The sequence below is a fragment of the Staurois parvus genome, unplaced genomic scaffold (assembly GCF_062004578.1).
Source record: "Staurois parvus isolate SC_StPar_1 unplaced genomic scaffold, SC_StPar_1.0 ptg000155l, whole genome shotgun sequence".
Classification (NCBI taxonomy): Eukaryota; Metazoa; Chordata; class Amphibia; order Anura; family Ranidae; genus Staurois; species Staurois parvus.
Window position 1 is genome coordinate 5,384,808 of NW_028317951.1, and position 576,716 is coordinate 5,961,523.

At 41.1% G+C, this 576,716-nt stretch overlaps 2 protein-coding genes and 1 pseudogene across 3 annotated transcripts; 1 reads left to right on the forward strand and 2 right to left on the reverse strand.

The window, feature by feature from the left end:
• Positions 1-24,563: 24,563 nt before the first annotated feature.
• PPM1L (protein phosphatase, Mg2+/Mn2+ dependent 1L) lies at positions 24,564-400,829 on the reverse strand. The gene is made up of 4 exons (XM_089675445.1): positions 400,018-400,829; positions 128,125-128,299; positions 44,637-44,798; positions 24,564-25,186 (listed from the first exon to the last, which is right to left on the reverse strand). The coding sequence occupies exons 1-4, from the start codon at positions 400,414-400,416 to the stop codon at positions 24,840-24,842; spliced, it is 1,083 nt and encodes a 360-aa protein (XP_089531571.1). The 5' UTR covers positions 400,417-400,829; the 3' UTR covers positions 24,564-24,839.
• On the reverse strand, positions 30,992-31,107 carry LOC149463265 (U2 spliceosomal RNA; annotated as a pseudogene).
• A 47,523-nt stretch (positions 400,830-448,352) lies between the features above and the next one.
• NMD3 (NMD3 ribosome export adaptor) lies at positions 448,353-540,921 on the forward strand. 2 transcript variants are annotated; one of them, XM_089675447.1, is made up of 17 exons: positions 448,381-448,509; positions 450,154-450,257; positions 452,303-452,362; positions 457,204-457,338; positions 461,453-461,549; positions 468,148-468,228; positions 468,448-468,576; positions 478,843-478,933; positions 481,220-481,298; positions 502,824-502,920; positions 507,200-507,317; positions 513,213-513,358; positions 515,856-515,968; positions 526,816-526,888; positions 529,552-529,658; positions 536,502-536,572; positions 540,388-540,921. In XM_089675447.1, exons 3-17 carry the CDS (start codon positions 452,319-452,321, stop codon positions 540,519-540,521), a joined length of 1,515 nt encoding a protein of 504 aa, XP_089531573.1. In that variant the 5' UTR covers positions 448,381-448,509; positions 450,154-450,257; positions 452,303-452,318; the 3' UTR covers positions 540,522-540,921. The 2 variants fall into 2 exon arrangements, with proteins under 2 accessions (XP_089531572.1, XP_089531573.1); XM_089675446.1 differs by lacking the exon at positions 450,154-450,257 and having other exon boundaries at positions 448,353-448,509.
• Positions 540,922-576,716: the final 35,795 nt, after the last annotated feature.

Genomic DNA, 576,716 nt, shown 5'->3' on the forward strand with positions numbered 1-576,716 from the left:
CAACTTCCGCTTCCAATCGCCTGGGCGATTGCAGCGGAAGTGGGAGCAGATACCTGTCAATTTCAGGCACCCGCTCCCCCCCCACCGCTCCCCAAAGGTGCTAATCCTTAATGGGGAGTGGGGGACCAATCTTTAAAGTGGAACTTCCCCTTTTGGGTGGAACTCCGCTTTCACCACTTCAAGTCCGGACACTTTTACGTTGCACAAAAGTAAAGCAACAGGCAGAGGGTAAAAGACTAGCCATCATTATGCCCGTGGCCTTCCTGCAGCTAATCTTTTCCCCAATATTGACTTTCCCTGCTTTTCTCCAAACTGCGTATCGGTGGAGTCAGCCATTTTGGTAGAGGCAAAGCTTTGCTTTCTTATGTCAGGGCCTCCAATCTAGCAAGAAGAACAGTGAACATCAGTGATATGACCAAATCTCACTCCAAATCTTATCAAACTAGCAGTGACTCAGAAAAAAAGTAAATGGCATAACTAGAGTATTTGACAATCTGAGAGGGTTTTTTTCAACACTCCCCTGCTCTATATGGCAATAAGATTTAAATGAAATAAATAATAATGACCAGAAAAGAAACACAATCAAGAAAAAAGCATCCAAGAGGTGCCGGGACTTTGATGTGAGAAGGTTAGGCTGCTCACAACAGATAGGGCTACCCTTCAGTGGCTATGAAACAGGTTAACAAATGATAATAATGTCCAAATTAATTTATTGATTTGCAGACAAAAAAAACAATTCAGGGACCAGAAAAAACTCTCTCTTCATCAGGCTTCAGTTAAAATAAGAAACTTAAATAGATTCAAAATAGGGCTTCCCCGAGTTAATCTATATGAGGAGCTTATTAGTTGGACTAGGAGAATTGTGCAAAGGTGCCCCATATGGCAGCAATGACCCTCTCACATTGGTAATCAGTGGAGAAGTCCCTTTACATTGGTGACTAGTGTAGAACTGACCCCTAACTTGGGATGTCAATGGGAAATTACCTCCTTACATTGGCGGTTTATGCAGGTGGAAGATCAACCTGCCACTGCTCATGGAGCCTCTAGCGTGCTCTGCAGGAACCCTAGGGTTCCACATAACCTTGATGGAGAAAACCTGCCCTAAACGAAGCCCTATATCTCTACACCAGGGGTATCAAACTGCTGGCCCTCCAGCTATTGCAAAACTACAAGTCCCATCATGCCTCAGCCTTTGGGAGTCATGCTTGTAGCTGTCAATCTTGCAATTCCTCATGGGACTTGTAGTTTGGCAACAGCTGGAGGGACACCAGTTTGACACCTGTGCTCTGTACTGTGCCTGATGTTGATACTGACACCAAGCTGTCAAGAGCCGATAACTAATGATGCATATTGAGGGTCCCTTCTACTTGCCAGCTTGGAACATCTGTGTCTTACTTTACCTCCTGGCTATCCCAGTGTCCACAGCCGTGTTGTTTTCTTGCTCCACACCCTCCCCTATTGCTGCCTTCACCATGAGAGATTGTTGAGCAACTGGATGTTGTACTTTGGTGATATGCCTTGATCGGATCATTTTGCTGTAAGTGCAATTTTATTTATTTTATATTTGTTAAAGTGATTTATTACACTATCCAGTGCCCTCTGTTTTCATTTTAATTTCCAGCAAAAAAAAAAAAATACAATGAATCACCCTATAATAGTAAAACAAATATTTTGCTGAAATACTCACCATTAATCTGGATCAGTACTGCTTTTCTGCTAGAAGATGTTCTCAGTCCAGGTCAAATGATGACCAGTTAATTCAACTCACTCCTTCAGACTGTCATGGACCGCCCCCTGTTGTGACATCACCACGCAGTCTGTGCTCATAGTAAAATTGCGCTGATTACTTCATTACTTGCCAGGAAACCCTTGGAAAAAGGTATGTAGGCTTGTTCATGTACTTTTTATTGTAAAGAGCATGGGCCTTGGGAAAGGATGGAAGGAAGCATGGGGTTTATGCAGACTTCTGCTTTAAAGACCAAGAAATGATGAACATTTGAAAGTATCATTGCAAATCAGACATCCATCACTTGGAAATAACACTTGAAAAAGTCACAGAAGTGTTTAGTGAGAGGCAATGATGTGTTGACATCATTGCCTCTCACTATCATTTAAATACATTAAATACATCATTTAAATACATTAAAGTAGGAGCAGTGTAAGCTAATAAACCAGCAGAATACTTATGTAAAAATACAGTACAGACTAACAGTCAGCAATATAGGATTGTTTAAAAGAAAAAAGGAGTAAAGTAAAACAGCTTTGTGACTTTTTACTTTGCTGATTTTCAGTGCCTGCGCTGGCAATTCCTGGCAAGTAACATTTTATAAACATTTGTAGTTAAAAGAAAAAGCAGAGTAGCTTTTTATTAAAAAAAAAATACATATATACTGAATATTTTGAAAATTCAAAAAAGGAAATGTTTGAAAATAATAGAAAGTAATAATTAACGTATTAATTTTCTATAGTGCAAATTTCTTTTTGTGTTTTTTTAAGGGTTTTTTTTAAAGATAAAAATTCACCTCTTTGGGATGTGGTAAAACCAAAACAGATGTGTAAGGAAACAATTTTTTAAAAATGTGGAATCTCAAAGAGGCAAATTTAGGTATTAAAACAAAACACAAACTTACTACATAAGGTTTTATAAATAATTCAAACTGCAAACTGGTTGTGACAGGAGCTAATCGTTTCTGCTGGTTACAAATCGGCTCCCTAACACCATTATTGGTACTCTATATCTACAGTATGTGTTCTCTCATTTATGGCCAGTGAATGCACTATACACTTTACCCGCTAGGTGGCAGTGTTTTACAGCTGTGTTTTCTCTCTTTGAGAGTAGCTAAACTGTTAAAAGTACAGCATTGTCTTCCCAAAACAGAAGATGTTTACTTGTCATATCTCACAATACAGATTCAAAAAACAACGGGTTTGTTCTTCAATTTTGGACAGTGAGCAGAACCATGCAATTTGTTCATTTATGCCTTCATAGCCATCTGTGCATCCAGACCTGTTAGTTTGCAACATAGCTAAAACCTCAAATGACAACGCCATTACTCCGCCTTGCATGCATGAAGCTGTTGTTGGCTTGCTGGCCATTGTCAGGTATTTAAAAACATGACATGTATGGAATATGGTTTGAGGTGAACCAACATGTAAAAATCAGTCCGCTGTTATTGTTTGTTGCTGCAACAAACCAAAACTCATGCAGAAACACAATGAAATGCAGCATTACATTCTTCCATAAAATGATTGTAGCCATATTAGCACCTACATATATTTATATGTATCACTTGCAACAGAAGAGTACTGTAAGTGAAACATTTTCTGTACACTAACCATCATTTTTAGGACAAACCTTAGATACTAAAATAGAACCGGTGACAATTGTTTTTAAAATTTTGGAGCGTAGCAGAGCGTTATAACCCTGACAGTTTTTTTTTACATTTGTGTCCTTCCTATTTGGGAGATTTCCTTTCACTTCCTGTCCCATAGCAAAAACAAGAAGTAAGAGGAAATCCCTGCAAAGTGAGGGAATTCCTGGTTGTCACCAGCACCTCCAGAGCTAGTGTCCCCAATGGGAGAGTTGCCCTCTACTCCTGTTTTGGTGACCAAGGACCGGCACAGACAGTAATAAAGATCTGACAGGTGTTCTAACCCCTTTCCACTCTTACCAAAACTAAATTTTTTTTACCTTTAGTTATTCTTCAATTCTTTTATCAAAACTGCTTCACATAGGTTTTATATAATGGTAAGTCAATGTTTTACAAATAGAAATAACCTCTGAAAATGAGGGAAATATGGTGTCTAAGGTTTTTATTTTGTTTTTAAATTGAATGCTTGGTTATATGTATTATCTCCCAGCCCTGGTGCCCCTTTAGCAGGATCTTTACACTGGGGGTGGCAAGGATCAGCTGATCATGTGATCATTGTGACTGGCTGTCACATTATCAGAAGCAGAGACACTGCAAGAGTATTTCTGTCACATTCCCGGAGTTCAGCATTAATATATCACCAGAGATTCCAAGAGCACTATGGGTCAGCTAAGGAGCCAACACAACTGTAGCAGTCTCCCTTCTTCCTGTGATTAAAACTTTGGATTACACTATCTGATAAAGAACTCACTGCTGTGAGTCATTCAGCTGTATGAAATGTTCAGCTTGCGCTACTGGGGTCTGTAAACAACAGACTTTTAAAATTGCAAAAAGCTAGGTTATTAAGAAATGTTTTACAAATAGAGAAAACTAGAGATGATCATTTCTGATCCATCCTGTCCTTATACTAAGGTCCCTTTCACATGGAGGGTCTGATCAGGTCCGCCTGTCAGTTTTTCAGTTATAAACCGAGCGGACATGGCCCTGTCACCTGCCCGCTCTGCTCTGATTAGCAATGGATGAGGGGACAGATCATCTGCTGATCAAAATGGAGTTTGCCCCATGTTAAAGGGGACGAACAGACAATGGGTGCAGTCTACACTCTAACCACTGGGTGGCAGTGTTTTCACTCTTTGTTAGTAGCTAAACTGTTCACTGTAGTGCATTGGCTGAGCATTAGAGTATTAATAAAATTGAACTCCAATAATTACACAAAAATACCTCCTCCGCACAGCAAGGGTTAAAGCAGTAGTAAATCCTGGACAAAAAAAAATATTCTGGGCCCCTTGCAGGGTGATGGTATCACATACTAGCACATCTCCTATATTGTAAGCTCTAACGAGCAGGGCCCTCTGTTTCCTCTTGTACGAAATTGTATTGTAACTGTAATGTCTACCTTCATTTTGTAAAGCGCTGCGCAAACTGTTGGCGCTATATAAATCCTGTATAATAATTCTGAAAGCCTTACCTTAAAATGAACCAATGAACCCCACCAGCGGAGTGCTGTCACCGCTGACATGGCTTCCATCTTCACCTGGTCTTCAATCCGGGTTCCTGGTTTCCCGGGCTCCAGCCGTTTGATGATGTGAGCTGTGATGACGTCACTCCCGAGCATGCTTACAAGAGTCACGATCGCAGCAAAGCGCTCTGAAGGGACATCACTGAGTGTAAAACATGTGAATATCTCCTAAACGGCGCACAATTAGGAGATATACATTTTACCTACAGGTGAGCTTTATTATACACTTACCTGTAAGTAATATTTGAAAAACAGAGTTTGCTACCGCTCTAAATGGTTATTAAATCAGTGGGCAGAGGAGTAAGCTCACTCCGGCGCTCACTCCGGCAGGCTTCAGGTGCTTACGGTTGTGGGTGATTGTCACTGCAAGGGTCATTTTTTTGGTAAATCCCAGAGTTAGGCTTTAAGATTTAGTAAGAGATAGATTCAACTTATTTCTGTGTTTGCACAGCACTTCTTCAGAAAAAGGACACTTTTCCAATTTGTCTGCCACTGTGGCTATAAGGACAATCTATCTTATGGATGCACCAGTTTCTTTCAAGAATCCAAAATGTTAAAGCGGTATTAAACCCAAAACCAAAAATGTAATATGTTGAAGCTCACCAACAGGGGCGGACTGAAAACTCATGGGGCCCCCGGGCAATAGGGGATCATGGGGCCCCTGTGTCCTTGCCCAAACTTAAAAAAGCCTATGAAAAAGGTACTAGGGGCATTTCATGAGGCCCCATACTGACCCCGGGCCCTCGGGCAGTGCCCGAGTTTCCAAATGGTCAGTCCGTCCCTGCTCACCAATCATCACATGTAGTGGCTGCATTTGTGATCTTTTCCCCCCCCCTCTATTCTCACCTGATAATCTGGCCAGTAAAGCAGCCTCCTGTGACCCCACTTTGGACAAAGAAGCACAGGGGGCACCTTTGGACAGCAGCATTGTTAAAGCAGAACTTCATTCTCCCAATCAGCATTGACTAGTTTTAATCCTTATGCTGCTAGCATTAGTAAATAGATAGGAACGTATGTCATATTTACTTGTTTTAAACTATGTTTTTACATTTGTTCAGTTACTTCCTGGTTTCTTGCCTAGGCAAATGAAATCATACATCCCAGGAGTCTTCTGGAGGGAAGGAGGGGTTTTCTCAGCCAAGCACACCCTCCTGCTTGTACAGTATGTCTGAACTAAGGGCAGATGGATCCCATGAAGTCAATTGCAGGAATCATCTGCTCTTCCTCAAGATAGCCACAGCTGGAAATGCTAAAGGAGTGTTTTTAAAAGTGATTTCTCAGCCAAAAAGCATGGAGACATGGAGGGATGGGGAGTTTGCTTTGAATATTAAAATTTATTTAAATAGCATTTTTGCTTTTTGATGCTCAGATGCAGTGTAGTTCCATTTTAATCTGGGGGGAGGGGAGTGTTAGATGTACTGCTACCTTTTCCTTTGGGATAAAGGTTTTGCATGAATATATAAAAGCTGATCATTAGAAAGAACCCCTAATTTGTCTCCGCACAAAAGGCAAAACTTTATTTTTCATTTTGGGTAAAGTAAGAAAGGGTTATAACCCCTGTCAGTTTATTTTTTGCCATCTGTGTCCCATTGGGGAGATTTACCTTTACTTCCTTTGCCATAGCCAAAACAGGAAGTGAGGGGAAATCCCTTTGAATTAAGAGAATTCCTTGGGGACACTCAGGTCACCAGAACTAGTGTCCCCATTGGAAAATTTCCCCTCTATTACTTTTCTGGGGACAACCCAAAATGTGGCGTTCTTTTACTTTCACTTACAATGATAATGGTAACCAGGACAAATAGAGAGGGTGAATCTCCCTAACAGGGGTACAGACAGCAATAAAAACTGACAGGTGTTCTAATCCATCTCCACTCTATCGTAGACTAAAAAAAATGTCTTTAGTTATACTTTAACTGATACATTTGCAAGTGAGCTTGTTCTTTTGAAGAACAGACTTATTGACCAGATCACCAGCTGAAAATAAAAAAAGAAAGACTAAAAACGAAAAGTAATGCAGCCATCACATCTAATAACTGGTAAACTTCAATATTGCAATTTTGTCTGTTTGGTAGTAGCATTAGAGTGTAAGCTCTCAGACTACACGGCATGGTCTGAATAGTGCAGCTTCTAGAGAATGTTCTGTGAAATACATCATCACATACATACTAAAAATAAAACAAATTAAACTAATAACTTGTGGAATGCATCCATAAAATTCATCATTCCATAAATATTTTGTCAAAGCATTCAACTAGCTTTATATTACAGGTTTGAATAGCATTCTGGATTTTAAAAAACATCCATTCAAGTATGTATTCCTAATTTACTTCTGTTGTTCTTAGACTCCTGCAAATTTAAAGGGTGGCTACATTTATTCTCCATTGTCTCCATGTATGTAGGAATGTAGCCACCTTCCCTTGATTGTGATGGACAATGGACTGTGGGATTTGTAGTGTGCATAGACTAGTGCCCATGACCGCAAATAAGGACCTCATGGAGGACATTACAAGGAGGCAGTAAAACACTGTGAGATACAATTTCAGGAACAATAGATTACAGGGCCATTAAATAGTGGATATGTATGGATTCCTTTTTGAGAAAAAGGATTTTATTTACTGAAGATGGAGGTTAGCAGTTCTAAATTAGAAGCAAAAGACAAATGTTTAATAGCCCTTTTGTTTACAACTGAAGATCAAACAATCACTAGCTGTACAGTAGTAGTCTATAGGAAGTAATACTTTCATTTATTCTATTGAGCAATGAAGTGAAAATATGATTAGAGGCCTGTTCAGATCTACAGACAGACATTGTCCTGATAAAATGCTAATACGACACAGTTTACCATACTATTGACATTCAGTCTGGCTTTCATAGTGACCTTGGCTGCACTCAGTGGCCCAGGAACCATCATTTCAGTAGTCAATGTATGGGCTCCTGAAATCACAGATGGGTCAATTCTTCTTCCATTTAAGCAAACATTAGTCACTTATTTTCTAAGTGAATTGTATTAGGAAACAGATCTCATATGGGTAATTTGTCTAGTCATTAAAAGGTCAGTCCAATCAAAACTAATAGTTCCATTTTTGATAGATGCTGGAGAGTTAAACAACCTACAATTTACTAATGACCTCTCTGGATCTCTATACTATAGGAGATATCTCTGCACTTGAGTTCCTAGGTCTGCACACTTGGCCATTATGATGGTTCCCAGTAGTTCTTCTGGATTTTGTATTAATTTAATATTATGCAGAATCCAACAAGGGGTGCTGGAACAAGCAAAGCTGGTCAAAGGTGCTGAAAACTCCCAGGTGAACAGAAAAAGGTTAGGGTTTACGGCAGGTAGCTCTTATTGTTGGGGTATTCAAGACACAAAAAAAAACTAGGGCCTATTCAGTCCAAAAGGCTCACGTTTGACTGGCTGATCCTTTATTGCCAACTCAAAGTGTAAGAGAAAGAAAAACGATTTTTAAAGCAGAAGAGACAAACTTTCTTTACTCTTAGGCACTAGAGTTACTTACCTGCCTGTCTGCACTGCAATTTCTATTTGATTAGCCTCCAGTGGGACAAAAAAGTCTATTTTATGACCAAAACCATTTACTATATATAATAAAAACGTGTTCAATTAAGATCAATGACAAAAAAATGATTATTGACAGAATAGTGTACATCATATAATACAACAGAGTAGTTGCCCCCATCAAAACCCATACTGGACTTTAGACATGTAAATTCTGTCTTAAAGGAGAAGTACAGCCAAAGCTCTTTCTGTACTCCTGTTACCCGTTTTTAGCTGACAGCGGGCTTAAGCCTGCTGTTGGCTGACATCACAGAGCCAGTCCAGGCTGGAAAAGGATCACAACCATATGGTCAGGATCCACCCCAGACTCTGGAGTGGCACCTGGCTCAGCTTCTCAGCAAGCTGCTGAGAGCCTGAGCCAGCAGCACCCTCCACATTCCTGTGCTCCAGTGAGTGCGGGGGGGGGGGGGGCTCAGAGCAGACAGGGCAGATTGTTCACAGCGGCAATGAGAACTTAGCAATCAGCGGTCATGTGATTGCTCAGTTCTTACCCTTAGAGTCAGTGGGGGACAGATGCAAATAGGTATGATTTTATTTTTTTATGTTTCCCATACTTCTCTTTTAATTCTACTAATGGTCCTTCTGTTGGGTAACCCAACACTTTTCAAAGTCTTTGTTTGGGTAACCCAACACTTTTCAAAGTCTTTGTTCTTTTATTCCTCAGGGGTAGGGGTATACTGTTAAATTAGCCGTACACATGCAGTTTCATCAGCCATGTGTCTCCTCTTTTGCCTGTCAGGGAGCGCACCTCCAAAGTAGATCCCATCATGGGCACACAAAGATCACACAGGCTGGCTCAAGCCAAAAGTCAAAACAAATAACACCACCCAGTTTTTCTAGTAACAGATTCCTCAGTAGTGCCTCATATCTTCTTTCTGTCTACTCTTGCCTTTCTGGACTGTACAGCTCAGAGTATAGTTTCAGCATCTGCCATGATAAATAGACTCTGGTTCATGCGCTTAGTGATGCCATCTCAGCCTGGCCAATCAAACCAGCTAAAGATCGGGTACTGGCAAGAAGACTGGCTGTAGATGTCAACAGCTGTTAAAGGGAGCTCCAGGACACCGTATTGCTCGTGTGAACGTGAGTAAAGTTCCACTTTTTTTGGATCTCCACATTTTCTCATCCTTCTTACTGGACCCATGCTCAGGGGCGGACTGACAACTCATGGGGCCCCAGGGCAATAGGGGATCATGGGGCCCCTGTGTCCTTGCCCAAACTCAAAAAAGCCTATGAAAAAGGTACCAGGGGCATCTCATGGGGCCCCCTACTGACCACGGGCCCTCGGGCAGTGCCCGAGTTTCCAAATGGTCAGTCCGCCCCTGCCCATGCTTCATCTGCTGGTATGTGTGTCCCTACTTGTTCATTAGCTGCCTATCTGAACGCAGGCTATACGTTCATTTCAAATTACATATTGTTCACAGTAGAGCAGTATGCAGACAGTCAAAAGTGTCTTCCCCAATACTAAGACAATTTTTTTAGTTTTGGATAAAATGGGGAAGAGCTAAATCTTTTTTGTGTTTTTATTGCTGTCTGTATCGTTAGGAAACATTCTCACTTTCCATTGCGTGACAGGAACAGGAAGAAAGAAGAATTCCCTAACTTACTGTTCTGCCAACTCAGGATATGAGGAAATCTTCCCAACTGGGCCAAAGGTGGCAAAACAATATTCACAGAGGTTCTAACCCATGCTCACTTTATTCAAAGTTATAAAAAAAATCTGGAGTTGCACATTACCAGAGCAGTTTTGCCAGTGCATGACAAACTTTTAAAATACCCACTATTGAAATACCTTTAATGAAATCAATTATTTTGCATTTTCAAAAAAAACTTACTTCTAATAATTCAATCCAGTGAATGTACATAAGTTATAAGTGATTGGACACAAATTATAATTATTTTGATATTTTTTATGGGCTCTGCCAATTTCCATTTTTAGTTTCATTTTCCACCATGTAAAATGAATAAATAAGAATCCAGCAATGAGAATGGCATCCTTGTAATTGCGACAGCAGGCAAGGGGAGCTAAAATAGAAGCTACCACATCTCTACTCAAATATCTAAGAGATAAAAAAAGATAGAGCCTGGCAAAAATACAGGTAAACAGTGCCTAAACTATCTAACTAATCTAAAATCATAGTTAAATATTAATTCAAAGAAAGTTTAGTTTAGTTTCACCAGATGACATCATAATTCATTTTGAAAGCCTCTCTATCAGTTTATACCTGTACCTGATAGAATATATATGTCATCTCGCATGCTGCATAGTGCATGTCTTTCAAAAGATAAACGTATGCAGGTGTTCTTTGAGAGAGACACAATACAATCTACCATCTTTAATGATCCATTTAACCATCTTAAAAAAGAAGTTAGAGGCAGAGTCTGTTTTACAGCAAACCAACATTCCTGCGGTTGCAGAAATATGACTGTTTTAATTTTTACACTTCTTGGGATAAGAAAAATAGCCTTAGGCACATTGTAATGGTTCCATTAGCCATAATGGCATCAGTACATGCTGCTATGGGAAATGCAAATCTCTAATAGCCATTCTCTCTTCCTTTAGGCAGGGCAGTCATCACAATATGAAGATCAGAAGATCACCATGTGTGTGGTAGATTATGGAATAATACACTCTAACAGCTGTTTATCTGAAAAAATGAAAGTAAAATATTGTTGGTGTGGTATTTGTGAACAAGAACATGTCATAATAATGAATCCCTCACTTAGAAAAGGGGTTACCTTATAACCAACCTATCTGATATCATGAGCTGCCTTTTTTTGATCACTGCTGTGCTTCTTCCTGCCCAAGGGATGAAAGCAACATGACTGTAAGGGCTCATTTACACTTGCTTCAACTTTAACATACATTAAAGTGCCTACTGCTTCAACATGCTTTTTTTATGTGTTTTTGATGCTTTTGTGATGCTTCTATGATGTTTTTTTGAAGCTTTAATGAAGCTTGGCAAATGCCCTGTGTATGTGTTGATTATCAATTTGTTTTAAAGGGGCCCAGTAGAACCCCAGCTGAGTAGTACCCCCACTCAGCAGATCCCCAGCTCATTAGTACTCCTGTTCAGCAGATCCCCAGATCATTGGTACTCTAATTCAGGTGATCCCAGCTTATTAGTACCCTTGTTCAGCAGATCCCCTTCTCAGTAGTACCCCGAAGCTCTGTTGATGCTCCACTCAGTAGTAACCTCCAGCTCTGCTGATTCCCCAATCAGTAGTAACCCCCAGCTCTGCTGATCCCCCATCCTGTAGTAACCCTCAGCTCTGCTGATCCTCTTCTCTTGCTGGTCCCTGCTCAACTCCTGCTACATTTCTCCTGTGCTATGCACCATGTGTAACATTTTCAGTTTCTCCTGCTCCGGTACCCAGCTCTGCTGATCCTCCACCACTCAGTCTTCTCTCTCCGGTCCCCACTCATCTTCTGCTATAGCAATCCCATGTTGCACACCACGTGCACTCCAGTTTGGACCTCGCTCACCTTCCTGCTGCTCCACGCTGCACACCAGATGTGACATCTGCACCAGGCACTCCTGGAAAATACACACATGAATCAGAAGTGACTGCTGATGACATCTTTCCGGTTCACTTGTTGGCTTACCAGTGCATCCTGGGATATCTCATACCTGAAAAACCTATGAAACAAAGCAAAGCTAAAGCATAATAAAAGCCTCTTAAAAGCTTCAGGTGCTGTAAGCAAGCCTTGTCATAGACCTCTATGGAGGCTTTGAAGATGCTACAAAGCACCAAGAAAGTGACTTGGGTTACAATTTTTGAAGCGAAGCAAAACAAACCAAACGCAACATGTAAACAGGATTGTAAGCTTTAGTGACAGGTGCTTTGATTGACATTCAGAGTGCTTTAAAAAAACGTGTCCAAGCCCTAAATTCATCATGGATCTTATATATTATAAAGAGGAAAGGGTGAGGAGAACACAATTCACTTACATTCCTACCAGTAAAATCTGCACACTGCAGGTAAGTATGCAAAGTACAAACCTGTTGTATACAACAGCAAAGAGGACACCAACAGAAGTTTTACTGCTAAGTTGTACTACTATATAGTAGGAATTGCAATAGATTCTAACCATTGTGAAATGTAGCATTCCTACTCTGCAGAGCAGGGGCCCCCAATTTGGTTCCCTCAAGGGAACATAGGTTTGCTTTGTGATTTCCTCTGACAGATCACAAAACATTCTGATAATTTGTTCTACCATTCAGATATAAAACTATCAACTGCCTTAGGGGTGTCGGTCACTGAGCTGAATGGATCAATGTTCTATGAAGAATGAAGAACTAGAGTCAGCACCATATAAACAAAGTCCCGGAGAGAAAAAAGACAAACAATTTCAGATAACTAATATCTTAATAAACAACATGCACAACATTTTGCTTTGCCATATATTTACTGAACAAGTGATTTAACCTACAGTGCTCAGCATAAATGAGTACACCCCAACACTTTTGTCAGCAAAACCTTTACTTTCCTTTCAGAATCAACATTTTCTATGGGACACTATACTACAAATTACTCCCACAAATGCGGGCCATTGATTGCAAACAAGATTTACTATTTTGCACACACAAAAAAGTATTTTCCTAGCAAATTTATTCAAGATCATGTAGCAAAAATGAATACACCCCAATGAAAGTCTTAGGAGCAAAAGTAAATTTTAGACAACAAAATCCTAATTAACAAGAATACAACTGCAGGTGAGTCCAATTATTCATTAAACAGGTGTACAGCACACAGCTGATTATAAAAGGGCATTATGTAACAAAGAAAACTCTTCCCATTTCATGCTGTCAGCAATGGCACATGGAAGACAAATGTGACAAGGCCTGAGAAAGAAAATAATTTCTTTACACAAGAAAGGTGAAGACTACAAGAAGATCAGCAAAGCTTTACTTATCAGTCAGAATACTGTAGCAAAAGTGATACAAAAATTTAACAAAGATGGAACTGCAACCATTTCACAGAGATGTCCAGGCCATCCACTGAAGTTAAGACCTCAATAGGAGCATTTTCTGATGAAAAGGGTTGAAGAACCCTACCGTACCCGTACCCTTGGTCGCCGTGCACGTTTCTAACATGACAATGATCCAAAACATACATCTAAGGCCACTGTTGCAATCCTGAAGAAGAACAGTGAAAGTGATTCAGTGGCCAAGTATGTCTCGTGATATGAACCCAATCAAATACCTATAGGGAATTTTAAGAGATAAGATGAGCATTACTCTCCATCCAGCATCCAGGCTCTAAAAGTCATTCTTGAAGAATGGAAAAAGATAGATGTTGCAATATGTCACCAACCTGTTCATTCCATGCCTAGAAGATTTGGTGCTGTCCTTACAAATCATGGAGGTCATACAAAATACTAGATGTAGTAGTTTTTGGTTTGGGGTGTATTCATTTTTGCATCAACTAATTTGAGTAAAACTGAAGATTTTGTATTCTAAGTTATATTAACCTTACTTTCATGAAATGAGCTAAACATGTGAACATCTGTTCTATAAAACTCAGTTTTGTCAAAATTTGTCAAAATTGTTCTTGTGTTCACTGAGATATTGATTAAAATCTTATATTTCAAAAGCACAGGGCAGCACAGTGGCTAAATGGTTAGCACTTCCGCCTGGCAGTACTAGGGTCATTGGTTCGAAACCCAGCCACGGCACCACATGCCTGGAGTTTGCTTGTTCTCCCTGTGTCTGTGTGGGTTTCCCCTGGGAACTCCGATTTCCTTCCACACTCCAAAGACATGCTGGTAAGTTAATTGGATCCTGTCTAAATTGGCCCTAATATGTGTATGTATGAATGTAAGTTAGGGACCTTAGATTGTACACCCCTTGAGGGTTAGGGACTGACGTGAATGTACAATATATATATGTAAAGTGCTGCATAAATTGACAGCGCTATATAAGTACCTGAAATAAATAAAATGAACAAATAATAAAAGGGGGTATTCATTTATGTTGAGCAATGTTGGTCAATAAAGCAAAGTCTATGTGAAAATCTAGGACAATACCATCCTGAAAAAGGTTATTCAATTAAATCGTGAGTTTGACCAGCTCTGCTATGTAAGAAAAATGACTTAACTTTGGTTATCTGGCATCTGCCCTTGGCAACAAAATTTTTTTGATGTACAATATGGCCTGATCAATAGAAGATTTCAGGGGACCTGTCAGAAACAGAGAAAAAGACTGGAAAGAAATACATAAAATTGGCTAAAGTTTTGATCTTTCATCCATTCATAGTCACGTAGCTAGTTTACACTCACTAATAGTAGAACTTTTACTAAGATCAGTGCAAGGGAATTGTGTTCAATCCTCAGACAAGCAACAAAGAACCCTAGGGTGATGGCTTATAATCTTGAGATATCTACTGAATGTATCAAAATCTGAGTTTCTGAAGCTACCATAGGAAAAACATAGGAAACACAAAGCAAAAAAACTGAGCTATGAAAACTCTGCCTGCTTTATGTTTCTAAAGACTTATCACATCATTACTTGAACATTTTTTTACGAATAGATGAGCCAAAGATAAGCTGTCTAGTAAATATACATATGTTTCTAGTGTTTCTAGCAAGAAACACACTACATACCAAGACAAAAACCTTGTCCCCACTGTGAAGCATAATGAAGTGACTATAATGGTCTGGGGCTTCTTTGCTGGATGTATTGCATTTATTAGGGAATTAATGAGTTCCAAGTTGTATGAGGGATTTATAGCACAGAATGTCAGGATGTCTATGGGTAACTCAATTTTCAATGCAAAAAAATAGCAAATAAAGTATAATACAATAAAATATAAATATACAACTGCTATACAATCTCTTAGATTGTAAGCTCCAAGGATCAGGGCCCTCCTATCCCTCTTGTATTGAACTGTATTGTTGCTGTATTGTCTCCTTTTATTTTGTAAAGCGCTGAGCAAACTGTTGGTGCTATATAAATCCTGTATAATAATAATAATAATAATATACTGTAATTAAGTGTTATTAAATGCTACCTTTCATCTGAAGCTGCTTTAATTCTCTGCAAAACGCAATACAATATGGCAATGTGAAGGCCCTCTTTACATATTTAGTGTACAAAACTTCCCCAGAAATGTAATTTCCTGCTAGTGTAATTGGCTCACTGATTTTTAGTCAGATTTTATGCATGCAAGTTAGGTCATGTTTCAAGACAAGGATCTAAAACAGTGAAGTAAAAAAAGCAAAAAAATGGCTTACATAAAAATTTCTGTATGTTAGATGGACCAGGTCCTGACCTCAGTCTTATTGAAATGCTGTGGTGTCATTTAAAGAAGGTTTTACAGCAAGACACTTCTAAAATATACATCAAGTGTCAAAGTTATGTATACACACGGCAGGAAGCCTTCTTTTACTGCTATGCAGGTATGAGCAACAAATTAAGTTACGACGCAAAATGTTTTTTTTTTTTTTTTTTATAACACTCTTTATATACATTATCCTGAGAAGTTCCAATCTACTTTTAAAAGCTATCCACAGAACAATCCAGTCAAGTTGCAGTAAATTAACAATTGTAATCACCCTATTGATTATAATTTCAGGATGGAAAAAAGGCCAGTTTGAAAACTAAAGGTGAAACCTATAGGAAAATGTTTTGGGAAATACTAATATTTTGCTTTTCCCAAGTATTATACATCAGCTATTTAAAGTATGTAGAAGAAGTTTTATTATTGATTCTGTTTGCTGCCTGATGGATGTTTTGGCATGGTAAGTCTGCTTTGACTGCAGTGTATTTCTGCTGGTGTATAGAAATTGCTTCAAGGCAACCCTTGTTGGACAAAATCAGGAAGAAACATTATGATGGAAACTGGGAGGGTTCGGAGATGCACAATCTAGAGTATAATGTATAATTTAATATTGCTGTATCTGGATTGTCTATGCTTCTCATATGATACATTTGACCAGAATTATACAAATGACATAGAAAACAAAGGTCCACAGCCACCACAAAAAAAGACAGGATGAGTGGTCAGACTTGGACTTCTATTCTGGTAAAGGACTTTTCCTCCCATGTATGACAAAATGTTTTTTTCTGTTCTGGATTTCCTTCTGTTTTCATGTTTTTGCAATAAATGGAATAACACAATAGAAAAATGTGAAAGCACTGTGTTCTATGTAACACAAGAACAAAATACTTAGATACAGTGGATATAAAAAGTCTATACACCTCTGTTAAAATGTCAGGTTTCTGTGATATAAGAAATGAGACAAAGATAAAACATTTCAGAACTTTTTCCACCTTTAATGTGACCTATAAACTGTACAACTCAATTGAAAAACAAACTGAATATTTTTTTTTTTTTGGGGGGGGGGGGGTAAATATAAAAAACTAAAGTAATGTGGTTGCATAAGTGTGCACACCCTCTTATAACTGGGGATGTAGCTGTGTTCAGAATTAAGCAATCACATTAAAAATCATGTTAAATAGGAGTCAGTACACACCTGCCATCATTTAAAGTGCTTCTGAATAACCCCAAATAAAGTTCAGCTGTTCTAGTAGGTCTTTCCTGTCATTTTCTTAGTTTTTCTTAGCTTCCAATGCATCAGAGGGATCTCATTGTTAAAAGGTATCAGTTAGGAGAAGGGTACAAAAGAATGTCTGAGGCATTAGATATACAATGGAACACAGTGAAGATAGTCATCATCAAGTGGAGAAAATATGGCTCAACAGTGACATTACCAAAAACTGGACGTCCCTCCAAAATTGATGAAAAGACGAGAAGAAAACTGGTCTGGGATGCTGCCAAGAGGCCTACTGCAACATTAAAGGAGCTGCAGGAATATCTGGCAAGTACTGATTGTGTGGTACATGTGACAACAATCTCCCGTATTCTTCATATGTCTGGGCTATGGGGTAGAGTGGCAAGACGGAAGCCTTTTCTTATGAAGAAAACATCAAAGCCTGGCTAAATTTTGCAAAAACACATCTGAAGTCTCACAAAAGCATGTGGGAAAATGTGTTATGGTCTGATGAAACCGAGGTTGAACTTTTTGGCCATAATTCCAAAAGATATGTTTGGCACAAAAACAACACTGCACATCACCAAAAGAACACCATGCCCACAGTGAAGCATTGTGGTAACAGCATCATGCTTTGGGGCTGTTTTTATTCAGCTGGAACTGAGGCCTTAGTCAAGGTAGAGGGGATTATGAACAGTTCCAAATACCAGTCAATATTGGCACAAAACCTTTAGGCTTCTACTACAAAGCTGAACATGAAGAGGAACTTCATTTTTCAGGATGACAATGACCCAAAGCATACATGCAAATCAATAAAGGAATGGCTTCACCAGAAGAAGATGAAAGTTTTGGAATGGCCCAGGCAGAGCCCAGACCTGAATCCAATGGAAAATCTGTGGGCTGATGTGAAGAGGGCTGTGCCTTTGTCTCTGCCTCTGAGGAAGTGCGTGCGCACGAAATGGTCAGGTGGAGCCCGGAACGTCGTGACGTCACGCCGCCGGTGCCATGTGGAGCTTGGATGCTCAGTCATTCGCATGTACCTGACACTGTGATCCATTTCACCTTTATACCCACTATATTTGTTTAATAAAGCTTCTACTTTTAATACTACACTATGAGTATTTCCCTTGGTCTCCTGTGAGGAGCTTTTCAACTTTCAGAGCCCTGCTGTGATCCACCTATCAGCTCCAGAGAGGGGAATGATTTGTCACCAAGGATTCCTTACCCACACATCCCTGAAAGGGGATCTCCGGCATTTTGGACCCTATCTTCACCACATGACGGCACTTCATCCTCACTATCTTCAGTTCCAGTCCACATTCTGACCAGAGAGAGGGGGGATCTTCAGGATATTTACACACCATGTATTTTTAATACGCCTCTGGTTAGTGCGCATTTCCACTGGGAACGCAGGGAGCACCATTACAGGACTTTATTTCTTTTGCATTTTTCACCTTATATTGATTGCGTATTATTGTCATTGGTACTTTTCATTTAAATTTTTAGCGCTGCATTTTATATTTTATGCTATTTTACAAGGTTTTATGTGGTTTCCTTGAATGTTCAGCTGCTTCTGGTTTTAGAGCGCTCACTGTAGCACTTTATTATTACGTGTGCACAGGAGATGCCCTTGCAATCTGACAGATTTGGAGTCTTTTTGCAAGGAAAAATAGGCAAATATTGCCAAGTCAAGATGTGCCATGCCTGAAAGACTCATACCCAAAAAGACTGAGTGCTGTAATAAAATTAAAAGGTGCTTCAACAAAGTATTAGCAACCATATTATTTAAAAATTTTTATTTCTACTTCTCTCCACCTAAACGATTTCAGTTTGTTGTTCAACTGAGTTGTACAGTTTATAGGTCACATTAAAAGTGGAAAAAGTTCTGAAATTATTTATCTTTGTCTCAATTTTTTTTACACCACAGAAACCTGACATTATAACAGGAGTGTCAGACTTTTTTTATCCACTGTACCCGAAAAAAGAGGAAAGTCTGGCATCAGCTATCTTTCTTCACTTTTTTTGCTCAGTGTCAGGCATTTTTAATATCATATACAGGTTTTCTTACAAAACCATAATTGTTCCAATTACGCAAAAATGTGATTTAAAAGTAAAGACATTTCACAACAAATCCCTTAGTGCTAAATATTCTGATGAAAGCTCGAGGTAGGGTGAAGGGACAGTTAACTCTATGAAGTGATAAAGAATCCAAAGTACTTGCTGTTTAGTAGAAGGAGTGGTCTCCTTGTCCAACTTGACCTTCCAAATAGCCCCACATTTCCATAGTCGCATTCCACAATCTGGCGGAAAGTCTTCACAGAAAAGTGGAGGCTTTTTTAGCCATAAAGGGTGGGGGAAGGCATATTATTGTCCATGATTTTTACAATGGGTCGTCCAACCAACTCATACTGGTGTGATGGTTGGGTATTTACAAACATTTGTCAATATAGTGTAGTCAGTACTGAATGATATTATTTGTTGGCTGTAATTAATCTCTACACCACACCTGTTAAGAGAAGTATGTGAGCACTTCCTGTTGGCCGTCTTCTCAGTTGGGTGGCTTTGACAATCACAGACCCAGAACAAGCATACAGCAAATAAATGCTGGAAGTCATTAAAGCGAAACTTCTCTTTCCCCCTTCCACTGTCACATTTTTGGGGGGGGCAGGGGAGTGCGGGTACCTGGTTTGGACAGGTACCCACTCCCACTTCCAGTCAGATGCGCCACCGCGATCTGAATCGGAAGTTCAGCCCCCTTCCTTCCCCTGCAGCCTTCTGGGCCACCCACAGGTTCCAGAAGACTGTGGGACCATTCACAAACCGCAGCATGATTCGTGAATACACAGTATAAAACTGGCTGTGAAGTCAAAAGGCTTCACTTCCGGATCCCCTTACTAAAGATGCCAGCACCTGCACCCTAAGCCGATTGAAGAATCTGCTCAGGTGAGGACATCGCTGGATCCCTGGATAGATAAGTGTCCTTATATTAAAAGTCAGTATTTGTAGCTGCTGAATTTTTATTTTTCTTTGGGGGGGGGGGGCGGAACCTGGAGCTCTGCTTTAAGACCTAGTCTCTATACTTTATCTGGGTTAGTAATTCAGAAAGTATTAAAAACATAGTGTGACCTAGAACAAGCATGCAGCAAATACATGCTGGATAAGATTAAGAACTAGTCTCTATACTTGATCTGGGTTAGTAATTCAGAAAGTATTAAGAACAAAGTATGAGCCGGACAACTATCAGTTTTAGCCAGCAATGGCAGGCTACACATTTCTCTCATAATAAAGTTCTTTTAAGATCACAGCTTCCCGATGTCCAGGTATATGTGATAAAATTACTAAATACATATCACGAGTTATTTTGCAGGTCTTTGAACATGTGCCTACTTTATCAGACAATTGATAGCATCTAGTGTTTGCATTCCTTAGATTCTTTCTTAATGTGTAACTAACCAAATATGTTTGTCAGCTGAATTAACAAAAACCTGCAGTGTTATAGCAGTCCTAACTGTGAATTGTGCGTTTTAAAGTAGGGTGGGTTTCATCACCATTTGTGCTTGAGTCTTGTAGTTCTCGTGCTGCACCAAGGCAATCTGCTAGCCTTTGTAGCTCTACTAATGAAAACAGTTACATCACCTGTTTTTTGGGGGGATAAAGGTTTTACATGCATAAATAAAAGCTGATCATTGTAAGTAGTAAGTAGTTTGTCTTGACACTCTTAACTGTTACATTTTCAGGAGAGCGTGTTCTGTTGAAAAACAACAGACTTACTAGCTAGATTACCAGCTGAAAAGAAAAGAAAGAAAGTCTAAAAAATAAAACAGATGCACCCACCACATCTAATAATTGGTAAGCTGCAATATAAAAAATGTTTGCTTTTAGGTTTTATACCACTTTAAGCTCTGTTTGCTATGAGAAGTTAGGATGCACTAATGACTTAAACCACACTGAGAGTCCAAAAAAAAATGATTCACCTTGTTACCAGCATTCAAAAACCAGAATTTTATGGCAAGTCTGCAAGTTTGTATTGAATCCCACAGATTTTTTTCTCACTAGTGTTTTTATGACAATCTCCAGCATTAAGTAATCTTCCTAGACACCACTTTCATATTTGGAGCATGAGAAATATCGGGAGTTATTTAAAGAAAAGTAAGTAGTGATTTCTGACACTGTGACTTCTTCTTTAAAGGGAAGCTGTCAGCCCAAATAATATTATAAATATGTTTCAGTTAATATTGCATGAATAGATCAGTTCCGTACTGCTAGCACATTTTGGATTTTTCTGATCCTTTATGTGCTGTTACACTTCTTGTGTGAAAATATAATACAAAGCACAGTCATGGTTAATGTTCATATTACTGCGAACTGAGAACTTATATAGCTAATTTTCCTTAAAGCGGAGTTCCACCCAAAAGTGAAAGCTCTGCTTGTTTGCCTCCTTCCCCCCCTCCACTGCCATATATGGCACTTTTTTTGGGGGAGGGGGAGCAGATACCTGATTTTGACAGGTACCTGCTCCCACTTCCGGCTCAGTTCGCCATGGCAAAGTGAGCCAGAAGTTCAGCCCTCTCTTCCTCCCTCAGTCTTCTGGGAAACTTCACAGGTCCCAGAAGACTGCAAGACCAATCAAGCTGCGCAGCGCGACTCACGCATGCGCACTGGGCACCCGGCTGTGAAGCCGCAAGCTGTCACAGCCTGGTGCCCACAGGTGAGATGTCAGCACTAGGGAGAGAAGAGGGAGAGAAGGGACAGCAGGGGTGAGCACATCGCTGGACCCTGGGACAGGTGAGTGTGTGTTTATTAAAGTCAGCAGGTACAGTTTTTGTAGCTGCTGACTTTTAATAGACACAAAAATTACTGGAACTCCACTTTAAGCTATTTTCATTGACCTCAGTATAGTTGGTTAGTATGCTGCCATCTTGTGGTTATTTTGGTTATGGCGCCATCCTTTTCTATCTTCCACCCTGTGTTCCTCCCACTTGTGATGCATTTCCTCTTTCTTCTCAATCTGTGTTTATTGGGATGAATATGGCTGCTAGTCTCTAGGCCACATGTAATCTGCTTGCATTCAGGAACACATAACCATGTTTGACATGCAAATACTGTCTTTTCAATCATCTGCTACATCTTGTTGTCTGCTGCACCTTCTGCATTGCAACAAAACATCTGTGAATGAGAAAAAGGTGTTTGGTGAGTTCAGCTATCTGATAAAGACTGTCCACAGTGATTTTATCTGCTGATACAGGCCAGGCATAGAGGTCTCAGCAAGGGTTAAGTCACTAATACAACAATTGGAGTCAGAATACTTTATGTAAAAAACTGCCCAAAATGCAGTCCATATCATATAGTAACCTCCCAACTCGCTGACTAAGCTAAAAGATTACCATGCCTCAGTCTAACGGCTCACTCTTGTGCTATAAGCGCCTGCAGCAAATGTCCCAAGACACCATGACCTTGAACTACATTGGGGCTGATTTACTAAAGGCATAAACGCTGTTTATTTAGCATAGAAAATTATTCATTAGTAAATGAGGTGAAGCTCAGCTGACTTTCATCATCCAATCATATTCTAGCAAAGCAGTGTTTTTTTTTTTTATTTTCCTTGCATGTGATTGGTATTCATTTTACTACATTCACTAAGCTGAGGGAAAAATGCCAATGAACAGCCTATTTACCCGTAGTAAATCAACCCCAATGCATGCGTATGGTTGGGATTGTTAGTACTGACAAAGGACTTTCAATTCTATGGCCAGAGCCAAGATGGCACTCACAGCCAAGATGGCACATTTAACAGCCATTTCTTGCCATCATCAAAATCAATGTTCATATAAACTGTAAGCAACTGTTATTATCATACAAAGGCATTTGAATAAGAGAATGAAATTGTAATCATACAAAATAAGACTTTTTTTTTATGTTTGCCTTTAAGCATAAGACAAATGAAAAAATATTATTTGTTCTTTTTATGCATTGGGGCTGATTTACTAAAGGAATATAGGTTAACTTGGCAAAGTAAATGTTTACTGAGCAAACAGGATGAAGTAGTGTTTACTTCAATCAGCCAGTCATTTGCGAACAAAAATCCAGTTAATTTAATTTCCACTGCACATTGTCAGGTATTCAAAGAAAACACAGGTTCACCTTATATACTACCATTCAGTTTGCAAAGTAGACATCCAGTATTCAGTGTAAACACTCACTTTCCTAGCTGAACAGTCACTACTCCCTTAGTAAATCAATCCCATTCTCTGGGCAGATAATTGCTTTGATAAGGCACCCATTTGTTATAGTAGTTGTAGAAGATGAAGGCTTTCTTTACCTTATTGTATTCTCTGCATTAAAATAAAAAACCTTCTATTGTCAGCTCCTCCCCTAGCCCCCAAAATACTTACTCAATCCTCTCTCTCCACCTCCTCAATGGACTGAGGGCCCAGTTACACTGTGTGTGTAAATGGACACACACAACACAGCTCGAATCGAGCCCACATGTGTGCCTCCATAAAAAGTGGCTTCCCCCCATCCTTTCATCTCCCCCCCTTTTTTTTCTCTCCTCATTCTTTTCTCCTCTTTGTACTCTATTTATCTATATCTTTTTTTCTCTCAATTTAAATAAAACTGAAATTAGTAACATAACATAGCTATTTTTACCGGGCAGCACATTTGAACAAATACTGATGTGCACCATAGTCTGGGTGAGGCAAACAATAAGGGATTTAAGTAGCCTTACGGACACTGTGTTTACTGTTAGGTTCCAATGCATCAGCTCTTGTTAATATGTTGCTTCAGTGTTCCATATGTTTGATTTTCACTGGTCAATTCCACGTCCTCTATTCTATGTCTTTGATTTTCATATGTGATCCACTCCTAATATCTCATGTTTAACATCTCTGATTATGTCTCTACCATAACAACTATCTAGTATCTGTAAGGGTCGTCTTGTTTTCAATAAAACATTCATGAAACAAAAAAAAAAGTGGCTTCCTATGGTGGTACACAAAGAAGAAGAGGATCTAGGTTGGGGGACCCCAATAGAGAAAGATTGGGGCTGCTCTGTGCAAAACCATTGAAATCTTTGTTGTTTAAAAAAAAATGTAACTTTACAATCATTTTAAGTTTATACAATGTGCTTTATGTTTACAAACTGTAAATGTTAGGTTCAATATTGCAAAATTACATCTTAAAAACTGTTATGATTACTTAGGTATGCTTACATAATGTTATAGATTGAGGAAAGGAAACATAAATGGCTTATGAAATGATCTTTTGATATGAATATCCCACAAAATATTTTGGGCACAGTTTCCTTTCCTCGAGTGCTCAAACACATAAGGAGTGTGCTGGCTGATATCTGCAATTTGGATGATAACTGCGAGAGCTACAAACAACTGCCAAACCCCAGGGCAGTAGCTTTAAAATTGCATGTAGAACATACAAAGGAGTGAAAGGGATCTTATCAAGTGAGTTTTTCTTTGACTATTTTACCTGCTCCTTAGAACTTATAAACAGTATTTTAAATACTTGTTTGTCACTTTTGATTGAAACAAATGTGATTTTCCAGATACAGTACAATCTGATGCAAAGCAAACAAAAAAGTCTTGCTGAGGGGGTAACACTTCCTTTTAATACAGAGAATTGCTTTTTAACAGTGTAACAATGTTGGATCTCATATGTACGTTTTATGTGTTCATAGTCTTACAATTGATAGATACCTTAGCTGCATGAGTCCATGTTATGGTTTGGGACATGAATATGAGGCCATGGGACAACTTTAATAACATTTCCACATTTTTTTCCTACTTAGATAAAATAAAATCGTTTGCCCGAAGTCCATCTGTACATATGTATATATATTTATATATATAGATTGCAGACAACTTATTGTTCATCTGTTTTGCTGCTATTCCTGAACTTTACTACCATAACTGTTATGTTATCGGGGCATCCTCTGTAGAAGGATTGTAACACAATGCTTTTGGCTCCAAAGTGAGGTTCATCCAGGCGCTCCTTAATGAACCGGACAGCTTCTTCATTGCTGAAAGCGTCCCACAGGCCATCAGACGCCAAGATCATGAATTCAGGCTGTAGCTTGTCAAGGTCGAAGCTTAAGATATCGGGGTCTGAGATAATGACATTTAGGTTCTTCAAAGGGTAATCCCCCAAAGAACGGGACATCGCCAAAATCCCTTGAACTCGCCAAGATCCATTGAAACTGATGAAGCCACCTGCACAACAAAACAATGGAAGACAGGTTAGCAAAAAATAAAATCTACAAACTGCCATTCATTCATAATGTGTTCCATGTGTTGTTGTTATTATTGTGCTTACTCTTCTATACAATATTTGTTATGATATGAAAAAAGGGCTCCCCTGCAACTTTGCATGTGAATGGTGCCTTAGATTTTAAATCGGAATGTCTTTAAAAAGAAATAATTTGTTTCAAGAGAATACAAAAAAAATCCCTCAGCAATTTTAATACACAATGCAATGAGTTTACAAAACTAATGCCAACAAATTCAAATTACAAGTAAAACAATTTGCCTGCATGTATACTTTCAAATCTGTGTTACCTTTTGCATTACCCATATTTTATTTTATTTATAGGCCATCTTAACTAATCTGTTCATCAGAATTAGGCTAGCCATACACTAGTAGAATCTCAGTCTACATTTTTCATTTTTATAAAATTTGTTTGATTTCCTAATTGTTAGTGGGGTCAAATATACATTTGTTTTTGACCGCAGTGACAATAAAATTTGAAGAAGCAGAATGAAAATTCTTTCTTGACTGATAATACACTATAATGCCAAAAGTATTGGGACACTCCCTCCAAATCATTAGATTCAGGTGTTCCGATGACCTCCATGGCCACAGGTGTATAAAATCAAGCACCTTGGCATGCAAACTGCTTCTACAAACATTTGTAAAAGAACGGATTGCTCTCAGGAGCTCAATGAATCCAAGTGTGGTACCGTGATAGGTTGCCACCTGTGCAATATGTACATCCATGATATTTCCTTGCTACTAAATATTCCACTGTCAACTGTTTGTATTATTATAACAAAGTGGAAACAACTGGGAACAACAGCAACAGGCCATGTAAAATGACAGAGTGGGGTCAGCGCATGCTCAGCAGTCGCCAACTGTCTGCAGAGTCAATAGCTAAAGACCTCCAAACTTCATATGGCCTTCAGATTAGCAAAACAAAAGTGCGTAGAGAGCTTCATGGAATGGGTTTCCATGGCTGAGCAGCTGCATCCAAGCCTTACATCACCAAGTGCAATGCAGTGGTGCAAAGCATGCCACCACTGGACTCTAGAGCAGTGGAGATGTATTCTCTGGAGTAACAAATCACACTTCTCTGTCTGGCAATTCAATGGATGTGCCTTGGTTTGGTGGCTGCCAGGAGATTGGTACTTGCCTGATTGCACTGTGCCAAGTGTAAAGTTTGGTGGAGGGGGATTATGGTGTGGGGTTGTTTTTCAGGGGTTGGGCTTGGGTACGGACTAAGACTTGGATGCGAAATGTTGCTGGTTCCAAATGATGAACCCTACACAATAAGACTGGGATGCCATTAAAGTTCATGTGTGTGTAAAGGCCCAATACTTTTGGTAATATAGTGTATTTCTACTAGTGTATTTGGTTTTTGTTTGTGCAAGTCCATTTATTCCAAAATCACATACTAAAAGCAAACGCAATATTGAAGTAGTTTCAAACGACTTTCATCAAGTAAATGAATGTACTGAGTGTATACCCAGCCTAAGTGGGAGATGAAAGGGTGCTACCATCTGAAGAAAGTGAAGCAATTATTCCCTTACAGGAAGTTCTCTACAGTATTTTTTTTTCCTTTGCCAGAAATTGGGCATATAATAGGGCAGTTCTACCTGCACCCTGATCCTTTCTTTCTAATACACTTTTTCAACCACTTGTTTTTCTTTTTAATAACTGGAGCTGCCAACAAAAAACAGGACAAGACTAGGTGGATTGTCACTGTACAAGAAGCATGGCACTCTGTGCATGTATCTTACCTAAAAACGAAGAAACTAAAACCCAACTCCATCCAGCTAAAACATCTTTAATTTTGGATGGTGAGACTGATAATTAGAATTTCTGTCAGTTAATTTTATTGTTGTGACCTCACAGGAGAAATTTCCAGTAACAAAAGGGAAAGGAGCAGAGATGTCTCTGGGGCAGGAAGGCGCAAAAAGTGTTCTTATTGTTGTCTATGGTGCCCAATGGAAAAAACTCACATCACTTCTGGTTCCTGTGAAAAAAACAGGAAGAGAGGGGAGTAAGGGCACAGAAAACAATAATAAAACCGGACAGACCTTCTAACTATCCTCTACTCTATCAAAATAAAAGTCTTGCTGGATTTGGGCTATAAAAGCATGCCCTGTGAATTACCATTTCATCTAAATAAAATAATCTAAAACATTTCACGGATCCTAGCAAACTTTATTTCAGATCCTTACTTTCTTCTTTTACTTAGATAAAAAGAAAGGCAATAAAGTTTTCAATACCATTGCTGAATGGGAGGCTATGCCAGTGCTGTAATAAGAACTAGTGGCACTTTAAAAACATGTGCAAGTATCTAACTAAAGTGGAACCAGGCTGCCTCTAATTTGACCTCAAGATCTGTGACGGGTAATCTGTGCACTAATTACAAAAACAAGGGGATTAGGACTCAGGAAATCCTGACTACAAATTAAAGATAGTTACCATGGTTGCAGAAATTTTTTTTTACAGTTACAGAATATCTTGGCCGGAAAATAGAAAAGATAATTACAAAGGGATAAAATAACAATTATACATATTAGTTATCAGTTTTAGCAGAAGTGGTTATAAAAAAAATATTTCCTTTAGCTGGATTCACAGAAGGTATTCAATGTGTATAGCATTCTGCAGCTACTAGTAGTTAGTCACATTTAACTGGACTTGTTATGTAATGAAGACATTTCATAGCTTATCTAAGCCACTTCTTCAATTTGTATGAGTGTCAGGAAATTTACCAGCATTTATATCCACAAAGGTAGCATTGACAGCTTAATTAAATTCCCATGGAATGTGTCAAGGCAGATATTTATTGTTCAAGAACAGGATAGGTGGTGTAAAAGTTGTGGAACTGCCCTGATCTAGCCACGAAAGTCTGCATAGGTGTTAAAGTGATTCTAAAGGCTTACATTAAAAAAAGAACAAACATGTCTATACGTACCTGCTGTGTGCAGTGGTTTTGCACAGAGCAGTCCAGATCCTCCTCTTCTCAGGTCCCCCACAGGTGCTCCTGGCCCCTCCCTCCTGTCGGGTGCCCCCACAGCTCGCCCCCCCTCTCTCACATTTCATTGGCTCACTGGCTGTGATTGACAGCAGTGGAAGCCAATGGTTACCGCTGCTGTCTCAGCCAAAAGGGAGGGAGTCCCGGGATAGCCAAGACTCCAGTGCACATCGCTGGATTGAGAGGGGGCTTAGGTGAGTATTAGGGGGGCTGGGGGGGATGCTGCACAGAGAAGGTTTTTTTACCTTCATGCATAGAATGCAGGAAGGTAAAAAACCTTGAGCCTTTACAACCACTTTAAAACGTTGATGTACAATGCTTAGGATGCATAATAAATGTTTCCAAATCCTGGGGCAGAGATGCTAAAATGGCATTATATGTAGGAGACAGATGATGTCAGAGGTCCAAACTTGGTTGAAGGATGTTTGTTCTAGTTTGACTTAGATGGCCTCTTTTATTCTTCTCAGCTGTCCGTTCTGTCCAAAATGTGAATCTCTCTGTCCTTTCTTTAAGCTGTAGAAAGACTGCTGAGCCTTGAACTGTGGAATTTGCCCACCTATGTAGTGGCATTCATTTGTTGAGAGGTTGCTTTGTCTTCCCAATGTACAGATCTTTGCATTCTTCACTACACTGCACTGCATATACCAAGTTACTTCACTTGTGTTTGGGTGTTAGGTCTTTTTGATGTACAAGCTTCTGTCTTAGCGTACTGCTGAATTTGAAAGGCACATGGATGCAATGATTGTTAAAGATCCTTCTGGTGTGGAGTTTTTCTGACACTTCAGCTACATACAGGATGACTATATTACCCCGTGTGATCTGCTTTTCACCTGCAATGTATTTTGGAGGACCTTTGAGGTCTGTGTACCATTCCTCTTTAAAAAAAAACAAGCAAGGAGGGAGTTGTCATTTGCTAGCAATTTTAAAAATTTTCCTTTGTAAAAGTCCAGGCCTCATAAAATAACATTGTTGCATTGGTACATGTTGCCCAGGGCACTGCCAATCCACATGCTATTTTTGACACCCTCTTGCCTATTAGCCCAGAAAATGTCCATTTTAAATTTGACAGATTCAACTCCTGTTCATTTCAGTGGGGTTCGGGTTCAGCATCTGAACTTCTTTGAAGTTCAACAAACCCTTCATGAAACAAAGCCCAGGACAGTTAAGATCCTCGCTTATCCAAAGTTAAGACATTAAGAGGAACTATGGCATCCAAGTTTCAAAGTACTTTTTCTATTGATATTTTATGTCTGAAATACAGTAAGCTGTTCCATTTGTCCTGTCATTTATTCTAGTGAACAACTGGTCTTTTCTAGGTGGTTGTTTTCACATCACATGAATAAAAGCCTTTGCCACATGTTTGGGAAGGGCATTCTTGTAGTGTTTAATTGATAGTGGTGTATAATGATGTATAAGTATCTAGTTTATCTGCAATAGACATACCTGTAAGCGTTTTAATAGTGGTTTTAAAGTAGAACTATAGGCAAAACTTGTTTTGTTTTTCATTTTGGAAGGAGTAAGGGAGACCTATAACCCTTGTCAGTTTTTTGCCATATGTGCCCCATTGGGAAGATGTACCTTCACTTCCTGTCCCATAACCAAAACAAGAAGTGAGAGGAAACCCCTGCAATTTTTCCTTTCAATGATAATGATAAACAAGGCAAATAGAGAGGGTGAATCTCCCAAATGGGTACACAGACAGCAATAAAAACTTGACAGGAGTTCTAATGCATTTACACTCTATATAAAACAAAGAAAAGGTTTTGCTTTTAAGTGTAGACCAATAGTCCTGTAGTCTAGGGCAGTCCCAGAATATATGGCATATGCCCTTGGTCTTTTGGCATTGCCAACAGAGAGGAGCTACCTGTGTGTATATGTGATGTAATAGCTGCGGGGTTTATACCAATTTTTTTTTTTTTTTTAAGTCCGCAAACGTGCAACTATAACAAAAAACCCGTAAGTGTTCACAAAAAAAGTGCAAGTGCAAAACAATACACGAAAAAGTGCACTTAGGGGTGTGCTGTGTCCTACCCCTAAAGGGGCTTGGACCGCTTACCCTGATCCCCCGGGGCATGAAGCTCCTGACGGGGACAAGGTTCCCAATTGGTCCTCCTGGCCAAAAGGCCTGGTGGACCACCGTTCCCTATGCCCAGCCGAAGCCGGACATCCAGTACTAGGCAAGGGGACTCTCCCGAAGAAGAGTCCCCTAGGGATCAGGGGAGGAAGGAACCGTATGGCCACACATCCTCCCCCTAGACTTCAGGGTAGGCCCGAGGACCCACACCCTCCATCCGTGAAAAACACACACATAAGAGCAAAAAAGTGACAAACGTGGGAAGTGCATAATAAATAAAGAAAAATAAAAAATAAAAAAGTGGTACCGTGCCGAATTGTGCACAGACCAGGCCCTGAGGCCCATAGCAAAAATTGCCCTGGACTTAGCCAAAAGGCCTGGTCCTTAGGGCGCTGTGCAAAAAGATGTGTAAAAACAGTGACCAAGTGTCATTTTCACACCGTGGGGTCCCACACCCAAGTGTTACTAGTGACACCCCTGAGCGCGTCTCCCCAGGGGACACTGAGTTTGCGGACTTTTTGCGTCCCCAGCCCCAGGCCAGACCAAGGTAGATCCGTCCGAATCAGGAGGTACTGGGTCTTTCCAGCTTCACCAGAGGAATTACTCCCAAGGCCCCAGAGCTCATCATGGCGCTCCCTGGTTTCTGTCCCTCCGGTTCAGCCTTCCGGACCCCCATCATACCAGTGAGGGTACTATACAACAACCATCCCCGCAAAGCTAGAATGGTCGGGAGCACCCCCACTGGACACTGATAAGAACAGATACTACACTTGATCTTAGCCAAAAGGCCGAGCGGGGTTTATACCAATGTGTCACTAACTTGTATCCATTCTCCTGGTATGAGTTAGTCAGTGAGTCCTAATGAGTGAAGAGAAGTACCTGGTCTTTTCAGGCTTAGGGTCTGCAGTTCTGTTTTTCATTTTGATAGGAGCTTAAGATCCTGGGGATGCATGCCCATGATAAATATAGAATTTAGTAGAGCCATATTCAATAAGGGGTTTAGTCTAGGCATCATTTTTTGAATGTAGTGCTAGAACAGACCCCTTGAGATGTGGCAGTTGGGCATCTGAGGTAAGAATCCAATTGCATGCATCTCATGAAGTCAGGGTTGGACGTAAAGGCAGTCCAAAGTTCAGAGTTAGCCAACTGCCTACTCTTTATTTAAATGTATTATTGTGAGCTCACCTTTCTCAAAAAAAGTTACAGAACTGAGAGCCTTTAGAACTGTGGGAAAAATTAGTGATTTCAAACCAAGGATCAAGGGGGTGGAGACTGGTGACAAGGTAGTCCTTAGGAAAAGGGTTTTGGCTATTTTAATTGTAAGGCCTATAAGGGGTTGGGAAATTACCAGCCGTGAGAGTGGAGAGGGGATATTTGCCCACAGCAAACCTGATAATGGAGACATGAAAAAGCATTGTTCTAGTCTGATCCATCCTTTCTATGTTTTTGAGTACACAGTCTACATGTGTAGTTAAATAAATGTCTTTTGGGTACTTGATGGGGTTCTGGTAGAGTCAAGATTATTGTATTACACTTAGCTATTTTCCACACCCAAATAGAATCTATACAGTGATACCGTAAGTGCTTAAAGCTGGCTACATATTATATATGTACAATTTTCTTCAGATTTACAAAAACCATATACTGTAAGGCCAAACCTAAACACTTTAAAATTGTTTGCAATCAGGCAGGCCCTTGCACTACATAATTGAAGGTAAATCTAAAGGAAGTTGAACAAGAAAATTGTATAAAGTGTAGCCAGCTTTAGGAACTGCAGGGGAAGAGTAATCAGGAAAAGTTGTAATAAATGCAGCAGATGTGACACAAAATTCATCTTTAAGATACGGAACTCTGTGGATGTTTTAACAAAAGCCCAGTCTAGGTAGCCATAAACTTTCAAAGCACTCCTTAGATGTCTGTGCTGTTTGTCTTTAGCCTCTGTGTTTGTTGCTACCATCTCTGCCTGATGTTGCAAAATTCTAATAACCCACAGTCTGTGTTCTAGTTGATGGTTGGAGTAAAAAATCAAATACTGGTCTGTATGAGTAGTTTTCTGCAGACTTCAATGTACACGTCACCCACCTCCTTGACACGCAGTCCAAAAAGGGTAATTTGTTATTCTTTGCTTCCTCCTATGTAAACTTGATGTTTTTATCCACTGAGTTTATATGCTCAATGAAATTCTGTATTTCTGATGTTCTAATCTTGCTATATGTGTCATACATATAGCCAAACCAAGTACTTGGTGTTATTCCACTGAAAGGGCTCTTCTTCACCTCCACAATGGGAATTACAGGTTATTCCACAGCAGATCCATGTTTATTTCTGTAGGTATCCTTGTATCTAAAATAGATGGTTCCAGCAAAGAACATACCTGGTCTGCTTTGAGATCTGTTCTAGTGTCAAGAGTCTTACCTTGTTTCCGTATAGTCTCAAAAGCCTCCTTAGTTGGTATACAAGTGAAAAGGGATGTGACATCATAGGACACCATTGTCTCTTCTGGCTCTACCTTCAATCCATGTACCTTGCTGACAAATTCCTTCTGAATACGGTGTACAGTGTTGTCAGCTAATAGTGACAGGATAGTAGCTGGCTACCTAGCTATGTTATAAGTGACAGAGTTGATGTAGTTGACAATCGCTCCTATAGGGGCACCTTCCTTGTGTATCTTATAGGTCTGTACAAGCAAGGTATAGCATCCACAGCATAGAGATGGAAGTACAAGGTCTGATCAACTGATTTTGCCTTTTATAGCTGTTGTAAACATCCTATCTTCTTCTTCTTGTAACAGCGGGGATGCTCATACGTGTTGGCATCAACAGTAAGAGTGGTCAACTAGCAATGGTAACGGGAAGCATTCATGACCACAATGCATCTTCCCTTGCTTGCTGGATGGTAATAGTAAGCAATGTAAGTGCTCCCTCTCTAATGGGATCAAATTGGAAGAAGATGTTTTGGCACCAGACAGGACTGCCGAGACCCTTACTTTTGTCCAGCCACTTCTACTGATTTGTGGTTGTAATGGATGGAAGTTTCTGCAGCTGTGGTGATGTCCATCGAATGCTGGGGTATTTTTTCATCAGAACTGAAGAAGTGGCTTAGATTAAGCTACAATATATCTTCAGCAACACAAAAAAAGACAAGCTGAATGTGACTAACTACTTCTAGATATTTACCATGACTTGGATAAAAGATAACCTTCACAGACATAGCACTCTGCAATTTATATATGTGTTGCCTACTTCTGTACACATTGGAGTAAGGAGTGCCATGATGCAGATCACTATTCAGTGTGCAAAGATGAATGATAAGTGTATTGATGTATCTATTCAGAGAGCACAATGGTCAAAAAAGCAGATACTAACCAGATTCTCTTTTTAAAGTGGAACCTAATTCTGCATTTAAAAATTTGTGAGTGGTAAGGATTCTTACTGCAGAAGAGACATACATTGTCTCTTCTGCAATAAAAGCTTCTTACATTTCTCCTTCCAGAGATTTGTTTTCAATCTTTAGATGTAGTGGTTGCATTGGGTTTCTTTATGTTTAGGATTTTTTAAATATTTATTTTACCTGTGATCCTGCCAGTAACACATTTCCTATCCAACACTCACTGTACTAAAATCAGTGGAGGAGCAGCATTGTCACCTTAAGCTGCTCTCTTGATTTGGACTACAAACACTCCCATTCCAATCTTCATTACATAGAGGGGCATTGCTTTGTAGTTTACGAGATTGTTGAGAAAGCTGGTAACACTGTTTGAGATTTCAATTCAGTGTACTAGAAATTACAAGAATGAAAAAATTATTTTTTGTTAAACGGTGCAGAGTTCAACCATCTATATACTTCAGGGACTCTGATGATACAATATCTTTGTTTCACTTCTCAGGTGATACAATTTATATTGCAGAAATTGCAGCAGGAGGCTTGGAACCGACAAAACTTCAGATAGGCAGCAATTGCAACAGGGAGATCTTGCTATCAGATTTCTCGAGAAGGAGTCTGATAGGCTAAATCAGCCATATGTCTATAAAAAGCCAGCCCACAACAGGCTGTAGGAGCTGAGGTTTTGGCTGCTCAACAGGTAATTTTCTGTACTTGTAGAGTTTTAAAGTGATATAATATGGGGAAAAGTGCATGTTTTTCAGAGATGTATTGCACATTTTATTATTTTGCTCTTAAATACTTTATCTTCCCTTTCTTCCCCAGAGACATAACAGAAAGTGAATTGAAATCTCTATATAAGTGTGGAGAATTTCCTTCTTAGACAGCTGTCACTGGAACAGGTGTGTACAATGATAGATGAGCCATTAACTGTTTTGGTGACAACCCTGGAATTTTAAATTTGCCACCTGTCCTGGACTAACAGAGAGGGTGAATTTACCTAGAGGGGACACATCAGTAAATACTCATCAGAGGATCTAATTCTTACCTACTTAATCCATAACTAAATATAAAAAACATTTTGGATATATAAACTTGAAATAGGTTCTACGCATACACTGCAGTGCAGTGCCACTTATTTTAAAAAGCCCCCCAAGGCCCTAACAAAATGCTATGAAGCATTTTGTTAGCTTCATATAAGCTAACAAAATGCTTTTGTTAGCTTATATGCTAACAAAATGCATATAAGCATATAAGCTAACAAAGCTAACAAAATGCTTTTGTTAGCTTCATATAAGCTAACAAAATGGGGGTGCATTGCAATATACTACGATGCACAGACATGAAAGATTTGTGCATTGCATTAAAAAAAAAAAGTGGCATGCACTATTATAGGTGCTTGATGTCCATTTATACTGGCTACTTAACATAAGCCACATAAAACGTGAGATAAAGCATGCTTGACATGCTTTAAGGCAATGCAGCAAGTATCACGAGCAAGTACCCCGAGGAAGTCACGAGCAGACGGTGACGTAACGCGTAGGTTTGCGAGTCCACAGTCCACAGTTTCCGGCATGGTGACGCACTTCCGGCGTGCGACGCCATCTTGCTACACCCAGGAAGTCCCATACACATGCAGTATACCCACGCATCGGTGAGGAGGGAGGACTGCTAAGACTGTGAGTGTCATTCCTAACTTTACAAATAAAGGAGTCGTATTGCAGTACTACTACACTTAGAGGGTCTTTTTTTCTTGGCTCACTGGATTGGTGAGCCATTGTCCTTCAGAGATACCTTGGCTGATCAGGGGCAATAGGAGCCCCATAAGGAGATCCATTGAAGGAAGGAAGCTGATGGCCCATATGATTTAAGGATCCAGGGTGATCCTGCAAGCCTGTTGGTCCCTAGGGGTCACTGGGAGGAGGTGAGGAGGCAATCTAGCCTCTAATAGGAGAAGAAAGTTTAGCACAATCACGAATTTGTCAAATATCACTGCACATTGCATGATTATATTCATCACCAAAAGGACATTGCTGAGATTAATTTCTGGAAGAGTGGACACTTTTCTTGCACTGTTTTGGCACTTTAGCACTTTATGTTTAGCCCCTTGTATGATAGGGGTTTCTTTAGATACCTAGGCATTATCTAATATATTAGGTGTGTGTGCAGGTTTTTTAAGTAAAAGGCACATGTTATATGTTATATTGATTTAGTGTGTGAACACGTGTTTCCAGTGCGGGGCACAGATATTTATTTCAAGTTTGGCACTATTTATATTTTACGCTATTGCTATAGAGAGTTACATTGTATGAATTTTGATTTTTTTTAGGGCCGCATTGCATGTATTTGTTATCCATTTTTTAGTATTAATTATGAGCGCGACACTATTTATATGTACAATTTACACTGTTTTTGGTATCAGTTTTTGAGTGTTGGCAGCTCTAGGCTAGGTTTACTTCCTTTTATAGCGCAGGAGGACCTTTGACTAAATGCAGCAGTGTAAACCATTTATTAGCTAACAAAGTTACTTGTCTTTCAATTACCCTTCTTGTAGATAGTGGTCAAACCTGAGTATGCCGTACACGTGATCTGTCAAAGCACACATTTACTCCTCTTTCTTATACAGTCCAAGCTATTGATAGTCTTAGCAGCTGCTGCATGGGTGATCTCAGGTTTCCAATACCACATCTGAACAAGCAATAGATTTTTTCTATGTCTCTTATGCATGGCATCTAGGTGCGCTTTAGTATGGTGTAGCTTGCAGTAGGTTGGACAAGGTCATAAGCTTCGTATACAGACATAGTCTTTACTTGTTCAACCAGAAGGATGAAAAAAAAAAAAAATGAAAAGGTCCCTGCATCAACACAAACAATGTGTGATACAGGGATCTCTCCGACTGAGCTATTGTATTCTGATAGGAGGACTCCCCCCCTCGCCAGAATATACTGGTCAAGCGCTTGCAGCCATTGGCTTCAAGTGTTGATTGAATGCTGGTTGTCCAGCAAGTCCATTCAACAAAAGCCGGTCATTAGACTGGCTTATGCTTAACAAAGAAGAGTACACATATCCTGAAAGTCAGCTGGTTCCTGCAGTATGTGTGTACCCGGCTTCACAGTGAATATTTATTTTACAATGCTTCTTGTATAGACTGAATGCACTGCAGAGTACCACCAATGGAAGCGAGGACCTGTATGTAAATCAGTACTACTATATGATGTTACTTTCTGCTGATCCTGCTTTTGGCTTTTTCTCCAAACAGGAATCCAACAAAAGATTCAGTATTAGGCTGAGCCATATCCAAACGTTATGCTGATCACAGCACATTGCAGCAGTGTACACAAATCTTTGGGATGCTTCCTAAACCTACAGGGACTAATCACAGGGAATAAATGGGAACATCACGTACACTAAACATCAGTTTGTGAATGCTGGTTTTCAAAGAGTTTAGGTTTTTAGGTCATACCTAACTGCACATAATGTTTTCAGAATTTAATAGATTTCCAGTTTGTTTTCTCAGTTATTAGGTTTTGTGCAATAAGTAAGTTTTATGTGTTTACTAACATTCCATGTGAGCCTTCAATACAAGTGAATGCATTACCGGTGGTAAATGCTTTTTTCCCTTTTATCCGCAGTATACACATGGGAGTTTGGGGATAATCCTTTTGTTAGTGCAAGATCACATTCTGCTGAAATACTCTGATTAATACAACACAACGTGCTTATTGATTTTATGATACTGCTTTATAATTGTAAGGGGATGGTGTCAGTTTGCAGGAAAAGTAGAAGAAACACTTATTCCATTAAAGACATATGGGGAACCACACACTTTACACTATTTTTAAACTTGGTGCATACTTGGTGCATCTCAGTACTGCTGATCTCCTGCAGTGTCAATGCAGACGTTTCAAGTCTACATGCATATAATCCAGCAATGACTGCAGGGTACTTCTCAGGGTGAATTTCCTGCCGTTAACAACTGTCTACTAGTATGTGTTAAAGCAGCCACTTGTAGTCTCCATTGTAAGCCCATGTGACAGTGTGAAAATGCAGGGTCACTAATGGGAGACATGAGGGCCTATTCACACCATCACGAAGTGCGGGAAATTATTATTATAATACAGGATTTATAAAGTGCCAACAGTTTATGCAGCGCTTTTCAACATAAGGGCAGACAGTACAATTACAATACAAATTACTACAGTAGGAATCAGAGGGCCCTGCTCGATAGAGGAAATGTGCATTTCTGTGCTCTTTTTCCACACCGCCTAGGAACACACTGCCCTCTTTAGACTGACTTAGATGAAAATAATTTTTAATGGCATCCCAAATGCATTTAGAAAACACACATGCTTTTGTAGCCACCAAAATGCATGGTACTGCAGTACCATGTGTTACTTTTTTGTGTCTGCTGTACTTTTTGAGCATTCCTGCACATTTGCCAGTCCACTGAAATGAATAGGCTGTGAAAAATGCATCACACATATAAATGCACACATGCAAATGCATTCTAGTGTGAACCAGCCCTAAGTGTTGTCCCTGTATAACAGGAGATGCCTATATAATCATGGTAGGATCACCAGTTATTATTTTACTGAAAACTGCAGATTTTAAAATATTGAAAATAACCTTTGAAATACAATAACATGTGACCAGAAATCATGGATACCTAGATGCCCAGCCCAAATCTAGCAGTATCGGCAGCAAGTTCACAATAACCCTATGACTAACTTACATATGTGTGTGACTATATATAGTTATATATATATATATATCACAGTCCTAGTTTAGCTAGGGGAGCTAGATCCTAATAGTTAGAAAGTAGCTGTTAGCAGCTCAGGTATAATAGCTAGATGGGTCAAATTGTGGTCAAGGCTGAGAGACTCTGCATGCTAACTGCTCTGGAATTTCCCCCTACTCTGAGGCTTTTGGGGGAGGGCCTTGGAGGCAGTGGGTGGATCTGAAGAAGGGCTGGCTGCACTCTTGAGGGACCTCAGCCAATCCCCAACAGAAGGCTTGCCAAGGGGCTGGGACTCTCTTATAAGTCTAAGAGCCTGCTCAGTGGGCAGGAGTGTGGGGAGTCGGGTGGAAAAAGGAGTAGGAAAATGTGAAGCTGGATAAGGAATCCTGCCAGGAGGCCTAGTCAGATGGGCCTGCCTGCGAGCCTGGAGATGGAAAGGCAGAAAACTCTGGACTCACTGGCCCCCTGAGCAAGGACCAGCTGTATGGCAGGGGAGGAGCAGCCTAGCTGATAGGCCTGGTAGCAGCAACGAACCTGCAAGTGGTACAGGAAAGGATCTGAGTGAGTACACCTGCACCCCCTGGGTGGATAGAAGAAGGAGCACTCTGGTGGGAAACCAGATTAGCCCAATACCAGTGACTGTTCACCATATTTAAAGGAGCATGAGCCAGATCCCCTGCTCAGGAAGATTGTCTCCAGACTGTGAGCAAAGAGGAGTTAATCTAGGGTCTGGGGTGGTACAACTAGGAGATGCTAGCTAGCACTCCAACAGAGACTGCATCAGAGAATAGAAGCTTGTGAATAATTCAGGAAGTTGTGCTCAGATATCAGTCCCCTTGAGCATCCTATACCCCCCCCCCACCCTACCCAAGTTCTAATCCCCCCAATAAATACCAAAACCAAAGCTCAAGGACTGTTTCTGTTTCCGAATACAAGCTTGTGTGGAAAATGCTGAATGACTGTCTGTGCAGGACTATAGAGGGACCCAATTCATCAGCAATCCCTAAGGGGGTAGTGCTAAATATATATCACCCCACAGAAATTGTTGACTTTTTCAGGCTAATAGATACCTGTACCTATACCTGAACAGGTGGCACACAATATTGACATAGTGTATTCATTAACATGTTCTAAATGAAAAAAATGCAGATTTGGTATATGGAAAAGTAAGCACACTCTAATATACCACCACATCAAATCCAGATTAGGTGCCAACGATTATAGCCTAATTAGGGAGTATGCATATGGAACTGGTCTTATTAAACCTCTGATATCTGTGGTCTGGTGTTCTCTATGATATTGATGTGGGTAGTGTCACCAATCCAAGATAAGAGCTCTTTAAGGCCCTCACAGATAAAGTTGTGGATGCCTATGAATCTGGCAAGCAGAAAATTATCTACAAGTGGCACAGATTTCAAACTGCTAATTTGCCCACAACTGGCTAGATCAGCAAATTCAACTTATTAGCTGACTGTATGACTGCAAGAAGTCTCCCAGAAGCTCAAAATCTAATTGTGGGGTGATCAGGCAGCTCTGCAGCTCGCACATGATCAAGTCAAATATACATTCTGCATCATGTCAAAGTGTCCTTGATGAGAATGTGAGACCATCTATTCAAAAGTTTAAACTGAATCAGCAATGAGTCTTTCAACATGACAATGATCTGAAGCACATTAACAAATCCACTAAGGAGAGAAGAAATGAGTTATGGACTGCAAAGCCCTGCTCTGATTTCTATTAAAATTTTGTAGGCGGATTTTGAAATGGGCAGTTCTTGCAAGGAAACCCACTAACATCTTGCAACTGACGGAGACTGGTGGAGAGTTATACAAAAGAGGTTTCTGCTAAAGGGGCAATACCAGCTTTCGATGCCAAGGGTTTTCCACAGTACAGAATTACATCTATTGATATTTTTTGCTGAATTATTGATTGGAGAGGCACATGTGTCTTGTCTAAGTATATCACCTTTATCTGTAGGCACAGTTTGAATACTATATATATATATATATATATATATATATATATATGATATGGAGCAATCGCTGAGCACCAGGTTCTGTTTAAAACGTCTCTATTTCATGTGGAAAAGTCAGAAATTTACCCCATCTGGGATCCTAAAGCTGAACTTCAGGTATTTTTTTCCCATGCAGTGCACTGCACAGGTTAACTGCTCATATTTTCTAAGGAACAGGAGAGCAGTGATATACTTACCTAATTCTCCAATCCTCCCAGCACAAGACAGGTTTGGCACCCATGCGTTCCAGTAGTCTTGAATAGTGGACTGTTCCTGACATCACCATGCCCAGAGCAGGCTCCATAAATCAGGAACAATCCACCGCTAGACCATGGGGGAGCACCGTTTTCTGGAGGATCAAACAATCGGGTGAGTATATGCTTTCTTCTCACCCCTATAAAAAAAAGAGCAGTTGATCCGTGCAGTGTAGGCACAGCCACACTGCATGGGAAAAAGAGATGTTTGCTTGGAGTTCAGCTTTAACAGTTTACTGTTTAAATTGCTTAATATCTTGTCAGATACCTGTCAGGACAAGTCTGGTCATTGGAGCAGAGCAGGCTGAGTTTCCAGCATAGCTAGAGAACTGACTGCAGTGTGTAAACCTGCTTAGTGTGGTAAATTTTTAATAGGAAAGCAAAGCGACTGGCAGGAACACCAGCGTTTTCACACAGAGGAAGCAATACAAAGAGGACAGGATACTTTTTGATACAAGTACATGGTACAATAGGCACATATCAGGAATATGAAATCTTTTGTTTACATATTCTTTAAGAAATTCCTGCTGTTTTTAATATGCTGACAAATACCCAAAAATAAAATTTAAAAAAATCTTTCTAAATTAATTTACTAGATATTTTATACTGTAATTGACTTATTCTGACAATTATAACACTGAACAGATGAACACTCATACCTTCAGACTACATTGGCATTTGCAGTGCTATTTGCAGGCTGAATCCTTTTTAAAGAGCCTCCAGCCTGCATGTGACCACTATCTTGTAGCTGACATAATGATCACATGATCAGTCACCACTCTAATTGGTTTCTGATCATCAGTGGGGACCAAAGCTGGCAGTGACAACTGGGATTGAGAGACAGCAGCCTTACAAATTGTCAGCTGGTGGCTCTTAAAGGAAAGTTATTTATTTATTCCCAGCACAGGGCATTTAGAGTTGAGAGTTTAGTGACTGGGTCTCATATACATTGATTATAAATAATATTTTTTTAAATTGTACTTTATTAAATTCTGACCATAATAAATAAAGAATATATACTCACCGGCCACTTTCCTAGGTATACCTGTTCAATTGCTTGGTAACATAAATTGCTAATCAGCCAATCACATGGCAGCAACTCAATGCATTTAGGCATATAGACAAAGTGAAGATGACTTGTGGAAATTCAAACCGAGCATCACAACGTGGAAGAATTGGGGATTTAAGTGACTTTGAACGTGGCATGGTTGCTGGTGCCAGATGGACTGGTCTGAGTATTTCAAAATCTGTTGTTCTACTGGGATTTTAACGCACAACCAACCAGCTCTAGGGTTTACAGAGAATGGTCCGAAAAAAAAAATATCCAGTAAGTGGCAGTTGTGTGGACAAAAATGCCTTGTTGATGTCAGAGGAGAATGGGCAGACTGGTTGCTGTGACATTCAGATGGTAGGATCAGAATTTGGTGTAAACAACATGAAAGCATAGATCTATCCTGCCTTGTATCAACAGTTCCAGCTGGTGGTGGTGGTGTAATGGTGTGGGGGATATTTTCTTGGCACTAGCAAGGCTTACCTAATAAAGTGGCCTGTGAGTGTATGTACAGAGCCCCAACATTTACTAATTCCTTCCAGAATGTCTGGAAGCCTGTTTCAGGTGACCTACAGCTATCAGGATTTTAAAATAGCTTCCAAAGTAATTGCCAAAGAATGATCTAACTAACTGATCATACATGGTGCAGCTTCAGAAGAACACTGTCCAATTATAACATAATTATAATTAAAACTATTCTTACATTTAAATACTGCTTGGCATTCCTCTAAATTTAGAGGAAATTCAGGGGAGAAAGGAACTTTGTACAGCCCAGGAGATCAAGGAAGATGGTTAGCTATTATGATCTGTCAAGTGTCAAGTTGGTGGTGAGGGATGGTCATGGGTGTATATTTTAGTATTTGATGTCATTAATTCCTATTAGAGCAGTATACTGAATCTTGGTTCACAGCTCAAAATGGCTGTCTGCACAAGTACATGAAGCTGCACTTTGATATGTTTTAGCAGTTCTGTCATTGCTTTCCATAACTGAACTGCAGAATAAAGTCATTTACATAGCAATAACCACTTTCTGTTAAATATACTGTAGCTGAAAAGACAATCAGATAATCAGATTGGAGAATAGATAATGGTTTTCTTTTTGATTTGTAATAATAAAAAAGGCTCGCCCCTCTTATCGGCTGCCAGCTGTATTTTTATAATGCAGACATGAACAATAGTGGTATCGGCTGTTCCTAGTTTTCATAATCCAGCTGTTGACTTTGCTGTTTATAACACAGAACTGAAACATTGTTTCCATTTAAAAAAAGCAAATAATAATATTAATAACACAGTAACAGTAATACAATGTAATGTGTGTAATGTTCATTTTTCCCTGCTATATCCAAAACTATCTAATAAAAGAGCCATGTAGTTACTTTAACAGCCTCCATTTAAAAATGGTAACATTAATAGTGCGTCAGAAGAAAATGTTGGTGGTTCACTGCATTCATACATTTAATGATTTTTGAAGTTGAAATTGCTTAAAAATTATTGTTCATATATCCAGCATTGACAGGCTACCTTCACATTGACACTGAATGTAAAGAATGCAAAGAACATTGTTTAGGAAATGTTGCTATTGCTGTTGCAGTGAGCTACTGAAGTGAATTCCCAGCGTGGCAGAAATGCCGCATGGAAACTGGTGTTACCTGAAGTCTAACAAACATGCATCAAGGTGCGCTACATTGTGGCAGACTATTCATTTTAAATGGGCTGACAGCACACTAACGCATAAAAAAACATACATGACCCTTTTTAATGTAGTGCACAACATTACAGGGTACTACTGTACCTTCTCTGACTCATTCAGCCGTGTGTGTATTCTGAATACAGCCGAAATATAAAGGATCAATGCACATTCTCTTTAGAGCCCAACTCTAGGAAACATAAAAACTCTGCTCGTTTCTGTCCAAGGGATCTACAATCAGGTTTATGCTTCCCGGCAGACACTGCTCGCACATGCTGTTGCAGTAGATTTTTCCTCAGCGTCCTCACGTTCAATGCAGAGCTATGGTCTTTGCTTTGGTCTTGGTGATGAAATAAGGGGCTGCAGGGACCAGTCTAGCTGCACAGAGCAGCCTGCAGGAGCGGAGGATCGGGTAAGTAAAAGGGCTTTTACAAAGTCCATGTGCCTGCACTTCAAGGAAGGATTTTTAGGTTTCCTGGAGTTCAGCATTATAACACAAAAGTGAAAAAAACTTCCAGTCAGCAGGCAGTAGAGTTTCACCTACTTGCTGCATGTAGTAGGAAATAGAAAAGAGAAGGGAAAGGAAAGAGTAGAGAAGAGGGGAAAGAAGAGAGAGAAGAGATTAGAGAGAAATGAGGTAGGAGAGAAAGGAAGGGAAAGAGGGAAGAAGAGAGAAGTGAGGGGGACAAAGAAGATGGAAAAAAATTAGACAGGAAAGAAGAGAAAGGAAAGAGGTAAGGGGAGAGGGGAAAACAACCCTATACAATCCCTTTTAAACTGCTCCCCACATACAAATTTGGCCAGTTCCCAAACATGATAATGACTAATCAGTTTCAAGCTAGCCCCTCTGATAGAGCCTCCTCTACTAATCATATTCCTTCATGAGACCCCAAACCCTCATCAATATCAGAGTATATTAATTTCCAAGGTTATGTCATAGAGCAATCTAGTTATAAAATCTGCTGTAAAAAAGAAGTTGAACAGTTCCAAATAGCAACCAGACTTCATGTTTAACTTGACCCATGTCAGTTTAGAATAGCTGATGGAGCTATATGCCTTTATACTTAATTTATCCAACATTTTATGACATCATAGAACATGTATTTAGATTTGGTATGTGTAAAGGGAATTTTTTCCTGGATAGTTTGCAGCGGAGAGTGAAAGTTTAAGCATATATAATCTATCCAGACAGACAGAATCTTACCAGCTCTCTTAATCCGCTTTCTTTCTTTTAGCTGATATGGTTTGTGATCATGTGATAAGGGAATGGCATTTCCATCCTTGTCACACAAGACTCCACGTGAATCTCCAACATTCGCAACTGTGAGTTCCTTGTCAGACAGCAAGGCAATTAGGCAGGTAGTACCTGTAACGATAAGAATCAAACATTGTGAAGTTTTTTGATCAGAGAAAATATTCAGAAGTGTAGCAATTTTAGATTGGCACACAGTGGCGACTACTCAAGCATGTTACAGGGTATTCTAGCCTCTCCTGTGGTCATTTCTCCTGCACATATTCATCCCATGCCACTGGATTGTGACTTTGACTTTCCATGATGCAGAACATGGGAACATACCTGTATACCCATAACATATTTATAAATCTTCGAATGCTTAAACTGACACTAATCTCTGCTTTAACAAATATATATTTAAGTATGACTTCTTAAAAATGTACCGTATATTGCTCTCAGTCTCTTCCAAATCCCTAAATTCCTTTTCTTTTTTTTTGGCATCTGATATCCTGTTAGAGGGTGGCTGCATTTGTTTTCTATGGTCTCACTGTGGGGGAGATTTACTAAAACTGGAGCACTCAGAATCTGGTGCAGCTGTTCATGGTAGCCAATCAGCTTCTAACTTCAGCTTGTTCAATTAAGCTTTGGCATTAAAACCCAGAAGCTGATTGGTTTCTATGCACAGCTGCACCAGATTTTGCTCTCTCCAGGTTGTAGTAAATAACCCCCTGTATATAGAAACATAGCCACCATCTCTTGCTCTCTCCCCAGATGGACTATGGAATATTTGTGCAAATAGAGTAGTGCACATGGCCGCAACTGACATGCACTCCTCCTCCCAAAGAAACAAAGTGGAAGGTAAAAAAGAAGATTCATTGGGAGCTCACATAGAAAGTTACAACGTGGCAGAAAAACACAATTATGAAACAATTTAGTGAAAAATAGATTACAGGCGATTAAAGTCCAGGCTATTCCTAACTATGCTAAAACCTGATACATTTCCTTCTAAATCCTAATCAAACTATCCTGTTAAAGGAAGATGCTTAAACTTACCTATTCTGAAGGCGCTCTGGTCCGATCACATGATCTCCCCCGTGGCCAGCTTCAGGGGAGAGGAGAGATTGCCAACAACAAATGGAATGCCTATGTGGAGGCAGAGTCTTACAATGGGGCATCAGTTGTTGGCTGTCCCTCCTCTTCCCTGAAGCCACCGCTCGGGGCTGATCATATGACTGGACCAGAGTGCCCTGAGAATAAGCAAGTATAAGTATCTTCCCTTTCACAGGGTAGTTAGAGTAGGATTTAGTAGGGGAGTGGGGGCAGGTTTTAACTTAGTTAGGATTAGCCTGGAATTTCATTTTATGTAGTGGATGTATATGTAATATTTTTGGAGAATTAAGAATGTGGTTTAGTGTCACTTTAAAGAAAGATTGTTTTTGTATGTTCTTGATACTGTCATTGTAGGGAGCAGTGTCATTTAATTTCAGTAGTTTTTTATTAAAGTAGAACTATAGACAATTGTTTTCATTTTAGATAGAGTAAGGGAGAGTTATAACCCCTGTCAGTTTATTTTTTGCCATCTCTGTCCCATTGGGGGTATTTACCTTCACTTACTAAAACAGGATGTGAGTGAAATTCCTGCAAATTAAGGGAATTTCTTGGGGACCCCCAGGTCACCATAACTAGTGCCCCCACTGGAAAAGTTTCCCCCTATTACTTTTCTCGGGACAACCCAAAATGTGGGGTCCTTTTTTACTTAAACGGGACAATTGGAGAGAATGAATCTCCCTAACGGGGGCAAAGGTAGCAATAAAAACTGACAGGTGTTTTAATCCCTCTCCACTCTATCCAAAACTTAAAAAAAGTTTTGCATTTAGTTATACCTTAATATGTATTTCGGATAATTCAAATGCTTGAGCATGTACACAAATTACTAACCAATAAAGTTAGCCAATAAAGATCTACCTGTCTTTTATGTTGCAGAGGTCTACCTCACACTGAAGCTGCAGTTCCAAACAAAGGCTTCAAATTGTAAAAAAAAAATAGAAAAAAAAGAAACAAAGGAGCTATTCAATACTTTTGTGCAATGAATAAACCACAGCTACTTGGCATCTCTCTGCCTTCTTGGTGAGCCCCAGAGGGCACATTACATATACACTCACCAGTCACTTTATTAGGTACACCTTGCTAGTACCAGGTTGGACCCCTTTTGCCTTCAGAACTGCCTTAATTCTTTGTGGCATAGATTCAACAAGGTGTTGGCAACATTCTACAGAGATTTTGGTCCACATTTACATGAGTTACTCTTGCCTTTCTATCATCTCGAACCAGTCTGCCCATTCTCCTCTGACCTCTGGCATCAACAAGGCATTTTCGTCCACACAACTGCCGCTCACTGGATATTTTCTCTTTTTCGGGCCATTCTCTGTAACCCTAGAGATGGTTGTGCATAAAAATCCCAGTCGTTTTTGGAATACTCACAGCAGCCCGTCTGGAATCAACAACCATGCCATGTTCAAAATCACTTAAATCCACTTTCTTCCCCATTATGATGCTTGGTTTGAAGTTCAGCAAGTTGCCTTCACTACGTCTACTTGTCTAAATGCATTGAGTTGCTGCCTTGTGGTTGGCTGATTAGCAATTTGTGTTACCAAGCAATTGAAGAGGTATACCTAATAAAGTGGCCGGTGAGTGTATGTTGAGTTGCCTGTTATGGAACTAGAAGTACTATTATACAGTGTTAGCGTTTTTATATGTATAGTTTATATGTATAGTTTAAGAAAAAAAAAAAGAAACATAAATAAATAAAAAAGGAAATGAAAATATTATTTGAGCATATATGTATTTAGTTGTACAATCAGTTTGATGTATTACAGACAGGAAAACAAACCGATACAATAAATACAAGTCCTCTGCAAAATTCGACACCAAAGTTTCAGAAGGGAAGTGTAACAGATTTCAACTTGTTTAGTAGGCGACACTAGTAAATGCCAACTCATAATGACCAGAGGCACCTACTCATTTACTCTGTCCTATGGGATATTACTGCTTATCTAATTCCTTACGCTTTAGTGGGTCTTGGGTGAATATCAATAGCTGCTGGCCTAGATAAGAGAAACGCTTAGTGACTCCGAAGAAGCTTGAGGCAGCAGCAAGACGCAGACAGAACAATGAACATTAGTAGAAATATGGGTCACCAAAATATACTAGTACACAAGCTATTATGTGCTGCTTGTGGGCTGTACATAGAGATAGAAAACACAGTAAAATGCCTTAGGTAGCACGAAATACGATTCTAAGACCAGCCACATTGTTTATTTTGGATAGTAGGAGAAGAGAGAATCTCCTATTAATAATTTACACCCTGTCCCTTTGTTGTGATGGTCCTGCCCCTTGCAGCTGTTGATCCAGATCATTTGGAAGGCGCACATTGTGTCTGCATCAGTAAATCATGCCCGCCGCACATGGCCTCCTGGCAGCCCTATGACAATAATCTCTTACTGACTCTTTATTTAACAGATGATCATTTACCCAAGTGCCAAACAGACACACATTTTTATCCAGCACAAAAGGCAACACTTTTCCTGGACTGTAAACTGAATGTGAGAGGAAACCTGCAGACACTGCTTTTGGCATCTGCTTATTTTCAGTAACGAAATGTTTCTGTATTCCACAAACTTTTCTCCAAGGAGATTAAGAGGGAGCACATATGCTTGGCCTGAGTTCTTTACTGAGTTCAGGTTTGGATATGACAACAACAGAACATCTGAGTCTGCTTCAGATAAGTAATTGAGCCCGTAGGCAGACAAACCACTGTTTACATTAGCCAACTCAAAATGCAATCACATGCAAATTGTTGTAAATAAATGGGTTGTCCATATTTGAGTTCTCTGACCTAATCCTCTTATACTGCTTTACATTCACTAACATGGTTACGGATTGCCGTACGATTCCCATGATTTTCAAACCAATCAACACAGCATCTGATTTTCAACCAATCGATTATTACTGTAAATATTTTCTATTTTATGGGTGGGACAAAAAAAAATAAAACTGATCAAAATATTCTTTCTTAATTTTTTTTGTCATGTAATATATTGTGTAATAATATACTGTATTTTTTGTTCAACAACTGGAGCTCTTGGATCCTTTCTTTCTATCTCTTTACGGCCTATTGAAAAAATCTGTGACCTCAATAGCTCAAGATGGAATTTACACAGAAGTAAATGACTTATCCCTTATGTTTAGTCTAATACATACACAGTTCAAGTTCCTGCTGAACCGGCCAAGATTCGAACCAGGTATGGGCAGGCTGAATGTACCCAAGTCAACATGGGTACAACCAGCATGTCTGACTGTACTTGCAATTGTTGCTAGCGGCTATTATAGCTGCTAGCAGTAATCATTGTGTTCTTCTGGCAGGGATGGCTCCACCTGCACCCGTGTCAGGAGAACACAATGGCTCCTAGGCTCCTATGGCCGACTTAAGGCTAGCTTCACACTCATGTGGGTGGTTGGAGTTGCGGGACTGCCCCTGTTCCCGCAGCTGCAACCACCTGCACAGAGAAACACGCTGCCGCTCAGGAGATGTGTAGAAGTACCATTAATCCTGATGGCTCCCCCACGCACTGGAAACCACAGAGCAGATTCCCCGCACTGGGAACCACACTCCACTAAACGTTTCCTGAAAAGGTGCAGGGACCTTTTCCTTATGTTTTCATTGGATACAGCAGCCCATTCAAATAAATATGCACGAGCTGTGCATGAGGGAAACTGCACAAGTGTGAACCTAGCCTTAAGAAGGATCTCCTTTATTCTCTCCCAGGTACGTAACTGAGTTTAGTTAAATCTTCCTCCCACTGACCATCATGCTGTAGCTCAGGGCCAATTAACCGTGATAATAAAGGTGGTCTGGCTGGCAAAGAAACCTTTAAATTTGGCACTAGTATTTTTTAATCACCGACCTATTACATATTCCCTGATTGTTCTGCCTTTCCTTTAAGAGCAGGAGCGAAGGTAAGTATAGGAACCAGAAGGTGACTGACACAGGGATGTGCTGTGAAGGGGGTGGTTATTTTTGTGACATGTTAGTTTCATTTATTGTATCATGTTACTTTTAGGTGCAAAGTGAGTTTTATGGTGAACTGTAATTACCACAAACCCTTTATGGCCACCCCCACTTAACAAATGGGACATGCTCACCATTTATTTCTCAAAAACAGGTTACAACCCTACTCACCCTTCTGTAACCATACCCATAAAACTGGCCCTTCTGGTTAGCCTCATCCTAGCCCTTGTCACGGATAAAACGCATGCCCACAGAGACTAGCTAACGGAGGCGTGGTCCGTGACTGGAGTAAAGAGGGAATGAGGTGGAATTAGAGCATATAAGACTAGCCGTAATACACTTTCACAGCCCGCACTATCTCTCCACCACTAGAGGGAGACTCCACTCCAATCCAGTTGGCTGACCACACACAGGCAGATGCGAATCTTACATACAATCTGCTGCACTCTAAGGGTTGATAATGTTCTCCTTGCCTTTACGACAGTGATGGAATGGATTATCTTTGGCTTTAGTCTGTGATGGAAGGCAGTATCTGTTGCTTTACCCTGTGATGGAAGACATTATCTGTTGCTTTACCCCTGTGGTGGAAAGCATTGTCCATGGCTTTACCCTTGTAATGGAAAGTGTTATCCTTGGCTTCATCCTTGTGATGGAAAATGTTTTCTGTGGCTTTGAGTGAAGATGCTATCTATTTTTTCACTCTAGCGATAAAAGGCATTATCTGTAGCTTTATCTTCACAATCAAAAGCATTACCTGCTGCTCTACCACAGAAATGCCTGGTACACACATTCTTTTTTTTCAAACCAGCGGGCTGAATGAACAAAAAAGCTGAAAGAGCGCTGCACTAATTAAGCAATGTTAGTGCAGCGATCTCCCCCACTGTGTCTTTGTGTTTTAACAGGGGAACTTCCCCCTCCAGAACACACTAATCAGTGCTCGCAGTCATTGGTTTTTGTTTTCCAGCATGTCCTTTCGACAAAAGTCGGTCCTTAGACAGGCTTCTGTCAGAAGGACAGCTGTACACATGGTCCAAACGTGTGTACCCAGCTTGAGGCTTCATACCACTAGCTATTTTTTTAAGCTCAGAAAACGCTGGATAAAAAATGCTTGTAATAGCATTTTTTAGTAGCGTTTTAGTAGCGTTTTGGTAGCATTTTGGAGCGTTAGCATTTTATTAGCGTTTTTACAGTACATGTAGAGGAAAAAAATTAAGAAGCTAGAAAAAAGTTGTTGGGAGCGGTTTAGTAGCATTTAGCATCGTTTCGGATTGTTTCGCATTTTTTTCTGCAGAAAAATACTCCAAAAAAAATACAAAACTATTTTTTTTCTGCTTCTAGACGATGAAGCTCAAAAAACGCTAATAGCCTAAAGTATTGGACAAATAGATAACACTATTTAGCTTCTAGAAGCAGAAAAAAATTGCTAATAATAGCTTCTAGGAGCTTAAAAAAATGATAGTGTGCATGGAGCCTGAGGCTGGCCGTACACAACCAGTAGGTTGAACAAAGGAAAATGACTTGATTCTTTCATCCACATACACGATGTGAATGAGTGAATCCCTCCCGCTGTATTATTGTATCCTGACAGTGGGGAGATTTCCCCGCTGTCAGAATACACTCATCAGCCCCACCAGCTATAACCAGTGGCTCTGATTGCAAGAACATTTTTCAATGGGCTGGTTGTTCACAAGTCGATCGATGAAGAGGCATGTGTGGCCTTCAGTTTGTGGTTTCCCATGTGGTGCTGGTGGTCTATTTAACTTTACACTAAAATTGCCCATAACCACCAGTTTTTGGGTAGAGGTAGAGTACATTACTGAAGGTAATTAAAGCTGTTGTATTAATGAATACAGACATATCAACTCACCTGGATTATTTATCTGTCTCTTTTTTTATCCTCCTTTCCCTATTGGCCAAGGGTCCCCAAACTTAATAAACAAAGGTCCAGTCTTTACTGTCCATCAGATTTTGGGAAGGCCAGAGTGTAGAAAAAGGCCCAGCAGAGGAAGTAGACAATATCCCAGACTTGGTGGTCCACAGGAGTAAAATTACGTAGTGCCTGTGGTCAGTAAGAGGAGGAATGGTGTCCCATCATTGGTATTAGTTGGAGGATTTATTAATTGGAGAAATAGTGCCCCATTATTGGTGTCAGTAGGAGGAATATTGCCTCACCATCAGTGGTAGCATTACAGCCTGGTATCAATTGTAGGAACAGTGCTCCAAGTGCTTGATAAAGGCAAGCAAAGGGCCGCATTTGGCTCACAGGCCACAGTTCGGAGATAGCTGCTTCAGAGATAGCTGCACCCATTGCCTTTGGAGGGGAAGGCTGTATCACTGATGTCATCATGGATAGGTGCACATTTACAGTGTTGTAGCCATCCTTCAGAAGCTGCATACAGAAGCATCAATGGTGCCCTCTCTGAGCACAGTGACACTTTGAAGAGACGTTGCAAACCTTCCTCACCCTCTCTAGAAGGGTGTCCCAGCATTCTTTTTTGATTGTAATTTATGTGTGTTCTAATTGTGCTATCACCTTATAACCCCCTGTCAGGGGTTTTTAACTTAAGGTTACTCTAGCCAAGGAGTGAAAAAAAAGTAACCTTAAGTTTTTAACTTAAGGTTATGCTAGCAGAGGAGTTGGTAAAAGACTTTAAAGTCTGACAGAGAAGGAATCTTGAAATCTATAAAATTGTTGAAGGCCTACAGGAAAAAGACTATAGAATTTAACACTTATCCTGAGTAATCACAGGAACAGGTGTTCCCCTGCAAGGGAATTTTCACTTTACAAAGGGAATGTTCCCTTAGATTAGCGAATTTCATGAAACTCTGTTGACTTCCATCATCCAGACATGTTCAAGCAAAAATACAGCCTTTTAAAAATGTTCCTTGCCCCTGATTAGAGACTCTTTGCAAGGGGAAATTTCACCACATTCAATAAGCTCTGGGTAAAATTCCTGGATAAAAGCTCTGTTGACTTCCATCATCCACATATATTCAAGCAAAAATACAGCCTTTTAAAAAATTTTCCTTGCACCTGATTAGAGATTCTTTGCAAGGTGAGATCTCACCACATTCAATAAACTCTGGGTAAAATTCCCTTGCAAAGGCCAACCTCTCTTGCAAAGTGAACAGTCTATTTGCCTTTAGTAAATCAATCCCATAGGTGTTGATTTACTAAAGGCAAGAAGATTGTTCACTTTCCATAGGGGTTGATTTACAAAAGGCAAACATGCCTTTTACTTTGCAAGAGAACTTTTCCTTAGCCTAATGAATGAGGTGAAGCTCTGATTTAGATGGGAGTATCTCCATCTCCCTGGATTTGGAGAGGATGGTACCTGAAGCAATACAGGAGAAGTAGGATCCCAGTCATACCTCCCCAAGTGCTCTAGCTAAAGATGTGTTAGGCCTGTTGCCAAATAAAACATATGTATTTTTGTTTTCTGGACTTTTATTTATTTATATTGATAAAGAGCATTGTTCAGCTGATCCCTGAGAATTTATATTTTAACACATGTGAACTGGACTAAAGATTTTTTGTGTTGGGTCTCAAGAGTGTAAATCTGCTCTAGGAGGTCAGAGATCTTTTTGGAATTTTATTTTTTTGAGCTTGGAGGCCTGGGCAGTCATCCTTCTTATATAACATTTTTGTAGACTTCCAAAAGGGTTTATGTCTGAGTTTGATTATCTTTAAAAAAAATGCCTAAGTTCTTGTTCAATTAGGAAACTCTAATGCTCACCCAAGTAAGCACTGACATAATTAGTTCTGCCTGATCATTAAATTGCCACGTAATATATAAATTCTAAAATTCAATGAATGAAAACAATCAACAACTTATCAGAACTGAAAAACGTCTTAACCTGCCAATTTTTAAAGCAGTGGAATGGCATTAATATGGTTATACCACTGTTAATAAAAAAAAATAAAAAGAGTGACACCAGAAAAGAGCCCAGTGGTCCATCAAGTCTGCCCTTTTTATTTTTTTTATCTTTTTCTTATTTTTTTAACCTTTTTGTCTGAACATGTTTGTCCATTGCTAGTAAGTTTAAATTCCCTTACTGTTACTGACCAACCGACTGGCTTTGCTGGATATCTACTCCAGGCATTAACTACAAATCCCACAAAATAAAACACGGCATATTTATTAAGCATAGTGCTGTGCTTTACAAATGTTCTGAACTCTTCACTTGCTTCCGGACTCTGAAGCACTATTCATGAACCAAAAAACTAAGACTCTCAGAGAGGACAGACCGTTGACTTTGACTGGCCTCTCCTCCTATCACACAGTGTTCTCTGCAGGTTTCACACCACAACCCACATTTTATGAATCACTCGTAAAACGTAGGCACAGAATCAATGGTACAGAAAGTGATCTGAAACACACACTTTGCATGATACATTGATCTATAACTGTCATTTTATTGATACTGTATATCAATACCAAAGGTCCACCACCATAAAATTTGTTCTTCAGAAAAAAATTATGATTGTGTCATCAACATATGCTTCCTAGCAGCAGCTGAACACTAGGCTTCAATAACAGCTGAGGTAATATTACATAGATACACGTATGCCATTCCTTCATCAAAACCACAAGCTGGAATAATTAATACTCTGTTTAATACCACGTCTTGCTTTTAATTGCCATTATCATTTATCTCAATTAAAGTTAAACACTGGCTCACCACAATGCTAAATAGAAGCAGTGAACAACATTTATCTTTCCTAAGATCCAAACCTCTTATTGAGCACTTTGCCCCAGATTAGGCAGAGTAGTCAGACAGCCATTTGCCGTAACTGCATTGCAATGTGCTGCAACAAAACATGGAGTTACACAGCGTATAGTGAGGGACTTCAGGTTTAGGAGGATTATTTCAAGTACAGTAATGACTGCACATCAAAGCTACTGGGTAAATGTCTTCATAGAACAGCTGTGGCTTTTTAGACTGGTTTTGCAGGCCTTTAATGGTGGTGCTGACCGCTATGTGAACCTTTAACCCCCACTGTGCTGGTAAGTCTGTGATAACCACGGCCTGGCTAAGAATGGATACACAAAAAGTAAAAATACAGTTCAGCGATTGTTATTATTTTATTGTGCTGGTAAGTCTGTGATAACCACGGCCTGGCTAAGAATGGATACACAAAAAGTAAAAATACAGTTCAGCGATTGTTATTATTTTACAAATCAATTCATGTTAGGAGAAATTATTTTCTCAAAATACATAAGCACCACCAGCTATTTTACATAGTTAAAAGTAAAAGTCACCACAGGATGCCTTCTATTGCTTTTCTTAGCTCGAAAATCTTTCTCGGTGGGCCTTTTTCTGAAACTAATTTTACGTTGTTACTATGGGCCTGACATATTTGATTCCAGATCTATGCCCTTTCAACTGGTACTCCTGTGTCCAATGAGACTGCCTTATTAGATGGGAGGATGGCATTTGTACAGCCTAGTTCTGAAATCAGAAGGGTCAGGTCTCTAGTAGAAAAAGTTAGGACTCACAAAAAATGCTACCAGTGGCTACCAGAGCTCATAGCAGATGTCTGGTGTCTGCACATAGGCAGGACTTTTACTTGTAAACATTTAGAATGTCTGAGAGGACTTTATACTTATCTTTGTCTTGTATTCTAAATGAGGAGCTCCACCCCCAGGAGGAGAGATGGTGATACACATTAAATTGGAAGCAGTATAAAGGACATGGAGGGACAGTGGGAAACAAGCTATTCTATATCAGCACAGCACTGCCTCATCAGTTAGGTTTTATGGATTCCTTTCACTATTTATAATGGTGTTGCAAGTGCACACATTAATGGCAAAACAGTTACCCAACAGTCACCATTTATTAGGTTTGCCCAACTGTGGCTCTCCAGCTGCTGTGGAATTACATGTTCCATAAGACACTGCAAGTTACAAGCATGACTACCAGAGGCAGAGACATGATGGGAAGACTGATAGTTACTCCCAGAAGCAGAGGCATGACGGCACTGGTACAATGAAGGAAATAAGTATTTGATCCCCTGCTGATTTTGAATGTTTGCCCACTCACAAAGAAATGATCAGTCTAAGAATCGAATGGTAGGTGTATTGTAACACTGAGAGACAGAATAGCAACAAAAAATTCAAAAGAAATGCATGTCTAACAAATTATTCACTGATTTGCATGTTCCTGAGGGAAATAAGTATTTGATCCCCTTTGCAAAACATGACTTAGTACTTGGTGGCAAATCACAGAGGTCAGACGTTTCCTGTAGTTGGCCACCAGGTTTGCACACACCTCAGGTGGGATAATGGCCCACTAGTCTTGGCAGATCCTCTCCAAGTCATTAAGGTTTGGTGGCTGACATTTGGCAACTCAAACTTTCAGCTCCCTCCACAGATTTTCAATTGTATTAAGGTCTGGAGACTGGCTAGGCCATTCCAGGACCTTAATGTGCTTCTACTTGAGCCACTCCTTTGTTGCCTTGGCCATGTGTTTTGGGTCATTGTCATGCTGGTACACCCATCCATAACCCATTTTCAATGCCCTGGCTGAGGGAAGAAGGTTCTCACCCAAGATTTGACGGTACATTGCCCCGTCCATCGTCCCTTTGATGCGGTGCAGTTATCCCTGCCCTGATGCCAAAGAGCTTTATTTTGGTCTCATCTGACCACAACACTTTCAACCAGTCCTCCTCTGCATCATTCAGATGTTCAGTGGCAAACTTCAGACGGGCCTGGACATATGCTATCTTGAGCAGAGGGACCTTGCGGGCACTGCAGGATTTCAATCCTTGACGCGTAGTGTGTTACCAATTGTTTTCTTGGTGACTGTGATCCAAGCTGCCTGGAGACCATTTAAAGATCCTCACGTGTAGTTCAGGGATGATTCCTCACTTTTCTCATGATCATTGACACTCCACGAGGTGAGATCTTGCATGGTGCACCAGACCTAAGGAGACTGACAGCTGTTTTGTGTTTCTTCCATTTGCGAATGATTGCACCAACTGTTGTCACCTTCTCACCAAGCTGCTTGGTGATAGTTTGGTAGCCTAGTCCAGCTTGTGTAGGTCTACAATCTTGTCCCTGACATCCTTGGACAGCTCTTTGGTCTTTGCCATGGTGGAGAGTTTGGAATCTGATTGTTTGATTGCTCCTGTGGACAGGTGTCTTTTATACAGGTAACAAAATGAGATTAGCAGCACTCCCTTTAAGAGACTGCTTCTAATCTCAGCTTGTTACCTGTATGAAAGACATCTGGTAGCCAGAAATCCTGCTGAATGATAGGGGATCAAATACTTATTTCCCTCATGAACATGCAAATCAGTGCATCATTTGTTAGACATGCATTTCTTTTGATTTTTTTGTTGCTATTCTGTCTCTCAGTGTTACAATACACCTCCCATTAGGTTTTTAGACTGATCATTTCTTTGTGAGTGGGCAAACATTCAAAATCAGCAGGGGATAAAATACTCATTTCCATCACTGTAGTTCCGCAACAGCTGGAGGGACACAGTTTGCTCACCTGTAATTTAAAGTCAATGGCTAGCTTTAAGGTTTGTAAGAATATCCTTTAGGCCTCTGTTGATTTGCTTGGCATCAGTTTGAGATGCTTTTGAGATCATTCAGAACTCACTGACAGGTGCTTTTGAACTTCAGTTGACCTCCTTCTGACCTGCATTTTACTTGTGTCAAGTGGGTTTTCAATACCTATAAGCTTGACGCAACCAAAAAAGCCAGATTGCACAGATCCTTAATTTCAAGCCACTGAGGAAAAAAAAAGTTTTTGTGATAACATTTCCTGATGTACACATGTTAACTTTTTTTTTTATCTGGACCTTTAACACCTTAGGCTTCCTTTTCTAAGCTATGGCCCTATTGATTATGTAATGTTGCATGAATATCATACAGTCATGGCCGAAATTGTTGGCACCCTTGATATTTCTCCAGGAAATCATGTATTTCTCACGAAACGTATTGCATTAACACATGTTTTGCTATACACATGTTTATTCCCTTTGTGTGTATTGGGACAAAACAAAAAAAGGGAGGAAAGAAAGCAAATTCGACATAATGTCACACAAACCTCCAAAAATGGGCTGGACAAAAGTATTGGCACCCTTTCACAACTGCGGATAAATAAGAATGTTACAAGCATGTGATGCTCCTGTAAACTCACCTGGGGCAAGTAACAGGTGTGGGCAATATAGAAATCACACCTGAAAGCAGATAAAAAGGAGAGACGTTCACTTAACCTTTGCATTGTGTGTCTGTCTGTGCCACACTAAGCATGGACAACAGAAAGAGGAGACGAGAACTGTCTGAGGACCTGAGAACCAAAATTGTGGCAAAATATCAACAATCTCAAGGTTACAAGTCCATCTCCAGAGAACTAGATTTGCCTTTGTCCACAGTGCGCAACATTATCAAGAAGTTTGCAACCCATGGCACTGTAGCTAATCTCCCTGGTCGTGGACGGATGAGGAAAATTGATGAAAGATTGCAACGCAGAATAGTCCGGATGGTGGATAAGCAGCCCCAAACATGTTCCAAAGACATTCAAGCTGTCCTGCAGGCTCAGGGAGCATCAGTGTCAGCGCGAACTATCCGTCGACATTTAAATGAAATGAAACGCTATGGCAGGAGACCCAGGAGGACCCCACTGCTGACACAGAGACATAAAAAAGCAAGACTACAGTTTGCCAAAATGTACTTGAGTAAGCCAAAAGCCTTCTGGGAAAACGTCTTGTGGACAGATGAGACCAAGATAGAGCTTTTCGGTAAAGCACATCATTCTACTGTTTACCGAAAACGGAATGAGGCCTACAAAGAACAAAACACAGTACCTACGGTAAAATATGGTGGAGGTTCAATGATGTTTTGGGGTTGTTTTGCTGCCTCTGGCACTGGGTGCCTTGACTGTGTGCAAGGCATCATGAAATCTGAGGATTACCAAAGGATTTTGGGTCGCACTGTAGGGCCCAGTGTCAGAAAGCTGGGTTTGCGTCCAAGATCCTGGGTCTTCCAGCAGGACAATGACCCCAAACATACGTCAAAAAGCACTCAGAAATGGATGGCAAAGAAGCGCTGGAGAGTTCTGAAGTGGCCAGCAATGAGCCCAGATCTAAATCCCATTGAACACCTGTGGAGAGATCTTAAAATTGCTGTTGGGAAAAGGTGTCCTTCCAATAAGAGAGACCTGGAGCTGTTTGCAAAGGAAGAGTGGTCCAAAATTCCGGGTGAGAGGTGTCAGAAGCTTATTGATGGTTATAGGAAGCGACTGATTTCAGTTATGTTTTCCAAAGGGTGTGCAACCAAATATTAAGTTAAGGGTGCCAATACTTTTGTCCAGCCCATTTTTGGGGTTTTGTGTGACATTATGTCATATTTGCTTTTCTGCCTCTGTTTTATATTTGTTCCAATACATACAAAGGGAATAAACATGTGTATAGCAAAACATGTGTTAATGCAATACCTTTTTTGTGTGAAATACTTGATTTTCAGGAAAAATATCAAGGGTGCCAACAATTTCGGCCATGACTGTATGTGCTCGTGATGGTTTACATTTATACCTTTGTATTGTAAACCTCAATACAACCTCAATTTTTTGGGAAAAAAAAGCTTTTTGTATCTGGGCTCTGAGATGCAGAACTTTCAAAGGGGCCTCATTTAATAAAAGAATATCTTTTCAGGGCTGCTACTAGTCACACACACGGGGGTTGATTTACTAAAACTGGAGAGAGAAAAATCTGGTGCAGCTCTGCATTGTAGCCAATCAGCTTCTAACTTCAGCTTGTTCAATTAAGCTTTGACAATAAAACCTGGAAGCTGATTGGTTTCTATGTTCAGCTGGACCAAGTTTTGCACTCTCCAGTTTTAGTAAATCAACCCCACTTTTTCTATTTAAGAAACTAAAACATGAGACCTATTAATCTTCCTATCTAAACTTGACAAGCATTCAACTGGATTTAATAAAATCTTCCAATTTGGATTCATTAATTACTCTGAATTTCATTGATAATCCCAAATAAACCTAGAGAATATGCCAAGCATGAGAAAAATTCTAAATCTAATAAGGCTACTGCCATTGCAATGTTGTATGCAGGATTTTGTTTTTGGCACTCTGTTCATCAGTGTGTTTCTCTGACAGAACATGGGCATGCTATATATTAAAAATGTAATGTTATCTGTTTCAGTTGTTAATATTCTGCTTCAAATTGAAAGATTAAAGCAGAATTACACTGCATCCGAGCACCACAAACCAATAATGCTGTTAAAAGCAAACTCAGCCAACTATCTATGTCTCCATGCTTTATTTTGTTGATAAATCACTTTGGAAAACACCCCCCTAGCATTTCTGACCATGGTCATCTTGACTAAGGGCAGATGATTCATGTAGCATTTACTGTACTTCCTGGTATCCATCTGCTCTTAGCTCGGGTATGCAGGCAGGATGGTGTGCTTAGCTGAGAAAACCCCTTCTCCCCTCCTGGGATGTATGACATCATTTGCCAAGGCCTGGAAACCAGGAAGTAACTGAAGAGATGTAAATAAAAAACAAGTCCGTTTTTTTAAAAATGTCCTAATTACAGTATATACCAGCAATGGGCAAACTACGGCCCGGCGGACCTTTTAATCTGGCCCGTGGAGTGTGATGCTGTCAGGATGTGTGTAGGCGGGGCAGCGTGACGAACGTGAGGGGAGCTAGGCTCCTCTCACAGTCCGCCCTGAAGACCGGAACGGCGCGGGAACACGGCGAGAGGAACGCGCGGAGCAAAGGTAAGTGAATGAATTACTATGGGGGATGAATTACTATATGGGGGATGAATTACTATGGGGGGTGAATTACTAGGGGGGATGAATTACTATATGGGGGATGAATTACTATATGGGGGATGAATTACTATGGGGGATGAATTACTATGGGGGATGAATTACTATATGGGGGATGAATTACTATGGGGGATGAATTACTATGGGGGATGAATTACTATATGGGGGATGAATTACTATGGGGGATGAATTACTATGGGGGATGAATTACTATATGGGGGATGAATTACTATGCTTACTATGGGGGAATATTACTATACTTACTATGGATGACACATACACATCATTCATCTACTCTTGGTCCGGCACCCGGGTCCAATATATGAACCCATTGCGGCCCTCAAGTCAAAAAGTTTGCCCACCCCTGGTATATACCCTAAAATGTAGCTATGGTCAAAATACAGCATCATAAATTAATTTCCATTTTGTAGTTGAATTTTGTCTAGCATACTCCTAATAATCAGAGCTGTCTTTAAGTTTGTAAACTTATTTTCTGAAGATCCCCAGACATTTACTTCTGTGAATTCTGTGACACGTATTCACTATGTGCTGTGAGTAGCACTGCTGTGTCACACATTTCACAGAGCTTGCCTTCTGATCTACATAGGTGCTGAGAGGAGGAGTTCCAGGAGGTGGAGTCAGTACAGGAATCACTGCTTGCAGGCAGTAAGGTACCATGGGATATGTAGTCCTTAGAAACTGAAAGTAAACAATAAAGCGGAAACTGCAAAGCATGCAGGGGGTCAAGGGAAGTGTGGAAAGAGATGACATGCAGACAGGCAGAATTTAACAGTAACGGGAAAGGAACTTGTCATTGTAAGCTTATATTGGATTGTCAAAAATAAATTAATTGTTTGTATTGTTATTACAATGCTGATGTTATAAAACGAAAGTATGTGCTTAGGCTTTAGAGTTCTTTTATTTTCAGTTGTCTTCTGAACAGTCCAAGGATGGCCCTTTTCCTTTGTCATTATACTCCTCCTAACTGGTGCTGAGATTAGCTATCCCTCCTGCCCCTGGATTTCTCACCAGCCTTTGTTTTCATGACAGTTAGCAGTGCGATTGGTGAATATGATTGTTATGGCCACCGATTTCCTTGTGGCTTTAGATGGACCCAGAAATACTAAGTTCTGAGCACTTCTGAGTTCTGGGTTCCTGCTCAGACCCATAATATGTTCCTTAAAGTAGACCTGTTACTGCACAGTTCTACTGTTAGCATGGGGATCACATATCCCTGTTGACAGTGATAGCCAAGTGAAGAAATGTTTAAAATTAATAAATGATAAGAAAATAATTGGAAAACTACAAAACGAAACAAAAAGCATACACATAAAATACAGGCACAAACACATACCATTATGTACTGTTAGTATGTGCTTGTATACATTTGAACTCATCTAAACTACACATATTAACCACTTGCCGTCCGCCTGCTGTTTATAAACGGCTGGACGGTGGCACTCCAGGGGTGGGTTGCCGTTCATAAACGGCACCCGCCATTTCTAGCTGTGCGCGCTCCCTGGGAGCGCACAGCACCGCGATCCGGTGCCCGCTGTGTCCTCTGGACACAGTGAAACACCGATCGTCGGATGGGACCTCTGTACGAGGTCCCGATCATGTGATCACTGATTGGCCAATCAGTGATCAGATGCAAAGTAGTAAGCAAGATGTCACTTCTGACATCATTGCTTACTACGTGTGAAATCTGTGAATGATCACAGAGGTCACATGGTACAAGGCTATTCACAACAGCCTTGTACCATGTGACAAGCTGTGACCAATCACAGCTCACTCAGTAGTTCTCAATGGCTGCAAGAATGCAGACAGAGAGAAAGAGAAATGATTGCTTTTACATCCTATATGGGTCTTAAAAGCAATCACTGTAAAAAAAAAAAAAAATCTTCATCACCCCCCACAAGTAGTACAGTGTCACCATGGTGACACTGTACTGCTAGGGTGACAGTATTTAAAAACAAAAAAACAAAACATAAATAATAATATAAAAAAATAAAATACATTTTTTTTTAAAAATTATAATTTTTGGTTATAAACTAATTTGGCTTATTTTTTTTTTACTAAAAAGATAACGGAATACATTTCGGCCAAGATTTATGATGAAAGATTATTTATTTGCAAAATTTTATAAGAAAAACACTTTTTTTCAAAATGTTTGGACATTTTCATTTACATAGCAAAAAAAATCAAAATCCCAACGGTGAATAAATACCACCAAAATAAAGCTTTATCTGTCTCAAAAAAATGGTTAAAAATTCATATGGTTACAGTGTTGCATGACCGCGCAATTGTCATTCAAAGTGTGATAGCGCTGAAAGCTGAAAATTGCCCTGGACAGGAAGGGGGTAAAAGTGTCCAGACAGGAAGTGGTTAAGTATCACATGTTAGAGGTTTAATAACAATTTCATGGGCATCATTATACTGCCATTATGCTAAATAGATGAAATCATAAAGGATTTAGTGTAAATTGCTTGTACAGTTTTGAGTACCTTCAATTTGAAATGTTTTGTAAAGAATGCACAATTTTTATTTAATCACGTGATACATTTTTATCTTTAATTCTATTGAACAATTTGGAGATTATGTTGTGTTTGTGTGCTAATATTGATTCTAGTGTATGGATGCTATACAATGGTACTTCTCTTGTTCTGTTTGATGGCCTACAATTCTCATTCTCAGTCTGTTCCCATTCTATATTTATAGGAAGAGATTCTTTTTTAAGGTAAAGGGAAGAGATTCTCATTCAGTGTCTAACTGCACAGTACATCTTCCTGTGTATGCTCATCTTGATTTATGTTGCATGCTATAAACTATGCCCATTAGCCACATGAGTGGTAGCCTGCATGAACCCCTTCGTTACCAGGTAATTTTTCAGTCTTCAGTTCTGTGACTGTTTGACTGACAATTACCTGGTCATGCAACACTGTAATCAAATTAATGTTAAATTATTTATATAATATAGAACTTTTTTTTGGTGGTCTTTAATAATCTCTGTTTTTATATAGGAAAAAAGACCACATTTAAAAAAATGTCTCTCTTACTTTCTGTTATAAAACATAGCAAATCAAAATGTTAGGATATTACAAACATCCCATTACATAGATTCCTTTGGAAAGTAGACACTGCAAGGTGATCAATTTTTTCTTGCACAATCTTTTTAAATGAAGCAACATGCTGGAATGGAGCTGGTTAAAAATTGCTAACTGAAGCCTAACAGAACTAGTAATAACATTCCCCCTCTCTTCAATCATTAGTAGTCAGTGGCATTTTTTCTCCCCCCCCAGTGGTAGTCAGTGCCACATTAAGAACCCTTTTTGAAGAACACTGGTGGTCAGTGGTACTTTAAACCCCCCCACACACACACACATATACACACACACACACACACACACACACACACACACACACACACACACACACACACACACACACACACACACACACCTTGAATCACAAGCCTTCCTCTGCTGCTGCCTTTCTCCTCCTTCCCTTCATCTTTATATGTGGCTACAATCTTTCTTCCTCTCCTTTCTTCACTGTGAAAGGAAGAGGAGGGCTCTCAAATGTAAAACTGGCAGGATTCACATATATAATCGCTGTGATTGGCCAACAGCAATCACAAAGAGCAAAGCCCCTCTGATTGGCTCTGTGCATTGTGCCTGTGATCTGCACTGCCCAATGCTAATGATAGCTCAATCGCAAACTTGCAAAGAGCACACTGACTGCACATCTGTTTTTAGCACCATTTATAAATGACACTATAAAATCGAGTGTACCTACCTTCTGGCTTTTTTTTTGTTTACAGTAAGGCAGTAGTAAGGTGGTTAATAAATGTAGCCACAACCATATCTTGCTCTGTGTAGAATTTTCTTTATCACCCTGAAAACTGTTCACCCAGGCTGACATCTCTGCTAAACTCAACATTTATTTTAAAGTAATACTAAAGGTTCAGCTTAAAAAAACAAAACAAAAAACAAACATATTATACTTACTTGCTCATTGCAATGGTTTTGTACACAGCAGCCCCGATCCTCCTTTTCTCGGCTCCCCTATCAGTGCTCCTGGCTCCTTCCCCATACTGAGTGCCCCCAGAGCAAACAGCTTGCTCTGGAGGCACTCATGCATGCTCATTCCTGAGCTGCCTCTGTGTGTCCAGAAGATGCATAGAACATGGCTCAGTCTCGCCCCTCACTCCCTCCTTACTGGCTGTGATTGACAACAGTGGGAGCCAATGGCTGTGTCTCAGCCAATGAGGAGAGAGAGGCCGGGGAGAGCACATCGCTGGATTGAGATCAAGTTTAGGTAACTATTAGGGGGGCTGACGGGGGAGGTGCACACTGAAGGTTTTTTACCTTCATACATAGAATGCATGAAAGTAAAACACCTTCAGCCTTTATAACCACTTTAAGTTTTGTATAGACTGCGAAAGTGAGAAAACCTCCAAGACCACTACCACTGGGAGAGCAAGTGATTGGACATTCAAAATTTCTCAGTTGTCACTAAAACAAGAATAGAGGGAAATTTTTCTTTGAGGACACTTTTCACTGATGACTGCCTAAGAGAGGGATTTTCTCATCTGCATCTCAGGAACAGGATATAAATGGATATCACCCCAACAGGAGATGCAGACAGCAAAAAGACAGATATAGTGCAAATGTGCCTGTCTGACATGCAGTAAATGATATCACCTCTGATCCTGTGAAAAGAATTGGACTGATTATTGAAACACTGCTCCAGCATATTTACAAAACTCAGTAAAACCAACATCTTTTAAAACATCAACGTAACCCATTTCAGATCCTGAGGTTAACTGAAAGAATAAAAGACCAAGTTAAAAAAAAAGAGTCTGCATGCAGAATTTTCAGATAATTATTTATGAAGGAGATGGGATTTAAAAAAACATCTCCTATAATTTGTGCCACAGATCATGAAGAGCAGTGCTGTAAGTGTCTGCTAATTGCAAAGAGGGCAGGAATTTGTTTCATCTAATAGGCAATGATGAACAGTTAGATTTTCAGCCTATTTTAAGAAACCTCTGAAGACAAGTGGCTAACAATATCACTCTAATCAGGAGCAAGACGACAAAAACACGCTTCATTTAAAGCCTCAGTTCTTTTTCAGCAAAAGGTTAAAAAGATGGTTTAAATTGGTTATCGAAAGACAACACAAAATAGGAATGTATATGTGTGTATGTGGAGTGTGCAATCTACCTGCTACCATTTAACCACTTCAATACCGGGCACTTTTACCCCTTTCATGCCCAGGCCAATCTTCAGGTTTCAGCGCTCTCACACTTTGAATGACAATTGCGCGGTCATGCAACACTGTATCCAAACTAAAATTTGGTCATTTTGTTCACACAACTAGAGCTTTCTTTTGGTGGTTTCTTTGTTTCTGTTAAAAAAGTTTGCAAATAAATAACTGTTTTTTATAAATTTAGGCCAAGATGTATTCTACTACATCAGCGGTTCTCATCCTGGGGGTCGCGACCCCTTTGGGGGTCGAACGACCATTTCCCAGGGGTCGCCTAAGACCATCGGAAAACACATATTTCCGATGGTCTTAGGAACCGAGACACCGCTGTCTGTCTCGCGATCTGTGGGCGGGATGATATGCTGCCCCTGTAACCTGGCCACACCTCCGGGATCACTCAACAGCTCCGCCTCCTCGCCGCTGATTGGCCACCGGAACTGTAGCTCAGGAGAGGCACACGGTCGGCCAATCACCGGCGAGGAGGTGGAGCTTGGAGAGGAGGAGCCGAGCGGCAGAGCGCGCAGATCGAAGAAGATCGAGGGAGCTGCAGGACCGAGTGAAGAGGAGAGCGGCCAGAGAAGGAAGACAGCTGACAGGTAAGTGCAAATTTTGCTTCTGCAGGCTGTAGATGGGAGAGGGAGAGCGAGCCCAGGCTGGAGCAGGGGTCAGCAAGGTAAGTATCATTGGTGTCAGTGGGAGGAATAGTGCCCCATCATTTGTGTCACTAATACCAACGATGGGGCACTATTCCTCCCCCCACTGACACCAACGATGGGGCACTATTCCTCCCCCCACTGACACCAATGATAGGCACTATTCCTCCCCCCACTGACACCAATGATAGGCACTATTCCTCCCCCCACTGACACCAACGATGGGGCACTATTCCTCCCACTGACACCAACGATGGGGCACTATTCCTCCCACTGACACCAACGATGGGGCACTATTCCTCCCACTGACACCAATGATGGGGCACTATTCCTCCCCCCACTGACACCAACGATGGGGCACTATTCCTCCCCCCACTGACACCAACGATGGGGCACTATTCCTCCCCCCACTGACACCAACGATGGGGCACTATTCCTCCCCCCACTGACACCAACGATGGGGCACTATTCCTCCCCCCACTGACACTAACGATGGGGCACTATTCCTCCCCCCACTGACACCAACGATGGGGCACTATTCCTCCCCCCACTGACACCAATGATAGGCACTATTCCTCCCCCCACTGACACCAACGATGCGGCACTATTCCTCCCACTGACACCAACGATGGGGCACTATTCCTCCCACTGGCACCAATGATAGGCACTATTCCTCCCCCCACTGACACCAATGATAGGCACTATTCCTCCCCCCACTGACACCAACGATAGGCACTATTCCTCCCCCCACTGACACCAACGATGGGGCACTATTCCTCCCCCCACTGACACCAACGATGGGGCACTATTCCTCCCCCCACTGACACCAACGATGGGGCACTATTCCTCCCACTGACACCAATGATGGGGCACTATTCCTCCCACTGATACCAATGATGGGGTACTATTCCTCCCACTGACACCAATGATGGGGCACTATTCCTCCCACTGACACCAATGATGGGGCACTATTCCTCCCACTGACACCAATGATGGGGCACTATTCCTCCCACTGACACCAATGATGGGACACTATTCCTCCCACTGATACCAATGATGGGGCACTATTCCTCCCACTGACACCAATGATGGGACACTATTCCTCCCACTGACACCAATGATGGAGCACTATTCCCCCCACTGACACCAATGATGGGGCACTATTCCTCCCACTGACACCAATGATGGGGCACTATTCCTCCCACTGATACCAATGATGGGGCACTATTCCTCCCACTGACACCAACGATGGGGCACTATTCCTCCCACTGATACCAACGATGGGACACTATTCCTCCCACTGACATCAGTGATGGGGCGCTAGTCCTCCCACTGATACCAATGATGGGGCACTATTCCTCCCACTGATACCAATGATGGGGCACTATTCCTCCCACTGACACCAATGGCGGGACACTATTCCTCCCACTGATACCAACGATGGGACACTATTCCTCCCACTGACATCAGTGATGGGGCACTATTCCTCCCACTGATACCAATGATGGGGCGCTAGTCCTCCCACTGATACCAATGATGGGGTACTATTCCTCTCACTGCAAAATTACAGTTCTGAAGTAGCAACGAAAATAATTTTATGGTTGGGGGTCACCACAACATGAGGAACTTTATTAAGGGGTCGCGGCGTTAGAAAGGTTGAGAACCACTGTACTACATGTCTTTGGTGAAAATAACCCAAATCAATATTTATCATTTAGTCTATAGGAAAGTTATAGAGTTCACCAACTATGGTATATACCTGAAAATTGATCAATCCTGAAGTACTGATGGCCAATCTAATTTCTTGAGGCCCAAAAATGTCAGAACAGTACAGATATCCCCCAAATGACTGCTTTTTGCAAAGTAGACAGTCCAACGTATTTCATAAGAGGCATGGCGAGTTTTTTGAAGTTGTCATTTTTTTGTCATAATTTATGGAAAAATTAATAAATTTAAAAAATTATTTTCACAATTTATTTTTTACATACTGTCACCAGTGCAGGACAGTATCATCATATAACTGGTGTGGTGGTGATCAGAGAAACTGACTGGTGACAGTACGAAAAAAAATAAATTGATAATTTTTTGTAACTTTTTTTATTCCATTTTTTTCTTAAGATTTTTTTTTTTTATATTACACTATGACCAAAGTAGTATAATGTTACCATAGTAACATTGTATCACTTTGGGGAAATGATCAGTATTTTTTTTTACACAATTTGATTGCTTATAGCAAAGAATTTCTTTGCTATAAGCAAACATTTAACTGAATGAAATCGATTCATTCAGCTTTTTTTGCTGTGATTAGTTGTGATTGGCCACGGCTAATTACATGACACAGATGGGCTGTGACTGGCCCAGCCTGTGCATGTGATCACTGTGATCATTCACAACTAGACACTGGATGGCATGAAAGGAAGCCATCCATTGTATACAACTGTCATGTGACCCGCTGTGATTGGTCACAGCAGGTCACATGGTACTGGCAACGGGGCTGGTACACAGATCTGTCATCGGCTGTGTCCGAGGTACACAGCCGGTATAAGATCTCGCCACAGCGCAGCCCTGTGGGCATGCGCAAAGCACGATCTGGGAAGGACGTGATATGATGCCCTCCAGAAGGGACGAGAGGTTCTCCCGGCCTCTGTTGACTATAGGCGGAGCGGGAAGTAATTAAAGTATATCTAAACTCTAGGAAAAAATGCCTTAGCCAGGGTTTAATATTGATTGAACATAAACCTTTTTACAATTTAAACAACTGGTATATTTATCATTGATTCTTTGATATGTGCGTGGCTGTTCTCAAGGCGGCATTCTCTTCATGTACCCTTGTTCTAATGATGGGGTAGAGGCAGTTCCTCTTTGAGTTAGTTTGTGGATGTCAGCCTGCAATCCAAAATGTAAGCGAGCAGCCTATCTTGATAACACTGCAGAGATGTACAGTGTGTGAGGGTTGTCACCCAAGAAACACCAGGTGAAAATAAAGAAAAGTTTGTCACCCAAGGGGGTAAATGAACCCCTATGATTACATAGAACCATTCATTCACTCTCTGCCCCAGAAATGGTTCTGGTTTATTGCCATTACTACATAAATTTCTATAACCTCTAGGGCAGCTTTGAGTGTAATCTAGTAAAAGATACAGTGCCTTGAAGAATGGGCACTCTCTAGATGTGCAAAGCTGATAGATACATACCCAAAAAGACTTGCAGCTGTAATTGCAGCGAAAGTTGGTTCTACAAAGTATTGACTCAGGGGGGCTGAATACAAATGCACACCACAGTTTTGAGATATTTATTTGTAAAAAAAGTTTGAAAACCATTTATCATTTTCCTTCCACTTCACAATTATGTGCCACTTTGTGTTGGTCTATCACATACAATCTCAATAAAATACAGTTGCGCTTTACAAGGGAAATTTCTCCAAGGTTTAGTAAATGTGGTGACATTTCACTTTTCAAAACACCCAATCATGTATAAGAAAAATTAAACAAAGCATTTGAGATATTACTGGATGATGGAAGCCAGCAGAACATTACCTTGTTCACCAAGCTCTGGGGAAAAGTCCCTTGCAAAGTTCAACTTCTTTTGCAAAGTAAACAGTATATTTGTATTTAGTATATTACCCCAGAATATGTCAGCGCTGCATAAACAAGTAAAATAGCTGTATAAAAAATTTAAAATCTCTGGGGAAAATGCAACATAAGTTCCAACTGAGTCTTTAACGAATCTCCAAACATCAGCCATTGACAATAATGCAACTTTCCAGCTTTTACTACTTTGCAGGATAGTTTAGGTTTTTGGATCCACACAGGGCATTTGACAAAATAATTATTTTTTACCAACTATGGCCTATTTTGAATTAGATTTGGGATGAATGGAGCTTGAGATAACTCAATATTTTATTCTAAGGTGTCGAGATCTACACAATGAGTGAGTTCCAACAATGATTTTTCATGCCATGGTTTACCAAGCAGATTTTAAGCCTTACCTACATGTTAAGTGCTTGGGCAGGAAAAGCACTGTTTTGGCTACAAAGAATAAGTTCTCTATGTCATCACATTTGCAAGCTAGGGGACAAAGCTACACTAGCATCTGGGGAATTGCAGCCTCACATATTACAAGGTACAAAAGATGCCAGGAACAGCATTATCATATTTATTGTGGTTGAACTATTGGCATTTTCTCTTCTTTGTTTTAGCTAGCTATGAAAATTATATTTTTATGAACTATATTTCAGTGGCATCAAGCTTGAGTGACAGATAATTTCTTGCATGACAGCTGATGTCTAAAACCCATACTACTCATTTCTGTGGCTAAGAAGCAATTGTCTTTTACATCTTTCCCAAGTTTTTCTGTACTTGCTAGCTGTTCCTGGATGTTGTTTTCCCTGTCTTAATGCCTCAGTATTATTTTTTCTTTTTTTTCCCTCACCCACCATCAGTTTCAGTAAAGTTGGAGAGGAAAATGAAGGGAAACCATTTAGATGACAATCTATTTTTACTGTGTTTTTTGAAGAATAGTTATAATCTTGTGTGTTCCACTAACACGGTTGGGAATGTTGAGTGAAATACAACATATCTATCAGCTTAATCACCCACTGGATTAAACTGTCATTTCAATCAGATAACCCACTTGACCTGTTCTGTGTGACTCTGGAAATTGTGTGCTCTACCACACATGCAAAATGTATCACAGGTCTGTGAACATTCTGCTTGTGTAATCAAATCATATTTTTGTACCATATTTAAAGCTCAACTCCAGTCAGCTTGTAAAAATGCTCATTCGTTAGCTTTCCCTATCTACAGTAAATCTACTGCTTTAAAAATCTTATGTGTAGGGCAGGGTTTCTCAACTAGAGTTCCTAGGGTTTCTCCAGAATTTGCTAGGGGTTCCTTGAGCAATAAGCAATTTCTGCCTCTCAGATAAGTTCCCATTGACACTGTTTATCTTCTTAGCTATCTATAAGGGGGTAATTCTTCCCAGTGTCCAAAAATGTAAGGAGTGTTACAAAAGTGTGAGGAGCATTCTTCCCACTGACTATCACACTAATGTATCATGAATCATAGATAAAGTAATTTTTAGCAGGGGTTCCCTGAATCCAGAAAGTTATTTCAAGGTTCCTCTGTGTTAGAAAGGTTGAGAAAGGCTGGTCTATGGGGCTTTAACAGAAAAAATACAAGCTTGCTATTTCTTGCTCCTGCCGGCTTCCTTCCCACCACTAGCTTGCCAAGATCGTCAAGTACAAAGCAAGCAAGGATGTCAAAGGCCTGCCCACATTGGGAGAGTGGAAGAGAGTGCCAGTTTCTGGGGAGTGCGGAATAAAGTATGTTTCTCTGTTAAAGCCTCATAGATTTAACAAACATTGGAAACTTACCATGAAACGGGGAAGATACCCAAAGGGCTTTTGAACATGCCAGCTGGAGTTCACAGTTATAAGTACCATAACATTTGTCAATAGGTGGAATTATTCTCTGCCCAGACCTGCTAGTAAACCTCTGTTAAGTTGTTGCTGCTCACTATAATATGTGTCCCACATCAATGTAAACTAAAACAAAAAATAAAAAGTGCTACGCAACACTTCTATGCCTCAAAGTTATTACCCCTACTTAGCTATTGTGAGTGCTCCAATACTAAATTAAATAATGAGTAAAATAATACTGCTATAAATCAACATTTTTTTTATAATTTTTGCTGATTTATAGTAGTGTTATTTTCCCTATCTTAGTGTCCCACAATAGCTAAGCAGGGGTAATAACTTTGAAACACAGAGTTGTTGCACGACACTTTTTATTTTTTGTTTGACCATACATTTTATGCTGGTTTATGATATATATATATATATATATATATATATATAATAAAATCATTAAATTACCAAAAGCAGGCTTTAGTAAAAATTTAGTATATATATATATATATATATATATATATATATATATAAAATAAGATCATTCAATTACCAAAAGCAGGCTTTAGTAAAAATTTACTTTTTGTCTCTTTATTTATGTGACCATAGCAATTATCCAGTATTTCTTTGATCAAATTATCATTTACCTAGGTTTCAATCTGCTTTATATGCAATGAAAAAAACCTAAGGGGGGCTTACATTATAGATTAGTGAATTCTACCTGTACTAATAGCCTTGCATTATGGACAAGCTAAATTTCTTAGTTTAACTTTAATTTGCATGACTGTGGTAATATAACTTTTATAGCTAGAAAGATCATTTGCTAGAAAGATCATTGTAAGAGGTACTGTGAACTGAAGCCATTACATCCTTTTTGTGTAGTTCGATAAAACACGGCATAAGGAGTTCTATAGTGAAAACTGCTGAGCAAGTGCTCTTATAATAAAGCTCTCTCTCTATGGAGGAACAGAGACCACTCGGAGATCTCTAATCAATGGGTGGGAAGTGCTGTTGTTGGCGAAAGAGAAATTTTCCTGCTGAAACTTCTGTTTCTGTACCACCAAAAGTCTGAATCATTTATCTTCAAGCAGAAAGGAATCAGATTTCTTATTCCTTAAAACATAGCTACAATGGCCACAGAAGACAAGTGAGTAAACAAAGATGGGCTTTGATATCTAACATAAGCAGAAATATATATATCAAAGTTCTGCAATTTTTACAGAATTTAAAATGACTTACATTTTTGTTGGGTGTAACCATGCAGTGAACAAATGAATGTACAATACAGGGGATAGTCAGTTCAATCTAGGATCTCCCAAGGGCTATGGTGGCGTGTATTTTAATTGGGAACGCTCACAAACTTTAGGTGGCTGCTGCAACTTGCTTTCGGTTATCTGAAAAGTGCCCTGCCCTGGTGTAATATCTACAGTGCCATGAAAAAGTATTCATACCCCTTGAAATTTTCCACATTTTGTCATGTTACAACCAAAAACATAAATGTATGTAATTGGGATTTTATGTGATAGACTAATGATAAATTTACTCAGATACCCCTAACTAAAATCTAGTTTAACCAATGGCCAGCTCAGGTGGGAGAATCTGTCCACAGGACAACTATTAGTTGTGCACTCCACAAATTTGGTCTTTATGGAAGAGTGGCAAGAAGAAAGTCATTGTTCAAACAAAGCCATAAGAAGTCCCATTTGCAGTTTGCGAGAAGCCTTGTGGGGGACATAGCAAACATGTGGATGAAGGTGCTCAAAAATTGAACTTTTTGGCCTAAAAGCAAAATGCTATGTGTGGAAAACTAACACTGCACATCACCCTGAAAACACCATCTCCACCGAGAAACATGGTGGTGGCAGTATCATGTTGTGGGCATGCTTTTCTTCAGCAGGGACAGGGAAGCTGGTCAGAGTTGAAGGGAAGATGGATAGAGCCAATTACAGGGCAGTCTTAAAAGAAAACCTGTTAAGAGTCTGAAAAAGACTTGAGACTGGGGCGGATGTTCACCTTCCAGCAGGACAACGACCCTAAACATACAGCCAGCGCTACAATGGAATGGTTTAGATCTAAGTATATTCATGTGTTAGAATGGCCCAGTCAAAGTCCAGACCTACATCCAATTGAGAATCTGCAGCAAGGCTTGAAAATTGCTGGTCACAGACACTCTTCATCCAATCTGACAGAGCTTGAGCTATTTTGCAAAGAAGAATGGGCAAAATTTTCACTCTCCTAGATGTGCAAAGCTGGTAGAGACATACCCAAAAAGACTTGCAGCTGTAATAGCAGCAAAAAGTGGTTCTACAAAGTATTGACTCGGGGGGCTGAAAACAAATGCACGCCACACTTTTCACATATTTATTTGTAAAAAAGTTTGGAAACCATTTATCATTTTCCTTCCACTTCACAATTATGTGCCACTTTGTGTTGGTCTATCACAGAAAATCCCAATAAAATACATTTAAATTTTTGGTTGTAACATGACAAAATGTAGAAAATTTCAAGGGGTATGAATACTTTTTCAAGGCATTATATCGAATGCCGGTGAGAAACTGAAAAAAAGCTGAGATCTGAAGTGCATTTTTTAAAATTATTTAACAGAACATCAGTGAAGTACGATTTCCCCGGATTTACTTAACTGCTTGCCGATCAGCCACTGTACAAAAACGGCCACAGGGCAGCACCCCTGCGCAAAATCACGTTTTAAAATGTGATTTTACAAAACAGGTAGGGGGCACGCGCCCGTCCTACCCGTGCCGCCAATCGCGGCCGTGGGTGTAAATCACTGGATCCCGGCGATTGCCGGCAAACAGTGACACAGAGCACAACTGCATTGTTTTCAATGCAGCTCTGCTCCCTGTCAGTTCCTAACACACTGATCCTGAGAGCAGAGTTTAGCTCTCAAGATCAGTGTGTTCCTGTGAAGTACACACCCCCCACCCACTAGTAAAACACTCCCCTCACACTCCCCTCACACAGTTAACCCTTTGATTGAATAAAAATGTTAACCCCTTCCTCCCCAGTGCCATTATTATAGTGTCAGTGTTTTGTTTTTCACTGATCACTGTATTGGTGTCACTGGGGATGTCAGTGACCCCAAGTCAGTTCCCCCCCAGTGTCAAAATGTCCGCCGCAGTCCTGCAGTCCCGCCATAAGTCGCTGATCACTGTCATAAATCGCTGATCACTGCCATAAGTTGCTGATCACCGCCATTATTATTATAGAAAAAAAAATCCCATTATCTTTCCCGCCATTTGTAGACGCTATAACTTTCACGTAAACCAATTAATTTACACGTATTGGGAATTTTTTTAGCAAAGACATTTTGCAGAATACATTTTGGCCAAACTTTATGACGAAATTTGATTTTAAATTTTTTTACTGGACATGTTTTATAGCAAAAAGTCCAAAATGTTTTTTTCGCAAAATTGTCAGCCTTTTTTTGTAGTGCAAAAAATAAAAAACGCACAGGCAATCAAATACCACCGAAAGAAAGCTCAATTTGTGGGAAAAAAAGGACGTAAATTTAATTTGGGTGCAGTGTTGCATGACCGCGCAACTGTCAGTTAAAGTAACGCAGCGCCGTAACACAACCGCTTCTGTAACCGCTTCCTGACCGCCCTATAGCAGAAATACTGCAACAGGGCGGCACAGGTGCACAAAATCACACACACATATATATATATATATATATATATATATATACATGATTTGTGCTCTTGTGGTTTTCACGCCCCTCCCAGATGGCGTCAGATTGCCTGTCAGTACACCAGTCATCACATTTAACCCCTTGACTGCCAGGAACACGCTCATGCACAATAAATCTCCATTGCTAGTATAGTGTCTGAACGGATCAATATCTTTGATGAGATCAGCACTATACCAGCATTCACATTAGTATAGTGTCCCCAAAAACGCAGCGTTAGCGGGATCAGCCCCAGCACCTGCCAACACCTGCGTTTAGCCCCTACGCTTACCCCCCCCTTCTCCCCCAGTAAGTGCAGTGTCAGTAGGTCCCTGTCACTTGATACATTGCACACAAAACTGCAGTGTTGGCAGAATCAGGCCTGATCTCTGTTAGCACTTGTCGGACTGTTAGCACTTTTTAGGACTCATATGCAGCAGAGTGCCAGTACTAGTGCCGAGCTACCTTTTGGTGAACTGGCGAGCACCAGCAGTCTAGTAGATCTTGGTCTTTCACATAGCTCTTAGATTGTAAGCTCCCAGGATCAGGCCCTCCTAACCCTCTTGTATTGTACTGTATTGTTGCTGTATTGTCTCCCGTTATACTGGAAAGCGCTGAGCAAACTGTTGGCGCTATATAAATCCTGTATAATAATAATACCAGCACTGCAGTATGACTTGGTGACGTGGCGAGTCCCATAAGTCCAGTACAAGCTGGTGCGGTGCCAAGCACACGTATTGTCCCGCAGCCACCAAGAATTCGCACACAGGCCCATAGAGCTCCTAGTATCCTTCCGGATGTGCTTGCAAATCCTGACTGACAGCCCACAAATTCTGCAGCACCTGTACTTCCCCCATTCACTGCCCAACCCGGAATTCAGGTGGAAATAGCAAATTTAACTACTCTCTTTGATTTTTGGAGCTGTTTTTCATGAAATATCTGTATGCGGTGATTGAGATCAAAGCAATTTATATGCACAACAATTTATCGCCACCAACCCAAATTCAAACCTTGCCAGACCAGTTGCATGGAAACTCATTACGGTTTCTGAATTTACATTTTTTGGGGCCTAACCCTCAACATGGGCATTACTAAAAGAAATGAATTGCGGTTGTATTGGTCCGCAGACTCGATTCATCATATGCCGTGTTCTCTGCTGCCATGGCCAGGCATAGATATGAGAGTATAATGTGTTTTATGCATTTCAATGACAATACACTCTGTCATCCTCGGGGTAACCCTGAATTTGACCGGCTCCACAAAATTCAGCCCCTCGCAAATCACCTTAACCAAAAATTTGCAGATGTCTATACTCCCCAGCAAAAAATGTGCGTTGATGATTCCCTGATTCATTTTTCTGGCCGCCTTGCATTCAAACAATTTCTCCCCAGCAAGCGTGCAAGATATGGGGTCAAGATGTAGAAGACCTGTGAGAGGGCAACAGGCTATACTTATACGTTTTGGTTTTACGAGGGAATAGATAGTCACGTGGAGCCCCCCGGATGCCCAGACTACATGGGGAGTAGTGACAAGATAGTTTGGGACTTGGTGTCATCCTTTTTCCATATGGGGTACCACTTATATGTGGACAATTTTTATTCAAGCATGCCACTATTTAGACATTTATTCAATCTTGGAACAGGCGCATGTGACAAAGTGTGACCTAATGTGTGCCCACCATTAGAAGTGGGTGGATGCAGGGCGGTATATTCTAATGGTGGGCATACCACACACTTTTTCTGGCAGAGATTTCTTCTCATTTTTTCATTCAGTCCACAGGCTGCATACAAAAAAAAAAGAACATAGTATATATACCCAACATGGACCAGCGACGTACTGGTACATCACTAGACTTTGAATGGTTATACCAGGATGATGCCTACAGCTGAAGGCATCATCCTGGTATTGTTTTTTTCAGCCAGAGATTGGCTTTCATATAAAAGCAATCCTAGTGGCTAATTAGCTGCAGGATTGCTTTTGCAAGCAGCGGGAGATGATGCCCCCCTCCCCCGCTGCCTTCCACTGCCTTCTCGGGCAGTCCGGCACCATGGGGGGAACCTGAGTATGCAGCCGGTGTTTCTGCCAGCTGACCATAGAGCTGATTGGAGACCAGAATGGTGCCAATCATCTCTATAGCCTAAGAAATCAGAAGCTACGAGCATTTCATCACTTCAGTTTCGCAGGATATAAACCGTACCATTTTTAAATTGGGAAAGCATCTGATCACACCGATTTTGTTTTGATTAGATAATGTAAGGGAAGAGGAGATATCCAGAGTCTGATACACCACAGATTTCTAAAAAAAGAATATATGACAATGCCCATTGAAGTTATAGGGGATATTTGCATTCCCTGTGATAGCATTAAAAGTGATCAAAAAAAAGGTATAGTGTAAAAATAATTAAAAAAATCAAAATAACTTAAAAAAAAACTCGCCCCTCCAATGCACGCACACCTGTGTCCACAAGCATTGACCCTGTGCCGGTATGTAAACAGCGGTTGCGCCATACATGTGAGGTATCGCCGTGAACGTCAGATCAAGGGCAGTAATTCTAACACTAGACCTCCTCTGTAAATCTAAAATGGTAGCTTTTAAAGCGTTGCCTATGGATATTAAAAATGTATGCAGCTTGTCGTCATTGCACAGGGCATGTGCAGCTTTAAAGCATGTCAGGTTTGGTATCTATTTACTGGGCATACCATCATCTTTTATATTTTACCAAATAATTGGCCAATATATTGTGTTTTTGTGCATTAAAAGTAAAAAAATTGTATTTTTTAAAAATTTGCTTTTGAAAAATCGCTGCGCAAGTACTATGTGCCATAAAAAATTGTAGTACCCACCATTTTATTCACTAGGGTGTCTGCTTTAAAAAAAATATATAATGTTTGGGGGTTTAAATTAATTTCCTAGCAAAAAATACAGATTTTTTTCATGTGAACAAAAAGTGTCAGAGAAGGCTTGATCTTCAGGTGGTTAGAAGAGTGAGTGATGTGTCGCATAAACTTCTAATGCTGGGCATAAAATGCCCCCACCCAAAAAATGACCCCTTTTTGGAATGTAGACACCCCAAGCTATTTGCTGAGAGGCATGTTGAATCAATAGAAGAATTTATTTTTTTACCACAAGTTTTTGGAAAATGACAAAAGCTTGTTTTATTTTTTTTTTACATAAAATTGTCACTTAAATGATTTATTGCTCACACATGCCATGGGTATATGTGGAATTACTCCCCAAAATACATTCTGCTACTTCTCCTGAGTATGGGGGTACCACATGTGAGAGCCGTTTTGGCAGTCTAGCCAAGTACAGGACCCCAAAATCCAATAAGCACGTTCAGGCTTTTAAAGAGCTTTATTTCCTCATTACACTTCCTGACTACCTATCACAGTTTCGGAGGGCCTGAAATGCCAGGATAGCACCTAACCCCCCCCCCAAATGACCCCTTTTTGGAAAGTAGACACCCCAAGGAATTTGATAAGGAGCATGGTAAGTAATTTACAGATCTCATTTGTTGCCACAAGTTTTTGGAAAATGAAAAAAAAAAACAAAAACATATTTTTTATTTTCTTTTTTTATATTTCAAAACCTTGTGAGAACAAATGAGATCTGCAAAATTCTCACCATGGCTCTTTTTAAATTCCTTGGGGTGTCTACTTTCCATAAATGGGTCATTTTGGGGGGGTTTGGTGCTATCCTGGCATGTCTGGGCCTCCGAATCTGTGATAGGTATTGAGGAAGTGAAATGAGGAAGCTACGCACCTTCAGGCTTTCAAAGTGGTCATTGGATTTCAGGCTCCTGTATGTGGCTAGGCTCCCAAAAAGTCTCAGACATGTGGTATCCCCATACGTGGTAGAAGTAGTAGAATGTATTTTGGGGTGTAATTCCACATTTACCCATGGCTTGTGCGAGAAATAAATCATTTAAATGACAACTTTGTGTTAAAAAAAAATGTTTTTGTCATTTTCCAGAAACGTGTGGAAAAAAAATAAATCTTCCATGGACTCAGTATGCCTCTCAGCAGATAGTCTACTTTCCCAAAAGGGGTCATTTGAGGGTGTTTGTACTGTCCTGGTATTTTAGCACCTCAAGAAATGTGATGAGCAGTGAGAAAGTAAAAGCTGTGTAAATTCCATTATCTATACCATAGTTTGTAGACACTATAACTTTCACACAAAGCAATAAATATACACTTACTGGGATTTTTTTAACCAAAAACATGTAGCAGAATACATTTTGGCCTAAATTTATGATGAAATTTTATTTATTTTGGATATTTTTTATGACCGAAATGAGAAAATATTGTTTTTTTTAAAAAAAATGTTTTTCTTCAAAAATGTTTTTGTTTATAGCGCCAAAAATAAAAAGAGCACAGGTGATCAAATACTACCAAAAGAAAGCTCTATTTCTGTGAAAAAAGGACATAAATTTCATTTATGTATTGTATTGCATGACCACGCAATTGTCCGTTAAACTAGCGCAGCGCTGTATAGCAAAAAAATGGCGTAAATTGCAGTATCTATACCATAGTTTGTAGACGCTATAACTCTCACACAAAGCAATCAATATACACTTATTGGGATTTTTTTTACCAAAAACATGTAGCAGAATACATCTTGGCCTAAATTTATAACTAACTTTGAGTTTTCTATATTTTTTTATAGCTGAAAGTAAAAAATATTGTTTTTCTTCAAACTATTTGGTCTTTTTTAGTTTATAGCGTGAAAAATAAAAAGCGCACAGGTGATCAAATACCACCGAAAGAAAGCTCTATTTGTGTGAAAAAAAGGACGTAAATTTCGTTTGGGTGCAGCATTGCATGACTGCGCAATTATCAGTTGAATTAGTGCAGAGCCGAGTAGCAAAAAGAGGCCTGGTCAGGAAGGGGGGTAAATCCTCAGGAGTGCAAGTGGTTAAAGTGGAAATCAAATCAAATCTACAAAAAATCTGAAGCCTTGTTATGTATTCAGTAAATCATAATTTCATTGCTTTAAAATACTGCTACTGGGAGGTCAGTCTATGTGCGTCAATTAATATGTGTTGTGTTCCACAATGCTGCCAGTCTAATATGTTTTTATGCACCGGGAGCTGGAAGAGGTGTTCAGACATAAAGAGTAGTGAAGCATTAATATGTCAACCAATAGGAAGACACAAATCTACAACAGGAGAGAGTGACACAATCCTGTTGACTATGTAAGTGAGGTGGAAATAATTTTGCAGGTAAACAGTGCAAATACTTGTACTTTAAATAATTTGTATCCTGCTTTTTGGATGGCATTCCAGCTTAAAGTGTATCTATAGCCAAATGGTAGTTTTGGATAGAGTTATAACCCCTGCAAAGTTTTACTACTATCCACAACTTTGTTAGAGAGATTTCCCTGGAAAACTGATGACAATAAAAGTAGACAGGAGTTCTAGCATTCCCCTACTTAACTTTAAAAAATCAATATTGCTTCTGTCTGCATTTCTTGTGAAGAGTTTTCTTCGCTTCCTGTCTGATGAATAGGGGACATCTATAAAACCTGACAAGGGTTCAAATCCAAAGCAACGAAAAAGTTTCGGCTGATACCCTTCTGCATAGCATTCTACAATATAAACAATAAGCGGTTTCCCCTTTTCTATCCAACTCCTAAATATATGAGAAGAAAAAAAGTCTGTACATTTTAACAATGCATTTACACTGGTTTAGCAAAGTATCAGAAAGAAGTACGGTACCGTAATTGTGTTTGCCGGCCACACTCAAACTTGGACTAAGCATTACAGATGGAATCTGAACAATCTAAATGAATTGGTTGCTACACAGGTAGTTATTTTAGAGTTTCAATAAATTAGGTCCATTGGTCTTTCCTTAGGAAGGTGCTGCGTGCAGTAACTTAGCAACCATATATAGATATTCCAAATATATTTAATTTATCTTGTCTTATTACATCTGAAAGAAGGCTGCTGAAAGAAGGGCTACTTAAAAGATAAGTTCACTTTAAAAAAACAAACAAATTGCTCATTTTTTTTGCCAGGAAAAATAATGTACATTTACTATTTGTTTTGTAGGAACCTGGAAAGCAGTGATGTGCTGATCATGGGTGCAATGCAGGACTCCTACAAATGTGGCCGCGCAGCCGGTGCTACAGTAACATGTTACATGTTACACCCTGAATGTGGGTGTAACATGTTATGAAAAGTGAATTTATCCTTTAACAGCTGCACTACAGACTGCAACTTTAACTACAGTATGCTAGTACCAGTCACTTTTTGTTGTCATCCACAATCTATAATTTATTGTAACTACAACACTTAACGCATCCCCTCTCCCCCAACTTTAGCAGGAATGAATACTAAACCTACCCCAAATAATACCAAAATTAACCCTTCTACACTATTACCTCTTAACAGTACATCTAATTCTAACACAACCCTTGCTCTTCTCCTAATTGGAACTGTTAATGTGTCCCCACAACACCTTATCCTAAGACTAATTAAAATGTAATTTACTATGGCTCAATTAACTCTAAAAAATAAATGATCACCTGAAATGCTGGCCTCATACTTTCTTTGCACAAAAGCTACAGCCCCCTGCTGAAAAGCACCTTTGATTAAGTAGTGATGCTGAAATATAAAACCTGCCACACATGGTTCAAATTGGCTGCAATTCAAGTACGTGCAATTCTATGCATTAAAGTAAAAAAATTCTCAACTACTTGTTCCCCGACCACCACCCAAAAACACTTTCCTGACTCCTCCAGCGAAACAGCACTATCCTGTCTGCAGCCCCACTCTCTTCTCTTCTTGGTCTTACAGGAGAAACAGGCATCAAGAGGAGCCATAGGCTCGATGCACGACTTGCTGTGTGGGCACTCATAAGAAGAAGAAGCAGAGAGTGCCAGTGGGGGACGCCAAAAGTGGAGGTAAGGGACAGTCCTGTGCAAAATCATTGCACAGAGCAGGTCAGTATAACAACTGTTTTTATTTTAAATACAAATTATCCTTTACAATCACTAATTCACTACAACACACTTTCTTGAGTTGTGTGTCCACTGTACAGCAACCTTATTATTTATTTATTTCAGGTACTTATATAGCGCCATCAATTTACACAGCGCTTTACATATGTATTGTACATTTACATCAGACCCTAACCCTCAAGGGGCGTACAATCTAAGGTCCCCAACTCACATAGCTTTGTTCACTTACGTTATTTTTTTACATTTCTGCAGTTTGCATGTCAAATCAAAACAACAACATGACATTGCCCATACAGTATTTAAACTGTAACACTGCACTTTGATAAAGATAGACCTGATAATTACAAAGGGTTTAGTTAACGTATATTTTAGCTGCCATCTTTTCAATTGACTTAAAAAGAGGTGTCTGTTAAAGGCTGCAGGATATTCAAAAACCTTTTTAATTTTTTAGTTAGTTTGGGGGGCAGTGGTCAGTATGAAGGGGCGAGTTGATGGTGAGGAAGAGGAGAATGTTAAAAAGAAAATGTGGAAAAGAGAGGGAGTAAGGGTTATTTTTTTAATGCATTTAAAGTGTTACTAAACCCACAACAGTGAAAAAAAAAATCTGTATATGCAGTAAAGCATGCATGTTATGCTGCCTGTGGAACTTAAGGGGTTAATCCTCTGCATTGTGTAAAAAGGTTGTTTGATCCTGCCTTCTCTGCCCCTCCACTTGTTCAAATGTCCACGCTGATAAGACAGACTGAACCTGTAGCCCTTCTGTACATGCTCAGTTTAGTGTGTATTGCTAGAGAGGTTTTTCTTTCTTGGGAGAGTGCATGTGATCAGCACAGGGAACTGTCCAGACAGAGGGTCAGGGGTTTTGCATCCTCCTAGAGTAGAAAGAAAACTCCTCCTACAAGCCTTAACCAGTGCTCAGCTGAAGTCACAAGACTGCTATATACTGCTGATAAGAAAAGGTATTTAGCAGTTTATTTTTACTAAAATAATTGCATTCCCATGTTTTGTGTACTGTGGAAGACCGGATATAGTAAATGCAGGGTCCTGGGTTTAATAACACTTTAAAACAGGTACATTTTCCAGGGAAGTCTTAATTCATGGCAAAGGAGCATAGAAAATGTGAACCATGTTGTTTTTGACAACTTTGTGCTTAGCCCATCTCTACTGTAACATGGTAAACCTCAGTAATGCCATTTGGCTGATTACCGTTATTATTTTATTTACATACAATCTTTTGAGGTCATTTTTTTCAGTACCAGGTCTTAAGCCACGACTTCACCATAACATATTATGTGAAATTATAATTAGTGTTACTTGCTTTAGCCCAGCAGTTTATATTTTACTGGTTTTACCTTGTGGAGAGTTTAGGAAACATTTGCCTGTTGGCAGTTGCCCGTAATTACACAGTGGAAAATGTACAGTATAAAAAGAGCTAAATTGAGCACAAATGCTTTATTGGTCCCTAGACTCAGCTGGCTCAGTGAGAGTGCCAAGAACTGCTGAAAGGAGTTCATCAGGAAACAGAGGAGCCTCAGCAGCCTGATAACCAGATTGTTGAAAACAAATCACTGCCATAAATAAAAAGTAGTTGTAGGTGCTGCAGGACAAAAAGGAAATGGATAATGTTTCTCAGAGGGAACAAAGTGATAGTGGAGATGGAAAGCCTAACTGTAAAAAGCTCATTCTCTCTGGCCGACAGGAAGACTTGTACTAATAAATGCAAAGAAGCATCAGTGCTGCTCAATGCACCTACATCTTAACACCAATCTATACACCTACGCCTTCATCTAATGGTTATTTCCGGTAATAACTACTGATATACTTGCAAGTCAACACCCAAACAGGAAACATTTTATGCTAGGTATTTACTCTGTGAATATTAAATAACCATATACCACACATACCTCGATAAATGCATCTCTTCATGGTTGACTTCTGTCCAAGCTTCAATTGTCCAGCAATCAGCAATGAAATCAGCCTGTCTTTTACAGTAATACCATGCAACTCATAATGACGCTCAGACCCCATTATATCTGTTTTATGATTTTTAACACCAGATTGGCAAATAGTTCTTATGTGCACTGATACTATAAGAGACATAGCACAAGGAGGGATAAGAAACACCATGAGTTGCATGGTGTCACTAGTAAATGGCCAGCAGCCATGGGGTTTACTGGACAACTGGAGTATGGACAGGAGTGAAAAATGTATCAAGGTATGTATGTTATATGGCTATTCATAGTGTAATTCTAGGGTGAAACTCTACTTTAATGTTTAACTGAAATCATATATAAATACTTTATTCCAGTTGTGTATTCTTTCCAAAATAAATATGTTTATTAGTTCACATAGATAACATACGTACCTTGTGATCACTTGCACAAGGGTACTCAAAATGAGTGCTGGTGGTGGTGGTGGGGGCACCTGTGTGGATAGGGAGCAAAGAGTGAGCAGAATTGATGACTTGTGTGTTTCTGCTCCTTTATTGTCCTATCAGCAGGCTGTGGGCAAGGAGGTGACACCACTGCATTCTTTAATTCTATGAGATAAAGTTAGGTCACCTTTCTGGCTATGTTATATGAGAATGTTTGTGCAACAAGGAATCCCCAAGATGCAAAGAAGGTGCAAGGTGTACTGTCTGCAGTGGCTGGAGTTTTATTTAAGAGGACACCGTCACAAAAATGTAATTTTATTTTAAACATTAATGTAAAGAATGTACATAAATACAACAAGAAAACTATTGATTTGTTTCACCAACTTTATTCATTGATTTTGCAGTGACAGGCTTGGGATCTACCATCAGAGCCTACATGGTGACAGCAGTAATTGCAGTGAAGTGCTCAGAGAACACTTTCAGGCTTGCATGCCCCACGAACATGGCAGCAATCTGCTAACCTTCTTCAAATGTAATTTTCACACTGTTTGTAACAGAACGTTTGAAGAGGATCAGAACTGATGCTATAGGTACTACTATCAATGTCATGTCATTCTCCTGGAAAAAAGCAGATCTGTGTAAAGATGGAGTCAATGCTTATACTAAAGTCAGCACAATTAGTCCCCGGAGAGATGGCAGCTTTAAAAGATACATAAAAAAAGGACTGTTCAGAGGTGATCTAGTAAGTATTCCCACAGATGTGAGATTTTGTGCAATTCAAGCAGACCCTCTCTACTAGTTGTGCTGTGTGTTAAAATTTGCAATATTCCATAATTGTAGGCAATAAAAACAAAACAAAATAGATTTGTAACAAGAAAAAACTAGTTTGAGACAGCTGTCTGTTAGCAAGCCTGATAAAGAATCAGTGGTTTCAGCTGTATTCAGTGCTAAAATGTGTATACATGATAACTGAGGAGATAGCTTAAGGTGAATACACACTTTTGAAAGTTTTAGGCAAATGTATTATTTTATTTATTTATTACAGGTACTTATACAGATTGAACTTTGCAAACATTTTCTTTTTTCTTGTCTTACCTGTGTTCCTATTAAAAATGGAAGAAAAGCTATTTCTTTATTTTGTTAATATTGCAGTAGTTACTGTAAAGCGGAACAGAAAAAAACACAGAAAATGTGCACTTGCTTGTAGCATTATGGCAAGCATTCTCCAACTCTGTCCTGTTCCCCTAATATACCTCTCTCAATGTTTTACAGTTGCTGATGTAGTTTTCCCAAAAAATTCCCTTACAGCCGACACCATCCTTTTCTATTAGATGTCATAAAAAATATTTCCCTTATTGATTCCAGCCACGTCAAACCTCTTCTGATTTTTTTACATATTATTTGATCCTTTAATGTTTTTTTTCTATATATCTTTTGTTCCTTTCTGTTTTCTTGTACCTATTTTCTTCCTCCTACGCATGCAGGGTGGAGAACGCAGTTAGAAGAAGGAAGGAATCTCTGATCCAATAAAAAAAAAGGCTATGTTTTATTACAACTGGCTGGCTGGGATCACATGAGATAAGTAAATAGTCTGAACCTAGCTAAACTTGTGCAGGGAATTCATTCTTTCAGCAGCTTCAGGGTTTGTTTTGCTGGTTTTAAGCCAACACTACTGTATATACAGCATATGCTGCTTAGAAATCATTTTATGGCTCCTGGCACTGAAGATTTGGATCAGCTAGCTATCTGGAACATAATGTGTCTTCTTTATTAGAAAGCTACAGTTATTTGTGAAAGCTGACTTTATCACATACATTTTGCAATACAAATAAAATAGATCCAAAGAACATTAAGAATACCCAGGTAAAGCCAAGGACTGCAAAAAATGCTTAAGAGAAAAAAAAGCTACATAAAATCTCTGCAACAAAGCATTCATTGTTCAAAAAGCAAACCATAATGGTACTGTGGTGAAGTCAGAAAGTAGACGCTGTTTTCATCTAAACTGTATGTAATCCCAGCAGCCAGGTTTAGCACTTTTGTTGCAGTACTTCTTCATGGAAATGTATCCTAAATTCCATACTATACAACATCCCTGTCATTGGCTCCCAACTATATTTAAAAGCCTTTGGGGTAAAAAGCACTTGAGGGTTTAGCCAATCATTTTTTGTGGTCTCTGTAACTGTAGGAGTGGGTAGGGCATGTCCTTTTCCTACACAGATTGTGCTGAAACATGTCACTCTTCATTATCTCAGAAAGTTGGAAGGCATGTCTATCTAGGAACTATAGAAGACCACTAAAAAACAGTTCTTGCATATGTATATACACTACTCTGCAAAAGTTTTTGGCAGGTGTGAAAAAATGCTGCAAATTAAGAACGATTTCAGCAATAGAAGTGTAAATAGTTTATTTTGATCTATTAACAAAATGGAAAGTAAATGAACAGATGAGAAATCCAAATCAAATCAATATTTGGTGTGACCACCCTTTGCCTTCAAGACAGCATGAATTCTTCTAGGTACCCACAGTGCTTGTGCACACAGCTTTTGAAGGAACTCCGCAGGTAAGTTGTTCCAAACATATTGGAGAACTAACCACACATCTTCTGTGGATTTAGGCTGCTTCAAATCCTTTTGTCTCTTCATGTAATCTAAGACAGATTCCATGATGTTATGATCATGGCTTTGTGTGGAGCAAGTGTAAGAAATTATACTGGTTTGAAACCAAAGGATAGACACACCAAATATTGGTTTGAGTTCGATTTTTCTTCCTTTTGGTCACTTTGAATTTTGTAAATTGATCAAAATAAACAATTAAAATATATATTTTTGAAAGCATTCTTACTGTACAGCATTTGTTCACAACTGCCTAAAACTTTTGCATAGTATCATACATGGACCAAACGCCATGGATATTTAATAAGCTAGAAAAAACAAGGTAAATTGCAGAACGGAAACTAGAGCCTCTAAGAAAGCTGTGCTTCCTAGGTTTAACCTTTTCACTGCCAGGTATGTATGCCGTACGAACCTGTCAGCATGGGGTTTTACCCACAATCCAGTGGCTTCAGCCACCGAGATTGTGTATAAAACAGTCAGGCAGACTCCTGCCTGTGAGCTGGAGACAGTCAAGTGGCTCTGCCACCGTCGATCGTTTCCACAGCATCCGCCATGTAACCGGGCTCCATTTGCCCATCTGCGGGCCCGGGGAGAGCCATGGCAGGTGTTAGTGGGTGGAGGGGAAAGAGGAGACCAGATGAGCATATGCTCCCTTCCCCTTCTCTGTGTTACCTGGAAGACAATGTCCATGACGTCACTTCCAGGTCACAGCTGTCACTTTCCCGTATAGAATAGCCGGGGAAAGATGTATTGCAATGTGGTTTGCATTACAATACATCTAATGGAACCCAGAGGAGACATGCAGGATCTTTTAGACCCTGCATGCCTCACTAAAGAGGACCTGTAACCAAAATATGATCACATAGGGGACTTTGTTTCCCCTATGTGATGAAAAAAAAAGGTTAAGTAAAAATTAGTAAAAAATGTTTTTTTTGGTAAACAAATTAAAGTTATACCCAAGCACATAACATCCCACCAAAAATTTTTTAAGGCCCCCCACACCCACATACACACGAATGTAAACGCAAACGCTGGGGCTCCTACGCATGAAAATATTGATTTTTACATATCGCTGTACACGCTGGAGTGAGAGCAATAATTCTAGCACCATATCTCCTCCGTAACACTAAACTGATGACCTATAGGGGCTTTTAAGTCATCATCTATAGAAAATATAGGGTACTGAAGTTTGACGCAATTTCATTGGTGCACACAAATTTAAGGTTTGGCAGGTTGAGTATCTATTTACTTGGCACAGCCTCGTTTTATATTTTACCAAAATTTGAGCAATTTATTGCGTTTGTTTGCTCTAAAATTCACTTTAATGAGTTTGTTTGACATTAAAAATTGGAACTACCATTATTTTACTCTCTAGATTGTCTGCTTTCAGAAAATATATCATATTTTTGGGGTTTTGTGTAATCTTCAGGCCTAAAATAATTTTTTAAACATGTGTGGGAAAAAAAATGCAAAAGTGGCTCTGGTAGCGAAAGGCTTAAACCAAAATGATCACATTAGAGAAATTGGAAAATCTACTTCTGTGTATTGAAGAAATTGTCATTCAATTTGGACTAAAACATAAAGTTGGACTAAAACATATCAGCGGTTCTTTGCATTATGGACAAGGACAAGTGGATCTTGTATTCCTAAGGATACCTGTCCATGGTCAGCTTATGTCAATCAAGTGGGTGACAGGTATCTCGCCTACTACTTGGTGGTGGAAGTACTGTGTGAGAATACCCAGTCCACTTTTTTTCTGCAAAGTGAAGAAGTCCTCTAAAGCAAAAGAAAGGAGACCATCAAGTAGATAATGATACAATATACTCTAACTTGTTATAAGCATTAGACTGAATATTTAATAGTATGCCTAGAAAATTTTATGCCGTGGAGACCAGACCTCTTGGTTTTGTTTGCATTAGAATGACAATCAAACTCCCTCCCATATAATTCCTATATTTGTCCTTGTATATAAATGTCACTGTTTTTTCTAACGTGATTCACAAGAGGATATTTCATAATGTTTGGACATTGTTCTCAGAATAATGCCACTTGATTACCATCCAATAATCCCTCCTCTGAGGCCAATAAATCAAGGTTATTTTAGAGTCTACTTGGGGTTCTTTAGCCGTTGTGATCAATAGACCTGAAAATGAATAGTCTTAGCTTACATCAAGAGAGCAGTACCGCCTGCTCTTAACATAAATAATTAGCTGTATTAGCGGTACTGAAAAAGAGAGTTTATAAACAAAGTTGCCGGAGGGCCTTCTAAATGAAAAATGAGTATGTCCCCTGGAAATTTTCTCCTGCAGAACTTGGCACATTCTATAATTGGGTATACAGCTTCAAATCCTTGCAATGCAATTAACTAAACTCAATGACTAATGCCAGCAAAACAACTAATTAAAAATTTCAGTAAGTAAGACCCAGGAACAAAGTAACATAATTTTGATTATTTTATCTGAAGCTCAGCAGGTTTCTTGCTTTTTTACTACAATCGAAAAGAAGTTACAGTACAATGTGAATGGATTTTTCTTCTTAACAGGCACAAAAGAACTGTCAGTGCTTATGTCCAATGATGAGTGTGGCTTACATGGTTGGAATATTATTCAGTGAGAAGTAGAAGTCAAGGCAGACCTGCTTTACTGTCATTTCTATTTTAATGACACCCAAAGGTCATTTGGAACCGCACAATTCTTTTAGAACTTCAAAAGTCAAATGTATCCACCATAAAAAATAATGTCAAGCTGCATTTTTGTCACTTTTCCTTTAGTATTATAGTCAGTTACATACAGTTGCAGCTGTTAAATTTTGAAATAAGCATTTAAAAGCATAAAGTACCATTGGCATCATGGGGGATGCTAAAAATAAGCACAAATGTTTGGGTAATGATACGATTTTATAGCATAAAAAAAATAAATGAAAAGAAAAAACAGAATTGTATATTGTCCTTTGCTAATAAATCATACTATATGGAAAATTGTACAATAGATCCATGCTGTGCCACCCATTGCTAATGTTACAAGTAAAGGTAATTTAAAAATAATGTTTCTACGAACAAAACCTAATAACAGGGCTAACGCCTTTTGTACTTTATCATCACTGCCTTTCATATAGAGTTTTTAAAAGGTTAACATTGTTCTATCCACTCTAAACACCTACAGACACTTTTCTATAAAATGAGGGGAACATGCAGAGCTTATTAACGACATTCAGTATACAAGGAATCAGTTCTAGCAAACACAAGTTGAGTGAAAAATATGGAAACATGGAAATAGCATTGCTAAAACATAGAATAAACGGAAGGTATTAATGTCTTGACATTGGTTGACATTAACCCACCAACCTGGCTACTGCTAGGAAATAGACAAGCCCAGTTAAAGTAGAATCATGGTCAAACTATAAAATCACATACTGTATGTGATGTATGCTGTCCTGTTAAGCTGGCTTTCCTGCACCATTTGCCATAAAAATAGACGTAAATTACATTTATTTTAAGACATTTAACAACACTTAACATGACATCTTGCCTTGAAAATGCTTGTTTATCAATTTAAAGGAGAAGTATGGCCAAAGCTTTTCGGCCATACGTCTCCTGAGAATCACACTTAGTTCTGCACTCCTGTCACCCAGATTCAGCCTACAGCAGGCTAAAGCCCACTGTCAGATGACGTCACATAGTTGGTCCAGGCTCTGCAGGGATCCCAGGTGCCTGACCAGTAGCTGGCTCAGCCTCTCAGCGGGCCACTGAAAGCCAGAGATAGCGGCTCCTGCCCCCTGCACAGCCCAGTAATAAAGTGAGCACTGGGTGGCAGAGAAGAGCTTTGATCACTCAGTTCTTGATGTAGACTAAGGTAAATGCTGCAGCCATCTAGGTGAATATGTATGTATTTTTTCTTGTTAACCCATACTAAAAAAGGCAATGGACAGTAATTATTTTACAGGCTCTAATAAACCTTTTACAAGCCACTTGCACCACCAAGTTGAAATAGTTGAAAACCTTAACAAAGCTGAATTCATTAGCCCATGCTTATGGCATATCTAAAGGCAAAACTTTATTTATAGTTTTGAAGAGCTTTTAAAGGGATTAAATACCCTGCCAAGTTTTTATTGCTGTATGTTTCCCCATTGGGCATATACAGTCATCCCCAAAAATCATGGCACCCCTACATTTCTGTCAGATAATGCACCACTTCACCCAGAAAATTGCTGCAATTACAAATGTTTAGGTATGATCATATTATAATCCTGGCCCTCCACCACCTCCCTCACCCACACAACACCCTCCCGCCTCCACGTCCTGCCGCAACCCCCGCAACTTAGTATCTGTCCCCCTGCTCCCTAAAATCTCCCCCTGTTTTCATGTGCACTCCTGAACGCCCAATTGGTGTGCAACAAGCTTACCGCCATCCACGACCTCTTTGTTTCCCGCTCCCTCAACCTCCTAGCGATTACGGAAACCTGGATCCAGGCCACTGACTCTACCTCCCCTGCTGCACTCTCCTACGGAGGTCTCACCTGGATCCACTCACCCAGGCCCAACGGTCGTAAAGGTGGTGGGGTTGGTCTGCTCCTGTCACCACAGAGCACCTTCCGAGTCCTCCCAAACCCCCCCTCTCTATCCTTCTCCTCCTTCGAGGCCCACTGCATCCGACTATTCTCCCAAACCCCCTTGAAGATTGCTGTGATATACCGGCCTCCTGGATCCATATCCCGCTTCCTGGATGACGTTTCCTCCTGGCTACCCTTCTTCCTCTCTTCTGAGCTACCCACCATCATCCTTGGGGATTTCAACATCGCTGTCAGCCTCGACAACCCAGCCACATCCCATCTCCTCCACTTAACCTCCTCCTTTGCACTTGCACAGTGCATACAATCCACCACCCACTCCGACGGTAATATCCTTGATCTCGTCTTCTCCAACCGCTGCGCTCCCCACAACCTCACTAACACCCTCTTCCCTCTCTCTGACCACAGCCTGATTACCTTCTCTATCTCCTCGTCCTCCAACGCCTACCCCTCCAAATGTCACACTACTACCAGCCGTAACCTCCGCAACCTTAACCCTGCCCCCCTCCACTCTGCAGCCGATCAACTCCACGACAGCATCCTCCCCCTGTCCTGCCCCGACTTGGCTATGACTGCCTACAACAACGCGCTGTCAACAGCCCTTGACTCACTAGTGCCTTTAACCACATGCAACATCAGACCCCGACCGCTCCAGCCCCGGCAGACTGATCACACCAAAACCCTCAAACGACACAGTCGTGCCCTGGAGCGACTATGGCGCAAAACCAAATCCCAACAAGCCTTCACCCACTATAAATCTGCCTTCCACACCTACACCTCCTCCCTCCACGCAGCCAAACAAGCCTACTTCCTGACCCTCATCAAGGCCCTCTCCTCCAATCCTCGCCGACTCTTCTCCACCTTCAACTCTCTACTCTCGCCACCCCCACCTCCACCCAGCACCTCACTCACCACCCTTGAGATTGCCAATCACTTCAAAAACAAGATTGACACAATTTACAAGGACATCGCCGCAACTCACACGCCCTCTCAACCCGTCCCCTCTCACACAGCTACCCCCTCATCCCCCCTCTCCCTCGACATAACCCGCAGGGACTTCGTCGCTGCTCAAACTTCCTCCAACCCCGTTCCCCCTCACTCAGCTTCCCCCTCATCACCCCTCTCCCACGGCCCCACCACTGCTCTGACCTCCACTTCCACCCCACCCTACATTCCTCATACTGAAGCCCCCCCAAACACTCCGCACCTTTGACCTTACTACCATCGAGGAAGTCTCCAAGATCCTCTCTGATGCCCGCCTCACCACCTGCCGCCTCGACCCTTTCCCCTCACAACTCCTACAACCTCCATCCCCCTCCATCCTACGCTCCCTCACCCACATGTTTAATCTCTCCCTCTCCTCCGGCACTTTCCCCTCCCCTCTGAAACATGCACACATCACCCCCATACTTAAAAAGCCCTCCCTGGACCCCAATGACCCGAACAACCTCAGACCCATCTCCCTGCTCCCATTTACATCCAAACTCCTCGAACGCCTAGTCTACACCCGCCTAAGCTCTCACCTCAACGACAACAACCTCCTCGATCCCCTACAGTCCGGCTTCCGTCCCCTACACTCCACCGAAACTGCCTTACTTAAACTCTCCAACGACCTGCTAACCGCCAAAGCTAATGGCCACTATTCAGTGCTCCTACTCCTCGACCTCTCTGCGGCCTTCAACACAGTCGACCACCCCCTCCTCGTCAAAAAACTACACTCCCTTGGCCTTAGAGATTCTGCTCTCTCCTGGCTCTCATCCTACCTGTCACAATGCTCTTTCAGCATTACCTATAATGCTACCACCTCCCCCTCACTCCCCCTCTCTATTGGGGTCCCTCAAGGCTCCATCCTCGGGCCCCTTCTCTTCTCCATCTACACCTCCTCCCTTGGCCAACTCATACACTCTCACGGCTTCAACTACCACCTATATGCCGACAACACACAAATCTATCTCTCAACCCCCCACCTCACCACCTCAGTCTCCGCCCGAATCACACACCTACTGAGCGACATATCAGACTGGATGTCGCTCCACTTCCTTAAACTAAACCTCTCCAAAACCGAGTTTCTTGTCTTCCCCCCAGCCCGCACACCACCCCCCATTGACTTCTCCATCACATCCAACAACGCCACCATCAAACCCGCCCCGCAGGCCAGAGTACTTGGTGTCATTCTGGACTCCAACCTATCCTTCCAGCCCCAAGTCCAATCTTTAACAAGCTTGTGCAGACTCCACCTCTGCAACATCACCAAAATACACACGTTCCTAACCCCAGGAACCACTAAACAGCTCATCCACTCCCTCATCATATCACGACTCGATTACTGCAACTCCCTCCTTACTGGCCTGCCTCGCCGCTGGCTATCCCCGCTTCAGTCGATACTGAATATGGCTGCCAGACTCATTCACCTTTCCAACCGCTCCGTTTCCGCCACCCCCCTCTGCCAATCCCTCCACTGGCTTCCGATTGCGCAACGGATCAAATTCAAAATCCTAACACTGACGTACAAAGCCGTCCACCATACTGCCCCGAACTACATCACTGACCTAATATCCAAGTACCACCCAGCACGCACACTCCGCTCCTCACAAGACCTCCTTCTCTCTAGTTCCCTGGTCTCCTCCTCCCATGCCCGCCTCCAGGACTTCTCCAGGGTGTCACCCATCCTCTGGAACTCCCTGCCCCAACCCATCAGATTATCACCTACTCTCCTCTCCTTTAGGCGCACCCTGAAAACCCATCTCTTCAGGGAAGCCTACCCACCCCCTGCTAACTTGCCAACCTCCTCCACTCTTCCTACCACCCCATCCCCCACAGCTATCTCCTCCTGTGCCACCATCCCCTCCCTCCTAGATTGTAAGCTCGAAAGAGCAGAGCCCTCGATCCCCTCATGTTTTGCATTGTACTGATGTTATTCTGTCACATGTTTTGTCCCCCTTTGTAATGTACAGCGCTGAGCAAACTATTGGCGCTTTATAAATACTGTATAATGATAATAATAATAATTTCTTGTTTGTATTGGTATGGCACATTAAAGAGGAGAAACAAGTATGGCTTTGGCCATACTTCTCCTTTAAAGTGATAAGCAAGCATTTTCAAGGAAAGATGTCATGCAATCTTTATGTGTCCTGGTGACCAGCCATAGATGCCAACTGTTCTGAATTTATCAGGACAGTCCCACATCTATGCATTCTATCCTGATGATGGTGTGTCCCCACCTGAATCCCAAGACCACATCATCATCCTTGTTTTGTTTACTGAGCATGCACAAACTCAAAGAGTATTAACTGAGGAGACTGCAGATAGAAGTCGACAGTTCCTGCGTATTTATTGTTTATTTCAGGTACTTATATAGCGCTGTCAATTTACGCAGTGCTTTACATATATATTATACATTGATATCAGTCCCTAACCCTCAAGGGGTGTACAATCTAAGGTCACTACCTTACATTCATACATACATATACTAGCGACAATTTAGACAGGATCCAATTCACCTACTAGCATGTCTTTGGAGGTGGGAGGAAACCGGAGTACCCTGAGGAAACCCATGCAGGCACAGGGAGAACATGCAAACTCCAGGCAGGAGGTGCCGTGGCTGGGATTCGAACCAACGACCCTAGTACTGCCAGGCGGAAGTGCTAACCATTTAGCCACTGTGCTGCCCATTGTTCACTGTGCTTATGCAGTGGGACCACCTGGAAACTGGGTGTGATCTGGGTGAGCCACCTGGAAAGTGGGTGTAATCTGTGCAGGACCACTCAGAAGGTCTGTTTGTCAAGTGTGAGGCATGAGCTGTGATGACAGTACCCTGAGCCTGGAACAAATTACCGGTAGTTGACCCTTAAGTATACAAACCTTCCTTGTTTACTAGAACAACCATTAGGATAGGATACACAGAATCAGAATTGGTAATGGGCTCAGTTCAAAATAAACAAAATTCATATGTCCCTTACCAAATCTATGGAAGAGGGATAAATTAGAAGACAATTGCTCCTTGCATTTATTTGCCTAACCCAGAACCTACCATCTGTTTTATGGATACTGTGAGATAATATGATCACCAAGATACTATCACGGGCAGCACAGTGGCTAAATGGTTAGCACTTCCGCCTGGCAGTACTAGGGTTGTTGGTTCAAATCCCAACCACAGCACCACCTGCCTGGAGTTTGCATATTCTCCCTGTGCCTGTGTGAGTTTCCTCCAGGTACTCCAGTTTCCTTCCACACTCCAAAGACATGCTGGTAGGTTAATTGGATCCTGTCTAAATTGGCCCTAATATGTGTATGTATGAATGTAAGTTAGGGACCTTAGATTGTACACCCCTTGAGGGTTAGGGACTGATGTGAATGTACAATATATATGTGTAAAGCGCTGCGCAAATTGACAGCACTATATAAGTACCTGAAATAAATAAGCTTTGAGTGCACAAATAAAAGTGTCACACTAGGAAGACTGCTGAGGGATGTAGCAGGGAGTGGAAGGTTTTCCAAAAATAATTGTGACTTTTTTAGACTTTATCACAGCATAATTAGCTTTAAAGGGGGACTTCAGCACAAAAAATACGTTTTCATTGCTCTGTTTGACTTTGTGGAAGTGACCAATAGAACTACAGGCAGCAAATCTCAGGATCTCTGCTAATTGGAGAACTAACTTAGCAGGAGGAGTGTTGGACCTCTGTACTGGGTCTGCTGGCAGAGAACAGGTCTTCTACTCGGGAAAAACAAACTTGTGCATATTTTGGTGCACCTGGAATGTATTTAGCGGATTTAGAACGTCCATTCGGGCTATAACACTGTAGCAAGGCTTAGCATTAGCAGGAGAAAGTAAAGCAAATTGAAGCTATACCTTTGAAAAAGAATAATATTTTTTTCTGTACACATACCTAGTGTTGGGATAAGGGGAACCCATTCACTAAAGCAGATCGCATGCAGTATTTGGGTGATCTGACACTCTTTCCTGAATTTCACATGCAATGCTGAAAATGTCAATTCACGATCCCTTTATGTGGTATTTACCTCAAAAACCAAAAATGCTTGGTAAATACTGCATAAAATGGTGTTAAAGTCAATTCACTGAAGGAAATAAATAAATAAATAAATGCATCTGTTAAATAAGTAGTGGTCCAGGCATGTGATAGGAGAAGGAATGTAAAAATATAATAGCCAGTTTGGAGTAGTCTCAACCTTTTTGGATAAGTAGTCTCTCAACAGTAATGCATAGAAGCCAAAATATGGATTAAAAACACAGAAATGTTAGATTTAGTGAAATATATTTATTTTCTCCTGTCATTTCACCATATTTTCAGAGACTTTTTGTTTCTATACAAGCATATACAAAATTTGCTGCATAAAGCTCCCAATCACTCCAAACATAATACAATGTACATGCATATCAAAATGGTCTAATCCCTTGTTAGAACATATGTCATATGTAGTGGGAATACTTTATTTGTTTTACAAATATCGTTGCCGACATTTTTCACAAGACAGATTCGGATTAGGAATAGAGAAGTATTTTTTACAAAGGTGTGGAACTTGAGCTTTTAGGAGAGGAGTGTCATCAATTTGAAGGATTGGCAGATGGATACCAAAGTGACACTTTGAAGAACATCAGAGAATGACAATGGAGGAGATTTACTAATATCGGAACCCAAAGAATCTGGTGCAGCTGTGCATAGTACCCAATCAGCTACTAGAACTTAATGTCAAAGTTTCATTGAATAATCTAAATTTAGAAGCTGACTGGTTACTATGAGCAGCTGCATCAGATTCTTTGAGCTCCAGTTTTAGTAAATCTCCTCCAGTGGCTGTTCTCTAGCAAGACAAAACAGACATGTCCAAATATATAGCAATGAATTCACCAAATATCACAGCAAAAATGACTTTAACCTCCCTAGCGGTCTGATTATGTCCATATTTCTGTGCTCAAAGCGGTACATTTTTTGCATGGAAATATGTATTTTTTTTATTGTAGGCCTGTAATTTTTAGGAATAACTCACTGAAATCTGTCCGAACAAGAGTCTATTAAACATCCCGGGTATGTTACAATTTGAAACATGAAATCATAATATATAATTTAATAAATAATCATAAAAAATAATAATATAATAATAATACATTTAATTCAATAATATAATCAAACCAAAAACACTGAAATTTGAAATATAGCGCCAAGTTCGCACATCACTGAGCAAAGTTGCAGAATCGTTTTCAGTGTCTGATGACGAATTTCCCCACAAATCATTATCACTCAATTCTGCCAGTAGTTCTAATTTACTATCGCTGTTCTCTAGATGGTCTAAAACCGCTTTTGACCTAAAGGGACACTTTTTGGACGCCATGGACATTTCTCAGCTTCTAGGCAGAAAGAATGGTAAAAATGTAGGCAGGACACAGGTCAAAGCACTAGGGACAAAATGTATGTGAAATGGTTTGATACAATAATGTTTTACTATGTGATTTTAGTGAATTTAGTGAATGTCATTTCTTGTCATTTTCAAATTTCCCGCAGTTCCATCCCCATACGTCCCGACGCTCACAGGGGATGGAACCCAGATGACAGATGCCGGCATCCGCCGGAGGACATTGCCGGGGACACTGCAGGAGGGACATCGTGGGAGCGAAGGACAAGGTAAGTGATCGAGGGATCGCGGAGTGTAGCTCGGGGTTACCGCTTGTGGTACTGAGACTTTACCCCGAGCTACACTCGGGAATACCGCCAGGGAGGCTACTGGATAACTAAATGACACATTTTTTCATTTTGGATAGAGTACAGGAGGGTTAGAACCTCCTTCAGTTTTTTTGCAATTTGTTTCCCATTAAGGAGATTTCCCCTTTGGTAGTGTTCCGATGTCAACTCAAAATGTGGTATTTTCTTTCTCCTTCACTTTCAGTGATAAGGAGAAACAGTAAAAATAGACAGAGTGACTCTCTCTAACATGGACAGCAATAAAAACTGACAGGTGTTCTAATACCTCTTTGCTGTATCCATCCATGTGGCTATGTTGTCATGCAAAAAAATACAGATTGGTTTAATGAGATAAATACCACACTTTTCAATGAAAAAAAGGAAAATGCCTTATTTTATGAGCGTTTTTTAGTGAATTGCAGAAAACATTTTGAAATGCTAAGAATGCAAAATGCTAAGAGGTATTTTACCATGGATCTTAAAGCGGTAGATACCACTTTGTGAATGAAGCCCAAGGTCCTTTAACACCCATAGTGAAAAGGCTGAAATGCCCTTTCCTATGAGCTGTGACCTACTTGAACTTCATAAGTTGCAAGTCTTGTCCTTTCCATGCCTCTCTTCTTTTGAAATGGCCAAGGTGGATGGATGCCACAGCTTTGAAAAGTTACACTTTAATTTTTTTGGGATCCTGTGCCTTATGTATTTCTAGGCCACAGACAAGAAATATAAAATAAATTACTGCCAAACAAATGATGGATTTTCTGACTCGGTAGGAATAATTTAATGTGTCTTATCTACTTCAGGTTGTTGTATTATCTGGGTCAGAAACAGTACATAAGCAAAGTTGGCAGTTTTCTTATAATATGAAGAAACATCATTGTATCCTTGTGCCTGGCTGTAAATAAATCACCTAGACGTGGTAGCGTGTAAAGACAGGCAGATGCTGGAATCTACAGCGAAAGGCTTCTATATCTACCTCTGTCCCATCTATTTCACACTGACACTTTGTTGGTAGATGACATACTTATAATTTGCACTACTCTACTTCTCTCTCTCCACAAATGTAATAATCCAAGCTGCTTTATAAGCAGACACTTGTTCTGACATCTCATCTTTATGACATTTGAATGAATGCAGAGCTCCACATGTTCATTACTTTCCTATTTCCAGCCTTGCCTTCCAAGGAAATTTTTGCGTGGCTTACTCAATTTCTGGGGACGGGAGGATCGTGGAGTGCTTTGCTTTTTCAGAATTGTCATTTTTTTCCCCAGAAAGCAAAGTTAATTACAAAAGATCATGAACCCCATTATTTTTGCTTCCTGTAAACTGACAGTTTTCTCATTTTGCTCTCCTGGTTTAATATAAATTCAGCAACCTATTGGTGGCATTATGTTATGCTCTCAAATTTAATGTGCATGGACGTTTATCAGCTGGGCCCCCAATCTTCCCAATATTGGACAAATGCTGGAATGCTATCAGAAGGCCAGAGACAATTCATTACTGAAATAAGAATTCTTCACTGAGAGCCAAATTCTTATAAGATTCAATATGAATCATAGGAAGCATTAAAAATGATCATTGGTAGTGATAAAATATGGCCTGAAGAGATCTAGTCAGGCATGTATCAGCTTTTCATTTGTTCCTGTACTGCATTTTAGTGATTGCAAATAAAACATTTAAAGCATACCTTCCCCCTTTCATTAAACATCACATCAGCATGCAGTGCTGCATGCTAATATAAAATTATCTTGCATTCATTAGTTAAAGCAGAAGTACAGGCATAAACTTTTTAACTTACTTTTGATGCTGCTTTCCTAACATCCTAAAATATGTAGTCCATTTTTAGGTTGGCTCTGTAGTTTCTGAGATACACCAGACGCATTTTTTACATTACAGGGGTATTTCTGTCTTCTGTTTTTAAGACCGGAGGCCACTATTTCTTGTATTCCACCGACCACCGGTCTTGTCACATTCCTGCTGTAGTTCTTGGTACAGCAAGCAGGCAGTGATGCAATCCCTATTCACTGTAGTGGGAGGATCAATGAAGGTTAGAGTAGTGGTCTGATCTGCGCATAGAGGCAGTGTCCATAGAATGACAGTCTAAGAGACTCCTGGTCTGTCCCACCTCCTATGTCCTTACAGGCTAGGAGTCTCTGCCCCCTCTCCCCTCAATAGTAATAACATGGTCTGGGTCAGCTGTATATGCAGGCTTCATACTGATGACAGCTATCGGTTTACTCACAGGCAACTCATGACTCATCCCAGGCTGCAACCTAATAGGGAAAAAAGCACCAGGGTATGTGACCCGATTTGGTCAAGGTGACAGCCAGCATAGACAAAAGGAAAGAGGGAGCGCACAGAGTCCTAGCAATCCTTTCTTATGTGGTAAAAACAATTAAAAGTTACACTCAAAAAAGTCCACTTTCCATAAGCACATCATCCATTCCCTGTGTATAGCGCTGTTGCTGAACTCCGCTGTATACCGTCGACGAGATGACACTTCAGGCTCCCATTGCAGCTCCTCTAATTGAGAACATGATCTCCTACCACACACCCATCCCAAGATGACATGTACCCAAGTGTGGGTAGAGGGGCGCTCTTAGCTCTCAGCAGAGTCGGCTCCATGTACAGCCCTACATGGAAAGAGAGGGCAGCAGCAGAAGGCCAGAAAATATGATGGCTGGCAGCGGCAGATGCTTATTTTTCACTTTCTTGCTATGTATCTATGCTGTGTAAGTATCAAATGAGAATGCTTTGGGAAATTAATACATTATCATATGTATACGTTTATTTTATACAAAGTTTACAGAACTTTGCAACTAAGATAGTAAGGATGGCATAGGGGCATATGACTGAAAGCTAGCTTTGATAGTGCTGTGGTGGGAAGGAAAGTAGACTCTTCAAATACTGGATACCAATGTCAAAAGAGACAGTGCACAAAGAGAGGGGAATAAGAGGGGTAACCTCTATTTTTAAAAACAATTATTATTTTCCTTGTCACCATATGAATAGATTCTAGTATTTTCTGCTGGCTAGAAATAATAAATATTCATATAAAATATTTTATATTTTATAGAATAAAATGAAGAATACCTATTAATATATATGAATAGCTTTAAATGTAATTTGTAGTCCTGAATATAACAAAGAATATGTATACAAAAGCAAAGTATGTGCCCTTCAAATGATCCTTCTGCTTCCAAGAGGGGACAGTAAAGGGAATACTACATAACAGTGCTATGATATAGCCACCCCCCACCCCTTGCCTTGAGCTGCCTGTCCTGCAATAAATATTATTTTGAAAATAACAGACAGTTAAGCAGAAGAAGAATTACTGAACTCAAAAAGTGAAGATCTGCTATGTTATAGGAAAACTACAAATGTTGTTACTGCATAAGCAGTACTCTTATTGCATTGTCAGGCTACATATTCATAAACAGGAACATTAAAAGGGAACATGTTTTTCTTCTTTTGAGTTTGCTTTGCCTGTTAAAAAAAAAGAAAAAAGCTTGCAATCCACCTAGATCTTTCATTGACACAGCCTAGTATAAATTAATGTATTTATACTAGGCTGTGTCAATGGTACTCCTGTGCCTACAGTCTCATACCTGTACAGTATATCTACAGAGTGAGATCACCTAAGGCACTGCTGCCCCTGACTGCTCGTCTCGGGAGACTCAGTGAAATTTGATGATGTTCTGTGCTACTTACTGTTCTCCTTGCTGGAGGCTCTGACATAAGAAAGCAAAAAACTATTTCTATCAAGATTGCTGTTTCCACAAACAGACAGACACAATGCAGAATACCACCTAGTAAATCAATAGGCAAAACATGGTAAGGACCACAGACAATATTGGAGTTTAGTTATTTGCCCTTTTTGGGCACAACTTCCTGAGTTCTGTTCCTCTTTAACCCATTCCCTGCCAGGTTTGTACTTCATAAGAACCTGACAGCAGGGGGCTTACACATAGCCACTGCCGCTGCAGCCATCAGGAGTGTGTGTATATCTGATAAGTTGACTTCTGGCTGTCAGATGGAAGCTTTCTGGTGGCTGCACAGCTGCCCAATTTCTACCACAGACCTATGGTAACGGGTGCCCTCCCTGCACACATGCCCCCGTTACAGATCCTGGGCTCCGCTTGCCCATCTGTGGGCCTGGGACCAGCATGATGTGTGCTGCTAGGTAGAGGGAAAGGAGATGAGCGGATGTGCATCCACTCTCTTTCCCTTCATATTGCTGACCTGGCAACTTCACTTCCGGATCTGCCTGTCAGTTTACTCGGCCAGAATGCCCGGGAAAGAATGTAATGCAGTGCCATCTGCACTGAAATAAATTCAGTGGAGCACAGGGGAGACATTCAGGGTCTTTTAGACCCCGTATGCCTCATTAAAGAAAACCTGTCACCATAAAACCATCACATAGAGGACTATTTGTCCTGTATATGCTGAAAAAAAAAGTTAAGAAAAAACTATTTTCTTTAATCTTAAAAAGTAAGGTTACACCCAAGCAAATAAAATCCTCCTCCCAAAAAATGTTTGAGGCCCACATATATATACCTACATATGTAAACGCATGGGGGAGCCTACGCATTAAAACGTTGACTGTGATACACATGTTACATATAGCCACACACGCCAGAGTGAGACCAATATGTTTAGCACCAGACCTCCTCCATAATGCTAAACTGATAACCTATAGGGAGCTAAGGTTTGACATGTTGGGTATTTACAGTATTTATTCAGTACAACCACATCTTTTATATTTTACCAAAAAATTAGGTCATTTATTGCATTTGTGTACCCTAAAATTAACTGTGTGTATTTTTTACTGAAACTTTTCATTTCCTAGACCTTTGTTGTGGGACAAATTGGAACTAACACTATTTTATTCTCCAGGGTGTCTGCTTTCAGAAAATATACAATGTTTTGGGGGTTCATGCAATCTTCAGGCCTAAAATTATTTTTTAAACATGTGTGAAAAAAAAAACAACCCAAAAAGGCTTTGTCAGCGAAAGAGTTAAATGCTACCCTCTCCTAATACTTAGGCATAGTTTACACTACCATGTCTGCATACTGCAGTGGTCTTCTGTGAGTAGATTATGCCTATGTTGTTAATCTTCTGAAGACACATTTTTGGCTGGGCCTTTCTGGAATTGCCAGTAGTTTTAAAGCTATTAAAAGCTTTTGTTTTTCTGTTTTATCAATATTCAATATGTTCTCACAAGCACGTGTATTTACTTAGCCTTTTCATAAAAGACCACTTCTAGACAGTCTGCTGTTTCTTCACCAGAGACTGACCTTCAATTAAACAAGTAAGCAGCATGAATGTATTGGCAGCACAGTCCCATCCCGATTTCCGTTCACTGAAAGAATTACAAGATAATGTGCTCCTCTCAGTCTGATATTTCAGCAGTTCGCTGGCTATGCTTGTAGCTTTCCATTGGACCTGCACACGCAATAATACATGTGGGTAGCAGACAGAGCAACTTATAACACTCCTCTGAGACTTTTCCAATACAAATCAGCTAAACCACACCAAATGTGTAAAAGTAAACCTTGCATAAGGATTGCACAAAGAAGTATATTCGTAAGTATCGTATATTCATAGTATCATTTTATTGGCTCTTCTACATCTGATATTCCTTTTTTATATATAGATTTATAGCACAGCTTTTCATGAGTAATCAGAAATGCAGAAACCATTGCCATTTAGAGCTGGGGAGACTGAATGGATAGAGCAATACGATGAGGATGGAAATTAGCTTAGGTCTACTAAGAATTTAGGTCCATTTTATCGGCTTGGTATGCCAAAAGCGATTTACACACCCTAAACCAGAAACATAACCCAACATAACTTTTGCCAATTTTCAAAATAGATTACATGATTACAAAGTACTTATTCCTGATAAGCCTTGGGTTCCTTTTAAAATTGTGTTGTTTTAAAGTGGACATACTCTCAAGTCATTTAAAGTATACTGTATCTAAAGCCAAAACTTTTATTTTTTAGATTGGGGGGGGGGTTAAACCTTTGTCTCATTGGAGAGAGTTCCTTTCACTGGAGACACATCAGAAAGTATTAAAAAATATCTCCAAAGTGAAAAGGAAACCATTCTTAGACAGTTTTGTCTAGACTGGAGTCCCTTTTGAAAGATTTACCCTTTACTCTTGCTTGGTGGCAACTCTAAAATTATGGATTTCCCATCACTATTCAACCAAGCGAAAAAGGGAACCAGGGCAAATAGAAAAGGTTATTCTGTACAGTGGGCACACAAACAGCAAGACAAACCTGACGAGGCTTTTAACACTTGCCTACATTATCCATTAACCCTTTTGTGACCGGAGGTCATTAATGCCTAGATGCAGAAGTCAAATTTATACAATAAATAATTAATACATATATTTTTGCACATATAAGACTATCATTTGGTACACTGTTCTACTTGGAATCATGCTCCGTTTTTTTACAGGTGACAAAAATATTTTCTTATTTATGAAAAAAAAATAAATGCTGGGCGGCCAATCCTGTTCCTTTATAAAACCACAGTGAAAAAATCTTTTAAGTGTGTTGATTTGGTATATTGATTAGTTCACCAAACACATACTGTGGGGCAAAAAAGTATTTAGTCAGCCACCAATTGTGTAAGTTCTCCCACTTAAAAAGATGAGAGAGGCCTGTAATTGGCATCATAGGTAGACCTCAACTATGAGAGACAAAATGAGAAAAAAAATCCAGACAATCACATTGGCTGATTTGGAAAGAATTTCTTTGCAAATTATGGTGGAAAATAAGTATTTGGTCAATATCAAAAGTTCATCTCAATACTTTGTTATATATCCTTTGTTGGCAAACTTTGTTGCCCCACTGTATGGGGGAGGTGTATTATTGCACTCCCACTACATTTTATTGTATATTTTTTACAAAATGTTTTATGATTTATTCATCACAGTTGTAAATAGGTGGGGATTTTTTCACTTGTACACTTCCCTAATAATAGGGAGGTGTTTTTAACACACTTAGAATATTTTTTCGCTGTGGTTTTATAAAGCAACAGGATTGGCAGTGCAGCATTTATTTTGTTTCATCATCACACTCATTTGTGTTTATTTATATTATTGTTATTTTTAATACCACAAACATATTTGACAATTACAGGTTTAAACTAATAAACACTGCCACCTTTAGGGTCTGTTCACATCTGGTGTCTTGGGAACTCAGGCAGAATCGCTGCCATTCTGCCTGCAATCTGAAATCACAATGCAAAAGTGGCAAAATGTACCACGTGCATTTGGGTGCCATTCATTTTCCAGCTCCTGCTCCTTTTTTGGTGGCAAGTTTTGCTCCATGTGGTTTGCCGTGATTGCAGCTTATCTAGTGAGAACTGCAGCCGAACCACACTGTGTTTAGGTGCTGTTGAAAATGAATAGTACCCGAACACGCAAGGCACACTTTGCCACTATTGCAGTGTGATTGGAGATCACAGGCAGAATCCCAGCAACTCCGCCTGAGGTCCCAAAACTCCAGATGTGAAAGGGGCCTTATTTCTGGTACATGTGTTGCTATATTGTAGGAAAGTGGGAAAAGACCATATAAATAGCATTTATTATACCTTTTAATATTATTATAATTTTTTTCTTTTTAAATAAAAGGCTTCTATATACACATAAGCTTGTATTTTAATTTAAAAAATATTTTTATGAGTTAAGGATTTCATTGTTTCATAGTTTAGTTCAATGCTTCTCAACCGTGGTGGTATAATTTAGTAATATTTTTTTTTTTTGCTTCTTGGGCGCGGCTTGATTGGGTGTTATTGTTTCTCAACCTTGTTTCAGTCGGTGCACTCTTTAAAATCCTGTACAATGTGAAAGCAAACCATTCTAAAATGTAAAAAAATAAATTAATAATTAATAGTTTTACAGATTGCAGCAACATCCAAACATGTAGGACACCCAGAGATAGAGTTGATTTATTCTTCCAAATCAAATACACCTTTGCACACTGGTACTGACTAATATTCCAATTTTTCTCCTCTCCCTCACTCAGCTAATATGACTCCAGTGCTGACGGAGAGGGGCAGGGAAGGGGCAAAAAAATGCTATGCATCCTACTTATCAACCAATGAAGTTATTGGTGGTTAGGACGCCAGCAGCTGGAAGGTTATAATGATGCACAATGAAAACTTGAGGCTTTTGGCAGGCTTGATCTACTGCCTACAATTTCAATTTGTAGACATTTTGCCAAGGAACCCCTGATAATTCCTGAAGACACCCTGGTTGAAAAAAGCTAATCTAGTTAACAAGCAAACTGAACACAATGCAGGTAAACCATGAACATAATGGAGCCAGCCAAACAGAGAATGAACATCATACAAAACAAATGACTTTGGTACAATTTTGTTTACAAAAAGTTTGTCCTTTTTCTTATTATTTTGTGTGATTCCTCAGCAGTAATTTTGCTCAGCAAGTTACTCTCTACAGAGAATATAATGAGGTCATCAGTTTCTCAACCAAATTGTTTTTCTATGGCAATTTTTGGTGATTGTATAGCTAAGATAAGTGAATTGTTAGATTTTAAGATCATGTGTTGTTTTTTTAGAAGATAGGCCTCACCTATTGATATGCAAATTAATCTGTTGGACTGGTTTATGAGCTCAGAACAGGAAGTGAGTCTGCAGGATATGAGGTAGCAGGAAGTGAGGGGAGGGGAAAGACTTGAACAACCATGTGCAAAGAAAGAGTAGTTTTGAGACTTCAGAGAAAACAGTTGTTTGTGCTTGATTCTGAGAAGCAAGGAGCCATGAGAAGATCCCTTCCCCAGGAAACTTAATTTATGTAGCTGATTAGTATACTTATGCCTATCACATATAGTAGCTAAAAAGTGTCAGTAGGAACTTATCTGAGACATAGAAATTATTCACTGCTTAAGGAATCCCTAGCAACCTCTGAAGGAACCCCAGGGTTCCATGGAACCTTGGTTGAGAAACCCTGCAGTAGACTGCTTTGTGAAATCACAAAAGTATATTATATTAGGATTGCTGTGATGCACATTATGTTTTAATTGTTGGGATTTGTTGCACTTATTTTTTTACTTTTGTTCTAAGTTTTTAGTTCATTATTCACACAGTTTCTGTCATTGCTGGCAAATTATTATTGTTTGTTATATATATTTTCAGTAGCGTGGCACTATTTTAATTTTAGGTTTCACAATGGATTACTGCACAGATCTGGAAAAAAATACACAAAGCACAAGATTCAAGTGAAAATACACATGCCTGTTGTATTTAGATAATACTTTGTAATCCTGGAGTTCAGCTTAAATGATAGACATTCCCTGAGATTTAAGGAAAACCTACAAATCCAAATGGAAAGGCTCAGGTTTGTGAGTTTCGGCATTCTTTAACAAATTAGGAAGAACCAGAGTATAAATCAGTTGACTAATTTTACCTCGGTGCAGCATTAGACATTAGAGTCTTGCTGCAGCATTGGATGGGATTTGTATGTTTTTCATATCTGCCGCAATAAAATAATTTTTATTTCCAAAGAAGGAGGAATAAAATTTGTCCTTGAAAAGTATGGCTGGTACAAATTCATTGTGAAAACTGCTAGAAAATAAAATAAATTGCTCTAACAAAATAAAATACATTATTATAACAAACCTCTTGGCTGCCACAAGGCTAAATCGCTAATTTCTCTAGCTACACTACACAGGCGAGTTTAATCTCACGCTGGGCAATCATCTTCATATGCACCACACTGATTTCAAAGTGTTTTAAATGAGGTGATTGTCAACAAGAGGTTAAATAGCTCAGCGGCAAGAGATTAAAATCATCCATGCGGTTTAGCCTTAATATGACAAAATACTGTATGAGTATGCCTGTCCCAGCATACAATCACTGTGTATACACAAGAGTAGACATTCAGGGGCGTATTTATGAAGCAGTAGATTCTCTGCGGGAGAATCTTCCAGGTCTGTGTGCTTTAAAAAATGGATTTTCCACCAGAGAATGTTGGTGAAAGTGACATTCACTGCTTTATAACTAGACATTTCAGTGTTACTCTCTTGCATGTAATTCTAGTATTTTTAGTCTAATTGGTATATTTATCTATTGTTTTTTTTTTTCTTGCAAACATGATTTTAATCTGTGGGCTCAGCATCTCATTTTGTAACAAAAGTAAAATTTCACTTTCTGTAAGCCCAAACCCTAGTAGCATGGTGTGCATTTTACCCTACAAAATGGTATGTGCCTTGTTGCACTGTATCACAAATATTACTGCTGCTACAGTTAAGTGCTATTCCGAAATGAAAGCAGTGTAACAGTCATAAACGGGTTTTTTGCTCAGTGAACAGGTGCAGATACTGCTCTCCCACCCGATGATTCCGAGTCACCCCTTGTCTCTGCCCCCTACCCACCTCTGAACATCATCCCTGGGTTCCACCCCCTACGCACCTCCCAGTAAAGAAAACAAAACCAAGTATCATTTTGTGGAGTAATTTGTATGGACTTTGTTAATGATCACAAGAAAAGCACTAAAATAGATCCCCTGCAGCCAACAATAGATCCCTCCCCAGGAACAATAGACCCCCAGAAACAAAATACCCCTCCAGCAACAATAGATCTCCCAGCAGCCAGCATTAACAGAGCCTCCAGTAGCCAACAATAGACCCCTCCCCCAATACTAGATCCCTCCCAGCAACAACAGACCCTTCCTTCAACAATAGATCCTCCTTCCCCTCCCCAGCGACATTAGATTTTCAAGCAGCTAACATCAATGAACCCCCAAGCACACCCCAGCATCCCTTGCCATTAAATACATTCAGTGCATTCCCGCTGAAAAAAAAACCCTGGTCATAACTAAATAGTTAAATGGGTTATATGGTCACAGCATACACTTTCATTTTTATAACATCAGCATTGTAATAATATAATTGTAATACAAACAATAGTTATATTTGACAATCAAATATAAGCCTACTTAAAAAACTCCTTTCATGTTGTGAGTTCAGCCTGTCTGCTGGCCATCTCTTTCCACTTCCTGGACTCCCTGCATGCTGTGCAGTTTCCCCTTTGCTGTTCACTTTCAATTTCTAAGGACTTCATATGCCATGGTACCTTGTACATGCAAGCAGTGATTTCTGTACTGCCGCCACCTCCTGAAACTCCTCCTCGCAGCACCTCTGTAGTTCAGAAGGCAGGTTCTGGGAAATGTGTGACACAACAGTGCTTAACCACAGGGCATAGTGTATACGTGTCACATAAAGAAAACATGTTGGGATCTTCACAAAGTACATTTACAGACTTCAAGACTGTTCAGTGTAATAGGAGTCAGCTAGAAATAACTGAAATACAATGTGGAAATGAATGTATGACTTACTGCAGCAGCTTTCTCTTAGAGCCTGATCACATGCATTCATACATGCATTTTTATGCCTTGACATGCACTGCGTTAAAGTGGTTGTAAACCCTCACATATATCTATTGAAGTGAATGGCCTCAGGTGATAAACAGAAATGAAACAAGTCCTCGTACATAAGTTGTACTCGTTTATCTGTTCCAAGCCTAGAATTTATACAGTTTGTCTGAGCTGTCAGAAAAAGGGGGCGGGGAGCTGACGTTAGACTCTGCAGAGCTCAGTGAGGAGAGCTCTGAAATCTGATTGGAGGTAAGAGACCCCTTCCTTCACACAGCTCACAGGAACAGAACTGAGGCTGTCAATCAGATGGAGCCCTCTCCTCTGTCACCTTCTTTCTTTTGGTGTATGGAAAACGTGTTACAAGTGATTCATGCTGATAGCAGAGGAACTCTTAAATGAAACAAGTACACACTATAGAGGGATATGCTTTCTTCATATTCCATGTCTTAGGTTTACTACTACTTTAAGGCAATACATCTGCAGCATTTTCAGCAAAGCAGCACATCACAATGATGCACGTGTTGTGGTGCATTATAATGCCGGTGTATTGGAGGTTACTGCTTTCTAAGTGAATAGTAATGCAATGCAATAATACTTCCACTCAAAATACTAACAATAATTTACAAAGCCATCCACAACTTGGCCCCCAGCTATATCACTAACCTTGTCTCAAAATACCAACATAATCGTTCTCTTCATTCTTCCCTCTTTAGTTCCCTTGTCACCTCCTCCCATGCTCATCTCCAGGACTTCTCAAGAAACACTCCCATCCTAGGAAACTCCCTACATCAATCTGTTCGATTATCTCTTACTCTGTCTGCTTTTAGACGATCCCTGAAAACCCTTCTCTTCAGAGAGGCCTATCCTGCCCCCACCAAACAAATGTACTTGTAGTTTCTCCATCTGCTCATCCCCCACAGTTCATTAAGTTTTGTATTTCTTGACCTTCCCTCTTAGATTGTAAGCTCTAATGATCAGGTTCCTCTGATTCCTAATGTACTGAATTGTATTTTAATTGAATTGTCTGCCCTTATTTTGTAAAGCGCTGTGTAAAATTCTGGTGCTATATAAATCCTGCATAATAAAAATAATAATGTACAATGCAGTAACAAGTTTGAAAACGGGCATTTTACTGCACGTTACTTCAACAAAGAAGTATAAAGTCAGTCTTAAGCCAGCCATACATGGCTTGAAATTCGACTTGTTCAGCAGGCCAAATTTTGATTCATGTATGATCACCCTCCTCCCCAACTCAGAACAACATGGGCTCCACCCCTTTGTGAAAATCATATGCCTAGATCAGTAGTCTTCAAACTGCTGCCCTTTGCTTGCCTTTATCTAGCCCTTGAGGCACTTTTCCTCCCACTGATACAAGACACTATTCCTCCCACTGACACCAACAATGGGGCATAATTCCTGCTACTGACATCAGCAATGGGGTCCATTGACACCAACAATGGGGCTCTATTTCTCCCACTGACACCAACAACAGGGCACTATTCCTCCCACTGACACCAACGATGAGGCACTCAAACTGACACCAACAGTAGGGCACTATTCCTCCCACTAACACCAGCAATGGGGCACTATTTCTCCCCCTAATACCAAAGATGCCCTGTTTACTCCCACTGACACCAGGACAATTTCAACTCCCACTGGCCACAGTCCAGCCCCCCTGAATTCTGAAGGACAGTAAACTGGCCCTTTGTTTAGAAAGTTTGGAGACCCCTGGCCTAGATGAATGATGTGCATAGCCTCGCTGGGCCACCTGGGATATGCACATCACATATCTTAGGTGGCCTTGAGTCTTCCATTCTGCTATGATGAGGGGGCGGACCTAGTGGCGTGTCCTTGAGAGGCCCCGCTTGCTGAATCCGGGGGGCTTCTCAATGAAGGATGGTGGTGCCAGACTGAGCTGTGACTGCTCACAGAAGGTTGTCAGCGAGACAACACTGGATTTGGTGGCTGGGTGAGTATCCATACTGTGCCTACAACACCACCTGGTAAGCAGAGGTATACTTAAAAAAGAAAGGGGGGGCGGGGTAAGCTGAAGTTCCTTTTTAAATAAAAAAATGTGAAACCTGACTCTAAATTAATGAAGTTCATTCATCAAACATGGTGAAATATAGGGATAGTGAAGAGTATAGGTATACTGCAAGTTATCTATTTACTTTTCTGGCAGCCTAGAAAATAGTCTGAAGTCTTGGCTGTGGCTCTCTGAAATGAAAAAAGGCAAGACGGAGAGCCAGGAAAATGTGTCTAGGTGACATTTCATTTTCTCTATTCAACAGCATTCTAAGATGTTCCATATGTCATTTTCAAATGCAGAGAGAAATTTAGCTCATATAAGAGAGCAGGAAGGAACTGCAGACAGTCTGCCAAGGATTTCTATTGCTCTAACTGGTATAAGCTGTCTAAAGCCTTGAAAAAAATCAATCGCACATAAACTGCTTTTTATGTTCTATCAATATTCACATAATTATATTGAGCTTTTTTTGATCTGCAATCCTTTCTAATGCACAGAAAAACAAATTCAGTACTTACATGTCTCTTTGTAGTACAGAGACTAATAAAACTGAGCTTAAGCAAAGCAATTCTGTTAAATGAAAGATCCCACAGTCACTGATCCTCTCTAGTGTATGTATAAAACATTTCTGACTCATACTGAAAGAGGTGAAAATGAATAAAGAAGGTGTCTAGGAACATTAGGGGTGATTTATGAAAACTGGAGGAGAGGAAAATGTCTGTGCTATCCATTGCAACCAATACAATTTTAGCTACTATTTTTGTCCTGCAGATTAAAGTATGAAAGTAGGGGTGAATGGTATACTGAATGGTATATAGTGAGGAATGGATCTCCAGACACACACTCAACATTGGATGTAGCTGTTGGGGGATAAGGATCTGAAAATGTATTTCCTAAACTTTTGAGGTGCTTGGAGCCGTATTATTGCACTTGTGACAAAAACAACTGTCCATGATCCTTTTTTTTTAATTTGGACTAACATTTAAATCAGGAAAAAAGTTTGGGGTGTTTCCTTCTTGGTCAAAAGCTAAGCAGTACTGATCTGACACAGACAGTTTTAGTAAAGTTTAAAGCGGAACTATTGATTTAAAGGTTTCAATAAACAGTTACATTACCGACTTACCAGGAATGCTAACTGTCACATTTTCTTGTGCTCGCAATCAAACTGTCAAACCATCAAATGGCTGGCGTCATAACTGATCACATGTGCTGCATCATGGCAGAGGCTAAGATCGCAGCTTCCTTGGCCGTAAAGGATAGGAGGGTTCAGTTCCACTTTAAGACAGTTACATACATATGCATACACAGCACTGGTAATACAACTGGTATAGTTGTTAAGATAAGGAAAGAAGTAGGCTATGGAATGGGAGTGGGTGGGGGGATAAGAGTCAGAGATGAGAATGGTCATAAAACTGTTGGATAGTGATTTTGAAAATTAAGGTTTACATATAGTCTGTTATCCTTTGTGTCAAATAGAATTATTTTTCATAGTTTTCCTTTCCTGAATAGTTTTGGTGTCTGTTCACACCTGAATATGGTGCAGGAAACCTGAATTCCGTGCGCATTTCCAGCACCACTTTCAAAATATATTACATTTGCGATCTGCAGCGGATATCAATGCAATGTAACAACACCCCAAATGCAGGTTGCAAACGCAGCAGTGTTTTTTAAAGCAGTGTATGTACTACTTTTGGTGTGGTTCAGTACGATTTCAGCCCATTCAAATGAATAGGCTGAAAACACACTGTACTCAAATCACACAGGAATCGCACAGGAATGTGAGAACATTTCTCTGCTATTTCTGGTGTGAACTGGCACTCAAAGTTCCCTGAAGAAGAACAAAACATTCATGTCTTCCATACTGTGATCTGGTTGTGAGAAATGATATCCTACAAGTTTGCAGTAATCACGTTCCTTATATTGTTTTAAATGTTAGTGCAAATAAAAAATAGTATCAGGATCAGTACTCTGCTCTTTTTGTTGCATTATTATAGCTAGAGATGAGCGAATCGAACCTGGCAAAGTGGAATTCGTTTCGAATATCAGGAAAAATTAGATTCGCATCGAATCCGAATTTTAGCAAACTTCGGGTGCACGAATCAAATTTTTCCCGATCAGCCGGCAAAAGTGTCACTGCAGAGAGCTCCGCTATTTCTGACAGTTCTGACAGTTCATTTACAGCGGTTGAAACATTGTATCTATTTGTTTCCATTTAGGATACAGATGTTTTTATTCGGAAATAAATAGATACAATGTTTCAACCGCTGTAAATGTGAAGGAACTGTCAGAGAACTGTCAGAAATAGCGGAGCTCTCTGCAGATACACTTTTTGCTGTACTGGAATTCTTCTTCTTTTCATTCTTCTTCTTCTTTTCATTCTTCTTCTTCTTTTCATTCTTCTTTTCATTCTTCTTCTTCTTCTTTTCATTCTTCTTCTTCTTCTTTTCATTCTTCTTTTCATTCTTCTTCTTCTTCTTTTCATTCTTCTTCTTCTTCTTTTCATTCTTCTTTTCATTCTTCTTCTTCTTCTTTTCATTCTTCTTTTCATTCTTCTTTTCATTCTTTTTTTCATTCTTCTTTTCATTCTTCTTCTTCTTCTTTTCATTCTTCTTCTTCTTCTTTTCATTCTTCTTCTTCTTCTTTTCATTCTTCTTCTTCTTCTTTTCATTCTTCTTCTTTTGTGGAGTTTGCTAAAAAAATGTGGATATAACATGTGGAGTTTGCTAAAAAAATGTGGATATAACAGTGGAACTCGGAATCATCAAGTTTTCAAATCACAAACTTGCAGAAGCAGAAATAAGAGTCCTCTGCAAAGGTCTTACACTTTACTCAACCACCTTATTGGATCCCATACAAATATTATCAGATGTGGAGGAAATCTTCAGGAGACTGAGAATCAAGGAATATTTCCACAGAAGCAAAACAATCCCATGACAATGAAAGGTGAAAGAAGAAGAAGCAGCAATTTCTCAACCTCAGCAGGGCATAGCCCTAAGCTGGACACTTGGGCTTACCGTACAGTGACTGAAATTCGTCTGGTTTAACAAGGACCAGCTGAATTATGATCAGTGCCTGGCCCTGATTGTTGTTTGGTCAATACTGTAAAAGGGACACACTGGAAACCTTTTGTTCATCAGTCAAAGTCAGAATACACTGTCCCGAAAGCAGGCATTCTTCCATCCACCTCATTTGTGTGGATGAAAGAATCTGTGAGTTAAATGGAAAAAATATTAACTGTCTATAGTTATCTTTATATTAACAACTTCGGACTGCAAATCCCTGTATAGCAAAAGGTTATACAGGAGTTATACAACAATCAGGCATTAAACCAGCAGATAAAGGGGAAGCAGTTGTTGGGATTGATACAAACACATATATACAAGAGGGCAAGAGGCAGCTGATACTAAAACCTGGATTATTATTCAATCCAAGATTTTACCCAACAACTAAAAGGTCTTAATAAAAACTACTAACCCACCTACATTCAGAACGTAACAGTTCAATTCCAGATAATCCAGAAATTGGGAAGTTCTAAATGTTGCCTAAGACCCATAAACCACGAAATCCAGCCAGGCGCATCATAACAGTTATGAATACACTCAAATTTCAGGTCTTGTAGATAAAGTTTTAAAACCATCAGGAATACTAATAGTTTTCTGCAAGATACAACTTTGCAATATACAGTAAAGCAATGACCACCAAATACACTTCTAGTGACTATTACTGTAGACTCTCTGTACAGCAGCAACCCTCACGAGGATGGGATTGCTGCACGTCACAGATTCTTATTATCCTCACCAAAACACAAGTACAGCACTAAGGATGTTACACAGCTCATTGCATTCATTCCTTTACACTATTTCACTTTGGATAATGACATTTATGTTCAGTGTATGGGTACTGCTATGGGATGTAAAATGCCACCCCAATATGTTGACTTTTTTAAGGCAGACCTGGAGGATAAATTCCTTAAAGCTGAAGTTTAGGTTCTAAGCCAACCGGCTGCCCTGTTGTATTGTGAATACAGGAGGTTGCTCAATCGACATGGGTATATTCCAAAGAACACTCTATATTCTCTAAATTAATGCAAAGTGTTCTCTGATTGAAAGAGGTGGAGATTGTAATGTCACTGCCCCACTTCGTCCAATCACAGAGCGCTTTGCAATAATTCGAAGTGTTCTCTGAATGTCGCCTATGTTAAGTAAAGCCGACCACAGATAATGTGATTTTCTTTCCTGATTCCTCCATCAACATAGTTAGTGCTGATGAGGAAATCCCCCCCATGGAGCTATTGTGCTCTCCTGACAGGGGAGCTGTCCTTGCCGGAAGAACACAGTGATTATTGCTAGCGGCTATAGCCACTTGCAATAATCACATGAAAAATCCAACAGGCTGGTTGTACTCAAATTGTACAACATCAAATTATTAAATTGGATACAATCCACCAACCCATAGATGGTTAGAATCTTGGCCAGTCCTTGCTGAACTGGCTGAGAGTTGAACTGTCTATGGCTGCCTTAATCAACTTCCTCTGTTTACAATGCAGCAGGACAGCCACTGACCCAGAAGCTAGTGGAGATCACTGCAGTAGCATTTATATATACAGTATATATCAGGGGCGGACTGACAACTCATGGGGCCACCGGGTAACAGGGGATCATGGGGCCCCTGTGTCCTTGCCCAAACTCAATAAAGCCTATGAAAAAGGTACCAGGGGCATCTCATGGGGCCCCCTACTGACCCCGGGCCCTCGGGCAGTGCCCGAGTTTCCAAATGGTCAGTCTGCCCCTGGTGTGTATATATATATATATATATATATATATATATATATAGTATTGCTATATTGAGGATATTTTCAGCATATTTACTTAAGGTGTAGAAAATATAAACATTTCACTCATTGCTTACTACATTCCACCAGTCAATTGAAAAACAATTTGACTTATTAAGACACTGCAATATTTATCATGGATGACAATCGGCAAACCTCAATATACAGGAAACCCACTGATGAATGCAACGATCTCCACAGCTGCAGCTTTCACCCCCAACACACCAAAGGATCCATCATACACAGCCAGGCCACTAGATACCACACATATACTCTGATCAAGACGACAGAAATAAGCATCTTAAAATACTAGCACAATCCTTTCATAAGAAAGATTCCAAGAACAAAACCAGCCGTACTAGCATAAACATTACCTTGAAAACCCAAGGAGCAAACCTACAATAAAAAGAGAAAAAAATAACTTTGTACCAGATACAATCCAGCCCTAGATGGGATAAGAAAGATAATCAATGAGCTGCAACCCATCATAACAGTATATGAACCTTTGAAAGAAAGATTCCAATAATCATCAACGCTGGCCTTTAGGTATCCACCTAACCTCAGACATAAATTAATCAGCAGGAAACTCTATTCTGCTTACAGGGACGCAAACAAAGGAACCAAAGCTTGCAATAGCAAGTGCTGCAAACTGTCAATCTATTAAATAGTTAAATACATGCAAAAAGAATCTTCAATATCACAGGACAATACAGTTATACCTCAAGTAATCAATTTACACAGACACACCATAAAAGAATATAAGGAAGATGATTACTATACACTTGTAAAACATCATTTCTCACAACCAGACCACTGTATGAGAGACATGAATGTTTTGGTTCTTAAAGGGAACTTTAAAACTACTCAGGTAAGAAAAAACTGGAACTACAAATGCTAATTCTATTTGACACAAGAGATGATGTACTAAATGTTGACCTCGGTTTTCTAAATCACCATCCAACAGTGTAATGACCATCCTCATTTCTTTGAGTCTTAAGCTGGCCATAGACGGAACAATTTTCTTTCCTGCAACCACAGGGTGCGACAAAGAAAATCGCTTGATTGCACTATCAACATGGCAATTATGTTTTCCCAGCGGGGGGGGGGGGGGGGGGGGGGAGCTGGGAGCCCGGAAAACACAGTGATTACTGCTAGCGGCTATCATTAATCGCATGTAAAATCGTACAGGCTGGTTGTACCCAAGCTGATTGATCAATCCACTTGGGTACATTTTCTTGTTCAAACAATTTTTATTAATAGTAAACCAGAGTAACATAAACTGGGAGACATTACCATTATACATTGGACATTGTAGTGATAGCAAAACAGAAGAAGTGAAAATCACGGTACAAATGTCTATATATTTCCGAGAAAAACAGGTAGTTAAGAATGTATGACAAATAACGTTATATCTTTGGTCAATCAGGGTAATGGCTCACAAGGGCATTAAAGAGAGAGGGAAGTTTAGAGGGGGGTCAAACAGGGGAAGGGGGGCAGGGGAGAAGGAATAGCAACAATGACTCCATGAACTTTATCGAGTGTACGACAGCCCCTATGAGCTATGTATGAAGGGCTATTAACAATACCCAAGGGGCATAGCACACAAATCAAGGGAGGAGGAGTGATTCGTCAAAGTTAGGTGGAAGGAAGCGCTCTACCCAGGGAGTCCATATGCACAAGAATTTAGGGATCGTGTCAAGAATTGTGGCTTCCACCTTTGCATGTATCATGGCTTGTGTTAATTTGGTTTTGACAGCCGCAACACTTAGAGTGGGGGATTTCCAGGATTTCACTATAACCTGCTTAGCCGCCGTCGTGACTTGCATAAGGAGCTTGAATTGCGAATTGGAGATGCCATGGGGGCGTTGATTGAGTAGGGCAGTTGTTGGATCAGGTCGTAGAGTGATAGTACTGAGTGTGGATAGTATGGTGAAAATTTCAGCCCAAAAGATTTGGGCTACTGGGCAGTCCCACCAAATGTGATAATGTGTTCCTGGGTCCGCACAACCTCTGAAGCAGTTGGGTGAATAGCTAGGGGTAAATTTTGCAATTCTCTCCAGGACTAAGTACCAGCGAGTTAAGACTTTATAGTTCGTTTCTAATGCTATGATGTTCTGCGAAGATGATTTTGTATTGGCCCAAATGTGGTCCCAATCTGATGAGTCGAGTCCCTTACCTAAATCCTTTTCCCACCTATGGGTGTAGGGAGGGGGGGGGCGCAGTAACCGAAGTAGTGAAGAGTGAGTATAGGCATGAAATAAGACCACGTCTGTGAGGGTCTTTACAACACGCCCGTTCAAAGAAAGACATGGCATCTGGTTGATTGGTTACTGTTGCGTAAGGGGCGTAGAAATGTTGTAGTTGTAAGTATCTGAATATCTCAGAAGCTGGAAGACTATGCGTTTCCCGCAGCGAGGCAAAGGATTTAAACTTATTCCTCACTTGGGTACATTTTGCCTGCCCATACATGGTTTGAATCTCAGCTGGTCCCCACTGAATCGGCACAGATGCTAACTGTCTATGGCTGGCTTTACTCTCTCCCACCCCCACCCCAACACACTTTTCTATTTCACAGTCTACTCCTTTCCTTATCTTAATAACTATCCCAGTTTAATTACCAACATTATTTATGTGTGTTTTTCTCACACTGTCCTACATTTTGATAAAACTATGTGTACTACTAGAACTGAGAAGGGAACACCATGGAAGCTTGTCCTGAATTTTTTTTGTTAGTGCAAATAAAAAAGTATCATGGACAGTAGTCAGCTTTGTTTTTCAAAATAATCAAATTATCGGTTCTTTCACATTCTGACACTGTGACCATAGCAGGAATAAGGGATCAAAAAATGTATGTAAAACCAGCAAATACTCTAATCTAGAAAATTATTTGGCCTTGCAATCAGATACAGCTAAAGAAACAGACTTGCACTGTTTAAAAATCCTGTATTACAAATGATATATAGTAATAAAATAAATAATTTCATTGAAGTGATTTGCGCACACAGGACTATCAAGTTTTATCATCCTTGATTAACACTTCTCAGTTTTGAACTTCCAGCAGCAGGAAATTAATCTGTCATTGCTGTTTTTCAGATCTAACTCGAACTGAATAATTATTTTGCAAGCATTCCAAAATTTATTGTAATCTTTAAATTCATTTATTAGTATTCTTATTACAGACTTTGTATTGATTAGATATCGTAACAGACTCTGAAGATCTACCGTCTCTTTACATTCACAAATGTTTTAGTGCCATAGACTTGACTTTTGAACATGCATTTATTGCCTCTTAATGACTTAGAAATTCAGATTATTTTACTCCACTATCTACTGTCTGCAGGTAAACCTCTTGAACATTTTTGTCTCTGTCTCAATCCACCATCCACCTGGAAGGAAGCTGGTTCAGCAACCTCAGAGAAAGTTTAGTATACCAAAGTTTATCAAACATTTTTTGGCATGGAGAGTGAATTAGAACAAAACTTTCTTTTTTTTTTATTGCTGTGTCCCCGTTAGATTGATTCACCCTCTCTATTTGTCCTGTTTACCATTGTCACCAGGAGTGAAAGTGAAATATTGAGTTGCCACCAGAATAGGAATAGATGATAAAAAATGTTCTAATTGGAACAGTTCTTTTGGTGACACCTGGTATTCTATCGCTTTGGAGGGATATCCTCTCACTTCCTGTTTTAGCTATGCAACAGGAAGTAAAAAGAATTCTCCCCAATGGCAAATGGCAAAAAAGATGGTAAAAAAATTACTAGGATTTTAAACCCTCCCTTACTCTATCCAGTATGAAAAACGGTTTACTTAAACAAACGGGATAGATGCATGAAGTTTAGCTTCAGCCCACCAACTCCCACATTACTTCTCAGCCTGGAGTTCTTCTTTTGACCAGACCAGCTTAAAGTGGAATCAAAAGATATCTAAAGCTAAATCTACTCTCACTCCATTCTAAAGCTATTCTATCTAACCTTGTAAAAGAAAGATCCCTATATTTACCTATTTTGAAGCAGCTCCGGTCTGGTCCCAGGCTGGACAGTGTGCAGCGGTTTGTGTGTGCAGGAGGGGCAGCTGACACCCCACAGTACGTCTATGGGTGATATAATTTCCCAGCCACTGTCAGCTATCTCCTGCACACAGAAACTGTCACTGGAGACAAACCTGAGCAGCTTCAGAATAGGTAGGTATATGTATCTTTTTTTTTTACAGGGTTAAATAGAATAGCTATGGTTAGCTATTGACTGGTAATTCTACTTTAATTGACCCAGATCTTATCCTATGAAACTTAAGTACAGTATTTCAGGGGTTCAACATTTTTTCAAACTTTACCATTTGAAAATGTTAAATTTCCAAACTTTACTGCAACATATACTCAAACTTTTACTGGCCTAAAGCATATAGTGGCTTATGTGGCTTTCTTTAACTCCTCTATTCAGTGTGTTTCTCTTCAATGTGATCATAAAATTGTCACCTGAACACTAAAGACGATGTATAAGAGCCGTGAGAATTTTATATTGTGCAGTATAAAGAGTAGTCAGCATGGGATCTCCGAAGGAAACGAAAAGCAGACATCAGAGTAAGACTGCTCTATTCATCTAGCTTATATGCTCATCTTTCATTGCATACATTACTAGTTTTTATGCTGTTTTGTTCTTCTTGATTTGTATTAATCTCATCTGTCTGTTCTGATTGTGTATATTTGTTGAGTGTCAGATAAAATGCCCATGGAGGATGAAGTTATCCTCAGAGTGATGTCTTTGTATCTTCTGCCCGACATTAAATATGCAATATTCTTATATGTTAGAAACTTCTGAGGAAGACATGGACTTTTGATATGTCCTAATGCCCCTGTGGAATAGAACTTTGCCAGAGACATCCTCACTGCAATTTCACTGACTGCCAAAGAGTTCCACACAATTCTCCTGCTAATGAGAAGCAACTTTCTCAGAATGGAAAAAGGAAATTGTATTTGCTGCACCATTCCAGCTCAAATTGTTTTCTGTTTTTGTTGACTATAGTTTGGAGATACAACTCCCCCGAGAGTAGTGAATCCTCTCCAACCTCCAACATTTATTTCTGAAAATACTTCCAAATACTTAAGTAAACCTACATGGTGTTAACATATGAGCTATATAAAAATTAAACAAACAGAACTGTCACTTATTGACACATGTTCTTAAATTTCCATATATCTGCAGGGGATTTCTTAAGGTTTGCACTTACAAGTTCCAGATTCAGCCCTGATTGAATCAACTGGGTATTACATCACTAGTGGACCTAGTAGCAACTAATACGGCACACTCCCGGAGTGACTCTATTGTATTGATGTTACCTGGAGGAAAGGGAATGAGTGCACTGTACTTGTAAATGGATGTTGTAGTGCATATCCATTCTGAAATGTCAACAAGCAAACTGTTTACTTGGCTTCCCCGAGTATATGTCCAATTTTGCAGATGCCCCAAAACTCTATTTTTTTATAATTTGGAGAGTTTGGGAATGTGTTGAAGAACAAGTCCTAAAGATCTTAATTTTAAACTTAGTCTTAAAGAACAAGTACAATATATATATACACAGTTAGGTTCATATATATTTGGACATAGTCACAATTTTAGATTTCTTTCAGGTATTTACCAAAACATAGTCAAGCTATAGTTATATAATGGATATGGGCAGAAAGTGCACAATCTCAGGTTTAATGTGAGGGTATGTACATCCAAATTGGAGGAAGGGTTTAGGAATTACAACTCTTAAGATTAGCCACCCCCTCCTTTTTCAAGGGAACGAAAGTAATTGGACAAATGAATATAATCATAAATAAAATGTTTCTTTTTAATATTTTGTTGAGAATCCTTTACGGGCAATGACTGCCTGAAGTCTGGAACCCATGGACATTACCAAAGACTGGGTTTCCTCCTTTCTGATGCTTTATAGGCTCTAACTGCAGTTGTCTTCAGTTGTTCTTTGTTTGTGGGTCTTTCTGCCTTTAGTTTTGCCTTCAACAAGTGAAATGCATGCTCAATTGGGTTGAGATCTGGTGACTGACTCGGCCATTGCAGAATATTCCACTTCTTTTCCTTCTTTTCCTGGGTTGCTTTTGCAGTGTGTTTTGTATCATTGTCCATCTGTACTATGAAGCGCCGTCCAATCAACTTTGCAGCATTTGGCTGAATCAGGGTTGACAATATATCTCTAAACACTGCAGAATTCATCCGGCTGCTTCTGTCTTCTGTCACATCATCAATAAACACCAATTACCCAGTGCCACTGGAAGCCATACATGCTAATGTCATCACCATGTTTTACAGACGACGTTATGTGCTTTGGATCATGAGCTGTTTCAAGCCTTCTCTACACTTTTTTTTCCAGTCATTCTGGTACAGATGAATCTTAGTTTCATCAATCCAAAGAATGCCTTTCCAAAATTGGTCTGGCTTTTTTAGATGTTTTTTGGCAAAGTCTAATCTGGCTTTTCTATTCTTCAGGCTTATGAATGGTTTGTACCTTGTGGTGAACCCTCTGTATTTGATCTTGTGAATTCTTCTCTTGATTGTAGACTTTGACAATGATACGCCCACCTCCTGGAGAGTGTCTTTCACTTGTCTTGATGTTGTGAATGGGTTTTTCTTTACCATAGAGAGGATCCTGCGATCTTTCACCCCTGTTGTCTTCCATGCCTTTTTGTGTTGCTGAGGTCACCCATACCATACTGTTGATTTGGCCACTCCTAATGTTGCTGCTATCTCTCTGATGGATTTGTTTAGTTTTTGAAGCCTTATAATGGCCTGTTTCACTTGCATGGACAGCTCATTTGGAAGCATGATGTAGGTTCACAGTAATAGACTCCAAATGCAAATACCACACTTAGAATCAACTTCAGATCTTTTACCTGCTTAATTGATGAAGAAATAACGAAGGAGTAGCCCACACCTGGCCATGAAACAGCTTTTGATTCAATTGTCCAATTACTTTTGGTCCCTTGAAAAAGGGGGGATGGCTACTCTTAAGAGTTGTAATTCCTAAACCCTTCCTCCAATTTGGATGTAAATACCCTCAAATTGCACTTTCTGCCAATATCCATTATATAACTATAGCCTGAATACATTTTGGTAAATACCTGGAAAAAATTGTGCCTGTGTCCAAATATATATGGACCTAACTGTGTAAATATATATATATATATATATTTATTTATACATATACACATATATATATATTCTATATTTCCAAAAGTATTGGGACACCCCTCCAAATCATTGAATTCAGGTGTTCCAATCACCTCCATGGCCACAGGTATATAAAATCAAGCCGTTAGGCATGTAGACTGCTTCTACAAATATTTGTGAAAAAATGGGTCGCTCTCAGGAGCTGAATGAATTCAAGTGTGGTACCGTGATAGGTTGCCACCTGTTCAGTAAGTGCATTTGTGAAGTTTCCTTGCTACTAAATATTCCACGGTCAACTGTTATTGGTATTATCATAAAGTGGAAGCAACTGGGAACAACAGCAACTCAGCCATGAAGTGGTAAGCCACATAAAATAACAGTGTCAGGGTCAGTGCATGCTAAAGCACACAGTGCGCAAAAGTTGCCAACTGTCTGCAAAATCAATAACTAAAGATCTCCAAACTTTGTGTGGCCTTCACATTAGCACAACAACAGTGCATAGAGAGCTTCATGGAATGGGTTTCCATGGCCAAGCAGCTGCAACCAAGCCTTACATCACCAAGTGCAATGCAAAGCATTGGATTCAGTGGTGTAAAGTACACCGCCACTGGACTCTAGAGCAGTGGAGATGTGTTCTCTGAAGTGATTAATCATGGTTCTCTGTCTGGCAATCTGATGGATGTTGGGGTTGGCCTGTTAGTTCCAGTAAAGAGAAACCTTAAGGTGTCAGCATACAAAGACATTTTGGACAATTTCATGCTCCCAACTTTGTGGGAACAGTTTGGGGATGGCCCTTCCCTGTTCCAACATGACTGCACACCAGTGCACAAAGCAAGGTCCATAAAGACATGGATGAGCGAGTTTGGGGTGGAGGAACTTGACTGTCCTGACCTCAACCCGATAGATCACCTTTGGGATGACTTAGAGCGGAGACTGCAAGTCAGGCCTTCTTATGTGACATCAGTGCCTGACCTCACAAATGCACTTCTGGAAGAATGGTCAAACATTCCCATAGACACTCCTAATCCTTGTGGACAGCATTCCCAGAAGAGTTGGGCCAACTCAGTTAATGAACCCTATGGACTAAGACTGGGATGCCATTAAATTTCATGTGTGTGTGTAGGCAGGCATCCCAATACTTTTGCCAATATAGTGTGTATATATACATATATATATATATATATACAGTATATATATACAGAGAGAGAGAGAGAGAGAGAGAAAACTAGAGTGAGTCCTCAGTGGCTCAATGGGTTCACTCTACCTTTGCTTAACTGTTGAGATAACATATAAACTACACAGGGATGCATATCAGCCAGACAGGAGTGCACTCTTTCAAGAAGTCAGCAAACCCAAAGACTTACATTATAAGAAGGAACAGTAAGGTGAAGCAGAGCAAGAAGTAGAGCCTGTGCATGCAATCAACAAATATGGCTGCTCCTGTGTACATACTGTCAATAATTTACACAATATAAACACACTAGCTTTCTAACATGTTGCAATGGGAACCCATATGTGCAGTGGATAAATGCCCACACGCCACACATATGCGTTGCTGGACGGGCAATGTTTATGTGCTGGGAGCACGCTCTGGCTCTCGGTCCTAAAAAACATCGATAGCCAGCAGGACCGGATTCCAATCATATGACCACTGTGCGTCAGCAACCAGCAGCTGGTCAAGACCAGCCCCGGGAGTCAGACCTATGAAGTATGTAGACTAGCCTCAGCATTGCTCTAGCCACACTCTCTTATGCGTTTTCCCCCGCCAATCAGGGCTTGGTTACAGAGGCTACCGACTGATGGGCAGGCAAAACGCATCAGCGGGTGTGGCTAGAAGAGTGCTGAGGCCACTCTACATACTTCATAGGTTTGACTCCCAGGGCTGGTTTTGAGTGGCGTCTGTTTGTTCACTTGAGATACTGGAATATCTTCAGGATGCTGCTTCCTTCGTTTCCTCCTGCTTGCAGGATGGCTTTATCTCATTTCCAGGTTCTGAGCGGCACCATTAAGCCTCACTTATGGTCCAGCAACCAGCAGCTAACACACATTACAGGATATACAGTATATAAAATTAGATTCAATTATATTCCTATATGTTTATGTAAGCAGATACAGTATGTTGGGGGAATGATTTATCAGAAAAAAACGTTTCAGGTATATTATACAACAGGGCTTAAAATTTCAAGTCCTGAGCTACTAGCCAGGCATTAAGAGTTACTCGCCACCAACAAACACACACAAACAGAGACACCTGTACACACACACAGACATGTATATATACACATACACACACAGAGACACATGTACAAAAATGCACAAAGTCACATGTACACACACACACATACAGACACGTGTATACACACACACAGGCACATACATACACGCATACACACAGATACATGTACATACACACAGACATGTACATATACACATACACACACAGAGACACATGTACACAAACGCACAAAGTCACATGTACACACACACACACATACAGACACATGTATACACACACACAGGCACATACATACACGCATACACACAGATACATGTACATACAAAGAAATACACACGCACAGACACATGTACACACACACACAGACACATGTACATACATACACAGACACATGTATATCATTGGTGTCAGTGTGTGTGTGGGGGGGGAAATAGTGCCCCATCATTGGTGTCAGTGGGGGGGGGGAATAGTGCCCCATCATTGGTGTCAGTGGAGGGGGGAATAGTGTCCCATCATTGGTGTCAGTGGGGGGGGGGATAGTGTCCCATCATTGGTGTCAGTGGGGGGAGGAATAGTGCCCCATTGTTGGTGTCAGTGGGGGGAGGAATAGTGCCCCATCGTTGGTGTCAGTGGGGGGAGGAATAGTTCCCCATCGTTGGTGTCAGTGGGGGGGATATAGTGCCCCATCATTGGTGTTAGTGGGAGGAATAGTGTCCCATCATTGGTATCAGTGACACCAATGATGGGGCACTATTCCTCCCACTGGCATCAATGACACTTACCTTGCTGACCCCTGCTCCAGCCTGGGCTCACTCCCTTCCTCTCCCATCCACAGGCAGCATACCTGGCTGCAGCAGCAGCACCATCTGCACGACACAAACACTTACCGGTCAGCTGTCTTCCTTCTCTTCACTTGCAGTTCTCCTCTTCACTTGCGCCGGCTGCTCCCTCACTTCTTTGATCTTTGCACTGCTGCTCGGCTCCTCCTCTCCAAGCTCCGCCTCCTCGCTGGTGATTGGCCGCGTGTGTGTCTTTCCTGAGCTACAGTTCCGGTGGACAACCAGCGGCAAGGAGGCGGAGCTTGCAGAGGGAGGGACAAGCTGCCATAGGCTGTTGAGGGATCCCGGGGGTGTGGCAAGATGACAAGGGCGGCATGTCATCCCGCCCACACATCGCGATATAGGGAAATGAAGACACCGGACCCGTTGACAACCTCCCTACCCCTCCTCCAGAAGCCCCTCGTGGATCGGATCGACGTGGGAATGGGAGATGGAGTCGCAGACCCAGGTAAGACACAGCAGCCCACCCCTGTACTAAGTGTCCCTTCCGTTGAAAAGAGGGGGGGCGGCGTTGCCGCTGCACCGCCCCCCTAAAAAGTGACGCCCTAGGCAAACGCCTTGTATACCTCGGGGCAGCAGGCGAGTGGAAATTTCAAGGCCTGTTATACAATATACATTGACAAAACATTTTATGCACTTCAGAGAAGTAAAACTTTCCATATGCGCATCAACATATGCTTAAAGGCAGATAAGCCATTTTTAGAACTGACATCACATCTTCTCCATATGCAGCACTTTACAATAAAACGATGTAATAAACTTTGGTATATATCACTGTCATGTAGTACAACATGTGAAAGACATGTTGGCTTTGACCAATATAAGCTAACGAGCAGGGACATAACAACACATACCTGCTTCATCGTAGGACCCTGAAAGTTTCTCAAGCAACTCTCGGTCTATTGCCAGAATCTGCTGTTCCAGGATTGTTTGGTAGGAGAGCACGCTGTTCTCTTTATCCCTTTCAAAATCCTGAAGATGTTGTTTTAGAACCTCAGGCAGATGGGTCTTTACGTATTCGGCTGCAGACTGCATAACAAAAAAACAAGTAATCATTTCTTTAATCCTAAACACTTTCAGATTTTTTTTCATGCATTTTTATATTTCACACATTTCAGAAAAGCCTCTAGCATCGTGAAGAACGTTTTACTGCTTATGGGAAAATAAAATTTAAAGCAAACAAACAAAATAAAACAGCATAAATATGCTACTTTATTAGGAAAACTATGCTATATGGAGATGTTTCGGATTTGCAGTAAGTTCACATAAATATAACTTAAATCTGGATTTCTCAACCAGGTACCCATGAAACCCTAGGAATCCTCCACAGGTTACTAGGGGTTCCTTGAGCAATGAGAGATTTCTGCTTTTCAGATGAGTAAGCACTGACACCAGTGGTCTTTTTAGCTATCTGTAAAAGCGTGATTCTTCCCAGTGACCACAAGTGTAAGGTGCATTCTTCCCACTGACCATCTCACTAATCTATCATGAGTTGTAGATATAGTAATTTTTAGTAGGGGTTTTGAGAGACTGGAAAGTTATTTCAAGGGTTCCTCCATGTTGAATAAGTAGAGAAAGGCTTCCTTAAATAATGCAACTTTATTTTGGATAAATTATTGTTTCAAGAGAGGGACCTTTCACACATCCACATGTTATTTTTTCAGACAAACCTGAATGGAAGCTCAATGTTGGCCTATTGGCCTTTCTCAGCCATTGTGCCCAGACACCCTTGGGTGCATCTTGAGGTTTCTTCAGAGGTGTCTTGGCAAAATGTGTAGAAATTGCCCAAAACTTGTATACAAGCCAGAGGGTGGAAAATTTTAGATAAATTATTGTTTCAAGAGAGGGACCTTTCACACATCCACATGTTATTTTTTCAGACAAACCTGAATGGAAGCTCAATGTTGGCCTATTGGCCTTTCTCAGCCATTGTGCCCAGACACCCTTGGGTGCATCTTGAGGTTTCTTCAGAGGTGTCTTGGCAAAATGTGTAGAAATTGCCCAAAACTTGTATACAAGCCAGAGGGTGGAAAAAGCCTACCTTTTAGTTACACAAAGCCACAGGTTTTCATTGTACACCATCACAACCTTCTAGCCACCAGCGTACTGACAACCAATGACATCATCAGTTGATAGGGAGGATGACAGCTGTCTGCGCAGCATCCTAGTATGACTCTCTCCTGCCCCTTTTCGTCAGTGCTGGGGTCATATTAGGTCAGTGATGGATAAAACTGAGGGAGAAGAGAAACACTGGAATACTACTCAGTACCAGTGTGCAAAAGTGTATTTACTTTGGAAGAATTCACCTCTAATATTGGGTGTACTGCATTATAGAATGCGGTGCCCTTTTAAAATTACGGACAGTCTTAAAGGAACCCCATTTTAGAATTATAAAGGGTGCCTGGGGAATTTCCATAATTTTAAAGGGTGTCTTCACTGAGAAAAGGTTGAGAAACACTTGTCTATAGGCAGGAGGACATAAATGGATGTGCTTCTGTTTATATCCAATCACCATTTAGGTCTAAAAGAAAAAAAAAAGTGTCCTTTTCCAGACATGATGGATTGGAGGTAAAAAGATGTATATGGATCATGTCCATTTACATCAGCCTAGAGGGTAGTGGGTCTGTTGATGCCCCCCCCGATTGGAACAGAATGCCACCCATCTGAAAGGTACCATGAGTATAACTATCATTTTTCTCTCTTGGTATTACATCAAACCAAATTCTAGCTGCTTTACATGAAATTTGGCTTACCTAAATACCTAGCTTTTGCCTTTTTTTCATTTGATTGCAGTAATAATAAGCTTAAGGGTAACAGAATTCCAGAATGTCTTCCTAGAACAGAAGGTGTTCCCATGTCTTGATCCATCACAAGTCCCAAAACAAGTTTTATTCTTTATTTTGTCATAGTGGGTAGAACCATGCAAATTGTTTCATTAAGCCCCTTGGCTGTCTGTACATCTAGAACTGCTGGTGTATACCACAGAATTAGCCTAAAATCGAGCCACTTGTTACAAACTGAATATAACTGTTTCATGCTTGTTGGCCATAATCAATACATGGAAAAAATGTCATCTCTGGTAACCTATTAGTGTATTATTTATCATTGGTTCACATGCCCTACTTCATAAAAACCATGGCTACCAAGTCTGCAAAATGCTTTATTAAGTTTGGAATTAAGGGCTTTAAAATGTTGGTCTTTACCTTTGCTATGCTCCAGCAGTTCTGGATGCACTTATTTAATAGACCATAAGATGGGCAATAGGGGAGGTTTATTCTTAGGGTTCACATAAAAGGGGAAATCCCCCCCCCCCCCTTATGCTGCAAGGCCCTGGGTTGAAGTACAATGTAAGGGGAATGCCTCCTTCTGGATTGAAGTCTGCTATATTTTTTTACTTGTTCATCTAATGGGAAATGAAGGGCAGTGGAGGGGGAATTGATATTGTTTTAGGTGCACATTAAGGCTACGTTCACACTAGCGTTGTGTGCAGGCGGCAGAAAGGCGTTTGGGAATTGTTTTTACCGCTTCCAAAACGCCTCGGACAATTCTGCACATTGCAGCACGTAGTGCTGTTCTAACGGAAGCGTTAGCGTAGCGGCAAAATGGACGCCTCTGGTCGAGTCAGGAGGCGTTGAAGCCTCCTATTCTAGTCTATGGTGCTGCTCCGCAAACGCCGGCGGTTGCGGGGCGTTTGCAGAGCGGTAACACCATTCAAACTTCATGATAGGTTGTTGTGGGGCGTTTTTAACGCTTGGCAAATGCCTAGCAACCGCCGCTGAACCGCGCATGCGGCGTTTGCGGAGCGTTTGCCGAGCGTTAAAAAACGCTACGCAAACGCCGGACTAACGCTTGCCAAACGCTATAGGGGCGTTGGCAAGAGTTAGTAAAACAGTCAAGTGAGAACGAGCCCTAAGTATGTTGTGCTCTAAAACACTGCACTGGAGCTCATGTAGTGATCCCTTCCATTACATACCTACTCTGAAGTGCAAACAGCAAATATCCTAATGGGAAATCTTCTGACACCTACACTGCACAACTAGAGCATGCAGATGCCAGGAGAGATCAGAGATGAACATCTGCTCAAAGAATCTTTATCAAAATATTTCAAATAATGCAAAATACAAAATGGATCAAAACCATTTCATATAACAGCAGCACAGATGCCCACAGCAACTAATTGGATGCTCTCAGAATAGCTGAGAAACAGAAAACAAACACATAACTACTTATTTTGTGTAACCCAATCAGCAAAACTATTTTATGCTTAAAAATAGGATTTCTGTGGGCTACAATCAGGTTTTGAGAAGTTCTGCTGGGAGAATTAGGGGAACAAAGAGAAAATTCAGCTTGAAAGCCTACAGTATATTGGATGTGGTTTGGCAGTACAAAGCAGCATAATCCAATATGTGTTTTTTTGGCCCATGTTTAAATTACGATGGACCTGTCAACGATGGGTCTCTGGTGGCTCAAAGGTGGTCTAATTTGGATAAAGAAAGGATCATACAAGCTCAGATATTTGGGATATCAGTAGGTCCAACTAAGCATGAACTACAGGAGCTCAGAAACAAGTAGAAACAGGGTCCAAAAGGAAAACTTCAATGTGAATCACTGATGTTCATCACACACTCCTCAGACAGCAAACCTTGTATTGAACTCTAATGTTCCAGTACACTTGAGTAACTAACTGCATCATTTATGGACTGTTGATTTCAGAAGACCTGTTCTAGCTTTGAATGGAATCATACAACTTAGCAGTAAGCACAAATGGGTCTTTTTTATCAATGTTTTACACAAGATTCAGAAAAATTAATTGAGGCTAATTAAATCTTATGTAATAAAAATATGTGAAATTTGTGTCAATCTTTAGTGAAAAAATTAATAACTATACCCCAGAATTTACAAGATTTGTCCTATTTCATTGTTTATTTAAACTGGTTCTAAAGGCTTCTCTGTGCACCATCCCCCCCAATACTCACCCAAGCTCCCTCGTGATCCAGCATTGTGCACTGGAGTCTCAGCTATCCCGGGACTCCCTCTTCTCATTGGCTTCCCACTGCTATCAATCACAGCCAGTGAGCCAATGAGAAGAGAGATGGGGTGGGGCCGAGCCATGGCTCCGTGTGTGAATGAACACATGAAGCAGCGGGTGTCCCTTAGCAAGCTGCTTGCTGTGGGGGCACCTGACAGGCGGAAGGGGCAAGGAACACCGGTGGGTGACCCGAGAAGAGGAGGATCAGGGCTGCTCTGTTCAAAACCACTGCACACAGCACGTAAGTATAGACATGTTTGTTATTTTTTCTTAAAAAAGTAAGCTTTTAGAATCACTTTAACTATGAACTCTACATATGGTTATTTTTACATTACTTTTAAAGTTACATTACATAGTTATAGTTCCAGAGTGGACTGGAGCAATGTAACTATGCATATATCATGCTTGTAGGATCCCTCTAGGAGCAGGAAATCACTGTAGTAGAAACTGCTACTACAGTTATCTCCATTAGCTTCCAGGTCCTGTGCCAAGCAGCTGTCCTGCTGCATTGTGAACAAGGAGTTTGCCTGCTCAGGGGGAGATTTACTAAAACGGGTGCACTCAGAATCTGGTGCAGCTGTGCATGGTTGCCAATCAACTTCTAACTTCAGCTTGTTCAATTAAGCTTTGACAATAAAACATGGCAGCTGACTGGTTTCTATGCAGAGTTGCACCAGATTTTGCACTCTCCAGTTTTAGTAAATAACCCCCAGTGTGGGCACCATTCAGAAGATGCTTTGCATTTCCAGAACACATGAGTTCTTTGACTAGGTGGAGAGACAGGACAGTGATGTAATACTCTCCACTTGATCCTATCAGGGAATGTGTTGCATTTTTTTTTAGAAAATGCAAAGCATTCCATGGATGGCGATTGTCCCAACAGGGTGACCTCCTGTTTTCAAAATGTGGCAGGACAGCTGCTCTGCACAGGACCCGAACATAAGTGCTGACAAGGGTGAAGGGATGGTTGTTCTCAGTAAATCTTTCTACCACAATCAGATGGTGGAGATGTTATCTGATTCTAATACTTATGTTAAGATAAATAAAGATCTTACTAATAGATATAGAGAAAATTTTAAAACATTGATTAACTATGGTTATAGAACTAGAGTATTAAATAAAAAAGAGAGTAATTATTTGATTCCTAGTATGAGTAGGATTCCTATCATTTATACTTTGCCCAAAATTCACAAGGATATATAAAACCCACCTGCTAGACCCATTGTCAATGGTATTGGCTCAGTCTCTGCTAGACTGGGGCAATACCTGGATGTTTTTTTACAAGCCAGTGTATGTTCTACTAAAGCTTATTTGCGAGATACAAAACATTTATTAAGATTTTTAGAGGGGACGTCTATAGTGGACCTCCCTAATGCGTATTTAGTAACGGCAGATGTTTCCTCTTTGTATACTATCATTCAACATGAGGATGCTCTATTGGCACTGAATTGGGCCTAAAGTAGAAGGGATGATATACCATATAACCAAAAAAATTTCCTTAGGAATGCTTTGGATTTTTGTTTATCCCACAACTATTTTTGGTATAATGGGGAGTTTTTTCCCCAGAAGAGAGGAGTAGCCATGGGTGCTCGCTTTGCACCAAGTATAGCCAATCTGTTTATGGCGAAATGGGAAGACCGCTTTGTCTTCAACCATGGCCATACACAGATTTTGCTATATAAAAGATTTATAGATGACATGTATAATCAGGAGTGTCTTCAGAAAACAGTGAATGAAGTATTTAATATACCCAGAGATCAACTACTTGGGGATAAACCTAAATTAGAATTGAATGATAAACATCAATGGGGTTTCATATCTAATTTTCATACACAATATAGAGATGTGGAACATATTTTCCATAAACATTGGCATATATTACAAATGGATAGAATATTAGGGACCATTATTCCAGATAAACTCATCTTTATTTACAGAAAGGCCCCTACTATTGGGGATAAAGTAGTTAAAAAGATTTTGGATCCACCAAAACATGTGGGTATGTTCTGGGATAGAAAAGGCTTCTATTCTTGTAAAAAATGTTCAGCTTGTCATCTAGTGACTAATAAATTTAGTAGTCTTACTAAATTCCAGTCCAAATCTAATGGAAGGGAGTTTGAGTTAGCCACCTTTATAACTTGTGAGTCCACTCATGTGGTTTATGCTTTAGAATATCTGTGTGGCCTTATATATATAGGCCGGACTAAAAGAAATTTGAAAATTAGAATTTTGGAACATTTGAAAAATATAATGAAAGGTTATAAATATCATAGTGTGTCTATGCACTTTAGAAAATATCATAATCGAGATCCTTCCTGTATCAAATTATGGGGAGTTGACTCCATTCCTCGCATGTTGCGTGGGTCAAACAGACTAAGAGAACTATCTAAATGTGAAACCAGATGGATATATTTAACTGAAGTTCTAACCCCTAATGGTCTAAATGTCGAATTGGATTTGAATTGCTTTATTGGTGATTATTAATTCATTTATTTTAATTTTATTTTAGTTTAGTTTATTAATTGTATTATTTATATTATATTAATATGATTTTGTGATATTTGTATCGTGATATATATGGTTTCGATGATGGATTTATTTTATCATTATTTGTATATTTAAAGTATGGTATTGATATTATGTTGATCGAACACAAGATGGCACTAAGGAGCAGTTTACAACTCCCCTCTGATAAGATGTCTAATATAGGCAATCAGTGGAGCATAGGTCATCCTGTGTTCCATCATTAGAGGGCGTTGCTATATTAATTAATGTTAAGCTATAGGAGAATGTGCGGCTCTATAAGGGCTAGCTTAATCAACTGCTGATCACACCCTCAGACGAAGTCGTGTGACGAAACGCATTAGGGCGTGTTCCAGCAGTGACGTCATCACGCACACTGCCATCACGTGTCCGGACCACGTGACCGCAACCGCGTCATCTGTTGCAGGTTGATGAGATGCTATTGTGTGTGTTGGGAGCAGTGTACTAAGTGCTGCAGGCTGAAAATGGTTTTAAGTAAAAAAAGGCTTTATATTTGCTTACATAATGTGAGTGCCGTTTTAAAAGGGGAATTTGTACGAATAAAATTCTGAAAGGGTATTACGATATGGAGAGTGTTTTCTATCTATTCATATGTGGCTTATACTTACCATGATGGAGAGTATTGAGATCATCTGATGAATGAGTATTATCAATATGCTGCTGATTTTTCTCACATCCATTGATATATGAAAGATATGCTGGTTTATCACCAGTATCTGGTGAGTTTGCACTTTGATGGGGTGTTGAGCACTGGAATATTCACGTTTGTGGAGGACTGAATTTTGTGAAAGAAAGATTCCATATCTTCATTGAAGGAAGATCATATAATATGTATATGGACTTTATTTAATGGACTTTATGTTGGATCTTATATTAATTTGATATACCATATATTGATTTATATATGTTTTTTGGCACACAACTTCACTTTATTTGGTGATTGTTTTTCATTATAATTTTAGTTTAATTTTCAATTTGTATTTATTATTTATTTGTTTATTATTTATTTTATATGTATAGTTGAAGCTTGAGAGCGTTGTTTTTTGTGGGGTTTATTTCACATATATATTTTACTAGTCCAATTGTTGTATACTAGCAGCTCTAATTAAATCAACTATTGTGATTACTACATTCATGATGCGCAATGTTAAAGGCTTTTGGACATATTGATTTTATATCGCTATTTTTCCTCTGGCCTATATATCTTTCATAAGTGAAGATCACTGTAGTAGCGGTGTCTACTACAATGATTTCCATCTTCTAGATGGATCCCACAGGTATGGTATATGCATAGTTACATTGGTCCAAGCTGGACCAATGTAACTATGGAAAAATACTCATACCAGGAATTCTATTGTAAGTCTATTCTAGCAAAAAGAAAAAAACATATTTATCCTTTAGCAACTTTTTTATAATACCTATGGAGAATGAATAATACAGTGTACAGTTTCTTTTAAGATGGGAAAGAGATCAAATTAGCATTGTCATAATGCAAATCCAATGCAAAACCACAGAACTTGCATCATTACTTGACAGCTAAATGGCAGGGGCAGCTATGGAGAGCATGGACCAGCTATGACTTGAAAAATACAAAGCCATGGGTAGGTCTGCCATAATCTGCCAGTACACTGTGCATACTAACACCTTATGGTAGGTGCTCCTGGGACCCCTGGCCAGCTCCCTTTTGCTTTAAGATATAGATATAGATCATATTCTGTTGTAAAAAAAGAGAGCATCCTGCAGAGCATCCATCATAGGTTTCTACGAGATGTGTTTGTTTACAGCTCAATTAGACCTCTGTGACCTCTACAAGATAGTAATTTACTATCTCCCTTTCTGCAATCTATTTTTTCCTTTCGCTAAATCTTACAAACATTTATCACAACCTGACCTAAACAGGGAATAATGTTTTCTTATCAAACCCTGCCCTGATACGTTCTATCTTCTGGGGTTTACTTTATCACAATACTCTTCTAATAATGATACTTACCTGAAAGTAATAGCTTTCCTTGCGCATTACTTTGATCCTTCACTATTCTGTGCAAAAATGAATGGCTCACTCAATCAGCATTGAGGACACAGTTGTCCTACACTTAAGATTTTGCTTATTTATTAACACATGACTTAGACAAGCCATAGATGATTTTATTTTATTTCCTGCAACTACGGGTTTCAGGAAAGAAAATCGCTCTGTGTTGATGGGGGAATCCCTCCCGCAGCACTATTGTGTTTTGTCAGTGGGGAGCCTTCCTGGCTGGCAGAACACAAAGATTACTTCTAGTGCCTATAGCCGCAGTAATAGCATGCAAAAAATCCAACAGGCTGTTGCACCCAAGTCGAATGATGGATCAACTTGGGTACAACAAGCTTGCCCATAGATGGATTGAATCTCAGCCAGTCCCTGCTAAAAAAGTCAAGATTTGATCCATCCATGGCCAGCTTTAACCACCAAGTCTGGAGATGCCATGTAAAATGTATACAGAACTACAGATCCTTTGGCATATCAAACAGTAATCAAATATGTATTTCAACTGTGTATTTAGCTTTTCATCTGGATAATTAGAAAACATGTAAGTCATACAAGGTCAGTAGGAGGGCAGAAGAATTATACTTCCTAGAACCTTTTCTGGGAACATTCTCCTTTTACACCATATTTCCTTTTGCTTTCAAACTTTAACCTCCTTAGCGGTATTCCCGAGTGTAGCTCGGGGTAAAATTTCAGTACCACAAGCGGTATCCCCGAGCTACACTCGGGCTTACCATGTGGCGCTGCTCAGGGAGTCCCTGCAGCACTTACCTTGTCCTTTGCTCCCACGATGTGTCCCCTGCAGCGTCCCCGGCCATCTCCTCCGGCCGATGCCGGCATCCAGCTTCCGTGTTCCGGTCCCTGTGACGTCGGGACGTACGGGCGCTGGAACCGGCGGCAAATTTGAAATTTTTTAAAAATTTCATTTTTTTAAAATTGATTATTACATAGTAAAACATTGCTGTTTCAATGCATTTCACATACATTTTGTCCCTACTGCTTTGTCCTGTGCCCTGCCTACATTTTGACTGTTCTTTCTGCCTGGAAACTTAGAAAAGTCCATGGCGTCCAAAAAGCGTCCCTTTACGTCAAAAGCGGTTTTAGACCAGCTAGAGAACAGCGATAGTAAATCAGAACCACTTGCAGAATTGAGTGATAATGATTCGTGGGGAAATTCGTCATCAGACACTGAAAACGATTTTGCGACTTTGCTCAGCGATGTGCGAATTTGCCGCTGTATTTAAAATTTCAGTGTTTTTGGTTTGATTATATTATTGAATTAAATTTATTATTATTATATTATTATTTTTTATGATTATTTATTAAATTATAATTTATGATTTCGTGTTTCAAATTTTATCCTACCCGGGATGTTTACTAGACTCTTGTTCGGACAGATTTCAGTGAGTTATTCCTAAAAATTACAGCCTACAATAAAAAACTACATATTTCCATGCAAAAAAATGGTACCGCTTTCAGCACAAAAAAATCGGAAATAATCAGACTGCCGAGGAGGTTAAAGGCAGGTGTGAATCTGATTGTAGCTGTTATAAAATTGTTATTACTGGCATTTTGTTTTTTATCAGTAAGGAAGGTGTTCCAGCATCATCAGCAGGTGAGTTCCAGAATTATCAGATCAAAGGCAATAGGGGTTGTGGCAGACTAGTTTAGTACAATAATATAGTGTAATACCTGTAAGAAATATACGTAGTCTTTGCTACCCGTATGCATATCAATGTTTAGCTCTCAATTTTGAATGGAGTGTACACGGATATTATCAACATGCTCGAGATCTAATTGACATACTTTTCCTTTTCTAATTACTTTATACTACATATTCTATAAAAAGGTAATACAAAAGCTCTTTTTTTTCCAAAATGAAACAAAATCATTAGCTAGTGAGCTAACAGTATTACAGTCCCCATAATTTTCAGTATTAAAAAAAAAAACATTATATACAGTTGTGTTCAAAATAATAGCAGTCAGACATCACTAACCTGATCAATCACTGTTTTTGGTAGAAATGATATTTCTACATGGCAAATAATTTACTAGCAGGTGTAGTAGAGTAATAGAAATCCAACAGACCCAACAGTCATGACATGCATGCTGCTGATTCTGTGTAATTGAATCGCTAATTGAAAGGTGCATGTTCAAAATAATAGTAGTGTGGAGTTCTGTTAGTGAGGTCATTCATTCTTTGAAAAACAGGTGGCAATTATTGCCCTTATTTAAGGAAGGAAGGCAGCAAATGTTGTTCATGCTGGTTACAGTGCATTTCTCTCTGAAATTCTGAGGAAAATTGGTTGTTCCAGACATTGTTCAGAAGAACAGCGTACCTTGATTAAAAAGTTGATTGGAGAGGGGAAAACATATAAAGAAGTGCAGAAAATGATAGGCTGCTCAGCTAAAATGATCGCAAATGCTTTAAAATAGCAACCAAAACCTGAAAGACGTGGAAGAAAGCGAAAAACTACCATTCAAATGGATAGAAGAATAGCCAAAATGGCAAGGACTCAGCCAACAATCAGCTCCAGGAAGATCAAAGAAGGTCTAAAGTTACCTGTGAGTACTGTTACAATTAGAAGACGCCTATGTGAAGCCAAGCTATCTGCAAGAAGCCCCCGCAAAGTCCCACTGTTGAAAAAAAGACATGTGCTGATGAGGTTACAATTTGCCAAAGAGCACATTGACTGACCTAAAGAGAAATGGGGCAACATTTTGTGGACTGATGAAAGTAAGATTGTTCTTTTTGGGTCTAGTGGCCGGAGACAGTTTGTCAGACGACCCCCAAACACTGAATTCAAGCCACAGTACACTGTGAAGACAGTGAAGCATAGTTGCACAAGCATCATGATATGGGGATGTTTCTCATACTACGGTGTTGGGCCTATTTATCGCATACCAGGGATCATGGATCAGTTTGAATACATCAGAATACTTGAAGAGGTCATGCTGCCTTATGCTGAAGAGGAAATGCCCTTGAAATGGGTGTTCTAACAACAAGACAGTGACCCCAAACACACCAGTAAACGTGCAACATCTTGGTTCCAGACCAACAAGATTGACGTTATGGAGTGGCCAGCCCAATCCCCGGATCTTAATCCAATAGAAAACTTGTGGGGTGACATCAAAAATGCAGTTTCTGAGGCAAAACCAAGAAATAGAGAAGAACTGTGGAATGTAGTCCAATCATCCTGGGCTGGAATACCTGTTCACAGGTGCCAGAAGTTGGTTGACTCCATGCAACACAGATGTACAGCAGTTCTCAGAAACAGTGCTTATACAACTAAATATTCATTAAGTGATTCAAAGGAAAGCAAAATCTTCAAAATTTTTCAGTTTATATAGTGAATGTTTGAGTTTGTAAAGAAGAATACAAACACTGCTATTTTTTTGAACAGGCTAATATTCACTTTTCTTCAATTTTTTTAGAGGAACAACACAAATTTGATATATTTTTCTTCATGTTTTGATTTGGAATAGAATGTGCAGTGTTCCCAATGCATTTGTGTGTATGGAAATAAAAGCTATTAGAAGGATTTGAAAGCTGTATTCACTTTTTTCAACACACTGCTATTTTGAACACAACTGTATATATATATATTTTTTTTTTATACATTATTTTGAGTATTTCATATTTCAAGGTTGAAACAATCAACTGCAGCTCCAAATTAACTCTTGATAAATAAGGTATAATTTCCTTGAAAATATTAATTTCTATAAAGCATAAATTGGGAAAATGTTACAACTTATTTGTAAAGAGAATATTTTATGTGCCTTTCCGCAGAAAGCTCTGCAATTCAGACATGACTTCAATAACCTTGTCTATGTTGCTTATGCTTTTACGAGTTGTACAAATGTGTGATCTTCCCGAGATCAATAAAAAGAGATGAAGAATTCAGAATTCTGTGTTTGTCTGTGGAATATTATTATGGCAGAGCAAGCATTCTAAAGACTGTGATCCATATTATGTCTGTCATAAGAAGAAAAAAAATGTGAATGCTGTGTCATGTTCAAAGCTTTTCTAAGGATTACTAACTGAAACGGTCAAGTCGTTTTTTTTTTCTAACAACCAAAAACAGTCTTTTCTAGATGTTCACTCCTCATAGCACAATACACAGCATAGAATAATACTGATGCACATTCATTTGATTGGCTTCTGTCAGCTGCAGCCACTGATCAATGTATTCTGATAGGGGAAATCCTCCATACATCTCATTTATTTTATTTCAGGTACTTGTATAGCGCCATCAATTTACATAGTGCTTTACATATACATATATTTTACATTTACATCAGTCCCTAACCCTCAAGGACATACAAACTAAGGTGCTTAACTTACATTCATACATACACATAGTAGGGCCAATTTAGACAGGATCCAGTTAACCTACCAGAATGTCTTTGGAGTGTGGGAGGAAACCAGAGTACCTGGAGGAAACCCACGCAGGCACAGGGAGAACATGCAAACTCCAGGCAGGTGGTGCTATGGCTGGGATTTGAACCAATAACCCTAGTACTGCCAGGCGGAAGTGCTAACCATTTAACCACTGTGCTGCCCTTTGTGTGGAAGAATGAAATCTATTAGTTTTAACTAACAGTGTATGGCCAGCTTAACATTTCACTTTCACTAAACTAAAACACGACGTTCTCTAAATGTATTTTTAGTAATTTTAGTAATTTGCACTTTTCTGGTATCTGTCTTTTGTAAATTTTGTACATTACAGCTTAGACATGAAAAAAGAAGGGCAGAACTAAGAACCAAAAAGATCCTTTGCACACAGGACCTTCCAGCTCTAGTGTCCCCCCCTCAGTGGTTTAGAGTGCCTGGGAGGGACAGGTGCAGGCGACCTATCAAACTCTATGGCAGGCCTCAACTAGACTGGGCTGAATGCTATACCGGATGGTACCAGTGTTTGAGGCCCTGTGCATCCAGGGATGCAATACGCCATCCATACACTTTGACAGGCTGCCTACAGTTGGACTGGATGCTGCACCTGTCCCTCCTGCAGCTGGACAACCCTGTGTACAAGGTTCCTAAGGTGTGGTGTATGCTTATGCTTTGATAGGAAGAGAGAGCAGAGGGATGAGCTTGTCAGTCTGCTCCTGCTCCTTTACTATCCAGTTAAAGGCTGGGGGCAGGAAGATGGCCAAGCAAAATGCTTTACCGCAACAGAGAAAAGTTAGCTTGCCAGCATTGTTACATTGTTGGCATAGCTTTGTAAACCTCAGGACTAAGGTGGATAGAACCGCAAATTATTTTACCATTTATACATATGTATTTCAAATACATGTTTAGCTACTTGCTTGGAGTTTAGCTTTCAATTGCTGAAAGGCATTTCCAGGTCTGTCATTATAGGAGGCACCAGGAATGTTTCCTAAACCTAAAAACACCTATTTCGTGACGTTAATCTGCTGTCCACTTAATGCATCTGGATACCTAGTGCACTAACATTTTAGTGAGAGACTGATACAAATGGCAGCATCCTGAAACATATTAGAAATAAGTGACTTTACTGAAATCCACTTTTTTGTCAAAAGCATTATAGTCTGATTCATGCTTGCTGACATAAGTGAATCAAATCCCCAGATAAAATTGTAAGTAGGTGAGTAAACAATATCAGCATCCTGATCCTAGATTGTAAGCTCGAAAGAGCAGGGCCCTTGAATCCCTCGTGTTTTGTTTTGTTACTGTATTGTCTCATGTACTGTCCCCCACTATAATTTACAGCGCTGAGCAAACCTTTTAGCGCTATATAAATACTGTATAATAATAATAATATGAATGTGTGAGACAAATGATTCATCGCACAATCAAAACAACAGTAAATAAATGAGTTTATTTAGCACAGAGAGAATGAAACACAAAAAACAAATATAATTCATATTACTGTGACATCTTCATAAGCTAGGCAGAATGATAACTAATGCTACATTATGTCATTTCTGTCCTAGGTAAGGCCCACTAGGAAAGATCAAACGGCCAGGAATATATAGTACTGGGTTTGATTTACTTAAAGTGATTCTAAAGTTTGTAATTAAAAAAACAAACAAAACAAAACTAAAAACAAACATATTATACTAACCTGCTCTGTGTAATGGTTTTGCACAGAGCAGCCCTGATCCTCTTCTTTTTTTGGGTCCACTGCCAGTGGTCCTGGCTCCTCCCTTCTGCTGAGTGCCCCCAATAGCAAGTTTCTTGCTATGGGGACACTCCGGAGCAACGCTCCCGTGAACAGACATTGTCCCACTGCTGTATGAGCCAATGAGAAAGAGACCCAGGAGAACCACTGCTCTCATGCACATCGCTGGATTGAGATGGGGCTCAGGTAAATATGAGGGGGGGGGGGGGCTGAGGAGGGAGCTGTACCCAGAAGGTTTTTATACCTTCATGCATAAAATGCACAAAGGTAAAAAAAAAAACCTTCTGCCTTTAGAACTACTTTAAAGCTGACTGTCCACTTTACAAGGGAATTGTCCATAAGAATTCACTGTTCCAAAAAAAACCCAGTCAAGTGCAAAGAAAAAAAATCAGTATTTTTGCTTGCACATGACTAGATGATGGAAGTCAGCACTTCATTCACTAGGCCAGAAAATTATTTTGCAATGTGAACAGCCTATTTACCTTTAATAAATCAGTGATCCACCGTACGGCTGTCATTATTCTTTCATCTTGCCTGTTTCAGAATGACATGCTTGGTCAGTCCTCTGGATGAGAGCCAAACCATAAAAAGGGATCTCAGCCAGGGGCGGACTGACAACTCATGGGGCCCCCGGGCAATAAGGGATCATGGGGCCCCTGTGTTCTTGCCCACACTCAAAAAAAGCCTATGAAAGGTACCAGGGGCTTCTCTTGGGGCCCCCTACTGACCCCAGGCCCTCGGGCAGTGCCCGAGTTCCCCAATGGTCAGTCCGCCCCTGATCTCAGCTCAACTAACCAATCATTACTTACTGCACCACAAAAAAACTCAGCTTCCATTTAAAATAGGCATAACTATATACTGTACATAATTATCTGCTAATCATACAACCTGCACCATTCCTGATCAGCATATGAAAGCTATGAAAGCTACTCACCAATCTCAGTGAACTGCTTTTGTCCTACAAGTGGTCACTCTATGCATCCAGAAAAGGGTGGATCAGAAATGTAGGACTCTGGGATCTACAGGATTTCTTTTAGGGACAGGCAGGTGAAATAGATGGGAACAGCAGGCTATGTCTCCTGCATACACAATGTTCATATTTGCCTGGGTCATATCATTAATTATCTGTGTATGTACAAACCAAGCCAGGACGAGAGCAGACAAAAGTATTCAATAAACACTGCTGTCATATCCCTTGCTTCTAAACAACATAATAATGAAATACATAGCTGCTATTATTGGACCTAGAAATGACTGAATGTCATCGAACAAACATGTTTTATTTTCTTATGGAACAAATAATCTACAGGAAAACATGCACTGTCTATCATTCCTTGTCGAATGAATCCCTGTGCATCAGATACATTTTTGCTGCATGTTATTAAAATGGGAAATATGCCGGACGAGGATAAATGCTTTTTAAGTACGCTTTTTCACAGACTGTGTATTAAAGGATTGATTAGGCTCTTACCTTCTAAATCATAATCACATATTTAGTGACAGGTTTATATGGAAATGTTATAGAAATATTCTCATAAATATTTCTGTTAAACACTGCAGGGAAAAACTCTTTTCAGTGAATCTGTCAGAACATAAATACGGAAGGGGAGCAACCATTGCTGGCTTATTTCTGATGGTACGAGCTCCAGGGTTGTCATCCTTTTAGTAAGTGCATTAAAGTGATTGAAAATCTTTAAAATAATAAACATGTCAAACTCACCTACTCTGGTATAATGGTTTTGCACAAAGCAGCATCAATCCTCTTCTTCTGGGGTCCCCCCCTGGCACTCCTGGCTCCTCCACTTCAGTGAGTTCCCTCATAGAAAGGCACTTTCTATGGGGACACACATGCAGGCTTGATCCCAAGCCACTCTGTCTGTTTCTATAGACACAGACAGTGCAGCTCACCCCCACCCCCTCATCACAGAATTTGATTGACTGTAGCGGGAACCAATGGCTCTCGCTGCTATCAATCTTCCCTATGAGGAGGGAGAGAGCAGAGAGAGCTGCTGCTCTCATGCACAGCATTGGATAGAGTTTGGGTTCAGGTAAGTATAAGGGGGGTGAGGGGAGAATTCTGCAGCACAGAAGGTTTTTTTAGCTTAATACATATGGTACATTGTTTGACCTTGAGGCCTCATGCTGCGTAATCATGCTGTGTAGGTAATGGGGTGACATAGAGTGTATAACGCTGGCCCACACACTGTTCGAATTTTGCCCAGTTCTTGATGAACCGGATGAAAAACAGCTCATGTGAATGACCAAAACTAGGAAAAAAGAAAGAGATCTATCAAAAATGACTTTTATAAACACTGTAATATTATCACAAATATATGCCCACTGAAAATGTAATATATTTTAGTATTGATAATTATACATATCGTTCATATGTATTTGACTTTTGTAATATATGTATGTAAATAGATAGAAATTGTTCTTTTTTTTTTATTAGTATCTGCAAAATTTTGGAGGGGTGTGCAAATCCTAATTTAAAAAGTACATTTCATTTCACAGTGGGGGAACTTTGTTACTTTTAAATACAATTTTAGGCATTAAGCTTCTAAAATGTTTGACTTGATGGCTCTAATTCATTTGGAAATAAAAGTATGTGGGATAAGATGCAGAATAATCCCTTTGTGTGTTTGCTGACTGAAGAAAGGTTTTAATACACCCAGATTACTTCCTAATCGCAATGAAAGATTTCCTCTAGACAAATAGAAATGACAGCATGTTCCCCACATTCTTTAAAACCATGCTAGGGGTTTATATTTAGATTTATTAGGTCAGTGACTGATTAAATTACAATATTTAAATATCACTGCAACTTTGTTCTACAATTCTGAATGACAGAATGTGCACAGGGTACGAAATGAATACTCCTTTAACTCCTACAATATATGCTGAAATCTGGAGACAACTGTTCATAATGAATTTAGGAAACATTTTAGTTGTGTTGTGTACATCTAGGCAGCCAGTACAGCAAAAAAAAAAAAATAAAGCTGGCTTCATTAGAAGTAATGGTGCCCTGGTAAAAACACTATCACTACAGCATTTGGGTGTAAAAACAATCAATGTGCAAAATCAATGCCTTTATGTTATTTAAAGTGTATGTAACTCTAACATTTCATATTCCTGTACTATGTACTTGTGTTAAAAAGTATCCTATTTCTCTGTATTGCTTACTTTATGTGATTTCCCTGGTGATCCTGCCAGTCCCCCTGCTTTCCTATTTCAAACTGACCACTCTAGGCATAGTAGCACATCCATCCCAGCATGGTCAGTTTTCTGGTCCTACAATGGTCAGATTTGTGCTGGCATGCTCCCTGCACAGCTGTGCACCGGGAGGATCAGTGTACTTGTTTCTCTGCCTCATACTGACCCCCCCCCCCCCACACACACACAATCTCCACCCTCAACTCTATAAATCCCTTATGCAGCTGAGAACAGAGGTCATAAGAGCACTTTTAGAAATATACATTATATTGCCAAAAGTATCAGGATATCTGCCTTTACACGCACATGAAGTTTACTGGCGTCCCAGTCTTAGTCCGTAGGGTTCAAAATTTAGTTTGCCCACCCTTTGCAGCTATAATAGCTTCTACTCTTCTGGGAAGGTTGTCCACAAGGTTTAGGAGTGTGTATATGGGAATGATTGGCCATTCTTCCAGAAGCGCATTTGTGAGGTCAGGCACTGATGTTGGACGAGAAGGCCTGGCTCACAGTCTCCGCTCTAATTCATCACAAAGGTATTCTATAGAGTTGAGGTCAGGAATCTGTGCAGGCCAGTCAAGTTCCTCCACCCCAAATTCACTCATCCATGTCTTTATGGACATTGCTTTGTGTACTGGTGTGCAGTCATGTTGGAACAGGAAGGGGCCATCCCCAAACTGTTCCCACAAAGTTGGGAGCATGAAATTGTCCAAAATGTCTTGGTATGCTGACACCTTAAGGGTTCCCTTCACTGGAACTAAGGGGCCAAGCCCAAACCCTGAAAAACAAAGCCCACACCATAATCCCCCCTCCACCAAACCCAGACATATACATTGCATTGCCAGACAGAGAAGCATGATTTGTCACTCCAGAGAACACATCTCCACTGCTCTAGAGTCCAGTGATGGCGTGCTTCACACCACTGTATCTGACGTTTTGCATTGCACTTGGTGATGTAAGGCTTGGATGCAGCTGCTCAGCCATGGAAACCCATTCCATGAAGCTCTCTATGCACTGTTGTTGTGCTAATCTGAAGGCCACATGAAGTTTGGAGGTCTTTTGCTTTTGACTCTGCAGACAGTTGGTGACTTCTGCGGACTGTGCGCTTCAGCATGTGCTGACCCTGCTCTGTCATATTATGTGGCCTACCACTTCGTGGCTGAGTTGCTGTTGTTCCCAGTTGCTTAAAATTTGTTATAATACCACTAACAGTTGACTGTGGAATATTTAGTAGCAAAGACATTTCACGAATGGACTTATTGCACAGGTGGCAACCTATAAAGGTACCACGTTTTAATTCACTGAGCACCTGAGAGTGACCCATTCTTTCACAAAAGTTTGTAGAAGCAGTCTGCATGCCTAGGTGCTTGATTTTATACACCTGTGGCCATGGTGGTAGTTGCAACACCTGAATCCAATGATTTGGAGGGCTGTCCCAATACTTTTGGTAATATAATGTGTATATATATATATATATATATATATACACTTCTACCTTGCATTTCTATTTTAAACTAAATGGGTAAGGGTCCACATATACTTTAACAGCAACTGCTGTGCATGTTTGTATCTTGAACTGTTGGCTATTTTAAGGGCAGCCTAATCTATTAGAGAGCCATGTATAAGAAAGGAATCACTATTTCCTCTCCTATAGCCTCTGGAGTTAAATTAAAATATTAATAGGTACCTTTGTAAAGTATATATAAAGTCAAAACACTTTTTTAAATGTTTGGATAGAGCCGAGATGTATTAGAATGCCTGCCAGATATTTATTGCTGTCTCTGCATCCACTAACGAGATGCACCTTCTTTATTTGTCCTGGTTGTTATTGTCACTGGGAATGAAAATAGGGAAGATTTTTAACATTTTGAATTGTCACCGCAACAGGGAGAGAGGGAAATCTTCCAATAGTCTAGTTCTTCTTGACAATTGAGAGGGGGTTTCCCACACTTTGTAGAGATTTCCTCTAGCCTCCTGTTGTGTTTACAGGCAAGGAAGTAAAGGGAAATCTCCCCAGTGGGACAAAACAATGACAGGGATTTAACCATTCCTTAGTCTATCAAACATGAAAAAATGCTTAGGCTTCAGATATGCTTTAAAGCCTGATTTACACTAGCATTGCTTTTTGAAGAGAGATCCATCTTCCCTTGAGAGAGCGTTTGACAGGCAGTGAGGAGGTGTTGTATGCCCTCTCACCTTCTGTTTTAACCCCTTAAACTCTGGGCGCAGGGCGCCTCCATGCAGTTCAATGGGTTGAGTTCAATGGCTGGTGTTGCCCGAGGAAAATGACAGTGGGGATAATTTTTAACTTCTTTGTACTTGCAGAATAAGGGGGAACAGTGTGTGTGTGTGTGGGGGGGGGTAAAACACATAGCTGTGCCCAAAAACAAGTGTAATTGAGGCCTAACAATGACCGTGTAGCAACTAGGCTGAGTCCCACCTTCACAGCAGCAGATCTGGTAAGCATTACTATGACCCCATACAAGCAGAGCAGCATTACCAAGGAATTCTGTACCATGTACCTGTTGCTAGTCAATTTTGTTACATGTGTTGGGAGGGGGGATTGATTTTTTTTTCTTATATGTTTGCACACTAATCCTTTAAAATAAGAAACTGCTGAAATAATGAAATACAACAGACTTTCCAAGCAATGAGAGAGCAGTTAATAGGAACTTGTCATGAGATAAATAGAAAGTGCCACTTCTGACCTCTTCTTCTGAACATGATGGTTGGCTAGCCTAGCAGTCATGCTGTTTCTTACCTGCAACAAGTATATGGATTAGGAGTTCTCACTTGTATCTGACTTCCCAAAATGGCATACTTGTTCTAGGTCAGTTTCTCAGAAAGTGATAAAAAAGCCAGGGGTCATCGTAACAGCCAGGCAACTAACATTTTCAAAAGGAGGTCAGCTCCCAAACTTCTCCCATTATAGCTTTACTTTAACAGTGCAGGACCTGACAAACAACCTCACCATTGCTATATCAGTGTTGAAGCCCTCCATTACTTCATGTTGATGGAACACACACCCTGCACAGTGCAGATAAGGGGAGATTCGTGATTCATTCAATCTGCAGGGCTTTTATCCTGATTCTGACCTGCTTAGCTATGACATCCTATGAAGCAAGAAGAGTTGACACATGAGCAAAAATCCCTACATGCGTTTATGACAGAGGCAAGTTTTCATTTCACTTCTGTGTGTTGGGTTATATTATGTAGCTACTTTGGATTTTGCTGCTATACAAATTGCCAGCAGCAGGATCGCCAAAAAAACTGCCTGCTTGTGCCCATGGAATTGCTCCCTTTGTAGCCAGATGCAGCAAGATGTCATTCTGTCACTGGTCCAAACACTACTGAATCCTGCACGATGGAAGTTACATCTCGCTGCTTTAGCGTCAGCCACTGGTTATTTAAACAAATTACAAGCAGCAAGATAGTAAGCGGCAGAATCGCCTGTCTGACTTCAGCTGTATAGTGTTAGGCTAGGTTCACTGTGCTGCAATATGATTTTGATCTGACTTTCAATGCGATTATGTAGTGCTATTTAGATGCAACTTTGATAAGGTTTGTAAAATTGCATTTGAATCACACCAGTAGTACAGGAACCTTTTCCAAAATCACTCCGTGCTGAGTCGCATTGATGTGAATGGACACCTTTGAAAACAATGTGATTTCCCTTGAAATGCGATTCTGTGTGACTGAAGTTGCATCTGAAATTGCCCTAGTGCAAACCAGGCCTTAGTGTTTGCAGAAATATTTTTTCAGTTTAGGGGAGAATTAGGCTCCATGCACACTAGCATTTTTTTATAAGCTAAAGAAATGCTGGATAAAAAACGCTAGTAATAATTTTAAGCAGCGTTTTAGTAGTGTTTAGGAGCATTAGCAATTTATTAGCATTTTTTCAGTGCATATATGAAAAAAATAAAGCTGGAAAAAAGTAGTTAGGAGAGTTTTAGTAGTATTTAGAAGCGTTCAGCATTTTTATCTGCTGGAAAAACACTCTCAAAAACTACAAAAACAATTTTTTTTCTGTGCCTAAGGGCTCGTTCACACTTGGCTGTTTTACCAACGCTTGCCAAACGCCCCTATAGCGTTTGGCAAGCGTTGGTCCAGCGTTTGCGGATTGTTCTTTAACACTCGGCAAACGCTCCGCAAACGCAGCATGCGCGGTTTAGCGGCAGTTGCTAGGTGTTTGCCGAGCTTTAATAACGCCCCACAACAACACCTATAATGCAGTTTGAGTGGTGTTACCGCTCCACAAACGCCCGCAACCGCATCGCAACTGCACCATAGATGAGAATAGGAGGCTTCAACGCCTCCTGACTCGACCAGAGGCGTCCGTTTTGCCGTGACGCAACGCGACGCAAACGTTCCCGTTAGAACAGCACCATGTGCTGTAATGTGCAGAATTGGCAGAAGCGTTTGGGAAGCGGTAAAAACGCTTCCCAAACGCCTCTCTGCCGCCTGCACACAACGCTAGTGTGCCTAAACGGTGAAGCTTGAAAAACACTACTAGTCTAAAATAGTGTGCATAGACACATATAAAATACTATTTAGCTTCTATGAGCAGAAAACAAAATTCTGATAACAACTTCTAGGAGCATAAAAAATGCTAGTGTGCATGCAGCCTTAATGAATGCCATTGGTGAGAAGAGAAGAAAGGCTTTCAAAGAATGAGCTACCATCTGGTTAAGTATCATTTATAAGGGAAAAGCACTGCGCAGCACTGTGACAATATATATACTGTATATATTTACTATAAGACAAGTGCAATAGTTTTGGATTTTATATTGGTCTTTATATTGGTATTTACTTCCCTTAACATTACCAAACATTGCCCAAGAAAGTAGAGTCCCAAATTAATATCAACATAAAGCAGGCCTGGTTGTTTGGTGCCAGCTCCTATTATTTTCAAGAAAGCATTACAGAAGGTTTTATATAACCAGAATGAGAAATGGTAGCGGTGTTGCACAGATCTGACAGGTGAAACTGATATCAGATTTTATCCCCAGGTTGTAGCTTGACATTTTCTGCTGAGATCAGGAAGCTGCCCGCTGTATTAATGAATCCATTAAAATTAACTGTAATGAAATATGACTCATTTTGCTTAGGAACTGTCTACAATCAAATGCATCTAAATGCTAGAAAGCAGCACCTTTTTTTTGGTCAAAATTGTTGGGGCTATAAATAGCTGCAAACAGAATGTGAATTCTTTTATTCTAGTTGCTATTTCAGGGGCACTGAAAAGCCTTAAACGTTGGAGTTTTCAGAAGTATTACAGTTAAAGAAAATTATAGTCTTTTTGTTATATACATATTAATGTGACTGGCTTTATGTTCATAAATAATCCTATCAGATTTTTCTAAGCGTTGTAAACATTTATATTTCATATATAATTATAGATGTTCATGTCGGCAGGCATATTAGATCATTACATATACTGTACTGTATATGGTGCGCTTCCTTTACAGGAGACTTGTACTGAAGGGCTATAAAGGCCACCATTGCGGTGTTCAGTCTAACATTGCTAGCTGCCTGGCTGTCTGTGGTTTCAATATGTTAAGTCTTGGAATAAGAATGCAAAATAAAAAGACAAAACAACTGATTTGCAGGAAGTTTAAGGTCAGTCCTCATAGCACTGAAGCCAGTGGAACAGCATGCCAGCCAGACAACTAGCACTTTCAAAGCCCAGGGGTCAATGAAAAAATATCAAAGTAAACCCATAAAAATGTGAATGAAAGAATATCAAAGTAAACCCATAAAAATGTGAGAATTGTGTCTCATTAGTTACTGTAATAACTTAGTGTTATTAATGGCAATATTTAAAAAAAATAAATAAATAAGCATGTTATACTGACCTGCTCTGTGCAGTGGTATTGCACAGAGTGGCCTTGATGCTCCTCTTCCCGGGTCCCCTGCTGGCGATCCTGGCTCCTCCTCCTCTTTGTGTGTCCCCATAGAAAGCTGTTTGCTATGGGAACCAGCACTGCATGCTCGCTCCCAACCTGTGTGTCTACGGAGCCGTGCTCCATGGACACACACACAGCAGGACCTAGTCCGGTCTCCTCCGCTTCCTCTTCACCGCATTTGATTGACAGAAGCAAGAGCCAATGACTCCTGCTGCTGTTCGAGTCCCTGTATGAGGAGGAAGCGAGGAGAGAAGAGATGCAGCTGTACACAGCACTGATCTCTTCTCCCCTCTCTTCCCCTTTACACAGGGAAGGGGGGAGCACAGGGAACGTAAAAACGTTTTTCACCTTAATGCAAGCAATGCATTAGGGTAAAAAAACATTTTTAGATTTAGTATCACTTTAAAGACGAGTTACTTTTGTATTGCACTTATCCTTCTTATCCCCCTATGCCAGATTTTTCCTAATATAATTTACATAATAAATGAAGCTCACCAGTAATTTGCGCAGCACATCCTGTACAGTAATACACAGTGAAATCCCATCACTCCTGCCCCCCCTTACCCAACACATATGCAGCTAATAGGTCAGCTTTTCACAGTGAAGGTCTCCGGGGAGCTGCAAGTTAGGTATTCAGTATATGTTATTCTATGAAACCCTTTCTAAAGTTAAAAAAGAAGAACCTCTCATATTATAAAAATACACAACAGCTTTGATTTAACATTTTTCCATTAGATGCATTTCACAAAGGACTGTATGCTATAATTATTTGATATTGTTGAAGAAAAGTGATGCTGGAAAGGTCATTTTGCAAAGCTAAGTTGCAAACTGATGCTTCCCTTATGGATAAAAAGTAACAATTTGTCTTTTTATCATACAAAAGAAAATAAGAATAAATAAAGGGCAAAAAGAACACAATTTTTCCACTGAAATCATTGTCATTGCACTACAAAGAGTGACCGTGGAAGAGCTTTGTAAAAAATAGGATCCAATATTTCACCTATTTTATTTAGCCCTGTGCTGATATGCATTGTAAAGCTGGCCATACACTGATCAAATTATAGCTGGTTTAGCAAGACCTGACCATATTTTGATTAGTGTGTGCCATTCCCTGTTCGACAGAAATCTATCAAAGGGACCTGCTGGACAACTTTTGTCAATCAGCGATTTCAGCCAATCAATTGCAGGTGTTGATCAGTGTATTCTGACAGTGGCTGACAGAATACAATATCCTGGCAGGGGGGATTTCTCCATCCACCTTGCTTGTGTGGAAGCAGTAATCTGTTATTTTTTTTTTCCTTCAGCCCACTGGTTGAAGGAAAAAATAACCCATCTATGGCTAGCTTAACAGTGCCAATAAAGCCTGGTTCACACCTGTACGGGTGGTTGCAGGCATCGCAGTGATTTCAGCACCCACAACCACCTGTAGCCAAATTGCACTGCTCTGTAGAGACAAGTGTGGATGCCTTTCCATCTTAATGGCACCCCTATTCATCTCAACCCGTAGCAGGTTTGTGGGTGCGGGACAGCACCACAAACTAAAATGCTATTAAATCCATTTTTAAGAAAATACCCTCCTCCATCCATGTCTCCATGCTTTATTTTGCTGAGCAATCAATTTGAAAAACACCCTCAGCATTTCTGGCCATGGCCATCTTGATTAAGGGCAGATGTTTCATGTTGCATTTACTTTCTGGAATCCATCTGCCCTTAGCATATAGAGCATAGACAAGTACGATACATATGCTTCTCCTTTGGTCACTAAAACACCGGCATTATACCGTAGAATATGGTGTCACTAGGAAGCCACTTAAATATATTTGGGAGTGCCAACTCTTCCAGATGCTGCCTGCTTTTTACTCACAAGTTTACTATAATGTGTGTTTGCCACATACAGGTTTTCTTTAATAATTGCATTGTGTGTTATATTCTTTTACCATCAGCACCTCCACCACTTGTCCTTTAAGTAGTCATTGTGAATAAATGCCGTTGCTGCACACTGTAAAAGAATGTCAATAACACAAGACACGAAAAAATATTCAATAAATGTGTGCACATGTAAAAATTAAGGATTTGGAGCAGAACTATCAACAGCTTAAACCTTATAGAGCGTGACAGAGAAAACCTCTGTACCTTTCATAGAGGTACAAAGAATGGACTGCCAGCTGTCTGCAAGGTAATCAGGCAAGACACTTCAAGCTCTGCCTGACCAAACATGGATTTGCATTTACCAATGACAAATCTATTTTGAACTCTCAATTGCCGTAGGATGTAATCACATCCAAGTAAAAAAAACAGATCAACTTGCTGCTCTTATAGACTATTTACAATGCAAGTACAAAACATCAAATCTGTAGTAGAACTATGGCATCCCATTTAAAAATATGTGCTGCGGCAGGTAATTATAAGTACATCTGCACTAACAGTTTTCTCTAAGCCGCACAAATACCTGTTGAGCCTGTCAATGAAGTCCACATATTTCACCTTCCTGGGATACTGTGGTAACAATGCTGCACTGCTCCTGAATTCAGTGCAGAGTTGTACACACAGAGTTGTGTAGGTTGTGTCTTCTTGCACTACGGAAAGATGGAAAAGTTTTGCAGGGGGGTGGCTATCAGAATTGTCACTGCTGATTGACAGGTATGTAACTTGTCACCTGGTCACATCTACTCTTGCCCACTGTTTTCTGCATTGATAGGACTGCCGTTGTGACTTAAACCCTCCCACTCGGAGCTGAAGTCTGGGAGGAGGCGCATATGAGCCACAAATGAATGAGGGTTTGCCTCAGTCAGAGAAAGTTCTTTGTTTACTTTATCTAAGGCTTGCACATCAGATAGTAACTGCACCTGGGACTTGTTTGGACATTAATACAGGAGTCGTTTTTTAAAAAAAATTTTCCTCAAAAAAACAAACATGTTATATTTAAAAGAGAGGTCCCTTAACCTCCTCTTCTGGGGTCCCCCGGTGGTGCTCTCAGCTCCTCCTCTTCTGTGTCTGCTCCCATAGAAGGCTGGCTCCTGAGCTGTGCTGTGTGTGTCCATAGACATACATAGCTCAGCCCCACCCCCCGCTCTCTGCTCACATGATTTGATTGACAGCAGTAGAAGCCAATGGCTGTCCTGTGAGGGCAGGGAGAGATTAGGGAGCAGCTATAGATGGGTACAGTGCTGGATCAAATGAGGGCTCAGTTAAGTATTTAGTGAGGTGAAGGGGCAATACTGCTCCTGGGGAATTTTTTACTTTAGTGCAGGAAATAAATTAAGGTAAAATGTCCTGAGTTTACAACCACTTTAAATAATGGCAAATAAGAAATGTGCAACTACTGGACCAGTTTTTCCCAACTAGGATTCCTTTAGCAGTAATCAGTGGCAGGTTGATTTTTACTGCCTGACAACCCTACACAGTTTCTGTCAGCCATTGGTGTGGGACCAGTGGTGTCTCTACTATTATCTTAGACCAGCAATGGGCAAACTACGGCCCGCGGGCCGTATACGGCCCGGCGGACCTTTTAATCCGGCCCGCGGAGCTAGGCTCCTCTCACAGTCTGCCCTGAAGACCGGTGTAGCATGAAAATCTGTCTCCTATGAGGATCTGTCCCCCTCGACGTATCTGCGCATGTGCCGGAGATCGCCGATCGGCTGCTAATGCCTGAAACTGGCACATGCGCAGATACGTCGAGGGGACAGATCCTCATAGGAGACAGATTTTCATGCTACACCGGAACGGCGCGGGAACACGGCAATAGGAACGCGCGGAGCAAAGGTAAGTGAATTGACACAGGGGGGACTTAATATGGGGGATGAATTAATATATGGGGGATGAATTACTATGGGGGATGAATTACTATGGGGGATGAATTACTATGGGGGATGAATTACTATATGGGGGATGAATTACTATATGGGGGATGAATTACTATGGGGGATGAATTACTATGGGGGATGAATTACTATATGGGGGATTAATTACTATATGGGGGATGAATTAATATATGGGGGATGAATTACTATAGGGAGGATGAATTACTATATGGGGGGTGAATTACTATAGGGGGGATGAATTACTATATGGGGGATGAATTACTATATGGGGGATGAATTACTATGGGGGATGAATTACTATATGGGGGATGAATTACTATATGGGGGATGAATTACTATGGGGGGTGAATTACTATATGGGGGATGAATTACTATATGGGGGATGAATTACTATGGGGGATGAATTACTATATGGGGGATTAATTACTATGCTTACTATGGGGGAATATTACTATACTTACTATGGATGACACATACACATCGTTCATCTACTCTTGGTCCGGCCCCCGGGTCCAATATATGAACCCATTGCGGCCCTCAAGTCAAAAAGTTTGCCCACCCCTGTCTTAGACCAATGATCTTTATAGCCATCTGTAGGGGGAACATTAATTCCACTGAGCACAGATGTATAGTAACAGGAATTTGTTCCACTAACCACCACATTTCTGCTGATCGCCAACATAAGGGAAAACTACACTGACCACCAATGTACAGTAAGCTGCCTTTCCACTGATCCCTAACGGGTGCCTTATCTATTGACCACCAACCCAAGGAAATACTACATTAACTAAAAATCATAAGGGTGAACTTCATGTGAGGGAGCACTATTCAATATAACAGGTAACTACACTGCTCCCCAACGTACGGCAGCATTTTTCCATCAGAAAAAGGGGCAACATGCATTATAAAAGAAAGAGAACATGTGCTTTATTTACAATCTATGTGTTTTGAGGGATCCTTTGAAATCAATATGTTAAAATACACCCATTAAAAGACATGATAATGTACATGCATTGAGTTGAGTGCCTCAGCACTGGAGACTACAAGGTCTCTAATGAAGCCATCTGGAGATATTGGGGTCAACCTACTAGAACTAGAGCACCCAGAATCTGGTGCAGCCGTGCATGGTAGCCAATCAGCTTCTAACTTCAACTTGCTCAATTAAGCTTTGACAATAAAACCTGGAAGCTGATTGGTTTCTATGCAGAGCTGCACCGGATTTTGAACTCTCCAGTTTTAGTAAATAACCCCCAATCCTATATGCAGATACCTCTGTGTACATGTATTTTATACTAATGGCCAGTTTAGTATGTTTTTACATGAAAGATGTACAGCAGCATCCATCTAAGGCAGGCACCTAGAAATACAGAACAGTATCTTCTTGAGTGGACTGCAACCCCCAAAACCTGGGGTTTTGTAAAATGAACATCTCTCTTTCTTTCTGATTACCAGCTGTGCTAGTCATTGAAGTGTTGTGAAGAGTTTACTTGAACGTCAGGTAATTAAAGGAGGAAATTATACTGGTGGGCTTTGATGGGGCATCTGTGTTTTTTTTTTTTAATATTTTAATATATATTTTTTAACACACTTGTGCAGAAACAGTTACTCATACCTCTGTATATAAATAAAGATATATATATATATATATATATATATATATAATTTTGTATTCCTTGCTTGCTGCAAGTTTTGTTATGCAGAGATCTTCTAGCTCTAGAACAGCCTACACATTTTAATCATATCCTGTGTAATCAGCTAAAATAACAGATTAGCCATAAATCGCTCTTGATTTGCATTAAAAAATTAGATTATAACTAGAGCAGGCCATCTGACTGGTAATTAAATATGACTCATTTAGCACATTGGATGTGTGAGATATTTTACTTTTCTGTGAAGACTGACCCCGCAAAGTGTCAAACAGAAACATTTTTTGCTTGCATACAATATTAATATAATAGAAAAAGAGAGCGCTAGTTAAAGTGGAACGGTTAGTAGCTTTAAAAAGTCTACATTAAAAAACGCCTAACCTGTCACAATACAGCAACAGTATCAATTAAAACAGTTATTGTAATTAAAAAGCACTCCTTGAGCTCCAGTCAAGCGCCTAGACCTTAGCGGTATAATCTGGGAGAATAATTTCACTAAAGCAACCATTGCTGGTATACTCCAACCATGTGGAGACCTAAAAATTAAAGCAGTACTAAACCAAAAAGCAAGCATTTATTATATTGCAGCTTACCATTTCACAGATTTGATGGCCATTTTGGTTTTCTTTTTAAGGATTGCTTTCTTTTATTTTCATCTGGTGATCTGGCTAGTAAGTTTTTATTTCAACAGGAAAAGCTGTCCGCAGATGTAGCAGTTACAGGGTTGAGACAAACCATTTACTACAGGCAGGGGTGCTTACAATGATCAGCTTTTATTTATGTAATACCTGTATCCCAAAAGGAAAAAAAAACTGTTGCTCTACCTGACTGTTAGTGTATCTAAATCTGCTAGTGCATCTAACACTCCCCTCCCACCCAGATTAACAATCCTGATGTCTGTTGTGCCCCCTGTGCCCCTTCATCCAGAGTGGGAACACTCTAATACAGAAGCTCCAGGTGAAAAAAGAGGAGGGAAAAAATCTAAAAAAAGAAAACTAATGCAATCACCATATCTAATGACTGGTAAATTGCAATATATTACATGTTTGGTTTAATAACACTTTAAGTCCATCTTGCCAAAATATTGACATTTAGAAAGTTTGTTTTAACCACTTGCATTTTTGGTATTCATTTGTTATTTATAATTGCAGAATAGAATAGATTGTAAGCTCCAAGGAGCAGGGCCCTCCTATCCCTCTTGTATTGAACTGTATTGTTGCTGTATTGTCTCCCGTTATATTGTAAAGCGTTGAGCAAACTGTTGGCGCTATATAAATCCTGTATAATAATAATAGTAGAACCCACCTTTCCCCCAGGGTACAGACCCCTCAGTAGTGGAACACTCCTCCCCCCCCTTAGTACAGATGCAGTGCAAGTGCACTTGTATGTCCTCCTCCAGCACAGTGGTGCGGTTTCCTAGACTCACTCATCTGTTATCCGATGTCATGCAGGTAGAAGAAGGTGCAGAACAGAAGTGGGGGGATAGAGGAGACTCTCCAGCAGAAGTGAAGCCTGGCCCAGATTCCCATCCAAGGGCATTGTAACCCTGCAGCGCCCACAGCCTGGGCATAGTGTGCGCCCAGCTATGAGAACTAGGTGGGCGGGGACAGGGGCAGATCGACTGTGGCCAATATACCAGTGAATTTGAGAGAATTGGCAGAAAGGGGTGGACTCAGCAGCAGGAAGAATTTAGGCACAGAGCGGGAAGATGGGAGGAAGTCTAAAAAAGAAAACTAAAGCAATCACCATATCTATGACTGGTAAATTGCTATATATTACATGTTTGATTTAATAACACTTTAAGTCCATCCTGCCAAAATATTGACATTTAGAAAGTTTGTTTTAACCTCTTGCATTTTTGGTATTCATTTGTTATTTATAATTGCAGAATAGAATAGATTGTAAGCTCCAAGGAGCAGGGCCCTCCTATCCCTCTTGTATTGAACTGTATTGTTGCTGTATTGTCTCCCGTTATATTGTAAAGCGCTGAGCAAACTGTTGGCGCTATATAAATCCTGTATAATCATAATAACAATTCCAGTATGTCCTTATGTTTCAAGCACAATACGTTCACTGAGCAACAAATCACTGATTGGGTTAAACAGGCACTTAATACTTTAATACTTAATACTTTAATTAGCCATCCAGTGGTACGCACGCAACAACCTCAGTCTAGCAGTCTATATTTAATGTGGTAACACTCATTTTAAGGAATTCAGTGACAAATTGTTGCAAGAAATAAAAATAGAACATATTTTTTACAGATGGTTTTAGATGACAGTGGTATACATTATAAATCAATAGCCAGAGCTGGTCATGTAATGAAATATCAGGTCTAGCTATAGACATATTACTCTTCAGCACTGTCTGGGCAAAAAAAAAAAAAATCATGGAAATCCTCATACTAGACCATAAACAATGAAAGAGGCCAAAAAGAAGAAAATGTGGATTGAGTTTACCATGTTAGTTGGTGTTAAACTGGAACTCCAGCCAAAACATCTTTGTTTGTTTTGGGCGATATGGGGAAGGGCCAGAAATTCTGTCTATAGTTTTATATTACTGTCTGTAAAATATATTTATTGAAAACATAATAGGAACTGGAACAGAAGAGTTGTCTTGTAGTATTTCCCGGTATCTCCTGTTGCGGTGAATGTATGATTCGGAATTTTTTTTCCTGTTGATTGACGTCACAGACATAGGAGTTGGGGTTGCATCTTCTCCAAAGCCACAAGCAATAAAATCTGATAGACGTTCTAATGCCGGAACAAGAAAACAGCCTGGATTTCCTCTTTAATGTGTAAATATTGCTAATACTTTGTTCTAGTTATGGATAGAGTAGGAAAGGATTAGAACACCTAGTAGCTCTTTACTTGTCTATAACTCCAATAGAGATATTTAACCTTTCTTGTGAGCAAAACTGAAGGTTGTTTGAAATTCAAAATCCAGAGCAGGAGGCAAAGGGAAACCATCCAATGCTGAGAACCATTTCTGTAACAACTACCTAAGGCTTTGCTCACATGTGCAGCAAGGGGGTGACAAAAGCAGGTGGCTGAGACACAGTTTTACCATTCCCCAACTGCTCACCCAAATGTCAGCATACAACCATTCAAGGCTATACACATGCCACAGCCTCAATGCTGTGCTCTGCAGGCACAGCAAAAATGAAATGGTATGTCACATTAAGCGTGCGTTACTGCTGCCAAACCCAACCATTGCAAGTCTTTGGGGCTGCATCACAACCACATGCAATGCAGAGCTAAATGGGGTGGTCAGGAGGTGACATAATGCCTCCTTACTGCCAGACAAATGTTCTCTGAAGAGCAATTCAACATTGTTCTTCAGAGGGTACTGCACGTGTTTAGACAGATTTCTACTTACTTCCTGCTGTGTATTTGGAACAGAAAGTGGAGGGAAAGAGGACCCACAAAGCACTGACACAGGTTGTAACAATGTCCTACCCTATCCAAAACTAGAGACAATGGGAGAGATTTACTAAAACAGGAATACTCAGAATCTGGTGCAGCTGTGCATGGTAGCCAATCAGCTTCTAAATGTTTAGGCATTGACAAAAAAACTGGAAGCTGACTGGTTTCTATGCAGAGCTGCACCAGATTTCGCATGCTCCAGTTTTAGTAAATCAATCATACAATTAAAAGGGGTTTAAATCAAGAAAATCAAGTGCTTGAAAACAATTAATTTATCCTAATCTACTCAAATAACAAATCAATGTTTTGGCATGGGGAGGTCTTTTATATCTGGCATCCTCCTTCAAAGAGTTCTTTCTTTTTAAGTTTTAAGTACTATTACACTGCAGTCATTTTTTAAAGACTCAAACTCTTTTCCATAGAAAAGCGACTTTCACACTAATAATATATGCTCTAATGTTTTATAGACTCTGCTCAGATTCTGTAAAATATCTATGCACTTATAATGTAATCATTTTGGTAAAGAGCAGATTTGGAATCGCCCTTTTGAAAATGTAACACTTGAAAATGTGATTTAAATTGCAATGAGGTACTGAACAAAAAGGCCAAACGAAAACGGTATTGTAACAAAACAGAGTAAAGGATAAAAACAGAGCCCTCAACAGATAGATAGCACCCAGTACAATCCAACTGCCACATTTCAAGGTCTAAGAATTAGAGCTGTTACCTAATTTACTTACAGAACATTGTATACATTAATTGTTCTGTTTGCTGTTTAATAAAACCTTCTAATTGCTACTGTATATCATTAAACTGCATCTGATTATTGAGCAGATTTATTTATTTTATTTTTTTTTATAGGATTATTGAACAAAGCTACAATTTCACATAAAAGCTGATTCAGTAATGTTTTCTGTTAATAAACCAGCTCATCAATATGACGTGCCCATTGTGTAAATATTTTTCTACAAAATAGTTTTTTCGTTACTGGGATGTTTATGGGACCTACACATGACATTTACTTTTTAGACTGAATTCGAACTATAAAAGTATTATAGTCTGCTCACATAGGTTTGTGCTAATGAAAGGCCAAAGTAAGACCTCAGTGGTTTGATTTGGCAGGCGAGTAGTCTGGAGCTTTGGTACATTTGCTGGTCATCTTGTCTTACACCAAGACATAGTACAGTATAAATTCCATTTTGAAATGCACACAGTGGATTATAATTTACACCAATCAGCCATAACTTTATGACCACCCACTTAATATTGAGCAGACCCCACTTTTGCCAACAAAACAGCCCCTTTTGCCACAAAATTAGCCCTGACCCACCAGAGGTGTAGACTCCACTAGACCTCTGAAGAAAACTGACAGCAAGCCATAAGTAGCAGATCCTTTAGGTCCTGTAAGTTGCGTGGTGGGTCCTCCATGGATTGGACTTGTTTTTCCAGCACCTCCCGCAGATGCTCAATTGGAATGAAATCTGGAGAATTTGGAGATGACCAAGTCATACCATTCTTGAAACATATTTGCAGTGTGGCAGGGTGCATGGTTATCTTGCTGAAACAGGTCATTGCCATCAGGGAATACTGTTTCCATGAAGAGATGTACTTGATAAGCAACAATGTTTAGGTAAGTGGTATGTGTCAAGTAGCATCCACATGGCAGGACCCAAGGTTTCCCATCAGAACATTGTCCAAAGAATCACACAGTCTAAGCCGGCTTGCCTTCTTCCCATACTGGTGCTATCTCTTCCCAAGTAAGTGATGCACATACTTCTGGTTATCCACATAAATCAGGGATATTGAATTCATATCGCCCGACACCCAGGACATGTAGTTCTGGGCACTGGGTAGATAGTGTTTTTTAACCCTTACTCCTGCTGCGGGCAAGCAGCAGGGCTCACCTGTCAGGTCAAAGCATTTGGGTGGCAGCTCTGCTGCCCAATTGCTTTCACACAGTCCACAGTGCCAGCCTCCGCCCCCCAGCATAAACCTCCCCCCACCCACTGTCTCCGGTTCATTGCCGTCAGCTCCCCTCCCCTTCTTGTCCTGACCCGGAAGTGATGTTATGATGTCACTTCCGGGTCCCCGTTGAGAGATTTCCCGTTCATAGAGGCTGGGAAAGATTATAATACAGTGCGATGTGCATTGCATTACATTAAGTGTAGTACAAGATGAGACATCGGGGAGTCTTTTAGACCCCGAATGTCTCAATAAAGAGATCCTGTCACCAAAAATCATCACATCAACAATCATCAAAAATATATTTTTTTAAATTGTAAAAAATTAAAGTTACAGCCAAGCACATAACATCCTCTCAAAAAAAATTTTGAGGCCCCCCCCACCCCCACATATATGCACATACAAAAGTAAAAACACACGCTGGGGTGTCTACGCATGAAATCATCAATTGTGATACACATGTTACATATCACTGCTCACACCAGAATGAGAACAATGGTTTTAGCACCAGAGCTCCTCCGTAACACTATACTGATGACCTAGAAGGGGCTTTAAAAGTGTTGCCTATAGAAAATATAGGTTACTGAAGTTCATCGCTATTTCACGAGCATGCACAAATTTAAGGTTTGACATGTTGGATATCTATTTACTTCTTTTTTTATATTTTACCAAGAATAGGGCAATTTATTGCTTTTTGTGCTCTAAAATTCACTAGTGTATTTTTTACTGAAATTTTGTGGTAATATTGGTAATATTGTGCGATATACAAAATTGGACCTACCACTATTTTATTCTCTAGGGTCTCTGCTTTCAGAAAATATATAATGTTTGGGGGTTTTGTGTAATCTTCAAGCCTAAAATTATTTTTTAAACTTGTGCAAAAGATACAGAAATGGCTCTGACAGCAAAAGGGATGAAGGATAAGCCTGACACTCCCCTTTACTGACGAGCACCCAATCGGTGCTCATTCCACTGAAAGGTCTCTCCCCTCCCTGCTAGTCCCGGGGTGTGGTGCTGGAGAGAGGCAGGGAGGAGAGGAGATAAACAGCGCAATGTTCAAAATATTAAACATACAAGTCGCCATAAAGCCACTTTTGTTTTTAAAAGCCCCAGGCATTCCTAAAACCACCTAAGATTTAAATACGGTTTTGGGTCAAATTTATTTATTTTTATCTAGACAAGTAGATTGTCATGAGGGACAAATAGATTGGAAACCCAACTTAGTCCCTGGACAAGTAGTTTTTTTAAAAAAATTCAACACCCCTGCATAATGTAAAAGAAAATGTGATTTATCAGACCAGGCCACCTTCTTCCATTGCTCTATGGTCTAGTTCTGATGCCCATTATAAAAACATTTAGCTATGGACATGGGTCAGCATGGGCACCCTGAATGATCTGTAGCTACGCAGCCCCACATACAAAAAATTGTGATGCCTATTTCTTCTCTTTTTAACATATCCATATTAGGGTAACATGTTTACTTGCTACTTAATATATCCCGCAGACTTTCAGATGCCACTGTACAAAGGAAAAAAAATACCCGTCAAAGCTTTTCCCCACTTTGGCGGGTTTTTACGTGCTTAGGCGGCAGACGAAAGCACATTAGAATGTGTGGCCTGATGGCCCTATCTCTCCCCCGGAGTATAAGATTATGTTCTGGGGCTCGGATATAACATTGTTTGCTGGTATTATTATTATACAGTATTTATATTGCGCTAAAAGGTTTGCTCAGCGCTGTACATTATAGTGGGGGACAGTACATGAGACAATACAGTAACAAAACAGAACACGAGTGATTCAAGGGCCCTGCTCTTTCGAGCTTACAATCTAGGAGGGAGGGGACAGTGGTACAGGAGGAAGTGGCTGTGGGGGATGGAGTGGTGGGAGGAGTGGTGGAAGGAGTGGAGGAGATCGGCTGTTAGGTGAGGGTGAGGTAGGCTTCCCTGAAGAGATGGGTTTTCAGGGTGCGCCTAAAGGTAAGGAGGGAAGGTGACAGTCTGATGGATTGGGGTAGTGAGTTCCAGAGGATGGGGGAAGTCCTGCAGTCGGGCGTGGGCGGTGGAGACCAAGGAGCTAGAAGGTAGGGGGTCTTGTGAGGAGCGAAGATTATGGGTAGGGTGGTATTTGGGTATCAGGTCGGTGAGGTAGTTTGGGGCAGCATTATGAATGGCTTTGTATGTCTGTGTTAGTAGTTTGAATTGAATGCGTTGGGCAATAGGGAGCCAGTGGAGGGAATGACAGAGGGGGGTGGCAGAAGCGGACCGGTTGGTAAGGTGGATGAGTCTGGCCGCTGAGTTCAGGATAGACTGAAGCGGGGATAGTCTGCGATGAGGTAGGCCGGTGAGAAGGGAGTTGCAGTAGTCCAGACGTGAGATAATAAGGGAGTGAACGAGTAGTTTAGTAGTGTCTGGGGTTAGGAACGAACGAATTTTGGAGATGTTGTGGAGGTGGAGCCTGCATGAGTTTGCCAATGATTGGATATGGGGTTGGAAGGACAGGTTTGAGTCTAGAGTGACACCTAGGACTTTGGCTTGTGGGGTGGGACTGATGGTGGCGTTGTTGGTCGTGATGGAGAGGGTGGGGGGGGGGCACGGGCTGGGGGGAAAATCAGGAGCTCGGTTTTGGAAAGGTTCAATTTGAGGAAATGGAGCGACATCCAGTCTGATATGTCGTTCAGTAGGTGGGTGATGCGGGCGGAGACTGAAGGGGTGAGTTGAGGAGTGGAGAGGTAAATTTGCGTGTCATCGGCGTAGAGGTGATAGTTGAAGCCGTGGGAGTGTATCAGTTTGCCGAGGGAGGAGGTGTAGATGGAGAAGAGAAGGGGCCCGAGGACAGAGCCTTGGGGGACCCCTACAGAAAGTGGGAGAAAGGGGGAGGTGGTAGCGTTATAGGTAACGCTGAAGGAGCATTGGGATAGATAGGAGGAGAGCCGGGAGAGAACGGAGTCTCTGATGCCAAGGGAGTATAGTTTATTAAGGAGGAGGGGGTGGTCAACTGTGTCGAAGGTCGCGGAGCGGTCGAGGAGTAAGAGGACTGAGTAGTGGCCATTAGCTGTGGTACTGTATTTATCTCAGGTATTGTAAATGAGGGCTGGATATTGTTGTCCACTTAAAGACTATTGACCACTACATGGCTTATTAAAATCTCATGAATCCTCTGCATATTGTGGATAACTGGCCTTCTTGATGTCTCTACCATACATCCCTAATTACTCAGCCCTTGCTACTTATGTCACCTGGGAGATATTGCTTCAAGACACTGTCTCGCTTCTTCTGTATGTTTTTTTTTGTCTCCCTGTGGGGCTGGACTTATCTAGTTCCGCTTTGTCCACCTCCAAGACTGGTCACTTTGGACCCCAGGGATCACCACCATGATTGTCATCTATGTTATATGGTCCTGAAGAAGCTACAATTCAAGCGAAATGTGTTGACCATGAGAACTGGCCAAGTTAATCTTGACTATATGGATGTTTGTTGTACTATTCAGAATAATGATCATTCAAATTCTGTACTTTTAGAGGGTATTTATGTATAGAGGGGACCCTCATGTGTTGAGGATATACCCCATCTTGTCTGTTAATCAACAGCTTTTTTAATATTCCATGTTTTTAAATCTTTATATTAATTTTGAAATATTTGGTTTGTCTCATACTGTGCCCTTAAAGTCCACGTGCACTATGAAAGCTATGCTGTTTACCATTGTAACAAACTAATCCATGTTATTCATTTAACCTTTTAGCTGAAATACCTATTCGTGAGTTAACGGTCTTATCTGCAAAAAAACAGCAATTTTATTCAGCCAATTTTTTATTGCTGTCACCCTAGGGAGAAAATGACCCCTTTCTGTTTCGTCTGCAGTCAAAACCATACAGATTGGTCAAAACTGTGATTAGAAGGTGTAGCAGATCATTGGTCACCACAGTGCTCTATCCTTCAATCAAAATAGCATAACTATTGCATAACTGGAATAAATGAGGGTATTTTATGGGTATCTATATCTACATTTTAAATTGTAGTTCTGAAAAAGTTAAATCTTAAAATATTTACAACATACTGTACTGTAGTACATTTTACTGTAGTATATTTTAAAGGATGATTACTTGTCCTAGTACCCAAGAGGCAACAGAAACAAGGTTCATTAGGGGGCTAGACTTGTATGCTCATCATAATTTCAGAAATGTGTCCAATTACTTGGTTTGCAGGTGTTATAAGAATGGCAGTTTGGGTGGCTTGATTGAGAGACCCTATGTAAGATGACTTCTGAATTCTGGCAGTAGAAAAAAACTCTAGTAAAACAAAACAAAAAAAACTTTTGTAGAGTGTCTATGCTTATGCTACTGAGTTTTGCTAATTGCAGCTGATCTCCTAATCCAAATAAGCAACATAATTTGATATCTCTGGAAGTCGGAGGAAAGCATGCTGTCTCTTAACATTGACAGCTCTGAAATACTAAGACATAGTAGTTCCTTATTTTTAAAATTTACTTGCACATGATTGTTAGAGGCTTTGGGGCACCATAAATGGTAAGTGCTTTTCTCACAAAAAGGGTTGTTTTTCTGAAAATTCCACTAGGGTTATGTTACACGGTCAGTTTAGATGCAAATAATGCTTAACAGAGTTCTTCTCTGAGAATAAAAGCCATTTCCTAAGTACCAAGTGACATTTCTAGGCATTAGATTTTCAACAGGCTGTCTCTGATAAAGGTCATGGAGCTAAGAAAGAGAGCCTGAGTTCTATGATGCCAACAGAGCGGTATCCTGTTGTGAAAGAGCTTTGAAAAGCACACTTCATTCTTGAGTTTACCAAGACTCGTGTTCATTTAATCCAGTTCTGTAACACCTGCTACCCAGGTACCTGTTACAGCTGCTACTTGTTGTGGCAATGTATACTATAATGATAGCTTTCTACATTTCTATGTTATTCAGATATGACAGCTAAATATATAACTTTCCCTATCATTGATCATAGACAGGGCTAAAGGGCCACTTGGCACTCCTGAACAGGAGCCTTTTAATCTTCTGCTGCTCTATATTAAAGTGTTACTAAACCCAGGACCCTGCATTCACTAGATCTGGTCTTCCACAGTACACATAACATGGAAATGCAATTATTTTAGGAAATATAAACTGCTAAATACCTTTTCTCATCAGCAGTAAGAGCAGTCTTGTGACTTCTATCAGTGTCCAGTTGAGCACTGGTTAATTTTGTAGGAGGAGTCTTCATTCTCCTCTGACTGTACTATCAGTCTGCATAGCCCCTGACCCTCTTCCTGGACAGTGCTGATTGGCCCTGTGCTTATCACATGCACCCTCCCAAAGAAAAAAACTCTCTAGCAATACACAATAAACTGAGCATGTGCACAGTGACTCATAGAGCCCTATACTATTAACAGATGGATTGGGGACAGTAGAAGAAGGGGAGAATCAGAGAAGACAAGATCAAACAGCCTATTTACACAATGTGGAGGATTAACCCAATAGTGAGTATACCAAGAATGCTTTACTGCATATACAGACTGATTTTACTGACATGGGTTTAGTGACACTTTAAGGTTTATATAACTCACAAATTCAGGCTTATGTACAATTTTTCTAACTAGAGGATCAACCCAAGAACATACCTAATAACTATACAAAATGCACAATGGGTCCAAGTTTAAAAAGACCCTGTCACTAGACAGGGTCAACAGAAATCTTCCCATAAGTTTATACTGGCATGTTACATGGGCATGCATGTTATTTCCTTGTAAAAGTCTGCCTTGTGTAGACATCCAAAAGAGCAGCTCCAGCAGTCTGAGAACTGTCACTCAACTGAATCTATAGCAGCCATCGCTAAATGGTGGACCGCGGTCTAGACCTGAAACAAGTGACAGTCTTGGTTTTTTTAATGTCGGTCAGTGACAGACCATACATGCTACTCACTGTGTTCAAGCCCTGCGCAGCCCATCAGACCTAGCTTATATTTTGCCGATTCCACACAGCTTCAGTAGTTCCTACCACTTTAGGTGTCCAGGAACAATGACTTACTGGAGAAGCAGCATACAATTTAAATCTAAGGAACAAACATTGGTTAAAGGGGTCATTAACACTTGTGGCTATTATCGCCTCTCTGAAAAGAGATCCATGGTGGTCCTGGTGGATTGCTTTTCAGAGTATGTTTAATAAGCAGTGAGGAAGCTATATGGTGCCTCCTCACAGTCTGTTTAACCCTCAAAATGCTGACCCCCCCACAGTTGCAAGCAGGACCGGACTGACAACTCATGGGGCCCCCGGGCAATAGGGGATCATGGGGCCCCTGTGTCCTTGCCCACATTCAAACCACACCCAAAAAAGCCTATGAAAGGTACCAGGGACATCTCATGGGGCACCCTACTGACCCCAGGCCCTCAGGAAGTGCCAAGTTTCCCAATGGTCAGTCCGCCCCTGGTTGCAAGGCTGTTGCGAGGTAGCCACATTCACTTGAATGGGTTGCATTCAGCAGCAGTACCACCTGCCAAATGCATTGTGCCTTTCAATTTTTGCCACGGCACCAAAGCAGGGTATTGTGGCAATGACTTTTTTTACACAGCCCTGAGTTGATGCATTTCTGTGTTTAGGTGAGCAGTCAGAGACAGTAAAATCGCAGCACAACTACCTTCTTTGACCACTCCCTGGCCCATGTGAATGAGCCCTAAGAGCGAGCTTAACAAAAGTTATTTTTAAGGTTAGTTTGGATTTTATAGAGCTCAATCATCCTTCATTTTCTTAACACTGTTGGGGATTTCAGAGAGAAGATGCCCCCTCTTTCCTCAAGCTACAACTCCCTGTTGTGCATAGCAAATGTAACATGTCTCCTTTGCAGGATCCTTGAGTTTCAGGTTATGTCTAGCTTTGGGATGGACTTATCTTTTAAAGTGCAACTGCAGACACCTTTTCTTTAGTTTTGGACAGAGTGGGAAAGAGTTAGAACCTCTGTAAGGTTTCTACTGTTTGAGGTCATGCTGAGAAGATTTTCCCTCTCGCTTATTGTCTGGTGACAACACTTTCACCTTAGTCAGGAAGTGAAGAAATATCTTCAACAGGGTCACAGACAATAAAAAGCAATAGCTGCCCCTTGCCATCTCCTGGTCTATTAAGAGTATCTTTATTGCTAAATGCATCCTTTTAGGAGAATTTCCCTAACTCCAGGTCCTGCTCACATATTGTCACTGGGAACGGAGGCCAAAAAATGATGTCCTAACCCTTCCTCACTCTAAAACAAATAATAAGATTTTGCCTGGAGACACAAATGAGGTTGTTTTTAGCTACTTATTAGAGCCACATATTCTGGCACAATGTTACCCCAAAATGAAAATGTTCATATATTGCAGGTGTCAGTTCTTCTGTGAAAATGTTTGTAAAGGTACCATGTTAGACTTTTTTTTACTGGGTTTGCTGTTAAATACCTGTCATCCTGCCGGTCTTCCTCCTTCCTTTTTGCAATCTGACCACACCAAGCACAGAAGCATATTGATGCTGGCATGGTCAGTTTGCTTAGTTGGACTTCCATCTTGGAGACACAGGAAGTAGTGCCAATGCACAGTGTGCCTGTATCTCCTGTAATCAGTGTAGCCAGCAGCTACTCAACCTTCTCCCCTTTTAGGAGAATTTCCCTAACTTCAAGTCCTGCTCACATATTATCGCTGGGAACGGAGGCCAAAAAAAGATGTCCTAACCCTTCCTCACTCTAAAACCAATAATAAGATTTTGCCTGGAGACACAAATGAGGTTGTTTTTAGCTACTTATTAGAGCCACATATTCTGGCACAATGAGGACCAATTGTGAAGTCTTAATTACTGCATGTTTACTCTCAGTTTGTTTTTTCCCAGTATATCACCTTTGTCCAATATTCTCATCATGTGTATGGGGCTTTAGAACCTGACTCCAAGAGGAAGAAAAATAATAGCTTTTCTTCATTACCTTACCAGCACACAGACACACGTTGGCAATCTCTTCTCAAATTAGTTAGTAAAAAGAAATCAAGCAATCATAAAAAATTAAAGATACTCCAGAGAGAATGTGTAATGTTCGAATCAGTATGCACAGAAAGCTGACAAGGATATATTAAATCCATAATTACAATAATCCACAGCTGCAATGGTGCTGGTAAATAATAAATTGCCGAGTGAGATCTGCTGTCTATATGCAATTGAAAAGAAAAGACATCTGTTATGTATTGGTGCCTGGCATTATCCCCTTCATGGCACAATTCATCCTCCGTACCAATACTATTACCAGATTCACATTTTCAGGCAATTTTCCAAGTTGAATGCTCTTGGCATTTAGGTGTTTTCACACCTCTTACTTGTTATTGATAAACTCTCTAAGTGTTGGCCATAGATGATGCGATTTTCTTTCCTGCAATGACAGGTTGCAGGAAAGAAAATCACTTGATTCCCCAATTACACAGTCAGTGTCGATAGGGGAATCCTTTCTACAGAACTATTGTGCGTAGGGGAGCTGTGCCTACTGGGCAAAAAAACACAGTGATTATTGCTATGGCTATAGCCACTGGCAATAATTACATGAAAAATCCAACAGGCTGGTTGTACCCAAGTCGCACAATTGAATTGAGTAGAATCAGCCTGCCAATAGAGGGTTTGGATCTCAGCCAGTCCCTGCTGAACTGTCTGAGATTCGACCCATTTACGGCCAGGTTTACTCTTCCTTTCAAACAATAGAGCAGTTGGATATCACCTAGTCAATTTTTTTAAAAACAGCTGGCCCATAGATGGATCCAATCTGGACCGGTTAGAAATCCTGTATTACAATATGCTGGCTATTGCAGCAGTGCACATTCCTGATACAGTCCTTGCTCCCTAAGCCATATATGTTCACATTAGCTTCAATTCACATCATCTTTACGCTAATAAATTATTTGTATCCAGCCCACTAGGTAGAGCAGATGAACAGATTTCAGAAAGTTTACAGGATTTTATTAGAAAATGAACTGCATTTCTAGATACTTACACATATAAAATGGTTTTGGACTTGCATTAATATAGTCACTGTAGGTCAGATTGTCAATTTAAAGTGTATGTTACCCCAAAATGAAAGTGTTCATATATTGCAGGTGTCAGTTCTTCTGTGAAGATGTTTGTAAAGGTACCATGTTAGACTTTTTTACTGGGTTTGTTGTTAAATACCTGTCATCCTGCCAGTCTTCCTCCTTCCTTTTTGCAATCTGACCACACCAAGCACAGAAGCATATCGATGCTGGCATGGTCAGTTTGCTTAGTTGGACTTCCATGTTGGAGACACAGGAAGCAGTGCCAATGCACAGTGTGCCTGTATCTCCTGTAATCAGTGTAGCCAGCAGCTACTCCCCCTACCCCCCCCCCCCCCACACACACACACAGTCCTGCATTATTTAGTGATAGTGGAAGGAGCCTCGCTGTCAATCAACACAGCAGGAAAGGACAGAAGGCATAGTTCGCTTCAGCTGCTTATAGTGATTACAACAAAATTGTCAGTCTGCCTACTTGCCATAAGGACATGCCCCCTGCTATGAGGAAGAGGAACCCATAGGGAGGCTGTGCAGTCATGTGACTGCATAATAAACACCTAAAAATGAGATTCATAGTAATTATAATCTATACAAGTACATTTTACTATAGTTAACAAATACTAACTGCTGTCTTCCTAAGGTTTTTTGAGTCCTGTGTTCACAAATACTTAAAGATAGGTTTTTTAAAAACTCACTTTCGGAGTGCAGCTTCCCCCTCAGACCCCCTTATACTCACCTGAGCCCCATCTCAATCGAGCAATGTGCATGAGAGCCATGGCTCTCCCGAGTCTCGCTCTCCTCATTGGCTCACACAGCAGCAGGAGCCATTGGCTTGGGTACAACCAGCCTGTGAATCACAGCCAGTGAGCCAATGAGGAGAGAGCGGGAGGTGGGGCTGAGCCATGCTATGTGTGTGAATGGACAATGTCCAATCACAGAAGCGTAGATCAGGGGTGAGCCTGCTCAAGTGACCCTACAGTAAAAGGCTTGCTATTGGGTGCACTCGGCAGGGTGCAGGAGCCAGGACCACCAACAGGGGAGCCAAAAAGAAGTGGATCAGGCCTGCTCTATGCAAAATCATTGCTCAGAGCAGGTAAGTATTTTTTTAAATTACAACCTTTAGAATCACTTTAAGACTTTTTTTTTTTTTTTTTTTTACTTTCTACACTATTCAACATTCGCCATTTTGACATGCATTTTTCATGAGCTAATACCATAAGGAGCTTTACTTTTTAATGACAGTTTTCTACAATTAAAATTGCATTATAATGAGGTTATTTATACATATTGCAACAGTGACAGAACACAGAGCTCTACCTAGACAACAGTGTTTATCATATTGCATCTACTCAACTATGATGCAAAGAACCAAAAAGGTTTAACTTATTTCATTCCTTACTCCCCCAGAGCAGGAGCTTTCCTCTTCCTTCTGACAATCCAGGTTGTGGGTGGGCCTACATAATCTCTACTTATAATGCAGGTTCTGCATCGTACGGAATGACGTCATAGTGCGACCAACAGACAAATTAAAGTGTCAGAAGGAAGAGAAAAGCGTCAGCTGCCGGGGAGCAAGGAATAAGGTAAGTAACTTTGTGGGACTGGTTGCACAGAGAGGAGAAGTCTGCGGAGAAGATATAGGGTAAGCAAAACTGCTTTTCAATAGTATCCTAGGCAAAACAGGCAATGAACTCTTGTGGAGTGATTGATACACTGGCAAATTCCTTCATAAATCAAGTCTAGTGTGTTAAGGAACTCTCCCTACTGTAATGTACATTACAAGCTGCAAAGTCTAAGCCTCACACATCTTTACCTCCTGTACCTGACCCCTTTTCATTAGTGTTACTAAACCCACAACAGTAAAATCAGTCTGTATATGCAGTAAAGCCTGCTTGTTATATTCATTGTGGAACCTAAGGGGTTAATCCTCTGATTTGTGTAAAAAGGATGTTTGATCCTGACTTTGCTAATCCTCCCCTTCTTCCAGTGTCTACTAAATATCTCCTGATAGAACAGAGGTTCTGGGGCAAGCTCCACATGTTCAGTTTGCTGTGTATTGCTAGAGAGTTTTTTTTTCTTGGGAGGGTGCATGTAATCAGCACAAGGCCAATCAGCACTGTCCAGACAGAGGTCAAGGGTTCTATATCCTCCTACAGGAGAATAAAAACTCTTCCTACACACTGTAACCAGTGCTCAGCTGGACACTGATAGAAGCCACAAGACTGCTCTAATTGCTGATGAGAAAAGGTATTTAGCAGTTTATATTTACTATAATAATTGAATTTCCATGTTCTGTGTACTGTGGGAGACCAGATATAGTGAATGCAGGGTCCTGGGTTTAGAAACACTTTAATGCCAACCTTTTAAGCGGCCAAAAATTGTAATTGCTTTGCCAATAAATGAACAGTTGTGGTAAACAAATGCCCTCAACTCTCTTAATTAGGTAGCAAAACATCAACTCCCACTGAATTTTATTTCTGAGGTTTTCTGGGGTAAAGGGTAACTTCTACTTTCTGAACATGTCCTGGTAAATCTTAGAACTGCTGCAAAACATGCATTTTCTACCTGTCTAATCTGGGCTATACAGCATCCTTAGGGACCACAAAAAGACAGATTCATGAACGACATGCTGTCAAACAAATCTGATTTCTTTTTATGAGGAGGTGAGCAAAACCTTGGATAGAGGGGTGGCGGTGGACATGGTATACTTGGATTTTGCAAAAGCGTTTGACACGGTTCCCCACACACAGCTAATGTGTAAGGTAAAGTCTACAGGCTTGGAAAAATCTGTATGTAAATGGATAGAAAACTGGCTAAAAGATCGTATACAGACAGTAGTGGTTAATGATTCGTACTCTTAATGGTCTAGGGTTGTCAGTGGTGTACACCAAGGTTCAGTGTTGGGACCTTTACTTTTTAATATATTTACAAACAATATGGAGTCTGGGATTAAAAATATCATTTCAGTCTTTGCAGATGACACCAAACTGTGCCATGGAATAACGTCTTTACAGGATGTCTCCAATTTACAAGCCGACCTCAATGCACTGTTTAATTGGGCAACTATGTGGAAAATGAAGTTTAATGTTGATAAATGTAAGGCTATGCACTTAGGGGCTAAGAATATGCCCCCAAGTGTTCCCTCAGGTTCACCTGCCCTTGTTTCTATCCATTTAAATGCATGTGCCTCCATTGTGAGGACTCTCAAGATTTATAGAGTTAGGACCACAGAATATCAGGGTGCCGTGATGTGGCTCTGTGGCTTACGTATGTATTTGCAAATGTGTGCTAACTAAACCCCTGTTTTTAAACGCATGTTCTTAGACAGGTTAATTTGGTTTTTGATAGTTGGCTAACTGGCTGGCAGTTTTAACTGGCTTTCCTATCCCCCTCTTTTGATAAGTTATACTTATCCATGTTCCTTGCTGACAATAGCCATTATTAGACTGGGGTAGGCTGGCAAGTTGAACTGGATAGTCCTATTTTTTCTTTGTGACACCTTCCATGTTCACTGTTTAAAAAGCCAGTAGGTGACCAGTTTTTTCTTTTTCTTTGTAAGAATATGCATGCATCATACATACTATAGGGGGGTACAATGGTGGAGAAGGATCGGGGAGTTCTAGTAGGTCACAAGCTTAATAATGGCATGCAATACCAAGCTGCTGTTTCTAAAGCGAGCAAAAATCCTCTTTTGTATTAAAAGAGGTATAAACTCCAGTGAGAGAGATATCATTTTACCCCTGTACAAATCATTAGTAAGACCTCATCTGGAATATGCAGTTCTATTCTGGCACCAATTCACAAGAAGAACATTGGGGAACTGGAGAAAGTGCAGAGAAGGGCAACCAAACTGATACGAGGCATGGAAGAGATCAGCTATGAGGAAAGATTAGAGGAACTGAATTTATTCTCTCTTGAGAAGAGGAGATTAAGGGGGGATATGATCAACATGTATAAATACATCAGTGCTTCATATAGTGAACTCGGTGTAGAGTTATTCACCCTGAGGTCATCACAGAGGACAAGGGGGCACTCTTTATGTCTGGAAGAAAAGAGATTTAATCTCCAAATACGGAAAGGTTTTTTCACAGTAAGAGCTGTGAAAATGTGGAATAGACTCCCTGGAGAGTTGGCTCTGGCCAGCTCAGTAGATTGCTTTAGGAAAGACCTGGATTCTTTCCTAGATACACATAATATAACTGGATACTAACATTTATAGGTAAAGTTGATCAAGGAATATCCGATTGCCTCTCAGGGGATCAGGAAGGAATTTTCCCCTGCAGGAGCAAATTGGATCATGCTTTGACTTCTTTTTGCCTTCCTCTGGATCAACCGTGGGTATAGGATTATAATTTTTTTTTTCATGGTTTACCTAGATGGACTTTTGTTTTTTTTCAGCCAGACTAACTATGTAACTGTGTAAAAAAAAAAAGTGGAAATAGAAATTGGACATTTCTTATAGCTGAACCTTACGTGAAAGAAAAAATACAAACAGGAAGACATGAAGACATATTACAGTAGATGAGGAATACATTGAGGCTGATTCACTAAAGGATTTGAGACTGTTTCAATAATAAATTGTTTGCAATTTCACATCAATTATCCATTCAAAAGGAAAAGAAAATCCCTGTTTACTTACTGCATTTCATGTGCACACATTTGAATAACTGAAGTGAATATTCATACAATTTACTGTGTGAACATTCTCAAATTCTTTATTAAATCACCCTTTATGTCTCTTCTGCAAAAAATGCTTTTTACATTTCAGCTTGCCAACTTCTTTACAGAGTACACTGAGCTGCACATGCACAGCTAAGTGTACACCCTCTGAATGCCTCAGTGCCTGGGTGAATTAACTGCAGTGCGCATGTGCATGAAGTACGTAATCTGGCCAACAAATGCGGCTGAAGATTTAAGGCCCAGAAGAAGACTGGGAGAAGTTGTCAGCACTGGCGAGGAAGCTTTCTGCTGTCGTAGACTGGAGCAGAGGTAAGTTGATTTCTACTTAAAGTAAAATGTTAGTACACATGTATAATGGTTTTAGTTAAAACTGTATTGTGTTTTTACTTATGTATATTGCAATGTTCTAGACCTGGTTTGGATTCATGACAGTAACAATTATAGTTTGTCTGTCTCTAAAACAGCTGGTAGACTGGATCTCTGTGTCTCCTCAATTCATGCTGCTGGCTACAGTTCTTTTGGACAAAATTCCAGTTCAGAGTGAAAATATAGCTGTGCTGCATACTTTCCTGTCACAGCGTGCAATGCTGTCTTTTGGTCTTAGATGAAACAACTGCGTCCTTATTAAATTGTAAAATCTTGTTGTAGAGTTTTCCAAGTAAGACTTTAATCCACATCAAATACAAATAATCAAAAACACAAAAAAGAGTGCCTTTTTAAAGAGAAAATGTCATTTTTGAACAGTTTTAAGGTCTATGTGAATGTGATCAGATTCATGTAAATTATCTTTTGCTTTCCAACCCTTGTTTCTATGTATAATTTATCATAGTATATTACGAGGGGCGTTCAAGTTAAACTGGGACGTTTAATTTTACAGGTATAAAAAGGGATGGTAGTGTGGCGGTATTACATGCATTAGTAAGTGACAAGTGTGTTCTATTACTGATAGGCAGCGCAGATGTCGCGGGTCAATCCAGAGACCGTTAATCAAGATGGCAGACAACAGTGTTAGTGTGTGAATGGAACAGCGTGTGGCGATGAAGTTCCTTGTGAAGGAAGCCGTAAAACCTGCAGATATCTACAGAAGCCTTTAAGCACAGTAAGGTGAAGAAACTCTCAGCTGCAGAAAGACATTTGAATAGTGTAAGTGTTTCAAAGATGGCTGTCTGTCCGTCAGTGACGATCCTGGCTGTGGTGGTTCCCAGCGCACAGCAGTCATTCCTGTGAACATTCAGCTAGTGGAATGCCTGATCCTGGGCAATCAACGCAGAACCTGTTGTGAAATTGCAAAAGATACTAATCTTTCTGTGGGAACGGTGAACTTAATCATTCAAAACATTTGCATTTTCAAAAAGTTAGTTATTTCAAAAAATAAAAAATAATTTAAAAAAATATATATATATATATTTTTTTTCATTCTGTCACCAGTCAGTGTCCCTGATCACCGCCATGCCAGTTATATGATGACGCTGTACTGCACTGGTGACAATATGTAAAAAAAAAATAGTGAAACTAATTTTTTTTATTTTTTCATTTTCCGAAAAATTATGACAAAAAAAATACAACTTCAGAAAACTCGCCATGCCTCTTATGAAGTACGTCGGACTGTCTACTCTACAAAAAGGGGTCATTTGGGGGATATCTGTACTGTTCTGACATTCTTGGACCTCAAGAAATTAGATTGGCCGTCAGTACTTCAGGATTCATCAATATTCAGATCTATACCATAGTTTGTGAAATCTATAACTTTCCTACAAAACTAAAAAATACATCCTAATTTGGGTTATTTTCACCAAAGACATGTAGTAGAATACATCTTGGCCTAAATTTATGAAGAACAATTATTTATTTGTAAACTTTTATAACAGAAACAAAGAAAAACGTGTTTTTTTCAAAATTTTTGGTCTTTTTTTGTTAATTTAGCAAAAAATAAAACCCCAGGGTGATTAAATACCACCAAAAGAAAGCTCTAGTTGTGTGAAGAAAATGATAAAATTTTAGTTTGGGTACAATGTTGTATGACCGCACAATTGTCATTCAAAGTGTGAGAGCGCTGAAACCTGAAAACTGGCCTGGGCAGGAAGGTGTAAAATTGCCCGGTATTGAATTGGTTAATCATCAAGGCCGTCCTGTTTCTCCAGGACAACGCATGAGGTCATACTGCTCACCGCACTACGTGCACATTACAGCGACTTGGCTGGGTGGGATTGCCACATCCCCCTTACAGCCCGGACCTTGCTCCAAGTGATTTCCACCTGTTTGGAAACCTAAAAGAGTTCCTCAGAGGTCAGCATTTCAGCACTGAAGACAAAGTGAAACAGGCTGTCCTAGGATGGTTCAGGTGTACTGACAAACCATTCTATAACAAAGATTTGCAGGCATTAGTTAAATGCTGGGATAGTAGCAGGGGAGTATGTTGAAAAATAAATGAAGTTTCCGCTCCTTCAAATTTGTTCTTTTATTATATTTTTGGACAGATCAATATGAAATATTGTGTACAAATATTTTGTAGTCTTATTAAGCCAGCAGGTAGAACTGTAGGCACCTTTTCACATCTTCACTTTTATATTTTTACAGGCAGTTTACAGGTTCTGTAGCTCAATCTTTCATCTCAATCATTCATTACAGCCACTAATTCCTTAACAGCAGATTCAATCTACAGACTTGAAATGAATTGGTGGCAGTTAACCTGCCTTATTAGCAAACCCATGAAGCTCTGTACTCTTTCAAGTATTAAATATTTAGAATAAAAACTGTATAAACATTGTTAAAAAAAAACAACAGTGAAAAAATCATATAAAATTAGTAGAACACCAGCCAAAAATAACAAGGTAACATTCAATAGTCCATTAAATGCATTTAGGTTTTTAAACTGTTTACATAAAAAAATAAATTTAATGGTGTATTCTTGGTTACAGAGCAGCCTTATTGTGCGTTTTTAATAGAAAACTATAAAAATTAAGTTGAAACCATAGCTTCAAACTAATTTTTTTGTTACTGAGATTAAGCAGTAAAGCACAACCATTGTTTAGTGCTGCAGAGAAAGAGGCACTCTCAGCAAAGAAAGAGGCACTGGCAGCTACATGATTGCACAGCTCTGGGTCCTGGATGGCTGCGAGAGCCGACAATGGTGAGGAACTCTCAGACCAGTGATTTCACCCCACTGGTGCCAATGCTCTGGATGAAATTTAGGTCTCCTCCCAGTTTGACAATGCCGACTTACTGCACTGTGTCTATAGTGGAGCAGTGTTGTCATCCCATGCCGCTCTCCTTACCAGGACTACAAACACCTCCTCATCTCCAGTACACTGTTCTGTAGTTCACAGTAGATAGCTAACATTGTTGGATATGTCAGTTTAGTGCACATTAAATTACAATGACACTTATATTCTAGCAATATCAACAAATGTTTCTTGTAGTTGTAGAAAATGTACTTATAGTTTGCCATACACTTTTAGGTTTTTAAATCGACTTTTGTGAAGACAAGTGGTGCTGACAGAGCCACCCACGGTTTGAAGTTCAGCTGGCTCAGCAGGAACTGGCTGCAGTTCCTGCTGCGTATAGCTAGTTTTAGCCAGAAATGAAGAAAACAAATGCAGCCATATTTGATTGGTATGCTGAAATAGATCACATTTTTGTTCTTAAGTTTAAATATTCTTTAAATGAATTTCCATCGCACCTACCACTAAGTCTTGTCTGACTCGGGACAGAAGCAATGCACATTTGTTAGAAAGTTCAATATGCTTTGCAAACATAATGTCATGCATGCAGCCAGTATTAAATGCTTTTAAAATATATATATACAGGGCTTTTTTTCTCAGAGGAAAGGTGGTGGAACTCCCCCACCCAAACCTGGCCACGCCCCCATCAAACCCTAGGACCACCCCTTTAGAGAACAGGAATGCAAGTAAAATTTGGGAGGGGCTTCCGATGACATCATTTCCCGTACATACCATATAAGGGAAATGATGTCATCGGACCCCCGGCTGCCTCTTGCATGATCTGCATGAAACACATGCATAGATATAAAATGACTAATGTACTGACACCAGAAACACATGCATAGATATAAAATGACTAATGTACTGACACCAGAAACACATGCATAGATATAAAATGAATACCGTACTGACACCAGAAACACACGCATAGATATAAAATCAGTACCGTACTGACACCAGAAACACATGCATAGATATAAAATGACTAATGTACTGACACCAGAAACACATGCATAGATATAAAATCAGTACCGTACTGACACCAGAAACACACGCATAGATATAAAATCAGTACCGTACTGACACCAGGAACACATGCATAGATATAAAATCATGGCAGGCCGTTTGTAAACGTCCAGCATAGATATAAAATCAGTCTAGCATGCATGTGTACCCTGTCTGGTAGATGTGCCTGCTCCTACAGGCTCCCCTAGGGTTGCCACCTTTTCCTCCAAAAAATACCGTCCATCACTGAATTTATCTTTCCTGTTCCTCATGCACAGGAGGGGCGCTCTCGATCGGCGCCGCTGAGCGCTGAGCAATTGCGTTCTGAAATAGTTTAGGTGGGCTCAGGTGGGTGAGGATAGTTTAGGTGGGCTCAGATAGTTTAGGTGGGCACAGGTGGTTGGGATAGTTTAGGTGGGCACAGGCTGGGGAGAGAGTAAAAATTTAGAGCAATACATGATACTGCAGTCAGTGACAGGGAGCCGAGCGCAGCTTACCTACTCCAAGCTGTACGGCCCCTGCGTCCACGCTGTCACTGCCGTTGATGTCGCCGCGCCGCCCCCGATGTTTACACGCCGGCGGGGGGGGGCGGTGAAGCGTGCATAGTGTCCTCGCCCATCGTCCGCGCCCCCGATGTTTATACGCTGGCGGTAGAGGGGGGGGGGTGAAGCGTGCATGTCCCCGCTCACCGGCTGTGAGCAGCGGCAGTGACAGGTGCCGGGCACGCGCAAGCATGACATAAACAAGCCGCGTCCGGCACCTGTCACTTTCGCTGCTCTGCATAGCTTGTCAGCTCTGCAGAGGCAGTCGGTGAGCGGGGACAAGAAGAAAAAGGTGGCGGAACGCAGTACCGCCGCGTTCCGGCAGAAAGAAAGCCCTGTATATATATATATATATATATATTGATATGACACAGCATTTGATGATATAAGATGGTAAACTTAATATATATATATATTTAGTCCAAAACTGAGCAAAACCCATTAAGACTTTTTTTAAGGTTAATTTGACTCAATGTGACTCCATAAACTTGCAAAGGGAACATCTCCCTAAAATAATCACTATAGAACATTTCATTGGTATTTGGAAGAAATACTCTCAGCTGTTATAATTAAAAAAGCTCTACTCTTTTTCCTCTAGCAGATATTGGATCCCTGGCATTTTACCTTGCTGGAATATAATTAAACACTGTGAAGTTAATGGCTATCCTTGTTCACTGAGCATCTACAGCATTTTCAATGATGGCCATTCTTTACTGCTTTTTAGTAATAGCTGGAAGAAATAAAAACACAAAGCAATGCAACAATTTTTAGTATAAAGAAAGAAAATTATTAAGTACTGAGTGTCCTCTGTCTGCTGGATGTGCAGAAGGTTATTTATTTATAAGCAGTGTGGCATTTATCTTCTGCAAACGGTTATAATGTAGTTATGTGTGTCCTTCTATCAATAGCACAAATAAAACACAGCCTTCCTACCCTTAACACAGGCCCTGGCACATCCCAATGCCATGCCTTCTTTTGTAAATATAATAATTGTGTATCAGAACTACTGTGTCTGGGTGTATTAAAGTGGAGTTCCAGCCCCCAGCCCCACCCAAAAAAAATAAAAGTCAGCAACTACAAATACTGTAGCTGCTGACTTTTACTATTAGGGCACTTAACTGTCCAGGGATCCAGCGTTGTCCTCACCCCAAGCCGATTCTTCACTTGGCTGTCGGGTGCTGGTGCTGCCATCTTGTCTAAGGGAAACTGGCCGGTTTCCTACTACACATGCGCAAAGCACGCTGTGCTTTATGAATGGGCTGCAGTCCTCTGGGCCCTGTGAAGTGTCCCAGAGGGCTGCTGGAGGGGCCATACTTCCAAAATGTGGCAGCGGAGGGGGAAGGCAAATAAGTGGAGCTTCCACTTTCGGAGCCAAGTACTGAGTGGTTGTAGGCTCCACAGAGTGTTTTGTTAAAACACTATGAATGAAGATCAGCATCCCACAACTCATACTAGCTAACAAATTCTTAAACAAACTGCCCAGCTTTTCTAATAAATGCCAGAGTTGCCAGTCAATGCCATAGACTGGGTACTGGCAAAACAGCACTGCACTACATTGAGAATGATGAATCATACCTTATACTGGTATCATGTGGATGTTCTTATTTACAATGAATCCCAGCTACTCCATTACAAGGCTCCCTTCACCACTTACCAATCAAAGGGTGGTGGCTCCATGATGGTCCGTGATTTAACTTTAAAGGGACAGAAGTAAGAATGGAGCCACTCAACTTCAAAGAGTCCAAGGTACCTCTACTGCTATCACCCGATACAGAGAAAATCCACCTGCTTCACTCCAACAGGAGCTTACTCATAGAGTACTCAATATAGTAACTCCATGACTAAGCACCTGTTGGAGTAATAGACGGAAGAGGAGCATGTGGATTGTCTCTGTATTGGGTGATACCAATAAATGAACCTTGCACTCTTTGAAGTTGAGAGGCTCCATTCTTGTTCCACTGCCAAGGAAGCTGTTTAACTTATCTCATACATAGAATGAGCTTCTGATCAGTATTACTGATTAAGCCGGAACCATAATACTGGTAAATTTTAGTGCAATGATGTCACCTATCATAAATCCAAAAAGGCAAATGAAACAAAGTAACAATGCTGCTCTAGGAGGGCACAAGGGGCTATAAGTAACATGTGCAGGAGTCTATATACACATATATTATGTAGAATCTGAATGAATGGACTACAGGGATGTTCAATTTGTATCACCCGACGCCTGGCACATGTAGTTCTGGGCACCGGGCAGGTACTTGCTTTTAACCTTTAGCCCTGCAGGACTTACCTGTCAGGTGGAAGCATTCGGGCAGCAGCGCTGCCGCCGATTGCTTTCACACGGCCCTCTACAGTGCGATGTGCACTGCATTACATCCAGTGAAGTGCAGGGGAAACATCCGGGGTCTTTAGACCCCGGATGTCTCAATAAAGAGAACCTGTCACCTAAAATTATCACATGGGGACTTTTTGTCTCCTATCTGATCAAAAAAAAAAAGCTGAGTAAAACATTTTTTTCAATTTTTAAATTGTAAGATATTAAAGTTACACCCAAGCACATATCTCCCCCAAATTGTGGTCCCCCCACTGACACATATACGCACGTACAAATGTAAAAGCACGCACCGGGGTGCCTATGCATGAAAACGTTGATTGCGATACACGCTACATATCGCCGTGCACGCCAGAATAAGAGCAATCATTCTAGGACCAGACCTCCTCTGTAACACTAAACTGATGACCTATAAGGAGCTTTAAAAGCATCACCTATAGAAAATATAGGGCACTAAAGTTTGTCGACATTTCACAAGGGCACACAAATTTAAGGTTTGACATGTTGGATATCTATTTACTCGGTGCAACCTCATCTTTTATATTTTACAAAACAAAAACGGTAATTTCGTGTTGTTTTGTGCCCTAAAATTATGTGCAGTTTTTACTGAAAAGTTGTGTTTCCTAGACCTTTGTGGTAATATTGTGTGCCATAAAAAATTTGAACTACCACTATTTTATTCACTAGGGTCTCTGCTTTCACAAAATATATAATGTTTTGGGGGTTTTATGTAATCTTCAGGCCTAAAATTATTTTTTAAATGTGTGCAAAAAAACGCAAAAAGGGTTCTGTCAGTGAAAGGGATAAAGGATAAGCCTGACACTCCCCTTTCTTGACAATCACCTAATCAGTGCTCATCACACTGAGGAGATAAACAGCGCAAAGTTACAATTATTACATGTTTAAGTTGCCATAAAGCTCCTTTTGTTTTTAAAAGCCCCAGACATTCCTAAAATCACCTCCGATTTAAATATGGTTTTGATTAAAATGTATTTATTTTTTATCTGGACAAGTAGATTGTCATGAGGGACAAGTAGACTGGGACCCGATTATGTCCATGGACAAGCAGTTTTTTCAAAAATTTCCACACCCCTGGACTATGTTACCAGTAAATTTATATTTGAGAGAGCAGTTGTCTGTGCACACAGATTTTCCACAAGATAAGCATTATATAACCTATAAATCCATCAGGAATATGTCAGTAGTGAAGGGAGGAGGAGAGAGAGATAAAAGAAGAGGCCAGTTTGGGTTTAGAGTATACTGGGGTATAATAGATAGAGATAGTTTCCTACCTGCAGGCACACACTGATATGAGATTGTTACCCAATCCAGCCAACAGTCTATAAATACCTTTATTGAAAACACCAGTGCATGCAAAACCTAATAATAGGGGGCCGGGTAGATACCAAACAGTAAAAACAGAAACAACAGTGTGGAGACAGCCTTCAATACAGTACTGTGCATTATTCTTACTGCCATCCTATGTATATTACCATTAGAGCCTACTGGCAGCCATTTAAAGCAGAACTCTGGGCAAAAACATCTTTACATGTCCTTGTTCATATGTTATCCATCTTCTGGTTCACTCCGTAATTGCTCTGAAATAGCCCATTCATTTTCACATCAAACAGTTATTTCTCTTTGGTTTCCTTTTTGTAAGACCGTTGGCTGCTATGCCTCCTATCCCCCAGCCACTGGTCATGGCACACCACTTATATAGTTCTTTTTCCAGGAAGCAGTGATGTAATTCAGTCCCACTTGCAGTGGTGGGTGGACCAAGACTCTCAGACACATTCAACATGTACAGGCCTAGTGTACCAGCCCACATTTACTACAATTCCCTGCGGCTGATGGGAACTGTTGTTTCTTTTACTGTAGAGAGGAAGGAGAGGATATGATGTAATCCCTGCTGTTACACCGCCTCCTTGGCAGAGCAGATGCTGTTAACTTTTAAATTTTAGAGATGTGATCACGAAAATTCAATTAGACTTTTCTCCTAAATGGTAAGGATTTTCAAATATTTATTAACTGTTTAGTGTTTTGTGTAGGGGTTGTACTAATGGGTGATTTTTTTGCCTATCCTGGAGTTCTTTTTTTTTAAGTCAGAGATTGCATTTTCACATTAACACTGCTGTTTCATATTTATGGTAGCATTGAATCTAGTTTACAGGTACTTATTGAGAGAACACCACTTTAAACCTTATTTTCCAGAAAGCAAATCCTTTGTGTTCCAAAACCAGTTTATTATAAAATGTATTTCATCGGCACAGATGCTCTTATTCTTACTCATATAATGTGCTGCAGGCTATGCTGCTTCAAGCTTGTCATGGGGTAAAACACATGTAAAAACACAAGAATGCAGCTGAAGGGGTGGATCAGTCATTTCCAACTGACAATCCCCTCCCTCCCCCTTTGGATCAGATCATTTTGATGTTATAAGAGCTGTGGCCTAACTGGGCTACTGTTAGCACTTCAGTTTGTTGGGTCCTGCTTGGCCCACTCCTGTGCATGCATAGTTTTCACTCCATAGATTATAATAGAGAGGCCACTTACTGCAAGAAAAAAAATCTGTACATTCAAAATGCACAACACCAAGAAAAAAATGAAAGAGGGCACAGCAGGATCACAACTGTTACATTGGGATGATTGCTTGCTCTGAGGTCCTTGTGGGGCATTTACCTTTGATGGAGAAGGTGAGGCAGCTTAATGAAAGGAAAGTTTCTTTACTAGCTGGTTAGCTGCTACTGTCATACAAAATTACAACAGCCACCACTAAAACCAAAATTGTCTGTGATATTTAACAACTAACATATGCTGACCACATTATAACATGCACTATGTTCCCTCAAACACATGTACCTTACATAAAACTGATGTTTGTCATATATTATGCCTTTTGTTACTGCAAATTGTATGAACTTTACACCTATTATTGTACTATGGAACAACAGCTACGAAAACACGTTTAATCAAAATTGGATTAAACAACCGGAAAGCTACATTAATTCTAATTTATTGCCAAGCAAAAGAAAACCAACAAGTGGTTTGATTTAAAGTTCAAATAAGAGGGTTTTTCTTTTGTTGTCTCTAAGCTTTTTTTGCATTTGGACTATTTTAAACAGTGGCTCTGTGCATTAAATGTCCATAACATTGCACAGTAAACTTCAAAGAGGCAACTGCAATTTATTCTCCCTTTCCTTTAGAACTTCTCAGAAAAAGCTTCTGCTGAGAAGAGATAACAGGCCAGCTTTGATATGCTGTCTTTTGTGCTGGTCAACTGACAGTGTTTATATATTTAGCAGGCACAGGCTAAAGTTCCTGATTTTCCATCATGTTTCCCAAAATGTGCTAAATTTCCCCAACAAAACAGGAAAAACAATAAATAAACAGACAAACATAAGACTCCATGAAATGTTCAACATGTACACAAGAAAATAATAGCATTACCGAGCCTTAAAATTGTAAAACCTACATGCTTTTTCATGTTGATCACGTTTTCCTATGTTGGTCATATCCTTCATACAGTATAATGAAAAGCAACTTCCTAAAGGCTGAATCAACTAACCAATGGGTTGGGGGTGTAAAATGAAGAATTACTCCTCTCTTTGTACCTGTTCTGCCAAAGTTCTCCCTCATTGAACACTTTCAGGAAGTGTAAAAACCAGCTCACGAAGTGCTTGAAGTTCACTAATAGACTTCTATGGGGCTGACACCTAATGAAGTATAGCTGCAGTACAATGGCTCCAAGAAGTGCTTAAAGCAGACCTTCACCTCTTTTCTCATGGTCCTTCTTCAACCTCAATATTACACGATTATTTTTTTTTCTTAAGTAAATACCTTTTATGTTGTTTCTTATAGCCCTGTCCTTAATCCTCGTCTAGGTGAGGATGGCGTATGTGGACCAGAAATGTCAAACAGACTTGCCATGGGTCACTCTGGATACTCTGGCAATGAAGCACCCTGTGACATTATTGCCTGTGTTTGGACACATGCATTTGTTTACTACAAACAGGAATTTCCCCTGGACCTCACTGAATATAGCTATTTTATAGGACTTTGTAGACTGTTCCTCACCTTAGTATCATAGCAGTGGCACACAGACAGCTAAAGTGTACATACAACAGGAAGCATCAGGCCTAACCATTACAACCTTGGTAGACTGACAACACCAGAAATCTTAAACAATATAGTCGTGCACTGGAGCGATTGTGGCATAAAACCAAATCTCACCAAGCATTCACCCTATATAAATCTGCTTTCTTAACATACAATTCCCTCCATGCTGCCAAACAAGCCTACTTTGTCATTCTCATCAATAGCTTATCATCCAGTCCTCGTCGTTTCTTCTCTACTTTTAACTCTCTACTTTCTCCACCTCCACCCAGTACCTCACTCACTGCTCACGAGATTGCAAATCATTTCAAAAACAAGATTGACGCAATTCGTAGGGGCGTCACCACTGCACAGACATCCATCCCACTTAGCATACCTCATACTAAACCTCCCTCAACATTTTCCTCTTTTGACCTCGCTACTACTGAAGAGGTCACTAAGGTTTTCTCAGAAGCCCGTCTCACTACCTGCCCCCTAGATCCTGTCCCCTCACAACTACTATGGTCACCCTCTTATTTCATCCTATGCTCCCTCACTCACATCTTCAATCTCTCGCTCTCTAACGGTGCCTTCCCCTTCCCTCTAAAGCATGCACACATCACTCCCATAATTAAAAAGCCCTCCTTGGACCCCACCAACCTGAACAACTTAAGACCCATTTCCCTGCTCCCGTTTACCTCTAAACTCTTAGAACGCCTAGTCTACAATCACCTGGGCTCCTACCTCACTGACAACAACTTTCTTGACCCTTTACAGTCTGGCTTTTCGCTCACTACACTCCACTGAAACTGCCGTACTAAAACTCACAAATGATCTACTAACTGCTAAAACCAATGGCTACTACTCCATACTCTTACTAATTGACCTCTTTGTGGCTTTTGATACGGTTGACCATCCCCTCCTCCTCAAAAAACTCCACTCTCTTGGCCTCCAAGACTCTGCTCTCTCCTGGTTCTCCTCCTACCTATCGCAGCGCTCCTTCAGCATCACCTATAATTCTCCAAGATACACCTTTTCTTAACACTCTTACCCGATAGGAAATCAGCTGCTGAAAAAAAAAATGGGACCGGTTGTAGCCTCACCATGCTCCTGGTAAAACCACTTCAATACGAGGCCATATATACTTACATATGGTGACACTGAGGTGGTTAACATTAAACTGTATTTTGGATCTCCTATTCAAAGAATGGGTATAATAATTTAAAAGAAAAACTGCAACACTTGAATAATGGAATACACTTCCAACTAGTAACTCAGTTACATAGTGGCAAGTTTACAGAAGGATTACAGATTCCAAAAATTCCTGAATCAAAACAGCTCAACTCCCACCTCCCAAAAGCATAAAGCAATATTTGCGCCTCTAGCAGTATCCCACTATGCAATCACAATCTGGAGCAAGTCCCCTCAGGCTGCAGGTAGATGGCACCAGGTCTTCAGAGAAGTCAAGTATACTGTTGGCATCTGCTACTAAAAGGCTGCAGACTGTCATTCCTTCTCAGTCATTTGCCAGTTGAGGATTCAAGAAAGTAAGATACTGCTGTCCTATTCATTATTGTATTCTGCTATGGTAATCTCAGCTAGTAAAACAAATGTTGTAAGCAGCTGTAATGCTTTTATTGTATATCTTTTTCTTATTTTCAGTGCTCAAATATCTGTATATGTATATTGTAAGCAGAAATGAGATCAGCTTTGCTCACGGCAGCAAGCAACGTTCAGCTCATTTCAGTTTGTGATAATCTTTACTACTTTTACCTGGTTCCACTTCTACTTTCTTCATCACTAGTCGACGCACACCAACAGACAACTCAATAGACAGTGCACTGAGCACCGTACTAACATGACCCACAGCAACCAATCAAAATTAAATTTCCCATGTCGAAGTAAAATGACTGTGAATTTAATCCTGATTGCTTTCTATTTGTCTTACACTAGTTTATTGCAAAATTCTGCATGTGTCGGCTGTTTCCGGAGGATGAAGGCTAATATCTGACATAAAGTAAGTAGCCCACATTTTGGCAAAATTTGGTTTTGTTTGTCATACTACAATGTATTTAACCCCACTACATCTACATATGTTTCTCAAAATGAAGGGAAAAAGAATAAAAAGCAAAAGAAAATATGGCAGTAAAAGCATGTTGCAGATGGTAAATGGCAAAACAATTCAGAAATTACACTTAGAAGAAAGTCCAACTTCAAACAGATTTCTGTAGGTTAGTATCTGGGTTCAGACACTTGTAGTCACTAACAGGTGTGTGAGACAAGGTAACAATTCAGAAGAACAATGGGGAGATAGTGTCATCCAAAAAGCAGAAAGTGCCTCACCTTTAATGGTAGGATTACCAGGCATTTTACAATAAAATGACAAATTTATAAGACTGAAAACACGTTTTGAGATTATAATAACATGTTAAAGCTCATATTTTAGTTATTGGGTTTACACATGCATTGAGGTAAAGTGTGGTAAAACATACATTTTATCATGTGTTACCACAACACGCATTGATATATTGGTAAACAGTTCCGAATAAATGCCGGTCCAAAGTACATATACAGTACAGCAAAATGCATCTATGCCAGCCTTTTTCAACCAGGGTACCAACGCACCTTGGGGTACCTACAGGTTTGTTCAGAGGTGTCTTGGCAAAATGCCTAAAAATTGCCCAAAAATTGTATACAAGCCAGCAGGTGGATCAAGCCTGCCTTTTAGTTACACAAAGCCACAGGTTTTCATTGTTCACCATTACAACCTTCTATCCGCTGGTTTCCTAAAAATTAATGATGTCATAGATTGATAGGGAGGATGTAAGGCACCAGAGGAGTGAAAAGAATGGGAATATAAATATGTATAGATGTAATTATTTAAATGACTAGATAATGGATTTTTTGTTGGCCTTTTACAGTTTATCTTCCTGGACTTCAACATTACTGTAGGGGCATATGGGCATGTTCAATGTGGCATGGGGTCCAATCATTTTGACACATGGACATCCTAAGTTTGTAAGTTAAGTACATAATATCCATGTCTAAGAATGATTATTTTGCTAACTTCAGCATGCATACTACAAAAATAGTGTATACATTTTTCTTAGTTGACCTTAATGTTGGAATGGTTTTTCCTTTACTAATACTTGTATGAACCACAAGAGCACAACACAGTGCTTAATTCTTTAAAGTCCTCAAGATGATCAAAATCACCTGTATTGAATGACAATCCTAAATAGCGATTGGAAGAGTTGGCAAAAGTTAAGCCTATACAAGAGATTAGCTTATCTTCCTTGATCCAAACATAAATGTTCTGAAAGCCATGAGCTTGTGTTTTCAGATGGCCTGAAAGGTATCTTCTGATGACTGCATTGTACCAACACTCCCAACCTACATCTGATGTCCATGGCTAGCTTTACAGCCACCATAGAAATTAAAAGCTGGATGGATTTGTGGACATGATTTAGCTGCCGTTAAGCATTTAGGCCATCCACTGGGTTCCTGTACATGAACAGTCACATTGTGCAATCGTTTGGAGAGGGGCAGGGGTGGAACCACGCAGATACTTCTCAGGCCATCTCATGAGGTGGTAAAAGAAAAGAAATTGGACATGCTGTTCCAACCTATTGATCACTTCTGTCCATAACATGTCCCAGTCAATGATGTCTGCTGGTTTCCTATAGACATTAAGTAGTCTTCCAATCCAATGAAAACTGCTATCTAATGTCTACCTTCAAACCCAAACCTAAATCTATCACCTAAAACTTAGATTGTAAGGAATGCCATCAAATTACATTGTATCTATCTGAATTTTTTTTGCTAGCATTTGCAAAAACACTACAAAGTTTTACACACAGCTCCTTTGTGATATTTTCAAAGAATGCCACAGTCTGTATAGCAGGTGCAACAATCCTGGAGGTGTCCCTGGATAGATACAACAAACATCGCAGACACAGTTTCTGCAAGGTTTCCAAGCACATCAATCATTATGTTTGGCTGATAACGAAATAAAGTATAACACATTTGTGGATTGGAGGTAAAACTAACACACCTAATGACAGGATGGTATAGGACAAAAAGTTTTTTATCTTTATCCTTCAAGATTTGATAAAAATAAAACACAACTTGAACACATAACTTTTCATTGACAAGAACCACAGGAGTTTTCACTGCAGTTAACAATGCCAAATTATAAAGAACAATAACTGCTAAATAATTCCAGCAAATCTGGTAAAAATATTCACGCAAAAGTATAACTGCCAGCTATCTGAATTTCAGGCCAGTCCCAGAGTTTGTTTTCCTTTTTGTCTTGACATGCTGCTATTTTTAATACTGACTACCACGCCGGTACAGTTCTTCCAGCTGTAAATATTTAATGCAATTTTGACATTACACAGGCAAACCTTTTTGTCCAGTAGCTTGAAATATCTGATATTTTCCCAGGCAGTTTCTTCAGATTCAGTTTTTATTTATGTGGGTTTCTGGGCAAGCAACCTGCTGATCTCTGAGCCTGCACACTGAAATGAATGTCTTTGTGACTAAGCCAATTCCTACTTTTGCAAATTATTTTATCCTAAAATGACAAATTACAGCATGCGTTGAAAGAGTCCTGTGTCCAGTGCTGTGGCTTATTATTGCTTTTACTTATTTTTTATTATTTTGATCATAAGATGACTGTTACAAATGATTTTCACTGCAGTGGAAAAAAACACTGAGCCATCTGCTATGACTGAACTTGCTCCAGAAAGGGTTGAATCCCTGGAACAGTCACAGCTCCTCCTTCTCCCTGCCACCTCATAGCCCTCTCACTTTCTGGGAGTGTCAAATTACTCTTTGTACTGGCCCAACTCCTCCATCCCATCCTCTCCGTACATACATTTTTATGTAGATGCTGAGGGAACAGTTAAGAAGAATACTACAGACTACAATGTGAGTGACAACTCAGAGTCTTCTGGGGCTGCTGACATCACATCCAAGATGGTAGTGCCGTTTGCCATGTCTACACAAGGGAGGGTTTTAAAGATAAATACCATGCATACAAATGGTTTACAAATGCACAGATAATCTTATAGAAAACTGTTGTTGAAATACATTGGCTAGAGGATCTCCATTCCAAGAGAAACTTTACTCTCCCTGTATGTTTTTTTTTCTTTCCCTTTTACCTTGTCCACTAGGTTATCCTCAAAATGCCCCCACATTCCTAAGGAACCCTGTACTGTCTGGTGTAATCCACCTTTCTCCTTCTGCACCCTGGAACCCACCTTCTCTTCTTACATCATCAGGGGGCTGTTTGTTCTTACAGTTGGCCCCCTAATAATGAACCGTGGCACACATGCAATGGGCTGTACACTGCCCAGCGCATGTGCAGTGAGGTATAGTTTGCCCTGACGCGTCCTGGGATGTGGGATGTGAGTATCCCAGGAGGCCTCTGGCAGGAGGGATGTCATCCTCACCTAGGTGAGAAAGGCAGAAGCATGAGCTGCACTACATAAAAAAGGTATTTAAAAAAAAAATGGTACCTACAATTTCAAGCAAGGAAGGGGGAGGAGCAATAATCTTTAAAGAGGAAAAAGGGAGTGAAGATCTGCTTTAACGTCTCTGTCCAAATATAGACTTAAGTTTATCCTTATTGGCCCAGCGCTGTCACGTGAGGGCAGGAAGGGAGTCCTCAGCCCTGTGCCCTCAGCTCCTGGAAGCTGAACAGAGCAAAGGGGGAGCAAAGGGACAGAAAACATGTACTTCTGAGGAGGGAAAATGAAAGTAGTTCTAAAGGCTGAAGGTTTCTTATGTAATTCTATGTATTCTATGCATTAAGTTAAAAAACCTTCAGTATGAAGCTCCCCCTTATACTTACCTTATCTCAATCCAGCGATGTACATGAGAGCAGAGTCTCTCTGAGCTCTCTCCCTCCTCATTGGCACATACACAGCATTCATAGGCTCCTGCTGCTGTCCATAAAAGCCACTGAGGAGGGAGCAGGGGCAAGGCCGAGCCAAGCTCTGCATGTCAGTTGATACAGAGAGTGGGGCTTGGGAGCGAGGATGCACGCCTGAATGCTCCATGGCAGCATCCTATGGGGGCACTTGGATAGGGGGGAGGGGCCAGGAGTGCTGGTGTGGGACCCCGAGAAGAGGAGGATCGGGGCTTCTCTTTGCAAAACTATTGCACAGTGTGTATAACGTTTTCTTTTTTTAATTGAAATTAAAACCACTTTAAATAAACCTGCTGCTTTGCCTGTGAAGATGCCCAGGAATCTTTCAAGATCGGAATGGAAGCTGCTACTGCAGACCTTGTAAAGAATCAGACCTCACAAAGTTCACTTATTGTAAACCTTAAACATAACTCTAAATCAAAAAATACCCAACTTAATCACACATCTTTGATTTATAAAGGCATAAATAATATAATCACAGCTAATATAAAAACCCTGTTACTATAAAAATGCAAAATTCACCATGTTCAAAAAATTCTTTGTTATTAATTTCACATCTAATACAAATAATCTAAACCTGTGCTGATAGCTCCTTGCCCATCTTCCCCTTCCTTCCTGTAAAATGATGAAAATCATTAATGAAAGAAAGTCTACTGGTTTGAAACATTTTGGAATGGTGAGCTTGTATTTCCTTGAAGTATCCAGAATTTCACACCTCCAGCTATTTAACTCCTGTTAACACCTGCCTGAGTAATGTGCAAGGTTAACAACTGTCATACTCTAGGTTAACTAACACCTGTCTCATGTGTATTCCATTAAATTAATAGGATTATAGAGAATGGACTCCTCCTAAGGGTTTCAATCCCAGGGCATTCCCTCCCTTCAGATGAATTGAAGTTGCCATTTGGACGGCCAGTTAAATATTTTTCAAGAATACTTGGCAAGTCCAGTTGTGTTTGTTTTAATACCACTAGATAAGTGTTCAGCTACTTACAAGATCCACTGTGACTATAAAACTTTAAGACAAGCCCTGTGCAGGCAAGAATCAATTCTGTTCACTATGGTTCAATACATTTCCAAAATTAAAGGTAGATATTATGTATCATACCTATATATGTGATGTTAGGTTGAATTGTACAGTGGCTGCTGACTACTGACAATGCATACTGACTTACAGAAAGTAATGTGTTTGTATTGGTCTTCCCTCCTTATCTCTTTTGCTTTCACTAAGATTTTTTACTCATACTCACTAAGGTATATCTCTGGCCGAAATATTTTTTAAATCTTGGATAGAGTAAGGAATGGTTAAAACAACTGCCCTCAATTTCTCATCATCTGTGTCCCACTGGGAAGATATCCATTCACATTCTGTCCTATAGATCCAACAAGAAGTTAAAGGAAATCTCTCCATTATGATGTTGTGGCCTTTTAATCTAGCCATACACAGAATTTCAATGGTTCTTGATTAGGTAGCCGAAATTTGAACCATAGGTGACCCTGTTGGCATCCTCCTACCTGACACCCTTTGATCTAAAAATCAAAGGGCTGGGCAGAAAATTTAATGGCTGCTGTATCCAAACAGATGCAGCCACTGCTGGGGTATTCTGACAGTTATGAATGCTGGCTTTCAGAATACAAAAGCCGTCAGGAATGATTTCTCCTGTTTAATGTGGATGGGGAATCGAGTGATTTTTCTCATTCACCCCTGGATACAGTTTTTGCTTTAGTCATTTGTCACAGGTGCGGGAATACACATTGGATGATCTCCCCCCTCTTCCTGATGACAACTCTGTATAAATGAGATTAAATGATTACCAGTGAACAGAGCTGGCAATAAAATGCAGGCCCTATCCACTCTGTCCAAAACTAAGAGGAAAGTTTTGGCTTTACATTCACTTTAGCATGTCTTTACATAGCATGTACATGTGTACACTGATGAGGAACCTGGCCTTATATTGCCAGTCCATTACATGAGGCCTGGAACCCCCACTTGCCTTAGTGATTTCAACCAACAAAAGGCCTGCCCCATGTGTGGAACGGGTAACAGGTGTTTCGTTTTCTTCGCAGTTGGGTGCACTGTTAATGTACAGAGTCAACAGAATACTTTATTCGGTCTCTTTGCCAATTTCTTCAAAGAACAAAGCATAGATTTTTTTTTTATTTAGATCGAACGTAAACCACTCTGACTTTCTTTTATTTGGCGCTTGCCAGTTGTATCATTCTAAACAATCTCATTTTTGTCTTCAGCGAGAAGCCACTACAGTGATACATTATATAAGATAATAATGCTAAACTGTTGTTATCTGCCCAAAACAGCTGTGGCAGCTGCAACACAATGGAAGCCTTCTTCCTTCTAAAGATTAAAACCCAGTGTGTGCAGCAGGTTATTGTGTCACATTTTTCAATAAGCTTCAAATTATATTTCACTTACAATGACTGAAATTTCAAGAGAATTATGGTGTTCAGATATCATCTGCATGATATAATGTCAGTCACTCCAAGTATATCTGCTACACTCATCAATTCATGATACACTAGCGAGGGAATTTAATCTGTTCCCTTCTTTTATTCACTTGAAGCAAGAAAAGAAAGGTCATGTGACCAGGGGGTGGAATGGATGCCAATGATATAGTTATTTATTGACTACAACTAGTAATCATTCCATCTTTGTTTGCCCTTGGGATATGCTAAAAGATAATAAAAGAATATACATTTTTCTACAACATGTCAAATCAATAGCCCTTATTTAATAAAAAGAATCTATTATAAAAGCAGTGTGCGCGACTTCCAACTCTAATGAATCTTTCACCTCTAGGACTGTACAATCTGCAAAGGGACATCCATAAAGATTGGAAGAGAAAGCACTTTGAAAAAATTGTGTTTACAGTAATTCTAGGTAGGTTTTTAGTGGTACATTCCCACTGCTAAAATCTCATGAGATTGATATCTTTTGTTTGTATCCCATGACCTTAAATATGTGCTACTACAGAAGAAAATTTTGGTGGTAAAACTTAGTGATTTTTATCCCATAATCACACACTTCTGCAATTTAATGGAAAAGAAAAATGTACTTTTTAATTTCTTCTCTTGCCCTTTCATTGACTTCAATGGGAGTGAAAGATTAATCAGTCAACAATCTTTCATTTAAAAGATTCTTGGGCAATTCTACCTATTCAAGAATACTCTGAGAGATTATTCTATTGAATTGTACTGCCCCTGTAGTCCTCGTCCAAAGGTTATCAGACTTTGGTGTTCCTCGCCACGATGATGAGCAGAAAATTAAATTTGGATGAGATCCCAGAATCTTATTTTCCTTAAAAACAAAACAGGATTTCCAACTATAACTCTTTGAATTCATCAATGGCTTGATTAACCCTGGAAACTAATCCAAATGTGTTTGACTGGGTCAGGAAGTGGGTCAGCCTATATATATCCACAGTGAGGTTAAATTGGCAGCTGCCCTCCTGGGATTCTGTTTTTCCCTCTTCCTAATGCAGAAATGTCAACCTAATATGAAAATGACTGCCAGATTTGTATAGGATAACTCAAGAAGCTGCATCATTAAAGTAGTAATAAACCTTCTGAATTTCTTAGTTTAACACATTGAGCACAATAAAATGAATCCCAAGCAAACTATCTTTAACCACTTGCCTACAGGGCACTTATACCCCCTTCCTGCCCAGGCCAATTTCCAGCTTTCGGCACTGTCACACTTTGAATGACAATTGCACGGTCATGCAACATTGTACCCATATGAAATTTTTATCATTTTTTTGAGACAGATAGAGCTTTCTTTTGGTGGTATTTAATCACCTCTGGGTTTTTTATTTATTGCTAAACAAACCAAAAACAACTGAAAATTTTGAAAAAAAAAAAAGTTTTTCTTAGTTTTTGTTATACAATTTTGTAAATGAGTGATTTTTTTCCTTCACTGATGTGCGCTAATGAGGCTGCAATGATGGGCACTGATAGGCTGCACTGATGGACACTGATAGGTGGTACTGATGGGCACTGATGGGCACTGATGAGGAGGCAATGGTAGGTGGAACTGATGGGCATTGACAGGTATTACTGATGGGCACTGAAAGGCAGCACTCATATATGGCACTGATAGGCGGCACTGATAGGCAGCACTGACTGACACTGATAGGTGGCAGTGACTGGCACTGTTAGGTAGCACTGATAGGCAGCACTGACGGGCACTGATAGGCTTTCATTGCTGCTGGCTCCTACTCTCTCATTGCTGCTCTCCTAAATTTCAAGTCTTCAAAGGAAATAGTTAACAGTGGACAGTGCAGTCTTGTGTCAGCCTGTTAGGAGAAGGAGGGAAGGAGAGAGGAATAGTGGAATGCCTTGCCATCCAAGGCTATTGGGATGTGTGTTTCTATTGATGGACACAGTATATGTAGATACAACTCTAGTTCCCACAAGGAGAAGCTGCAGCTGGATGCCATAACCCCCATATTAAAATTTATAGCAGCCGCTGCTGTTTCTGCTGAAAGTGATCCGAACAGCTGATTAGCTGCTGGATGACTTTTAGAAGCCATGGGAGGGGTAAACCCCTCCCCCGCCACTTTCCGGTGGTTCTCGGGCTTATCTTCCTGATCGGTGTCACAATACTTCTTTAGTGATCAATATAAAGAAAATGTACAGTCTGAAAGGCTTATAAAATTGATCTATTCCAGGATTTAAACTAGAATCACATTTCGTTTACAGTGGTATTGAATCCAAAAATGTTATTATATTGCAGCTTACCAATCATTAGATGTGGTGGCTGTATCAGTTATCTTTTCTTTTGTTTTTTTCTCTGTTTTCACCTGGTGATCTGACCAGTAACACACCTCCTGTATTAGTAAGACACCACCTTGGAGGCATGAGCACAGGACACCAGCATTGTCAGTCTGGGGGGGGGGGATGGGAGTGCTAAATACATTAGCAGATTTTAATACAATAGCAAACTGAAGCCAAATGTCAGCTAACACTTTATATTCAGTTGCAGCAACATCTTGTGGAATAAATGTTTTATATGAATAAATAAAAGCTGGTCATTTTAATCACTCCAGTCAGTGGTAAATGGCTGGTTTCAACAAAATGTAAACTGATACATTCAGCTGGAAAGCTTGGACTTATGAAAAACAGTAGAGTTGCTGGCTGAATCACCAGATGAAAATAGAAGAAAGAAAGCCTGAAAATGCAAAATAATGCAGCCATCACATCTAAGAATGGGTAAGCTGCAAATACTGTATAATAAATGTTTGTGTTTTGGTTTAATACCGCTTTAACCACTTCCAGACCGGACACTTTTACCCCCTTCCTGACCAGGCTAATTTTCAGCTTTCAGTGCTCTCACATTGTGAATGCCAGTTACTCAGGCATACGACACTGTATCCAAATGAAATTTTTATCATTTTTTTCACACAAATAGAGCTTTCATTTGGTGGTATTTAATCACCACTGGGGGTTTTATTTTTTTCTAGAAAAGTGGAAAAAGACTGAAAATTTTGAAAATAAACATGTTTTTCTTCGTTTTTGTTACTAGATTTTGCAAATAAATATACTTTCTTCATTAATTTAGGCCAAAATCCATTGTGCTACCTTTGTTTGGTAGAAATAACCCAAATCAGTGTGTATTATTTAGTCTGTATTAAAGTTATAGAGTCCACAGACCACGGTATATATATTTGATATATTTGAAAATGTATCAATCCTGATGTACTGACTACCTATATAGTTTCTCAGGGCCCTAAAATAGCAGGATAATACAAATACCCCCCAAATGACCCCTTTTTGGAAAGTAGACAGTCTGAGGTATTTAATGAGAGGCAAGGAGAGTTTTTTGAAGTTGTAATTTTTTGCCAATTTTTTAAGGGGAAATGATAAAAGTAAATAATTTTAATTTTTTTTTCACAAAGTTGTCATTTTAACAAGTTCTTTCTCTCACACGGCATAGGCATACTTGCAGTTACACCCCAAAACACATTCTGCTACTCTTCCTGAGTATGGTGATACCAAATGTGTGAAACTTTTTCACAGCCTAGCCACATAGAAGGGCCCCACATCCAATAAGCACCCTTAGGCGTTCTAGGGGCAAAAATTACACATCTAATTTCTTGACTGTCTATCACAGTTTTGGAGGTCCTGGAGCACCAGGACAAAGGAATTACCCACAAAATGACCCCATTTTGGAAAGAAAACACCCCAAGGTATGTTTTAAGAGGCATGGGGAGTCTTCTGAAGACTTCATTTTTTGCCAAACGTTTTTGGAAAATGTGAAAAGAAGATGAAAATGTATTTTTTTCTATGCAAAGTTGCCAGTCTATGAGATATATCTATTACACAGCATAGGCATACTTAAAATTACACCCCAAAACACATTCTATAACTCTTTATGAATATGGCGATACCAAATGTGTGAGACTTTTTCACAGTCTGGCCACATAGGGGGGCTCCACATCCAATAAGCACCTTTTGGAGTTCTAGGGGAAAAAATGACACATCTAATTTCTTGACTACCTAATGCCATTTTGGAGGTCCTGGAGCATCAGGACAATGGAATTACCCACAAAATGACTCCATTTTGGAAAGCAAACACCCCAAGGTATGTTTTAAGAGTCATGTGGAGTCTTCTGAAGACTGCATTTTTTGCCAAAAGTTTTTGGAAAATGTGAAAAGAAAATGAAAATGTTTTTTTTTTTACGCAAAGTTGTCAATCTATGAGATATTTCTATTATACAACATAGGCATACTTAAAATTACACCCCAAAACACATTCTATAACTCTTTCTGAATATGGCGATACCAAATGTGTGAGACTTTTTCACCGTCTGGCCACATAGGGGGGCTCCACATCCAATAAGCACCTTTTGGAGTTCTAGGGGAAAAAATGACACATCTAATTTCTTGACTACCTAATGCCATTTTGGAGGTCCTGGAGCATCAGGACAATGGAATTACCCACAAAATGACCCCATTTTGGAAAGCAAACACTCCAAGGTATATTTTAAGAGTCATGTGGAGTCTTCTGAAGACTGCATTTTTTGCCAAAAGTTTTTGGAAAATGTGAAAAGAAAATGAAAATTTTTTTTTTTTACGCAAAGTTGTCAATCTATGAGATATTTCTATTATACAACATAGGCATACTTAAAATTACACCCCAAAACACATTCTATAACTCTTTCTGAATATGGCGATACCAAATGTGTGAGACTTTTTCACAGTCTGGCCACATAGGGGGGCTCCACATCCAATAAGCACCTTTTGGAGTTCTAGGGGAAAAAATGACACATCTGATTTCTTGACTACCTAATGCCATTTTGGAGGTCCTGGAGCAGCCGAGTCTTCTGAAGACTTAATTTTTTACACAAATTTTCAGAAAATGTGGAAATTTATCTATTTTTTTTAACGCAATGTTACTAAATTTTGCAAATAAACATAGCATAAAGCATAGTGTAGCTTCACCTACAGCCTGTTCCTAAAAGCTCAATCTACTGGTACGTGGCTGCCCACATAGCACTATGTTCACTCACCAAGAAATTAAACAAAAGATAAACCAAAGAGTACCTGTGGTTTCAGTGCAGTTGTCTATAGAGGATGGGGGCACCAGTGTCTCGCAGGAAGGTAGCCAGTGGGATGTGCAGATGGGTCAGTACCGATGTCATGCATAGACGTGGTGAGCAAACAGGCAAAGCAGTGGTCCAGGAAGAAGACAGGAACATGGTCCATAAAAAGGCCACAGTCGATACAGACAGCAAGCAGAGACGTGATCAAAGGATTGGTCCAGGCAGAAACATAAAGCTTAGGGCCTTGGTTAGGTAAGACTGGACAAAGGGGTAGAGGCTTCGTCCCACCCAAATCTCTTCGAAGCCTCTGGTCTCCAGACCCTGATCCGGGAATTACAAAACCCAAAGAAAACAAAAAAGTTTTCTCTGCTTGGAAACACTACTCTGGATCCCCTCACATAAGTGAGACCCCTGTGTTGTCTTGAATCCCACTACTAAAGTGGGAGGGAAAAAGATCAGTCCAGGAGGCAGGCAGAAAACATGGTTGATTAACAGGCCGAGGTCAGTTCAGGCAGCAGGCAGAGGCATGGTCGATTTAACAGGCCAAGGTCAGTTCAGGCAGCAAGCAGAGGCAGAATCGATTAACAGGCTGAGGTCAGTTCAGGCAGCAGGCAGAGGCATGGTCGATTTAACAGGCTGAGGTCAGTTCAGGCAGCAGGCAGAGGCATGGTCGATTTAACAGGCTGAGGTCAGTTCAGGCAGCAGGCAGAGGCAGAATCGATTAACAGGCTGAGGTCAGTTCAGGCAGAGGCAGAATCGATTAACAGGCTGAGGTCAGTTCAGGCAGCAGGCAGAGGCATGGTCGATTAACAGGCTGAGGTCAATTCAGGCAGAAGGCAGAGGCATGGTCGATTAACAGGCCGAGGTCAGTTCAGATGGAAAGCAAGAAAATGAATACAGGCAGAAACGTGGCAGGGAAATAGCAGGTAGGAGGACAAACAGAAATATCTTCACCATACTTCACTAATAATGTAGTGCGGTATGGTAGATACGGAAGCAATCTCCTATACAGAGACCAGGCTTTGAGGGACACTGGGGACAATAGTATCGGGTGTCACGTCGAATTCTATGTTTGGAGCATACACGACATTTTTTTTGAGGATGGCGGTCTGCTTGGGTAGTAGGGATGATATTGGGGAAATGTCTTTCATGCAATCTGCTCACTGCATCAGAGCGAATTTGTTCAGGTACGGGTCTTCCTTGATAGATGAGGGATGTGATAATCTCTTCCTGATATTGTAAGAAGGTGACAGGTCTTTGTGTGGACTTCTGGTAAACGATGTAGGAATTGTACAGGGCCATATGTAAAAGGTAGAAGGATACTTTTTTATACCAGTAGATTGATCTTCTGTTGGGTATGTAGGGCTGTAGCATTTGATCATTTAAATCTACTCCCCCCATGAACAGGTTGTATTCGTGTATGCATTGAGGTTTTCGGATGGTACCGCGTCTTCCTTGAATTTCCAATGAGCTGCTGTTATGGATAGATGAAAGGACATAAACATCCCGTTTGTCTCGCCACTTAAGGGCCAGGATTTCTTCATTTTGCAAGCTAGCTGACTCGCCCCTGTTTAGCTTGGTGGCAACCAATTGTTGTGGAAAGCCCTTCCGATTGGGTCGAGCTGTGCCACAGGCTACAATGTCCTTGAGATAAAGGTGGCGGAAAAGGAGCAGACTTGTGTAGAAATTGTCCACGTAAAGGTGGTACCCCTGGTTGAAGAGGGGGTATACCAGGTCCCAGACAATTTTTCCACTAATCCCCATATAAGCTGGGCATTCAGGGGGCTCTAGCTGACTGTCCTTTCCTTCATAGATACGGAACTTGTGCACGTATCCTGTGGACCTTTCGCAGAGTTTGTTCATTTTCACACCATATCTGGCCCGTTTGCTTGGAATGTACTGTTTTATGATCAGCCTCCCAGTGAAATGGATTAGGGATTCATCGACACAGATGTTTTTTTCAGGACAATATATTTCTGAAAATCTTTGGTTGAAATAATTGATCAGTGGCCGAATTTTATAAAGTTTGTCATACTCGGGGTGATCTCTGGGGGGGCACATGGAATTATCGTTGAAATGTAGAAAGTGCATTATTGTTCTATAGCGGGTCCTGGACATAGTGGCAGAAAAGAGTGGCATGTGATGAATGGGATTTGTTGACCAATAAGCATGTAATTCATTTTTTTTTGTTAGTCCCATATTAAATGCAAGGCCGAGAAACACTTTAAATTCTTCAACTGTGAGGCATTTCCACTCAAATGGACGGGCATAAAAGGAGTTGGGATTTTGGGTGATAAATTGCTGGGCAAAAAGATTGCATTGGTGCACAACTGAATTCAAAAAATCTTCAGTGAAAAATAAATGGAAAAAATCAATGGCTGTAAAATTTTGAGTTTCTACCTGAATGCCTGATTGGGCTATGAATGGGGGAATTATAGGTGCTCGTGATCCTGTAGGTAGCCACACAGGGTTTAAAAGTGCATCTGGGACAGCAGTATGGACCCTTGGTCGCTGACGTGACACCCGAGTACTAGTACTTGCACTTACACTGCTGGTACTAGCCATGTCAGAGGAAGATATTGAGCTGCTGGTGGTTGCTTGCTGGTCCTTGGAGCTCCTCAATCTTTTTGTTGGAACACCTTCTTCTGATTCAGAGAGTGAACCGCTGCTGTGTACTGGTTCATATACAGAATCTGAGTCTGACAGTGAGAGCTCTCCGTCACTCTCATCTGTCATACTCAGAATTTGAAATGCCTCCTCGCTTGAATATAATCTTTTGGCCATATTTTTGGCACTGTGATCAGGAACTACTGGAATGGCGGTGATCAGGATGATGGTGCTGGTGTACAGTGGTCTGATGTTACTGTAGTGAGGGACAGATGGCTGTCTGCGGTTGGTTTACACAAGATGCTGTTGGGCAAAGATCAGAGATACCGTGAGCTGGCAGGCAATGTTTTGTGAGTGTGTGTGTAAACTGTGTGCAAAGACTAAAAAGTACTCACAGTTTGCTGTAATGGCTCTCAGGTGATCAGGACTGGTATGGTGGTGATCAGGACCCGTGGGTTTAGCAGCGATCAGGATCCAATGATGTGGCGGCGATCAGAACCCGCTGGTATGGCGGGGATCAGGACCCACTAGTTTGGTGGTGATCAGGATCTGCTGGGGTGGTGATCAGGACCTGCTGGTATGGCTGTGATCAGGATCTGTTAGTGTGGCGGCGATCAGGACCCGCTGGTATAGCTGTGATTGGGACCTGCAGGTGTGGCGGTGATCAAGACTTGGTGGTATGATGATCAGGATATGGTAGTGTGGAGGTGATCAAGACCTGCTGGTGTGGAGATCAGGGACACTGGGACGCTATGCAGTGACCAGGGACACAGCTGGGCCGCTGTGTGGCGATCAGGGACACTGGCGATCAGGGACACTGACAATCAGGGACACTGACAATCAGGGACACTGACTATCAAGGACACTGACTATCAAGGACACTGACGATCAAGGACACTTGTGATCAGGGACGCTTGTGATCAGGGACGCTTGTGATCAGGGACGCTGACGATCAGAGACACTGACGATCAGGAACACTTGTGATCAGGGACACTGACGATCAGAGACACTGACGATCAGAGACACTGACGATCAGGGACACTTGTGATCAGGGACACTTGTGATCAGGGACACTTGTGATCAGGGACACTGACGATCAGGGACACTGACGATCAGGGACACTTGTGATCAGAGACACTGACGATCAAGGACACTTGTGATCAGGGACACTGACGATCAGGGATACTTGTGATCAGGGACGCTTGTGATCAGGGACACTGACGATCAGAGACACTGACGATCAGGGACACTTGTGATCAGAGACACTTGTGATCAGGGACACTTGTGATCAGGGACACAGACGATCAGGGACACTTGTGATCAGAGACACTGACGATCAGGGACACTGACGATCAGGGACACTTGTGATCAGGGACACTGGCGATCAGGGACACTGGCGATCAGGGACACTGGCGATCAGAGACACTGGCGATCAGAGACACTGGCGATCAGAGACACTGGCGATCAGGGACACTGGCGATCAGGGACACTGACGATCAGGGACACTGGCGATCAGGGACACTGGCGATCAGAGACACTGGCGATCAGAGACACTGACGATCAGAGACACTGACGATCAGGGACACTGGCGATCAGGGACACTGGCGATCAGGGACACTGGCGATCAGGGACACTGGCGATCAGGGACACTGGCCACTGACAATCAGGGACACTTTTGATCAGGGACACTTTTGATCAGGGACACTTGTGGTCAGGGACAGTCAAGGACACTTGTGATCAGGGACAGACAATCAGGGACACTTGTGGTCAGGGACAGACAGTCAGGGACACTTGTGGTCAGGGACAGTCAGGGACACTTGTGATCAGGGACAGACAGTCAGGGACAGTGATCAGGGACACTGTGATCAGGGACAATTAGGGACACTTGCAATCAGGCTTGCTCTTACTCTTCTAATCCGGCTCCTTCTCTCACAGACAGAACTCCGTGTGAGGAGAAAGAGCCGGAAGCCGCACCATGCGGCTTCTGTTTACAGTTATAATTGGTCACATGGTACAGGACGATTTCATTGGTCCTGTACCATGTTACCTGATCCCCTGTATCTGAGGGACCCGGCGATCTGTGGGCACGCGCGTGCGCGGTCAAGGGGGCGGAAGCCGCACCATGCGGCTTCTATTTACATTAGGACTGTGTCCTTATTGGACACATCGGTCACATGGTACAGAACGGTCCTGTACCACGTCAGGTGATCGCCGGTATCCGAGGGACACGGCGATCACCGGGCATGCGGGTGCGCGCTCTAGGAGCCGCGCACGAGCCTCGGATGCGGGCGGCCGTTTAAAAACGGCCACCCGACCCTGCACTGCCACCGTCCGGCCGTTTATATACAACGGCCGGTCGGGAAGTGGTTAAAGTATATCTAAACCCAAACATTTAAACCAAATATGTTGTCATACAAGATTATGTTCTATTGCCACTGGAGCATGCACACATCCACAGCAATTTCCTACAAAGAATACAGGATGTGTACAGTGCAAGGAATTTAAGGGGAAAACTATTTTTGTAACAAAAATTATGTTTCACGTACAGTGCTTACTTACAAGTATTTTTTCAGAATAGTTCAGTTTAAGTGGACTACAGAAATATGCCATATTTACTTATGCTATAGGAAAACGTTGAACTTCTTGGGCATTTGCCTTTTTCAGTCTTTTTTAACTAACTTTTTTATCATATTCACATACCTGCCAATCAGATATTAGCTTTCTGCAAGTCATTTTTCGCAGATCTTTTTTACCATGTTAGTTCAGATTCAGAATACTTTATCGATCCCAAAAGGAAATTGTTAAGGTAGTTACATTCAACGACGACAACACAAGATCACAACAGCAAATGGAAACAAGACACAATGACACAATAAAATACCAATGACAACATTAGTACCAAATAAAACTAAATTAAAATCAGTAGATAAGAAACTATGTTTGGAATCCCAGCTAGGTATTTTACTGTGTCTGTGTGATACAGGTAATGTTGAAACTACACAACGATCTATTATTTTATACTGTACAGAATTAAATAAGTAGCCATTCTTCAAAACATCACAGTGAACAATATGCGTGCTGTAGATCTGAGGATGACATCTTTACTTGTACAGAGCAGGCAGGAGACTTTCACAGGCATTGGGAGAGAATATAAACTGAATTCATTACTAGGAACCCCACTAGTTTATTTGTCTTTACTAAACTTTGCTTCATGCTGTTTAGTCAGTAAAAATGTTATTGTAAAGCAAAAAAGAGAAGCTTTAATACATGAATAGTAATGTGCTAAGGTGTAGCTTTGATTCTTGACTTTAGGGTATTAAAGCCTGCCAACATTTTGAAATGCTGTCGTAAATTTGTCTCTTTATCCCAAATCTATTTTAAAGTCTAACTCCATCCACAATGCAGATATGATGACTCGGGCTCCTTTTTAAAAATTATTTTCCTGGTTTGAACTTTTTCCAGAAGCTTTAGTCTGGGTCCTAGTTTATTTTAGAGCTCTGATGAAGAGGGGGCGCTGAACCCTAAAACATATTGGCTACCTGATGTTTTTTTTGTGCTGTTAGCTGTGGAATAAATAAAATCCCACTTTGGACTATGAGGCTTTTTGTTTGGAACCTTCTTTAGCTAAAATAAGCATGGACTTCCCAAATCGTGTGTCTGTTGAGAGGGGCCTCTGTTCTTTGTTCTGCTGAACACAAGACATTTGGCTTTAGAAGAACTTCTCTAATTATACATCAGGGATTCATACGCCGTGTCTCATCTTCATCTCTCCTTAGTATAAAATAGCCAGCAGGGGAGATTCATGAATTTGTATTGTTTTGTGTGGATGCAGTAATCTGTCAGATTTCTTCTGTTTAGCACACTAGAAGGATGACTCTCTCCTGCTGGCTATTGTTTTCTAAGGAGAGATGAAGGTGAGGTGCTGGATATGAATCCCAATGCTTTCCCTGATCCTGTTGGAGATGTCCCCTTACTTTCTGGGCAAATACAAGAAGTGAGGAAAAATCTCCCCAAAAGAGTCACAGACAAGCAATAAGGCCTGGCAGAGGTTCAAATCCTCCACAATTTTATTCAAAAATAAATAAAATAGTTTTGGCTAGAGATACACTAAAGGTTCTATGGACACGTGTAGAGCTCAGTCTGCATCAACGCAGCTTGATGCTGATTAAGGAATACAGCACTTTAGTAAGCATACTGGACCCTATTCAACTGTAAGGTAAATGCACAATGTACTAATTACACAGACTGCTTATCTATAGCCTCCGGGGCCTAGAACCAATCTCAAAACTGGTAAGTTAAGCTGACTATTGTGCCAAAACAAATGCCTCCACATATGATAATTTGAGATGGTATATTTTGATTCCTGCATAGGCCCCTCTCTTCTGTACAGCTGTTCAAAGTCCAAAATTTATAAATCTTGTCAGAGCTTTTAGAAAGCTGGGGGCAGAGATCTGAAGTTACACTCTGAGCTGAATGGAGGGAAGGGGCTCATCCCCCTTCACACAGCATACAGGAGCAGAGCTGAGGCTGTTAATCACAGGCTATGTGCTGGAGATCCCTGCCCTGTCAACTTTTTACCTCTTGCTGTCAGGAAAACCTGCCAGAAGTGGTTCAAGCTAATAGCAGAAGAACATGGCAGCAAACAGAAATAGCACTCAGTGCTCTGAATTGAGACAAGTACACACTATAGTGGCACATGCTTTGTTTATATTTCATGTCAGAGGGTTACAACTGCTTTAAATAAGAGATGCACAAAAGTTTCTGATTGCTATTTGGAAGTGACCAGGATGTCAGAACAGATCACAGTGTTCCTGCATCCCTTGAATCCTTTACTCAGAATGTACACAGGACCTAAATGTTTGTCCAAGTCTATAATGTTCATTTAAGCAAAGCTAACAGTTTCCTGTTAACCCATTTCTCAACCAAATTGCTTTTTCTGTTCTCCTCCACTGCCGGAAGCCAAACTATATGTAAGCTCTGTGTTAAAGTGGTATCAGAACTTACGCCAGATGGATGTTGTCTTCTTCCTCCTTATGAGACAGTGTTCTGGCCTGGCAACTGGATCATTGGAGGACAACCCATGGAGCAATGGAAGAGCATGGTGAAGATGAATGTGCTAGGGTTTGGCTAGCAAGAGTCTGTTTGAGTACCACCCCCCATCATTGAGTCAAATGCCATAGCTTCAAAAGCAGTAAAGGCCCAGGCAGTACTTGATGTAATCTTAATTCAGAAAGAAGTTGAAGCCTTATGTAAAGTTTGGGACTAGGATTCAAAGGTACACAGGGCACATTTGATGTCTACCACACATAACTGTAGGCACCATAATGCATCTGTATTTCAGCACTTGTATTATTGTCAAATTTTCACTGTCAAAGTGAACCTGTCTGGCCTAAAAACTGCCTTTCCTAATACATAGCATTTTATGATAACTCTTGTGAAAAGCCGGGACACATGGCCGCATAACCCCAAAGAAAATGTAAACCAAAAACTAAGTTCCTGAAAATAACCAGCTACCTCTATCATGCTTGAATATGTTCACAGGATCATATTAGTCATAGCATTGTCTGTGATCTGTTCATCATCATGGCAAGTCCCTTAGTTCTAGCTAATGTATTTTTGAAACATGGACAATGTTGCCACAGAGGAAATGCATTTATATAGCAGGTGATGGTAGTTGCAGGGAGTGCCAAATCAGAAATGGGACACAGTGTTACTTTCCAAGTGACAGCTGTCTGGAATAATCTTCTTTCAAGTCACTTTGGCTCAAGGCCTAGGACAGGTATAACAAGTACAGCCGTAAACGGATTTCTATGTTTAATTATGCCAAAATGCCTGTATGAGGAATGTGGAAGTGCATTTTATATAATGAAGCTCTGCAGACCCTGTGATCTCTTGTTCTACTGTTTTTTTTTCATATTGCATTCTGATGTATTACAAAACCAGTATCTTGTATTACAGTAATACCTAGTATGGTAGCATCCTATTAGAAACACAATATTCATATTATGCTTAGAAAATGGTTGCTACACTCAGCTTATTGGTTTTCATAACTGATATGGGGTAGCCATGCCAATTTCTGCATTTGACCTCACATATCCTCTATGCCTGCAATGACACCTTAGTAAAAAAAAAAGGGGTGGGGCTTTGTAGGAAAGGCTTAAATGGGACTTTGGCAAATACATGACCCCTACCATGCCTCCTGACACTTTAAATATGCCTACTCTTTAACAACGTTTGCTGCTACAGAAAATCAGTAGAAAGGAGATTATATGGACTGATTACACTTAAAGTGATTGTAAAGGTTTGGCTTTTTTGGTTAAAATAACAAACATATCAAAATTACCTGCTCTGTGCAATGGTTTTGCATAGAGCAGCTCCAATCCTCCTCTTCTTGGATCCCCCACCAATGCTCCTGGCTCCAACCCCAGCCAAGTGCCCCCACAACAAGCTGTTTGCTATGGGGGCACTCACGTGTGCTCGCTCCCAAGCCAGCTCTGTGTGTCCATAAGACACACAAAGAAGGGCTCAATAAAGTAAAAAAAAAACCTTCTGCCTTTACGACCACTTTAAAGCAGAACTGAAGTAAATAAACTGCGAGCAGGCAGGGTTTTTACTGCAGATGAGGCATGCTATGTTTCTTCTGCGGTAAAACAAATTGCCCTGCCATTTCGTAGTCTTCTTTAGAATGAACACTGAGCTGCGCATGCACACTTTGGTGTTGAAATATGTGTGGGCGTTACGCCATTCCCCTGCTAGTCAATCAGGATTACCGATAACTCCACACCCAGAAGAATCCATGGAGAAGATGTTGGAGCTGGGGAGGGAGCTCAAGGACATCACATAACTGGTGCAGAGGTTTTTGCATATTTTAGTTCTGCTTAGAAGATGAACTTATGATCTGCTTATATTTTTCCTTCTCTGGTGCATCCCTCCTCCTTCATCAAGATACTAATTGCATTTTTATATTAAAACCTTCATATTTAATTTCATAATTTAGTTTAGACCCTTTTAGGCTGTGGCTGGTGGAAGGGGTTGCACAAAACTTCTTGAAAACAGAAGGCTTCCTTAGGTAATGACCACATGTGATGCTGAGCCTGAAAAAAATTAAAATATTAGGGTAACTCTTTGGACACCTGTGCGTGTCTTTGCTTACAGCTCTGTGCATAGGGTTGCAGCTAGGTGTACTTCATGGTGTGCGCACAGGCTTGCACTTCATGGTCTATGCACATTAGAGCTCCATAGGAGTCGCCCTTACCCTCTAAATGGAAATTGAGGCCAGTGAGGAAGTGATCGGCGAAAATGGTAAAAAACTAGACGAAGAAGCAGCAGAAAATGTTAGCCATGACACAAACATCTTAAATAGGAAAAAATTTGAGTTTATTATCACTTTGAAGAAAACAAGCTACAAAATGAGTAGGAAACCGTGAATAACAACCAGCCAAGTTAAACCTTGAAAACTAATTTAATTTTCCCTCAGCGTCCTAGAACACATTAAGCCTTAGGATGCTGTAAGGTAATAAAGAAAATCATAAATGCAAATACTAAAAGCATGTTTTCTACCCATAATCTGGACCTGTGAAAATTCCTTTATATTTTGTGGAAAGTAAACACTGCTGTGGGCTAATTCTTACTAGTACCACTTATCTCGCCTGAGCCGTTCTTAAAAATGCAGAAGGACGTGATAGTAATTAAAATGTGTAGCCTGCAGGATCTGGTTCAGGGACAAGTGTTAAGCTGGCCCTACACAGCTTGAATTTTGGCCAAATACGTGAGCTGTGGGTGGCCCGATCAGCACCACCTGGCTCAACAAAAGTTGATTTTTCAATAACATTTTGTGGAAGGAGCTGGGTAGAAAATTGTCAGCTGAACAATGACTGCATCCAATCAGATACACCCACTTTTTTGGTATTCAGCAGTTGTGGCAGGGTATATTCTATGTATTCCTTGTTAGAACCATATTAAGAAACTTTTAAAACCAAAGATGCCCAAAAAAGGTGGATTGAGGAACCCAGGGGCCAGGACATTGTATTCTGAGAATGGAACTCTCCAAAGTAAGAATAAACTAATCAGCGACTGTAACCTATTGGCTGTAGCTGCTGATCGACAACATTTTTCTGGGCTGTCTCTTCGATAGAAAGAAGTCCCTGCTGAACCAACCAAATTTCAGTCTATGGACATCATAGCATGAGAGGAAAAGGACAAGGACACAGGGATAAATAGGAATAAGCTGCAAATTGCAGGCTACAAAACATCGGGGTTGAAGGAGAACAATGGTGCACAACACTGTCACAGTGGCACTAGGACTTTCAAATTTATTTTTTGGGTTGCCATGGTAATACAAAGGTAAACATGATGATGTCACAATTACCATGTCCACATTCTCAGATCTTTTTTTCCATTACTGACTTACCATGTCATGTTCGGCACTGTGTCTCTATGAGGTGGTAGCCATCTGAATAGATGCAGGCCATAGACGGGGAAAAAACTAGCCGTTTTTTTTTTACAAAAATGAAAAATCGGTCGTACAATCAGCCGACATTACCACCATTGGTAAAAAAAAGTCGGCTGATTTTCGTCCCGTCTACGGCCAGCAGATCTTTTTTTCCATTACTGACTTACCATGTCATGTTCGGCACTGTGTCTCTATGAGGTGGTAGCCATCTGGATAGATACAGGAATTTTGCCTCATGTCAGAGCTTCCAACAAAAAGAAGAGTAAGCAGAACAGTAGTGAAATCACCAAATCACATCCTAAATCTCCTGCGATTAGCAGTGCCTAAGATCTCACACTGCAGATATATAGCTATAAGTCTTTAGGCACATACTAGGAAGTGCACTGCTGTTTTCATTAAGAGTTCCAGTTAAATATATATTTTTAGGATGTCTTTTTCAAGTTTTGATCTACTTTATAATACTAAAGGGTGCCAGTCTGGATCACTTAGTTATAAGGGTGCTAAACTAAAGTTTTTATTAAAGAAATATCAGTGATGTCATCATGATTATTTTTTTTTGGTGTGTGGCTGAGAGGGGGAGGGGGTGCTCATTGTACTGCTTCATTACATACTGATTCACTCATTTGGCATTAACATACAGTTTAGGACTATCTGGGTACATGGTTGTTTCTGGTCAATGACTCAATAATGGGATGAACATGAAAATCATGTAAATATGGAACTCAAGAAAATTAAAAAACACTGACATCTGCCATAATGCTACCATCCCGGATATACTGTAAGGTAAGAAAGAAATATAAATGTATATGCAACATGTTTTCTACCCAAATTAATGTAAACCTCTCATAGTTCCTTTGCATTTTGGAAACAGTAAGCCATGCTGTGGGCTCCTTCCTACAGAACACATTGGCCTGATCTGAACCCTTACCTCTCAACCTTTTGAGATGGGGGCGAGGGACACTTATTAGCAAAAGTATGTAGACATAGGACACCCCCCGCCATACCCCCTTAAAGGAGAATGATATATATTTAAAAAAAGATTACATAAACCCACAGGTGCTTTTTTTTACCACTACTATTCATTTTTGCTGGCTTTTGAAATTTACAGATGCAGCAATTTAGAAATTGGATGAAAGGTTTAGCACTGAAAAACACTTTTTAAAAGATAAAAAATGCATTTTATATACAACTATAGAGATCAGACCAAAATGAGGAAGAATGAGGAACAGACGAACTATGCTATGCTGAACCTTTCTAATGCAGGCCATAGACGGGGAGAAAACTGGCCATTTTTTTTTTTAGAAAAATTGGTCGTTCAATCAGCCGATGTTACCACCATTGGTAAAAAAAAGTCGGCTGATTTTCGTCCTGTCTATGGCCGGCAATTATATAGAATATGCAGAAGAAGAAGAAATAGAATATGCAGAAGAAGTAGAAATAGAATATGAATAAAAAGAAGAACTAGAATGTGCAGAAGAAGTAGAAATAGAATATGAATAAGAAGAAAAAGTTTCAACATTGTATCTATTTGTATCCATTTCGGATACAGATGTTTCTATTCAGATACAAATAGATACAATGTTGCTATACTTTTAAATGTCAAATATAATATCGGACTGAAATTTTTTTTTCTTCTTATTATTCATATTCTATTTCTTCTTTTTCTTCTTCATATTCTATTCTATTTTTTCCTTTTATTCATATTCTCTTTCTTCTTCTCATTCATATTTTATTTTTTTCCTTTTCTTCTTTTCCTTCTTCTTTCATGTCACTGCTCATGCGCATTTTTTTAAAATCGGAAAAAGATCGGCAGATTTGTCCATTATTGCCGCGAAAATCGACAGAACGACAAATTTAGCCGATTTTTTTCTAGCAGGACCGATAATCGAAAAGGGCAAAAATCACTAAAAATGGCTTTAAAGATTTTTTTCTTTCGGCCGATTTTCGGCCGTTTTTCATCCCATCTATGGCCCGCATAATGGAGAATAAAATGACAAATGTAATGTCCGTGGGGTCATGTCAACATCATGGCATTTTTCTACTTTCAAAATCCATATGACCATTGCAAAAACTCAAGCCTTATGTCAAATTGTCTCATGTCAAACATTGAGCTACATGTAGCAGAAGTGTGCAAAAAAACTATTCAAACCTTCATATTAGAAAATTAGATTAAGCAAATTCAAAATAATAAGTGAAACTTTTGCCTCAAAGTTATTGCTTTACAAGGTGTTTATCACCCTTAATACCATGTTTCTATGATGTATAAAAAATGAACAAGAATTCCAACTCTTAACAATGTGAAAAACCATTTCAAACAAAGACATATGATACATGGGACTGGTCTGTGCAGCTGGCTCAGGATACAATGTATTTTACAGATAATAACCTGACGGGATTAAGGCTGTCTTCTAGCGTTTATGTGATTGTAGTTGGAAGGATTCCATATACTTTATAGAATGATGATAGCATGAACAGATACAGTTCTTTTAGGATGTCTTTCTAGGTCAACTGATAACTGATACCTTACAGCAGAAATGTAGTACCAATATTCTTCCACAAGTAACTACATTATATGACCTTATAAACACTTTTGTAGGTATGTTTATAAAGCAGTGAATCTCAGGAAAAGTTTCAATGAAGGTGAATATTCCAGGTGCATGTGTTTTAAATAACAGTGACTGATTCACTACCAGTGATGTTTGGTGAAAATTGATATCCTGTGACCCGTTTTCAGTTGACATAGGGCTGAAGCCTGCTGTCTGCTGATGTTACTCAACCAGTCCAGGCTGGGGAAAGATCCCGACTTTATTGTCAGGATCCACACCAGTCTGGAGCGACAGCTGGCTCAGCATGTCAGTGATCTGCTAAGAGCCTGAGCCAGCTGCTCCCTCCCCCTCCATAGCCCAGCGCTCCAGTCACCTCTCTCTGCTCACAGCAGCGGGGAGAACTCAGTGATCAGTGGTGATGTGATCGCTGAGTTCTCACATTTTTGATGCTGCATCCACTTAGGTTAGCGTAATGTGGGAGAAAAAGAAAACAAAGAAACTTCTCTTTTAACATTGAGTACACTAAATCACTATATTTTCAAATGCAGTATGTGGCCAGTAAGCAAAAGCAACAATTAGAAAAACTGGTGGATCACCAGTTACAAACAGCTTTGTGATTTTTCTAGCCATGATAACAGACACTTTCAGGCTGAATTCTGGTTAAATGTTCGCTTTATGTAGTGGTATCAGAAAAGGCAAATATACTTACATTATGCTCCACTTCCCTGGCAGCCAGCGCTCTTCCTCACTTTTTGAAGCTTCAGGTTGTAGGTGGGTCCTCAGCACACTAACTTACAATGCAGGACTGCTAGTTGTGCTTATTACATGGTGACACCAGAGTGCCTGTAACTGACAGTGTAACAAAAAAAAAGCAGCGTAGGAGTTCCAGCTGTGCAACCTGAAGAAAAGAGCCTTCAGGGCACTGGTCATTCAGCCTTATTTCACTGCATTTTTTCCAAATTCTTTTTACTGAAGTGGTTCTAAAGGCTCAAGGTTTTATTTTACCTTCATGCATTTTATGCATGAAGGTAAAAAAACTGCGGTGTGTAGCAGCCCTCCCAATACTTACCTGAGCCCTATCCAAATCCAGCGATGTCCAAGAGAGCCTTGGATCTCCGTGGACTCTCACTCCTGATTGGCTGAGACCATCTTAGCCAGTGAGCCAATTAGGAGAAGGAGGGGGTGAGGCCAAGCCATGGCTCTGTGTGTGTATGGACACACAAAGCCACAGCTTGGGAGCACACCTGCATTGATGCCCCACAGTAGGGAGGGGCCAGGAGCACTGGCAGGGGACCCAAGAAGAGGAGGATCCGGGCTGCTCTGCGCAAAACCACCGCACAGAGAAGGTAGGTATGACATGCTTGTTAAAAAAAAAAACAAAAGCAAACAAGACTTTAGTATCAGTAAGACTTTATTATCAGTAAGCACCATAGTAAGCTGAAATGGTACACTAACAATGTCAACATACACTAAAGGCTAGAACTTCTTAAGGACACCTGAACACTGGTATATACCCTTTCAAGCAGACTATGCAATAAATATGGATATTTAGTTCACACATATTGCAATACATGCTTAAGCTGGCCAACTGTGTCAAAGTAATCCCTCTATGGCCAGTCCTACTCTGCCCTGCCTAAGCAAATGCTACCGTGGACACAATACTAACATAGGGGAAAAGACACAATGAGGGAGAGCTACAAGGTTCAGGTCTGGCTACTGACCCAACAATACAACAAACAAGAGATACCTGTGCTCAAATCCCAAAAGCTAGTGCATGCATTTATCCATACACTAAAGGCATCTCCCAGAAACTTAAGTGTAACTTCCCCTATGACCAAATAGAATCCCTCTGCACAAGAAACCTGCAAGATCATATAAAACCCAATATGCATCGACCAAGCAACCTACTTGACTCAATGATTAGAGAATGGTTCCGGAGAAGCATTGGTGGAAGGGGAATCAAGCCAGATGTCTGAAACCTTAGAGAATTTCTTAGAACAACCCCTTGACTCAAAGGAATAGTTGTAGAGTGAATAGCCAATTTGACCAGATGCTTCCAATAATCCAGAGTGGAAGCTGAAGGAGATTTCCATTTAAGAAGTATAGTTTTCCATGCATAATATAAAAGAAGACCTAACAATGTTCTAAGTGCCCTTGTAGGGGCAGGGGAAAACCAAGCCTAAAGTACAAATATCAACAGTTAATGGTACCGGGACAGTCATCACTCATGTGAGACTAAAACTACTCAAGTCACTCCAAAAGGTCTGAATCAAAAGATAGATCTAAAACACATGGGAAAAATCAGCCAGGTCAGCGGTACATCTCCAACATCTCGATGCAGTAGACGGATACATTTTGTGCAGTTGTCAAGGGGTATAGTAAACATTATGCATAAGTTTAAATTGTATTATCGAGTCTCTGGCAGACACAGAGGGGTTTATTTACTAAAGCTGGAAAGTTCAAAATCTGGCTCACTTCTGCATAGAAACCAATCAACTTCTAAGTTTTTTTGCCAAAGCTTAATTGAACAAGCTGAGGTTAGAAGCTGATTGGTTTCTATGCAAAAGTGAGTCTGATTTTGCATTCTTCATCTTTAGTAAATAAACCCCTAACTGTGACATAGGGTACTCCCATATATCCTCCCAGTCCTTTCAGTGTATTTTTAAAGAGTGTTTTAAAGGAAATATATGTAATTTTGTACACATTAACTTTAACTATTATTACAGACAAAAAATGTATATCTTGAAAGCTTTTCAGTTACAAAAATCTTTTAGCATGAATTATTATCAATCAGTCAACATATGAGGCATATTCCAGTGAACTCGTAACATAACAGTTTATAAATCTCTTATTTCAGCTACTAGACCTTTTTTTGAATCATGTTATTGTTGAAGCCCTTATCTGTAAAACAAGATCTATCATGTAACAGTCGGGGGTATACCTGCCACTGCGGAAGATTCCCCGATATCAAACCTTATGTCATATACAACGGTTAGATCTATGAAGACAAGGATGGCTTTAAAACCCCTAAAAAAGAATTTTCTTTATCTACAGACAACTCTGCTTCACTAGGCTGGTTCACTGTATTTGATGTTAGTGGCCATGGAATAACCCCTCAGGTACAAATTTGACTTGACATTCCTCTTCTTATCATATCCTGTTGAGAGATATGTAGCCTCCTTCTTGGATGTGTAATTAATTTTCCCCTAAGGGGATATCAGACTAAGCTCTTCTAAAATAGGTGTTAAGTTGGTCCCCTCAGGTTATCACCTTTTTGATTCTGAGGTCACAGTGGAAACAAAGCAGGAGTTCCCTTCTAGATGTGGTATGTTGCGAGTTCTTCTGGGTTCCTATATTCAGCCCAGGGAAAATTTCATGAGGCTTTCAGAACATTCTGCTGGAGTGATTTATGATAAAGAGATGACACTGTTCTGCATAAAACAGATGAATGACAATCATGCTGGGTGTGTGATCTTCATTCCCTGTCACTACTCTCAGTCTCCTTGACTAGAAAATGTTTCCTATCACAATCACAAAAATATCTAAGCATAACGCAGGATAAAATAGGCAATCTGAAAGAATAGTTTTTTCAACTGATCTTTGAATCATAAATCTTTGAATCATAAAAACTCAGTGGGGATTCAAACTGCCCTAAATAAAATGGGCAATTTGTAGGTGAACTTAGCTGAATTATATAAATTGGTTAATGATCGGATGTTTCCTAGATAGGTTATAGTTTTCAAACAGGTCTTTTAGTATCAATTCCTTTTTTCTAGTGACGATGGCTTTTCTGTGATGATTCTTTTCATAGGTAATAGTACAGCTCGCTGTGCCTGTAACAGACCCATCTTCCAAATATATACGAATGCTAAAATCCTAGTAAAGCTTTTATCTGTGAAAACGAATGAGTACGTGATTATTATATCCATCCAGAACAAACAAGTTTCATACGTTGGAAGAGCAATAATATCAACATAACATTTCAGAAGCCTGGTTCTTTTGGCAATGGGTGGTTAAAAAAGTTCTTCATCAAGATATACATTACTTCTCTTTCTTTGTCTACAGATGACTGCCAGGCAGAGGTGCTCTACCTATGGCCAATATACCTATGGCAATCGTAACATGGAGGTTTCTGAATATAGCTGGTCTGTAAGTGGGGGCAGTGCAGACCTTGACAGCCCTGCTGAAAAACCAGCATTCGATCAGCGCTTGTAGTCAATGGCTGATCAGTGTATTCTGACAGGAGGAGTTCCCCTGTCAGAATAATAAAGGCACAGCAAAGGAGATCCCTGCGTAAACATCGCTTGTGTTGGTGCGGGTATCTGTCAGGTTTTTTTGTTCCACCCGATGGCTGAATGAAAAAAAAATGTGTGTGTACCCAGCTTTATACTTACCTGTCTGGAGATATCAGCTGTGTGCCCTCTTCAGCATCACTGACAGCAGTATTTCATGAGCTCCTGAGCCGAGCCTGATTCAATCCTATGGAGAGTTTGTACTCCACAATGTGCAATTTGCAAAAACCATAGGAACCAATCATCTTTCATTATTCTGACAGTTCTAAACCGATGAAAGGTAAAATTTAGTGGCTAGGGATTCCTGCACATTGCCACTGTCTGCATACCTTTTCATATAAATCCAAATTACTAATATATCTAAAAGAAAGTACCCCAAGCTACTTTTCATCACAAACCTATATATAATTAAACAGCAGCTCCAGGCAAGAATATATGCATTCCTTCAACAATTGTCTATCATTATTTATTTCAGTGAGTGTAAATAACTGGAGTCTTAACATGCTAGCTGAAAGTTGAGATAAGACTTCAAGAATAAGTGTCTGCACTGTAAGCTGGTGGGGAAGAGGGATATAGCACGCAGAAGGGAAGTGCTCAGGGTTATATTGTGCAAAAATATACACAAGTATGGGTTGTGGATCACAAGGTTATGTGCATTCCTTTAAAAAAACAAAAACAGTAAAGCCTCTTATACACAATGAGAATATCGAATGAATGATCAAATGTTTTTTTTTCTTTTTTTTTAGCATGCATGCATGTGCAGTCTTTGTCACTCAATTTTTTTTTCAGATGAATACTGTACTGATTAAAAGAGAAGTTTTTTTTTTATTTAAATAATATTTACCTAGGTGGATGAAGCCTTGGCACAATGCTGCATCTGTCCCCCACTGGCTTTAAGGGTGAAAACTGAGCGATCAGACAACGCTGATCTCTCAGTTCTCCTCGCTGCTCTGAGCAGAGAGTCTATCTGCTCTGCCGGGGGGGCAGAGCAGACAGACTCTCTGCTCAGAGCAGCGAGGAGAACTGAGAGATCAGCGTTGTCTGATCGCTCAGTTTTCACTGGAGCACTAGGTTGAGGGGGGGGGGGGGGGAGTGGCTGGCTCAGGCTCTCAGCGGCTCACTCAGAGGCTGAACTAGGGGCCGATGCAGGCTCCTGGGTGGATTCCAGCTATATGGCCACAATCATTCTTCAGCCTGGAGCACCTCTGTGACATCAGCCGACAGTTGAAAAAATGGGTCACAGAACTCCTGCGGCCTATAGAAGAAGTACAGTTCATCTTCTCCTTTAAGCAAAGATCGTTTGTTCTTATCTCCTAGATTGTAAGCGCGAAAGAGCAGGGCCCTCGAACCCCTCGTGGATTGTTTTGTTACTGTATTGTCTCATGTTCTGTCCCCCACTATAATGTACAGCACTGAGCAAACCTTTTGGCGCTATATAAATACTGTATAATAATAATAATAATAATAATATATAATTAATAATTATAATAATAATATCAGACAAGAACATTTTTTGTGCTTGTCCCTTCGGATAATTTCGCACAAGCTGCTGTGATCGGCTCTCAAAAGCTGTGTACTATCGATCAGATTATTGGACGATCGCTTCGAAAGCTGTATTTTTCGTCTGATTTTGTCATCTTGTGTAGTAGGCATAAGTATTTGTGTTTCAACTGTCAGCCTGCAGTAACCCTCCAATTTTTGTATAACATAAACAGACTAAATTTAATTGTATCTGTACTTTGATACCACTTTTCCAATCAGATCTCTTTGCAAGCTTTTAAATTGAAACAAACTATTTTAAATTGACTAACTCCTGAAGGACTTGGACTAACAATCACATGTGCAAGAAACCTAGTCTCTATCCTACATGATCTTCACAGTCAAGGCCTCATGCATTAACATTTTGACTACACGGAATATTTTGAAATGATAACATATTAAAATATATTCCATTTTAGTGCTCTGAGAATCTGCACTTTCCCGACACATTATCCCTGGAGACCTGTAGGTTTTGTCATCTGTCATTCAAAAGACAATCTTTGTTTTCACATTAAAGCATAATGAACCACCCGATGCACCTGACCGTTTATCTGAATGTTCTTTTAGTGTAACAATGTCAGAATCCAAATAATTGATTCTTTGTATTATTAGATGCAAACGATTTTCAAAAATACATCTAATTTGTATAAAAAAAATAACATGCAGCACCTAATTATTACATCAAACCAGCACAGTTTCACAAACCTTTTGGACTTCAGCCATGATGCACAATTAAGTGCAACAGCCAATCAAAAATCAGCTAAACTCAAGCACTAAGCAAGAATACTCAAAGCACTTGTGTTTTAATTGGCCCATTACAGTGGTTTTCCAGGTGGGAACCTGTTGTGAGGCATTTTGGGGGATGCAATGCTTAGGGATACAATGGCATTGTCAATGCTAATATACACTTCAGCCTGTATTCATTCAAACACTTCAGCATTTTTCACTGTACTACAGTGCAAAGTCAAGTCATTTTGCTCCACAAATTCTTCTAGCCCACAGCATCAAGGATGATGATTCCTATCCTGCATGGTTCCGGGGTCAGTACCAGTGTGAGGAGTAACAAACTGGATAATTGCCTAGCACCCCCCCAGATGATGAGCGCAGAGTGTTCCAACACCTAGCAATAGATCTAAGCCACCACTGTTGGATGACAACTCTTAGCTTACGCTTTGGCATTTTTCTTCCCAATGGCAGCTGATACCAGGCACGTTGATCCTCCCACTGACTATGTTGGGGCATTTTTTTCTCTCACTGGCCCTTGATGCTAGGGCATTTTTCTTCCCACTGACTGCCACAGCTGGGGAATTTTTTCCTTCCACTGATTAGCAATGTAAGATGTACTAAGGTACATACTTTTAACCACTGCAATCTGCATGCTGTGCTGAATATTACATGCCTGACTCATTTATACTGCAAGCTGTGCGGTACTTTATATACTCCCAGCCTCTGCACTCTATATGCTGTGTTGAAATGTTGATCCTGAATCCTGGTTATATGTTCTCCATTCTGTTGGGACACTCCTCTCACACAGTACAGAATTTCAGCATATACTTTAATTTTTGCCAAAGGCCCCATTTTGTCTATAGCAGTCCCTGTCTGTGGTCCAAATGTACAAGGCCTTAATATAAACTTTGCAATGTCTGTTCACCCTTCATCAAGTTATAATAAAACAGGTTTATATCAGATGGCCATCAGATCTGCTTAATGGTTACTCCAGTGGTTGTCCAAGTATGCATTCTAATGTCTTTGAAGGAAAAGGCATCACTAAATATTGTGAGGACATTTGTATCCTGAAAGAAACCGCCAGCAGTTGGGTAAAAAGCTCAACCCATTATATATCAGTAGTTCCCTCAATAACAAATCAGCCAGGTGTCTTGCCTTACACATATCAGGAACATGACCCAATTGAAATAAAATTTGCCAGACTAAAAAGAATCATGTAGCTCTGGAAACCTTTGGTTTGGTGGTTTGGTACATTATTGCTCAATATATAGATATACAGTGGGGCAAAAAAAGTATTTAGTCAGCCACCAATTGTTTAAGTTCTCCCACTTAAAAAGATGAGAGAGGCCGGTAATTGGCATAATAGGTAGACCTCAACTATGAGACAAAATGAGAAAAAAAAATCCAGACAATCACATTGGCTGATTTGGAAAGAATTTATTTGCTAATTATGGTGGAAAATAAATATTTGGTCAATATCAAAAGTTCATCTCAATACTTTGTTATATATCCTTTGTTGGCAATGACAGAGGTCAAACGTTTCCTGTAAGTCTTCACAAGGTTGGCACACACTGTTGCTGGTATGTTGGCCCATTCCTCCATGCAGATCTCCTCTAGAGCAGTGATGTTTTGGGGCTGTCGCTTGGCAACAAGAACTTTCAACTCTCTCCAAAGGTTTCCTATGGGGTTGAGATCTGGAGACTGGCTAGGCCACTCCAGGACCTTGAAATGCTTCTTACGAAGCCACTCCTTCGTTGCCCGGGCGGTATGTTTGGGATCATTGTCATGTTGGAAGACCCAGCCACGTTTCATCTTCAATGCCCTTGCTGATGGAAGGAGGTTTGCACTCAAAATCCCACGATACATGGCCCCATTCATTCTGTCCTGTACATGGATCAGTCGTCCTGGTCCCTTTGCGGAGAAACAGCCCCAAAGCATGATGTTGCCACCCCCATGCTTCACAGTAGGTATGGTGTTCTTTGGATGCAACTCAGCATTCTCTCTCCTCCAAACACGACGAGTTGTGTTTCTACCAAACAGTTCTATTTTGGTTTCATCTGACCATATGACATTCTCCCAATCCTCTTCTGGATCATCCAAATGCTCTCTAGCAAACTTCAGACGGACCCGGACATGTACTGGCTTAAGCAGGGGGACACGTCTGGCATTGCAGGATCTGAGTCCCTGGCAGCGTAGTGTTTTACTGATGGTAGCCTTTGTTACGTTGGTCCCAGCTCTCTGCAGGTCATTCACTAGGTCCCCCCGTGTGGTCCTGGGATTTTTGCTCACCGTTCTTGTGATCATTTTGACCCCACGGGGTGAGATCTTGCGCGGAGCCCCAGATCAAAGGAGATTATCAGTGGTCTTGTATGTCTTCCATTTTCTAATTATTGCTCCAACAGTTGATTTGTTCACACCAAGCTGCTTGCCTATTGCAGATTCAGTCTTCCCAGCTTGGTGCAGGTCTACAATTTTGTTTCTGGTGTCCTTCGACAGCTCTTTGGTCTTCACTATAGTGGAGTTTGGAGTGTGACTGTTTGAGGTTGTGGACAGGTGTCTTTTATACAGATAACAAGTTCAAACAGGTGCCATTGATACAGGTAATGAGTGCAGGACAGAGGAGCCTCTTAAAGAAGAAGGTACAGGTCTGTGAGAGCCAGAAATCTTGCTTGTTGTAGGTGACCAAATACTTATTTTCCACCATAATTTGCAAATACTCAATTTTTTAAAAAAAATTTTTTATATTGTAAAGCACTGAGCAAACTGTTGGCGCTATATAAATCCTGTATAATAATTTCAGTCCACTGGCAAGAATTAAAGGAGAAACAAGGCTAAATCTTTTTTGGCCATACTTCTCATCTGCGTTGCAGGAGTGCACTTATTTCTACACTCATGTGACCAAGATTCAGCTAAAGCTTGCTGTTGGCTGACCGTACATAGCTAGTGCTGTCTCTGCAAGGATCCTGACTTTAGGGTTGGGATATGCCCAGAAGTCTGACCGACAGCTGGCTCAGCTTCTCAGTGAGCCACTGAGAGCCTGAGCCAGCCGCTCCCACCCCCTCCACAGTCCAACACTTCAGTGAGCACTGGAGGGGCAGAGCAGAAAGCCAGTGACTGAAAGCCACTGCTCTCTGCTCAGTGAAAACTGAATGATCAGTGGTCAAGTGATTGCTCAGTTCTTGGTCTTAGAATCAGCAGATGACACCAATGCTGCAGTCACATAGTCGGATATGAATGTTTATTTCTTTTTAAATCCTGCACTTTTCCTTCAAAGCAATGAAGATTTAAAACTGCCTATGTTTTGGCCTTGGATTTCCATTAAGATAGGCCAGCAATTTGCTTTAATGCTCGTAACTACCATCTATGAATCCTATAGTATCGCAGATAGCAATAGCAAATCCAATAAAGCAAAAAGAAAACGAAGGACAATGCCAGATCAGAGCCATAAAATTCTCCATCATCCAGCTGGAAGCCCATAAACATGATAAACATGAGCCTGACATTGCTTCAGGTGACCTGCTGACATCTCCATTGCTGACATTACTAAAAGATCACGAGCTGTCGATGAGCTCACTGCGTGAGCGTCATGGAATGGATCTAAATGTGATGCTAAAGACAGAAACATGGACAGCTGTAATAAATCTATGTATTCCACATCTTCCCATCTGAATGAATAAGAAAGGTCTTTTCTTTTACTTTAGGTCGGTAATACAAGAGGATACACTGCACATACAGTATACTGGCTACATAAGAATAGTATACACCATAAGCTATAATGAAAGAGACATCAATAATATCGGACAAGCACTATGGGCTGAACGTATCAAAATGTCAGTACTAATAATTGGCATTATTGCTTAACAGATTCAAATTTTAGGGAAGCTATAAATCTGACTAGTTACTAGGGGCAGGTGTTCAATTCTCAATATTGATATTATAGTATATTAGGCCCATTGTACGTTTAGCTTTTGCACACATTTGATAAAGTGTAATAAGCTTTAGGAGCCAAAAAGGTCTGCAGAACTGGTTGTAGAGTTATTTTTGTAAGTTGCAAGTTTTCTATAAGATTCCTTTCATACCATACTGCACATAAAAGAGTCAATGCAATGCACCAAATACGTAGGGGCATTGATGTGCATTTAAGATGCATTATCTTGCACTTTGTGTAACGCTGCAATTTTACAGTATCTCACAGAAGTGAGTACACCCCTCACATTTTTGTAAATATTTTATTTTATCTTTTCATGTGACAACACTGAAGAAATTAGACTTTACTACAATGTGACATAGTGAATGTACAGCTTGTATACCAGTTTAAATTTGCTGTCCCCTCAAAATAACTCAACACACAGCCATTAATGTCTAAACCGCTGGCAACAAAAGTGAGTCTACCCCTAAGTGAAAATGTACAAATTGGGCCCATTAGCCATTTTCCCTCCCCGGTGTCATGTGACTCATTAGTGTCACAAGGTCTCAGGTGTGAATGGGGAGCAAGTGTGTTAAATTTGGTGTAATCGCTCTCGCGCTCTCATACTGGTCACTGGAAGTTCAACATGGTACCTCATGGCAAAGAACTCTCTGAGGATCTGAAAAAAAGAATTGTTGCTCTACATAAATATGGCCTAGGCTATAAGAAGATTGCCAAGACCCTGAAACTGAGCTGCAGCACAGTGGCCAAGACCATACAGCAGTTTAACAGGACAGGTTCCAGTCAGAACAGGCCACGCCATGGTCGACCAAAGACATTGAGTGCGCATGCTCAACGTCATATCCAGAGGTTGTCTTTGGGAAATAGACGTATGAGTGCTGCCAGCATTGCTGCAGAGGTTGAAGGGGTGGGGGGTCAGCCTGTCAATGCTCAGACCATATGCCGTACACTGCATCAAATTGGTCTTCATGGCTGTCGTCCCAGAAGGAAGCCTCTTCTAAAGATGATGCACATGAAAGCCCACAAACAGTTTGCTGAAGCAGACTAAGGACATGGATTACTGGAACCATGTCCTGTGGTCTGATGAGACCAAGATAAACTTATTTGGTTCAGATGTTGTCAAGTGTGTGTGGCGGCAACCAGGTGAGGAGTACAAAGACAAGTGTGTCTTGCCTACAGTCAAGCATGGTGTTGGGAGTGTCATGGTCTGGGGCTGCATGAGTGCTGCCGGCACTGGGGAGCTGCAGGTCATTGAGGGACCCATGAATGCCAAAATGTACTGTGACATACTGAAGCAGATCATAATCGCCTCCCTACGGAGACTGGGCCGCAGGGCAGTATTCCAACATGATAACAACCCCAAACACACCTCCAAGACGACCACTGCTTTGCTAGAGAAGCTGAGGATAAAAGGTGATGGGCTGGCCAAGCATGTCTCCAGACCTAAAACCTATTGAGCATCTGTGTGGCATCCTCAAACCGAAGGTGGAGAAGCGCAAGGTCTCTAACATCCACCAGCTCCGTGATGTCGTCATGAAAGAGTGGAAGAAGACTCCAGTGGCAACCTGTGAAGCTCTGGTGAACTCCATGCCCAAGAGGATTAAGGCAGTGCTGGAAAATAATGGTGGAAACACAAAATATTGATACTTTGGGTCCAATTTGGACATTTTCACTTAGGGGTGTACTCACTTTTGTTGCCATAGGTTTAGACATTAATGGCTGTGTGTTGAGCTATTTTGAGGGGACAGCAAATTTACACTGTTATACAAGCTGTACACTCACTACTTTACATTGTAACAAAGTGTAATTTCTTCAGTGTTGTCACATAGAATAAAATATTTACAAAAATGTGAGGGGTGTACTCACTTCTGTGAGATACTGTATGTGTATTGGCATGCATTTTATGTCATCCATTGTGATAGAGCCCTGGAAGGATTTAAATATCAACATCAATGTATTTGTATATCATACAGGCTGGCCCACCTGGCCAATCTGCCATAGTTAGAGAAGCAGTCTGCACATGCTCTGTTTGGTGTGTATTTCTATAGAGTTTGGGAGGGTACATGTGATAAGCATAGGGTCAATCAGCGCTGTTCGTACAGAGGGCCAGGGGTTATGCAGCCTCAGTCAGAGGAAAATGAAAACTACTCCTACAAGATTAACCAGTGCTTGGCCGGACCCTGCTAGAAGTCACAAGGCTATATATTGAGGATGAGAAAAGGTATTCAGCAGTTTATATTTACTACAATAATTGAATTTTCATGTTCTGTGTACTGTGGGAGATCGGATATAGTGAATGCAGGTTCATGGATTTAGTAACACTGTAAAGTGGAGCTCAACCCAAAAGGGGAAGTTCCACTTTAAAGACTGGTCCCCTGCTCCCCAATAAGGATTTGCACCTTTGGGGAGTGGGTACCCACAATTTTACAGGTACCTGCTCCCACTTCTGCTGCAATCACCTAAGCAATCGGAAGCAAAAGTTGTCCTCCCCCCTCCCCGTAGTCTTCTGGGACACCTGACAGGCCCCAGAAGACTACAGGACCATTCAGAAAGTGCAAGCGCAGTGGGAACCTGGCTGTGAATCCGCAAGCTGTCACAGCCAGGTGCCCACACTGAAGATGCCGGTGCCGGAGACACCAGACGACCGGTGAAATGGACTGCAGGGAAGAACACCACAGGACCGAGGGACAGGTGAGTGGCTGTTTTTTGAAAGTCAGCAGCTACAATTTTTGTAACTGCTGACTTTTATTTTTGTAACAGTGTGACTGGAACTCTGCTTTAAACTCCATGTTAAATGCAAGATTATTATTACTACTGGTATTTATGTAGTACTGACAGTTTGCATAGCATACATTTACACCAGTCCATGCCCTCATGGAGCTAAGGTCCGTAACTCACATGCATACACATACTAGGGCCAATCTGGACAGAAAACAATTAACTAGCATGTGTATGGAGTGTGGAAGGAAAGCCATGCTACAACAGGGAGAATGTACAAACTCCATACAGGCAATGTCCTTGTTAGGATTGGAACTAGGACTAGGATCAGGTCATAAATGCTAACCTTTAGGCTGGCCATACAGTACACTATACAATTTCCTTTATTTATTATATTTATTTATTTCAGGAACTTATATAGCGCTGTCAATTTACACAGCGCTTTACACATATATATATTGAACATTTACATCAGTCCCTAACCCTCAAGGGGTCTACAATCTAAGGTCCCTAACTTACATTCATACATACACATATTAGGGCTAATTTAGACAGGATCCAATTAACCTACCAGTATGTCTTTGGAGTGTGGAAGGAAACCGGAGCACCCACGCAAGCACAGGGAGAACATGTAAACTCCATGCAGGAGGCGCCATGGTTGGAAATCGAACCCATGACCCATTTACTGCAAGGCAGACGTGCTAACCACTAAGCCACTGTGCCGCCCTTTAGATTTACCTTCAACTATGTAGTGCAAGGGCTTGCCTAATTGGATACAATTGAAAGTGTTCTTTATGTTTGACCTCATATTATATGGTTTTCGGTAAATCTAAAGCAAAAATTCTCAAGAAAATTGTATAATGTATGGCCAGCCTTAAACCACCATTACAGCACCTTTAGTGACCGCACAGTAAAAATATTTTTAACCTGCAAGAGCACTGTCAAATATTTATCACTTGACAACTAGTAAACTTTTATCCTTATTAACATATTTCATATCACAAAATCCCTTTTTCTATAGCAACCTATTACATCTTGTTGAAAATTCTGTCCAGATTCTAAAGGAAAGCAGAACAGGCAGTGAGTGTGACTAGCAGATTAAAAAAGAACACAGGGACATGGAGACATTGGTTACATGCAGCCTTGCCAAATGCAGATAAATAATGAGGGCAATTAAAACCCATCAGACTAAGGGCTGGAAGACTGTACAATGTCCTGATCCTCCCTTGTGGAGCAGCTTTTATTGTTAAAGAGCTTTCACGAGCCTTGCCCACCTCCAAGACACTCTCATGTCCCGCTGCATCAGACTCCAGGCCATCTGTCAGGGCTGACATTAGAGCACTAAAGGGAATGCTTGTCATAGCTGGGAAAGTTGCTTGATGCTGGAAGAGGATATTTTTTCCTACCTCTGTAATTAAAAGGTAATGGATTTGTCACACAAGAGATGTTGTCAAGTGATGTATATTGCTTATGACAGTGGTAAATAAAAGGCATCTGCAGCATCTGCAGAACAAAGTCAAGGAGATCAGTCTGTCTGGGGCTCGTTCCTTTACTGAGCTGAGCTAGATATCATCTACCTCTCGACCTATTGCTTTTGTCTAGGATTTCCAACAGACATGGGTACTTCAGCTTTCCCCAGTGTCAGCCATTGTTGTACAGTAGAAAGCATTGCTTCGTCCATGATACAAAGCAGGAAATACAAAGTGCGTGTTTATGCCGAAGCACAAGTACTTAGTACTTTCTGATAAAGAAGACAAGCTAAGCTTTCTCAATACATACTTACTATTTACATCTGACATTCCAGATTTGTATATACAGTGAAGGAAATAAGTATTTGATCCCCTGCTGATTTTGAATGTTTGCCCACTCACAAAGAAATGATCAGTCTAAAAATCGAATGGTAGGTGTATTGTAACACGGAGAGACAGAATAGCAACAAAAAATTCAAGAGATGCATGTCTAACAAATTATGTGCTGATTTGCATGTTCATGGGGGAAATAAGTATTTGATCCCCTATCATTCAGCAGGATTTCTGGCTACCAGGTGTCTTTCATACAGGTAACAAGCTGAGATTAGAAGCAGTCTCTTAAAGGGAGAGCTGCTAATCTCCTTTTGTTACCTGTATAAAAGACACCTGTCCACAGGAGCAATCAAACAATCAGATTCCAAACTCTCCACCATGGCAAAGACCAAAGAGCTGTCCAAGGATGTCAGGGACAAGACTGTAGACCTAAACAGGGCTGGACTGGGCTACCAAACTATCGCCAAGCAATACACCTACCATTTGATTTTTAGACTGATCATTTCTTTGTGAGTGGGCAAACATTCAAAATCAGCAGGGGAATATATATATATATATATTACACTCAGTTTCCCATTCATTATATAATATAGCGTGTCTTCTGACACTGTTAAATTGTATATCCAATAAAGCCAGACTCCCCTTTTTCCTCCACTTGCCCACTGAAAAGAGGAGACTAAGATTTCAAGTTAGGGTGGCTTGCCAAGGTGAGCTCTTTTTTTCCAGCTTGCACACCTACCTCTATGTCAGGGCTCAGAAAATATTAGGTGCCAGGTCATTGTTGTTGATACACTAAAGCCAAATAGACTGCGTACTTTGCAAGTGCTGTTGCACTAATTTTCCCCAAAACTAAGGGAAAGTAGTAAAGCTCTGCTGCTTTGTGTCATCCAATCACCTGCAAGCAAAATGCAGTTTTTCAAATTTTGTTGCACCTGATTGGGTATACTTTACAAAGTGAAGCTTCACCACCTTCACTGAGCTCTGAGGAAAATGAGTGCAACTGCACTTGCAAAGTGCACAGTTTATTTGCCTTTTTTAAATCAACACCCATGTGTCTCTTCACTGAATAAGGCGTCTTTAACACAGGCACAAGGGGAGTGGTAGAAACAGGTGGCTGAGCCATGGTTTATCACCCCAGCCACCCACATAAAGTCTAAAATACAGCTGGAGGAGGCTGTTCACATGCTGTGACCATGATTCTTTGCATTGCATACATGGCAAATTCAGCCTGGCATGTCAAGTTGACCGACGGCACCGCCTATTGGTCTTGGCCATTCAAGTCAATGAGGCATGGTTGCAGAGAATTAGCCCCATTATAGACTGCTGTTCAGCAAAATAGTAAAAGAAAACATGGCATTTAGAAGGCAGGAGAATTGCTGCATAGCCTCACTCCAAAAAGCAACCCACTGTGGACTGTTTGGCTAGTGTGAACCTAGCCTAATCAAGAGGAAGCCTCAATCTATTCTTGATCAGATGTCATTAATGCCTTGATACCTCGGCCAAATTAGGCATTGTCCACGTGCCTTTGTTTATCTTGATAACAACTCTATGAGTAATTAGCATACCTAAATTATTTTTATATATCTTATTAGAAACATATAAATCTTTTATTTATTACACTGTTTTAACCTCCCTGGCGGTATTCCCGAGTGTAGCTCGGGGTAAAGTTTCAGTACCAAAAGCGGTAACCCCGAGCTACACTCGGGCTTACCATGCGGCGCTGCTCCGGGATCTGTTCTTCACTTATCTTGTCCTGCGCTCCCGCAATGTCCCCCCTGCAGTGTCCCCGGCAATGTCCTCTGGCCGAGGCCAGCATCTGTCTTCTGGGTTCCGTTCCCTGCGACGTTGGGACGTACGGGGGACGGAACGGCAGGAAATTTGAAAATGACAAAAAGTGACATTCACTAAATACACTAAAATCACATAGTATAACATTACTGTATCAAAGCATTTCACATACATTTTGTCCCGAGTGCTTTGTCCTGTGTCCTGCCTGCATTTTTACTGTTCTTATTGCCTGGAAACTGAGAAAAGTCCATGGCGTCCAAAAAGCGTCCCTTTAGGTCAAAAGTGGTTTTAGACCGGCTAAAGAACAGCGATAGTAAATCAGAACCACTTGCAGAATTGAGTGATAATGATTGGTGGGGAAATTCGTCATCAGACACTGAAAACGATTTTGTGACTTTGCTCAGTGATGTGCGAACTTGGCGCTATATTTCAAATTTCAGTGTTTTTGGTTTGATTATATTATTGAATTAAATGTATTATTATATTATTATTTTTTATGATTATTTATTAAATTATAATTTATTATTTCGTGTTTCAAATTTTATCATACCCAGGATGTTTACTAGACTCTTGTTCGGACAGATTTCAATGAGTTATTCCTAAAAATTACAGCCTACAATAAAAAAATACATATTTCCATGCAGAAAAATTTACCGCTTTGAGCACAGAAATACTGACATAATCAGACCGCTAGGGAGGTTAATTGAAACACAGTTTTTTTATAGGCTGACAAATGCAACTTTTTTTCTTTACTGAATGTATTATTATTTGTATCTGACTATTCATCTTATTATACCTGACCATTACACCATAAGGAAAAAATGTAATATATAGCAGCTTATCAATCCTTAGATGTGGTAACTGCATTCATTTTCTTTTTAGTCTTTTTCCCTTCTGTTTTCACCTGGTCATCTGGCCAGTAATACACCTCCTGTTTTAGAGTACCTCCACCCTGGATGAAGGAGCACAGGAGACACCTTTGGACAGCAGTATTGTTAACCTGGGGGGGAGGGGAGTGTTAGCCATCAATCACAGACAGACTTATCTGACTTTTTTGATTATGACCATCGTCATAATCAAAAAAGCCTTCTATCAGTTTTGATTTTAGGAGCTTCCGCTGGCTTCGAGCATTGATTTTTACTGTCCAAGAAATTAATAATAATCCACACCTCCTTCCTAATACGACGCTCGGCTATGCAATCTAGGACACTTGTGACAACATGGCTGAAACAGTGAAAGAGATGTTTGAGCTGATTTCTGGGCCATCTAAAGAAGCAAGAGATATTCCAAACTACCAATGTCAATAGAAATCGATCTTAGCTGCCATTATTGGTGAATCAGCCTCTGTGATATCAATAGCAATGGCAAGAATTTTGGGCACATATCATTATCCACAGGTGTTTTATTAGTGTGTGTGCTGGAGTAATATAACTCATGATAACCAATTTTTTATGATGCCAAAAACATATATTTTACATCATAAATGTGAACAATGACAGCGCCAATAACCTTTATTCCCCTCAGTGAAGTCTTTCCTACAGAATCCATGGGAAATGAGACATTATTATCCTCCCAAATTAATCACAATCACATAACTAGATACCAGCTCACACTTTATAGGTAGTTACAACAAGAGTTTTGTTACTTTTCGGATAAAGGTTTTATATGAATAAATAAAAGGTGATCACTGTAAGTACCCCTGTCAGTGGTAAATGGTTTCCTAACCTTCAAACTGCTACATCTGCAGGACAGTTTGTTATGCTGAAAAACAAAACACTTAGGCCTCAAGCACACATGAACTTCCCTAGATGTTTAGCTCTCCTGGCAGCAGAAAAATGCTAAACGCGGCAAAGCACTTAGCTGCATTTAGCACTTATACATTTATTCATTGGATTGGCCAGAGCAGTTTCCATTGACATGGATAAACATCCAAGAGTGTTTTTTAACCAAAACATACCTCTCCTGAATGCAATTATTCTGCGTTCAGAAGAGGAATGCTTAACTTCCCCTAAACTCTGCTGCTCCTAAACTCTGGTAAAAGCCTATGTGAACATGGACACATAGGCTTTTATTGAGTTGAGTTCAGGGGCTTTGGCAAAAAAATGCAAAAAAATTCCTAAACTCACATTTAGGAGCAGCAGTGTACATGAAGCCTAACTCACTGGATCAGCAGATGAAAATAAAAGAATCAAAGCCTAAAAAAAAAATATAATACCGTCATCACATCTAAGAATTGATAAGCTGAAATATAATATATATTTGTTTTTCTATTACTATTTTAAATAGATGGCATAGCAGATCCCACTGAAACCAGAAGGTGGCTGTGTTCATCAGTGACAGCTGGATCAAGGCACATTCAACTTCACAAAGGGGTTGATTTACTAAAACTGGACAGTGCAAAATTTGGTGCAGCTGTACATTGTAGCCAATCAGGTTCTAACTTTATCTTGTTCAGTTTGACAATAAAACCTGGAAGCTGATTGGTTTCTATGCAGAGCTGCTCCAGATTTTGCACTCTCCAGTGCTAATCAACCCCAAAGTGTCAGCTGCTGGTCCTTGAAGGAGAGACATTTATTAAAATATCATGCTGGGGAATGTTTATAAAGAGATTGCAGGTGGGGGCTGAATGTAATAGATTTATTTTTATATTTAACCAGCACAAATACCTGAATGTGTCTTAAATGAAAACATACTGGGCCACCTAAATAGCAGCATCATTTTTGCAGCCAGAAGGGCACTACAAGGAGTGATTCAAGACTCTGTTGCTTTATCAGTCTCCCTTTTTAAACATGCTTACAGGAGGGTAACAGAGGGACTACCTCCCCAGTGTGCTGCTGCTCCATTACTGTCCAATCAGAAGGCCAGGATTGGAATGTATTGTATAATAACTGCAGCAGAATAACTGAAGTCACAGATCTCTTATATTAGTGATCAGTTCTGCCCTAGAAATATCCTTATTAAGTGCTAAAAAGCTGCACCGTGGAGATTCTCTAACAAGCTTTTTAGGTTTTTTTTTTAGACTGTGGTCTTTTAAGTTAATAGTTTTTGAAGAAAATATCTCAGATGCAGGAAAATTATATTATGACTAAACCCATTGAAACACCAAAACTCACTTACATTGCTTTTAGAGAGCTGTGCTGCACCTGCTTAGCAGTACAGAACCGCTGACAATTATTCTAAAATATTGACAATGATGTCAAGGTTGTGGTCTATGAGAGGAGAATAATGATTTATGGATCCTGCCAATCTTGTGGGGAAAATTCAGTGAAGTTTCAAAGCTGTCTGGTAATCAATTTTCATGTGCATTTCACTTGAATTCTTCCAGGGCAGTGGAACCATATTGTGTATAGAGGCATCTAATGTGGCTACACACAGTCAGGGCTTTTATCAACACCAAAGAAAGATCCAATATCCGGTTCTCCTAACTGCTGAGCACCAGGGAAGAAACTGATAAAATTCTGAGCTGAATGAGTTTTCATCATTGTTTTTTTTTTGGAGATATCTTTTAGATCTTATTATTATGCACAGAGAAAAACAACCTAATATTATTTCAAGTACTGCCCACTATGCAAGTGTGTTCAGTGGTTTCTTGCCTTCAAACGACATTTTCATTGGACAGACTACAAGTGTTCCTTTTTTAATTTACAGCTTGGGTATTTAACTAGTTCAGTTCCCATTCCTGTATACCCCTTATAGACTAGAGCAGGGCTCTCCAAACATTTCAGTACAAGGGCCACATTACATAATATACACTATGTACATGAAAAAATCAGTTATTAATGTAGGATGTCAGAAGTAAAGGGGGTATCTGATGGGGAGTCAGAGGTACGGGGACACTGAGGGGGACTCAAAGGTACAGGGAGACTCTGAGGGGGCCAGAGATGTCAGGGCGGAATCTGATGGGGACTCAGAGGTACAGGGAGACTCTGAGGGGGACATAAATGTAAGAGAGGGAATCTTAGGGAAACACAGATGTAAATTGGATCCCCTACATCTGTGTCCCAATCAGAATCTCCCTCATATCTGTATCCCAATCAGAGTCTTCCCACATTTGTGTCGCCAATCAGTATCTTCCCCACATCTTTGTCCCCAATCACAGTCTCCCCTGCATCTGTGTCTCCATCAGTCACCCCCAAATCTGTTTTCCCATCAGAGTTCCCCCCACATATGTGTCCATATCATAGTTTCCCCCACATGTGTCCCCATCAGTCTCCCACACATCTGTGTCCTCATCAAAGTCACCCCCACCTCTGCATCCCCTTCAGTCATCTCTGCATTTGTGTCCCCATCAGAGTTCCCCCCACATCTGTGTCCCCATAAGTTTCCCCCCACATCTGTGTCCCTATCAGTGTTCCCCCCACACCTGTGTCCCCATCAGAGTCTCCCTCCACATCTGTGTCCCTATCAGAGTCTCCCTCCACATCTGTGTCCCCATCAGAGTCTCCATCCACATCTGTGTCCCCATCAGTCTCCCCCACATCTGTGTCCTCATCAGAGTCACCCCCACATCTCTGCATCCCCATAAGTCATCCCTGCATCTGTGTCCCCATCAGAGTTTCCCCACACTTGTGTCCCCATAAGCGTTTCCCCCCCCATCTGTATCCCTATTAGAGTTTTCCCCATATCTGTGTCCCCACCAAAGTCTCCCCCCACATCTGTGTCCCATCAGAGTCTCCCCCACATCTGCATCTCCATCAGTCCCCCCCACATCTGCATCCCCATCAGTCCCCCCATATCTGTGTCCCCATCAATCTCCCCCACATCTGTGTATCCATCAGAGTTTCCCCTACACCTGTGCTGTGTCCCCATCAGAGTTTCCCCCTCATTGTCACATACCTGATGAAAGGGTCCTGCGAGGTTTCAAAACGCTGCTCTTCTTGTAATAATGTCATCACTGAATAAAGCTTTGGACCTACATTGGAGATCCATGGTGTGCTAGTGACGTTCTTCTGCTTTGACAATCTTCGATTCCAGCCAATGGTCGCTACAGCACATGCTTACATACATAGCTATTTTTTCAGGAATGTGTGTGTTGGGATTGTACATTAACCTCCCTAGCGGTATGATTATTTCAGATTTTTGGTGCTGAAAGCAGTACCATTATTTTGCATGGAAATATGTAGTTTTTTTATTGTAGGCTGTAATTTTTAGGAATAACTCACTGAAATCTGTCCGAACAAGAGTCTATTAAACATCCCAGCTATGATAAAATTTGAAACACAAAACCATAAATTATAATTTAATAAATAATCATAAAAAATAATAATATAATAATAATACATTTAATTTAATAATATAATCAAACCAAAAACACTGAAATTTGAAATATAGCGCCAAGTTCGCACATCACTGAGCAAAGTCGCAAAATCGTTTTCAGTGTCTGATGACGAATTTCCCCACGAATCATCACTCAATTCTGCAAGTAGTTCTAATTTACTATCGCTGTTCTCTAGCTGGTCTAAAACCGCTTTTGACCTAAAGCGACACTTTTTGGACGCCATGGACTTTTCTCAGTTTCCAGGCAGAAAGAACAGACAAAATGCAGGCAGGGCACAGGACAAAGCACTCGGGACAAAATGTATGTGAAATGGGTTGAAACAGCAATGTTTTACTATGTAAAATTTGTTTGGAAAAAAATGCCATTTTTTTAAATTTTCAAATTTCCCGCCGCTGGCGGCGCCCATGCGTCCCGACGTCACAGGGACCGGAACACAGAAGCCAGATGCCGACATCAGCCAGAGGAGATAGCCGGGGACGCTGCAGGGGACACATTGCGGGAGCGCAGGACAAGGCAAGCTCTGCAGGGACACCCTATGCAGAGCCGCATGGTAAGCCCGAGTGTAGCTCGGGGTTACCGCTTTTGGTACTGAAACTTTACCCCGAGCTACACTCGGGAATACTGCCAGGGAGGTTAATATCCCCCACATTTGTCTCCCTATCAGGGTTTTACCCACACCTGTGCCCCCAGTCAGAGTCTCCCTTACATCTGTGTTCCCATCACAGTTCCCCTAAATCTCTGTCCCCACTCAGAGTCTCACCCACATTTTTATCCCCTTCAGAGTTTCTCTCAAATCTGTGTCCCCATCAGTCTCCTCCACATCTGTGTTCCCATTATTCTACCCACAATTTTATTTCCATAGATGCACACAATCTGGTTCAGCCCTGCCCCCTGCTCCTTCCTCACAGGATTTAATTGACAGCAGCAGGAGCCAGAGGGAGAACAGGGCAAAAACCTTCACTGGCTGGGAAATGGGAAATGAAAAAATACATAAGAATAAAAAATAATACTATTCTTATGTTATTTTTCATTTCCCATTTTCCAACCAGTGAAGGATTGTGTGCTGTTCTCCCTTTGTTTCTCTAGTATACATGCTGGCTTCCACTGGCTATTTGTACAGCTGCATCTACTTCACTTTCTTAAGGGACAATCAGATTGGGTAGTGGCACTGTGATTAGCTTTTTCTATTGTTAGCAGCAAGAGCCAATCACTCCCACTGCTGCCTCTGTATCATGTGAGAAAAGAGAGAGCAGAGCTACTGTAGACGGGCATAGCACTGGATCAAAAGAGGAGCCAGGAAAGTATTTGGTGGGGGAGTTGATATAAGAAGAGTTTTTTTATTTTAATGCAGAGAATGTAATAAGGTAAAATGTATACTTTTAGAACCACTTTAATGGATTTCAAATGCAGATTAACTGAATCTGCAGATGAATGGAAGGGTACATACAATGTAACAATAATGTTACATTGTAGTTCTGAATGACACTTCTGGACAGTGTACGCAAAACTCTGGCACTGCTGTAATACTGAGCAAGTCCAGCTTCCAGGGATATCGGCCATGTATGATATATTCAGAATTACATTGATCCAAGATGGATCAATGTAGCTATGTACCTGGAATTCATCTTTAATATGACATAATAGCCAGAAATAGAATCCCGCAGGCTTGCATTTTAAGTGCATTACTTTTATATTATTACATTACTATTCTCTTTGTGGGTACTTCCACAGATGATGAGAAAAATGTGCTTCCTTTCTGTTCTTGTTTTGCTGTTTCTGTGCTTTTCTTTGTAAATAGGAGTCCCCTGATCTACACACTGCACAGTACTATAAAGAACAGACACCTGCTTCATTGTATACAAATATGTGACATTTTACATATCAAAAGACTGTGGAAGCTAAGTATACTTCATGGAACCTACTTAAGTCTTTGTTAATGAGGTATGACTTCACCACATGTCCACCAGCTGTGCATAACACAGAGGCTGGGGACTGTGTATATACAATTGTAGTGTTCTACCATGCCAGGAAAGCATAAAACACCATAGCTATACAATATGCTCCAGTTGAAGGCACACTATAGCAAAACACAGGTGAAAACATGAGCCGTTCATCTCTGTTACCTAAAAAAGGGTGACGAGTAATTGCAGACAACCAACAGCTGGAGTGCCAATTCTTGTATAGATTAGGTTATGTTACCAATTATACAAAGAACTGCCAACCATCTGTAAATGAATTATCAACAAAATACTAAGTCAAATTTCAAAGTCGTAACACTTATTGCTAGCTTAATCTTTAGACTGCTTTCTCTGGTCCAGCTCAGGAGATTAACTAGTTGTGGACACTGGGTATATTGTTCAGTCCAAAAAAACCCTGCAAAGTACACAGGGTGTATGTAGTACACTTTGTTCTTTTGCCCCACTGTTGCTCTCCACAGCACTTGCCAGAAATTCCAGGCTGTCAAAATGACAGCTGGGAATTGCTGTATAAATAGAGTGGCTGTATATGCCGCTGCTGTTAAAAATGGACTATCTGACAGGTTTGTAACACTGTCTAGACATGAGATAGAGCAATACAAAGAAAAACTGTTACTTTTGTATCTACTCTTTCCTTCATCAGCAGATAAGTAGGTCAAAGGATCAACTTCAATCTGCATATGATGTCACTTAAAACAAACTGATGAGTAAAAAAACCCCAGCAGTAATATATAAGTATATTCCTGGCACATCAGTAAGAGAGCTTCTTTGTTCCAGGTTGAGGTCCATACCTTATTAAAGTAGATCATGTATATCATGTGCATAATCCATTTTTAAAAATACAATACCCATTTTCACCTTTTTTATCCTCAGTTGCATTTCAGTCCTGCTGATCTCCTGTAACCAATTTGCTATCACTTTCTGTCTACATGTATAAACTGCAGTGATGACTGCAGTCAATGTCGTATCCAGGGTATGGCAACTATGGCACATGTCCTTGGTGCCACCTGAAGACTCAGCAGCCTGGTGTCACTCTTCACTTCTAAGTCCCCCCCCCCCGTAGTCTCTAGTGCAGGCAGTTATTATTATTATTATTATTATACAGTATTTATAAAGCGCCAATAGTTCGCTCAGCGCTGTACATTACAGAGGGGGACAGAACATGTGACAGAACAATACCAATACAATGCAAAACATGAGGGGATTGAGGGCCCTGCTCTTTCGAGCAGTTTTCTCTCTCTCAGGTCTCTGAGGCTGTGGCTGTCATCCTTGGGTTTCCAGGACTGCCCCCCATCCCAGCAACCAGTTATGTGCTTGCCCTAGCCAGCATTCGGGTCAGGAGGACAGAACTTCCACTGTCCAGACCTGTTCTGCACTTCCCAGCTTCCGCTCTGCCACTGCCTCTGCCCTCTCCTAGCTCCTGCCAATGCCACACTGAAGGAAGGGAATGGTAAGGGGTCTTCATTAAATCCCTCTAAAGAGAGTGTGTGCACAGTACAGTAACCTCTGCTGGCTCCTGACTGCTGCTGGTGCATTGAAGGAAGGGTAAGGAGGCCTTCATTAAATCAGTACAATGTGTAATGATAGCGAAAGCACAGAAACCTATAGCACACTTTTTGCAAGTTAAAACAAATTCTTTACAATTCGAGAGCCTCCATAGGCCAAGGCAGACTCTGTGATGTGGCTCTGATGAGTGTAGAAAGAGAAGAAACGGAAAAAAACGAAATCTGATCACATCAAAGACGCTGGACCATGCCTGCATAATGTGTGCGAGGAAACAGCCATCTTGTGGTCTCCTTTTGAAGCTAGTGTGACTGGGAACAAGGCAGGAGCACAATTGGGAGAAAAGGACAGATCTTTTGTTACCCTGTGCCCAATCAAGGACCTTCAAGGATCACTGGTTATTAGTTAAATGAAAGATGTGCAGTAGATCTAAAAAAAAGAAACTTTTGAAATTATATTAAATATGGTAAAGCTTTTAGTGAAATGTTAGTAACAGTGTTTACATATGCATCAAGGTTCAGTATTTCTGCAGAGTTCTGAGCACATACAAATTAGCGACTTGGCTAGTTTGTATGTGGCCATAGCACAGTGTTGCTGCATCCATGCCTTTTGTGTCAATGTAGGCTTAGATCTGCCTGGACATTGCAGTCAGCCAAGAAACTAGAAACATATTACTGACATGCCAGACCTGCAATCTGTAAAATATGTTTCAGAGTACCCAAAAATGTGTCAGTAAAAGCGATTGTTCATAATCTTTTTTCAAGGGTCACTACCTTGACTTACAATCCAATCTGAAAATATCCCAAACCGCAGAATCACTTCACGCTGAACCCCCGTCCTCTGGATTATAAGAAAAACAGATCTTATTCCTAGGATACAGCCAATTGAGCAACTGTTTTGGTAATTGAACCTCTAACCACAGTCCCAATTTCTATTTTACGAGTATGGATCGTTTGGCTCTATTCTAGAACGTGCTTTTTCTATTTATTTTATTAAACAGTGATGATATATTTACTCAATTAACTAGACAGTTGCAGGCTCTCCATCACATCCCAATGCTCTCATGTTTGGGTGACCTCATAGCAAACCAAGCAGGTGATAAAAAGAAGTAATGCAGCCACTGGTCCCTGAATGATGGAGTGAAGTGTTCCCCCCGCTGAACTGGAGGCACAGCACACATTAAGCAGAGAAATGTGCCATTACGGAGTAGCACATTCACAAGAAGTCTCATTTATCTTCAATCAATCCATCCAGCCATCTACGCCTGCCGCTACACGACTGTACTTTTTAAAGTGATATGGGAAAATAATATTCAGATATGGATTACTAGTAAATGATATTTGCATTTATTTTTAATGTAGCCGGGAATGAAAACGCCAATCGTTTTTCCACATAGGTCAGTGTGATGGAAATTACAGTTTGTTATATTGTAGCATTTAACCCCCCCCCCCTCATCTGAAATTTTCATTTGCCGCATTCCTTTCATGCAGATATCAGAAACAGCTTTTCCATATTTCAGGCCTGGCCATGCTCTTAGAAACTGCAGGCAGACTTCAAACTTTGTGGTATAAACCATGAATACATCCTTATTTATTTATTATCATCTTTGTCACAAGATCACACAGAACAATAGACATAGACACATCGTAGTAAGTTGGAGGTCAACAAGAGGAACCTCTGATGTGGGAACCCTTCAGGATTTGTCATTGCAGAAGAAGACTGCTCTTCAACAGAGTGGCGTTCAGCAGCATAAGAGGTAAGTATATACACTCCTTTTGTAGGGACAGCTTTGTGGTAATTTGTCTTTTACCTAACACAAGAACAAATGTGGGGCTGGAGTCAGATTTTCTGAGGGTCACTGAAACTGGCTACGGGCACACTGGCTGCAGTTCATCAGCACTCCTCAAAACTGGGACATCCCTTCAAAACAAGAATCTACATAGAAACAGTGAAGTGGCGAGCGAGCGACCAGATGTGATTATTGCACTACATTCCTTAAAATTGCAAATATTCAATAGAGAAGATGGGACTTTCAGGGTGCATGAACATGAATACGAAACATTAAAAAGTTATATAATTTTTATTTTGTATTTTTGTAAAAAAACACAAGAAAGGAAAAATACAGAAACATAAAACAATTTCAGTTCTAAGTATACCAACTGAGATTCAAACTTGGTTAGGTAAATGTAGTTACTCCCTACATGTTTCGCCCTCACAGGCTTCTTCAGGGGTGATTTTTTGAGGAAATTTCTACCGCCAAGGCAGTCTAAAGGTATATCAAAGGAAAACTGTTAAGTTACCAAACAACTTTAATATATCCAATACAAGGTATTTAATCAAATATATATACATATATATGGGACTCAATGGCTCACCCTGGATGTGAAAACTCACGGAGCTAAGAGAAAATGACCTAAAAAAGATCTTAATTGGCCTACATGTCCAAAACAGTTGTATAGGATATAATGGGCATCAAATATCATCTAGGCATAATGGGATAGACAAAAAAAGATTACTTAAATTTAACGGAAGATATGAAGAGATCATAATTCAATAGGTTGAGGTAAACTTTGGGCAATTTACCTGTTAAATGCTTTAGAAGGATATATAGGTATAACCTAACAAAGGTCTATTTGACCTATACGTTCACAACAATAGGAGAGGAAACATTGGACATCAAACATCCATCTAGACAAAATAGGATAGACAAAGATCAGAAACTAATTTAATTTCAAAAAAGAAATCAATAGATATTAATTAATGAAAATTAACTTAAGCGATTTTACCTGTTGAAAATTGCAGAAATTGAAGAATCTACATACATACAGTCCAATTGGGAGTGCCAAACAAATGTTCAAGAGTCCAAGGTTTTTAATGATAAAATTGATTCAAGGCAGAAACAAAATCCGATTTTCATGGGCCAAACACACTTCTTAGGTCCTGTGCTGCATTCAAAAACAGTGGCTTAAACCTCAAAAGAAACAGCGCTGTGAACGTGAATAAGTTTAAACCTCACATCAAGGTATACCTTTATTACAATCAAGGATCAAAATATAAGGTGGCCTGGGCAAGGAAGAGGACCCGTTCGCTCCTTGGGTGTAGCAATGCAGGGCAGAGAAAAGTGCTCCTGTGCACAGATGGTGAGCCAAGAGACCGCGGCGTCTAGAAACTGACGTCACCGCGATCTCGGAGGAAGCGAAAGGGAGGATCCTGCCTTGGAACGCAAGCCGGTGGCCGGGGCAGGTCACCTAGACTAGGTTACACCCAAGGAGCGAACGGGTCCTCTACCTTGCCCAGGCCACCTTATATTTTGATCCTTGATTCTAATAAAGGTACACCTCGATGTGAGGTTTAAACTTATTCACTCTCACAGCGCTGTTTCTTTTGAGGTTTATGGATTTACAGTACAAGTGTTTATTACAGCAGCAGTGATGGGTCTATGTCTTGCACACTTTTCCAATTACAATATGGATGGTTCTTACTGCACTCGAATATCTGACATTACAAACAATGGCTTAACTCACCTTTCAGAAGTTGTTCCAGGCAGTAAGTCATAGTGCAGATCTATTTGGTATCTGCTTACCTGAGTCCATTTAAAGAACAGTGTATTTTCTTACAAAACACGTTGGATTTTTTGGCTACAAATCAATTTTATCATTAAAAACCTTCGATTCTTGAACATCTGTTAGGCTCTCTCGTTAGACTGTATTTTTTTTTTACCTGATAGGGTTACTTTAAATGAGAACTGTGGGAAATAGAAAAATATATAAACATGCATACCCACCTAGACCGATGCTGCAGCTGCTCCCCTGCAGCTATATGACCAATAAGTGAGTCATCACATGACCAATGATCACTCAGTTCTTGGTCCTCACCGCGGAGAGTGGTGTCAGTCATGCCGCACTAAAAGGGTGAAACAGCTGGTCAGGCAACTGGGTGGATCCTGACCTTAAAGTCAGGATCTTTCCAGAGCCTGGGACCAGCTCTGTGACATCAAACTGACAGCTTTACCCCGATGTTGGCTGATTTTGGGTCACAGGAATGAAGAACTAAGAGCCCTCCTATGACACAGAAGAGAAGTATGACCAAAAAAGCTCTAGCCATACTTGTCTTTTAAAGTTGTGTGTATTAGAGGATGGCTCATGCATCCCCATGTGCATGTATATTTAAAGGCTTCCCTCTTGCATTTGAATGGTGTGTGTTTGGTACTGTCTAAGGGATGAGTTAGCTTTATTACAAAGAAGACAGAAACAGTTTACTTTGAGGCTGAACTTCAGGATATCATCATATTTATTTATTTACAACAGAAACAACCCTTTTTTTCCTCCTTACCTACTATGCCCCAAATCATCTTTATTTATATTTTGTGACTTCAGCATCTTGGTAACATGGCAATTGCTTATGATAGTCTGTGCTTTTGCAAACTAAATATCACTCTGGGCACAACAACTTTCATTGAAATATATTCCCCAGTAGCCACAAAGGATACAAATCCACTTTGTGTGCACCAAAATGGCTTTGCAAATGTAGATATTACCTTGTAAAAGTAGCAGCGACATCATTACTTTGCAGAGATAAGAACTGTGCGGGGGGGCCCAGAAGGTCCCAACCACTACAGGCTGCCAGCAGAAAACTAAGCGAGGGGACTGATACAAGACAAGTCACCCTGCACAATAAGGCAAGCCATAGATGATACAATTTTCTTTTCTGAAACCACGGGTTTCAGGAAAGAAAATCGCTCAATTACCCCATCGACATAGTCAGTGTTGATGGGGGAATCCCTTCCACAATGCTACTGTGTTCTACCAGCGGGCAGCCTTCCCTGCCAGCACCACACAATGATTACTAAGAACCAGCAAACACAAATACTCCTGCGCTTGGGGATTGACTCGATGCAGGCTACAACCATTAAGAATGTCCTGGAACATGCACACCTTGCTGCCCTCAAATAGACCGGGGGAATCCAAATATACTGAATGAGGAAAGAACAAACAGAGGGCGCACAGGCCTAGTGCATTACCATAAAACATGTTTAATAAGTTATAAAGTAGGTGTTGTACTCACAAACGACAATAAAGTCAAGGCACATCATAAAAGAACAGCTGGGTCAACACCGCGCTGAGTAACAGTCCGCAATAGGGAGTGTAGACATCCAATAGGTTGACGCGTTTCGAGGACTTGCCTCTTCCTCAGAGCCCATCATTTTATGACGTGCCTTGACTTTATTGTCGTTTGTGAGTACAACACCTATTATTATTATTATTATACAGTATTTATATAGCACCAACAGTTTGCTCAGCGCTGTACATTATAATGGGAGACAGTACACGAGACAGTACAGTAACAATACTGTGCAATACACGAGGGGTTCGAGGGCCCTGCTCCTTGGAGCTTACAATCTAGGAGGGAGGGGATAGTGGTACAGGAGGAAATAGCTGTGGGAGATGGAGTGGTAGGAAGAGTGGAGGAGATCGGCAATTAGGTGAGGGCGGGGTAGGCTTCCCTGAAGAGATGGGTTTTCAGGGTGCGTCTAAAGGTGAGGAGGGTAGGTGACAGTCTGATGGATTGGGGTAGTGAGTTCCAGAGGATGGGGAAGCCCTGGAGAAGTCCTGGAGATGGGCATGGGAGGAGGAGACCAGGGAACTGGAGAGTAGGAGGTCTTGTGAGGAGCGGAGAGTACGTGTTGGGTAGTATATGGATATCAGGTCGGTGATGTAGTTTGGGGCAGTGTTATGAACAGCTTTGTACGTCAATGTTAGTAATCTGAATTTTATGCGTTGGGCAATCGGAAGCCACCTACTTTATTTCTTATTAAACATTTTTTATGGTAATGCACTAGGCCTGTGCGCCCTCTGTTTGTACTTTCCTCACACAATGATCACTGTTAGTGTCTATAGCCGCTGGCAGTAATCGCATGCAAAAGTCCAACAGACTGGTTGTACTGAAATCGATCGATGGATCAACTTCAGTACAACCTGCCCATAGATGGATCTAAACTTGACTGGTCCCTGCTGAACCAGCTGAGATTCGATCCATTTATGGCCGGCTTAAGAGAGAACTAAAGATACATTTTTAGACTGTATTAATGTGCAGATCATGAAAAAATGAACATAGCACGCCACAATTCAAATTGATGTATTTAACCAATGTTTGTCTATCCAAAGTTCAATTTGAATTACAGGTCCAGATATGAAAATGTCCAAAATGACAGAGCAACCAAAAAATATTCATCAATTTCAATTGATTTCCATGCCACTTTCATTTTCTGGTGACCCAAAACTAGGAGAAAATTGAATCAGTGAAAGCTGATGAAAAGCTTTAAAATGGTCTTGAGCAGGGGCGGACTGACAACTCATGGGGCCCCCGGGCAATAGGGGATCATGGGGCCCGTGTCCTTGCCCAAACTCAAAAAAGCCTATGAAAAAGGTATCAGGGGCATCTCATGGGGCCCCCTACTGATCCTGGGCCCTCGGGCAGTGTCCAAATGGTTAGTCCGCCCCTGGTCTTGAGTATAATGAGAACATTTCATTCTAGATGTTATTTTTCATGTTTTTTACCCCTATCCCAACCACATCCCCCACACTAGAGAAGCCATGCAAAAACCTGGATTACAATGCCTGAAAGAAAGTGCACGGAGGTCATTTCAGACATGGCTGCTCATGTGTCTGAGCGATGAATGAGTGGAGGTGTGAGGCTGATTACTAGACAGTGTGGTGATGATATCTCCAGGGCCTTATCACAGAGGTAAGATAGTAACACCTGCACGCTCTCTCCATGACCTGAAAACGACAGCATCTTCATTCCTAAACACAGCTTCAATAGGAAAAGGCACATCACCATTGCCACTTCCAATGCACTGTAATTCTATTTCTTCTCAGAAAGCAGTATATCCTGACCTTGGCAGGGACAGGCAGAGCACACAAAAATCTGGAAGAATCGTTTATAAAAATAATTTTCATGAATGAAATAACAGAGCACAGTGCTTGGTGAGTCCAAAGCTCCGATCATAATTTCCTTTCTATGAGCCATTCCACGCAGGAGCCAGAGAAGCAAAAATTTGTTTTATAGATAGAAAGGAAAAACAATTACAGATTGTCCCTCTTTATATGCATTAGCCAGAAGGCAATGTGCTACATGCTGACACACAGCCGAGTAATGAAAGACTGTGATTTGAAAGATACTGCAATAATTACAGGTTTGGGCTGATCCCTTAGTTAAAATAAAAAATGCGCAGCAACTGAAAATAAAATAAAGCTTTCATTTTTGCTCTTTCTGCGGAAAATGCCAATTTTCATTTTAGCGCCTTTGTGTTGCGTTATTGTAAAAGGAGATAAATGCTTTTCTTTATTGTACAGTTGCTTTAAATAATGTCCTAGCACTGCAGTAAAAGAAAAATCAATTCTACTTACAAGTGAAACTTATTTTCCATTAACAGGGCAATGAAACATGGGGACCTTGTTGACAATGAAAAGCTCTTTTTTTTTTCATTAAAGGCATAGTCCACCTTTTGGAAAAATAATAATAAGGGCTTATTTCTAACACCAAGATGTGCTGGATGCATGGGCGCTGGTGTGCACTAGGTGACACAATGCTGATGGGCTGAATTTGATGCATCGCACTTCTTTTCACAGAACTTTATTGAAATTACCCCAATTATATTTTAATACAATTGTGTTCTCCGCAGCAGAATTGTGGTGGTTTGTGTCACAGCATGTTGTACTGAAAACAACAACTGCATGCATTACTGTTTTTCAGAGTGCACCATAGCCACGCTGTAGTGTGAACCAACTGCATAGGAAACAAGGCTTTTTTTGTCTTCATTCTGCATTAGGGCTGAGCTGGAAATAGCTGCTAGGATAGCCCAGTGGGTGTGAATGAGACCTTAGTGTTACTAAACCCAGGACCCTGTATTCACTATATCTGGTCTCCCACAGTACACACAACATGGAAATGAAATTATATTAGTAAATATAAACTGCTAAATACCTTTTCTCATCAGCAGTTACAGCAGCCTTGTGGCTTCTATCAGTGTTCAGCAGAGCATTGGTTAAAGCTTGTAGGAGGAGTTTTCCTAGGAGGATATAAAACCCCTGACCTCTGTCTTGACAGTGCTGATTGGCCCTGTGCTGATCACATGCACTCTCCCAAGAAAAAAAAAAAAAACCTCTCTAGCAAAAGACACCAAACTGAGCATGTGCAGAGTGACTCCACACCATACGTCTCATCAGGAGATAAGAGGGGGGCACTAAAAGAAGGGAAGGATCAGAGAAGTCTGGATCAAACAGCCTTTTTACACAATGCAGAGGATTAACCCCTTAGGTTCCACAGTGAGTATAACAAGCATACTTTACTGCATATACACACTGATTTAACTGTTGTGGGTTTAGTAACACTTTAATGTACCCATATTGATTAATTTAAAAAAATGACCATTTATTTATTTAATGTTTTCATTGGAGCCCACATGGCATTGCAACCTGTGATTAGTGGATCACAGGTGCAATGCTCTGGTTTCTGCAGACTCTTCCTCCAGTTGCAGGTCTATGCTGAGGAAGATACCATCATTTTTGGGGCTTGAGGAAGTATTAATGAACTACAAGTGAGGTGACATTATCAAACTGCACCTGCATTGAGGACTACATGTCCCTCCGCCGTAATGGCATAACAGACTTTCTGTGAATGAATAAAGCAGCGGTGTGGGAGAAGCCATAAACAGCCATGCCAAAAGCAAATAATGACAGGAGCCAATGGGGAGCAGAACCACCAGTTTCTGCAAGTGCAGAGGTTGAGTTTGGGGTGGGGGGCTGCAGACTGTGAAAATGTTTCATGTCATATCCTAAATTAAGTTCAAAAAGATGGACTTCAGTTTATTCTGTGATAGTGGGAAACTCCTCATCCCAGTGCCTTTTTGCTAGGTTCATGCTTTTAAAAGACAATTTCAGGTTTTGAAAAAAAAAAACAATCATTCTCACCTAGGTGGATACAGCATCTGTCTTCCACTGCCACTAAGACTGAGAACTGAGCAATCAAAGACTGCTGATAGCTTAGTTCGTAGACTTCAGTGAGCAGAGAGTGGTGACTGCCAGTCACTGGATTTCTGCTCTGCCCCTCCAACTCACTGAAGTGCCAGACCTTTAAGGGAACAGGAACAGCTGGCTCAGGCTCTCAGCACATCAAGCTGCCCCTCAGTCATGTGGGTGGATCCCAACATTATTGTCGGGATCCCTGAAAAACCTGCACTGGCTCTTTGATGTCAACCAACGGTGGACTTTAGCCCACTGTCAGCTGGGTAACAGGAGTGTAGAAGAAGTGCACTCCTGTGACCCACAGGAGAAGTATAGCTTTGGCCATACTTCTCCTTTAATAAAAAACATGTTTTCACCTATTGTACCCTTTGTTGCATCTAATTGCTGCTAATGTCCTGCAACCCTTTTACTAGCACTACTTGTATACATGCAACTCAGGGAGAATTTCCTGATAGTGACAACAGTGGAACATTTGTACGTCTGCATGGGTGCTTGTATTCTCTGTTGGGAGAGCATCTGACAGGTTGTCCACTTAGGAGAACAATTGGGACACAGAAACACAATATTGTCCCCCTATAGCAGGAATTGCGTAAACACGTCCCTTCACTTCCAGGTATTATATGAATGAAAGATGTGGATTTACAAATATTGAAAAGATTTTAGTGATTGGGTTTGTATATACTTTAAAGCACAAATATGCCTGCAGAGGTTTACTGCAATGCTAGATCTCATTGCCTGCTTGAACTGCAGGTAAAGCTCAGTTTGTTTCCATTGTTGGTAGGGTGCAAACTCTTTGGGAGAGAATGAACCATCTATATAGTAAGAAATTAGAAATTCCTATTTAACCTGTAAAAATAACTCATAAAATGGTGCAGAGGAAGATCTGGAAACACACTGAGGTATTGTCCTTAGAAACAAACTAGATCTCAGCTGTCATTTTTTTCTTTCTAACATAACAACCAAGCAATAGAAATGTTTATCAGAAAAACATACTACACAATCTTTAGCAAACAGTCATAGAACAGTGCACAGCTTCTAAAATCACCGGGGCAGAATTGTCAATTTTCTGCATGGCAAGGCCATGTTAAACAGGATGGATGAGACAGATTTACCATGAGATCAGCGCTGGATTAATAGTTTTCCCCCTCTGCGGCTAAAAAGTAGCACTGCGCCTACATATAATATATCTCAGGACACCATTTACTTGTATGGAACATCTGTCTCAGATCTCTACATAACTGTCATACTTGGCTGGCCAAGTTTGCAGACACAGAGGCCCTATATACACAAAAAAAATCTACTACACATTTTTTCATAAAAGAAATTCTAAGGGCCATGGCACACAAGTGATTTTGAAGTAGAGCAGATACTGATTTCCTCCTCTTAGGCAGATTCATAGAGGGTGTGGATTTCTTTCCTGCAACCCATGCAGGAAAGAAATTCGCTCAATTCCCCCAACAACAAAGACAGTGCTGACAGGGGGATCCCTCCTGCCGAGCAATTGTTTACTGCAGAAGGGGAACCCATGGCCTGGCTATGAGCATTCAACTATATCCATATTCTTAAGTCAATAAACACACTCCTCGCTGACCTCTGTAGCAGCAGGCACTGTGGAGCAATACCTTCTCAAATTTCAGAGCAAAAATAGCAAAGTCATTCAAGCTCTCAAAGCAATTCAACTTCATTTAAAATAGAGGTGCTTACACTGGTCAGATTTTAATAATTTATGCAAAACCTTTATCCCAAAAAAGAAAGAGAGTTTTGCTGGAACTGCTTATAAAGTATTAGCTGGAGTTCTGCTTCAGTTTCTTATTTAAGTTCATCTAAATCTGCTAGTCTAACACTACTCTCTCCCCAGACTGACAAGGTTTTATTATTTATTTATTTCAGGTACTTATATAGCTCAGTCAATTTACGCCACGCTTTACATATATATATTGTACATTCACATCAGTCCCTAACCCTCAAGGGGTGTACAATCTAAGGTCCCTAACTTACATTCATGCATACACATACTAGGTCCAATTTTAGACAGGATCCAATTAACATACCAGCGTGTCTTTGGAGTGTGGGAGGAAACCAGAGCATCCAGAGGAAACCCACACAGGCACAGGGAGAACATGCAAACTCCAGGCAGGTGGTTCCATGGTTGGGATTCAAACCAACAACCCTAGTACTGCCAGGTGGAAGTGCTAACCATTTAGCCACTGTGCTGCCCACACAGCAAAACTTCAGGATGAAGTTTTACTACTTCATCCAGAAAACAGGCACCCTAAAACAGGAGGGGTTTATTTACTAAAGCTGGTTCACTAAGAATCTTGTGCACTTCTGTATAGCAACCAATCAGCTTCCAGGTTTTATTGCTAAAGCTTAAATGAACAAGCTGAGGTTAGAAGCTGATTGGCTACCATGCAAAGGTGCACGAGATTCTGGGTGAACCAGCTTTAGTAGATAAGCCCAGAGGTGTGTTACTGGCAGGATCAACAGGTGAAATAAAGGTAAAAAAAAACTAAAAAAAAGAAAACTACAGAACATCTAAAAACATCTAAATACTAGTAAGCTTTTATTATATTACAATTTTGTTTTTGAGTTTAAAAATGCTTTAAGAATAGATTCTTCCACAGTGCTTGCAGTTACAGAGATCAAGCTAATTTACTACTGGTTAAAAATATGTAAATACTTTAATAAGATAGATACTTTATTGTCAATGCAATGCAATTACAATGAAATTGTCATTTTTTTCTTTTTATAGTGCAAAAAATAAAAAACGCACAGGCAATCAAATACCATGGAAAGAAAGCTCAGTTCGTGCTAAAACAAAAATCCCAATACGTGTAAATTAATTGGTTTACCTGAAAGTTATAGCGTCTACAAATGGCGGTATAAATACTGGAATTTGTTTTTTCTTACTAATAATGGTGGCGATCAGCGAATTATAGCGGGACTGCGGTGGACATTCTGACACTGGGGGGAACTGACTTGGTGTCACTAACATCCCCAGTGATACCAATACAGTGATCAATGCTAAAAAAAAAGCTGGGAGTGTTTCACTGCACAGCCATCCACAGCAGTGTGCCCAAGCCGACAAAGAGGAGGACTGCTAGTAAACAAAGTAGCCCTCCTCCCTGTCGGAGATACTCGGTAATCTCAGGGTGTCGGCGGGTAAATATGGCATGGGTAGGGCGCCCGTGCGACTGTTATTAAACAAAGCAGCCATCCTCCCTGTCAGAGATCCTCGGTAATCTCCGGGCGCCAGCAGGCAATCACGGCACAGGTAGGGGATGTGTGCGACTTGCGCGCGCCCCCTACCTGGAAATGAAAAATCACTTATATATACATAATTTTGTTCACCCCTGCCACCTTGTAGCAGTATATCCACTATAGGGCGGCGAGGATGTGGTTAAGATATGTTCTGCATGTAGAAACAAAATGGATACCCTCAATAAAAATGGTCCATCTTTCCTTATGTCTCTAACTCTAAGGCAAAACAGTATATTTGTAAACCTATATGTACTTTCAAACGAGTTGGAAAACTTTCACTCCATTTGGACATTTTCCTTTTAAATGACTGATCCTATGCAGCTTTTATTTTCCCCGTGTATCTGTTTTCCAACAGACAGCTTTTGCAGGGGTCACTGACTCGAGATACCGCGCTGACCTGATATTACAAAGACTGGGCTACAGAAGCTATCAGCATTCTTCAACGCTTCACTGGACCAGTTACACATATTGAAGGTGCTGAATGATACATCATGCCTGTGCTGTAATATTCCTTTTGCTGACATGGAAGGGATTAGAAATTAGGTATACTGTATTTTAGAAACTGAAATTTCAGTTCAATGTAATGTGTTCTGCCATTCACTTTTCCTTTCCCAGTAACTGCATATTCTGCACTTACAACAATACTGATGCTCAGTTTTTTATAACCCAAGTAAGTAAGTATGTGTGTCATTGCTATTTGTTTTCTGCATTTAAATTGACAAGTATACACACATTACAAGGGACTGTTTAAAATATTTTACAGCACTACCAAGCAGGAAGCAGAGAATGATTATGGAATGATCAAATACAGCTGCTCCAAAATACATTTATTACAACCAACTAGACATAGAAATAACATCATTAAGTTAAACTGATCAATGTTATGTGTAGAAAAGTCTAGGGTTCCCCTTTAAGTTCCACAATCCATTCACCATCACATGTGCATGTAGACTTATAGACAGATGACAGGCAAGCAATACTGAGAGAATGGAAAGAGGGAGTGAAACAACATGGTAGCATATTTTACAGACCGCTGAGGAAAATCTTGTATTTTCAGAAAACTGACTGCAGTTTATGTACCCACTGAATATAGACACAGACACTAAAAATAAGTAAAAGGGATGCGAGCGGACATCTTTTAGAGAGAGAACTAAATGTGGTGGCTGCATTAGTTCTCTTTTTTCAAGGCTTTTCCCTCTGTTTTCACTTGGTGATCTGGGCAGTAACACACCTCCTGTATTAGGGTGCTCTGGTTGAAGGAGCAGCAGAGACACCTTTGAATAGTAGCACTGCCAGTCTGGGGAGAGTAGTGTTAGATGTACTACATGGATATGCAATTTGTGTCGCAGACATGTAGATCCAGGTGTTTTGGTTTACATTTAGCCTGTTGTGGGCAAGCAGCAGGGCTTGTCTCAGGTAGAAGCTCTGCTGTCACACCCAATTGCTTCCACACATGCCAGGAAAACATGTCCCCCAGTCTCCGCTTGCCCATCTGTGGGCCTGGGTTGGGAATAGCAGGCACTGCCAGTTAGAGGGGAGGAAGGAGAGCAGACATGTATGACATCCCTTCCGGGTCCCCATTGACAGTGTCCCTGACCACCAAGGTTGAGAAAGAATGTAATGCAGTGCGGTCTGCACTGCATTACATTCAGAGGAGCACAGAGGAGACATGCAGGTCTTCTAGACCCTGCATGTATTATGTCACTAGAGGTGTATTTTGTTTTTGTGCTGCCCTAAGCAATACAAAAATCGGGCACCCTCCCCCTAAAATAAAAAAAATAAAAAAAAGAGGGGAGAGAGAGAGAAAAAGCATCTGGCCATCCCTGGAGCCACAGATAGAGAGATGGGTTCTTCTAGCACCTCTCTGTAATTAAAGCAGCCAGCCATCCCCAGTGTCGCTCTTGTGCAGGAACAAGAATTGACCTCTACCTACACCCTCCAGAAGCCTGCAGCCTCTCTCGGATCCCATGGCGGAGTTAAGGCAGTGCCTCATCTGGTCCCCATCTCTTGTTACCTGCCTCATGAGTCCCTTCTTCCGGATTCCACGCTGTCCCCCTGAAAAATGCCACCCAAGGCAAATGCCTTGTTTGCCTCGTGATAAATACGCCCCTGACTATCACCAAAAAATCAGGCAAACAGCGCTTAGGTGGAAGTAATTTATACCTCCTTTGGCTATCCAATGACTTAGCCATTAATTAAATACTTCAATAATAGAAATTAATGTACAAACGCAGAGGAACTCCTCAGAGATATAAAATATGGAATAGATGGCTGAATTTACCTTTAACTCTTGAAAGAGATTAATACAACTGGACATGGGGCATATATGGAAGATTATTAGATAGATGCAAATCAATATAGGACTCTATTCACTGATAGAGCTAATTAAAGGTCGAATGCGATGACAACCAACTTTTATGGGTTTTTTTTTGGGGGGGGGGTTGGGGCATACTGTGTGGTTTTTTGTTTGCTTTCTTAGTTTGCATTGAAGTTTATGGGGAACTAAAATTGAGCATGATATTTAGAAATGTGAAACTTTTACATGCTGTTAATGCAAATGTATACAATAAAAAGTATTTAAAAAGGGGGAAAAAAAGTAACCGAGTTACAAGTGTTTTTTTGGGAGGGATGGAGAGTATCGATTTTTAGTGGTAGCAGTTCCCACTTCCCTTGCCCCGCTCCCTCCACAGCTTCCTAGGACACATCACATGTCCCAAGAAGCTATAGGATCATTTACAGAGCACCATATGAGCTCATGCATGTGCAGTGGACAGCCAGCTGTGGCTTCTGGGGACTTGTAGCTGTAAGAAGAACCAGCTTTGGGAAGACAGTGCTGGAATCAAGGGACTGCTAAGTATCTGAATTTTAAAAGTCAGTAGCTACAGTATTTGTTGCTGCTGAATTGAAAAAAAAATTAAGTTCCTCTTTATTCGGGCAGTTTACTTCTGTTTTGAAACACCTCTCATTCAGCATTTTAGTTAAATTTTGGTTTCTCATTTACTTGGTAAAGGCTTTTCAACCAATAAAGCACAGTGATAACTAATGTAACTTCAGAGAACCTCCAAATGTCTACCTAAATTCTGTGCATCTTATAACCGTAGAACCTCTTTTAGTCTGTAGCAGAGGAAAACTGAAAAAGTGAACGGAAAAAAAGCAAAAAGTCATCTGAAGGACGCCAAGTCGTGAAATCGATTAGCATGTTAAAGAGTGCTGCCACTGAGTTAGGAAAGGGCATGAGAATATGCAAAATGTCCCATGGCAAAGATTTATGACAAACTAGTAAAATGAATGCAGCAAGGAATCTGGGCTTTTTATGGCACACATCATATTTAAAACAACATGAGCAAACCCATTTATTTGTAAATCATGGAGCACTAAGAATGAACATGGCCATTGTTAAAGCTCCATTTTATGTCACTTCCAAGGTGAAATAAGCACTTAAATCACCTTAAAGCAGGCCAGCGCTTGCCATTATGCAAAGTGAGTATATTTATATGCTCATGGATTATTGGAACTCAGAGCCTGAACTGTACATCTCAACATCAGGCTCAAAAGCAAGGGACCTTGAAGGCAGCTTTCGAAGGGTAGCAATTGGCTGATTTTAAATGGAGACTAAAAAACTGTATATTTATTACTGTACAAATGAAAAAAGCTGTATGAAATAAAACTCTACTTTCAGTTAACATTGTGTATAGGATGGTTCCTATACAAAAAATGCTCATCCCATAAAAATGCCAGCACACTGGGATGCATTTTCATAGACACTAGCTCAACCTTACAACAGATGGTATTTAGCAATGCATAGAGAATATGCTCCAATAACGGACCAACCTAATCAGCTGCTCTATCTACAAACTATCGAACTGAACCAATACAAAAATTGGCGTGTTGCCTTTATTCACACTTTACACCAGTTCTTGCTTGATGATACAAACGCAGCTATCGCTATAGATAAAAGGTGTGAAATTGTGATTGTGCTTTACTGATATAAGTATGTAAAGATTTTCAGAGAGAAGAGGGCATGAGGGAAGGGGGTGGGGTATAGAGTCAAAGTGTATTTCCACTTTTGCGTGTAAATTAAGAGAAAACACCACTATATGTTTGTTATATGCGTGGCTTATATGTAGCACTTATAGTTTTATCAGTGGCTAAATGGTTAGCCATACTGCATGGCAGTACTAGGGTTGTTGGTTCAAGTCCCAACCAGGGCACCATCTGCCTAGAGTTTGCATGTTCTCCCTGTGCCTGCGTTGGGTTTCCTCCCACACTCCAAACAAATGCTGGTAGGTGAATTGGCTCCTGTCTAAATTGGCCCTAGTATGTGTATGTATGAATGTAAGTTAGGGACCTTAGATTTTACGTCCCTTGAGGGTTAGGCACTGATGTGAATGTACAATATATATTGAAAGCGCTGCGTAAATTGACGGCACTATATAAATACCTGTAATAAATAAATAATATGTTCCCATTCAAGCACCATACCTGAAAAAAAGTAAACATATTTCTTACATTTTACATGTTTTTCACAAGAAAGTGTCATGCAAGAATTTTTAAGCATGAGCCTGTCCTAAGTCTGTCCTCATTAACACATTACTACAATGAAAGACGCTCAGCCTCTAAACCTTTAATCATTTGTTAGGACAGGCAGTGTTCAAATCTAGTTACAACAGATAATGAAGATCTGACTGCATAGTACAGACAAAGGTTCATTATGGCAAGCATACTGTAGCTACCCATCCTCTTCATAAACAAAAGAAAACTAGTAGGATTTTACAGTGCTAGAAGTTCCAGAAAGATAACTTTTGTTTTAAAGTAGAACTATAAGCAAAATTTTTTTTTCACTTTGGATAGATTAAAGGAGGGTTAAGACCCTTGTAAGTTTTTCTGCCATCTGTGTCCCATTGGGGAGATTTACCTTCACTTCCTGTCCCACAGTCAAAACAGGAAGTGAGAAAAAATCCCTGCCAATTAAGGGAAAACCTTGAGGTCCCCCAGGTCACCAGAACTACATTGGAAGGTTTCTCCTCAATCACTGGTCTGGGGACAACCCAAGATTTGGGATTTACTTTCACTTTCACTGATAATGGTAAACAGGACATATAGAGAGAGTGAATCTCCCTAACAGGGGCAGACACCAGTATAAACTGACAGGTGTTATAATCCATCTCCACTCTATCCAATACTAAAAAAAATGCCGAAAGTTATAATATAATCTATTTGAATGGGGACTTGTAATAAAGATAAAGATGGCATTATCCCAACTTGGCTACAAAAATTGGAAGCACACTTTATGTAACTGTTGTGGCTCATTCAAGAGATTGTAAATTTCAACTTCAGCTACTGAACACTATAAACAACAGGCTATTTTAGCAAGTAACGAAAAACTGAAAAAGTGGAAACAAGCCTACATTCCCATTGCAGAGAAGCAAATGCATGCAACCAAATTGTTCTAGTTTCTAATAGTTAAACCTTAGTGCAATTGTGAGTGTTTTTATATTTTAATGATTAGTGAAGGAATGGCCTGATCCATTAAGGCAATGTATATGTCCATAAATTCACACACACGAATTCACATCATATTTTTGTACCAGGCCCATCACAACATCTTATCTCCAACTTCCAAAACAACAGCACAGTCAAGCACTGTGTTTGTTTTACACAGTCCTCAATATCAAGGCTTGGAAACTTTTAAGTTGAGGGATCCCACTTACATTTATTAAAAAGTGATGACTGCCAATGAGCACCTGTCACCAGAAAGCTTTGTGGATTTTAATTAAGCAAGAAATGAAGGAAACCTTTCTCTGAAAGAATAATGATTTACCATTCTACGGTTCACCTGTGAGAGCGTAGAGCAGGGTAATCACCATGCCTGGTATGTTAATCATGTAGCTGACATTGCTCTGAGTCTACAATGAAGGCCCTACTCTATAAGAGGCCCAGTCAGGTTTGGGAAGCTGACAGAGCTGTCATGGACTGAAAAAGTGTGGGAGTCAATTTATTACCATAGTGGGTGTCTTACACAATTATAAATCCACAGTATAGAAAAGAAATGTTCTTATAGGGGTATCTATATAAAATAATTATCTGTGATGAATCTGACAGTTTTTATCTTCTTAGTGGTGCAAAAAGAAAATACATAACATGACTGCAGCCACATCAATCTTGTAATTTTAGACACCTAAATAGTTATTGGGGCAATGTTTTAAAACTTTCAGTAGTGGATAAATTAATGTATGGGGGCACAGGTGATTATAAAAATGTAAAAACTGTAGATTTCAATTGTAGATTATTAGTAGTATGAAGACAATTTGCTTGGTTTTTTTTTAATACAGGCACATATTGAAATTATGCATAAATATACCGTATCTATTTTTTAAGCAATTATACAGTATTTAAACTTTTATTTATATAATAAAAATCAAATTTCAAGGCATGGAAACTGCATTTATTTTTTAACATACTCCCCTGCTACATTTATACACTTGTCCCAGCATTTAACCACTTGCCCTCCAGAAGATTTATCACCCCCCGACCAGGCCATTTTTTGCGAGACGGCACTGCATTACTTTAGCTGACAATTGTGCAGTCATGCAACGCTGTACCCAAATTAAATGTATGTCCTTTTTTCGCCACAAATAGAGCTTTCTTTTGGTGGCATTTGATCATCTCTGCAGTTTTTACTTTTTGCACTATATACAAAAAAATACTAATTATTTTCTGCTATAAAACATGTGCAATAAAAAATTTTTAAAAGTCAAATTTCTTTATAAATCTAGGCCAAAATGTTTTCAGTTACATATTTTTGGTAAAAAAAAATTGTATATTGAGTAGCTTGCGCAAAAGTTATAGCATCTACAAACTATGATACATATACTGGAATTTTGTTTTTATTTGCTATTATGCTAGTAATGGCAGCAATCAATGACTTATAGCGGGACTGCGATATTGTGGCGGACATTTTTACAATGACGCTAATACTTTGTGGGAAACAGTGACACTTATACAGTGATCAGTGCTAAAAATATACACTAATCACTGTACTAATGACACTAGTAGGGAAGGGGTTAACATCTAGGGTGATCAAAGGCTTAAGTGTGGGCCTAGCTATGTGCTTGGTGTACACTAGGTGGTGCTTTTACTATAGGAAGTGATGGATCATGTTCAGGGGTGGACTGACAACTCATGGGGCCCCCGGGCAATAAGGGATCATGGGGCCCCTGTGCACTTGCCCAAACTCAAAAAAGCCTATGAAAAAGGTACCAGGGGCATCTCATGGGGCCCCCTACTGACCCCGGGCCCTCGGGCAGTGCCTGAGTTTCCAAATGGTCAGTCCGCCCCTGATCATGTTATCATATAAACATAGATACAGCTCCGTTCTTCCTCCCTGACCAACAATCTGCAGGTGCCAGCGAGCAACTGCTCGCTGGAGCTTGTAGATCGGTTTGTGCTGTGACATTTCACAGCAGAAGCAATCTTCCGGAGGTGCACGTGCACCCCTGTGTGACGGAAGTGCAAAATCACGTATATATAGGTTATTTTGCACAGGAATGCCGCCCTGTAGCAGTAAAACTTGTTAAGTGGTTAACTAATGCCTTGAAAGCTTCATCATAAAAAGATTTGTCAGTACGCCTGAACCATCCTAGGACAGCCTGCTTCACTTCATCATTATTGTGTTCACCAGTCCCAAAGAAAGATTACTCTCTTTTGCAATTTCGTAACAGGTAATGTGTCAATTATCCAGGATCAGGTGTTCTACATGCTGAATGTTACATTTTCAAAACTAGTTAAAAAATGCAGACCTGCTTTCTGATTGGCTACTATATCCTGCACATTTTAAAATCCCTACTTCAGAAATGGGTGGAAATGACTTGACTTTACATTATAGTGTCCTGCCAAGTGTCCTTGTTTTACTGTTGCTTAAATGAGCAACAGCAGTTTACTTGTTCAGAATTTAAAGTGTGATTCACAGTATAGTCTTAATCTCCAAAAGCTCCATGGAAAGTGTAATTAAAATACATCAGAACAGCCTTATGATCATAACTGGTGATTTTGTCATGCTGGGTGTGTGCAACTTATGCGCATTTAAGATCCAAAAGGTTTATTACTCCTAGAGAACATATTTAAACATTGCAAATACATAATGGAAATCTTCAAAGTATTTAAAATCAGGCAAAGCAATTAAAATTAGAAACTGCATGCTGTTTTAGATCTCTCCAGTTCATTGCTATATATTATTCTGTACATCTAAAACAATCACTGTAGACATTACAAAGCCTTATAAATGTAGAAATTCAGTGGTAGAAAAGTCTACCCACTATCCTTCAAAAGGGAACTGAAAATGAGAACACTAATTGGTGGAACAGCATGTCTTGAGATATATGCTATATGGATTCTTTAAAAAAAGACAGAAATTAATAACAAGGAAAAGAGAGGATGCTTTGCGTATTCAAGTGTGTAAATTATATTGTACTGCCTGAGGAGAAGGTAAATTGTCAAGCATGGACCACTGCGTGTGATGTTCCTATATCCTCCCAAGTATTTGACAAGGGTAAAATAAAGCAGGACATAGGGGAATATGTAAATGTATAAAACGTTAATTCTGTATATAATCATGCTGTCCTAGATGTACAAGGTGGCTTTGGCATAATACAAATACTTGTACATGCGTATCTGAGTATGTAACAGGAGAACCATGTTACACCTTCAGCTATTACTCATTCACCATGGATTAGAACGTTAGACAATTTTGGTTGAGATGGGCAATGCCAACAGTTCTTTCAGGTGCTCACAAACATCAAGTGATCTGGAAATTTAAATTTGTACACATATTAGTGTTTCACATCCTTCAGCAGACAGACCATGGGTAATACAACTAATCTTCTTGGTGTCTGGTTGGTATAAACTCCCCTCTCTATAACATAAGTGCATGAGGAGTGTTCCCACAAGGAAGAACACAATTATTACTGCTAGCAGCTATAGCTGTAAGCAGTAATCGCATGCTAAAAATCTGACAGGCTGGTTGTACTCAAGTAGATCAATGGACTGGCTTGGGTACAATCAGCTTTCTTATAGATGGATCGAATCTCGGACAGTAGAGCAGGGGCTTGATCCATCTATATGGCTTACTTGAGCCCTATCTTGATCCAGCGCAGTTCCTGCCTCTGGCAGCTCTCTCCTTTTCTCTCCGCTCTCAGAGGCTTTACTGAGGCCATCTATGACCAGCTTTAAGTCTATGGCCACAAAACCATTGATTCTTATCTCACAATCCAAAACAACACCCCGTTCCTTTCTTCAAGTCAAATGGCCATCATTTTTGGAAAACATGACTTAATTTACTATATTCTAGTTAGCATAAATAGGTGTATTTTTATAGGTAACCTACTTGTAATATAGCATGGTGTACCAGACAATGTCAGACATCGAACTTTTGGCTTGCTAGTACTCTTAAGGCTAGGCCTACATGGGAGATATTTAACTTCAGAGACTGAAAAAAAACTATCACTGCAAAATAGTGCTATTCGGTACCACTGCAGGAAATTGTTGGGAAAATTATAACGCCCAATTATAGAAACTGCTTGAGGAAGGCAGTTCCAAGGGATGGGATAATAACAAAATAAGTGTTGTAATGTGAGAAATGAAGATTAAAAGACAAGTAAATAAAAACAGCTGTGTCGGGTGTGGGGCTTCAAAAGATTAGTATCACAAGATTATTCTCACACGGTTTTTAAACGGGCAAATTCACTCATGAATCTCCTATATGAAGAAGTATTGATCAATGAATCTCCTTCTCCTATGCAAGAGGAGAAGATACCAGTCAGGAGTAGTTTCTGCTATGTGATTAAATTGCAGCATTGTGCATTTGCAAGAGATCAATCAATCCAATATGCTACTGAGTGTCTCTTGTACAACAATGCGATCCAAACAAAGATCAATTGCTTGAGATTTAGTAGCATGGCTGATCCACTAAAAACCTCCCTGTAGCTCATATAGGTGGCAACAGAGGAACAGCACAGGAGCACGGGTCAGTAGCTGTGGAGATCACCAACTACAACTCCACTTACTGTAAGTCATTACACCCAAAGAGGGCATGAAAAACCCATTCAGTTATATCATAGCATTAACAACTGAAGAAAATGAATTACCTTCAGATAAAAGAGAACCAGTTACCTATAACAATCAGTAACATTTTCCCAGTACTGTTTCCATATTAGGCTGTAAATAAATGCCAGAATGTGAATTGATGCCTGTAAGCAAATATCTCTACTTTCCCTGATGTCTGGTTTTACAAGTATATCTCAGTGTACTAGTTACACATTGATAATAAAATAAATTATGCATGCTGTTATTACTATAGCTTTTCTAGTTTAGTTATGACAAAATGTTCTTCGAGATAACAGAAACTTTGTATCAATCAAGTCAAAAAAGCTGCTCACTTTGCAAGCGATTTTTCCTTTTGCAAGAGTTTTCTTTTAGCTTAGTAAATGCCATGAAAGAATATCCAATCACATGCAAAGAAAATTAAAAAAAAAGTACTTTTGTTTGCACATGATTGGATGATGGTAGTCAGCAAGGCTTCCCCTTATTTACTAAGCTAAGGGAAAATTCCCTTGCAAAGTGAACAGCCTATTTGTCTTTAGTAAGTCAACTCTTGCATGTATGTAGAAATGTAGTATACTCAAAGCAGAACTTCACTTAAAACACAGTTCTGCCTTTTCTCCCCCTCCTTCCGCCCACTCTAACACTTTAGAAGTTTTTTTTTCTGGAAGCGGGCACCTATTTCTTGCAAGTACCTGTTCCCTCTCCACTCTTCTCGTCCAGGCAAGAAGAGTGGAAGTTCCCCCCCACTGCCCAACCATCCCACCCAGGAACCCGCAGAGAAACATCACAAGTCCCAGTAGGCTGTGGGACCAGTCAGAATGTGCAGTGCGTTTTGGACACGTGTAGTGGGGAACCGGCTGTAAAACAGCATGAAGCCACAGCCGGCTTCCCACAAGCTTGATGGTGGCTCCAGGGACCCAAAAACCAGAGAAGACTCGCCCGGGTGATGACAGTGCTGGACTCCTGAATCAGTGTTTGTTTATTAAAAGACAGATGCTACAGTATATGTAACTACTGACATTTATTTTATTTTTACAAAAGACTGTAGCTCCCCATTAAAGCCCAACTTTAGGAAATTTGGAAATTCTCTCTTGGAGAAGATGGGGCTGCACTCGCATAGCAAGGGTTAACTGCTAATTTAGTCTGGGGGAAAGTAAAAGCACTTTTACTTTTGTGTTCTTTTGCTCCCCCAGCAGAGGACACTGTTTCATGCTCTGATGGTGGACTGTGCCTTGGCGTCCTCATATCCAACACAAGGCTATGGACCCTGTTTCAGTCATGATGATATGAGCATCTTAGCACACTGAAGCATGGGGAAGAAGATTCTGCATGGAGTGGTCTAGCAGCTGGAGGATCTTCTAAGGAAGTCAACTTTTTTCAGCCCTCTAGACCTTAAGAGAAGTTAACCCGTGCAGTACGGGCGCAGTCCCACTGTAAGAGAGAACTTTCAGGTTTCTGTGTAATGAAGTAAACTTTTTCCAGACCCTAGACCTTAAGAGCAGTTAACCATTGCAGTATGGGCGCAGCCCCACTGCAAGAGAGAACTTTCAGGTTTCTGTGTAACAAAGTCAACTTTTTCCAGACCCTAGACCATAAGAGCAGTTAACCTTTGCAGTACGGGCGCAGTCCCACTGTAAGAGAGAACTTTCAGGTTTCTGTGTAATGAAGTAAACTTTTTCCAGACCCTAGACCATAAGAGCAGTTAACCTTTGCAGTACGGGCGCAGTCCCACTGTAAGAGAGAACTTTCAGGTTTCTGTGTAATGAAGTAAACTTTTTCCAGACCCTAGACCTTAAGAGCAGTTAACCATTGCAGTACGGGCGCAACCCCACTGCAAGAGAGAACTTTCAGGTTTCTGTGTAACGAAGTCAACTTTTTCCAGACCCTAGACCATAAGAGCAGTTAACCATTGCAGTACGGGCGCAGCCCCACTGCAAGAGAGAACTTTCAGGTTTCTGTGTAACGAAGTCAACTTTTTCCAAACCCTAGACCTTAAGAGCCGTTAATCTTTGCAGTACGGGCGCAGCCCCACTACAAGAGAGAATTTTCAGGTTTCCATGTAACGAAGTCAACTTTTTCCAGACCCTAGACCTTAAGAGCAGTTAACCCTTGCAGTATGGGCGCAGCCCCACTGCAAGAGATAATTTTCAGGTTTCCATGAATTCAGCTTTAAAAGCAATATGAATGGCTTAGCAGTAAAAATCAACCATATCCCACACAATATCCAATACGTAGTGGGCAACTAAGCAGTTTAACCTAAAAGGGCTGCTTGTAAAACTACTGTGACATTTGTGGTAAGAATCCAGCAGTTTACTCACATAAAGCACTGGAAATCTGGATTTCTTCTCCCAGACTAAAAAACAAGCTCACAGCCAAAAAACTATCACGTACATGAAAGGTTTACAACATGTAAGAGGATTTCACTTGTAAAGACGTGACAGCCTGATCTAATGATACGTATGAAGTGCTTGTAATGCTTAAAAGAAACTTGACAGGTTAGAAACATGGGAATTGATCCTGCTGAAGAAGAGCGTCAGATGTCACCTGAGTTCTGACCGGTGCTGACCTGTCAATTGCCTGACCTGACTGACATCTCATTAGAGAAAATATAAATTTTTCATTAGTCTACACAGTTATACTAATTAAAGAGTAAAAATTGAGATTCCTGCATACATTGAATCACAACTAGTTCTCTCATTAAGGTATAATAGGTAATATCAGTGTTTGCTTAACATTGACACCAGAATAGCTATATTATCACAATGGAAGTATTGAAACCCCACTACAGTATTATATCACGCTATTCAAACATGTTATCATGGTATTATTATTAGCTGTTAACTAAGTACAAAATCAAATAATCGTGTTGCCGTATTGAGCAATGGACATTACATGCATTGGTGTGATGTGGTGCCATTCATTCTTAGGAACACCCCAAAACACCTTGCCAATGGTCTAACCCACACAGACAGGTAACAGAGTTATATATTCATACAATATATTATTAAATGCAACTAGTGTTTGTAAAGTCAATTTTTTTCTTTTAAAAAAACAAAAAAGTTATACTTACCTGCTCTGTGTAATGGTATTGCACACAGCAGCCATGATCCTCCTCTTCTTGGGTTCCTTGCCAGTGTTCCTGGCTCCTCCGCGTCTCAGTGTGCCACTATAGGAAGCCACTTCCCATAGTTGCAAACCTGCGGCCTTCCTCCTGAGCAGCGCTGCTTGCGTATATAGCTCCCTCGTCACTGGATTTGACTGACAGCAGTGGGAGCCAATGGCTCTCACTGCTCTCAGCAAAGCCTGTGAGAGCAGAGAGAGAGAGAGATGCTATAGACAGGCACAGCACTGGATCACATCGAGCTCAGGTAAGTATACGGGGGGCGATATACATACTGAGACATTTTTTATCATAAAGTAAGGAATGCATACCCTGCATTACGGTAAAAAATAAATACCAGGGGCTCTGTTAGAGAGGTTTACCTTTGCTTCCTGTCTTGGTGACAACATTTTACCAGACAGGAATTTAGGGTAGCTCCCCAACAGCAGCATACGTAGAAATAAAAATGCTTTCCTTTAGAAAAGCAGAAGACTAGAACCTTTCTTATTTTTTTTAATCCTGTCTGTGTCCCTGTCACAGATTTTCACTCACTTCTTACGTAGTGAAACCATTGTCAATCAACAGAACAGTAAGTGAGGGGGAATCTATCTAATGCAGCCGTGGATAGCAGTAAAATCCTAACAGGAGTTCTGATTCTTTCTCACCATATTCAAACTAAAGAAAAAGGTTTTTTACTTGATATACAATTTAAGTATGCCCTTAAACATCCATATAGTAAAAATTTTATAGCAGCAAACACTGCACTTATGCAAAACATTACCCTAATTATGATGTTAGGACGACGGTGTATAAGAATCAGCTGACTCTGGAGATCTTTTACACAGTAACTAATAGTCCTAAGGAGCCAGCGAGATCTCACTGGCTACCGTACTAGCCGCTAATGTCTTTTTACAGCTTTCATTTCCTCTATTACATGTATCGATGAACAAAATGACTCTTGGATTCTCTTCATCCTGGAACCTTTACTGAGAAACTGGCGACATGAGACTCATTTATTGTTATTAGCAATGGCTGCACATTATTGTGCTGAGATTTGGACTATTCTGTTCCAAATTTTTTCACAATAAGATAAAGTTACAAAATGTATTTTAATGACAGTTTTGAATTTCATCATGAAACTTTTTACATATAATTTATGATATAATGACACAAATATTCTGCAATTATGAATAATGATATCACTACTATTCTCACCATAGGACACCATAACTTTCTAATATGATCCTATATTATGAGATCAGTAAAAGTTGAACTGTGGACAGATATAAATGAAACGCTAATTATACAACTTTTGTTTTAAATTAAATGTATTTTTAAAAGCAAATAGTGTATGTGTCTTAATTTGGCTTGGTATCAGTCTCTTGTTATTCTCCGTCCCGTAAAGTTAATGCTAAAAGAGTAAAGCCCCATTCACACTGATCAGTTTTTAAGAGCTTTCTTTTGGTGGCATTTAATCACCACTGGGATTTGTTTTATTTTTTTACACTATAAACAAAAAATTAGCAAAAATTTTTTTTTCAGAAAAGGTTTTATTTGTTTCTATTATATAATTTTGCAAACAGTTAATTTTTCTCCTTCACTGATGTGCGTTGATGAGGCTGCACTGATGGGCACTGATAGGCAGCGCTGATGGGCACTGATGAAGTGGCACTGATAGGCTGCACTGATGAGGTGGTGTTGATGAGGCGGCACTGGTGGGCATTGATGAGGAGGCACTGATGATGTACTGATATGCAGCAATGATGGGCACTGACTGGCGGCACCAACTGATGGCATTAACTGGCGGTACTGATGAGCAGCACTGCTGGGCACTGAAGGGCGGCACTGCTGGGCAGCACTGACGGGTGGCACCGCTGGGCACTGATGGGTGACACTGCTGGGCACTGATAGGTGGCACTGCTTGGTATTGATGGCTGGCACTGCTGGGCAGCACTGATAATCAGTGCCCTGATTACCAGTACAGATCTCCACTGTGACAGTGTGAGGAAAGTGCTTGCCGATAACTGGCAACTGTATTTACTTTGTGATCTGCTGAGTCATTGGACACAGGTGATCTCGTGGTAAAAGGCCACTGTGATTGGCCTTTTACCTTGTCGTGTGATCAGCTGTGTCCGTAGGACACAGCGCTCACCGACAGCGCCAGGTGCGCACTGCTGGGGGTGAGCAGGGGGCACGCTATAGGGGGACGTCCATGGCTGTCCTCCCAGAACTCGACAACCACGCTGTAGCCGTCTTTCGGCTATAGCACAGTTGACAAGCAGTTAAAAAGCACACAAAAATGCACCTCCCCTTTGAAATGAATTGAAAACACATCACAAATGCACCACAGTTGTGTTTTTGGTGCACATTTTGAGTCACATGACGCATGGCTGAAGCTAGGCAAACTGAAAATGCACCAAAAACGCATATATGTTTTTACCACGTATTTTCAATGGAGGGCACTAAAGGCCAGCACTAGGAGTCCATCAGCTGTATGAGGAGGGGGAAAGAGATGGATGAGTGTATCACTCTGCTATTTTTTCACTTTCCAATCACAAGTTGGGGACAGGAAGGTGACTCAGTTGTATTACTTAAAGTGGAACTTCACTCTCTCAATCAACATTGACTATTTTGAATCCTTATGCTGCTAGTGTATTAGTAAATAGATAAGAAAGTATATCATTTTTACTTGTTTGAGACAATTTTTTTTACATTTCTTTAGTCACTTTCTGGTTTCCATGATTAGGCAAATGATGTCATACATTCCAGGAGTCTTCCGGAGGGGAGGAGGGCTTTTCTCAGCTAAGCACACGCTCCTACTTGTATGCCTGAACTAAGGGCAGATGGATTCCAGGAAGTAATTGCTACATAAACCATCTGCCCTTACTCAAGATGGCTGTGTGACAGAGCTGCATAATAGTCAGGACCTGATCGAAATAAATGCAAATCCACTAACAGTTACAATATTTCTCACACATGTATTTTATCTGTGTATTTAGTTGTTTGCCTGGAGTTCAGTTTAAACGATATTCAGGTTATCTGCACAAGTAGTGAGTTTCAGCAAGAAAATGTTCAATTCAGATTGCAACTGTACACTATGTATTCTCATGCAGCAGACCTCAGGCATGTCAGCTCATCTTTTTTTCAGTTTAGTCTGATTCAGGTGACCCATTCTGCTGAGTGGCTGTGATCTGTATCCTGACATTCATATTGTGCATTAGTCTATTGTAGTACATAGATTCCTAGGAAAAAAAAATAAGAAAAACTGTATCTGCTTCTTCTGAATGATTCTCAATATGAGCTGCACAAAATGTTGTTAATGGAAACCTCCAAAGATAAAATAGGAAAGCTTCCATTGCTGACTTGCATTAAAGTGAAGGCTCTGGGAAGTCATTCTAACCCCAGCCTTACCTGAATTGAATGCCCTGGAAGAAGCATGCGTCACACGAAATCTGAAAACTCTCATTCTGCATACTTGTTCCAAAGTCAGTAATCCGTTGGATAGTGAATTCAGGATATGGGTGACAGACCAAAAAACAGGTTAGATCCCACGTTTCTCTCCTCAAACTTAAAAGACAAGTATGGTATTTCTTTTCTTTTTTTTAACTTACCTAGGTGGATGCACCATCAGTCCGATGGCTTTAAGGGTGAGAAATCAGTGATCACTTGACCGTTGTCTGATCTGCCCCATGTCTCGCACCCCGTGTTCACTGGAGTGTTGGGTTGTGGAGGGGGAGGGGGCAGCTGGCTGGGGCTCCCAACAAATCGCTGAGAGGCTGAGTGAGGTGCAGCTCCAGACTATGGGGTGGATCCAGACTTTAAAGTCAGGATCTTTCCGCAGGCTGGCTGTACTTCTCCATTTAAAAGGGGTGCATAGTAGTTAAAATCATTATTTATTTATTGATTCCTTTTTTTTTCAGATGGGAAATTATGAAATGTTGCACTTGACTAATTTATACACCCTGTTTCCAGGTATTTCTTAGCATCTTCGTTAAAAAAAGGCCAGTTTACAGAGCTCAGTAGCTCAAGCTATATAATTACTCAGTGGCTCACTACCCACTATCTGCCCAAGCTCCATCCCAGGTTTCAGTGAGAGACATTTGCCTGAACAAAAACACTAACTGCTTTGCCATTTTAGTAGAACAAATATAAAACAGCAGTTTAAAAACTTGTGAACTTAAAAAACAAAATAAAACTATTACCAGGTTCGATCACCACCCTCTCTTTGAAGTTACTGAAGCATTGCCTTCCCATTTTTGCCAGCTGCAAGATTTCCAGCTATGGTAAGTCACTGATTGATTTTACTTGTTGCCTCAAGGTGCTCTTAAAGTAAACTAATCAAGGCTTGGAGAGAGCAGAACTGCTTTCATGCATTGTTTACAGCTCTCAAACAGTGTCATGTTGCGTCATTTGGATGAAAACTCTTCATCACAGTGTGCTAAATTGTTGTCCCAAAGTATATTGCAAATTACCAGCAGTATCTGTAGATCCATGGGGACTCCATATTCAGTAGCTGAGAGATGAATAATACCATGCAAACAGTTTCAATAATTTTTTCCTTTTTTGCTGTCTGATTTTGATGAAATGTTCGTCTGTAGGGTTATGTGGGATAGAGATTAATGGAATTAAACAAAATTAGTGATGGAGGGAGAGATCAGAAGCACATAGATCAAAGAGTTCCTAGGGGTTTTGAACGGATTACCATAGTAACTTTGCATTTCATGCTTACAGTGACTCCATCCACATAGAGAAAGATGGAAATAAGCATATAAAGAATAATAATTGACACTTTATAAATGCCTTTATCAAAATACAAGCTTGTAACTAAATGTAGCTCAGGATACACAACACAAGGTCATGGGAAGGAAATATTAAGGTCCATACACCGCCTGCAGCCTCTGGCCAACATTTGTGGCACTGATAAATATCACTGATGTCTACACTGACCACAGTTGATGCACACATTTCATACTCCACTTGTCTGCATTAGATGTGCTCATTGAATAAAAGGGTGGTGGTGTATGGTGACAGGTATGCTTGCCTACAAATGACTCCAGTGCACAATCCATGGGCCTATTTGCATCTGTACGAGCCTGGGGGAAGATTTCAACCAGCTTAGGGAGTAAAGCTAAAACGTTTGTTCTCCTTTCATATGTCCAAAAAAAACCTGAGAAGTCCTGAACAAGATTGGCAACATATCACTTAAATCTCTTACACGGGGACTAGGAATTATTAAATGAAACAAGGCACTGACTAAATCTACTTAACCCCCAAATGTGTACAATTTAGATAAGTTAGTAATTAAAAGTTCGAGTTGGCAACTCTTGCATTTAAGCTGGCCATACACCAACAACATTTCGTTTGGACATTTTTTATTTTATAACATAGGGGCAAATCAACAATCGTTTTGACCATAGTGAGGAGAACATTCAAGAGCTGGATGGAATTGTTTTTACTTGTTTCTTATCTGAGAACTTATTATAATGTGCATATGCTAGGCACAAAAGAAAACTGTTTATTGCATTTGGGATTCCATTCAAGTAGCAAGTCTGGAAAAAATGTTAGGGGTTGTGATACTAAAATAGTTGACTCAATGGTGCCATGATCAAATGTCCCATGAACGATTTTTCAGAATTTGGAATGCAAATTTGAACAAAATGCTACTGGGATATGGCCAGCTTAAAGTGGAACTTTAGTCAGAAAATTAAGTCTTGCTCGATCAAGTCAGACTGGCCCCTTTTGCGGGTATATGTAAAACTTTAAAACTAAGTGCCTATACTGTTTAAAATCCAGCATAGTCTCACCCTGTTCTGCACATGCTCAGTTGTTCTCTATTTCTAGGCACTGTGCCGAATTTGTACAGGCTGATCTACTGACAGCTTAAAGATTTACTGCTGCGCAGGGGCTCTGGACTTTAGCAAAATGGCAGCCTCCAGCAAGAAGAAACAGGAACAATAACAATGCTGGAGGAAATTTACAGCACACATACATTATGGTAGCATAATTATTAATGTGGAATGTATGTTTCTTGCAAAAGTTTGACTTTAAGTGGTTAGGCTGGCTATAAGGAGCTTATCAGCAGAATAATTGGGGAATGAGAGCCACAATACATCACTTAAAATAGCCCTAATTGTTATAATAAACCTCAGCTATCCTGTTCTCCATTGCTGTTTTCTAACCAAAAGTAACACTAACACTCCTTACAACAGGTTTTAAAATTTCCACTTGCCTGCTCACATTTGGTGAGTGGAAATAATCCACAAGGGGGGGGGGGAGAGGTTGGGGGTGGGCGCCGCCGGCAGCACCAATAAAGAATACGGGAGGGACACATTAAGAAAGTCCCTGCTCTGAAGCTGCAGCTGTAGATGTGGAGAGTATTCGGCTGTCAGCCTGGTTTACTATTCAGGCTTCTCCACGGCCTCCTGCAGCTTCCTCCACCCCCTCAGTTGCTATAGGCTATAGCAGAATGGCTGCAGAGCTGCTACTGACTGCATTTACAATTTTAAAGCATGGGACCTTAAGAAGGGACTAGGCTCCTGAAGGCTTCATCTGCATGGTACATGGACAAATCGTTGCACCCCTCCACCACCACCACCAGGAGAGGAAGAGGGCACCTGAATCTGATGAACTCTGCACTGTAAGTCAATGATCTTTCTGTTTTTGCACTATGCGTCACAGACATCAAAGGAAGCTCTGCTTTGTTTTCCCTTAATGCCACACTTTCACTTACAGAAAGTCTCTTACATGTGATTGTAAAAATGAAAAAAAAAATGCTCTAAGTTTATAAAAGGTTTGAGCAGTTACACTTAATATTTTGTTTCCCTACTGATGTAGAGCATTTATTATCCTTTTATGTATACATTGTTTTATGTAAATATTGTTAAAGTTTTTGTTGTATTTCTTTTTGATTCTGCATAAAACATTTAACAGTGTCATTTCATGAGATAATTTATGAGGGCGTGTTTAGGGGAGGAACTAGGGGCGTGGCAGGGTAGGGGTTGGGTAGGGCAACTGGTGGCGAGTATCTTTTAAGGCCTGGCTAGTAGCTTGGGACTTGAATGTTTGAGCCCTGCCTTAGATGTTCAGCTTTAACCAATATCAAGTTACCTCTAGTTAGGGCTATCAATGTTACTTTTTGATAGGAATAAACAAGAGTAGAGCAGTGGAGCTGAAGTTCAATAGAGGGTTTAGATCTTTTTTAAAATTCTTTACTAAGGACAGGGTGTATACAAATAAATCAACAGCCAGTATACATTCAGTACAAATCTAATTCAGTCAGATATAATTACATCCAATACACTTATAAAAACACAAGGTATACCCAACATGCAGTTTTTTGTGTGTCGACATATAAGTTAACCGAAAAAGCGACCATAATGCTTGACTCAGTCACCCTGTAGAGGTTAGAAAACATATGCACAAATCCGAAAATGTTAGTGTATAATATATCATGTGAGAAGACTATTGACGCTGTCTATCATACAACAAAGAAACATAAGAATAGGTTTTGGATTGTGCACAGGATTTTACTTCTGACTAACCTCTTCCGGTGAATGGGTTTGAGAGAGAAGTCCCCAAAAGGTCAAATATAGGGAAAAGTCTTGTGATGGAATGAGCGTTCAGGTGTAACGTATGGAAAGAGAAGAAGGAGGTTTAGGTGTTTGATAAGAGTAGTCTGATTATTTAAATGAAAATGGGAAATTCCTTTCAGTAAAAAGCATCAGTGCTTTGAAAGCTAAATTGGAAAATGAGGGCCAAACCTCTTTAAAAACAAACTGAAGCCAAAAGTAAGGTGTATCTTCTGAGCACATACAGCAATAAACATCTAGGGCCAAACCTCTTTAAAAACAAACTGAAGCCAAAAGTAAGGTGTATTTTCTGAGCACATACAGCAATAAACATCTAGCAGAGGTTAGAACTGCTTTAGTGTTTGTCCAAAATGAAAAACCTAAGATTTTGCTGGAGTACGGCTAAAATCCTTCATGCTATTCATAGATTCTGCCCATAATCTGTTTCGTTTCAATGTATTCCTGGCTTCTAGTTTAGATACTGCTACCAGGAAGGCAGTAGTACAGCTAGGGCTCAATCTTAGATTCAGGCTTTCAGGCTATGTCTACAGCTGGTCATACAGTGTTGTTTTTTTTTTTTTTTTTGTTTGGCTTGAGGGGTGAATTGAAAAAAAAATCTAGCAGGTTTCTCCATCCACACAAGGCGGGTGGATGGAGAAATCTACTTATATAACAATGTTAATTTTAGGCTGCAGTAGATGATCAGCAAAAAAGAAAGGGGTTTGACCCAAAATGAGTTGCCTCTCCAAAATGTAATAAAAATATTACTTCCAAATATATTTGATACTTACGGGCTGCAATAAGTAGTTCATCTTAGATAAAAGACATTCGAGCCCAAAATATGTCTGTCCAAATCTTCTGGTATCTGGATACTGTGTGTACAAACAAGTTCACATACTGTGTGTGTACAAAATATTACTTGTGCAGTACCTAAACACATTCAGTTCCACAGCCCCAGAACCCATGTTAAACTGACTCTCCCCATAGTTAACCCCATTTACATGTATGTGATTAAAGTGGCTGTAAATCCATAAAATAGAAAACGAACAAAACTTAATCTTCCATGGCACATAATTGCCTCAATCCAAAGCATTTAGTGTGCTTTCTGTTTGCTGTCTCCTTCCCCTGCTATCTGCATGAGTCACTATTGACAGATAATACTGACTCCAATGGATCAAGGGGGGTGGGAAGAAGGAATCCAGCACACAGCACGTGATTGACAACCTCATCTGTTTTTTTCCCTATGAGGCTGTGTAGAGGAGGGGTGTGTCCATTCCCTCTACTCAGATCTCAGATTACACTCAGCTCCTTGTTCTATGCAGTGCAGTGTGTGACATCAGATATTCACCCCTTGTCTTCTGACAAGCAGAAATGCTGTGTAAACTGTACAATGTAAAAGGCTGTGGCTAAGAGATGGCTGCAGATAAACAGGTACAACTTATGTAGGATGATTTGTATCACCTCTGTGTATAATCTGAGACTAGCCACCTCACTGGGTATATGTTAGGGGTTACAACCACTTTAATACCTTTCTGTCTTTGAGGATAAATTGACTGTTCTTGAGCACAATGGTCTCTAGGTGCTATATATTACAAGTTACTAAAAACCTGACTGATTATGTCTATGTTCCCCTGGAGTGCCATATTTTTGGTAATATTCTGTGTTTCATGTGCATTCTTACAGAAATGTCATGCCTCAAGTTATTTCTTTTTAAGCTATTGCTGGCCTGTTTATAAAATATAAGAAATGAACATTAGAAAGGGCACAGCGACAAAGCCAATCTACTACGCATGGCAGTAAAAACAATAAAGATGCCAAGGTACTCATAGTAACAGATCGAATTTCAATTGAATGAACTGTTTTTTGAGTAGTTTCTGTGTCAATGGACTTTTTATACCATTATCGTTCTTTAGCTGGCATTACAGAATATGCCTGTTAATCCTACATCGCGGAATAGCAAGAAATAGCGACTTCCTTTAACTTAATCTTCAAGACCATTCTGAAGAAAAATCTAATCAAGGTGATTAAAATTAGTATCCCTAAAGATGTGCTTCATATAATGGGATTGTCAGGCTTGAAAAATTATTGAACCTTCGTCTTCTTGTAAAATCTGTACATTATAACAATGTAAGATTCCTAAATGACATGTATTAAGGTAGCACCTCATTGTATGAGTCAGCTATGAGTACGCCCTGGAGCTGCTCTTGATTAATTTTCCATTTTTAAACTTTTACTGAAAAGCTGAAACAAAGTTTGCCATGAAAAACGAGAGTTCAACTCTGAGCTGTGTCCTGTCGTTGCTTAGGAGGATAATGTGAGAGACCTGGACTTTTTCCATATTAGCTCTGAAGCAGAGTTCCAGTTTTTAGATTAAAGAGGAAAACTTCTTTAGGGCTAGTTTACACTAGCAATATCCTCTGAAGTATGTTCCATGGTGGGTTGCTTTTCAGAGGGCAATGAGGGGGCATTATGATGCCCCTTTTAATCCCTGAAAACCTGCACCATCATGCCACAGTCCTATTCAGCTAAATGTGTCACGTTCAGTGGGCAGTCTCGCCTGCCGAATATGACAGAGGAGATCATGTCTGGCATGCGTAAGACACCATCTGCTGCCTTTGCAGCTTAAAGTGGCGCTCCACGCAGAAGGGGAAGCTCTGCTTGTTTGCACCCTCCCCTCCACTGTCATGTTTGGCACTTTTTTTTAGGCGGGGAGAGCGGGTACCTCGTTTTGACAGATACCCCCTTCCACTTCCGGCTCAGTTTGCTGTGGAAAACTGTGCCGTAAGTTTGCCCCCCTCTTTGCCCCCGCAGTCTTCTGGGACCATTCACAAGGTGCAGTGCAAGGCTTCACTTCCCGTTTCCCTTACTTGCTATGCCAGTGCTGGGAACCCAGAGGCTAGTGAAGAACTAGCTCAGGTGAGGACGGTGCTGGACCCCCGGACAGATAAGTATCGTTATATTAAAAGTCAGCAGCTACAGTATTTGTAGCTGCTGACTTTAAGTTTTTTTTGGGGGGAGCCTAGAGCTCCTCTTTAAGGAGCAGTAAACAATTGTCTCAACCTTGTGTTTTTACACCCCCCCTCCTCCAAACTGCAAATTTAATCATTTGAATGGGCTGCTGTGCCCATGTTTCATGCAAGAAAAAGGTGCATGCACCTTTTAGAAAACGCATCCGCAGGCAAACCACATAGTCTTTTTGACCATGCAGTTCCCCTGTGCTTCCCGCACCTGCGATTGTGCTATGGGCTGAGATGTGTGGGGGTGACATTAAGAATGAATGGCAGCCCTGCCTGTCTCGCAAGAGCAGCACCATTTGGCTGTGGGTAGTTGTGGGAACAGGTACGACTCCTGCACCCGTAACCAGCCCACAACCTGTGGGCTACTGTGAACAAGGCTGTAAGGTATATGCTAACATTGAAGAACACTGCCGCATACACTGTATATATTATAAAACATGGCGTGTATGTATTTTATTTGCCATCTCCAGATCAGCCTCTCAGTCCAACACTTTATTTTAAAGTGGTCATAAAGGCTGAAGATTTTTTACCTTCATGCATTCTATGTATGAAGGTAAAAAACCTTCTGTGTGCGGGAGCTCCCCAGTCCTTTCAATACTTACCTGAGCCTCATCGCGATCCAGCTTTTTCGGGTCTCTGCCTCCTCATTGGCTGAGACAGCAAGCGGGAGCCATTGGCTCCCACTGCTGTCAATCACAGCCAGTGAGCCAATGAGAAGAGAGAGGGGTTGGGGCCAAGTCGTGGCTCCGTGTGTGAATAGACACACGGAGCAGTGGGTGCCCCCAAAGCAAGCTGCTTGTTGTAGGAGCACCCGACAGGAGGAGAGCCTGCAGGGGACCCGAGAAGAGGAGGATCCAGGCTGCTCTGTGCAAAACCACTGCACACAGTAGGTAAGCATAACATGTTTGTTATTTTCCCCCCAAAAAATGAACGTTTAGAATCGCTTTAACTTTATAAACACTGCAACTAAACACGATTCATTTTCACACTGAAGTGACCTCTCTGGAGACAATTGATGCATGTGAGGAGATGAAAACCAATGGCAACTACTAGGTAACAAAATATTAATGAGATACATACTTCAGTAAATATGTCAACTTCAGGAACTGACCTTCCTCTACAGAATTCAATTATCTCAACTGCAGACTCATCTTGGGAAGTAAATGACAAGTGATCAGTCCCTTGCTGTAGGTCATTTACTCCTCTGTGACTTATCCACAGTAATCCTGCACCTTTCTTTCTGTCACTGTATGTATATGTCTATGCATATTCCTCAGCGAGGATACCTACAGGGGACAAAGAGGTTGACTTACTAACGGCAAATAGGTTGTTCTCTTTGCAAAGGAAATTTTCCCTACAGCTTGGTGAATGTGGTGACATTTCGTTTTGCAAAGTAAATCCAATCATGTGCAAGGAAAATGTTTTAAAAAATAGCATTTTTGTTTGCACGTAATTGGATGATGGAAGTCAGCAAAGCTTCACCTCATTCATTAAGCTGATACAAGGAAGTTATGGTAATGTGAAGCTGAGTTTTCGAGATTAAAAGAACTGAAAAACACATGAAAGGAATGGGTCTGGAACAGTAAGGCTGGGAAGGAAAGATGATGCTGGACACCTTCTGGCCAGGAAATGAGACAGTGCTTACATCAACAGGGAAACTATAACTATCACTGCTCTATCACTGTCTTTTTTCTCTATTTATGTAACTATAACCCTTATACTATGTTCTTTCCTAGGCCCTGTTTACATAGGCAGTTTGGGGGTGGGGGTCATTAATAATAAATGGTTAAGCCCCAGTTTTACCATCCCATGACCACCCAGCTACAAGTTAATACTGTCATTGCTGCAGTGCAATGAATAATAACAACAGTTCCCATTCGGGTGGCAGTACTGCCATCAAACATGACCCATTCAAGAGCATGTGGCCACACCACAACCTTGTGCCTAACGTGCGGCACATTGTTGAGGCACAGTATTCCTATTGTACATCCCTATTTGACTGCAGAATAAAAAAAACAGGCATTCAAGAGGCAACATTATTATTGGTTACATGCTACATATACCTTATCAATAAAAGAGACAACCTATTTAAAATGAAAGCTTGGTGAGACTCCAATCACACTTTGTGATTTGGAATCATGGGCAGAATTGCTGCGATTCTGCATGCAATTTTAAATTTCATTGCAATTGCGTTTGGATTTCATTATGCTTCAATGGCACCCCAAACGTAATGTGATTATGAGGCACTGGTGGCAAAGTGCGGCTTTAAAAATCACATGAAGCTTGTAGCCTGAAAAGGAGCAGAAGCTTTTTTTTTTTGGGCGGCAAACACGCATAGGGCAGCCAATTTAGGTGATTAGACTAGCCCTATGCAACACAGAGAATCATGCTTTGAAAATCATGTAGCAAGAATCCTTGTTCTTACTACGCGATATGTGAATGGGGCATAATGCTTTAAAGCTGAATAGATAATACATAATACATTCACTACAATACATAATGCAAACATTAGGATCGCCCCAATGAAAACAATTTTGCATAGGTAAACAGTCACTTGAGGAATAGTACCTTGACTAAAAGCCTCTAAGAAGTGTTATGAAATCTTTACTTGTGGTTTGACTTCAAGGCTGTCCAACCACAAAAGAATCATCAGCTTTAATCTGTCTCCATAAGAGATTCTATCGTTTGCTAACAAAGGAAATCGGCTCCATCCTGCTCTATAAAATCCCAAGATTACTCTGTTTAAACTGCTGCTAGTTATCACCTTTCACTGAGCAGCATGCCAGTATGCAGCACTCCTCTTGCAACTTGCTGTAGCTGAATGCAGTGGTTTGCATAAAGTTGTCCACACGCTAATAGAATTTCATTAGAAAAATTTTGTTTGCCGAATATTCAATCGATTTTCTAATTGTTAGTGGGGTCAAATTTTTGATTTCCTTTGATTGCAATGACAAGAAAATTTGAAGGAAATTCCATTCACACCAAAATCAAATGTTAAAAGCACATGGAATTTGAAGTACTTAGGATCGACTTTCAAACCATCATACAAATATCTTCCAGTGTATGGCCAGCCTAAAGCATAAATTCACCTTTGGAACATGTTATACCCATAATTAGGGTGAAACATGTATCATGTTCCAGCATGCAACCCACTAATCCCCTTCCCCACTACCATGATAGGGGGCAAGAATCCCTGTCCTCTACAGCCACTGTCACATTTAAAATCAGCACAGCTCTGTGGGTCTCCAGTATGTCACAGGAATCTGTGAATAAATATACTACAACACCCATCTGCCACTGCAGTTTATAGTTCTCAATGGACCTGTGGGCTCATAGTCCATTCATATGTTGTCCAGCATTCTAATTGTAAGCGCATACAGAGGTACAGACAGAAAGCTGGAAGATGTGTCTGCAGGACCCTGATATTCCATTCGCGATCAATGCCATCCCTTGTACTGTCTACTGTGACTGTGATCACAAAACTCTGACAAAAAGGATCTCGGGTCTGATGAGGCCAACATCCTTAGCAAAGATTTGAGTATGCTGGAAAGTGTTGAACTTAGAATCTGTGGATTTCCTAGATTATTTCTGTTCATCAAAGTTCCCTAATTTCTCAGAGTTTGAGCACGTTTGGCAAGGAGAATGGGCAAATGAATACATGTTGGCAAAGTTGGTAGAGAGTCTGTTGGTAGAGAATCTTAACTCAAAGACTTTTTGCTGTAATCATAAGGTGGTTTATTTTATTGAAAAAAAACCCCATAGAAGTTGTTTATGATATGCAGAGCATTTGCAAACACAATTTTATCCAGCTAGGGTTAAGATCTACTTTAAGTATGTCGTCCAAAAATCCAAAGGGGTGAATACGTATGAAAGGCACTGGGTATTTTGCTATGTAATTACTGTACTTATCATTATAAATATTTTTCACGTGAAGCTGTTATTTTGTGTTTTTGGTAATGTGTAATTCTGGCCCTATATGGATGGTTAATAAAAATAATAATAAAATGGGCTGAAGGTAAAAGGAAGTACATAGGCACATGGACACGTAGGCACAGTCCTGAGGGACAACTTCTTGGATGGGGAACAGAGATTGCAAGTTTAAAGAAGTCATGTACTTATTCTGAATTAACTGTGGTAGAATTTGGAGCATTAAAGCTGGCTGTACACTAGTAGAATTTCATTGGGGCCAAATCAATGTCCATTTTCGACTCCAGTGATGAAAAAAATTTGAAGGAGCAGGATGAAATTGTTCTCAAACAAACCAAAGTTTGTCCAATCACTCCAAAATCAAACATTAAAAGCAATCGAAATTTTGAAGCACCTTTGAATGCCATTTGTCAAACCATTGACTAGTGTATTGCCAGTTTAAGTAATTTATTTACAAAAAGCCAAACAGATCTGATACTTCTCATAGAAATTTCTCCTGCCACATACTCACACACTACTGTACACAAACTTTTGAATAACTATTTTATGGCCTCAATGACATCTTTGCCGTTCTTACATGGGGTGTCCTCTGCTTTGCTTTGTTTGCTTGCTGGTCCATTTATGGTTATATAGAATCCAATGATTATACAGAATCCCAACAGCATTTGACCACATCCCTGTGCATTAAGCAAAGGGAGACAATTAGGGTTGTGGTACATTCTTTGCTAAAATATATTTAATGATTTTTCTAATGAATACATAACTGAATTAAATAATTTTCTTTTTATATCCACCCAGAGGTCATATTGAAAGTAAAAAAGCCACATTCACCAAATCCAGAATAATGTATGGTCATTCACATGGCACGCTGTGTTAATGTTAAGTCAACTAGGCATACCCATAAAAGTGATTGTGAGGTTAAGGAACACTTTTGTAATGCACTGCTCACACTTACATTCTTAAGAATGTTCCTACAATCATTTCTAGGGACCTTTATTACTGAGAAGACATAGCTTAGCTTGTCACGTACAGTATTCTCTTGGAATATCATGAAGCACTGTACACCTAATTATGAACATTCCTTAGCTGGGAACATAAGTCTTTTGCATTTTAAATGTTCTTCAATAAATAATAATTTAAGCTCTGTCAAGATGGAAGTACAAATATGTCAAATGCTACCTTTTTAAAGGGGGAATGCTGTCATTTTGTTTTTTATGCATGTAAATTAGATCAGCGTAATTTGTTTAATTGAAACTTTTGATTAAAACTTGTGCCTTATGGTTTACAAATGCAAAGAAAACAGATGGAGGTGTAAGTAGCGGAAGGCGAAAGATTCATTCACACAGTACACCGTAAAACAATACATAAGAAAATTGGAATTGGTGACAAAGCAGTATTATTATTGTATGACATCCAATGCATGCATGTACATAAAGAGTAACAAACATACTGAATAAATGATTAAGTCCCACAAAAGAGAGGCTCAAATATGATCACTAAGGGTGCAGAAGAAGAAATGGAGATTGATATTTAATCATCCAAATAAAGTGGGAAAGCTTAAAGCAGAGCTCCATTCTCTGGTGAAACAAATAAAAGTCAGCAGCTACAAAAACTGTAGCTGACTTTTAAAAAACAGCCACTTACCCGTCCTAGGATCCAGTGGTGTCTCTACCGCAGCTGGATTCTCCGGCTATCCGGTGTCCCTGGCATCTTAAGTGAGGGCACCCGGCTGTGACAACTTGTAGGGAGGGAGGAGGGAGAGGAAAACTTTTTTTCCGATTGCCAAGGCGATAGCAGCGGAAGTGGGAACGGGTACCTGTCAAAATCATGTTCCCCCCCCGCTCCTCAAAGGTGCCAGTCCTTAACAGGGAGCAGGGGATGAGGGCCTTTTGGGTGGAGCTCTGCTTAAGTCACTTTCTGGTTTTATAGACAGGTGGCTAAGGGGTAAAATACTGCTCACTTTGCATTGCTAAATGTGGTAAAGCTCTGCTGATTTCCATCATCCAATCATGATGTTTTTTTTTTTTTTTGCACCTGATTGGGTATTCTTTACAAAGTGAAGCTTTACCAGATTTACTAAGCTGTGTGGAAAATTACTGCAACTGCACTAGAAAAGTGCACAGTCTATTTGCATTTAGTAAACCCAACCCAATGACTTTGGTTAGCTGATCATTTTATCCCACTGCAAGTTTACCATATTGGGTCTGTCTTAAGCCTTGTACATATGGGCCAAAAATCACCTGGTATCAGTAGGTTTGACAGCCATCCAACTTTCAGCCTGTGTGTACAGCTGTCTGTTTTACAGAAGTCAGCCTCACGACCAGCTTCTGTCGAATGGGAATGCTGGAAGACCAGCATCCAACCAGCATCCGATCAGTGTATTCTGGCCAGGGAACAGCCTCCTGTTAGAATAAAAATGCACAGCAGGGTAGATTGCCACACTAACATTGCTTGGGTTGAATGAAAAAAAACTTCTAATGTGTACCCAACTCTACTGCAAACAAAAGGCTTGCTATATTCTCCAATGATGTGTAATACATATAATCATCCTAGTACCCAAAACTGTTCTCTAGCTTGCCTAGGCTTTAGGTTGCATGAAGGAGTTTGGTAGCAATAGTCCTTTTTTAAAGAAAAAGGGTTTCCTGATCATTATACTCACTCTTTACCTAATGACTAACTGACACAGAAAAAAATGTGCAGATCAAATTTTCAAATTTAACTTGCTGAATACTTGTTGCGTGTTGTTTGCTCACTATAAGATGAAGCAAGCAGATGAACATGTTAGTGAACTTAAGAAGAAAACTAGACATACAGTTGTGTTCAAAATAATAGCAGTCAGACATCACTAACCTGATCAATCACTGTTTTTGGTAGAAATTATATTTCTACATGGCAAATAATTTACTAGCAGGTGTAGTAGAGTAATAGAAATCCAACAGACCCAACAGTCATGACATGCATGCTGCTGATTCTGTGTAATTGAATCACTAATTGAAAGGGGCATGTTCAAAATAATAGCAGTGTGGAGTTCTATTAGTGAGGTCATTCATTCTTTGAAAAACAGGTGGCAAGTATTGCCCTTATTTAAGGAAGGAAGGCAGCAAATGTTGTACATGCTGGTTACAGTGCATTTCTTTCAGAAATTCTAAGGAAAATGGGTCGTTCCTGACATTGTTCAGAAGAACAGCATACCTTGATTAAAAAGTTAATTGGAGAGGGGAAAACATATAAAGAAGTGCAGAAAATGATAGGCTGCTCAGCTAAAATGATCGCAAATGCTTTAAAATGGCAACCAAAACCTGAAAGACGTGGAAGAAAGAGAAAAACTACCATTCGAATGGATAGAAGAATAGCCAAAATGGCAAGGACTCAGCCACCAATCAGCTCCAGGAAGATCAAAGAAGGTCTAAAGTTACCTGTGAGTACTGTTACAATTAGAAGACGCCTATGTGAAGCCAAGCTATCTGCAAGAAGCCCCCGCAAAGTCCCACTGTTGAAAAAAAGACATGTGCTGAAGAGGTTACAATTTGCCAAAGAGCACATTGACTGGCCTAAAGAGAAATGGCGCAACATTTTGTGGACTGATGAAAGTAAGATTGTTCTTTTTGGGTCTAGTGGCTGGAGACAGTTTGTCAGATGACCCCCAAACACTGAATTCAAGCCACAGTACACTGTGAAGACAGTGAAGCATGGTTGCGCAAGCATCATGATATGGGGATGTTTCTCATACTACGGTGTTGGGCCTATTTATCGCATACCAGGGATCATGGATCAGTTTGAATACATCAGAATACTTGAAGAGGTCATGCTGCCTTATGCTGAAGAGGAAATGCCCTTGAAATGGGTGTTCCAACAAGACAACGACACCAAACACACCAGTATACGTGCAACATCTTGGTTCCAGACCAACAAGATTGACGTTATGGAGTGGCCAGCCCAATCCCCGGATCTTAATCCAATAGAAAACTTGTGGGGTGACATCAAAAATGCAGTTTCTGAGGCAAAACCAAGAAATAGAGAAGAACTGTGGAATGTAGTCCAATCATCCTGGGCTGGAATACCTGTTCACAGGTGCCAGAAGTTGGTTGACTCCATGCAACACAGATGTACAGCAGTTCTCACAAACAGTGCTTATACAACTAAATATTAATTAAGTGATTCAAAGGAAAGTAAAATCTTCAAACATTTTTCAGTTTATATAGTGAATGTTTGAGTTTGTAAAGAAGAATACAAACACTGCTATTTTTTTGACCAGTCTAATATTCACTTTTCTTAAATTTTTTTTAGAGGAACAACACAAATTTGATATATTTTTCTTCATGTTTTGATTTGGAATAGAATGTGTAGTGTTCCCAATGCAATTGTGTGTATGGAAATAAAAGCTATTAGAAGGATTTTGAGCTTTATTCACTTTTTTCAACACACTGCTATTATTCTGAACACAACTGTACTTCTTACATAATAAGTTCCTGAACTTGAAGTAGTTTAAAGCAGCAGTCACAAACTTAGTATCAATTTTTACTGCCAACTATCGGCTGTTCAGTAAAAGTTATCCTGGTGGCTCTACAGCTGCCCGAACACTTATGGTAGTGAGTGGGTCCCGGGTTCTCCTGTTCCTCTGGGGAGCCCATGACAACAATAAACTAGTGGAATAGTGAGATACAGATGGACATCTATTCCCTGATCTCCTCTGTTACTAATGAATCCAGAAGCGTTGAAGATTTAGTCACTTCTGGTTTCAGAGCTGTCATTCCCCAGCTATAGCAGCTGGGGAAGCAGGTAATCAAGTACGATCTGTGCTTTATTACCTGCAGTGGAGATACTGAGGGTCTAATACACCCCTGATGTCTCCATACATAGTACCTGTTACCTGCCCATACTATCACATCATGTGTATGTAAACAGCAGTTGAGGTATGTGTGAGGTATTACTGTGAACGTTGTAGTGAGAGCAATAATTCTACGGCCATAATGCATTATTAAACTAATAATCTATAAAAGCTTTTAAAACGCCATCTGTGAAAAATTTTAAATACCAAAGTTTGTCACCATATCACAGGTGCATGCACTTTTGAAACTTGACAAATTTGTGTGCACTAAAAGTCATTTTATAATGTTATTCTGTCTTATAAAATACATTTGATAAACAGCTGCACAAATATTGCGTGATTATGTGCAATAGAGACATGGAAGCTGTACGCAACAGCCATCTTGTTAAGGCCTCAGCCATTTTGTTTTTATGAACAATCATCTTTCTCACCTCCTCTTGGAATTTGGAAATGGAATTTGTGGCTGTAAGTTGTAACAAACATCAACAGAGCCTTTTATCTCACAAACAGACGCCAGCTCAGAGCTATAAATCACTAATTAGTCTTGACAGGATGTCTATTTTTCAGGAACCATGAAAACCACTTTCCTCTGCCCTATCATAAAACAATAACTTAGTCCAGCCATCACACATGACCTGTTAGGCCATTAGAGCTCTAGGAATGCAGAGCGTGCCATAAAACGTCTATTCCACATATAACAATTCCACATACAATTCATAGAATTCAACAGGAACAGGGCACATTAATATTAGGTATATATTTGAATAGGACATATCATGCTGAAACAATCAAGGCCATACATGACTATGTTAGTACATAGGAAAGGGGAGAAAGCAGTCTCTTCCCTCCTGGGTGACAAAAATACACTGTGTTTGGTATCCCTGGGTTTGAACTATAATTCTGAATATTAATTTGCCAGTTGCTAAAATACCACCTGCACATACTGGAAGTTATTAATATTAGAATTAAATGGTAGTTGGGACTTGGTCATAGCCTTGGTGACCTCCTAGCTCCCATCCCCTAAACCAGATGATTGGCCAGTTGTTCTCAGACGACACCCCTTTAATATCATAGAAAAGGACTGACAGGCCTGGTGAAGGAGAGCTCTTGTTTAACATCAATCAAGAAATATCTTAACGGACTTGAGAGCCAAGGCAACATTTTTGCTTGGACAATTAGACTCTGCTAAACCAGGACTTTGCAAGTATTCTGCCTCCTTAACTCCTTTCTTTTATTTCTCTGTTGCTTTATTGTTCTCTTTATGTCTTTGTAACATTTTTTTCTGTAAATATTTTAATTGCACCATTTTGACCTTTTTAGTAATAAACCCTATTTTGAAAAGTGTGGAAACTGTCCCTAAAACTTTTAATGCAAACTAAAGAATCCCTGGCTCTTGAAGAGTGCTCCTGTATACAATAATCCTCTGAATATACCTGCCTGTGGTGACAGTGTGTGTTGCAGACGCTTATGCTAAAATCATAGTGTTATTACTAGGATTTGTGAGTTTCCTCCTTTTCTGTAAAAAGGAGGTGGTGGCAGTGTGAAGGGTTAATTGCATAATTTACCTAACCCAGTAACAATCGCTCTCAGGCTGCTGGCACATAGATTGTGGTCCTGCGAGCTGGAAAATATTTGTGCAGGGTGCAGCTGAGTGGCATTGTTACGCAAGTGACAGAGCGGTGTGAGATTGGCTGGTCCTTTGTCACAAGTTGGTGAGAAGGGCAGGAATTGGACGCCGCGTTCCGTCACAGCTACCATTTTATTCTCCAGGGACTCTGCTTTCAGAAAATATATTATGTTTGGGGGTAGCAAAAAAATGCTGATTTTAACAGGTTATTAACTAAAGTTCATAGCACAAGCATTTAGATTTTATCTTTTTCCTCTAAGAGCAGATCCTGGCTGGCTGCCAGTCTTCTAATCCAAACAAAGAACAGGTGTTTCCAAGCTGGGCTTTTTTGGGTGTTTTATACACATTGTATGCACTTTTCCAGGCTTGATGCTTTTGTTTTAGGCCAGTGATGGCGAACCCGTGGCACGCGTGCCACAGCCGGCACGCCGAGCCTTATCTGTGGGCACGCCAGGAGAATCCAGCGGCGCGCTGTCTTCCCGGCTGTAGTGTGCGTGACAGCCGGGTCCCAAGTGCGCATGCACAAGAAGCAGTGCTCTTTGTGAATGGTAAGGCGGTACCTGGGACACATGACAGATCCCAGAAGCCGCCGGACCAATCACAAAGCGCAGCGCTTCTCGCGCATGCGCACTGGGCATCCGGCTGTCCGACGAGCGCCCACACTACAGAAGCCGGGAAGACAGCGCGCGGCTGGATAAAGGAACAGGTAAGATAAAAAAAAAACTCTGCAAAAGTAAGAGCGGGTACCTGTCAAATTCAGGTACCCGCTCCCCCTCCCTCCCCAAAGGTCAGCAGTCATCTCTGTACTGTCCGCAGTCTCTGGTCATCCCTGTGCTGTCCGCAGTCTCTGGTCATCCCTGTGCTGTCCGCAGTCTCTGGTCATCCCCTGTACTGTCCGCAGTCTCTGGTCATCTCCTGTACTGTCCGCAGTCTCTGGTCATCCCTGTGCTGTCCGCAGTCTCTGGTCATCCCTGTACTGTGTCCGCAGTCTCTGGTCATCCCTGTGCTGTCCGCAGTCTCTGGTCATCTCCTGTACTGTGTCCGCAGTCTCTGGTCATCCCTGTACTGTGTCCGCAGTCTCTGGTCATCCCTGTACTGTGTCCGCAGTCTCTGGTCATCCCTGTACTGTCCACAGTCTCTGGTCATCCCTATACTGTGTCCGCAGTCTCTGGTCATCCCTGTACTGTCCGCAGTCTCTGGTCATCCCTGTACTGTCCGCAGTCACTGGTCATCCCTGTACTATGTCCGCAGTCTCTGGTCATCCCTGTACTGTCCGCAGTCTCTGGTCATCTCCTGTACTTTCCGCAGTCTCTGGTCATCCCTGTACTGTCCGCAGTCACTGGTCATCCCTGTACTGTGTCCGCAGTCTCTGGTCATCTCCTGTACTGTGTCCGCAGTCTCTGGTCATCCCTGTACTGTCCGCAGTCTCTGGTCATCCCTGTACTGTGTCCGCAGTCTCTGGTCATCCCTGTACTGTCCGCAGTCTCTGGTCATCTCCTGTACTGTCCGCAGTCTCTGGTCATCTCCTGTACTGTTCGCAGTCTCTGGTCATCTCCTGTACTGTGTCCGCAGTCTCTGGTCATCTCCTGTACTGTGTCCGCAGTCTCTGGTCATCTCCTGTACTGTCCGCAGTCTCTGGTCATCTCCTGTACTGTCCGCAGTCTCTGGTCATCCCTGTACTGTGTCCGCAGTCTCTGGTCATCCCTGTACTGTGTCCGCAGTCTCTGGTCATCCCTGTACTGTCCGCAGTCTCTGGTCATCCCTGTACTGTGTCCGCAGTCTCTGGTCATCCCTGTACTGTGTCCGCAGTCTCTGGTCATCCCTGTACTGTGTCTGCAGTCTCTGGTCATCCCTGTACTGTGTCTGCAGTCTCTGGTCATCCCTGTACTGTGTCCGCAGTCTCTGGTCATCCCTGTACTGTCCGCAGTCTCTGGTCATCCCTGTACTGTCCGCAGTCTCTGGTCATCTCCTGTACTGTTCGCAGTCTCTGGTCATCTCCTGTACTGTGTTCGCAGTCTCTGGTCATGTCCTGTACTGTGTCCGCAGTCTCTGGTCATCTCCTGTACTGTGTCCGCAGTCTCTGGTCATCTCGTGTACTGTGTCCGCAGTCTCTGGTCATCTCCTGTACTGTCCGCAGTCTCTGGTCATCCCTGTACTGTCCGCAGTCTCTGGTCATCCCTGTACTGTGTCCGCAGTCTCTGGTCATCCCTGTACTGTGTCCGCAGTCTCTGGTCATCTCCTGTACTGTGTCCGCAGTCTCTGGTCATCCCTGTACTGTCCGCAGTCTCTGGTCATCCCTGTACTGTGTCCGCAGTCTCTGGTCATCCCTGTACTGTGTCCGCAGTCTCTGGTCATCCCTGTACTGTCCGCAGTCTCTGGTCATCCCTGTACTGTGTCTGTAGTCTCTGGTCATCCCTGTACTGTGTCCGCAGTCTCTGGTCATCCCTGTACTGTCCGCAGTCTCTGGTCATCCCTGTACTGTCCGCAGTCTCTGGTCATCTCCTGTACTGTGTCCGCAGTCTCTGGTCATCCCTGTACTGTGTCCGCAGTCTCTGGTCATCCCTGTACTGTGTCCGCAGTCTCTGGTCATCCCTGTACTGTCCGCAGTCTCTGGTCATCCCTGTACTGTCCGCAGTCTCTGGTCATCCCTGTACTGTGTCCGCGGTCTCTGGTCATCCCTGTACTGTTAATTAGTTTGCACTACTGTACGAGTTGTTTTTTCTAAACCAAAAGCTCGATATTCAGGTTTCATTGCAGTGTTGGCACTTTGAAAGAAATAAGTTGGTTTTGGGTTGCAGTTTGGGCACTCGGGCTCAAAAAGGTTCGCCATCACTGTTTTAGGCAATGGAAGGTTAGTTACTAGAAGAAGGAGACAGTTAGACTTGAATAATTACAAATGCAATGTGCATTACTTGCATCTGGGAGGTGTTTCCTTTGAAGTCTATTGGGACCAAAAAAAACCCCAAAGAAGTTGCTGTATTTTATTCTGAGAACTAATAGATAGTACATCGCTTAGATGTGAACATAAACATGAAAATCTGAGAATTAAAGAACTTCTGGAAATGCATGTGTAAATGCGGACTAAGTGCTCCTTCATACTACATCAGTCAGCAAAGAACAATGCAGGCTCAATGCCAGGGCGTTTGTTTGCCATTCCCACTACTGCATTGAGGTGGGTTGCAGTGCATTCCAGAAAAGTGTAGGTATGCTGCATTCATTTGCAATGCATCACACCGCAGCTTTTATGATGTAAAAACAATAATAATAAAATAAAATATGTAACGTTTTAGCATGTGTGCTTTTGTGGACAAACCTAAAACCCCCACTTTCATTATTATTATTATTATACAGTATTTATATAGCGCCAACAGTTCACTCAGCGCTGTACATTACAATGGGAGACAATACATGAGACAGTACAATACAATGCGATACACGCGAGGGCCCTGCTCCTTGAAGCTTACAATCTAGGAGGGAGGGGATAGTGAGCTTAAGCCCTGGTTCACTCCGGATCCGACTTGGAAATCTTGCAACTTCACTTGAAGTTGCACGATTTCAAAGTCGCATGTCAGTGCGACTTCAGGGGTGACTTGGAAGACATCTGTGTGCCTTTATGCACCGATGTCTATGCAAGTCGCCCCTGAAATCGCAAAAAGTAGTGCAGGAACTACTTTCAAAATTGGAGCAACTCCGAAGTTGGACACATTTGAATGGTTCCATTGCAGACAATAGGGTGTGACTTGTCATGAAACTGTCAAATCGCATGAAGAGTCGCACCAGTGTGAACCAGGGCTTAAGGATCTTTGAGAAGGAATAACTTCAGATCAAAAGCTGCTAGAGAGTTCAGGGATTGCTCTTTTACTGTTTCTCAATGAATGTGTAAATAGTTTGATATCCATAGTCTTTGCACAGTGACCCAGCAGGAAAGCAAGCTACTGTAGATCTTTCCACTGAAGTGTCCAAGAGGTATAAGTAGGTAGAAGGTGATTCAACCCAGCAGGGCCAAATCCATAAAGCCACGTTATTTCTGGGGGAAGCGGCTTCTAAAACAAATATAAACAATGGTCTGCTAGGTTTGTGTATCTCCAGTTATGTTTACTTTGTATAGGGAGTTATTATCAAGAAATCTGGCTTAAATTATTTAATTTTCTCACTCTGATTAGACCTACTTTGTGCCTGTCTAAATAATCTGCCCTTCCTAAAGTTCATGGCAATATCTGCAGCTACAGTTGTATGCATGTTACAATGTTTCCTTAACCATTTCCCGTCTGGCCCATGTATATAAATGGCCGGATGGGAGCAGTGCAGGGGCGGGTGGCCGTTTATAAACGTCCTCCCCGCTTCCCTGCTTGTGCGCACTCCCTGGGAGCGTGCAGCACTGCGATCCAGTGCCCACTGTGTCCGGAGGACACAGAAGAACATCGATCATTGTACGAGACCTCTGTGTGAGGTCCCGATCATGTGATCACTGATTGGCCAATCAGTGATCACATGAATAGTAGTAAGCAAGATGTCACTTCCTGACATCATTGCTTACTACGTGTGAAATCTGTGAATGATCACAGAGGTCACATGGTACAAGGCTATTCACAACAGCTTTGTACCATGTGACAAGCTGTGACCAATCATAGCTCACACAGTAGTTCTCAATGGCTGCAAGAATGCAGCCAGAGAGAAGGAGAAATGATTGCTTTTACAACCTTTATGGGTGTAAAAGCAATCAGTGTAAAAAAAAAAACATCTTCATCACCCCCCACAGGTAGTACAGTGTCACTATGGTGACACTGTACTGCTAGGGTGACAGTATGTTAAAAAAAAAACCAAATAATATAAAAAAAAAAATTAAATTGAAAATATTTTTTGAAAAATTATAATTTTTGGTTATAAACTAATTTGGGTTATTTTTTTTTTTACTAAAAAGATAACTGAATCAATATTGGCCAAGATTCATAAAGAAAGATTATTTATTTGCAAAATTTTATAAGAAAAACTTTTTTAAAAAATTTGGGAACTTTTTCATTTATATAGCAAAAAAAATAAAAATCCCAGTGCTGAATAAATACCACCAAAATAAAGTTTTATCTTTCTCAAAAAATGCTAAAAAATGTCATATGGGTACAGTGTTGCATGAATTGTCATTCAAAGTGTGATAGCACTGAAAGCTGAAAATTGGCCTGGACAGGAAGGGGGTAAAAGTGTTCGGACTTGAAGTGGTTAAAGAATATGTTACCCCAAATTTTCATATTCCTGATATGTGCCTGCTGTAACATATTTATATGAAAAAGTATCCTGTTCTTTTTGTATTGCTTCCGTTGTGTGAAATCCCTGGTGATCCTGCCAGTCTCTCTGTTTTCCTATTAAAAACTGACCACGCTAGATATGAAAGTACTTGTGTTCACACACCCATTCACTGGGAAGATCAATGTGTTCCTGTTCCTCCTCCCTCAGCTCTCTGAGTTCCTTTTGCAGCTGAGAACAGAGGGTATGTAATGACTTATAAAAAAGGGGTGAAAAGGGTATTTATAAGGTTTTTATATCTATACACAAATGTTTTACCTTTAATTTCAATTTTAAACTAAGCAGGTTGTTTCACAAGGTGAGGGTTCACATATATGTTAACATTTGGTGTGTATGCAGTGAAGACTTTGGCCCCATCTTTAACTATGGCAATCCTATGAAAAAATGAACTTTAAGACATCATTTCATATTGATTTTCACTGAAAAATCTCGACCTCACCTCAAGCTTTGTTCATACAGTTCATCTTATGTAGTGAATACAGAGTAGCTTGTATGGAAAATACCACACACTATACAGTTTTGTTGTGTCATACCAATACAAACAAAAGAAATAAACATGAGAATGCCTAAAAAATTGTAATTGCAACAATTTTCTGGGTAAAGTGGTGCATAATCCGACAGAAATGCAGGGGTGCCAATATTTTTGGCCATGACTGTACTGAAAAGTCAATGCTCTTTGCGGCTATAATATAAAATCCCATTTGGAATACGTTTTTCTATGTTTTCTGGCAGTCAGAACCATCTTCAGAAATAGCCAGCATACATTTGCTAACAGCACACATGTCTCAGGGGGTGATGGTTAATCAAACAATCTCATTACACAATCTGATTATGTAATGATTATGAAGAAAAATGTTTTAACGCTTTATTATTTTTATGTCACAACCGTGTTAACATCTGTCATTTAATACATTGACATCATGTTATCTTTTTCTCTAAATCAGTTTAGTCTTTGGCACAGCAGTTTATTTGAGGATCACAATAAAAAAATAAATAAATAAACTTAATAGCAAGATAAGGGTTGGACAAAAATATGGAAACACTACATGATTTGCAGGTGTGAAAATGACGAAATGTTTCTAATTGAAAGCAGAAGTGATGTAACATACCTTTGCTTCTACTGTGTGATGCAAAACTCAGCTAACAGGCGAGAAGCCTCACTTTGGTCATTCATTGCGTGTGCTGCTAGTAATAGGGAGTCATGCCAGAGCTTACTGAGTTTCAAAGAGGGAAAATTGTTGGTGCCGCTTAGCTGGTATAACTGTGACAGAAGCTGCAAATTTATTTGCCTTGTCGTGAGATAAAGTATCAAAGGTTATGATGACATATAGTTTCCGGGAAAACGTCATCTGATGAGCATAAGCACATTCTACATGGTCAAATGACCAAAGGAGACAAAAGGACACTGCATAGAATGGTGACCTGGAATAAGAGAACAACTGCTGCAAAAGTGACTGCACAGCTCAACCTCTTCCAAATCTGTATCCATAAAAACTGTGTAGAGGGAACTCCATAAGTAAAACATTCATAGGCGAGCTGCAATTGCCAAACCACTAGTGACCGATATTAATGCTCAGAAAAGGAGAGAGTGGTGCAACACCTATAAATCATAGACTATTGATCAATGGAAGACTGTAATATGGCCTGATGAATCGAGCTTTACACTGTTCCCAGCCACCGGACATGTTTACGTGTGACAAATACCATCCCAAGCCTATGACCAGGACTGTTTTAAGCCAACGGTGAAGTATGGTGGAGCTGTAATCATGGTTTGGGTAGCCATATCTTGGTATTCTGTAGGCTCCATCATCCCCTTGAATGCTGGAGTCACTGTCAGTGACTATGTACAAATTCTGGCCAACCATGTGCACCCCATGGTGCAGACATTGTTTCCTGAAGACGGCGCCATTTACCAAGATGAAAATGCTTCGATTCACACAGTTGGTGTTGTCAAATCGTGGTTTGATGAGCATGCAGATGAAGTCTCACACCTGTCCTGGGTGCTGCAGTCACCAGACCTCAATAGTGCCACTATGATCAATTTTGAAGAACAATGTTCGGGCTCATTTTCCACCTCTGGCATCTCTGTGGGAACTGGAATGATTTTTACATGAACAGTGGTATCAGATTCCACCATCCAAGACTATTTGTCAATTCCCAGGAGAATTCAGACCGTCTTGGATGTCAAAGGCGGTCTAACACCAAATTAGGTAACAATTTCATTCTTTTACCTAGTGTTTCCATATATTTGTTCAACCCCTGTATCTGCTATTCACTGCTTTTCTTATACCAGTTCCAGAAACTTGCAGAAACTTTTTATTAGGGACATTTGGATATTCATCTGAGAACTTTCTAGATCTCACATTGCAATGCCAGATGGTGTTTTTAGGCTCTCCTTTTTTCATTGAAATACTGCATCTCCAACCTGCATGACACTGAACAAAAACGTAAGTGATGTCAGTGTGTCACTTACGCAAAACATGCTGTGCGCCCACAGCCTGCCTGTTTTGTCACTGCCTGGAGAGGATGGGGGAAGTGTCATCACATTGGATGGCCAGAGCAGGACTGTTTCATGGCATCTGTGTTTTTTAATGTGGGTGGAAGCAATGTGTCAGATGAGGTGACATGTGTTTGGATGGAGTGGTGTAGTTGCCATCACATAATTCTTAGAGATACTTTTATCTTGTCAGCTGAGCTATATAAGTACGGCAATTACTGCAGCTTCACACAAGACCACAAATCACTCTCTAATGTAGATATTTTTTGCTTTTGCAAGGTACATACCATCTGAATTCAAAATGATGGTGTCCCCATAATCAAAAGCCTCATGTGTACTGCTTGTTCCTACCATCTACTGCCCTTTGTGTACTGCCTGCCCCCCCTTCAAAGGCCTCCTGTGTACTGCTTGTTCCCACCATCTACTGCCCTTTGTGTACTGCCTGTCCCCCCCCTTCAAAGGCCTCCTGTGTACTGCTTGTTCCCACCATCTACTGCCCTTTGTGTACTGCCTGTCCCCCCTTCAAATGCCTCCTGTGTACTGCTTGTTCCCACCATCTACTGCCCTTTGTGTACTGCCTGTCCCCCCTTCAAATGCCTCCTGTGTACTGCTTGTTCCCACCATCTACTGCCCTTTGTGTACTGCCTGTCCCCACCATAAAATGCCTCCTGTGTACTGCTTGTTCCCACCATCTACTGCCCTTTGTGTACTGCCTGTCCCCACCATCAAATGCTTCCTGTGTACTGCTTGTTCCCACCATCTACTGCCCTTTGTGTACTGCCTGTCCCCACCATCAAATGCCTCCTGTGTACTGCTTGTTCCTACCATCTACTGCCCTTTGTGTACTGCCTGTCCCCACCATCAAATGCTTCCTGTGTACTGCTTGTTCCCACCATCTACTGCCTTTTGTGTACTGCCTGTCCCCCCTTCAAAGGCCTCCTGTGTACTGCTTGTTCCCACCATCCACTGCCCTTTGTATACTGCCTGTCCCCACCATCAAATGCCTCCTGTGTACTGCCTGTCCCCACCATCAAATGCCTCCTGTGTACTGCTTGTTCCCACCATCTACTGCCCTTTGTGTACTGCCTGTCCCCACCATCAAATGCCTCCTGTGTACTGCTTGTTCCCACCATCTACTGCCCTTTGTGTACTGCCTGTCTCCATCATAAAATGCCTCCTGTGTATTGCTTGTTCCCACCATCTACTGCGTTTTGTGTACTGCCTGTCCCCACCATAAAATGCCCTGTGTGTACTGCATGTTTTTCATTATCAGCTGCTTCCTCTGTATTGTCTGTCCCCACCATATACTGCCCCCTGTTTACTGCCTGTGCCCACTATCAAATGCCCCTATGTACTACCTATTCCTACCATCAAATGCCCCACCATCTACTCTCTCCCCTCTCTGCTCTCAGTACCCTAAACAGAGAGCAGTGGGCACCATTGGCTCTTGCTGCTGTCAATCTCTGTGAGCAAAGAATAGGGGTCCAGATCAAGCCATGCTGTGTGTGTCTAGTGGCTTGCTATGGGGGCACACACAGAAGAGAAAGAGCCGAGATCACCAGTGGGGAACTCCAGAAGAGGAGGTTTGGGGCCACTCTGTGCAATATGACTGCACAGAGCAGATAAATATAAGATGTTTGTATTTTTAGGGGAAAAATGTAGCTTTACAACTGTTTTGAATTTATTTATTTTTTTTAATGCATGCAGTGCAAGTACCTGAAACTAACTTGCTATCAGCCTCTTCTAAACCTTTGCACAGTAGAGCTCAGGCTGGGAGAGGGATAAGAAAGTTGTGAACCAATGTCCATATGCTCACAGGTAACATGCTGATAGGCAGAGAGAGCAGAGGAACAAAGCAATGGCGGTCTGATATGTCAATATTTCTGCGCTAAAAGCAGTACATTTTTTTGCATGGAAATATGTTGTTTATTTATTGTAGGCCTGTAATTCTTAGGAATAACTCACTGAAATCTGTCCGAACAAGAGTCTAGTAAACATCCCGGGTATAATAAAATTTGAAACACGAAATCATAAATTATAATATAATAATCGTAAAAAATAATAAAATAATAAATTTAATTCAATAATATAATCAAACCAAAAACACTGAAATTTGGAATAGAGCGCTTCTTAGTCACAAAATCATTTTCAGTGTCTGATGACGAATTTCCCCCATGAATCATTATCACTCAATTCTGCAAGTAGTTCTAATTTACTATCTCTGTTCTCTAGCTGGTCTAAAACTGCTTTTGACCTAAAGGGATGCTTTTTGGACGCCATGGACATTTCTCAGTTTCCAGGCAGAAAGAACAGTCAAAATGCAGGCAGGGCACAGGACAAAGCACTCGGGACAAAATGTATGTGAAATGGTTTGATACAGTAATGTTATACTATGAGATTTTAGTGTATTGAGTGAATGTCACATTTTAAAACTTTTGAATTTCCCGCCGGTTCCGTCCCCGTACGTTCTGACGCTCGCAGGGAACGGAACCCAGAAAACGGATGCCGGCATTGGCTGGAGGAGATGGGCGGGGACGCTGCAGGGGGGACATCACGGGACAAGGTAAGTGCTGGAGGGATCCCAGAGCAACGCTGCAGGGTAATCCCAAGTGTAGCTCGGGGTTACTGCTTTTGGCACTAAAAGTTAACCCCGAGCAACACTCAGGAATACCACCAGGGGGGTTAACTATCCAGTCCAGGCTGTGGGAGGGACAAGGTCTGTAAGTGTTAGTGAACTCCAAATGAGAAAATGAGGTCTCCTGGTCTGTGCTATGAGCAGATACAGTATGGTTAATCTCAGGACTCGATGGGTAGAAATACAAATTGCTTGGTAAATACATTGATGTATTATATTATATTTTAGTGTATATATAGCTGTTTCCCTGGAGTCCAACTTTAACGATAAAATGTACCCGTTTTATAAGTATGCTGTTGCAACACATTAAAAAACAACTAGTATCTGAGCCCTACAAACCAAAAACACTATTTAATTCATTTTTAATATTCAAAGCAAACTCCCCTATCCATTCGTGTCTCCATTCTTTATTTTGCTAAGAAGTAGCTGTAAAAAGCAACCCTAAGATTTCTGGACGTGGTCATCTTAAGTATGGGCAGAAGATTCACGTAGTATTTACATTCTAGAGTCCACCTGCCCTTAGCTCAGGTATGCCGGCAAGAGGTGGTGCTTAGCTGAGAAAAATCCTCCTCCCCTCCTGAAGACTCCTGGGATGTATGACATCATTTTGCCTAGGCCTGGAAAACAGGAAATAACTGAAGAAATGTACAAAAAAAACGTTTAAAACAAGTAAATCTGATATAGTTTCTTATCTATTTACTAATGCTAGCAACATAAGGATTAAAAATAGTCAATGTTGACTGACAGAGTAAAGTTCCACTTTAAGAATTACTCATGCAGATCTGTAAAACTGCTGCTAAGATCGCTCCAACACACATGCACCTTTCATTTCATAACTGGTCACCCAAGAATTCCCATGATGATGCACTGAGAATAACAGATCCCTCTGCATGAATGGTCAAGGTGGTCTGTGAGTGTTGCTGTGACTCTTGGGGTCAGACTAGAAATCTTACATTAGCTGAGAAGGCTGGGTTGTCATGTGAAAATGGGAAGCCCAGTTATCACCTAAGTACAATGTGAAAAGTGCTTTTTGTATGTGAAAATGGAAGTGCATCAGGATGGAGCTGCTGATGTCAGACCCCTGGCTGTTTATATTACGTGGAATGGTGGGCAGATTTGTGAACATGCATAGTTGCTTGCCTATACTTTCTTTGCAATGGGAATTTATTTTTCAAACTCATTCTGATAGCTTAGTATTCTTTTATGCAATTCTCATGACATACAAGTTGCTTGTAGCACTCACTACCTGTCTGATGGTTGTCCAAAAGCATTTGGAGTGTACACCAAATGACACTTTCCACTGATAAAATGCTACCTTCATGAATGCTACCTTCATGCCGCATTTCTTTAAATTGTTACTAAACCTATGACCCTGCGTTTACTATATTTGGTCTTCCACAGTACACAGAACATGGAAATGCATATATTTTAGTTAATATAAAGTGCTATTTTCCCATCAGCAGTATATAGAAGTCTTTTGAATTCTATCAGTGTCTGGCCAAGCACTGTTTAATATTGTAGGAGGAGTTTTCATTCTCCTTGACTGTCCTATGAGACTGTATGGCCACTGACCCTCTGGACAGAACTGATTAACCCTGTGCTGATCACATGCACCTTCCAAAAAAACTCCCCAACTCTCTAGCAATACACACCAAACTGAGCATGTGCAGATTTGCACTGCTGCTCTATACTTTGGCAGATGGATTTGGGACAGTAAAAGAATGGGAGGATCAGAGAAGCCAGGATCAAACAGCCTTTTTACACAATGCAGAGAATTAACCCCACAGTGAAAATACCAAGCATGCTTTACTGCATATACAGAGTAATTTTACTGGTGTGGGTTCAGCAACACTTTACACATAAGTACATGTATTAGCTCTACTGTTTGTCTCCACAGTCCTATTCAGAAAAAAATCATGAAAAATAAGAAGCGTTGCAGCAAGAAATGGTTTTATCATATCATGTATAATTACACAAACTTGTATATCAGGCCTTTTATGAACACTGGTTTCCATTAAATGGGCAAGTAGATGACCTGATTTAATTATGTACTGTGGCAGAATCAATTTATACTTTACATTTATTAAGATCATAATTTAACAGATTAAAACCGACATAAATTTATTAAAAATGTCCTAATTTACAACACTGCAACCCCCCCCCCCCCCAAATCCCGTACATTTCTTTCTCCAATAGAATTCATTCTCTTCACAAAGCCATAACAAGTTTGATTTTGATGTCGCATGAAAAGCGTTTTTTTTTCTTTAATTAACAGGAAGATAATAAGACATGGAGAGGAAATTACAGTGGAATGAATTAATCCTATTGATGTAATGCATATTTATACATGATCAGTTATAATTATATGAAGTATATCATTTTGAAGTGTTTTTCCTCCTATGTGTGCAAAGGTGGCACTGACAGTAACAGAAGGGGCAGCAGTTAGTAGAAACCCTAAAATATAAAAGTGACAAAATTATAAAGGACAAAACAGTGTACCTGTGTTCACCTTATTTTCCTGTAGTACCTCTAGTTGTTTCACTTCCTTCTTTGTCATTTTGTTGGGGAAGGGAAGTGACTTACCTGGTACTTCCAGGTATGGGGGAGCACCTGACACACTCCCCTTCCACCATCCTTTCTATAACATAGCAGTTCTTTATTTTTTTTAAATGTAGTTCCACATTAAAGTTAACATTGTTTTGGCCTACACAGCACATGTTCATTTTTAGGCTATACTGGTTGTGATGAACGTGTTATGTCCAATGAACATATACAGATACTGAACTCTAATGCAAGCTATAGATTATGTGATATTCTTTCCTGCAACCAAGGATTACAGGAAAGAAAATGGTTTGATTCGCCCAGTCAGTGTTAATGGGGGAATCTCTCCCACTGCGCTTTTGTGTTCTGCTGACAGGGATCCTTGCCAACCAACAGAACATAATGATTACTGCTGGTGGTTATAGACATCAGCAATAATCACATGCAAAAAAATTTGCCGATGAAATCGATGGATCCACATCAGTACAACCAGCCTGCCCACAGATGGATCGAATCTCAGCCAGTCACTGCTAAACCAGCTGAGATTCAATCCATCTATGGCCATCTTGGGTTTAGGTACTTGGGCTTCTAAATTACTCTGATTTGCCTTTGAGATGTGTAGCCTCCCTAGCAGTCTGATTATGTCCATATTTCTGTGCTCAAAGCGGTACATTTTTTTGCATGGAAATATGTATTTTTTTTATTGTAGGCCTGTAATTTTTAGGAATAACTCACTGAAATCTGTCCAAACAAGAGTCTAGTAAACATCCCGGGTATGTTAAAATTTGAAACACGAAATCATAAATTATAATTTAATAGTCATAAAAAATAATATAATAATAATAAATTTAATTCAATAATATAATAAGTCCAAAAACACTGAAATTTGAAATATAGCGCCAAGTTTGCACATCACTGAGCAAAGTCGCAAAATCGTTCTCAGTGTCTGATGACGAATTTCCCCACGAATCATTATCACTCAATTCTGCAAGTGGTTCTGATTTACTATCGCTGTTCTCTAGCTGGTCTAAAACCGCTTTTGACCTAAAGGGACGATAATTGGACGCCATGGACTTTTCTCAGTTTCCAGGCAGAAAGAACAGCAACAATGCAGGCAGGGCACAGGAGAAAGCACTAGGGCCAAAATGTATGTGAAATGGTTTGATACAGTAATGTTATACTATGTGATTTTAGTGAATTTAGTGAATGTCACTTTTTCACATTTTTAAATTTCCCGCCGTTCCGTCCCCTGTACGTCCCGTCGCTCGCAGGGGACGGAACCCAGAAGACAGATGCTGGCATCCGCCAGAGGACATTGCCAGGGAGACTGCAGGAGGGACATCACGAGACAAGGTAAGTGAAGAAGGGGTCCCAGAGCAGCGCCGCAAGGTATTCCCAAGTGTAGAGTGTAGCTCAGGGTTAGGAAACTTTACCCGAGCTACACTCAGGAATACCTCCAGGGAGGTTAAGGGATTGTTTTCAACTGCTTCTTCATTGCTTTTGCATTCCCAGTGACTTGTACAGGATAGAAAAGATGATCAGATGCAAACAAAAATCTTTGTAAATTAGCCCTCTCTTTTGATCATTAAAAGATAAGTTTCCCTTTTGGGAAAAAAATAATAAATGCACATATTTTTGCAGGAAAAAAAATGTGCATTTACTATTTTTTCCCTAAAGAGCCTTGGAATCATTACACCCATGATCAGTGGATCAGGGGTGCAATGCCAGACTCCTGCAGACAAGCACAGCAGCTTTCAGCCCGTACCTTTAGTCCTCACGCACACTGGACGTTTTTACAGTGGCTGTTTTTGGCTTTTGACGTTTTTTTCTACAGCTAGTAAACCCCCCAGCATGTTATTCTATGTGTACATGCACACATAGACTGTAATCAACGTTTTTCAGGAGGGATGTTTTTTGGCCGGAAAAAAAACCCAGGACTAGCGGGTTTCTAGAGGAGTTTTTAGCTGTAAAAATGCTCTAAATCTGAAAAACGCGGTAATCCGTTGTAAACCGTGGTAAAACACTGGACTCATTGGACTCCTTTTGACCAAAAAAAAAATGTTTGGGGGTAAAAAAATATGCCAAAAAAGGCAAACGTGGGAAAATGCCGCTAATACGACAAAATGCTGTTGGACGCTAATGCAAAAACGCTAAAAAAAGCTGGAAAACTCACGTTTTTACCAGCTAACGTTACCAGCGTTATCAAAACACGCAGTGTGCATGCAGCCTTATACAGGATGAATGTTTACAAGCTGCAGGGCTTGTGAATACACTGAGACCACTCATCAGCGCCCCCACTGTCCATTCAGAACTACAAACCAAGAGCTGCAAAAGGCTACGCTAATTGTAGTTCAAGTCATTCACAGGAAACTGTGAATGATCGACGTGGCCGTGTGGACGGAGCCCTTAATGGTCGCGTTATTTTCATATAGTGACAGGAGTGCAGGGAGAAGATCCCTGCTCACAGTGACTGAGAGCGTTCGGAGACGGTGAAAGGCTGCAACTGCTGGAACATGTTACATGTTTCATCCTAAATACAGGTGGATCATGTAACCTGTTCCAAAAGGTGAACTTATCCTTTAAAATTGAAGTCCAGAAATGAGAGAAAATCTATTGTTGCTCTGCGTTCCTCTTGCGCTAGCTGTGTGTGGCGCTCTGAGCAGCTGCACATATTACAGAATTGTAGTACAGAGCGGGAGGGTACACATACCAGAGACTCACACAGGACTCCATAGATCTTGGGGGCACCAAGAGAACAGGAATATATTGACCCAACTAGGGGACAATTGAAAAAGGAAGCTCCAGGAAGAAATAAAAAAATATACATGTGAGTTATGTTATTTTAATCTGATCTAAGCAGAAATGACTTTAATACCACTTTAAACCCTGGTTCACATATATGCGGTCGTGCGGGCCGTGTTTTGCGTGGGCACGAAAGCCTATTCATTTGAATGGACTCCCATGCCCCGTGACACGCAGGGAAGTCCCTGCACTTCTTCTGAAAACACAGCCCGCACGGGAACCTCGGTTCCCAGTATGGTTGCGTTTTCCAGTGCGGGCGGCGTGCCTTTAGAACTAATGGCACCCGCCCGCAGGTCCCCAATCCTCTGTGCAGGTGGTGCGGCTGCACGGATTTTTGTGCGGATCCGCAGCCACACCACCCACACATACTGTATGTAAACCAGGGCTAAGAGCTGAGTGAATTTCTGGCAAATTAAAGGGAATTCTTCTATGCTTGCAGGTCTATAAAGGGATAAATCATAAGAAAATGGTCACGTATTGCCTGTTGATGTACTGCATATGTTTTATTTAATACCGCCTTGTTAAGTGAAGTCTCCATTCCATCCAAGCTGACTTACTATTCTCCATGTTACAACAAAAAAACTCATGTGTTCTTCATGTTTCTGCCTTGAAAATCAGATGTGACCTTTCACAATAAAGAGAGCTGGAATTTTCTGACATAGTGTAGGAGAGATAGGAAAACCCTACGGGCACACTCTCTAGAACGTGGTGTGCTACACCTGGAATTGGCAAAGAATTCAGTACAAAAAACTTTCCAATGCAGACACTTCAAATATCTTTCAGTCCTCCTTCCTTCCAGCCCCTGCCTGCATTCTATGTTATAAAATGAATGCCGTACAGGTCTATTGCAGTTTTTAATAGAATTCTCCAGAAACTCTCAAAACTTTAAAATTCAATTTCCCAAACTACAGTTTTTGTCCCAGTTACCTGCATTTTAATATTTCATACAGATATGCAAATGAAGCTAAGAAAGATGGAATGTGACTTTTGGCCTGTTCCATCAGGCAGAAGCTATTGCAATGGGACACAGTCATGTGTGGAAAGGGAATGCAGTATTCATAGCACCATAGAGCTATAACTTATTCAGTCAACACTAATCTAAAAATTGTAGAGGCTCGGTGGATTCATATATTCAGAACTTTACTCTTAAGGTGAATTTATGCAATCCCTCAATGTAATTTGTGCAGTGTGCCTGGTTAAAATAATGCACATTGTCCTTCGCCTTTATAAAATATGAAAACGGTCTAAGTGATTGGGCTGGTTTGGAAGTAAGATAGTCTTTGAACTGAGCATCTAGCTTAGGAATATGGCAGTTATTGTCTGACTGCTATGCATAATGTAATGAGAAGCTGCTAGGCTGTCTGACCCACAAGCTGGAGCAATACCAAACTACCGGCCCTCTCTCATGCTAACATATGATGCATAATTGGCTACTCACCCTCTCATACTCACATGAGGTCTAATTAGCTAGCAGTCAGATCTGTTCTGACAAGAACAGAACCGAAATTGTATCTCAGCCATAATCCTTATGGAGGGAGACCATGGCTTAAGGAGTCAGTAGATTGTATGCAAAATTTTTATAAACTTTCTTTTTTTTTTTAACTTTTAAGATTGAGAAATATCTAAAATGGTGCTTCCTGAGGCAGCAGATTTATTTTTCACTATATTTCTATGGCAATTGTATTTTTTCACCTGTAATTAAATTCCCTTAATTTTAACAGCCTTTTCCACAATGTTCATGTACACAAGTACTGGGGGTTGGGGGGATAAGCAGAAACATATCCATGGGTTAGACAAAAAATGAAAGCACTAACTGCTTTGCAGGTGTGAAAGTGACAACATGTTTCCCATTGAAAGTGGAAGTGATGTAACTTTCTTTTGCTTCTGCTGTGTGATGAGACGTGTCGCGAGGTACAGTATAAAAGGTTATGACTGTGATGATCGCGGCATCAGACCCCCAGCCCTTCTCACCAACCTGTGAGCGAAGGACTAGCCAATCTAAAACCTTGCTGTCAAGTGCGTAACAATACGGCGCTCAGCTGCACCCTGTACAAAGATTTTCCAGCTAATGGACCACAATCGATGTACCTGCAGCCTGAGAGCGATTGTTACTGGGTCAGGTTAATTACGCAATTAACCCTCACACTGCCACCACCACCTTTTTGTACAGAGTAGGAGGAAACTCGCCAATATTAGCAATAACACTATGATGTTTGAATAATCGTCTGTATACCACTGTCACCGCAGGCAGAGATATATAGAGGTTTAAAAACACCCAGTAGCACTCTTCAGAGACAGGGATTCTTAGTTTGCTTTAACGAGCTTTAGAAACAGTTCAACACTTTTCAGATAATAGGATTTATTACTAAAAAGGTCAAAAGGGTGCAATACCAATGTTTACAGAAAAAGATGTAGCCTATATATATATATATATATATATATATATATATATATATAAATACAGAGAGCAATAACACAGCAAAGAGATAACAGAAAGAAGTTTAGAGAGGTAGATACTTGCCGTCAGCCTTGGTTTAAGCAGATCAAGTTTCAGAGCAAAGGGTACCGTCTCCCAAGTTGGTTCCGATGTTAAAAGGGAGATTTCTTAAACTCAACTTAACTCTAACTCTCTGCTCCAAGCATAACAGCCTTTTTCTAGGAACTCAGCAGGGTGTCTCCTTGAAGCAGAGAACCAATCGCCTCATTTGAGGAGGGTGTTGTAGGCGGGTGACTCAGGCTAGAACCAAAATCCCTCACAAGTTATACCACGGCAATAACCTTCCCTGGGTACATGTAACATTCTATCCACGAGCAGATTAATATGCAGAATCATCTGCTGAATGTCTAGATAAGAAACATGGCATAGTTCACTATTTCAGCTAGAACTATATGCTTTCTGCTCTCCTGTAGACTTCAACTAGGGGGTGTAAGATATCAGGCAACTTGTATTAAACTGAGCTATCCGAATATATGCTGTATGTTTATGTAATTATTTCCTACCTTAAGATATAAAATTATATGGAAAAGTGGGTTTTTAAATGTGAGTCTGTTTTACGGCTAGCTGGAATGTCTTTGAAGCCCAGTGAAGGACTGGTTTATGGCTTTACGATCCTTTCCAAGCAAGAGTCTCACAGACATACTGGGGCCAGGCTAATTGGGATTTATAACCATGAAGCTCTCCAGCTGGGGCCTGATGCCTTTTGAACTCAGCATACACACACAGAGACTCAACAGAGAGGGAGGAGGGATTGGAGGGAAAGAGATACAAGAGGAGGATCCTTAGCAAGATGGAGGACAGCATCCATCTCTGTGTGCACGATTGCTACAACGACAATATATACAGTTTCCGGGAAAACAACGGCTGATAAGCATAAGCACGGTCAACATGGTCAACTGGCCAAAAGGACATTGCTCAGGATTGTGACCTGGTGTAAAAAAACAACTGCTGCAAAAGTGACTGAGAAGTTCAATATTAGTCCTGTGAAAACTGAGATTGAGCTGTGCAGTCACTTTTGCAGCAGTTGTTTTCTTATTCCAGGTCACAATCCTGTGCAATGTCCTTTTGTCTCTTTCAGTCAGTTGACCATGTAGACTGCGCTTAAGGTTACCAGGTGGCGTTTTCCCAGAAACTGTATATGCTGTCATAACCTTTGATACTGTATATCACGCCACTTCAAATGAATTGGCATCTTCAGTCACAGAGGCACTAGCTAAAAGGGCACCAACAATTTTCCCTCTTTGAAGATCAGTAAGCTCTGACATGGCTCCTTATTGCTAGCAGCACATACAGTGAATGACGAAAGTGAGTGTTGAAGGTGTCTCATCACACAGCAGAAGCAAAAGAATGTTGCATAACTTCTGCTTTCAACAGGACCTGTCATCATTTTCACCTGAAAATCATGCAGTGTTTCCATTTTTTGTCTAACTCCTGTAGTAGGTAGAATTATTTTACCTGGGTTGGAGTTTGGCCAAATTAGGTGTAGGATTTTACTAGTATTTATTGTACAGTACAGACATTTTAATTGGTCAAAAATACCAACAAGATCGAGGGACAGAGCCAGCCCGATGTCTGAATGTGGAGTGCCACATATAACTGGGATGAAGCATTATGTGGTAGTGCTGAAATTTTAAAGCAATATTAAGCCCTAACTTTTTTTGGAAGAGGAGGCCCACACTTACTTTTCTTTGAAAATTGCCTTTAATGTTCTCCTGCACATATTTGCAGGTGTCTTAGTTAACCAAACGCTAAAGTGACACCCATGTTTATGAGCTCCTGCCCAGTGCTGTGTGCATCCATAGACATACCCCTGCTCCCTTCTCCTAGAAATTTGAGTGATGGCAGCAAAAGCCAATCATTTCACTGCCATCAATACCTACTTTTAGAATCGGTAAGATTGAAGAAGTAGAGCCGATCAGAGGACCTAGTGGCAATAAACATGTACCGGAGGTAAGTTTAGGGATGGGAAGCTAAAAAAAGGTACTGAGGCTTTTTTATCTGGATGCAGAGAATGTATTAAGGTAAAAAAAACTCTAGCATTTAGCATCACTTTTATGTTCATATACAGTAGTTGTTCCCTGCATTTTATGTGTGAAAACTTACTACACCAAGAAATAGAAACTTGTTCCCTTGTTATGATGATCTTCTGATGGTATAATGTTTTTGCCAAACACTTTCACCACCCCCTGCTTGCTCTGCTTGTGCACAGAATATCTAAAATGACCCCATGGCCTGAATGTCTGTAATCAGAATAAACTAGCAGAGAACACTCTCGGCGCAGAACCTTCAAATCAGCTGACTGTATCTAGAAAGCAATGGGGAGAAAATGTCATCATTTCATCTAATCACACTTTTCCCAAAACCTTTTTTGATGAGTTTGACAGGTAGAAGCAGATTTGTGGATCTGTGCATATTTTTCTGATTTCATTAAATGTCAGTACTCAGTTGATAATTCATGGAGACACCAAATCAACACTTAAGACATAAAACAGGACAGACGAAAAAAAAAGCAAGGTCTCTCTGGCCACCTTAAGCTTCTGCTGAGCCCTGTGTACTACACATTGTACTGCCAATGATGTCCAGGTGAGATTTCCATTCCAGGTGATACCAGAAATGTGAAACCAACTCATCCCCCTCATACTTTAGGGACAAGAAAAAATCAAAGTGAATATGCCCAAAGGTTATCATCTCTATTTACTTTGGTCGTTCATAAATGCTTTACTGTGTATTTCCATGACAGTCCCTGAAATAAATATTATGTGTCACATTTCTTTTACTATTTTAAGAACTCGGAACGTCACTTGAGGTCTGTCCAATGTGAACTGAGACAGGTCCAAGAAATAAAGACAAACATTCACATTACATATGCCTTGCAATAAATCTTATTTCACAGGACCTTGCCAAGAAAAGCTTTTTAATATGTCTAGAGCTGTACTTTGACTGATTGTTAAGTATATTTTCTGCCCTTTTGAAACAGTAGGATCCAAAATTTGTATCTATTTTAGGAACACATTAAAATGTTGCTATGCCATGTAATGCAGTTGGATATGCCACTTTTATCTCTTTCATCCTGTAAAATTTAGATTTTTTTAATGGTCTTTGGCACTATACAATTTAAAAAAAAAATGTATTAAGAGCGGGTAGTTCAAACAGCTTGTCTTCAGTTTAGCTCACCCTGTTTCTGCTTTCTGTGCATATATAACAAATGGATAAATGGATAAAGGAAGCACACACTAGGATTGTTGTAACGTGAAAACAAATGAGATTCACACAGTTTGCAGGAAAAGAGGTGTGGAGTGTGCCACTGGAGGACTCCAGAAGAGGAGGTAAGGGATCGTTCTGTGCAATACTAATAACGTTTATTATTTTAGGTGAAAAAAAAGCAAACAAAAACTTTAGAACCACTATAATGTGCAATGGCGCTATTTATTTATTTTTTTAAACATAAAGGAAAAAAATTATTTTTGTAATTTATGCTTACAGCATCCTTACTGGAATTATAAACATTTTTATTTGCTTAGCCAGAAGGCCAATGCATGTAGAGGTCTGAACAGCAGTAAAAGTGGAATGTCAACTATAGCACCTTACTGTAACTCTGGGGTTCTGCAAACAACAACTTAGAAAGCATCTATAAGTTGGTCACACTTGATGGACTTTCATGCTTCCATTATTAGACTCAGAATATCTTTAAATTACTTCAACCCCAGAAAAAGCGTTATGTGAACTGTTGACTGTTGACCGTCAGGACCAATGAGTATATTGGAATCCTGCAAATACCAACTGTTTCACAAATCAAAGCCTATGGTGAGTTCTTAACAGATTAGGTCAAGGTTATATTCAGGCACGATTCATATCTCTGCATACAAATAGGATGCAGCCTACAAAAGACTTTGACAGAACCAGTGTTAGATATATGTACTAAATATAAGAGGCAATTGGGACTAAACCCTCAATTGCAGGTTATATGTGACAGCAGAGAAATGTGGTAAAATCAGGTCACTGGTATGTCTTTTGCTGAGAGACTTGACCTACTTGACTCTAGTATACTATTAGCCTTTTTCAAACTTATTCAATATATCTAACTATTGGAAGGAGCAATCAGCAGAAGTTCAAAGCAACTAGAATTTGCTTTGCTCATGTCAGACTAATACCTGATAAATGGATTAGGTGCTATGGATCTCGTATTTTGCCCTTAACGCTTTGTTTTTGCACCTTTTTTGACAAATAATCCTGCAAGTCAGCAAAGATATAGAAATAGGGCCCATTAAAGGTTCTGAACAGCAACCATACTGATGTGTTATCAACCTAATAACCTATTATGTTACTAACCTCCAGTCTAGTTCATTCAGTATAAATCTGAAAAATTACAGCAGGAAAGATAATACAATCATAACATTGCTCATGTAGCAATGAATGATACATGGTACATATTTCTTTTTTTGCTAAAAGAGTAATCAAGGCTTCTTTGACACAGGTATCCAGAGGGACAGTAAAAACAGGCAGCTCAGCAGTAGTTTTAACCACCCCTCCCGCCATCCACCTAAAGGGCAAACAACAACCAGAGGAGGCTGTTCACATGCTGCAGCATTTTTTTTTTGCATTATTTATTATCAAGTTTTTAAAACAATTTGCACCAAACACATCCATCAGAGATGACCAATCCATATGCATTTAATACACAATAGTACACTAAAGTAGAACAAGGTAGTCAAGTTTAGGGTGAGCAAAATTAGCAAGCAAGTATTCAGTACTGTAACTGTATAGAGCAGTCATGCTGCAGAAAATTTAAAGTAGAGCTCCACCCTGTTTGTGAAATGGAGCTTTTGGGAGGAGGGGGGGAGCGGGTACCCGATTTTGGCAGACACCCGCTCCCACTTCCACTCCTACCGCAAATTTAAAGTAGAGCTCCACCCTGTTTGTGAAATGGAGCTTTTGGGAGGAGGGGGAAGTGGGTACCCGATTTTGACAGGCAGCCGCTCCCACTTCCACTCCTACCCCCTATGTAATCGGAAGTGGAAGGTCCCCCCCTCCTGCAGTCCTCTGGGACATGTGAATCACACATGTGGAGTGGGCACCCGGCTGTGAAGCTACAAGCTGTCACAGCTGGGTGCCCATAGTAAAGATGCCATCGCTGGGTAGAGAGGCACACAGGATGAAAACGGCTGAGCCAAGCATAGCGCTCGAACACAGGACAGGTGAGTGGCTTTTTATTAAAAGTCAGTTTTTGTAGCTGCTGACATTTTATTTTTACAAAGAAGACTAGCGCTCCGCTTTAACATGACATGCCAAGTTGATTGTAAAACTTGGCCCTTAAAGTCAATGGGGCTGTGCTGCAACTGCAACCTAAATGCCTGACTCATCGTTGCAGCACATTAGCCCCATTGTAAACTGTCATTCAGCAGAAACAAAACAAAAACAGGCATCCAAGAGGCAGCAGGATTACCTCCTGAATGCCTAACAGCAGCTGCTTAGCCACAATCTGAAAAGTGCTCCACAGTGGACTGCTTTTTAGAGCTTTGGCTAGCGTGAACCTAGACTAACAGAGCCCCTTGATTGCAGTAAAAAGCCTACAGGGTTTTCCCACTCTATCCAAAACTAGAAGAAAAGCTACGCTTTATTCCAAGATGCTTTTTGCTAGGAAGAAAAATCCTCCTAACAAGGCAAGTGAATATGTAGTTTGGTAAGTACTGCGAGCCACATACCTATAACTAGCAAAAGGAGTGTCCAGCAGCCTCCTGAAGCAACATCAGATTTCTGATACAGCTTTTGACAAATATTTTATATGAGGTGGAGGGAGTCCTAGGCTCTAAACTATTAAAGTGTATGTAAAATCTAATAAGGAATTTCTCTAATTTGCTCCCTTTTGGTTTGTTAAATATACCTTTCAAAGAATGTTGTTATATCTGTTTTTTAAGTGCCAAAAATACCTACTGATCATGTTCGAAATTCAGAGCTGTCCTATGTCTTGTACATGCTTCTTGTGTTAGTTCATGAAGTCCATACACTTCATGGAACAATTAGTCTTTATGCCATGTAGGTTAATGCCAGCCATAGAGGATGTGATTTTCTCTTCTGCAACTGCAAGGGGGAGCCGTCTCTGCCGGGAGAACAAAGTGATTTGCTGGCTGCTATAGCTGCTGGCAATATTCTCATGAAAAATCCGACAGGTTGGTTGTCATATGACGGTACATGCAGCCTGCCCATAAATGGTTTGAATTTCAAACCATCTATGGCCAGCTTAAGTTCTCACTCACACAGGACATTAAAAAAAAATTCTCCTAGAAGTCTTCCTCCTGGCAGCAGCGTTTCTGCAGAAAAAAACGCCTGATGCTTGTAAACGTATCTGATGCTTTTACAAGCATTTAGGCGCATTTACAAGCGTCAAGCGCTTGGGCATTAATTCATTTAATTGGTCAGAATAATAATTTATTTTGGCCATTGAAAATAATTAACGCTCAAGTGCTAAACAAGCGTGAGCAGTTTAGATGCGTTTACCCGCGTTAAGCAGTTTTTCTGCCAAAACGCTGCTGTTCCTGGACACACTGGCCCTGGGTTTTTCTTCCTGCTGCTAAACACTACTACTACTAAAAGATTGTAAAAGTCTATGTGTGCATAGACTCTCCTAGAAGCTGTCCTTCTGGCAGCAGCATTTTTGCAGAAAAAAATGCCTCATGCTTGTAAAAGCTAATAAAAGCTTCTAAAAGTCTATGTATACATGGACACATAGGATAACATGGAGGGCCATTTGGAAGCAGTAAAAAAAAAGAAAAACCTGAGGACCCTAAAAGTGGCTGCAAAAACATCCTGTGAGCATGAGGCCTTTGAATCTTACAATTTCAGTCAACAAAAAGTCATGCCTGTCATTTCACAGGAGTGAAAAATCAGTTGTGCGCATTTCTTGCACATCAACAGGTATTTGCTTTCCTTGCAGAGTCTTGCAAGGGTAAAACATTTGGAAATGTAGTGAAGCGTTGTACTGTGATTTTTTTTATTAATTTTTTTTAATGTTTTATATGAAATACAGATTATACAGTATAAAGCAGGCCCTGCTTAAAGGCTAAGTTCGGCTTTAAGAAAAAAATTATAAATGCACATATACTGTATTTGCAGGAAAAAAATGTGCAATTATTATTTTTTCCCATAGCAGGTTGCAAAGCATTGCACCAGCGATCAGTATATCACGGGTACAATGCCAGGCTCCTGTAAACGTTTCCTCCAGCTCTCTGTCCGTACCTCTGTACAGACTTTCACCTGGAGAGCTAGAGGAAGTGTCAATGAACAGTGATTGCCGCACTCGTGTTCCATTGATAACTAAATGTATGTCTGCCATGGTGGAAGACGAGACTTGTAATTTATTCCTTTACAGATCTCTGTAAGTGAATGCTGTGGTTGTGCAATGGGGCAGGGAGGTTATGGGAGGCTAGAGGACATGTTACACAATAAATACAGGTGTAATGCGCAACATGTTGCTAAGGGTGGAATTAGCCTTTTAAATATAACTAAAGGCAAAACTTTTTTTTTTTTTTTTTTTTTTTTTTAGTTTTGAATGGAGTGGAGAGGGATTAGAACACTTGTCAGTTTTTATTGCTGTCTGTGCCCCCTTTAGGGAGGTTCATCCTCTCTATTTGTCCTGTTTAACAATATCATAACCCCAAATTTTGGGTTGTCTCCAGAAAAATAACAGAGGGGAAATCTTCCAATGGAAACACTAATTCTGAACACCTGGGGGTCCCCAAAGAATTCCCTTAATTTGTAGGGATTCTCTTTCACTTCTTGTTTTGGGAAAGGAAGTGAAGGGAAATATCCCCAATGGAATACAGTTGGCAAACAATAAACTGACAGGGACTACAATTCTCCCTTACACTATCCAAACTGAAAAAAACATTTCCCTATAGTTCTACTTTGAGGGTCCTTGTACACGATACTGATGTTCCTGTCAGAAAGTTCCTGCCCCCAAAAAATGCAATAATGGTCAGTATAGTATGCGTGCATACACACACATATGAGTGTAAAAATTCTTGTTGCTCCCACAATGCGAAAGAGAAGGTGTTATTTTACATGCATATTTGCGTGTACTTGCACATACACAACTAAAATACTGACCAGTAACGCTGATTTTTATATATTTTTTTAAACTGGTCTAATCACGACAACAATTTATTGATATCTGTGCACCTGTGTGCACAGGTTCATTGAAAGCAATGGGCAAAATTCAGATCAGTAAAATAAAATGCCGAACTGCTTAAAAACATGGCATTTTTGGCACCCTTGTGCATGAAGCCCTGAGGTTAGGTTCACACTATTGCAGGTGCAAGAACACAAGAAAATCAAAAGTGTTCCCACACCTACAATCAAAATGATGCAGCACCATGTGGTTTCATGGGGCTGCCCTGCGGGTGCATTTTTGGAAAAGAGTTGGGGATCTTTTCCCTATATTTCCCACAGATACAGCATCCTATTCAAAATAATAGGCTGCTGTGCCCATGCAAATGTGGCACACATGACCCGCAATAGTGTGAACCAAGCCTAAACTGGTGGTAAAGGCTGAAAGTTTTTTAACCTTCAGGAATTTTCTGCATTAAGGTAAAAAACCTTCAATGCTCACCTCCACCCCTCAACCCCTTTTACTTAGCTAAGCCCGATCTCAATCCAGCAATGTGTACAAGAAAATAAACTTTCTCGGCTCTTTCCCTCCTTATTGGCTCAGAGATAGCAGCGAGAGCCATTGGCTCCTGCCGCTGTCAATAACAGTCAGTGAAGAAGAGGCTGGGGCTCAGTCACGCTGTATCACTGGACAGACAGAGCTGGCTCAGGAGCGAGCACACACGAGTGCCCCCCTCGTTTGCTCCCAGGATGCTCCAGGCTTTTGCATGCTCTCATACAGGCAAGCGCTTGCTTGGGAGCAGGAAGAATCAATAGACTACAAGAGCGCTCAACAGCACCCTCAGAGTCAGCCACAATGGCTGATGGTACTTGTAGGAATTAATTCACAGGAAAATATTTTTAAATTGTAACAGTGGGAGCGGGGGGAAAAGGATCCTCTGCCCACTGTCACAGGGAGAGGGGGAACGGGGGTGGGGGAAGAAGCTGCAGCTGCTGGAACATGTTACATGTTCCACCCTAAGAATGGGTGGAACGTGTAACATGTTCCAAAAGGTAAACTTAAAGGAAAATATATTACAGAGCTATAAAATCATGAATGTGCATGGATTATTTTTTGAGACTAAGGATCAATTAGCATCACTTTAAAAGCCAAATTTGAGTCATCTGAATCAAGATGCTGCTTGCTTTATGTGCACACTGGAGGAAAAACAAAAGAAGGTGGCCTAATAATAATTGATTGAGTCTTTTGACTTCTCTAAACCCTCCCCAAGCTGCTTTTAAGAACGAACACTTAATTTAACAAGGGTCTAAAGAAGAACACACTAAAAACGGAAAAAAAAAACCACGAGCTATTATCATTATGCTGTGCATTGTTTTACCCCTTTTTTTCTTTGGCGCAAGCTCCTGACTTCCTAATGGTTAATATGGCAGTGCCCATGTGACAAGGCTTGCCAGAAATTATTGCAGTTCCAATGGAATATGAAAAAAGGCTGAGTAGACAAGGGCTTTGAATGGACGCAAGGGAGTTGATTTTCTCCAGGCAATTAGGCTGCTCACTGTGCAAGCGAATTTTTACTTTGCATGGGAATTTCCCTTAGAATACTGAATGATGTGAAACTCTGCTGACTGCCATCAATCATGTGCAAGCAAAAAATTTTGTTTTTTTCAATTGTACATGATTTGCAATTCTTTGCAAAGTGAATTTTCAACACATTCACTAAGCTAAGAGAAAATTCCCCTGGAAAGTGACAAGAATAATTGAGTATTGATTGCGGTACTTTTTATTTGCACTAACATCCAAATTTTTATGACAAGTTTTTGGGGTGTACCCCCTTCTTCAACAAGTACTAATACACAACGTTTTAGCAGAATGTTAAATAAGACAATCTCTGAGAAAAAAAACAAAAAACAAAACAAAAAAACATACACAGCAAAAGTAATTAAACTTGGATAGTGAGATAATACTCACTCAGAGAGGGCCATAGACTGGGAGGGGGAGTAACAGCCACAGAGGTGATGGTGGTCATAAAACTCTTGGATAGTGATTTAGAAAAGCAAGTTCTACATTTAGTCAATTATCTTTTGTGTCCAAAATTTTTCCTTTCCTGGCTAGATTTGAAGTTCTCTTTAAGAACTAAAATATTCATGCCTTCCATAGTATGGTCTGGTTGTGAGAAAGGATGTCCCATGGACAGGGCCATGGATAGAGGGGTACCACTAGTCCTCCTGTATGGGGCCCAGGCAGCTGGGTGAATCAGATGTGGGCAGGGAGGATAATCGGCAGGGATGGGGTGCAATTGCTGGAACCGATCCCCTGTATGGCTATCTCTGCAGCAGCTGAAACCTGGCTTCTTCTCCTCTCCCTCCCACTGGCTTCCAGCTGCTGCAGAGAGAACCATACAGGGGATCAGTTCTAGTAATTGCCCCCCCCCCATAGCACCTTATCACCCTCCCTGTGCACCATACATTTTCCCATGCTTTCCCCCTGTGTGCCCCCACCCCCGCAGTGCTGCTGGCTTCCCTCCTTTCCTTCCTAGCAGCAGATGCAAACATTCAATAGGATCCTTTAGGATGGAGAGTGGGGGAAAGGTTCAGTGAATATGTCACATTTTACCAGCCCTTCTTTCCTGAACGAACACAGTGAGTGCTCAGTACTGATCACACACTAAGTTCATTCATAACTGAAGCATAGTAAACTGCAGGGTTTTTTTTTTTTGGGGGGGGGGCCTGTCAGGTTGGCTGTATGGGGCCCCGTGGTTCCTAACAGCAGCCCTGCCCACAGGTGTACAGAATTCATCATCCTTATGCTATTTATTGATGTGTCTGTGTAAATTCATTCCTGTTTGTAATTTTTTTGTCCTGTTTCACCACTGTGAAATCCTCTCTTGCATGTTTTGCATTGGATAAGATATACAGCATTACTGGAGGTATATATGTATGCTCCTGTGGTATTGAAGTTCTTTTTTGCGTTTGTGACACTTTTTAATGGATTGCAGTTTGCAGCGTTTTTTGGTGCAAGGCTTGGTTTCTTTATTTGTAACTTCAGAATGAAGTTTCCTGCTGATTAGTTGATGTCTGAGGTTGGGTGGTTGCCTGAAAGCCAGTATTGGAAGTTGTTATTTCTTACAGTGTTTCATCCTCTGTTATGATGGGTTGCTAGCAATCCTATGACAATTGAATTTGACAGGAAGAAAAAGAGCAGCAACTTCACACCTCCACGGGATGTAACCCCAACATGGACATCTAAATGAATTGCTTCAGACTGTGAGTTACATCCCTAATATCCACCCAGCAAAAGAAAACTTTCTACAATCTTTCAGCATCAGACTAATATGGCTACAATCACCTCAAGCCAGAAAAGTGAAAACTCCCTTGCAAAGTGAACAGACTATTTGCTGTAAACAAATCATCCCCAAGATTTCAACATTTGGGAGACATATTCCATGTTATTAAACAGTAAGGTGCTAAACAAGTAAATGTTTTATACTGAATCCAATCTTGGAAAACAACCTTGATTAATTTATATAGAGAAAAAAAGAGAATATTTATATCATGACATTTTATGTGAGGTACCCACTAAATGCACCCTGAAGCCAGTGTAATGTTAGCTCCTAATTAATGACTGCTCTCATAATACACTTCTGCTTGAGAAAACACATCTTTCAACTCAGAATAACATGAAACACGTCAGTATTCTAATGCATGACTTCACATGATTAAACCACACAGGATAAAACAACTCGAACAATAGCAGACTTAGGAAATGAACACTGATGGTCTAACAAATTAATTCCTTTTTTCGTTTAACATGGCTCATAATTTGAAAGTTTTTATTTTAACATTTTAAAAGGTATTTTAATGATTATGTAAATAGTGGAAGCACTGAAACAAAACTAGAAATAGCATCACTGAAAATATGGTATTTTTATGTCCCAGTTAAAAAATTATTAAAGTTTGATAAAAGAAGATTCATGAAATTACTTATATCCAAATATAAAAAAAATAGATAAAAAATGTATTTGCAACCAGGGGCGGACTGACAACTCATGGAGCCCCCGGGCAATAGGGGATCATGGGGGCCCTGTGTCCTTGCCCAAACTCTAAAAAGCCTATGAAAAAGGTACCAGGGGCATCTCATGGGGCCCCCTACTGACCCCCGGCCCTCGGGCAGTGCCCGAGTTATCAAATGGTCAGTCCACCCGTTTACAACATACCAGTCCTTAGATGTGGTGAACACATTAGCATTCTTTTTTTCCTTTATTTTTACCTGGTGATCCTGCCTGTAACACACTTCCTGTCCTAGGGTGATTCAGACAGGCCACCAATTATGCAGTTTTCTTTCCTTCAACCATGGGTAGAAGGAAAGAAAATTACTCGATTCCCCATGGACACATTCAGCTTTGATGGGGGAATCCCTCACGCAGTGCTATTGTGTTCTGCTTTTGGGGAGCCTCCCCTGCTGGCAGAACACAGCGAATAATGTTGCTGGTACAGCCAGCTTCATTAATCCTTTGGGAAAAACCCAACAGGCTGATTGATAGATCAACTTATGTACAATCAGTGTGCCCATACATGGATCGAAATTCAGAGGGTCCCTGCTGAATTGGATGAATTTCAATCCATGCATGGCCAGCTTTACTGAGTTTACTGTATCTACTGAGAAGCATCACTGTCACCCTACCAACCAATCTTGTATCATTATCCATTTTTTATTAATTTTTTTTAAAATATAATTTTTTATTTTATATATTACACTTTTTTATATATTCCATTTTTTGATATATTACATTCATCATGTTCACTCATACAAAATGATTTTTCATTATGATTCACATCCCCTTTTTTAATTGCATTTTCAAAAAATGTGGAAGCCTAGAGAGCGCATGACGGCATCACCCCTACAGTAGACGTATGGTTATATGAAACGCGTCTAGGAAGAGCCTTTGCACGCCTTGACGTCACGCCGCCGGATCAAGGAGGTCCGGCGGCACCCATTCTCTTATATACTGGTCAGACTATTCAGCGGTTTATACTGCGCTTCTACCTATATCCACAGTCACACTGTGCCTTGATATACCTATGTATGTATACCACATGTTTTAACGCTAAATAAATACTTGACATACTACACTATAGGTATCCATACATTTGTCGCTTGGCTCTGAGCATCTAACCCAAGTCCAGGACCCCAGACATCCCATTCGGACCGGAGGAGGGAGGTGATAGACCAGACCTGTACCCACTACTGGATTGAGGGATCCCCTGGTGTTCCATTCCTACCAGAGGAGAGAGGTGATAGACCAGACCAGTACCCATTATTTGATTGAGGGACCCCCTGGAGGACATCAGCATTCCACCTGGCTGTTCCCACATCAGACTTTCAGCTGGTCTTGGATTCCTATATGCGCATATTGATTGCGCTTCTGGTTAGTAGGCAATCTTACCATTCTTTCACTGGATACCGCGTTGGATTTCATAACAGAACTGTCACATCAGCACTCCTTGTATCTATTAAGGAGCTTGTCTACCTAAGACTGTATTCATTAGTTTTCTATTACTATAGCGCTGCATTTTATTTCTTTAATTGCATTTTAATATACATTGTTAATTGATTCATGCTTCTTTTTATTTTTATTTTTACCATCCTTTTCATTTTCCTATTTTTCATTTATTTCATTTCCTTTTTTCACTTTTTCCGTTCATTCATTTTCCTTATTTTTCCATTTTTTTCAATTTCTCCATTTTTTCAGTATCTACGACTTTCCATCCATTTGCATTTTAATTCTCTCCCCCTACACATTGTCGCCTTACAACAATGGTTTAATTACTTGTTCAATTACTTGTGTACCCAAGCGATTGGTTGAGTGATAATTAGCCCCCATCTCCATATATATACAACATCGGGTTTCCACCTCCCCCTGCTTGATAAAGGAGCGCACTTCCGCCTTTCCCAGCCAGCGCATGCTCCGAAACGCGTCGCAGTGCATCTTGGGTATCTGACTTCATCACGGCCATGTCGTCGCTGCATTCCAGCGTGAGTTCCACCCGGCTTTGAGTGAGGACATGCACGCCGGCTGGCTCCACAGCTGTCGCCCTCCAGCCACCACACGGCTCCAGCGGCTCGCTGATTACTCCATACGGATGACAGCTCTTTACTCTGCATACCCACCTGTCCGATGTTTACACCATACCACGGTTTTTATGCTATTCATTTACCTCATTAATGTGAGTGTTCCTACCTTTGATCATGAATAAAGTGTTATGCTGCACTTAGAGGCGCTTCTTCTCCTTCTCTCATCGCTGTCACCCTAGTTTGCTCTCCTGATTTAGACTTTGATTGCCTCCTCCTCTACTCATATCCATAACATTCACAGAAGAAAACTGGTGAGAGCTGATAAAATTATTTGACATTTTGGTTCAGTGTATAGGAAATTACAAGAATTCATGATTTTTGTACTTGCAGAAAATGTACTTTGCTTGAAAAAAGAAAACTAATGCAGCCACCACATCCAAAGATTAGAAAGCTGCAATATATGACTGTGGCAGAGGAGGGGGAGGGGGGGGGCAAAAAAGCAGAACGTCCCTCTTTGGTTGAAGTTCCATTTTAATACACAAACAATATTGCTCTGCCAGGTTTGGCTACATTTAGCCACATAAACAAATGTATACTAAAGTGTTCTGTAGAAGCCAGGTGTTTTTTTCACTACCACTCCAGTGTTGAAAGCCTAACAAAGATCTGAGCTGTTTGCATCCTCCCCCCTGCACTGCCACATCTGGCACATTTTGGGGGAGAGAGGGGAGTGGGTACCTGGTTTTGACAAGTACCTGCTCCCACTTCTGGTCAGATCGTCAAAGTGTCCTCCTGATTCCCCCCGCAACCTTCTGGGACACATCACAGGTCCTAGAAGACTGTGGGACCATTCACACAGTGCAAGCGCAGCGGGAAACCAGCTGTGAAATTGGAAGGCTTCAATGCCAGTATCAATTACCTAAGATGTCGGCGCCTGCACCCGAAGCCAATTCAGGAATCAGCTCAGGTGAGGACATTGCTGGATCCCTGGACAGGTAAGTGTCCTTATATTAAAAGTCAACAGCTACAGTATTTGTAACTGCTAACTTTTAATTTTTTGGGGGGAGACTGGAGCTCCTCATTAAGCGTTGTGTCTGTTGAATTTCTTTGACAGTACCACAAAACATTCATATAGTTTAAGTAATTCTCTACATTGTTCCAGGTAAAGCAATATTTTCAGACTGCTGCTACCTTTCACTTATGGTTTCCACATAAGTGGTGAGAGGCATTACACTTACACAAGGTTTCGGGCTCCAACGTTTACAACTGATATGGAGAAGACAAACATTTATTTTCTCAGACTTTTAATTTTGAGTCCTGAGTCCTGTAGCCGGTGGGATAAAGCATCCATTCCTAGGTCCACATCTTGCCTAATAACCAGACCTCATTATTAGTCTCATCTCATGATCAAAGCTCTCTCTGCTGTGGGAATCTGCTGCTGGGTGAAGGCTGAGTGCTGACAGAACACTAAATGTACATGCATGCCTGTTTGTCTTTGGGAACCCATTAGAGGACATCCTATTAGTCAGGAATGGACCTGAGTTTAGTCAGTTGCACAGGCAAGCAGATGTTTTGTTTGTCTGTTTTATGATATGAATTTGCTATACAAAGCTGTCCTTCACTGAAACTGTGTTTAATTGCTGCCTTGCTGAATTAAAGTGAGAAACCTACTTGGACTGTTCCTGGGTATCCCTGGGTGAATGGTTAACTGCTGCCAATACTGGTTGAGCCTGCCGCCCTTACAGTGACTATTTTTGGGGATTGTCATCTAGATTGAGTACCCTATGCTGATTAATTTTATAGCTAGCAACATCCATGAGGTTTGAAATATTTTTTGGCTTTACAGGTATCTCGCTCATGGTGATTAGTTGTTATAAATACAGAAATCACTAGAGGCATGTGAGTCTTCATAGTCAATAAAGAAAAGATAAACCTCATAGAAAGACACAACAGTACATATCATTAGATTGCAAGCTCTCAGGAGCTTGTCTTGAATTGTATTGTAACTGTACTTGTCTCCGTTTATTTTGTAAAGTGCTATGCAAACTGTTGGCACTATGTAAATCTTGTATCATACTAATAGTAATATTAATAATAATTGGAACAGATATATGTGAAGGAAACTTTAAGCATTCTATTGCTGACCTCTGCCAAAAATGGTAGCTGCCTGGCTGTAACACTGACCTCCTTGCTTCAATTATATGGTATGAGTCAGTGACCTGGAACAAGTAGACAGATTCAGACTTTTCTCTGACTTTCCTAATTGGTATACCTGTTTTGGGTCAGAGACTCAAGAGTATGAAAGCGAATGGGTCAGCTTAACATCCAGGCAACTAGAAGGAGGTCAGAAGTTGCAACTGCTCTGTTTGACAGGTTTACGGGATCACACCATTAAAAGAGACATTTCCATGATGGGGTGGAGTTAAGAACTGACATCTTATATCTCTAGAGGACTTGAACTCCTCCAATTTTATGCTCTATAATATAAAGTAAATCCAAAGAGGAACACAAAACTCTTCTATAATTGTGGCAGCAAATATGCATATCTAAGAGATATAAGAACCATTGCAGGGTAGATGAAATCTGCAGCATCTACTATAGAAATTAGAAAAAAGAAAAACACCAAAACCAATTAAAAACCCCATTTATTGTAATGATTGTTGAATGTGGATTAAAAATGAATTAACTTAAAACATTTCAAATGAAAACCTACTCTTTTCATATATTTAGAGTTCTTTGCAATGAACTATTTAAAAAACCTGGATACGACAGTGATATTAATTTATGAAAACTAAATCCAAGCATTTTGTAGCTGTGCACTAATCAACATTAATTAAATAAATTACCATATTCTTATATATAGCCATTGATTTGATTATTTACAAAGAATCAAAACTAATGAAGGCACGGTGGAGGTAAATGTCAGGGCACAGCACCTGCAGAGAAAAATGTGGAGAAACAAGACTGTTCTGGATCAGCATTTGGTGCATTCACTACTCCAACTGTACTGAAGACAAATCTGATATTGACAGCTGCACAATATAATTAAAACAGCAGTCTCAAACAATACACACAGATAAAAAGGTGATATGTACAAGTAAAAAAAGCACATTTAAACTTCACTCTGCTATCTTCAAAGAGTTTATAAACCATGAATGTTACACTCTGTTTTGTCTAACATATCTTCATTTTGCTGTTTTGCAAATTCCAGTTACAGCACATTTCCCCATATTTTGTCATTTTAAAAATGTTTCAAGTACAGAAACATACCAGTTGATCCTATCGAAAAATCCAGTGAGAATATAAAGGGTAACTCTACTTTTGTGGATAGAAAAAAGAAAATAAAAATACAATAATATAGCGTATACAATTGCAACACAAGTCATATTGTAATTGAATGTTATTCAAAATTACTTTTCTTTTTCAATCTGCAGCGCTGTAATTTTCAGTAAGATGCATTATGGCAACCTGGAGGTATTCAGTTGGTGTACAGAATGCCCCCCAGAAATGTCATTTGCTGCTTGTGTTTTTGGCTGATTTCCCCAGAAGTCTGCACTAAGCTAAAAGTCAGATTCTGGGCATCCTCTGCAACAAAAATGTAGTTTTTGGTGAAATATTCCCAAAGGGAAATCATGTCTAAAGGGATGCAGACCCTGCCACTTTCCTAATTATGGCCCTGCAGGTGCAGCAGCTGACTGATAATTATAAAATCACTCTGTACATGGACACAAACAGCTACAGTTTTTTTTTCAGAATAACAAAAGGTAGGACTCCACAACAAAGTTTGTTATAATCCTTGAAATGTACATAGGTCACCCAGAGGGGAATGTTTTTTTCTCAAAAGTGAAGTTACTCTTTAACTTCCTGTGCACAGTGCTATCATCCTGGCTCAGTTCTCTCCTGCTATGATACACAACACTTGCACCCTGTGTTATGGAGATGAAGAGAAGAGGGAGTTGTCCGTAGTCCGAATCAGGAGTGAGTAGCGAACGTTGTCACTCTAGGACAGGATGAGAGGATACCCAGGTGAAAAAAAGGGACAAGGATATTGGGCACCAAGATCCACAAGAAACTCACTTTTATGTTAATCGATAACTCAATTAAATTTCTAAAAAAAATGGTCACCCTGGATCAATTACAACCTCAACTTGAACACTGAGCATTCCCTACGCTCATCGTAGTGGGGACATAAAAACAAGCTCTATGCAACAGGAGTCTCTAACTGGACCCCAAGACTCCTTTCCCTCCCTCAACCTCCTCCTTCTCTTTCTACACCCCATACATTCTTGCTTTTTACATTATTGCTGCCATTATCCTCCCCCTTCTTCATCACAGCCTGCCATAATATCCTTCCCTCCCAAAAGCTATATTGAGAGATCTCCATCTACGTATCCACATCATCATCCACATTCAGTTAAGTTCTCTCTTCTTTTATCTCTACCCAGTTTTTATATCCCAGCTATCAAACAATGTATATGTTGTGTAGGCTTTTTCCTCAATGCACCTATTCAAATCTTTGGAAAATCAATAACATTTATGTGAAAGAAAATAAAGGGATAAAAGCCTGGGGAAAAAAATGCAGCCACTACATCTAAGGACTAGTAAGCTGCAATATATATAATAGCTTGGTTCCGGGGTCTAGATATATTTTAACTGTCCACTGTACCACAAGAAAATGTTGCGCTTTCTTTTTACATTTTGCCAAAAAGGATCGTCAAACCTGTCTCTGAGAGATAGTAAGAAAACAATCTATAGACAAATTTAAAGACAGTTTATAAACATTTCCCTCAAGTAACTTTGCAATCTGAACATCAATAGGTACCATGGACAGTTCAAGAGCCTGCACATGCCTAAGAGCTGACGAAAGGTAGTATATAATAAGAAAGTTGATTATTTCCCTACCCTGTGCAGACATCTCCATTCCTTGGCCGAAGGCACTTCAAGGCAGAGGTAGCCGACAGGGTTGAATGTCTCTAGCTGATTGCTGTTGCTTCCCTGAAATAAGGTCAATACCAGGGCTGTGCGCTTAAAGCATAAAAATGCCATCTTGGCCAATTTAGGCATGCACATCTATCTCACAACTGTAAAAATATTTAGACAGATCTTACAACCACTATTTGTTCTGTGGGAACCTTCACAATAATATTTGCCAAAGAGGCGGAACTCCCCTTATCATTTTTTGCTAAAGAATCCAATATCCTTACCACTTGTCCTTATTTTCATATTTCTCAAACTTAGCTGCTCATATAATCACTACTTAGACTCAAGAAATATACCGAACAGTATATTTAGCTATAAATAAAAAATACTACAGAATATGTCAGGGTCATTATCTTGCACTGTGCTGCAGGTCCTGATTACAGACAATTAGTATAAAATAAACCCGTCACACTCGATGTCATTTTTATATGTCACCAGCTTGGCATTAATGAGGAAGATGATCTTAGCACTGTAGAAATCATAAACATTACATACAAGCAGTACAGTAATATGGGCATGAAAGAGGAACTCGAACATTTACTTTCAGCTAGTATAATATCTAGCTAGAAAACAGCAATTTTTTTTTTCTAATTTAAAAAATGGACAACCATTCGTCAGAGACAAACTGGGAGACTAGCCTGGAATTTCTTCTCGACTTACTTTGTTGTTTAGGGCCATACAAGTAGTGTATATAAACAAATAATGCAAATTATTTTCTAACCAGCACTAGGGTAACACAACAAGAAATATCCTTAAATACCTTTGCTATATGCACTATGGTACTTACATCTGTCAGCAAGGAGGAATCTTCCCAAAATTGTAAAGCCAGAAATCATGTCAACATTAAAGCATGTAGACACTATATTGCCAAAGTATCGCGACGCCTGCCTTTACACATACACATGAACATTAATGACATCCTAGTCTTAGTCCGCACGGTTCAATATTGAGTTAGTCCACCCTGTGCAGCTATAACAGCTTCAACTCTTCTGGGAAGACTGTCCACAAGGTTTAGGAGAGTGTCAATGGGAATGTTTGACCATTCTTCCAGAAGCTTCTGTCTTCAGAGACAGGAAATGTAACTTTTTAGTGCAAGCTCCAGTTCCAAGTAATTTCCAGAGGTCCTTGTTTCACAAGAGGAGGAGCATACATGGTATATCAGACCAGTTCATGAAACCGGAAATTCCTGTCTCTAAAGACACCCAATAGGAGGGGCGAAATGCGCGTTAGACGGAGCTTACGCAAGCAGCGGGGCTCTGAGGTTGTCCTTATTGCCCGGCAAGTTAAAGCGCATTGTTTATGATATATTGTGAGTGCATTGCTTTTAACTATTCTTATACTAAAAGCAGTGTTACGCTATGGGGGCCTCCTCTCTTTTTCCTCTTTCCTTAAGACAGTAGGATGTGTTGAGTGCATGACTTGATATTAAGGAAAGAAGGGACATATCATTATCTACCACCAGACAAAGCGTTGTTTGACCCAGTTGCGAGAGCAAAGGGTCTACCTAATGTGGTGAGTGTGGTCAAAAAGGGAGGGTCACAGATTGAAAAGCACTTTAAAGAGCACCAGTCACTACTAGTATTTTTGGAGCGTGGAGAACTTTAAGAAGACGTGTATATATATATATACAGTTGCAAGAAAAAGTATGTGAACCCCTTGGGATTACGTGGAGTTTTGCATGAATTGGGCATAAAATGTGCCCTGAACGTCATCTAAGTCACAACAATAGAAGAACACAGTCTGCTGAACATAATACTACACAAACATTAGATGTTGCCATGGTTGAATTGCACATAACATGTAAACATTCACAGTGCAGGGAGTTAAAAGTATGTGAACCTTTGGACTTAATAACTGGTTGACCCTCCTTTAGCAGCAATAACCTCAACCAAACGTTTCCTGTAGTTGCAGATCAGACCTGCACAACGATCTGGAGTCATTTTGGACCACTCCTCTTCACAAAACTGTTTCAGTGTAGCAATATTCTTGGGATGTCTGGTGTGAATCACTCTCTTAAGGTCATACCACAGCATTTCAATCGGGTTGAGGTCAGGACTCTGACTGGGCCACTCCAGAAGGCGTATTCTGTGCTGTTGCAGCCATTGTTTTGTTGAATTACTTGTATGCTTTGGGTCATTGTCCTGTTGCATCACCCATCCTCTGCGGAGCTTCAGTTGGCAGACGGATGGTCGTACGTTTTCCTGCAAAATGTCTTGATAAACTCTGGAATTCATTTTCCCATCAATGACAACAATCCGTCCAGGCCCTGAGGCAGCAAAGCAGCCCCAAACCATGATGCTCCCTCCGCCATGTTTTACAGTGGGGATGAGGTTTTGATGTTGGTGTGCTGTGCCTTTTTTTCTCCACACATAGTGTTGGGTGTTCTTCCCAAACAACTCAATCTTGGTTTCATCTGTCCACAGTATATTTTGCCAGTAGTGCTGTGGAACATCCAGGTGTTCTTTTGCAAACTTCAAACGTGCTGCAATATTCTTTTTGGACAGCAATGGCTTCCTCCGTGGTGTCCTCCGATGTACTCCATTCTTGTTTAATGTTTTCCTTATTGTAGATGTGTCAACAAAAATGTTAGCATGTGCCAGAGATTTCTGTAGGTCTTTAGCTGACACTCTGGGATTCTTCTTTACCTCATGCAGCATTCTGCGCTGTGCTCTTGCAGTCATTTTTACAGGACGACCATGCCTAGGGAGAGTAGCAACAGTGCTAAACTTTCTCCATTTGTAGACAGTCTGTCTTACCGTGGACACATGAACATCAAGGCTTTTGGAGATAGTTTTGTAACCCTTTCCAGCTTCATGCAAGTCAACAATTCTTGATCGTAGGTCTTCTGAGAGCTCTTTTCTGCGAGGCATGGTTCACATCAGACAGTGCTTCTTGAAACCAGTAAACCCAAAACAGGTGTGTGTTTTTTAAGGGCAGGACAGCTGTCAGCAACACATCCAATATCATCACACTGATTGGAGTCAAGGTTGGCTCACTCCTGGCTCCAATTAGCTCTGGGAGAAGTCATTAAGCTAGGGCCTCACATACCTTTTCCTCCCTGCACTGTGAATGTTTACATGTTATGTGCAATTAAACCATGGCAACATCTAATGTTTGTGTAGTATTATGTTCAGCAGACTGTGTTCTTCTATTGTTGTTACTTAGATGACGTTCAGAGCACATTTTATGCCCAATTCATGCAAAACTCCACATAATCCCAAGGGGTTCACATATTTTTTCTTGCAACTGTATATATATATATATATATATATATATATATATATATATACACGCACACACACACATTCCACGGGGGATTGTGAATGTATGTTATTTGAGCACAGAGCACTTTGAACGAATCACGTTTACATCACCATGGATTGAAAGTTTATTTGGACACTTTGGATATTGTTTATATATATATATGTTGGATACTTTGGATGATTTGTGTACACTGTTGAACGCTGTTTAAAAATGTTAGTATGTATGGGAATAGCCATAGCGCAGTTCATTCATTGGTTATATTTGGTTATCCATCATACTTAGTCATCAACAGCAAGGCTCAAGATGTGGAACTGGCAAGGCTAAGAACCAACTTCATGGACTTAGTTGATATTTGCTTAACTGTGGTATCATGGTTTCTCTGTAGATAGTAAAGGCACTTCTGCGTGCCTGCACTCAAGAGTGGATCTAACATCAGGTATATATTTTAATGTAAAATGTGCGCATGTCAAGTAATGCTTATGTATGACACTTACATGTATGTATTCTCTTTCAAAGATAACAGTACTTCCCCTGACAATTTTGTTTTCTCAAGAAAGATAGCCCCACCTTTGTTCAGGCATTATCCTGGGTCACCATCTACTTCCTAGACTGAAATATTGGCTCACAGATGACACAATCATGTTAATCTTGGTGTGTGTTTAGTTGTCTGACATAAATCAGCCCTCTGCTGCAACCTTTCATCTTGAAATAGGTACTGAAGATGACTCAACCAGATGGGAAAAAGGCCCCACATACAGTGGGGATGCACACCAATGCATAAATTCTGGAACACAATTTTACCTATATCGGGGTCAGATACAGATTTACGTTTCTCCACTTGGACCCAAATAACTGCATCTGTACTGCTGAAAAATCTTACCATGTTCTTTTGAGTAGTGACCACATGACTAATAACTTTAAAGGCTTAACAGCCGCCCATTTTAGCCCATTATTAAGCAGGATAAAAATTTTTATTGCTAAGCTCTGCCTTACAGAACATAGAGTCAATAATGAGAATGGTGGTTATCCAGAATCCTCCCATTTTCTTCAAAATGAAATTAAAGCTGGCTTTAGGCAGATATAGAACGTAATTCAATTACATATTAAAAAAATAATAAATGCATGTTTACATACAGCTAACTTAAGGCTTACGCTTAAAACACCAATTAATGGAGTTATTTATTACTTAAAAATACAATAATCCAGGGAATTAACTAAGCTTCCTGTGCCAGAAAACTGGTGCAGGAAACCTTCTGGAGTAGCATGCACCACATTAACTAAGCGGATAGACCTGTTTTAGGTCAATCTACGCCACCCACGACAGTTTCTATTTTAGAGTGTAAAATAAACTGGAGTGGGTTTTGCAACTAATTAACAAAGATATCATGGTCTCTGTAAAGATTTCTATCTGTTTTCTGTAAAGAAAATTGCCGAAGATCTCCGTCAGCTCTGCACCTGGCATACAGCATGTGCGCTGTCAGCACATCCCTCTCTTCCTGTACAGGCAGAGCCTTCCTCCCCCGCTCACACTCAGCTGAGTGGGGGGGCAAGACAGGGAAAGTTTCCCTCTGAACAGCAGCACCGCCAATGGGTGTAGGAGGGGGAACACTGAGCCTTTTGCACCAGAATAAAGACAAAGTTAAAGTAGAACTGAAGGCAAACATTTTGTTGCCATCAGTATACCATTGGGGAGAAGTAAGAGGAAACTCCTCTAAAGTGAGGGAATCCCCGATGGTCACCAGAACTTGTGTCCCCATTGGAAGACAGGCATAGCAGCAAACAGAGTGGGTGACTCTCCCTAATGGGAAAGCAGACAGCAATCCAAACCTGGCAGGTGTTCTAGTCCCTGACTACTCTATCTAAAACTAAAAAGCTGTGCCTTCAGTGATACTTTAAGAAATAAATACATACATTAATGGGTTGATTTACTAAAACTGAAGAGTGAAAACTCTGGTGCAGGTCTGCATAGAAACCAATCAGCTTCCAGTTTTTATTGTCAAAGTTTAATTGAACAAGCTGAAGTTAGAACTGTTGTACCGGATTCCGAGTGCTCCAGTTTTGATACTTCCCCCTAAAAACTTTTTACTATGGAATTTCCAAAAAATGTTTACCAAATTCAGGTCATATGATCTGCTGTGCTGATTTCTATTCCAGAAGATGCAGCCTGGTAGGGAGCATCAGTATTGGAGTATTCAGTATTCACATGATGCTGCAAGATGGTTTGCTTTGAAAATCACGGGGACATTATACAGGCAGTCAGCCTCTATAGAGTGACAGAAGTGGTGGAGAGGTTCTGATGACATTAGTGGACTACTGAATGGAGGGGCTAAGAGTCAGGAGGTGGAGCTAAGTGACGACTTGGACAGAAGTCAATGCCTTGTATAAAGCTTGGGACTAGGATCCAGGGGCTTCACAGAAAGAGGGCACTGATTGGAAGTTTATCAGACATTGATTGCCCTTCAGTAGTAAGCTTAGCCCAGTTTTAAGATCTGCCACTTTCATTAATGTGGTAAACCAGTTGCATGTCTCTTTCTCTCAATGATAACTCATCAGCTAAGCAGATGGAGCAGAAGAACAGTCTCTACCATGAATCCTGAAAATCCTTTTTAAACTGCTATTTATTTGTAAGGAAACGTGATTTAGGATTAAACAAAATGATCTAGAAAAGGCCTATTAGTATTGCCGATAATTGAATTATATTCTATTTGTGAGTGGAAGTATGTTTTTGCCCAAAATGTGAAGTTATGTTTTCAGACAAACGTTTGCACAAATATTCGTTTTTATTAGAGAACACTAAGAACTCGGTTTTCTTACTGTCCTAAGTCTATACATTTAATAAAAGTGTTAATATAATCAAGCTGGACTTCAAGCTTGAGATGTGTTTCCTTTCTGTGTACAAATGAGTGTTCTAACAGAGGTCTAATTAGTCTGACATGGTCATTAGTTAAGCCCTATGCTCACTGCAGGATGGGATCTATTCCAAGGTATTATCCAATGCTGCCTACTGTACATGATTAGCCATCTGACACAGCTGTCTGTACTATGCCTCAGCAGTTAAAGAGTCTGGTTACTGGGTAGGAAATCAATAAGCTGAATGATATCAGGAATCAAAAATGGTGAAAGGCTGAAATACAGCATGCCTAGGCTGGTATGTTTCAGAGAAATTAATCAGATCTCACATAATTTGAGTTTTATTTTAATATAAACAACTAGATATACACTTGCTGACTTCACCTCTAATAAGATGCTACTTTTACTCAAGGAAAACTAATAGGAATATTAGCACCTCTCTCATACTGTGCAAATCTATTTATGGTATTGTATTGGTATATTCTTATTTGAAAACAAAATATGAGATCACAGGATTACCCTCTATAATGTGCATGTTATTTTTGTTTTACATTCCTGAGCCTGTACAACCACTTTAAAAAACCTTCTGTGTGTAGCAGCCCCCCCTAACACTTACCTGAGCCCCATCACGGTCCAGCGATGTCCACACACAGCTAGTGAGCCAATCAGAAGAAGGAAGGGGCGGGGCTGAGCTACAGTTCTGTGTGTGAATGGACACATAGAGCCATGGCTCGGGAGTGTGCCTGCTCGGGTGGCCCCATAGCAAGTTGTTGCTATGGGGGCATCTGACAGGAGGGAGGCGCGGGGAGCGCCCGTGGGGGACCTGAGAAGAGGAGGAGCCAGGCTGCTCTGTGCAAAACCATTACACAGAGCAGGTAAGTATAACATGTTTGTTATTTTAAAAAATAAAAAACAAGACTTTAGTATCACTTTAATTACAGTGGTTGTAAAAGCTGAAGGAATTTTTAACCTTAATGCATTCTCTGCATTAAAGTGGTTCTAAAGGTTCAAGGTTTTCTATATTCATATGCATGAAGGTAAAAAAACCTTCTGTTTTATTACCCCTCTAAAGCCCCGTCCAATCCAGTGATGTTCACAATAGCCTCGGCTGTTTGGGGACTCTCCCTTCTCATTGGCTGAGACAGCAGAAGGAGCCAATGGGTCAATCACAGCCAATGAGGAAAGAGTGGGGGGGCGGAGCTGAGCCACGGGTCTATATGTCTTATGGACGCATAAAGCAGTGGCTCAAGAATGAGCATGCGGCGGTGCCCCCAGGGCAAGCAGCTTTCTCTGGGAGCACTGCTAGAGGGGGTGGAGCCAGGAGCACCAGTGGGGGACCCGAAAAGTGGGGGCAGATGTGTGCAAAACTACTGCACAGAGCAGGTAAGTATAACAAATGAAGTTTTAGTATAATTTTAGGGTAACAGCTCCCCCTCCCAGCCCCCCTCAAATATTTACCTGAACCAGATCTTGATCCAGCTGTGCTGCTCTATCTCTCTCTTCCTCCTCAATGGACTCAGTGATAGCAGTGGAAGCCATTGGCTCCTGCTGCTGTCAATGAAATTCATTGATGAAGTAGTGGGGGGCGGGGTCGAGCCACACTGTGCGTGTCAATGGAACGCGCATAAATAAAAACTTCTCTACAAAATGACATGAATTTATGTGAGTTCACTGGTGTATGGTGTTCAGAAGCATATGTGCATAAACTTGTTCTTTTGGTTAAAATACTCCTTTATTTTACCCATTAGATTGCATTTATACACCTTTATATGTATTTAACATGTCTACTTGCGTAGGTGTACAAATTATACCAGTAAACTCCTCTCCGGATGCAGTTTTTTTCTTATGCCCCTGGCTGCTGCTCTAAAATACAAATCTAACTGCAATAATGTACATGGACACGCTGGCTGAAATAGAGTTGCGCTAAGAGACGTACAAAAAAAAAAACTCTAAAAGAGGCATTTTTTCTGCCCATTTGAATTAGGCTTTACACTTAGTATGACAGATTTGGTAAGTTAAATGCTTGTTGTCCCTAAACTTTAGCCTACAAGAATGAAGTCAGCTCTGCAGCTCCTCCAGATATACAAGGTTTCTGATGTGATGGGCAAGTGAACGTTATTACTGCTATAAGTCATTGTAATGCATTGCATCAAAATGAAAACTCAACCAAGGATTCAGTCAAAGTTTGTTATTCTTTGGCATAATTCACTACTCTAAGAAATATGCAATTTGTTAACAATCTACAATTTTTTATCATCTATAAATATTATGTAATTTTATAATTAGATCGAATTAGATACTGGATATAATCTATAAACTTAGTAACTGTTTATAATTTATAAATATTATGCAACCTATAATTAGATCTAATTAGATATTTAATATTTCGTAGTTATAACTATTATTGTTAGATTAAAATCTATAATCTTACCTGTTTATAATCTATAACTGCTTATAGAACCAGTACTGAATAAGGCTATGCTATCTGCAAGAATTAATGAATATTCAATTTTCAAACTGGAAAACATATAAGAATTTTACAAATTCATAATTGAATTTCTATCTGTACAAGGCACAAATACCAAGAAAATCCTTTGTGCCCTAGGCTTCTGGCCACATCAATGCATAGCAGCCTATAACTATTATGATTTGTGCTTATGTTTCTGATTTTCAACATTCTTCAGCTCTTTAGATGTTATTTCAAAGTGTTCATGTTTTAAGCACCTCTGCTTATATGTACAGTTCGGATTCATGCATGTACATAGGAAAACCATATACAGTGAAGGAAATAAGTATTTGAGCAACTGCTGATTTTGACCGTTTGCCCACTCACAAAGAAAGGATCAGTCTAAAAATTGAATGGTAGGTGTACTGTAACACTGAGAGACAGAATAGCAACAGAATATTCAAAAGAAATGCATGTCTAACAAATTATGCACTGATATGCATATTCGTGAGGGAAATAAGTATTTGATCCCCTATCATTTAGCAGGATTTCTGGTTACCAGGTTTCTTTCATACAGGTAGCAAGCTGAGATTAGAAGCAGTCTCTTAAAGGAGTGCTACTAATCTCATTTTGTTACCTGTATGAAAGACACCTGTCCACAGGAGCAATCAAATAATCAGATTCCAAACTCTCCACCATGGCAAAGACCAAAGAGCTGTCCAAGGATGTCAGGGACAAGATTGTAGACCTACACAAGGCTGGACTGGGCTACCAAACTATCGCCAAGCAGCTTGGTGAGAAGATGACAACAGTTGGTGCAAGCATTCGCAAATGGAAGAAACACAATACAACTGTCAGTCTCCCTAGGTCTGGTGCACCATGCAAGATCTCACCTCGTGGAGTGTCAATGATCATGAGAAGTGAGAAATCATCCCAGGACTACATGTGAGGATCTTGTCAACGGTCTCCAGGCAGCTGGGACCACAGCCACCAAGAAAACAATTGGTAACACACTACGCCGATAAGGATTGAAATCCTGTAGTGCCCACAAGGTCCCTCTGCTCAAGAAAGCACATGTCCAGACCCATCTGAAGTTTGCCACTGAACATCTGAATGATGCAGAGGAGGACTGGTTGAAAGTGTTGTGGTCAGGTGAGACCAAAATCGAGCTCTTTGGCATCAACTCAACTCGCCGTATTTGGAGGAGGAGGAATGCTACCTATGACCCCAAGAACACCATCCCAAATGTCAGACATGGTGGTGGAAACATTCTGCTTTGAGGGTGTTTTTCTGCTAACGGGACAGGGCAACTACACCACATCAAAGGGACGATGGGCGGGGCAGTGTACTGTCAAATCTTGGGTGAAAACCTTCTTCCCTCAGCCAGGGCATTGAAAATGGGTCATAGATGGGTGTTCCAGCATGACAATGACCCAAAACACACGGCCAAGGCAACAAAGGAGTGGCTCAAGAAGAAGCACATTTAGATCCTGGAGAGGATCTGTCAAGAGGAATGGGCCAAAATCTCTCCTGAGATGTGTGCAAACCTGGTGGCCAACTACAAGAAACATCTGACCTCTGTGATTGCCAACAAGGGATTTGCCACCAAGTACTAAGTCATGTTTTGTGAAGGGGATCAAATACTTATTTTCCTCATGAACATGCAAATCAGTGCATCATTTGTTAGACATGCATTTCTTTTGAATATTCTGTTGCTATTCTGTCTCTCAGTGTTACAGTACACCTACCATTCAATTTTTAGACTGATCATTTCTTTGTGAGTGGGCAAACTTTCAAAATCAGCAGGGATCAATTATTTATTTCCTTCACTGTATGCCTGTTCCATACACAGAATCGACTTCCTTCTAAGGACCCTTTCATATGAGCGCACTCCGCCAAGTGGATCCGCCTGCTCAGAGGGGGATCTGTCTGCTGATCCACGCTGAGAAGGAAGATGACAGGCCTGTGTCCGCTCTACTTGTGCAGAGAGGAAACGGACACAGCCAGCTGTTCTCTATGGGGTGGTTGTGATCCGCCAGATGGATGGGGAACGGATCCCCCCCCCCCTTTTTTTTACTTGTGTCTGATCTAATGCAGGTGGGCGTAAAAGGACACATGTCCTGTGGACATGTGGATGTGTTACATCCACTTCCTTGTGGAGAACAATGGGTGGTCCCATCGGGTCCACCTGAAAAACAGGCAGACGGACTTGATCGGTCTGCCCATTTGAAAGAGCCCTAAGCAACGCTGGTTGTGATTTACTGCTTCTTATCACAATAAAATTCTTATAGTCATTTGATTCACGGAAAACAATGATGCATTCCCTGTGAGGCAAATGTCTTATCGCAGTTGTTATGAGAGACACAGTGCAATTTCATTGAGCCACTGACAGCTCACTATACGTAGCTGCTAATCTACAAATCTCTATAGTGCTTAGAATAAGAAAAATATGAAAGAGAGGGTTTGTAAAATATAAAAGTTGTTTTAATAAATTACTGTTAGGCAACCGCTGCAACATTAGCTCAACATCTCCCCAAAAATATACAATACTTTTTCTTTAAGAAAACTTTAAAATTCTAACTTGACTATAAACTCAGTCTAATAATAAAATGCCGGCAGTCAGGTTTAATGTAAGAGACCCCAAGACACTACTACCATATAATTCACAGGAAGATCTAACAGTAAATCCTTACCTTTGGCTTATGTTGAGGAAAAGTAATGTAGCCTACAAATGTTTATTGTCATAGGAAAGCTGCTACAGCCAATGTTATAAAAAAAGAAACAAAATACTAGAATAAACAATATGTAAAAGTGTTAAAATGTCATTTGGCTTGTTTAATAGAGAATGTCAAAGAACAGTAATCCACAACTAAAATCTGATTGGTTAATAAGGATTAATTGTTACTTAAGCCTCCAGTTGTTTAAAAATGATAACCAGACGTATGTTAATTGGCAGCTCATGTAACTTGGCTGGCAACATTTGGTTTTCTGTACAAACGCTTAAATAAAAGCAATTTATGCATTGGAGTGTTGTATATTGTCAAAATTCTGATAAGTGGTTTAACATGATACCAAACATAAGCTGACTCCTAAATTCCAAAGTAAGCTGTTAGTGGATCCTTTAATGCAGCGTGTGCACTAATTAACTATTAATGCGGAAAAAGAGGAGAAAATATGGATTCCACCGCCATGTCAATAATGCACTCCCTAGTAATTTTTAAATGTTGCTGTGCTGCAATATGTAGGGAAACAATTAAGTAATCATAAGAGTACAACATTGACATGTTATGAAAGGTACGGTTCCCTGCCATTTGCTTAAACATAAATTATAGTGTAAACCTCCATTCTTAAAATATTGCACTTAGACTGGTAAATGCATGGACTAATAGAATGGTGGGGGTTTTTAAACTCTTAATTTGAAATATTAAAATGGACCTTACTTAAAAGAGAAGTAAGACCAAAGCCTTTTTGACATACTTTTCTTGTGGTTCACAGGAGTGCACTTACTTCTGCTCTCCTGTGACCCAGAATCAGCTGACCATGGACTATAGCCTACTGTCAGCTGATGTGGCACAGCAGCTCCAGGCACTTGAAGGATCTTGACCATATTGTCTGGATCCACCCAGCTGCCTGACTGACAGCTGGCTCCAGCTCTCAGCACACAGCTGACAGCCGAAGCCAGCTGCTCCCCTCTCCAGCCCTGAGGACTCGTGGGGCAGAGTGAAGAGTAGTGACTGTCAGTCACTGCTCTCTGCTCAGAGCTGACAGAGAAACCAACTGAACAATCAGCAGTCATGTGATCGCTCAGTTCTCCATCTTAGAGCTCAAGTAGGATGGCTGCATTATCATAGCGATGCTGCAACAAAAAGGTGAATATGAAGGTTACATTTTTAAAAATCCAAAACTTCTCCTTTAATTTGAAATAAAACATGCTGTACAAGAACAGATATAAATTGTCTGCTGATAACCCAGAAAATATTTTTCTATGCCCCTCTCTGACCTAGTTTTACATTGTTGCTGGAGCATTACTTTCTCTGACTTCAAGGCGAAGCCTTTCAAATGCCATTCCACACTCCAATGAGTCTGCCATGATGGTCAGTAAGGGCACTCACAAGATGGATGGATGGAAGTTGTGGGGCCTGGCCATCAAGTCTGAGGAAGTCAGACTCCAGTAAAAATGGAGAAGGGCTCAGAATAAGGTTCTTTGACTAATAAAGGTAACAGCAGGCATTTTGGTAACCAGTTTTAGGCAGGATGAAAGTTTTAAAATTGAGTAAAGCTTTGTACACACAATCAGAAAATCGTATGAAAAATACCGCTTTCGAAGTGATCGTACGATTATCTGACCGCTAGGACACAGCTTTCGTCAGCCGACTGTTTTCCTAGCAGTTCATCCACAATTATCTGAAGGGACAAACACAAAAATTTTTCTTGTATGATACTAGATTGTACTATTTTCACTTAATCAGTACACTTTTCATCCAAAAATACAATAAAAATGCAATACAATACATTACATAATTTCTGAAATTCTATTCTGTTGTAGGAGAATTTTCCTAAATTGAGTAACCTCTTTATTTTTCATACGGTGACTAGCTTGGGGGGAAAAAAAAGGACGATCATTTGTCCGATATTCTCATCGTGTGTACAAGTCTTAAGATTTGCCTTATCCCTTGAATCTCACAATCTCTTATATGAGCTGCACACAAAAGCACAGGTAAAGGGAATGAAAGAAAATTAAAACATATGTCCAATAAAGATGGTTCCTAAAGAAATCTGAAAATACTCTTGGACTTTGGTCTAACAATAATCGTAAATACGAGCAGTTTAGGGTTCTGCTGTACCTTACAAAAAGACTATGTTACTACTTGAAGGGCTCCAATCACATAGGGCACTTCTCTGTTTCACAGAAAATTTTCCTTAATTATATATCTTGTTTAACATTTCTGAGGGGAAGGAGCTTATAATGTTCTTACCAACCAATAATATTTCACGTTTGTTTCCTTTTTATCCAATATTTCAAGTGAACCTGTGTTTTGCCCACTTACTTACCCCATACTACTCTTTCTATTAGCTCCCCAGCTGCCTCATTAGGCCACCACAGTGAAGAGAAATACCAGGAACTTTTAAATAAGGGCAATACGTAACTCTTTATCCTTCCTTCATTGATGCCGTGTTAGGTGCCTGAGTGGACAGACGCAAGCGCTGCCTCAAGAGTGCGAGGGAAAAAGTCCTTGGCTTGTTTAATCTTCAACCAGATGGACTTTACAGAGTTAACATGAAGCATCTATTACTTTGATCCACCGGGTGAATGAAATAAGTAGTGGGGAAAGGGGCAAGTACGTGAACCCGTTACATTGGCCTGCATTGATTCACTTTTCTAGTGCAAGTTAGAATATAAATGGAAGAACCTGACCAGCTACTACCAACATAATATAGCCTCTTCTATTTTCTGACCCTATGGACACATGACCTCCATACCTATAAATATGATTGCTATTTTCACAGGAATAGTTTGTAGCAAGGCTTTGTGACACATAGAACAGCAGAACAGTGCCAATAAATATGCACTAAATCAATTCTTCCAGATTTATTTTTGTCACACATGCATGCTGATTTCATTTCACAGTCATGAACATATTGCTAGAAATATGGGAAAGTGAATTATATTCAATTCATTATCCATTGTTACATAACTAGATGTGCTATTTTCAGACTGTATCTCCATTAAAAAAAAAAAATAAAATAACTATTGGGCGTAACAGACTTTCTTTAAAAAAATATATTTTTTATAGGTCATGTCTTATATACCTCTGTGCTAAGATTAAGGAGTGGGGTAGGGCAGATCTCTGTAACTCTATGTATATTTGCTTTAGATGAGGTAAATGAATATATTCCTATGAGTATTAAACTGTTCACAGTCATACGTTCCCACACTTGCTGAAACTACAGAAACAAAAAAAATCTTCAGTTGGGTGAATTAATGAAGTACAATTTTCCTATAAAAGCATCACAAAATGGCTAAAATTTTCTAAACTGCATAACAAAAAATGAATAAATGCATAATAATAGGTATAACAATGATATAAAGAAATGTATTAAGACATTTTATGGCAGGTACATTTTTTTCTTTGTTCAGCATCTAAAGTCAGTACCCAACAAATACATTTTCTTAAAGTATTTAAAATGCTTTTAAAGCCTTAAGGTTTTTCACCTTAATGCATTCTATACATTAAGGTGAAAAACCTTCTGTGCTGCAGCCCCCCCCCCCCTTTTTCTTACCTGAGCCCGATCCAGTGATGTGCATGAGAGTAGTGGCTCTAGCTGCTGTTTCACTCCTCATTTGGCTGTCAATAAAATCCTGTGACATGGAAGTGGGGGGCGGGACCAAGTCACCTGCTCTGTGTCAATCGATGCAGACAGGGTGGCTTGGGAGTGAGCCTGCATGGGTGCCTCAGTGGAAAGCGGCAAAAGCATTACACAGAGTAGGTAAGTATAACATGTTAGCTATTTTATAAAAAAAAAAGAAGGTTTAATATCACGTTAAAGAAAGATTTTGTCAAAAACTGGTATTGAAGCTAGTAGACTAGTGGGCTGTATCACACAAGCATCTTACATCTTGTCATTCATAATTAACTAGTTGGTCAGCCTCTTAGCTGGCCTGCATACAGAATGCATTACTTGTTTACATATCAGAAAATACAGCTCAGCACACATACAACTCAATACATTGTTCATACATGTTCATACATGTCAGTACATATTATATATAAATTATTACTTTCACTGTTTACCAGTATAAATTACCCGTTATAGTAGAGATTTTCTGCTGTTTTTGTGCTTTTTGTTTTTTTAACCCCATCATGACAGGTGATACAAAAAGCATGCTACTGCTGCTAAATGTTTTATGCTGCCATACAGGTATCGATTTTCAGGTGAGAATATGCGCACAAATATTTGTATGAAAATTTTTTGTATATTTGATGAATGAACAGATTTTGTTTGAAAATTTCATGATTTAAAATAAATGTAATTTCTGAACGAAAACCATATACTGTCCAAAAGTTTGATCAGGAAAAGTTTTCTTTTCTAATTCTTCGAATTTTCCCATAATTGTGATCGAGAACAAAGGTTGATTTGACTCCACTAACGATTAGAAAATTGAACAAATGTTCTTAAAATAAACATTTTCAAAGGAAAAATGTGTTTGTGTATAGACATTATAAGTTACAGCAGGTTCAGGTAGCTTGTATCATTAGGTCTTATTACATTTTTTTGCGTTAAATATAAAATTTTGATCTCTGAGTCTGATGATATGTACCAGATTCAACCTCTGATATCATATACAGTCAGGTCCATAAATGTTAGGACATCAACACAATTCTAACATTTTTGGCTCTATACACCACCACAATGGATTTGAAATTAAATGAACAAGATGTGCTTTAACTGCAGACTGTCAGCTTTAAATTGAGGGTATTTACATCCAAATCAGGTGAACGGTGTAGGAATTACAACAGTTTGCATATGTGCCTCCCACTTGTTAAGGGACCAAAAGTAATGGAACAGAATAATAATCATAAATCAAACTTTCACTTTTTAATACTTGGTTGCAAATTCTTTGCAGTCAATTACAGCCTGAACTCTGGAACGCATAGACATCACCAGACGCTGGGTTTCATTCCTGGTAATGCTCTGCCAGGCCTCTACTGCAACTGTCTTCAGTTCCTGCTTGTTCTTGGGGCATTTTCCCTTCAGTTTTGTCTTCAGCAAGTGAAATGCATGCTCAATCAGATTCAGGTCAGGTGATTGACTTGGCCATTGCATGGCATTCCACTTCTTTCCCTTAAAAAACTCTTTGGTTGCTTTTGCAGTATGCTTTGGGTCATTGTCCATCTGCACGGTGAAGCGGCGTCCAATGAGTTCTGAAGCATTTGGCTGAATATGAGCAGATAATATTGCCCGAAACACTTCAGAATTCATCCTGCTGCTTTTGTCAGCAGTCACATCATCAATAAATACAAGAGAACCAGTTCCATTGGCAGCCATACATGCCCACGCCAAGACACTACCACCACCATGCTTCACTGATGTGGTGGTATGCTTAGGATCATGAGCAGTTCCTTTCCTTCTCCATACTCTTCTCTTCCCATCACTCTGGTACAAGTTGATCTTGGTCTCATCTGTCCATAGGATGTTGTTCCAGAACTGTGAAGGCTTTTTTAGATGTCGTTTGGCAAACTCTAATCTGGCCTTCCTGTTTTTGAGGCTCACCAATGGTTTACATCTTGTGGTGAACCCTCTGTATTCACTATGGTGAAGTCCTCTCTTGATTGTTGACTTTGACACACATACACCTACCTCCTGGAGAGTGTTCTTGATCTGGCCAACTGTTGTGAAGGGTGTTTTCTTCACCAGGGAAAGAATTCTTCGGTCATCCACCACAGTTGTTTTCCGTGGTCTTCCGGGTCTTTTGGTGTTGCTGAGCTCACCGGTGCGTTCCTTCTTTTTAAGAATGTTCCAAACAGTTGTTTTGGCCACGCCTAATGCTTTTGCTATCTCTCTGATGGGTTTGTTTTGTTTTTTCAGCCTAATGATGGCTTGCTTCACTGCTAGTGACAGCTCTTTGGATCTCATCTTGAGAGCAGACAGCAACAGATTCCAAATGCAAATAGCACACTTGAAATGAACTCTGGACCTTTTATCTGCTCATTGTAATTGGGATAATGAAGGAATAACACACACCTGGCCATGGAACAGCTGAGAAGCCAATTGTCCCATTACTTTTGGTACCTTAACAAGTGGGAGGCACATATGCAAACTGTTGTAATTCCTACACCGTTCACCTGATTTGGATGTAAATACCCTCAAATTAAAACTGACAGTCTGCAGTTAAAGCACATCTTGTTCGTTTCATTTCAAATCCATTGTGGTGGTGTATAGAGCCAAAAATGTTAGAATTGTGTCAATGTTCCAATATTTATGGACCTGACTGTTCATCTCTTCTGTCTATTATTCTCAGAGTAGATTAGATTTGTTTGTTCCCTAACCATTTAGCTGGTTATACAGGCAATAGACGGGTCGTTTATCGGCCAAATTTTCGTCCGCACGAAAAATCGGCCGATATTCACGCCATTAGTGGGGCCAGCCCGTTGGCCGTTTTTCGTGGATCTTCACATTTATTTTTATCGGTCATGCTGGAAAATCCACGGAAAACGGCTGTTTTTCGTGGACATGGTGGCAGCATCAGCAAAGGGGCTGACCGATTTTTCGTTTATCGGCCGATATGGCCTGCCTTATTTATATTAGCAAACATATACTGTAGAATCTACAGTTTAGATATTTAAGAATAAATTGTCTTTTTTTAAACTTTACATATTAGCTAAATTATACAACACTTTTTTTTTTTTAGGTTTGTATCCGATTAATCGAAACAATAAATCGGCCAATTATGAAAATAATCATTAGTTGCAGCCCTAGCCACTATTTCTCCCAATGACACCAACGATGGGGCACTATTCCTCCGAATTAAATCAACAATGGGACATTATTACTCCCAGTGACACCAACGATAGGAAACTAGTCCTCCCACTGACACCTGCGATGGGGAACAATTCCCGTAAAGTCACCAAGGATGGGGCTCCCAGTGACACCAACGATGGGGCACTATTCCTACCAATGACACCAATGATGGGGCACTATTCCTCCCAATGACACCAAAAATGGGGCATTATTCCTCCCAATGACATCAGCAATAGAGCACTATTCTTCTCAATTACATGAGAAATGGGACACTATTTCTCCCAATGACAACAACAATGGGACACTGTTCCTCCCAATAACCCCAATAATGGGGAACTATTCCTCCCAATTACCCCAGCAAAGGGGCACTTGTCCTCCCAACGACACCAATGATGGAACACTATTCCTCACGATGACACCAACTATGGGGCACTATTCCTCCCAATTACATCAGCAATGGGGCACTATTCCTCCCAGTGACACCAACAATGGGGTACTATTACTCCCAATTACACTAGCAATGGGGCACTATTGCTCCCAACGACACCAACCATGGAGCACTATTCCTCCCAATAACACCAACCATGCAGCACTATTCCTCTCAATGACACCAACTACTGTATGGTGAACTATTCCTCCCAACACCAATAACAGAGCACTATTCCTGCTCCTTCTGATCAGAGATGCTACATCTTTTTTTTACTCCCATTAACCACTAAGTCAGAGGCAATGTTTGATCCCACTAACGCTGGGGCATTTTCTGCTCCCGGGGGACAACAGTCTGGCCCCACTAATGTCTGAAGGACAATAAACTGGCCCTTTGTTTAGAAAATTTGGAGTCCTCTGGTCTACAGGATAGTGTAGCTGGGAATTCAAATGCAGAAATATTGTTATCTGAGTTGAAAAGAAGTCAAAGGGTGATTCATACTGTATATCAGGGGTACTGAATTAAAATTCAGAGAGGTCCGGTTGGTAACATTTTCTTCCTGCAGAGGTCCGAATCTCATTTTTCTTCTATTACTCAGGTCTTTTGCATCACAGCCCCTAATTAATGTCCTCAGTTCCCCCTTTCCCATCACAACTCCCTTTCACATTAGAGCCCCCCCAACATTATAGCCCCGCTTACATCACAGCCCCCCTTCACATCACAGTCCCTCCTTGAAATCACAGTCCTTGCAATCACATCCCCCCACATCACATGTTTCCTCCCTGCTGACATCACAGACCCTTCATATCAGAGCTCTCTCCTCTCACATCACAGCCCCCCATATCACAGCTCCCCCTCTAACATCACAGTTCCCCCATTTCACAGCTCTCCTCACATCACAGCCCCCCAGTATTACAGCTCCCCCCTCTCACATCACAAATCCCCCCATTTCACAGCTCCCCCACCCTCACTTCACAGCCCCCCATATCACAGCTCCACCCTCAAAGCCCCCCATTTCACAGCCCCCCTCTCACTTCACAGCCCCCTCCCCTCCTTATTCTTCTCCCTACCTTAACTCATTGCATTGTAGCATTGTGGAGGGCAGGAGGAATGGCAGGGTGGGCTCCTTGTCTGCATGTACTCGCAGGCGCCACCATCGTCACTGCTGAAGTCACAGCGAGGAATGGAAGGAAGGACTCCTCTTCTGAATGTACCGACTTGCTGCCACTGAACTCAGAGCAGGGAGGAGGGCAGGAGGCACAGAAGATCTTCACTGAGTTTGGGAGCTGCCCAACTCTTGTTAAAAGGGGAGTGACCCGCTTGTTAATATGAAAGGTTGGCTCTCCTCCCCTGATCCTCATGTAGACCTGCAATGCCTCCCACTCTCCTCTCTGCTCTGAGCTCAGTGCTGGTGGCAACAAGTCGGTACTTTTAGAAGAGGAGTCCTTCCTTCCATTCCTCCCACCCTCTTCCCTGCTGTGACTTCAACAGCAGCAGCGAATACAGAGGTGGCAGGCACAGAATAGGAGTCCACCCTGCCATTCCTCCTGATTTCAAAAAGCTGCAGCGGCGGGAGGAGAGGAGTCCACTCAGGCTGCTGAATGGTGTGGCCGCAGTCCAGACAGGACTGTCACCCGGTCCGTATTGCCTGCTGTATATACTCCTGGCTAAAATAACCAACCAAATTTTGTAACTGTTATAGTGTAGCTCAACTGAATGAACATCAAGTTAGTTTTCCTTTTTGAAAAATTTGAAATAACGTGCAATAGATGCAATAATGTGATCATTCTGTACATGTAGGGATGTCACTGTTTATGCAGGTAAAGACCCTCTACATGTCTTCTCTGTGTAAGGGGATCTTTATGATGACGTCTTCTCAACATGGAAGATTACTGGAGGACAGGGGCAGACTGACCATGTGAAAACTCGGGCACTGCCTGAGGGCCTGGGGTCAGTGGGGGGCCCCATGAGATGCCCCTGGTACCTTTTTCATATGCTTTTTTGAGTTTGGGCAAGGACACAGGGGCCCCATGATCCCCTATTGCCCGGGAGCCCCATGAGTTGTCAGTCCGCCCCTGCTGGAGGATCTACTATATCACTGCATCAGAATAGCGTGCAACCAGCCACTGGCAGAAAATGGGTTTACAACTCAGGTATCTTTTTCATTACCACTATATAGCAACTACAACCCATGAAAGGATGATGGAAATCAGCAGAACCACACCATATTCACTAATTTCTGGGAAAAAAGTGCAACTGAACTTGTAAATCAATCACAAGGCATTCTTAATCTAAGTCACATTATTAGTAAAAAAAAAACAGTACTCTATAGCAAAACATATACAAACAATTTTACTCCATATCTTTACTAAAGAAATTGTTCAAACTTTCAAGGTTCTTAAAAAATTATGTGAACCTACAGGATAACCACATCTCAAAAAGACAGTAATTGGACTGATATGAGAGTACAAGCGTGATTTAAAGGTTCCCTGCCTTACAAAAATGTCTACTTACAGAGTGCAAGCTTTCCTTCTTCTAAACCTGAGGTCTCCAAACTTTCTAAACCAAGGGCCAGTTTACTGTCCTTCAGACTTTGAGAGGGCCAGTGGAAGTTCATAATGTCTCAAGCTTGGTGGTCAGTGGGAGCAATAAAATGACATATCACCCCTGTGGTTAAAAGGAGGAGGACTAGTGCCCCATCACTCACATGAAATAATGCCCCCATCGTCAGTGTCAGTGGAAGAAACAGTGCCCCATTGTTGGTGTCATTAGAGAAATAGTGCCCCATCGTTGGTGTGGGTGGAAGGAATAGCCCCCAATCATTGTTGTCAGAGAAAGAATTTATGCTCCATCATTGGTGTCAGTGGGAGGAATAATACCTCATTATTGATGTCAGAAGGGAGAATAATGAAAAGGGCTGGTTCCAGCCCACGGAGCACAATCTGCAGACCACTGTTCTAAACAATCCCTCTATCAAAAAGCAATAGCTGAGGATTTACTCTACAAGAGGGATTGTACAGATGCATAAAGCTTAAAAGCGTTGCAAAAACAAATTCAAGAGCAATACAAGCTGACTAAAATCAAGCCAAAGAACAGATTTATTAAGGTGGGTAAAATACTTGAATGGTAAGAGTAAAGGAACTGAAGACATCAGTCTCTGTTCATGCTTCTACCCTATGCTGTGCAGATAAGGAAAAGGGGGGGGGGGGGGTTCTGTAGGTCAGAAAAAGGCAGCTGGTTACAGCTGACAACATTTCTTTCAATTTCAGTGCAGAATAGGCACTGTGTTGTCAGCCCACAAAAGGAAATCAGGAAGTGAGTGCATTTCTGCCAGGATCAACAGTATCTTTCTGTACTTTCATCATCTTTAAAGAGATAAAACCTGGGGAAACGTGAATGCATTTTTTTTTTTGCCCTAACATGCTTTAAGACATAAAACGGTGCAAGTGTTTTTATGATATTATTTTAATCAGATTGAGCTCATCAACTATTGTGACTTATCAGAAGGTCATACCCCATTTTAGGAGCCTTACATGCAAAAATCCAGGAAAATCCCACAGGGATTCATACAATTTTTCTGACAGGTAAATATAAAATGTGTTCTTTCCAGTAGCTAATTAACACATTTTATTTACAACTACCGCTGACAAACTGATAGTTAAATATAGAAAAAGCATACATTAGTAGAAGAAAAATTACAGGGAAGTTATTAAAGTTTATTAACTGTTATGGTGCAGGCGGCTAAAAGGTTACAAGGTCGTTGTGCCTGGATCCAATAATCAACTTAATTTAGCCATATCTGGCAAGAAATTACATTTTCACTCCGGTATGAGTGACCCTCCTTGTATGTACTTCATTTAATTGCAAATCACAATTTGCCCTTGGCTAAGGCAAACCACAGAAATGTCTGTGGTGGGGTGTGTAGTTATCAGAAAGAACACTTGTTGGCCTCCAGCAGTATTCCAGCTTGCTAAGTTAAAAAGTGAAGAAATTCATTAGCTGAGGAAGTTTATTGGTCAAAACTACTTAGTTGAGGCTTTTTTTTTTATTTCAATTTATTAAAATGAAAGCCTTGGGCTCTGTGTAGGGGGGTTGTTATGTTTTCTTCTAATGCGCTTACATTCTAATGACTTAGGTTGCACAGATAGGACATAATATCTTGCATCTGAGTACAGAAGCAAGTAAATGTTCCTTTCGCCGGGAAAAAAAAACTTTAAAGTTTGCCAGCAGAACATTGTGGGGATAATTGCTTTGTGGTTTAGCAGTAAAAACACGTACTTTGGTTGGAGAGGTCAGCTGCTCATACAGCTGTGAAGCAGACAAGGTCGGAAATGATGGCAGCAATTCTTCAGCAAGATCATCAATTGCCTCCTTCTGTAATGTGATTGGTCCTTCATGTTACTGCACCACCGTATAATCATTAAAGCTCTCTGCATAGAAATCAGTGCTAGGTTTCATTTGTTCATGTTATTTTACCTAAGATAACATTGCAGGGGTCTATTGCTATCTTAGAAAAATATTGTAGACATTTGAGAACCTATAACAACAAATCAATGTGTCTGCACTATAATACATTATTATAAGCTGACTGTGCATTGACTGCTTACTGCATATTTGGGTGGTCTCAGGGTGCCATCACATAAAAGCATATAGAAGAGGAACAAAACTTAAAAAAATAATATTTTTTTCAAGTTTTGCTTCAAAATTCTTCTGACGATAACATTTTCGCTTTCTCCTACCACCTGTAGTGCATACACCGTGCAGTGTACTCTTTGTGTACTCTTTGCGTACTCTTGGCTTCTGTAGAGAAGGGAGTTGGGTGCTGAGATCATGTAACTCTAGCATACATGTGCAGGAGTACCATCATCAGTGGCCACCCAATGGCTGAAGAGAAAAAAAATGCCAGACTGGAAGAAGAATCTGAGAAGATGGCACCAGTGGTGACAAAGGGGAGCAGGAATCTGTCATTGCTGTAGGATGCCAAACTAGGAGGTACAGTAGGTTTGCCATTATGGCATGTTTCTTGGGGTCCTTGAGTGACATGCTTCAAATGTCTCTAGCCACTACAATGCCAGTATTGTTGATTATAAGCTAACAGGTCAAAATAACAACACACTTGTGAAGCATCTAAAAAGGCTTAACGGTCACTCCAGCTAACACATTTTTAGTGTCCATGTCGGGGAGATTTTCTCGCACACTGTCACAAGGACAGGAATAGATGGGAAAACCCAATATGAGAGAAACAGAAACAATAAAGACACTTTTCAGCACAGTAGGGAAAGTTAATATCTCAAGCCATTAAACTTTTAATTGCTAAATGCAGTAAATGCTAGCACACCAACTTGAGATCCAAAGTGACACTTTCCTGAAGTCCCACATCCGTAAAAATCACCAATTTTTGAACAGCATGAGGTTGTCACCTTGAAATGTTGATGTTTTGTATGTAATTGTAACTACAGGCAGTCCCTTAGATACAAACATCCGACTTACATACGACTTGTACTTAAGAACGGAGGCGGCATAATGTCATGCTGGTCCCATAAACCGCTGAGCGGTCATCTTGCTGATCACTGCAGGCATCTAGGCTTCCACCTACTGTCCAGCGGGCCTGCTAACAATCCCACATCACTGAATGGCCAGTTAACCTCATCCTATGTTATCCACAACTTACAAAAAAATTTTTGGGCTGGAGTTACACTTAAATATACACCTGTTCCAACTTACTGTCAAATTCAACAAAGAACAAACCTGCAAGTCATTTCTTGACCGTAACCCAGGGATTGTCTGTATACATGTATATATGCATGTTTATTATTGTATGTAACGGTAACTACGTATTGTAGCTATGCATATACCATACCTGGCTGGCAGCCCGGAAGATGGAAACCACTGAAGAAGGCACTGCTAACCAAGGGATCTCCACTTGCTCCCAGGTCCCATACTGACTGGCTGACTTGTTGCATTCTGGAAACAGGATGTCGGCCTCTCAGCACGGCAGCCAATCAGGGAATGCTTTGTTCTCTGATTGGGCAAGATGGAAAGCATGAATTTAACGTTCTGCCTCTCCTCCCCTTCCAATCAGAAAATGCTTTGCATTCATTCAGAAAATGTAAAGCATTCTCTGAATGGTGCCCGTGCTGTGCAAAGCAACGCAAAGCATCATGTTAGTGCTGATAGGGGAGAGATATGTGTTATTTACACATAAACCTCTCCCCTGTCAGCTCCGCTGAGTCCCAGCCGAGAATCAGAACCAGGACCCGGTAGTTGACATGCCGAGGAGCCAATAGCAGCGTGGGTAGGTAACGTGCGCACCCCCTACCTGGAATTGCAAATCATATATATATATATATATATATATATATATGTGTGTGTGTGATTTCACACATCCCTGCTGCCCTGTAGTAGTACTTCTGCTATAGGGCGGTCAGGAAATGGTTATACTGGTTGTAAACCGCAGACATGAACTATAAAGTATATTGTTCTATAGTGTGTTTTTGTCTCAATCCACAGCACTATGTGTAATTTCTGTCTGCTGTGTCATTCCTCTGCTATCAGTGTGAATCACTTCTGACAAGTTCTCCAGACACCAAGTGAAAAATGGTGACAGAGGAGGGCACAGCTTGTGATCAGGAGACCCAACTTTGCTCATGTGTGCTGTCTGAAGGAGGGGGTGTCCTTTCGCTCCAATCAGCTCTCAGAGCGTAAATTCAGCTGAACGCTAAACGAGAGATTCTGTGTAAATTCTGACCTTTGAGTGGATGCAGGGGATAGGGGGTTGCAGATAAACAGGTATAACTTATGTAGGAGGATTTGTTTCAACCCTGTGTATCACATAAAGCCAGTAACTCCAATGGGTATATGTAAAGGTTTCCGACCACTTTTAGTAGTTTCAGACACTGGTTTTCAATTGTTCGGTTGTTTCAACTGACTCTCAATTACTGTCAATAGAAGGATGGGGTAATGTATTGGCAAACAGTCCTCTGTGAGAAATTCATAAATACTTTGCATTCTGGAGATGGAGAATGGGGGATGCCAGCAAACAAAAAATATACATTAGAAATAGGAAATAGTCCTAAGGTGCTCATTACTACTCTAGCGTCTTCATGCGTCAGGAACCCTGGGTACTGTTTACAAATCCCCATAACATACATTATATGTATCGAAGCATTCACTAAAATATTCATAATTGTTAAATATCCTACCATCCAATATAATGTATTCAGATGCTACTACATATAACTAGCTTACGACCCATATCCCAGATCTCATTCTGACATTATTCTGTTTAATGTGAGTGCCGTATCTGTATGATAGATTTGAAATGAAGGTCTAAGAATCAGTCTACCACCCGTATTGCCCTGATACACTCTCGCTTTAGCTGATGCTTTATCTTTAGGACACAAGTTTAATAGATCCTGACATAAGACAAAAAGCACAGACCCAATTGCTTGCTGTGTCATCACAATACATTGACACTGTGAGCAGCACCCTTGTCAGTTCGTTTACAATGTTTCTATTAGCTTGAAAAATGTCTAGCCAACTGCAAAGCCTAACTCTGCCCTCTGTTCTGCCAAATAGAGAGATACCACCCATTACGCCATTAATCCTAATTTCCTATTTCAAACAAAATCGGTCACCTATTTCTTTCTAGTGTTATTGATCTGCCGAGATCCCCTACCCTGGGGAGCCTTTCGGAGCTGCTTAGCTCTCTTCTACTATAGTGAAGCAGTGAGTACAACCAATTAATATAATGATGGAGGATATAGCGGAGAGAGATCCTCTTTGATCTACCGTGCCTTGTAGTAAAGAATATGCAAACTTTATATGAAACTGTTCGGTTGTACTAAAATCATGTCCTGATCTAAGAAAATGTCCATATAGATTAGCTTAATGCGACCTTTCTATTCTGTTCTACTTTCATTAAACATGTTCCTTACTCCATCCTTTATTATGTTCACAAGTCCTTTTTTTTTCCTTTTTTTTTTTGTCCATGGCAGAGGAAGATGTCGGTGCAGGATGGGACCTTTAGGAATAGAGTAGTGTGGGAGAAGAGGACAATGCTGGATCCACTGGGTGTGTAAATCACTTATAGAGATAATGTACCTAAGTAATACAACTTCATTTTATTGCTACATAGTTAGTTTGGCTGAAAAAAGACAAAAGTCCATCCAGTTCAACCATTAAAAAAAAAAAAAATTATATTTTTTATTATAAAAGAAGAGGGCAACACAAACCTAGTGCGATATTTAAGACTGTTTTTGATAAACTAAGGCATCAATATCTGGTTCGATAGATGCAGTAGCGATTCTCAGTCAATTCTCAAGGTGCTCATCAGATATTTTGGTTCTAATTTTGCCCTTCATGTGCTTCATCCTTAAAAATAGTTGCTCACAAATACAGGTACTGCTGAAAACTGATGACATGAATAAAGTGTGTTTGTAAAGAGTGGAATATTTTTCTTTGGGAAGATAAAACAAGTCCTGTAATGAGACACTGTCAAAATTTTCTTTGGCTGCATGTGTTCACTAAGTGCAAATACATTTTTACATAAAATTCCCCCCAAAAAATATCAACACTTTTCAGTAAATTTATGATTTTGTGTTGGACTGCATTCCTAGCTGTTTTGGGCCAGATGCGGCCCGTAGGCCACAGGTTGGACACCCATGCTCTTATACATTTTAAAGCATATCTATGGTCAAAATGTAAAATCATATATTAATTTTCATAATGTAGTTCAATTATTTATAGCCAATTCCTAATAATCTAAGCAATCTTGAAGTTTGTAAGCTTACTTTGTGAAGATCCCCAAATGTTTACTTTAGGTTCCTTGAATTCTGTGACATGTATTCACTATGCCCTGTGAGTAGGCACTGCTGTGTCACACATTTCACAGAGTCTGCCTTCTGATCTACAGAGGAGCTGAGAGGAGGAGTTTCAGGAGGAGGAATCACTGCTTGAATGCAGCAATGTACTATGGGATATGTAGTCCTTAGAAATTGAAATAAAAACGGTGAAGGAGAAGCTTCAAAGCAAGTAGGGCATCCAGGAAAATGTAGAAAGAGATGGTCAATTGACAGGCAGAACTTACAACATGAATGAAGATTTTTCAAGTCAGCTGATATTGGATCGTCAAATATAATGATTGTTTGTACTGCTATTACCATGCTGATGATATGAAAGTGTAGGATGTGACCATAGACTTCCTTTGGGTCAGAAGTGACAGGTTCTTTTCTTTATTACAAATCACGACACCTGATTTGTATCTTGCTCATAAAATGATGCTGCCCTTGTACACTTGTACAATGTTGGCATCTCTGATTAGCTGCTAGCTCTCCAAATGCCGAAGGTGTAATGTGGCAAAGAATATTGTAAAGCGTATCAAGTCAGAACCTGTTCGGCTAACAACATATGACTTTTATAATTAAGCCCTCTGGTTATGACATGCAGTTAAAATGATGTAGTTTTCCTGTGACGCTGAACAGAGGGAATGACTTGGAAACTTGCAGGCACATGAAATAAAAACTCCAGCCAAGGTGTTGATTGTGAAAATGCGGGTTCTATTATCATTGTTTTGCACAGCTGCCCTGCACTATTGTGTCTAATAGATTTTCTATGCATTGCAACATAATTGCCATGGAGGGAAACATGAGAGTGAATCAATAACTTGTTACCAGCGATTTGTCTGCCAGCAGTTTTGCTTACACCTACTCTAAAGATCATCCTTTTATTAGGAGGGAGGATATTTTGCTGGCAGGTCAAGATGTTATAATAAATCCTTAATCTAGCATCCAAGGATATGTAAATCCACAGTAAAATATTCCCCCACTTTGGAATTTTCCACAGCTGCTAGCACTTAAAGTAAAAAGGAAAAAAATCACCTAAAATTCCTTCTTCTTAAAAGTAAACAAATTATATACAAAGCTTGCTAAATATAGTCCAGAATGCATAAAAACTTGCGGGAAGATGTTCAGATGCCATGCTTTCTATGCATGCCTTTACAATAGTGCTTTCCAACATCTTGCCGCTGTCACCTTTTCAGCTAGCAGATGTTTGCACAAAACACATTTCATTTACTTTGCAGCAGGAAAGTAATTGACATTATACAGCAATAGTGGCTCATCATGGATGTAAAAGGTCTTTGCTGAGCATATGTCTATGGATTTGTTGGGAGTAGTAGCACTGAGGACATGATGACAGGTGCAGGAGACAACAGGGCATGAGAACACACTGTATATGTGGCATGTTGTGCTCCACAGAGAAGGGAGATGGAGGCGAACAAATGGGGATACTTTATTTGGCATAAGGGGAGGAGAAGCAATAATATAGATAAAAGTGTATTCAGTAAAGTTGTGAGAGTGAGCAAGGGCTGTAAGGGCTCATGAATATGGACGTCATTTCACAGTGTTTACAGCAAAGCTGAAAAACCGCTTGTGAATATTTATGATGTATGCATCCATGTGTGTACACACAAATGATAACAAGAGGGACAGTCCAAAAAACATGTCAAGTCAATGAGAATACTGAATGAATGCCCAGAAAACACCCACTATACTATTGGCCTAGGCTTAAGCTTTGCCTGGCCCAGACTCAACTTCACCATCACCAAGTCAATGAGAATACTGAATGAATGCCAAGAAAACACCCACTATGCTACTGGCCTAGGCTTAAGCTTTGCCTGGCCCAGACTCAACTTCACCATCACCAAGTTAATGAGAATACTGAATGAATGCCCAGAAAACACCCACTATGCTACTGGCCTAGGCTTAAGCTTTGCCTGGCCCAGACTCAACTTCACCATCACCAAGTCAATGAGAATACTGAATGAATGCCAAGAAAACGCCCACTATACTATTGACCTAGGCTCAAGCTTTGCCTGGCCCAGACTCAACTTCACGATCACCAAGTTAATGAGAATACTGAATGAATGCCCAGAAAATGCCCACTATACTACTGGCCTAGGCTTAAGCTTTGCCTGGCCCAGACTCAACTTCACCATCACCAAGTTAATGAGAATACTGAATGAATGCCCAGAAAATGCCCACTATAATATTGGCCTAGGCTTATCCTTTGCCTGGACCAGACTCAACTTCACCATCACCAAGTTAATGAGAATACTGAATGAATGCCCAGAAAACACCCACTATACTACTGGCCTAGGCTTATCCTTTGCCTGGCCCAGACTCAACTTTGCCATCACCAAGTTAATGAGAATACTGAATGAATGCCCAGAAAACACCCACTATACTACTGGCCTAGGCTTATCCTTTGCCTGGCCCAGACTCAACTTCACCATCACCAAGTCAATGAGAATACTGAATGAATGCCCAGAAAACACCGACTATACTATTGGCCTAGGCTTATCCTTTGCCTGGCCCAGACTCAACTTCACCATCACCAAGTTAATGAGAATACTGAATGAATGCCCAGAAAATGCCCACTATACTACGGGCCTAGGCTTATCCTTTGCCTGGCCCAGACTCAACTTCACCATCACCAAGTTAATGAGAATACTGAATGAATGCCCAGAAAATGCCCACTATACTACTGGCCTAGGCTTAAGCTTTGCCTGGCCCAGACTCAACTTCACCATCACCAAGTTAATGAGAATACTGAATGAATGCCCAGAAAACACCCACTATACTACTGGCATAGGCTTAAGCTTTACCTGGCCCAGACTCAACTTCACCATCACCAAGTCATGGAGAATACAGAATGAATGCCCAGAAAATGCCCACTATACTATTGGCCTAGGCTTAAGCTTTGCCTGGCCCAGACTCAACTTCACCATCACCAAGTCAATGAGAATACAGAATGAATGCCCAGAAAATGCCCACTATACTATTGGCCTAGGCTCAAGCTTTGCCTGGCTCAGACTCAACTTCACCATCACCAAGTCAATGAGAATACTGAATGAATGCCAAGAAAACGCCTACTATACTACTGGCCTAGGCTTAAGCTTTGCCTGGCCCAGACTCAACTTCACCATCACCAAGTCAATGAGAATACTGAATGAATTCCCAGAAAACACTCACTATACCATCACCAAGTCAATGAGAATACTGAATAAACACCCAGAAAACACTCACTTAGATTAATGGCCTAGCCTTAAGCTTTGGCTGGTCTAGACTCAGCTTTACATCAGAAAAGCTTTTAAGAAGAAAACAAAAATGCCTACAAACACAAAAGAAATCAGTAGTTAAAATGGTTTCGACTGTACAACACTCCACCCATTAAATGCTGCCTTCCTATTGCCTCCATTGAGCTGCATACATTTTAGCATAAGGCTCCATGTACACGGGGCACTTCTGAACAATGAAAACTGACTGCTGGAAAACGCAAGTTAAAAAAAAGTCCGTTTAGCCTTGTTTGCATACCGCGGTTATGAGCGTTTGCATTTAGAAACGTTTTTTAAAGATAACCTCAGGAGACCTTCCAAAATGGCCAGAACGCACTGAAAAACAGTAAAAAATTAACTATTTCAGACATTTTGAGAGAAATAGAGAGAGCAGAAGCAGGGAGAGCAGTATTTGTTGAGATTAGTTGTCTTTTTTTTTTTTTTTTGTGGTGTTTGAATGTGTTTCAGGTCATTTCTGTGCAGAAATTATTGCAGCAGTGTCTAACATATTTTCTTTCATGCAAAACCTCAAAGTATGATGTACCAGGTCCATTTGAGCACCAGGAAAACGCTTTGCATGCATTTTTCATAATGAAAAAAGTCTCTGGACAGCATCTGGAAATGAAAGAGTTAAAAAAAAATTTCAACCGCAAATGCTTATAAATGCGGTTAGCCGCGTTTAGAAGCGTTTGGCGTTTGAAACACTGATATAATCTCCTCCTGAATGCAAGTTTTCTGTGTTCAAAAAAATGACTGTAAACTGAACAGCCTGTAAAGGACATAATGTACATGGACACATAGGAAAACATTAGGGAGAGTTCAGGGGTTGCTGAGAAAAATGCTGAATAGCTCCTAAACGTGAGTTTATCAGCTGCAGTGTACATGAGCCCTAAATCTCAGATAAATAGTTTTTTCCCCTCTCTTTTCTAGGCATTCATATGACTGCAAAGTTCTTATGTGCTGGAACCAACAACAGGGCTGTATTCCATAGATCAGTGATATCACCTACCAGCTTCCACTGCTCTTGGAGTTGCCAGAGGGGAGAGAGGTCCTTCCCACCGGCCACCTGTCCTACAGAGCGAAAGAGTGGTGCACCAAAATGAAAATTCTTGGACCGAAAATTTAGGTTACATTTTGCTGAAAACCGAAACCGAAATAGGCAGTTTTTTTAAAAAAAAAAAAATTAATATATACAATTGTATTATATTTTACTTTTTATTTATTTTCAGCACCTTTCAGCCAATAGGCTGCTTTCACACTGAGCAGTTTTTGCAGCGCTTCTGCATAAAAAAAAAAGAAAAACTCAAGAAAAATGCATTCCTTTAAATTCAATGTATGTCTTCACACTGGCCCATTGCGCTTCCCTTGCGGTGTTAAAAATTCTGCTTGCCGCACTTCTGGTGAATATTTGGTGAGTAAAAAAAAAAAATGCACCTCCCCATTGAAATGCATTAAAAACGCAGCAAAAGTGTTGCATTATTGATACGTTTTGCATTTTTAATCTGCCCAGCAACAAGTTGGAACTAAAAAAAAAAACATTCAAAAAATGTGTCAAAAATGAGCGTGCAAAAACATAAAACAAACTGCAAAAAGCACTGCAAAATGGACAAAACGCAAACTACATTGATGTGAAACAAGCCTGAAATGCATTGAAAACACATCAAAAACACACACATGTTGTGTTTTTGATCTGCCCAGCAACAAGCTTCTCCATTAAACTCTATTGTAGCAAAAATGCTGCTTTTTGCTTTTAAAAAAGTCCCTGACCCTTTCCAAAAATGCAGCAGCTCAAAAAAGCATAGAAGTGAACATGTTCCATAGGAAACCATGTTAAATGGACTGTAGTGAGTTTCTGCAAAAAGCACTAAAAAACACATAGGTGTGAATGGAGCCTAAGGTATTACAATGGCAGGATCCAACAGACACTCAGCACGGCTGTCTGCCTGCCCCTTGTACAGGCAGGCAGTTACTGAATGGCAGGAAGAATCAATGAACTATGAGAACGCTCACCAGTGACCTTGAATTGGCTGCGGAGGCTGACAGTAGATGTGGTCCATTCATTCACGGAACTCTGTGAATGAACGATGTGGTTGTGTGGGTGGAGCCCTGCATGGCTACGCTGTTTTTACATTGTGACAGTGGGTGCGGGAAGAAGATTGCCTGCTCGCTGACACAGGGAGGGGGGATTGGGGGCAGAGGAGACAAGAGCTAGAACATGTTATATATTCCACCCTCAATACATTCCAAAGGTTAGCTTTAACATTTTTTATTTTTGCAAAATCCAAAAAGATTTATTATTTATTTCAGGTACATATATAAAGCTGTCAAGTTACGCGGTGCTTTACACATACAGTATATATATTGCACATTCACATCAGTCCCTAACCCTCAAGGGGTGTACAATCTAAGGTCACTAGCTCACATTCATATATACACACACTAGGGCCAGTTTAGACAGGAGCCAGTTAACCTACCAGCATGTCTTTGGACTGTGGGAGGAAACCAGAGTACCCAGAGGAAACCCACGCAGGCACAGGGAGAACATGCAAACTCCAGACAGGGGGTGCCGTGGTTGGGATTTGAACCAATGACCCTAGTACCACCAGGCAGAAGTGCTAACCATTTAGCCACTGTACTGACCCAATGAGTCCTTGCTTATTGTAGCCAAACATAAATAAACCTTTGTGCCTGCAGTAGTTAAATTTAATTTAACTAAATTTAACTTTAAATTAAGTTAAATTGGGGCAGCTGCTATAGAGCCGTGCATTTTGCATATCATCACTACTCTCTGCACTGCCTTGTTGTATCATACTGCTAGTAGGGAAGGGAAGGGAAACTGCAAAGTGAGAAGTTCCAGAGGCACAGCACAGACACCAGCAGCATGAAAAGAGCAGAATCAGAGTGAAAAGCCAGGAGTGATGTATAGGACTGGCAAAATGACACAGCAAAAGTGGCCATGGATTTATATGAGCTCTGAAATAGTATAGTGACACCCTGAAATGAAGCTGGGTGTGGGTTTCCAGGTGTTTTCCCATGCCTGGGGAGGCGCAGGTGCCACATACAGCCTGCCATACAAAAGAATGGCTGTACATAGCTATACTCCTGTAATTGCTGATGTTCTCTGCATTGACATTTACCTGATAATGTGCATATGGAGAATTTCCAAGCACAAAAAGTTCCGCAAACATGCAAGTCCACTTACATCCACCCACCCATAAGGATTACACAAGTCTTTTTTCTATGGAAAAAACTCTGAATGGACACAGATATCACAAATAATTGGGAGACATTTACTAATTTTTGTCATACAGTGCAGCAGTGCTAAGCAGGAGCGGTAAAACTCATTAGGGGACAGATTAACTACAACATTTGAGCTTCAATAATATATATATATATATGTCTCCCTTTACTGTAGTTGCTCTGTGGCTAAATAAAACCTGCCCGGCCACTATTCTTAAAAATGTTCCCTCCCCCCTACTTATCCTGCCTAAGCCATATAATGAAAGATGTGTGTACTTACCTATTTTCAATCTGTTCCAGTCCGGTCACAGGTTGCTGCAGCTCTGTATAAGGAAGTGCTAGACAACAGCTGTGAATTTTGGGAGCCATGACATCACCGATAGGCTCCCATGGCCCAGCCATTGTCAGCTCTCCCTCCTCTCCTCTGCAACAGCCACTCACTGCCATTAGTCATGTGACTGGACCAGAGCAGATTAAAATAGGCAAGTCTTTTTTTAAATAGGTTAGGCAGAATAGGTAGGAAGAAGGAGGAGGAGGAGGGAACATGTTTAGGAATAGTTATAGTTAGGATTTTCTTCCACGTTAATTGTGCATCTGTTTAGAGTGAAAAACCTGTCTCATAATTAGTACTTAAGTTCATCTTTCATAACATGTTACACCAATATTCAGGGTGTAACATGCTGCATAGTTACATATTTAGTCTGGTTGAAAAAAGACACAAGTCCACCCAGTTCAACCATAAAAAAGAAAAAAAAAAAAGAGGTTATAATCCTACACCCATAGTTGATCCAGAGGAAGGCAAAGAATCCAGCAAAGCATGATCCAATTTGCTCCTGCAGGGGAAAAAAATCCTTCCTGATCCCCCCGAGAGGCAATCGGATATTCCCTGGGTCAACGTTACCTATAAATGTTAGTAACCAGCTATATTCTGTGTATCCAAGAGAGAATCCAGGTCTTTTTTTAAAGCAATCTACTGAGATGACCAGAACCAACTCTTGAGGAAGTTTATTCCACATTTTCACAGCTCTAACTGTGAAGAAACCTTTCCATATTTGGAGATTACATTTATTTTCTTCCAGATGTAAAGAGTGCTCCCTTGCAGGTAACATGTTATGAATACACCGGCCCCTGCTCCCCCACTTGACACCTAGTGGGGGATCTTCTCTCTCCCTGCCTGCTGTCAAATTAATAAAAAACAGCTGTTAGGACTTGTAGAGGACTGTGAATGAGTGACACAGCCAGAGCCCTGCCAGCCTTAGCGGCTGTCGGCTTGTAGTTCTCACTGAACTTCCATGGCACTGTGGAGCGTCATGGTAGTTCATTGATTCTTCCTGTCAGTCTATCTGCTGGCTCGTACATCCCATACAGGCAAGCAGATATACTGACAGATCTGCAGGAAACCTGCTTGGCAACAGTGATCTGCTGACCGCTGCTGCAATGGTTTACAACCAAAAATAAGAATTGCACATTTTTTTACCTGCAAAAAATGTGTATTTATTACTTTTGGTAAAAAGGTGAACTTTAATCAAAGTCATAGATCTGTCCTGGTTTGTTGCCCAGCATTCCAGGTGCAGGGATTGCAGACACAACAAACTATTATATATATATATACCTGTACTTAAGTAAATAAAGCACAGTCTCATTTGTGGCTATGCTGCTTGATTTACTGTGTCTCATTGTGTTTAGAGTCGTTAACCCTAGTACAGTCAGAAGCCAATGACAAGCATACTAGTGTATGTAATACATTAGTATATCAGAGATATTGGGGGTTTTACAGATGAAATCACCAAATCAAACCATCCAATCAAGCTAAATGAGAAGATGAAAAAGACACATTTACTGAACTATTACATCCACATCATCCAGATTTATTACCTCACCTTCAAGGTCTCCACATAAAATCTCAAAGCAGAAATACTTTAGTGCTCTAATCAAAATATATGGTACACTATATTGCCAATTATTATTAGGACACCCTTCCAAATCACAGGATTCAGGTGTTCCAATCACCTCCATGGTCACAGGTGTATAAAATCAAGCACCTAGAAATGCAGACTGCTTCTACAAACATTTGTGAAAGAATGGGTCGTTCTCAGGAGCTCAGTGAATCCAAGTGTTGTACTGTGATAGGTTGCCACCTGTGCAATAAGTCCATCCGTGATATTTCCTTGCTACTAAATATTCTACGGTCAACTGTTAGTGGTATTATAACAAAGTAGAAGCAACTGGGAACAGCAACTTAGCCACAATGTGGTAGGCCACATAAAATGACAGAGCAGGGTCAGCGCATGATGAAGCGCACAGTGCACAGAAGTCACCAACTGTCTGCAGAATCAATAGCTAAAGACCTCCAAAGTTCATGTGGCCTTCAGATTAGCACAACAACAGTGCATAGAGAGCTTCATGGAATGGGTTTCCATGGCCGAGCAGCTGCATCCAAGCCATACATCACCAAGTGCAATGCAAAGCATTGGATGCAGTGGTGTAAAACACGCCGCCATTGGACTCTAGAGCAGTGGAGACTCTGTCTGGTAATCCAACAGACGTGTCTAGGTTTGGTGGTTGCCAGGAGAACGGTACTTGCATTTGGGAGGTTCTCCTGTGCTTATCTTTAAAAACTGCTCCTGAATGCAAACGTGGCTAAACGCGGTATGCAAATGCGGCAAAACGAACGTTTTTTTAACCTGTGTTTTCCTGCTGTCAATTTCCAGCGTTCAGAAGTGTTCTCCAAACGTCCCGTGTACATGAGCCCTTAAGGCGTCAGTATTCCAAGACATTTTGGACAATTTCATGTTCTCAACTTTGTAGAAACAGTTTGGGGATGGCCTCTTCCTGTCCCAACATGACTGTGCATCAGTGCACAAAGCAAGGTCCATAAAGACATGGATGAGTGAATTTGGGCTGGAGGAATTTGACTAGCCTGCATACAGTCCTGACCTCAACCTGATAGAACACCTTTGGGATGAATTACAGAGGAGACTGAAAGCCAGGCCTTCTCATCTGACATCAGTGCCTGACTTCACAAATGTGCTTCTGGAAGAATGGTTAAACATTCCCATAGATACACTCCTAAACCTTGTGGACGGCCTTCCCAGAAGAGTTGAAGCTGTTATAGGTGCAAAGGGTGGGCCAACTCAATATTGAACATTTATATGTTCATTGAATATTGTATATTGAATATTTGGTTTATGTACCATTGGTCCTTCCTTATAATAATTTAAAATTCACCTTTTCACAAAAAAAAAATGAAAATGTGAACTAAGACTCCACACTCTCAACCCTCCCCCACCCCCCAGTTCCCACTGCTCTTACCTCTGTAGGTGATTATCTGTCACTGCCCATACAGTCCATTCAGCAGGTCAAGAATTTGAAAGCCCTGTTCTTCTGCCCCCTTCTTAGGGTTTCTGGGATGGATCAGTGAGACTGGTCTTGTGCAGACACGTGACCGCTTTGACAAATCAGAATCACGCTGATCTGTCATGGAAGCCCTAAGAAAAGCGAGGATTTAAAATCCCCGGACTGATGCACCGACTGCATGGACAATGACAGGTAATCACTTACAGAGGTAAGTGCAGCGGGGACTGGGGGGGAGAGTGTAGGGTGTTAGTTCACCTTCTCATTTGAAATATATATCCGTGTTTATTTTTTATGAAGATTGTAATGAGTAGCTAACTCTTTCTTTCAACTAGGGCAACTTTTCTTTTTGACAGTTTTAAACTGAAACACTTTTAATGTTTCTGAAAAATGTCTGTAACACTTTTGCATTTTTGGTGCATTTTGTGATGCATTTTCCATTCAACTCAAGTCAACACGTGCTCTATTCACACCAATGCACAGCAACACGATTGATTTGCGTCATGATGTGCACTGACGCTCAACAATATGCGTTGAGCATTTTAAACACAATGAGCATTGACATGCGTTTTGATCTGTTTCAATTGATTTCCATGTAAAATTAATCAGAAAAAAATGCAAGGGTGTGACTCCAGCCTTAAATATCCTTTCTTACTCTGTTAGCCTTACGCTTTTCTGTCACGAAATTACAGGATTGGTCGTGTCAGTTGTGAAAACCTAGCAGGAAATGATCAGCTGTGTTCTGTAAAGCTCTACAAAATATGCCAGAAGTATACTGATTAAGTGAAAGTGTAACTCCAGACATTTTTTTTAGGAAAGTAAATGTTTAATACCACTGTCAGGTATTTTTTATCGCTGCGGGTCACCCATTTGAGAGATTTTCCCCCACATTTGGCCCCAACACACAAGACAAGAAGTGGAAATTTCCCAGAAACAAAGGGAAATCCATGACAGTCTTCCATTGAAATTGCAAGGACCTCAGGAAAACCATGGGATTACATTAAACGCAGCAGTTATAATTTACAAAGATATCTGCTTTTATTCTCTCCAGTCTCCTCTAGTATTTTCAATTATATTGGTGCATTATCTGGATTTGTCTGCCCACACTGCATGCTGTAAACTCTGGGTTCATAAGACTCCCGATTCCAAAAAAATTATCTGCAATGGGCTCCAGAAATGTCACAGGGCAATCCTATAGAAGTAATCACAATCTGGGGCTGTTGTAATTGAGGGCAGTGGTTCTCTAGTTTATCTCTCAAACTGTCACTTTCAGAAGCTGCTTCACAGATTACATCCAAACAGGCTTTCTGAGCTGCACATTTGCATGGTGCGTACACTGCACTATCCTTTAACAGCGGCTATATTGTTTTATATGAAAAATATAGCTGCTAAATCCCTCTTTTGATTAAAACCACCACAAATTAAATCCATATTCTCCAAAAATATCTCATACACATCTGTGACTTAATGGCCTGTAATCTATTTTTAATTAAATTATTTCTTACTGCATCCATGTAATGCTCTCCATGAGCTCCTGAACTTCTCCTGTTGGAAGGAGCAGTACATTTTTAGATGCAGTCATGTGTGCACTACAAATCCAATAGTCCATAGACCATGCTCCATAGTCCAAAGTTTACAGAGTATACCCCATAGTTCATAGACCTTGCTTCATAGTCCTAAGACAATACTTCATAGCTTATAGACCTTACTCCATAGTCCAAAGACCTTACTCCATAATCCATACTCCATAGTCCACAGTTTATCCTCCATAGTCCATGGACCATACGCCATAGTCCACAGACCATAAGCCATAGTCCATAGATCATACGCCATATTCCATACTCCATAGTCCATAGATCATCCTCCATAATTAATGGACCATACACCATAGTCCACAGACCATAAGCCATAGTCCATAGATCATACGCCATAGTCCATAGACCTTACTCCATGGTCCACAGACCATACTCTATAGTCCATCCCAGGAGCAAGCAAATGAGGGTGGCTGTGTTCCTACATACAATGGGACCAAGAAGAGTGAAGCCACTGTCTAACACAGCGGTTCTCAACCTGGGGGTCGCGACCCCTTTGGGGGTCGAACGACGCTTCCACAGGGGTCGCCTAAGACCATCGGAAAACACATATTTCCGATGGTCTTAGGGACAGAGACACCGCTCCTCGCCGCCGCCGCCACCGCCGTCTCCAGGTGTGGGCGGGATGACATGCCGCCCCTGTCATCTGGACACACCTCGAGATCAATCCTCGCCTGTGATTGGCCGCCGGCACTGTAGCTCAGGAGAGGCACAAAGGCGGCCAATCACCGGCAAAGAGGTGGAGCTTGGAGAGGAGGAGCCGAGCGGCACCGCGAAGATCCAGCGAGTGAAGAGGAGGAGAGCGGCCGGAGAAGGAAGACATCTGACAGGTAAGTGTTGGTACCATGGGAGAGGGAGGGAGCGAGCGAGCCCAGGCTGGAGCAGGGGTCTGCAAGGTAAGTATCATTGGTGTCAGTGGGAATAGTGCCCCATCATTGGTGTCACTAATACCAATGATGGGGCACTATTCCTCCCACTGACACCAACGATGGGGCACTATTCCTCCCACTGACACCAACGATGGGACACTATTCCTCCCACTGACACCAACGATGGGGCACTATTCCTCCCACTGACACCAACGATGGGACACTATTCCTCCCACTGACACCAACGATGGGACACTATTCCCCCCCACTGACACCAACGATGAGGCACGATTCCTCCCCCAAATGACACCAACGATGGGGCATGATTCCTCCCCCCACTGACACCAACGATGGGGCACAATTCCTCCCCCCACTGACACCAAGGATGGGGCACAATTCCTCCCCCCACTGACACCAAGGATGGGGCAGTATTCCTCCCCCCACTGACACCAAGGATGGGGCAGTATTCCTCCCCCCACTGACACCAAGGATGGGGCACTATTCCTCCCCCCACTGACACCAAGGATGGGGCACTATTCCTCCCCCCACTGACACCAAGGATGGGGCAGTATTCCTCCCCCCACTGACACCAAGGATGGGGCACTATTCCTCCTCCCACTTATACCAATGATGGGGCACTATTCCTCCCACTGACACCAATGATGGGGCACTATTCCTCCCACTGATACCAACGATGGGACACTATTCCCCCCCACTGACACCAACGATGAGGCACGATTCCTCCCCCAAATGACACCAACGATGGGGCATGATTCCTCCCCCCACTGACACCAACGATGGGGCACAATTCCTCCCCCCACTGACACCAAGGATGGGGCACAATTCCTCCCCCCACTGACACCAAGGATGGGGCAGTATTCCTCCCCCCACTGACACCAAGGATGGGGCAGTATTCCTCCCCCCACTGACACCAAGGATGGGGCACTATTCCTCCCCCCACTGACACCAAGGATGGGGCACTATTCCTCCCCCCACTGACACCAAGGATGGGGCAGTATTCCTCCCCCCACTGACACCAAGGATGGGGCACTATTCCTCCTCCCACTTATACCAATGATGGGGCACTATTCCTCCCACTGACACCAATGATGGGGCACTATTCCTCCCACTGACACCAATGATGGGGCACTATTCCTCCCACTGATACCAATGATGGGACACTATTCCCCCCCACTGATACCAATGATGGGGCACTATTCCTCCCACTGACACCAATGATGGGGCACTATTCCTCCCACTGACACCAATGATGGGGCACTATTCCTCCCACTGATACCAATGATGGGACACTATTCCCCCCCACTGATACCAATGATGGGGCACTATTCCTCCCACTGACACCAATGATGGGGCACTATTCCTCCCACTGATACCAATGATGGGACACTATTCATCCCACTGACACCAATGATGGGACACTATTCCTCCCACTGATACCAATGATGGGACACTATTCCTCCCACTGACACCATTGATGGGACACTATTCCTCCCACTGACACCAACGATGGGACACTATTCCTCCCACTGACACCAACGATGGGACACTATTCCCCCCCACTGACACCAACGATGAGGCACGATTCCTCCCCCAAATGACACCAATGATGGGGCACTATTCCTCCCACTGACACCAATGATGGGGCACTATTCCTCCCACTGATACCAATGATGGGACACTATTCCCCCCCACTGATACCAATGATGGGGCACTATTCCTCCCACTGACACCAATGATGGGGCACTATTCCTCCCACTGACACCAATGATGGGGCACTATTCCTCCCACTGATAACAATGATGGGACACTATTCCCCCCCACTGATACCAATGATGGGGCACTATTCCTCCCACTGACACCAATGATGGGGCACTATTCCTCCCACTGATACCAATGATGGGACACTATTCATCCCACTGACACCAATGATGGGACACTATTCCTCCCACTGATACCAATGATGGGACACTATTCCTCCCACTGACACCAATGATGGGACACTATTCCTCACACTGACACCAATGATGGGGCACTATTCCTCCCACTGATACCAATGATGGGGCACTATTCCTCCCACTGACACCAATGACGAGGCACTATTCCTCCCACTGACACCAATGACGGGGCACTATTCCTCCCACTGATACCAATGACGGGGCACTATTCCTCCCACTGACACCAATGACGGGGCACTATTCCTCCCACTGACACCAATGACGGGGCACTATTCCTCCCACTGACACCAATGAAGGGGGCACTATTCCTCCCACTGACACCAATGACGGGGCACTATTCCTCCCACTGATACCAATGACGGGGCACTATTCCTCCCACTGACACCAATGACGGGGCACTATTCCTCCCACTGATACCAATGACGGGGCACTATTCCTCCCACTGACACCAATGATGGGGCACTATTCCTCCCCCACTGATACCAATGACGGGGCGCTATTCCTCCTACTGCAAAATTACAGTTATGAAGTAGCAACGAAAATAATTTTATGGTTGGGGGTCACCACAACATGAGGAACTGTATTAAGGGGTCGCGGCGTTAGAAAGGTTGAGAACCACTGGTCTAACACAAAGTCAGATTACAGCACCAAAAAAAAAAAAAAAAGAATCTGGAGAAGGCTGAGAGCAATAGAAGGGTTTTTTGAGTAGGGAATACATATTTGATAAGACTTTTTTTTAAACCAGAGTTTACTCTCACTTTAATATGATGTGCACTAGTTTAGATACAGCTCTGACTCTTCAGAAACCTTCTCTACCCACAGCCATGACATAAGAAGGTGATATAAATAAGGCAGCCCAACTTTAATTCTTGTATTGTCAACTTTCTTGACTGTCGTTCAGTAACAATTTGCTTGGCAATAGATTTATGAGTAAAATCAGGACACAAAGAAATGAACAAGTAATGGCATGCAGGTCTGGAAAATTGACAACTGTGAAAGGTTTTTGTTGTACACAAAAAAGTACAATGGGGCAGCAATTAACACTTCATGCTTTTTGTGAATTATGCTTTGCTGGAGATGTGAAAATGCCAAAAATAATAATCGGTTGAAAAAATGGATCTGGACTCACTGCTGGGAGATGGCAGCCCACTGCAGCCTTTCTAGGCGATTTGCGCTGACTAACCAGTTTATAGCTGGTAAATAGCTTGTCAACAGCACAGAAGCCCATAAATGACACCCATTCAAAACAGCTGCCGTCACTTACTGACAAACGCCACAGTCACTAACAAACATTTAAGAGAATGGAACACATCAAGACCAGCAGATGAAAGGGCCCCAGAGCCCGATTCACCTCAAGTGGAAAATCAAAAGACATTAAATACACGTATATGCCTGCAGCTGCACACAGCACTGTGGGTTGGCACCTTTGTGCCAAGTCTCTTTTTGTTTCTCCTGCCAAGACTCACATGGCATATACTTCTGGCAAGTATGGGATCACAGATGGCTGTGTTGGCTTCATGGTATTGCCAGTGTATCGTGAATTGGTGAAGGAAAATGATGCTGTGTGATAAACAGGTAACCAAATATCAATATTTAGGTGTCAAATGGTTAAAGGGCTTATAGGCTTGGAAATCTAAAGGGTCGGATTAAGTTTTAGACACAGTAAGTGTCTGCCTATGGAATCAGTGGCTGAGAGGAGGTAATACCCTGCATACTGCATAGGGTAAACTGGAACTAATGTAAGAATTGCTGGTATAGGGACAGACAGAATAATATACATTCTTAGAAGAATCCTTTTGATATATCATACTGGTCATACCAGAAGTTATCTGCTGCTTTGCTACTGGATGAAGCACTTAGAATTAAAGTATAACTAAAGGCAAATCTTTTTTTTCAGTTTTGGACACAGTAGGGTGGAGAGGGAGTAGGATACCTGGCAGGTTTTTTTTATTGCTGTCTGTGCCCTCCATTATTTGTCCTGTTTACATTATCACCAACAATGAAAGCAAAAGAAAATCCTGTTCCTGTTTTGGCTATGGAACAGGAAGTGAAGAATGAGATGCAAAAGGCAAAAAAAAAGAAAACAGGGGTTATAACTTCCCTTACCCAATCCATATTAAAAAACAGTTTGCCTTTAGTTCTACGTTAAGCCCCAGAACCTCATAATTATGCTATTCTTGCAGGTATGGGCAGTGATGAAGTTTTGCATTTCCACAATGGTTGCACCCTGCACCCAGAGTAAGAGAGACAACCTTTCATCATGTAAGCCCAAGATGGCAGTACATGAGACAAGGTTCTCTACTCTCTTCATGGCACATATGGCCCTGAGTCACACTTCCAGAAATGAAGGACTCAAAGCTAAACAACTAAATAAATAAAGTTGTAATAACGACCCCAACTACGACACTACTTGCCTGGAGTTTGCATGTTCTCCCTGTGCCTGTGCGGGTTTCTTCCCACACTCCAAAAAACATGCTAGCAGGTTAATTGGCTTCTGTCTACATTTGCTCTAGTATATGTATGAATGTGAGTTCCCTTAGCTTGCAAGCCTCCATGAGGGCTGGGACTGATGTGAAAGTGCAATATATACAGTATGTAATGTGCTGCATAAATTGTCAGCACTATATAAATAACACATCTCTTTTGTAGTAATTCCAAAGGACTCCGAGCTGTTTTAGTGGGCTCATAGATTGCCTTAACTTCAACATCTCCAGTCTCAAGAAGAACTCAACCAGAGACATGACCTAGCTACAAAGACATCCAAACCATTTCAATACCACAAGAACCTGGTAGAACAGCATTCCATAAGAGTTGGCACACCAATGTCCTTTTCAACAGTATTACACAATAAAGCACATTATCAGAACATATTTCATATATAAAATGTTTCTAACTAAACAATCCCACGGCTTTTGAGCCAACATTATAGATGCATACTTAATGTCCTATATGGTTATTTAGAGTTCTCAGGTCCTATGCTATGGGTTAAAGAACAAAATAGAAAAAACAAGGTTCTTTCATCATAGAGTTTGCTGGAATGGTGCGTGCTGTCGCTTAGCATGTAAGTATTGTAGCAGAGCACAAGGTATCTGCTGGAGTGAAAGTTCTATTATATTATCACTTCATGCAGATGAAACCAAATCAAGTTGATGGGGACAAGTGTCACCTCCAATATAGTGAAAATTTGTGTGATCTAGAATGAATTTCAAGGCTTAACTAGTGACCTAAAAAACCCAGCTGTGTTCATGTCCACCAAAACCTACAAAGAGATAAAGGAGAAATAATGGCAACAGCGTCTAGTGACCTAACAAACACAAGAAATAATTCCAAGAAAACGAAATAAGAACCTGCATAAAAAAGAATTGTATGAGTGTTCATGAAACAGGAGCTAGTCATCAAAACAACAGTAGGAACTGAGTTACACCACCTTTACTAAAATTAGATGATTTGTGTCTTTTTTTTTTCCATTACAGCATGTATGTGAATTTCTAGTACCCATTAAATGATGAAAACTATGGTACCTAAAATTTAAGCTCATCACATTACAGTTAATATTGTATGATAGCCCTTGAATTAATACTCTCACTGTGGCATACGTGGCCATACTTAAAATATCTGGCAAGCTCATTTTCCTATGCATGCACAATTCCTCAACATGTAGAAGTAATCATTTCTAAAAGAAAGAAGGCAGCAGTCAGGAAAAAAAATATCAAAAGACTCCTGGAAGCTATAGCAGCCGTGAGTTTGTTTAGATGCAATAGTTATGCTGGCGGCATTGAAAGGGTTAATTATGCAAAAGAGGGCATCAATATATACACATATCACATTTTAGTAGACTGAACATCCTGTGTATGATGTAAAGACCAATATATCCATATAGTAGGAGGTTAAACGGAATGGCCTGGTACCTTTATTTAACCTTACCAACTGCGTAGTTATCAGTTACGAGGAATGACTACAAACATTAAACTTATTCTCCCCGGAGAACAGACACTTAAGAGGAGATATGACAGTGATGAACAAATATCTAAATGAAGATTCTAGCATAGGGAAAAAACTATTCAGTCTCAGGTCGCTTAAGAGGACATGTGGACACTCAATGAAGTTGGATGAGAAGCAATTTAACCTTAAATGGAGTAGGGGGTTCTTCACTTTCAGAGCGGTAAGGATGTGGAAATTTCTTCCACAGTTGGTAGTGTCAGTGGGGAGTTTCAAGCATTTAAAAAAACTCTTAGATGGGCATCTTATTGAACACAATATACAGGGAAATGGGAAACAGGCTGACATAAACACACACACGCACGTTGAACTGGATGGACTGCTATCTTTATTCAACCTTACCAACTATAAATCAATTGCGAGGAACGACTCGCAGTATATGCAGTTACCACACATTTTTACCGTTCAAAAGACTTATGAACAGTATAAATGTGTGATAGCATGACATAGCATGTACATTTTTGTCTATAAATACTGTGAGTCATTCCTTGTAACTGATATTTACATAGGCTATCCCATAAATGTGATTCCAAAAAAATCTTGTCCGTATACCAAATGGTCAATGTGGAGATAATATTGTAATGTAGGGGGTCCAACCCGTGGCCCCCATGCGACCCGGTAGAGTTCAGCATGCGGCACAGGCATTGAGCTGTTGTCAACCGCCAGTAAATGTCCTTTACCGCCGGTGTCCACGCTGCCTGTAGCTAGATGGATGGATTTTTTATATTATCGCTGCCTGCTGCTGACATTTCCACCTCCCGCCTGCCGCTGACAGTTCTAGTGGTTGGTCGCCCAGCTTCCTTAGAAACCAACTACATGCTTGCTTTGCTCCACAGTCAGAGGAGCAAGAAGATGGAACCAGAGTGAGCAGTGGGGACCTATTACTGTTGGACTGTGAGTGAGGGAGCTGAGCAGAGATGGACATATGGTGCTGGAGCCTGGAGGACAGATGACAGGAGAAGGGATGGGAGGGGAGGAGGCGACCCAAGCAGAAGGAGCAGTTAGAGGGAGCTCCCAGAACAGTAGCTGAGAGAAGGAGGACACAGCTGGAACTTAGGAGGAGGGGGTCAGGGCACGGATGTACAGGGGGAGTGGGGAGGGGCATGGTGCTGGTGGGGTGTGGTAGGGAGTGAGGCTATGGGGCAAGGCTGACAGGCTGTAGTGGCCCCAGTGGTGGACATCTCCTCCTCATGCTGGTTGTCCTGAGCTTATGATTGGGAGCTTCCTATATAGGGATTTGTAGTGCCATAGAGAGACTCTCTCTCTTCCCTCTCCTTCTCTTCTCTCCCTACTCTCCCTCTCTTTCCCTGCTCTCTGTCTCTGCTTTCCCTCTTTCCCCCTCTCTGTCTCTCTCTCTCTCCAATCTCTCTCCGCTCTCCCCTTCTCTGTCTCTGCTCTCCCTCTTTCCCCCTTTCTGTCTCTGCTCTCCCTCTTTCCCCCTCCCTGTCTCTGCTCTCCCTCTTTCCCCCTCTCTGTCTCTGCTCTCCCTCTTTCCCCCCTCTCTGTCTCTGCTCTCCCTCTTTCCCCCTTTCTGTCTCTGCTCTCCCTCCTTCCCCCTCTCTGTCTCTGCTCTCCCTCTTTCCCCCCTCTCTGTCTCTGCTCTCCCTCTTTCCCCCCTCTCTGTCTCTGCTCTCCCTCTTTCCTCCTCTCTGTCTCTCTCTCTCTGCTTTCCCCTTCTCTGTCTCTCTCTCTCTCTCTTTCCCTCTCTCTCCCTCCCTTTCTCTCTCTCCACTCTCCCAGTCAATCTTAATGGCACCCCCACTCATCTAAAAATGCAGCACATTTTCAAGTGTTAGAATCGGCGAGAGATTGCATTGTGGATTGCATTGTGACTTCCTGGCCACTGTGGTTCACATAACTCAGATAGGTACATTATCTATATCAGTGATTGTTAACTTGTGATCTGACCAACTTTTTCTGCTCATCAGCTATCGTTATTGTTAGTGTATTTTATGTGCAGCCCAAAACAACTCCATGTTTCATTGGTTCCCAGAGAAAATTATAGATATCCTATGCAGTCGTATTCATAAAATATATTTCTGGAAGTGGGTATCTTTTGACAGATACCTGCTCCCACTTCTGCAATTCACATCAGCTTGAACCCCCCCCCCGCCCAGTGGACATTTTTGTCCACTATTTGTGCTCCTATACTCGCATATGCTTACAGCACACTGTGATCACCAGTCAATATACGTCTGGAATGTTACCAAATTAAGGATAGGCACATCAATGGTTTTTATAATACGCAGCTTTACTAAATCATCTTATCTTTTTTATTCTTGACTCTGTTAATGAATATTTTTGTAGCTCTCCTATTTTAGTATATGCTGTGTTGATGACATAAAGGGAACTTTTAACAGATCATGGATAACACACAATTGCTTGAGGTTACCGAGATGACAGTTAATATTTAAAAATACCTTATATCAGAAGAAAACTAAATTATGATATTTATTTCATGCTATAATGTCATTTCATTACGTTTTTATTTTCTATATCGCACATTTTTGCAGGATAGAATATTTCACTCCCTGCAGGAACAGTAAATGAGCCTTTGATTATGACAGATCTTGCTTAAGGTTGCAACATTATAAGATGATCTTTGTAAATGGAATTCACAGAGCGAAAGTACAGGGACTTTAATCCAACAAAGCCTTTTCGTTAGTGCCGATAGCGCATCTATGTCCCAAATACCAACTGTTTCAATAAATGAGCTTCCTACATTAGCAGGGCAGAAATAATACTATGAATACCAGAAAAGCAGCATGCAAAATATATTGCTGGGAAAGCCGCAAGGCCATGCTATTTTGTGGATATGACCAGGTCACAATGTGGTAGATTAAAAATAAAATATCTGTACATATAAAGGAAGCAAAGAATATGTCTAGGCTGCTAATGCTGTCTTCTTCCAAAAAATGCCAGATGCCAGATTGACACAATGATCCAGTGGCTTCATTCCATAAATATAAACAGGTAAGTAGATCTCTTTACTTTACCTACTGCATGCTTGATCCAACACTGTTATTAAAGATTAATACCAATGGTATATTTTCACATTGTTACACTGGCCCAGCGTGGACCAATGTAATTATGTATATACCACACCTGATCGATGTCCCTAGAAGCTTTTGATCTCTGCTTTTTTCTGGGTCCCTTGTTGAGCGGCCAGCCTTATGCATGGGAGGTAGGCCACTAAACATAGGCTTCATTTACAGAATGCTTTGCATTTTCTGAATGAATGCAATTTATTTCTCTGACTGGACGAGGTGGAGATCGTGAAATCACAGCTCCACCTCTCCATCTCTTCCAATCACAGAATGCATTGCATTCATTTAGAAAATACAGTGCACTCTCTCAATGGTGCCTGTGCTGAATGGTCTACTTCTGTATTCAGAATGCAACAGACTGCTTAGCGCAGGACCTAGAAACTAGTGGAGATCACTGGAGTAGCAATGTTTACTTCAATGATTTCCAGCTTACAGGGGCATCGGCCAGGTATGGTATACACATAGATACACTGGTCCAAGCTGGAACAATGTAACTATGTAAAAATACTGCACATCATGCTTGGAATTCTTCTTTAAGAAAATATTGAAGTCAGAGCTAACAAGGCAACTGACATTTTCATCACAATATCAAAAATAGCAAAGTTATATTTACTCTCGATGGGAGGAATGAACAAAGAGTTGTGCAAGCACAAGCTTGCACCACTCTTCTAAACATTGCTGCTTCTAATTGTTAAGTAGGTTCAATTGGTTCTCTGTTCTGCCGTGTCTGTGACAGGCAGTGTAGAGAAAAGAGAGTTGGAGCTGCATGCTCCAATCTCTCCGCTGACCCCCCTCAGCTTAGAGTGCGAGGGAAGAAACGGGTTGAAAACCCCGCAGGCTCTGCTCATGTAGTGTAACCACTGCACAAGCAAAGATACTTATTATTATTATTATTATTACACAGCATTTATATAGCGCCAACAGTTTGCTCAGCACTGTACATTACAATGGGAGACAATACATGAGACTGTACAGTAACAATACAATAAAATACAGGAGGGGTTCGAGGGCCCTGCTCCTTAGAGCTTACAATCTAGGAGGGAGGGGAGAGTGGTACAGGAGGAAATAGCTGTGGGGGATGGAGTGGTGGGGAGCGGAGGAGATCAGCAGTTAGGTGAGGGCAGGGTAGGCTTCTCTGAAGAGATGGGTTTTCAGGGTGCGCCTAAAGGTGAGGAGGATAGGTGACAGTCTGATGGATTGGGGTAGTGAGTTCCAGAGGATGAGGGAAGCCCTGGAGAAGTCCTGGAGATGGACATGGGAGGAGGAGACCAAGGAGCTGGAGAGTAGGAGGTCTGGTGAGAAGCGGAGAGTGCGTGTTGGGTGGTAGATGGATATCAGGTCGGTGATGTAGTTTGGGGTAGTGTTATGAACAGCTTTGTACGTCAATGTCAGTATTTTGAATTTTATGCGTTGGGCAATCGGAAGCCAGTGGAGGGATTGGCAGAGGGGGGTGGCGGATACGGAGCGGTTGGTAAGGTGGATGAGTCTGGCCACAGAATTCAGGATAGACTGAAACGGGGATAGCCTGTGTTGGGGTAGGCCGGCTAGGAGGGAGTTATAGTAGTCAAGTCGTGATATGATAAGGGAGTGAACGAGTTGCTTTGTAGTTTCTGGAGTTAGGAACGGTCGTATTTTGGAGATGTTGCGGAGGTGGAGTCTTCATGAATTTGTCAGCGATTGGATCTGGGGCTTGAAAGACAGATTGGAGTCTAGAATGGCACCTAGTACTCTGGCTTCCGGGGTGGGGCTGATGGTGGCGTTGTTGGTTGTGAGAGAAGAGAAGGATGTGAGCTTTCCGCTGAGAGTGCACATTTCGTATAACAAGGTAATACCTGGCAGAAATCTACAGCAGTTTTCTATATGTAAAACTGCCCTATTCCCTCTGTTAATTAAGGGCAGACCTGCACTAGTTTCTATTTCACTCTGAAATAGAAACTAGTGCAGGTTGCGCAGACAGGCCTGAAACAGGTCTATCTATTTACTTAATGTGGCATACACGACTTCTGACAGTTTCCTGCACCATTATAATGACATACCAAGCTTAGCTAATTCCCTGGATAATGTTTATTTACTGATGAGAATCTAATCAGCCCCATTCTTGAGAAATTGTGCTCACACCAGCACATATGTACTGTGAGACAAACCAGCCCTTCTGGCCAGAGCTAGAACTGTCCATTTCCAAGTCTGGTTTACTCCCACTTCAGGGCTTGGTGTCTGAGTGACCTATCTCCATGCCCCAGCACTCATGTAGGGGACCTAGCATAGCCTGACTAACATCACCTTTTGAAATTTGAATAGGATTTCAAAGAGCTTCAACAACAGGGGGATGTGTTGAGTTTATGAGCAGGCATCTTACGGTGCCTTCTATGGGTAGAGCACAATGCAAGGCTAGCCATATGCATATAGATTTCTCCATCTACACTAAACAGCACGGATCAAAGATTCTCCCCTGTTAGCTCCTGTATCTTGACAGCTGGCACATGCAGTTGCTAGAATACCCAAACAGTTACTGCATCTGACTTGATACAGTCATTGGCCAACAATTTTCCACCTGGCTCCTTTGACCAAAGTCAACTGAAAAGTCAACTTTTTGTTCAGACCACTCAAAGCTGGAATTTCAGCTGAGTCAGTAGGAATAGGCCAAAAATCGATCTGTGTATGGCTGTAAATATTTCAAAGCCAAACCATCGAGTACGCAAAAGAGGTAGAATAAAATTTACCATTTCTACCTATACTATACTAACTATATGATGTGATTTGGACCCGTTCTAGGGTGCAAATGCTAGTCTGCTGTACTGTAACATTGGAGAAGCAATGTTGTCTTCCAAGGGCAGTACAGAGCTTTTCCTCCTCTTCCCATCTTCATGACAGAGGGGAGGGGTACTCTGTAGTTCAAATAAAAAGGGGAAGACTAAAACATCTTGAGATAATATTGCAGAGTACAGGACAGACAGCACTGGATTTATAGCGGGATAAACTGGTATTTATTGAACAGATATAACAAAATGCTTTCAACGTCAAATTTAACAGAACAAAATTGACAAATCATAGAAGTTCATTGTTATTGTGTTTGTTACCTGTCACAATCAGATGCCCTCTGTCATCAGCCCCCGCCCCCCCCAATGCAATAAAGGCAGTTATGGAAAGGAGAATCTGATAAGTTACTCTGCTCAGCAATTCAGTGTGAAAACGGTACTGTCAATCAAGCTCAAACCTCTCATATGTGTAATATTTGCAATAATGATCTGGAGAAAATCAATGCGGATCCTCAGTGAAACAGCTGCTAAATTATCCTCACAGCAGGGAAAATTGCTTCCTAACTTAGTAGAGGCTATCCCTAGAATAATTATACTTCAGAACTAAGGAATAGAAATAGTTATGGCTCAAGGTTCCAAAAAATCCAAACCTTTGTATGGAGCTGGTTATACGAATCATCAGTCATACATACTGTATATATTTTACATATTTATTTGTAAAACCATATTTAAAAAATAACAAACATGCCATACTTACCAGCTCTGTGCAAAGGTTTTGCATTGAGCATCCCTGATCCTCTTCTTCAGGTCACCCACCAGCACTCCTGGCTCCAATCATCCCCCCTGCCAAGTGCCCACTATATCAACTTGCTATGGGGGCACTCATGTGTGCTCGCTCCCAAGCTGGCTCTGTGTGTAGACACAGAGCGTAGCTCGACCCCACCCCCTGCTCCCTCTCACTGGCTGTGATTTATAGCAGCAGGAGCCTCTGCTGCTGTCTCTGAGCCAATGAGGTTTTACCACCTCACCATATTACCAAAATGAAAATGAAACGTTTTGAATTAAGATACACTTTAAGATCTATCCCAGTCCTTTCCCTATCTCGCCTATATAATATACTCACAAATGAGTCTTAGCGTGACAGTCAATTCTAAAAAGCCACAATGAAGCAAAAGGGAACTGAAAGCAAAAAACCCAACAAAGAACAAATAAAGAGAATCTGAATTCTTGCTGTTGATTTCTGCTTTTTTCTTTGCTACTTAATTTCTGTGTCAGAGAGCTATACTGGTTACAGGGAAGGAGTTTGAACACTGACAGATGAAGGATAGTGTTGGAGTCCTCCAAATAAACAAGTTGTGTATTCTCACCTAAAATGGTATTAAACCCAAAGCCAAAAACATAATATATACTTACCAATCATCAGATGTGGTGGCTGCATCCGTTTTCTTTTCTTTGGCATCTTTCCCTCTTTGACCTGATTATCTGGCCAGTAACACACCTCCAGTATTAGTGAGACCCCACTCCAGATGAAGGAGGACAGGATACACAGCAGACAGCAGCATTGTTATGCAGGCCATAGATGGGTCGAAAATCGGCTGATTTTTCGTCTGAAAAGAAAAAAAATCGGCCGATTTTCGCACCGTTATTGGTTTAATTGGTCGGCCGTTTTTCTAGATTTTGGCACATTTTTTTAGTCGATAAAGTCGGAAAAAATCGGCCGATTTTCACGGCAATGATGGGCAAATCGGCCGAAATTTTTAACAATAAAAAATCTGCGCATGAGCCGTGACCTGCAAGAAAAAGAAGAAGAAGAAAAAGAAAAAGAAGAAGAATAATAAGAATTCCAGTCCGCTATTATATTTGACATGAAAAAGTATTGCGGTTGCAACAATGTATCTATTTGTATCCGAATAAAACCATATGTATCCAAAATGGATACAAATAGATACAATGTTGCAACCACTATACTTTTTAATGTCAAATATAATAGCGGAGCGCTCTGCAGGGAGAGAAGTAATTTAATGCCGGCCGTAGACGGGACGAAAATCGGCCGATTTTTTTTACTGTTGGTGGTAACGTCAGTTTGTTAAAAAAACGGCCAGTTTTCCATAGTCAGTGTGTTTAGGGGGAGTGTTAAATGCATTAGCAGATTTAGATACACTAACAAAAATGTGGGGTCTTGTGAGCTACTATGGTGTATACACAATGTGAATAAATATTTAAATATTGTGAATGATGTGAAAACAGTTAATAAAATATAAATGACTAAAATGTGTGTATATAAATATAAAATAAGATTAAAAATGGAATGTGTGGGTCGCCTACACTCTACACATACTCATACCTGTGTGTCACAATAAATATGGGGAGAGGGGCTCTGACGTCACGATGCTTAAAGGCAACACACAGCAAGTTTACTGAAGTTTGGAAAACACACTGAGGATCCTATTTTTTACATTCTAAAGCGAATTGAACCTGTTATTTATGTGAGCGCACTAATTTGTTTAATAAATCTTTTTTAAAAAAGAAGATAAGGCACTATATATATTTTTACATTACATGGCACTTGTATCTATGGAGAAAAAATCCTAAGTGAGGAGACCCCCTAGTGGGAAGAGGGATAACTCCATCCATCCATCCACCTCCAGGAAAAGTTCCATTGGAAGCGAAGAGACCCCCTACTGGGAAATTGGATAACTCCGCCCCTCCATCTATCCATCCCCAGGGAATAGGGTTAATCTCATCCATTTACCCCTAAGTCCAATTAAAGGGACACAAGCCTTTTATGACCTCACTTAACGGTTTGGTAATATATGCCAGGTGACAGCACAGCCGGTGAAGGTGAACACATTTTTTATGATTGGTGGACTGCACAATACATACTTGGTATCACACCATTAGAAGAAATGTCATAATCACGGATTAATTAAGGACATGTATGCAGCAGCATGATCGCACTGTCACTTTAATTTGATGTTGGATTATTATTTATATATTTATTTATTTTATTCACATATTTGATACTTTACATTAAAATTGTTAGTGGAGCACAACACTATTTTTTTTCTCATAGATACAGTAACACATTTCAGTCAAACTCCAGCTTACACTTCACAATCAGTTACAGCAAACATTCTTTTTCTTTTGGGATAAAGGTTTTACATGAATAAATAAAAAACAGATCATTGTAATCACCCCTGCCAGTGTTAAATGGTTTGTCTCATCCATGTAAACTGAATCTGCTGGAGAATTTGTGCTTCTGAAAAACAACAGACTTGCTAGGTGGATCACCATATGAAAACAGAAACAAGAAAGCCTGTAAAAGAAAACTAACATAGTCACCACATCTAAGAATTGGTAATCTGTAATATAATACATGTTTGCCTTTGGGTTTAATACCACTTTAAATCTTGGTGTCTTTGTGTATCTCTCCCAGATGTGTGCAGTAATCCAGCACCAATTTTCCTCTATGCAGATTCTTACTGTAATCAAGGCTGCTGTTCTCTGTCATTGGGTACGGTGACTGGTCTTGTACCCACCCCCTCCCTGGAGTTCTCTCCAGACAGTCCCTAGTGGGTGGACCTCCTACGTCTGGCCCACAGCTCTGCTCTTTGCATTAGCTCAGCACAGTGATCATGTCACCACTACTATTACAAGGCAATATCTGGATTTGTAAAGGCAATTGAATCTATAACCTTTGTGGCTACCGAGGAATATATAAAAGTGTTTGCATCTGGAGTTCAGCTTTAGCACTGCCTTGATCCCAGACAACACAAAGTGAGCTTGTTAGAATTGTCTTTTAACACTTGTACATGTAAAATACATATTCATATTCAAAGGTTGCAAAAATTCCTTATAATTAGATGAGGGTGGCTTGGTTGACAAGGTTTGATTATTATGAGTGCAGATATTTTACATCAGTGTTGTCTTGCTAAGTCACATAGGAAGCCATGTCCTCTTCAGTTTTCAAAGAAGGCATCCCAACTGATCTCTCGCAGCAGCTGAAGGAAATTAGAGAACTAAGGCCAAAGTACAACAGATCAAAAAGAAATCGATGACATCTTCAGAGCTTTCCCCCTGATCATTTCCAAACTGAAATCCAACATCCTAAAAGCCACATAAGCATAAAAGCAATCACATAACATAGGGATATCTAAAGCATATGGCCATCCAAACCTTTTTTACTTTTGAATAGACTTTGGAGGGGTAAGAATTCCTGCTGGGTTGTACTGCTATGCAATGTGAAAAACAACACCAGCACTGTGGTCAATGAGACCCCCAGCTCTTATACTCACAGCAGGCCAGATGTTCAATTCACCCTGGTGACCATACAACTGTCTGACATGAAGACAGTACAGTGCCGTGATGTATTACACCTGATCAGAGGTAACATTTTGTTCAACACCAGAACACACCGCAATCTCTGTGCCTGGAGTTGTGCTTTACGGCCAGCATCCTCTTCCAATCTGGCTAGAAAATCTGGACAAATTCCTAAATTGGCATTGTGCTTCAAATTCTATATAGAGATCACTTGGCATGCATTGCACTGTAAATGTTGGGCAACAACATGATCTTCATGAGGTCTAATTACTATATATGAAAGTCTACTGATTATGTACATAGAAAAGCAATTTCTATATTAGCCTCTTATAGATTACTTTATAATGGCAAATTTTCTCTTTCCTGCCATACAGCCATACAGAGCATTTCACAGTAGTGGTTCTCAATCATACTTTTCAATTTTGGTGGGAGTTTTCAAATCCTTATGATGTCATAATGTCATAAACCTTCAAAGGACAGTGCAGAGTATTTTCAGTAAGCACCTATTTTCAATCATTATTGCAGTTTTGACCTTGAAACAGAAGTTAAGTGTAGTTTGGGTGTCCAGCATTTGTCATAATGTGCAAGAACACACAGCATATTTGCCCCCGCTAGGAAACACTTACCTCTGGGTGTGCTTTCCTCCAGCATTGTGGGGTTCGAGCTCCCTAAATCCGTTCACTCCATATCAGTGTTTTCTCCTCTTTTCCAGGTCTGCCATCTTCTAGCTTCATTCAATGGGCAGACACTGATGATGGAACTCCAGCACACTGCACTGGAGTTACATTATCTCAGCACCTGGCTCCAAAACTATACACTGTACTGCGCATGCACCATAGTCAGTATTAGGTTAACATTCTGCTATCACATAGGTAAAAGAGTTTTTTCAGTGGAACAGACTTGCAAGGAACTTCCCTTGGCGGCTGGCAAGTTTTTGTTTTTTAGGGTTACTTCTACTTTAAATTAGTTTTTAAAGTATGTTTTTGATTTTCATGCTTGCCTTTCCATATGTTGTTATTGAATTAAATGTAGATCTTTATTTATTAACCATTAGAGGAAGCCCTCATTGGCTTGGCTAGCTTTCTTGCATTCCGATATCCACTGGAGAGGGAGTACATTGTTTTTAACCTCCCTAGCGGTATGATTATTTCAGATTTTTGGTGCTGAAAGCAGTACCATTATTTTGCATGGAAATATGTAGTTTTTTTATTGTAGCCTGTAATTTTTAGGAATAACTCACTGAAATCTGTCCGAACAAGAGTCTAGTAAACATCCCGGGTATGATAAAATTTGAAACACGAAATCATAAATTATAATTTAATAAATAATCATAAAAAATAATAATATAATAATAATACAATAATTCATAATAATACAATAATTCAATAATATAATCAAACCAAAAACACTGAAATTTGAAATAGAGCGCCAAGTTCGCACATCGCTGAGCAAAGTCGCAAAATCGTTTTCAGTGTCCGATGACGAATTTCCCCATGAATCATTATCACTCAATTCTGCAAGTGGTTCTGATTTACTATCGCTGTTCTCTAGCTGATCTAAACCCGCTTTTGACCTAAAGGGACACTTTTTGGACACCATGGACTTTTCTCAGTTTCCAGGCAGAAAGAACAGACAAAATGCAGGCAGGGCACAGGACAAAGCACTAGGGTCAAAATGTATGTGAAATGGGTTGAAACAGCAATGTTTTACTATGTAAAATTTGTTTGGAAAAAAATTACATTTTTTAAAATTTTCAAATTTCCCGCCGGCGGCGGCGGCACCCGTACGTCCCGACGTCACAGGGACCGGAACACAAAAGCCAGATGCCGGCATCGGCTGGAGGAGATGGCCGGGGACGCTGCAGGGGACACATCGTGGGAGCGAAGGACAAGGTAAGCTCTGCAGGGACTCCCTATGCAGTGCCGCATGGTAAGCCCGAGTGTAGCTCGGGGTTACCGCTTTTGGTACTGACATTTTACCCCAAGCTACACTCGGGAATACCGCTAGGGAGGTTAATGAGACTTCCATTGAGAGAGGCAGCAGTAAAGTAATGTTGCTGCAAAGCAGGCCTCAAAGCCTGTGTATGTACGAAGTGGTATCAAAGTTTCAAGACTAGTTTTGTAACACGCCAACAGATGGCAGCACAAGGCTGCACGCACAGTCACAGGGAGCACTGACCTTCATAAGTAATGTGCTAAAAGACATTGTCCTGTGTATACTGGGAGCTGTGCAACTGGTGCTATTCTGACCACGTGCTTTATCACGTCTCCTATTTCTAGACAGCAAGTTAGAACAAAGAGCAAATGTGAAATTATGCGTGAAATTGGGAAAATCTTCCACATGAATATTTGAAATGATTCGCAAAGTTTATGGCAATGCTGCAATAAGTCGTTCGAGGTGTTTTTTTCAAGAGCAGTAGAACATCACTGGAAGATGACGAGAGATCAGGAAGACCTTCAATGAGCTCAACCCCCAAAAATGCCCTCTTCCCAAATATCAAGATCCAACTCAAAGGTCGCCATTTTGACAACATTGTGGAGATCCAGCGATTTACCCAGTTTCCCTGTGACTCTGCATGCAGCCTTGTGCTGCCATCTGTTGGCATGTTACAAAACTAGTCTTGAAAGCTTTTGATACCACCTCGTAATGTGAGAATATGGCTGCCCCATGTACATGTATAGTCTTAAATGCTACAAAGAAACAAGGGTTTGTGAAAACATTAACACTTTAATTTAATTTATTTATTTATTTACAAATAGCTGATCTATTTTCCAAAGCACAGAAAAAAACTATACATCCCCTTACATCATATTCTGACCCTGTCAGCATCAGAAAAACTGGGTGATGAAAGATAATTTTAGTTTCCAAAGACCTCAGTAGATATCATAGGAGACCATTCTCATGAATATACCAATCAGTCTAGATGAATATTTTTTCAACTGATAACCTATTCTCTTCTAGAGATAAGAGGGATTAGACTTCCATGAGAATATGATATCATTGTGAACGTCTTTGTGCTACACAGGGAAAGAAACATTATTCAATTGCTGAAAAAAATCTACTACATCCCCAATAAGGGAAGAACATAGCAAAAATGTGCATGATTGCCCAACATTAGTGGGTTTCAAACTACTCATAGACATTTGCAAAGAGTCACCTGATATTTGAGGAGGTTGAGGATGTCTGGTCTATGGAATGTAAAAGCAAGCTACTCATACACTGTAATATAGCAAAAAAAAAAAGAAAACAACATGCAGTACACTTCTGCAATGCATGCGCATATCCTTGTGTTTTATTCCTTTAAAGACACTGCAAGTACAAAACAACTAGGTCCAACCCGTGGGTTGAATGAAAAAAACTGACAGATCTCCACATCAATACAACGATATGTGATGCAGGGATACCTCCTGCTGTGCTATTGTATTCTAACAGGGGGCCTCTCCCAGAATACCGCCAGAATACACAGATTGGCGCTGCAGCCATTGCTTGCAAGCACGTATTGCATGCTGGTTTTCCAGTAAGACCGTTCATCAGAAACCTATTATTAGTTGGCAGCACAGTGGCTAAATGGTTAGCACTTCTGCCTGGCAGTACTAGGGTCATTGGTTCGAATCCCAGCCACGGCAACTCCTGCCTGGAGTTTGCATGTTCTCCTCGTGCCTGTGTGGGTTTTCTCCGGTACTCCAGTTTCCTCCCACACTCCAAAGACATGCTGGTAGGTTAATTGGATCCTGTCTAAATTGGCCCTTGTATATGAATGTGAGTTAGGGACCTTAGATTGTACGCCCCTTGAGGGTAAGGGACTGATGTGAATGTATAATATATATGTAAAGTGCTGCGTAAATTGACAGCGCTATATAAGTATAAATAAATAATAAATAAATTAGACTGGTTTCTGTTGAACAAACAGAGCTACACATGTACTGAAAGTTGGATGATTCCTGCTGAACTGGCCGACTTTCAGTAAGTGTGTTCTGGGATTAAAGCTGGCCATACACGTATAAATTTTTCTTGAAGAATTTTAGTTTCAAGAATATTCGTTTGATTTTCTAATCGTTAGTGGGGTCAAATCGTTGTTTGTTTTCGACAGCAGTGACGGGAACATTTGCAGGGGCAGGAAAGAAAACTTCTCGTTCAAACGAATTTTCAGCCAGTGTATGCGGTTATCGTTCAGAAATTACATTCATTTTAAAGTCAAATGTTAAAAGCAAAAGACAATTTTCCATTCAACGAATGTTCAAAGAATTTTCGTACGACTTTTTCTTACAAATATTCTCGTCCCAAAATCTACACGTGCCAGCTTAAGTGGTGTCAGATCTACCATTCTGCTAAACTACTCAACCACTCCTAGTCCCAGATAAGAGCTGGTGGGGTTCTTTGACATAACACATGAAGGCTGCAGAAGACACAGGATAGCACAAAACAGATGAAAAGGGAGCAAATAAGAGAAGTTCGGTGTTAGGGTTTACATTTTACACTTTGAAAGCTAAATAGTGCCTGAAGTGCTAAAATGCCAAACAATAACATTGGTTGAGAGGCCAATTTAGCATGCCTCATGAGCATGAGATACATTAAACTTCATAATTCTGATGCTGATTGTAAAAGCATGTACTCGCTGGTAGTTGACACATGTCCCCAATCTGCAGATGCTGTAAGGCTTTTTCTTCTGAAGCTGATTTTTTTTTTGGCTTGACCATCTGTCAGTACCAATTCTCCGCCTTGGTAATGAATATAATTATCAGGATCTGCTATTAAACTCTGAGCAATAAAAATAAGATTTATTTAAGGAGAAATGTCATTTCTATTGCTAGGGTGTGGTTTTGAGTATAGTGCTAGTAATATGTACAATAAAGACATAACTGGACTACGTTTACTTCCAGTAATGGTCTAATGCTGGTAAAGTATAGTATCCTACAGCAATCTTTCATTATGATCAGTGGGGGGCAGAAATGAAAACTGAGGCCCAAATCCACAGAACTAAATGAATTAACAGTTCTAGGATCATTTCATGTTAAAGGAGACATAAACTGGGAGAATGCACTGACTGCCATCAATTTCTGCCTGGCTATTATGCTGATCTAAAGGCTTCATTACTTTGTCAATGACCTGGAACAAGTATACCAGGTTTTGACTTTCCCCTGATATCACCAGTTGCATGCTTGTTCCAGGTCAGAGACTTGAGAAAATATTGAGGCCAGAAACAGCCAAGCAACTAGCATTGTCAGAACCAGAGGTCAGCAATGGAAGATCAGCAATGGAAGACCATTTATTTGTCTCAGTTCAAATCTCCTTTAAAGTAGGACTAAAGCCACCATACTTACCTCCTCTCCAGTGGTCTGAAGTCCACGGGGTGTCCCTTCCCAGTACCAGCTTCTTCTGGGTATCAGTCTTCAGGTCAGTGTGGGATGACGTAACCCCTGCACATGCGCAAGAGTCAATCATCCTGGCACACAGAAAACTCCTGCACATGCGCAAGAGTCAATCATGCTGGCACACAGGGAACTCCTGCACATGCACAAGAGTCAATCATCCTGGCACACAGGAAACTCCTGCACATGCGCAAGAGTCAATCATCCTGGCACACAGGGAACTCCTGCACATGCGCAAGAGTCAATCATCCTGGCACACAGGGAACTCCTGCACGTGCGCAAGAGTCAATCATCCTGGCACACAGGGAACTCCTGCACATGCGCAAGAGTCAATCATTCTGGCACACAGAAAACTCCTGCACATGCGCAAGAGTCAATCATCCTGGCACACAGGGAACTCCTACACATGCACAAGAGTCAATCATCCTGGCACACAGGGAAGTCCTACACATGCGCAAGAGTCAATCATCTTGGCACACAGGGAACTCCTGCACATGCACAAGAGTCAATCATCTTGGCACACAGGGAACTCCTGCACATGCACAAGAGTCAATCATCCTGGCACACAGAGGTCATGCCAGCAAATTAAACTGAGCTGTGCATGAGAGCAGGCAGATAGGTTTACATTGCAATACATAACCTGCCTGTTTTTTAAGTTGCCTTTAGTTTTGTTTCAAAAGTTCACATGTGGTCATACATCTGCTAATGACGCAACTGCTTCAATCACTGTTTGCAGTATTAAGGTGGCAGAAAAGCACACAAAGAGCATAGAGCAGCATCTAATATAATTATTGTTCCTTTTTACATCACCATAGCAAAGCTAATGATTCATTCTCTGCTTTTGCTCGCCATCTCCGTGGAAAAACCTAAAAAGCAGAAAACGTTCTGGTGAATACAAGTGGCTTCCAAAAAGAATGAAATAGTTTCCCACTGTCCATACCCAACAGGTCATGTTTTCAGGAGCTGCTTCATCTTTTTCAGGGACTTTAATCTGTGTACCTGTATTAGAACTACTATAGCTGTTCCCAATAAAGAAAATCCTGAAAACAAGACCTGCTGGGGGTACCTGAGGACCTGGCCTTTATAAACACGGGATTACTACATGCACACATATGACTGAAAGTAAAAATGAGGGCTATCATGACGAAGTAGCAGCTTAATTCTAGGTACTTCTCCATAGTAGGGATCACTGTGAGGGCTTGTTCACACCAGAGACCACGTTACCCGCAGGTGCTGATGTGCGCTGTGGTGCTGATGCATCATAAATGACTTTTTCTTTCGACTTTAATGAAATGTCACAAAGTGACATGAAAACCATAAAGAATTGAATAGCACTTATCCAATCAGCAGCACTCTCATAGATACCTTTGACAGGTCATTCCAAGTGCCAGGAGGGCACATGATATTGTGAGTGCATTATCTTTTTACCATTTAGAGATTTTATTTCTAAAGACTGCTGCGCTATGATGGTTTCTCTGGTTTATTTCTCTTCAAGTGGAACTTTAATCAGAAAATGAAGGTGTTACTAAACCCACAACAGTAAAATCAGTCTGTATATGCAGTAAAGCATGCTTGTTATACTCACTGTGGAACCTAAGCAGTTAATCCTTTGCGTAAAAAGGCTGTTTGATCCTGTCTTCTCTAAACCTCCCCTTCTTCTACTGTCCCCAATCCATCTCCTGATAGTACAGAGCTATATGAGTCACTCTGCACATGCTCACTTTGGTGTGTATTGCTTTTTTTCCAGTGAAGAGAGTGCATGTGATCAGCACAGGGCCAATCAACACTGTCCAGACAGAGGGTCAGGGGTCATGCACCCTCATAGGACAGTCAGAGGAGAATGAAAACTCCTCCTACAAGCTTTAGCCAGTATTTGGCTTGACAATGATAGAAGTCACAAAACTGCTATACATTGCTAATGAGAAAAGGTATTTAGCAGTTTATATTTACTAAAATAATTGCATTTCCATGTTGTGTGTACTGTGGGAGACCAGAAACAGTGAATGCAGGGTCCGGGGTTTAGTAACACTTTAAGTTCTGCTAGATTACTTCAGGTTGGCCCCTTTTGCAGGTACAGCTATGTATGTGCCTGTACCGGTTTAAATCCAGTAATAGAGGGGACGATTTACTAAAACTGGTGCACTCAGAATCTGGTGCAGCTGTGCATGGTAGCTAATCAGCTTTGTGTGCACCAGTTTTAACAAATATCCCCCACATTGTCTCATCCTGCTCTGCAACTGCTCATCAGTTGCTCTCTATTTTTTGGATCTGTGCTGAATTTGTAGAGCTGATCTGCTGACAGCCTAAAGATTTACTTCTGCTCAGGGGCTCTGGGCTTCAGCAAAATGGCAGTCTCCAGCAAGCAGAAACAGGAACAATGCTGGGGGCAATTTACAGCACACATTAATTTTCATAGAACATTTTTAATGTGGAATATGCTGTATGTACCTTGCTAAAGAACTTTATTTCTATCAAGCTGTCATGGGTAAAGCTCTGCTTTAAAGTACTATGAGTACATCTGGCATGTTGTTCCTATAACACTCTTGAGGGGACCCAGGCAACAAAAGGAAATCAAGGCAGTGGATAAACCTGAGTGCTGGTCGACCTTGTAATTAATATCCATTGGGGAGTGAACCTCCTGGTGGGGAAGTGTAGTGGGAGCACACTGAACAATGAAGATTGGACAGTGCACCAGTCACTTTAATGGACCATTTGTTACATCTGTATGTTGGCACTTATTAAGCACTTATTGGCACTTTGGTACACAAGCACTTTAAAGGGTATTGGTTTGTTTATGAAATCAAAGAATTTTATTTAATGTATTAGCGCTTTGAGCATTGATTCATTTGGGGTTCATTGTATTATACATGAATTTTATTGCATATATCAGCACTTTATGAATAATTTGAGTATTGGATAATTTATTAGATTACATTGGATAAGCACTGCTTGATTCTTTATGGTGTAGTTTTCATGGTGTATTTAGTAAATATACAAGTTAATGCAGGCAGCTAATCTTAGTACATATATTCCTTTTTGAAATTTTGTGCGGGTGTTATTCTTTAAAATGTTATACAAAAAAGTGACATTTCACTTATCCTTATGTACCGTGGTGGTTTGTGATGCTGCGTACTGCATCACAATGTTCTGTGTTAAAAACAGTAGTGCGTGTTGGAAAAAAGAGTAGGACATGAACCACTAAACTCAAAGCACTCTGTCTATACACTGGACACAGCAAGGCCCAACTCATATGGTGTGAACAGTGCTCAGGATGCAGCATGAGTGTGAAGTGGAAAACTACTGGGTATGATCACTATCATAAACAGCACTGTGTCAGCTTGGGTCCAGACGGTCTTGGAGATAAACAAAGCCTTTTTTTTTTTAACTTGGCTCACGGGAGTGAAGGGGGCAATGTGGGAGCAAACAGAAGTAGAAGAGAGGACAAGTAAGTGAACTGATGTTTGCCACGAATAGCCAAAGTACAGATTCACTTTACACAATTATTGTTCTTTTTTCCGTCTGAATTTCTAGAAAAAAAAAAATGAGAACGAATGAGTTTGTATATGGAACACTTTAAGAAGCCAAGAACATGGGGACATGACCTCAAACTAGCAGGAGGAAAGTTCAGAACTAATCTTAAAAAAGTTTTATTTTACCAAAAGAGTAGTTGATGCTTGGAACAGACTTCCAGCAGACATAGTGAATCAGTCAACAGTAAGTGGATTCAAACATGCTTTGGACAAACATAGATCTATAGTCAGACAATAAAAAAAGTAAAAAAATAAATAAATATATATATATAAGTTGGCCTTCAAGGGTGAAGGTAGATCACTTTTCTGGGATATTATAGGTTTGAGTGTTGTGATATAGAAGTATAAGTATATATATATATAGCTTTATATAGAAAAAGTACAGATTTCAAGGAGTGGAGAGTGCATTTATTTTTCAACATACTCCCCTGCTACATTTATACACTTATCCCAATGTTTAACTAATGCCTGGAAAGCTTTGGCATAGAAAGATTTATCAGTACTCCTGAACCATCCTAGGACATTTGTGAATGATTATGTTCACCGTTCCCACAGAAAGATTTGTCTCTTGTGCAATATCACTTCAGGCTCTGGGTCAATTATCCAGGATCAGGTGTTCCACGTACTGAATGTTCTGGGAACCACCACGGCCGGGATCATCGCTGACAGACATACGGCCATCTTTGAAACATTTACACCATTCAAAAATGTCTTACTGCAGTTCAGTGTCCCATCACCGTACTGTGCTTGAGGTCTTCTGCAGCTATCAGCGGGTTTTACGTCTTCATTCACAAGAAACGTCATCACCGCACGCTGTTCCATGCACACACTAACACTGCTGTCTGCCATCTTGATTAACGGTCTCTGGACTGGCCCGCGACATGTGCGCCGCCTATCAGTAATAGGATATACTTGTCACTTACTAATGCATGTAGTACCGCAGCGCTGTCATCCCTTTTTATACCTGTTAAATTAAAAGTCCTGCTTTGACTTGAACAATATATATATATATATATATATATATAAAAATATATATATACAGTGGGGCAAAAAAGTATTTAGTCAGCCACCAATTGTGCAAGTTCTCCCACTTAAAAAGATGAGAGAGGCCTGTAATTGGCATCATAGGTAGACCTCAACTATGAGAGACAAAATGAGAAAAAAAATCCAGACAATCACATTGTCAGACAATCACCTCCTTCCATCAGCTAGGGCATTGAAGATAAAACGTGGCTGGGTCTTCCAACATGACAATCATCCCAAACATACCGCCCGGGCAACGAAGGAGTGGCTTCGTAAGAAGCATTTCAAGGTCTTGGAGTGGCCTAGCCAGTCTCCAGATCTCAGCCCCATAGAAACCTTTGGAGGGAGTTGAAAGTCCGTGTTGCCCAGCGACAGCCCCAAAACATCACTGCTCTAGAGGAGATCTGCATGGAGGAATGGGCCAGCATACCAGCAACAGTGTGTACCAACCTTGTGAAGACTTGCAGGAAACGTCTGACCTCTGTCATTGCCAACAAAGGATATATAACAAAGTATTGAGATGAACTTTTCATATTGACCAAATACTTATTTTCCACCATAATTTGCAAATAAATTATTTCCAAATCAGCCAATGTGATTGTCTGGATTTTTTTTCTCATTTTGTCTCTCATAGTTGAGGTCAACCTATGATGCCAATTACAGGCCTCTCTCATCTTTTTAAGTGGGAGAACTTGCACAATTGGTGGCTGACTAAATACTTTTTTGCCCCATTGTATATATATATATATATATATATATATATATATATATATATTGAGACAGACTCAATGGACTACTTGGTCTTTTTTTTGCCCTCATTCTATGTCTCTATAATTTAAGGCAAATCTAAAAAGAATGAAAATGAATGTGGGTGCTGAATATTACTTAGACGATTGCTGTCCTTCATCTGTAATGTCTGTAACTCCTAGCAAAGAGTCACGAATTGGAAGCAGAAGATTCCTACTCAGCCCGAACATGACAGATCTAGTCACCAGTCTATCCCGTTGGCACACAAAGCATACTAGTTTAATATTCACATCAAAAGAGCTTGCTTTAAACAAGGTTACTTTCATAAAAAAAGAGCTGTGAAGAGGCATTCTTCATGATATATTTTACAAGGACAATGATGTATTATACTCTCAAACAATGCTTTCTTCTATGTCTGCTAATTCACACCACACAATTGTTACATTTAAGTGAAAGATTCTGTTTAGTAATTTGTGAATTTAAAAGATTTCTCCATTAGTACAATATTTTAAATGAAGGATCTGCATGAACAATCATAATCTGAGCACAATACAGAAGGGTTAGTGTCGGAGAAATGAACAAAGCCATCCAGCCTACACAGTTATAGAATTCATCGTGAGATAACCCCAGTCCAGTAAATACCATCATAGCCATTGCCACTTGTGCTCATAAGGAGCCTAGTTTTCAGATAGATGCGAAAGATTAATTAAGATAAAATACAGAGCTGTGCAGTGAGATGCATTTTAATGGTGTATGGAACCCTATTGTGGGACAAGTGTATAAAGCAATGGCTTCGTACCTATTATTATTCCTTCATACTGTACAAGGCAAGAATAAACAACACACTACTGTTAATCAAGCATTGACAGTAACAATAATGTGTTGGCTCATGGTTTCGGTGTGGCCCCACTGACTTGAATGGGTCAGTTTGATAGGTGGTTCTGCCTGTCAACTCTACATGCCAATGCAAAGCATTGCAGTGTTTGCATAGCCCCCTCCGGTTGTATGGTAGACTGTAGGTGGGTGGTCAGTAAAAATGCAGCTCAATCGCCTGTTTTTACCACCCCCCTCAGTCACCCATGTGAAAGAGACCTAAGACATTAACAGCTTAACTGAAGACAAAAATGACATTTTAATAGAGCATTGTGCATCATTTATCTTCCTCCTCAGGCTTGATTCCAAATGGTTCTCCCTAAGCCTTCCTGCAGTGTAATGGATCTTATTACAGTTTCCTTTATGAGTCAAACTAATTTCCTGCCCTGTGGACCAGATCTTTTTCCCTGTTTGTTATCTTCTTTGACACCAGTCCGCTCACCCCCCCCCCCCCCCCAGAATTCTTCTGCGCCTGGAGTCTACGAAAGAGGACCCTATTGCTGGAAGAGTGGCCTCCACCAATAGGAGGTATCCACATCATGCATGGAATGGTGTGGGACCTGAAGAAGGGCTCTGGAAGTAAACAGAAAAGAGAAGGTGTGAAGGGGGTTTGGGGTACGGAGGGATGGATGGCAGGGAGGCAGGGGGGATTTGGGAGGCTCGGGGGTGGACCTCAAAGTAGAAAGTTGCTAATATCCTGTAATTGGGCTTTAATGAAGAATATGATGTTTTAAAACATGCAATAGAAAAGTAACAATGTATAACAAACATTGAACTAGAAATGATTTGTGATTGTAAAACACATAGCTGACAAATGTAAAATCATCAATTATTAAGCAAATACCAATGTATACTTGTAAGTCACCAATAATTAAGTTACAACAGATCTTCAGCACTGCAGAGTACCATTTATAGCTCTGTCTCATTCTACATAAACAACATTTTATTGCTATCCTATCCGGGTGAGTTTCATCTCATGCTACTAAGTAATTTAACCTCTAGTTAACAGTCACTTCATTTGCAACACATTAAAATCAAAGAGCCACAAATAAGAAGATTGCCAATAAATGATTACATTGCTCAGTAGTGTGGGATTTAATTTACTCATGTACTCTGGTGTTCAGAAATCTTCAGGAACCCACAGTACCTTTCTCCATTCAACACCATCATCACATAATTAGAAACACGAGACATGAATCTAAATACCTAATGATAATTAGGACATGCTTATCTCTTATCTATCCGCATTTACTGTGGGCAGATGGTAGGGGACAGCCTTTCTCAACCTGAATAACAAGAAACCCTTGAAAGAAATTTCTGGTCTCCAGAAACCTTTGTTATACTTGGAAAGTAGACATCTCTTTCCTCTCTCCCCCCATCCTTCCTTACACAATTGGATATTTTTCCCCATTTTAGAATTTTTTTTTCACGCTGCTGCACATCCTAAGTAAGAATGACGTTAGGCCCCACTGCCTCCTGGGATGTGCACACCACACATCCCAAGAGGTACTGTTTTGCTGAGGGGTACATGTGTGCTGTGACATTCCATACATGTGCACACACACTGCAGGTCTTTGGAACCTGTGGTACATTTGCGCACATGCGGGATATCAAAAGATTGCAGGATTTAGCACAGTGGCTAAATGGTTAGCACTTCCGCCTGGCAGTACTAGGGTCGTCGGTTCAAATCCCAGCCATGGCACCCCCTGCCTGGAGTTTGCATGTTCTCCCTGTGCCTGCATGGGTTTCCTCCAGAGGACTACATTCCCCGGCTGCAGTTCTTCTTTAACTACAGCTCATGGTATATTAGCATGATGGTCAGTGGGGTGAATGCTCCCTTTATATGAGATCAGCGGTTGAATCCACTTCCTAAATATAGCTACTAAGATTATTTATGCCAGTGGTTACTGATCTGAGAGGTAGAAACTGCTCAAGGAACCCCTAACAACGTCTGGAGAAATCCTAGGGTTCCATGAAGCCCTGCAAGAGAATGGCTGAACAAGACTATCACTATCATTCAGCAGTAGAATGCTAGCCTTCAACAAAAGCAGAACTTTCAAATCGGGTTGACATCATTTACTGGCCAAATACATTGCAGTGCAATCTTTCCAATCATGTTAGTCTCTTCCTCTTTTCCTTCAATGTCTGAAAGAGGCCAGCGAGCTTCAAAAACTTGCCGTAAAATCTATTTCACACCTCAGCGTTTTCCGCAGCGTTTTGCAGAAACGCAGTACAGTCCATTTAACATGATTTCCTGAGACATGTTCACATCTCTGTGTTTTCACCCGGTGCATTTTTTGGAAAGGGTCAGGGCCTTCTTTGAATGCAAAAAGTTGCATTTTTGCTTCTATAGACTTCAGTAGAAATGCAGAAAAGCATGTAGTGCGTTTTTGCTGTGTTTTGTTGCGTTTTTGCGTTTTAAATCTGCCTAGCAACAAGAAAAAAAAAATGAAAAAAAAACGCAAAATGCATCAAAAACGCAGGTGCAAAAGCGCAATTCAGAAACAGCTCAAACACAACCTGCATAGGTGTGAATCTAGCCTAAGTTGGCCAATAAATATCACCATAACTTCAAACATCTACCATCATTCATTAGTGCAACCAGCAAGTGAAAAGTGCAGTAAATCCAGAACAAGTCATCTTTTCACTGACTTGACTACATTGATCTGAAATCTGATTGATGTTATAATGTTCCTCGCTCTGCATTTTTTACCATCGTTTTGAATAAGCCTGTTTTTTGTGTATGTATTTATCTATTTTTGATCAGTACATTCCATAAATAATAGATTTCTGCATTGTTAGGGTTCCCTCCTGAAGTATATACCGACAAATATGACAGATATATCCTTCTGCAGTCCATCTTCCTTCCACCTTATTATCAGGCAGTATAGATCTATTACCACTTGGACTCCTCATAGAAAGTCTGTACACATTTTCTGTATAATTATTGGGACAGTAGATCAGAAAAAGTCCCAGCATGACCTGTATAGGGTGTAAATTATGGGACTACAGCACCCAGCATCAATAGAGAACTAAAAGCCCAGCATCACCATCATAATATTTAAGTTGTGGGAAGTAAAGGTCTATAAGTCCTCATGCACACTGGACGTTTTTACAGCTGCTGTTTTTGGCTTTTGATGTTTTTTTCTACAGCCAGTAAACCCCCCAGCATGTTATCCTATGTATCCATGCACACATAGACTGTAATCAACGTTTTTTTGGCAGGGACATTTTTGGGCTGGAAAAAAACCCAGGACTAGTTCGTTTCTAGAGGAGTTTTTTAGCTGTAAAAACGCTCTAATGCTGGTAAATGCAGTAAAACGCCACAAACCAGCGTTTTTGTACTTTTTGACCAAAAAAAAATTTTTTTTTATAACATGCTGGGGTGTTTACTGACTGTGGAAAAAAAAAGCCAAAAACAGCCGCTGTAAAATAAAAAAACGTCCAGTGTACATGAGGACTACGTCTTGTTTACATTTACTATTATGAGACTGTGGGACTACAAGTTTAAACATTATGTAAACATAGTGGGGTTTATTTACTAAACAAGTAGTCTTCACTTAGCACTGGGAATCTTCAATTTCAAAATGTATGTACACTTTAGAAAGGGAATGATAGTAAATAAGGTGAAAATATGTTTCCTTTAAACACCCAATCTTGTGTGTCGGCAATACAAAAACAGGATTTTTAACAGCACATGATTGGATAATTGGTTAACACAGCTTCACCTTATTTACTAAGCTTAGTGAACATTTACTTTGCTAAGTGAACAGTCTCTAGTCCATTAATCCCAATATGTTATACTGTACATTTTAGGACTGACAGTGACTGAATGACAGTTTGGATTGTGGGACTGAGACTTCAGAAGTCTTAGCTTGACCTATATAGACTATTACATGTGATTTGGACATTACAAGTCCTAGTATGACCCATATATATTTATAGTGTATGAAAGGGTGGGGAGGCACAAATTCCACTATTACATTGTTATTATTGCACTGGGATACAATACATCTCAGAATGCATATTCTGTAATTGGGAGTCCCAGCATTACATGTATATGCATCCTCCCTGGACCACTTTAACTATCTAATAAACATTTACACCTCCCACCCAGACTGATGACCACTGGTCTGAACTCCAACAATGCACAGCATTTATTGATGAATTTATGTTTCAAATTTTGCATATGTACTCCAAAACATTTTTAAGATCCATCCACTGACAGAACCACGCACTATTCTCTGTATTGATGAAATAGACAAATGTTCTTTAACCACTTACTGAAACTTTGAAGGAACAGATAGTCCTAACAAACTGCATCTCTGCGTAGAACGGTTTCTTCTGTCTAGCCTACAGCTGCCTACACTTGAAGCTTAGCCATCATTACTTGTGCCCAGACTCAGCACCTATAAGCCAGCAGTTTTCCTCCTCATCACCTGCCGGATAGTACATGCACCTTTGAAGCTGTTGTGGAACTGCAATGTGTATGACAAGCTGGTATTTATCCTCCACTCCACTCCATTTAAATACAACAGGCATGCCATGCTGGCATCTACCGTACACTCCATCCACGCAATATTTTGGGTACGAAATTCTGCCATCTACCCTACACTCCATCTATTCTAAACAACAGGGACAAAATTCTGCCATTTACCATACCCCTTATCCATTCTATACAGCAGGTACGACATTCTGGTATCTACCCTACACTCCATCTACTCTATACAATGGGTATGAAATTCTGCCATTTACCATATACCCCATCCATTCTATACAGTAGGTACGACATTCTGGTATCTACCCTACACTCCATCTATTCTATACAATGGGTACGAAATTCTGCCATCTACCCGACACTCCATCCTTTCTATATAATAGGTATGACATTCTGATATCTACCCAGTTCAAGGCAGAGGTGCAGTTTGTTAGGACTATCTGTTCCTTCAAAGTTTCAGTAAGTGGTTAAAGCACATGTGTCTGTTTCATCAATACAGAGAATAGTGTGTGGTTCTGTCAGTGGATGGATCTTAAAAATGCTGTTAGAGTACATATGACAAATCTGAAACATAAATTCATCGATAAATGCTGTGCATTGTTGGAGTTCAGACCAGTGGTCATCAGTCTGGGTGGGAGGTGTAAATGTTTATTAGATAGTTAAAGTGGTCCAGGGAGGATGCATATACATGTAATGCTGGGACTCCCAATTACAGAATATGCATTCTGAGATGTATTGTGTCCCAGTGCAATAATAACAATGTAATAGTGGAATTTGTGCCTCCCCACCCTTTCATACACTATAAATATATATGGGTCATACTAGGACTTGTAATGTCCAAATCACATGTAATAGTCTATATAGGTCAAGCTAAGACTTCTGAAGTCTCAGTCCCACAATCCAAACTGTCATTCAGTCACTGTCAGTCCTAAAATGTACAGTATAACATATTGGGATTAATGGACTAGAGACTGTTCACTTAGCAAAGTAAATGTTCACTAAGCTTAGTAAATAAGGTGAAGCTGTGTTAACCAATTATCCAATCATGTGCTGTTAAAAATCCTGTTTTTGTATTGCCGACACACAAGATTGGGTGTTTAAAGGAAACATATTTTCACCTTATTTACTATCATTCCCTTTCTAAAGTGTACATACATTTTGAAATTGAAGATTGACAGTGCTAAGTGAAGACTACTTGTTTAGTAAATAAACCCCACTATGTTTACATAATGTTTAAACTTGTAGTCCCACAGTCTCATAATAGTAAATGTAAACAAGACGTAGTCCTCATGTACACTGGACGTTTTTTATTTTACAGCGGCTGTTTTTGGCATTTTTTTTCAGTCAGTAAACACCCCAGCATGTTATAAAAAAAATTTTTTGGGTCAAAAAGTACAAAAACGCTGGTTTGTGGCGTTTTACTGCATTTACCAGCATTAGAGCGTTTTTACAGCTAAAAAACTCCTCTAGAAACGCACTAGTCCTGGGTTTTTTTTCCAGCCCAAAAATGTCCCTGCCAAAAAAACGTTGATTACAGTCTATGTGTGCATGGATACATAGGATAACATGCTGGGGGGTTTACTGGCTGTAGAAAAAAACATCAAAAGCCAAAACCAGCAGCTGTAAAAATGTCCAGTGTGCATGAGGACTTATAGACCTCTACTTCCCACAACTTAAATATTATGATGGTGATGCTGGGCTTTTAGTTCTCTAGTGATGCTGGGTGCTGTAGTCCCATAATTTACACCCTATACAGGTCATGCTGGGACTTTTTCTGATCTACTGTCCCAATAATTATACAGAATATGTGTACAGACTTTCTATGAGGAGTCCAAGTGGTAATAGATCCATACTGCCTGATAATAAGGTGGAAGGAAGATGGACTGCAGAAGGATATATCTGTCATATTTGTCGGTTTATACTTCAGGGGGGAACCCTAACAATGCAGAAATCTATTATTTATGGAATGTACTGATCGAAAATAGATAAATACATACATAAAAAACATTCCCTTTCTAAACTGTACATACATTTTGAAATTGAAGATTCACAGTGCTAAGTGAAAAGACTACTTGTTTAGTAAATAAACCCCACTATGTTTACTTAATGTTTAAACTTGTACACTCCTTCCATTTTATACAATGGGTACGAAATTCTGGTATCTATCTACCCTACACCCCATCCATTCTGGATATGACATTCTGGATTCTACCCTACATTCCATCCATTCTATACAATGTGTACGAAATGTTGGTATCTATCCTACACCCCATCCATTCTATACAATGGGTACGACATTCTGATATCTACTCTACACTGCATGTATTCTACTCAATGGGTACAAAAGTCTGGTTTCTATCCTACACCCCATCTATCCTATACAATGGGTACAAACTTCTGGTTTCTACCCTACACTCCATCTATCCTATACAGTGGGTACAAACGTCTGGTATCTACTCTACACTCCATCTATTCTATACAATGGGTACCAAATTCTGGTATCTACCCTACACTCCATCCATTCTATACAATCGGTACAACATTCTGGTATCTACCATACACTCCATCCATTCTATACAATCGGTACAACATTCTGGTATCTACCATACACTCCATCTATTCTATACAATAGGTACCAAATTCTGGTATCTACCCGACACTCCATCTATTCTATACAATAGGTACCAAATTCTGGTATCTACCCGACACTCCATCTATTCTATACAATAGGTACCAAATTCTGGTATCTACCCGACACTCCATCTATTCTATACAATAGGTACCAAATTCTGGTATCTACCCGACACTCCATCTATTCTATACAATAGGTACCAAATTCTGGTATCTACCCGACACTCCATCTATTCTATACAATAGGTACCAAATTCTGGTATCTACCCTACACTGCATCCATTCTATACAATCGGTACAACATTCTGGTATCTACCCTACACTCCATCTATTCTATACAATGGGTACCAAATTCTGGTATCTACTCGACACTCCATCTATTCTATACAATGGGTACCAAATTCTGGTATCTACTCGACACTCCATCTATTCTATACAATGGGTACCAAATTCTGGTATCAACCCGACACTTCATCTATCCTATACAATGGGTAGGACATGCTCATATCTACTTTCCACTCCATCAGTACAATGGTTATGACATGCTGGTACCTACACTCCATCTATTCTGAACATTGGGTATAAAATTCTGTCATCTGCCCTACACACCATATATTCTTTACCATGGGTACAACATTGTGGTATCTAGACTCCACTCCATCTATACTTTGAGCATGACATGCGGGAATCTACCCTCCACTTCATCTATTCTATACACTGGGCATGACAAGCTAGTATGTACAATTAACTCCATGTATTCTTTACAATGAATAGGACATACTGGCATCAACCCTCCACTCCTTCTATACAATAGTTAGGACATGACAGTATGTACCCTCCTCCTATATATGATGAGTAGGACATGCAGGTATGTACACCTCATCTTTACAGTGGGTAGGACATGCAGACATGTACCCCCCCATCTATACATTGGGTAGGACATGTCGGTATGTACCCCCATCTATACAACGGGTCGGATATGCAGATATGTACAGCCCCATCTATGCGATGGGTAGGACATGCAGGTATGTACCCCCATCTCTACAATGGGTAGCACAATGCTGGCACCCTGCCTCCAGTCCAGGTAAGGACCCTGTGCCATCATCTCCCCCACTACGGGTAGGTGACCCTGGTGGTCTCTCCATCTGGTCCCCCAGCACCTACCTCTCCTCCATGTCCATCGAAGATGCCGAAGATGGAGGGGTGGCTCTTGTTGAGGAGGTCCATGCTGATCTCGAAGCGGTCCTCCATGTGGTCCCTCCGGCCCTGGATGGAGTAGACGGCCACATTGTTACTCTTGAAGTCCCAGGTCTTGGAGAACTCAGCCTCCAGGACATCGAGCCCCCCGAGGCGGTCATTCTGCATGATCTCCGCCACCTTCCCCTTCACCATCTGCACGGCGTCCCGGGAGGACTTGACGATGGTCTTCACCTCGTCGGTGTGGAAGAAGTAGCTCCACAGGGCCAGGCTGATACACAGCAGGAAGAGGGTCTCCGGTCTGAGCAAGAAGTACCGCATGATCCTCCCCAGCAGAGACAGCAGAGTCATGGTATCCTCTATCATTTATGTCCCGGCCACACGGGGCAATCAGTGCATGGCAGGCTGACCCCGGCGTGGGGGGGCACAGGTCTCAGCACCTAGGACAAAGGGGACCGTCTGTCACCGGGGAGGGGGGGGGGCTTACCGGGCCCGGCCTCTGTGCCCCTCTGACAGGGCGCCAGTCACCTCAGTCCGGACACTCCGCTCCTGTCCGTTCAGCACCAACACAGCTGTCACTACAAGGTGCACACACACACACCGGCTGGACTGGCAGACTCCCCCTCACCGGGACGTCACACTGCCGCACCGACCGGGGGAGCCTGAAACCCCTCCTCTCTACTACTCCGCACACGACACCCGCATAGCCGCCTATGGCTGCCTCTCACAGGCCTCTGGATTCCGGAACACCCGTGTGGGCTCTGCCCGGAGTCTACCCTCACAGTACACCCGGCCCAAGAACCGCACCGGCATCACCACCCCTACACTGCAGTGTGCGAGTGGTACGTCCCACCACAAGACGGAACACTGCAAGCGAGGAGGGACACAAATCATTCGTCCGCCGGAATGGAAGGCAGAGAGAGAATGACATGTGTATATATCACCATCTGTACGTGTGTGTGTGTATATATATCACCATTTGTGTGTGTGTGTGTGTATATATATCACCATTTGTGTGTGTGTATATATATCACCATTTGTGTGTGTGTGTGTGTGTGTGTGTGTGTATAACCATCTGTATGTGTGTGTGTGCCGCACGTGTTCATCATTGTCACACTAATCATAACAACGCAACCTATTCACCCTCCAATACACAGGACTACACATCCCCCCACCCATCAATACACAGGACTACACATCCCCCCACCCATCAATACACAGGACTACACATCCCCCCACCCATCAATACACAGGACTACACATCCCCCCACCCATCAATACACAGGACTACACATCCCCCATCAATACACAGGACTACACATCCCCCCATCAATACACAGGACTACACATCCCCCATCAATACACAGGACTACACACCCCCTCCCATCAATACACAGGACTACACCCCCCCCCATCAATACACAGGACTACACACCCCCATCAATACACAGGACCACACATCCCCCCATCAATACATAGGACTGCACCCCCCCCATCAATACACAGGACTACACCCCCCCCATCAATACACAGGACTACACCCCCCATCAATACACAGGATTATACTCCCCCTCCCATCAATACACAGGACTACACACCCCCATCAATACACAGGACTACACATCCCCCATCAATACACAGGACTACACATCCCCCCACCAATACACAGGACTACACATCCCCCATCAATACACAGGACTACACACCCCCTCCCATCAATACACAGGACTACACCCCCCCCCCATCAATACACAGGACTACACACCCCCATCAATACACAGGACCACACATCCCCCCATCAATACATAGGACTGCACCCCCCCATCAATACACAGGACTACACCCCCCCATCAATACACAGGACTACACCCCCCCATCAATACACAGGACTACACCCCCCATCAATACACAGGACTACACCCCCCCCCCATCAATACACAGGACTACACTCCCCCTCCCATCAATACACAGGACCACACACCCCCATCAATACACAGGACCACACATCCCCCCATCAATACACAGGACTACACCCCCCCCATCAATACACAGGACTACACCCCCCCCCATCAATACACAGGACTACACCCCCCCCCCATCAATACACAGGACTATACTCCCCCTCCCATCAATACACAGGACTACACACCCCCATCAATACACAGGACTACACATTCCCCCCAACCATCAATACACAGGACTACACCCCCCCATCAATACACAGGACTACACATCCCCCCATCAATACACAGGACTACACATTCCCCCCACCCATCAATACACAGGACTACACTCCCCCCCATCAATACACAGGACTACACCCCCCCATCAATACACAGGACTACACAGGACTACACATGCCCCCATCAATACACAGGACTACACACACCCCCATGAATACACAGGACTACACACACACCCCATCAATACCCAGGACTATACATCCCCCCATCATGACACAGGACTACACATCCCCCCATCAATACACAGGACTACACATCCCCCCCATCAATACACAGGACTACACATCCCCCCATCAATACACAGGACTACACATCCCCCCCATCAATACACAGGACTACACAGGACTACACATGCCCCCATCAATACACAGGACTACACACACCCCCATGAATACACAGGACTACACACACACCCCATCAATACCCAGGACTATACATCCCCCCATCATGACACAGGACTACACATCCCCCCCATCAATACACAGGACTACACATCCCCCCCATCAATACACAGGACTACACATCCCCCCCATCAATACACAGGACTACACCCCCCCCCCTCATCAATACACAGGACTACACATCCCCCCTATCAATACACAGGACTACACATTCCCCCATCAATACACAGGACTACACATCCCCCCATCAATACAAAGGACTACACATCCCACCCTCCTCCCATCAGTACACAGGACTACACATCACCTTTAATGGCACCCCAGTCTTAGTCAGTAGGGTTCAGTATTGAGTTGGCCCACCCTTTGCAGCTTTAACAGCTTCAACTCTTCTGGGAAGGCTGTCCACAAGGTTTAGGAGTGTGTCTATGGGAATGTTTGACCATTCTTCCAGAAGTGTATTTGTGAGGTCAGGCACTGATGTGGGACGGGAAGGCCTGGCTTGCAGTCTCAGCTCTAATTCATCCCAAAGGTGTTCTATCGGGTTGAGGTCAGGACTCTGTGCAGGCCAGTCAAGTTCCTCCACCCCAAAGTTGCTCACCCATGTCTATGAACCTTGCTTTGCGCACTGGTGCTCAGTCATGTTGGACAGGAAGGGGTCATCCCCAAACTGTTCCCACAAAGTTGGGAGCATGAAATTGTCCAAAATGTCTTGGTATGCTGACACCTTAAGAGTTCCCTTCACTGGAACTAAGAGGCCAAGCCCAACCCCTGAAAAACAACCCCACACCATAATCCCCGCTCCACCAAACTTTACACTTGGCACAATGAAGTCCGGCAAGTACCATTCTCCTGGCAAACTGAGACATGTCCATCAGCTTGCCAGACAGAGAAGCATGATTCGTCACTCCAGAGAACACATTTCCACTGCTCTAGAGTCCAGTGGCAGCATGCTTTACACCACTGCATCCGATGCTCTGCATTGCACTTGGTGATGTAAGGCTTGGATGCAGCTGCTCAGCCATGGAAACCCATTCCATGAAGTTCTCTACGCACTGTTGTTGTGATAATCTGAAGGCCACATGAAGTTTGGAGGTCTTTAGCTATTGACTCTGCAGACAGTTGGTGACTTCTGTGCACTGTGCGCTTCATCATGTGCTGACCCCGCTCTGTCATTTTACGTGGCCTACCACTTCATGGCTGAGTTGCTGTTGTTCCCAGTTGCTTCCATTTTGTTATAATACCACTAACAGTTGACTGTGGAATATTTAGTGGTTTGTGGCCATGGAGGTGATTGGAACACTGGAATTCAATGATCTGGAGGGGTGTCCCAATACTTTTGGCAATATAGTCTATTTAATAGAGCAAAAGGGGGGCAAATGGGAGAAATGTATTATTAGTGCTGGATAAAAACACTGGTAATAGCAGTTTTTAGTAGCATTTAGGAGCGTTAGCGTTTAGGGGCGCTCAGTGTTTTTTCTGCCAGAAAAACGCTCCCAAAAACTCTACAAAAACAATTTGTTTTCTGCTTCTAAACACTGAAGCTTGAAAAACGCTACCAACCTAAAGTAATGTGCATGACCACATAGGATAACACTATTCAGGTTCTAAGAGCAGAATAAAATGCTGATAACAGCTTCTAGGAGCTTACAAAATGCTAGTATGTATGGAGCCTTTAAGTTCAAGACAAGAAGGAATACAACAAATAGTACAACAAAAATCTACTCGCAGGCTTAATATAAAAGTATGCAAGCAGGGGCGGACTGATAACTCTTGGGGCCCCCGGGCAATAGGTGATCATGGGGCCCCTGTGTCCTCACCCACACCCAAAAAAGCCTATGAAAAAGCCAATGAAAGGTACCAGGGGCATCTCATGGGGCCCCCTACTGACCCCGGGCCCTCGGGCAGTGCCTGAGTGCTCGAATGGTCAGTCCGCCCCTGTATGCAAATGACTATACAACCAAAAAGTCAAAATACTGATCAACAAAAAACTGAAGAGCATGGTTAGAGTTACATGGGAGGGATGTTATGCAAGTCCCCAGTGCCAGGACAAAGTCCTCTAGTACCAAAGACCACGATAAAGTGTTCCCTGCACCCCGCCACACCATAGGATTTCCCTAGGACGCCTGCAGAACCTAAGGGTTAGGCATTGTGTTTGGAAAGTCTGTGAATTCTTGTTCTATAACTATTTTTTTATATTTCAATATATTTGTTAAGGATTTTTAGAAACATTATACAGAAAGACAGGAGATGCAATCCACCAACATGACGTGTTGCAGAACATAAGCAATAAAACAGTAAATTCAAGTACAATATGTAGCAACATAACAACAAAATCGACCAATAAAGAGTAATGAGAAATACTCTGGTAGCACAAACAAAGTTTGATCGATTATGAGCAAATTGCTCCATAAACAAGGTGGTATGAATAATATCATTAAAATAATGGACAAAAATATAGAGAACAAAAAATGAGGAAAGAACTGAAGAAGAAAATAAAGAATAAATCCCAGAAAAGAAATAAGAGAGAGGGCCAGCCAAGAGTCCATTAAATAGCAGAAATATACCGAATCCATGGTTCCCAAGTGCTCTCAAATTTAGAAGTATTGTTTTTAACTATACTAGTATAAGTTTATCTTTAATCATAATCCAATTAAGTTTCTGCTTGACTAATTCCAGCAAAATTGTTGACCATTTCCTACGTTTGGCTATCGTAATTATCGCCTTATAACAATTTTTTTTTAATTTTATTTCTATTTTTTTTCTAAGATGAAGTCACATAGGCTGCTCATCAAAGATGTCAGATGGTGGTGGGGCTGAATCTGCATAACCTACACTGCGAAGTCTTAAACATTAACCGTCAATCCTTCCATTCAACATTCCAGCTGCAGATTTTTGAACTTTCTCCCACATCCTGTCCGGTAAAACTAATCCCTGGGATAGGAAGTGAGGAGAAATCTCTCCGAAGGAGTCTCGGGAAGCAGATAATTTCTGCACTCTACCTAAAAACACAATAAAATGAGACATGTTCCTTTTTTCTGCAATGAAGCACATAACAACACGTGTATGTTGTAGTGTGCCATAGTATGGGTGGGTTGCATGCCACTGTAAGTTGTAGTGCCATTCAAAACAAATAGATCAGCAGTATTATTATTATTATTATTATGCAGTATTTATATAGCACCAAAAAGTTTGCTCAGTGCTGTACAATATAGTGGGGGACAGTACATGAGACAATACAGTAACAATACAATACACGAGGGGTTTGAGGGCCCTGCTCCTTGGAGCTTACAATCTAGGAGGTAGGGGATAGTGGTACAAGAGGAAGTGGCTGTGGGGGGATGGAGTGGTAGGAGGTTTGGAGGAGATCGGCTGTTAGGTAAGGGTGGGGTAGGCTTCCCTGAAGAGATGGGTTTTCAGGGTGCGCCTAAAGGTGAGGAGGGTAGGTAACAGTCTGATGGATTGGGGTAGTGAGTTCCAGAGGATCGGGGAAGTCCTGGAGAAGTCCTGTAGTCAGGCATGGGAGGAGGAGACCAGGGAGCTAGAAAGTAGGAGGTCTTGTGAGGAGCGAAGAGTATGGGTTGGGTGGTATTTGGGTATCAGGTCGGTAAGGTAGTTTGGGGCAGTGTTATGAATAGCTTTGTATGTCAGTGTTAGTAGTTTGAATTTTATATGTTGGGCAATCAGAAGCCAGTGGAGGGAATGACAGAGAGGGGGTGGCGGAAACGGAGCGGTTGGTAAGGTGGATAAGTCTGGCCGCTGAGTTCAGAATAGACTGAAGCGGGGATAGTCTGTGATGAGGTAGGCCGGTGAGGAGGGAGTTGCAGTAGTCCAGACGTGAGATATTAAGGGAGTGAATGAGTTGTTTAGTAGTTTCTGGGGTTAGGAATGTACGTATTTTGGAGATGTTGCGGAGCTGGAGCCTGCATGAATTTGCCAGCGATTGGACATGGGGTAGGAAGGACAGGTTTGAGTCTAGAGTGACACCTAGCAGTACACCATAGTATGCGCATTATACACATATATATTGTTGCACATTACTGTAATGCACATGTGTGAATGGACCCTAAATTAGAATGCATCTAGAATTGATGATTGTTGGCTTTGCAGGATCCTGCTCCCCACCATCCCATTTTCCCAGCAATGGCAGTCCTCAGCAATCTGGATTCCAACTAGTGGCTGGCAGATGTCTGTACAGTGATCAGTAGATGCAAGGCTAGAATGTGACAGCTGGTGGACTCTAAATGCTCTGGCAAAGGGTGAGAAAATGTCAGCTGGTTGGATTTAATAAAGGCAAATAGACTGTGCACTCTGAAATTGTGGTTGCACTCATCTTCCCCAGAGCTTAGTATATGTGGTAAAGCTCTGCCGATTCCCATCATCCAATCCTGTGCAAGCAAAAATGCTGTTTTTTGTTTTTCTTGCACCTGATTGGGTATTTATAACAAATTGAAGCTTTACTTTTTAATTGAAGCTAAGGAAAATAAGTGCAACTGCCTTTCTAGCTTGCAATTTGACGTTAGTAAATCCACACCAAAGGCTTTAAACAGGAGCTTCAATGAGCCTGTTGACAACTTTGACTTCAGCTGTCTGCTTATATCTCCCAGAAGGCAGAAGGAACAAGGAGGCTTGTTCACCTGTGTGGTGACTGGCATTTTTCTGCACCTGATCAATGCCAGTTACACCATCAATGCCAGTAGGGGCACTCAAAAACCAGTTGTTTTCTATGTGCCACGTACACTCCAGAATGCTGGTGTAATGTGTGGTGTACTGCATTGTGGAAAAATGCAAACATGCAGAGGTATGAAGCACTGCATATAATAGAATGGTAAGAGGCACTGTGTGTAATAAAGAAGTATGAGGTCCTGCATTTGAGATATATGATTCACTGTGTACAAGATAAAGGTGGGAAGCAATGTGTGTTATAGCGATTTGAGGATCTGCATGTAATTTACAGGTACAGAGATATGAGTCACTGCATATAGAGGAGGAAGAAGCAGCATATGTTATATAGATGTATGAGGTACTGTGTATGAAAGAGATACCGTAAGTGTGTATAATACAAAGGTATAAAACATGATTTGAAACATTGATCAACTAAGTTGGAGTCCTGCGTATTCCCATACAGCTTGCAAATCTGCAGGAAGTCCCACACACAGTTATCATGAAGATCCATGCATTTCTTCTCTAAGCAGTACAGCGGTCCCTAAGGCAGGTAAGGGAACTCCATTCCATAGTGAACACGGATATTGAGCATTGAAAAAATGCTGTAAGAGGCATATTTTTGTCAGTTTCCATACACCAGCTTCAGAAATGATCCCTCTGGCCAAGTCAAAAGCTTTTTTACCTCAATGTATTACTTTAAAAGAAAATTTTCCATTTGTTCTTCCCTCCACCCAAATACTTACCTGAGTCCCCTCTTGGTCCAGCACTGTGCCTGTCTACAGCAGCACTGTCCTCCCTTCCTGCTCTCACAGGTCAGACTGAGAGCAGAGGGAGCCATTGGCTTCTTCTACTGCCAATAAAATTCTGTGAGGAGGGAGCAGGAGATGTGGCTGAGCTGTGCTGTGTGTCTATGGATGAACACAGCCCAATTCAGGAGCGCTCCCGCATGTGTGCCCCTATAACACACAGCTTGCTATAGGGGCACTCTCAGGAAAGGAGGAAAGGGGCCACTCTGTGCAATATCCCTGCACATAGCAGGTAAGTATAACATCTTTTTTCATTTTAAGCAAAAAAAAGGTGTCTTCAATATCACTTTAACTTTGAGTGGGATGTTTCCCACTATTATGGATGAGGACCTGTCTCCTATATGTTTGTGTTAGTTTGGGTCTGTCATTATAAGATATAAACTGTAATCATATATTGGATGCTGTATATATGAGGTCTTCTTTGTTATGGATTGGAGTAAAAAATCTATAGTCTGGTCAGTAAATTGTATTTTCTTTTCCTGCACTCAGTAAAATGGTGATAAAAACATCTGGAGTTTGGAAACATTTCCACAGTGCAATTTTTGCTGAGAGCAATTTTCAATTATTGTGAGAAGAAACATTATTTTCCAAATGCTACAAGGATAACAAAACACATCCCTTCATGCCAGAGGTGCCCTAAAGACATTAACACATACTTCATGGAATTAAATGGTGAGGACCATAATGATGGTGCATGTCGCTTTTCCTTTTGGAATTCTCATTCCTGAAATACCTACTGCTGCTTCTGGATCATCACAGATTTTAAAAAGCAAGTTTATTTATTTATTGAATAAGCTGTAGTTTTAGTTTAAGCATAATACTTTCATATACACTGCATTTTACATTCCCAGTGTAACAAAACGGCCCAATTTGTAAAACTACTCCAAATATATATATATATATATATATATGAATTGTGAAGGCTTAGGTTGATATCTTTGTATCATGTCATGACAGTCACAAACCAACTAACAAGGACTGTCTATATATATTTAATGCAGTTTGTTATACTAATAAGCTAATATATATCTAGCAAGATGTAGGTTTACAGGATATTACAGGGTATTTACATACTTTATATAGAGAGATAGATTGAGTGGAATAGATTTGCCTGTACCAGGCTGCAAAATGATTACGTTTTCATACTTTGGATGTCATGTTGCAAACTTTGTTATATGTATCTATTTGTAACCAGTAATTATTATGATTACTTCTAAGAAAGAGTTTGTAACAACCATCATTTTAACAGATTATTATAGCTGGAGTTTGGTTCCCCCAGTGCTGATGCTCTATGGAACACATGTATGTCATTTATATTTAGTTACAGTAAAGGTGTCCTCCTGTCCTTCAATCTTCTGTATTACTAAGCTTCTAGCAGAGTGAAAGCATAAGAGGAGCAGGTGCATTACCCTTGTACTGGAAAACAATAATAAAACTCATTCTGGGGTTCTAGAAGATGAGCGTCTCTACATTTCTTTTTGGTGCCATAATTGTTAGTGGGTCATGGACTGCTTAGAGCCAGCACCTATCGATTGGTGTAGCAGGGTTGGAAGGCTTGGAGTGAAGTGGTTCAGACAATCTGTAGACGCCAAACTCACATGCAGTATGCAGGTGAGTTCACAATCTGGCTTGGATGGTAGACAACATACCCATGAGTTGGGGTAGAAACCGAGAGAGGACTTGGGGGTGATCCAGCTCCTCCAGGATTGAGACTATCGGCTCCATTGTTGGCACTGCAATTGCCACACTCTTCTTTAGTTGTCCATGTTACATGTCCCGAGCAGCCTCCCATTCAAGCAGCACCTCAAAGAGGAAAGTCCCACATATTGGACACTGCACCTATGATTAACCTTGACCTGGGGGGTTGGGCAATTCCAGCAAAGTGGTAAAAGCTCATCCACTCCAGCATCATGATACAAAGCCAACCTGGATACAGGCTGGAACCTCAATCTTGTATCCAACAGGGTTATTTTTGCCACTGTGGCTCCATAACAATAGCTTTATCAGCTACACATGCTTCCTCTAAGATGGCTTCCTCACATGCCCATCTCCTCCTCGTCAGTACCACAATAGCTCCACCTCAGGTCCCCTAGCATGACCAACTCTCTTCACAGCATTCAGTCACATAGTGACTTTGGACTGAGGTTCGACACCTTTTTCACACTAGCTAATCCTTCCAACAACACCAATTGTAGGCAGGCTGCCCAGCTCTGACATTCGTGGTTGACATGTGCAGATTGGCCCCACCTACATACAGGGCCAACAGAGCTACTTCAATATTCTTCACCCAAGCCCACACAGACATCACATGCATGCATCATGGATGATGGTCCAAGCCCTTACTGTCACACACCCCTGATCACTGTTCATATTAACTTCTGTTAATAGGCCTACAATTCACATGGTCCACATTTTTGTTGCAAAAATATCTTCCTTACTACTGAATAAAAAAGGGGACATTCCATAGATAGTAGTAGTGCATTATATTCCACATGATGGGAAACGAATCGAGCAAGAACATTTTTATCCTGCGAGATGGAGGGAGGGAGCATGTACTCACTGTTACCAAAACAGATTCATACAGAAGACCTAAATTCACATTCACGGGTCTGGGCCCTACAAACCTAGCTAGGCCTCTCCCCAGCATGGGAGAGAGCACACCCAGCTGTCTTCCTACATCCTTCTTCCTACCAGCCTCCCTGACTAAACTTCTTTAACCCTTAAGAAAGGGGATTATATCACTACCCCATGTACTGGACTGGGTTACAATTAAAGGGAAAGTAACCCCTGCCAATGTCCTTACTGGTACACTGGTTGGTGGCAGATTGGATTTTGTGCTGTGCTTATAGCACAAACTATGTAGGCAAAGTATACACCGCTCTGGCACCTCAAGTTGTGTGGACCATGAAGAATATGCAACAAATGACCAAATGACTGGTTAAACCCAGTAATGCTTTTTCACCTCTTCTATATACTGGCTTTTCAAATTAACGAATGCAGCCATTTAGAGGTTAGCTGAAAGATTTGGTGTAGTGTAACAGTTTTGATAATTGAATAGTACACTTTTAAATAGAGGTCTATACATCAGGCCAAAAAGATCGACAATGGAGAAAGAACGAGGGATTTGGTTCCCTGGGGGTAGGGTAGGGGGAGTCTTTCCAAATGAGGTATAACAATTATATCTCACTCATGGCATGCATACTGGAGAGTGAGCTAGGGTACTGATGTTTCTGCTTACACTTTCTGCACTTCTTATTCATGTGGTTTTATTTCTTGCATTTATTACACTTCCTTAGATTAGAAAGCATCTAGCAACATAGAACAAAGTACTATATGTACTTTGTCCCATAGGGGACAGAAATATATTTATAGTTAAACCATTTTTGTGATTTATCCAGTTCTTGTTTAAGTTAAGTGACACAAGAGTGTTATGTAATCACCTACAGCCTTCTGATTGTACAATGAAGGAGCAGAAATTTGATGATGAGCATCAACTCTGCTTTTTCCTCCTGTCTGCATGTTTGTTCCATTTCATCACATAACCATGCTTGATTGTCTCCAAGTCCTGGCCCAGCTTCTCCCAGACTTAGTAATGATGTGCAGGTTATGACATAAAACTGATATCAAGGCTGATCTAAGTACACCATAGCAGTGGAACTATAGTTCTCAATGGAGCACAAGTGGCATCATCACATATGTAGTCCATTGACTTCCAGCTCTGTAGCTTAAGGTAGGCATGGACCTAAGCTAGAGGAATAGTCTGCAGAAGCCAGCACATTACATTTGTAGTCCATTGATCATGACTGCAGTGCTTTGCAGGAACAAATGCAAAAAAAAACAGTAAATGCTCATGTTTACTTTCTGGATTATGGGTACATTTATAATTTTTTTGCAAAAGGTGAAATTTACCTTCATGTTTTAGTGTTAGATTTGCTGTTACAGTGCCTGTTATGAGAAAAGAGTATGGATGCTGCCGGTGCTCTTTTTAGAATGTTTGTTCCCGGCCAACATAGTTATGCTTTGACGTCAATGCTTTATGGGTCTTTGACCTGGAACAAATATAGAGATAAGGATTTCAGACACTTTTCTGACACCTATTTCTAGCATGTTTGTTCCAGGTCTGTGACTCAACATTGTTAAAGCCAGACACAGCCAGGCAGCTAGCATTTTCAAAAGACAACCAACAATGACAGTCCACATATTTTTCAGGATAGAGTCACTTTAAGAATAGGTCAGAGGGCAAACGCATATTTACTAACATTTTTGTTCTTGTTTGCTTTTGGCATTGAAAGCCTACTGCCAAATTGTGCTGGGCAAAGCACTGTACAAAATATATCTTTTCAAAGACCCTTGTCAAAAAGTTTTATCTTACCAAAAGGACTGTATTTAAGTATACAAGCAAATTATACATCACACAAAACTCTTCTAACCTTGCTCTTCAATAATAACCAACCTGTCTAAGATTTATGATGTGTATAAATACAGATTAAATAACTGTCCTTCATTGAAACACCCGTCTGTGTTTTCTTTTCAAGGTGTCCATCCACTGAGCAATTTTAATGGCAGAGTACGCCTTTGTAGGCCAAGTTTCTCAACAGTCTTCTTTTGTATGTGTCAAAAATTGCATATTTTGTGAATCAGTGTCAGACTAGCTAGGATGGAAAAGCACATAACGCCATATTTGTATGTGGCCATCATAAAACACTATGTAGTGCACATTGCAGATGTTTGGCAAACATATAAATACAAGGTCGATGTCACACAGGTGATGTAACATTTCCACTGGCTTTACTAATAGAGAAAGACTTTGTGTGACTCCTATTAGCATTTAAATAAATGGAGATTGCTCCCCCCTATCACAAAAAAAGTAGAGATCAATCTGCGATGGGCGCGGCATCAGACCCCAGTCCTTCTCACCAACTTGTGACCGAAGGACTAGCCAATCTAAAACTGTGCTGCCACTTGCGTAACAATACCACTCTCAGCTGCACTCTGCACAAAGATTTTCCAGCTCACTGGACCCCAATCTAGGTGCCAAAAGCTTGAGAGCGATTGTTACTAGGTCAGGTTAATTACGCAATTAACCCTTCACACTGCCACCACCACCTTTTTACAGAGAAGGAGGAAGCTCACAAATCTTAGCAGTAACACTATGATGTTTGAATAAGCATCTGTATACACACTGTCACCGCAGACAGATGTATCCAGAGGTTTTAAAACAAACAGTAGCACTCTTCAGAGACAGGGATTCTTAGTTTGCATTAAAGAGCTTTAGAAACAGTTCAACACTTTTCAGAAAATAGGATTTATTACTAAAAAGATCAAAATGGTGCAATAAAAATATTTAAAGAAAAGATGTAACCAATATATATATATATATATATATATATATAAATAGAGAGAGCAATAACACAACAGAGAGATAAAAGAAAGAAGTTTAAGAAGGTAGAATACTTGCAGAAGTCCTGGTTTAAGCAGCGTTCAAGTGTCGGAACAAAAGGGTGCTTTTTTCCCAAAGTTGGTTCCTGATGTTAAAAGGGAGTATCTCTTCATCTCTCTCTCCAGTCATGACAGCCTGTTTTCTAGGAATCCAGCAGGGTGTCTCCTTAAAGCAGAGAACCAATCGCCTCATTTGGGGAGGGGTGTTTAGCCGGGGACCCTGGCTATGACCAAATCTCTCTCCCGTTTATACCATGGTCAATAACCTTCCATGCCACTGGCAGGTTAATATGCAGAACCATATTCTGAACGTCCAGACATCAAATATGACATATCTGGCTGTGATGGTTAACCACTTCATGTCTGGACACTTTTACCCCCTTCCTGTCCAGGCCAAATTTTCAGCTTTCAGCGCTGTCACACTTTGAATAACAATTGCACGGTCATGCAACACTGTACCCATATGATTTTTTTAGCATTTTTTTTGAGACAGATAAAGCTTTATATTGGTGGTATTTATTCACCACTGGGATTTTTATTTTTTTTTGCTATATAAATGAAAAAGTCCAAAAATTTTGAAAAAAAGTGTTTTTCTTTTAAAAATTTGCAAATAAATAATCTTTTTTCATAAATCTTGGCCAAAATTTATTCAGTTATTTTTTTAGTAAAACAAAAAAAATAACCCAAATTAGTTTATAACAAAAACGTATTATTTTTAAACTTTTTTTACATTTTTTTTATATTATTATTTATGTTTTTTTTTTATACATACTGTCATCCTAGCAGTACAGTGTCACCATGGTGACACTGTACTACTTGTGGGGGGTGATGAGGATTTTTTTTTTTTTTTTTTACACCGATTGCTTTCACACTCATAAAGTCTATAAAAGCAATAATTTCTCCTTCTCTCTGGCTGCATTCTTGCAGCCATTGAGAACTACTGTGTGAGCTGTGATTGGTCACAGCTTGTCACATGGTACAAAGGTGTTGTGAATAGCCTTGTACCATGTGACCTTGATCATTCACAGATTTCACACATAGTAAGCAATGATGTCAGAAGTGACATCTTGTTTACTACTGTCAGGAATGGACTGGCCAGCAATAGTGGGACTCACCTGCCTTATGAGCTGCAGTACCAGGGCTGGCCAGCGGGTGCTCCCAGCAATCAGAGACTCAACCTTGCAGCCAGTCAAACACCTGGAACTAATTATACTGGTGTATTTAAGGGACATTCAGACCTGCAGACTCGGCCTTGGTGTGTGTTTTCCTGGGCCCTGTATCTTGTAAACCTGCGTTCCTGTTCCTGTCTTGTTGCTGACCCTGCTTGATTCTGACCTCTGGTGACTTCTCCTGTTCTGATCCCTGGCTTGTGACCCTGACCATCCCTCTGCCTGACCCTCTGTCCCACGCTGCCCGCTACCTGCCGAACCTGGCCTGTGACCCCGACCATTCTCTGCTTGCTCCCCCTGTACCTACCTGCCCGATTGATATTGACCCGGCCTGCCTGACGACGCTTGCACTGTATGTACTGTTATCTGTGGGTGGTTGGTTTGGTTTGTTTGCACTGTGTTATGTTTTAGTATTGCACTGCGTTTATGTTTGTATTGTTAGTGTTAATAAATTATATTGTTTATAACATATCTGAAGTCTGCGTTTCCCTGCGTCAGTCACATACCTCTGGTCATACCCGGGAGCCCTGACAACTACTCTGCATGTGATCACTGATTGGCCAATCAGTGATCACATGATCGGGACCTCGCACAGAGGTCCCGTACGACGATTGGTGTTCCACTGTGTCCAGAGGACAGAGTGGGTACCAGATCGTGGTGCTGCGCGCTCCCAGGGAGCGCGTACAGTCCATAATGGCGGGTGCCGTTTATGAATGGCAACCCGCCCCTGGAGTGCCAACCCGCCCCTGGAGTGCAAGTGGTTAAAAAGATATCGCTTTCTGCTCTCTGATAGACGTTATCTAGCGGTGTAAGGTATCAGGTGACTAATATTAAACTGACCTCTCTGAATATATGCTTTGTTTTATTGTACCTTGTTCCTGCCGGGATTTATGAAATTGTATGAAAAAGTGGTTTCAAGTGGGATGTATGTTTTACTGCCACCCTGGAATGCTTTTGTCAGGAAAGGACTCACTGGTGGGGGTGCTGGGGCTCACCTGCTCTATGAGCTGCAGTACCAGTTCTTGCCAGCGGGTGCTTTTCAGCAGCCAGGATCTCACCTCCTGCAATCAAGCCATCACCTGAGGCTGATTGCAGGAGGTGTATTTAAGCAGTAACCAGGCCTGCAATCAGTGCCTTGGTGTATTGTTTCCTTGAGCCTCTGCTACTCGTTACCCGCTCTGTGTCCTTTCTTCCTCTACGCTGGATTGCTGTACATATATATATTGGGTGAAGGTTTTTGATTATTTGGGTTTGTTTGCACTGTATGTTGTTATACACTGGTGTAGCTCACAATAAATTATATTTATGACATCACTCCTGAAGCCTGCTATTCCCTGTCCACACATTTGTGGTCATATCCGGGTTACTGACAGCTTTCATGTCCAGTGACTGACTGGTTTATAGCTTTACAACCCAGCCAAGGCAAGGATCTGTCAGACATCATGAAACCAGCTAATTGGGTTTACAACCATGAAGCATATCCAGCTGTTCCCGATGCTCTTGTGACCCCAGCATACACACACACACACACACACCACATGACATTCAAAAAAAAAGGGAGGGGGACTGATTTGGAGTGAGAATGAGATTTGCAAAGTATGATCCAAATTATGGTTGTCATTGTCCATATCTGTGTGCACAATTATCACACAATCAACTTCCAACAATTTGACAAAAATTGGTGATTGTTTTGGGGCAATACGTGCTGGTGTGTGGCCTGCTTATAACCTTACAGGCTGTTTTCTGCTCCATTTTGAACTTGTCATTGGGGATAAACATTGTATCCACATAGGGTAGTAATATGGTACGCTTTAAAGTGGTATAGAACCCAAAAGCCAACATTTATTAAATTCAAGATTACCTATTTACAAAGGCTGCATTAATTTTTCTCTTTATGCTTTCTTTCTTTTATTTTTACCTGGTGATCCTGCCAGTATATCTGTTGTTTTTCAAAAGACCAAGTGCTCCTTCAAATGTAGCAATTACAGACAAACCATTTAACACTGACAAGGCTGCTTACAATGATCAGATTTTATTTATGTAAATCCATTAACGACCTGCCAACCGCAGATAGCCGAATGACGGCTACACTGCGGCTGGCCAGTTCTGGGAGGGCGTCATATGACGTCCTCTCAGAACGTGCTCTCCTGCGCGCCCCCGGCCATCTCCATGATCGCTGTGTTCTACGGACACAGCTGATCACGTGATGTGGTAAAAGGCCAATCACAGCGGCCTTTTACCACGTGACCAGCCGTGTCCAATGATACTCTGATCACCGGGAAATGCAATTGCCGGTTCTCGGCTGCACTTTCCTCACGCTGTCAGAGCGTGAGGAACGTACTGCCGAAAACCGGCAGTTGTCAGAGCAGGGATCGGCACAGATCATCAGGGCACTGATGATCAGTGCCCTGATGATCGGTGCCCAGCAGTGCCACCCATCAGTTCCGCCCACCTGTGCCCAGCAGTGCACCCACTTGTGCCCAGCAGTACACCCACCTGTGCCACCCAGCAGTGCCACACACCTGTGCTCAGAAGTGCCACCCACCTGTGCCCAACCACATGTGCCCACCAGTGCCACCCACCAGTGCCCATCAGTGCAGCCCAGCAGTGCTGCCAGTAAGTGCCATCAGTCAGTGCCTAGTGGTTGTGCCAGTCAGTGCCCAGCAGTTGTGCCAGTCAATGCCTAGCAGTGCCGCCAGTCAGTGCCCACCAGTGATGCCAGTCAGTGCCACCTATCCGTGCCACCTCATTAGTGCTGCCTATCAGTGCTGTCTATCCGTGCCACCTCATTAGTGCTGCGTATCAGTTCCCATCAGTGCCGCCTATTAGTGCCCATCAGTGCTGCCTCATCAACGCACATCAGTGAAGGAGAAAAATTACCTGTTTGAAAAATTTTATAATAGAAAAGAAACTTTTTTTTCCAAATATTTTGCACTTTTTATGTTTACAGCGCAAACAGTAAAGTGCCCAGCGGCAAATAAATACCACCAAAAGAAAGCTCTATTTGTGAGAAAAAAATTATAAACATTTCATATGGGTACAATGTTGCATGACCGCGCAATTGTCATTCAAAGTGCAACAACACTGAAAGCTGAAAATTGGCCTGGTAAAGAAGAGAGTATAAGTGCCCGGTAGGCAAGTGGTTAAGCCAAAAGGAAAAAAAAAAAGTGTCTGTAAATGCTTATGAAGTGTTAGCTGGAGTTTGGCTTAAATGTATTAGTGTATCTACACTCACTGGCCACTTTATTAGGTACGCCTTGCTAGTGCCAAGAAGGTACACACCACACCATTACACCACCACCAGCCTGATCCATGGATACAAGGCAGGATGGATCCATGCTTTCATGTTGTTTATGCCAAATTCTGACCCTACCATCTGAATGGCAACCAGCCTGCCCATTTCCTCTGACCTCTGACATCAAGGCATTTTCATCTACACAACTGGCACTCACTGGATATTTTCTCTTTTTCAGACCACTCTGTAAACCCTAGAGATGGTTGTGTGTGAAAATCCCAGGAGATCAGCAGTTTTTGAAATACTCAGACCAGCCTGTCTGGCACCAAAAACCATGGCACGTTTAAAGTCACTAAAATTCCCTTTCTTCCCCATTCTGATGCTCAGTTTGAACATTAGAAAGTCATCTTCACTACGTCTAGATGCCTAAATGCATTGAGGTGCTGCCATGTGATTGGCAGATTAGCAATTTGTGTTACCAAGTAATTGAACAGCAGTACCTAATAAAGTGGCCTGTGAGTATAATTCTGCTAGTACTTCTAACACTCCCCTCCCCACAGATTAAATTAGTAGTAAGTCCTAAACCCCCCCCCCAAAAAAAAACCTTCCAGTCCCCCAGCAATGGAATGGCATAATGTGCTAGTATGCATCACATATTAAAACATTATGAAAGACTTACCTGAAAAATGAAGCCCTCCAGCGGCACGCTGTCACTGCTGACAGGGCTTCCATCTTCACCCAGTCTTCCTTCCAGGTTTGCGGGTTCTGGCCATTTGAATGGCCGAGCTGCAATGATGTCATATGCGCAGGAGTCCCAATCACAGCACAGCATTCTCAATGGATGGCATTCTCGAGTATGCCATCTATTGAGAGAACAGTGTGTGTGCACCGGTGACGTCACTGGCTGCTAATCTTTGGAATATCATTTTACCTACAGGTAATCTTTATTATAAGCTTACCTGTAGGTAAAAGTGTCAAAGCAGACTTTACTACCATTTTAACAATGATATGGCCCAAGGGTGCCCCTGTGCTCTTGTATCGGGAGTGAGGCCACTCTAATAAAGGAGGTGTGTTACTAGCAGGATAACCATGTGAAAACAAAGGAAAAAAAGCCCCCAAAAAAGAAAACAAATGCAGATACCACATCTGATGATTGGTAATCTGCAATATTATAATTGTTTGGTTTTGGGTTTAATACCGCTTTATCTTCTCTTGCCTTCATCCATGATGGTAGTGGAATTATTTATGGGTTGTATTTGCACCTTGTTCTTCTTCACTGTGTACAACTAGCTTGGCCTACAATGGTCTACTGTCAGTCTTTCAGTGACATCAGATAACTATATGCACATGTCCCCATGTCACGCAGCACAGGCATCTACTTTACACAGGTCAGCTGCCAATTACCCAAGACTTCAACAGGCAAGGACAAAGTGGCACATGGAACGGAGCTTATAATGGATGAAGTCATGAACAATCTACACAGGGGAAAGTGGCAGATCTATGACGCATTGGGATTTAGACTAAAATCTGGGGGTATTCTTTGGAAATCTAATAGGAAATGTGCACTGTTAGTATAAAGTACACAGGTTCACCCTCCCAATCCCTTCTAAACTAATCTTACCTCAGCATGACAGGCACATCCTTCTCCACTGTTTATTCTCATTGGCCTGGAAATCTTTAACAGTGGTTGGTCTGCACAGTGAGCCCCCATAACACGGTCATGTGGCTGGGTTAACAAATCACCACTTACTTTGCCTGCATTATAATGCTACACAGGCACCAGGACTGTGTAATGAACACTCTGAGTGTGTGGCTCTGTATAGCAAAAGGTGGTGTAGCATGCAACCAGCTAAATGCAGGTGAAAAGGTGAACTTACCCTTCAAATAAGGCCATATTCAGACTGTCTCCAGTTTCAGAGAATAGCCCTGTGTGAGCTGTGTGTAAGGCAGAACTAAACTCTTAATATTAAAGGATAAGTTCGCCTTTCCACAATAAACAAATACATGTTATTGCAGGTAAAAAAAATTACATTTTATATTTTTTTGTGTTAGGAGCCTGAAAGCATTGCACCAGCAAGCAGCAGGTAGCTGATGCCATGCAGGTCTCCTGCATACTGTCAGTGTATCTGCTTGCTAGTACATCCCGTACAGGCAAGATGATACTTGCAGACAAGACTCATTGAACTACCACAGTATTCACAGTGCCATGGTAGTTCATCGAGGGCCAGTTCACACATGCGTTTCAATTGCTTTTTTTCTGCATTCAAAACACACAGAAAATAGTTTATATGGTTGTCAATTTCATAGTTCAGATCAGTGCTTGCAGTTCCAGTGTGTTCCGGCTGCAGAAAAAAAGTAGAACATGCTGCATTTTTTCTGCACAGAACTGTACTGGAAATGCACTGGAACACACCAAGAATGCACATGTCCCTATTCAAATTGAAGAAGAAGAGAGGGGAAAAAAATTAACTGGAATGCATAACAAAAAGCACTGAAACGCGTCAAAAACACATCAAAAACGCACTGGAACGTGCAAAAACACGCATGCAAAAACACAAACACACCCGGAACACATCTAGACTGCATTTCTATAGTGTGAACCAGCCCTGAGGACAACAAGCTGACAGCCACTAAGGATGTCAGGACTTGTAGTCCATTCATTCACAGAACACTGTGAATGAATGTTGTGGCCGTGTGGGTGGAGCCCCCTACGGCGTGCTGTTTTTGAAAACTGACAGCTAGTATGGGGAAGTTCTCCCTGTACTTCTGTCACAGGAAGGGGGGGCAGTGGGCAGAGGCTGCAGGATTGGGAACATTTTAACATGTTCCACCCTAAAAATGGGTGGAACATGTAACATGTTCCAAAAAATTAACTTATCCTTTAATATAAAAACTGCTAAGAGGTAGCGTTTTTTTCAGACATGTAAAGTCTCTTCTGCCAAAAACATTTTCCTCTTTCCCCTGGCATTTTTTTTATTTTGTGTCTACACTGTATAGCGCATGCCACTACATCTGTGTATATGAAATAAAACATCATATAATGTGGAGAGATCATAAAAAATATTTTGGTACTCCTTTCTGTAGATTTCATATTGTATAACCACTTGGGCTCCGAAAGATTTACCCCCTTCATTACCAGGCCATTTTTTGTTGTTCGGCACAGTGCTATCTTAACTGGTAAATGTGCACTTACTATATGCAATGCTGTACACAATTAAGATTTATATAATTTTTTCACACAAATAGAGCTTTCTTTTGGTGGTATTAGATTACTGGGATTTTTAATTTTTTGATATATGAACGTAAAAAAACCAAACAATATTTTCCACTTTCTGCTATAAAACATATCCAATACAAAAAAAAAGAAAAAAAAAATCAAATTTCTTCATAAATTATGGCCAAAATGTATTCTGCTACGTCTTTGATAAAAAATCCCAATACGTGTATATTGATTAATTTGCGTGAAAGTTATAGCAGCTACAAACTATGGTATAGATACTGGAATATTTATTTATTTAATGCTAATAATGGCAGCGATCAGTGACTTATAGTGGACAGCGATAGTGCGTTATACAATCTGACACTGACACTGGGTGGGAACTGACTAACTGCCACTGACATCTCCAGTGACACTAATACAGTGATCAGTGCTAATAATATAAACTGTCACTGTACTAATGACACTGGCCAGGAAGGGGTTAACATCTGGGGCAATCAAGGGGTTAAATGTGTGCCTAACAATGGTTAGCGTGTGTACTGTGTGTGGTTTTACTAAGCAATGTGCTGGTTTTTACTCCCTGCTTCATAAGGAGAAAAAAAAACGTTGCATCACTGCTGTCTGAAGAAAGCGCAGTGTTATTATGAACACAGAGCTCTCTCCTGTCATTCCATGAGCCAATCAGCAGGTTCTGGCCATAAACCATTGGCTGGGACCTTCTGATCGGCTTGTGCTGCAGCGAATGACAGCACAGTCTCCCAGGTCTGCACATGCATGCGTGAGCAAGCCGGGAAGAAACTAACGATGTACAGGTACTTTATTGTGCCTGTACAAACCAACCTGCCTCAGTAAATGTACTGCGGCGGGTCATCAAGTGGTTACATAAATTCTGTCTAAGTCTAGGTTCACACCAGGGGCGGACTGACAATTCATGGGGCCCCCAGGCAATAGAGGATCATGGGGCCCGTGTCCTTGCCCACACTCAAAGCATGCCCAAAAAAGCCTATAAAAAGGTACCAGGAGCATTTCATGGGGCCCCCTACTGACCCCGGGCCCTCGGGCAGCGCCCGAGTGCTCAAATGGTCAGTCTGCCCCTGGTTCACACCTAAATTTTGCAGAAACGAACAGCAGTCCATTTAACATGATTTCCTATGGGACGCGTTTTTGGTTCTATTGACTTCAATGGAGATGCTTCAGAAAAGCACACAGTGCGTTTTTGCGGTTTATTCTGCTTAGCAACAAGAAAAGTAAATAAAACGCATCAAAACGCATGTGCAAAAATGCAAAACACACCGCAAAAAGCAATGCAGAAACGGATCAGATGCAAACTGAATAGGTGTGAACCTAGTCTAACGGAGAAACTTGAATTTGCACATAGTTGTGTAAAAAGCTAGTCACCCAAAATTAGCTCACTCTTGTGTCCAATATTTCCAATTGCAGATGCAACATTTTCCAGCACCATAGATGCAAAAACAGAAAAGCAATTATGGTTCTTGCAAATGACCTTTATTACCTTTCTCAATAAGAAGAAGTATAAAATGAGACCTATATAAGAGGAGAACTAAGATAAATGTGGTCGGCATATGCATATCACAATTTGCATTTTATTATAATACTGGGTGCACATGGCTTGCTCTTGCCAGTCTCTTTTTTTCATTTCATTGTGAGATTTATAGAGCAAGAGTTTCCCCTTCAGTAACACAGCAATGGAAAGCTCTGGGCTTAATTGCATACACCTGCTGCATGAACACATTTGAAGATCCTTCAAAATCCAATTATTGCATTATATTACTGATAGCAGTTTTCTAAGCACATATGTTAAGCTCCAAGACGTATTATTCAGATAGTGGAAATCAAATGGAACACATGCAAACAATCATTTTTATAAACACAAAAATGGCAGCACTTACTGTACATATGGCCTTAGGTTATGTACACTGTGCATTTTCTGTTCAGTTACTATACATCATAGGGTTGCCACATATGGACTACCAAGTCTCAGGATGACTTGTTCTATCTGGCATAGCCTCTATGGAAAATGTATGCAGGAGAGTGATGGCAGAAGAAAAGACCAAGTGGTCCATTTAGGTTGCATTCACATTTGTGGGATTTGTAGCTTCGCATGATCAGGTGTGAACAGGCAGCATAGAGAACATTCACATTTTTAAGTTTGAGCTTTTTTGGAGCTTCAAGCTACAAATCGCTCAAGTGGAATGCAGCCTCAGTCTGCTCTGTTTTTTTAATTATGGTTTTAATATGGTTTTTTTTTTTAACTGTTTTTGCCTGGGTATAGATCTATGTTTGTCCCAAGCATGTTTGAATCCATTTACTGTAGACTGACTCACTACCAGGGGCGGACTTACCATTTGGAAACTCGAGCAGTGCCCGAGGGCCAGTAGGGGGCCCCATGAGATGCCCCTGGTACCTTTATCATAGGCTTTTTTGAGTTTGGGCAAGGACACAGGGGCCCCCTGATCCACTATTGCCCGGGGGCCCCATGAGTTGTCAGTCCGTCCCTGCTCACTACCTCTGCTGGAAGTCTATTTCAAGCATAAACTGCTCTTTCAGTAAAAATTACTTTCTAAGATTAGTTTTGAACTTTTATCCTGACAGTTTGAGGTCATGCCCTTATGTTCTTGAGCTTAACTTAATAATAAAAAGATTACCTTTCTCAACCTTATTCACCCCTGTGATGTATTTAAAGGCTTCAGACTATCACCATTTTGGTTACCTGTCTCTGGGCCCATTCTATCTTATCAATATGTTTTTGTAAGTGGGGTCTCCAGAATGGATACAGTGGGGTTTATTTACTAAAACTGGAGAGTGCAAAATTAGGTGCAATTTTACAGAGAAGCCAATCAGCTTCCAGGTTTTATTGCCAAAGATTAATTGAACAAGCTGAGGTTTGAAGCTGATTGGCTACCACGCACAGCTATACCAGTTTTAGTAAATCTCCCCCCAGTATTCTAAATGAGGTCTTACTAAAGATCTATATAGGGGAATCAGGACATCCTTCTTGCTGTTGATCCTTCTAGTTATGCAGCCTAGATATCCATTTTATGGTCCCACTGCATGGCCACACTGTTTACTCATTTTGTAATCATCTAAAATAAATACCCCTAAATAAATACCCCTTTTTCCTCTATAGTGCTGGCGAACACTATACCCCCAATATTGTGGTTTATCAAAGGATTCTTTTTCCCTAGGTGCATTATTTTACATTTAGGTTAATTGAACTGCAGTTTCCACTGCTTTGACAAATCTTCCAGCAATGCCAAATTATGTTCCATTTTACAGACACCACTAGGAACATCAACCCTATAAAATACCATTGTGCCATCTGAAAAAAGACATACCCACCAAACCTTTCACTTACAAATAGATTACAGTAATTGTAAATCACTAAGGTATACTTACCTGCTCTGTGCAATGGATTTGTACAGAGAATCCCCGAACCTCCTCTTCTCAGGTCCCCTGCGCTTTGGGCTGCTCCTCTTCGGCAAGTGTCACCATAGAAAGCTGCTTTATATGGGGGCACTTATGTGGGTTTTGCTCCTGAGCTTCACTGTCTGTGTCTATAGACACACACAGGGGGACTCATCCCCACGTCCTGGTCACTGGCTTTGATTGTCAGCAGACAAGCCTGTGAGACAAGGAAGTGAGGGGAGGGGAGAGAAAAGCTGTAGATGGGCTCAGAGCTGGACCAAAAGAGGGCTCAGGTAAGTAAGTGGGGGTTGAGGGGGGATACTGATGCAGAAACATTTTTTTACTTTAAAGTATTACTAAACCCAGGACCGTGCATTCACTATATCCAGTCTCCCACAGTGCACAGAACACGGAAGTGCAATTATTTTTGTAAAGCTAAACTGCTAAATACCTTTTATCCTCACCAGTTACAGCAGTCTTGTGACTTCTATCAGTGTCCAGCAGAGCACATGTTAAAGCTTGTAGGAGTTTTCATTCTGCTCTAGGAAGATGCAGAACCCCTGACCTCTGTCTGCACAGTACTGATTGGCCCTGTGCTGATCACATGCAGTTTCCCAAGGAAAAAAAAAAACCTCTCTAGCAATACACACCAAACTGAGCATATGCAGCATGTCTCCACATGATATGTCTTATCAGGAGATAAGAGGGGGACACTGGAAGAAGGGGAGGATCAGAGAAGTTAGGATCAAACACCCTTTTTACACAATGCAGAGGATTAACCCCTTAGGTTTCACAGTGAGAACAACAAGCATGCTTTACTGCTTATACAGATTGATTTTACTGTTGTTGGTTTAGTAACAATTTAATGCAAGGAATGCATTTAACAGGAATATTTTAACACTTTTCAATACAGAGTTTAATAATGAAAAAGGTCATAATGGTGCAAATAAAACATTACAAAATATAATAATCTAAAAAAAAAAATATTACAAAGAAACAAAGAGATTGCAGAAATAATGCAAACAAATATAAAAAGAAGTAGATGATGAAAATACTTGCAAGTCTTGATTTCAGAAACTTTATTCCATGAGCAAGGTGATTTACTGGCTCTCATAATTTGACAGATATTCTTTGGTATCAAGGGAGTGTTGACAGAGAACATCTGGCCAATTAAATGGCTGAGGAGTGGCCATGGGATGTTACTGTAATTATGACTGTATCATGGCTCTCCCTTACACACAGTTTTATAACAATATTAATATATTCAAGTATGTACAGGTTGCATTCTGGAAACTGGTAGATCATTGTTCAGCATTGTATTTCATGTCCAGGGATACTAAACACAGGACATCTTGGATAGGCCTGTCACCCAGGAGGCTTCTGAGTCATGTATAATGTCTATTTGTACTTTATGATATTCCGCATTAAAATATATACTTAATATTGATGTGTCTTGCTCCTGTTTGATTTTATGAATTGTGTGTAGATTTTTTGAAATTGTGAATTGGGAAGGGGGTCTCGGAAAGAGCACCTCAAGTCTGACTGCTTTACGATACCCATTAGCCCTGGTTAAGACATTTTATTGCATGTGGTATATTTCTAATGGGTTTTATTGCCTTACAAACCATGAGTGACAGAACTGGAGGATTTTGTGACTGTTTTACGATAGGTCAATGTCAATAGCGATTGTTAATCTCTAGCTTTTTATGGTTAGCAGAAATTAACAGACAGACATTCTCACAGAACTTCAATTAGATATTTACAGCTCTGGAAAAGGCATGTGTACTGGTGTCTGCTGTCCCTAAGTTGAGATAACAGGCTCTTTGAAATTTGACTAAGTTAAGGCTATGGAGGTGCATTCCTAGGTATTTGCTGCTGCAATGTTTAACTGTTCTACAAAACCGTCATGGCCAAGGATTCTTGAACAACATGCCGGTCAGACAGAGGTTTTTGTGTGCCTAGTACGTGATATCATTACACTTCCAAATGAAATCCATTTACAACCACACTCTGGTATCTATCCTTTAGCCAACTGCATATCCACTGAAGTACCTGAGGGTTAACTCCTAGCTTGTACAACATTTGCATTAGATCATTATGTAGAACTGTATCAAACACCTTCCTGAAATCAAGATATGCTATGTCCACAGCACCACCCTAATCCAAAACATTGGTTATATAGTTGAAAAATTCAATCAGATTAGTCTGACCTGATCTGTCCCCAGTAAAGCCATGCTGCTTTGGGTCCAGCAAGTTGTGTGTTTTTAAGTGACAAATGATCCTTCTGTTCAGGAGTGATTCCATTTAAATTGACTACAACTGATGTTAAACTCACTGGACTGTAATTGCCAGCTTCTACCTTGCTGCCCTTCTTATAGGATAGGTACAATATTATCTGTCCGCCAGTCAGGAGGAACTTCTCTGGTTAGAAAAGCTTGATTAGGAAGATCTGTTAATGGTCCAAAAACTATACCTCGAAGAATTCTCTAAGAACTGGATGAATACCATCAGGACACATTACTTTATTAAGCTTTAACTGAGTCAGTTTCTCTGCTACCTCGGTCTCAAGAAATCCTAAAAATGAACCGTCATTGTTAGAACCAATATGATCCCCCAACTTGTTTTTGTAAGTGCAATTTATTTCTGAGAGGACTGAACAAAAGAACATTGTTTAAATTAGGGTTTCTCAACCTTTTCACTGTGGAGGAACCATTGGCAAAAAGTTTGAGATCTCGGGGAACCCCTGAAATAATGTTCAGATCTACAGGTCACAGAACATGGGTGTAATCAGGGAGCTGTTGATATAGCAACAATTATTTTTAGAAATAGCATTCAGTTATAGAACAAACATTAAAATATACCCATATAATGTGTGTTGTTCATTTTTGCACAGATGCTCAATTCTGGGTCAAACTGAAGATAAGTGTACAGAGGACAGTAGGGCAGATACAAGGGCTCAGCATGGCAGTGCACAGGGGGGCAGCAGGGCACATTACAGGAGTGCAGCAGGGCACATGAAAAGAGGGGCACAGGAAACATTACATGGGGGGGCATCAGAGTACATTACCTGGAGGGCGGCAACAGGGCAGGTTACATGGGGGGTGGCAGCAGGGCAGGTTACATGAGGGTAGCAGAAGGGCACATTCCACAAATGGGTGACAGCGGGGCACGTTACATAGGAGTCGCAGCAGGGAACGTTACTTGGGGGCTGCAGGGCACATTACATGGAGGGTAGCAGCAGGGCACATTATATGGGGGGTCAGCAGCAGGGCACATTATATATATGGGGGGTCAGCAGCAGGGCACATTACATTGGGGGACAGTGGCAGGACAGATTACATGGGGGGAAGCAGCAAGCTATAGTAAGGGGAAGCAGCAGGTCAGCTTACATGGGGGGGGGGGGGGGGTGCAGCAGCCGGCATAATAAGGACAGGGTTATACTGTACAGTAGAGGTGGTTTCATTTTCTTGCAGAGTTGAGCCAGGAAGCTGTTAGGAGTCCTGTTGTAGTGTGATGTTCCCTTCTGGCCCTTCCTCCTCTCTTGTCCATCTCAGGTGAAGTCACATACAATCTGATCCGTATATTACATTTGGATACTAGGAAGCTTGACTGTTGTATAACACCATACTTAGTCTTCTCTGAGACCTCACTCTACCTTCTGTGGCCTCCAGGCTGGGTCCCTAGGATGCCTTGTGCTGCAATGTTGGACTCATTCATGGAGTTCCAGTTGCAAGGGAAGGAGCCTAAGCACACATGCACCAGGGCCTTCCATCACATTTGCCAAGCTACACTGCTTCCCGACTGGCTGGCTGCTTATGCACTCGACACTAGTACTGTAGTCATTAGCAATGGCTATTTATCCCCCTCTGAATAGCTTCCCTGCACGTTAAACATTTGTACTGCATCTTCTCTGCCTTGTCTTGTCCCTTAATCAGCCCTGTTCTTGTGATAGGCCATACATGCATGCACCCCTTTAAGGTTGTCCTCAAGTAATTTCAGACCAGGCCAAGTTAACCACTTGCTGCCTGCCCACAGTAATTTTACTGTTAATGGGTGGCAGCTACAGGCCAGGCGATGTACCTGTATGTCACCCGACACATGTACAGTGCACTGCTCCCGCGACCGCTGTGTCCTGATTGCGCATCCTGGTAACCAACTGCTACGAGCAGCCAGGATGTCACGTGATCACTATGCCATCACATGATCATCATGTAAACAAAATTGATATGAATGGGTTCATTTGTAACAGCTGTGATTCCTACTGTGATTGACCCACAGCTATCAAATGGTACCTAAGCCAATCACAGTATCCTGTACCATGTTATAACTGTGGGCTAATCACAGCACACAATAGCAATCACAGCTGTTTTGAATGAACCCATTCATGACAGTTCAAAACATTGCTGTTATAGTGACTATCACTATAACAACAAAGTCTAAAAAAAAAAAAAAAACCTGATCACCCCCTAGAATAGTGCTGAACTATTCTGATGACAGGATGAAAAAAAAAGAAAAAAAAAAAAGAAAATTTTAATTTGTTTAAAACGTACCGTCACCAGTGAGTATCCCTGATAATGGTCACACCAGTCATACGATGATGCTGTCATGCACTGGTGACAGTATGTATAAAAATAACCTGTTAAAACAAACAAATGTCACAATTCTTTTGAAAATGAAGAAATTAACAACAAATTACAACTTAAAAAAACTCACCATGCCTCTTACTAATACCTTGGACTGTCTGCTTTCCAAAAAGGGGTCATCTGGGGGGTATTTGTACTGTCCTGGCATTTTAAAGGCCTTAAGAATTAAAAATCGGCCATCAGTACATCAAAATTGATCATTTTTCAATTTTTTTTTTTTTAACTTTTCGTTTAGATAATAAAAAATAAAAAGCCAAGTGTTGATCAAATACCTCCAAAAGAAAACTCTATTTGTGTGAAAAAAATTATATAAATTTGGGTACAGTGTTGCATAACTGCACAATTGCCAGCTAAAATAGCGTAGTACCGAATAGCAAAATATGGCCTGGTCATGAAGGGGTAAATCCTTCTGGAGCTCAAGTGGTTAAATAACAATAAACATTACTTACTGAAGTTGTTAATAGTAACAAATGAACAGTTCAACAAGTTGTCTTCAATATACATTCCTGTACATCAACTTCTAAGTGCTCCTAGTTAATCCACTGGTTCCGATTGCCCTTTGAAGCAGTCATACCTTAAATAGGTGAGAAAGTCCTTTTAAGTCCTTAAAGGACAAGTTCACCTTTACAAAAAAATAAAAAAAATTTGCATTTTTTTGCATGTGCAAAAATATGCATGTATTATTTTTTTTGTTAGCAGCCTGTAAAGCATTGGCAGATGGTGGGTGTAAAGCCATGGTCCTGCAGACTGTCTATGTAGTTGTCTGCCTGTATGGGATAAGTTCACCTTTAAAAAAAAAATAAATGCACATTTTTTTGCAAAAACAAAAATATGTGCATTTATTATTATTTTTTTACTAGGAGCTGTTCACCCGCAATCAGCAGATCGCAGGTGCAATGCAGGGCTCTTGCAGACTGTCAGTGTAGGCTGTCGGCTCGTACTTCGTACAGGCAGGTAGTTACATACTGACAGGAAGCATCAATGAACTACCAAGAGTGCTCAACAGTACCCTGGTAGTTCATTGAGAACTACAAGCCGATAGCCACAAAGGCTGTCCATACTCGTAATTCTCCCATTCAGAGAATTATGTGAACAAATGCCATAGCCAGGTGGATGGAGCTTTGCACTGCCACTTAGATTGTGACAGCGAGTGCAGGGAGAAGATCCCCCGCTACCTGTCACAGTTGCACTGCATGTGTGCCTCTGATTATACACTATTGGTGTTTACATTTCGGCTCTAAATGAGTCATTCATATGACGGAAGACTGATCTAGGCTGTTTTAAATGAATTTATGAATGAATTAAAGCCTGTCATTATGGGTATGTGATCCTACACAAGGGACAACAACTAAACAGCCCCGAGCAGTGGTGGCAGCAAATAGGGCATGGTTGATCTCCTAGATTGTAAGCTCGTAAGAGTAGGGCCCTCTTACCCCTCGTACGCTGTCTGTCTTTGTTGTACTGTGCCATGTATTGTCCCCCCCTATTGTACAGCGCTGAGCAAACCCTTTGGCGCTATATAAACTCGTAGTAATAATAATAATAATAATGCTGGACACATGTAAAGCTTTGCAAAAATGTTTACCTGCATACAGCCCGGATGCAGCTGGGGTCAATTTTTTTTTCTTTTTTACACAGCTTTTTGGAGCGCAACATTATCCTGCCAGGCACAGCAGTATGAATGACCCCAAATGTAAATGGCAGCATAGGAACAGAAAATGGAAAAAGAATAGAACTAAGCAGACATTGAGCTAAATAACCAGGATCCCCGGATGAAGAGCCTTCATTTCAGTAACAAATTCTAGTAGTTAATTTTTTATTTGTCATTGTGTTAAAGCAAAACCCCAAGTCTGGAAGTCCACTGGATCAGGCTGGGGAATTTGGAGTCTAAAGCTGGCCATACAGAGAGCAAATTTCCAATCAGAAGGTACTTATAAGAGGGGCTTCGTGGTTGGCTGAATTTGGCATCAAAGCACAAGTCCCTACCCAACTCTTGTCCTGCTAGAACATTGTCCCTCCTGCTGAGGCCAAACCTCCCACCACGTTGTTCTCTGCTCCTTGCCATAGGTGTTCATACGACATTCCCGCCTATAGAACTTTGTATCTCCAAGGAAGTAATGTCCACACAAGAAGTAGTTTTGCTGCACTTTATTGGTGGTATTCACGAAATGGCATTACATTCACAGCACTGGCCATTTTATTAGGTACACTTTGCTAGTACCGGGTTGGACCTCCTTTTGCCTTCAAAACTGCCTTAATTCCTTATGGCATAGATTCAACAAGGTGTTGGAAACATTCCTCAGAGATTCTGGTCCATATTGACATGAGTTACTGTTGCCTTTTTATCATTTCAAACCAGTCTGCCCATTCTTCTCTTACCTGGGGCATTTTCGTGCATACAACTGCTGCTCACTGGATATTTTCTCTTTTCCGGACCATTCTCTGTAAACCCTAGAGATGGTTGTGTGTAAAAATCCCAGTAGGTCAGCAGATTTTGGAATACTCAGACCAGCCCATCTGGCACCAAAAACCATGCCACATTCAAAATCACTTAAATCTTCTTTCTTCCCCATTCTGCTGCTCGGTTTGAACTTCAGCAAGTCATCTTCACCATGTCTAAATGCACTGAGTTGGTGCCATGTGATTGGCTGATTAGCAGTTTGTGTTACCAAGCAAATGAACAGGTGTACCTAAAAAAGTGGCCGATGAGTGTACATTCTGGATTCAATGGATTTTACATAATCAGTCACATTTAGTGGACGGTCCACAGTAGTCACAAGTGAAAGCATGTACAGCATCACAGCAGCCATCTCTCTTACAGTCTTTCCTCTACCCAGGGTCATCAGTGCTCACGGGACTTTTCTTTAGTCACCTCCTTGGTACTTACATCTCTCCTGACACTGTCTGCTGTAACCAGACACTATTCTGGCACAGGGCCACCTAGTGGCAAGGTAGCTAACTGCACCTGCCTACACATTGTTCAAGCATTTGGACAGCTGGAAGTGAGAGATTTTTCAATTCACTCTCTTTAGTGTGGAAGGAAGAATCTGATTTTTTTTTGTTCCACTCACAGGCCAAATTTAAAAATCTATCAATGCAATGCATGGCCAACTTAAGTCACATCAGCCTGTCTGCTGGCAATGATATTATTACCAGACATAAGTACATAAGTAGGAACTAAAAGAGCTATGTTACAAGGACAGTAGAGGAGCACAGACAATCTGACAATCAGCGTGGGTTCACTTTAAGCCTATTTAAAAGCATTCTTTTATGCTGATCCACAACAAGAGGTGCTTTGCTGAGAATAAAAAGGAAACACTGGTAAGACATTTTTCCTCAGGCTCTTTACTGTGTGTTTGTATACCTATTAATGATAAATCCAAAAATTCTTCATCGTGTAGAGTGATATGTTACGCTATCCATTTTAGCCTCAGGGATGTGTTTTTTAGGCTTGCAAGGTTGTTGCATTGAGGTTTGTCTTGTTTCTCAACAGTGTTTCAGCTTATAGATTCCTTTGGATGTCATTTTTTTTTAACAGTAAGATGTCGTATGAACTACATCAATTGGCCTTTACTACTGTCACTATGGAAAGACAGGTGTCTCAGCAAAAGCTACAGGAGGTGAGACATCTACTTGTTCTTGTATAAATTGCTTCAACCCAGTCTACAACTATCTGATTCACCCAATCAGTGCTTAACTGTACAGAGATCTTCAACATGTTAAAAAATCAGTAGAACCACTACCAACAATTGAAAAGACTTGTTATTGCCTCCTAGTTAACCCCTGCATCTCCCAGTTATCACCAGACCAGTGCAAGCAATGACTAAGTCTATGGCTCGCAACTTTTGCATTGTTTGGCGTTATTATGATGCTTCCTCACTGCCTGTTTTAACCCCATAAATGCTGCACCAACACAGCACAGCACTTGCTTGAATGGGTTGCGTTTGGTCGTGGTATTGCCCACTGAACACCACAGGGGGAAATCATTTTTGCCTCAGGTGCAAAGTATCATGACCACAACATGTGAACACCCCTGCCTGTGCAGCTTAAGAGGGGGTGGTTTGGGGTGCTAAAAATGCATCTGAATTGCATGTTTTTAAGGCCCCTCCTCCCAAACTGGAAGTCTAAACAAGCCCTTAAACCAAAACTCCTACATAGGGTTCTTCAAAGGCTCTGCCTCTGTGCACTGTGGCCACAGCTCATTTATATGTAAATTGTAGATACATTTGCATGAGTGACCCAGTGTATAGATTGGATGACCATGGGATTTGCATATGAATGAGCTTTACTGACTCATTCATATACAAATCCCCTTGCAGCTCATTCATGGGGCAAGCTGAGGGAATCTCTTCCTCAGTTATAGCCCAGTGAACTTAAAGGGGGATTTTGTACTGGTGAGGAAAGAGGGGGGTCTGTACTGGAGGGGGACTTTCAACTGAAGGGAGAAGGTCTGTACTGTAGGGAGGATGCCTGTAATAAAGGGGTGGTCTCTACTTGGGGTTTGGTGTATAATGAAAGGGAAGGAGGGTGTATGTACTGGAGGAGGGCTTAGTACTGTTGGAAGGGAGTCTGTACTGGAAGGGGGTCTGGATTGGTGGGGAGGGAGGAGTATGTAAAGGAGGAGAGAGAGGAACTATAGATTGGTGGGGAAGAGGGAGTTCTGTACTGGTGGTGAGGGAGGAAGTCTGTACAGGTCAGGAAGGAGGAGGTCTGTACTTAAGAAGTGTCTGTACTGGTAGGGAGCAGGGTCTGTAATGGTGGAGAGGGTGGGGGTTTGTATTGGAGGGGGGGTCTGCACTGGTGGGGAAGGAGGGTGTCTGTATTGGAAGAGGGGTTTGTACCTGAGGAGGGGCCTGTCCTGTACACTGGCCTGTGCCTTACACACTCCTGACCCCTGCACTCTGTGCATTAACCATTCTTGAGCTAAACAAATACAAACAAATACAAACAAACACACACACACACACACACACACACATATATATACACACACATATTATGAACAATAGCTTCTTGAATGTGTTTCTGTTCTAACTTTGATATATCTTTAAAGTGGGGTGCTTATCAAAGCTGTAGGAATATCTGAAAACCACACCCGTATGGCCATGCATATTTTATGCTTGCCATACCCACTGTTCACTGTGGTGTGCTACAAACAATATTCTGCCCTTTTAAATATTGTTCCTCTTTCTCAAGATCAAAAGGTGGGAGGTATGCCTAAGCTGAGAATTTTTCCCATCTTACACAATTTATTGTGCTATAATTTTCACTCATATCCAGATTTATCATACATTCATGTAACCTCATGCTTCTGAAAATGACAATTAAATTAAAAAAGTCTTCTCAGCATGGAAAACTTACATACCGGTACTGGTTTATTCATGTTAAAAAACTGCAATACTCTTTACTTCTCCAAAGAAACACTAATGCCTTGTGCAGAAAATTCCTTCAGCAGGGTATATACCCATAGTGTTTTTGTGTTCAACCAGCGGGTTGAACAAAAAAAAACCTTGCATATCTCATCAACACAAACAATGCAAGGATCCATCCTGTTGTGTTATTGTATTCTGACAGTGTTGACTCCCTAACCCCCCCCCCCCACCTACATTGGCCACAGCAGCTAATCGAATGCTGATTTTCCAGAAGGACCGCTCAACAAAAGCCAGTACACAAATACCAAAATGTGGCCAGTTCAGTAGGTACATGCATTCTCAGATTTAGTTAATTCTTCCATTACAGCCTGTTAGCTTCTCTCCTGCCAGAAACCTAATTTGTATGATTGTTAAACTCCGGCATAGCTCAGTTCCTCCACAACCTGTTCTTTGAGCATGCTAAATTTGTGCCGGTGTCACACTAGGCCATCAGCCTCCCCCATCTGCCATCCATTGGAAGCACAGTCTCCTTTTCCCATCCAAGCCTTTCTACCATGCACTGTAAGTACAGTCTCCTTTTCCCATCCGAGCCTATCTACCATGCACTGTAAGTACAGTCTCCTTTTCCCATCCAAGCCTATCTACCATGCACTGTAAGTACAGTCTCCTTTTCCCATCCGAGCCTACCTACCATGCACTGTAAGTACAGTCTCCTTTTCCCATCCAAGCCTATCTACCATGCACTGTAAGTACAGTCTCCTTTTCCCATCCGAGCCTACCTACCATGCACTGTAAGTACACTCTCTTTTTCCCATCCAAGCCTATCTACCATGCACTGTAAGTACAGTTGCCTTTTCCCATCAAAGCCTATCTACCATGCACTGTAAGTACAGTCTCCTTTTCCCATCCGAGCCTATCTACCATGCGCTGTAAGTACACTCTCTTTTTCCCATCCAAGCCTATCTACCATGCGCTGTAAGTACAGTCTCCTTTTCCCATCCGAGCCTATCTACCATGCGCTGTAAGTACAGTCTCCTTTTCCCATCCGAGCCTATCTACCATGCACTGTGAGTACAGTCTCCTTTTCCCATCCAAGCCTTTCTACCATGCACTGTAAGTACAGTCTCCTTTTCCCATCCGAGCCTATCTACCATGCACTGTAAGTACAGTCTCCTTTTCCCATCCGAGCCTATCTACCATGCACTGTGAGTACAGTCTCCTTTCCCCATTCAAGCCTATCTACCATGCACTGTAAGTACAGTCTCCTTTCCCCATTCAAGCCTATCTACCATGCACTGTAAGTACAGTCTCCTTTTCCCATCCAAGCCTTTCTACCATGCACTGTAAGTACAGTCTCCTTTTCCCATCCGAGCCTATCTACCATGCACTGTGAGTACAGTCTCCTTTTCCCATCCGAGCCTATCTATCATGCACTGTAAGTACAGTCTCCTTTCCCCATTCAAGCCTATCTACCATGCACTGTAAGTACAGTCTCCTTTTCCCATCCGAGCCTATCTACCATGCACTGTAAGTACAGTCTCCTTCTCCCAGCCTACCCTATCTACCATGCACTGCAAGTACAGTCTCCTTCTCCCAGCCTACCCTATCTACCATGCACTGTAAGTACAGTCTCCTTCTACCAGCCTACCCTATCTACCATGCACTGTGAGTACAGTCTCCTTTCCCCATTTAAGCCTATCTACCATGCATTGTGAGCACAGTTTCCTGCTCCCATCCTACACTATCATACTCTGTGATGAGTATAGTCTCCTGCCCCCAGTCTCCATTGTTTGCCATGCACTGTGCGTACTGTTTCCTGTTCCCAGCCAGCAGTTTACCTTCCCCCCATCTGCTGTAAGTGCACTTGTGGTGTGTTACATGTAGTTGATTTGACATTTCCCTTCCCTCTGCTTGCGCTGTGAGGACACTGCTCTCTGGCAAATGCCAGGTACCCAAGACCAACACAGCCAATAAGCTCTAATCAGTTATTCCTGCCCTACAGAGTAACATGGTCAGACAACTGTGAGAGGAAGGAAAGTGTGCTCTTGACTACGCTAGCTCTGGATACACTGCACTGATCACACCATCACCTGGCAGAAGGAATAAAGAAAATAAATTATTTACAAGACTTCTTTGTAACTACCCATTATAAGATTTTACATATTTGCATGCAGTTAATTTAATAATAATGACAATCACTATAGGATCCACCATGGTAAACCAAATACCGTACATCTATTCCCTGTACTTCATTGAAGGCCATTTACCATCATCTGGCAATTTTTTTTAGCTCTATGCGAGTCCCGATGATTGTTTTTGCTGGTATTAAGCCCCTGGTATTTGGCCTAGTCCCTAGTATTGTTGATCTTGTTTTCACCTTAGTAGCTCTAAATCTCTCCAAACTACAATTCGTGAATACATTTTCCATTGTCTTCTTTCTGATTTTTAACATAGTCTAATATACTTTTTAATTATACAGCAGTAATTAAGTAGAAAAGTCATTAAACCATATCTATTAAAATATTGAATTTATCTATGCTTAGGCACTTTAAAATATGCTGTATTTTTCCTCTTGGAGTTTGTTATTTATTCATTAACATAATTTGAATAATTCATGCAGCCATTTGCTGACCTCTGGGCATTGTCAGAGGTTTATAACCTAAAACTAAGTATAAAAGTAGCATTGCACCAAGAAAAAAATACATTGAGTCCTTAATTTACAAATATAGGTAAGACGGTAAATTATCTAGACTGTTTTAATTGGCAAAGAAAAGTACATTTATATTGAGAAATATGCATTGAACATGATAGTTATGAAACACTTGTATTATAAATACAAAATGTGTTTATGTATTCCATTCATTTAAATGATGCTGTTTGCACACACTAGCCAGTACTCCTGAAGGCACTTATAGTCCAAAATCCCTGCAAGAGTCCTGTGAGCACATATACTGGGACCAGTTAGGGTGGAAACATGTCAACCCACACTATCTGTTGGATTAAGAGAGTAAACCCAAGCAAGAATATGTAACCTCTGCATATTTTGTAGGAATTAAGGACAGGGCTCCATCATTGCCAGGGAAATGTGCTAGTCACCTTTCCTCCCCTTTCATTTAAAAGGCATTATTGCCTAGTGCATTTTTGAATGAGAAAAATGCACAGACATATGGCCAGCCCTAGGATCACTAAGAAGCTGCCTGTCTATTCCTATAGAATTGCTCTCTCTGTAGCCAGATGCTGCGAGTTGTTGCAGTGTTGCTGGCCCAAGCGCTGCTAAATCTCAATTGATAGCAATGGAAGCTACAGAGGGAGTGATTCCATAGTTATGACAGGCAGCATGTCAGCGATCCTGCTGCTGGCGATTTTTTGCTAGTGGCAAATGTTGATCCCACTAGGTGCTCCATCTAGCCCTGTCCAGCCGCAGCAGTTGTCAGGTTCTCAAAAACTTTGACAGGTTTCCTGCAGTGGGACTGGATGATACACCTACCTTGCAGCTAAATGTAGCAGCCCCATATGCTGGGGCTAAATGTGCAGTGTTCATGGGGCCTAATGTTGGAAAACAGGCTTTGGATTGAACAAGATCATACCTAATATAAGAAATCACAGCAGTGGACCTGGCATTGGGTGGAAAATTTCAGCAAGTTGAAAAGTGTGTGTAATTTACTAATCTTTTCTATACAACACTGCCCGTGGAAGCAAATGAGAGAGCTGTAGCAAAGTCAAATAATCAATGAACAGATAATGTAAGTTTAACAATGGAGGCAGACCACACACACACATCTAGTACAGACATGCTTTCATCTCCCACATTGTCAGGTTGTAATAGATATTTGTTGGACACTACATATGGTACTTACAGTTTTTTTTGTGTTTTTTCTTTTAGAATCAGTAACAACTGGACTTCTGTAAGAATGTGAACATTTATTCACTAATTGCTTAGCAATAATCCACGCTCCCTATTTTAGATTATTTTATACACTAACACTGTATCAGCATTTTTTACTATTAAACGATTACTATTAAATGATTTTAAGTATATAGGTTACTCATAAAATACCAAAGGAATCATTAGCTCCATTGACAATAAGTGTAATTTTAGTAATTTTTCTTTCTATTTAAATGTTTTTCATTTTTTTCAAATGATCTATCTTGGTGCTAATGGTCACATTGCGGTTGATTTACTAAAGGCAAATAGACTGTGCACTTTGCAAGTGCAGTTGTACTCAATTCTTCCCCAAGCTTAGTGAACATGGTAAAGCTTCACTTTGTAAAGAACACCCAATCAGATGCAAGCAAAATTAAAAAAATAGCATTTTTTGCTTGCACACGATTGAATGATGGGAATAAGCACAGCTTTACCACATTCACTAAGCTCCGGGGAAAATTAGTGCAATTGCACTTCCAAAGCGCACAGTCTGTTTTTCCTTAGTAAATCAACCCCATTGCTTCTTTTTTCATTAACCCGTTGTGCCATATTTGGACTTTTGGAACACCAGAAAATCTTTTTAACAAATTCTATTTTCATTTTAAAAACACATCATTCTGTAATCTTAACACTGTACTCTAGTTTCTAGAACTCCTAATATTGTATATGATGTGTGATGAATGTTGTTGCAATTATTCTTTAGTTACTGCTTTATGACATTACTGAAGTACTACAATATTTTTCAAAATTTTCAATTCCCGCTGTACACAATCCCCATTGCACACAATTCTTTCTAATACCACTGGTACTTTTATTATATTATTAAGATAATTATCCTCCCCTTATTTTGGAAACGTATAAATGTCCCTTAAACTATCATTTTGAGCATGATCGTATTGAGAAGTTTCTCCTTTAAAGTCTAATTCTAGCATATTAGTAAATAGCAAAAAAGGGAAGAGGTAATCAAGAGGAAGGAAGAAAGAGGAATCAACATTGAAGAGTAAGATAATTGATGAACAATGCACTATTTAAATCTATTTTTTGTCCGGAGTTGGGCTTTAAATTGGTTCTAAAGTCATAACTATTTTTTTACCTTAATGCATTCTATGCCGTTTTTTCACCCTCCCAACTACTTACCTAAGTCCTGTATTGATACAGAGCTATGCCTTTCTGCCAGTCTTCTATCCTCTCTCTCAAAGGCTTGGCTGAGAGCAGTGGGAGCCATTGGCTCCTACCGCTGTCAGTCATATCCAGTATGCATACAACAGGGAGCAGGGCTAAGCCTCTCTGGTGCATCAATGGATGAACGAAGCCCAGCTCAGGAATGAGGGAAGTGCCTTCTATGGTAGCACATGCAAAGAAAGAGGAGCCTAGAGTGCTGGCAAGGGACCCCAGAAAAGGAGGTTCCGTGACTGCTCTGTGCAGTACCATAGTAGGTTAAAAAAAATGACTTTCCAACCGCTTTAAGGCCCCTTTCACATGAGCTTTCCAATAAGGTCCACTTGTCAGTTTTTCAGGCAGATGTGATTGGAAGCTCCATGCAATAGTCCATCATGGTGCAGAAAAAAACAAAACAAAAAAGGACTACATCTTTTTAAATTTTTTGTGAACCTAGATGCAACTGATTAGAGGTAGCCTGATGTAAACAGACATAAAACACAAAAGGTTTTTTTTTCATATTCGGCAAGTCATAGCTTCCGCATGGGTCCATTACAGTCCACTGTCAAAATGTTGACAAAAAACTGAACGGGCATGGATGTCACAAAGGTGTCACACAATCGATTCTGCACTGATCTGGATCCCCTGCTAAACGGAGCAGAATGCACTTGTGTGAAAGAACCATTTTTTTTACAGTCAATGCTCCACTCTGGACTTAAACTTTCAACAGGTACCTTACAAGTGTGGACTTTTTTTTTTATAGCAAATGATTTTTTATTGTGTATCAAACATTCTCTACCTGTGTTTTAAATCACTTGACATTAACCAGATATATTTGGGGTCCTCAAATATAAATTAAATCACTTTATTTGTCAAATTCAGGAGCCAAATCATAACAAGTGAAGAAAAGAAGATGAAAAAAAAGGAGTTTCTGCCAATCAGGTTTCAGCTTTGATGTTATAGAAAAATTGAACGAGAATTGGAAGATGTGGGAAAATACCTCTTTTTGTACCTAATTTGTTCCTCTGTTTTTATGAATTTGCTCAACTTATTCCTATTGTTTTCTTTCATTATTATAATCTATTTATGTTTGTAGTAGTTGGTTTGAGCCTGTGTAACATACACTGAGATCCCAGAACAGTAAATTGAAACCAGAAACACTGAGTATATGTGAAGCACTACTTAACATTGACAACAGCTAGTTTAAAAATGTGTGTTCCTACCTGTTCTTTGCCACCAAGGATAAGCTTATTTATTATTTATTTCAGGTACTTATATAGCGCCGTCCATTTACGCAGCTCTTTACACATATATATATTGTACATTCACATCAGTCCCGAACCCTCAAGGGGCGTACAATCTAAGGTCCCTAACTCACATTCATACATACATATACTAGGGCCAATTTAGACAGGAGCCAATTAACCTACCAGCATGTCTTTGGAGTGTGGGAGGAAACCGGAGTACCTGGAGGAAACCCATGCAGGCACAGGGAGAACATGCAAACTCAGGCAGGTGGTGCCGTGGTTGGGATTCGAACCAACGACCATAGTACTGCCAGGCGGAAGTGCTAACCATTTAGCCATTGTGCTGCCCACTTCGGTGTTTTCAGAACCTAAGCCAAACCCACGTGAGCTATCCCACCAAGAAGCTGTACACAGCCAACGGTAAATGGTCGAGTACAGTGACAGCTTACAGGTATATATGTGGGAAACACCTTGGCCGCTTACCATTGGCTCTGTAAAGTGACAGCTTCCTGGCGGAATAGCTCAGCTTGATTCGGACTAGGATCTGAATGCGCCTGAGTTCATCCCTATTTGTCACAATAAAAACAGAATTTTTTTTTAATCTACACTCACATGGTTTTTTCCAAAAATCACCTTTTTAATCTCTGTGATATGATTGCTAGATCCAGGTAAAATTGACAATGCCCTGGCCACTGTGAAGAGGGGTTGTGGAAGCTCCAACATCACTTTGCATAATTTTCCAGCACTGCATTATGAAACTTCAATTCTCATTATATAATAAATAAATAAAAGTGCAGCGCTAGATGTTAGTAGATAGATGAATAATAAAATGTCCCAAAAAAATATTATAAACGCATGAATAAATAGTTCATAAAATATATAGGTAATCCACTTGATGTCGCAGTATACCAAGGCAAGTAGGTACAGGAGCAAATGATAAAACTGCGCACTCACCATAGGTAATGCGCATGTAATCAATATCATACCAGATCACTTAGGAAGGCGGAATAGGTGAGCATCCATCTAAAGGTAGGAAATCTTGTCTTGGTGGTAAGTGATTATAACTGCCAGGTCCAGAGGTCCCCTTAAGGTTGGATGGGTGCACAGACTGGATACAGGGCTCCCTCCCTCTGGTGGTAGTGGATTGTAATGGGATATCCTGGAAATGAATTAGCTCCAATGGGAGCCAAAAAGATGCCCATAGTGTAGTATTGTTAAAAGGACTTTATTCAGAAGATGCAGTGGTAAAACAGGGTAGAAAACACTCCATATGTGTCAGAAATGATGTAGAGTAGTACTAACCCCTTATTAAAGATGGCCACCGGGCCTCCTCGTGGCTCCAGGCAGCAGTGATATCACGCTCTGTTGGCTCCTCCTAAGGCCTTTCGTGCAATGCACATCATCAGAGGGGAGACCAACCAAATTCTCATTATGTTTGAATTAGATCATTCAGTGAGTGAACATATGGGCGGATTTTAATTTCTTAGATTTACCAAAAAAAGTTTGCTTTAGATTTGTGAAGTTCCTTGCCTACTTCTTGCTGTCTAGTAATATATGAGGAATGATTACAGTGAGACCCTGAGTTACCTTCTTGTTCTGTAACTACCTACACAGACTGCCAATATATCCTGGCTAATGAAGATAGGAGTGACAGACTAGGAGTCCCCTGGCCTGTCAATCATTCGGCTGTGCCATAGTCGATTGGCCAGATTTGAGTTGCTGGCCTCCAACATGTTTCTAAAAACAATCTGACGTTTAAAAATAGCCCTCCCCCTCTCCTGCGGCCAAGTACCTAGTTTTCTCAGCTGTTAATGCTGAAATCCAGGCACCAAACCTTTCATTTAAAGCTGATATTATGTAGAAAGTTTCTTTCCTTGTTCAATCCTCTTTATTTGAAGATTTAAAGGGTGACAATTACAATGTAATACAAAGAGTTTTTGATCACATAACAGCTGTTTACAAAGACGACAGCACTTAAGAGAAGGCATTATTATCAACAAAAGCATAATATACTTCAATAGAGAAGGACAGCAGGTATGGATCACATTATGGCTGTCAATGGGAGTAGTGATTAACTTGAATGAGTCAAGCAGGAAATTATCTGGAACAAAAGTATAAAAGGGAAATATAGAAAGAAAGAGAAATGAAAGAAGAAATAGGGAGGGAAGGGGGAGTCGGCCAGTGGAGGCTATTGTGTCTTTAAATCCAAATGTGTGAGAGAGGAAATCATTACAGGTCAAGGAGACGATGATCAAAGTCTCGAGGAAGATAGCTGGAACTCCACAGTTCCCAAACTCTGTGAAATTTGGGCATGTTGTCCTGAAGCCTAGCTGTCAAAATGTTTGTAAAGGCTAAAGTTTTTTTTTTTTTACATTAATGCATTATTTTCATTAAGGTAAAAAAACTTTTTTTTTGTATCAGATCCACCCCAGCCCCCCTCAAAACTTTCCTGAGTGCAGTTATTAACCACCCTGTGGACCACCCACTCACAATGTGTGTAAAATGATAACACAAACAAAAGAAAAAATTCCCATATACAGTCTTTCTAAAAGCCAATTTATTCAGCAATAGTGAAATATACCATTCGTCCCGGTGGATATTGGCTCCATCTTGAGTGGTGCCCCAACATCAATCATAATGTATTATGTTAAAGCGGAGTTCCACTCAACCTATCAAAAAATAAAAGTCAGCAGCTACAAAAACTGTAGCTGCTGACTTTTAAAAAACAGCCACTCACCTGTCCCTCGGTCCCGTGGTGTGTCCCCCGCTGTCCTGTACTCCTGGAGGCCAGCATCTTCAGTGTGGGCACCTGGCTGTGATAGCTTGCAGCTTCATAGCCGGGTACCCACTGCGCATGCGCGAGTAGCGCTGCGCTTCGTGAATGGTCCTGTAGTCTTCTGGGACCTGTCACGTGTCCCAAAAGACGACAGGGAGGGAGGACACCTTCCGCTTCCAGTTGCCTAGGCGATCGGACCTGCAGTGGGAGCAGGTACCTGTCAAATTCTGGTACCCGCTCCCCACAGGTTCCAATCCTTAATGGGGAGCAGTCCTTAAAGCAGAATTTCCCCTTTTGGCTTTTGGGTGGAGCTCCGCTTTAAGGGCCACCTCCAACACCTCAGTGCTCACAGAACTCTCACCTCAATAGAGATGTATATGTGCTTGTCCATGATAACTCATCTAATTTCTTCTGCAGAAGACACCTCCAGTACCTACTGCCCACTAGGGGTCCTGTTCCTGTATCTCCAATATTGGACTAGTGGATGGGTCAAGGTCCCTTTAAGGTCCACTAGTATGCATAAGGCTCTATATATCAGATATGGGGAAAGAGAAAGGCCTCCAATGGTGAACTATGCACATAAAATCCAATTTGCACTTAAGAATAAAAAACTTGTTAAAACAACATAAAACGCAGAGGAAACCGCATCACGCTTCCGTATGCGTCACTTCTGCTCCACCGTCTGCCACCATTCACGCACTATGCGTTACATCGCGGTCATGTGACTTCATCAGGCTGTCGCCTGTTTTGCGGTAGTGAGGACATGGGTCATATAAATAAATTGGAATTTAGTTATCCCCTCAGCTTTCCAATTAAGGAAGGCTTCAAGTGCATTCAGTGGAATTCTTGTCTGAAAAGAAGTGTGTTCAGAATGCAATATACTCATTGCCAAAGATGCTGTGCCACCAGGCAAGTCCACCAAATGTGAATAAAGGAACCCATAATGGGCACTAAAAACGGAACCAAACCCTTCTATCCTTTTCAGCCAAGAAAGCTGCCTCTGATTTTCAACTGCCATGGTGCTGCAGCTGTGATCAGGTATGACACCAGCCAGTTGATGGTTTGACAGTTTGGTTGAGATAACAAGCAAACATGACAGCATCCCTGGCATGCAGAGAATGTAACTGTTTATTGAAACCATTAAATTGATGTGTTTAGTTCCGCTTTAAGAAGGAGCTGTTAGGCTGCTCAACCACATGTTTTTACTGCTCCCAACTGCAAGTATAAATGAGCCCTTATTAACTTACTCAGGACAGGCATACAAGGGGCATCAGAGAGACAACTTGGATTACTTATGCGGATTTTTCACAGATGTCAGCAGAGAGGCTATTCAGACTAATCATTATCTTTATGTCTTTAAGGTGGTACTACACTGTATCTGAGCACCACAAATGACAAATTTAATCCATTTTTAATATCCAAAGCAAACTCTCCCATCCACCTCTCAATGCTTCATTTGGTTGAGAAATCACTTAGAAAAATGCCCCCCCCCCTAGCATTTCTGGCTATCTTAAGTAAAGGCAGATGATTTATGTAGCAATTACTTCCTGGAATCCATCTGCCCTTAGCTCAGGCATGTAGACAGGAGGGTGTACTTAGCTAGGAACCCCTCCCGTAGACTCCTGGGATGTATGACATCATTTTCTTAGGCATGGACACCAGGAAGTAAACAAAGAGATGCAAAAAACAGTTTAAAACAAGTTATTATTATAGCCTTTTTCTATTTACTAATGCAAGCAGCATAAGGATTTAAAATAGTCAGTGATGACTGAGAGTGTGAAGTTCTGCTTTATGTCAGAGACATTGCTAGACTTTGGTGAAAAGAAAGGTAAAGATGGAGTTCACCTTTAAAGTGGTTCTGAAGGCTCAAGGTTTTTTTTACGTTCATGCATTCTATGCATTAAGGTAAAACGTTTCTGTGTGTAGCAGCCCCCCCAACACTTACCTGAGCCCCCAGCGATGTCCACGAGAGCCTAGGTTCTCCAGGGACTCTCACTCCTCATAGGCTGAGGCCATTGGTTCTCACTTTTGTCAGTCACAGCTAGTTAGCCAATCAGGAGAGGGAGGGGGGGTGTGAATGGACACGCAGAGCTGCGGTTCGGGAATGCTCCTGCTTAGGTGCCCCCATAGCAAGATGCTTGCTGTGGGGTACTCGCCAGGAGGGAGGAGCAGAACGGGATCTAGCCTATCTGGTCTGGGGGTGCAGTAAAAAAAAGTTGGGGCATAATGCCTGTGTGGGAGTCACGGAGAGTCTGCCACACAGTGTCACAACCTGGGAAATACTAGTATGTATCAGGCTGACACAGAACCTGTTCTCCTTACATCAGATGCCCCTATCAGAGTCCCTCTTTAAATCAGGAGTCCTCATCAGAGGCCTCCTTTACACTGAGTTCCCATCAGCTTGCCCCCTTACATCAGGTGTTCCCATGAATGTGCCTCCATCAGAGTTCCCCTTTACATCAACTGTCCCCAACAGAGTGCCCCCTTAGATCAGAGTCCCTAGCAGAGTGCCACCTTACATCAGGTGTCCCCATCAGAGTGCCCCTTTGTCCCATCAGAGTGCCCCCTTACATCTGGTGTCCCCATCAGAGTGCCTCTTTACATCAGGTGTCCCATCAGAGTGCCCCCTTACATCAGGTGTCCTATCAGAGTCCCCATCAGAATGCCTCCTTACATCAGGTGTCCTATCAGAGTCCCCATCAGAATTCCCCCTTACATCTGGTGTCCCCATCAGAGTGCCCATCAGAGTGCCTTGTTGCATCAGGTGTCCCCATCAGAGTGCCCCCTTACATCAGGTGTCCCCATCAGAGTGCCCCCTTACATCAGGTGTCCCCAGCAGAGTGCTCCCCTTATGTGGATTGTACCCATCTGAGTGCCTCCTTACATCAACTATCTGTATCAGACTGGCTCATGGATTAGTAGATGCATTTTCAGAGATCTGGGGGGGCACAGCCCACCCCAGCACCCCCCTAGATCTGGCCCTGGGGAGGAGCCAGGAGCGCTGCCAGGGGGCCCGAGAAGAGAAAGATCTGCGCTGCTTTGTGCAAAACCACTACACACAGTAGGTACGTATAGAAATGTTATTTAAAACAAAACAAGACTTTAGTATCACTTTAAATAAATTCATCAATACTTACAAAGGATATAAAGACACACTGTGTGCATTAAATGTCTTTGCAAACCTAGATATTACTTTGCAAAAGTAGCATTGACACCACTGTGCTCTACACAGCCTGTGCAGGGAGCAGGGACTCAGCAGGCTCCATCCACTACAGGCTACCTGCAGAGAACTACAGGAGAGGGCAGAGACAAGACTGATCACCCTGCACAAGGAGAGAGGGCAGCAGTGAGCGGTCTTTATTACAGGAAGCTCCGGCACAGAAGAAACGTGTCACACTGGAAGAAAGCACACCCGGATCGATGTACGAACACACCCGGATCGATGTACGAATACACCCGGATCGATATACGAACACTCCCGGATCGATGTACGAACACTCCCGGATCGATGTACGAACACGCCCGGATCGATGTACGTATACGCCCGGATCGATGTACGTATACTCCCGGATTGATGTATGTATACACCCGGATTGAACACCCGGATTGATGTACGAATACACCCGGATTGATGTACGAATACACCCGGATCGATGTACGAACACGCCCGGATCGATGTACGTATACACCCGGATCGATGTACGTATACGCCCGGATCGATGTACGTATACGCCCGGATCGATGTACGTATACGCCCGGATCCGATGTACGTATACACCCGGATCGATGTACGAATACACCCGGATTGATGTACGTATACACCCGGATCGATGTACGAACACGCCCGGATCGATGTACGAACACGCCCGGATCGATGTACGTATACACCCGGATTGTACACCCGGATTGATGTAGGAATACACCCGGATTGATGTAGGAATACACCCGGATTGATGTACGAATACACCCGGATTGATGTACGTATACACCCGGATTGTACACCCGGATTGATGTAGGAATACACCCGGATCGATGTACGAATACACCCGGATCGATGTACGAACACTCCCGGATCGATGTACGAACACGCCCGGATCGATGTACGAACACGCCCGGATCGATGTACGAACACGCCCGGATCGATGTACGAACACGCCCGGATTGATGTATGTATACACCCGGATTGAACACCCGGATTGATGTACGAATACACCCGGATTGATATACGAATACACCCGGATCGATGTACGAACACACCCGGATCGATGTACGGATACATACGACAATATTCACATATCAGCCGGTATATACACCCCCATGTAAAGGGGCACTCCTCTCACAGGACTGGTGCTAAAAGTCAGCTGCCTCTGACACCCTGCTCTCCAGCGAGGACTGGGAACATTTAGATTTCAGTGGAGCCCACACGCCCCCAGGTGGGCCAGGTATGTTACCTGTTGTTAGAGGTCCTTCTACAGAACCATTCACTTGTGCCTCCAGCTGTAACACGGTCCCTGACACATTGGGGATTTACCGATAAGAATGTACCGGTGAAATACTTCCTACAGGCGCCTCTGTGTACAAAGCTCGTACAGGCACTACGCGGGACAGCCTCTGTATGGGTCCTCGGGATGGTGACGTTATGCGGAAGCTGTGTACTGGCCACATGGTGCTGATGTGAGAGTTGTGATCGGGCAGCGATCTCCGTGTATATGGTGACACCCGCCGGAGCTGAGCTTACAGGTGAGTCGGATGGATACTTCTGGTCACCATTGTTTACTCTTTCCATGTATGGTGGGGGCAGGCCGTCCATTGACCTACACCGGACTGGCAGACAGATCTGCTGGAGGCTGGAAGATCGCTTTGTGGTTGTAGTGAAACTAAAAGTCCCAGCTTGGTTGTGAGCTAAAGAGACCCTGTCACAGCCCAGTGTCCAGTTAAACATAGCCTGTCAGTGTAGTCACATAGCGGAAGTCGCACTGATTGATCACAGCACTGTTAGACTGTGGCACTGCTACATATGTATGCTGATCCACTGATTTCAGTACAAAAAAAGTTGTACAAAGTAGTAGCACTTAAAGTGTTACTAAACCCAGGACCCTGCATTCACTCTATCTAGTCTCCCACAGTACACAGAACATGGAAGTGAAATTATTTTAGGAAATATAAACTGCTAAATACTTTTTCTCATCAGCAATATATATAAAAGTCTTGTGACTTCTATCAGTGTCCAGCAGAGCATTGGTTAAAGCTTGTAGGAGGAGTTTTGTGCTCTAGGAGAATGCAAAGCCCCTGACCCTCTGTCTGGACAGTGCTGATTGGCCCTGTGCTGATCACATGCACTCTACCATGAAAAAAAAAAATAAACCGCTAGCAATGCACACTAAACTGAGCAGGTGCAGAATGGCTATGGTTCAGTCTGTCTTATCAGGACATAAGACGTGGACATTTGAACAAGATACTCTAGGGGAGCAAAACATACTCCCACCCCTATCTAAGCCTATTCTATCTAACCCTACAAAGAAAAGATCTTTATACTTGCCTATTCTGAAGCCTCTACAGTCCAGTAGCCTCTGTGTGCAGGAGATAAAGCCAATAACAGCTGGGTGGTGCCTGAGAGGTGACTTCACCCATAGACTTACTACGGGGCATCCTTTGCTGGCTGCCCCTCCTCTAAACAGAAGTAGCTGCTTACAGCTGATCCTGGGATGGGACCAGAACAGCTTCCCAATAGGTAAGTAAAGGGATCTTTTCTTTACAAAGTTATGTAAAATAGCCTTAGAATGAAGTGGGAGTAGGTTGTGTCTGAACTTCCACTTTGATTTTAAATACATTCCTTATTAACCAAAAATAATTAAATTATAATCCCACTTTGTGTGCACTCAGTGCCTTGGCAAACCCAGATACTAACTTGTAAAAAAAGTACTGACATTATACTGCTGTGCAAGGAGCAGAGCTATGAGAGGGACCATTTGGGCCCACACAATACAGACTGCCTGCAGAAAACTACAAGAGGGGGCAAAGACAAGACCAATCACCCTGCACAAGGAGCGAGAGCAGCACTGGCTGGTCTGTATTACAGGAAGCTCTTGCACAGAGGCAAATTTTACACTGGGTTACTCCATATATTTGGAAGAAATACACAAAGCACACCAAGATTCAAGTAAGAATACACATGCTTCTTGTATTTAGATAATATTTACTTACCATGGAGTTCAGCTTTAAAGTGGTAGTAAACCGCAGCAGACACCAAAAAAAAGTCCCCTGCAAGGTAATGTCATAATGTGTTAGCATGCATTGCACACTGGTACATTATGTAAAACTTACCTTAAAACAAAGCCTTCCAGCAGCTGTCACCGCTGTAGTTGCTTCCATCTTCTCTTCCAGGTTCACAAGCTCCGGCATTCTGACAGGCTGGACCGCGATGTCACTCCCACGCATGCGTGCGGGAGTCCCGGGCCATGGCACACAGCTCTGACGGAACGGCACAGGTAGGCTGTTCCTTCAGAGAGCATGCACCAGATTGAATGCAGAGAGAATATCTCCTAAACTGTGCACATTTAGGAGATATTCATTTTACCTATAGGTAAGCTTTATTATAAGTGTACCTGTAGGTAAAATTAAAAAACAGAGTTTACTACCACTTTAATAACACTGTTCAACAAATTTTTATTTTTTGCCAGTTTTGGAAACAAAAGGATCCATTTCTTAATGAATTTCACATTCTGAGTTCAAATATAACAATGAAATTTGTCAATTGGCTCTAGTTTTTCTGTAAACGGAAAGTTTTCTACTATAGGCGTAATGACTACATAATGCACAATAATTATATAGATAGATGTCTTTCCACAAATATAAAGCAAGTGATATTGACTACATAACAAAGCCTAAATGGCATAATATATTGCATAGGATTACCAAGAAAAATTATAGCCATAAGCTAAGTTGAATCATTTTAATACTTAGGATTCTCACTAGTTTTGTCTTCAGTTTGTGTCGGTTTTGCTTCTCTTGGCTTTTCTCTTGTATTCGAGGAAAGGGCTATCTCTTACAACTGTCCAGCAATAGTCAGCAAGCATTGATTCGCTCCATTTACCTTGATATCTTCTTTCCATAGCTGCAATGTCTTGATGGAAGCGCTCTCCGTGTTCATCACTCACTGCTCCACAGTTTGGTGGGAAAAAATCCAGATGCGAATGTAGAAAATGAATTTTTAGAGACATGTTTTTAGAGACATTTTTAGAGACTCTCCAAATCATTGGCACAGCGAAAGGCATAGATGCCTTTTTTCCATTCAACCATTGCTCCAGTGCCGTCCCACAAGAATTGCAGCATATATGTGGTGCCCAGCTCTTGTCCTGGTCTCCTATCTTGCAGCCAAAATACAAGTTGTAGGCTTTCTTAATCATTCCTGTTATCCTCCTTTTTTGTGAGATAAAAGTTATTTCACCGCAGATATAGCAGAAATTATCTGCTTTATTCACACAAGTTCGAGGCATTACTGAGTAGCCTATATAAGCATAAAACGAAATGTAAAGACGCTGTCGAACTACAATCAGCTACAGATACTGCAGCTTTTATGCAGTGAAGTGATGCAATTAAAGGCTAATATTGCATCATCTCAGTATACATGCAATTTTCTATTGGTCACCAGTATCAATTGCGCAATATACAGCTGAAGTTGCATCATAATTTTGAATGGCTTACGTCATTAGATGGGTGAATATATCATGGAAACTAGAGCCAATCAACATTTTTTAGGGTCATTTTCGTTTTCAGCACCCCAAAATTATGTAAGATTAGCTAATTTTATGCCCAAAACTTTTTACCTGTTGAACAGTGTAATTAGAAAATTGCTAGTTTACTTTTGTGACAACTTGGCATTGTAAAGTTTAATAGAGAAATGGTAAGCTCTGCTGAAGGTTGAAGCCTATATCATCACATGTACAAATATTCCACATTTGAGACATCTGTAAACCGAATCATCATGGAGGGAATTAGGCTTTCAGTGTATACTTTTTTTTTTGTTCTGCTGCAGTGACAAGGTCAGGGTTGATCCAGCAGTTCACATAAGAATGGGAAGATTTTATTCTGAAGAAGAAGGCCTTCGTTAGCTCATGATGTTGCAGGTGTTTTAACAAAGAAAAACTGTGAATCATTTAAAGGTGTCTAAATGTTTTTGCCCAATATTCACACAAGTCTCTAATTGGATTTATTTGGAAATCATTGAGTACTGTCCGTGATACTTTTTTTATTTGCACTAACATACAATTCTGAGGACAAGCTTTCGGGGTATGTCCCCTTCTTCAAGGTCTAAGCAGTACTATTACAAATCACAAAGTTTAAGCAGAATGTTAGAAGGGATTGAGAAAAAAAAATCATGTAATTCCTGGTTGAAAGTTGTGTGAATCTTGTGTGAAAACAAATAGACCCATAAGTCTCATCATAAAGAAAGTATTTGTTTCTTGACAAAGAATGTTGCTGAAGTGAACATGTTGTACATATCTGATAATTTTCCCTGTGTTTTATATTCTAGATATATAGTTGTGAAAATGGAGTACATGAAGGGGCCAGCAACAAGCAACCAAGGCAACATGTAAGCAGTTCAATTCAGAAGAATGCAAATCTTAAAGCTGAACTTGTGGCAGATTTAAAACACTCAAACTAATGCAGCTCTGTGTTCGATACATTATTAAATAGATTTTTGTCAATTGTAGAACTGAAAGAGTCTGCATTTGACCTGGGAGGTGCCAGCTGCAATTGTCTGTACAGCAGACCTCAAATTGGGAGAGGGAGAAGTAACACAAGCCAGCGCTGCACTGCACATGTACTAACAAAGGGCTTGTGGGCAGGAAGAGAGAGCAGAATTGGAGAGTGATGTAGTCATCTGTATGCTTCTCCTTTTACTGTGTCCAGTCCTAGCCTGTGGGAAGACAAGACCTATAAGCGTATCCAAACCCAAAACCAAAAATGTAATCTGCAGCTTACCAGTTCTTAGATGTGGTAGCTGCATTCATTTTCCTTTACTTTTACCTGGGGATCCTGGCAGCAATTATGTTATTTTTTTAAACTAACTGTAACAGACCGAGCTGTCAAGACAAATTGGCTGTTAGAGGATTGAGACTTATGCCTAGTACACTCGATCAGAAAATCGGACAAAAAATGCAGCTTTCCAAACGATCATACAATAGTCTGATCATCAATACACAGCTTTCGAGAGCTGATCACGACAGTTCATACAAATTTATTAGTAGGGACAAACATGAACATTTTTCTTGTATGATACCAGAACGTACCATTTTTGTTTAATCAGTACAGTATTTGACCGAAAAAAAAAAAATAGGAAGACAAGCAAAAAACAAAAGAATACAATACATGACATCACCTTCGAAGTTGAATCTGTCATATGAAAATTTTCATAGCTTTAGTAAGCTCTTCATTTTCTATAGGAGACTAGCATGCAAAAATAACCCCCAAAAAAACGATCATTCGTCCAATATTCTCATTGTGTGTACGAGGCTTAACCATTCAACTTAGAACTAAACCCACCAATTTAACATTTTTAAAAAAAGTTACGTTCCCAGCAAGTGTCGTGATTATAACTGTTACATTTGCTCTCAATCAAACTGTCAAACAATTAAATAGCTGGTGTCCTAGCTGATCACATGTGCAGCATCATGGCAGTTGAAAATCTAACAAAGGCTAACATGGCAGTTTCTTTGGCCTTAAAAAGATAGGAAGATTTAGTTCCACTTTAAAGTGGTTGTAAACCTCAGACATGAAATAGGAACAAAGCATATCCCTCTATAGTGTGTACTTGTCTCACTCTACCGCTCTAAGTGTAATTTTTGTCTTTTTCCTCGTTCCTCTGCTATCTGCATGAGTCCCTCCTGATCAGTTTTCCTGACACCAAGAGAAAATGGTGACATGGAGGGAACAGTCTGTGATTGACAGCCTCAGCTCTGTTCCAGTGTGCTGTTTGAAGGAGGGTTTTTTTCCTTTCAAATCAATCAGCTCTCAGATCTCTTCTCACTGATGTAACTTCAGCTCCTCACCCACCTGCTTTTCAGAGCTTGAGAGATCCTGTGCAAATTCTGCACTTTGAATGAATGGAGGTAGGGGAGAGACTGCTCTAGATAAACAGGTAAAACTTACGTAGGAGGATTTGTTTAATCACTGGCAATAAGTAAGGGTTTACAATCACTTTAAAGAAGAATTCCAGGTATTGTATGTTATACGTAGTTACTAAAGTAACTGTATAAACTAGTGGTGCACTGAAATGAAAATTCAGGATGCATTTGGCCGAAAACTCAAATGGACAGTTTTTAACCACTTGCTAACCGTGCTATAGCCGAAATACAGGTACAGTGCAGTTATCTAGTACTGGGAGGGCGCCATATGACACCCTTCTGTGCGCCCCCAGCTGCGCGTACTTGGCAATCTCCGTGATCGCTGTGTCCTACAGACACAGCTGATCACATGATGAGGTAAAAGGCCAATCACAGTTGCCTTTTACCTTGTGATCAGCTGTGTTCAATGACAGAGCAGATCACGGAGTAAATACAGTTGCAGGTTATTGGCAGCACTTTCCTCACACTGTCACTGCGTGAGGAAAGTACTGTCGATAACCGACAGCTGTCACAGAGCAGATCGGCACTGATGATCAGTGCCCTACAGTGCCTCCCACCAGTGCTGCCTAGAAGTTGCACCCATCACTGCCGCCTATCAGTGACCATCATTGCTGCATATTAGTGCAGCCTATCAATGCCCATCGGTGCAGCCTCATCAACGCACATCAGTGAAGGAGAAAAATTACCTGTTTGCAAACTTATATAATAGAAACAATGAAAACTTTTTTTTTTTCTTTTCAGTTTTTTCCTCTTTTTTGATTTTTTTTTTGTTTATAGTGCAAAAAATAAAACAGTGGTGATTAAATACCAACAAAAGAAAGCTCTATTTGTGTGGAAAAAAAATTATAAAAATTTAATATGGGTATAATGTTGCATGACCGCGCCAGTGTCATTCAAAGTGCGACAGCGCTGACAGCTGAAAATTGGCCTCGGCACAAAGGGGGTAAAAGTGCCCGGTAGGCAAGTGGTTATAAATGTATATATTTTTCAAATGCAATTTTTTGGGGAAAAAAAATACACTTTAACAAAACAAATATTGTAAAATATGAAAGATAATGTTACGTCCAGTAAATAGATACCCAACATGTAATTCTTTAAAATTGCGCACGCTCATGGAAGGGGCCAAACTACGGTACTTAAAAATCTACATGGGTGAGGCTTTAAAATTTTTTACAGGTTACCAGTTTAAAGTTACAGAGGAATACAGTTTACGTATGTGGGCGTGGCCTACGTATGCGGTCACCATTGCATTCGAGCACAGGGGGACGGGGGCACATTAAACTGTTTTAAAATTTACTTTATTACATTTTTATTTACAATGTCCCTTTTTTGTATCGCTATGCAAACGTCCCTTGATCTAGTGCTTTATAAATAAAAAAAAAAAAGGCCTGGTTTACATGGAGTCGGGAGTGACGTAATGACGTTGCTCTGGTCCTCCAAGGGCATAGAGATTAGTGGAGGCCACCTTTCCTTCACTGATCTCTATGCCCTGCCTCTGGAATCGTTGGATGGGTTCTCAGGTTAGCCTGAGAACCACCGGAAGGCGGCAGGGCTATTTTTGGTACCTGTATCAGTGCCTATTCTCGTATTAGCCGAAGACCAATAGGGGTATTTTTGGCTGCCGAAACTTCGGTGCATCCCTAGCATATACCATACTTGGCTGATACCCATGGAAGTTGGAAATCACTGAAGTAAACACCACTACTACATTTTTCTTCAGTTGCTTCCAGGTCCCATACTGAATGGCCAGCCTGGTGCCTTGCGAATACAGGTGGTTGGCTGCTGTGCACATGAACCATTCAGAGAATGCTTTACATTTCTGAATGAATGGCAAAGTGTTTTCTGGATGAGATGGGGAGCAGTGATGTCACACCATGCTCTCCACCTTGTCCAATCATCGAATGCTTTGCATTCATTCAGAAAATGAAAGCATTCTCTCAATGGTTTCCATGCTGAGCAGCCAGTCTCCTGTATTCAGAAGGGACCAGGCCAGCCACTCAGTATGGGACCTGGAAACAAGTGGAGATCACGGAAGTGGCGTCGTCAACTTGTGTGATTTCCAGTTTCCAGGAGCATCAGCAAGGTGTGGTATATACATTATGTGCACAATTATTAAACAAGTTGTATTTTTGATGATTCATTTAATTGAACAACTACAGTGCTTATGGTCAATCCAAAATGTTAATAAACCACAAACCTGAATATATAAGAAAGTGAGGTTTTTGCTTTCTTAGGAGAATATCTATGTGTGCACAATTATTGGGCAACTGTTGGTGTACAGAATTATTATGCAACTAAATGAAAAATAGAATTTTCCCATTTCACTTGTTTTATTTTTATTTGTTAACGTGAGAATAATAAACAAACAACTCAAAATTTACAAATAAACATTTGACATTTAAAATGAAAAATAGGTGACCAATATAGCCACCCTTCTTTTCGATAAGTCATAAGCCTTCCATTCATGGAGTCTGTTAGTTTCTTGATCTGTTGACTATCAACTTTTTGTATAGCAGCAACTATAGCCTCCCAGACACTGTTCAGAGAGATGTACTGTTTTCCTTCACCATAAATCTCCAGTTTAAGAAGGGACAACAAGTTTAGGTCAGGTGAGGAAGGGGGCCATGTCATTTTTCTTTCATCTTTAAGGCCTTTACTGTCTAGCCATGCAGTGGAGTACTTCAGTGCATGTGATGGAGCATTATCCTGCATAAATACCATGGTCTTCCTGAAAGATGCAGACTTTTTTTTTACTGTACCACTGCTTGAAAAGTGTCTTCTAATGTACTTGTGCAAATGTTTCGATGCTAAAACCAGTACCTTATGTGGGCCAGTTTGCAATGCAGTTTCAAAGCCCGGTCCAGTTCAGGTGCAATTCCAATGAAAATTGTAGTGTATGAGATTAGAAATCGCACAGGACTTTTTTTCAAAACGCACTGCGTCCAGCCAGCACTTATGTGAACAGGCTGTTAATACTCACTGAAACCCACATGAAACTGATGTCTCTGAAAGTGAAATCTGTGTGGATTTCCCAACAGTTTTCATGCATGTATGGTATGAACAGTCACGACACTAAGACAGGTTTTCGGTAATTGGTTTCGGCGAGTACTTGAGAAAAAGTATCAGTACTTGTAAAAAGAGAACATTTGTATCGGAGCATTCCTAATCGCTGTTTTTGACACAGCCCTTTAGTCAGCTGAGGAGGTTCCTAGAGACCTAATGTCAAAGCCAGCACCTATTAGTTGAAACATTAGAAAAAAATAAACCGCTAGATTCCTTTTATTATAATTCTGTTTTTCTCTTTTAGTCTTTGTTGTCAGTGTGGCATTCCAATCCCTCCAAACCCTGCCAACATGTGTGTAGCATGTCTACGGACACAAGTTGACATCAGTGAAGGAATTCCGAAGCAAGTTTCTGTGCATTTCTGCAAGCAGTGTGAACGGTAAGAGGCAAACAATTTCTATTCGTCTGTCTTTGCTTTATTTTCATTGTACAGTGCATATAAATAGTACTTGAAAAAGGTTTCCAGAAATGTTGGTTTCTAGTTTCAGATTAAGTTGTTCTGTTCAGTCTATTTTACGATCACAAAGGAGGATAGCCTTTTTTTAGGAGGTCAGCAGTGGCAGGCTAAAGGTTCTGTTAATATCAACTGAGCTTCATTTGAGTGTTTAGAGTACCTGAATATTGTTTACCATGTGCACTTTTCTACAGATGCACAATAGTTGCACCTACTAAACTGGCCATAGAGCAGTTTGAATTATTTAGGTAAATACTTACACATTGTCTTTGCTTCAGCAAAAATTACATGACGAAAAAAAAAAAAAAAATTACTTCTAGCACATAGATGTTTAAATTTAACATGGCAGCTTAAACTGCATCTCTGCGTGGCTGGCTTAAAACACACTTGCGAACCATGTTTCCAGAAATATTCCAGCATGTTACCAGCCTTGATGTTTAATAAACAATTTTAAAATGCATTTTTGCATCCAAATCATTGAATATCATATTTTAGTAATAATTTCAAACTGATTTAGGGCCTGATCTGTCAATATGTTCTTAAAAAGCACTAATTAGAATCAGTCATATTGGGGGCTGAGGGCAAATACTGTAGCTCCAGTTATTAGAGCAGGCAATGATACTTTTCTTTAATGATGGAATCCCTGGCAGTTCTGGCAAAGCAATGACATTTCTGGCTAGTGCTGGAGCTTTCTGCTACCCTCTTTTCTGTTTTATGATTTTTTTTTATTTATTTTTTATATTATTGTTATTTTGTTACTTTTATTATGATGGCTTTTACTGAAGCAACTAGTGCAGTGCAACCATTTAGCACAGTGGTGCACAAGTGAAAATTTCCAATCAATAGTAAATGATAAATTGTTACGCTTAAAGCAAGACCCAAACAATATTCATACATAAATAGGTAAACAAAAGTTTCATAAATAAAGTTGTGATAACTCAGTCCTACTGAACAAGTCCCGCCCTGGACGACGTAATGCGTATAGGGAGAGGAGCTACATTGCTGACATCATCCCTCAATCCTCTTAGTAGTAGCTTTGAGCCCATCTGTGAAGCACTCTTGTTAGCACTAATATGTGTCTTAATGCTGTAAATGCATTTTATTTAAAGTAGTAAAGTTATTTAAAACGGAGAGCACTAGTGGTTTCCTTTTTTGCTTGCAGTGAATGCGTCCCCCTGCCCCGAGGTAGCGATAATGCAGAGTCCTGTAACATCTAAGGATTAACCATTGATGGTGACAAGTGTATGGTGAACTTGAAGGGGGCTATGCGGGTTTTGACCTGTCTGTTAATTCAGGGATCATATCCTGGTGGTAAGCGACCACTACTCTCTGTTGGTGGAGGCAGGAGTGACACCTACAGTCTTCTTTATAGATAAAGTAGTCCATTACTTGGAAGCACTGTGTTTTTTTTGTTTTTTTTGTTTTTTTTTTCTTTTGGGGGGGGGGGGGCGACTGTTATCATTACAAGAATGTTATTTGATACTTTTTTTTTGGTATGTATTCACGTATGAATATTGTTTGGGTCTTTTATTGTAATCGAAACAATTTATCATTTATTGTTGATTGGAAATTTTCACCTATGCATCACTGTGGTAAAGGGTTGCACTGCACTAGTGGCTTCAGTAATTCAATGCATTAATTTCTGGTTGTGTTAGGCGTTGTGAGATTGCCTTGTAGTGTTTCAGCTGGCAATTCCCTTTGTAATTTAATTGCATATTTTTGATATATTGTTATTTTTGTTTTTTTTGCTTTTTCATATTCACACAGACTATTCATTTTTGGTGACTGCACTGATTGATCTATTGGCACTGGATTCTATTGAAGCCCTTTAGTCCCTTGTAGATTTACCTTTGTGCAGATGGAATTTGCTTGTTTTGCACACAATGTTCCTTGCTATTGCAGTCAGTTTGGGGTCACTGTGACCTGTTTATCTACAAACTAAAGCTTGCTTCTTTCCCACAAATACTAGGAGTTCTGCAATTTTCCTTCATCTTTAGCTGTATGCAATCCATTTTTTTCCTATGTTGACTTTAACAACACATGTAAAATCGTCATCTGCCATCATGGTTGTGTGTGTGGTCTGTTATCTGTTCAGCCTAAGTGAATGTAGGATTTACAGTAGTATTAAGGAAGAGAATGTTCTTCCACTGTTTTGTATGGCATACTCATGATTTTGGTTGTAGCATGTGTTTTTTTTTTTTTCTTTTTCAAACAACCGCATGAACAATGCCATATAAAATCAGGAAAACTAGCATTTGGTGCAGCTGCACTGATTTTTAAAGTGACAAAAGGGAGCCCTACACTAATTCTTTACATTGAACACAAGATGCAAATTTTAGTGAAAGGAAAGCCAAGTTCTGTGCCATCATTAGGCTGGCCATAGACAGGCAAGTGCCTCTATCAGAATGATGGGCAGGAAGGAATACATCTACTCATCATCTGTAACAGAGGTACCCACTGCTCTTTATCTTGTGATTTACCCAGAAGGGCAACTGTGGCATCTCCATCACTACTGCTGGAATCCTCTCCTGGATCCATACCCGGCATCTTCCTTTTTTGGCCATTGGGTGGCCACTGATGATGAAACCTCTAGAGTAACTGTAGTTACATCATCCTGCCACCTAATTGTTGCTATTGGCATTTTACAGACACAGAGTGTTTGCTGCGCATGTTTGCAAGCTGTGTAAATAAAATAAATGGTAAAAGAGTCTCTACCTACACTATTTACATGTATATATGTATTACCTACAGGAAATGTTATTTCTAAACTTTAGGTCCGCTTTAACAAATTACTTTCCCTACTTCACTGAAAAGAGAGAATATTAAGCAGGTGGCATGGAGATGACAATTTGGTCACTGTTCTTACTCCACTCTGCTGGTCAAACACTGTGCTTTTTCCTTCTGATAGCAAGCTCCCTGTGTTAGATTGTCAATAGTAGTAGTAGTAGTAGTCTAGCCTGACTTGCTCACAGTGCTACTGTGCAGAGGGTTTCAGGAAAAAAATGTAAAGCTGCTTAGCTGCTTAATCTAGCTTATTTCTTAATGAATGCATAGCTAGTTTAAACACTAATCCTTTATATCTACCTGGATCAAAGAAAGAGGGTGTAATTGCATTAAGCTGCTTGGAGTTTCTACTAGTTGCCAATCGAATATCGGCACCAAAATAAAGAAGATATAGTAAAGAAAAAATAAAATTCAGAATACAATATCTTAAAATGCTCTGTAAAATTACACTATGTGTTCCCTTTCCCTTAAGTTGTGCTCTGGGAGTTCAGCCACTTTGGTAAATTGCAGACTTACTATGAGTTAAGTCCAACGAGGTGCATGCCAGCTCATGGACTTATTTCATTTACATCTTCGTTTTATTGTGATCCAGAAGAGTAGCTTTCTATACTTCCAGAGCTCTAGTGCTGGACCTTATGGTTTCGGCTGCAGAGTCGCATGCAGCTGTTGTGCCCATCTCTCCCCTCTGCTACCTATTCACAGAAGCTCTATTTTGTGAACTCATTCACAAAATACAAAGGCTTCTGTGAATGGACAGCAGGGGCAAGGGGGTGATCAGAAATTCTGTGTGTAAGAACATAGCGCCTCTCTTCTCAGAGTCCTGGCATTTATCCTCCTTTCCACTGGGAGTGCTACCATAAAGCCATCAGATCTAAATTAAAAAGAAGTCTGTAAGGTGCAAGCACCTCATTGGACTTAACTCATAGGGGGAAATTTATTAAAACTGGAGCACTCAAAATCTGGTGCAGCTGTGCATGGTAGCCAATCAACGTCTAACTTTAGCTTGTCCAGTTAAGCTTTGACAATTAACCTTGGAAGCTGATTGGTTTTTATGCAGAGCTGCACCAGATTTTGCACTTTCCAGTTTTAGTAAATCTCCCCCGTAGTGTGCCTGCACATTTATTGAAGTGGGTGAACTCCTGGAGTTCAGCTTTAAAGCAGAACTTCATTTACTTATTTGCTAGAGTACTACTTGTTTTGTAGCTGATGATGTAAATATAGATGTGGATACTGAGGATTTCATTTTTTTAAATAGATATCTACAGCCACCAGCTACATGGATGCAGTGTGCATTGGAGTCCAGAGAGTTGCTTACGTTATGCTTGAAAAAACTAAAGTCTTCATTAAGCAAGGTATGACTAGAGTGGGCTGAAGGGTATTCTAAGCTATAATGCAGTTATTAGACCATCATGGGACTTCTTTTACAACTTATCTCACATGTTTTTTTTTAGCTCTGTCCTGATTCCAGCTTAAGTGTGTTTTTGTGATTCTCGTCACACACCCACACACATATTTAATCTAGTATGCAAAATACCTGCATATTTTTCACATATGCCTGCATTTTCTATGTACAATAATAGTAAATGAAGACTTATCCCTTTCCACAACAGTGGGTTACCCTGGATTATCCTGATGTTATAGTTCTGGGCTGTTAATAGTTTTGCAAGCTGAATAACCTTCACAGGTGAACCATAGGTCATTTAAAGTTTTTGCCCTGCAATGGTGGTCTCTAGGACAAGTGCATTTTCTTGTCCTGCTCCTGGATCAAAATCAAGTTAAGCTGAGTGGTGTTTAGTCATTTGCTGGAAGTTTTGCATTTTATGCATGAATACAAGGCTTTCTCTGATTGGCTAAGGTGAAGAAGTAGGCAGATGATATTATGAAGTTTCCATCCCGCTGCTGGAAAGTCAAATGTTAAAAAAATCCATTCAAAATATCTCAAATAGTTTTAAAAAATATTTTCCCTTTCCAGTTGTGTCTTTGGAACAGGACTCTATATGCAGCTTCAGACTACTGAGAGAGTCCATGAACGTACAATGTACCACCCAAGCTTTGATGTCATTAATGTTTGTTACGGCAAACAGTGTTAAATCTGGTTTACAACTGATAATGAGATCTGCCATCACGGAGTTATTTATGGTAAACCTAACCAGCCCATTCCTTAACATTACATAGAAGGGGGGAGCTTTTAAATAGAAGGGGGGGAGCTTTTAAATAACTAAGATAAGCAACAAGCTTTGGATTTTTTTTAAGGTATACTGTGTGAATGAGAAAATAGATGTTATCCCAATTTGGCTACAAAAATGTAAATACACTTTACATCAGGCTTTTGAACTGTATTTTACAGCTGTCTGTCCCCATTATGGAGATTTCTCCTTGCTTAGTGCCCAGATGACAGTTGTCAGACCAGACAGAAATTAGGGGCATGTCTGTTAAACTGGTACATAGACAACCTTTAAAACTCTGAATGGACACAGATGGCACTAAAGCATGAGTGAGAGCTGAACCAGTTCCTGCTCTCTTGGTCTGAGTTGGGCTTTTCGTTTAGTTCCAGTCTGCAGAATTTGAGGCATTTCTGGAGCATGTGTTGAGTACACTGTGAAGTCACAGATTGGAAGTATTTCCTTCCACAAACACTGGATCAGAGTGAAGAGCTTAAATCCACTCAGTAACTGCTTCTATTTTTGTGCAGCATGAAACCAAATCCTGTTAGCAACATTAAATGTTTGATGGTTGAGTCCAAGTATTTCAGACCGACGCATCACACCAAACTAGTAAACACACAAACAACTCAGACATTTCCAAAACTTCATATAGTAATCCTAGCATTATGGCCATTTATCCAATGTTGTATTTACCTAGATTTTAGATATTTACTGGTGCCATGTAACCCCAGACATTTTCTGTGTGTACTTGAAAAGAGTTAAAATGTCTGCCAGGTTTCTGCTTTTCCTGACTTCTGTGCCTGTAGCCCCCACACAGGAAAATTAAAGGGGGGGGGGGGGGGTGAATGTTGCTGATACCAGGACAGGAAGTAATTGGCAACAATTAAAATAACACCTAAAATATGTATCTTATTCGTACAGCACAGGGTTGGGTTATATGCAGGCTACCGTCAGGTGATTGGACAACTAAGGCCAAACATGCTAGGGCCACCCCTAATGCGCGCTCATAAAACCCCACCCACTTTGTGAGACTCCAGATTATTACCTAGTGTCCTTTAGGTGATGGACTGCCTCCTATTTTTTTTTTTTAATTGTGCTTTTTGTCTACCAAAACTTCTATCAACATCTGACTGCTTGTTACCTTGGCTTATCTAGTAGTTTCCTTATCAATTGTTGTTATACTTTGGGAACCATACTGGTAACCCACTGTGTGGGGCCACCCTGTAATGTTTGCTCAGGGCACTGGATCCTGCATCAGGTACTCACCTTGGTACAAAGTGCAATGCATGTATTTAGCCACAATGTGTTAAATCTAGTATAGGTCCAGGGCTGTGGTCCATGCATGGTTCCTGTATTTCCTGTTGCCTTCTATTGCAAAGACACAGTCACAAGAACACATAGAGCTCCTGGTCTACAGCTTCTGAACACACAAAACCCTATTCTATTCACATGTGCATCTATCTTTGTGAGCACCCCGTCAAGGATCCCCTCATTTTAGCAGTGGTGCAAGGTAGATTGGACAAAATGACCAACTAACATATGTTCTGCACTATGTCTGAATTCTTCAGAAAACTTTTGTCACTTCTAGAACCCCTCCAGTTTCCAGGTGGAAAAACTGACACTTCCTTTCTCCCTTGAGTTGGAATCTCCAAACCTGTTTGAGGATAAAATGGAGAAAAGCGATGGTGATACTGTAATGAAATCTACAGAGGATTTTTTAATCCTTGCATTTTATGAGCTCTATTGTATGGTTTCTCGACTAATGCTGTCCACTGTTGACACACTGATGCCGTGCAAACTAGTGCCTAGCAGCACCAGATTCTCCGCAGAAAAACGGGGCCCTGCGGGGACTAAGACTTTTCCCATCCACACACACATTGGGTGTTACTAGAGGATTGGCCTCATCCTGAAAGGATGCTCACTCCTCCTAAGCTTTTTGCTGACATATATCCTGTGGAAAAGGCATTTTAAGGAAACAATGGGCTGTTTTTAGTAGTAGATTCTGCCATTTCAGTTCTCAACATCCTACTGAGGCTGTTCCCTGTTTCAAGGATTCTGTTAATAGGTGTTTTGAAACCTCCTTAAAGGCATGCTTTGCTCCTGCAGGTCCAGCCCTGCAGTTTAGAATTGCTAAATATAAATGCAGAAATAATTGTGCACTCAGTGCAAAAAAAGAGGTAATGCAGCAACCTATTACAAATTGCCTAATTACAAAAATAATTACTGTGTGCAAAACCAATATCTCTGTAGTAATCAAATACAAAATATGTGTGTGAAAAAATAAGGTTAACTCATATTAAACCATAATAATAAACTATGTGCATCAAATAAATGATAAAATAACAGTCCCATAACATATAATTCACTTATGCATAACAAAGAAGTAAACAGAGAAAAATATATAAAAGTCCAAATGTGAAATTTTGAAAAGGATAAAAGTCCACGTGTAAGAATCCCAAACCATCTAACAAACAAATGTGCCAGTTCCCTTACCAAACAGTAATGATCTCAAAATAAGAGATCAACAGCACAGAAATCATCCAATCGGGGGGGCACCACTCAGGATACTACTGACTCCACAATCCTTTGCTGGTTGTCCAAAACCAGCACCTCAAAGTAATAATGGGTAGGAGAAAGAACAAAAGACCATAGAGTAGTATGCTAAAACCACATGATTTATTAAAAGTAATATACTCACAAAAATTAGAGACGCAGCCAAAACACTCCACACCAGGGATCAACAGCAAGTGTACAACATCATATGCCACTGGCCTCACCCTATGCATTTTTCATCTGGTGCAATGGATGTCTTCAGGGGATAAAGAAAGGTGGGACCTGTGGCTGTCAGAATACACTCAGGAGTGGCTGCATCTGACTGGCTGCAGCTGCTGATAGACAGAACATTTTCCATCATGTCCCTTTGAGTGAAGTCAATAAAACAATCCGCTTCCATTGGAGGAGCCCATGCACTGATTGATATTTGGCCAGGCCCTGCTATTGTCCAATGTCTTTTATACACAAGATGCAGAGAGGATTGTTTATCAAATTGTTTGTTTGAGGTTTGGACTGTATTACATGCAAAATCAATTAAAAGAAAAAAAATGCATGAGTTTTGATTTAAGACCTAGGAGATTGGTTTCTTTTGTCCTAAAATGCTTTTGATATTTAGGGGTTTATTTACTAAAGCTGGAGAGTCCAAAATCAGACTCCCTTCTGCATAGAAACCAATCAGCTTCTAACCTCAGCTTGTTCAATGAAGCTTTGGCAATGAAACCTGGAAGCTGATTGGTTTCTATGCAGAAGGGAGTCTGATTTTGGACTCTCCAGCTTTAGTAAATAAACCCCTTAAAGTCTTGAGTCTGACCTAAGCATCAGATGACTTGAAACATGAAGCTGTTTGCTCATATTCTATGCCAGGCAAGTATTCTGTTGCTAAATATAAGTTACTGATCTCATCAGAAATTGCCACAAATGTCTGTGAATTTATTAGTCAGGGATCCCAGAGAAATTACATTTATAAAGATTTGTTCATCTCTACCAAAGCATTTTGCACGACTGAGATTTTATTGGATATTTTTAAAAGATACTGTAAATGTAGTCATAGTATCAGAGAAAAATGATGTGCACAAAACACAGTTTGCATTAATATTGCGATTAAAGGCAATTTTAGTTTGTGGTCTCCAACTTTCTCCTACCATATGTCCAGCTTCAAAAGTGACACAGACTTAGAAATGTACTTTACATAAGTTCAGTTATTACCTTTGCCTTATAAAATGTAATGAAAAACATTTCTTTTTCATTTTTTAGTGTTGGATAGAGAGAAGAGGGATTAGAACACCTGTCATTGTTTTTTACTGCTGTGTGTATCCCCACTAGGGAGATTCACCCCCTCAATGTGCCATGTTTACCGTTGTCACAAGTGAAAGTAAAAGACAATACCAAATTTTAGGTTGTCCCCAGAAAAGTAATAGAGGGAAAATCTTCAAATGGGGACACTAGTTCTTGTGACCTAGTAACAGCCAGGGATTCCCCCAGTTTGCTATCATTTCCTGTTTAGGCTATGGGACAGGAAGTGAAGGGAAATCTCCCCAGTGGGACACAGATGGCAAAAACAAATCCTGACATAGGTTATAACCCTTTTAGTCTTTCTAAAATGAAAAAAAAAAGTTTACTTTAATCACTTCACGACCATAGGACGTCCATGGAAGTGGGGGAAAGTAAAAACTCTTCAGTGTGCAGCTCCCCATCAGCCCCCCCCCAATACTTACCTAAGCCTGATTCCGCTATCTCTTGAGTCTCTCTCCTTATTGGCTGAGACACAGCCAGTGTGGGGAGTGGGGGTCGGGACTGAGCTACGCTCTGCGTGTCCCACAGACACACAGAGGTGGCTCAGGAGCAAGCACACACGAGCAGTCAGGCACGCACTCAGCAAGGGGGAGGGACCTGAAGCGCCAGCAGGGGACCCGAGAAAAAGAGGATCGATGCTGCAAAACCATTACACAGAGCAGGTATGACATGTTTGTTATTTTAAAGAGAGAAAAAAAATTAACCTTTATAACCACTTTAACTCTTTGTGCATTTGGTGTTCTGCACTTAGTAGTACTCTGCTCCTTCAGGACCTGTTCACATAAGGCATTTTTGAAATTGCAGCAGAACACGCAGTGCAGTTTTGGGTGCCATTATTCTTTAACCACTTGCCCTCCAGAGGATTTACCCCCTTCCTAACCAGGCCATTTTTTGTGTTCCAGCGCTGCGTTACTTTAATTGACAATTGCGCGGTCATGCAACACCGCACCCAGATGAAATTTACGTCCTTTTTTTTTCCCCACGAATTGAGCTTTCTTTCTGTGGTATTTGCTTGCCTGTGCGGTTTTTATTTTTTTGCTCTATAAGCAAAAAAAGACTGACAATTTTGAGAAAAAAAAACAATATTTTTGACTTTTTTGCTATTAAACATGTCCAGTTAAAAAATCAAATCTTGTCATAAATTTAGGCCAAAATGTATTCTGCTACAAAAAAAATACCAATACGTGTAAATGAATTGGTTTACATGAAAAACAGCACTGACACTGTACTAATGACACTGGGCAGGAAGGGGTTAATGTGAGGAGTGATCAAAGGGTTAACTGTGTGTAGGGAGTGTTTTACAAGGGGGCGGGGGGGGGGGGTGTGCTTCACTGTAAGTACACTGATCGTGATGGCTGTGTTGTGCACAGCCATCCCGAGCAGTGTGCCCGAGCTGACAGGGAGGAAGACTGTTTGTAAAAAACACAGTCTTCCTCCCCGTCGGTGACTGTCAGTAATCAACATCTGCGGCCGCAAAAGGCGGTGCGGGTAGGGTGCGCACGGTTCGCGCACGCCCCCTACCCAGAAATGCAAAATCGTGTGTGTGTATATATACGTGATTTTGCGCACCCGTGCCGCTGTGTAGCAGTATATCTGCTATACGGTGGCGGGTAAGCAGTTAATGGCAACCCATATGCGGTATGTTAAAAACAGCACTAGGCTTTTCACCCAAAAAGGAGCGGGAATCCAGTTGAAGTGAATGGGCTGCCCTATGGGCGAGGTGCATTTCTGCATGCAAATCAGACTTTAAAAATCACGAGCAGGAATGCTCATTCCCGCTACACGATGTCTGAACCTTGAATGCAGGAAACCATGGCTAATTTATCTAGTATTACTTGAAATGGTTTTGACAGAGGAGATGTGAATGTTTTTCCATGTATCGTTTCATGCCTTGTGGAAATGAGCATAATGTAATTATACTTGTATTCTTTGCACACAGGTGCGGCTTATAGATGCTGGCTTTATTTGGACTGAACCTCACTCAAAGAGACTTAAAGTAAAACTAACAATACAGAAGGAGGTAGGTGGCCCTACATAACGCAGGTGTGCGGGTAATTGCCTCAGAATTCTTTCTGGAGAATAATCCTCTCTTCTGTTTCTTAGCAATTGCAGTGTGTGAGCTCCTTAGAATTGTGATGTGTTCAGTCATTTAAACTGTGGCTTGCCCTGCTTGTACTATATATGCCTGTAGAATGTAATGGAGCATGTGGGTTGTAAAAACACTTTTTGTCTCCCACAGGTGTTGAACGGAGCAATCCTCCAACAGGTCTTTGTAGTGGAGTATATGGTGCAATCACAAATGTGTGATGATTGCCATAGAGTGGAAGCCAAAGATTTCTGGAAGGCTGTGGTCCAGGTCCGCCAAAAGGTAAAACTTACCCATTTGTTAGCTTTATACAGAACAAGTATGTGTTGTCTGTGCTCAGTATTTATAAACTTGTACCTTGGGCCATATACACACGGGCTACAGCTGCATAACTGCAAAGTGTACAGCAGGGTTTGACAAACAGTTTTTATAAAGCTTTTTTTAACCAAGCTTTGGACATCTTGAAGCCTTTACAGGGGCCTTCAGTTCCAGTATGGGGATGTTAACCTCTGGTCATAAGGGATGTGATGATGTTCACCTTAAACCAGCAGCCACACAATTCAAGTTTTTGAGCATTAAGATACATTATGTGATGCATTAGATATCCCATTTAAAATGAATGGGCTACAATGCATGACAATGTAATGCTTGGCGTGTTTATTGCAATGCACCACAAACATTGTGGTATGGCCCAGGACTTCAATCTGAAAAGGCTCGTGAGATGCCAGGCAGGAACTCAGGAGAGGGGCTGAAAGTGGGTATTTTGGTAGGTAGCTGTCACAGATGGGTAGGTGGTGGGGTGACATTTAAAGGACAGCTTCAGTAAAATTTTTGAGTTACAGTGAATGCCTTCAAGTAAGTTCTGATATTGCACTTCTTGCTAAAACTTCCATATTTTTGCTTTGTTTCTTATTGTTTTGTTAAATGTAGAGGTTTGCACTGAAGCTGAAGATCAACCACTTGAGAGAGCTTTAATTCACCCCCCTTGCTTAACTGCTTCCCCACTGGTGACCCTTTACCAGGGTCTTCATACGAGGGGCGGGATGGACTTCTCAATCTCTAAATCACTGACTGGCTGTCACAGTGGTCACACGATTAGGAGACCATCATGCTGGATCCCATTCATAATCGGGAACTGTCTTTTTTTTTTTTTTTTCCCCCATAGCTCAGTCATTGTGCTATATGCATTACATGGTCGGCAAGTGGTTAAAGGACAACTTCATCTTTAGTGACATTGTCCTCTAACCCTTTTTGCTGTGCTTTACTTTTAACCTCAGGTGGCCAGACCATTTTTGCAGTTTTTAACCACTTCAAGTCCGGATACTTTTACCCCCTTCCAGTCCAAGCCAATTTTCAGCTTTCAACGCTATCACACTTTGAATGACAATTGCGCGGTCATGCAACACTGTACCCATTTGAATTTTTTAGTATTTTTTTGAGACAAATAAAGCTTTATTTTGGTGGTATTTATTCACCACTGGGATTTTTTTTTTGCTATATAAAAGAAAGTCCAAAAATTTTGAAAAAAAAAGGGTTTTTCTTATAAAATTTTGCAAATAAATAATCTTTCTTCATAAATCTTGGCCGAAATGTATTCAGTTATCTTTTTAGTAAAACAAAAAACAAATTTAGTTTATAACCAAAAATTTAATTTTTAAAACTTTTTTTTTTTTTTTATATTATTTGTTTTTTTTTACATACTGTCACCCTAGCCATGGTGTCACCATGGTGACACTACTACTTGTAGGGGGTTATGAAGATTTTTTTTTTTTTTTTTACACTGATTGCTTTTACACCCATAAAGGCTGTAAAATCAATCATTTCTCCTTTCTTGCAGCCATTGAGAAATACTGTGTGAGCTGTGATTGATCACAGCTTGTCACATGGTACAAGGCTGTTGTGAATAGCCTTGTACCATGTGACCTCTGCAATCATTTACAGATTTCACGCGTAGTAAGCAGAAGTGACATCTTGCTTACACCTATTCATGTGATCACTGATTGGCCAATCAGTGATCAGATGATTGGGACCATACAGTGATCGGTGTTCCATTGTGTCCGGAGGACACAGCGGGCACCGGATCGTGGTGCTGCGCGCTCCCAGGGAGCACGCACAAGCAGAGGGGCGGGGAGGCCGTTTACAAACGGCCACCCCCCCCCTGCACTGCCACCGTCTAGTCGTTTATATACAACGGCCGGACGGGAAGTGATTCTTACAGCTTTAAGGGCATGTGCATTGTGATAACCCCAGATCCTCAGTGCTGTTGGTGTGCATTGTGGTGAAATGATGCAGACATACATTTTATTGCATTGCATGATACTGAATAGAGTTGGATGGATGTGGTTTATTTTCTTTTTAATCCTTTTTTTCCCCTACCGTCTTTCAGGCCAGCACTCTGAGAGACCTCGGCTCCTCCCCATCTGAGGAAACACCTCCACCTACAATAAAAAAGCTCCACTCCCCTCTGACCTCGTTCAGGTGTTTCCTCCGGTGAGGAGACACGAGGAGGCGCAGGAGGACGATAGGGGAGCCGAGGGCCGGATAGCCGGCTGTGAGGCCCAACGCAGCCGGGAGTGAAGGCCGGAGTGTCCGGCTGCATATCCTCCCAGGGCAGGCTGCCAGCAGTGAGAGTGCATCCCGGGGGACGGGACAGGGCACTTACCTGCTCTTCGCCCCCCGGCCCCCTCCGGCGAGGGGGGGTGTCGGGGTGGCCGTGGTGAGGTCTGGGGAGGATCGGGGGGAGTTCCGCTCCTTCCCATGCTGGCGGTCTGAGGGCTTTGCCGGGCCGGACGTCGGGAGACGGCGGTTTCCGGCGGAAGGGGCGGGGCTTCGCCCAGGGCCGCGACTTCCGCTTCCGGTCGCGGCCTTCACACCACGGCGGCGCGAAATTTGAATGTGGCGGTGCGGTGCACAGCGGTCTGGGGGACAGACCTGCACCAGGCGACCACCCTCCGGTACGGGATGTCGGAGGCACCGGGACCAGGAGATGCCAGCACCAGCCAGTCGCAGGTAAGGTGCCTCAGTGAGGCCTCCCCTACCTGTGGGCCCCTAGCAGAAGGTAGGGCAAGGGGTCTGTGGTTTTTCAGGCCCTTGTTGCTCTGCCGGGAAGCAGGGGGGGGGGGGGTGTTTAGTGTCGGACTGATTGGGCTTCCCCCCCCCCCCCCCCCCCTTTTTCTTTTGTGTCTTGCAGGGCAAGGCCCGAGCTAAACTTAGGCACCAGGAGCCCAAGCGGAGATGCCCTTCCTGTAAGGAAGTTCTAAAAGAATCTTGGCGAAAGGTTCTTTGTGGCCCATGTATACAGGGGTTGGTGAGGGAGGAGAAGCCGGAACAGGGGGACCTAGCTAGGTCAGTGAAGGAGTTGGCTACCACCTTCGACTCCTTCAAGTCCCTCATGGAGAGGTTTGCCCTCCCATTACCTACACTTCCCCCCCCCCCCCAGGTGGCTTCGGCGAGTCGTCGGGAACCCCTTATGACTGGGGAGGAACCAGTGGGGGACTCCCAGTCTGAGGAGGAATCAGCGGGTGAGGGTCCCTCAGAGGAAGGGAGGGGCCCCTCCCGGTATAAGTTGACCCTAGAGGAGGTTGATGAGCTCCTGGGGGCTATATACGAAACCCTGGACATTAAGGAGGAGGTTAAGGCCTTATCTCTCCACGACCAAATGTATCAGGGATTGGAGGAGCACCAGCACAGAATGTTTCCTGTGCATGACATTTTGGTAGACACGATTAAGAAGGAGTGGCAAGACCCGGAAAGGAAACCGTTCTTCTCAAAAGCGTTGAGGAGGAGGTTTCCGTTTTCGGAAGACCCGGAGGCGGTCTGGAACAAGAGCCCCAGGCTAGACGCGGCCTTTTCCCAAACAACCAGGAGAACTGACCTAGCGTTTGAGGACATGGGGGTCTTACCGGACTTATTGGACAGAAGGGCAGAGTCTCTCCTTAGGAAGGCCTGGGACTCGACCCTGTACAACCTGAAACCGGCCATGGCTACGACAGTGGTAGCCAGGAACTTAGAGTATTGGCTTACGCAATTACAGGCCCATATTGTGGCAGACTCTCCCAAGGAAAAAATCTTGGCCTCTTTTGAGACCCTTTTGCAAGGAGTGGGGTATATTGCGGATGCTTCCGCGGAGTCGGTGAGATTGGGGGCCAGGTCTGCTGCCCTGACCAATTCAGCCAGAAGGGCGCTGTGGCTAAAGACATGGCAGGGGGACATCACTTCAAAAGTTAGGTTATGCGGCATCCCCCTCACAGGAGACTGTCTGTTCGGCCCGGGGTTGGAGGAATTATTGGACCGGACAGCTGATAGGAAAAAGTCCTTCCCCCTCAAGAGGAAAATGCAGGAGGGGGGGACACGGAAGGCCCGCCCGGCAAAGAGGCTGAGCCTGCGACCGCCTGGTCAGGGTAGGTCGGCTGGACAGAGAGGTAGGGGAAGAGGGGGGGCGATTTTTCGCCCTCCTGAGCAGCCCCAAAAGCCAAGGTGACTTGGTTCCTCCTGTGGGGGGAAGATTGGCGGCATTCCTCCCACAGTGGGAAGCCGTGGTCACCAGCCCCTTCATTTTGGATGTCATCCGAAGGGGTTACCGGTTAGAATTTCTGAGACCGCCACCCGAGACTTTTCTAGTGACGACCCGTCCAAGGGATCCGACGAAGGACGCGGCTCTGGTGGGCGCTTTGGAGATTCTGGAGTCCCAGCGGGTCATCTCCAGGGTTCCGGTAGCGGAGCGAGGGAAGGGAGTTTATTCCCATGTGTTTGTGGTTCAAAAGCCGTCTGGGGCGTTCAGACTGATTTTGAACCTGAAACCCTTGAACAAGTCAGTACGTTACCGGAGGTTCCGCATGGATTCCATTTTTACAATCAGGTCCCTAATCCCACCAGGTGCATTCATGGCATCCATAGACTTGAAGGACGCCTACCTACACGTGCCCGTGGCGGAAGCCTCTCAGAGGTTCCTCAGGTTGGCAGTGGGGGGGGAGGAAGGAATTCGACACTGGCAGTTCAGGGCTCTTCCATTCGGCCTTTCCTCCTCGCCAAGAGTATTCACCAAGGTTCTGTCGGAGGCACTGATTTCTATCCGCTTGAGGGGGATTTCAGTGGTGGCCTATCTGGACGATTTGCTGCTCTTCGCAGATTCAGAGGCTCACTTACGGCAAGACCTGGTTATAGTGAGGAACCATCTGGAAAGCTTGGGGTGGGTTTTGAATCTGGAGAAGTCCTGCCTGGTGCCTTCTCAGAAGGTGATTTACTTGGGCTACACTCTAGACTCGGTAGACCAAAAGACCAGCCTGACTTTGGAAAAGGTCACCAAGTTGGAGGCCGGAGTCAGATTACTGCAGGGGAGCAGGTCGATGTCCATAAGACAGGCCATGTCGGTACTTGGATTGCTGACAGCGTCCATTCCGGCAGTTCAGTGGGCAGGTCTGCATATGCGTCCCCTCCAGTTGTGGATCCTGAGGGTTTGGGACAGGAAGTGTCACTCCCTAGAACGCAGGGTCTTGGTGCCCCCCAGTGTGAAAAGGTCTCTATGGTGGTGGAGGAGATCGTCCAGCATAACTCAGGGGCTGTTGTGGTGCTTTCCGATTTCCGCGGAGGTCACTACGGATGCCAGCGCCAGGGGCTGGGGAGCCCACCTGGGAAATTTGGTGACTCAGGGGGAATGGTCCTTAGGGCAGAAGGACAAATCCTCGAATTGGAAGGAATTGAGGGCAGTGTGGGAGGCTCTGCACTCCTTCCAGGCGGAGGTCAGGGGCCGGCACGTGCGTGTCCTGACGGACAATGCCACGGCAGTGGCTTATATAAACAGGCAGGGAGGGACGCGGAGCAAGGCCCTCGGGGCCTTAGCGGCGACACTGTTGTCCTGGGCAGAACTGAATTTGGCGTCCCTGTCTGCGATACACTTAAAGGGGGAGCTGAACCAGAAGGCAGACTTCCTGAGCAGGACTCGGCTCAGGGAGTCGGAATGGGCCTTGAACCCCGATGTCTTTCAGGAGATTGTGCGAAGGTGGGGATCCCCGGATGTGGACCTTTTTGCCTCCGGAAGGAACAACAAGGTCCCAAATTTCTTCTCTCTATCCCGCTGGGACGGGTCCAGAGCGGTGGACGCATTAGGTCAGAGGTGGGACTACCGGCTTTGTTACGCCTTTCCCCCGGTTCCTTTGCTCCCCCTGGTCCTGAGGAAATTCAGGACAGAGGGGACCTCGTTAATACTGATAGCTCCCTTCTGGCCGCGGCGGGCGTGGTTTGCGACCCTGAAGAGTTTGGCCTCTCGTCCACCCTGGGAGCTGCCTCCAAGAGTGGATTTGTTAACACAGGGGCCGGTTCTTTGCCCCAGCATAGGAAGATTGCGGTTAACGGCCTGGTTTCTGAGCAGCAGCTCCTCTTAGAAAAGGGGTTCTCGCCTAGGGTGGTGGCGACATTACTGGCCAGTAGGAAGGAGGAGACCCAGGCCATTTATGGTAGGGTCTGGGGTTGCTTTACAGCCTGGTGTGACCGGACAGCTGTGGCAACCCATAGTTTGGTTTCTGTGTTGGAATTCCTGCAGGCGGGAGCGGACAAGGGATTGTCTGTCAGCACGCTCAAGGGCCAGGTCTCGGCCCTCAGTGTGTTCTTGGAGACGCCCCTGGCCAGGGAGGCGTTGGTGAGTAGGTTTTTCAAAGCTCTGGTGAGGCAGAGGCCTCCGAGGTCCAGACCATTTCCAGTGTGGGATTTGGCCAAGGTGCTCGGGGGGATGACTAGGGCTCCATTCGAGCCCTTGGAGTCCTGTCCGATAGGTGAGCTCACCATTAAGACTGCTTTTCTGGTGGCGATTACCACGGCGAGGAGGGTGTGTGAGATGGAGGCCCTCTCGATCAGAACACCCTATCTCCGTATTTTTTCAGACAGGATCGTTTTCAGACCAGACCCGTCCTTCATTCCGAAGGTAGCTCGGAGTTTCCAGAGGGAACAGGACATTGTCCTTCCCTCATTTTTTCCTGACCCGGTGGGGGTAGATCAGGAGAGGTATCACTGTTTAGATGTCAGAAGGTGCGTTCTCCAGTATCTAGAGAAATCTAGGGAGTTCAGAAGCACCGAATCCCTTTTTGTTTTTTTTAAGGGGGCTAGAAGAGGCAAGAAGGCGTCTAGAAGGACGCTGGCCAGCTGGCTGCGGCTGGCGATTACAGGAGCATATCAGGCAGAAGGCCTGGAGGTCCCGGAGGGTATCAAGGCACATTCCACCCGAGCTGTGGCGGCTACCCAGGCAGAGTTAGCAGGGGTTTCCCCAGGGCAGATTTGCAGAGCGGCAACATGGTCCAGCTATGACACATTTGCCAAGCATTACAGACTGGACCTGGTCTCGGTGCAGGAGCAGGACTTTGGTCGTAAGGTCTTACAAGCAGTTAGCCCGCCCGAAGGGTGAGTACTCGCTTATCCTCTCAGAGTGCTGGCCTGAAAGACGGTAGGGGAAAAACCAAGTTACACTTACGGTAACGTCTTTTCCAGGAGTCTTTCAGGCCAGCACCGGTTTCCCACCCACTGTTGATATTGGTTATGTGAAGATGGCTTATTATGATTATGTTGTCTCGCATTGTGTCTCCCCAGATGACCGGAGGATGCTTGGAGAACTGAGGTCAGAGGGGAGTGGAGCTTTTTTATTGTAGGTGGAGGTGTTTCCTCAGATGGGGAGGAGCCGAGGTCTCTCAGAGTGCTGGCCTGAAAGACTCCTGGAAAAGACGTTACCGTAAGTGTAACTTGGTTTTTTTCTTTTTTAAATCAAACACTGTGATAATGCACTGTAATGCTTGTGCACAACGCATATCAGCACATTCTGTGCACCATAATTTGTCCTGCTTGTGTGAATAGACCCTTTAGTGTGTTGGTGCCCTGGGAGAGGCAAGGTGAGCTCAGAGGAGGTATGGCAGAGAGCTGCAGGGAAAAGATGGGAATCCCAGGGGTTTGGAGGGCACACAGAGCTGGGGGAGAACAGTGGGTAATGTAAAGGAAACACTGCAACCCAGTCTACAGGCGCACAGCAGAAGGGACAATATTGGTGGTGGTGGGGATGCAGCAGATGTGGGGGATACTGAACTAGCCAGCTGCAAGTGGTTCTCTTTCACCGCATACCTTACGTCTGAGACAGCAAATGGATTAAATGTTCCAAACCACCAACCCCTACCCTCCTGTGGTAGATTCCTACCAAAATATCTTCAGCCCTGTTTCTGAATTTTTCCTTATTTTTTTTTTTTTTTTTTAATGGCAGGGATGTTGAATTCCTATTGCCTGATGCCTGGGAAATGTAGTTCCAGGCACCAGGCAGGTAGTTTTTTTCCTCCTTTAGCCCTGCTGCGGGCAAGCAGCGAGCTCACCTGTCAGGTGAAGCAATCGGCAGCAGCGCTGCCGCTGATTGCTTTCACACAGTGCTGGCCTCTCCGTGCTGCCCCGCCGTGAGGTTTCCTTATTTTTTTTCTTAAATTTGTGACATGGTGACGAACTTCAATACCCTATATTTTCTATAGGTCGACACATTCCGTGTCAGTAGTTTCAGTTTGGGTTGAAACATGAAGGCATGTGGCATGACACTGCACAGATTAATGCATGACCTATGTAGTGTGAGACCTGACACTTCCTGTGGAGAAACTATATATCCCACAGGCCCTGGATTTCTTAATCTAGTGCTTTTGCAAGTGAAAGCTACACAGTAATCAGATCTAACTCAGACACAAACAGGCAGAGCATTCAGATACAGAGCTCACGCAGCTAAGAGATGATGTACAGTATTTCTTCACGTTAGCACTCCCATATTGTGATGCAACACAGAAGGAATGGCGAGGCATGCACTGGATGCTTTGACAAGCTGTGACACGTGAGGTCATTACAAGGTAAGGCAAATGACACAGAGAATGTAACTACACTAAGGTTACTTGCACACTGTACTGTTGTATGAACATCAGAAATTCCAGGTAGAAAAAACACAAGGATGGGCTGTATAGCATTTGTCCATGCTCGTACGGGTACTTGCATGTAAAAGTTCTTCTAGCTTTTTTTTAAATAAGGGACAGTGGTGTATGCTTGCAAAAGTACTGACCTAAAACGCGGTTACACGCACAGCTGATCACGTGTCCAGGTAAAGGGCCAATCAGAGCCCCCTTTTACCATGTGATCAGCTGTGTCCAGTCACAGCTGATCACAGTGTAAATAGGAAATGCTGGTTATTGGCAGTCCTCTCCTCACACTGACAGGGCATGAGGAGAGGAGAGTCGGTAAGCGATATTTCTCAGGGGGACATCTACACTGATAAATGTAGCCCCATCAGTGCGGCCAGTAGTGGCCATCAGTGCCCATCAGAGCTGGCTCTTAGTCCCTCAGTGCCACCTGTCAGTGCCCATCAAGGCCACATATTGGTGCAACCTCATCAGTGCACATGAGTGAAGAAGAAAAATCACCTATTTACAAAACTTTATAACAGAAACGTTGTTTTTATCAAACTTGTTGGTCTTTTTTTGTTAAGCAAAAACTAAAAACTCCAGTGGTGATTAAATACCACCAAAAGAAAGCTCTATTTTTCTCAAAAAGCTGATAACAATTTAGTTTGGGCACAGTGTTGCATGACCTGTGTGGTCTCTGGGGTGTTTAAAACAAATGTTGTGGCGTTGTGGTTACAGTGAGAGAAGTCATGAACTGCCAAATACCTGGAGAAGGTGTTACCTGGTAAATTTCCTGGAAAATGTGGGAGCTGTCATTTCTCCTTCTCTCGTGCAGGAACAGTGATTATTGTACTTTTTGATGTATAAAGTGGTAATGCAGCTTTCTGATGTCTCTTTTTAAAGGTCAGGAGACATTTCATGTGGACTGCGCACAGTAGTTGCATTACAGAAAGGAGCTATTAGATAGTAGTGTGGTTATGATGAAGGAACTGTACGAAATGAATGTGTCTGTGGCTTTAGAAGACCTTTTGTGTTGAATGTCCAGGATTGAATACTTTTATATCATCCATGCTACCAAATGTAGTATCAGCAGCCATTCATTTTCTGTGTCCTGCTTTTCAGTGACATCTGGTTTCTCATCTTCATATGTCTCTATGGGATTCATTGCTGGACGTCACTACCATGGCAACTAGACAAACACATGGCATCAAACATATAGTCCTCCCTTTAATCTGATATTGTTAATGCTGGGAATTGATGAGACACAGACTATTTGTAGATGTGTAGTGGGAGCACAAGTTAATGGACACTACACGATATGCCTATGACTTCAACTTTGCCTAATTAACAAGTGCCAGTCTTGGCCTTGAAGTGTCATCTAAGTTCAAATCCATTTTTACTGTGTGAATGATGCATTCAAGGAAAGCCTGGCACATTTGTCAAATGAGGTTTTGAGCAGTAATCCGAGCAATATGCCATTTTGTTTAAATTCTAAGATTAGACTGAAAAACAAAGTGCCCCTCTCCTACATCTCCTACCGGTTTTTGGTGTAAAGGGAATATTTGAAAGCTAAACCTTTATTATCTTCACATTAAATAAAAGATAAGCGTTGAATTATGTTTACATTGTTTTCCCTTTTTTTGTTCTTCAGGTTCTTCATAAGAAGACTTTCTATTATTTGGAACAAACTATTTTGAAACACAGACTTCACCAGAACACTCTACGTGTCAAAGAAATACATGGTAATGCTTTTTTGTTCTAATTACCATTATTGATATATGGTTTAGCGCATGTATTTAATCTGAACTAAACGGTCCAAATACATAATTATGTTGGATTACTGTGTCGTGAGAGTATTAAACAAATCTGTACGGAAAGAGGCCATGCTTGTGATACTGGGGTGTAGGTCTAGTAGGGTAATACAATTACACCAATCAGCCATAACATTATGACCACCCATCTAATGTTGAGCAGATTCCCCCTTTTATTACCAAGACAGTCCTGACCCATTGAGGCATGCACTCCACTAGAGCTCTAAAGGTATGTTGTGATATCTGGCACCAAGCCATCAGTAGCAGATCCTCTTAAGTCTTGTAAGTTGCGAAGTGTGGCCTCTATGGAGCGGAGGTGATTTTTAGCACAGATCTGGAGAATTTGGAGGCAAAGTCAAAACCACAAAGACGCCATCTTCCATTGATCTTTGGTCCAGTTCTGATGCTCACGTGCTAATTGTAGGTGCTTTTGGCTGTGGACACGGGGCAACATGCACACTCTGATTGGTTTGCAGCTTTGCAGCCCCGTAAGCAACACACTGTGTGATCTGACACCTTTCATTCAGAATTGGTATGAACTTAAGATACAGTAGTTCTTCTATTTGATCAGACTACACGGGCCAGCCTTCGCTCCCCACATGCATTGATGAGCATTGGCTGCCCATGACCCTGCTACTAGTTTTTTCCTTTCTTGGACTATTTTTTTTAGGTCCTGACCACTGCTGACTGGGAAAATCGCACACTGCAGTCAACTGGAGATGCTCTGACCCAGTTGTCTAGCTATTACAATTTGGCCATTATTAAAGTTGCTCAAATCCTTCTGCTTGCCAATTTTTTTATGCTTTCAATGCATAAACTTCAGGGACAACATGTTCACTTGCTGCCTAATATATCCTACCAAGGTTCAGGTGCCATTGTAATGAGATAATCAATGTTATTTACTTTTTTTGTCAGTAAAGTAAATACTACCATTGTTATTTTTGCATACAAGTGTATGAACTGTCTTACTTTCTGCCTCCCACAGTTGCTTTCACTGTAGCACACAAGCTGTCAGTGAGAGTGCCAACGTCCTGAGCCAATCAGGTCTTCATTGCTTTGCTCAGTGTTTGTAGTCTAAAAGAATGGGGAGGCACGGGTATGACCACATCAGTGTATGATTGCCAACTTCGCTGTCCAATGAGCAGGTTAAGGTGGGTCCTGTACCAGGCTACATTGCCTAACTACAGTTAGTAGTGTGCAGGGTGATTCAGGACCTGGCTGTTTTGTCAGCTGCAGCTGCTTGGCTTACAATGTTAAACAGAATTAAAACATTGTTTTGCCAAGGGTAACGTCATGTATATTTATTTTTTGTATTAAGCCATTTGTCTGCACCTCACTTTTTTACTTCTATCATCTGTCCAGTGCAGCTTCAACTTATGTAAATCATTACATGTTCCATACATAGCTTTTCAAGATAAGTTATTTTAAACAAAAGCAGGTTCTGGGTAGGTACAGCTTAGGAAACAGTATGTTATTAGATTGCAGAAGGAAATCAAAGCACTTACAGAAAATACTTGAATAATATGAGACATGTAGATAATTCTCTGGTTGGAATCAGACTCACAAAAGATGCAGATGAGTATGTATTGCATACTAGCACATTATGAAAGACTTGCCTTAAAATGAAGCCCTCCAGCAGCACGCTGTTACTGCTGACAAGGCTTCCATCCTTACCCGGTCTTCCTTGTGGGTTTGCAGCTCTGGCCTCTTAATTGGCTGTGCCATGATGACGTCACTCCCCTGTTTCTGGGCCGCGGAGCAGAGGTCTGAAGGAGCGGTATGAGTATGCTGTTCCTGCAGAGCGCATGCTCCAGGGATGTCATCGGCTACAGGGACACTTATTAGCTCTTAAACAGTGCATATTTAAGAGAGATTCCTTGTACCTACAGGTTAGCTTTATTATACGCTTACCTGTAGGTACAAGTGTCCAGTGGAATTTACTCCCACTTTAACTTGGAATCATTATGTTAGATGTCTAATTATACACATGCCACACCAGTAGATAAACTTTCAAAAGTATGTGCTGGCATCCCCATGTTCGTTTTTTTTTTTTTGTTTTTTTTTTATTCAAAGTAACTCTTAGTGGACACTTACTGTTAAAAAAAAAATTTTTTTTTTTTTCATAGGTCACATCTTTTCTATTTTTGTTTGCTAGTACGCCTGTTGTATGAGAATTGGTACAGCCAAGTGTTGCTAACCTGTTATATTCTTTTATAGAGGGGCTGGACTTCTATTATGCATCTAAGCAGCACGCACAAAAGATGGTGGAATTTCTTCAGTGCTCTGTTCCCTGCAGGTAAATTGCATAGTGTTTATTGTCGTGATAGACAATCTCTGGTTTTATATGTAGTATGTTTTTGAACATAAACAGTGGCAGGGCGGTGCTCGTAGGCAAAAGCACATTTTAAAACGGCTGCCTTCAACACAGGTAGGGGCCGCGCGCCCGCCCTGCCTGTCCCGCGGGTGTAAGCAGCGGGTCTCCGCCGCCGGGTCACGGCCGGTTTTTACACTGACGGTTTTAATCACTGACACAGAGCAGGGCTGCATTGTTTACACACAGCCTGCTCTGTGACAGTTCGCCGACAAGCTGCAGAGGGAGAGAAGACTTTCTCTCCCTTGATCAGCTCCCCCCTCCCTCCCCCGTCCAGTACACACCCCCGCCCCCTAGTAAAACACTCCCCTTACACAGCAAATTCTAAAAATGTTAACCCCTTCCTCCCCAGTGACATTAGTACAGTTTCAGTGGTTTTTTTTCACTGATCACTGTATTGGTGTCACTGGGGATGTCAGTGACCCCAAGTCAGTCCCCCCCCCCCCCCCCCCAGTGTCAAAATGTCCACCGCAGTCCCGCCATAAGTCGCTGGTCGCCGCCATATGTCGCTGATTGCCGCTATATGTCGCTGATCGGCGCCATTATTAGTATAAATAAAAAATTAAAAATCCCAGTATCTTTCCCGCCATTTTGTAAACGCTATAACTTTCATGTAAACCAATTAATTTACACGTATCGGGTTTTTTTTTTAGCAAAGACATGTCGCAGAATGCATTTTGGCAGAAATTTATGACTAAATTTGATTTTTGCATTTTTTTTTTACTGGACATGTTTTATAGCAAAAAGTCCAAAATATTGTATTTTTTTCCTCAAAATTGTCAGCCTTTTTTTTTATAGCCACAAAATAAAAACCGCACAGGCGATCAAATACCACCAAAAGAAAGCTCAATTTGTGGGGAAAAAAAGGATGTAAATTTCATTTATGTACCATATTGCATGACCGCGCAATTGTCCGTTAAACTAGCGCAGCGCTGTATAGCAGAAAAATGGTGTAAATTGCAGTATTTATACCATAGATTGTAGATGCTATAACTTCCACACAAAGCAATCAATATACACTTATTGGGATTTTTTTTTACCAAAAACATGGAGCAGAATACATTTTGGCCAAAATTTATAACCAACTTTGAGTTTACTATATATTTTTTATAGCAGAAAGTAAAAAATATTGTTTTTCTTCAAAATTTTTGGCCTTTTTTTGTTTATAGCGTGAAAAATAAAAAGCGCACAGATGATCAAATTACACCGAAAGAAAGCTCTATTTGTGTGAAAAAAAGGACGTAAATTTCGTTTGGGTGCAGCATTGTATGACCGCGCAATTATCAGTTGAATTAGTGCAGTGCCGAGTAGCAAAAAGAGGCCTGGTCATTAAGGGGGGTAAATCCTCAGGAGCTCAAGTGGTTAATAGATACCTTTTAGGTTTAACAGCATAACTCTCTTTTTGCTTGGCTGGAACAGCGTTTGTTCCTTGGGCCTGGCTCTGCATTTGCCTTTTACTGTGAATGGACATAATTGTTCAAAAATGGTATAAAGAATTGGGAGTTGTTTCTGGTGATGATGGAGGGTAAAAAGTTTGATTTGGAAGTATTTTAAAATGTCTCTAGGTGGAACGTGATATTTTTCTGTTTAATGATCAAATGATAGGACTGGAACCGAGCATAAAAAGTGGTGAAGCTTTGTGTAACCCATCAAAAAAAAAGGTCAATGGGTTAGAAATACCCAACAGAGTGCTTCCCTGCTGCTTTAGTTTGATCCCACAATTTTAGAGAGTGGAGTAAGATTGAATTATCAGTATGTCTTTTGTCAGTGGGTAATCATAGTAGGTTATTGATCATAATTGGGGAGCTCACATACAGTAGGTCTCCAGGGGATCCATAAGGGGTGTTGGCAGTGTTATGGAACAGAGGAGGTTTTGCTTTCTTTCTCGTCTGTTAAGGGAAACAAGAACTCGAGTACTGTTGGCTTCTACTAATGCAATCAGGAACAAAAAACTGTAGACAAGACCAGAATAATCCCTCTTCTGGTTCAATATTTTTATTAGAATATACAGCACAGCAATACAACTGGTCGCTCATACAGGGGTTTAAGGCAAAAAATAGATGACAAGCTGGGCGATAGCTACAACAACTTTGTTTACAGTAAAAATCTTTACAGTGCAGTCTGACAAGTTAGGCCATAGGCCTGCTTAAATGACCCAGGATCTAGTCCTGGGGGCTCAATAAAATAAGTGTGGAAAACCACAACGTCAATGTTTTTATTTTTTTGTTTAATAAAAAAAAAAATGAGTAGGGAAAGACAGAGAAGAGGGCAGAAGGAAAGGGACAGGAGGAAGAAGAGCGAGGAGAGGGGCTCATGAAAGTTCCTGCAGGCCTGGGTAGGAGTCAAGACTCGGGAAATAACCAAACCTAATAGGGATAAGGTAGAAATGGCATAGGTTCACCAGGGGCTCTAAATTTTCAAGAATTTGGCATGAGAATCGTGTAAAATACTGGACATTTTTTCATGCAACATCAGGATTGTCAGGTTGTTTTTCACCATTTGAAAAAACGCTGATGGTTTCTTCCATGCGTTGGCGATGACACGTTTAGCGGCTATGAACAGGTAGGTGGCTAGTTTTCTTTGGTGAGAGAATAAGCCCTGGATCGGAGAATGTAACAGGACCAGTTTAGCTTCCTTGAGGATGTGGAATATGGAGTATAGGAGGCCAAAAACCCTGGACTAGAATCCCGTTAGGCGTGGACACGACCACCAGGTGTGAACCACGTCACCCCGTTGTCCACAGCCTCTCAAGCATCTATCATCATACTTGGGGTTTGAACTTGCAATGCGGGTAGGGACCCAGTGCCACCTGAAGAGAACTTTATATGCAGATTCCATTGTGGTCATGTTAGATCAGCAATGAACGATAGAAGACCATGCTTTATTCCAATCCTCCGGGTCAGCGGGGGATCCAAGTTCTCTCTCCCAGCTAGACTTGTAAGAAAAGGATGAGGGAGAGTCTGTAGTATTCAGAGAGGAGTAAATAAGAGTAATAGTGCCTGAGGCTCCCAGGGAGTGCCGACAGATGTGTTTTGAAGGCCGTGATCCGATAAGGGAACGTAGAGTTGCGTCTCAGAGAAGATACACAATGGCGGAGTTAGACGTAGCGAAAAAAACTGTAGGTGGCGCGCCATAAGCCTCACGAATAGAGGGCCAAGGGGGGAAGGTATGCGAGGTGAGGAAGTATCGAACCTGAATGAAGCCATGGGTTGACCACCAACTAAACGTTGCCAGCTGTTTAAGACCTGGAGGAAAGAGAGGATTGTTGACCAGAGGTAAACGGGGTATAAAAGGGGACATGAGGTTGTCGGCATAGCGGACTGAATCCCAGACTTTCAGGCTATGGAGCATTAAAGGGCTAAGTGAAGGGGGGTGAAGCCTGTGATGAAGCCATAACAGAGCCATCACAGAGGCAAGTGCACAGTTGGGGAGTTCCAGGAATACCCACAAGGGGACATCCATGGTAGCATGAAGCAGGGTAAGTTGGGCAATTTGTTCTGCTTTATAATACTTTGCCACATTGGGGACCCCCAGGCCTCCTCTGAGGCTATGGGTGTACAGTGTGAAGCGAGAGACTCTGGGGTGTTTATAAGCCCAAGTAAAAGAGAGAATCCTGTTTTGCAGTAGGTGTAAAACAAAAGGAGGGTACCTGAACGGGCAAAGTTCGGAAGTAATATAGAATTTTTGGGAGGATGGTCATTTTTATATCGTGTATGTGGCCAATCCACAGAGTAATCCCTCTTCTACCCAGAATGCCTCATTTTTTAAACTAGATTTCTAGGAGGATAGGCAGTCTTTCTTCAGGTCTTTGTTCAAGTCTAACTAGCTTTATGTACATCTTTATTTTTCTTTGGATTCTTTTTCTATTGGCTTCAATCAGGATTTCCCATTACATCATGCCTTGAGCTGTTTTCTAAATGCAGCTATCTGAATTGACCCTTCAGAAGCCTGATTTTGGAGTTCCAGACCCTGCTGGACTGGATGTTCGAGGCTAGCCTTTCTGGCAGAAGCACTGGGAGATACCTTGCTATTGTACCATTAGGCATTGTTCAAATTTCTTCTTGTTGCAGAAAGGGTTAATGCTGATGGTGCATGCTCTCTGCTATTTTTCCTACTACTCACTTTAGAGGAGGCTCCATCCCACTGCTGCTATTTCTTTGCAAGCACCACTTGAAACTCTGGTTTCTGCGGTCTGCCTACAGTGACCTGGTCACCTCTGGCTGCTTGATGCTCATCAGCATCAGCTGCCTGGTTTTGTGAGTACCTGATGCCATGCCTTACACCTTGGGCCTAGTTGCATCACTGCTATGCAGCTGAAACATGTCTGCACAGACACATAGGGGACCATCCCACTGCTACAAGTGACCCCAGCATATGCTTTCCTAATGGTTCTGGTGTGTCTACTGTTTTCTCTGAGAGAACTGATGCATGTAGTAAAGAATCCTGGCAAAATCTTGTCCTTCATCTACTTCTGCTGTAAGTGCCCCAGACCACCAGAGCCTGATTATCGGACTGTTTACAGGACTTGTTGGCAGAGACTGGCTAAGGTCTATGACATACCTTTTGCAGGAAGGCGCACTTCCATTTCTACAAGTGGTGGGCTCCTTGTAAACCTTGACAGGTCCTTGGGTAGTTTGTCCTTCTGGCTTTCAGTTGCAGAGGTTGTCCCTTTGGGCACACTGGATGATTGCAAAAATTGCCCATGGCACCCTTTTCAGCTATGCCTTCTTTTTCCCTCTGTGCTACTGCACAGGTTTCTGCTCCAGGCTATATGTCAGCTCTGGAGCTGTGTCCCAGCTAGTCAACCACCTTTTCCTTTTGGGAAATTCCCTGTCCTTGGGACATGAAAGGCCCTCATGGGACATGAAAGACCCTCATGGTACATGGTGCACAGGCAGCATCTGCAGCATTGGGACTATGTTCCATGTTCCACCTGAAAAATGGTCTAAGTTTTCTTAGAGAAGGCGTTTGGCTTTGACTAGTAGAGAAATACTAAGTGCTGTAGATTTTTGTCTTGATAACCACATCTCTGCCTCCCTATAGCGGATATACTGCTACAGGGCGGCAGGGGTGTGCAAAATCACGTGTATGTATACGTGATCTTGCATTTCTGGGTAGGGGGCACGCGTGCGAGCACCATACATGCGCCGCCATTCACGGCCGTGGCTGTCAGTCACCAGGTCCTGCCCGGTGTTTACTGGGGATCTCCGATGGGGATGAGAGCTGCTTTGTTTACTAACAGTCCTCCTCCCTGTCATAGGCACATTGCTCTGGATGACAGTGTGATTGCAGTAAAGCCCACACACATCGCTCCCTAGTAAAAAACTCCCAGCACACAGTTAACCCTTTGATCGCCCCTCATGTTAACCCCTTCCTGCCCAGTGCCATTAGTACAGTGTCAGTGCTTGCTTTTTTTTTTTTTTTTTTTTAACCATTAATCACTGTATTGATGTCAGTGACACCAAGTGAGTTCCCCCCAGTGTAAGAATGCCTGCCGCAGTCTTGCTATAAGTCGCTGATCACCGCCATTATTGGTGAAAAAAAAAAAATTCCAGTATCTTTACCACCATTTGTAAACGCTATAACTTTCACATAAACCAATTAATTTACACAGATTGGGATTTTTCTTTAGCAAAGCCATGTAGCGGAATACATTTTGGCGTAAATTTATGGTGAAATTTGATTTTTTAAAATTTTTTTTACTGGACATGTTTAATAGCTCTTTTTTTTTCTTTTATAGTGCAAAAAATAAAAAATGCAAAGGCAATCAAATACCACTGAAAGTAAGCTCAATTCGTGGGGGGAAAGAAAGGACGTAAATTTCATTTGGGTGCAGTGTTGCATGACCGCGCAATTGTCAGTTAAAGTAATGAAGCGCCGTACTGCAAAAAATTGCCTGGTGAGGGAGGGGGGTAAATCCTCAGGAGGGAAAGTGGTTAATTTGTGATCCAGATATCTCACAGCAGTGCTTCAGGGTGTGAAGAATATTTGGGATGGCTATCTGTGGCTTTGAGAATCAAGGACATAATCTGCAAACCTAGTGAATTTATGGTGGTTACCTGCTACTTCAATTCCAGTGATTTATTTGGTTTTCCAAATTAAATGAGCAAGAGGCTCAATGGCTAATTCAAAGAGCATAGGAAGCAGAAATGAGGCAACCTTCTCTTGTACATCTGGTAATCCTGAAAACTGTTACTATATTTGTACCTACTTTATTTTATAAAACCAGAAAGAACATGAATAGAAAGGTTGTAGCAAGGTAATGCAGTTATAGCCTAAATCCCAACGTACAAAAACAAAAAAAATCTTGATTAGTGAGATGGGGCAAAAATTAGATCAGATAGTATTGTCCAAGTAAAACTTGGGAGCCTACTTATGGCTGTTAGTGGCTTCTTCTTAACCGGTTTTCTTTTTTAAATGCTGTTTAACAGCTGGACTAAGTGGGGGCAAAGGTTATTGGATATTTATTGGCAACAAACCCGTTGGACCTAGTTGACTTGCTTGTTTTCAATTATCTCATGGTTAATTATTAAGAGTACAATTATATCCTGATCCAATAGGGTTTTCAGGGCTTGGGTACTGTGGGAACATTTATAGTAGCAAATAAATCATTAAAGAGGAACTGTTTTTTTATTTATTTACTTTTGTTTAAGTCAGCAGCTTCAAATATCAGGTACCAATGCCTGGGGTCCAGTGCTGCCTTCCTGCAGCCAGTTCTTCTTACCATTGCAGGTTGCCAATGCTGGCATCTTGGATATGGGAGCTGGCTGTGGCTTCCTGAGGAAACTCAGCTGGATTTCCACTGCTCATGTGCGAACTTGTGTGGCGCGTTATGGATAGTCCTTGAGCCTCATGTAACGTGTCCCAGAAGACTGCAGGAGGGGCTGGGGCAAAGGGATGCAATCCTTGCCTATGTGAGGATTGCGGAAATGGGCGCACGTACACACACAAAAAAAAAAATATAATATAATACCACTAACCGTTGACAATGGAATATTTAGTAGCAAGGAAATTTCACGGATGGATTATTGCACAGGTGGCAACCTATCACGGTACCACACTTGAATTCAGTGAGCTCCTGTGAGTGATCTACTCTTTCACAAGTGTTTGTAGAAGCAGTCTGCTTGCCTAGGTGTTTGATTTTATACACCTGTGGCCATGGAGGTCATTGGAACATCTGAATCCAATGATTTTGGGGGGTTGTCCCAATACTTTTGGCAATATAGAGTACCTCCTTGTGTTTACAATTCAAAATTGTTTGGAGTAAGTGGTCTGGGATGTGAAATCTATTTGCTAGATCAGACTTATTTACCCTTGCTATAGGAATATGTTGTATCATTTGAGATGTCCCCTGGCATCCTGTAATAAACATAGTTACATTCTTAGTTACATAGTTAGTCTGGCTGAAAAAAGGCAAAAGACCATCCAGTTCAACCATTTAAAAACAGAAAAAAAGTTATAGTCCTACACTCAGTTGATCCAGAGGAAGACAAAAACAACCCAGCAAAGCATGATGCAATTTGCTACTGCAGGGGGAAAAAAATTCCTTCCTGATCCCCCGAGAGGCAATTGGATACATACATACGTACATACATACAGTTAATTTTTACTGTAAAATAGATTGATCCTACTAATTGGCATGGGGTCTGGGGTCTGTTTTGATTTGAAGTGGTCAAGATGTGTCTGGTAGTCGGTCTTTAATTTGTTTGATCTATTTCTTCCTAATTTTTTTTTGTGATGGCCTTTTCAATTAGGTGGCCAGAGAATATTTGTTTTGTTAGTCTCTCATAAGATAATGGGGGATGTTAAGGAGGAAGTATATTTTATGCAAAGTATTATGGTCTGCTGGGTAGAAAGAGGATACCCAAGTGATGTAGTAATTAGTCATTCAACACCCAATTATGCTCCTTAAAATTGGGTGCTGGGAATTTAGAGTGGTTTGAAGGGATCATGGTCTGACCAGGGTGTGAGAATTTTTAGTCTTGGAAAAAGGAGCAGGGGTGGGGTGTGGTAGATGAAAATATGGTTAATGCCTGAAAAGTAATTGTGTGGGTGGCAGTAATAAATGAGGGTCTTCTTTTTGTTGTGGGTTCAAGCTACTACATCAGTAAAAATTAGGATATGGTGTTTCAATAATGTACAGAATTTCTTGGCGGGATCAGAAGTATACAGTGGATATAAAAGGTCTACACATCCCTGTTAAAATGTCAGGTTTCTGTGATTTAAAAAAATTAGACAAAGATAAATAATTTCAGAACTTTTTCCATCTTTTTATTGAACTGTGAACTGTACAACTCAGTTGAACGACAAACTGCATTTCTCCATGGGTGACACTTTCTACCGGTTATCAGTTTAAACTTCCAGAGGAGGTCTGCTGCTAGAATTATTGCTCTCGCTCTGACGTTTGCGTCAATACTTTGCATGTGTGGTTTGAACACTGTTTACATCTGTGGCCTATGTATGCTTTCACCCCTGCACGGGGAAGGGGGGGAGGGGTGGGGGAAGGGTGTGTGGGTGTGTGGGGGGGGGGGGGGGAGTGAGGCGGGGTCACTGTAAAAGATTTTTTTTTTTGTTTAATTTTATTTTGTTACTTTTTTTTTTTTTAAACTGTCCCTTTTTTTTTTAATTTTTTTTTTTTTTTTTAGCCCTTTTATTCCTGGCACAAGGAATGCACACATTCCTTGTGATAGAAATAAGCAGTGAAAAGGTCTCTTTGTGCAGAGATCTGGGGTCAACAAGACCCCACATCTCTCCTCTACAATGTAAAGCATTAGGTTAAAAAAAAAAAAAAAAAAAAAAGCATTGATCTAGTGCTTTAAAAAAAAAAAATGGCCTGGTTTACATGGCTCCGATCCTCCAAGGGCATAGAAATGAGTGAGGCCATCTTTCCTTCACTAATCTATTTGCCCAGCTGCTGGGATCGTTGGAATGGGTTCTCGGGTAAGCCTGAGAACCACCGGGTGGGGACGGTGGGCAGAGCTATTTTTATCACCTGTACTGGTGCCTATTTTCATATCAGCCAAAGGCCGATAGGGGTATTTTTGTCCGAAACATTTTGGCCACCGAAACTTCGGTGCATCCCTAGTAAATACAGGTAATCCTATAATAAGGCTTATCTGTAGATACAGTAAATATCTCTTAAATGTGTATCTTTTTAGGAGAGATCACCGGCTGCTACACATTAAATGTCACCAGCACATGTGCACAGTGCTTTCAATGGACGCTATGCTGTCCATTGAGAGAGCTGTGCCACAGGAGTGATGTCATAGTGGCTTGGCCATTGAAATGGCCAGAACCCACAAACTTGGAAGCACCAGGTGAAGATGGAAGCTCTGTTAGAGGTGACCGCTCACTGCTGGAGGGATCCATTTTTTAGGTAAGCCTGTCATAATGTGCTAGTTTGTGGTGTATACTAGCACATTATGGCATGAGCTTGTGATCCTTTGCAAAATGTCTTATCTGGATATTTTCCCAGTAACAGCACTTTCTGTTTCAGGCTGACAGCTGCAGTGTTGTCAGCCTTCTTTACTTGACCATGGGTGCACTTTAGTAGGCCAATGGTGGTGACAGGTTGTGAGGCATGCAGTGACGTAATGGGAAGCCCAAATGCCAACTGGAGAATTGCACACAGTAGGCCCCGCAATGCTGCTGCTAAGTGCGAGGCAGTGGCTTAACTTTGTCAGCCTATTTTGCAACAGATTCACAAAAAATGTTTGCTTAAGAAAATTGTACCCAGTGAGGCATGATACCACCCAAACAGAAAAATAGATTTTGGGTTTATATACACTTTAAGCAATTGGAGAGCAAGCCACACTGCTCCCTATATTGATATGATCACAAATTAACTGCAGCAAAAGATGAAGCAGTCACCCTTTTGTTTTATCTTTTACTAATGTGACAGCTATAACGAATTGTTAATTTGTCAGCATGCTTTAAGAATTAAGTGACAGTTCTGAACCATAGGTAAACTCTCATTCTCTGACAGGCCCCCAGCGGGACATCCCATAGTGAAAAGAAAAAAGCAAAGTGACATTCACTAGTGCATACAAAGAGGATAAAGGAGCTGCCTCTTTCTTTATATAGAATGTGTATAACGTCATTAAAGAGCTCACCCCCCTTATATTACCAAGTGAGTTTAATGCAAGATCTTTCCTATGTGGGAAGTATACTTGATGTATTATTTACATTAACGGATGTCCATAAAGTGTGAGAGAAGACTTCATTTGACATCCTTGCCATGGAAACTGTTTAATATATAGTTTTCTTTCTTCCACTGTGTTCGTAGGCTTTCTTGCCGTGCTGTAAAATGTGTGTTCCAGGTGCTTTATTACTGTTCTAGTGCTAAATAAAAAGCACGTGTCAAGCTTCCAAACTCTGGGGCATCTGTTTCATCTGTTTAATGCCGCCAATATTCTATTTTTTCTAGATCAAAGCCAAGTGTTTTGAATGTCTGGTATGTATTAAAGTAGCATCTCGGCTGTAAAAAAATTGTTTTTCTCACATCAGTTTCCATGTGATATAAACCCAAAACACACATAAGGAGCCACATGTTGGGTATTAGAGTTCTGCAGCTGGGTATTGGCCTTACTTGTGTGTACCTAATAATTTTGAGACTTTTCATTGGAAAGCTCTTTTTGAATTGTATATTAATGATTCAGTGGTGTGAAATTACATTTCTGATCAGTACATCAGGCAGTGTTTTGCTGCCTGCTTATAACTGCCAGTACAGATCTATGAACATTAACAATTTCATCTGGAATTCAAGGCACACAATCTCAACCTTGAGCAAAGGAAAACGTTTGTTATAGTTTCATGTTTCTCATAGCAATTAAAAATTAGGTCCACAGTGATGCTATACCCCACTCCAAATTTAGGGCCACATTCAGGTTAACCTAAGTGCTTGGTAGTGTAAGAATGTTTATACTTCAGGAACAAAGAATAGTATGGTTCTGAGTTATAAAGAATCTTCTCCCATAATTCAGTCAACATTGGAATTCACACAATGAGCTGAGAACACCCATAGACAGAACTACACAAGAATTTTATCTCGGTTTTTGGCGCAATAACAAACAGTAGTTAAAGTGATTGTAAACTTCAGACATAAAATATGAACAAAGAACATCCCTCTATAGTGTATACTTCACACAATTAAGAGCATTAAGCGTCATTTCTGTCTGCTGCCTTCCTCTGTTATCAGCATGAATCACTACTGCCAAGTTTTTCTGACACCAGGAGAAAAATTGTGACAGGGGAGGGACCTAAACCAGATTGACAGCTTCAGCTCTGTTCCTGTGAGCTGTTTGGAGGGGAGGGGGGTGTCTCTTTCCTCCATTCGGCTTCAAAGCTCTCACTGAGCTCTGCAGAGTGTAATTTCAGCTCTCTGACCCCTTTTTTTGAACTGTCAGTCTATAGCCTCCATGCATACTGGGCGTTTTTATAACGCTGGTAACCTTAGCTGTGTAGTCTTGTTAAAACGTGAATTGTTCAGCCTTTTTTTAGCATTTTTGCAGTACCATTTAGCCGCATTTTTTCGTGTTTGCATTTTTTAGCTTTTTTTTTTTGCTCAAAAAAGTCCAGAACCACCAGTTTGTGCATTTTACTGCATTTTGCGGCTTTTTCAGCTTTAGAGCGTTCTTACAGCTAAAAAACTCCTCTAGAAACCCACTAGTTATGGGTTTTTTTCCAGCGAAAAACCGCCCCTGCCAAAAAACGCTGATTACAGTCTGTGTGTAGGGACAGATGTTGGGGAGTTTACTGGCTGTAGAAATAAAACGCTAAAAGCCAAAAACAGCAGCTGTAAAAAACGTCCAGTGTGCATGAGGACATAAATTCAGCACTTTGTAGGGATGTAGGGAAACGAAGACTGCAGATAAACTGGTATAATTTATGTAGGAGGATTTGTTTCATCACTGTGTATCACCTAATGCTAGTCACTTCACTGAGTATATGTAAGGGTTTACAACCACTTTTAAAAGGACCATAAAAAAAACATGTTCATATAGTGCATGAATGTGAACCAATACCTTGGGGTTAACAGGTGTCTTTGTCTGGAGATATGCAATGAAGATAATGAACTTGCCTTTCTAGTGGTTCAATGACGGACAATATTTTGTGAATACAGCTATATGTCGAAACAAAATTTAAAAAAAATCGAAGGAGTAAATAGCAAGTGTTGAAGTACACTTGGGCATTAATGAGAACTGATTGGCTTCAGTTTGATTGAAGAGAGGAGGATACTGTTCCAGTTAATAGAAAAGGTAAACTGGCCATACATTCATTAAAATTTGGCCGATCCTACAGATGAATTTTGATTAGGTTGTGGGCTTCTACCACTCAACAAAAGTTGATAGTTTGACCTTTGATGAAGGAACATATTGGATTTTTTTCTGCCAGTTAGCTGCAGCTGCTGATCAGTGTATTCTGTCACTATCAGAATACAAAGTCCATTCAACCCGTTTGTGTGGATGGAGAAATGTGTGTTTTTTGTTTCTTTGTTTTTCATTCAGCGCGTTGGCTGAACAGGAAACTGTGTATATCAAGCTTAAGGCCCCTTTCACACAAAGGGTCTGATTAGGTCTGCTTGTCAGTTTTACACCCCCCTACCTCCGATCCAATCTGGTCTACTAAAAAAAGAGGAAAAATGGAAGGGGATTTGCCCTCCTACATCTAGGTGGATCAGATCAGAGGGCAGTTGGGATTAAATGGACAGTGGAGTCCGTTTACACCCGTCTGCCCATTGAGCAGAGTGGGCTCTGTCCATGTCCACTCTGCAGAAACTCAGTAGATACAGACCCAGATCCACCCGCTCTGCTCTGATCTGCAGGGGATCTGTGTACAGAGTCGGTTCTGTGTGAAAGGGGTCTAACTAGGAAGAGAAGAAAAAAGGGAGGGGGTAGAGAAATGAGAAGGGGAAAGTGACAGGATGACACGTGTGGTAGTCAAGAGTGAGGGTAACGTGTGGGATATGGTGGTTTAAGGAAAAAGAGGGATGCCCATCCTCTCTCAGCCACAGTCAGAGGGTGAAATAGACCATGATCCTATATGTTTGCTAAAGACTGCTTTCTAGATGAGAATCCGCATATGTGACCCAGAGTTTCCATACTTGAAAGAATATATATTGTGTATATCTAAAAATTATTTTATCCAGATATTTTCTGGCAAGTCTTTGTGATTGATTGTTTTGCTGCAGTTAAAATATGTTTAAAGATGAACTTCAGCCCATGAAAGTATACTTGCAATACACGGACTCTGTGCTACCCCACTTGATTACAATCTTCAAAGACGTGTTCCATCTTGGGATATTGCCAGATTTCATGGCTTAAGCCACTTGTGTTCTGTTACTAAAGCTGGTAAAACGCTTCACTGAACCCAATTCATACAGGCCTATTTCTCTGTAGCAGACAGATATAAAAATCCTAGCTAACATATTAGCCAGAAGACTAACATAATTGCTAGTGTCATACACTCTGATCAAGCAGGCTTCATGCCTCACAAGTCTACTGCCATCAACCTGCGCAGACTCTTCCTGAACATGCAAACTCCCTCTGACAACATGGGATCTAGGGTCTTATCTTTAGATGTCAATAAGGTATTTGACAGTGTTGAATGGCATATCTTTCGGAGGCTTTGAAATGTTTTGGCTGGCTTTGAAATGCTTTGGCTTTGGAGATACCTTTATTTCATGGGTGTAGTTGCTCTATTACGCCCCTAAGGCTGTAATTCATATGGGTAATCTGGTGTAAAAATTGTTTTCCTAGGAATGGGGCACTCGTCAGGGCTGCCCCCTATCACCCTTTCTGTTTGCCCTGGAAATAGAGCCACTGGCTTCTCGTATTCAAACCTCTATGTCCATTAATGGTTTTCAGTTTGGTGAAATATGCGAGAAGCTACTATTATACGCCAATGACATGCTCATGTTAGAAGACTTCCTCCAGCTTGCAAACCGTGATGGATGTTATTGGCGAATTTGGCTGGTATTCGGGCTTAACCATTAACTGGTCCAAGTAGGCTTTGCTGGCCCTTGATGACCAACTCGCCCCACTCTTCCACCAGGATGCCTGGTACCTATAATTTCTAGTTTTAAATACTTGAGCATTGTGATCTCTAGAACAGTCACTGATTTTCTAGGGCTCAGTATTAACCTGCTGCTTAAACGTTTTTGAGATAAAATACAGATATGGCGGAAACTGCGGATCTCTTTAATAGGCCAGGCCAATTTGGTTAAAATTATACTTCTGAAACAATTACTCTACTACACAATTCCCCAGTGATAATTCCTCATAAAACTTTTCGTTCTGTTAACTCCCATTTCCGCTCCCTTTTATGGAAGCAAGGCCCTCCTAGGATTAAGCTAGAACAACTCCTGCGCCCTAAGATGGCAGGAGGTATTGCGTTTCCTGACCCATGACTCTATTATATGTCTTCTCAACTGCAACATATGGTGAGTAGTATGAACCCCCCTGCTGGTAATCCTCAGTTCCACCATGACACTACTCTAGATGTGGCCCTTTGTTTCATTAACGCTCATCTTTAGCCAAAGGGCTGGAATGGCAATCCTTTGCTAAACCAAATAGGACTTGGTACAAAACTAAACTTCAGGGGTTGCAGGATATACCTGCTTTAGTACTCTGGCACAATCCCCCACACCCTGAGTGAGCTGGCTAAGCTCAATATGAATCCAAGTGGCAGGTGTATGGCATCACCCATGTGAAACAGGTTTTTTAAAATGGCAATTTGTTACCCTTTGCAGACTTGCAATCTAAATGTAATCTCCTTGTGCAGATTAATTTCTATTACCTGCAGTTAAGACATGCGGTAATGGCCTGACGCTTTTCTTCTGACTTCTGCCTCTCCCCTACCCCCATTTATCGATTGATGCAACAGGTTCCCTTCACTAAGGGCTTTATCTTGAATTGTATAAACAAAGAAACTCCTGTAAGAGCATATAAACTACGCGCTTAGTATTGGTGAATTAATTAAAAAAAAAAACCAAACTGCTGTTTTGATAATAAACAAATTTAAGCATTATGGGTGCAAAGTGATCCTTATAAAACAGCGCTTCACTTCATATAATTTTAAGCAATAAACATATATAATAATCTCATATATTAAAAAATGAAAAAATGAAATAGAACTTCCACTGAGGTGTGACAGAGTGTAATAACGAGAGTCATGTCCACCTTTAATACTTCTTGTAAGGACTATCACTGTATTTGAAAAATTCACTCCAGCCCCACTGTACTCTATAAGTGACTAGCACCCCATCAAAATGAACACTCACCAGAACGTGGTGCAAACCAAGCTTATCAAAATATCCTCCTTTTAGGCTCGTCACACACCACCGTTCAGACAAATCCAATAGGTCCAGTACATACCGTATTTTTCGCTCCATAAGACGCACCTGGCCATAATACGCACCTAGGTTTTAGAGGCAGAAAACAGGAAAAAAAAATTCTGAACTAATGGACTGCAGACACAGTACAGGAGATGACCAGAGACTGTGGACACAGTACAGGAGATGACCAGAGACTGTGGACACAGTACAGGAGATGACCAGAGACTGTGGACACAGTACAGGGATGACCAGAGACTGCGGACACAGTACAGGAGATGACCAGGGACTGCGGACACAGTACAGGGATGACCAGGGACTGCGGACACAGTACAGGGATGACCAGAGACTGCGGACACATTACAGGGATGACCAGAGACTGCGGACACAGTACAGGGATGACCAGAGACTGCGGACACAGTACAGGGATGACCAGAGACTGCGGACACAGTACAGGGATGACCAGAGACTGCAGACACAGTACAGGGATGACCAGAGACTGCGGACACAGTACAGGGATGACCAGAGACTGCGGACACAGTACAGGGATGACCAGAGACTGCGGACAGCGTACAGGGGATGACTGCTGACCTTTGGGGAGGGGGGGGAGCGGGTACCTGAATTTGACAGATACCCGCTCCCACTTCCGCGGAGTTGTTCTTTCATCTTACCTGTTCCTCTATCCAGCCACGCGCTGTCTTCCCGGCTTCTGTAATGGCGCTCGGCATGACACCTGGGTGCCCAGTGCGCATGAGCGAGAAGCACTTGCGCTTTGTGATTGGTCCGGCGGCTTCTGGGATCTGTCATGTGTCCCAGGTGCCGCCTTACCATTCACAAAAAGCACCACTTCCTGCGCATGCGCACTTGGCACCCGGCTGTCATGCCCACACTACAGAAGCCGGGAAGACCGCGCCGCTGGATAGAGGAACGGGTAAGATGAAAGAACAACTCCACGGAAGTGGGAGCGGGTATCTGTCAAATTCAGGTACCAGCTCCCCCCCCCTCCCCAAAGGTCAGCAGTCATCTCTATAAGGTCCCGCTGTAGAGCTGAGCGGCCGGCCCGGTATTCTGACACGGCGGCAGTGGAAATACCGGACCGGCCGCTCCATATTCGCTCCATAAGACGCACTGACATTTTCCCCCCTTTTTTTGGGGGGAAAAAAGTGCGTCTTATGGTGCGAAAAATACGGTAAATAAAAGTATAAACGAACCACATAGGTTGTAACTCTGTTTCAAATTTTTATTGCCAATGTCCCCCATAAAATAACATATAAATAACACATAAAACAAAAAAAATGTGCATCAATTAAATCCAAGCAACAATCATCACATAGGTTGTAACGCTATCATCTCACCACGCTTCTGCCATTTTCAAAATCCTGCTTCACATGGGTGATGCCTTACACCTGCTACTAGGGTACAAATTTGAGCTTAGTCAGCTTGGGGTATGTGGGATTGTGCCAGAGAGTATCAAAGCAGGTTTATCCTGTAACCCCCTGAAATTGTTTAGTTTTGTGCCATATCCTTCGGATAAAGTTGATGCGTTAATGAAACGAAGAGCAGAAGCTAAGGTAGTGTCATGGTGGAACCAAGCATTACCAGCAGAGGGGTTCTTACCGCTTACCATATGTTGTAGACAGTTTAACTACAATTGGGAAAAGAAGGAACGTTCTGCATCCAGGGTCGACTTTCTGCAGATAAACATGCAGTACGTTTAGCAGCAGAAAATGGCACACTTGCCCTTTTCTTACTGAAATGTTGGTATTCCTTCTCATGTTGGTTCTCATACATCCTCATTTTGGTATTTATTCTTTGACAGCTTACTAACTACCGTTAGACCACATCAGCAAAGGTGGATACTGACATTCGGATTTCTTTATATATCAGGACAAAATATACCCTAGTTTAATGCTGGTATATTAGAGGATGCACCCTAATGTTTCATTTGCCTCTCTGACAATTTACCCTCTTTGAAACTCCGTAAACTCTAAGGCTGCATTCACCCTTGAGCGTTTTGTAGCTTGACGCTCGAAGCTCCAAAAAAAGCTCAAACTTAAAAAAAAAAATCAGTTCTGTATGGTGGCTGTTTGCACAATCAGGTGTGAACAGGCTCCATAAAGAACAATTGAATTTTTAAGTTTGAGCTTTTTTTGTTTCCAGCTTCAAGCTACAAGTGTGAATCCAGCCTAACATGACTCCATATTACTAGCAGCGCACGCAGTGAAGGACGAAAGTGAGGCTTTCCACCTGTTAGCTAGGTGTCTCATCACACAGCGAAAGCAAAAGAATGTTACATCACTTCAGCTTTCAACAGGAAACATGTTGCCCTTTCACAACTGCAAATGATGTATTTCTATTTTTTGTCCAACCCCTATATGTAAAAGTTTTACATAGTCTTTGCGCTTCAGGACCCAGAACAGGGCTTGCCAATATTCTGAGAAAACAAGAAGTTTGTTTTTTCCCTATCAGCCACAAACCCTGAGTGCAGATTTACACATATACTTTCTGGATTTCAGAGTCTGGTTTCAATGCTTATTGTAATCTGCAGTCCAACAGTTCAGGGCCAGTTCAGGACCGGTTTTTGTGACATGGCTTGTTCAGGGCTGGTTTGGATGCAGTTTTGCAAGGCTTTTTTTAGTTTTGCTGAGGTGGAGAGGAGGTGGGGGGTTGGGGATGAAAATTATGCTGAAATCCTTTTCATAACTGATGACGTGTTATTCAGAAGTGGTTCCCATAGAAGTCAATAGCCTGTAATCTGTACCTGAACCGGACCGCACTGCTCAGAAATCGGACATGACTCTTTTTCAATCCACACTGCCAGTGCACTGGACATACACTATATTGCAAAAAATATTGGGATGTCTTCCTTTACACACACATAGACTTTAATGGCATCTCAGTCTTAGTCCGTAGGATTCAATATTGAGTTGCCCACCTTTTTGTAGCTATACCAACTTCAACTCTTCTCGTAAGGCTGTCCACAAGGTTTAGGAGTGTGTCTATGGGAATGTTTTAACCATTCTTCCTGAAGCGCATTTCTGAGGTCAGGCTCTGATGTCGGACAAGAAGGCCTGGCTCACAGTCTCCAAAGGTGTTCTCTCGGGTTGAGGTTAGGACTCTGTGTAGGCTAGTCAGGTTCCTCCACCCCAAACTCTGTCATCCATGCCTCTTTATGAACCTTGCTTAGTGCACTGGTGTGCAGTCATATTGGACAGGAAGGGGCCATCTCCAGACTGTTGCCACAAAGTTAAAAGCATGAAATTGTCCAAAATGTCTTCGTATGCTGACGCCTTAAGAATTCCCTTCACTGGAACTAAGGAGCCAAGCCCAACTCATGAAAAACAACCCCATACCATAATCCCACCTCCACCAAACATTACACTTGGCACAATGCAGTCAGGCAAATACCGTTCTCCTGACAACCACCAAACCCAGACACGTCCATCAGATCGCCAGACAGAGAAGCGTGATTGGTCACTCCAGAGAACATGTCCCCACTGCTCTAGAGTCCAGTGGTGGCGTGCTTTACACCACTGCATCCAATGCTTTTCATTGCACTTGGTCATATAAGGCTTGGATGCAGCTGCTCGGCCATGGAAACCCATTCCATGAAGCTCTACACACTGTTGTTGTGCTAAACTGAAGGCCATACAAAGTTTGGAGATCTTTTAGCTATTGACTCTGTAGGCAGTTGGCGACTTCGCTGCACTGTGCACTTCAGCATACGCTGACCCCGCTCTGTCATTTTACATGGCCTACCACTTCATGGCTGAGTTGCTGTTGTTCCCAGTTGCTTCCACTTTGTTATAATACCACTAACAGTTGACCGTGGAATATTTAGTAGCAAGGAAATTTCACAAATGGACTTTTTGCACAGGTGGCAACCTATCAGGGTACCAAGCTTGAATTCACTGAGCTCCTGAGAGCGACCCATTCTTTCACAAATGTTTGTAGAAGCAGTCTGCATGCCTAGGTGATTGATTTTATACACCTGTGGCCATGGAGGTGATTGGAACACCTGAATTCTCCGATTTAGAGGGAGGGAAGGGGCAAAATCCTCTCTTGTAGTAAAAGAGGTATAGACTCCAGAGAGAGAGAGATATATAATTTTTAAACAGGGGTAACAATCTTTACCAAGTAATTACAGACCTGTTAGTTTAAGTTCTATAGTTGGGAAGATGCTGGAGAGTTTAATAAAATACCACATAGATGAGTTCTTGCTGGAAAAAAAAAAATATTTTAAGCAACCGACAGCATGGATTCATGAAAGACAGAAGTTATCAAATAAATCAGATTTTTTTTTATGAGGAGGTGAGCAAAACCTTGGACAGAGGGGTGGCGGTGGACGTGGTATACTTGGATTTTGCAAAAGCGTTTGACACAGTTCCCCACACACAGCTAATGTGTAAGGTAAAGTCTACAGGCTTGGAATAATCCGTATGTAAATGGTTAGAAAACTGGCTGAAAGATTGTATTCCGAGAATAGGGGTTTATGATTCCCACTCTGAATCATCTAGGGTTGTTAGTGGTGTACCCCAAGGTTCAGTGTTGGGACCCTTACTTTTTAATATATTTAAAAACGATATAGGGTCTGGGATTAAAAGTACCATTTCAGTCTTTGCAGATGACACCAAGCTGTGCAGTGGAATAACGTCCTTACAGGATGTGTCCCAATTTACAAGCCGACCTCAATACACTGTTTACTTGGGCAACTATGTGGCAAATGAGGTTTAATGTTGATAAATGTAAGGTTATGCACTTGGAATCTAAGAATATGCATGCATCATACACACTAGGGGGGGGGGGGGTTTCTAAAGTGAGCAAAATCCTCTCTTGTATTAAAAGAGGTATAGACTCCAGAGAGAGATATATATCATATTACCCCTGTACAAATCATTAGTAAGACCTCATCTGGAATATGCAGTTCAGTTTTGGGCACCAATTCACAAAAAGAACATTGGGGAACTGGAGAAAATACAGAGAAGGGCAACCAAACTGATAAGAAGCATGGAGGAGCTCAGCTATGAGGTAAGGTTAGAGGAAATTAATTTATTCTCTTGACAAGAGATTTAGGGGGATATGATCAACATGTATAAATACATCAGTGGTTCATATAGTGAACTCTGTGTAGAGTTATTCACCCTGAGGTCATCACAGAGGACAAGGGGGCAATCTACGTCTGGAGGAAAGGAGATTTAATCTCCAAATACAGAAAGGTTTCTTCATAGTAAGATCTGTGAAAATGTGGAATAGACTTGCTCAAGAGTTGGGTCTGGCCAGCTCAGTGGATTGCTTTAACCACTTTCCGACCGCCCTATAGCAGAAATACTGCTACAGGGCGGCATGGGTGCACAAAATCACGTGTGTGTATAAATACATGATTTTGCATTTCCGGGTAGGGGGCGCATGCGAAAAAAGACCATAAATTTAATTTGGGTGCAGCGTTACATGACCATGCAATTGTCAATTAAAGTAATGCAGCACCATAACACAAAAAAATGGCCTGGCCCGGAAAGGGGGTAAATCCTCAGGAGGGCAAGTGGTTAAAAAAGGCCTGGATTTTTTTCTAGATACACAGAATATAACTGGATACTAACATTTATAGGTAAAGGTGATCCAGGAAATATCCAATTGCCTTTTGGGGGATCAGGAAGGAATTTTTTTCCCCTGCAGGAGCAAATTGGATTGTGCTTTGCTGGGGTATTTTTTTGCCTTCCTCTGGATCAACTGTGGGTGTAGGATTATAACTTTTTTTTTTTATGGTTGAACTGGATGGGCTTTTGTCTTTTTTCAGCCAGACTAACTATGTAAATATGTGTCCCAATACTATTGTCAATATAGTGTATGTGAACAGTCATTATAGGAAGCAATGTTATTTCACATGTCATGCAGATTGGATGTGGTTCAAACCTCATCCAATCCGCATATTTGTGAGCAAGCACTTACGCGTTATATCTAAAGGAACTTGCTGTATTTGTTTATTTTACATAGTAATCATAGTCTCCATAATATTTTTACTAATTTTTCAGTTCTTTGATACTTTGAGAACTTCTAATTTTAAAATATGTTTGCGTTTGTTTTCTGACTGTTGAAAAAGAAAATGCTTTCTTGTGTTCTAGATCCAAAGCATCCCAGCGCCTCATCTCTCATGACATCCATTCAAACACCTACAATTATAAAAGCACATTTTCTGTGGAAATAGTTCCAGTATGCAAGGTTAGTTATGATGAAAATTCATGTGGTTATTGTCTGTTTTCCATGTGAGGCAAAACTGTGGTGCAAGATTAGCATTTTTCATATAAGCTCTACATGAAAGAACTCCATATCGTAATCTTTTTAGTTGTGACACTGCTTATGCTCACTAAGTGACATGTTCCAATAGCCATTGCTGAGCTCTCCTCTTTGAATGCTTGCTAGGCTGCAGGCTACCCCTCCTTGTTTCAGTGCTTTGTGTTACTGACCTGGGACAAGTAAATGGGCATGGTCTTCACTTAGCTGTTCATGATCTGCTTACTTTTTCCAGCTCAGTATCTTGGAAAGTATTGAAGTCCGCAGGCAGAATTGCAACTAGGCAACTAGCATTTGAAATTGCAGCCCTTGTAATTCTCTCATAACAGAATTACTTTAACTGCTTCCCGACCGCCCTATAGCAGATATACTTCTATAGGGAGGCACGGGTGTGGTGCCCAGTGATTTCCAAGGATCTCCGATGGGGAGGAGAACTGTATGTAAACAGTACAGTCCTCCTCCCTGTCAGCTTGTGTACACTGCTTTGGATGGCTGTGCACAGCACAGCCATCCAAAGCAGTGTGATTACAGTGAAGCACACACACAGAGCTTACTGTGAAACAGCACACGGTTAACCTTTGATCACCCCTCAGGTTAATCCCTTCCTGCCCAGTGCCATTAGTATAGTGTCAGTGCTTCTTTTTTTTTCCTCACAAATCACTGTATTGGTGTCACTGGGGATGTCGGTGACACCAAGTCAGTTCCCCCCAGTGTCAGAATACCCGACGTAGTCCAGCTATAAGTCGCTGATCGCCGCCATTACTAGTAAAAAAGGAAAAAAAAATTCCAGTATCTATGCCGCCATTTGCAAACGCTATAACTTTCACATAAACCAATTAATTTACATGTATTAGGATTTTTTTTTAGCAAAGACATATCGCAGAATACATTTTGCCCTAAGTTTATGAAGAAATTTGATTTTTTTTTTTTCAATTTTTTTACTGGACGTGCTTAATATCAAAAAGTCAAAAATATAATTTTTTTTCTCAAAATTGTCTGTCTTTTTTTTTTTTTTTTAATAGCACATAAAAATTAAAAATGCACAGGCAATCAAATACCACTAAAAGAAAGCTCAGCTCGTCGGAAAAAAAGGACGTTTCATTTGGGTGCAGCGTTGCATGAGCACGCAATTGTCAGTTAAAGTAACACAGCGCCGTATCGCAAAAAAAAATGGCCTGGTCAGCAAGGGGGGTAAATGCTCAGGAGGGCAAGTGGTTAAAGAGACCCTGTCACCAACTCAAAACAATTGCAGGCAAAAAAAATAAATACAATTTTGTGTACTGTATTTCTAACTTTTTGTTTCCATTTTTTTCTCCTCTTTATTGACTTGGAATAGGCCTCTGAATTTGCTTGCAAATGTGCCTAGTTTGGAAGGGGTCAATTCCCTAGCACAGATATATTATACAAAATTACCAGTGCGCTGCTAAATAAATGTGTATAAAAATATAGATATACAGTATATATTAAAAAAAATATTCTGAGGCTGCTGCTAACACTGAAAGTATTCTCACCTTACTCCAATAAATAGAATGCAAAAAAATGTAGCGCTGTCTCTCATAAACCTTTAAAATAACAAATTCATACATATATTATGTGTGTGCAAAGTTGTGTGTACAACCAAAACCCCAGAGCTGCAAGGTTCCAAATACCATCCAAATGTGGCTAATACTGCGATTTTCCAAGACTGACAATGCAGAGCAAACATTAAAGTGTAGCATCAAATTCCAGTGCTGTAAACAAACGCATACCATCCTTCATGCAATAAATAAGTGGAGTACTATGGTTGGAATTACCTGGTTCTGAGCATAGATCATATATTGATGAATTTGGAGTCTTAAAGCCACATTTCCTGATTGAGGATTGATTAAGAGGAAGGTGTTCCTGGCAGCTGCATTTGAGATGCCTATTTTGGGGAACGCGTGAGCAGCTATCTTTGCAGCATTGGTTCTAACGTTACAAATTGAAGGAGGAAAGTGTGTTATGAACTTTTTTATCTGTGAATTGCACTTTTTAAAATTTTATAATTTTTTTATGATCACTACGTATATCACATTTTTGTATGGCAATCTTGCTGCTTACAGCACTGGACATTTGTTCTACACTTATTTATTGCATGAAGGATTGTATATGTTTTTGTTTATAGCACTGGAGTTTTATGCTACCCTTTAATGGTTTTTTACTGCATTGTCAGTCTTGAAAATCTGAATATTAAACACTGAATATTATTTGGAAGGTATTTGGAAACTTGCAGCACTGGCTTTGGCTGTACACACAACTTTACACATATATATTAAAAGTATGAATTTGTAGTTTAAAGGTTTATTAGAGGCAGCACTACACTTTTTGTATTCTAATTACCTAGCACAGCCCCTCCTTCCATGCACGTCATAGCCCTCTATTCTTCTGTAAGTGTTTCATTACTGTCTATGCTGACAGAATTTCTTGTCTATATCATTAACACAGAGAAAATATGTAAAGCACTGAAACGTTGGAGTTGGCAGAATAGCCAGGCAGCTAGCGCTTAAGAATTGAAAGTTGACAATGGCAGGACTTTCAGGTGTAAATTGAGACCCTATGTATAAAATATTTCAATGGTCTCGCAAGGTGCACAGAAAATGATTTGCGGTTTATCAAAGACTAATTAATTTAATACTTTTTTGTGCCGCTATTCTAAACTAACTGTTACTGTTCTCCTAATATAGCTTTATTTCTGTGATGTCTGAGACTCTCACCGTCAAGGGAATCTCAACTCTGCCCAATGAAAGATTGTAACCTCTTTATGGAGCTGCAGGAACAACTTTTTTTCTCTCTATTTCCCATTCCTATTTTTAGTACAAGAAATGTATTGTTTCAACTACAGACTGTGTCTGTGTCATTTATTGCCATGTTGCACATTCTCTTTTTAACGGCTAGGGTATGTGCTTTCATTTTCAGCCTTGATTTATATTTCATGTAATGTGCAGTGGATGATAGGAAATTTAACATTTATTGCTGGATGGATAGCTGACATCTTTGCTGGGATGAAATCTCATAATACTTTTGGTTCTTATTGACCTTGTAAAACGTGTGATGTAGATATTCCAGGAGGCTGCAAGTGATCAAGGGTATTTCACTCTTTTGTAGGTCAGGTGTAAGGAAATGGCAGGGGCAATGCAGCAAAAATTAGGTATTAAATAATGGCAAAAGCAAAAATTGTATGTGATTTGCATAAAAGGGAGGTAGAAGAAAGTGAATGAGAAAATGTTAATATAACCTAATGCTGCTGGCGTAACACATAAGCAGTGTTGCAAAAGTGAGCCTTCTTCCAAAGTGGTGCATACTGTATATGTGCACCAGTGTTTGAGCTGGAAGCATTCTTCCAGCCCAAAGATCACGCGGTCACTGACATCTCCAGGTCTCCTACTAATGATCGGGAACTAGGAGACTGTGATTCCTGCAAAAGCCTGTCATTGGGTATTAGTGATCATTTAGCAAAAAGCTGCTCCAGGAGTATTTATTTTGGTGTTTTTTTTTTTTTGTTTTTTTTTTTTTTGAGTCATGGTAGTTAGGATTTATACTTATGATTTTACGAACACATGGCAGAGTTGCAAACCTGAATTCAGGCTTTGAACATTTATTTCACTAGGGGGCTAATGATTAAAGGTCCACTTTATTGATCACTTGTTTTAGAGCTCTTTTACTGCTTGTTTGGGAATGGGTAAATAGTTTTAATGTCCATAATCTGGGCACAGGTGAACTTTTAACCCTTTGAGGACCGTAAGATTTTGGAACACCAAAAGAATAAATTTTTTGTTTTTAAAGTTCGTACACTTCAGTTGCTGTAACTAAGCCATTTCATGAAATAATTGGCAAAAAGCTAGATCCATTTGTTGATCAGAACTAATATTTTGACTCAAACCAAAAAAAAAAAAAAAAGTATTTTAAGTTCTTAATCAGATGATACAGGCAATTAAAAACATGAGACAAATACGTCCCCTTGGTCCTCAAAGGCGCTAATTTAATTGCTGTAGTGGTCTCATTATTTTCTGGGTTTTCTGTCTACCATAAGGACTCCAAAGAACCTGCCATAGCAATAGAAAGGGGAACTAACAGATTGGATTCCTGATATAGTTGTGGAGAGTATTGATTCCTGTGTAAATTGTGTATAAAGTATCTGCCTTGTAAACATAAACTGATAATTTACTGGCTTTTTTAATTTTGTATGCAGGATAATGTGGTGTGTCTCTCGCCAAAGCTAGCTCAAAGCCTTGGGAACATGAATCAGATCTGTGTGTGTATTCGGGTAACAAGTACCATTCATCTGATTGATCCCAATACTCTGCAGAGTAAGTGTCACCTGAGAATTATTCTCTGATTTTGTGATGTGTCTGTGGTTCCTTATGGTGTTTCTTTCCATACAGGAAAATAAGACTACAGTAATTTAAATATTCTGCTAAAAATATATATATTGTGTTGAAACAAAAAAAAAAAAAAAAATTACTTTGGAGGCTAACCATTTATTTATACTGTATGTATCCTGCAAAGATGTGTGCCACAGCGGGGAATCAAATAGCTTCACATGCAATGTCTAATGGTTTGTGAACATGGGCGTCAGACTCAGCAGGAAAATAAAACACATTATTCTTTCAGGGAAACTGGCTTGTGTTTGAGATCGGTTTGAGTTGATTCCAACTTATTTTTATGCATTTCTTCACTGGTGATGGTGGTGATAGTTTTGGGGGGGAGGGGGGCAGTAGTTCAGATACAGCAGAGTAGGACATGCTGTGTTTACCAAATCACATGGCCAGATCAGGAGACACTCCTCAAGTCTGTGACTACTGTCTTCGCTCTCTGTTCTTCTTGAAATATATACAGGCCACATTGAATACCTGTTTTAGATTTAAAGTGATTGTAAATCCTCACCTTGTAAAACAACCCATTCGGTTTAAAATAGAAATGGAAGACAAAACATTTGCGTAAACATATAATAAAAATTATATATACCTTTTTTTCCAATTTTTATAAGTGATCACATTCCCTTTGTTATCAGCTGCATAAGAGCTGGGGGAGAAAAAACAGCAGCACTCTGAACTTCCCAGTGAAAGGCTTTACGGGGCAGGGGGTGTGTCAGGAGAAATCTGATCATTGTAGGAGAGCAGGCTGAGTTCCCAGCACAGCTAGAGAGCTGACCACACTGGTTTCTCCTGCTTAGTGTGGTCAGTTTTTATTAGGAAAGCAGAGGGATTGAGAGAAACACCAGGAATTTCACGCAAAGGAAGCAATACAAAGAGAACTGGATATTCTCCCACAGCGTCTTCAAGGATGGCTACATGAGCGATAATACATGAGAGATTCCCTCTACAGGAAACACAATAATGAGACAAGTTAAAAGCCCCTCCCTCCCCCTTGTCCTTAGTAATTATTGTGTTTCCAACCCTCCAGGTGAACATATTGCTAGTCTTATTTATTTTTCTATCCTGTGTGGGTAATTATGGTTATCTGCCAAGTTCCTTTTTTTCCTGACTAGCCTACTTGTGGGTATGGCCTCGGGAAGTGTGTTTAGGCACTGAGGGGGATTTTAGTCTCTTTACCTGGATCTCGCTCCTCTGATCTACGGTCTGACTCCAAGAATCTCCTCATAGTACCAGGCAGTGGTGTTCCCAGGGAGAATGGATGGCTGTCAGCGGAGGCTGGAATAGTTTGAGCATTTGCAGGTCCCCATTGCGGTTGTTTCCCCTCCTGGTAGCCCTCGTGGTTCCTCTCCCAGGTTTATGCAAGATGGCGGTGGTGCTTCACTTCCAGGTGTACTAAGATGGCTGTGCCAGTACTTCCGGCGTTACGATGACGCACTTCCAGTCCGGAGACATGCCAAGGCACCATTTTTAAACTGAGCAGATGCTGTTACTACATTGGAAAACTGATTCTGCTTTGGAAAAAAACACTGGCACCAGGCAGTTCTTGGTAACAGCGCAGTGGCCTACAACAACCAGCATGCAGGAAGGAGACGCTGTGCAGGCAAAAGCGCCCCCCCAAGGCTAAGCCGGCTGGCCAGCCAGCCACCTCCATTGAAGGGTCCAATTCCCCAGCTACTGAGGTAAGGGAGAGCTTGACCTAGGTTAGGAGGATACATTTTCATACAAGTACATGGTACATCAGACACATATATAAAATATGAAATGTTGGGTTTACATATTCTTAACTGCGATAAGATGGCACTGCAGTTGCCTGAATGTGCTCCCGGCTCCATAGACCTAAATATTTAGGAGTGACCAAAGCATATATGACTGTGACAAGCTGATTGAGAAAATAAGAGATCCTTGGGGAATGAAGTCATGCCTACACAGCAGATTGCCCTCCTAGCACCTATAGCCAGCTAAACATTGCCCACTTTTTATACTGCGTAATCATTTTTTCCAACCAGATCGCCATGGCACAATCACAATATATAAACTGTGTTTTACCAAGGTTTTTATGCCACACAACACAATTCAAAAACTGTTGAAAGTATATCTAAAGCCCCAAATTTTTCAATATGGATAGAGTAGGGAAGGGTTAAAGCCAATGTCATATTTTTTTCCCGATCTGACTGTTATCAGGGAGATTCTGCTCACTTCCTCTGCTGTAAACTGAACAGGCAGTGAAAGGATATCTTTCCAACGTAATGGTAATCTCTTCGTTGTCAACCAAACAGATGTCCCTGTTGGAAGATTTCCCCTCTATCCTAGTCTGGTAACAAATTTTGGATTTACCCTTACTTTCAGCTAGAGAGAGTGAATCTCCCTAATGGAAGCACAAACAGCAATAAAAACTTGACATTGGTTCTAATCACTTACCACTTTGTCTAAATCTAAATAAAACATTTTACCTATAGTTCTATCTAATGGCTGCTAAAATGCATTTGAATTTTTTTTTCTATTTTATAAGTAGATAGATCTTGAGCACTGATGTGGTCCTGGATAGTTTGTTAGAGCTTTGTCTGTCATATAGCACTTTCCTTGTTTTTTATGCATCTTTTTATTTAGACAAGTGGTTTTCAACTTTTTAGCGAAGGGAGGCCTTAAATGCGGCCCCTGACATCACCAATGTTCAATATATGTAATGCTTGAAAGGACTGTCAAAAACAGCAGACCTAATAGAGGAAATGAGGGTCAAAGAATGCAGATGTGCTACATTTTTGGCTGGGAATGCTACAGAAGTCCATACAAAACTGGGAATGTTACATGAAGCTAGGAGAGATCAATGATATTACATTAATCGGTGTTCACACTGCAGACTACTGAGGTGCGAGGGCTGCACATCATATACTGAAGGGCTACAGGTTGGGCGTCAGGGGATTAGACAGTATTGAGATGACTGTACTCGGATTCCACCATGTGCAGTGATTTTCCTGCTTTGAGATGACTATTTAAGCTCCAGCAGTTTGAGAGTGCTCATTACTGAAGCAAGCAGCTCCTTCATGGCTCCTCCTGTCAGATTTTCTTTGTGCCCTTGGGACCTGAACTTTGGTTTTGGAGGTTTTGCAAAAACCACCATTTGAACCTATTGGAGAGACTCCACTGGTCCTGTTGACTTGTAAGGTGTTGTTTCTAGTGGCAATAATTTCTGCGAGAAGGGTGTCAGAGCTGGCAGCTCTCTTGCAGGGATCCATGTCTGGTTTTGCATCACGATAAGGTGGTGCTGTGACTTTATCCGTGCTTTTTACCAGAGGGGTCTAGGAAGGGGGCAAGCAGCATCCAAGGTGACTATTGCTCATTGGATCCGCCAATTGATCATTCAAGCCTATGGTTTGAAAGGTAACGTCCCACCCTTTTGGGCGAAGGCAAATGGGTAATAGAAAAGCAGAGTAATTTCCCCGAGACTATGGACTGTGCATCTGTCCTGGTGACGTTTGGACATTAGACTGCTGGAGGATGGGAAGAAGGTGCTGCTGGGATCACATAACAGTGCTGTTTAGCAGCACAGAGGATCATGTTAGTAAATATACTTTTTCATGCCCCCCTGACCTGAACTAGCAGTTGCTTATCACAGTGTTGGTGCAGCCCCACTGCAAGGTTGAATTTCCACTTTTCCTTGGATTTAGCTTTAAGTGGATTGCAGCCTGGTCTTTGATTCAATGCTGAGCTTAATTCTTTTTCAAAGTAAATTCAATTTCATGTCTGTCTCTGGCCCTCAGAAACATAACTTTTAGTAGTTTCGAAATCAAACGAGACACTTCACTGCTGCTATGCATATGAATACAAGAAGCTTACAGCAAGTCATGATCAGGTACTCAATACTAGTTGCATTTAAAAATATGGATTACTTTTTTTTTTTTTTGTGACTTCACAGCTGCGTTTTTTGGTATTTTTCTTATCTTCCTGTTTTTTTAAATTTTTTAAAATTTTTTTTTACATTACATTAACTTTTATATATATATATATATATATATATATATATATATATATATATATATATATATTTTGTTGAAAAGTCCTTTCACCTGTCTACCTGCTGTAGTAGTCACTCCTATTCTGCCCTGGAGTGAGTTTTATTTATATGTAGACTATTGGCTACATTTGTATATTGTTTCTTCTTATCCAATCACTGCCTCTGTTCCTGCAATAAAACAGGATAATGCCAAAACAAATGTCCTCTACATGGGCACTTTGCAGTGCTACATAATAATTGGTCAGTGTTACTCTTCTTACAGTATTGAAGACTGTACACTCAGTATGTGGCTGATACGCTATCTCAGTGGTTGGTAAAAGAAAAGCAGAGTAATTACACTGAGACACAGAGGACACTGTATAGTGACCAATTTAGAAATCTACAGTATATATTACAGGAATAAATATATGCAAGAGCCAGAATGGAAAAAATGCAAAAATGTGTATGTATCCATGGCTCCTTCTCCCCCTCATTCAATTAGACTGTCAGATATGTCGTCAGTGCCACCTGCGTGTGAAATACTGGTATTGCAAATCGGTCACAATAAATTAATATTCCAGACCTGGTTTTAAAATGGTAAGACTGTTATTTTCCCCTTTTTATTTATTTTTAGATCCTAAAGAATTTGGACTATTTTTAAATGCTGCTTTGGACAATGCCCCCCTCCCCCCTTCTCATTCTGCTACAATTTTAATTATGGTGGCTAGTAAAGAAATTCCAATATGTAGATGACTTCTCTACAGACTTTCTCTCTAATTTGTTTTGCTGACATTTTCACCAAGAATTTACGCTATGGTATACCCTGCATTATTTATTCCTGATGGAAGGAATGTTTCTCAAAGTGGCATATATTTTTGCCATTTGTTTTTCACTAATCTGTCTGAGTTTTACCATTGTCTATGCTTCACATTGGCTTTACTGTCACTTCTGTCAAAATTAATTATGTTGGATGACCAGTAGAGTGTTTGTGGCGAAATAGGATAAAATGCATTAAAACAAAATGCATTTATTATGCCTGCCTGTAAATAGGCCATCTGAGTGCTAATTATAAAACAAGAACAGCAACAAAAAAAGACTGAATTGGGATGAAGGGGCAGTTGGGTTTACTACACACATGGTTTCAATGTTATTGTAGTTGAAAAAAAAAGCCTTTTAAATGGTGTAGTTTGTGACTTCTTTCTTGGATACATTAGACTTGACAACCAACTTTATATTGCCGTAATAAAGAGAAGTGGCTTCACCTCTTGCCTGAAAGTGTAGCTTAATTTTTTCAAATGCCAGAATAAAGTCTAGGCATGCTGCAGGGTTAGTTTCGATGAAACATACAACCGTTTGATTTTCAGTGCTTTCATGTGTATCATAGGTAAAGGGAAATGTGAGCACATATTTAACCTATTTTAGTGGTTTTTCCTAAAATTATTTTTGATGTGACTGTGCATGCTTTTCCATAGTTTTGTTATATTAAATAGAAAGAATTGTAGATTACCCAGGAGGAGAAGCTGTCATTGGCTCCATACTTTTCTGCTACACGGCATAAATGGCATAACACCTACATAAGGATTGCATTGTTTTGACTCATAGACTTGCATTGTATGAAGGAGCAATAAAATGCAACTGCTGTGTAGCACTGCCGAGCAGAAACTGTGCCTGTGTTTGTAATGAGCAAACATGGATTGCTGCCACCGTATTAACTTGTGTATATAAACACATGATAGAACATGAACACATATTGATAATACTTTTATCAATATGATCTATTCTCTTCTACATGTATAACAATCATAATGTATGTTTTTCTCCCCCCTCCCTCATAGTTGCGGAAGTCGATGGAAACACATATTGGCGACAACCGTTTAACAGCTTGTTTCATCCCAAACAACTAGAGGAGTTCATTGTGATCGACTTAGATATTGTCAGAGACCGGAAACAAGGAGCAGGTGCTGGAATGAGATCAAATAAGGTATGGCATGGCTCCACTTCTGTTTTTTCCCAGCAAGTTTTTTGATGGCAGACCACCCCACCCTCTTTATGTGAAGTGTGTTCTATGCCAGTGCATCTCAACCACTAGACTCTTCCTTCCTTTTGTCAGTCTGCGCCCTGGTGGGGCATTTGACACTTGCTGTGAGAAAAGGCTTAAAGAATTATTCCAGGCATGGCTATATTATGCATGGTTACATTGGTCCAGCTTAACCAGTGTAAAACTATACCTGGCCGATCCCTCTGCACTACTTCAGTGATCTGCACTTGCTATGTCGGTCCTGTGTGGCTGCACTCATGCTTACAGAACACAGAAGGTTGGCCACTTGACACAGATTGCATTCAGAGGATGCTATGCATTTTTGGTATGAATCATTCTCTGATGGAGAGGCAGGGTGGCGATGTCACACTTTCTTGTGCAATCAGAAAACTTTGCATTCATTCAGAAAATTAATGGGATCCAGTAGCAGATGGAAATCACAGGAGTAGTTGTGTCTACTTCAATGATTTCCAGTTTCCAGGGGCATTAGCCTGGTATGGTGTAATCATAGTTATATTCGTCCAAGTTGGACTGCACTGTATAATATAGCTATACCTGGAAATTTCCTTTTAAATTAATGAAATAGATGTTCCTCAGTTTACTGAGTGTAAACACAACCAGTAACCAATCAGACAGTTTGGAGCTGCAGTCGATCAGCAGAGCTCTGGTGCTACATGACAGCATTAGATCTTCCTGACTGGCTACTGTTTCAGGGTGTCTGATTGGTTTATTGTTGTCATTACTCATTATGTTCCGTGAACTGCAGGACCACATCAATTTCATTAATTTAAGCTGTGATTTGTGTTTTCCCTGGGAAGTGGCAGGTTCTATAATCTGATCATGCCTCCTGTGTGTCCCTTTGTCACAGTCACATAGTGCGCCTCTGTATCTCCAGCTTGTGCCTTTTCTTGCTTCTCCTCTCTAGTCCTCCTATTCAGCTCAGGCTGTGTTCCTCCGATCTGTCAGGACGTGTAAGTGGCGGAAGAATGAGAGCAAGCCAGGCAGTACCTTGTCGCAGGATGCTGGCTGTACAGACCTGCGTTATCCTAGCTCTCACTCCACTCCACAAATTTTTATCCCAGTAGGATGGTAAGCTGCGGGCTTCCAGAATATTCTATGCTAGCCTTCTTCTCTAATAACACTTCCAGCAGCCAAGTAAGTTGTTCTGGAATGTATAAATCCTAAAGGGCACTGAGAAGTTGAGTGAGGGGAAACCAAAGAGAGCGGTTGAGGGAGCCAGAACCAGAAAGAGAAGAAAAGATAAAATGAGAAAGGAAAAATACAAGGAAAAAAAAATAAAGCTTCAGATAGCCTTATCATTTGTCATTGTGTGTACTTAAGTTACAACAACTCATATTATCAGCATAACACTGCTTTTTAATGTATTTTAAATACATATTTTGCATCCCGATAATTTTAGGCCTCTGTTACACGGACAGCAGTTTTTTTAAATGGTTAATTGGGGATTTTGTATAGAAACATCATGCCACAACTGTAAGCCAAGCGTTTGGTTCATGGTGAGGACACATTTAGGGTGCCACCTGTCAAACTCACAGGTCATCTTAAATTTGCTGTGGCTGTGAAACAAGGCATCACACCTGTGTACAGAACTCTCTGGCTACATGTTATGTTTTAGGTGGGGTTTGCTAAAACTATGGTTCAGCTGGTTGTTTTTTACCACCCCCTGACTGTGTGACAGAGGCCTTCTTGTACGAGTATAAACTTTTTATTTACTGTTGAGTCATGGAAGAATTTACTTCACCCGGGTCTCACAAAGGTTGGGAACATCTATTCTATGCCAATGCTGCCAGTGCTGGGTACAAATGTTATTATCTAAATTAAAATTATGAATTAGGTCATTGTACTATTAGAAAACAAAACAAAGGCACAGCTGATCTAAAAGTATTGGTTGGCAAACAGGAAAATGTAAATCAATGTATGCAGGTTGGGATGTGTTGTTGAAGACCTCTTGAAAGTTCACTGTGCTTTCCTGCTATGTAAGCTCCTCAGCATGGACACACATTGGTGCTTTCTCGACCACTTTCCAAGGTGAGCTGCATACATTGATTTCAGTTTTCCTGTTCATCTACTAATACTCTTGGATGCATGTCCCCCTTGTTTTTTTTATTGTATAAATTTCACTGTGAGGATTTGCGGTCCACTGCTGGAAGAGGAAACAATATATACAAGACCTTTATGCTGGATCGCCAAATTCTTCCTTACTAGTGTGCCATCAGTGTGCAGTCATCCATATTTGCTTTCCTGATCTTCCAAGGTTCTGCCGCAGTGTTAACCTGTTTCCAGCCCTTTCCATTTTTCCCTCTGCCCATGTATGTGCAGTAGAGCCTCATAGACTTGTATTGGGCTTTGAGACGATCCATTTTTAATTATGAATTTGCTGAAAAATATACCACTTCCTTTCCATTTTCTTTTTACACAGCATACACTTGCTGAAGTTTGGGTTCAAAAAACATCTGAGATGAACACAAGCCAACAGTACCACTGTCGTACACACTTGGGACATCTGTTGAATCCTGGGGACTTGGTCCAGGGGTATGCTATCCTTTTATGTGTATGTGATCTACATATGTAAAATGTGTATAAAGTCAGCACTGAAATAACAATGTGATAAACAAGTAGCTGCTTACAGTGTAAGTAGATATACCACTATTACTAAAAAATCACATATTAAAACGCAGCGCAGTGTTTTATTATGTGATCTACATCAGGGGCGGACTGACAATTCATGGGGCCTCCAGGCAATAGGGGATCATGGGGCCTCGTGTCCTCGCCCACACTCAAACCACACCCAAAAAAGCCTAGAAAAGGTACCAGGGGCATTTCATGGGGCCCCCTATTGACCCCGGGCCCTCGGGCAGTGCCCGAGTGCTCGAATGGTCAGTCCGCCCCTGATCTACATATGTGCTTAGATATAAAATCTAGTGACTGTATAATGCAGTAAAATTTGGGGATTGTGTCGGACAAACTTCAATCAGTTATTATTGCTTAAATGATAAGCTCACCTTTTAACCAAAAAAATGCAGGTCGCTGGTACCATGCAGGTCTCCTGCAGACAGTGTAATCCGTGTGCTTTTACTTCATACGAGCAGACAGTTTTACACTGACAGGAAGAATCGGTGAACCACCGCATTGCTTAACAGTGCCGTGGTATTTCATTGAGAACTACAAGCTGACAGCTGCAAAGGCTGACAGGACTAGTAGTTTCCCATTCTTAGAACTCTGTGAATGAATCACGCACTTTTTTCAAATTTTGACAGCTAGAGGGGGAAAAGATCCCCTGTTAGCTGTCACATTGGGGGAGGGGGGTGCAGGGGCCAGTACAGTTGTAGCATGTTACACCTGGAATATGGGTGTAACATGTTACAAAAGGTGAACTTATCCTTTTAATTTTGCTGTAATAAATATTGGCCGTAAGTTATACTTGTGGAATAGTTTTACCCATATATTCTGTCTCTTCACACATGAAAGATGAATCAGCCCCCCTTTAGGAAAAAAACAGAGTAACCTTTTCAGATCTTCCTTTTTATTCCCAGATGAACAAGAGCTTGAAGTTCTGTTGGATCATGGTTTCTAAAGAGAGAAAGCTTTTTTTTGGTGGCATTTAATAATCACTGATTTTTTTTTTTTACTATATAAAAGGAAAAAAGACCAAACATATTGGGAAAATAACTGTTTCCCCTACTTGCTCTCTTATAACGCATATCAAATAAAAAAACAAGGATAGTACCAACCCCCCCAAATCACTTTAAGGTGATCACATTTTTTTTTTTTACCACAATGTTTTGGAAATGAAGAAACATGCTGTAATTGCATTTGTTAAATTACAGTTGTCAAAATGTAAATACGACAAATGCTACAACTTGGTGTTAAAGAAAATCCATTGTTAGGAACTATGCTTGGGATGTGACTTCACAATAGTAGACTGCATATATGGGTTTATTTAAAACATTGAGCTTGGCAATAGCAGACTTGAAAATTGCATCCACTTTATTCACAACCTTTAGAACGCCATATACAGCAACAGTCGGCATCGTGAAAGCAAGGAAACACAGTCAACGTGTTTTGTGCTTCTATTGCTTATTTATGACTTGCAGAACAAAGGAGAGACCGATCTTTAAAAAGTTGAATCCTCAGCACATTCATTAGCAGCAGCTGTGACTGATCCCTCATGTCTCCACTTCCTCCTTAATATATGCATATTATACTGCATAATGTTTGCACAAACTACATATATACAAATAAAACTTGAACCTCAAAAAAAATGATATCTGGGGGGCACAGGCGCGGAGTGATGGACACACGCTTCCAATGGTAGGTCTGTCAGACCCGGAGACTAACGGCACTATTTCCAGGGCAATAGTACCTTGTTTTCAGACTATTTTCATCAGCACCCCTGTGGAACATCTTTGTGCATGACGTCGGGCAAGAAGGTGCGCGGTTACCCTTCTCAGCCCTCACTAACCACATCGTTACTCCGCATTAAAGAGAAGGAGGGGATGTCCCAACATGGCTCCCAGACAGAACGGGCTCCTATTGCTCCCAGCGGTTCCTCGGCTGAGACTCCTACCACCTAGAGGGACAGTGAGTACTCCGGTCAGCTAACTAAAGCTGATTTAGATGCTAGTCTTTCTGCTATTTTGAAACGTTAGCTGATAAAATACAAACTGAACTATATACAGTGGATATAAAAAGTCTACACACCCCTGTTAAAATGTCAGGTTTTTGTGATGTAAAAAAATTAGACCAAGATAAATAATTTCCGAACTTTTTCCACCTTGAATGTAACCTATAAACTGTACAACTCAGTTGAACAACAAACTGAAATCTTTTAGGTGGAGGGAAGTAAAAATAAAAAAACTAAACTAATATGGGTGCATAAGCGTGCACACCCTTAAACTAATACTTTGTTGAAGCACCTTTTGATTTTATTACAGCACTCAGTCTTTTTGGGCATGAGTCTATTAGCATGGCACATCTTGACTTGGCAATATTTGCCCACTCTTCCTTGCAAAAACATTACAAATCTGTCAGGTTGTGAAGGCATCCCCCGTGCACAGTCCTCTTCAGATCACCCCACAGATTTTCAATCGGATTCAGGTCTGGGCTCTGGCTGGGCCATTCCAAAACTTTCATTTTTTCCTGGTGAAGCCATTCCTTTGTTGATTTGGATGTATGCTTTGGGTCGTTGTCATGCTGAAAGATGAAGTTCCTCTTCATGTTCCGCTTTCTAGCAGAAGGTTTTGTGTCAATATTGACTGGTATTTGTAACTGTTCATAATTCCCTCTAACTTGAGTAAGGCTCCAGTTCCAGCTGAAGAAAAACAGCCCCAAAGCATAATGCTGTTACCACCATGCTTCACTGTGGGTATGGTGTTCTTTTGGTGATGTGCAGTGTTGTTTTTGCGCCAAACATATCTTTTGGAATTATGGCCAAAAAGTTCAACCTTGGTTTAATTAGACCATAATACATGTTCCCACATGCTTTTGGGAGACTTCATATGATGTGTTTTTGCAAAATTTATCAGAGCTTGGATGTTTTTCTTCCTAAGAAAAGGCTTCCGTCTTGCCACTCTACCACTTAGCTCAGACATATGAAGAATATGGGAGATCGTTGTCACATGTACCACACAGCCAGTACTTGCCAGATATTCCTGCAGCTCCTTTAATGTTGCTGTTGGCCTCTTGGCAGCCTCCCAGAACAGTTTTCTTCTGGTCATTTCATCAATTTTGGATCTCAATGTTAAAAGGTATCAGATAAAAGGTTAAAATTAGAAGGATCTCAATGTTAAAAGGTACCAGTCAGGAGAAGGGTACAAAAGAATTTTCAAGGCATTAGATATACCATGGAACACAGTAAAGACAGTCATCAAGTGGAGAAAATATGGCGCAACAGTGACATCACCAAGAACTGGACGTCCAGTTCTTGGTGATGTCACTGTTGCGCCATATTTTCTCCACTTGATGACTGTCTTTACTGTGTTCCATGGTATATCTAATGCCTTGAAAATTCTTTTGTACCCTTCTCCTGACTGATACCTTTTAACATTGAGATCCTTCTAATGCTTTGGAAGCTCTCTGCGGACCATGGCTTTTGCTGTAGGATGCGGCTAAGAAAAGGTCAGGAAAGACCTACTAGAACAGCTGAACTTTGGGGTTAATCAAAGGCACTTTAAATGATGGCAGATGGGTACTGACTCCGATTTAACATGATTTGGATGTGATTGCTTAATTCTGAAACAGCTACATCCCCAGTTATAAGAGGGTGTGCACACTTACGCAACCACATTATTTTAATTTTGTTTACTCCCCCCTATAAGATTTCAGTTTGTTTTTTGAGTTGTACAGTTTATAGGTCACATTAAAGGTGGAAAAAGTTCTGAAATAATTTATCTTTGTCTCAGTTTTTTACATCACAGAAACCTGACATTTTAACAGGGGTGTGTAGATGTTTTATATCCACTGTAAAACCACCAGCACTCTTACTCAAGAAATTGCAGCATTGGGCAGCCACACAGATATATTGGAGGCTAAACATGATGAGCTTTCTTTAGCCCACAATGATCTTTGGAAGGAACATGAACTGCTGGCTGAGAACTTTTCCTATTTACAATCTGAGGTAGAGGACTTGGATAACCAAAATTGCTGCAACAATTTGCGGGTCCGAGGTATTCCAGAGTCTGTTATTGAGCTAATGTCTGCAGTGTCCAAGTTATTTCATACTTTCCTCCCTGAGATGCCACTATCCTCCTTCGCATGCAGTAGAATCCACAGGGCCTTTATGTTCCAAACCACGTGCTGATAAACCACCTTGTGATTTAATTCTATTCATGAAGGATTACCTAACTAAAGAAGAATTTCTACGTGCATCCAGGAATACCTCCAATATAGAATTAGAAGGCTCTAAAATACAAATATTTCCAGATATCTCTCCAGCCACTTTGGAAAGAAGATGCAATATGAGAGAAGTAACCTCAGTGCTTCAATTGGCTCGCATAAGATATTGTTGGGGTTTCTATTTTAAATTATCAGTACCTCATAAGGGCACTACTTATACAATTTTCACTGTCGCCGAGGGCATGGAACTCCTGGTCAAACTGGGACTATTGGAGCCTGAACCAGCACTACGCCTTCCTGCAATGCCTCGTCCATCACCTATATGGTCTACCCTTTCCTCACGTTGGGATCAAAGAAGATGGTAACAGTCCTTCAGGGATCTGGCAGCTTGAGGGATTGTCTTCCCTCCTTTGCAACTGAACATATCTCATTCGATAAAGAAATTATGTGATGGTTAATCAAGCTCAACTACTTATATTGCTTAGGACGGGATGCGGATGAACGACAAAGAAGATAGAAGAAAACTCCCAGCCCCCCCCCCCTTTTTTCTCTCCTTTTTCTCTCGTTTTTATGCACTATAAACTACATTGGATATTCTTAATAAGCTGTACCTCTTCGCCGCTGTTTGTTAGCCCCCCCGTACTTACCATCGGTGCCTGGGACGGTCCATAGATGGTCTCTGTTGGCTCGGTCTTTATGGTCCCGGTGGTGATTATTGGACATTTCAGTCCATTTAGAACTATTATTTGGTCATGATACCGGTTATCTTTTGACCCCCTTGTTATTTTTTTCACACTTAAATTCTCCTAAATTCATATATCGTTCCTTTAAACAGTTTTGAAGGTCTATGTCAACTACTATATCATTTCTGATTATTCAGGGACATTCGCCTATGATTTTAAGTCCGAGTTTCACAAGTATTATTGTTTTGGTTGTTTACATTGTTATGCCAGTTATAGTCCTTGCATGTGAACATAGTGAAGCTGCCCATCATAATGTGATTGCTCTTGGCCTTTACTCCATGGTATTTTGCATATTTTTTCAACATAAAATACCCATTCCCACACTTTTATAGGACCTAGCTTACATCCAATAAGTTACAATTTGACTTAAGGTGTTATCCCATAATGTACAAGGATTTAACCTGCCTCAAAAAATGTAAAAAGGCTTTCTGTCATTATAAAGGATTGGGCACAGATATAAGTTTATTACAAGAAACTCATTTTTCATCTAATCACCTGCAATACTTTGATAAATCTTACAGTCCGTTTCACTATACCTCTTATTCATCTAAATCTCATGGAGTGGCTGTTTTTGCTTGCAATTCACTTGTTTTTGAAACCCATAATATATATAAAGATCCTGAGAGCCGCTTTCTGATTCTAAAGGGTTCACTCAAAGGTCGGCTTTTTACCTCATTAGGGGCAGTGTCCTTGGTCTATGCCCCTAATGAATCTCAAGCCACTTTCTTTAAACAATTCTTCGAAATCCTGGATCGCTTCCATTCTCCACATCTTATAGGCAGGGATTTTAATTTGACTGCCCATCCTATATTAGACAGAAGTAGAGTTTTACCATCCACTAAGGCATTTGCTAAATCATCTCGTTCATTGAATAATTTTCAACTGAAAATTGGAGAGCACATAACGTAGGTTACAGATTCTATTTCCATCCACGATAGTTACGCCCATTTGAACTACATTTTTAGTACTCCTATATTATTAGCCAATTCCTCCACAGCAGACAAACACATATGCCTGTGGTCGGATCATCATATCGTTTCCTTCACCACTTCCCATGTAGGCTTAGCTCCTACTCCATACAGGTTGTGCATTAATGACTCAATATTATCAGACCCTGAAATTATACAACTTTCCTCATATATGGAAGATTACATTACTCAAAATACCAATTCAAATATATCTCCCACTTCCCTTTTGGACTGTGCATAAAGCTGTAATGAGAGGACATCTGATTAGTGTAGTTTATGCACATCCCCATGTGCATAAACTTAGAAATGCATCGGGCAGTTTAGTCTCCCACCCCCAAGAGGTATTGAATATCTTTTTAGATTTTTATAAATACTTCCTTTCTACTCCTCAATTATCTCCTAGTTTATCTTCTCAGTCGTGGTTAGACAGTATTCCACTCCCCGCTCTCTCTAAACAACAAATTGATAGACTTTATGCCCCATGTACTGACCTAGAAATAATTAACATTATTAAATCCCTTAAATCCTCCACTGCACCGGGTCCTGATGGTTACTCTACCACCTATTGAAATTTTCTTCAATATTAGTCCGTCGCTTAACCAAATTATATTAAATCCATTTTCCAGAAGAAAAGTTATTGACTAACATGTCCCTTTTACCCTTTTACCCAAACCTCATAAAGATCATACTTTGCCACAAAAATTTCATCCAGTTTCTGTTATAATGATCTCAAAATATTTGATCGCCTATTAGCAGATAGATTAGCCAGAGTTATTACCTCTTTGATCCAACCAGATGAAACTGGTTTTATTCCAGGTAGACAAATTACAGACAATCTTCGTCTGGCCATTAATAAATCCTCATTCTTGGTCAGTTTGTATACTCAGCCTAGATTTACAAAAGGCTTTTGATAGTGTTAGTTGGCCTACTTGAATGTTCTACTTCCTAAACATGGTATTTCTGATGAATTCCTACTAGGCTCCGAGGCTCTATATCATGCTCCCCAAACAAGAATTAAACTCACTGGTAGTAATTCTGAAATTTTTTCTCTAATAAGAGGTACCAGACTGGGTTGTCCTCTCTCCCCACTTTTAATTGTTTTTTAAATTGAACCATTGGCATGTGCTATCAGAAATAATATGAATATCAAAGGATATACGCAGGGTCCAAAAGAATTTAAATTAAGTCTCTATGCTAATGATGTTCTCTTATTCCTATCAGATCCCCTTATATTTAAAACAAATCTTATATCTGAATTAAATATCTTTCATGACCTCTGGGGACTAAATTTATGTAAATGTTCAGCGATGCCTATTAACCTTTCGCCCTTGTTATCGGCCTCTCTGCAGGAGAAATTTTAATTTTCTTGGTGTACACATTCCTTTCATTATCTGGGCATTTCCCTTACACTTTCATATAAATCACTCTTTCAAACAAACTATCCACCACTTTGTTATATGTTAAATCATTGTTATCGATGTAGTCTTCTTACCATATTTCATTTCTCGGTAGAGTGTTTGCGATCAAGATGGTTATTTTCCTAAAATTATTATTTTATTTTAGAAAAATCACAAAGGTGTACCTGCGAACAAATGTTCACCAGTACACCTTTGTGATTTTGCTAGCAGCAGCCAGTCTAATTGTTCAGTCCTCTGCACAGGTTATACTCACATATTTTATTTTAGAGCCTAACCAACACTGGTCTCTAAAACCACTTTACACTCTCTTCAGAGAGAAATTAATGCATTAATTGGGCTAAACTCATCCTGCATAGATCCCAGCTCAGGGGTGGAATAGGTCTTCCCAGTCTATGGTTATATTACTTATTGGCAAGATTCACACAATTAGCCCAATGGTGGGCCCCATCTAGTAATATTGCTTGGCTCTCTTTTGAAATATATTCAGTATTTACTTTAAATCTGCAAGGGTTGCTATGGTCCAAATCGATCCCCCCTCAAGAGCTCTACTCTAAACACCGTAGTCACCAACTCGTACCACTTGTAGCATCGCCATAAAAATAAATTTAACCTGATTTCTACCACTCCTCCTTTAGCCTCATTTCTTGGAGATCCCAATTTTTCTCCTGCTTTTAGAGACAGAGACTATTTTACGTTCTGGCAAAAACACAATCTCACTAACCTTAAATCTCTTACTAGACACAATAAGTTTAGTTCCTTTGTCTCGTTACAAACAGAATATAATTTGCCTATAATAGACTTCCCAAGATATATACAAATTAAAGAATTGTTTTCAAAACACTGCTCACCTGCAACTACAAACATGCATGTAGGTCTTGCACACATGTAAACAGTGATCATATCACACATGTAAAGTATCACCGCAAATGTTCACGCGAGAGCAATAATTCTAGCGTCAGACATCCTGTTTAACTATAAACTTGGTAACCTGTAAAAGTTTTTAAATTATCACCTATAGATAATTTCATGTCAATTAATTTTTATTCAGAAAAATTTGCAAAGTACAACACTAGCTCAGCAGATGAATAGAAATAAGAACAGCCTCAGCCTTGAGCTCCTTTTGAGCCTGGTCTGATGCATTTTGCCCTGCCCATCAGGGCTTAAACAGAAATCTCTATGATTAAGCCCTGATAGGCGTGGTGAAATGTGCAAGTGACAGGGCTCAGGAGGAGCTCAAGGTTGAGGCTGTACATATTTCTTTTTACCTGTTGAGGTAGTGGTGTGGGGGGCATCTTTCATCCTCTCAAACCACAGTTTTATTCCCCAGGAACTTTGCTTTCAGAAAAAATATATAATGCTTTGGGTTTACGTAATTTTCTAGCAAAAAAATGCAGATAAATCGTATGCTTAACCAGTGGGTACGCTTTGCTGTGGTTTCGTTTTAATAAAACATTTGTTTTCATTGCATGATGTATTTTGGACCCAATGACATCACAACTGGGCCTCTGTGCTTCTCTAGAGTCCTGTACTTAGTTTCATGAAAACATCACAGCACTCTGCCTCAGTACTTCTCTTAAGAGCCCTTAGCTCTGATTTAAGCAGCCTGGCATGTATAGTAATGGCTTGGAGTCTTGCCTAGTCAAAGCAGACATTTTATAGTTTCCAAAGTGTCTGCTGTAGTTGGTTACTTAGTGTTTGTCTGGCCTTGGTGGAGCAGACACTTAAGCCTGTGACGTTTGAAATTGTGAACTTGACCTAAAAGAAACAGGGACTTCGAAGCTCTGATGTGTATAGTTTAAAGAGCATTGCCTCACTGTATGTCCATCTTAGTGGACATGCCAATGGCATTTTTAAATAAAACCTTTCTGGCAGTGATGTCACTTTCTTGTCTATGCAATGCAGGCAGATCATGGCTGGTGGGAAGGCAGGGTGGGGTACATAGCTTCTTGAAAATATTTCAGCACTCCTCTTGAGCTCTCAGACCATGATGCAGGTAGGGGGTGGCTCTTGGGGGGATTTATGCAATTTTTAATGCCTTGATGGGTACGTGTCAGTCTGGAGTAGTGAGCATTCATAAGGATGAGTAGATTTGCATGCAGGCTGCCCACATGTGATTCTGAGCCCCTGTGATTGAAAAAAATGAATTCCAATAAAGAAAACGGATGGTCCAGGGACAGTTAGGCTTGGGAACAGTTGGCTATATGATGCTGAGCATTCTCCAGATGGGCTCTGAAAGGAATATGTGAATGAAGAATCTACAAGTCCCATCTGTCACCATGCCAGAGGGACTTCAGGTTCTCAGTGGACTGCAAAGGTGCTGATGAGGGCCCTCATAATTGATTCAAGAAAAGCTGGAGGATGTGTCTGCAGGAGCTTGACATTGCACCCATGATCCACTGACTGTGGGTGCAAAAACCTGTGCTATTATTATTTTGTTTTTTCTTTTTTTTTTTTTATAAAGTTGAACTTCACCTTTAATGCAGTCCTCTATTATGTCTGAAGTAATGCCATGATGAGCAGTAACTCTGTGCCTCTGACCTTTTTCCTGAAAGCTGCACACAAAATGCATGAGCTCCTTGTCATTACAGACCGCAGACACTGTTAACACATCTTCATTTTGTTCTTGTATCATTTACTGTGATGGCACACATCCCATCCTGCATTCTGCAACCTGGCGCACATACATTTACCTGCACCAGAAATACAAGAGTATGAACGGGGATGTAAAAGTTTGTTTGGAACTTGAAGCAGCCAAGGGAAAAAAAAACTGAATTGGTAATTGTCAGAATATACATGAGCCAGCAGTTACAAAAGTGCAATTTAACCAATCACCAAACATCAGATCATTGTGCATCTCTTTATTTCCAAAGCCTCTTCTTCATAAATGGCACATGTATTTCTATTAGTTCAGTTCAAATAGTTGATAAAATATGACGTTTTTCTTGGTTTCGAGATAGCAGCAACATTTTGAGATAATTGCTTGCTGTGTTTTCTGCTGCAAAAACAGTTGTATCTCTACATATAGAATGCGTTCTGTGATCTGCTATGCAAAACGACTGTTTACCTACAGTAAACTCCATAGGGCATATTCGTGTTTTATTTTAGAACAGTTTGTGTGCCCTGTAGTGCTGGCTGTCACGTCTGTTCCTGAGCAGTTTGTTATTTGGAGTGCTCAGAGACTCTGTTCCCATTGGAATGTGTGTGGGTGTACTGCTAAATTACACACACCTCCCAGGCATCCCAGCACTGCTTCTCCCTAATGATCTGCTTTGTTCAGCTACTTGCAGATAATACTAAGCTTAGCAGAATAAGTTTTCCAAGTTTAAAGTTGTCGGTATTGTTTGTGTTTCTGATACCGCATCTGGAATTGTAAATCATTATTTTTTTCTTTGCAAACCTTTTTTTTTTTTTTTCAGATTTGATTTGGCAAACTGTAACTTAAATGATGAGTTTATTAACAAGATGAACCCCCATCACATTCCTGATGTGGTAAGTCAAGTTCTATCCCCTAGATGGCACACTCGGCTTATAAATGAATTATCAGCAGTCTTAGCTGTGAGTTGAAGAGTTCTTCCCTGAACGTTGGATTCTAATAAAAGTGCTGGATATGTGGTAGTCAGCTGTCTTGATATGGGGGCCTCAGGTGCTGCACCTGACATTGCTAGGGGGGCACACATAAAATTCAGAGAATCTGATCAGCACACTAGACACACAACAGGATATAGTCAGAGACTATGGGTATGATACAGGAGATGATCAGAGAATGCAGACTTACTGCAGGAGTCTGGAAAAGACTGTGAACGTTCTGTAGAAGCTGTTGGAGACTGGAGACATGCTTTAGGAGACATTCACAGACTAGTTACATGAGACTGCTAGAAATCACGACTATAACAGGGCAAAAGGGAAACACCGATTAGTGTCTGCAGGGGCCCAGAGGGCTGCACAGAAAAGTGTCACATGTGGCCCTTCGGCCGCTGTACCTATGCTGCATTAAAGTCCAATTCCTACCCTAAAGCAGACACTTGCTATTATTTTTCTTCCCTCTCTCTGAAACTAGTTTCACTTTAGACTTTCACTTTTTGTTAGAGGCCTGAATTCAGGGCTAAGAACGCTCAGCTACCATTTATATTCCACTGAAGGTGTCTCTGTAGCGAGTAAGGAAATGCTTTTTGGAGAAAGGACTGCTAGTTGGAAGGGACTAGTTCTAAATTCAAGCAAGCAAGTTTCTAGTGAGAAAGTGAAACTACTTATAGAGAGGCACACAGAGTAAAGTCTTCTGACTTTTAAAAGATGGTATTGCATAGTATCTGCTTTTAAATTGGTGATAGGCTGCTACTTCATTGGGAGGTTTTGTGAGCCATGCCGTGGTTGCAAAGAAGTTTCATGGCAGTCTTTCACATGATGAGCTAATGCACTGATTACTCTAATTTTTTAGATCCCCCATATGTGTATTATTTGTAAAGCCCAACTCCAGAAAAATGAAAATTCTCCCTTGCAATGAGGCTGTGCTGGCACCACAAGTATTAACTGCTCGTTTAGGTCTAGGAGAGAGTAAAATCTTTTACTTTTAGGATCCTCAGCTCCTCCAGCACACAGCTCTCCCCTATGCTCCGGCTCTGGACTGTGCCATGACATCATCATCATGGTCCTGATGATGTCAGGACCATAGACTGCAAGAGCATGGGGGGAGAAGATGTTTTGGGTACCAGTCGGGCAGCACAGAGGATCAGGTAAGTAAATGTAATTTTCCTGGCCCCCTTAGACTTAAATGAGTAGTTATTCATTGCAGGGTGGGAACAGCCCGACTGCAGGGAGGAATTTGTACGTTTCCTGGAGTTGAGCTTTAAAGGAGAAGTTCACCTTTTATAATGTGTTGCATGTTACAGTACATCATATCCAGGGTGTAATGTGTTACTGTTGCAGCAGACCCCCTGATCCCCTGTTGTGACAGCAAGCTGGGGATCCTCTCTCTGCACCACTCTTACAGCTTAAAAACAAAAAGCGGCGGTGCGGGGCTCCGCCCACCTGGTCGCGTCATTCATTCACAGAGTTCTGTGAATTGGAGAACTGTAAGTATCAACAGCATCCGTGGCTGTTGGGTTGTAGTTCTTAATGAACTGACAGTCTGCAGGAGCCTCGCATTGCACCCTCAATCTGCTTTGCAGATTAAAAAAAAAAAATTATATATGCACATTTTATATTTTACCTGCAAAAAGATGTGCATTTATTATTATTTTTTATAAAGGTGAACATCTCCTTTAAATATAATGGGACCTCTACGCATGTGTTTTTGTTTGTTTTTTTTTTTTGCTCCCCCCCCAGAAAGATACCCATTCAGGGCAAAATAGTGGGTTCTTTTGTATGAAAAAAAAAATACAATCCACGGATAGCACAGTATGAAAGACTTACCTGAAAGTGCACTGAGTGCTGTCTCTGCTCCCCGGGGCTTCCATCTACACCCGGTCTTCCTTCTGGGTTTGCGAGCTCTGACCATTTGACTGGCTGAGCCCCAATGACAGCACGGTGTCCATTGAGAGCGCAGTGCGCATGCGCCGGTGGCATCACTGGCACTACAAAAGTAAATATCTCCCAAACAGTGCACGGTTAGGAGATATTACTGTACCTACAGGTAAGCCTTATTATAGGCTTGCCTGTATGTACAAGAGAAAAAAATGACTTTACTACCACTTTAACATCAGTTTAGGCACTATTTGGAATGGCTACGGTTAATCTACATGAACTAGAATAGTTTGGTTTTATATTGCTTCATTAAACTCCAGCTAAACGTGGTCACAAACAGCTAAAGATTGTTTCTCTAGTTGTAGTGACATTAACACATCAGAGTATTTTTCTGGTATTAATAGGTAAAATACTATCACATAGTCTATTAGGAGCAACAAACCTCAGCATTTCAATTATTTTTTTCACAGAAATTTGAAACAAGATATGATCTATGCTCAGTTCATATGAACATTTTCTACAATGCCAAAATGTTTTTATTTTGAATTCTGACTTTTCATTTGCTGTGCTTATTCTGGGTCTGATGCAGAAATATTAAAGCCAGACACAGCCCAGAAAGAAGCATCTTTAGAAAGAATCCAGTACTGGCAACCCAGTGAATCCATGTATTTCACTCTTCTCATTTCATACAGGTACTTATCAAGAAGAGCTATGATCGTGCCAGGAGGCAGAGAAAGAGAAACTGGAAGTTGAAGGAGCTGGAGAGAGACCGAGAAGGCATGGACACAGATGATGAAAGGTCTCTATTCACTAACCATGTGACTCACATTTGTGTGTTGCTGTCTATTTTGTGTGACTTGGCCCTTTCTAAAGATACAAAGTGGTAATCATCTCCACTGCCAGCATGTGGCATTTCTAAGGAAAATGTCTCCATTTAAACTTCAGCTATTTTGGCTTAGCTATATTTACTTACCTTATTGCTAAAGATACTAGGTATTTATTTATGGATAGTTTGAATAAAAATCTGCAGGGATTTATCTTCGCCATTAGGACAATAGTGGTTAGGTTTATGTGCACATGAAATGGTATTATGGCACAATTTTTAGCCCTCCCACTTCCCCAGACACGCGCACACACACACGCACGTTCAGTCCATGCCTGGAATACTGTTCAAGACTTAATGGTCTCCTCTCTCTTACAGCACCGCTGCTCTGGCTCTGTACTTTTCAGTTCTCTTTGCACGCTCACTGGGCTCATATTGGAGATATGCAGACTTGGCTGCTCCCTTGCAGTCCTATGGACTCCTGGGAGCAGGAGCTAGTCCTAGATTGGCAGTTGACTAAGTGTGTTTTAAGGGTTCCATGGTGTTACTGAAGGCATACCACTGCTTAAAAAAAAAAGCATTGCAAAAAACATTTTATAAAGCACTCCAAAGAATGCAATGCATAATTAAAATAACCGAGTAATAAAGGTAGAAGTCCAGTCACGTCACATTTTAAAACCAAGAGACCATCCTCTCCTCCAATTGAAGATTTCTTTCTGTTGCATTAACCACTTCAAGTCTGGACACTTTTACCCCCTTCCTGTCCAGGCCAATTTTTAGCTTTCAGTGCTATCACACTTTGAATGACAATTGCGTGATCATGCAACACTGTACCCATATGCATTTTTTTGAGACCGATAAAACTTTATTTTGGTGGTCTTTATTCACCACTGAGGTTTTTATTTTTTTTGCTATATACCGTATTTTTCGCTCCATAAGACGCACTTTATTCCCCCAAAAAAAGGGGGGAAAATGTCAGTGCGTCTTATGGAGCGAATATAAAGCGGCCGGTCCGGTATTTCTGCCGCCACCATGTCAGAATACCGGGCCGGCCGCTCAGCTGTTCTCTCCTGCAGGGCCTTACCTGTTCCTCGCTCCAGCGCTGCACAGTCTTCCCGCGCTGGCTTCTGTGACAGCCGGGTGCCCACTGCGCATGTGCTGCGCTTTGTGAATGATCCGGTGTCTTCTGGGACACATGACAGGTCCCAGAAGGCGCCGGGCCATTCACAAAGCGCAGCGCTTCTCGCACATGCGCAGAGGGCACCCGGCTGTCACAGAAGCCGGCCCGGGAAGGAGACAGAAGGACAACTCCGCGGAAGTGGGAGCGGGTACCTGTCAAATTCAGGTACCCGCTCCCCCTCCCTCCCCAAAGGTCAGCAGTCTCTGTTCATCCCCTGCACTGTCTGCAGTCTCTGGTCATCCCATGCACTGTCTGCAGTCTCTGGTCACCCACTGCACTGTCTGCAGTCTCTGGTCATCCCCTGCACTGTCTGCAGTCTCTGGTCATCCCCTGCACTGTCTGCAGTCTCTGGTCATCCCCTGCACTGTCTGCAGTCTCTGGTCATTCCCTGCACTGTCTGCAGTCTCTGGTCATTCCCTGCAGTCTCTTGGTCACCCCCTGGACTGTCTGCAGTCTCTTGGTCACCCCCTGGACTGTCTGCAGTCTCTTGGTCACCCCCTGGACTGTCTGCAGTCTCTTGGTCACCCCCTGGACTGTCTGCAGTCTCTTGGTCATCCCCTGTACTGTCTGCAGTCTCTTGGTCATCCCCTGGACTGTCTGCAGTCTCTTGGTCATCCCCTGGACTGTCTGCAGTCTCTTGGTCATCCCCTGGACTGTCTGCAGTCTCTGGTCATCCCCTGCACTGTCTGCAGTCTCTGGTCATCCCCTGCACTGTCTGCAGTCTCTGGTCATCCCCTGCACTGTCTGCAGTCTCTGGTCATCCCCTGCACTGTCTGCAGTCTCTGGTCATCCCCTGCACTGTCTGCAGTCTCTGGTCATCCCCTGCACTGTCTGCAGTCTCTGGTCATCCCCTGCACTGTCTGCAGTCTCTGGTCATCCCCTGCACTGTCTGCAGTCTCTGGTCATCTCCTGCACTGTCCGCAGTCTCTGGTCATCCCCTGCACTGTGTCCGCAGTCTCTGGTCATCTCCTGCACTGTGTCCGCAGTCTCTGGTCATCTCCTGCACTGTGTCCGCAGTCTCTGGTCATCTCCTGCACTGTGTCCGCAGTCTCTGGTCATCTCCTGCACTGTGTCCGCAGTCTCTGGTCATCTCCTGTACTGTGTCCGCAGTCTCTGGTCATCTCCTGTACTGTGTCCGCAGTCTCTGGTCATCTCCTGTACTGTGTCTGCAGTCCATTGGTTCAGAATATTTTTTTTTCTTGTTTTTTGCCTCTAAAACCTAGGTGCGTCTTATGGTCAGGTGCGTCTTATGGAGCGAAAAATACGGTAAATGAAAAAGTCCAAAAATATTTTAAAGTATTTTTCTAATACAATTTTGCAAACAACTCTTTCTTCATAAATATTGGTCAAAATTTATTCAGTTATCTTAGTAAAAAAATAACCCAAATTTAGTTTATAACCAAAAATTGATTTTTTTCAAAAAAAAAATTTACATTTGTATTTTATTTTTTTATATTATTATTATTTTTTTTTTATTTTACATACTGTTACCCTAGCAATGCAGTGTCACCATAGTCGCACTGTACTTCTTGTGGGGGAGTGATGTTTTTTTTTTTTTTTTACACTAATTACTTTTACATCCATAAAGGCTGTAAAAGCAATAATTTCTCCTTCTCTGTGACTGCATTCTTGCAGCCATTGAGAATTACTGTGAGAGCTGTGACTGGTCACAGCTTGTCATATGGTACAAGGCTGTTGTGAATAGCCTTGTACCATGTGACCTCTGTGATCAGTCACAGATTTCACAAGTAGTAAGCAATGATGTCAGAAGTGACATCTTGCTTACTACTATTCATGCCATCACTGATTGGCCAATCAGTGATCACATGAATTGGTACCTCACACAGAGGTCCCGTGCAGCGATCGGTGCCACGCACTCTCAGGAAGCTCGCACAGGCTGTGGATGCGGGCGCCGTTTATAAACAGCAACCAGCTCCTGCACTGCTCCCGTCCGGCCGTTTATGTACATGGGCCGGAAGGGAAGTGGTTAAGGAAAGCGAGCTCTGTGACATACTGCAGACTTTACACTGTGGTCTGCATTTTATGAATAGGTCATAAAATGCAGGTTGCAGTGTAAAGTAATACCTTGGTATATAGCAAATAGCAATATCTGCTCACTATTATAAATGGGCCCCTAAGAGTGAAGGGAAGTTTCTTCATCTTCAATTTACCGGGACCCACTGCAGTATCCTTCCTTTTTCAGCCAGTGAGTGATATCAGACATTTTCTCACTTTTCACTTGGCTGGCAAGTTGGAAAATCTGTGTAATGTATAACGAGTACAATAACGAGATGTATGTATTTATTTTTTTTATAGAGACTGCAGAAATGGGATTTGTTTTCTGCTTCGGTTTCATTAACAGATATGTGTTTTCTTCATAAAGTTCTTGTAAAGGATGGTTAAATGCTGGACATGCTGTCTGAAAGGTCATGTGTATGGCCACTCGTACATCCCTGGTGTACTTATTTAAAATTGTCATACACGCTCAGCACAACTCTTCTATAATGTCTGATTTTTGCACTTGTGTACTGAAGGACATTTTGTGCAGTCAAGTGACCTTTTTTGTTATGAAGTTCAGTTTAAAGAGCTCTTCAGTGATTTCAGTATTTACTTGTATTATCAGGGATGGTTAACAAAACAATTGAATGCAAGTAGCTATTTCACATGAAGCTCTGCACTTAATCCTATCTAAATGTTATCTGTGACTTTTAATAATTAGCATTCTGTGGCAAGTATATGCTTCCTGTTATAGAATCTAGTTGGCAATTCAGTGTTTTAGGGTGTTTCATCCTATACAAATAGGGAATGAATTGGAATTATTTTATTACTGTAAAACTACAATGCAAATAGTAATTCAATTACACATTTATTAACATCATTAAGTGCACTCCTAATCGTGCAGTACAGGGCTGTAATTATAGTGCATGGGTTATTTGCAGGCTATCTTAAGGTGATTAGACACTGGCAACACCCTTTGCTAGGGTGGCCTGCACCAGACTTTTTGATAATGTCCTTAGATGATGGACCTCTTCTGCTTGGGAGAGGTTTTTTTCTCTTTTTAAACCATTCATTTTTTTCTTTAGTCAAAATTTGACTTTGTGCCCTGGGTTACCTAGCAGTTTCCAGATCAGTTAACCTTGGTACCCGAACCCCACAGTTGTGAGGTTGGCATGTAATGTTTTTGGGCACTGGATCCTGCCTTAGACGCTCACCGGGCATGGTTTTGCAACGGATGTAGTTTGTTGAAGAGTGTTATAGAGTTCTAGGAGCGTGGTTTATCTCTTTGGTTCCCAAACACTGAAGGCCCTTTGGGATGGGGGGTGTGCCCACCAGGATAGGTGAAGCCTGTGCCCTTAAATAACACAGCAGCATGGACTAGGTAAAACAGGATTGTTTTGTTCCTGGCCATATGCACCCTGCAGTGCTTAGCACACAAGCGGATACAGAGGTGCAGGAATGGGGACTTATTCACCTTGTTGTTTTCATCCTCATTATATTTGTCTCTGATGCCTCTGGCACTATAAGTATTTTATACTGCTTTTTACATTTGGTGATGTTTTCAAATCTGCACTTTGTCTCGGAAATGCAAAACTCCACTTGGCTGATGTGCTTCCGCATGCTGTATCAGCTGAAAATGTGAACACCACATTTGCTACAGTTCCTGGCACCTTCTGCTACACAGACCAGGAACATGGTCAGTACTTGGTTATAATGGTACCATGGGCATACAAAACCCCATTCCTCCTCATTCATTCCGTGAGTACCTCACATGGTATCCCAAAGGCAGTTGGGAGATGAAACTCAAGGGCCGACTAACATATGCTTGGTCGATGGCCTACTAAAAATTGCAACAATAAGGATGATGGCTGTTCTCTTGTCCCATAGCAATGTCCTGTAATGATACGGCTTCCTTTTTCTGACCCTTATTTTTGTCTCAATGCACATAATGCTTCCTATCTGACAAAAGCAGATTTGTCTTAATTCAGTGGGAAGCTTACAGCACTCTTTAAACCTTTGTTTTTCAGAGGCATAAACACTACACTTCATCTTTCCCTAATTCTGTTCATGAATTGAAGATGGAGCCTCCTGACCCGTTTGAGGATAAAATGGAGGAAAGTGATACATATATTGTAGTTGAACATGCAGATGGGTTTTCAACTCCTGCATTTTAATGAGACACAAACTAACTTGCCAGTTACTGCCCACTGTAGACTCTGTGGGGTTTATTTACTAAAGCTGGAGAGTGCAAAATCAGACTCCCTTCTGCATAGAAACCAATCAGCTTCCAGGTTTCATTGCCAAAGCTTCATTGAACAAGCTGAGGTTAGAAGCTGATTGGTTTCTATGCAGAAGGGAGTCTGATTTTGGACTCTCCAGCTTTAGTAAATAAACCCCTGTGTGACGTGGTGCAAAATAGTCTTTGCCTTTCCAGTAGTCGCCTTTCCATTAGTAGATCCTGACATTTCAGTCCACAGTAAGCACCTTACAGTTCCAATTGTGGCTGTTCCCACTTTTAAGGGTAGATGTTTTGAAGCCCTTTTAAAGGCTTCCTTGCAGGTCCATCCCTCCAGCAGGCTATTGCCGCCATATCATTTTACCAAACTATTGCTAACTGGGATCCTTGACCTTACAAATTACTGTAGGGTCAAAATAGGTTTGTGTCCACTTTAAATGGACATAAAGTGTACTGTGGAGTTCCTCCGGTCCTTTGTTGATGTTATGTCTCCTTCCACACCCAGCCACAATTGGCAATCTTCCTGAGTTTTGCAGACACTTCCCCTTTAGGATGACATCTCCTCCACTCTGTCTCCTCTCCTCCTCCACTCCACATTAAGGTGCAATCGCCTGTGTGTAGTTAAAAACACTCCTGTGCATGCATCAGCACTTTTCAATACACAAACACTGGAATTTCTTGTACTTCCTAAATGTGAAGACATTATCCAGAAATGCCTGCTACGTGTTTCGTCACAGGGTAGCGTGACTTCTGCAGGGGGAATTTAGACAGGTATGTCCGACAAGGTCATCGTATAATTGTTTACTACCTAAGCATTACCTTTCAGGCAAGGCTAATTTTATACAGTGGTTGTAGGCAACTTCTAGTGCTTTATTAAAGCCAAGTTCCAGGCAAATAAAAAAGACACATTCATGTAAATTAGTTAAAAAATATGTTTATTTGCAAGGAGCATAGGTATCTGAGCCTTGGTAGAAGCCTCTCGCGATCGCCTGTACAGCCAAGATCAGATTGGGAGAGGGAAAATCAGTACAAGGTGCCATTCAGTTGTGCTGCAGTGCTGATGTTCTGACAAAAAAAACTTTCTGATGGGGGAAGTCAGCCAAGTGATAGAAGAATAAGGTAAAATTGCTTCTATATATACATTTCATGTGTATTTATCATTGAGTTAATTGCTTTTCCTGGGTTCCCTTTTGTTACTGGGGTCCAGACAGTGAATAATGTTAGCAGAGCTTTTTCTGAATTAGAGTTGCTGTATGTAGATACAGCACAACAGTGAGCACATTTGTTCACTCTTGTTTATTTGCCATGCTATTGCAGTTCATTAAAATAAAGATCTCGATCTTGGTAAAATCTCCTTTTGCAGAAAAAGAATATTTCAGTAATTGTTTTTTGTTGTCTTTTGCAGGCAGTATCAAGACTTCCTTGAAGATCTGGAGGAAGATGAACTTATCCGAAAAAACGTCAACATTTACAGAAGTAAGAATGCTTATCAAGTGCTAAGACAAGTGTTTTTCAAACTGAAGCACAGAGCTACTTGTAATGCCACAGTCAAATACACCTCAGAACTTAATGTCATTTTTTTATTCCTTTAACAGTCTTTTAGACCTCAGGTACCTGTAGGGAACCACATATCTGTTTAGCCCTCTTCATCGGTTCACTTTCTGACAGTTCACTGGGCACAGCTAATGTTAGGCTACATGTACACTTGAACTCCCCTAAACGTTAACTCTCCTGGCAGCAGAAAAACACTAAATGCGTCAAGATAGCATGTAAATGCAGTCCCGTGTTTTGTGCTTGGATGTTTATATACACTATATTGCCAAAAGTATTGGGACGCCTACCTTTACACACACATGAACTTTAATGGCATCCCAGTCTTAGTCCATAGGGTTCAATATTGAGTTGGCACATCCTTTCTGGCAAGGCTGTCCACAAGGTTTAGGAGTGTGTATATGGGAATGTTTGACCATTCTTCCAGAAGCGCATTTGTGAAGTCAGGCACTGATGTCAGACAAGAAAGCCGGGCTTGCAGTCTCCACTCTAATTGATCCCAAAGGAGTTCTTTCGGGTTGAGGTCAGGACTCTGTGCAGACTAGTCAAGCTCCTCCACCCCAAACTCGCTCATCCATGTTTTTATGGACCTTGCTTTGTGTACTGGTGCGCAGTCATGATGGAACAGGAAGAGGCCATCCCCAAACTGTTCCTACAAAGTTGGGAGCATGAAATTGTCCAAAATGTCTTGGTATGCTGACGCCTTGAAAAACAACCCCACACCATAATTCCCCTTCTATCAAACTTTACACTTGGCACAATGCAGTCAAGCAAGCAACGTTCTCCTGGCAACTGCCAAACCCAGACACGTCCATCGGATCGCCAGACAGAGAAGCAGATTAATCACTCCAGAGAACACATCTCCACTGCTCTAGAGTCCAGTGGTGGCGTGCTTTTACATCACTGCATCCGATGCTTTGCATTGCACTTGGTGATGTAAGGCTTGGATGCAGCTGCTCGGCCATGGAAACCCATTCCATGAAGCGCTCTACGCACTGTTGTTATGCTAATCTGAAGGCCACATGAAGTTTGGGGGTCTTTAGCTATTGATTCTGCAGACAGTTGGAGACTTCTGCACACTGTGCATTTCAGCATGTGCTGACCCCGCTCTGTCATTTTACGTGGCTTACCACTTCGTGGCTGAGTTGCTGTTGTTCCCAGTTGCATCAATATTGTTATAATACCACTAACAGTTGACTGTCGAATATTTAGTAGCAAGGAAATTAAACGGATGGACTTGTTGCACAGGCAGCAATCTATCACGGTACCACGCTTGAATTCACTGAGCTCCTGAGAGCGACCCATTCTTTCAAAAATGTTTGTAGAAGCAGTCTGCATGCCTAAGTGCTTGATTTTATACATCTGTAGCCATGGAGGTGATTGGAACACCTGAATCCAATAATTTCTAGGGGCGTCCCAATACTTTTGGCACTATAGTGCATTTACTACTGATGATGAGTCTGACACCAGGACAGATATCTTAACATTATAGTTAATCAAGCTTGAAAACTTGACGGTTTTATGAGGGCCATGAGAATGAGATGTGTATTGTGTTAGATTCTGTTATTCCTGTCAAGATACTGATAAGGTTGTTTGGAATGCCGATAGGTGCTTGATTTTATACATCTGTGGCTATGGAGATGATTGAAACTCCTGAATCCAATGATTTGGAGGGGTGTCCCAATACTTTTGGCAATATACTGTATTTCATTGGCAAGTACTTGCCATTGAAATTAATATTCGCCCAAGCACTAAACCCAGCTAGTGTTTAGGTGCATTTACACTTGTTTTTGCAGCATTTTTTTTTTGGTCAAAGTGTTGTTCTCCTGTACGTGATTCTTCTGCATTCAAGAGAAGAACGTTTAACAGCACCTAAACTCTACTGCTCCTAAACTGTGGTGTTTTTTTTTGCCAAAACTCAATAAAAGCCTGTGTGTCCATTCACACATAGGCTTTTACCAAAGACTCCTAAACTCACATTTAGGATTAGCAGTGTGCATGAGGCCTTAAAGTAAACCAGTTGTGGGAAAAAAACAAGGATGACCGGTATCTATGAAGGTTCTCATTTATCCAGGTCCTGGTATTGATAATAGTAGTAAGTTCAACTGGACTCTGTAATGTTGAAGGTTATTTATTTACTAATTTAAGTAGCTTCTTCAGATCTGAGTGTCAGGACCATACCCTAGCAATAAATACCCACACATGTAGCACAATCACCTTAATCCACTCATCATAGAATGTCATGGCAAGTGTTGATTGTCCAAGAACAGATGGGGGAGGTGTGAGGAAGGTCTGTGAAATGTTCCTGTTCGAATTTCATAATCCTATAATTCTATCACCATGTTGCCAGGGAGTTTGGCGCATGTACTAGTTATTCAGACTTCATGGTTAAAGTTGGAAGTCATTGTGTTGTGTGGTAGATATGTTAAAATGCCAAGATACAGTGTATTAGTAACAGATGGTGTTTATTGACATTTGTTCTAGTTTGATTTAAAAGCAGTTGTCCAAACACACTAGCGACAGCCATTGTTGACCTTCTTAAAATACCTTTTTAGCGGTCTTACTTGCACAATAATTTCAGTTCTTCTTTAATCAATTTCCCAGAACAATTATGAAGATCAGAAAAGTCAGAAGTAAATATCTTTATGCTTATTCTAGATCAGTAAAGCAAAGTATTAGAGCAAGATGGTCAACTTGATAGCCAGGCCACTAGCATTTTTGAAAAAAGTAGTCAGCAATGACAATCTCCATATCTCTCTGACAATAGGTTTCCTCTAAAACTGGTGGCCCTCCAGCTGTTGCCAAGCTACATGTCCCAGCATTGCAAGGCTGACAGCTACAAGCATGACTCTCAAAGGCAGAGGCATGATGGGACTTGTACTTTCGCAACAGCTGGAGGGCAGCCATTTTGATACCCCTGGTCTAAAGTATTTTACCTTTTAAAGTGTTTAGACTATACTCATTAAAGTATTTACATATTCTGAACAAACCAGGAAAGTACTTTAAATCCTTCATTTACCTCTGTAACTATGAGCACGGTGGAGAAATTGATTTTGAAACTTTGCAACAGATAAAGAATTGTTAGCTTTTTGTTCTATGAAGAGCAGATTGTAAACAACTAGCAGATGTTCTTAAACTGTTAGAAATGCATGACACCAGCCTTTTGAATGTTTGTGTTGATCTGTGAGAGGAATAACTTTACGTTACAAGCAGCTAGAGAGTTAAGTGAATGCTTGTTTTAAAGCTCTTTTGCTGATTATTAATGACAGCCATACACATGTGTGTGACAGCACAATTGTACTCCCCAGCCGACGTCTATTGTGTGTGCCCTCTTGGTGCCCCCAGCACAGTGACCACGCTGTCACCAGAAAACTAAAGTTTATGTGCAACTAAACGTTGTCTAGAGTAGTAGCTTTTCTCTGCATAATATTGGTCACATTGCCTACAAGGTTTTTAGTATCATACTTCATATACCAGCTGGCTGGATATACATTAAGCAACCATAAATCAATAAGATTCTGTATTCCTTTAGCGCACCTACAGTTTTACTATTCAGATTAGCAAAAATAAGAATGTGAATTTAATATCAGCAGACACGTTTTAGATATGTACTTGGTGAGCAACACTCTTGAGTACAGTACAAAGAAGCAATGAAACATTTCTTCATCTGTTTTATAATGCTCATTTTCGTCTTTGGTCGCCTTGCAGTCTAGACCTCATGCTTACTTTCTCTCCTTCAGATGCTGACATTGCAGTGGAGAGTGACACTGATGAGGAGGGAGCTCCTCGAATCAGCCTGGCAGAGATGTTAGAAGATCTTCACATTTCTCATGATGCCACCGGTGGGGAAGGGGCAGGAATGCTGACAGAATAGACTTGCTTGAAAGCATCCTGCTGGTGCGTTTCACTAGAGAGGATTTAGAATGTGTCCAATTTACTTTTCAGCTATCTAATTCGTGCACTCATACATATTTCTCTCTGAACTTGGATACCATACACTAAGCTCTTGTGTGTTTCGCCTTCCAACTGTCAAATATTAAAATAACAAATGTTTAAGCGGGTTGGATTTTTATTTTCTTTTTATGCTGACATCTTTAAAGAGCTGGCATTTACAACATGCCTCATTTCAGGTATTTTGAGGATGGAACATTGTGCGATATAAATAAATGAAAATCTGCAAATACAGTCTAAAGTTAAAAAAAGACCAGTGCTTGTTAATAGATGACACATTTTCTGTTACATTGAAAATAAAAAAAAAAAAGTTTTTAAATGGGGTCATTGTTTGGCAACTTTTTTAATCAACTTTGCACTGCTATATAATTTCATGAAGGATAGGATTTTAATATTTGGAATGATTCTTTACCCCTTTTCAAGAAGCAGATCATATACTGGTGTATATATCAGTGTGCACTGTGAATATCTGTGTGTAGCAAAATACTGTCTGTAAATACAGTGTAGGTCATCATTAATGCAGAATGAAGACTCACACCAACAGACATTTGCTGCCATTAGATGCTTACTGACAGGAAGAATCTGACTGATTTCTGTAGGGATTTCATCCGTTTTTTTATTTTCCATTTTAATAATTCCTTTATCATTTTTCATAATTGGAAAAACTATGGAGACAAATATGTCAGCTGTCATTACAGAACTAATGCTGATTATTTGGTGGTCATGATGCTTTGCTAGTTATACTGGCTGGATGCAGATTTGAAACATGTATGCTGATCAAGAGTGTTCTGAATACATTCATTTCACTGGCTACATACTTGTTTCAAGCTAGAGAAAATAATAAAGTGACAGTAAACTCTGGTTTTGAAAGAAGAAAAAATATTTTCCAGTATATGTTCTTAAAGTAGAATTCTGGTCAAACCATAGCTACTCTTAAAAACCCTCCCCCATTCTAACACCTATTATAGCTAACCTGTGTAAGAAAAGATCTGCATACTTTACTATTTTAATGCTACTCCAGTCACATTATAGGGCTCCCCTCTGTCATCCAGCCACAGGTGCAGGCGAGAGGAGGGGGTGCTGACAATACATGGACCATAGTAAGCCTATGGGTGACAATACCTGCCATCATTGTGTGCTCTCTCTTCTCCCCTACCAGTGCCACTGGCTGACACGGAAAATCATGTGTCCAGACCAGAGCAACCTATATATAGGTAATAATATACTGTAGGGATGGGGGAGCGCATTTTTAAGAGTGGTTGGGGTTTGACCGGAATTGTACTTCAAAAAAGTACCTTCTATTGCTCTTTGCCACCTACAAATATCCAAATTCCTTTTGTTAGCTATGTTCATTCTTCATGGTCCCACTGTATGTAGGAATGTAGCTATCCATTCTTTCTCCCACTGGAAATGGACTAGGGACTATAAATTTATGGACTGTGGGATTTGTAGTTTGAGAAGTGCACATTACCACAACTGACATGCATTGTTCGTTCCAAACCAATGGAAGTGAGAGGGAAACAGAGGTTCGGGAGCTCATGGAGGACATTACAAGGAGGCAGAAAAATACTGTAATAAACTATTTTATGAAAAATAGAACAAAAGACTGTTAAGTAATGAATGTGTATAGATTTTCTCTGGAAAATAGGGATATTGTTTAGTGTCACTTTAAACCAGAGACAGTCACACAGCATCTACTTTCCAAAGGAAGTCAACAGTGGCAAACCACCTATTTTTCAACACTGATTTTCTTTTTTTCAGATACTGCCAATAAAATAATTAAATTACAGTAAACACGTTGCTTTCGGTGAACGCTTTCAGACATGATATATTGAAAATGACCAAGATCAGAAAACTTAGCACTTTGTTTATGCAAATTAAGGTTTTACTAGACCTTGAATTGGGTATGGTGCAGAAATCCTGTCTTGATGAATATACAGTAGTTCTCCTAACATTCACAGCATCCCCTTCTCACACTGTCCAACATGGGCCAGAGCTAGGCAGTACTTTGCAGCCCAAAGCTTCAGCCTTTTCGCCTCCATACTTCAGCTGCAGATTCTGAAACCTTTCACTGCATATTAATTGGGAGATGTAATGGTTGCATTGCAGGCATGCCATCGATGGGGCTCTCACCTCCTATAGAAGTGCAGTGCCAGGTGCGCCTTTTAGAGTGCAGAGCTGGTATAAAAGAGACAGGGTTGGAGCAACACATTTGAAAGCCCTTCTTGGCCTTATGCAATGTAATGTAAATTTACTGTGTTAAAGGTGATGAAGAGGACCTGTGGGGCCTGTGAATGATTTATTGCCCTCCTAGGGGGCAATAAATACAAAGTCATCACATTTCTTCCTTAATTCCAGTGATTGATACCTTTTTCAGTATGCACATATGATATGCATCAACTCTGCTCCTCTCTCTCTTTTCTCTACAGGTCCCAAAGAAATTGCAAATGTTATATATTTTTTTTTTTGCTTTTTCTGGGTCACTTGCTCCAATAATTACTTTATTGATGGATAGGAGACTTATGAGGTGGGGACTAATACTCTCTCTCGGTCTTGTGCCGTGGCATTATTCAGTAGCCACAGTAGTAGGTAGTAGTACAACATACGGCTGAGGACTTAGTCCAGTTTGATTCATTGTGATAATTGTTTGAGGGTTGAAATGGCAAAAGGGTCAATGAATTCAGCACATTATATACCAGCTTAAGTGACACACAGAATTGGGTTGACCCAATATCTTTTTCATTAAAGCAGAACTACACTGCATTTGAGAACTACAAACTATAAGCTATTTAATTCATGTTTAGTATTTAAAGCTAACTCACCCTCTATCCATGTCTCCATGCTTTATTTTCTGAGAAATCACTTTAAAAAACACCCCCCTTTCTCCATCATTTCTAGCCATGGCCATCTTGAGTAAGGACAGTTGACTCCTGTAGCATTTACTTCCTGGAATCAATCCTCCCCTAGCTCTGGCAGGCAGGAGGGTGTGCTTAGCTATGAAAGCCCCTTCTCCCCTCCTGAAGACTCCTGGGATGTATGACATCATTTGCCTAGGCCTGGAAACCAGGAAGTAACTGAAGAAATGTAAAAAAAAAAGTATAAAACAAGTAAATAGGATACACTTTCATATCTATTTACTAATGCTAGCAGCATAAGGATTAAAAATAGTCAATGGTGACAAAGCGCGAAGTGTGGGCATCACAGTGGCTAAATGGTTAGCACTTCAGCCTGGCTGTACTAGGGTTGTTGGTTTTAATCCCTACCACGGCACCACCTGCCTGGAGTTTGCATGTTGTCCCTGTGCCTGCGTGGGTTTCCTCCCACACTCCAAAAACATGCTGGTAGGTTAATTGGATCCTGTCTAAATTGGCCCTAGTATGTGTATGTATAAATGTGAGTTAGGGACCTTGGATTGTACACTCCTTGAGGGTTAGGGACTGATATGAATATACAATATATATATACAGTTGTGCTCATAAGTTTACATATCCTGGCAGAATTTATGATTTCTTGGCCATTTTTCAGAGAATATGAATGAGAACACAAAAGCTTTTCTTTCACTCATGCTTAGTGTTTGGCTGAAGCCATTTTTTATCAATCAACTGCGTTTACTCTTTTTAAATCATAATGACAACACAAACTACCCAAATGACCCTGATCAGAAGTTTACATACCCTGGTGATTTTGGCCTGATAACATGCACACCAGTGGACACAAACGGGTTTGAATGGCTATTAAAGGTAATCATCCTCACCTGTGATCTGTTTGCTTGTAATTAGTGTGTGTGTATCAAACGTCAATGAGTTTCTGGGCTCCTGACAGACCCTTGCTTCTTTCATCAAGTGCTGCACTGACGTTTCTGGATTCTGAGGCATGGGAAAGCAAAAGAATTGCCAAAGGATCTGTGGGAAAAGGTAGTTGAATTGTATAAAACAGGAAAGGGATATAAAAACATATCCAAGGAATTGAGAGTGCCAATCAGCAGTGTTCAACCTTAATTAAGAAGTGGAAAATGAGGGGTCCTGTTGAAACCAAACCATGGTCAAGTAGACCAACTAAAATTTCAGCCAAAACTGCCAGGAAAATTGTTCGGGATGCAAAGAAAAATCCACAAATAACTTCAGGTGAAATACAGGACTCTGAAAATGTGGTGTGGCTGTTTCAAGATGCATAATAAGGAGGTACTTGAAGAAAGATGAGCTGCATGGTCGAGTCGCCTGAAGAAAGCCATTACTACACAAATGCCACAAACTATCCTGCTTACAATATGCCAAACAGCAGATAGACAAGCCTCAAACCTTCTAGCACAAAGTCATTTGGAGTGATGAGACCAAAATTGAACTTTTTGGCCACAAGCATAAATGCTACATTTGGAGAGGAGTCAACAAGGCCTATGAAGAAAGTTACACCATTCCTACTGTGAAACATGGAGGTGGATCGCTCATGTTTTGGGGATGTGTGAGCTACAAAGCCACAGGAAATTTGGTCAAAATTGATGGCAAGGTAAATGCAGTATGTTATCAAAAAATACTGGAGGAAAATTTACATTCATCAGCCCAGAAGCTGCTCATGGGATGTATTTGGACATTCCAACATGACAATGATCCAAAACACAAGGCCAAGTCAACCTGTCATTGGCTACAGCAGAATAAAGTGAAGGTTCTGGAGTGGCCATCTCAGTCTCCAGACCTCAATATCATTGAGCCACTCTGGGGAGATCTCAAACGTGCAGTTCATACAAGACAGCCCAAGAATTTACAGGAACTGGAGGCTTTTTGCCAGGAAGAATGGGCAGCTTTACCATCTGAGAAGATAAAGAGCCTCATTCACAAGTACCACAAAAGACTTCAAGCTGTCATTGAAGTTAAAGGGAGCAATACACGGTATTAAGAACTGGGGTATGGAAACTTTTGATCAGTCATTTGGGTAGTTTCTGTTGTCTTTTATGATTTAAAAAGCGTAAACACAGTTGATTGATAAATAGCTTCAGCCAAACACTAACCATGAGTGAAAGAAAAGTTTTTGTGTTCTCATTCATATCCTCTGAAAAATGGCCAAGAAATCATAAATTCTGCCAGGGTATGTAAACTTTTATGAGCACAACTGTATGTATAGTACTGCGTAAATTGACGGCACAAAGTACTTGAAATAAATAACTAAATAAGTGCTGCTTTACATTTTTGATTGCTTTAAACTCTTGCTTTTAAAAAATGAAAGTGTGGCTTTGAAGCTAATAACACTAGACACTTGCTATTTGCATTATTATCCTGAAAAGCTGCTTCTGTATGAGGGATCTGGCTTTGTGATTTGGCTATACCTTGCCAACTGCTTTTTATTGTCCGGTGAGGATGGTTAATAAAAACACTGTTCTTAGACATAGTAATGGGGCTTAGCTCTAAAGTCAGTACCAAGTAACAAATAAAATTGAAATCTGAATAGGCACAAAAGAGGCTTTTCTGGCAAATAAAGGTAGAAGCACACAATTTTGTGGTGTTTGCTCCTGATAAGAACTGAGTACAGGTAGATTTAAGGCCCTCCTGTCTTCATCAGCGCCCCTTTGCAGTTTTTTTCTCAAATAATTTCACACGTTCAATTTCTGTTAGAGTAATTACTGGAGGATGTTAGTGTGGCAATGGTTTCAGCCACCCATTTTTTATTTATTTAATTTTTATCAGGAATCAAGACTTACTTTCTGTCAGGCAATATATTCCTCTGTTATTGAGGTGATCTATTTATTTGGCTGTTCCATTATCTGAAAGGTGCTGTTTCAGCTTGAAACGACTGACAGTTTAACCTGCTTTGCAAACGACAGATGTGATTTAAAGGTATGGATCTATCAATCGATGCTGAACTTAGGGTTTCATGACCCATAACGCTGATTCCCAGCACTTATTAAATCTCTCGCTGACAGTCAATGGGTTCAAGAGCATGAATGTTCACTGTCGGCTATCTCGATGGCCATTAGATGGCAGTAGCAGACAGTAATAGTCAACAGAAAAATGAATCCATCTTTATTCTTTTACATCCCTTTTTAATTATAGATGGGCCCCTGTTCTGCCACTATCAACTTCTTAGCAAACTCCCCAATGCTTCCTTTTGTGAATTATAATAAATGTCATGATTGCTTATTTACTTAGTTTGCATTGCAATGTATTTTTCTCTTTCACAAAGCAAAGTTCCTATTTAGATCTGAGATTGCTTAGGGATAAAAGGAGAGATAATTATTTCATATATTGCAATGCAGTCAGGTAAGGTAAATGATGAAAAATTACACCTGGCTTACACACAAATTCTGCTTCCCTACTTGGCAGCAGCAGGGATAGCATTGTGGGAAATCAGTGATATTTGGCAGTGGACAGTTAACAAGTGGAGCCTTCCAGGCACAGGATGTAATTTTAACTGTCAGTAAAATTTTGCACCGATTCCACTGGGTTGCTTTAGCTGCATGTACACTGCTGGATTATAGGTTTGTGACAGAAACCCTAATTACATACAGTAAATGGGAGATGACTGCTGTCTACAGCTGAATTGGAATTCCATGTCTTTTACATTATCCAAAATCTGATGAGACTTGTGCGGCGGAGAGAGCAGGGAGTTAGAGTAGACAAGCACCAGTAGATGGCATCAACAGCATACTGACAGTTTTATGCTAGGTTCCCTTTTTCTGGTCCTGTCATTCGCTCTACAAGAGTGTTTATCTTTTTGCTATGGTTACTAACAACTTGAGCATGAAAGAGGGGTTATAGGGCAATATGCATCAGATTCTTACATAGTCTCTGATTCAAATTTATTGAAGGTCTCTGTAGATAAAGCATGTGCAAGTGTTTAAACCACTATAAAAACTAGTCTGTGCAGTCTTTGGATAGGGATTATTAAGCTAGCCACAGACAAGGGCGAACTGGAGGTGCAATTCAAGTGTCTTGAAGCACTTGTCTGGAACATAAATGGTCACTGCAGGTGGCCAACCTATGCAGAAGGCCAGTGAAGCCCTCTGGTGCCAGCTGAGAGAAGGGAAAATTAATGACTGCACAAGGATTTCTGACTTGTCAGAATGTTATCTTATTCGTACAGTAATAGGACACAAGCTGAGTATTCACAGGCCCTGGGTTTAGGCTTGTACCTGGAGGTCATTAGATAGACACTAGAAAAGATTTCAAGGACACCCCCTCCCCCTTCTCGGATGTATCCCCTATATCCTTACCCTGTGCTGTGAGCTCTCATTTTTTCGCTACTGTCTTAGGGCTTGATTAAATTCACATTTGACAAAATTTCTAATTTTAACAAATGCTCCTGTAGCGTTAGTATGGGCGTTAGGTGTTAATGAGCTTTAGTATGGACACTATAGACTAGCATTTTACAACTGTTAAAACTGCTCCCCAAATGCCCTATGTGTGGTTTTTACACATTTTATTGGAATTTTACAAGCGTTACAAACGCACCACAAACACCTATAATAGACTGTAATGTTTTTAACTGCACTGCAAAAATGCCTGCCTGCACATTTGGGGAGTGTCACCATAGACTTGAATGGGAGGCATTGAAAGGCTTCAGACGCCTCCAGACTTGACATGAGGCTTCAATTATGAAGCGACGCAACACTGCTTCATGTTTTAATAATGTGAACAGCACTGTGTGCTTTCCATAGTATAATTTGCATAGGCATTTCACGAGCGTTACAAACGCCCCTCAAACACCTGCTTTCAATGCCAGCGTGAACTAGGCTTTAAGGTGATGGACCTTCTCTCCCTTGGGGAGAAATCACTCTAATTCGTCTATCAACTCACTGTCTTTAAATACCACAAGAGAAGCAGTGCAACCTCATTAAAAACTTGGACTGTACCTGGGCCCCACGCCCCGAGTCCCTATGAAACCCAGACCCTGATGACCCCTTTGGGGTATACCCACTATGATGGGCAAAGCCTGGACTATATATTAGGGTCCAGGGTCATGGTGACACATAAGTAGGGGTAACCCTGTACCTTTTAACAAAAATAACAAGAAATGGTAAGGGATAAATGCAAAATGACAAAAAAATGTATTGAAGCACACAGAAATAAGAACAGGATGGATACCCCCATACCATCAGTTTGGATTGCCTTTACAGACAAACGTTCAGCTGCTGGTTCTAGTCTCTGTTCATCCAAAGATGCTTACATGTTTTATATTTTCTACATCTTTCAGGATGTTCTATGATATACTTTGTTGAGTCACCATTCTATTCTATTCAGTGTTTAACCATGTGCTGTTGTGTTTCCCTGATTGTATATGGATTCATATGTGATATTTAAAGGGGGGTTGACAACATTGTAAAATGGGAAGTAGAAGTTTTTGGTCTGGGGGTATCCATTCGGTTTTTAGTACTGTGTGCTTCAATAAACTTTTTCTTGTTCAATCTTTTTATTGACAAAACAATGGAGCAGACACACCAACAGTAAAATTAGGTTTACAATAAAGAGTCACACCCACTTCAAGTACAATAGGTATCAAAGTAAACTGTAAAACCACATTACATTAGTGTGCAAATTGACTGAAAGTTTCAGCTGAAATTGAAGATGGGTGCTGAGCCCCATGGTGTCCAAACAGTGTGTACAAATAGGCATAAAAGTCAATTTAGGAAATTGAGGTTCAAAATATATTGTAAAAACCCAAGTTCCATACATCCAAAAATGAAAGAAGAGGAGAGAAAAAATAAAGATAGGGAGATCAGCTGCCCCTGCCAAGCCAGAGCTACAGTCTTCAATACACTTTTTCTAAATTACCCTTATTACCATTGCTTGTTGTTTTGTTATAGTCTTTTTTGGTTTGGTTTCTTCACCCTATATCTTTAACCATCACTGTAAAATTGGGCTGTTTGAAAAGCTTACACTGTAAAGTGCATACATTTCAAACACGACACTGAAGCTAAACCATACAGAGACTGAAATTACTGATGGTCACAAACTTTACCACCACTTCCTACTGTAGCTTCTGTGAAATACTTATATTTCAATATTTTTTATTGAAATAAAGCGAAATACAAAAACAAGAATATAAAGACGTAGCCCACCTACAAGGTGTGTAGAGGCAATCAAACAGGTACACAAGTACATAAACACGTAGCAAACATCAATCAAGAAAATTGCAAGCAAAGAAAACACTGCCCCCAAGTGGAAGCAAATGATCCATCGGTCCGGGCATGGGCAATTTAATGACAAAAAAACAAATAAACAAGAACATAACAGAAGAAAGAGAAAAAAAAGAAAAGAAGAGGGGGTGGGGAAGAGGAGAGAAATAGAAGAAAAGGATAAGGGAGGAAAGAGAGGGTCAGCCACATTCCCATTAAGTGATAGAAATATACCTAATCCATGGTTCCCATGTGGCCTCAAATTTAGAGGTATTGTTGTTAACGATACTCATAAGTTTATCATTTATCCTTATCCAATTAAGTTTTTGTTTGACCAAGTCTAGCAGAATAGATGTCTGTTTCCAACTTCTAGCTATTGTAATTTGTGCTGTTAACAATATATAAAGAATTAATTTAACAGATTTCTTGGGAATATCAGTGGGCAACAGATGAAATAGAGCTACCTCCAGAGTTCTGCGAATATTAATTCCCATTACTGAATAAAGAAAATTAAATATTCAGATCCAAAGTCTATGGACCACCGGACATTTCCACGATACATGGAGCATAGTGCCCTCCTGTCCACAGCGTGTAAAGCAATTGGGTGACACGAATGGGTACATTTTGACAAGGCGTGTTGGAACACGTTTTATAATTGGATTCCATAAGGGTAGTATTTTAGATAGGTTATTAGCCATAGTCTGCCAAGTGTCTAAATCGAAAGAGCTGTTCAAATTCGTTTCCCATTGGATCATGTAGGATAGCTTGGTGAGAGGATCCACAAGGAAGGCATAGATAGCAGATAATCGACCCTTCAACCCCCCAGTAGCCCCACAGGAGATCTCTAGAGGGGTGAGTGTGCAAGGCTCTGTGAGTAGCTTGAGTTTACTGGTAATAAAGGACATAAGCTGATGATAACAGAACTGTTCACAGGAGGGCATCTGAAAAGTTGTCAAAAAGTATTGGAGAGAACGAGGACGAAGACCTTCCAGGTAATCTCCAATATGCAAAAGACCCTTATTTATCCACCATTGGAATATAGAGGGCGACAGGCCAGGAAAAAACTTGGGGTTGCAAAAGACAGGAGCTAATGGAGTATGTGGAGAGCAGAGAGATTTACGTGCCCGCCATCTATCCCAGACTGTTAAGGAATAGGACGATGTAGGACAAAGGATAGGAGGACACAACCGATTAGGAATCCACATGAGAGCGCCAATAGCATGAGGATGACAAGATAAGGCTTCAATACAAACCCATTGGGGAACATAGCCCCTAGCGGTAGTACAAGAGAGCTGTGCCATCTGAGCCGCCTGAAAGTAAATCTGGAGATTAGGAAGTCCCAGACCACCATGCTTTTTTTTAGGGAGAATAAAGTTGACTTGTTAACCCGAGGGTGTTTCCTTTCCATATAAATCTAGAGACTTCTGTTTGTAGAAGTAGAAGTTCCCGTTTGGGTTCCATGATCGGTAAAGTCCTAAAGTAGTATAAGAGTCTCGGTAAAAAGGTCATCTTGATAGAATTAATTCTATGAAACCAAGATAGAGGAAGGTCCTCCCAGCCATGTAAGTCAGCTTTAAGTCGTTTGAAGAGAGGGGGATAATTAGTCTTATAAAGTGATGAGATAGAGCTCGTGGGTAATAAGGGAGAGAACAGGAGGCCCACTGAAAATCAAAGTTATCCCACCGCAAATGTGGAACCTCTGAATCAGGTAGAGAAATGTTTAAAGCAGTTGTTTTGGAAGAATTAAGAGTGATACCAGAGACCGTAGAAAAACGACGGAACAGGTGAAGAAGACTAGGTAATGATGTTCGAGGGTTAGATATATACATGAGAACATCATCAGCAAATAAGGCACATTTATGTGCTCGTTCTCGTTGACCACAGTGGATACCAGAAATAGTGCGGTTGCAACAGATAGCTATAGCAAGTGGTTCCATTGCCAAAGCAAAATTCTGTGAAATACTTATGTGCTTCCTCTGTCGTCCTTTTTGCTCTGAGGACTTCACTAAGGAACGGTCTACACCTGGGTTGCTGCATACTCTTGACATGCTTACCCCATATCCCACAACCTGCTCTGTGAGTACCCCACAGAGGATTACTCTCACCTATAGCTATGGTGGAAACCTGGTAAAAGGAAGCCATAGCAAAAACTCAGATGAACATTGGCTCTGCTGAGGTTCTGCACAACACTCAACCTCAGAGTGGTGAGGCTTGCTTTGCACTGGATCAAGACCAGATTTTAAAGTGTTAGTAAACCGCAAAAAAAAAAACAAAATTGGGCCCCTGCAGGATAATGTCATAATGTGCTGGTATGCATTGCATACTAACACATTGACAAACTTACCTTAAAATAAGCTCTCCAGTGGTGTGCTATTAGTGCTGACTGGGCTTCTATCTTCACCCAGTCTTCCTTCCAAGTTTACAGGCTCTGGCCATTTCAATTGCCGAGTTGTGATGACATCACTCCCGCGCATGTGCACAGGAGTCATGGCTGCAGCACAGCATGTCCATTGACAATGCAGTGCGGATGTGCCAGTGCCATCCCTGGCTGCTACTAAAGTAAATATCTCCTAAACCAGGCACATTTAGGAGATATTTACTGTACTTAGAGGTAAGCATTATTATAGGCTTGCATGTAGGTGCAAAAAAAAAAAGAACAGTGGACTTTACTACTGCTTTAACACTGGTCTCTGCATCCAATGCTAGTTCAGGCATGCAACAAGCAGCCTACCTGACAAAAGCAGATTTTTCTGCATCTATGCCACAGTTCCTCCGACAATGAAGGACTTTAATACAGCCACCTTTAGCCAAGGTTACAAAATGCCAAGCTACTTCTCCAGCTCCTCTGCCTCTACCTGAGTCCAATCCCTATATGCCAGGCTTAGAAAAGGCAGTCACAGTTGGAAATGTGGATGACACGGATGCTGTGTAGGATTTCACCCCCACACTCCTATGCACCTGAAGTTACAGCTTCATGCAACGTGCTTGCTAATGTGGATATGCTCATATGCTCATTTCTGATGTGTGCAAAAGCCTTGACAATGTCACCATTGATTCTCTTTCATCTCGCTGTACTCCTTTGGCTACAAAGAGAATTCAAAATCTATAAAGACATTTCCTGTCTATGAACAAGTAGAATGGGCAATCTATGACAAGTGGATCACTCCTCCAAAAATGTGGGGAAGGATTAGTGTTTATTGTTAACCCTCTATATTTGTCCTGTTTACCACTGTGAACAAAAGTAAAAGAAAATCTAAAATTTTGGGTTGCCCCAGAATAGGAATAGTGGGGATATCTTTCAATGGGGACACTAGTTCTATTTACCCTGGTGACAGCCAGGGATTCCCTCAGTTTAGACGGAATTTCTCTTACTTTCTGTTTTGGCTATGGGACAGGAAGTGAGCAGAAATCTCCCCAATGGGATGGAGATGCAAACCCCCCCCCCAAAAAAAAAAACAGGGGTTATAACCCTCCCTTCCCCTACTAAAAATGAAAAAAAAAAGTTTTTAGTTCCACTTGACCACCAGAAGGTTTTACCCCCTCCATGATCAGGCCATTTTTTTGCTATTTAGTACTGCACTACTTTAACTGGTAATTGCTCAGTCATGCAATGCTGTACCCAAATTAAATTAATATTTTTTTTCACAGAAACAGAGCTGTCTTTTGGTGGTATTTGATCACCACTGGGATTTTTAATTTTTTATAAATGAAAAAAGACTGAACATTTGGGGGGAAAAAACAATTTTTTTTACTTTTTGCTATAAAACACATCCAATAAAAAAACATTTCTTCATAAACTTAGGCCATAATGTATTCTGCTACATGTCTTAGGTAAAAAATCCCAATAAATGTATATTGATTTGTTTGTGCGAAAGTTACAGTAATTATGGTATACTGTATATACTGGAGTTTTTATTTTATACTAGTAATGGCGGTGATCATTGACTTATAGTGGAACTGTGATAGTGCAGTGAGCAATTCGACCCTAACTGACACTGGCTGGGTGGTACACTAACTGACACTGACATCACCAGTGACACTAATACACTGATCAGTGATAATATTATACACTGTCACTGTCATTTTTCTGGTGCTAGCCTAATCCTGGTGCTTATGGCTGGTCAAGTCTGGGCAAAGGAGTTTTTTGTTATTACGCCCTTTGCATTTTTCCTTCATAGAACATGTTATAGCTTACCAATAAGTCATCCATACAATTATCTTTCACTTAATGAGTTTTCCCCTGATGGGGATTTACCTACTTGGGACCTGTGGAGTGTGGTATGATTTTTTTGTGTTTTGTTTTATACTTTTCATTTTGTCTGTGTTAATAAAGATGTTTTTGTGTGCCATTGATCATTTTCTCCTTTGTTTTAATTATTTCTCTTGAGAATTTACAAATTTCCCATTCTGGTAGAGTCCACAACTAGTCCTTTTTTCTGTTTAGTTTCTCATACGCTGTTACTGTACTAATGAAGCTGGCTGTGAATGGGTTAACATCTCAGGGTAATCAAGGGGTTAAGTGTGTGCCTAACATATGTTAATGTATGTAATATATGCTGCTTTTTACTAAATATATGTTCCTTCTCCTTGCAAAGCTGGGAGAAGAAACAAACTGATTGTTCTCTCTGTACAGAGTCATGAGTGTTTGTCAACACTGGGCTCTGGACTGTGATTGGGCACAGCTGATCAGCAGGACTCATCCATGAATCATCTGTGGACAAAATCTCCCTGTGTCCAGTCACAGTGGGAGTAGGCTGGAAAACACAGCTTGTGTGCCTGTACGAGCTGCCCACCTGCAGTAAAGTGTGAGTGGGAGGTCGGCAGATGGTTAACCCCTTGACGCAGATGTCACACAAATATGTGGCCTCATGGAACTCAGCTTTTTTCCATACGGCCACATATTTGCGTACCTGTCTTTGTTCTGGGAGCACGCTCCCAGCACAAAGACCTTGGTGTCACTGAGAGCCCCGGGTCCCGTTCTAACGATCGGGACCCGGGACTCCAGATTCCGCGTCACATGATCGCTGTGATAGCCTCTGATTGGCTATCACAGTGATCAGTCACTGTGCAGCCCAGCCCCCTTGTTTGTTTCTCTCTCTATGAATGGAGAAGAGAGATACATTGTATCTCTCTAAGTCTTGGCATAGAGAGAAAAAAAAGTTTGTAAATATAAATAAATATTAAAAAATAAAATAAAAAATAAAGAAAATTACCTAGATCAAGGTTTGATCTAGTTCAGTGCCAGGGTTATTGTTTGGGGCAAGGTCAGGGTCAAAGGTCAGGATTTAAAAAAAAATTGGTATCAGTGTCAATGTCAGTGTCTGTGTTTTAGGTAAAAAAAAGAAATACAAAAACAAAATGTGCACTATTGTTTCTGGGCTGTACTACGGGTACAAACAACAAATAACATACACATATATGGTATCGCTGCGATCGTCAATAGCTTGATAATTTATTTTGGGTTGTTCTTTGGTGGTAGGTTATGGTAGTGACAAGAAACACACAGCTAAATTAAAAAAAATGATTTTTTTTTACTATTTTGGGCCAGTTTTCCTTTAATTATAAAAAGAAAAATCAGGAGATATCCATTACCATTTACCACCAAATGAAAGCCCAATTTGTCCTGAAAAAAACGCTGTATAATTCAACTGGATGTACAAAGTAGTTGTGATGATATGTACCGTTTTACTAACACATGTCAACATTGCAAAATTGTGCTTAGGCATTTAGATTTGTTTTACCCTTAGGCGTGAAGGGGTTAAACAAACATCTAACTGTACCAATTGAAGATGTTCCCTTATTCGAAGATTCTGCAGATAGGAAGATTGAGAACCTTGAGTGAAAGATAAGGCTAACACACACTATTCTTAAATGTTCACTCTTTTTTTATATAGGGTATGCAGGATAGGTAGCAGAAGGAGGGAAGGGACATTTTTAAGAATAGTTAGTATTAGCCTTGTCTTTCAGTTTAAAGGCTCTTTACACTTGCAGGCCAGCCATTTCAGTATGTCAAACTGCAGCTAACTGGACTACCAAAGCAACCCCTGTTTTTCAGGACCGTTCCCTCACCGAGCAATGTTATCTTCTGCTCTTCTTGTTTGGATGCCCTAGAACATGTGATGAGACAAATCTCCAAAATGGCTGTAATCTGCATTCACATGCACAGAATCTTGTGGCACAAAGCCTGGGTAGCTGGAGCTGCCTGAACCCCCCCCCCCCAAAACAAAACTCCTCACACGTGTGCCCTTTCAAGGCAGGCACTTGACCAATTCATTGTTATAGGTGCAAAGGTTTTACTTCCACAGGGAGAGCCTCTACCTCTTCCAAATGCCGAGCATGAAAAGTGGTTCTACAGGCAGAAAATGTTTTTCCTTCATGCATTCTCTGCAGCTTCCTGTGCCAGCCTCCACTTATATATACCTGAGCCCCATTCAATCCAGCAGTGTCAGGGCTCCCAGGTGTGACCAGAGGTGTGTGACTGAAGCAGGGAAACGCAGACTTCAGATATGTGATAAACAATATAATTTATTAACACTAACCATACAAACATAAACGCAGTGCAATACTAAAACATAATACAGTGCAAACAAACCAAACCAACCACCCACAGATAACAGTACATACAAGCAAGCGTCGTCAGGCAGGCCGGGTCAATATCAATAGGGCAGGTAGGTACAGGGGGAGCAAGCGGAGATGGGTCGGGGTCACAGGCCAGGTTCAGCAGGTAGCTAGCAGCGTAGTACAGAGGGTCAGGCAGAGGGATGGTCAGGGTCACAAGCCAGGGATCAGAACAGGTAGCAAGCAGCGTGGTACAGGGGGTCAGGCAGAGGGATGGTCAGGGTCACAAGCCAGGGATCAGAACAGGTAGCAAGCAGCGTGGTACAGAGGGTCAGGCAGAGGGATGGTCAGGAGCGAGCCGGGATCAGAGCAGGAGAAGTCAGCAGCGGTTCAGATCAGGCAGGGTCAGCAAAGGAACAGAAACAGGATGCAGGACAGATACAGGGCCCAGGACAAACACAACACCAAGGCAGAGTCTGCAAGTCTGGCCATCCCTTAAATACACCAGTATCATCAGTTCCAGGTGTTAGCTGGCTGAAAGGTTGAGTCTCTGATTGCTGGGAGCACCCGCTGGCCAGCCCTGGTACTGCAGATCAAAAGGCAGGTGAGTCCCACCATTGCTGGCCAGTCCATTCCTGACAAGCAGTGTGCACAAGAGCAGAGGCTCTTTTGGCTCTCTGCCTCCTCATTGGCTCGGGGACAGCAGCTGGAGCCACTGACACTCACTGCTGTCACTCAGAGCCATTGAAGAGGGAGTGGGGCTGAACTTCTCTCTGTGTGACATATGGAAACACAGAGCCAGTTCGGGAGCAAGCTCACATACCCCCTCCCATAGTAAGTGGCTTGCTATGGTGACACTTGGCGGAAGGGACACCGTCAGGGGACCCCAGAAGTGAAGGATCAGGGCTGCTCTGTGCAAACCATTGCACAGAGCAGGTAAGTATAAAATGTTTATTAAAAAAAAAAAATAAAGTTTTAACCTTTACAATCACTTTAAACCTCTCTACGTAGGCTTCAACTTCCAAACCTAAGTTCAGCCCTTCTTTTCAGTGTAAGACTTGGCCAACAAAGCTCACCAAGTCTTCCCTGAAGTCCTCTTCCCAAAGATGGGTTGCCATCACTCCTAGCAATGGCGGGATGTCTGTTACAGTTTGCCTCTCTCTAGGTAACAGACATCCCAGACCTATGGGTTCAGAGTTCAATATTCTATGCCACAGGTGTCAATCACAAGACCCTCCAGGCCATTTCATGTGGCCCTTGCACCTCTCCTGCAGGTACCCCCTTGTCTCCATCTCCACCTTGTCTCAGCAGTCGGTAGCAGAGAGGAGAATAGAACTCCTGCCAAATCCTGCATCTCTAAGTGCAGCTGCAGCACCCCCTCATCTCTGCCTCCCCTGGTCTCAGCATTCAGCAGACTCTGGTAACTGACTCCACTCCTCCTCTGGTCCTCCTCTAGACCCTGCACTTTCTTCTTTCCAGATCTGCACCCAAAGGGGGTGCATGGTGATGTTAGGGAGGGTGTGGGATTCTTGACATCTGATGTAATGGGGGGGGGGTGCTCTGGACATCTAGTCTTACCGATACAACCGGCCCTTTGATGGCAACCATAATGCTGATACAGCCCATGATGAAATGGAGTTTGACCCCCCTGTTCTACACCCTCACTGCTTTCTTTTTTCGAATCAACCCAAAATTGTTCAAGGAGAGACAGATTTGTAGAATGCTCTGAACCATCTCTTGTACACGAAGCTAGTTGCTGTTATACTGATGTCATTTTAAAGAAACAGTCTGTGAGTGCAAGTTTGTCTTGTTACCAATAAGTCACTACGGAGACTTACACTATGGAGATTTCTTCTGCTTCTATCCCAAGAGTGCTTCAATGAGAAAACAAATCTCTAACCCTGTGGAGAAAGCTCAGAACTGGGCAGGAGAGAGAGATTTAAAGTGCGGTTTGACCTTTCTATAGTGGGGTCCAACTCAGAACGTGAGAGCACATCCAGTTGTACACTGTGGTGGTGTTTTATCTCACATTGGATGGAGTAGAGGATCATGGTGAAGATTGTGCACTATAGCTGTGAGCATATAATTAGTTGGAACTTTTTGCTGGATTCTCACGCAAATGTAATGATTATTGTTTTAGACATTTTATTATAATTTTTACATGTGTGCCACTTGTTTGAACATCTATTCACACTATTTGAAGTATTGTATGTGCACATTCATTATTTATGTTTTATGAATCATGCATTTTTTTGATGATTTATTCAATGAGTTTAGGTGATGATATATTTATACAGTACATATATATATATATATATATATATATATATATATACAGTTGCAAGAAAAAGTATGTGAACCCCTTGGGATTACGTGGAGTTTTCCATGAATTGGGCATAAAATGTGCTCTGAACGTCATCTAGGTCACAACAATAGAAGAACACAGTCTGCTGAACATAATACTACACAAACATTAGATGTTGCCATGGTTTAATTGCACATAACATGTAAACATTCAAGGTGCAAGGAGGAAAAAGTATGTGAACCTTTGGACTTAATAACTGGTTGACTCCCCTTTGGCAGCAATAACCTCAACCAAACGTTTCCTGTAGTTGCAGATCAGACCTGCACAATGATCTGGAGTAATTTTGGACCACTCCTCTTCACAAAACTGTTTCAGTGTAGCAATATTCTTGGGATGTCTGGTGTGAATCGCTCTCTTAAGGTCATGCCACAGCATTTCAATCGGGTTGAGGTCAGGACTCTGACTGGGCCACTCCAGAAGGCGTATTCTGTGCTGTTGCAGCCATTGTTTTGTTGAATTACTTGTATGCTTTGGGTCATTGTCCTGTTGCATCACCCATCCTCTGTGGAGCTTCAGTTGGCGGACAGATGGTTGTACGTTTTCCTGCAAAATGTCTTGATAAACTCTGGAATTCATTTTCCCATCAATGACAACAATCCGTCCAGGCCCTGAGGCAGCAAAGCAGCCCCAAACCATGATGCTCCCTCCGCCATGTTTTACAGTGGGGATGAGGTTTTGATGTTGATGTGCTGTGCCTTTTTTTCTCTACACATAGTGTTGTGTGTTCTTCCCAAACAACTCAATCTTTCATCTGTCCACAGTATATTTTGCCAGTAGTGCTGTGGAACATCCAGGTGCTCTTTTGCAAACTTCAATCGTGCTGCAATATTCTTTTTGGACAGCAATGGCTTCCTCCGTGGTGTCCTCCCATGTACTCCATTCTTGTTTAATGTTTTCCTTATTGTAGATGTGTCAACAAAAATGTTAGCATGTGTCAGAGATTTCTCTAGGTCTTTAGCTGACACTCTGGGATTCTTCTTTACCTCATGCAGCATTCTGCGCTGTGCTCTTGCACTCATTTTTACAGGACGACCATGCCTAGGGAGAGTAGCAACAGTGCTAAACTTTCTCCATTTGTAGACAGTCTGTCTTACCGTGGACACATGAACATCAAGGCTTTTGGAGATACTTTTGTAACCCTTTCCAGCTTCATGCAAGTCAACAATTCTTGATCGTAGGTCTTCTGAGAGCTCTTTTCTGCGAGGCATGGTTCACATCAGACAGTTCTTCTTGAAACCAGTAAACTCAAAACAGGTGTGTGTTTTTTAAGGGCAGGACAGCTGTCAGCAACACATCCAATATCATCACACTGATTGGAGTCAAGGTTGGCTCACTCCTGGCTCCAGTTAGCTCTGGGAGAAGTCATTAAGCTAGGGCCTCACACACTTTTTCCTCCCTGCACTGTGAGCGTTTACATGTTATGTGCAATTAAACCATGGCAACATCTAATGTTTGTGTAGTATTATGTTCAGCAGACTGTGTTCTTCTATTGTTGTGACTTAGATGTCATTCAGAGCACATTTTATGCCCAATTCATGCAAAACTCCACGTAATCCCAAGGGGTTCACATACTTTTTCTGGCAACTGTATATATATATTGTGTGTGTATTTGGTGCATTGAATATATAACCATTGCATATTAGTTGTAATGTTTGCTGTGAATTGATACTTGTGGAGCTCTTCACTATAATTGTTTTCTTTTATTATTATTTTGAGTGTGTGATGACTGCAGTTTTTTAGGTTACTCTCTACCTGTCAGGGACCATCGCGACGCATGGGTCTACACATGCGTAGGTGTCTGTCAAGACATGCAGGCAGCAGGGCACTAGGACCCAGGCGCACCCGTCGTCTATGACAGTACTGGGCAGGCACTAGGACCTAGGCTGCCCCTGTCAGGTGCAGGGCGGGCTACTTAAACCAGCCCTGAACAGACACTTGTTGCCGAATGGTCTTTGCGTATCCTGTTGCCTGTGTTGTGAGTACTCTGATCTAGATTGTCTGACCTTGTTGCCTTCTCCTGTCCTGACCCCTTGGCTTGCCTGACTCTGCTCCTGGATGCTCCCTTATAGATCTGATCTTCTGGTATTGACCCTGCATGTGACTCGACTATCCTTTGCCTATCGTCTTGTACCGCACCGACCCGCTAGTTACCGACACGGCCTGTTTGATCTGGCTCATCCATCCATCCCTCAGGGATCCCCGGGCTCCCTCACATCAGACTTTTAACCCACAGGAGCCTCTGGCAGACTCCTCTACCTCTGGTAGAGATACCCGGTAGCTGTGACCTGGTCCCGGAGCGCTCCAAGTCCATCCCCACCATCAGGGGCCCTGGTGAACAAGTGCTCCGGTACTTAGACTCCGCACTCTGGGGAGGCTCTATCAGGGGACTGACAGAGGTGCTGTCAGGTGGTCCATTACAGTACCATTCGGCCATGACTGAGTCTGGAGGGAGGCCCTCTCCGCTAGAGGACATTTGCCGACATTTATCCGCCCTGACTCAGGCAGTAACTGCACTTCAGGATAAACGTTCACGTTTGGAAAATCGTTTTGATACCATGACCATGTCTGAGACTCCTTCCCAGAGCCAGGCTTCGGCCGTCGGCTCTGGGGTAACTTCTGGATCTCCCACAGGGGCTGCGGCTGCACCTTCACCAGCCGAACCTCGTGTTCCCATGCCTGAACGTTTTCGGGGAGATCGTGCACGATTCAGGTCTTTTAAAAACGCATGTCTGCTATATTTTGACCTGCAACCCCGTACATTCACCACTGAGCCGGTCAAAGTGGGATTCATTATGTCCCTACTACAAGATGAACCCCAGGACTGGGCCCATAGATTAAGGGAAATGTAGGCTTCCCAGCTACAGTCTGTAGACGCATTTTTTGAAGCTATGGCCATCCTTTACGACGACCCCCAACGGGTGGCTTCGGCTGAATCCACCCTTTACTCACTCCGACAGGGTCGCCGAGTAGCAGAGGAATATGCCTCTGAGTTCAGGCGATGGATGGGGGACACGCGTTGAAATGATGCTGCCCTGCGTCACCAATTCCGGGTCGGACTCTTGGAGGCGCTAAAGGATGAGCTAGCCCGAGTTGGCCTCCCAGAGTCCTTGGAAGATCTGATCGCCCTGGTGATCCAAATCGATTGCAGGTTGCGGGAACGCCGGTCTGAGAGGTCAGGCCAGGGTCAAGGAGTCACATGGGCACCTCCCAGGGGCACAGGTCAAGTAACCTCCACCGATAATCTACCATCCGTTCCCGTGGATACTTCTGAACCCATGCAGCTGGGGTTGGCTCGGCAGACCCTCACCCCAGAGGAACGCCAGCGAAGACGCACCAGGAACCTCTGTTTTTACTGTGGAGAAGCTGGACATGTCGTGCGGACTTGCCCGGTGAAAGCACGTAAGTCGAGAACTTCAGTTCCTTCTTGTTCCATGGGAAATATAAGCCAATCCAATTATTTAGCGGTGCCTCTCTTTGTTCAGCTTCCAGGAAGGATCGTGGAAACCACAGCAATCATTGACTCGGGGGGCCTGCAGTTGTTTTGTGGACCTTGACTTTGCCCGTCAGCAGGAAATTCCTTTACAGGCCAGAAAATGGGGGCTTAATTTATTTTTAGCTGACGGTTCCCAGATTAAATCGAGATTAGTAGATCAAGAGACTCCCCCTATGCTTACCACCATAATGGGTTTTCACCGGGAGTTGTTACGTTTTGATGCCAGCGCGTCACCCCTTTTCCCAGTGATCTTGGGGCTTCCGTGGCTACAAGCCCACAACCCCCAGATCAACTGGGAGACCGGTTCCCTCAGTTTTCCTTCAGCATATTGTCAGGAAAATTGCCATGCCTCAGGGCCCGGGGCCCCCCAAATTCTCCTGTGTGCTGAGGAGAATTCCAGTTTGAGACAGGTTGTTCCAGTAGTATATCATGACTACCTTGACGTTTTTAGCAAACGTGGGGCCGACACCTTGCCCCCACATCGCCCATATGAATGTCCTATTGATTTATTACCAGGATCCGAGATTCCTTTTGGCCGCATTTTTCCGTTATCTGAGGTGGAATTGGGGGTGTTGAAGGAATATATAGAGGAGAACCTCCGGAAGAAATTTATCCGTCCTTCCACTTCACCGGCAGGGGCGGGTATTTTCTTTGTGGAAAAGAAAGATAAAACCTTGAGGCCTTGTGTAGATTATCGGGAATTAAATCGAATTACGATTAAGAACCGCTACCCTTTACCGCTAGTCCCAGAGCTCTTCCAAAGCCTGAGAGCGGCGGTTTGCTTTACCAAGTTGGACCTGCGTGGGGCATACAATTTGGTATGCATCCGTGAAGGGGACAAGTGGAAGACAGCTTTCCGCACTTGGTTCGGCCACTTCGAGAATCTGGTTATGCCTTTTGGACTCTGCAACGCTCCGGCCACCTTCCAGCATTTTGTTAACGATGTCTTCAGGGATTTCCTGGACATTTTTGTCATTGTGTACCTAGATGACATCCTGATATTCTCACCATCCTTAGACACCCATAGAGTTCATGTGATTAAGGTTCTGGAGCGTTTGCGCCTACACGGCTTATATGCCAAGGCCGATAAGTGTTGTTTTGAACAGCAGAGCATTTCTTTCCTGGGTCTGATCATCTCCACTACGGGGGTTGCAATGGACTCGCAAAAAGTCGCGGCAATTCTTGAATGGCCAATCCCAACTGATAAAAAAGGCATCCAACGATTCATTGGGTTCACCAACTTCTACAGGAAGTTCATTAGGAATTTTTCAGGTCTGGTCTCCCCTATCACGCAGCTGACTAAGTCAGGGGTTCGCTTTAAATGGACATCAGAAGCTCAGGAAGCATTTGAAACTTTGAAACGATTGTTTACCACAGCTCCCATTCTGGGCCACCCGGACGCAGCACTACCATATGTGCTAGAAGTGGATGCATCCGAAAACGCGGTGGGATCAATTCTGTCCCAGAGGAGAGGGCCAAAAGAACTGCTGCATCCAGTGGCATTTTTCTCTAGGAAACTCACCCCGGCAGAGCGTAACTATGACATTGGGGACCGAGAGCTACTGGCCATCAAGACCGCTCTGGAGGAGTGGAGATACTTGCTAGAAGGAGCAGCCCACCTGATTCTGATCTTCACAGATCACAAGAATCTCGAATATCTAAGAACAGCTAAACGCCTAAGGCCACGCCAAGCTAGGTGGGCACTCTTCTTTTCTCGTTTTTTGTTCCACATCACTTATAGGCCGGGTTCAAAGAATACTAAGCCAGACGACCTTTCGCGCATGTTTGAGGACCCCAAGGAGGAACTCAGGCCGGATACCATCCTGTCATCAGGGAACTTTTTGGCCCTTCAAACTGATCTGCGTGCGAAACTGCAAGACGCATCAGGGACATGGTCTTCCTTACCAGAAGTTCCACTCTCCCGCGAAGGGGGTCTGATACGAAAGGAGGGATTGATTGTGGTACCAGAGGAGGTGCAGACGCAGGTCTTGGGGCACTCTCACGATCATCCAATGGCAGGGCATTTTGGAGTGGCAAAAACGCTGGAGCTGCTGAAACACACCTTCTGGAGGCCTAACATGAACAGAGATTGTAAACGATACGTGAAGTCTTGTGCTGTTTGCCAGAGAAACAAGCCAACTAGAAACAAGGCCTGGGGCCTGCTACGCCCACTACCCATTCCTGCTCACTCTTGGCAAATGATAGCCATGGATTTTATAGTGGAGCTACCTCCGTCCCAGGGTCATACTGCAATTTTTGTCATTGTTGACCGCCTGTCGAAGATGGCTCATTTTGTACCCTTAAAGAGTATTCCTTCGGCTATAGAGACTGCTCGGATTTTTATCAGAGAAGTTGTCAGGTTACATGGGGTTCCAGAAGACGTGGTATCCGATCGCGGGGTACAATTTACCTCCAAATTTTGGAGAGCCTTGTGCAGGGCCCTGGGTATCAAGCTATCACTCTCCTCCGCTTTTCATCCCCAGACCAACGGACAGACAGAGAGGACCAACCAGACCTTGGAGCAGTACCTGAGGTGCTACACGTCTTTTTTGCAAAACGACTGGCTGACACTCCTGCCCCTAGCAGAATTTGCTTTCAATAACACAAACCACTCAGCCACAGGGCAATCGCCGTTTTTTGCAAATTACGGATTCCACCCCACCTTCATGCCTGACCTGATTGCTGAAAGCACAGTTCCAGCCACCCAAAGCATGGTCAGTTTTTTTTCTGATAACAACAAACTACTGCAGGAGGCCATGGCTAAGGCAGAGGAAGATAACAAAGAGATGTTTGACAAGAAGCGAAGGGGGGAACTAGTGCTGCAACCAGGGGATAAGGTCTGGCTAGCAACAACTAACCTGAAACTACTTTGTCCCTTGAAGAAGCTAGGACCAAAATTTTTAGGACCCTTTCAGGTCAAACGCATGGTTAACAAAGTGGCTTATGAGCTTGTCCTTCCAGAAACCTTTAAGATTCACCCGGTGTTCCATGTTTCATTGCTGAAACCGGTGGTCTCAGATCCATTTCCGGACTGGGAATCCAGACCCCCTGAAGCCATTACTGTTGAGGACCAAGAGGAATTTGAAGTGGAAGCAATTCTAAACTGTTGAAGGAGGGGAGGCCAGAACCAGTTCTTGATTAAGTGGAAAGGCTATGGTCCAGAGGAGAACTCTTGGGAACCAGCCTAAAATGTCCATGCCCCTAGACTCATCCGGGAGTTCCATCGTAGCTACCCGTGGAGGAGAGATCAGTTGGGCATCCGGAGGATGCCCATGGGGGGGGCAATGTCAGGGACCATCGCAACGCATGGGTCTACACATGCGTAGGTGTCTGTCAAGACATGCAGGCAGCAGGGCACTAGGACCCAGGCGCACCCGTCGTCTATGACAGTACTGGGCAGGCACTAGGACCTAGGCTGCCCCTGTCAGGTGCAGGGCGGGCTACTTAAACCAGCCCTGAACAGACACTTGTTGCCGAATGGTCTTTGCGTATCCTGTTGCCTGTGTTGTGAGTACTCTGATCTAGATTGTCTGACCTTGTTGCCTTCTCCTGTCCTGACCCCTTGGCTTGCCTGACTCTGCTCCTGGATGCTCCCTTATAGATCTGATCTTCTGGTATTGACCCTGCTCCGGTACTTAGACTCCGCACTCTGGGGAGGCTCTATCAGGGGACTGATAGAGGTGCTGTCAGGTGGTCCATTACAGTACCCTGCTTATGTGATAGTGGGAGAATGACCCCCCCCCCAATATTTGTACAGGGCTGGATACAGTTCTTTTGATTGCACTCTGCTATGGCCATGTGACAGTGGAAGAATGACCCCCTCTGACACCTTTACAGAGCTAGGTACAGTGTTTTAGGTTGCTCCCTGCTGTTTTCATTTGACAGTGGAAGAATGAACCCCCTGATATCTGTACAGAGCTGGCTGCAGTATTTTTGGTTGCTGTCTATTCTGCTCGTGTGACAGTGGGAGAATGACCCCTGTGACATCTTTACTGGGTTGGGTGCACTGGTTTAGGTTGCACTTTGCTATGCCGTTTTCTTTGTAAATGTATACAGTATTTTTATTATGGTGATTCACAGACATGGTTGCATGGCTGCCAAGTTTAGACTTCCAGATTCCTCTAGTCTGATTTATTCTCTAGATCAGGGTTTCTAAGCCAGGATTTCTTCAGAGGTTGCTAAGGATTCCTTGAGCAAGGGGCAATTTCTGCCTCAGATAAGTTCCCATTGACCCCATTGATTTTTTTTTACCTATCTGTAGGGGGTTGATTCTTCCCATAGACCACAACTGTAAGGAGCATTCTTCCCCTTGACCATCACACTAATGTATCATGAGTTGTAGATAGAGTAAGTTTTTTGCAGGGGTTCCCTGAGACCAAAAGCTTATTTCAAGGGTTCGCCTGTGTTAAAAAAAGTTGAGAAACGCTGCTCTAGATTATAACATTCCCAACCTAACCTAATTTTAGCAGCAAATGCAGATCGGTGTAAGGAAAGAATGCAGTCCATTTTTAAAACCATTACTACTTGTGCTTGTGCTACCTTATGCAGTAGAACATTCTGTGATAGACACCACAACATACAATATTTAAGAGAAACCAATGCTAGCTTGCTAGAAGTGCTAACTACCTGGCTGCCTCTGACTTCCATGCCTTGAGTCATTGACTCTTAAAGCCAGCAAAAAAATCAGAATTGAGGTCTGCACTCCTGATCTGCAGACTTAATCTGCATACTATCAAAGCTTTTGGAATTAAATTAAATGAAAACTTCTTGATCATCATGAAAGCCAACCTTGTCAAAAGAGAATGTAATAATGGAAACCTTTCAAATTTCCTTGGAGAGCTCACCGGATTTGCCAGGGTTCATTTTTCCAGTCTGGTCTTTGCATCAATCTTGGATTTTATCCATGAAAGGTATTGTTTATTGCTATTCCAGTTTCATAAGCATATGATACATACAGTATGCAATAATACAATATAATACATAAAGCTGTTAAGCCAAGTCTTTGTTGATTTTTCTCCTAATTTCCAATACAGTTCTGTAGAAAATGGAGCTCCCATTTTTTTCTCCTTAAATTTCTTAGAGGGCACACATTTTCTAGATGGAGTGTTTCTAGTGGCACTTCAGGACTCTCAAAATACAGTCTGGAGTGTCAGCTTTATTAAAACTGCCCCCGTGAACTTAAATACAGTGTATCTCATACTTCTGTTATGACAGTTGTTCTTTAGAGATTACTGCTATCAACGTACATGATAATAATTAGAGATGAGCGAATTATTCAAAAATTCGATTCGGCTGATTCGCCGAATTTGAGGAAGAAATTCGATTCGATGAGAATTAATTCGCTACGAATTTAACTTATTAAAAGGGTTTCTAGGCTTCAGAGAGCCTTTAAATTAGTGCAGAACACTGTACCTTTAATTTAAATGCCCTTGGAGATGAGGAAGGAGAAGGAGAAGGATGAGAAGAAGGAGAAGGAGAAGGATGAGAAGAAGGAGAAGGATGAGAAGAAGGAGGAGAAGGATGAGAAGAAGGAGAAGGATGAGAAGAAGGAGAAGGATGAGAAGAAGGAGAAGGAGAAGGATGAGAAGAAGGAGAAGGAGAAGGATGAGAAGATGGAGAAGGAGAAGGATGAGAAGAAGGAGAAGGAGAAGGATGAGAAGAAGGAGAAGGAGAAGGATGAGAAGAAGGAGAAGGAGAAGGATGAGAAGAAGGAGAAGGAGAAGGATGAGAAGGAGAAGGAGAAGGATGAGAAGAAGGAGAAGGATGAGAAGTAGGAGAAGGATGAGAAGAAGGAGAAGGATGAGAAGAAGGATGAGAAGAAGGATGAGAAGAAGGAGAAGGATGAGAAGAAGGAGAAGGATGAGAAGAAGGATGAGAAGAAGGAGAAGGATGAGAAGAAGGATGAGAAGAAGGAGAAGGATGAGAAGAAGGAGAAGGAGAAGGAGAAGGATGAGAAGATGGAGAAGGATGAGAAGAAGGAGAAGGAGAAGGATGAGAAGAAGGAGAAGGATGAGAAGAAGGAGAAGGATGAGAAGAAGGAGAAGGATGAGAAGAAGGAGAAGGAGAAGGATGAGAAGAAGGAGAAGGATGAGAAGAAGGAGAAGGAGAAGGATGAGAAGAAGGAGAAGGATAAGAAGAAGGAGAAGGATGAGAAGAAGGAGAAGGATGAGAAGAAGGATGAGAAGAAGGAGAAGGAGAAGGATGAGAAGAAGGAGAAGGATGAGAAGAAGGAGAAGGAAACAAATAGATACAATGTTTCAACCGCTGTATGGAGGGAATGTCACAGAACTGTCAGAAATAGCCTATTTCTGACAGTTCTGTGACATTCACTCCATACAGCGGTTTCAACCGCTGTATGGAGGGAATGTCACAGAACTGTCAGAAATAGCGGAGCTCTGCAGATACACTTAGCGGAGCTCTGCAGATACACTTTTTGCCGGCTTGGAATTCTTCTTATTTTCATCCTACTTCTTCTTCTTCTTCATCCTCATCCTCATCCTCATCCTCTTCTTCTTCTTCTGAGGATGAGGATGAAGAAGAAGAAGAAGAAGTAGGATGAAAATAAGAAGAATTCCAAGCCGGCAAAAAGTGTATCTGCAGAGCTCCTCTAAGTGTATCTGCAGAATAGAGGAGCTCTGCAGATACACTTTTTGCCGGCTTGGAATTCTTCTTATTTTCATCCTACTTCTTCTTCTTCTTCTTCTTCATCCTCATCCTCAGAAGAAGAAGAGGATGAGGATGAGGATGAAGAGGAAGAAGAAGAAGAAGAAGAAGTAGGATGAAAATAAGAAGAATTCCAAGCCGGCAAAAAGTGTATCTGCAGAGCTCCTCTATTCTGCAGATACACTTAGAGGAGCTCTGCAGATACACTTTTTGCCGGCTTGGAATTCTTCTTATTTTCATCCTACTTCTTCTTCTTCTTCTTCTTCATCCTCATCCTCATCCTCATCTTCTTCTTCTTCTGAGGATGAGGATGAAGAAGAAGTAGGATGAAAATAAGAAGAATTCCAAGCCGGCAAAAAGTGTATCTGCAGAGCTCCTCTAAGTGTATCTGCAGAATAGAGGAGCTCTGCAGATACACTTTTTGCCGGCTTGGAATTCTTCTTATTTTCATCCTACTTCTTCTTCTTCTTCATCCTCATCCTCATCCTCTTCTTCTTCTTCTGAGGATGAGGATGAAGAAGAAGAAGTAGGATGAAAATAAGAAGAATTCCAAGCCGGCAAAAAGTGTATCTGCAGAGCTCCTCTAAGTGTATCTGCAGAATAGAGGAGATCTGCAGATACACTTTTTGCCGGCTTGGAATTCTTCTTATTTTCATCCTACTTCTTCTTCTTCTTCTTCTTCATCCTCATCCTCAGAAGAAGAGGATGAGGATGAGTATGAAGAGGAAGAAGAAGAAGAAGTAGGATGAAAATAAGAAGAATTCCAATCCGGCAAAAAGTGTATCTGCAGAGCTCCTCTATTCTGCAGATACACTTAGAGGAGCTCTGCAGATACACTTTTTGCCGGCTTGGAATTCTTCTTATTTTCATCCTACTTCTTCTTCTTCTTCTTCTTCTTCATCCTCATCCTCATCCTCTTCTTCTTCTTCTGAGGATGAGGATGAAGAAGAAGAAGAAGTAGGATGAAAATAAGAATAATTCCAAACCGGCAAAAAGTGTATCTGCAGAGTTCCTCTATTTTTGACAGTTCTCTGACTTTCACATTTACAGCGGTTGAAACATTGTATCTGTTTCCGAATAAAAACATCTGTATCCTAAATGGAAACAAATAGATACAATGTTTCAACCGCTGTACATGTGAAGGAACTGTCAGAGAACTGTCAGAAATAGCGGAGCTCTCTGCAGGGACACTTTTGCCGGCTGATCGGGAAAAATCCGATTCGCGCACCCGAAGTAGGCTAATATTCGGATTCGACGCGAATCGAATTTTTCCTGAAATTCGAATCGAATTCCACTTCGCCTGGTTCGATTCGCTCATCTCTAATAATAATCATTAAAGGCCTATTTACACTACAATACAATGTGAATTTTGCTTCGTGAAAATTAATTTCAAGTAGAAATGCCATTCATTGCCATGTAGCATGCTCACATCATTATGTGCTGTAGTTTTGTGTGTTTTAAAAGGAATTATAAGGACCCATTGACATCTACAGTATTTGTATATTACTATAAATGCTGCAAAGCATGTACATATTATTAGATAGACTCTCCTCTGCATTGTGTGCACTGCCAGTCTGGCTTTTTCAGTGTCTTATCGTGTGGCACTTCATGGACTAACAAGGAAGCCGGAGTGAAGGAGCTCCATGATTTCGATGTTCTACTCACCGTAATGACAAGACAGCTGGTCTTTGTCCAGCACTGTATCATTTATATATGAATGTACTGTGTGTCTGCCATTGTTAACAGAGTATGTTTAGTAACATTTATTGTCATTTTACAATATAGAACTATTTCCTATATGCTTAATTGCCTGAAAATCTAAACACTATTTAAAAGTGAAAAATGACTGTAAAAAAAAGATTTCTGTTTTTAATCAGAAGAATATGTTTAGATGGATCTAGATTGCAAAAAAAGACTGTTCAGAATTTTGTAAATTAATATGCTAGAAATTGGATTGTATATTTTTCATTGGACATTTTTCTGGTTTTCTCTGACATTTGATCTACATAATTGTTTTAGGACTGTAGCTAACAAAGTAGCTAGACAACTAGCATTTCCAGAATGTGGTCCACATTGACAGTCCTTGTATTTTTCCATGATAGATTTACTTTAAATTGAATCTACAAGTACAGATATAGTTGCCAGTCTGTATTGTTCTTAAAGTGGTTCTAAAGTCTAAAGGTTTTTTACCTTAATGCATTCTCTCATTAAGGATACAAATTCTCCACTCTGTGTTCCCCCACACCCCCTCCCTAACACTTACCTGACTCCTGGATTGATTCAGCGCTTGGCTACAGGTCTTCTCTCCTTCTGTTCCTGGTCTCTCAGTCCTTGTTGAGAACCATGGGAGCCATTGGCTACTGCTGCTGTCAGTCAAATCCAGGGGGTGGGGCCAAGCCACACTGTGTGTGTCAAGAGTAAGCCAGCATCTCTGCACCAATAGCAAGCAGCTTGCTATGGTGGCAAACACAGAAGAGCAGGTAAAGGGCAGCTCTGTGCAATTATACAGGTAAATATAAACCAGTTTATTATTTTAATTTAAAAAAAATTAGATTTTACAATCACTTTAGGTTCAAGCTCCACGGTTGCCTTCCTGATTTTGGCTTCACTAATCTGTGACTAGCCTGCACAATAAATTTGCCGAATTAATGTTCACAGAAGAGCAGGTAAAGGGCAGCTCTGTGTAATTATAAGGGTAAATATAAACCAGTTTATTATTTTAATTTTAAAAAAAATAGAATTTACAATCACTTTAGGTTCAAGCTCCATGGTTGTCTTCCTGATTTTGACTTCACTAATCTGTGACTGGCCTGCACAATAACTTTGCTGAAATAATGTTCACAGAAGAGCAGGTAAAGGGCAGCTCTGTGCAATTATAAGGGTAAATATAAACCAGTTTATTATTTTAATTTAAAAAAAATTAGAATTTAAAATTACTTTAGGTTCAAGCTCCATGGTTGCCTTCCTGATTTTGACTTCACTAATCTGTGATTGGCCTGTACAATAAGTTTGCCAAATTAATGTTCTGACTTGAATCAGGTTTTACTGGCAGGATTCTACATTATATGGTGAAACCAAGATCAGCAATATATGCCCAGAGCCTAAGGGGCTCTCACACCACTCCATTGCTGTAACGCTCGTGTTATGATGCCATCGATTTTTAGTGGCACCCCAATGCATTACCCAACAGACTTCCAACTCACATGCGTTGCAGTGCACCATGAACTAGAATAAAAATGATGTATGTTTGTTTTTTTTTTCTTTTGGTGCCTTGGCAGGCCCATTTATTTTTAATTAAGCTGCCTTAAAGTATAACTAAAGACAAAACTTTTTTGTAGTTTTTGATAGAGTGGAGAGGGATTAGAACACTTGTATGTTTTTATTGCTGTCTGTGCCCCCATTAGGGAGACTCGCCCTATTTGTCCTGTTTACCTTTATTATTGAAAGTGAAAGTAAATGAAAATTCCAAATCTTGGGTTGTCCTCAGAAAAGCAATAAAGGGGAAATCATCCAATAGGAACACTAGTTCTGGGCCCCCAAGGAATTCCCTTAAATTGCAGGGATTTCCTCTCACTTCCTGTCTGGCTATGGGGCAGAAAGTGAAGGGAAATCTCTGCAATAAGACACAAATGGCAAAAAAAAAAAAAAATCTGACAGGGGTGATAACCCTCCCTTGCTTTATTCAAAATGAAAAAAAAAAAGTTTTGCCTATAGTTCTACTTTAAAGCAAAGCATGTTAATGTGTAAGAATGGCAAAGTGTGAATGGACCCTAGCCCTTGAAAAGAAAGACAGCAGTGGCAACTTGCTTTGTTCTGTAAGACGTTCACTGAAACTCATATTGGCAGTCATGATGATTCATACTTCTGTCTAGCATTTTCACAAGGAGATGTACAATGACAGCTCCCATTTTTCAGTGCAGGTTAGGAATCAAGAACCCTCTTTCTCCTCTTCACAATGCTTCACATTCCACAATTGTAGCAAAAGAATTTGTAGGTGACTGTTGCCCTCCCCTGGTTCTGAAAATGGTTATTCTCTGGTTGTCATGCTGTCAATTTGCCAACAGAGATTCAGTATTTTCTAAAACATTGACCTGAAACAAATACGCAACTCATTTTTGTTACTGTGGCTAGCATTTCTGGGTTGAGGGTTTTGTATCAGATTTGCAAACTCCTGGAACAGGCCTTGGCCATTTTTTTCAGATAGTAGGGCTGCTTTGTTCCCCAGGAACTTGAGAACACTACTCAACATCTCATCAGTCTGAATGATCAGGTCATTCAGGTAGTAAAGTATCTTTGTGATGCTCTTTAGAACTGATTTTGGCTCATTTAACTGTCAGCGTTAGTTCAGTAGCGTGGTTCTTTGTAGAATTATTTGTCTGAAAGGTTGGACGGCCATTTGGGCCATCAAGAAGTGTTTGATTCAACATTTTTTATAGGAATGACTCTTTGGTTCATCTCTGGATAAAATCGTCAGGAATGCCCCAGAGTTGCAAGCCTAAGCTTCTATTGGTGAAAGGTAAAACCTCCTTATGGAAGAAGTCTTTAAGGTCTCTTGCATGCCTAAGCCAAAGAACACAGACAGAACTTGATAGCTTTGGAGTGCTGAATCCTTCAAATCCACTGACTAACCTGCTGCCCAAGAATTTGCAATTACCTGCTAACAACATGGGGGGATGTCTGCTGACTTTTGGGAGTTTTTGGCTACAGTCTATTTTCAACTTTTGGGTGCGAAATATAAGATCAGTTATCCTCACCCCCAAACAAGTGTTTTGTTTCTGATCTCCCTGTTTCCCTTGTAGCGAACTGTTCAAAACCATACAGAAGCTTGCATAGCAGGGAGCAATTGTTTACATTCTTCTTCTGAAGGTAGATTTGTTCAAACCTTTTCCTAAACATGACAGCCTTGATGACCTATACTGGACTTGAAGGTTTAAAAACATTTGTACGCACTGGGAAATAAGTCATAGATTCATTTAGTTGTGGGTCTCTTTACCAAGGTAATTTCCAGGCCTCAATTTTATTTTTTGAAGCAAAACCCTTTTGCCCAATTCCACTTGTGAACCCTTCAGTGAAAGAACCAGTCCAAATAGAATAGATGTCCATTCTTTCTGGACAGGGAAATTTTTCTTAGACTGCAGATCTGGGCAATGTCTGTTGTGTTGGCTACAGTTGCTTTTGCGGATATTAGGCTGGTTCTTTTTCCCTCTCCATACGATGATCCTCACCATTGATGCAAGCTTCTCAGTCTATGAAAGCATTCTGGGCACTCTATTGGTGCAGGGCAACAAATGTGGGAGAAATTCAAACTGCCAACCAATCTACTGGAAATAGGGGCCAATATAGCTCTAGAAGTAAAACAGCTTTTGCTAGGTGCAGAGCTGGGTCCTGGCCCTCTTGGTGGTCCACTTTCCAGGAATGGAAAACATGGCAAGCAGATTTCCTAAGTTGTCCAAGCTTAGAATTGGGTATTGGTCTATTTGCCGGAAAGGATCTGTTAATGGTAGAGAACATTGGATGTGGAACCGATAGCATCATAATCCCAAGTCAGACAGATTCATTGCTAGATCAAAACATCTGCTAGTAGATGCTCCTGTGCAATACTTATTGATGTGCAGGTCCTCCATTAAAACACATATCTCATATTCCACAAAGGATCAAGCAAGTGGGCATTGCTGTAATTTCATTTCTATGGATTGGGCAAGAAAATCTTGGTACTCCGACTTGGTTCAAGACTCCATGCCAGCTTCTATACCAACTGGACCTGCTGGCTCAGGACCCATAAGATTTTATTAAAGTCCAGGACTTGAGAGAGAGGTGTTTCCAGTGTAACCATATGCAGGTGGAATTGTGAGTTTTTTTCTCAAACTCTGAAAGCAGCCATTCTACTGGGGCACCTCTTTGGCACCAATGCTTTTCACACCTAGGATTGTAAGGCTGCTACCTGGTCCTTAATCCATCTCTTTACTAGATATTACAGTGTGAATGTGGCTACATAAGCAGATGCTAGCTTTTGACATAAGGTCCTGCAGGCAGCAGAATGAAACAACACTTATACCGGGTTGCTAGTATAAGTTCCCTTTTTGATTGGTGTCCTTGCCCACCCCTTAATTTTGAAAACTGATTTGGATGTCCAACACAAACAACAGAGTACTCCAATAAATAAGAGGAGAAAAAAAGATTATTTGTACCCATTAGCTAATTGAAGGCCACAGTTGCCTTGCTTAAGATGGGTACTTTAGGTTGCTGACCTGTTGTCAAAGTTTGGTAATTGTGTTGAGGACCGTAGTTTTATCCTATTGTTCACTGTTTTGCTGCTACTGAGTTTGTAAGCAGGTGATACTAGATGAGGCTGTGCCTCTTTTAATTAGCATATTGTCCAAACCTCTTAGAGGTGGAAGCTATACCAACATATTGGAGAATAGGGTCCTGTGTCCTCCAATGAACCTCCTGCAAACTAATGGAGAAAAGAGTTTTAGGGGACGTACAAAAAAGGATACGTGTTTATTTTCCTCAAAATTAATAAGGCTTACTTTAACAAATAATTGATCATGAAAATGCTTACAAGGATATTCATTGGAAAAGTTAATGGAGTTTACGGAGAACACAACATTACCATATTTTGCTGCCTAATAAAGTAGTGATGAATGGTAAAAATAAAATAACACACGTTTATGATATTTTCTATGGGAGAGTTCTATTATAGGAGCTGTGCAGTTCAGGGACAGCTGCACTTAGATGATAGCGTCATTTTATTCTATGTTTCTAGATAACATAGAATTTTCTGTGTTTGTAACCTAAAATCTGTCTTTATTTGTAATCAACATAATGCTAAATTACCAGGTAGAGAAGGTCATAGTGCACCAAAATTACGTCTCAGAGAAACACACACGCAATCACTTTGTTTTCAAAGATGGCTAGCAGTTTGGAACACTGTAATTTTGAGCATAGCTACTCCAGATGCCTTGAACTCTAAACACTGTTATATGAATTCATATATACTGTATGCACTGTTATATACACAAAACAAATACAGTGTGAGTTCCACTTGTGTGACTATCATTTTAACTCAGGGCAGTTTGCAAGAGCCTATATATATATATTGCTCAAAAAAATAAAGGAACACTTTGAAAACACATCAGATCTCAATGGGGAAACATCTCATGCTAGATATCTATACTGATATGGCCTGGGTAATGTGCTAGGAACATAAGGATGCCCCATCGTTTGATGAAAATAAAAATTATCAATCTACCGAGGACAGAATTCAAAGGCACCCAGAATATCAAAGTGAAAAAATGATGCAGCAGGCTAGTACCTTTTGCTAAAATTTCATTTCAGCAACTCTAATAGGTACCCAGTAGTTTGAGTGGCCCACACATGCAAGCCTGACAATGTCGGGGCATGCTCCTAATGAGACGACGGATGGTGTCCTAACCGATGTTACAGGCAGCATAACGTTCTCCATGGCTTCTCCAGACCCTTTCACGTCTGTCACATGTGCTGAGGGTGAACCTGCTCTCATCTGTGAAAAGCACAGGGTGACAGTGGTGGACCTGTCAATTCTGCTGTTCAATGGCAAATGCCAATCAAGCTCTATGGTGCTGGGCAGTGAGCACAGAGCCCGCTAGAGGATGTTGGACCCTCAGGCCACCCTCATGAAATCTGTTTCTGATTGGTCAGGACATTCACATCAGTGGCCTGCTGGAGGACATTTTGTAGGACTCTGGCAGTGCTCATCCTGTTCCTCCTTGCACAAAGGTGCAGATACCGGTCCTGTTGATGGGTTAAGGACCTTCTATGGCCCTGTCCAGCTCTCCTAGACTAACTGCCTGTCTCCTGTAATCTCCTTCATGCTCTTGAGACTGTGCTGGGAGACACAGCAAACCTTCTATCAATGACACGTATTGTTGTGCCATCCTGGAAGAGTTGGACTGTC

What these genes read in the sequence shown, in the direction of transcription:
- PPM1L (XM_089675445.1), bottom strand. Translation starts at nt 400,416, where the DNA reads ATGATAGAGGATACCATGACTCTGCTGTCTCTGCTGGGGAGGATCATG. An exon ending in TCGATGGACATGGAGGAGAG is followed by an intron (nt 128,300 to 400,017) that starts GTAGGTGCTGGG and finishes TTTGTTATGCAG; the next exon opens with TCTGCAGCCGAATACGTAAA. An exon ending in AGGGTCCTACGATGAAGCAG is followed by an intron (nt 44,799 to 128,124) that starts GTATGTGTTGTT and finishes TTATCGTTACAG; the next exon opens with GTACTACCTGCCTAATTGCC.
- NMD3 (XM_089675446.1), top strand. Translation starts at nt 452,319, where the DNA reads ATGGAGTACATGAAGGGGCCAGCAACAAGCAACCAAGGCAACAT. An exon ending in CTGGAATGAGATCAAATAAG is followed by an intron (nt 513,359 to 515,855) that starts GTATGGCATGGC and finishes CTTTTTACACAG; the next exon opens with CATACACTTGCTGAAGTTTG. An exon ending in ATGGACACAGATGATGAAAG is followed by an intron (nt 529,659 to 536,501) that starts GTCTCTATTCAC and finishes TGTCTTTTGCAG; the next exon opens with GCAGTATCAAGACTTCCTTG.